This window comes from Bos mutus, chromosome 14, assembly GCF_027580195.1.
Source record: "Bos mutus isolate GX-2022 chromosome 14, NWIPB_WYAK_1.1, whole genome shotgun sequence".
NCBI classification, from domain to species: Eukaryota; Metazoa; Chordata; class Mammalia; order Artiodactyla; family Bovidae; genus Bos; species Bos mutus.
The window spans coordinates 39,934,769-40,511,484 of record NC_091630.1 but is presented as its reverse complement, the minus strand read 5'-3'; the positions used below and the strand labels follow the sequence as shown (position 1 = coordinate 40,511,484).

Sequence of the window (576,716 nt, the reverse complement as noted above, 5' to 3'; positions counted from 1 at the left end):
ATCCAGAAGGTGTACAGCTGGTCTGGTTAATAGGGGAACTACCTGGGTGTGGTGTCTTCTCCACTGTCTTTGGGGCATACTAGCAAAAGCCTTTGGGGTCCCTGTGAGACTCAAAGATGCCAAGTAATACAGTGATAGCTTGGGACAGAAGTATAAGTGGTGAAATTAGTTAGAAAAAAATTGATGCTATATTTTGGAGGTAAAACCAGTAAAAATTGTGGAGGAATTGAATGTGGAGTGTGAAAGAGTCAAATATGACACAAAGATGTTTGACTCTAGCAAATGAAAATATAGTTTCAATTACTGAGAAGAAAAACTATAGGAGTAGCAGCTTATGGTATTATATTTCCATACAATTGGATACTGTATAAATACTGTATAAATTATATGTGTGTGTGCATGCTAAGTCGCTTCAGTCGTGTCTGACTCTTTGCAACCCCATGAACTGTAGTCCACCAGGCTCCTCTGTCTATGGAATTATCTAGGCAAGAATACCAGAGTGGGTTGCCATGCCCTCTTTTAGGGGATCTTCCTGCCCAGGGATCAAACTTGAGTCTCCTACAGTTCCTGCATTGCAGGCAGATTCTTTACCACTAGGCCACCTGTGAATCCCAAACTTTTTATATACTTATAAGGAAATATCTCAAAATATAGCAAGTGAAAACGCAAAGTATATGGTACCTAATAAAGTATTTAGGATTTGTGTTTAAAAGGGGAGATAAAAATAGATACTTGCACTGGCATATATGCACATTTTAAAATTTTATATAAAGTCTGCAGGAAGTAAAAAACAAGTAAAACAAGAGTTACCTGTTAGAGGGATAGAATAGAAGTTAATTGGGCAGTGACTGGGAGCAAAAGAGAAATATATTCACTATAGTTTAAAATGTCTGATGTGTGTACAATGTGAATGCAAAAAGAAATAGGCAGAAATTCTGTTTTAAAAATATGTATAGCTGACAGGTCCTGATACAGTTTCTCCATATGTATACTACTGTCTCTTGAAGACATAGTAATAAAATAAAAAGAAGAAAGTAAGAAGATGGAGGAGGAGAATAAGAAAAGCAATGATAATAATCATAATAGCAATAATTACAACAAAACAATAACATAGTAAAACAAGTTTAATCATAACCTCCAATAACCATTTATTGTCACAGATATTTATTTTTGAGTGATATCCTGTACTAGTCCTATGCCACATATATTATTTTCCTGTGTGATCACTAAAGTCACTGCTCAATTAACTTAATGGTCAGTAAATGATTAAAAAGATTTCTTTAAATATCCCAACTTTTGCCAAAGGTCTCTATGTGTATGGGATGTGCCTTTACCTCTTAGTCAGACACTTTCTAACTCCACCTTAGACTTCACTTTTGTTTTGGAAACACTTCCAGGTCAGTTAAAAGGAGAGCCTCTGGGGCCTTTCCCAGGCATGTACTCAGCCTTTGAGTGCACAGCCTGATGCATGATCTTCTAATATTCCAGAAATAAGCTGAGGTTTTTCAAGGCCTCTAGCTGTTAGGTGACTGTTGACCAAAACCACCCACTTTGGCCAGAGCCACTTGCCTGTGTTGTCGCACAACAGGAGGTCCCCATAAGGAACATGGTGCTACCACTGAAAACTAACTTGGACAATTCCGCAGGGGCCAAAAGAGAGAGGAGATAACCAACCTTGATTCCAGATTAATTCATGCTAGGATCCATGCTGGTTGGGATTCCTGTGCCACCAGGAATGACCTTGAGTTAGACTCCAGGCCAAGCATGATAATTAGCCAGAGACAACCAAAAACTAACCAACTACCATAAAAGCTGAGACTGAACCACAAGGCAGAGCACTCTCCTGGATTCTCTTACCCTGCTGCTGTCTACCCAGGTATCCCTTTCCAATAAAGTCCCTTATTTTGTCAGCATGTGTGCTTCCTTGGACAAGTTATTTCCATATATTAGGCAAGATCCCATTCAGGTTCTGGAAGGGATTCCTCCTTCCAATAACATATTGACATCTTTTTCTCCAGTTTTTCTTATAAGTTTGTTGGTAAACTTATTAGTCCCAGCCCATAATGTTACTTCAGATAGATTAAAATTAAACAACCATCACTAATTTTCCTTGAAAATTGCCTTGTGGATTGACTGCACATTCAAGGTAAAGACTCTGTCAGATTAAATCAAGACAAGAGAACAGGTTTTCAGAGACCTGCCAGATAAATCAGATGTAATAATCCATGTGTGGGGAGATTTTTGGATACTTCAAACTGATTCTGCCCCCTCCAGTTGCTGTTAGATTGATGGCTTTCACAGCTATATTGTTGTGAGGCTGTTCTGCTAAGACTATGATAGAGTTAAGGGAAGGCAAATGGAGTTAAGACAAGTTAAAACCCTACAAGTCTTGCCGTTCGTATTAAGATTCAACCATTTTTCTTGAATAATAACTTCCTAGATTGTTGCAAAACATTGGTTAACTTTCAGAATTCTGAAAATACTAATTTTGATAATTTTTGCCAGTGTTCTCATTACTTCTGTAAGGAGTAGATATTTGGAGGTCCTTATTCTGTCATTCCAGAAGTCAAGTGCTACCTGCTTTATTTTTTAAAAGCAGTTATCTGGGAGGTGGGTCATAGAGGATCCTGCTGTGATGTATGTCAGAGAGTGTTTTGCCTATGTTCTCCTCTACTTTTATAGTTTCTGGTCTTACGTTTAGATCTTTAATCCCCAGAATATTGGAAATAAAAGCAAAAATAAACAAATGGGACCTAATAAAACTTAAAAGCTTCTGCACAACAAAAGAAACTATAAGCAAGGTGAAAAGACAGCCTTCAGAATGGGAGAAAATAATAGCAAATGAAGCAACTGACAAACAACTAATCTCAAAAATATACAAGCAACTCTTACAGGTCAATTCCAGAAAAATAAATGACCCAATCAAAAAATGGGCCAAAGAACTAAATAGACAGTTCTCCAAAGAAGACATACAGATGGCTAACAAACACATGAAAAGATGCTCAACATCACTCATTATCAGAGAAATGCAAATCAAATAGAACTGCCTTATGACCCAGCAATCCCACTGCTGGGCATACACACTGAGGAAACCAGAAGGGAAAGAGACACATGCACCCCAATGTTCATCGCAGCACTGTTTATAATAGCCAGGACATGGAAGCAACCTAGATGTCCATCAGCAGATGAATGGATAAGAAAGCTGTGGTACATATACACAATGGAGTATTATTCAGCCACTAAAAAGAATACATTTGAATCAGTTCTAATGAGGTGGATGAAACTGGAGCCTGTTATACAGAGTGAAGTAAACCAGAAAGAAAAACACCAATACAGTATACTAACGCATATATATGGAATTTAGAAAGATAGTAACAATAACCCGGTGTACGAGACAGCAAAAGAGACACCAATGTATAGATCAGTCTTATGGACTCTGTGGGAGAGGGAGAGGGTGGGGAGATTTGGGAGACTGGCATTGAAACATGTATAATATCATGTATGAAACGAGTCACCAGTCCAGGTTCGATGCACGATACTGGATGCTTGGGGCTGGTGCACTGTGACGACCCAGAGGGACGGTATGAGGATGGAGGAGGGAGGAGGGTTCAGGATGGGGAACACATGTATACCTGTGGCGGATTCATTTCGATATTTGGCAAAACTAATACAATATCGTAAAGTTTAAAAATAAAATAAAAATTAAAAAAAAAAAAAAAACCGCTATGAGGTACCATTTCACGCCAGTCAGAATGGCTGCGATCCAAAAGTCTACAAGCAATAAATGCTGGAGAGGGTGTGGAGAAAAGGGAACTCTCTTACACTGTTGGTGGGAATGCAAACTAGTACAGCCACTATGGAGAACAGTGTGGAGATTCCTTAAAAAACTGGAAATAGAACTGCCTTATGATCCAGCAATCCCACTGCTGGGCATACACACTGAGGAAACCAGAAGGGAAAGAGACACGTGTACCCCAATGTTCATCGCAGCACTGTTTATAATAGCCAGGACATGGAAGCAACCTAGATGCCCATCAGCAGATGAATGGATAAGAAAGCTATGGTACGTATACACAATGGAGTATTACTCAGCCATTAAAAAGAATACATTTGAATCAGTTCTAATGAGGTGGATGAAACTGGAGCCTACTATACAGAATGAAGTAAACCAGAAAGGAAAACACCAATACAGTATACTAATGCATATATATGGAATTTAGAAAGATGGTAACAATAACCCTGTATACGAGACAACAAAAGAGACACTGATGTATAGAACAGTCTTTTGGACTCTGTGGGAGAGGGAGAGGGTGGGATGATTTGGGAGAATGGCATTGAAACATGTATAATATCATATATGAAACGAGTCACCAGTCCAGGTTCGATGCACGATACTGGATGCTTGGGGCTGGTGCACTGGGACGACCCAGAGGGATGGTATGGGGAGGGAGGAGGGTTCAGGATGGGGAACACATGTATACCTGTGGTAGATTCATTTTAATATATGGCAAAACCAATACAATATTGTAAAGTTAAAAAAAATTTTTTTTTAATCTTTCACAAGAAAAAAAAAGAATGCATTGTGCAACATAGTAAATATAGCCTATATTTTTAAAAACTGTAAATGGGGTGTAACTTTACAAATTGAATAAAGAATTAGAAGTAAAAAAAATAATAATAAATAAAAGCAGTTATCTGTTCAGTGGGCTTCTGAATGGCTCAGTGGTAAAGAAAACTCGCTTGAAATGCAGGAGATGCAAGAGACATAAATCAGATCTCTGGGTTGGGAAGATGCCCTAGAGGAGGAAACGGCAACCCACTCCAAGATTCCTGCCTGGGAAATACCATGGACAGAGTAGTTTGGCTGGCTACGGTTCATAGGGTTGCAGAGTTGACAGAGCACATCAGGTGTTTTTTCAAGTGAAGTGAAATTACTGATTATTTGTTTTTGTCAATATCAAATTCCAGTTAGAATTTAAGCTATAGGAAAGGGGGCACTGTCTTGTTTATTCTACTGTTGTTAATTGTGAAATATCTGAGATTTTGTCCTATCTGCTATTTAACAAGTTAACCTGCCACAGTTTTGTGGAGGGTTACAGAAGACACATATTCCTGGTTCAAAGACACTGAACTCTGTTACTCACTGCGTGGAAAGAAGCGTAAGTTCATGTTCATATCAATTCCATTTGCCTCTCAAATTCCACAGGAACAATGCAGTGTGGGCTAAGTAGATGATGTATATATGGTAAATTTGCATCTCAGATGAGGAACTTCAAGACTAATTTAAGTCTTCTACAATAGGATGCCAGCAAATCTGCCCTTTGCCCCAGACAGAAACTTTACTTTGATTATACAACAAACCTTCCTTCTGTTCTGGAGGGAAGCACTATCTATCTTCCAAGGCTATTTGATATACAAACATTCTTGAAGAGATAATCCAAAACAAAATCTCTCAGTGCCTCCAATGGTAAGACATGCAGAAACACAAGACTCATGGAGAATTATCTTCCAATATCATCCCAGGTCTAAATTAGTATCTAACATTACAGACATGTAATAAAGTGCTGAATAAAACTTTCACAAATTTCTACTTTGATCAATAGTATATTCTATTTCCACAGGTACATATATATAAATCCATATATATTAATCACTGAAATCTTGTATATAAGGCCAGTTTTGAATAAGAACTGCCTTAGTTTGGGCTACTATAACAAAGTTCCATAGATTGAGTGCTTCATAAAAAACAGAAATTTATTTCTTACAGCTCTGGAGGCTGGAAGCCCAACACAAGTACCAGCATAATAAGATTCCTGATGAGAACCCTTCTCCAGTTTGCAGACAGCCAACTTCCCTCTGTGCACTCACAAGGCAAAAAGATATTTAGCTAGCTCTCTAACCTTTTCTTAGTTCACTTCAGTTCAGTCACTAAGTCGTGTCCAACTCTTTGTGACCCCATGGACTGCAGCATGCCAGGCCTCCCTGTCCATCACCAACTCCCGAAGTTTACTCAAATTCATGTCCATGGAGTCAGTGATGCCATCCAGCCATCTCATCCTCTGTCGTCCCCTTCTCCTCCTGCCTTCAATCTTTCCCAGCATCAGGGTCTTTTCTAATGAGTCAGCTCTTCACATCAGGTGGCCAAAGTATTGAAGGTTCAGCTTCAGCATCAGTCCTTTCAATGAATATTCCGGACTGATTTCCTTTAGGATGGACTGGCTGGATCTCCTTGCAGTCCAAGGGACTCTCAAGAGTCTTCTCCAACACCACAGTTCAAAAGTATCAATTCTTCGGCTCTCAGCTTTCTTTATAGTCCAACTTTCACATCCATACATGACTACCGGAAAAACAGCTTTGACTAGATGGACCTTTGTTGGCAAAGTAATGTCTCTGCCTTTTAATTTGCTGTCTAGGTTGGTCATAGCTTTTCTTCCAAGGAACAAGCGTCTTTTAATTTCATGGCTGCAGTCACCATCTGCAGTGATTTGGAGCCAAGAAAATAAAATCAGCCACTGTTTCCACTGTTTCCCCATTTGTTTGCCATGAAGTGATGGGACCAGATGCCATGATCTTAGTTTTCTGAATGTTGAGTTTCAAGCCAACTTTTTCACTCTCCTCTTTCACTTTCATCAAGAGACTCTTTATTTCTTCCTTGCTTTCTGCCACAAGGGTGTTGTCATCTGAATATCTGAGGTTATTTATATTTCTCCCACAATCTTGATTCCAGCTTGTGCTTCATCCAGCCCAGCGTTTCTTATAATGTACTCTGTATATAAATTAAATAAGTAGGGTGACAACACACAGCCTTGACATACTCCTTTCCTGATTTGAAACCAGTCTGTTGTTTCATGTCCCGTTCTAACTGTTGATTCTTGACCTGCATACAGAGTTCTCAGGAAGTAGATCAGGTGGTCTGATAATCCCATCTCTTGAAGAATTTTCGACAGTTTGTTGTGATCCACACAGTCAAAGGTTTTGGCTTAATCAATAAAGCAGAAGTAGATGTTTTTCTGCAACTCTCTTGCTTTTTCAATGGTACAACGGATGTTGGCAATTTGATCTCTGGTTCCTCTGCCTTTTCTAAATCTAGCTTGAACATCTGGAAGTTCCTGGTTCACGTACTGTTGAAGCCTGGCTTGGAAAATTTTGAGCATTACTTTGCTAATGTGAGATTAGTGCAATTGTGCAGTAGTTTGAGCATTCTTTGACATTGCCTTTCTTTGGGATTGGATTGCAAACTGACCTTTTCCAGTCCTGTGGGCACTGCTGAGTTTTCCAAATTTGTTGGCATATTGAATGCAGCACTTTCACAGCATCATCTTTTAGGATTTGAAATAGCTCAACTGGAATTCCATCACCTCTACTAGTTTTGTTCATAGTGATGCTTCCCTAAGGCCCACTTAGGAAGTCTGGCTCTAGGTGTGTGATCACACCATCGTGATTATCTGGGTCATGAAGACCCTTTCTGTATAGTTCTTCTGGGTATTCTTTCCACCTCTTCTTAATATTTCTGCTTCTGTTAGGTCCATACCATTTCTGTCCTTTATTGAGCCAATCTTTGCATGAAATGTTCCCTTGGTATCTCTAATTTTCTTGACAAGATCTCTAGTCTTTCCCATTCTATTGTTTTCCTCTATTTCTTTGCACTGATCACTGAAGAAGGCTTTCTCATCTCTTCTTGCTATTCTTTGAAACTCTGCATTCACATGGGTATATCTTTCCTTTTCTCCTTTTTCTTTAGCTTCTCTTCTTTTCACAGTTGGTTGTAAGTCCTCCTCAGACAACCATTTTGTCTTTTTGCATTTCTTTTTCTTGGGATGGTCTTGATCCTTGCCTCCTGTACAATGTCACAAACTTCCAACCATAGTTCTTCAGGCACTCTGTCTATCAGATGTAATCCCTTAAATCTATTTCTGACTTCCACTATATAATCATAAGCGTTTTGATTTAGGTCGTACCTGAATGGCCTAGTGGTTTTCACTACTTTCTTAAATTTAAGTCTGAATTTGGCAATAAGGGGTTCATGATCTGAGACACAGTCAGCTCCCAGTCTTGTTTTGCTGACTGTATAGAGCTTCTCCATTTTTGGCTGCAAAGATTTTAGTATTGACCATCTGGTGATGCCCATGTTTCTTATAAGGGCACTAATTCCATTCATAAGGGCTCCATCCCTGTGATCTAATTACCCCTCCCAAAAACCCCACCTCCAAATACATTGAGGATTAGATTTCAGCATATGAATTTGGTTGGGTGGGGACATAAGCATTCAGTGTATAACAAAGGTCTAAGAATAAATATTTGCAGTTTTTTATTATTTTGGCTATAACAGAAAAGCAAATGTAAATTTGCAGATTTCTGTTGGCTTCTTCATTTGTAAACAGAATTGAGAAATTTACCTGTTGACCTCTTGAAGGAGTTCAGTCTTCTCTCCTATTCCTTTCTAGCCTTATTCTGTAAAGGAAGAACTGCTATGTTTAATCGCAAGAATATTTATTTAAATCATACAGCTAAGGTCTTTGTATGCCTGTCTTTTGAAGATCCCAACTCCTAGAAAAGTAATGAAGGAAGGAAGCCTGGAATACACATTTTTGTGGGCAAATAGGTAAATATAAAAAACAACTTACTTGCTGCCTCTTTCTCTCTTTCTCTCTCTCTCTGTTTCTCTTTGGCTTCATTGCATCTCTATCTCTCCCTGTCTCATTTCCCCTACCCACATATACACATATACATAAAAATGCACATACTACTCCTTCATTGTGCTTTTCTCATGTTTAGCCCACATATCAGTCCAGTCACGTTTACTGGCATTCTTTCCTGGGACTTTGAGCCAAGCTCCTACATTAAGTGTAAAATCTCCCTTGGCCTTGCTTTGTCCTTTGAAAGGAATAGCTAATTAAGAACAGAATCTGATTTTTAGAAACTTCAGTTCTGTGCAATACCCAGCATTCAGTAGATTTTTAAAATATAACAACTACAGAAGAGATTGCATTTCATTCTGCAGCAGTGATTTTTTTCTTGTCCCTCATGATTTTTTAAACAAATAGAAAATGCTGTAAAAGTTATCTGCATAATTTAATCACATACCAAGCATAGCAGTGTCCTTTTTCTGTCTACATAGTTTTATCTTTGAGAATATTGTACCATTTTCAGTTACAAATTACTTTGTATATCTGTATTATACTGCCTTTCTTGGGTATGTGTAAAATTCACATAATTTCAGTTGATGTCTATTTTGTTCTATCATTGAAATGGATTCATTTTGTGATATTCTGAGAAATATACTTAATTTGTGAATCATTTATATGTCTCTAGTACAGTTAGCTGTTCTGATGCTTAAATAGTTTGTCTCACTTAGTACTTTTTTATCATAAATGTTTAAATTACTTTAACTCTTATTGGGATTGCTTTTTTTTCTGTTCTGAATGGATTTCCCTGCTCAGTATTGCACTCCAGGCCAGTTCTAATCTCATTGCTATTATTTCTTCACAATTGCACAATTTCCATATTTAACATAAGCCATTTATCCATCACATATATTCATATGTTTATAGTTAATTTTAAATTAGCTACTTCTTGTCTTAAAAGGGATAATTACTTTCAGTACTCAAGTTGTCAAAATAATCATTGCATTATATGACAATATTTCTAATATTTCATAGTTGTATTCTTCCTGCCTTTGACCTTTTGTCCAACCATAAATACACTTCAAACTCCTTAACCAAATCTTAAATTATAAGAAACTGTTAATGATAAAATAAATAATTAAAAACAAAGGGGGAAAAAAAGAGATTTTGCACTGACTTTTCTCTTGTGGAATTTTTTTTTTCTGTTCTTCTAAAGAAAATTAGAATATTCTAACTACTCATGCTTGCCTTTACTTAGAAAATCATTTTTTGCACACAATAGAGGAATAGTATCTATTCTTTGCTTTTTGCTAAGATCAAGAATAGTATGGGGGCTTCCCAAGTAGCACAGTGGTAAAGATTCCACCTGCCAATGCAGAAGGCAAAAAGAGATGCAGATTCAATTCCTGGGTCAGGAAGATCCCCTGGAGTAGGCAATGGCAACCTTCTCCAGTATTCTTGTCTGAAAAATTCCAGGGTCAGAGGGGCCTGGTTATCATATAGAATTTATGGGATCGCTTCTTGGCCTATGTAGATCGCTACACTTGATCTAGTAGGCTACAGCCCATGGGATCACAAAGAGTTGGAAAGAATTGAGCAACTGAGCACATACACAGAGGAGTTGCTGTTGCTATTCAGTTACTCAGTCGTGTACAACTCTTTGCGACCCCATGGACTGCAGCACACCAGACTTCCCTATCTTTCATTACCTCCCAGAGTTTGCTCAAACTCATATCCATTGTCAGTGATGCCATTCAACCATCTCATCCTCTGTTCACACAGAGGAATAATATTCGGTAATTCTCAATATAATTTCTGATTTCATTAATAATAACCCAATACCACCACAGTCAAAATATTGATAGACCTCAAAAACTTTAACTGTAATATTAAATAATTATAAATAATACAGTAATAATTAATAACAGGCCTTGAAAGTATTAAAGAGAAAATTGCTTTATTAGCCAAACCAGGTGTTGTGCTGCATGTACTTTATAACATTTTCAGTAATTTCCCGTAAATTCTACACTTGATCTTAGCCAAAAGGCCAAGAAGCGATCCCATAAATTCTATATGGTAATTATTTCCATTTTTCAGGTGAAGAAATTGAGACTCAGACTATGACAGTTGTGGTAGCTAAACCAAAAATTAAACCCAAGTCTTTCAATTTCCAGAGCATATGCTCTTTCAATACACCATGCCACAAATTTCAGTCTCAATACGGGCCAAAGTCAAAAGAACACTTGAACAATTGTTTTTTGATGTCAGTGTGTTTTGATTGTGTGTGTGTGTGTGTTTGAAGTACATAGGCAGTTTTCCTTTTCTGTTCAACCGCAGTTGTCTTTTTCACTTTTAAAAGTTGGCAAAGATAGCAGAGGTGGAAAACACTGGGAAGTGGACATTGTTTTAAAGTTTCCTCAAATAAAAGCATTATTTGTAGCTTGTGGATAGTGTTTTTGGTGACAGACACTGTGCTTTTTTATTATGCATGGAGTGCTGCTTTTTCTTTGTCTTACCTTCTTTTGCATTTCATCCATGCTTAAAAGTAGGATAAAGTGGGCACGGCCCACTCCCATGACTCTTTCCACCTTTACCCAAACCAGTAGATGCTGCAATTTCTTTTCAAAATATGTTATCAGGTGAGAGATACAGTTTAACTTTCCAGATCAAAAGCATGCTAAAAAGAGGCAATCTTCGGGGTGTTTCTACTGAGCATCCAAATCCTTGGAGTTTTTTGCCACATGCTTTGTGTCTTTCTCCACATTTCCTTGCATTTCAAATTTTCTTCCTAGATCTTTTATAGTTTGTAATCTGTCCCAGGAGCAGATTTAAATGACAGGTCTCATGGAATATTTTTTTTTAAGATCTAAAGAGGAAAAGAAGGAATACTTTCCAAAGGAAAAAGCTATTTACTTGGAAAGAGAAATTCTCCAATGGACATGTCCACCATGAGTCAGTCCACTTTTTACTATACTTTCAGCTCCACTGGGTAGGCTTACCAGCCACCTTAAGTGGTGAAGGGAGATTTCGGGAAAAAGCAAAGGAGCAGAGGAGGATGATCTTAAGTTAGAGAAGAAAAAGAAGAAACTTCATGAAAGCAGTGTGGCCTTCCTGTTAAGTATGCAGAGACCCTAACCCAGTAGACATAATACAGATATTAACAATGGGGACCTTAGGTGGAGCAGCCCTCAGGCACCAAAGACTCTAGTAGGCAAAATACTCAAAAAGAAGAGAACCATTTCTTTTGAGAAAAGAAATCTTCTTTTAAAAATGCACTCTCCCCAGAATAAAATATGATTGAAAATGTGATGATCTGATTAAGCCTCTAAGTGTGGTAGAAGTACGTGAAGTTTCCTAAAATGCCGAGTTTATTCTCATGCCCATCCAAGGTGAATCTAGCAGAGGAAAAGTGGTCCTGGTTATAGCACTTCATTAATTATATTCAGAATGTAAAAAGAACCCAAGTCCCTCCACAATCCTGAGACTATCTGTAGATAAAATAAATTGAAGCAAAATGCCAACAGTTTTTAGAAAGTCCAGGGAAATAAAGTTTGACATCAGATTTTCCAACTATAATTAAAAGTATAATTTTAGAGTAAGTAAAATGAGTCAAAACTATGGTCTCGAAATTTTAGAATGTTCCTAAATTCTTGAAATGATTTGTCTTAGAATGCCAAGAAAAGTCCTTTCTCAGAATACAAATGCTAAAATGGAAATGTGGAATTGTTGTTAAAAACACTCATATATTAATAAGGCACATGATAATATGAATTTTAAAGTGTTCAAATAAACCTTAAGATCTTTCATTATACATATGCATGCTGCTGCTACTGCTGCTAAGTCGCTTCAGTCGTGTCCAACTCTGTGTGACCCCATAGACAGCAGCCCACCAGGCTTCCCCGTCCCTGTGATTCTCCAGGTAAGAACACTGGAGTGGGTTGCCATTTCCTTCTCCAATGCATGAAAGTGAAAAGTGTCCGACTCTTAGCAACCCCATGGACTGCAGCCTACCAGGCTCCTCCGTCCATGGGATTTTCCAGGCAAGAGCACTGGAGTGGGGTGCCGTTGCCTTCTCCAATACATATGCATAGTCCCCTTTATAACAAGAGCATTTTGCAGATGATTTCCTATGGTTGTGAAAACAGTGTATTTCAAAGATATGCCTTGAAGTTGTTAGTTGTGACATTACTTCCAAGAGAGGAAGATCATAGTACTTCTCCCAGAAACTGTCTTCCATTCCTCCGGATCCGTTTTATAAGGTTTAAAAAAGCTTAAAGAAAATGTCTACTATCAGAACCATTGTTTGGCTGACTTTTTTCACATCTTCCTGACAAAATTCACGAAGTCATGAATATCACAAGCATCATTATGCTTCTGTTCAAGGTGTAATCTCTGACTTACAATCATTGTGTGTGCATGCTCGCTCAGTCACGTCCAACTCTGTGAAACCCCATGGACTATAGTTCTCCAGGCTTCTCTGTCCATGTGACTTTTCCAGGAAAGAATACTGGAGTGGGTTGTCATTTCCTCCTCCAAGGTATCTTCCCAACTCAGGGGTAGAACCTACATCTCCTGCGTCTCCTGCAATGTCAGGCAGATTCTTTACTACTGAGCCACTGGGGAAGCCATCACTGTTTAGGTTCTATATACTCCAATGTACATAAAAGTCTGCATTAGTCTGGTTGGGCTGTTATAGTGAAATACAATAGCCTGAACATTTATTTTCTCACAGTTCTGGGGGATGAAGTCCAAGGTCAAGCTATCGTCAGGATTGGTTTCTGGTGAGAATAGTCTTCCTGGCTTGCTGATGGCAGTCTTCTTGCTGACCACACCATCATAGTAATCTTGTTCATTGAAATCTTTTTTGTACAATTCTTCTGTGTATTATTTCCCTCTCTTCTTGGTCTCTTCAGTGTCTACTAGGTTTCTACTGTCTCTTAGCACACATACGTATTTATAGTATAATTATGATAAGTCTTGAGGACTGTTCCAATCAGAGTTCAGGGAAGGGAGAAGAGTAAAGAATGACTCACAGGTTCTTGCTTGGTTAACTGGGGTTAAAACTGTTCACAACAAAAAAGAATCAGCTTAAGTCATTTAATTATTTTAAGTATATTCTGCATCCTATAAAAATAAGTTTGAAAGATTAAGAAAATTGTGTCTCCTTAGGTTTTGCATATCTTTTGTTATATCATGTAAATTCCCTTCTTTTTTTGTATAAAAGCAGCATCAACATATATACACTATCTTGTGTAAAATGGATAGTTGGTGAGATGTGGCTGTATAACACGCGGAGCCCAGCCTGTTGTTCTGTGATGACCTAGAGAGCTGGAACGGGAGAAAAGGAGGGAGGCTCAAGATGGAGGTGATATATGTATAATTATGGCTGATTCATATCGTTGTATGGCAGAAAGCAAAACAACATTGTAAAAATTAAAAAACAAAAAAGTTTTTAAAGAAAGGTTATGAAAAAACAAGAAAGAAGTGAGAGAAAATAAGATCTTATGAAAAATTGTGAATAATCTTTATCTGTTTTTGTGCTTATTACAAATTCCCATTGTTTATCTTTTTATATGTTGATACATATTCTGAAATATCTTCTCATTCCAGCTGAGTCAACCTGTGAGGATTAAGTTTCACTAATAACTCAGACAAGCCTAAAATTGGTTCATCTACAGGAATGACCACCATATTAGAGCATTCATTTTTAGTCTCAAACTTAGAGAAAACGTCCTAGTTATGTCCATTATATCAAAATATCAGTGACGCTTTAAAATGCATCATATGGAGTTTGAATACTTGAAGTACCTGCTCATATTCTTTAAGGCACTTTAAATAGGAAAAATAAATAGAAGAAAAGTTAAGACAAAACTTCCCCAGGATAAAATGGATCACATATTTTTACCATATGCCTTTACTTAGGAAAAACACATGTTAAAGAATTTTAACAGTATCCAACTTTGGAAACAAAATGCAAAAATTTTTACCAGTAAATCCATGCTCAGTACAGCTCCCTTTTAGTATTTTTTTCAAGCCTTACACAACAATCTCTATTTTTAAAATATTTATAAATAACCCATTTTGTAAGAAAATACCTATCTTTTGTCATAAGAAATATGACACTTTATATTTTTATTCCTACCTTTCATATGTTATTTTCTACCATTTGATAATTTGTATCCTATGTTCCATGGCAACCTACTCCAGTATTCTTGCCTGAAGAATCCCACGCACAGAGGAACCTGGCAGGCCATGGTCCCTGGGGTCACAAAGTCAGACACACATCCTATGTTCTTGGGCTTCCCAAGTGGAGCTAGTGATAAACAGCCTGCCTGCCAATTCAGGAGACATAAATTACGCAGGTTCAACCCTTGGGTGAAGAAGATCCCTGGGAGAAGGAAATGGCAACTCACTCCAGTGTTCTTGCCTGGGAAATCCCATGGACTGAAGAGCCTGACTGGCATTCAGTCCATGGAATCACAAGAGTCAGACATAACTTAGCAACTTAATAACAAGCCCCATGCTCTAGTCAAAGAAAACTCATCCACAATCCTTTAAATATGCTGTGTTTGTTCATTTGTCCAGGATGTTCCTTCTGCCTGGTATGTCCCTGACCTTCTCTCTACCTGAATAATTCCTCCACACATTCAAAACCTAATTCCAAGACCTCCTCATTCCTGACATTCTTGTCAATATCTCCAAGCAGGGTTATTTACTCCAAGTTCTGTTTTACTTTTTTTATGATCTACTTATTTAATAGCCTTTTCCTGTTCAATTTTAATGAGTTGTTTATGAATCTGTCACACTCTTTTTTGAGTTCCTCTGGACTTTATTTTTTCTTTTATCTCTGGCCCATAAACACAGTGCCTGCTCCATTATAGGTGCTCAACAAGCGTTGGCTGAGTGAATAAAGATACCTTTTAGCTCCAATATTTTATGAAATTTCATTTAAAACAACATCAAATTACCCTTTGTTTCCTACTTAATTTCTAGCATTATACAGTACTGCTGCTGCTGCTAAGTCGCTTCAGTCATGTCCGACTCTGCACGACCTCATAGATGGCAGCCCACCAGGCTCCCCCATCCCTGGGATTCTCCAGGCAAGAACACTGGAGTGGGTTGCCATTTCCTTCTCCAACTCATAAAAGTGAAAAGTGAAAGTGAAGTCGCTCAGTCGTGTCCGACTCCTAGCGACCCCATGGACTGCAGCCTACCAGGCTCCTCCGTCCATGGGATACAGTACTAGAAACTCCAAAACATTATCAGTGGCATACAGAATCCATGTTCTCACTAGACTTCATGCACGTAGTCAACTCCCTTATAACTTTATCTAGCATACAACTGCCAGACATGTTTAAAAAAAAAAAAGGAAAGAAAAATAAGATGTATCAACTCCTCACCTATTGAAAAACTTCCAGGTTTCCATTCCTATTGTATCAGGTTTAATCTTTTCTACTTATTTTTCAAATACCCTCTTTTTTAATCTGTTCAGAATCACCTTTCCACCTTTGGCCTTTATTTTAATTGCATTCATAGTTATCTGCATTTACCCATAGAACCTAAGCATATTTCAGTTTCTTGTGCTAGTTTTCCCCTCTTAGAAGTCAAAGAGGCAAGGAATATTGTGATAAAAATATTTTTAAAAATAGAAAGATGTTAGGACTTGTTTCTGTTGGTCTGGGGAAATTACTACCTGAATTGAAATAATTCTGGCAATTGAAGGGCTCAGACCAGTCAGCTTTGTTTACTTCAGACTCAAATCAATGTATTGTCTTTATCTGAGTACTAGTTACATTTAGAGAAAAATCCCATAAATACAGTGAATGAGCAAGGCCACTATCTGAGACGTGTCTGAGTCTTTAGTATAGCACCTAGGGGAATGGTGAGCATTGGTCAATATTTCCTGATTGATGACTCAATAGCTCTGGTTAAGCCTCATCATTAGAAGTCAAGATTTTTTAACAAGCTTCTCAGAGTTTTCATCTCAAAGAAGAAACTAAAGAAAACCAGATTGCAGGAATGTCAAACTGTAAAATGTTCTGGTTGTCAAATTTAAACTGGGAGATCCTGTGCAATGAGAGGCCGGCTGGTGCCAATTTCACATTTTGTTCTCTGGTTTCTGGGTGAAGCTGCTCTGCCAGGGAACTGACAGGTCGAGAGCACTCCAGCTTCCACAGACACACCAGAACATTCTATGTTCATACTGTTCCTGCCTTACCTAGGGGAAGGACTATATTCACAATGAAAAGAGTTATGATTAATCACCAGTAGAGATTCTTTTGCTTTCTGGATGCCCATGTTAGAACCTGGCTGAGTCATCCCCTAACATAGATCATGGAGCAAAATGAGAACACTGTCACCTAATATGACCAAAGATTAAGGGTGTTGGGCCCAACTGACCCCAGGAGACACCTCTAATTCAGTCTGTGATCAAGGAGCTTTACAGCACATAAGGGATTCAAAAAGCATATTAATCCACCTCCAGTAATACTGCCAATTTAAAAGAATGATTAACCTTCTCTCCCACTTGATTCAACCTGGCATATATATTACATCACTCCAAATGCTAGCAGACTCTATGCTTACAGCTCCCATTATGTAGCATAGCACTCAGTGTCCATGAAAACTTTCTTTAAGAATTACTTTTGAGACCTTAAACATTTCACATGGGAAAGGAAAAAAAGAAAGAAGGTACAAGTAAAGGGAACTAGGAAAAAATAAGAAAATACCCCCAAGTAGAAGCATGTTGATTCCAAAAGGAATTTAAAGGTGATTTAAATGATACTAGATGAGCATCTGCTCTGTTCCTGCTTTAAATAAAGCATCCTGTTCTATTCAGTAGGTGCTGTACTTATTTATTATCTAGTGTCTGTTAAAAAACCTCTTGAAGAGATATATTTATTATGAGCACCTCGCTGGATGCACAACACAAGCTGGTCGGAGTCATGGGTGTGACGGACGCTGCAAAGGTTCTTGAATTCATCTCTTACTTCTGGTCTCTGAGACTCAGTCAGGCTTCTCCTCCATGTAGTGTTCATAAAACTCAATGGACACAGAACACTAGGGACACAGAAGGTACTCAAGAGTGTAGGTGCTTATCAAGCGGGTATTTACTTTGTGTTGTTCAGTCGCTCAGTTGTGTCTGACTCTTTTGTGACCCCATTGACTGTAGCCAGCCAGGATCCTCTGTCCATGGGAGTTCCCAGGTAAGAATACTGGAGTGGGTTGCCATTTTCTTCTCCAGGGAATCTTTCCAACTCAGGAATGGAATTCACATCTCTTTATGTCTCCTGCATTGGCAAGTGGATTCTTTACCATTGTACTACCCTGGAAGCCCAGATATTTACTGCTAGTATGCAAGTATCTTCTGTTAGGAAAACAAATATATTTTATTTGCAATGACACTTGCTTGTAAATTCTGTACTTCTAAAGAAGAATATTTGGTGAACAAGTTATGTTTGCCTCCCTGTGTTACTTTTATTGACAATGCTCATGTAGGGGTTCTTCTATCTCAAGCAGTTCCCTCTGTGTGATTTGCATTTCAGACCTTCCTAAAAGTATGTTTTCATTCTCTTCCCTTCCACCCCCTCCCTATTCTACTTAAGATGCTGTGATCCTCTGTTAAAATGCAAAGAACCCTGGAAAAAGAAGAAGCAAGAAGTTTGTCATTGCCAGCTCTGGTATGAATGTATCAGAGGCTAAATTATAACTAATGAAGCCAGAACTGGAATCCATATCTGTCTGACTTCAGAAATCAGAAATGTAGTGGCTACAATCTGATGAATTAGAACTCAGATCAAAGCCTAGAGTGGAAAAGAGTCTTCTGATGGAAAGGGGAAAGTAAACAAAAGGCAGCATTTAATTGTGTTATAATTAGTAAGTGAATGATGATGGTGTTTTTACAAAACAGAAGATAAGATAGTGTTCAAATAAAACAGTTTAAAAGTGAAAGTCGCTCAGTCATGTCTGACTCTTTGCGACCGCATGGACTATAGCCCACCAGGCTCCTCTGTCCATGGAATTCTCCAGACCAGCATACTGGAGTGGGTAGCCGTTCCCTTCTCCAGTGATTCTTCCCAACCCAGGGGTTGAGCCCAGGTGTCTCACTTTGCAGGTGGATTCTCTACTAAAACTCTGAGCCACCAGCTCAAAGTGACACGGAAACATAATTCAATCCACTTGAGCTACAACCCATCCTAAACCACACCATGACATACTGATTTGCATTACACGGACATTAGAAGATCTGATTTGAATGAAGTTTTATTTCAAGGACTGAAGTTTCCCCAAAGAAGGGGTGAGCTCTTATCTCAAGAAATATCAAGTGATCAAGAAGCCAGGGATAGTGGTGTTAATTGATCTAAGTACAGGGATTTGTTTGGCAAAAGAGAAGCACCAATCAGAAAGAGAAGTGACCAAAAATTATTTAATAAAACAGCTTCAGAAGTAGATTTTTAAATCTGATTTTAGATTAATTAATTGCTAGAAAAATCTTATTGTTTATTCAGAGGAAATTTGTGCAAGGCTCTGAAACCAAGAGGTTTTTATCACAAATGATAAGGTCACTAGACACTTATTCAAGAGTTAGTACTTCCTCAAATGGCTACCATGTAGTCACTTCTGACTAATACACTACCAAGAAGTAACAATGTATCTTTAGGAAACTGGTATGAAGGAAAAACATCTTACAATGAAAATTTTTGCAGGTGATTCTTTGATCTCATAGTGTGTTAATTTCTCAAAGTTGGGACTGGATCCTACCTCTAAGAAATGCTCCTTGAAACATTACATTGAAAATCTCCTCTTTTATTGCTTACTGTAAACACTGTATATGTTATTAGAATGCCAATAAAAAGCATGGTCCATGAAATTATTTTTCTAGTCGTGAAATTGTGGAGAATAAAACTGGCATTTGTATTGTATTTCTGCAAAGAGAGGAAGTTCTTTTCCACAAAGACTTCCCTCAATGTTAACTCTGGAAAGAAGTATTTGTAGTTGTCTCCCCACTCCAGTACTCTTGCCTGGAAAATCCCATGGACAGAAGAGACTGGTAGGCTGCAGTCCATGGGGTCGCTGAGGGTCGGACACGACTGGGTGACTTAACTTTTACTTTTCACTTTCACGCATTGGAGAAGGAAATGGCAACCCACTCCAGTGTTCTTGCCTGGAGAATCCCAGGGACGGGGGAGCCTGGTGGGCCGCCGTCTATGGGGTCGCCCAGAGTCGGACACGACTGAAGCGACTCAGCAGCAACAGCAGCAACACTGTCCTTTAACAAGCTCAGCTAATGGGCTTCAGGCATTCTAAACAGCAGCAATTTATAAATAACTTTAAATTTCATACATTTCTTCCAGTCAGATGAAAAGCTAAGGTATGTGAACCTTAATTTTATGGTTTGGGCAGATATAGAGTTAGATTACTCCCTGTCAGAGCAGAAATCAACCTCTTATAGGGAATAAGTGCTAATTAAGAAAAACAGAGTATTACATTAAACAGATCTGGTTCTTTTCTGTGCACTTTGGGTGCATAAGTTCTAACCACCGTCTCCAGAGTGACCCTCAGTGTTCCCTAATGATGCCAGTGTGGGGTTCTGTCCAATTAGTGTGCTACTGAGGAAGTCAGAATGGTGAAGCTTTCCACCAAGGAGATGGGCTAGGGAGGCAAATGCAATCAGAGAATATTATCTCTTTCGTGTGTCTATTACAAAACAGTATCCTCTCATGAGGCTTCTATCCCTTCTTGTTTTTTATGCATATTAAGTTTGTATGTGTAAGTTTTTCAGGGCTACTCTAATGGCTCAGAGGTAAAGAGTCCACCTGTAATGCAAGAGATGAGGGAGCAGATGAAGAACTGCCAGAGAAGGAAATGGCTACCCATTTCAGTATTCTTGCCTGGAAAATCCCATGGACAGAGAAAGTCAGACACAGGTTAGTGACTAAATAACAACAACAACAACTTTTACAAGTGTCTAATAAGAGAAAACTGAAAATGCCCCCAGAAAAAATAAAACTGCTTCAACAGAGAAAGGTCTCCATTTTCCAGGTGAAGGGATACAGAGTTAATACCAGGGAATATCCATCTGCTGAAATACCTGAAACATAGATGCTTCCAAAATTTACTTGTGGTCCCACTGATCAGCAATAAGTAATTTTAATTATTATTTCTTAAGATTGTAGTAGATAAAAATGTCTCAGGAGTATGCTAAACAGCTTTAACACTTGATTACATTTGGTGTACCGTTTTCCTCCTCCCAGATGGTGCTATTGGTAAAGAGCCCTTTTGCCAGTGCAGGAGATGTAAGAGATACAGGTTCCATCCCCAGGTCAGGAAGATCCCCTGGAGGACGGCATAGCAACCCACTCCAGTATTCTTACCTGGAGAATCCCATGGACTGAGGAGCGTGGTGGGCTACAGTTCATGGTGTTGCAAAGACTGAAGTGACAGAAGTGACTTACCATGTGCTCACATTCTCCCAGGCTCCAACCAACAGTAGCAGTAACAGATATCCAGATCTTAAGAGGATAGAACTATAATGGCACACTGAATATGGAAAGGAAGAACCAGCAATGGTTACTATATATATATATATATATATATATATATTCATAAAGCAAATCAGCATCTAAGGAATAGGCTTCCCCCAAAATAAGTGGACAACAAATACTTGCTCCTCTTAGTGAACTCTAGAAACAGCTTTGAAGTTTTCAGTAACCACTACTTCTGAAGCAACCAATAATTTCATAATTATTAGTTTACTTAGATTAATTTATATTAGAATTTATTTAACGCAGTTGCTCACAAATTTTATGCAACTTTGTAGTGTTCTGTATCTATTTAAATGACATGCTTTCCTAAGTTCAATATCAGTGTTTTTATATTGTGCAAACTAAGAAATTACTGGGGGATATCTGGTAAGCTTGATAGGAAACCCGAGATGTCAGCAGTTTGCTGGTTAGGATTTCAAGTGGCTCACACCATTAACCTTCACCAGGAACAATATTGGTGGACAGAGCCCCAGGGAATGCCCATCCATCGCATTCACCCAGGAAATGTGAGTGAGACTCAAAGGGCAGTGGGACAGGGACCTCCATGCTCAGATTCCACTACCAAGAAATGGCCTCAGTTAGGCCTTGTCACAGAAGAAAATAACCCTGCAGGAATCAGATGGAATTCTATTTTCAGTTTTAGAGGAGGGAGGATACTATTAATATTTAAACGTTGATGAAGTGTGATTCTTAACACCTCTTTGTCACTGGGTTTATATATAGGATTTCACTGGGTAAGCGATTCAACAGATTTTACAGAGGAAATGTTTTTCAATGGCATTTTTGTGGCACAGTAGATAGAAGTAAGGTCAATATTTCTTTTGAAAAAATAAACTAAAAATTTTCTAGAAAGCCATTATTCATTCTAAAAATATGCTGAGTCAAAGGAACATGAAAATTGAAGGGATAGAAAAAGAGGGCTAGGCTTCCCCGATGCTCAACTGGAAATTTCTTCTGGTGTCAGAACATGGCTGTGTAGCAACTTTAATCCCGGTGGATTTTGAAAAAATACAAGGATCTTCAGATTTTAGTAGCCCCTGATTACTGCCTTTGCTCCCATGCTAAATCCCCTCCTCCACACACTTTTTTTTTTAACAATTTGCCCTCAGGAGTATTTTCCTTTGCATAATTATTGCAGCAGTTTGTTAGTCTATTGGCCGCCAATGCAAATGTTCCCATTTCCTCACCCTGTGTAGGTCCCTTCCACATTGACCTGGGCTTGGTCGTGTGACTTGCTTTAACCCAGTGGCATTTCAAGTGCTGAAACTTGAATAGTACTTGTGCATTAGAGTTTGTCCTCTCGGAACTCTGCCGTGTTAGGAAGCCTGTCTAGTCTAGTGAAGACACCTGGCCCAGCCCACAGCTAGCACAAAATGGCCAGACATATGAAAAAAAAACAGCCTCAGTCAAGTAGCCAGATGACAACAGCCTCAGTAGTCACCTCAGATCAGGTCCCAACCCAATCTGCTGAGTCCCAAGTTTTGTGCAGATAAAATACCTACTGTTTGAAACCACCAAGTTTAGGAGTGGTTCATCACACAGGAATGAGTGAAGTCACTCAGTCGTATCTGACTCTTTGCGACCCCATGGACTGTAGCCTACCAGGCTCCTCCCTCCATGGGATTCTCCAGGCAAGAGTACTGGAGTGGGTTGCCATTTCTTTAGATACAGCTATCTTCACTGTTAGATTATCTTCCCATTTTATATCATGTGCATGCATGATCAGTTGCTCAGTTGTGTCCAACTCTTTGCAACCCCATGGACTGTAGCCCGCCAGGCTCCTCTGTCCATGGGATTCTCCAGGTAAGAATACTGGAGTGGGTGGCCATTTCCTTCTCCAGGGGATCTTCCTGACTCAGGGATTGGTAGGTGGATTCTTTACCATTGAGCCACCTGGGAGTCCCCATTTTTATACCATATTCCCCTTCCAATAAATGTTCCTTTATTCAAGATTCTAGAAAAGAAATAACAACTGAAAAGGCTGATATAGCCTTAACATTTAAGTCTTATAAACTTTTAAAATATATTAATAAAATCAATATTTATTTTTTTTGGTGTCAAAATTATTTTCTTCAGTCAGCTTAAAAATTAATGCAGAATTGTAGTAAATTTATAAATTTGGAAGCTCTAAAAATATGTTACTCCTTGGATTCAGTCCTGGTGTACTTTATGTGGCATTCACCTTTGCAAAATGATTCCAGGATATTTTTTCAATATTCATTTTAAAACTTTGGCCTAAAGACATTTTTACCTGAAAAAAATAATACATAATTCCACTTTCAGCTAATAAGCCACAGTTTCCTTATTTTCTAAATTCCCTATCTGTAATGAAGACTGTGTCTAGAGTACAAACCTGTCATAACTAGGAGGAAGCTAGTACAGAAAGGCATTGCCCAATTTTATCAATACATTACAGTGGGGAGTCATGGACACCTTGAAGACTGGAAAGGAGACTGATACAATGTAATGATTATTGTAAGGATGAGGATAATGGTTTCTATCATTTTATTTTAAATATGAATGGCAGAACATTCTGGGGAAATGATGCTGGCTACAGAAAAGATTTTTATCTCTGAATATCCCACCCCTCCCATAAATAGGCACAACCCCATCAAAGAAAAGAAAAATAAGCATCTATGATAGCAAGATCAAAAATCTACAGATAACATCTACAACAAGGTGTCCATGTGAACTGCCACATACAACCAGCGAGGAACAAATCAACAGAAAAAGACATACATGTATGTATCACAAAGTGTGGGAGAAAGTTGAGGGGAGAAAAGGTGACTTTATCTTTCAGGAGAGCCAGAGAGTCCTGTGATTCAAGAACTCAAAAATGTAAAGACACAGAACAGCAGCAGAAGCTTTGAAACTGGAAGTGAACACTGCAGGTGCCACTTTTCAAGAGAGAGCAAGCACTTCGAAATATCCGAGAGTGCCTGGCACTCTGGGATCAAAGAAACATTGACACCTATCAAACCAAAAAACCCCTTCCAGAACCAATCCCCATACTCAGCAAGGACAGGAAAGAGGAGGCCTGGATAAAAGGGAATAGGAGGGCAGAGGAAGAAGATTTTAGAAATTATTAGGGTTGCTTTTTAAACTATGTCATGAAAACAATAGAAGATACTGAACCCTGGAGTTTTAAAGCTAAAAATTACATTCTGGCAGCACAAACCGTTCAGAGAAGAATCTCTCTTTAGTTCTTTGTACGGAGGTGAAAAAAACAAAAAGATCCTTCAAAAATGGCAATGGTATCTGAATTCCTCAAGCAGGCCTGATTTATTGAAAATGAAGAGCAGGAATACATTAAAACGGTGAAAGGATCCAAAGGTGGTCCTGGGTCAGCAGTGAGCCCCTATCTTACGTTCAATCCATCCTCGGATGTTGAGGCCTTGCACAAAGCAACCACAGTTAAAGGTGTGGATGAAGCAACCATCATTGAAATTCTGACTAAGAGAAACAATGCACAGCGTCAGCAGATCAAAGCGGCCTATCTGCAGGAGAAAGGAAAGCCCCTGGATGAAGTTCTGAAGAAAGCCCTCCTCGGTCACCTTGAGGAAGTTGTTTTGGCTCTATTGAAAACTCCAGCCCAGTTTGATGCCGAAGAGCTCCGTGCTGCCATGAAGGGCCTTGGGACTGATGAAGACACTCTGAATGAAATTCTGGCATCAAGAGCTAACAGAGAAATCAGAGAAATTAACAGAGTCTATAGAGAAGAACTGAAGAGAGATCTGGCTAAAGACATCGCCTCAGACACATCTGGAGATTATGAGAAGGCTTTGCTTTCTCTTGCTAAGGGTGACCGATCTGAGGAGCTTGCTGTAAATGACGACTTGGCTGATTCAGATGCCAGGGCCTTATATGAAGCAGGAGAAAGAAGAAAAGGGACAGATGTGAATGTGTTCACTACCATTCTTACCACCAGGAGCTATCCCCATCTTCGCAGAGTGTTTCAGAAATATTCCAAGTATAGTAAGCATGACATGAACAAAGTTCTGGACCTGGAGTTGAAAGGTGACATCGAGAAATGCCTCACAGTTATTGTGAAGTGTGCTATGTTCTTTGCTGAGAAGTTCCATCAGGCCATGAAGGGTGTTGGAACTCGTCATAAGACACTGATCAGGATTATGGTTTCCCGCTCTGAAATTGACATGAATGACATCAAAGCATGCTATCAGAAGTTGTATGGCATCTCTCTCTGTCAAGCCATCCTGGATGAAACCAAAGGAGATTATGAAAAAATCCTGGTGGCTCTCTGTGGAAGAGACTAAACATTCCTTTGATGATCTCAAGCTTTTTGATCAGAAGACTTTTTAATCATCTTTTCATTCCATATCATAGATTTAAATAGTAAAGTTTCTTCAATAGAAATATAGTCTAGTAACTTCTTCCTGAAAAATAGCCTATAAATCATTTTTTGTATTACAACTCTTTATAGATACAAAAATTTTTTTTAAATATAGTTATTCCAAACTATAAAACCCTACAAAGAGGTTGTTCTAGTAATAATGCCTAAGAAAAATATTTACCTTGCAGAAAATAAAATGATTTTACAGGAAAAAAAAAATTACATTCTGATCTATGTCTCCTTCCTAAGGTGGAAACATTTAATTGAGAAATAAGCAACCAAAGAGTATTCCATTCATTTCCCATAGAAAATTAGTAAGGAAAAAAAAAAGAAAAAATGAGAAGAAAGTTCCAGCAAATCCTGAAAGCATGGCAAAAATACGTGTCCACAGAACAAATAAAATCTTCTGCTTGATATTTCGAAAAAAAAAAAGAAATTTTAAGAAGGATAGAGACTGTGTTTTTATTTAAAAAAAAACATAAAAGACAGAAAAACTAAGAAATCAAGTGGTTGGAAAATAGGAAGATTTGAAAAGGTGAAAGAATTCAGTGAGTAAATAAAAAAAAAAAAAAAAAAAAGCCCTGACTTGAAAGAAGGTTAAATTAAAGAAGGAACACAAGTTTGAATAAACATAGTGAATAATGTCTCCTTGGAGAAATGCTGATTTCAAGTCCAGCAGGGGGAATGAACATGATGTTCCTGTTATATCTTGTCATACAAGAGAGCTGGGAAGATTATCAAAGACTACGTGGATGTGTCGGAAGGACTCAAGAGCCAACTTGAACAGGATCCATGAACCTAAGAGGGGACAATATGTGCATTGATATTTATAACAACCTCAGTGAAAACAACAAAGAAAAAAAATGCCTAATTGGTCCTCCTTGGAAGCTTCTCTGGACTCAATCTCTCTCTCTCTTTTTCCTTTTTTTCATAAAACTTCTTCATAAAATAAAAGAATTTATTCTGTCTTTCCTAATTAAACTGTAACTCAGGGAAACCAAATAGTTGATGAAATAATGTTCTATCTAGTAAATGAATACTAATAATCTAATTAGTAGAATATCACCAATGGGTACTGTAATAAGTTAATGCATCTATGCATTGGTCATTAATGGTTGCAACATCACAGTAAGACAAACACTTTTTAATTCCTTTTGGAATTAATCAATTTTTTTTTTGGAATTAATCAATATTATCTACAAAGTAAAATTCCCAAAAAATCAAACCTGAATTTGGACAATGCTCTAAATCTACCTACCAACTGTGAGTAAATCGCATGGGCCAAAAGAGCATCATGAATACATAAGCATGAAGGGGATGCAACCGGCATAAGCCACACAGTTGGAAATCTTACTGGATTAATGCTTCAAATTCAATGACAAGTGCTTGAAAGAAATATGAGCAAACCGAGTTCTTTTAAAGCTATAGTTGGGCTTACCTAGTGACTCATTGGTAAAGAATCTGCCTGCTAATGCAGGAGAGCAGGAGACACCTGTTTGAGCCCTGGGTCAGAAAGATCCACTGGAGGAGGGAATGGCAACTCACTCCCATATTCTTGCCTGGAGAATTCCATGGTCAGAGGAGCCTGGCAAACTAAGAGTCAGACACAACCGAGGGACTAACACTTTCACTTTCGGGTTATTATAGATGTAATTATATATGTAGAGCACAAACTCCTTTAAGAACAGTGACTAGTGTCATCAATGTCAAATTGACCCCAATATCAGTGCGTTCAAAATGTGTGGTGCCTAGAATATGTTTGACAGTAAAAAGTTATACACAACTCTATTCTAACTAAATAATAATTTGAAAGTGTTAGTCGTTCAGTCGGGTCCAATTCTTTGCAACCCCCAGCCAGGCTTCTCTATCCATGGGATTCTCTAGGCAAGCGTACTGGAGTGGGTTGCCATTCCCTCCTCCAGGGGTCTTCCTGACCCAGGGATTGAACCTGGGTCCACCAATTGCAGGCAAGTTTTTCACTGTCTGAGCCACCAGGGAAGCCCTCAGATAATAATAATATTACTACTACTAATAATAATAATATGAAATAGAGTATAAATGGGAGAATAAAGATGTCACTGGAAATCCCAGACTACAAAATAAATTATCTCAAAGCCACTGGCCAGTCAATTGACCGCATAGTTGCTTGTGAATTGTTCACCATTTAAATGCATAATTGAGAGGTGTTAAAATAAATTGTATCAAAACATACAATTTTTATACCCATAATTTTTGAGATAAACTACTTTTTGGGGCTCCAAAAACACTGCAGATGGTGATTGTAGCCATAAAATTAAAAGACAGTTATCCTTGGAAGGAAAGTTATGACCAACCTAGATAGCATATTCAAAAGCAGAGACATTAATTTGCCAACAAAGGTCTGTCTAGTCAAGGCTATGGTTTTTCCAGTGGTCATGTATGGATGTGAGAGTTGGACTGTAAAGAAAGCTGAGCTCCAAAGAATTGATGCTTTTGAACTGTGGTGTTGGAGAAGACTCTTGAGAGTCCCTTGGACTGCAAGGAGATCCAACCAGTCCATTCTAAAGGAGATCAGTCCTGGGTGTTCTTTGGAAGGACTGATGGCTAAAGCTGAAACTCCAATACTTTGGCCACCTGATGCGAAGAGTTGACTCATTGGAAAAGACTCTGATGCTGGGAGGGATTGGGGGCAGGAGGAGAAGGGGACGACAGAGGATGAGATGGCTGGATGGCATCACCGAACGATGGACATGAGTTTGAGTGAACTCCCAGAGTTGGTGATGGACACGGAGGTCTGGCGTGCTGCAATTCATGGGATTGCAAAAAGCTGGACACAACTGAGCAACTGAACTGAACTGAACCTGTCAAGTAGAAATAGATTTGATAGAAAGTATTCATTCAGGTTCCTAAATGATCCATTCCCTATATTTCCCTGTGAAACAATCAATTATAACTATAATAATCTGTCAGGTATTCACCAATCTCTCCTTCCTTTATTTTCCAAGGTTTGGTATCACTACAAAGTCAAATCCTTTTGCAGAATATAGCAATTTCAAAACCTCTCACCAATGTTAGTCACTAGGATAAAATAATACAATTAGAAAACCACTGGTTATGTGCTAAGACATGATCCTTCAGTGTCACTCAAGGTGGGCCAGAATTCAGACTATACCTGAGTTAGAATTTGAATTCCAGAGTGCACCATTAAACCACAGCTCATCTTCTCTTTTTAAAACTATTAGAAATAAACCTGTTGCCTGACCTTTAAGATTCTGCAAAGCGATCACATTTAGATTTTTTGTCTCTTTTAACTTCCCTAGCCCCTTTCTCTACTTTCAGTATAGTGATTCGCAGATAAGTACAGTGAGGTCAACAGATGTGAGTCAATGGGTACAAACTTTCTAGTTAAAAGACGAATAAATCCTGGGAACCTAATGTACAGCATGATGACTATAGTTAACAGCATTCTATTGTGTACTTGAAAGTTTCTGAGAGAGTGGATCTTACATGTTCTCACCATGCACACACAAAAAAAGGTAATTAATTGTGTGAGGGGATGGATGTGTTAACTAACCTTATTGTAGTAATCATTATGCAATATATACTTGTATCAAATTATAATGTTGTATCCCCTGGAGAAGGAATGGTTACTCACTCCAGTATTCTTGCCTGGAGAATTCTATGGACAGAGGAGCCTGGTGGGCTACCGTCCATAAGATCCCAAAGAGTCAGATATGACAAAGAGTTGGACACAACTGAGCAACTAATACTACTGCTACTGCTACACCTTAAACTTACACTGTATTACATGTCAATTACATCTCAGTAAAGCTAAAAAGGGAAAAAAGGACTCAAATGGAGCAGGGTGAGGCTGGTGGAGAAAAGCCACTGCCGTGAGCAGCACTGAGGTGGGCTGAGAGTCACGGACCTCTGTTAGCATTGCTGTGGAGGAGCTGTTCCCACAGGAGAGGAGGGGGCGGGGACAGCGCAGCTGTGATGCCTGTTGCAAATCCTAGGTAGCCTCAGGCGACTTTTCAAAGTTAGGTGATGAAAACCAATAAATGAGATTATATGAACGAATTACATAAATGCCTTTATTCTACTTACAGCACTTTGGCAACTTCTTCCATCTAAACCCTGTGGTTCTCAAATCAGGAACTTTAATATGCGTCAGAAGTTTCCAAATTTTTCATCATCAACCCCGACACCAAAAGAAAAGTTGAAATTTTATGACCCCTAGTAAATGAAGTATCTTTTGTATTTTTAGTATTTACCAAGAGAACATTTAATGATTACCTACCATGTGCCAGGAGAAAAGAAAAATAAGACACAGATTTTAAATACAGACTTTGTTCCAGTGTTATTCTTTCTTTTGACTTCAGTATAAGAGCTATTGGGCTATTTGGTGTCCCTGTGAGGGGTTAAGCAAATGCTTACAGAGGGGATAAGCAATCCTACAATTGCTCAATAACTTTGTATTTTGATTTAAGGGAAAACTAAAAGACCTTCCTTTCCCAAAGTATCTCTGCTCTGTGGAGACTGGAGGTGCCCTGCAATTGACTCAAGATAATGTTTATTTGTTTAAACAGTTAAATGAGTAGTTTCTATTTAACAGGTGAGCACAGATCTTCACAACAGTACCTACTCCATGACAGAGCTAAGAGAAAAACTCTTAGGGAAAGAAAAACAATATGGGCAAAACGTCAAGGTTCCATGGGATATTGACAGGATTGTAAAACTTACAGAGGTACCTAGAAACCCTGGGTATTTAGTAATAATATCAACAAAGGACGATGGCGAATAAGACAATACTCAGGTCAGAGGATGCATTGAGTAGATGAAGTGGTCCTTTATATTCTTTTGCCTTCTCATATACCTCTGCTTTTTCCTGTCCAGAATCTGTTCTGTATCCTCAGTAGGCCTACACATACACATACACACACATGCACACAGAGACATGTGTGTGCACCACACATACACACATACATGAATTCATATACACATATGTAAACTCTGCTCAGTTAAAGCTTAGCTTTTAATAATAAAGAAAATATATAATGCCATATATTTTATAGATTTTTAAAACACTTGCACTTTAATAGAAAACATTTAATGTCTAAATATAAGAAGTCATTTCTGACACTGGAGGTTGACAGTTTCACAGAGAAAACTTGGGGAGCACAGAGACAAACCTGACCTCTCCCCATCCACCATCTCCCACAACCTTGGGGAAAAGTCATCAACCCCTCTACTAAGTCAAAATCAAGTTTATCAATGTCCCAATTTCAAAGAGAATTCCCTACCTCATGTTAGGCATCCACATGTATTTTATTTGTTGAAGAGAGATGATATAAAGGAGAAAATCATCTGAAATTATAAGGTATAGCATTTAATCAACAGATATTTAAATTTAAGGTAAAATTAAATCATAATTTGATATTATATGTGGAGTTTTATTTTCGAAAGGATAATATGAAAAGCTCACTTCCTATTTTAACTTATATTTTCAGAGAATGTACTTGGTGTAAAAGAAGAATGTCTTCCATTATTGTGCTTTTCTTACAAGCAAACAAGGATTTATATTCCTTTTCAAGAAATGACTGTTTGATAACAGAAGAATAAATACTTTATATTTTTAGAAACAGGCAGGCTACTGATATCCTTGATTAGCTTCAATAAATTTGAATGGTTTCTATAATCCACTCTTTTTTTCCTAATCAAATATTTATTTTTTTATTTTTTATTATTTTACAATATTGCATTGGTTTTGCCATACATCCACATGCATCCATCCACTCTTTAATTTGTACCTGACCCACTTAGTTCCTGGAAATCAGTCGACTTCTAAATATGCAGTTCATAGAACACACCACCAGAGGGCAATAAAGAAGTTAAAAATCTTGAAGCCATACAGTGAAAACGCGAGGCATGCCGAAGTCCTTTCAGTCTATCCGACTCCACTGGACTGAAGCCCCACCAGGCTCTTCTGTCCATGGGGATTCTGCAGGCAAAAATACTGGAGTGGGTTTCTGTGGCCTCCTCCAGGGGATTTTCGCAACCCAGGGATCGAAGCCACGTCTCTAACATCTAACCTGCTTTGGCAGGCTGGTTCTTTGCCATTCAGTTCAGTTCAGTTCAGTTCAGTCACTCAGTCGTGTCCGACTCTTTGTGACCCCATGAATCGCAGCACGTCAGGCCTCCCTGTCCATCACCAACTCCAGGAGTTCACTCAGACTCACGTACATCGAGTCAGTGATGCCATCCAGCCATCTCATCCTCTGTCATCCCCTTCTCCTCCTGCCCCCAATCCTTCCCACCATCAGAGTCTTTTCCAATGAGTCAACTCTTTGCATGAGGTGGCCAAAGTACTGGAGTTTCAGCTTTAGCATCATTCCTTCCAAAGAAATCCCAGGGCTGATCTCCTTCAGAATGGACTGATTGGATCTCCTTGCAGTCCAAGCAACTCTCAAGAGTCTTCTCCAACACCACAGTTCAAAAGCATCAATTCTTCAGTGCTCAGCTTTCTTCACAGTCCAGCTCTCACATCCATTCATGACCACAGGAAAAACCATAGCCTTGACTAGACAGACCTTTGTTGGCAAAGTAATGTCTCTGCTTGCCACCAAATAGTGGGAATTTAAATAAAAGCAACATTTCACAATATGCTTTCCTGACCCATGTTATATATAATAACTTAATGGACTATATGTACATGGGTTCTGAAAAGTAACAGCACACTTCACTGGTCAATTTCTATGACAAGGGGAACATAATTTGAGTGTAGAAAAACAGTATACTTACATCTTAAAATTTCACACCCCATAGAATCATACAACTTTGAAAAAATGGTAAGAATAATGGCTTTCTGTGACTCAATAACTAGCTAACATAATCAAGTGTAGAATTTATCTTCCTATGATGCTCAAATGCATAGGAAAAATGCATATCTAAGAGAATGGATAAACTCTAAGTGACATGTGAAAATGAGCAAATCTTCAAATGGGAAAAGTATAAGATCTATAAGGAACAATTTTCACTGTACTAGTATGGATGTATACATAAATAGTCTCTAAAAGACATAAAAACCACTTCCAGAAAGTAATTTGAGGTAGAAGGGAATTAACATGGATGAGGAAGAAAGGAGAGTTAGTTTTTAAAATAGTTTCATTTATTTGGGTTTTTTTTTTAATTTGTTTTACTTACTTGGTCTTTGCAATATAAGGAAGCAGTGGTTTTCAGACCAGTGTCCCAAAGGAATAAAGGGAATGAGGACTATAATGGAGCCCAGCTAATGTTTGATTACTTTGTAATAATACTGTAATAATAATAATGTTTGATTATCTTACAGTAGATGCATGTGTGCATGCTCAGTTCCTCAGTCATGTTCAACTCTTTGAAACCCCATGGATTGTACATTCCAGGTTCCTCTGTCCATGAAACTTTCCAGGCAAGAATACTAGAGTGGGTTGCCTGTTTCTTCTCCATATAATAGATGAAATGGTAGCTAAATCATTTGAACAACAAGCATCCTCCCTGAAAATAATCTTGAGCCATCAACCTTAACTTATATATTAAAGAAAGCAGAGCTAGAATAATGTTTTCTTTGGAGAGAAAAATAAGATTTTGGATCAAATCAATAATGTCAGCAAACCTCAGCGGTATAAAATACTTCTGATTCCTGTCATGCCTCTAGAAGAGGGAAAGCTGAGTGATAATTTCCCCAGATTTGATATTCAATGAAAACATTTTAGATAAAGGCCATCTCTAGTTAAAAACTGGCTTTCCCACATGGCAGTAGTGGTAAAGAATCTGCCTGCAATGCAAGAGATATGGGTTTGATCTCTGGGTTGGGAAGATCCCCTAGAGGAGGGCATGGCAACCCACTCCAGTATTCTTGCCTGGAGAATCCCCATGGACAGAGGAGCCTGTAGGGCTACAGTCCATGGGGTCTCAAAGAGTTGGACACAACTGAGTGACTTTCACTTCACTAATAAAAAGTGTTATGGATTTTTCCTTGGGTAGTCTCCAATATGATAGCTGACAGGAGTTCCTCTTTCCTTCCCAAATACATATGGGGATAGGGAGGTGGGTACCAGTCAGAAGAACTATCTAAATAATGCATAGTAATCAATACTTTGGGTTTTTTTTTAAATAGAGATTTCTATATAAATTGTTTTCATTGGATAATATTTAATATTAGCTCTTGAAAATAGGAATGACAAATATTTTAAAATTTGTACAATTCATCTTGATTGGCTATAAATTATGTTCCTTTCTACAAAAATTGAATTGATATAATATTATATGAACACAATTTCAACTATGAATTGCAGTTCTGTGGGATCAATAACTGTGTATTATTTATCATTCTATTTCCTACAAAAATGCATATACTTAATAGGAATTCAGTAACACTTGATTGGATATATCATTGACTAAAAGAATATATACAAGAGATACAAGACAATTCTAAATTATACTAAATCAGAATAATTTTTACAAATAATAATCATTTGAATTTACCAATATATTTTTGAGGACTTATATATTACTAATTATAAATGTAAAAATCTTCAAAGAAATATCAGGTTTTCAAGTTACTTTTTATAGTAATTATAGGAAAAAATGTATTCTAATCATGGGTATTTCCTTTACAGATTCCTTAATTTATATTGCAGTTAAGTCATGATAATATTATGGCTTAAATTTCAACAACAATTTTTAACGAGGAAACCTTTTAGGATTTTCCTACCTCTTGCTGCTGTTTTCTTCCTTTACATGACCCTTAACAAAAATTCCTGGAAGAGGGAAATTTTATGAGAGCAGAGTAAGTAGAATGAGGCAAGGGTCAGGGAACTAAGAATCACAGTGACACGCAGTAGAGTACAAAGCCAGGGCCAGTTACAGGGTGACTATCTTGGTATAATATAAAGCCTGATGTTTTAGACTACAAAGGTTGATTTCCCCACTAAATGGGGATTAATTTACTCCAAGTCCAAAAAACATCTATTTCTGCTTTATTGACTATGCCAAAGCCTTTGACTGTGTGCATCACAATAAACTGTGGAAAATTCTGAAAGGGATGGGGATACCAGACCACCTGACCTGCCTCTTGAGAAACCTGTATGCAGTTCAGGAAGCAACAGTTAGAACTGAACATGGAACAACAGACTGGTTCCAAATAGGAAAAGGAGTATGTCAAGGCTGTATATTGTCAACCTGCTTAAACTTATATGCAGAGTACATCATGAGAAACACTGGGCTGGAAAAGCACAAGCTGGAATGAAGATTGCCGGGAGAGATATCAACAACCTCAGATATGCAGATGACACCACCCTTATGGCAGAAAGTGAAGAGGAATTAAAAGCCTCTTGATGAAAGTGAAAGAGGAGAGTGAAAAAGCTCAACATTCAGAAAACGAAGATCATGGCATCCGGTCCCATCACTTCATGGGAAATAGATGGGGAAACAGTGGAAACAGTGTCAGACTTTATTTTTCTGGGCTCCAAAATCACTACAGATGGTGACTGCAGCCATGAAATTAAAAGACACTTACTCCTTGGAAGGAAAGTTATGACCAACCTAGATAGCATATTCAAAAACAGAGACATTACTTTGCCAACAAAGGTCTGTCTAGTCAAGGCTGTGGTTTTTCCAGTGGTCATGTATGGATGTGAGAGTTGGACTGTGAAGAAGGCTGAGCTCTGAAGAATTGATGCTTTTGAACTGTGGTGTTGGAGAAGACTCTTGAGAGTCCCTTGGACTTCGAGGAGATCCAACCAGTCATTCTGAAGGAGATCAGCCCTGGGATTTCTTTGGAAGGAATGATGCTAAAGCTGAAACTCCAGTACTTTGGCCACCTCATGCAAAGAGCTGACTCATTGGAAAAGACTCTGATGCTGGGAGGGATTGGGGGCAGGAGGAGAAGGGGACGACAGAGGATGAGATGGCTGGATGGCATCACTGACTCAATGGACGTGAGTCTGAGTGAACTCCGGGAGTTGGTGATGGACAGGGAGGCCTGGTGTGCTGCGATTCATGGGGTCACAAAGAGTCGGACACGACTGAGTGACTGAACTGAACTGAACTGACTGAAACATGATATAAAAGATGCTTACTCCTTGGAAGAAACATTATGACCAAACTAGATAGCATATTGAAAAACAGAGACATTACTTTGCCAACAAAGGTCCATCTAGTCAAGGCTATGCTTTTTCCAGTGGTCATGTATGCATGTGAGAGTTGGACTGTGAAGAAAGCTGAGTGCCGAAGAATTGATGCTTTTGAACTGTGGTGTTGGAGAAGACTCTTGAGAGTCCCTTGGACTGCAAGGAGATCCAACCAGTCCATTTTGAAGGAGATCAGCCCTGGGTGTTCTTTGGAAGTAATGATGCTAAAGCTGAAACTCCAGTACTTTGGCCACCTCATGCAAAGAGTTGACTCGTTGGAAAAGACTCTGATGCTGGGAGGGATTGGGGGCAGGAGGAGAAGGGGACAACAGAGGATGAGATGGCTGGATGGCATCACCGACTTGATGGACGTGAGTTTCAATGAACTCCGGAAGACGGTGATGGATAGGGAGGCCTGGCGTGCTGTGATTCATGGGGTCGCAAACAGTCGGACACGACTGAGTGACTGAACTGAACTGAACTGAGACATGGTTAGATCTTATGGAAAGTACCAGTCTGTGTCAATAAACAAAGTGTTGCGCACGTTCATGATAGTGGAGCAAGGGCATTAGAAATTTTCCTTGTAGCCCAAGATTTGAGCAAATGGCTTTACTTCCTCCCTTGTTGGGGGATGAGTAGCAATTCAGCTAGCTGAGTCCTGCTCACGCATTCACGATACAGATCAGATAGATCCTTGCAGCCCTCTCCTTAATGGGCATCACATCACATAATGTATCTGGGGTTGGATCTTCCAATAAAAATATGACCCACCAATCCTTTTACACTATATTGCTAAAATCAATCATACACACACAGAGAAACACAATTTAAATGTATCACTTGTAAAGATTCATTCAACTATTTTTTAATTAGGTGGTCTAATTCTGCTTAGGTTGCCAACAGCAGAGGCAAAACGGGCAAATTCTAATTGTCAAATGGCAGTTGTTTGGTGGTCTTAGACTCCTACGGGCTGCTGGATCTAAGGACTCAAACAAATGCCACGATGCATTGCTATGAGTTGAATTGTATCCCCTAAAATCTAACCCATAGTACCCTAGAATGTGAACAGATTTGGAAATAAGGATCTTTGCAGATGTAATTAGTTCAGATAAATAGGATGGACCTTCAATCCAATATGACTGGTATCCTCACAAGAAGAAAGGCAGAGTCAGAGACACACAGAGACAACTCCATTTGACAACAGAGGAAGAGACTGGAGAGACACAGCTACACTGATTTGCTAACAATGCCAACATCTTTCCATGTGCCTCTTAAAAGTGAAGTGAAAGTCCCTCAGTCCTGTCTGACTCTTTGTGACCCCATGGGCTGTAGTCCATGGAATTCTCCAGGCCAGAATACTGGAGTGAGTAGCCTTTCCCTTCTCCAGGGGATCTTCCCAACCCAGGGATCGAACCCATGTCTCCCTCATTGCAGGCAGATTCTTTACCAGCTGAGCCACAAGAGAAGCTCCATGGCCATCACTAATCAAAATTACAATGAGGTACCTCCTCACATGGTCAGAACGGCCATCATCGTCAAAAAATCTACAAATAAATGCTAAAGAATATGTGGAGAAGAGGGAACCCTCCTGCACTGTTAGTGGGAATGTAAATAGGTGCAGTCACTGTGGAGAATAGCATGGAGGTTCCTTAAGAAGCTAAAAACAGAACAACTACACGACCCAGCAGTCCCACTCCTGGACATTTACCTGGAGAAAACCATCATTCCAAAAGATACATGGACCCCAATTTTCATTACAGCACTATTTACGATAGCCAGGACATGGAATCACCATCAATATCCATTGGTAAAGGAATGGATAAAGAAGATGTGGCACATATACACAATAGAATATTACTCAGCCCTATACAGTGGAAGTGAGAAATAGATTTAAAGGACTAGACCGGATAGACAGACTGCCTGATGAACTATGGACGGAGGTTCGTGACACCGTACAGGAAACAGGGAGCAAGACGATCCCCAAGAAAAAGAAAGGCAAAACAGCAAACAGCTGGGGGGCCTTACAAATAGCTATGAAAGAAGAGAAGTGAAAAGCAAAGGAGAAAAGGGAAGATATACCCATTTGAATGCAAAGTTCCAAAAAATAGTAAGGAGAGATAAGAAAGCCTTCCTCAGCGATCAATGCAAAGACATAGAGGAAAACAATAGAATGGGAAAGACTAGAGATCTCTTCAATAAAATCAGATACCAAGGGAACATTTCATGCAAAGATGGGCTCAATAAAGGACAGAAATGGTATGGACCTAACAGAAGCAGAAGATATTAAGAAGAGGTGGCAAGAATACACAGAAGAACTGTACAAAAAAGATCTTCACGCCCCAGATAATCAGGAAGCTGTGATCACTCACACTCACCTAGAGCTGGACATGCTGGAATGTGAAGTCAGGTGGGCCTTACGAAGCATCACTACGAACAAAGCTAGTGGAAGCGATGGAATTCCAGTTGAGCTATTTCAAATTCTAAAAGACGATGCTGTGAAAGTGGTGCATGCAGTATGTCAGCAGATTTGGAAAACTCAGCAGTGGCCACAGGACTGGAAAAGGTCAGTTTTCATTCCGATCCCAAAGAAAGGTAATGCCAAAGAATGCTCAAACTACCACACAATTGCACTCATCTCACACTCTAGTAAAGTAATGCTCAAAATTCTCCAAGACAAGCTTCAGCAATATGTGAATCGTGAACTTCCAGATGTTCAAGCTGCTTTTAGAAAAGGCAGAGGAACCAGAGATCAAATTGCCAACATCTGCTGGATCAATGAAAAAGCAAAAGAGTTCCAGAAAAACATCTATTTCTGCTTTATTGACTATGCCAAAGCCTTTGATTGTGTGCATCACAATAAAATGTGGAAAATTCTGAAAGAGATGGGCATACCAGACCACCTGACCTGCCTCTTGAGAAATCTGTATGCAAGTCAGGAAGCATCAGTTAGAACTGGACATGGAACAACAGACTGGTTCCAAATAGGAAAAGGAGTACGTCAAGGCTGTACATTGTCACCCTGCTTATTTAACTTATATGCAGAGTACATCATGAGAAACGCTGGGCTGGAAGAAGCACAAGTTGGAATCAAGATTGCCGGGAGAGATATCAATAACCTCAGATATGCAGATGACACCACCCTTATGGCAGAAAGTGAAGAACTAAAAAGCCTCTTGATGAAAGTGAAAGAGGAGAGTGAAAAAGTTGGCTTAAAGCTCAACATTCAGAAAACGAAGATCATGGCATCTGGTTCCATCACTTCATGACAAATAGATGGGGAAACAGTGGAAACAGTGTCAGACTTTATTTTTCTGGGCTCCAAAATCACTGCAGATGGTGACTGCAGCCATGAAATTAAAAGACGCTCACTCCTTGGAAAGAAAGTTATGACCAACCTAGATAGCATATTCAAAAGCAGAGACATTACTTTGCCAACAAAGGTCCGACTAGTCAAGGTTATGGTTTTTCCAGTAGTCATGTATGGATGTGAAAGTTGGACTATAAAGAAAGCTGAGCGCAGAAGAATTGATGCTTTTGAACTGTGGTGTTGGAGAAGACTCTTGAGAGTCCCTTGGACTGCAAGGAGATCCAACCAGTCCATCCTAAAGGAGATTAGTCCTGGGTGTTCTTTGGAAGTAATGATGCTAAAGCTGAAACTCCAATACTTTGGCCACCTGATGTGAAGAACTGACTCATTTGAAAAGACCCTGATGCTGGGAAAGACTGAGGGCAGGTGGAGAAGGGGACGACAGAGGATGAAATGGTTGGATGGCATCACCAACGCAATGGACATGGGTTTGGGTGGACTCCAGGAGTTGGTGATGGACAGGGAGGCCTGGCGTGCTGCAGTTCATGGGGTCGTAAAGAGTTGGACACGACTGAGCAACTGAACTGAACTGAAAAGGAATGAAATTTTGCCATTTGCAGAGACATGGATAGACCTAGAGACAGAGTGAAGTCAGGAAGAGAAAAGAAAATACCAGATGATATCACTTTACATGTGGAGTCTAGAAAAATGATAGAGACAAACTTATTTGCAAAGCAAAAATACAGACACAGATGTAGAGAATTTATGGGGAGAGGGATGATTTGGAAGATTGGTATTGACATATACACACTACTATGTATAAAATAGGTAACCAATGAAAACCTACTTATAGCACGAGGAACTCTATTTAATGCTCTGTTGTGACCTAAATGGGAAGGAAATCCAAAAAAGACAGGATATGTGTGTATGTATAGCTGATTTGCTTTGCTGTACAGCAGAAATGAACACAAAATTGTAACGCAACTATGCAACTACACTCCAATAAAAATTTAAGATAAATAAATACTCCCCCAAAAGAGAAATGCCAACACCAATGATCGATGGCCACCACCACAAGTTTGTTAAGACAAAGAGGAATCTTCCCCTTGAGGCTTCTGAAAGAACAGGGCCCCTCTCAATGCTTTGAACTTCAGGCCTCTAGAGCTGTGATCAATTAAATTTCTGTTCTTTTAAGGTAACAAGTTTTTGGTATCTTGTTATGAAAGTCCTAGAGCTGGCAGTATTTGAGTCCTAAGATGGCAACTGTATTTTGACTATGTAATGACTATTCCAATATGATCAACAGATGCAAAGATAAAAGCGCAACTGAGACTAAACCCAGTTCTTTTTATTCCCAGACTAATAGATGATTTTAAAAATTATCAGTCATCAAATTAGTAGCTGTACTTTGTTTAAAGGGACATTTTTTAATAGAAAGGTTATAATTGTTAGAAACAATGAAAAAAAAACAGCAATCTTTTTTTTTTTTTACCTTACTCCTCTCAACCCCCAGTCTTTCTGGCCACAAAGATAATTTTTAGGAAAATTAATTTCTTCTGTTATTTTAAATTACATGCTCACACTGCTAATCTTTATTTCATTTTTCATTTTAAACATTACCCATTGGTTTCTAATAAGATTTTTCTGTTGCTGTTTTACTAGTTCTCTCTCACTCTCTCCTCTTCCCAATATAGATACAACAAAAATCATTATTAAATCAATATTCAGTGTTTGTGTTATTTTAGTCATGCAATATTTTTTGTCGTTGAATGACATGGCAAAATATAACTACATTTTTATACAAACTTTTGTTTAGCCTAGATTTGGTAATTTCTGTATCTTTGTTGTTTTTTGGCTTGCTTAACTGTTTGTGTATTTATAATTAATTATTTTCAGACTTTCTAATAGAACTGTAAAATTTTCAATATGATCAAAGAGATCAAGAAGTAAAGCTTTGTGAAATATTTGAAACATTTCAAAATGTCTCAAGTCCGCATTCACACGCAAGTGGTTGTTTGGCTAGATATTCAACTTTAGATTAGAAATTATTTTTTCTTCAGAAACGTGAAGAAATTGTTTACTTTCGGTTTCCAGTAGTGCTACTGAGGAATCCAGTATCATTCCCACAATTAATTCTTTTATATATAACACTGTCTTCCTCCCTCGTCTCCAACAGTTGAGAACCTTTTAAGATCTTCTATTTATCCTCAAAGTTCTCCATAATAATGTACAGTTATATGAAATTCTTAATTAATTTTACCTAGCTCTCATTGGATCCTTTATATCTAGAAATCCATGCACTTTTACTCCATGATATTGTCTTACATTATTTCTTTGGTAATTTCTCCCTAGCCTTTCCTCCTGCTTTCCTTCTCTGGAATTGATGTCAGCTGGATGCTGTACCTCTGAGACTGGTGTTCTAATTTACCATTTTTCCTTCTATTTCCATTTCTCTTTTGTAATAGTTGTTCTATTTTTCTGGGAGATTTCTTATGTTACTGAAGTCTTTTAATTATGTTTTATTTAATCTATCACACCATGACTTTTTAAAAGATATCTTTCTTGTTGCTTTGAAACACACCCATATTAGACTCACAGATATGTTAAAATTAATGTAGTATTTTTCATTTGTGTCTGCACTATGTTTTACCCATTTTATTTTGTTTTCTCTTTCACTGTTTGTGGTTTGCTTTCGTTGGTCTGTTTATCTATTAAATTAAGTGATTTCTGCAAATGTCTTAATCATCTATTAATTTTAAAATTTATAGTTTTAAAAAGTATTGAAACACTAACTGGCAAATCTGTGAACATGAAGGCTTTTCTCTTGCTTATAAATAGCTGAACTATGGAGTTATGACCAGGCTGAACCTGAGGCATTTCACTGTGCTTATCCCAAATCAGTGAGTCCTTTAAATACGGATATTGAATTTCCCCATAGATGAACTGTCAATTTACCAACATAAAGACCATAAACTTGGCAATCTACATTTAGGAGAATAAACAGTGGGTTCATTATGCCAACATTTATTCAAACTCTCTGTTTTTAATAAATTAAATCACTCCCACTTTCAGCCCTGCATAGGATCCCAGAATCCAGAATCTCTGATTGAACCTCTCCATAGAAACCTCCATACTTCTGCAAGAAGAGCAGAGGGGGCGGGGGTGGCACTTTGTTGCTTGTTTGGGATCAGAAAATTTGGTAGTGGATATGTGAGACCAATAATGCTGTTCTATTAATAGCATTTACAAGAGTATGTGAGATGAATCAAGTATCAACATTTCATTTTAATTCATCTCAAAGTATTTCTAATTCCCTTTATGAGTTCTTACTTGATCCATGAATTATTTAGAAACATATTGTTTAATTTCCATTTGTGATTTTCACAAATATCTTCCTGTTAATGATTTCTTATTCTGCTATCCACTGAGAGTATTCTTTTATTGTTTATATCCTTTAAAATGTACTGAAATCTGTTTCATGGTCTAGCATATAGTATACCCATGTGCATTTGAAAAGAGTATATATTCTGATGCTCTTAGGGGGATGTTTTAAGATGGCTGTTAGGTTTAGGTGATTGATAATGTTGTTCAAGTTTTTTTTTTTTTTTTCTTCTTGTTGATTTTACGTATGTTCTATTATTGAAAAAGGGTATCCAACTATTAGCATAGAACTGTCTGTTTTGCTTTCGATTATGTTCAATATTGTTTCATTAGATTCTGAAGTTATGCTGTTAGGTACATATATTTATTATACATTCTTGATGAAATAACCATTTTATCAATATGAAATGTCTTTATTTGTCTCTAGTAAAATTTTGGTCATAAAATATATTTTTTCTGATGTTTACTTAGCCACTCCAGGTTTCTTGTTATTGCTATTGTTTTGTTTTGTTGTTACCATTATGATATATCTATTTCAACTCTTTTACACTCCACTTGTATATGTTCTTGAGTTTAAAATGGGTCATTTGTATGACCCATTTTGTATATTTGAATCATGTTTTTTATTTTTTATCCATTCTGAAATTCCTGTCTTTAGATGAAATGTTCAACCTTTTTATACTAAACATAATATTAATTTTATAATTTTTAGGTAGAATGTAATTCATGTAGGATTTATGTCCAATATTTGTGATTTACTTTCCAAATGTCACATTTTTAATCTAATCCCTCTTCCTCAATACTGGCCATTTTTTATTGTTGTTGCTGATGTTGTTAAAGAGATATTTCCTAGTGTGCAATTTCAATTCCCTTATCTTTTAATATATTTCTGAGTTGTATTCTTAATGCTTGCTCTAAAGATTACAAATAACATCTTAAGTTATAAGTATCTAGTTTTGATTAATAACAACTTAATTTCAATAGTTTAAAAAACTTTGTCTATTAGCTCCATTACATTGCTCTCCTTTGATCTGTTACTGATAGAAAAATTGCATCTTTATATATTATATGCCTATACACAGTTATAATTAATATTTTATGTAGCTGTCTTTTAAATCAGATAGGAGGAAAAAATATTATAATAAAATACATTTATACTATTTTTTTATATTTACGTCTGCAGTTACTCTTATTGATGCTCTTCATTTCTTCAGATGGATTCAAATTATGGGCTTGTCCTTTTCATCTGAAGGGCTCACTTTAATAGTTCTTGTAGCACAAGTCTGCTAGAAAAAAATTCTCAAGTTTTTTACAAAAGTATTGAAAGCTTCATGAATTTTCATGTCATCCTTCTATAACAGCCATGATAATCTCTGTATCATTCCAATTTTAGTATGTGTGTGCTTAAGTGAGCATTTAGTTACTCTTATATGGTAAAAAAATATTAAATGTTACAGATTATGAAGTTATAGATATAGGAAATTTGTTTAGCAACCATTTCAGGAACATATTTGGGTACTGCTATTATTGACATTGGAAATTCAATGTTACCATGTAGCAAGATAAAACAGATAAACCTCAAGTTGTGATGTTTTTTCCTGGTAAATAATGTAAGGTTAATTATCAATTGTCACATTTCTTCCAGCATTTTCTAGTTAGCTTTTAACTTAGTGTAAGTGACATGAAAAGATGGTAAGATTTGCATTAATTCCTGACCCAAAACACAGAACTTTTGAAGATGAAAACCCATTAACAGAGCTCTGTATTTCTGGTGAAAAATAAATGTCTCATTCCTGAAAAAATTATAAATATTTTACAAATTATATGTTCATGAACCTATTCAGAATTTTTAATGGTTTCATTGCAAATGTAATTTTCTCTACCCACACTCCATTCTTCTCAATTAAATAGATTGGGTGGGTTTGTGTATTTTTTGGTCCCTTATTATATTTAGTTATATTTAAGCCTTCTCTTCTAAACTCATTTCCTGGTAACAAAGAAGTAAGACACAGACACTGATTCTGACTCCTGGGGAAGCTTAGGCCCCGGCGTGCTGGTCTAGGAAGGGCCTAGCATCACCTTGTTCACGTGGACTCGTATGTGGAACCGGTGCGCTTCTAAACATCTCAGAGACATTTAACAGTATTGCCATCATCAAACAAATCATGGTTGCCAGGGGGGAAAGGAGAGTTAGGGAATCTGAGAAGATTATGTACACACTGCTATATGTAAAATGGATAGCAAACAAAGTCCCACTCTATAGGCACAGAGAACTCTGCTCAGTGTTGTGTATCCGCAGGATGGTAGGAGGGTTTCGGGAGAATGGATACATGTATGTGTATGGCTGAGTCCCTTCGCTGTTCACCTGAAACTACCACATTGTTAATCGGTTCTTGTTGTTGTTTAGTCACCAGTCTGACTCTTTGTGACCCCATGGACTGCAGCAGGCCAAGCCTCCTGTCCATCACCTCCCAAAGTTTGCCCAAGTTCATGTCCATTGCATCGGTGATGCCATGCAACCATCTCATTCTCTGACGCCCTCTTCTCCTGTCCTCAATCTTTCCCAGCATCAGAGACTTTTCTAATAAGTCAGCTGTTCGCATAAGATGACCAAAATACTGGAGTTTCAGCTTAAGCATCAGTCCTTTCAATGAGTATTCAGGGTTGATTTCTCTTAAGACTGACTGGCTTGATCTTGCTGTTCAAAGGACAGTTCCACAGCTGTAAAGAATCTGCCTGTAATGGAGGAGACGTAGGAGAATGCAGGTTAGATCCCTGGGTGAGGGCAATCCCTTAGAGGAGGACATGACAACCCACTACAGTATTCTTGCCTGGAGAATCCCATGGACAGAGAAGCTTGGTGACAGTCCATAGAGTCACAAAGAGTTGGACATGACTGAAGCAACTGAGCATGAACGCATAGAATAATTTAAGATGTGGGGGGAAATAAGTTTTTAGTATTTTAAATCCACTAAAAATCTCCAAATTTATAATATTTTGCTAGATATTAACTATCTACTTTTATTAGATAAACCAGAAAAAAGCAGCATTAGATAAACTGAGTTTTTTTTAATACATTTCAAAATAATTTCTATATCATCTGTTATGCAGAGATCCAGCCATACACACTGGCTCATTAAAGTGTAAAATAGTTATATAAAGTTCTATTCATTAAGCAGAGTTCACACAAAGAATTTTCCTATGATGTGAAACAGTGCAAAAGATTTATGTTTCTAGATACTGATTAAAGGAAAGCCATCAGGCTTTGTCTTACAGTAATTTCATATTTGTTTAAAGTTTAAAAGTGTCTTCCAAATTCTAGACATCTATACCTTTAAGTCAGTTGGGCAACAACCAGATATTTTAAAACCTTAGATTCCATTTGCCAATCCACTTCTTTTAAAAGCATGCTTTTCATTCCTTTTTTTGAAATAAAAGCAGCCGCATTGTCTGTACTGATTCAATCATCACCACTGAAAATGTTAAAAGAAGAGTACAAATGAGAAACACTGATACATCTTCTGACATCATTCATTTAGAAGCTAGTTCTCAAGTTGTCATTACATTTACCACATAAAAATTAGAAATGATTTGTTTGGAGAACTATAGCTATTTCTAGATTCAAGATGTTTGGACAGCTGTAGATAAAGTTTCACTATCAGACTGAACTAAATATGCTGTAATTATATATAAAGCAGGATGAGTTTTGTCCCATGAACTTTCGCTATTAATGCACTCAGGCTAAGCATCCAAGATATCATCATTCTTTAAGATTAAACAAGTGTATTTCTCAGTCACAAATGTAAAATTAAAGTCTGAAAATCAAGGTGAAGGATTGGTTGGACAAGGCTGATGTTTCTATCATCTGATTGTTTCCATCTTTATTCTGTTCTGTAGAATCCACAATAAGCTTGTATTTCCACAAAGTCTGTGTTTCCTCATTTGTTAGCACTCATCACACTTGAAGTTATTAGTTAAATATCTATTTCCTCCAATAAACAGGTTCAGTAGGCCAGGGACCACTGCTGTCTTATTTTCTTCTGCCTGCTAAACTATCATGAGCTGTGCTGTGCTCAGTCGCTTCAGTCATGTTCGACTCTTTGCAACCCTATTGACTGTAGACCGCCAGGCTCCTCTGTCCATGGGATCCTCCAGGCAAGAATACTGTAGTGGGTCGCCATGCTCTCCTCCAGGGGATCTTCCCGACCCAGGAATCGAACCCAATCTCTTGCCTCTCCTGCATTGCAGACAGGTTCTTTACCCACTGAGCCACCTGGGAAGGCCCTAAACTGTCATATGAGATACCAAAGAGGATTTGTTGTATGAATAAATTAATGATAAATGAATGAAGAAACCTAAATTATCAGTTTGATAATTAGAGAATAGAATATTGAACTTTTGAATTGAATTTTCATAATTCTTATATAATGATAATTTGTTTAAAATTTGGCATGCAAAATATAATAAACAATAGAGTGAACAGATAGTAAAGAAAAATGATGGCCAAGGAATTGGAAGATTTAGATTTCAAATTATCTGAATCCTAGGAAAAATGAGACCCCAAAGAAATTTATATGCTCTATTTAAGTATTTCAGAAATAGAAATTAAGAAGTCATCAGTATACTAAATTATTATGATTTCTAAACTAATCATAATTCATTCAAATGACATACGAGATACAGGGCTCTCAGAATATTTACCATGTTAATCAAATGAATAATTACACTGAAACTTGAGTTTATTTCTCTGGTATATCAAAATGTTGTACTTATGTGGGTGAGGTTGACATTTTGGAGAACTGTCTTAGTACAGAAAATTTTTGTTAATTCTGCATTTTGTGTTCTTCTTGAAGTGATTTTTCCAAGTTTCCTTTTTATATTCTAAGATATCTTGTTTATAAAAAATATGTAATATTTCCTTGTTGGCATGACAAACATAACTAGAATGCTTCATTGCAGTGCTTTAGATATAATCTAAAAATTGTTCTTACGTGCAACAGCAGAGACCAATGACTCATGAAATTGCTCAACATTGGGCATAGTTCTTCTTGCAGAACTACTAGTTTATATGAGACATTTTTCTTCAGACTTTGAGATCAAAATGTAAACTCTACTCAGTATGTCAGCATTTACATTAAAATGAATTTTTCACTCATGGGAAAAGCTTTAATTCAGTGCATTTAAAAGTTTGGAAATCAACAGGACATGTTTGTGAAAATTTTAAATGTTTCTTTCACTACTTGGTTTGGAATAAAATAGGAAACAGGGGGAAAAGTATTCAACCCAGGAAAGAGATCCTTCTTCTGCCTATCAAAAGAGCTATTAAATATGGGGACTTCCCAGGTAGCAGTAAGGATAATGAACCCACCTGCCAATGCAGGAGACATAAATGATGCAGGTTGGATTCCTGGGTCAGAAAGATTCCCCTGGAAGAGGAAATGGCAAGCTACTCCAGTATTCTTGCCTGGAGAATCCCCACGGACAGAGGAGACTGCCAGGTTACAGTCCAGAGTGTTGCAGAGAGTTGGACACGACGGAAGCTGCTTAGCCTGCATGCATATACCAGTACAGTCAGTTCCCCGCCTCTGAAACAGAAGAGATGTCCATTTCCTACCAAATGTTGTTGCTGTCTTTGTACTCAAGATTCCATCCCATTTCAACATTCAAGATTCCACTTTTAAAACCAGTTCTTTTTATCCTGCATCCTTAATTTCTCCCTTTATGCTTGGTTATTCTCCAAAATACATAAGCTTCTCCTAATAGCTCTCATTTTATTTATTTTCAAAGCATATATTAGAAACTTTCATTCTGCCAGGGAAGTTTCCTTCCTTTAAAATCTCTGTCCATAAAATCTGTCCATGTCTCTTCTAACAATCATATGTTAGAAGATATATGAAAGATGTATGGCAAGATATATGAAGGCCATTTCATATCTCCTTAGATGAGGTTTTTCCTTGAATACCTAAGGTAAGAACCTGCCATTGCTTTCTATTGTGTCTCATGGTGAATTTTCTTTATGTTACCAATCAAAATCTGAACATACCATAGTTATTTTTTAACTTGATATTAATAGTTTAAATTTTCTCTTTGAGAAAGTAGCATGTAGGCTCTTCGAGGCAGATCCTTTAATTCTCATTCATCCTTGTATTTTAAAAACCTAACAGAACTCAGAACAAAGTACGTACTTAACATGTGTTTATAGAATGAATGCAAGATCTATACCAGTTCCTATGGAAAAATTAACAGTCAACCCTAAGTAATGGTGCAAAGGACCAAAATGTCTTGTTGCCACTTGCGTTTTTCTATTCTTCCTTCATTCTTTCTTCTAAATGCCTTGTACCCTTTTGCTCTTTCACTGTAATATTCTAACCAGTATCTTTCCCATTAGACAGACTTTATTCTCCAAATTAATCACTTACTTCAATAATTACTCAATTCATCTAGTCCATGCATGTTTTAGAAAATATTGTTGAATTCATAATAAGGCAACAATTAACATTTGTATTTTCTTCTTTGACTCTTTACCAAGTACATCTTAAGTTTTTCAAAGGAACAATCATATTATAGTTGTGGAAGCCAGGAAATCAGGCTCTGATTCTCCAAACATCTTCATTAATTTCCAGAGATCTGTGTCACGGTTCCCAAAACAAATTTTTCCACTTCTTTCACTACCATGTCACATCAGTTTTGAGTACTGATGTTAAATTTTCTAAAACCTTTTCATCATCTTTACCTTTCAACTTCTTCTTCTTCTTCTCTCCTGTTTTTCTCATCTTTTATTAATGGGGCCATCATCTATCTGTATCATAAAAGACCACCACCATCACATGACTTTATTGCTCACGGGATAAAAGGGTTATCCACTTCTTGTACCTCTGCATATTTAGTCACCAAACGTCAATCCTACCTGCAAAATAACATGAATTCCATCCATATTTTAAAATTTATATTCCCACTTGTTTTATTTTGAGAACCTTCAACTTCCCTCCTCCATACAGTTCCTTCTCCAAACAGTTAATATGATCCTGCTAATACGCCAATTTTCAGGCTATTTCCACATATAACAAGAAAATAATCTCCTAAGGATCTAACTTTTGCCTTTCTTCTCAAAATAAACTCTGAACTTTGCAAATAGAGACTATGACCATTATAATTAAAAAATAAGCTTTATTGAGCATTTACTCCATTCCATGTGGCATTCTCCCTGAATAAGCTTATTTATTTCCTATAATAACATACTAAGGAAAAAATACTATCATTAAAATAAATTTAAAAGTGAAGACTAGAGATGTTAAGTAATTTTCCCACACTTTATGGTAAAGAGAGCCAGGATTCAAATACAGGCTAGACTGCCTCCAGAATTCATATTCTGGTTTAAAAGGTTTTTTTTAGTTGAAATATATTTGATGTATAACATTGTGTAATTTCAAAGTGTACAACTTGTTGATTGGATACGTGTATATACTGCAGTATGAGCGCCATTGTAGCTTTAGCTATCACCCCCATGATATCACCAAGGGCTTCCTTGGTGGCACAGGGGTAAAGAATCTGCCTGCCAATGCAGGAGACGCAGGAGATGTGTGTTTGATCCCTGGATTGGGAAGATCCCCGGGAGAAGAAAACAGCAACCCACTCCAGTATTCTTGCCTGGAAAAATCCCATGGACAGAGGGGCCTGGTGGCCTCTGGTGGCCCTGGTGACAGTCCATGGGATCCCAAGAGTCACACAATTTAGCGACTAACAAGCACCACTACCTACGACATCACATAATTATTATTTCTTAGCGACTAAACTCTACCGTGTCTTGCTATTTCCACGTTAAACAAACGAAAAAACTGTGTTGGTTCTTGCCTATATCATCATTGAGGTGCAAAAAATCTGAGGCGTAAAGAGGGTAGATGCTGCTAAGTTGCTTCAGTCGTGTCTGACTCTGTGCGACCCCATAGACAGCAGACCACCAGGCTCCCCCGTCCCTGGGATTCTCCAGGCAAGAACACTGGAGTGGGTTGCCATTTCCTCCTCCAATGCATGAAAGTGAAAAGTGAAAGTGAAGTCGCTCAGTCATGTCTGACTCCTAGCAACCCCATGGACTGTAGCCTACCAGGCTCCTCTGTCCAAGGGATTTTCCAGGCAAGAGTACTGGAGTGGGTTGCCATTGCCTTCTCCAAAAGAGGGTAGATAAATCTCTCAAATTTGCAAGTCTAGTTAAATTATAAGGTGACCCTGAGCCCAGGCTACTCTGCACCCATCTTGTTGCCCCTCTTGTGCCCTTGGACTGTCTGGTTCCTAAGATGAGATGGACAGCCCCACAAACACTCCATCTTCCAGCATTTTCTTGATCACAGACTACAATTAGAGGACTTTGTTAAATGCCTTGGGCTATACTTGACAATGTTCAAGAAAGGAATGATGCTGAAGAAGAATGCTGGCTACTTCCTTCTCTCCGAATGCCATCCCTACCAGCAGTTAAAGTCAATCTGGGAGAACATCAAATCTAGGCAATTTTCTTTTGAACTATCAAGAGAATACATTAATCTGTATGAACTAAAGTATGTGATTAAAGCATGAAATTCTTTCCAGTTGTGATTATGAAAACAGTTTGAAATGAATTAGTCTCCATACCACATTAATGTAGTCATCCCAAGGCCCGATAACTGGGAACACTTCAATGGCCCAAGTGCACCCATGAGTAGTTACCCAGACTGCATGTAGATTCAGAAACAGCTTCTATTTCAAGTGAAGATCAAGAGGTGCTGAAATTTGATAGGACATTGTCATTCTAAGTCAGATGGCAAATGCTTTAATACTTAACACAAACTCTAAAATTCATTTACTTTCTTCCTCAAAGGCATAGAGTGTCAGAAAATATTTTAGACATTCCTTACACCGAAAAAGAAGTAAACTCAGCTGAACATATCTTTGCGCTAAAAAATTAACATGCACATTTTTTTGCTGTTGTTGATCACATACCGTATCATTTCAAATAAACAATCCTAAAACAGCGTGCAATAGTTCTAACTCAGGGTTACATGAATAATCAGCTAATTTCGAAAATACACTTCTTACAAGTAGCTATGAATCTTGAAAATCCTTTGGAACAATGGATAAAAATGCATACATTTATAGTACCCAAACATCCTCTATCTTGGTAGAAAAATGGTAGAAAAACAAGCTCTGGAGCTGAGTCCTGGCCAACTCTTTGCGACCCCATGGACTGTAGCCCGCCAGTCTCCCCTGTCCATGGGATTTCCCAGGCAAGAATACTAAGGCGAGTTGCCATTTCCTCCTCCAGGGGATCTCTCTGACCCAGGAATTGAACCTGGGTCTCCTGTATCTCCTGGATTGGCAGGAGGATTCTTTACCACTGAACTACCAGGGGAAGCCCAGAAAGACAAGCTTACCTATTATAATTGGCATAGACAGATATTCATTCTATAAATATTTAGACTCTGACAGTCAAAGTGTGTAACTGAGAACAGAAAAGCCCGGTCCAGATAATGAACTGAATAAACTAGGAAGACATAAACATAAGCAAGGCAGTTTCTTTATTGCATTATGTTTTATTTACTTTTAGATACCATTCATCAATAAAGCCACAGGTATCCATCTCCCACTAGGCTGTCACTGGAGAGTTTATCTTTCTAGCTCTTCAATTTCTACAATAAAATTATTCAAATGATAAACTCATTTCACTTTTATTAACTAGAAAGTAATTTAATATGGCCAATTTGAATAATTCTTTCTGAAAATATATCTTTTATGACAGATATGTTGCTTGGAGTGTTAGGGTCTGATAAATGACAATCTAAACTGTTATTACTCATTTCAAAATGGTCAAAGGCAAGCTTTAGCTCTATCAAGCTGAAACTTTCCTTACTTTAATAATTCCCCCATTAAGACCCAAACATAATCATGCCAATTCCAGAGGCAGAACATATGAACAGACCAATCTGTTTAAAATAGTACTCCTGCTGGGAAAACACAAGAAGATTAGGGGAAAAAAAAATCTCTACTGGAAGGAAAAGGCAAATAGCAAAAATAATGAGCTTTAAAGTTAGAGACAGAGAAAAACTCTCTCCAAAGATAATATAGACAACTATGTATGTACAGCTTTGGTGGAAAAGAATTCAGAATAATCTCTCAAGAAAAATCATAATTACACAGTTGTTGTTAATGGTAATAAAAAAAAAACCTTTTAAAAATAAAATCTTGAAACATATATTTACTGATATGGATGGCATGTTGTATTTCAGTATTTTTTCTTTGTTATGAGTGCTATTAAAGTAATGTGATAAAAAAATTGTTATTGTTGCTCAGTCACTCAGTCACATGACCAACCAGTCACTGACTCATTGTGACCCCGTGGACTGCAGCATGACAGGCTTTCCTGTTCTTCACCGTCTCCCAGAGTTTGCTCAAACTCCTGTCCATTGAATTGGTGATACCAAGCATCCAAATCTCTGTCAACCCCTTCTCCTCCAGCCCTCAATCTTTCCCAACATCAGGATCTTTACCAATGAGTTGACTTTTCACATGAGGTGGCCAAAGTATTGGAGCTTCAGCTTCAGCATCAGTCTTTCCAATGAATATTCAGGGTTGATTTTCTTTAGGACTGAATGATTTGATCTTCTTATTGTCCAAGGGACTCTCATGAGTCTTCTCCAGCTCCATAGTTTGAAAGCATCAATTGTTTGGTCTTCAGCCTTCTTTATGGTCAACCTCTCACATCCATACATGACTACTGGAAAGACCATAGATTTGAATATATGGACTTTGTCAGCAAAGTGATGTATTTGCTTTTTAACCCACAGTCTAGATTTGCCATAGTTGTCCATCCAAGAAGCAATCATCTTCTGATTTCATGGCTGCAGTCGCTGGGAGCCAGCATATTGCATATTGAGTGCATATTGCATATTGAGTGCAGCACTTTCCACAGCATCATCTTTCAGGATCTGGAATAGCTCAACTGGAATTCTGTCACTGCCGGGAGCCAGCGTGAGGAGCTCCACCCATGACAAAGGTCATGAGGAAGGAGGCTCGGCATACGCAAAGGCGGGATCGAGCCTCAGGAGTCTCCCTGGAAATTCTCGAGCATCTACCCCCAAAACCAGAGTCTGCCTACTTTCTGCTTTGTGCTTTCACCTACACCTCTGACTTTACAAGGGGCTGTCCCCCACTACCTCTCTCTGAAAAAAGAGTTAGCTTACAGCTCCAGTTAATAATTCCTGGGTGTGACAGTGTTTCAACCTACAAACTCCTTTGGAAATCCTCTAGCCTGCCTGAATAGGTTTTTCTGGCCACATGTGATTGTTCAGAGCCTCCCAACTGTGAGAGGCAGGAGATGTTCTAAACTGTCTAAACACAGATTCTTTTGAGTAGTTAAAAGATTGATTAGAAATTGTATTGGTGAAGGGTTTTTCACTTATTGGGCCAATGTTTGCTGCTAAGTCTCCATATCCCTTACCTGCTGTGTCCCTGGCAGTGTATTGATTAATATAATTGGTGTAAGTAGTGGTTTTAATGTTTGTAACCTTGGACCCTTGAGTTAATTCTTTTCTTGATTGAGCCCACCACACCTTTGCCCTATAGGAATGCAACTTTATCTAATGCTTTTGGAGGGTGGCTCCTGACTTTGGAATAATCACCTTTAGAGAAAAATAAGTTTCTTAAAATGTTAACAGGCCTCCTGGCCAGAAGATGATGTAAATCACCTGAACTTTTGCATATGATAAGTTTGAAAGTCTGGCTTTGATTAGGACCAGGAACTGCTGTCCTTGCATGACTCTACCCCTTCCCCCATTATCCTCTATGCATAACTTAAGGTATAAAAACTACTTTGGAAAATAAAGTGCGGGCCTTGTTCACTGAAACTTGGTCTCCCCATGTCATTCTTTCTCTCACCTTCTGGCTGAATTATTCAGCCTCTTTTCTCCACTGAATTTCCTCACTGAACTATCCTTATTTCAGCCTCTTTTCTCCACTGAATTTCCTCACTGAGCTATCCTTATTCTATTACTCTTTATATCCTTAATTAACATTTAATTAAGCAGTTGTTTCCTGATCCTCGCGGACGCCGTCTCTCCTTCGAATACCCTGGATCAGCCGGGGCTGGACCCCGGCATGCAGTCACCATCTGCAGAAATTTTAGAGCCCAAGAGGATATCTGTCACTGATTCCACCATTTTGCCTTCTATTTGCCATGAAATGATGGGACAGGATGCCTTGATCTTAGTTTTTTTAATGTTGAATTTTAAGCCGACTTTTTCACTCTCCCCCTTCACCTTGAAGAAGCTCTCTCTTTAGTTCCTCTTCACTTGCTGCCATTAGAGTGGTATTATCTGCATATCTGAGGTGGTTGTTGACATTTCTCCTGGTCATCTTCATTCCAGCTTTTAGCTCATCCAGCCTGGCATTTCGCATAATGTTCTCTGAATATAAGTTAAATAAACAGGGTGACAATAAACAACTTTGTCATTCCTCTTTCTCCTTAATAAACTTTTATTCCAATTTTCTGCTCAAATGAAAATCTCTATAACAACAGTGACAGCACAGTTACTGCTACAAAATGTTTTAATATCATGATATTAACATGATATCATGTTTTTGTGTTATTCAGTTCAGTTCAGTTCAGTCACTCAGTCGTGTCCAACTCTTTGTGACCCCATGGACTGCAGCATGCTGGGCCTCCCTGTCCATCACCAACTCCCTGAGTTTACTCAAACTCATGTCCATTGAGTCAGTGATGCCATCCAACCATCTCATCCTCTGACGTCCCCTTCTTCTCCCGCCTTCAATCTTGCCTAGCATCAGGGTCTTTTCTAGTGAGTCAGTTCTTCACATCAGGTGGCCAAAGTATTGGAGTTTTAGCTTCAGCATCAGTCCTTCCAATGAATGTTCAGGACTGATTTCCTTTAGGATGGACTGGTTGGATCTCCTTGCTGTCCAAGGGATTCTCTAGAGTCTTCTCCAACACCACAGTTCATAAGCGTCAATTCTTCAGCACTCAGCTTCCTTTTTTATTTATTTTTTATTTTATTTAATTTTTTTAACTTTACAATATCGTATTGGTTTTACCATATATCAAAATGAATCCACCACAGGTATACATGTGTTCCCCATCCTGAACCCTCCTCCTTCCTCCCTCCCCATACCATCCCTCTGGGTCGTCCCAGTGCACCAGCCCCAACCATCCAGTATCGTGCATCGAACCTGGACTGGTGACTCATTTCATATATGATATTATACATGTTTCAATGCTATTCTCCCGAATCATCCCACCCTCTCCCTCTCCCACAGAGTCCAAAAGACTGTTCTATACATCAGTGTCTCTTTTGCTGTCTCATATACAGGGTTATTGTTACCATCTTTCTAAATTCCATATGTATGTGTTAGTATACTGTATTGGTGTTTTTATTTCTGGCTTACTTCACTCTGTATAATAGGCTCCAGTTTCATCCACCTCATTAGAACTGGTTCAAATGTATTCTTTTTAATGGCTGAGTAATATTCCATTGTGTATATGTACCACAGCTTTCTTATCCATTCATCTGCTGATGGACATCTAGGTTGCTTCCATGTCCTGGCTATTATAAACAGTGCTGCGATGAACATTGGGGTACACGTGTCTCTTTCCCTTCTGGTTTCCTTGGTGTGTATGCCCGAGGGGATTGCTGTGATCCCAGCAGTGGGATTGCTGGATCATAAGGCAATTCTATTTCCAGTTTTTTAAGGAATTTCCACACTGTTCTCCATAGTGGCTGTATTAGTTTGCATTCCCACCAACGGTGTAAGAGGGTTCCCTTTTCTCCACACCCTCTCCAGCATTTATTATTTGTAGACTTTTGGATCGCAGCCATTCTGACTGGTGTGAAATGGTACCTCATAGTGGTTTTGATTTGCATTTCTCTGATAATGAGTGATGTTGAGCATCTTTTCATGTGTTTGTTAGCCATCTGTATGTCTTCTTTGGAGAAATGTCTATTTAGTTCTTTGGCCCATTTTTTGATTGGGTCATTTATTTTTCTGGAATTGAAGCACTCAGCTTTCTTTATAGTCCAACTCTCACATCCATACATGACCACTGGAAAAACCATAGCTTTGACTAGACAGACCTTTGTTGGCAAAGTAATGTCTCTGCTTTTTAATAAACTATCTGGGTTTGTCATAGATTTTCTTCCAAGGAATGTCTTTTAATTTCACAGCTCCAGTCACCATCTGCAGTGATTTTGGAGCCCGGAAAAATAAAGTCTGTCATTGTTTCCACTGTTTCCCCATCTATTTCCCATGAAGTGATGGGACCAGATGCCATGATCTTCATTTTCTGAATGTTGAGTTTTAAGCCAATTGTTTCACTCTCCTCTTTCACTTTCATCAAGAGGCTATTTAGTTCTTTGCTTTCTGCCATAAGGGTGGTGTCATCTGCAGATTTTGTGTTATTATCTTAACACAAAAGATATTTTGTGTTATTATCATGCAAGTGTTATCTCTTGGAGGAGGAAATGGCAATCCACCTGCCTGGATAATCCCATGGACAGAGGTGCCTGGTGGGCTACAGTCCATGGGGTCACAAAGTGTTGTACTTGACTGAGTACATACACACACACCTGCATACAGTAGAACTTTTAATACCAATATTGGAGATGTAGATATAATTATTTTTCTTTTACAAACAGAGAAATGAGGCATATATATTTCAAGATACATGTGAATGGCCCACAGCTAGCAGGTGGTAAAATGAAAATTCTAACTGATGTTGGAAAAGTTCAAATATCAATTCAAATGAAGTTTTGTAAAATGAAGACTGGTAAAGCTGTGCTTTACAAAGATTTTAGGAACCAAGATTCTGCTTTAACATACCTGGGCAGTGTCTTTTATCCTCAGATTCTAAGACAATACCTCTATTCCAGGGAGCAAGATAGAGGAAAAATCAAAATGACACATTTTTATATCTCATTGATGAGAAAGTACTCACTATTACAGGTTGAATTGGGTTCCTCAAAATTCATACATTGTCCTAATTCTTGGTACCTCAGAATATGACTTCATTTAAAAATAGAGCTATTCATCATTGCTTATCAGCCTTTTGTCTAAGATCAAGTGTAGTATGGCTTTTGTCTAAGATCAAGTGTAGTATGGCTTCCCTCAGTTGGTAAAGAATCTGCTTGCAATGTAGGTGATCCCGATTGGATTCTTGGGCCAGTAAGATCCACCAGAGAAGGGATAGGCTACCCACTCCAGTATTCTTGGGCTTCCCTTGTGGCTCACCTGGTAAAGAATCTGCCTGCAATATGGGAGACCTGGGTTCAATCCCTGGGTGGGGACAAACCCCTGGAGAAGGGAAAGGCTATCCACTCCAGTATTCTGGCCTGGAGAATTCCATGGACTAGACAGTCCAGGGGTTGCAAAGAGTCGGACACGACTGAGCGAGTTTCACTTCACTATTCATCACCTACTCAGTGGACATGAATTTGAGCAGACTCCAGGAAACCTGGCATGCTGCAGTCCATGGAGTCGCAAAAGAGTTGGACATGATTTAGTGAATTAACAACAAATGCTAATTTTAGAGTTTTGTAACAAGGATGAAACATAACGTATAAGTATTAAATTGCAGTACAAATTCTGTTAGTTATAGATTTGATTTCTATCTGAGCAGCTGTCTGTGTGCATTAATGGCACTTTGGGATTTTTGGTTTTAGATGATAAAATAAAGCACACATCTGTGTTTATGGGTAAAAAATAAAATAAAATGAGCTATTGAAGATATAATTAGTAAAGAGGAGGTCACATTGGAGTAGGGTGGACCCCTGTTCCAATACGATTGGTGTCTCTCTTTTTTCTTTTTTAAATGTATTTATTTGTCAGCATTCGGTCTTGTGGCATGTGAGATCTTTGTTTTTGTGCATGGGGCTTAATTGCCCCATGGCATGTGGGATCTCAGTTTCGCAGCCAGGGATCAAACCCACACCCCCTGCATTCCAAGGTGAATTCTTAACCACTAGACCACCAGAGAAGTCTCATGACTAGTGTCTTTATAAAAACAATGCAACGTACAGAGCCAGGCTTGAACACAGAGGGAACACTGCATGAAGACTGGAGCTAAGCTGCATGAACCAAGGAACTCTCAGATGCTAGGAGGGATGCCTGGGACAGATCTTTCCTAGCAACTTCAGTAGGGGCATGGCCCCTGCTGACACCTTCCTCTTTGACCGCTAGCCTTTAGAACTCTGAGAAAATACATTTCTGTTGCTTAAGCCACTAACTTTGTAGTATTTTGTTAAGGTAGCCCTAGCAAATCAAACAGTAACACTTAAGGTAGTCTAGTTAAGTTTAGGATTTTTGGCTTTTTGTGTAGCTAAAATTTTGAAAAAGAAAAAAATGATTACTGTAGAACAGGTAGTCTCTGACAAACTATGGCATACTTTGAGAAGCAGTCTCAATACTCAGCATTTCGTTGAATCTGTCACTATTAATTGTGAAAGGTATGTTGTTACATTATATATTGAAATACCTAGAAATAAATAATGCTAGCAATTTAATTATGATAGGTCATCCTTACTTCAGAGATATTAAATATGAAAAAAAAGAAATGGGCATCTTAGAATCAATGAAATACAGTAAATATTCTATAGACAATTTAGTTATAACAGTAAACACAGAAAAGAAATTGTTTGCATGAGCTATAATTCAATAATTTATACCATAGCATATAAACATGACTTGTCTTATTACAAGATTTTAAAAGTATATATAAGATAATCAGATAACAAAGGATATAAAACTGTCAATATGGATATTGATATAGATATAAATGTATACAAATAATACTGTTCTTTACTTCACTTTGTTCAAAATGCTTTCATTAGATTAGTGAAATGCAGTATCAGCGGTATCATATATTCCCTTTAAATAAAAGTAATATTTGGTATCAGTTATGCTTATTCTTGGAGAAGGTGATGGCACCCCACTCCAGTACTCTTGCCTGGAGAATCCCATGGATGGAGGAGCCTGGTAGACTGCAGTCCGTGGGGTTGCGAAGAGTCGGACACGACTGAGCGACTTCACTTTCACTTTTCACTTTCATGCATTGGAGGAGGAAATGGCAACCCACTCCAGTGTTCTTGCCTGGAGAATCCCAGGGACGGGGGAGCCTGGTGGGCTGCCGTCTATGGGGTCGCACAGAGTCGGACACGACTGAAGCGACTTAGCAGCAGCAGCAGCAGCATGCTTATTCTTATAGAAGGCAGGAGAAGGGGATGACAGAGGACGAGATGGTTGGATGGCATCGTTGACTCAATGGACGTGAGTTTGAGCAAGTTCCAGGAGATGGTGAAGGACAGGAAAGCCTGGTATGCTGCAGTCTACAGGGTCGCACAGAGTCAGAACAACTAAGCTACTGAACCACAACAACAAACGCTTATTCTGCAAAAGAAAGATAATTTGGAGTGGTGGTTTCATTAAAGAAATTTAATGCCCCTTTCTCTAGCAAATAAAAAATAATGGCACTGCTTAAATTGGGAAAAATACGAGGACCTAATAAGTGAGGTGAAAACTGTAAAATTACCAAATGTAGTAATAATTTACTTCTTTTAAAAAGTTTGCTTTTATTTTCCTTTTCTCTATGAAACTCAGTCCCATTTACTTGAATTATTCTTCTCATTATGTATTGGCTAAACTTCTTCAGAAGCAACTGGGATTTTTCATTTTAGTCCCAAAGGAAAGTTTTAATTGCATGTTGCCATGACAAGTTGAATTAGTAAGACATATATTACTAGATAATTCCACAACTCTCTAATTTTAGAGGGTCTTATCAAGAAAGCCACTTTCTTTAGATGTAACAGATCTAAAAAATGCAAAGCATCTGTTTCACAATTAGCAAGGAACAATGTAAGGATGAGTTCACCAGGGGTAGAGAGAGGAAACCAGAGTCTCCCACTGTGCAATCTTTGATGATTTTACATTTATGAACCCATAACTGAGCTTGATTCAGCAACTGACCTGTGAAACAGCACTGATTATTAATATTAATTACTATTACAGTATTTAGAATATCCCCATAGTATTACAGAACACAATAAAAACAATTTGAGGTTCAATTACATCAATGAACAGCTAAAACATTAGTAAAGATATTAGCTAGCACAAAGAAAAATGCTTAGAGTCTAAAGAAGGCATTTGCAAGCCAAGGAGCTGGGCTTCTCACAAGTCTTGCTGGGGCAAACACGTTGAGGGGGGGGTTGTGTCAAGTTGTGACAATCATTTCAATAAAGGGAGGGGGGGAACAGCTAAATGTGTTTAGCAAAATGAGGTGTTAATTCATTTTAATAATTTAAATGAATTTAACTATTTATAAATCAGAAAGACGATATATAAAAACAGGGACACTGGAAGTGTAGAACTTAACAGCTCTAGACAACATGAGATTCATCAGCAGCAGAATTTCATTTCACGCAAGAGATTGAAATCATAAAATTATTATCAAAGTTTTTGTCCTTGTGCCTTTAAGGAGTCAAGAAAAGTAGGAAAGAAATTATCTTCTCCAGTTTTTTGATAAGCAACTTCAGTTTTTAAAATACCAACGAAGAACAAATGCAGCAAAAGTTCTTTTGGCACCTGGCCTATCAGTGAACCTCTTCCTACTTTCTGAGTAGCTAGTCTTAGCTCCCATCTTCTTTAAAGATAATCTAAAATGCTAACTGTCTTGTGTGTTCTTTGCTGATATACATGAGCAAATACACTCTACCTAAATTAGTGGCTCCCAAGCTCTTTGGCACTAGGGACTGGTTTTGTGGAAGACAATTTTTCCACACGCTGGGTGGGAGGGATCATTTGGGGGTGATTCAAGCACATTACACTTACTGGGCACTTTGTTTCTGTTATTATTACATCAGCTCCATCTCAGATCATCAGGCATCAAATCCTGGCAGCTGAAGACCCTGCTAAATGGTACTTTTCTAATTGTACTTCGTCTCAGAGATCACTTAAATGCTTGACTTACCTATATTCTGGGCTTCTCCGGTGACTCAGTGAAGAATCAGCCAGCAAAGCAGGAGACTCATGTTCAAGCCCTGGTTTGGGAAGATTCCCTGGAGAAGGGAATGGCATCCCACTCCTGTGTTCTTGCCTCGAGAATTCCATGGAGAGAAGAGCCTGGCGGGATACAATCCATGGGGTCCCAAGGAGGCAGACATGACTGAGCAACTAACACATTAAGGAGTTAGCATATTTTTCTATGAAAGGCAAATGTTTTAGGCTTCACTGGCCATTTAGTCTCTTTCACAGATGCTCAACTCTGCCATTTTACTGTAAAAGCAACCATAGACAGAACACAAATGAAGGAACCTGGATGTGTTCCAATAAAACTTTAATTACGGACATTGAAATCTGAATTTCATATAATTTCACATGTCACGCAGTATTATTCTTTTGATTTTATTCTCAACCATTTAAAAATGTAAAAATGCTTCTTCACTCACTATCCATGCAAAAACAAGTGGCAGGCCAGATTTGGTCCACAAACTGTGTTTGTTTGGACACTGTGCTCTGGACTACGGGTTCTGTAAGATGAGGCATCTCCTAACCTTGTCTATATTATCCCTGCAGTTCTTAATAAGTGCTTCTGTGAGTATTTGTCAAAATGAACACTGGCATCATAGAGACAAGAAGCAGTGAATGCAAACAAAACGTAGAGTTCTGCCTTCCTCCTGTCTTCCTCATCGGAATATCTTTAAGGGAATCCTCTATTATTCTCTTTCATACTTTTCTGTTCTTTTCACCTAAGTAGTTACCAACATAGTTAACTATGAATTTACTTGTGAGTTTCTGTGTTTATTGCTATATTGATTTCTATCAATGACATGATAAAGTATCATAAATGTAATGACTTTGAAAGCAATACATATTTTCATCTGTTTCCACAGGTCATAAGTCAGATGGGCTTGGTTGGGTCTCTGCTTAGAGAATGTCACAAGGCTAAAATCAAGGTGTCTACAGGTATGTGTTCCTTTATAAAAACTTGAGAGAGTCTATATGACAGAATCTGCTTAGAAGCAGACTTTTTTCTATGAAGGGCAAATGTTTTAGGCTTCACGGGTCATTCAGTATCACGTTGGCTGAGTTGAGTTCCATGCAGCTATAGGACTGAAGTCCCCATTTCTTTGATGACTGTTGGCTTATTCTCAGCACCTGAATTCTACTGCATTCCTTGACTCATATTCCCTATGCCTTTAAAGCCAGTAACTGTGGATCAAAGTCCTTTTCATGCTTCATCTCTCCTTCCTTTTCTTCAGCTCCTCATCTCCCTCCAACTTCAACCAAGAAAGGGTCTCTGGCTTTTATTTATTTATTTTTTCCTTGATGACTGATCTGTTTTATTTATAACAATGTTAGATGCAGCTTGCTTATACCTTGAATATTACGCATTAAAGTGCAACAGGCTGTCGAGTCTTGCATTTCTTGTGAAGTGGGAGATAGTTTCCACCCTCACATAGGCAGCAACACCACAATGTCCACCCTTGTGCTCCAGTGTGTGTAACAGGGTGACAAGAATACTACAGACAGATGCTCCAAGAGGATGGCCCAGGGCTATGGCTCCTCCTTCAGTGTTGACCTGCTCTGGGTTTAAACCAAGTTCTTTAGCTATTGCAACAGACAGGGCTGCAAAGGCTTCATTGATTTCAAATACATCAACATCCTCCAGTGACCACCCTGCTTTTGCAACAGCTTGCTTTGTTGCTGGAATTGGTCCTATTCCCATAATGGAAGGCTCCACATCTGCTTGTGCCCAGGAAACTATCTGTGCTAAGGGTGTGAGCCCACAGTTGCCAGCTTCAGACGTCTTCATAAGAACCACTGCTGCAGCACCATCATTCATTCCTGAAGCATTAGCTGGTGTGACTGTTCCCGTTCCATCCATAAGGAAGCAAGGCTTTAGCTTAGACACGGCTTCCGTGTTGCTCCCATGGTGAGGAAACTCATGTTTTAACTTCAGTAAGACCTTCTTTCCCTGGTGGCTCAGGAAAGCCTCTGCCTGCAATGCGGGAGACCTGGGTTCGATCCTCTGGGTTGGGAAGATTCCCTGGAGAAGGAAATGGCAACGCACTCCAGTGTTCTTGCCTGGAAAATCCCATGGATGGAGCCTGGTAGGCTACAGTCCATGGGGTCGCAAAGAGTCGGACACGACTGAGCAACTTCACCTCAAGACCGTTTTTTAGAAGATACAAAAACTGGAACGATCTCTGTCAAAATGGCCGGCCTTCTGTGCATTCTCCGTCCTGTTCTGGGACAGCACTGCAACCTTGGCCTGTCTTCTCTACCCACTTGCCACTGTTTGGCCACATTTTCAGCTGTAATGCCCATATGATAGTTGTGGAATACGTCAGTGAGCCCGTCGCAGAGTATACTGTCTGTCAGTGGTTTTTCCCCAGTCTTGACTCCCATCCTCAAGTGAACTAAATGAGCAGCCTTGCTTATATTTTTCCATGCCTCCTGCAACAATGCTGGAGTCTCCTAACCTTATCGATTGGGCTGTGAGACCCACGGCTTTCAGACCTGACCTGCAGATCATTTGGCAGCTTCACGCTGGAACAAAGTAGGGGATTCCCGCACCCACACTGGCCTGTCCAACAGGGTTCTGCCCACAGCCTACTGCCAAAACGTGTCTAAATATGACCTCTGAGACCTCTTTGGGAGCCACAGCACCCTTTTCAGGACCTCTCTGACAGTTGAGCCCAGGTCATGGACAGGAACAGTGGATAAGGCACCATTGAAAGAGCCTATGATGGTGCGCGCTGCCGAGACAAGGACCAGTGGGTCCAAGTCTGCACTCATCCTGCCACACTACCGCCTCCCGAGCAGCTACTGTGGGCCCCAGGGCAGCCAGCTTAGTGCTGGCTTTTAAAGTTTCATGTGATTAAATGTTCTTACCCATATAGTCTAGGGTACTATCTCCATGTCAAGATTAGTAACTTTAACTACATCTGCAAAGTTCCTTGGCCATGTAATATAACATTGTTATAGGTTTCAGGGGTGAGTGCACAGACACCTTTGGAAGGAGGCATTATTCAGTATACCACAATTACCAACCATCCCTGTAAGTTTCATGAACAAAGGTCCTATCTTTTTTTTTTTTTATCATTGTTGCATATCCAATGTGTGACATGCTTGCCAGACACATAATAATTGCTCAATAAATATATCTTGAATCAAAGAAAGAATAAGTGAGCAAATGAATGAGTGAATATGTGGATCTAGAGTTTAGTAGAATGTTCTAACCTTGAATCAAACATTTAGGAACGTTGAGTGTATCTATGGGTCAGTGGTTAACAAAAGCACAGATTTTCACTTCAGGAAAACATGGATTCAAGTTGGTAGTTTTATTGTCACTTATTAACTGAATACCAAGGATCTCTGTGCCACAGTTTCTTCATATGAAAAATGGGAAATCAAAACTTCTATCTAAATATTTTGCTAAGGATCAGATATATACGGCTGTATATCTCGTTCCTGAATATTACAGTGCCTAGCTCATAGTGAGCACTTATTATATTATAGCCATTATAAATGTTGCAGGTATTTTGAGGTCTAGGTAGTTGATGGAATTAACTTATTTGGGAAGAAATGGAATAGAGGAGATGGGGAGGGAGGGGAGAAGGGTAGGGTTGGGTCCAGGAGACGGAAGGGAAGAGAGAGGTCTCAGCAGAACACTGTCACTTAGCGATATTTAAGAAGCAAGTAACTAAAGAGAAGTAAGAATCAATAGTTAAAGATGCAAGAAAGATAGAGAAGAGCACAGTCTTTGGAAACAAAAGGGGAGGAGGAACTTGAAGGACAGAGTCACTAACAGTTTCAAATACGAGGACAATATCATGGAATGTAAAAATTGAAATGAGTCCATTATGTTATTGGATAAAGATGTCAGTGGTGACCCAGGAAGGAAGGTTTGGTGAAATATTAAGGAAGACATTCAGATGTAGCAATTTGAAGGAGAAATGGAAAAAGAAGGAATGAGAAAGCAGAAAAGGAATGAGAAAGCATGGTCTTTCCAGAAATTTGATGTTGAAGGAAAAAAGAAAGATGAGCCATAATTTGGAGAAAAGGCTTGATGTAAATGGGAATTTGGGGTGCACATGTATTTATTTTACTGTCCTTCACACCTCTCTTACCACAGCTTTTCAATCCCTTTCCTCTCTATCTTTTCCACCTTCCCTCATCAATGATAAAATTAATCAATTAATCAGTAAAAAGGTTAATCAATAGTAAATCTAAGAGAGAAATGGAAAAATTTATTTGAGCCAACTTGGGAGAGAGTTTTTCAGAAAACTCTGAGGCCTGTTCTGCAGAGGTAAAGGGGGATTCCCTCGTGACTCAGATAGTAAACAATCTTCCTGCCAATATGGGAGATGCAGGTTCAATCCCTGGATCAGGAGGATCCCCTGGAGAAGGAAGTGGTAACCAGTATTCTTGTCTGGAGAATTACATGGACAGAGGAGCCTGGTGGACTACAGTCCATGGGATTGCAAAGAGTCAGTCATGACTGTCACACACAAAGTGGGAAGCCAGCATATAATGTGATTTTAGAAAGAGGGTCCATGCAATCAAGCACACGTATTGGTAGAAGGCTATTGCTATTTGCAAGGAACAGATATGGTATGGTTTTATTGTTTTTCTAAGTGTAGGGAGGTGCAAGAAACCAGATTCACGAAATTTTCTCCTGAAAATATCTAACTATCTGAAAGCCAATTCTGCCAGTTTTCCGAGTACAAAGTGCCTTATCCTGATCTTCACCCTGAGTTCCTTTGTACTATAGATCAGTGACAGCAGTGGGTAATGATTTCATTCTTGTAGAACTGAATGATGGGCAACATTCTTTATTTTACAATCCCTTCCCTTTTGGCTTTAATGTCAACCAAGGTTTGAGAGATATTCTGTGACCAAGTTGTCCCACAGTACTAGAAATACTCATTCCCAGTTTGGGTGAGGATTTCATTGGTAAGTCACTTCATGGAGTATTACTGAAGTAGGCTTAGTAAATAGCAGCCAAAAGCCCCTGTCCCACCTGTCTTACTAGTCTGTTATAATCCAGGAAATGATTTCCTCTCGTTGCTTCTTCCCAAATCTAGACTTCAGGGTTATAATCATTGATCTCATTGAACTGTATTGAACTAAATGAACTGTGGTCAATGGTCTCAGTTCATTTAGTTCTTTTTGGTAGAGGCTTAGAAACACATTTGGTAATGCAAGAAATAATAATCTTGTAAGATAGGCCGAATGCCAGTAATATACCTAGTAACATTAATAAGATCATAAGAAAGTATTCAAGTTAAAACTTGCATTAGATGCAGCTCAGTATCTCCCCAGGTTGTCTGACCCAGGCTGCTCTGCACCAGCCATCTTAAAGGGAAATGACAAGTTGGAATCATATATAAAGTTCACCATAGACACTTGCATGTACCAGATGAGGGGTGGCTTATCGTGTTCTCTTACAGGGTCAAGAAAGGAATGTTCTCTTCTAAGGAGTTGCATGGCTGATGTCTGAAGAAGAAAAATCAATCTTTATGGTTGAGCAGGTATTTCTACCCTTGGGGAAGTCTGGTTAATGCTCAGTGTAGATGCATAATGCATGCTAGAGGCGAGGGAGGAGGCCTACATGGGCAGAGAAAAGCTTTATGTTTAAATTTTTCTTATCTCACTTTAAAATACCAGTTTTATTTGATCACTCCATCATGCTCAACAAAGAACCTCAACTACTTCATGCAGCATATAGGAACTATCAGGTAGGACCTTTCTCAACTTGTTAAAATAACCTGCTTCCCACATCTCAACTCCCCAAAGGTCTTACCTTCTGCCTTGCTATCAAGTTGAAGTGATAAACTGTCACATATCAGAATAATTCTGTCACTTATGCACTGAATCCCTGCCCTGCTTGCTTTTCTACCATCTAGTGTGTGTTAGTTGCTCAGCTGGCTCCAACTCTTTGTGACCCCATGGACTGTAGCCCACCAGGCTCCTCTGTCCTTGGAATTCTCCAGGCAAGAATACTGGAGTGGGTTGCCTTTCCCTTCTCCAGGGATCTGCCCAACCCAATGATAGAACCCAGGTTTCCTGCCTTGCAGACAGATTCTTTACTGACTGAGCCACCAGGGAAGCCCACCTTCTTACCATGATCTTCAATGATTATTAACTCCTCTGTATCCCAGTTCTTTCCATTATAAAGTAGAAGCAAAAACCCACTATGTTGATGTAGATTAAATAAGGGAAGCATGAATAAAATGTTAATATAATGGCTAGTATTTAGTAGGCACTCAATATCTTTTCTCCTTTCCTTTAAAAAAAAAAATATTTTCCTGTATACGAGACAGCAAAAGAGACACTGATGTATAGAACAGTCTTTTGGACTCTGTGGGAGAGGGAGAGGGTGGGATGATTTGGGAGAATGCCATTGAAATATATATAATACCATATATGAAATGAGTCACCAGTCCAGGTTCGATGCACGATACTGGATGCTTGGGGCTGGTGCACTGGGACGACCCAGAGGGATGGTATGGGGAGGGAGGAGGGAGGAGGGTTCAGGATGGGGAACACACGTATATCTGTGGCAGATTCATTTTGATATATGGCAAAAACAAAAAAAAAAAAAAATTTTTGGGCACATTGCCCAGCATGCAGGATCTTAGTTCCCTGGCCAGGGATCAAACCCACGCCCCCTGCAGTGGAAGCCTAGAATCAACCACTGGACCACCAGGCAAGTCCCTCCCTTGCTTCTAATACTAAATGTATAACCTTTTTGGTACCTTATTCTGTTATGGTTTTTCCCCTAAACCCTTGTCTTCCTCTGGCATAGTCAATTATTAGGCTTTTTCATTAGACACTGTCTGTTCTACCAGCATCTCAGATTTCCCATTTCTTTTCCATTTTTTGCCTATTACATGCCAATTGTTCTTTACTCTTTTATAAGCTACCTCTGCAGTCCTACCTTCTGGTCTTGCTCCACATCTTTTCAATCATTGTGTCTATTCATACTCTTATTACAACACCAGCTCTGCATCATTTCACTTGTGAACCCTACTCTTTAAGCCTTCCTCCTTCACATGGTCCCTTCCCTCACCACCTCTTTACTCTTTGACTTGATATCTAAAGGCAATAAATGGAATGTCATTTATTAGATATACATCCCATGAGGAAAAGAACATCTGTTTCATCCATTGCTGTATCCTTAAGACCTTGAACTTTGATTGTTTCTTAACATTGAGTTAATGAATTAACATGTCCCTGCCTCGAATTTCCTTTCCTTGAAGTCACCAAACTGCTTTGCCTAACTATCAAATTTATATCTTCAACCAAAACTTTCCTTTTGTGTTTCAGGCTACCTGCTTGATAGTTCCCCTTAAATGTCTCATCTTGAATTAGACATGCTCCAAACTAAATTCAAGAACCTTACTTCCACCCGTCAGTTGTTTCTCCTCCACAGCCCTCTAGCTCAGTGAATCCACCTGTTGTTCCAATGAGACATTTGGAGTTACCATTTATGAGCTCATCCTAATCATTCCCCCTAACCAATCCTGCATTAAATCCACAGACTTTGTTATGGCATATCTCTTGGCTCTGTATACTTCTTTCCATCTCCATTGCTAACATCTAGTCAAGCACTCACTCTATGTAGGGTGGACTACTGCAGTAGTCTATTATATGTCTCCTTGTATTCATGCCTAAGCCCCGTGCAATCCATTTTCCATACAGTAGTAAGAACAGTATGTTTAAATGCATTGGTTTGAGCCAAAAAGTTCCTTCAGATTTTTCTGTAACATCTTATGAAAAAACCCAAGCAAATTTTTGGCCACCACAATAGAATTAATCATGTCACTCCTTTATTCAAAACATTGGAAAGAAATAATAAGCATGGCCTATGAGGATATACATAATTGAACTCCTGCCTGTATTAGCAGCTAAATTTTTTCCACTCTGCTTGTTATTTGTATTCTCATCACTTTCTCTAGAGTTCAGCTTTTTCTTACTTTGGAATCTTCAGAGAGGTAGTTCTCTCATTTATGTTTCTGCAGTCAGCTGCACATTGACTAGTTGGCTCTGCTTCAGCAGTTATTTGGTTGTCAGCTGGGTATCTCAGCTTTCCTTCATGTAGCCAACTTGATCTCTTGTAGGCTGTCCTTGTGCTGTGGGCTTACTCTGTGGCAGAGGCAGAGTTGAAAACAAGTCATAAGATGAGCCCAAACTCAAAGAGTGGAGAAATAGACCTCTGCTAGATGGGAGAAACTGTCAAAGCACCTTGCAAACAAAGAACACGGATATAGGTAAGCCATTATCTGAGGCTATCAATACAATGAATCTACACAAGGGCCAAGTCTCAGAAAGAGAGCCTAATTATTTTCTTGCCTTTAAAGTATAGGATATTGGTATATGTAAATATGTGTGTGTGCTTAGTCGTTCAGTCATGTCTGACTCTTTGAGACCCCATCAACTGTAGCCGGCCAGGCTCTGCCATCCATGGGGATTATCCAGGCAAGATTACCAAGTGGGTTGCCATGCCTTCCTCCAGGGTTCTTCCCAACCTAGGGATCAAACCCAGGTCTCCTGCATTGCAGGTGGATTCTTTATCATCTGAGCCACCAGGGAAGTACATGAATACTGGAGTGAGTAGCCTATCCCTTCTTCAAGGCATCTTCCCAACCCAGGAATCAAACCAGGGTCTCCTGCATTGCAATAGATTCTTAACCAGCTTAGCTACCAGGGAAGCCCAGACGCAAATATAAATACATACAAATATCAATATGTACTTAATTGAGTACTGGAAGATATTTATATTTCAAAACTCCTCCAAAGGTAGTAAAAAAGTTTCCCTGGTGATAAGGACAGAGGCTGTAATGAAGTTTGGAATTAGGATTTGGGAAGTGGAAACAGGCATTTATTTTATCGTAAGATTATAAAGTGATGGTATTTACCTGGGCCTTGAAGAAAGTGCTATAAAAATCAAGAAAGTTTGAGAAGCAGTGCAGGAAGAATAAAACAATGAATAAAAGGGTAGATTTTAGAATGAGAGAAATTCTTCAAGGCTTCCATACTTAGGTAATTTCTTCTGTGTCCCTTTAGGCTCCAAAAGTCACAGATCCCTATATTAAACAGTAACACTGTGTACATTTCTTTACAGTATTCATTAATGTTGAAATTTTACATTATTTTGTGTAAGCTTCTACACAGAAGTCAGACATTGCCTGCGATTTTTCCAAATTCATTGAGCATAAATACTTTATACATGTAAACCAGTCAGAATGTCCATGATCAACAGTTCTACAAATAACAAATGATGGAGAGGGTGTGGAGAAAAGGGAACTCTCTTGCACTGTTGATAGGAATGTAAGTTGGTTCAGCCACTGTAGAAAACATTATGGAGGTTCCTTAGAAAACTAAAAGTAGAATTACCATATGATCCAGCAATCACATTCCTGGGCATATACCTGGAGAAAACCATAATTCCAAAAGATACCCCAATGTTTATTCATTGTAGCACTATATACAATAGCCAGAACATGAAAGAAACTGAATGTCCATCAACAGAGGAATGGATAAAGATGTAGTACATATAAGAAAGTGAAGTCGCTCAGTCGTGTCCGACTCTTTGCGATCCCATGGACTGTAGTTTGCCAGGCTTCTCTGTCCATGGGATTTTCCAGGCAAGAGTACTGGAGTGGGTTGCCATTTCCTTCTCCAGGGGATCTTCCTGATATATACAATGAAATATTGCTCAACCATAAAAAAGGAATGAAACTGTGCCATTTGCAGAGATGAAAGGCACATCTGTCACACTCTGTCAAAGAGAGTGTGGCATCACTGACTCAATGGACATGAGTCTGAGAAAACTCAGGGAGATGGTAAACAACAGGGAAGTCTGGCATGCTGTAGTTCATGGGATTGCAAAGAGTTGGACATGACTGAGCGACTGAACAACAACGAAGCTGTCCTAGCAGACTTTCCCAGGTGGCGCAGCAGTAAAGAATCCACCTGCAATGCAGGAGACCTGGGTTTGATCCCTAGGTTAGGAAGATCCCCTGGAGAAGGAAATGGCAACCCACTCCAGTATTCTTGCCTGGGAAATCCCATGGGCAGAGGAGCCTGGAGGGCCATAATCCATGGGGTTGCAAAGATGATTTAACAACTAAACAACAACAAAAGCTCTCCTAGCAATCTATTTATTTGCAAACATTTTTTGTCTTCTTTTGGAAACATTCTTACTTGAGGTACATAATTCCTTGTTGATCTTGTGATGGTCAATTTTATGTGTCAACTTCACTGGACTAAGTGATGCTTAGATAACTGGTAAACATGATTTCTGAGTGTGTCTGTGAGGGTTTTTTCAGAAGAGATTAGCATTTGAATCAGTAGATTGAGCAAAAATCACCCTCATGAATGTGAGCAGGCATAATACAATCCTGGCGGTGGTGGTTTAGTCTCTAAGTTGTGTCTGATTCTTGTGACCTCATGGACTGTAGACCTCCAGGCTCCTTTGTCCATGGGATCTCCCAGGCAAGAATACTGGAGTGGGTTGCCATTTCCTTCTCCAGGGGATATTCCCCATCCAGGAATTGAACCCTGGTCTTCTACATTGCAGGCAGATCGTTTACCAACTGAACTATCAGAGAAGCCAGAACAAAAAGGTGAAGGAAGTGTGGATTTGCTCTTTGCTTGATCTGGACATCCATTGTCTCCTACCCTTAGAACTAGGTACTTCTGATTCCTGTATTTTCAGACTAAGTTGGGGTCTTATATCATAGAACTCCCAATTCTCAGGTCTTTCTGCACCTAAATTGCACCACTGGTTTCTTTGTTCCAGCTTGTAGACAGCAAGCAGATCATGGGACTTCTAAACCTCCATTACTCTGGGAGTTAATTCCTATGATATATCCTTTTATATACATCTTTAAACATCTTATTGATTCTGTTTCTCTAGAGAATCCTGACAAAAACACTTCTCCATGACATATAATTCCTATTGGTTTTTAATTTTCAATTTCAACTTAATTGTTACTCCTTTATAAATGACACTTATTTGTGGCACCTGTTAGAGAGTCCTTGTCCTTGCTGTTCTGTGCTTTCACTATGACTAACAATGGACTTCTACATATTTAACCTGTTTAGCTCATGTGATGGCTTTTGACTTATAATTTGTGTCTTTCATGAATTCTCAAAAAATGTTATCATTGTTTCTTCCCCATTTTCTCTAATCTCCTTTGAGAATTCCAATTACGCATGTGTTCATCCTTATTTTCTTTTTGTATGCCACTTAAGTTATTTTTCAAGGTTTCTATATCCTAGCATCTCTGTAAGCTGCATTTATCTATTTCATTATTAATTTATACATAATAATTTACTATCATTAATCTATAATCTCTCTTTTAGCTTATGACTTATCTTTCTGCCATTATATTTAACCCATCAATTGAAGTTTTGACTTAAATTATTAAGTTTAATCTCTCAGCTTCTTCTGGTTTTCCCTGACCAGTAGTATAAGACAGGTAGTATTCAATACAAAGTAGAACTCGAAGGACTTCCATGGTAGTCCAGTGGCTAAGACTCCGTGCTCCCAGCGCAGGGACCTTGGGTTTGATCCCTGGTCAGGGAACTAGATCCCACATGCTGCGGCTAAGCATTCTAACTCCCCAGCAAAGGTCGAAGATCCTGCTTGCTGTAATTATGACCCAACACAGCCAAAGTAAATGCATAAGTAAAATAAATATTTTAAGAAATGGACTCTCCTTTAAAAAAAAATAAAAAATAAAGTAGAACTCTAAACTAGACACACATTCTACAGAGTCACTTTATCCCCCGTCTGCAGCTGTGGTCAAAACATACAGATTTTCACATCCTTCTACACTTCTGGTCAATGTTTTTTTCATCCTGCTCTTTAAGGATAGATTCCTTTGGAGAAACAAATATTATGAAAATTCTTCTGATTTTCTCTACTTCCATAGGCCAGACGTAATATCCTTGTTCCAATGTAGCTATTCCCTAAAATTCCAGGTCACTGTATCATCATATTTTCCCTTCCTATGTCCCAAGAAATGCCTCAGATTTCATATTGTCTTGTGATTTTGATTTCAGCTTTTAAATCCTTCTGTGTTAATGGAGAAAGAGGAAATACTTAAAGATTTCCTTTAGTTTCTTGAGAATTCAGCCATGAATTTTAAAATATATTTATTTTAGCTTAGTTCATGCCTACATGTTATTCAGAGAAAGAGCTTGAAAGAAAACTACATATATTTTTACATACAGCTATATTCTCACCACTTTGCGCTGTGTGAACACAAAAATATTTATTTAATAGTGTTACAGAATTGTTTGGATTGAAGGAAAAGAAAAATAAAAATAAGACACTTCATATATTTTTTAGTTTCTGAATGGTTTAAACATATAGAAAAATAAAGAGAATGATATTAAACAGCCAAGATTTGACTGTTTAACCCAGATATTATGAATGTTGATGTTCTTCTATACATGGCTTCAATTTTTTTAGAGTAATACAATGTTGCCAAAACAAATAACTTCCAATTAGAGCTAACTGAAGAGTAGAGAATTTATTTATGCATTCTTTCAGTTAACATGCATTGACTCAAAAGTTAAATATCATATGCAATGCTTAGCAGTGGAGATTTAAATCACTCATGTTCAGGTCAATAATGGAACTATGCCTTTCCAAATAAAATTTTACTGTGACTGTGTTATTGATAACACAATCTTGTTTCATAAACATTTATTGAACACAGAGGAAAAATCTAGCAGTGAAAATAAAGAGGAGGAAGAAAATGCTCTAATTATGAGAAGCGTTCTTTATTCCCTACTGGCACTGTATATCTAAAAAAAAATTGACTCATTTATGTATGTTATTCCTTGCCTTTCACCTCTATTTGGATTATTTATTAATCCTTGACCCAAAAAATCAATATATTGTGAATTCATTTATATACACTCAATATTAGTGAGATAAAATACAATAATGAAAGTACTATTACATAAAGAAGTACCAGATAGAACTATTATAGATACTTAGAGATGAGCTATGCCTCTTTCATTTCCTGTACTTCACTGTACAAGTAGATATAGTACTATTTCTTCCATTATGAATTGAAATATTCTTAAATTTGTTGAAGAATTTCAATAAAGCCAATGAAAAGAATTATTAATCCCCCTGAATAGTAGTGGGAAATGCACTGTAATTGGTAGGCTTCATATCAGAATTCTTGGAATTTCTCCAACTGCATTAGCAATTGGTCATCTTAATTACATGGTCCATTAGCTGAAATCTGCATTACAAAACTCCCATGCACAATTCTTGCCAACTCTGATCCATTCATTGTAAGGTCAAAGTTGCCTTGCTCATTGCAAAATGAAACTAGATATATTAAGTTAAAGTATTTTGAGCTCATTAAATATACAACCTCAAGTTAGTCACCATATCACATACAGAAAATAACTACAGTCCTAGAGACAATGCTCCCAATACTTTCAGCTTTTTATGAAGTAAGGTAGTTCTGCAAAAGATATGGGCATATTCAAAAAAATTTAAAAGACAATATCCATCTTTGAGCTTCTACTTCCTGTGACTTACAGTTACTTACAATGTTGACACAAATGTCTCAGTCTAACTGATAATAACCATTAGCATATTTGTTAAAAAAAAAAAAAAGTAGACTCACTTATCACTGCCAGCAAGGATTGCTTCAGTCTAGAGGTATCCATGGAACCTTAACCAAAGCCACCTTGCAATGTTTGTTTTAGCACAGTCCCAATTCAAAAGTACTCAGACAACCAACTAAAATTGAATGAATCTATTCAATACTCATTCCCTCACTTGCTAAGATATTAACTTCTATTTTTATCTGCAATGTGCTCCATGCTGGAGTATTGTTATTAATAAAAGACACTTATTGTCTTCAAGACACTTATGACCTGGCCCATTTTATGCAAATGTTTCAGAAAGAGTATAGATCTATGAAAACATGTTGTTTTCTATCACAGATCTTATTTCTCCATTTTTTTTCCAAAGGATGTAATGAAAAACTCATTCAGATTCCTCACTAACATCCAAAAACTATGTCTATATGTTTCTTGGATCCCAACTATCTAATTTATCAAAATATTGAGGCTAACCTAGAATATAGCATATAATGAACTTAGTCTAGTATTGTTCTAACCTTAAATATTCTTGCAAGTCATGTGTATGATAAGCCATTCTAGAATTTTTCCCAGTACTGAAGGCAGACTTACTGATTTACATTTCAGTCCCCAGTTTTGCTTCAATATAAGTGGAAACAAGAGGTGCCTGTCTCTTGCCTTCTTGCGTTATTTTGTTGTTTTTAGTTTCCCTGAATCTTTAGAAATTACATAAAATTTCAAGTGCACATACAAGTTCTTATAGTAGCTGAGCTCCAATTGTTCCAAGTTAGAAGAGCTGCTAAATTGTCTCTTACAGTCTTTTTCACTCAACCATGATTTCACACCATTGCTTATCCTAAACTTTCTCATTTAAAACCTATTCCTTTTGGCATGAAAAAGAAATGGAGGTCGTTAACCACTTCTATTTTCCTATACATTACACCTGTGGATTTACTGTACAGTCACGCCTTAATCCTTTTCATGTCTTGAACAACAGCAACAACAAAAAAAAAAACAGAAAACGCTTTTCTATTGTCTATGTATATTCTTATTGCAGATCTCAGCATTAATCTTACATCATATATTGCTCTGTTTCACTCTAATATACATCCTTATCTAAATATCATCCAGTCCATCTTTTCTACCAACTTATTTAAAATTGTGTTTTATTAAATTACTATCTATGCAGCCAAACCTTATCTCTAACCTTATCTTATCTTCCTCTTCCTCATTTTCTTTTGCATTTGGATCAGTTGCAATTGTGGAGTCTGATATTCCTTTTTGGAGGCTCCCAGCCTTCTTAACTCATCTTCCCTTTTAGAGGGTCAAGAAGTGGGATCAAATCTGTTATGGTGGAAGCTTAGAGACGATATGACTTAAGTCCAATCATCTTATACAAACCCGGCTGTCTGGAAATGGAAATAAAACAGTTTCCTGGAAGGAACTGTAGATAGGACGAGCTCTATGGAGTTCAATCCAGCTTCTAATCCTATTAGTCCCAGGGGAGATAGATAAAAGGACCATTAAAGTGGTACAAATGTGTTCGTGATTGTGATTGCACCCCAGTCTCTGACAGTGCCTACCTCCTTGTAGCCAATGAAGAAGCTGCTCGTGTCAGGAGTTTCAGCTAAGGAACGCTTTGGTGGTAGCAGTGATGAAGGGAACAAAACTGCACTTTGTGTTATTTCTTAAACTAACTGAGCGTTACACAGTGTTATTGAAATAGGTTGGAGGGAACAGGAACAACCTTCTTCCACCCTGGAAGCTAAAAGATAAGTCAGAAGTGGCAGAGGTAGTGATTTTAAAGATACTGCCAGAGAGGAGTGGGAGGACGATCATCATTAAATACCAGGACCATATCATCATGTACCAATACCTCTTGCTTTGTATTCATGACCCTAAACCAAAGTTAATCTGCTATACAGGAGTTAATACACTCATTAATGGTGACTAAACAGAGCCTAAATTATTCAGGAAAAGTTTTAGATTCAAACAACAGGGAGAATTATGTAGTGGCCACAGAGCATCCTCCTGCTTGTGAGGAATAATACTGCCATCATATATTTCTGAGAGCTTCTTCTCTGCTGTCTGAAGTGAGATTCAAGTACTCAGAGAGAAGAGAATCTCAATTAATATGGAACAGATCTTCAATGCATTCATTTAGCTAGCGAGCATTTATTAAGCATTGATTTAGAGTCTAGACCCTCACCATACATTTTTCCATTCATATAGTTGTTCAGAATGTATGACTTGTGAGTATTTTGGGGAGAGTCATTTACACCCAGTCTTATGTTGTCTAGGAATTGCTACTGCTGCTACTGCTAAGTCGCTTCAGTCATGTCCAACTCTGTGCGACCCCATAGACGGCAGCCCACCAGGCTTTCCCATCCCTGGGATTCTCCAGGCAAGAACACTGAAGTGGGTTGCCATTTCCTTTTCCAATGCATGAAAGTAAAAAGTGAAAGTGAAGTCGCTCAATCGTGTCCGACTCTTCGCGACCCCATGGACTGCAGCCTACCAGGCTCCTTGATCCATGGGTTTTCCAGGCAAGAGTACTTGAGTGGGGTGCCATTCTCATTAAAGGATTTCAAATCATCTTTTACAGCACATGTCTTATTACGACCTGCATTTCCACTTACTAATGATTGCAAACTTTAAAGTGACACAGCCCTTCTGAAAAGGCCCCTGTGACTCTCATATTAAAAACCACTTTTCTTTTGTTTTAAAAGTTAATTTGACAGTGTGTTCCATCATTCTACCTTCTCGGTGTGTAAACATGAATAGAAATTTCAGAAGCTACCTGAAAATTTGAAGTTTCAGGGAAAGAAATGAACATTATTTGAGTATTTGCTATGTTCTAAGTACCTGTGTTTTGCATTTTCATGTTAACATATTTAATCTTTCAGGATTTCCTGGTGGCTCAGATGGAACTTCCCCAGTGGCTCAGATGGTAAAGCGTCGGCCTGCAAGGCGGAAGACCTGGGTTCAATCCCTGGGTCAGGAAGATCCCCTGGAGAAGGAAATGGCAACCCACTCCAGTACTCTTGCCTGGAAAATCCCATGGACAGAGGAGCCTGGTAGGCTACAGTCCATGGGGTCACAAAGAGTCGGACACGACTGAGCAACTTCACTTTCACTTTCAGATGGTAAAGAATCTGCCTGCAATGCAGCAGACTCGGGTTCGATCCCTGAGTCAGGAAGATTCACTGGAGAAGGGCTTGGCAACCCACTCCAGTATTCTTGCCTGGAGAATCCCATGCATAGAGGAGCCTGGTGGGCTACAGTCCACAGGGTTGCAAAGAGTCAAACATGACTCAAGCAACTGAGCATGCTCACACATCTCAAATTTTACATTTTGAGCATACTGATTCGCATTGAGTTTAAAAGGCAGGACCAGAGCTCTGTGGCTGTCTCCACACACTGCTGGCCTTGACCCTGCTCTGGCCTGCCTAGGTGATGGTTTGAGATTGGCACCTGCCCATACTCCTCTTCTTGTCAGGCTATACTGCTGTTTCACCACCGTGACAAAACACCCATTTTCTTCCCTTTTATTTTCATCCACAGTGGACTCTTTGTTTAAAAACAGAGAAGGATTGTACAGGGTTACTTGGCTTTCTTCCCTACAGATCTGGTTCTATCTATCTACCTCCCCCCTGCCTTTCTAACTAACATAGCTACACCCTATGGGAAGTTTCTGTTCTTGCCTTCGTGACCAAGACTTAGTTCTTATCATTCACCACCATCTTGGCATTTTCATTTTTTTTAATTCACCACCATCTTAACAATATCTATTATATTCTTCTCAGAAATATGTATTTTATTAAAAATTGTTGAAGGAATTAGTTGAAAGGTTTTCAATCAGGGCATAAACCTTAACTTTCAAGTACCTGTTTTCAAGTTAGGTCCACAGCATTCAACCCCTCTGTCTTTTAAAATCTCTCTTTGAGTCTTATCTCCTCTCACCTCCCAACATGCTTCACTTCCACCTTGGCCCCTTATTTTTTTTTAAATGTGGGTAATTTATCTCCGTCAATCTCTAGCATCCCATCATCATTTATACTGTCTTCTAAGTTGACAAAAGGACAGCAAATAAAAAAGCCTCTCATTTGTTATCTTGATCCATCCTCCTTACAAAGTGATGGTAAAATCATTGCATCACGTTTTTTCTATTACATATTTAACACTTTTCAAATGCCTTTTATTTGTGAGACTTCACATAAAGTATTAGGAAGATATTTTAGAAAGAACTAATAGACAATCACTAAAAATTACTCTCCATCTATAAAAAAATTTACAGATAAATGTAGAATCAGGTGAATAGGGTGTAGAAGGACATAAATACTGGTGATACAAATAGATAACACGGATTTAAAAGATTGGACATGGAAATTCAAATAAGACACCAAGCACTCCGAATAAAATCTGGTCAGTAAACTTGCCCCCATTCTAGGTAGGTATAATTTTTGAGGTCTTAAGCTCAAAGAGGATGCCTAGTAGAAGGAGGGGCTTCCCAGGTGGCTCAGTGGTAAAGAATCCATATGCCAAGGAGAAGAGCAGTGGACGTGGGTTTGATCCTTGGTCTAGGAAGATCCCCTGGAGAAGGAAATGACACCCCACTGCAGCATTCTTGCCTGAGAAATCCATGGACAGAGGAGCCTGGAGGACCCCAGTCTATGAGTCAGACAAGACACAGCGGCTGAACAACAGTAAGGAAGGAGACAGCCCTGAGTGTCGCCTTATCAGTCTCACCTATGAGGTGTTCCTCGTGTTCCATCACAGTGCCCAGCACAGTCTTACGTGACTTCACAATCACGCTTTGCTCCCAACTGTGTCCAGCCCCACTATTCAAGGCCCCTTTCAGAAGTATCCCATCCTTACTACTGCCTCCATTTTTTATCCTCTTATCAGGTAATTCCCAATGTTTTCTATCAAAATACTTTTTACAGATTTCCCCCATCCAGACATTGAATTTCCATTTTGAAAAGGTCTGGATAAAAATCTCTTGATAAATATGTAAGATGCAGATCATTCTCGGGGGGGTGGGGGGCGGGAAGGAAACATCTTGCAATATCGTAAGCCATGATCTACGGGGGGAAAATTTATGTTTCAATAAAATATATACAGCCAGTCATCTTTTCCCATGTCCTCCTTTCTCTTCCTAAACCCCATGCTTTATGAGAAAGAATAAAGAAAAAAATGCCTCTTCTATTTCCAATTCCTTTCCTTAATTCCAGAAGTAGCAGATATAGCATAGACTTTAATCTCTAGTATCTTCTGAGCCTTTACTCTTCCCTACCACTTCTATATGTCATTGTACTCATTCAATAAGTATTTAAACAAGTTTTGATAGCTTCTGCAGATAACAGAATATAAAAGATCATCTCGGTGACCCTGAGTCAACTGGGAAAGGCCTTGAAGTATGATGACTAACATGGATAATGCTGTCCATGGGGTGTTATAAAAACCCAGAGAACAGGCATCTATTTCTCAACTCTGTGGTGGAAGATGTGAGTGGAAGAAGCAGATACAGAAAAAGCCTCCAAGAGTGCATAAGACTTGAGGTACCACTATTGCAATCAGTAGGGCTATCACCCATCAAAATGTTTAAACTGGAAGCCAAGGACTCAGCCACTCCAACTTACTCCTCAACTTCTCCCTCAATGATTTCTGTTGATGCTGCCTCTTGCCTCCTTAAGATCATTCAAATTTTTCCAATTGTTTCCCTACCTTTCTCCAGAATCTTAAGATAGCCTGCTAATTGCAGAATCATTTCCCTCCGATCTTTTACCCACTCTTTATTATTGGTTTTATTTTCCTAAAATTCAAGACCTAAAACTCCTCAGTGGTTGCCAAATGCTCTGTAGATAAAATAGAAATCCCTCAATATGTCTTAATTTGTTCCTTTGAAGGCACACAGTACAATGATTAAGAACACGGAGCCTAGAGCTTCAGTTCAAATTCTGTCATCTAACAGCTGGGGGTCTCAAGCAAGCACGCAATCTCTTTAAGCCTCCAAATTCTCATTTCTAAAAAGGGGATATCTCTTCTTATGATTACGGAGAAGACTAAATAAGATAAATCCTCTAATGTTCTTAGAATACTGTCTGGCACATAGTAATAGAAAACAACGCACGTGTGCTCACTCGTGTCCAACTCTTTGCAGCTCCACGGACTGCAGCCCACGGGCTCTTCTGTCTATGGAATTTTCAGGCAAGAATACTGGAATGGGTTGCCATTCCTTTCTCCAATAGAAAACAGTGCTAGCTGTAATTATTCTCTCTCCAATTCCAACTTCCCTGTCAATTCCCTTTCTATGCTTGTATGTGACAAATCTCCTTCCTGTTACTCTTAGTCACCGTATTTCCTCATCTTTGTATTTTTCACATGCTTCTTTCTCTACCTGGACCTCCTTTCCAAGCGTTCTCAAAACTAATACCTTCTGGGTGGGAAGTGGGGTATAACTCTTGGAAAAGAGGATTAGAGATCCTTACAGGATGATGGAAAAGTTCTGTGACTTCAATGGGGTTGTGATTACATGGGAATATATTTGTTGAAATTCCTCATTATATATTTAAAATCTGTATCTCAAATTTTTAAGTGTTATTAAAATGTAAATCATCAAAAAAAAAAAAAAACTAATACCAGCTTCCCCAGTGTGAAGTTAAAGTTCTTTTCCTGTTGGTTTCCACCACTCTCTCACACACTTTATCCTAATACTAACTACTCTGTTCTCTTTTGTTGTTTTATGAATTCCTTAAGGGCTTATTCCTCTAATACCTAACACTTTCAGTGGCTTATTTAGGTATAGTAGTTTGGGGAGCAATCAATCTAATTTTCAATTGCATATATAAATTGATCTGACCAGGAACTACATTATTATTATAATTTCTAGAATAGTCAAGCTTTATAAACTGTGCTTTTTAAAACATTTCTTTATGTCAGGGTCTGTGTCTCATTCACTTTTACTTCCACTGCTCATTGTTAGCAACTAAAAGAGTATCTTCTATAGAATAAATATTCAGATATGTTAATTAAGTGTAAAGGAAGCAAAATAACTTTAAATTACACACAACTCTAAGAGTCTATCTGTGTAAATGAAGCATGGAAAAATAAGTTTGGGATCCACTTTACTTTTCTACAAATGAATGCCACTGGGTCTTATGTCTTTAATCTTGAAGGTTTATATATTTTAAAATGAACAACAGAAAAAAAGTAATGGATACAGCATTATTCAAAGAGAAATTTTGAAAGGAAGAAAATCTGAGGATTAATGTCCTTAATATTCATTTCTGACAGCCTATGTTCAAGCTTAGGTTGTCTGGTCAACATTTGGGTCTGACTCGTAGTTTCCAAATCATGGTGTGTCATGTTCTAAGTCAATTCCCTAGAAGAGATTTAGGGATAACTTTTCCACAGGTTTTCTCAATTAAAGATGCATCTAGCTCTTTGCCCACATCACCCACATCTGCTCATAAAAAGTGAATAATGGAACACACATGTGCTGACTTGCGATTCATTTCAGTCTTTTGCAGGTGCAAATGCAAGTTTTAAGGTGCAAAGTGGAGCCACAAACGCTGTGGGTTTGTCCAGCTGAAACTCTAGGCTTTAATCACATCTAAATAACTCCTCAGGTGATGCAATCACAGGATTTTGCCCACAAAAGGGGTGTAATAAATATTGTAGATTGAACTGGTGTGTATTAACAGATGAGGCTACATTATTTACAGAAAATGAAACCCAGCTAATTTTCACCAATCTGGTTTTTGCTAAAGCATTCTTTTCATATATTAACCCCAAATTCACCTTGAGTGGGTTTCAAAGCAACTTCAACCAGATATAATAGAAAATAAAATACTTTGGTTTGTATACATAACCTTTTCAGGGATGTACATTGACAGATAACTCCAATCTACTGTAATTACTACATATCCTTGCAGCCGCAGTAGTTCTAGCAGACAAACTAAGTCAACACTCTGTTACAAAAAGTAATAGAGAAGCTCACTGGCGCAGATAATCCTGAACAGCAGACAATCCCCAAATCACTTCTTTTCAGCTTGGATATGCCTTTAAGAATTTGTTTTTCAGCAGCCATCCATTCCTAATTTCATTTTCCTCAGGTTAAAGTTCTGTGATAATACACCTTACTGCTGATTAAGTCGTCACCTACCTTTCATTAGTCAATACATTCAAGAGAGTGCCCCTTGCCAGGCAAGATGATGGAGGTAACAGAACCATTTGAAGATGGAGAGTAGAGTTTTCTTTTCCGAGGAAATATCTCCATAGCCACCCGCTGTGGCCAGATATCCATGAAGTTTATTAAACATAGTATGCTCGGCAGTTTCTGATGCCCAGCTGTACTTTAATTGCTATTTTGTTTAAGTAAGGAGGATACCATTTACTCTACAACTTCGTTTCTTTATTAACTACAGAAACGCAGGTTATAAAGAACACACACACACACTTTCGTTTCAATATTGTAAATGTAAGATTGTACCATAACTATGGGAATGTGTGCATGGTCAGTTGATCAGCCCAATCCTTTGAGACCCCATGGATTTAGCCCACCAGGCTCCTCTGTCCATGGACTTTTCCAGGCAAGAATACTAGAATGGGTTGCCATTTGCTTCTCCAGGGATCTTCCCAACTCAGAGATCGAACCTGCCTTTCCTGCATTAGCGAGCAGATTCTTTACCACTGAGTCACCTGAGAAGCCCCAACAATAGGAATACATTATTTTTAAAACAGCAGATATGAACATAATCATTATCCAAGGGAATATAAGAAAGGAAAATTTTCCAAGGAGTTTAGTTTTGAAAAATATAGTGATACTGGGAAAGAGTTCAAAAGTCAGGGAAAGAGAGAAAGGAGATTTCCCTGCTGGTTTCATGCTTAAATATATTTATCTCCTCTCATAAACCCTGAGGCAGAGAAAAATGAAAATTAAGCTCTGCCTTTACACTTTACTTCTGTTACAACACTTTTTGACCCAACCCTTCTTGCTCTGTTTGTCCAAATCCTGCCCATTTTTCAAAGTACAGCTCAAATCCTGCTTCTCTTGTAAAGCATTCCCTGACCATTTCATCTGGAAGCAATCTTTCCTTCTTCTAAACTTCCACGCGACTTATTTTCCATACTACTCATTTAGTACCTATTATTTACTGACTAGTAGAGATGTAATGTTTTCAGAGTTGTTGCAGCCATTGTAGAGACTTGTTTATCCTTTTGTACAGAATGTAAATTTGTGTTTTTAAAAGCAAGATAAGCCTATGTGTCTTTATTGTTCTTCATGCATCTGAAATTTAGTTTATTAAATTATAGACTACATCATGATAACTATACATATACACATATGTATGTATGATTAGATGTGTATATATGTGTTTATGTATATACGTGTGTGTGTGTATAAATATATATATATATATATATATATGTATATGGTGGTTTAGTCACTAAGTGGTGTCCAACTCTTGTGACCCCCACGGACTATATAGCCTGCCAGGCTCCTCTGTCCTTGGGACTTTCCAGGCAAGAACATTGGGATGGGTTTCCATTTACTTCTCCGAGGGTTCTTCCTGACCCAGGGATTGAAACTGGGTCTCCTGCATTGCAGGCAGATCCTTTACCAACCAAGCCATCAGGGAAGCCCATATATATGTACATAAAAACTTGTTTTTCTCATACAAATATCCTGTTGTAAAACTGAAATAATACTTATTCAGGAGCTTATTAAAATACATCAATAACTTTTAACAATTACAAATTTATTGAATTTATGCTATTTTCCCACTTCGATGATAGATGAAGACTGATAAGAAGCACAGTATATCTTTGCATTTTCCACCTTTGATGAAAATTTTCAAGGGGGAGAAATACATATACTTAGGATAATACAAAATTAGATTTTTTTTCTGAAATTAAGATCCTCTTCTTTTTATTCAGTAGATAAAAGACATCAGTTTTACTTTTCTGAAGAAAAAAATATGTGTACACAAACAAAAAATACTGGGCAACTAGCTAACAGTCTTAGATTCTAGTCTAGCATCACCATCAACTACCTGTAAGAATTAACCTTTCTGTCCCTTTGTTTCCTCAGTTGATGAGACAGACACCAATTCAATTAATAGTATTATTCTCATTTCAAATTTCAAAAATCCATGTATATATAAAATTTATATATACATTATATATATATACTTTATATATACTTTATATATACATTATATATATATAAATATATATAAACATATATATTTATATATACATTAAAATGTATATATAAAAATTCAATTCAGTGAATTTTAAAAAACATAAATATCATTAGTTTCTATAGTTATGTAATTTACTGTAATCCAGGCAAAATTTTCCATTTCCAGAAGCTGATCAAGTTGAAGTGATTAAAATAAAATTATAGGAATATTATCTATACCTACATTACCTTTTTATAAGTGTAACTATTTCCTGAATTGGCATCATGCTAAAGATGATGGAAATCATTTAAAGCAGACAAGCAAAAAAAGGTCTTTTAAAGTCCCTGTCTCTGTGCTGGGTGTATCCTTAGAAAAATTCCACCTTTATTCTGGACTAATAAATGTGTGCATGCGTGCTAAGTTGCTTCAGTCATGTTCGACTCTGCGACACTATGGACTACACCCGGCCAGTCTCCTCAGTCCATGGGATTTTCCAGGCAAGAATACTGGAGAGGGTTGCCATGCCCTTCCCTAGGTGACTAATGAATACTCTACTGTTTTTAAGGTGCCCTTTTAACATCCAACACTGAGCGCACTGCTTTCTATGAGTTCAGTCCAGCACAGTCATGCTTGTACCACTGTTATTCTATGCTTCTGGACTGTATCTCCAACATCTCTAGGAAGGGCTTTGAATTCCGAAGATATTTGTGAAAACATGTTATGAAATAAATAGACTTCCCCGGTAGCTGAGCTGGTAAAGAATCTGCCTGCAGTGCAGGAGACCCCGAGTCGATTCCTGGGTCCAGAAGATCCCATGGAGAAGAGATAGGCTACCCACACCAGTAGTCATGGGCTTCCTTGGTGGCTTAAACAGTAAAAGAATCCTCCTGCAATGAGGAAACCTGAGTTCCATCCCCGGGTTGGGAAGATCACCTGAAGGATGGCATGGCAATCCACTTCAGAATTCTTGCCTGGAGAATCCCCATGAACAGAGGAGCCTGGTGGGCTACAGTCCATGGGGTAGCAAAGACTCTGACATGACTGAGCAACTGAGCACAGCACACCACATGAAACAGACAGATGGCAAGAACATACCTCCACGCCTGTATCAAAAGGTCAGCTCACAGCAAAGAAGTCTTCACACTCATTTTTTTTACATTTCTTGTCAAAATAACAGTGACTTATGAAAAGGGAATTGATTGTTAAATTAGGAATATTGTTTTGTGTTTTATTGCCTACTAATCATCTGAAACTATAAATTATTTCCAGTGAAACAAAAAACCTAGAGTGAGGGTCTAATCTAGATGAACACTTCAAGAATACACATATATTAAATATAATTCATATGTAAATATATACATGTATGCATATAGATATATAATATATGTATATTCTTGCAGTAATATATAATAGAATTTATGACATTATATATTCTGTTCTTAGAATTTTAAGCATATATATGTACTTAAATATATATACACTTAAGTCTATATAAAGTACATATATATATATATATGTATATATATATATATTATACAGTCCAGGAATTCTCCAGGCCAGAATACTGGAATGGGTAGCCACTCCCTTCTCCAGTGGATCTTCTTGACCCAGGAATCGAACCAGTGTCTCCTGCATTGCAGACAGATTCTTTATCAGCTGAGCTACCAGGGAAGCCCATATATTATATATAATTCATACATAAATACATACATATGTATGCACACAGATATATGATACATGTATATTCTTAGAGTAAAATATAATAGAATTTATTACATTATATATCCCATTTTTAGAATTTTAAGTATATATATACATATATATATATGCATGCTAAGTAGCTTGCTTTAGTCATGTCTGACTCTTTTGTGACCCTGTAGACTGTAGCCCACCAGGCTTCTCTGTGCATGGGATTCTTCAGGCAAGAATACTGGAATGCGTTGCCATTTCCTCCTCCAGGGGATCTTCCCTACCCAGGGATCAAAACCTCATCTCCTGTATTGGCAGGTGGATTCTTTACCACTGAACCACCAGGGGAGCCTATGTATATATATACACACACACACACACACACACACACAGTCCCAGGCTTAGGATGATTCAACCGACAATTTTTCAACTACTATGGTACAAAAGCAACACACATTCATTAGAAACCATAATTCAAATTATGATCTTTTCTCAGCTGGTATGCCATATGACACTCTCTTCTAATGCTGCAGCAGAGGGAACCTCAGTTCCCATCGAGCCAGGAGCTCACAAGGGTAAACAAGTAATACATTTAAAAATATACCCATACAACTGTACTGTTTTTCACTTTCAGTACACCCTTCAATAAATTATATGAGATATTCAACACTTTATTATAAAATAGGTGTTATGTTACATGATTTTGCCCAACCATAGGCTAGTGTTAAGTGTTCTGAGCACATTTAAGGTAGGTTTGGCTAAGCTATTAATTGTGATATGAGGTAGGATGAAAGAAAGTGAAAGTGAAAGTCACTCATTTGTGTCCAATTCTTTGCAACCCCATGGACTATACAGTCTGTGGAATTCTCCAGATCAGAATACTGGAGTGGGTAGTCTTTCCCTTCTCCAGGGGATCATCCCCAACCCAGGGATCGATCCCAGGTCTCCTGCATTGCTGGTGGATTCTTTACCAGCTGAGCCACAAGGGAAGCCCAAGAACACTGGAGTGGGTAGCCTATCCCTTCTCCAGGAGATCTTCCCGACCCAGGAATCAAACCAGGGTCTCCTGCATTTTAGGCAGATTCTTTACCAACTGAGCTATCAGGGAAACCCTGATAATTATGTTGTTCAGTAGGTCAGACGTATTAAATGTATTTTCAACTTACAATATTTTCAACTTAACAATCAGTCTATTAGGACATAACCCCATCCTAAGTCAAGGAAAATCTCTCTCTTTGTGTGCTTATGTGTGTGTGTGTAGAGAGAAAGAGAGAGAGCAGGCAACCAGATATACATATACTTGGGCAAACTGATCGCAAAGAGTTGGTCACGACTTAAATTGATTTTAAAGAGAATGCCAATAAGCCTCATGGATATGGTAATTTAGAGACTAAGACCTAACTCACAAACCCTCCAAAATGAAGGTGTTCAGGCTATTGAGAAACCAAGCTCCTCTGTTAGCTACCCAGGCACTGCACTGAACAGAGAAGGAATGTAAAAGGAAAATCTAGTTCAGAGCCAGACTTGATCCAGAAAGTTACTTGATCCGAGTTAAAGCTTCTCGGATTGTCCCTCAGCACAAACTCAAGAATCTCGGGAAATTTAGTAAGTGAGAGAATTTGAAAATTTACAAATGCAAGGTTTGATAAGAAACCAGAAGCAAATAATTATTCTGTTTTTCACAAATTTCAGTAATGAATGTTGTATTTACTGCGAGGACTGTACGAGTAAAACAAAGAAATTCAATACTTAGTACATGGAAACAGAGGGTACTGTCTGAGCAAGCTGTCCCAGACGGCTTTGGGGCCAGAAAAGTAGCTCACTTTTTACTAATGTTGGTTGTGAGCAGACAAGAGAGATGCTATAGATAGGAGGTGGCAAAAAACACTGTGAGAGGGCCCCCAGTCCCACAGAAACTAGAAAGAAGATTGGGTGCTCTGTTATAATCTATTGTTGTGATGCTTTGTACTAACCCAAGAGATTACGAAAACTGAGGAAATAGAGTTACCATGTAAAAGTCTTTATATTCCATACCGCGACAGAGCCAATTGCAGGTTATAAAGGTTGTGTAACAAAACGTAATTTGCTCATCTTAAAATGTGCTTTTGTTTTACATTTTGGGGGGGAAATTCATTATATGGCATTTTAAATTTTTGCTTAACCAAAAGCCAGTTTGTACTATTCTTATATCCCGATATTTAAGACCTTCATATTGTTGCCTACCGTTAATATTAGTTATTTTTAGATATACTGATATTTTCACTGGAGCTGGATAACAAGTATCTTTGAAGGGAAAAGGAACACATCTTGCACTTATTTTATTCCCTCTTGGTGTGTAACAGAACCTGGAGCACAGGTTTGATATATGGAGGTGCATACACAGCAGGGCACTCACTTGAACGCACGCATTAACTATGTCTCATCTACCAATGAGAAATATAAGACAACAGCTGAGATTGCTGCCATTAATCTTAAGTAAGATTTATTATGGTGTCAAATTAGATTCTAAATTTCGATTCTCTAAGAAATTGGAAAAATGAGTGAGAAATCACCTCAAAGGGTATTTTTGTTCTATTTTATGATATATATTTCCTTCACAGTAGTCTTCTTGTTGACCTTTGCTAAGCCTGTATCGTCCAAAGTTAACAGACACTCATTTATTGTTATAGTAAGATCTAGAAAATTTGTTTTTTCATCAGCACCTTTTCCTGGCTGTAACTGACATGAACTGGAAGAAGGGAAAGGGGGCAAAATAATTTAAGAAAAAGGAGAGAAAATGTCTTACACAGAGAAAAGTAGGAGGGTGGCTGTAAACATCTATATCAAAGGGGGCATACCCAAAACTGGCACCAACTCCCGAACCCTCCTCATAGGCAAGGGTTAGCATATTTGGTTGTTGTTTGTCAGTATTCATTTTTTAAATTGCAATTCAGTAAGTAAATGGGAATTCAAAAAAGCAATTTTCTACCCTTTGGTGCCATCATGTGGCCAGAATGACTAAGTACCAAGAAAACTAGATCTCCAGGGTAACCCAAGGTTTTGATATTTTCTTTTCATTCAAAATGTAATTACCCAGAGACTGAAAGTTTATTTCAGAAAGAAATACAATTACCTTTACTATAATTGAAATCGTCCAACCAACAAATCATAGCTCACATGTCTACCTGGGTAGTTCATTGAGTGGAATAAAAATGTACCTTAAATTTTTAAGCAACTGTGAAATTATAGCTGGGAATTTGGAATTAATATAATATTCATGTTTTGAAGTTACATATCCATGACCTAAAGTTTTTAGAGTGTTTTAAACCAATCATAGCAATACCTTATATTTATTTATTTATTTGAACTCTATGGTATCATAGGTAGCGTGTGGGGTAGCATGATAAAGTACCTCAGAGGTCTCCAACAATATATTATGATATTACAAGAAAAGAATATGCTATTTTAAGAATAAGACAAATGAAGGAATATGGCAAAGCAATGCTTTTGAAAGTATATCTAATGAATATCTGAGAACTTCATACCCAGATGAATCACTCACAGGTGATTCAGTATTTGAAATCATTACCACAAAGTACATCTAAAATATTACAAAAGATGTTTTATTAAAAGATGAATCACTCACAGGTGATTCAGTATTTGAAATCATCACCACAAAGTACATCTAAAATATTACAAAAGATGTTTTATTAAAAGTCTCATCCAATTATATCTTGTTCTACTATTTGTATATCTGTGCTATTTGTTATATCCATGTTATTATCCCTGTTTCATATGATATCATTTCTTAGCTTTATTTTGGGCTTCCCAGGTGATGTTAATGGTAAAGAACCTGCCTGCCAATGCAGGAGACACAGGAGACGTGGGTTCCATCTCTGGGTCAGGAAGATCCCCTGGAGAAGGAAACAGCAACCCACTCCAGTATTCTTGCCTGGAGAATCTCATGGATAGAGGAGCCTGGTATATAGTCCACAGGGTCACAAAGAGTCGGACACGACTGAAGCGACTTGGCATGCACGGCAGCCTTATTTTACAAATACATCATTGGGGGTACAAAATGTTAATTATTCACCTATTTTCTCAATCCAAATAATTTTGTGTGTGAATTGTTAAAGTTTTCTCATATAATAAAAATACAGTCCCTAAATGATGCCTGATGATGCCTAAATCTGATTTCTTCCTATTGGTCCTCAAAATTTCATCCTCTTCACTCTCATTTTGCATTCATGGCATTTAAAAACTGAAAAATCCCACAAATTTCAAGCATAAGGTATGGATTCTCTGTCTAAGGGATGGAAAATTTCACTATACATATGTGTTGCTTAGCTCAGCTTTTCTTATTTACTAGAAAAGCCAGACAGAGAAAAAATAAAACTGCTGAACTGGCTTTTACCTGCTGTTGTTCTTAGAGTGTCCTCTTCCCATCTTGTTCATACCTAGCACTTTATACAGTATTTCCATATTTTCAGAATTACCATCATATTTTCAGAAACACCACCATCAACTTCAGTTATAATAAAAAGCAGCCTGAATTGCTTGCTTTTCTCTCTCTTGTCTCAGAGACAGATCTTATGTGTGGAAATGTAATAATTTGTTCTCATTCAGAGTCAGTGGTGATCTCCTTTTGTGACCCAGCCTCCAGCATTCTTTCAGTAAAATCACAGTGCTAATCCCATCTTGGCTTTGGGCATATGTTGCCCTCATCTGGCCCTTGTAACGTTGTTCAGGATGGATCATTATCTTTAACATTATCCCAAGGATGAAGAGAAGTTAAATCTCCCTCCACTGTAATAGCATCAAAGGCCCCTTTCATTGGCAAGAGTTACCAAAAGAGACATGGTCTCTGCCCTGATAAAACTCTCCAAGGCCCCCAGTCTGAGGGAGGAAGCTTGGGAGCTGTTGTCACTGTATATGAAAAGGAGTGCTCTCATCACCTATGGCCTCCTTGGGGCAGGACAAGACTATTCCTATGTCAAACGCTATACAATGTTCAAATATTTAAATGCCATCTCATCATTATTCTATTCCTCTCTCATGCTGAGATGGTTTCTTTCCGTTCCAATGACATTATCTCTTGCTTTTCCTTTCTTATGTACTTTAGGGGAAGGGAAAGAAATTTAGGAGAGAACTGATGATCTGATTTAGTTGGGGTCTAAGAAAAGAGTAATTAGAAAGTATTTAATGCATAAAATTAATTATGCAGGTTTATAGAGGGAACAGTGAAGAAACTCAAGAGATTGTCAATAGCAAGAAGCCACTACTAATGTAAATGAAGAGACAAATGGGTGAGACAGCGCAGGAGAAACCCAAGGGATGCTGTCACCCGGCAGAAAGTGGAGCCGTGTCACTCCTTTCCACAAGCAGCTGGCGCCATTTATGCTCCAGACATGTATGTACACCGGAGACTTTTTATCACTTTCTTCTCCCTTTCTGCTGCCTTCTGATTTCTGGCTAAAGTGAAAACTTACCATAACCCTTCTCAACAAGGGAGCTTGAGATCCACACCTCATGTGAGTCAGCCTTCCTGACACAGGGAGCAGAACAGAACTGGGAAGGATGGATCTGGGTCAAACCCTAGGCAAGTAGGAGAAATCCTGTCATTGGGTATTTGTTAGAAGGCAAAGGAAAAATCTGAAAAGCTGTGATCCTAGCACATACCTCCCCTTGTTCACAATGCTCCCATTTTGTGTTAGCCATTATTTGTTTTAGAACAATCCATGGCTGGTGTTTCTAATCAAAAGACTCTTTTATTACAAAAAATAAAACATTTTTTATTTCTTTGACATGTTGCAATTAAGAATAATATATAATTTATAAATATTAATTTCCCTTTTTTAAAAGATAAATTGTTCTTTCTCTCTGCATAAAATGGAGTTACTGTGAAAATAATTTTCAACTAAATTAGCTTTCCATTTTATTACCTACTACTTGTAATGAAAACACATCTTCCAGCAGTGATTAAAGCATAATTTCCAATGGTTCACAGCAAAGAAAGTTTTCATTTTTTGATAAATTGGGGACAGTCAAAAGCAAAATCATAAATCTGAGGTAATTTTATTTCAACTGAATGTATTTTTAGATGGCATTATTCAACGATTTTTGTCCCACTAATAATCACACTTTAATTTTATTATTTTTAATTAATAAATTTAGTAAATGTTTAGTCTAAGAAAACAAATCCATATTTGTAGTGCACTGTTTCTATAATCTATTATCTAATTGTATAAAATATTCTGTTTTATTTCTATCATCAAAATAATCACCAGTTTTTACTACTATCTTTTGATGGATTGATACCTCACATAAAGCATTATAAAACACATATCTAACTTAAAAACATGCATTCTAAATAGAACCAGTTCCAATTTCCTATTGCAACTTTGGGGGGATTTTTTGCATATCTATGAAGTTTAAACTTAATATAAAGATTCAATTATTTTGCTAGTAATCTCTCTAATTTTCCCTCCAGACTATAAATTCATTAAATGGAAACAACGATCAAACTGTTTGCTTCTACTTTCACAGATTAAATGAACCATTTTTTCCTTTTAGCATGAAAAGTCTGTAATATGAGTTCTCTGTTATATTCATTCTCCAATATATTACTCTGTATGTCATACTCCCCTATTCTAAACCTAAATTGTTTTTAACCCAATTTGAGGATAGTTAAGGAAGTGTATTATGCTCTATTCTGACAATATCATGGCAGTTAACATTGTAAGTTATAATAGGCAAACTGTATTCTCTGACCTCAGTATGGATCACAGTAAACTGTAGAAAATTCTGAAAGACATGGGAATACCAGACCACCTGACCTGCCTCTTGAGAAACCTATATGCAGGTCAGGAAGCAACAGTTAGAACTGGACATAGAACAAGAGACTGGTTCCAAATAGGAAAAAGAGTACGTCAAGGCTGTATATTGTCACCCTGCTTATTTAACTTATATGCAGAGTACATCATGAGAAATGCGGGGCTGGAAGAAGCACAAGCTGGAATCAAGATTGCTGGGAGAGATATCAATAACTTCAGATATGCAGATGATACCACACTTATGGCAGAAAGTGAAGAAGAACTAAAGAGTCTCTTGATGAAAGTTAAAGAGGAAAGTAAAAAAGTTGGCTTAAAGCTCAACATTCAGAAAACTAAGATCATGGCATCTGGCCCCATCACTTCATGGCAAATAGATGAGGAAACAGTGGAAACAGTGGCTGACTTTTTTTTTCTGGGCTCCAAAATCACTGCAGATGGTGACTGGAGCTGTGAAATTAAAAGACACTCCTTGGAAGAAATCTATAACAAACCCAGATAGTTTATTAAAAAGCAGAGACATTACTTTGCCAATATAGGTCTGTCTAGTCAAGGCTATAGTTTTTGCAGTGGTCGTGTATGGATGTGAGAGTTGGACTATAAAGAAAGCTGAGCACCAAAGAATTGATGTGTTTGAACTGTGGTGTTGGAGAAGACTCTTGAGAGTCCCTTGGATTGCAAGGAGATCCAACCAGTCAATCCTAAAGGAAATCAATCCTGGGTGTTCATTGGAAGGACTGATGTTGAAGCTGAAACTCTAATACTTTGGCCACTTGATGTGAAGAACTGACTCATTTGGAAAGACCCTGATGCTGGGAAAGATTGAGGGCAGGAGAAGAAGGGGACGAGATGGTTGGATGGCATCACTGACTCAATGGACATGGGTTTGGGTGAACTCTGGGAGTTGGTGATGGACAGGGAGGCCTGGCGTGCTGCAGTTCATGGGATCGCAAAGAGTCAAACACTACTGAGCGACTGAACTAAATTGAACTGACCTTAATATATAGTAGTTGGGAAGCTGTCTCCCTCCTTTCTTTACGTCATCATCATTTCTTATCCCAAATAGTGCCTGTGCTTTTTTACAGAGCTTGTTCATTGTTACCTAACATTCCAGACTCCTTTTTTTTTTTTTTTTTTATTGTTACAACCTTGGTAGTAACATAAACTTCAGTAATTGATAAGCTTCTCATGGACTTTAAAAGAAATGAAATTTAATCTTATTAAAATAGCATACAAAGGTCTTCATGATTTGGCTCCTATCTGCCTCATCTCCACTGTTCTCCTTTCACATTTTTACTAAAACCGTATCAATTTGTATACTGCCTTCAAATACGTCACATTAACTGTATTGATCCTGTGTTCCTTTTACTTGGAATGACTGTGTCTCTACTAATTCTTGTGGGTAACTTCTCATTCTTCAACGCATGTAAATTACCATTTCCTCTGGGAAGTCTTCTCTTTACAGTTAATTCATCCCTCCTTGGACTGCCAGACAGCACATGAAGATGACTCATTCATATATAAAGTTTTCCAGTGAGCCGCTTAAAGGTACAGACCATGTGTTTATCATTGTGCCTGCCCTTAATAGGTGCTCAACAAACACTCTTACAAATTAAGAATGAAATTTGCTTTGTAAGTTCCTAAAACATAGTTCACTTTAAAAAGTATACCACAAGTTAGATTTATTTTTAATGGCTTTTAATAGGTCTGATCTTCAAATTTTATTAAATAAGAGGTTACTGTTTCAGTAGTCTAGAAAAAATAAGTGGAATTACAAAGTTTCAGCAATTTAACATTAATGCCTAAGCCAGATATAAGTTGACAGCCTTGATCCTAGGGAATTTTATGCTGTTTTCCTCAGTTCAGTTCAGTCGCTCAGTTGTGTCCAACTCTTTGCAACTCCATGGACTGCAGCACACCAGGCTTCCCTGTCCATCAGCAATTCCCGGAGCTTATTCAAACTCATGTCCATCAAGTCGGTGATGCCATCCAACCATCTCACCCTCTGTTGTGCCCTTCTCCTCCTGCCTTCAATCTTTTCCAGCATCAGAGTCTTTTCCAATGAGTCAGCTCTTCGCATCACGTGGCCAAAGTATTGGAGTTTCAGCTTCAGTATCAGTCCTTCCAATGAATATTCAGGATTGATGTCCTTTAGGATTGACTGGTTGAATCTCCTTCCAGTCCAGGAGATTCTCAAGAGTCTTCTCCAGCACCACAGTTCAAAGGTATCAATTCTTTGACATTCAGCTTTCTTTACAGTCCAATTCTCACATCCATACATGATTACTGGAAAATTCATAGCTTTGTCTAGAGGGACATTTGTTGGCAAAGTAATGTCTCTGCTTTTTAATATGATGTCTAGGTTGGTCATAGCTTTTCTTCCAAGGAGCAAGTGTCTTAATTTCATGGCTGCAATCACCATCTGCAGTCATTTTGGAGCCCCAAAAAATAAAGTCTGTCACTGTTTCCACTGTTTCCCCATCTATTTGCCATGAAGTGATGGGACCGGATGACATGATCTTAGTTTTCTGAATGTTTAAGTCAACTTTTTCACTCACCTTTTTCACTTTCAAGAGGCTCTTTCTTAATTTTCCGCCATATGTGTGGTATCATCTGCATATCTGAGGTTATTGATATTTCTCCCAGCAATCGTGATTCCAGCTTGTGCTTCTTCCAGCCCAGCATTTCTCATGATGTACTCTGCATATAAGTTGAATAAGCAGGGTGACAATACACAGCCTTGACGTACTCCTTTCCCTATTTGGAACCAGTCTGTTGTTCCGTGTCCAGTTCTAACTGTTGCTTCCTGACCTGCATACAGATTTCTCAAGAAGCAGGTCAGGTGGTCTGGTATTCCTATCTCTTTAAGAATTTTCCACAGTTTGTTGTGATCCACACAGTCAAAGGCTTTGCCATAGTCATTAGAACAGAAGTAGATGTTTTTCTGGAGGGGGGACACACTGCTGACTTACAGGATCTTAGTTCCCAGACTAGGGATGAACCCAATGCCCCCTGCAGGAGAAGCACCGAGTCCTAACCTCTGGACTGCCAGGGATTTCCCAGCACCATTTTAAAAAGATCTGTAAATAGCCAGTGAAAGCGAAAGTTGCTCAGTCATGTCCAACTCTTTGCAGCCCTATGGACTGCAGCCTCCCATGTAAGCTACATATAGGCTCCTCTGTCCATGGAATTCTCCAGGCCAGAATACTAGAGTGGGTAGCTGTTCCTACTCCAGGGGATCTTCCTAACCCAGGGATCAAACCCAGGTCTCCCACACTGCAGGCAGATTCTTTACTGTCTGAGTCACCAGGGATTAAATAGGCAAGGAAACCCTAACCAACTGTCATCTGACATACTGGAATTGTTGAGTTGATGAGAATCTGAGAGACACATAATTCCCTACAAATCATGGAATTTTCGTTACTGTGATCACCATCGGCCCTCACTAAATATTCACTATAGCAGCCATCTCATTCTTCTGTTGGTCATTTTCAGTGTTAAAGACATTTCTTCCTTATACACAACCTAATTCTACCTGCTATGAAATCCCAGGTGTTTGCCCTCAGTACAAGTACAGTACAACTACACAGAGATCAATAATTTTCACCTGATTCTTCACATCTTTGAAGTCAGCTGCCTGCATGCTTGTTTCCAGAAGAATCCTTGGTTTCCAGGATCATTTAGGGACCATCTGTCCCCTTCCTAGACAGATGTAGTTTACAGGTCATCACTATTTTTTGTAAATAATTAGGTCATAACTTTTAAACATTTAGTAATCAGAGCCTTGGCATCACTGTCCCCCACACCCTAAATCCCACTTAAATTAGCCACAGAGTATACAGTAAGCAAATTATCATCATAATCACATGATGATAGAATACTGTCAACATGCTAGAAAACTGGAGGAAATTCTTTTAGATAAAATGTCTACAAGACACAAAATGAACATCAGTTCTTGATTCTTTTTGCTTTCTATTTTTTTTAAGGATATGCAGTACAAATCCACTCTCTTGACTTCATGTAAATCTCAAAGAGTCACTCACAGGATCTCACTCTCCAGTGAGAGGGTTACAGACATGGCCTAAGGTAGGTCCATGAGACTGACTTCCCCAAGAATATGCACTGTAGGTAGCTATGCAGTTTTAAGTGGAGGTGACTGATAACCTCCATCCTTCTAATGGCAGCTCTTTATAAAGAAAACCATGGTAGCAACTTAAATGCCTTTAAACAATGAATGAATAAATAAAATGTGGTATATCCATAAAATAAAATATTATTCAGTCATGAAACGAAACAAAATAGTGATACATGCTAAAACACAGATGAAACTTGAAAATATTATGTTAACTTAAAGTAGCCAAACACAGAAGACTACATATTGTATGATTCCATTTATACAAAATGAGCAGAATATGCTGATCCATGAGGTAGAAAGCAGATTAGTGGTTGGCAGGAGTTGGTAGGGAGAAGAAGTAAGGGGAGTAACTGCTTGATGGGTAGGGGTTCCCTTTGGGATGATGTTCTAACACTAGGTGTCACTGATGGCTGTTAAACACCATGAATGCCGCTGAGTTGTATACTTTAAAACAGCAAAGTTTACGTTATATAAGTAAATAAATAAATAAACTACCACCATAAAAGAATTATCAAGAAAAAACAACCATTTGCTCCTGGTTCTGACATTCCAAACCTCAGACTTGGTTTCTATCTTTCTATCTTTCTTCAGACTTGGTTGTGGTTATTTGATTTTTCCTTCTATTTCACGATTTAGTCAATAATCTCTTTTTGTCTATGTTTCATATCATTAACTTTTGTTACTTTCAAACAAAAAAACCAACTAATCCTCACATCTGTTACTAAGAGTGTGAGTAGCACAACTTTTGAAGATCAGATTGGCAATATTGTGAAATCCGTAGTATCCAGTATACATGGGTACACAGTTGCTCAGTCATGTCCTACTCTTTGCAATCCTTTGGGTTGTAGCCTCCAGACTCCTTTGTCTGTGGGATGCTCCAAGCAAGCTACAGTTAAATGTCTACCAGCAAGAGTGTGAGCAAATAAGTGGTGACAAAGTCCCACAAGAGGATGTTATATTTAAGTTAAATGAAGAGCTACATACATCAATCTGTATCAATCTTAAAAACAACATTGGTGGGAAAACCCACCAATAATTGTATATATAGCATTCACATGACATTTTAAAGCACACAAAACTCCACTGTAGTTTTATTTCTTCATTTATATATAGAAAAAATTTTAAGAACACATGGGAATATTAAATATCAAATTCAAAGAAGTGATACCATGGTAGAGTATTCCAGTAGTGACCCCAATAATATCTCCCAGTCCACTTGTTCACCTCACGTGGGACCTTGTCATTTTACTCACTGAATTGTGGGTCTGTGTCCCCTCACCACGATTACAGGTGAACCTTAACCAACGGAGTACTTAGTGACTCTATAGGACTTGTGAAATAAAATCTTAGAAGTGTCACATGTTTTTGCCTTGTGCTTTGAGTATACCTGCTCTTGCCACCCAATCACCAGCTTGTAAAGAGGCTCATACTATTGCTTGGAGGGACCTCAGGTCATATAGAGACCCAGCTAAGATCTCAGCTGACAGCCAGCATCAACCACCAAACATATGAGTGAAGAAATCTTCAAATGATTTCAGCCTCTCATAGTCACCCTCAGGCTCCAAATCTTCCCAGCTGAGCTCCAAACATGACGGAACAGAGTTAAGACATCCCCACTGAGCCTTTTCCCAGTTTCTGATACACAGAATCCATAAATACAAAAGAATTGTTAGGTTGGTTTGTTATTCTACAGTAGTAGCTGGAATAGGTCACCACCATTGAAGAAAATGAGGAATAAGACCTGGAGGAGTCCTGTACATTAAGATTTGACAAAAGTGAGCACTAAACACTCAGATATTCTTTGCACTATTCTTTACAGTTTACTTTCTGGTCTTTAAGTATTTTATAAAAAAAAAAAAGAAAATAGTATGGATATCCAAGAAACTGCTGTTAACATACTGCTGTTTTAGTCACTAAGTCATGTCCAACTCTTTTGTGACCCCATGATCTGCAGCCTACTAACCCTTCTGTCCATGGGATTTCCCAGGTAAGAATACTAGAGTGGATTGAACTTCCTCCTCCAGGGGATCTTCCTGGCCCAGGGATCAAAACTGCATCTCCTGCATTGGCAGGCAGATTCTTTACCACTGAGCTACCTGGGATGCCCCCGTTAACATATACAAATATTTAAATTTTGATAAAGTAGGTACTAGTATTTCATGAATAATAAAATAATCATATGCAAAATGGCTGGAGAAAGAAAAGTTTATTTACATGGGAGAAAATCATGTAATCCACTTTATTCCATCTGCTAAAATAAACTGGAGCTGAACTATAGAGTGAAATGTAAAATCCTAATGAACATTTTTATAATTAATGGGAAAGTAGATAAAAATCATGTCTCAGGATAGAGGACTTTCTAATAATAAAATCAATAAAAATTACATGAAAGTGAAAGTGAAAATGAAAGTCGCTCAGTCGTGTCTGACTCTTTGCCACCCCATGAACTATACTGTCCATGGCATTCTCCAGGCCAGAATACTGGAGTGAGCAGCCTTTCCCTTCTCCAGGGGATCTTCCCAACCCAGGAATAGAACCCAGGTCTCCCACATTGCAGGCATAGTCTTTACCAGCTGAGGCACAAGGGAAGCCCCATAATAGGAATGCATAAATAATTATTTTTTATTCAGGGTGGAAAATATCAAACAAGAAGTAAACAAGTTATAGTTTTGCTTCAGGTTTTACTGAGAAAATATCAACTGTATTAACTTTAAATATTCCTTTTACCTTTTTGCATGTTCCCCTCCACATGTCTATATCCATTCCACATTTTTGCATATTGTAGAAGAAGTGAGACTTGTGTTATATATTAGCATGGACAATATGAATATGCTTAAGACAAAAACAAACATGCATAGTAAGATTCAGGAGTATTTCCAGGTTTGAGCCAAAATTTAGCTTTAGCAAAAGAAGCACATCTATTATATTATGGTTATATGTAATCCATCATACGAGTGTCATTAATCTGAATTACCCATAAAACTTTGTTTTATTAATTTTTAAAATTTTATAGAAATGTATAAGTGTACTATCTTATATTTACTCATATTTAGGAAATGTGGTAATAAAAATAGTTTGCCAACACCAAAGTAATCAAAAGTAAATTTTTTGACTCCCTTTAAGCATTTCATAAATCACCTAATGTTAGAAAGTGAAAGTTGCTCAGTCCTGTCTATTCTTTGTGACCCCATGGACATACAGTCCATGGAATTCTCCAGGCCACAGTACTGGAGTGAGTAGCCTTTTCTTTCTCCAGGACATCTTCCCAACCCAGGAATCGAACCTAGTTCTCCTGCATTGCAGGCAGATTCTTTACCAGCTGAGCCACAAAGTTGAACTAAATTTCCCCAAAGCTGCTTTTCTGCTGTAAAGTGCTTGGCATTCTTCTCTCTCTGTGCACTAGAGGGCGGTAGGACTGTGATTTTTCATCTCCTTTGTTCTTGAAATTTTAGGTTTGAAAGAAGCCTGTCTTTTTAATTTTTTTTCCATATTAAGTCTTCCAAATCTAGTGTATATTTTACACTGACTATTCAAAGATTTCTTAGATCTTACACAACAAATGCGTTCCAATGTTTCTACCTTCTCCGTACCTTCTGTCCAATTCTATAATAATTTTCCAAGAAAATTCTAGCATCTCTATTAATAGAAGTCATTAAACCCAATGTTCATCTCAGCAAACAATTAAAACAACTCCATATATTCTTGTTGTTGTTTATTCACTAAGTCGTGTTTGACTCTTTGTGACCCCACTGTAGCATGCCAGACTCCTCCATCCTTGGGGTTTTTCACCCAAGAATACTGGAGTGCTTTGCCACTTCTTTCTCCAGGAGATCTTCCTGATCCAGGGATTGAAACTGCAACTCCTGCATTGGCAGATGGATTCTCTACCACTGAGCCACCTGGGAAGCCCAGATATTCTTACCAAAATATTTAACCTTGAGTTAATGATGAGTAGCCCCATATCAATGAATTCTCCCTATCCAGTCTTACGTTGCACTTTCCCATCAATATCATGAGACTTTCAATATCCATTCTTCTGTTCCTTGTTCTCTGCTCACAGATCTTCCAATTTCATTTACTTTTCTTCACGGGTTAATGTTGACTCTATGGCCCATTATCTCTTTTGTATGTCAAACCCCTTCATGTGACTGCTGGGTAAAACAGATCGCAAGCCCTATACTATGCTATTCCACCTGAGTGAAGAGAGGAGCAAAAATGTATGTTCTGGAATTTTTAAGAGTATATCCAAATAGGTTTCCTCATTTGTGTATTTTATTTTAGAAAGATTTGAGAATTTTATAAAAAGAATTAGGAAGGTATTTGGGGGTAAATCATGAATATGAATCTCTCCTTGCTTGAAAGAGAGAATTCTAACTCTCTGCATCCACTTGAAAATTTTTTTTATTTTCAATAGGAGGATAATTGCTTTACAGTGTTGTGTTGGTCTCTGCCATACAACACGAATCACCGTAAGTACACATATGTCCACTCCGTCCTGAACCTCCATCTCACTGCCTACCTCATTCCAACCCTCTAAGTCATCTCAGAGCATCAGGTTTGAGCTCCCTATGTTATACAGCAACTTCCCACTTAAATATTTTTCTTTGGGGTCGGAAGGAAAATGACTGCCTCTTTCACTGTTTCACCTTTCATTGTTAAGTTTTCAACACTTCCTTCAAAATGCCTGCAGGAACTTGTGGAAAGGGAGGTCCAAGTTTTGCGTATTTTTGCTGGGGGTGTGAGAAGCTGAAGAGCCGAGATGGCAGCCCTGCCCCCTCGTCACCCATGCCATGTCTGTCATTAATTCTTTTTTCAGAGGAGCTCTTATCCACCCCTTCTTTTGCTGTCACAGCCACATGCCAAATGGAAATCCTGATCACGCTCATTTCTCTACTCCTATTTCCAGCTCTTCTCTCACACTTTCCTGTTGAAAACTATTTTTGAAGAATGTCTATGTGCTACACTGGAAAAAAAAATCTAGATTCTTTAGCTTAGTTTCAAAAACTTGTCATTAGTTGTCCTCATGTTACCTTCTACCATCCATTTTGTAAATCCTCTGCTCTAGTCAATAAGCCAGTGACTCTTCGCTGTGTTCTCAAAAAGACAGGTTATTAATACACTCAGAGCATGGACTTGCTGAAGTATTTTAGTTATAAAACTAGACTTTTAAAAGACATAAGAATAAAAGGTAAAATCTAAAGATGCCACATGACTCAAAGAACAATTCAGTGCGTGAAAAGCTGGAGTAGAGTCATCAGTCAACTCTGAGTCCTGCTGGAACCATCTAAGCAGACACAAATATTCAGTAATTGTTTGTAAACCTAGGGGAGAACAGTCATCATCTTGAATCTGTTCATTCCTAGTGGGAAAAAAAATGTTTTTCCTTTAAAAGTGACAAATAAAATACCAACTTGGGCCATCTGGTATCTGGACAGAATCAATTTCAGATACTAATCAAGTTCAATTCAGCCTGGACCATTAATACAGATGGGCTTATTGCCCAAGAGCTATAGTCTCAGGAATCAAATGAAAATGGGACTCATTCAGTATTACAAGTGGACCAAGTTTTGAAAATATGCTACTAAGAGTTATTCAAATAAAATGCTTTAATAGTAAGCATATGGTTTTATTTACTATTACTCTTTCATCCCTAAATAATTATATTCAATATTCATTTTGAAATTGGTATGAAGCCATGACAAAGAGGCCTAAGTATTTGGCAGCACAAAGCTGCACAATTTATCAATATTTGGTAAAGCAGGAACAGCATTTATAAAGACCAGATGGTCTTTGCTTATGAAATTTTAAGTAATGGATATCATTTACACATGAGCCATGGGGTAAAAAAGACGGGTATAAAGTATTCTTTACAAGTATAACAGGAGAGTACGTTTCCAGTCACTCCTCAGTGTCTTATTTACCAGGTCATAAATAATCTTCAGTTGCTTTTATGTGAGACTCAAACAAGACTAGATCATGAAAACTACTATGAAAGTATAGATGATAAAACTGCAGCAGATATTAGAGATTATCTGATCTTCTGGTTTTGCAGTTTATAAAATTGAGGTTCAGAACATTTAAATGATTGAATTACTCAATCCAGCAGATAGGTGGAGCCAAACCAGGCTACGTCATACTTCCTCTTTAAATAGACAAATCAGATCAGATCAGTCGCTCAGTCGTGTCCGACTCTTTGGGACCCCATGAATTGCAGCACACCAGGCCTCCCTGTCCATCACCAACTCCCGGAGTTCACTCAGACTCACGTCCATCGAGTCAGTGATGCCATCCAGCCATCTCATCCTCTGTTGTCCCCTTCTCCTCCTGCCCCCAATCCCTCCCAGCATCACAGTCTTTTCCAATGAGTCAACTCTTCGCATGAGGTGACCAAAGTACTGGAGTTTCACCTTTAGCATCATTCCCTCCAAAGAAATCCCAGGGCTGATCTCCTTCAGAATGGACTGGTTGGATCTCCTTGCATTCCAAGGGACTCTCAAGAGTCTTCTCCAACACCACAGTTCAAAAGCATCAATTCTTTGGTGCTCAGCCTTCTTTATAGTCCAACTCTCACATCCATACATGACCACAGGAAAAACCATAGCCTTGACTAGACAAATCTTTGTTGGCAAAGTAATGTCTCTGCTTTTGAATATGCTATCTAGGTTAGTCATAACTTTCCTTCCAAGGAGTAAGCGTCTTTTAATTTCATGGCTGCAGTCACCATCTGTAGTGATTTTGGAGCCCAGAAAAATAAAGTCTGACACTGCTTCCACTGTTTCCCCATCTATTTCCCTGGTTAGCATATTAGTATTCACTGAGTAGTAAGTGATTAGGCATGAGGCCAAAGACATATGCACAGAAAAACATATACACAATAGACTTAGGACAAAGAGGAAACAAGAAGAAAAAAAAAAAAGATAAAAAAGGGATCACTGGGACTTCCCTGGTGGCTCAGTGGTGAGGAATCTGCTTGCCAGTGCAGGGGATATGCGTTCGATCCCTGGTCCAGGAAGCTTCCACATGCTGTAGAAGAACTAAGCCTGTGAGCCACAAGTACTGAGCCCACATGCCCTACAGCCCATGCTCCACAAGAAGAGAAGCCACCACAATGAGAAGCCCGTGTAGTGTAACTAGAGAGTAGCCCCTGCTGACGGCAACTAGAGAAAGGCCACGTGCAGCAACAAAGGCCCAGTGCAGCCAAAAATAAAGAAATAAATGTCTTTTTTAATTCATTTAAAAAAAAAAAAAGGAATCACCATTTTAGCAGGAGAGTAGCTGGAGGAGCCTGATGGGCTGCTGTCTACGGGGTCGCACAGAGTCGGACACGACTGAAGTGACTTAGCAGCAGCAACTGAAATGATAATAAGGGAATGTTGCTCTCGGTTGCTTTTGTCTACTTTTCCAGCCAAATGCTCAGAAAGTCAGGCAAAGCTATCAAAAGTAACTCTAATTGTCTGTTTATTACATTTAGGACTAAATTTAATATTGGCAATGATTTAAAATGTTCATGCACAAATGTGAATAGTTATGTGTGTTTTATTTGTTAGAATACTGAAAATTATATAAACATTTATCTGAAATTATAATAAAATTCTGTTTAGGATTTGGAACATCAAAGCCAACTTGCACAACTCTCTGAAGAATAAATTTGAGAATAATTCATCCAAATATTATTCTCAATCTGATTCTTCATGCAATGAAAAATTCCAAGCTACTACAAATAAATTAATTTTGCTTTGAATTCCTAGAGGAAAAATTTAAACTTGACTGAACATGTTTAACGCCATGTTTTAATAAAAACAAAAGCTCTCATTTAAGTCACTAATACAAATATGACATACAGATGTTTATTTACTTCCAAATCAAGATATAATAAGAATAAACCAAATTTAATTCTGAGGCTGAAGTATTATATTAGATATCCGGTACATATATGCAATGTATCTACTACAATGAATGGAAAATTATAGGTTAGTAATGTAGAGCAAATAATAAATCTAAATACAAAGCTAATATACTCCTCCCCTACTTTAAATAGATACATAAAAATATATCATTTCTCTGTTTTAATTAATAAAGTGATTATTGAAATATTGTTGATTTCCACACAAAGATGCCTGAGGAAAGACATCTTTATTCTTTTAATTTATGCCAACTAAAAGCAATTAAAGAGGATAATAACAAGATACTTCTTTTTAAAATCAAACTAAAAGACAATCCTAACCATACAGCATAATCTATGAATAATATCTGCTAAATATAACACAATAATTCCAGAATGAGAGAGGATGCCAAGAACATATGCAAATCTCAGCTGAATTCACTTATCTTTCAGACAAGATAGACTTGTCTGAAATTGGAAGACACGGACCTGGACCTTTAATTACTGTAACCACTATTTGAGCAGGAGAGTGTACATTAGAGATGGGAAACACATGCTATTTCAACTCAATCAGTGTTTAAGCCTGCTATACCTAGTTGAAAACTACTGGAGAGTACATGGAATTATAACTTGGATTGATGTGGAATAGTGAGCTTCTAGTGATAGGAGCAGGCCATGGAAGAATTTCTGAAACATCTTTTCCATGACAGAGTTTCTTGAAAAGAAAGGGACTTGCAGGTTTAAAAGGAAAGAAACTAGAAGACATGTCAGCATTGCAAGCAGAAAAAAGAATAGAAATCCAGAAGGAAGAATGTTTCAGAAACTCAGATTGGTAATTATTAATTAATGTCTATTTAATGAAAATAAATTCCAAATCAGCCCATAAAAATTATAAAGGGGACCTCTGGTTCATCTCAACTCAAGAGTGAAAGTGGGGAAGAGGTTCAAGATGGTGACATAGGAAGAACTTGAACTCATCCTTTCCCACAGACACTACGAACACACAACTATTTATGGAATAATGTCTTCTGAAGAAACCTGAAAACTGAATGAACAGAGAGAGCCTCCACAGCAAAGGATAGAAAGGAGAAGCTGAGATACAGTCTCACCAGAAACCCCTTCCCCCCAAGCAAAAAACAAATATTTCAGCCCCTGAAACTTACAATCAAGAGAGATCTCAAAATACAGAAATTTTCTCTGAGGAGCAAGAGGTTTGTGCTCCATATTAGGGTTCCCAATGCTTGGATGCTTCGGAGGAGAGATGAGAACCCTAAATGCTCATCTCTGAAAACCAGTGGGGACTGTGTTCAAGAAAATCATGAAACTCTAGGGACCAGAGAACCCAGGCTTAAAGGCTCATACACAGGCACACTTGCCCTGGGACCCAGCACAGAACCATCAGTTTGAAAAGCACTTATCCCATAGGTGAAGGAGACCAACTTATTATCCTTGAAGTACCTACCTGTGAGGCAGGAAACTGTTGGTACCCTCTCCAGGGATAGAGATACAGGCAGATACAATTTTTGCAATCAGTCTATGCAGCCAAGACTGGTGCTGTCACTGTGATAAATCACTCAGTCATGTCTGACTCTTTGCAGCCCCGTGGACTGTAGCCCCCCAGGTTCTTCTGTCCATGGTATTTTCCAGGCAAGATTACCGGAGCAGGCTACATTTCTTACTCCAGCAGATCTTCCTGACCCTGGAATCAAACTCAAATCTCTTGTGTCCCCTGCTTTGGTAGGTGTATTCTTTAACATAAGCACCACCTGGGAAGCCCAAAGACCGGTGCTAACAGGTGTCATTTCGGAATTTTATCTCTAACCTGAGAGAACCAATGGGTACATCTCACTAGCCCACTCCTATGCCTCAGGTATACACCCTAGCCAGGCCAGACAAAGGCCTACTCACCATCATGACCACAGATATGCATGCTCAGTTTGGTTGGACAAAGATTCTGTCTACCCCTCCCCTGTGGCCCATGTCCCACCATAGCAAATAAGTGTATGCATCCCATCACGGAATACCCCTTGAGTGCCTAGCTCTGGTGGCCAGGGGGAATTGCACTTCTGAACCCACAGGACATCTATACAAGGCCACTCCTCCAAGACTAGGACAGGGATTTGATTTGCCTAATACATAGAAACAGAGAGTAAGGCAAAATGGCGAGACTGAGGAGTATGTTCCAAATGAAAGCACTAGACAAAACCCCAGAAAAAGACCTTAATGAAATGGAGACAAGAAACTTACCTGATATAGTTAAATTAATGGTCATAACGATGGTCACCAGACTTGGAACAAGAATGGATGGTCATAGTAAGACCTTCAACAAAGAAAGAGAAAATTTAAGAAAGTACCAAACAGAAGTTATAGAACAGATGAATACAATTACTGAACTGAAAAATATACCATAGGGTTCAACAGCAGAGAAGATGAAGCAGAAGAATTGGATCTACAAGCTAGAAGATAAAGCAACAGAACTCAATCAAATAAACCAACAGAGAGAAAAAATGAAATTTAAAAACGTGAAGATACTTAAGGGAACTTTGGAATAGTATCAAGCAGAATAACGTTCACATTATAAGAGTCTCAGGAGGAGAAGAAGAAAAGAGAGAAAGCACCAAAAAATTATTTCAAAAAACAATGGCTGAAAACTTCCCTAATCTGGAGAGGAAAATGGACATCTAGGTTCAGGAAAGCAAGAGAGTTTTAAATGAAACGAACCCAGAGAGATCCACACTAATATATAGTTTATTTAAATTCATAAAAGTTAAAGATAAGAGAATCTTAAAGACAGTAAAGGAAAAAAAAAAAAAAAACCTCATTACGTTCAAGGGAAACTTCATAGGGATTTTGGTAGATATTTCATCAGAAACTTTACAGGCCAGGAGACAGTGGCATGACGTATTCACAGTGATAAAAGGAAAAAGCTATGAAAAGAATCCTCTACCCAGCCAAGTTATCATTCAGAATTGAAGGAGAAATTGAGTTTTCAGATAAGCAAAAGCTAAAGGAGTTCATCACCACTAAACAAGCCTTAGAAAAATGTCAAAAAAATTCTATGATTTAAATCACTGCAATATTTATTGGACCTGTCTCCTTAACCAAAGAAAATAAAAGCAAAAATAAACAAATGGGGCCTAATTAAACTTAAAAGATTTTATACAGCTAAGGAAAACCATCAACAACAACAACAAAAGACAACCTACTGAATGGGAGTAAAGATTTTCAAATGATATGACTGATAAGAGATTAATCTCTAAAATTTGTAAACAGCTCATACAACTAAACATCAAAGAAACAAAGAAATCAATTAAAAAGTGGCAGAAGACCTTAGTAGACATTTTCCAAAGAGAAAATGCAGATTGCCAACAGACACATGAAAAGGCACTCAACTTTATTAATCATCAGCAAAAAGCAAATCAAAACCACAATGAGGTATCACCCAACCTGTCAGAATGGCTTTCATCAAAACAGACACACAAACACACACACACACACACACACACACAAATCACAAATGCTGCTGTTGATGTGTAAGGGAGCCCTGGTACACTGTTGGTAGAAATGTAAATTGGTGCAGCCACTAGGGAAAACAGTATGGTGATTTCTCAAAAGACTAAAATTAGAACAACCATATGACCCAGCAATTTCCCTTCAGGGTATATATCTGAAAACAATGAAAACAGTAAGACAGTGAGTCAAAAATATACATGAACCTCAGTAAATGGAGTACAAACTTTGAAGTTGTGAATCACTATATTGTACACATGTAACTTATATAATACTGTACATCAGCTATACTTCATTTTTTTAAAGAAAGAAATATTAAAAGAATTTATTTAAACAAAAAGAAATTGTACAAATTAATAACAAGAAAACAAAAGCAAAATTTCAGTGCAAAAATGTAAATACATAGTAAAGATAGTGGAACTATCACTTATAAAGCAAGTATGAAGGTTAAAAGGCAAAAGTAGTAAAATTAACTAAAGTTACAATAATTAGTTAGGGAGTACATAATATAAAAATTTTCTTCCATTCTGTAATCATCTCTTCACATTCTTAACCGTATCTTTTCAAAGAACAAAATGTGATTTTTATAAAGTCCAATTTACATTTTCTTCTTTTATGGATTATGTTTTTGATGTCTTATCTAAGAAATCTTTGCCTAACCTAATTTCACTTTCCCCAGTGCTTAGTTTAGAAGTTTAACAAGTTTTGGTTTTACACTTAGGCCCATGATCAATTTGAAGTAAATTATTTTTGGCGTACAGTCTAAGATATTAATCAAAGTTCACTGCATGTGGATTATATTTGCTAAAGCAACAATTTTTGGAAAAGACTATCCTTTCTCCATGGAATTGTCTTTGCAACTTTGTCACACATCATTTGGCCATAAATATGCAAGTCTATTTTTGAACTCTATTCTGTTTGACTAATGTAGTAGTCTAACTTAATGTTATCCTGTTTGTTGAAACTTAACTAAGTCTTAAAGTCAGGTGATACAAGCTCTCCAACTTTTACTACAAAGTTCATTTTGTGCATCTAGATATTTTGCCTTTTTATATGCATTTTTTATCTACTTGTCAATTTCTAGGGGGGAAAATTCTTGCTGGAAGTTTGATTGGAATTACAATGAATCTGTATATCAAATAGTATAGAACTGACATATTAGCTATATTGTGTTATCTATCCATTAACATGGTACATCTCTTATTTAGGACATCTTTCATTTATCTAGCAATATTTTTCAGTTCTCAGTATAAAATTATTACGTATCTTTTGTCACATGTACCCTTAAGAATTTCCTTTGTATCATGTTATTTCAATGATGCTGCATTTTTTGAATATTTTTATATCCAATTATTCATTGTCTATGTAAATATTAATCTTTTATCCCAGAACTGTGTTAAAATCACCTTTCAAATTTCAATACAGGTTTTAGGTTGTCATGTTTTCATTTTCATTTGTTTCTATGCATATTTTGATTTCTTTTTTTATTTCTTCTGTGATTTGTGGTTATTCAGAAGCATGTTGTTTAGCCTCCATATGTTTGCATTTTTAATAGTTTTTTTTTCCCTGTAGTTGACATCTAATCTTACTGCAATGTGATCAGAAAAGATGCTTGAAATGATTTCAATTTTTTTGAATTTATCAAGGCTAGATTTATGGCCCAAGATGTGATCTATCCTGGAGAAGGTTCCATGTGCACTTGAGAAAAAGGTGAAATTCATTGTTTTGGGGTGAAATGTCCTATAGATACCAATTAGGTTTAAATGGTCCATTGTATCATTTAAAGTTTGTGTTTCCTTGCTAATTTTCTGCTTAGTTATCCATAGGTATGATTGGGGTATTAAAGTCTCCCACTATTACTGTGTTACTGTTAATTTCCCCTTTCATACTTGTTAGCATTTGCCTTACATATTGTGGTGCTCCTATGTCGGGTGCATATATATTTATAATTGTTATATCTTCTTCTTGGATTGATCCTTTGATCATTATGTAGTGTACTTCTTTGTCTCTTTTCATGGCCTTTACTTCAAAGCCTATTTTATCTGGTATGAGTATTGCTACTCCTGCTTTCTTTTGGTCTCCATTTGCATGAAATACCTTTTTCCAGCCTTTCACTTTCAGTCTGTATGTGTCCCTTGTTTTGAGGTGGGTCTCTTGTAGACAGCATATACAGGTGTCTTGTTTTTGTATCCATTCAGCAAGTCTTTGTCTTTTGGTTGGGGCATTCAACCCATTTACATTTAAGGTAATTATTGATAAGCATGATTCCATTGCCATTTACTTTGTTGTTTTGGGTTTGAGTTTATAAACTTTTTCTGTGTTTCCTGTCTAGAGAAGATCCTTTAGCATTTGTTGAAGAGCTGGTTTGGTGGTGCTGAATTCTTTCAGCTTTTGCTTGTCTGTAAAGCTTTTGATTTCTCCTTCATACTTGAATGAGATCCTTGCTGGGTATAGTAATCTGGCTTGTAGGTTTTTCTCATTCATCACTTTAAGAATATGCTGCCATTCCCTTCTGGCCTGAAGAGTTTCTATCGAAAGATCAGCTGTTATCTTTATGGGAATCTCCTTGTGTGTTATTTGTTGCTTTTCCCTTGCTGCTTTTAATATTTGCTTTTGTGTTTGATCTTCATTAATTTGATTAATATGTGTCTTGGGGTGTTTTGTCTTGGTTTTATCCTGTGTGGGACTCTCTGGGTTTCTTGGACTTAGGTAGCTATTTCCTTCCCCATTTTAGGGAAGTTTTCAACTATTATATCCTCCAGTATTTTCCCATACCATTTCTTTCTATTTTTTTCTTCTGGGACTCCTATGATTTGAATGTTGGGGCTTTTAACATTGTCCCAGAGGTCTCTGAGGTTGTCCTCATTTCTTTTAAATCTTTTTTTTCTTTTTTTCCTCTCTGCTCCATTTATTTCCACCATTCTATCTTCCACCTCACTTATCCTATCTTCTGCCTCAGTTATTCTACTGTTGGTTCCATCCAGAGTGCTTTTGATCTCCATTATTGCATTATTCATTATTGATTGACTCTTTTTTATTTCCCAAAACCTATGGGATTCAGTAAAAGCACTGTTAAGGGGAAGGTTCATAGCAATACAAGCTTACCTCAAGAAACAAGAGAAAAATCAAATAAATAACCTAAATTTACACCTAAAGCAACTAGAAAAGGAAATGAAGAACCCCAGGGTTAGTAGAAGGAAATAAATCATAAAAATTAGGGCAGAGATAAATGAAAAAGAAACAAAGGAGACTAGAAAAATTCAATAAAGCTAAAAGCTGGTTCTTTGAGAAGATAAATAAAATATACAAACCATTAGCCAGGCTCATCAGGAAAAAAAAGGGAGAAGAACCAAATCAACAAAATTAGAAATTAAAATGGAGAAATCACAACAGACAACACAGAAATACAAAAGATCGTAAAAGACTATTATCAGCAAATATATGACAATAAAATGGACAACTGGGAAGAAATGGATAACTCCCTAGAAAAGTATAACCTTCCTAAACTGAAACAGGAAGAAATAGAAAATCTTAACAGACCCATCACAAGCACAGAAATCAAAACTGTAATCACAAATCTTCCAACAAACAACAGCCCAGAACCAGATGGCTTCACAAGTGAATTCTACCAAAAATTTAGAGAAGAGCTAACATCTATCCTACTCAAACTCTTCCAGAAAATTGCAGAGAAAGGTAAACTGCCAAATTCATTCAATGAAGCCACCATCACCCTAATACCAAAACCACACAAAGATGCCACACAAGAAAGAAAACTACAGGCCAATATCACCGATGAACATAGATGCAAAAATCCTCAAAAAAATTCTAGCAAACAGAATCCAACAACATATTAAAAAGATCATACATCATGACCAAGTGGGCTTTATCCCAGGGATGTAAGAATTCTTCAATATTTGATTATCTCAATAGAAGCAAAGAAAGCCTTTGACAAAATGATCCATTTTGTCATAAATGATCCATTTATGATCAAAACCCTCCAGAAAACAGGAATAGAAGGAACATACCTCAACATAATAAAAGCCATATATGATAAACCCACAGCAAACATTATCCTCAATGATGAAAAACTGAAAGCATTTCCCCTAAAGTCAGGAACAAGACAAGAGTGCCCATTTTCACCACTACTATTCAACATAGTTTTGGAAGTTTTAGCCACAGCAATCAGAGAAGAAAAAGAAATAAAAGGAATCCAGATTGGAAAAGAAGAAGTAAAACTATCACTGTTTGCAGATAACATGATCCTCTACATAGAAAACCCTAAAGACTCCACCAGAACATTACTAGAGCTAATCAATGAATATAGTAAACTTGCAGGATATAAAATTAACACAGAGAAATACCTTGCATTCCTATACACTAACAATGAGAAAACAGAAAGAGAAATTAAGGAAACAATTCCATTCACCATTGCAACAAAAAGAATACAATACTTAGGAATAAATCTACGTAAAGAAACAAAAGACCTCTGTACAGAAAACTATAAAACACTCATGAAAGAAATCAAAGCGGACACTAATAGATAGAGAAATATACCATGTTCATGAATCAGAAGACTCAATATAGTGAAAGTGAGTATTCTACCCAAAGCAATCTATAGATTCAATGCAATCCCTATCAAGCTATCAATGGTATTTTTCAGAGAACTAGAACAAATAATTTCACAATTTGTATGGAAATACAAAAAACCTTGAATAGCCAAAGCAATCTTGAGAAAGAAGAATGGAACTGGAGGAATCAAACTGCCTGATTTCAGACTATACTACAAAGCTACAGTCATCAAGACAGTGTGATTCTGGCACAAAGACAGAAATATAGATCAATGGAACAAAATAGAAAGCCCAGAGATGAATCCATGCACCTATGGACACCTTATCTTTGACAAAGGATGCAAGAATATACAATGGAGAAAAGACCATCTCTTTAACAAGTGGTGCTTGGAAAACTGGTCAACCATTTGCAAAAGAATGAAACTAGAACACTTTCTAACACCATACACAAAAATAAACTCAAAATGGCTTACAGATCTAAATGTAAGACCAGAAACTATAAAACTCCTAGAGGAAAACATAGGCAAAACACTCTCTGATATAAATCACAGCAGGATCCTCTATGACCCACATCACAGAGTAATGGACATAAAAGCAAAAATGAACAAATGTAACCTAATTAAACTTAAAATCTTTTGCACAACGAAGGAAACTATAAGCAAGGTGAAAAGACAGCCTTCAGAATGGGAGAAAATAATAACAAATGAAGCCAAAGAATTAATCTCAAAAATATACAAGCAGCTCATGCAGCTCAATACCAGAAAAATAAACGACCCAATCAAAAAAATGGGCCAAAGAACTAAACAGGCATTTCTCCAAAGAAGACATACAGATGGCTAACAAACACATGAAAAGATGCTCAACACTCAGTATCAGAGAAATTAAAATCAAAACCACAATGAGGTACCATATTACATCGGTCAGAATGGCTGCTATCAAAAAGTCTACAAACAGTAAATGCTGGAGAGGGTGCGGAGTACAAGGAACTGTCTTACACTATTGGTGGGAATGCATACTAGTACAGCCACTGTGGAGAAGAGTGTGGAAATTTCTTAAAAAACTGGAAATAGAACTGCCATATGACCCAGCAATCCCACCGCTGGGCATACACACAAAGTAAACCAGAATTGAAAGAGACACGTGTACCCCAATGTTCATCGCACCACTGTTTATAATAGCCAGGACCTGGAAGCAACCTAGATGTCCCTCAGCAGATGAATGGATAAGAAAGCTGTGGTACATACACACAATGGAATATTACTCAGCCATTAAACAGAATGCATTTGAATCAGTTCTAATGAGGTGGGTGAAACTAGAGCTTATTATACAGATTGAAGTAAGTCAGAAAGAAAAATACCAATACAGTATATTAATGCATATATATGGAATTTAGAAAGATAGTAACAATGACCCTATATATGAGACAGCTAAAGAGACGCAGAGAAAAAGAACAGACTTTGGACTCTGTGGGAGAAGGCAAGAGTGGGATGATTTGAGAGAATACCATTGAAACATGTATATTACCATATGTGAAATAGATCTTCAGTCCAGGTTTGATGCATGAGATAGGGCGCTCAGGGCCAGTGCATTGGGATGACCCTGAGGGATGGGACGGGGAAGGAGGTGGGAGGGGGATTCAGGATGGGGGACACATGTACACCCATGGTTGATTCATGTCAATGTATGGCAAAAACCACTACAGTATTGTAAAGTAATGAGCCTCCAATTAAAATAAATAAATTAATTTTTTAATTCAATATGAATTAGTATCCAAGGAGATATTATAAATTATAACAATGAGCAAAAATTCTGAGTGGTTACAATGTGCACATTGAAGCAGCACAAACACAGCATCTTGACAATACACACATTGTCAGCGGATGAGAGAAGGCAGTGGGTTTACAAAAGAGACCATTTGTTAACAAAATTCACAAACATACTTTCATATGATTGTTGAATACATGATGAAGTGAGTCATGTGATAATTGAGTGCAACAACTTTGTTTCCAAATTGTGGTAGTTCATTAATAGTTACTAATGAAAAAATTTAACCCAGTCAATTGTATATGAGCATATATTCAAGTCAAAATCAATAATATCCACTCTCAGTAACTGATTTATTTATATGGTAAGCTTTTTTGTCTATCAAAATCTAGATCTTGCAAACTTGGAAGGGGAGGAATCTCAGACAAGATAGTAAAATCTCAGAAGGTGCTACCTTAAATAGTGCATCAAGAGACATAAAACCAGACAGAAAGGAGGAATTGGATAGGAACAGAAAGACAGAGATACAGAGAGACAGAAAATATTCTATACTGACTAATCAATTTTGAGGGACAAGGGCAGGATCAAAGTTCCCAATATATTAAGTCTAAAGTAATGATGGTCTCTGAGTTTTATACATAATAGTTTCCCTGGTCACTTATTATCACGTAGTTTCACAGGATCATCATCTATAAGGAGGGAGGAATCTATTTTCCAATCATCTTTATGAGAGGAAAATATACCATCCCCCTACTATCCAACACTTATTTGTGCTTTTACTATTAATAGCCAAAATAGCATTTGACACAATTTCCACTTGAGCACTTGACACTATAGACAACAGTAAAATACAGTTCTAGGATTTCCCTAGGCAACCTGGATACAAATTAGCTAAATTATTTTTTAAGTGAATTAAAAACAAATAATGCTAAAAAAAAAAAAAAGAAGATGAAAGATATCACTTGAAATTGGTTAGGGCTACAAAACAATGAAACAAGATGGAATGAATAATTTTCTATATTTAGGAACAAAATTATTTCTTCATAGACATGTCCTTCTCCTTTTAAAAAATTCAAGGTTTTGTGTTCTATTTGAACTTTAAAATTGTTTACCTGCTTACTTAGTTTTTTAATATAACTCTATGTATAAATAGTTGTCCACTCTAATTTCTTTCCATGTGCATCATCATGGCAAAGTACTTGTTGGCTTATGCATACTCTTATAGCATGGCTTAAAGAGAATGTTGCCTCAACAGGTGCCCTATTAAAAAAAAAATTAGGAAAATAGTAGAACCCAGAGATCTGGCATATGAAATTAGATCAATATGTATGAGAATCTTGAACCCAGGATTCTCTTCTTTAACCTTCTGGAATACTTTTTTCACTTGCTAGAGCAGAGCAGCCTCCTTTTTCCTAGCCAATAAGTAAAGACCTCGAATACCTTACCAAAAGATGCTTCTTATTTTCTTAAACCACCCTAGTGCCCCGGAGAAGGCAATGGCACCCCACTCCAGTACTCTTGCCTGGAAAATTCCATGGACGGAGGAGCCTGAAAGGCTGCAGTTCATGGGGTCGCTAAAAGTCGGACACGACTGAGCGACTTCACTTTCACTTTTCACTTTCCTGCATTGGAGAAGGAAATGGCAACCCACTCCAGTGTTCTTGCCTGGAGAGTCCCAGGGACGGGGGAGCCTGGTGGGCTGCCATCTAGGGGCCTCACAGAGTCAGACACGACTGAAGTGACTAGCAGCACCCTAGTGCCCTTAGAGTTTCCAGGCAATGCTTGGGTTACAGAGCTTGAGGGTTACAGCAGAGTCTGAGCAGGGAAATAATATCCTTAACATGGGGAAAAAAAAGTTTACTCAAGAAATTATTACATGTCTTGGTTAATATGTATGCCGTCAAAAACTAGGAGGAAATGAGAAGTTGAATCAGTGGGAGAAGATAATCAGATTGAATAGTGGAGAGTTTACATATGTCAAAACTTTTTCAAAGAAAAAGTTTGAAAAATCATCAAAGTAAAAAGAAAAGGTAATTCTGTTTTTATTTTGTTTTAATTGGATCATGTTTATTTTTGTCCAAATTTATGTTGAGTATGAGCCTATGTAAGTTTTTAAGTCTACTGTTTTAATTTTGTTACAGAATAACCTTAACTCTATCACTTGTGAAAATTGTGTCACAACAAATATTTACTGAGCACCTACTTTGCTCTAGGCCTTACCTTGGGACCTAGGATACAGTGATGAACCACAAAATCAACAATGCCTTCATATTTTCATGGAACTCATATTCTAGAAGGTGGACTGTATACATATTGTAGCCTGACAGGCTCCTCTGTCCCTGGGGATTCCCCAGGCAAGAATACTGGAGTGGGTTGTCATGCCCTCCTCCAGGGGATCTTCTCCCACCCAGGAACTGAACCTGCGTTTCTTATGTCTCCTGCATTGGCAGGGGGATTCTTTACTACTAGCACCACCTGGGGAACCCAGAGGCAAATTTGATTTTTTTAAATTAGTGAATATATAATATTACTTCAACAGTACGGTAAGAGGATAAAAAGTGATGGAATATGTGAAGAGTGTACAAATATATGAATACGTCAGGCTACAACACATAAATTTGGACAAAAATAAACATGATCCAGTTAAAACATAAAAAAAAAACCAAATTACCTCTTTTTTCTTTAATTTGATGATTTTTCAACTTTCTTTTTGAGACAAATCATGCAAAATCTGGAGCAAAAGTTTCCAGGCAAGGAGAACAGTAAGCGCAGTTATCCCTGAGATTGGAATAAGTTTAGTTCAGTTTTGAAAGAAGTAAGAATGTGGCTAAAGAAGGCTAAACCAGGAAGGAGTAGTAGGGAATAGCGAGGAATAGATTCAGAAAAGCAGAAAATAGTAGAAGCTGGACATTAGGACCATGGTGAATTGTTTAAATTTTATTCTAAGGTGAGTGAAGAATGATCGAAGGTTTTGGGTAGAGGAATGCTGTATTTTAATTTTCCTTTTGCCAAACATCTTTACAGAATCCTTTCTCAAGAGACTCTAGACTCCTTTCAGTTGGTGATCACTGGATGTGAGAAATGACTCAGATCTGGAAGCTAGGTGAATGATTTTCATATTTTATTTGGATAGCTTCAACCTTTTGCTGGCCAACTCTTGATTTTCTTTGTCATATAAATCATGAAGTATTGTACTCTACTTCCCATCTATCTCTCATCTAGGAACATGATATTTTATTAGTAAACACCAAAGAAGTCTTCAGCCAAAGTACTATTCTGGCTTTGTCTCCCTTTATGGTAATTATAGCCACATTGTCTCTGATATTTACGTATCACCACTGTTTCAAGAACCTTTTATAAGTTTAATATAATAGTGACATTTAAATGGTCCAAGTTTTCCCCCAGTTTTATTGAGATATTATTAACATATATCTCAGGGCTTCCCTGGTGGCTCAGAGAGTAAAGAATCTGGCTGAAATGGAGGAGACCTGGGTTCAATCCATGAGCTGGGAAGACCCCCTGGAAAAGGGTATACTGGAGTTACCCACTCCAGGATTCTTTCCTGGAGAAGTTCATGAACAGAGGAGCCTGGTGGCCTATGGTCCATAGTGTTGCAAAGAGTCAGACACGACTGAAGCAACTTCTATGCATGCATAGATGTAGATACCATATTTTCTCTATCCTTTCATCCCACTGATGGACATGTAAGTAGTTTCCATATCTTGTCTATTGTGAAAAATGTTGCAGTGAACATGGAGTTGCAGATGTAGCTTCGAGATAGTCTTCTCATTACTGTCAGCTATGTACCTAGAAGGAGAACTGGTAGATTATACGGCAGGAGTCAGCCTGGTCCTGGGCAACCAGTTCTGGGTCCAGAGTAATGTCTGGCACTTGCTTTACTCTCTGTGCTTTACCCAGGTGCTGTAATCCCTTGCCTGGAATCCTTAGCTCTTGTGAAGGTATTTCCTTGAGCAGATATTTATTCAAATTGATGTAACCAGCAGGGGAACGGAGAACTTCAAGAGGGTTGGGAACAGGTCCATGAGTGGTAACAGGTAAATGATACTGAAGCTCCAATACTTTGGCCACATGATGAGAAGAGCCAGCTCATTGGGAAAGGCTCTGATGCTGAGAAAGATTGAAGGCAAAAGAATAGGGTGGCAGAGGATGAGATAGCTAGATAGCATAACCGATTCAATGGACATGAACTTGAGCAAACTCCAGGAGATTGTGAAGGACAGAGGAGCCTGGCATGCTGCAGTCCATGGGGTCCCAAACAGTCGGACACAACTTAACAACTGAACAACAATAAATATGAGTGATAAATCCCTACACCACAAGTTTTTAGCCCACACTGTTAAAAAGTGCCCATTTGGAAAGCTGAGAACTAAGGCAATAGCTAGAACACAGAATCCTTCCCACTGCCTAACCAAACTGTAGCACTTCATTCAATTCAATGCATATTCAATTTCAAAAACTTTTTTTTAATGCAACAAGAATTTTGAAGTGAGGTTTTGCTTTTCATCAAGCCTGTCTCTTCTCCATGAAGAGGCTTATTCATTCTAACTCTGTATTCGTTTTATTCTCTGTTTTCAACATGTGAGGTGTTCTTACTTTATGCAATTCTGAGTGGGCAATAACCTGGTTTATCAAATTTATTGAATTGAAGAATCAATAAAATACACAGTAGTAAATCTTCCCAGATAGAATAAATTCATAAACCATCACAGCCCCTCTGCCCCATGGGACAACCTCAGCATGGGTCAGTGATAAGAACCACTTATTCCTGAATGTAATAAAAGAATTTTACTGACCCTAGACAGCTCAAGGCCCCTCTACTTCTTCCACTAGAAATGAAGGGCTGTACCCAAGAGTCAGATAGATTCATAGGAATTGAGAATTTCAACATATCTTAGAAATCATTAATTCCAGTTCTTTCATTTCATAGGTAGGTAAACAGTAACTAAGATATTAAACCACTTGTTCAGTTCCACCAAATAATAAGTGATAGAAATGGAATCAAATTGAAAGTCCTTTAATTTCCAGGCAAGCATATTTTATGGACTTCCTCTGGGAAAAAATACTCTTTCACAATAAATAAATAATTTTTTTAATTTACATTTACTTATGTGTTTTTTCTTGACTTGTGTATATATGTGTGTGTGTATACATATATATATGTGTGTGTGTGTATATGTATGTTTCCACATATTCACAACAATTTCCTCACCAATGATAAAAAGCTTCCCTTCCAATGGAACTATCTTATTAATTGTCCTTCAAAAAACTCCTCTAAAATTGTTTTAAAGCCATATCCGCTGTTAGAAGGTGTAAATCTCTGACTACTAAATAGTTTATCTATTTGATGTTACTGAGAAACTAGGCTACGCTACACACTACAATTGGTGCTTGGTGTTCATACAGAAACAGAGAAATGGTATTTACCCTTCTAGTAATGTAGGTCAAGTGATGGAGACAGATAATAAAGTAATTATCATAAAAATAAATATGTGTAATAAAGATTCTATTTTTGATATTTGATCACTGACAACTTTCAAGACTGACCACTCTTCTCTTTATGCCCTGAATCTGAACAGGCAGAAATGAAAGTGCCAATATTTCCTCCTTTCCTTGGTGTCGGTGTGTATGTGAACCAGTGAAAATATACATAAATATGACTCTAGAAAGGTTTTTATATTGTTTATAAATATTTATATATTATACAAATGAAAATTGTCAAAAAGAGAAATAGATTTTATTTTTAGCAACCACTCAATTATTCCAGAATATTTACCAAGTAACATTTATGTGCTAGAGATAGTACTAGATATCTGTAATTAAACCATAAACAAGACAGATGTGGCCCTTACCCTTATACCCATTCACATATGTTCCCCAGATTTCTGCTTGTATAAATTAGAAAACACAAGTAGTCCTTTTGGAGGGTAGCTACCTCCTCATGGGTCTCACTCTGTACCTCACCATTAGGGGTCTGTTGGGACTCAAGTCTATTTATAGGTCTAAAAGCAAAACGGGGGTGGTGGTGGGGTAGTTCTGATTAGAACCAGCATTGTTTTTGATGGAAACAATTCGGGCAATGCAGAATTAATCCTCTCAGACAGAGATGGAAAAATGCAAACCACTGGGGTGGAGATGCCCCTCCCCTGACATTGAGGATGGGGAGACCTCTTTCACTGGCACAGAAGACTGATCATAATTTAGGGCTCAATGTCCTCATCTTCATACGGATCCCCAGCACAACTTGAAGAATCCAGTTTTTTCCCAATCAATCAATGCCCTCACATTATCAGTAGGTGGCCTAGGAGGCTGAGAGCTCAACTTGATTTTCAGCAATTTCAGCCATGTGATTGTAAGAGATAAGGGTCTCCCTCAGAGTACTTATGGAAGCTCTTAGGTCATTTCTGTAGCTTGAGCTGGGAAATGAAATACCTGAACTCATTCTTTGATTTCACCATTTGTCCAGTGGCATTAGAAGAAACCAGCTAATGTCACCATATCACTTAGCTTTCCAAAATGCTCAAAAGTATCATATATGGAGTTGCTTTGTTCCTTGCTTCTTATCAGTGGTGGATTAGGAGTAATCAAAGCAGATATTTTGCATATCACTAAACAGTTCACACCAGTAAGCTCAGTGCTCTCTGCTTCTGGAGACAGTCAATAGCACCTAATCAGATAAGTGAATCAGTTCCAGAAACTCCAATACCAGTTCAGAAAACTCATCATTAAAACTATGTCTTCTAAAACCATTCTTGGTACCAAAATCTGTATTAGTCAGAGTTCTCCAGAAGAGTGGAACAAATGTATATTGAGAGAGAGATTTATTATAACAGATACAGTTCATTTCATTTCAGTCACTCAGTCATGTCCAGCTGTTTGCAACCCCATGAGTTACAGCATGCCAGGCTTCCCTATCCATTACCAATGCTCAGAGCCTACTCAAACTCATGTCCATTGAGTCAATGATGCCATCCAACCATCTCATCCTCTGACGTCCCCTTCTCCTCCTGCCTTCAATCTTTCCCAGCATCAGGGTCTTTTCCAATGAGTTGGTTCTTCACATCAGGTGGCCAAAGTATTGGAGTTTCAGCTTCAGCATCAGTCCTTCTGATGAATACTCAGGACTGATTTCCTTTAGGATGGACTGGTTGGATCTCTTTGCAGTCCAAGGGACTCTCAAGAGTCTTCTCCAACACCACAGTTCAAACACATCAATTCTTTGGTGCTCAGCTTTCCTTACAGTCCAACTCTCACATCCATACATGATTACTGGAAAAACCATATTTTTGACTAGATGGACCTTTGTTGGTAAAGTAATGTCTCTCTGCTTTTTAATATGCTGCCAAGTTGGTCATAACTTTTTTCCAAGCAGCAAGCATCTTTTAATTTCATGGCTGCAGTCACCATCTGCAGTGATTTTGGAGCCCAAGAAAAGAAAGTCTGTCACTGTTTCCATTATTTGCCCATCTATTTGTCATGAAGTGATGGGACCAGCTGCCATGATCTTAGTTTTTTTAATGTTGAGTTTTAAGCCAGCTTTTTCACTCTCCTCTTTCACTTTCATCAAGAGGATCTTCAGTTCCACAGTCTTCTTCGCTTTCTGCCATAATAGTGGTATCATCTGCATATCTGAGATTATTGATATTTCTCCCTGCAATCTTGATTCCAGCTTGGGCATTTCTGGCATTTCTCATGATGTACTCGGCTTCCTTCATAGTTCTGTTGGTAAAGAATCCACCTGCAATGCAGGAGACCCTGGTTAGATTCCTGGGTTGGGAAGATCCCCTGGAGAAGGGATCTGCTACCCATTCCACTATTCTTGGGCTTCCCTTGTTGCTCAGCTGGTAAAAAATTAGCCTGCAATGCGGGAGACCTGGGTTTAATCCCTGGATTGGGAAAATCCCCTGGAGAAGAGAAAGGCTACCCACTCCAGTATTCTGGCCTGGAGAATTCCATGGACTGTATAGCCCATGGAGTTGCAAAGAATCAGATAAGACTGAGCAACTTTCACTTTCAGTTTGCATATAAGTTAAATAAGCAGGGTGACAGTACAGAGTGTTGATGTACTCCTTTCCCAATTTGGAACCAGTTCGAACTGTGGCTTCTTGACCTGCATACAGATTGCTCAGGAAGCAGATAAGATGGTCTGGCATTCCCATCTCTTTAAGGATTTCCACAGTTTGTTGTGAGCTATACAGTCAAAGGCTTTGGTGTGGTCAACAAAGCAGAAGTAGATGTTTTTCTGGAACTCTCTTGCTTTTTCTATGATCCAACAGATGTTGGCAATTTGATCTCTGGTCCCTCTGCATTTTCTCCAGATTGAACACCTGCAAGTTCTCGGTTCATGTACTGTTGAAGCCTGGCTTGGAGAATTTTGATCAATACTTTGCTAGCGTGTGAGATGAGTGCAATTGTGTGGTAGTTTGAACATTCTTTGACATTGCCTTTCTTTGGGATTGGAATGAAAATTGACCTTTTCCAGTCCTGTGGCCACTGCAGAGTTTTCCAAATTTGCTGACATATTGAGTGAAGCACTTTCACAGCATCATCGTTTAGGATTTGAAATAGTTCAGCTGGAATTCCATCACCTCCACTAGCTTTGTTCGTAGTGATGCTTTCTAAGGCCCACTTGACTTCACATTCCAGAATGTCTGCCTCTAGGTGAGTGATCACACCATCGTGGTTATCTGGGTCATGAAGATCTTTTTTGTATGGTTCTTCTGTGTATTCTTGCCACCTCTTCTTAATATCTTCTGTTTCTGTCAGGTCCATACCATTTCTGTTCTTTACTGTGCCCATCTTTGCATGAAGTGTTCCCTTGGTAACTCTAATTTTCTTGAAGAGATCTCTACTCTTTCCCATTCTACTGGTTTCCTCTATTTATTTGCAGTTATCACTGAGGAAGGCTTACTTTTGGAACTCTGCATTCAGATTGGTATATTTTTCCTTTTCTCCTTTGCCTTTAGCTTCTCTTCTTTCCTCAGCTATTTGTAAGGTCTCCTCTGACAACCATTTTGCCTTTTTGCATTTCTTTTTCTTGGGGATGGTTTGATCACTGTCTCCTGTACAATGTCACGAACCTCCATTCATAGTTCTTCAGGCACTCTGTCTATTAAATCTAATTCCTTGAATCTATTTGTCACTTTCACTGTATAATTGTAAGGAATTTGATGTAGGTCATACCTGAATGGTCTAGTGGTTTTCTGTACTTTTGCAATTTAAGTCTGAATTTTGTAATATGGAGTTCATGATCTGAGCCACAGTCAGCTCCCGGTCTTGTTTTTGCTGACTGTATAGAGTTTCTCCATCTTTGGCTGCAAATAATATAATCAATTTTATTTCAGTATTGACCATCTGGTGATGTCCATGTGTAGAGTCATCTCTTGTGTTGTTGGAAGAGGGTGTTTGTTATGACCAGTGCATTCTCTTGACAAAACTGTGTTAGCCTTTGCTCTGCTTCATTTTGTACTCCAAGGCCAAACTTGCCTGTTACTCCAGGTATCTCCTGACTTCCTACTTTTGCATTCCAGTCCCCTGTGATGAAAGGATATCTTTATTGGTGATAGTTCTAGAAGGTCTTGTAGGTCATCACAGAACTGTTCAACTTCAGCTTCTTTGGCTTTAGTGTTTGGGGCATAGGCTAGGATTACTGTGATATTGAATGGTTTTCCTTGGAAACAAACAGAGATCATTCTGTCATTTTTGAGATTGCACCCAAGTACTGCATTTCAGACTCTTTGGTTGACTATGATAGCTACTCCATTTCTTCTAAGGGATTCTTGCCCATAGTAGTAGATATAGTGGTCATCTGAGTTAAATTCACCCATTCCAGTCCATTATAGTCACTGATTTCTAAAATGTTGGTGTTAACTCTTGCCATCTCTGGTTTGCCCACTTTCAATTTACTTTGATTCATGGACCTAACATTCCAGGTTCCTATGCAATATTGTTCTTTATAGAATCAGACTTTATTTCCATCACCAGTCACAACCACAACTGGACGTTTTTTTCCCTTAGGCTCCATTTCTTCACTCTCTCTGGAGTTATTTCTCCACTCTTCTCCAGTAGCATGTTGCCACCTGCAATCTGAGGAGTTCATCTTTCAGTGTCTTATTGTTTTTGCCTTTGCATGCTGTTCATGGGATTCTCATGGCAAAAATACTGAAGTGGTTTGCCATTCCCTTCTCCAGTGGACCATGCTTTGTCAGAATATAAGGGATTAGCTCATGTGATTATGGAGGCTGAGTGGTCCCACAAACTGTAACCTGCAAGCTAGAGGCCAGGAAAGCCAACAGTGTAGTTCTAGCCCAATTGAAAGCCCAAGAAACAGGGGAGCCCTTGGGTAAGTCGCATTCCAAGTATGAATGCCCGGATGAAAGTGAAAGTGTGACTCACTTCAGCCATGTCTGACTCTGCTACCCCATGGACTGTGTAGCCTGCCAGGCTCCTCTGTCCAGTGGATCCTCCAGGCAAGAATGGTAGAGGGGTTGCCATTCCCTTCTCCAGGATATCTTCCTGATCCAGGGACTGAACCCAGGTCTCCTGCCTTGCAGGCAGATTTTTTACCGTCTGAACCACAAGGGAAGCCCCCCAAAACCAGGCACGAATGTGTGAAAGCAGGAGAAGATGGATATCCTAATTCAAGCAGACAGCAAATTTTCAATTTCTCTGCATTTTCATTCTATTCAAGCCCTCAATGAATTGGATTATGGCACCCACATATGCGAGGGAGATCTTCTTTACTCCATCTACTAGTTTAAATTACAGTCCCTTCTGGAAATACCCTCAAAGACATACTCAGAAATAATATTATATGAGCTACTTGGGCATTCTGCAGACCAATCAAAATAACTATCACATGTATATACTTGAAAAATTATAAAAAGCATGACAGAGCTACTTATCCAATAGAAATTGATAGCTAAATAAAACATGCTGGAAAGTATCTAGGTTTCTGAGAACATTGACAATAATAAAGTCTCAGAGTTGTCAGGACACAATGCAATATTCCAGGTTTCAATATTGTTGCTGCTTTTTAAAAAATGTATCAATATCTAAGTATTCATCTTGAAATAACGCAGTGAAAAACTATAGCGAGATTAATCACATAAATGCTTCCAAAATTATTCTTGGCCAAATTTTTCCCATAAAATGGCACTTATAAGAAATTTGCGTATATAGTTATTTATTCTTTTGTTATATACCTTTGTTATATGCTGCAATAACTTATCTGCACACTAAAAACTTTACATATAATTTTAAAAAAGAATCTCTGATATTATATCTTCTTAATTCTTTCCACTGTTTTTTCTCTTTTCAATCCTAGGAATACTTTTTAATATATTTGTGAAATATATATTTTTAAAATATTCCTCTTGAAAGAACTTGTAGCTAAACAGTGGATAATACATATCTATAAACTATAGCATATTTGAGGAAAATCAAAGCAGCAAAATCATATTATTAGTGAATGACTCACTCTTTGTGGATATATTACATTCCTCCATGCATCTTCAGAGGACTTGTATTTATATCAGAGGCCAAAAATTTTGCAAACCTATTTCACACAGTCACCAAGAAGTAATTAAATTACAGTAAAACTATTAGACAATCAAAGGGCATGATAAGAAATTTGGTAAAAATTCTAAACTCTGTTTTCTTTTGAATCAATCTTGATTTGTGTAATTATTTGTTGTAGTTTTTTACTTTGCTGGTAAAAAGAATTTGGAAAATAAACAATAAACAAGAGATTTTTATTCATCTATTTATTGACAGTAATGAGTTCCTTTATGGCTTTAGAATGTAAAGCAAATTCCTGTGAAGGATTCATTGACAAATGCATGTACGCTTTTCTGCTCTATTGACAAGCTTCTAAATGTAAGAATTGTTCTCTAAAATTTATATTTTGAATTGACAAAGAAAAATAAGCTACTTCAGATTAAAATTTAAACTTATTTTCAATGCTCTTAAGACCAGTGCAACTATTCATAGAAATAATATACTGCTTGCCCATTAGAATAGGTAGGAATAAAATATGTCTTATGCAGATATTCACAATTAAATAATATACATTTTATACAGATAAACATAGTTTGAAACAGCACAATAAGAGAAATATACACAAAAGATGGTAAAAATTGTCTAAAATTATACTATGAGTTTTATCTTCCATTAATTATTTCATATTGACTGGGAAAGATTTTCAGTGCTTATTAAGAAAGCAAATTTTAAAAAAAAGAAAGCAAATAAACACAGGAAAGCAATATAGACACTAGTATGATAATATAAATGATGCAAATATAAATAAGAATATAAACAAAGCATAATATAAGCCTCATAAAAATTTAACATTGTACAAATCAATCATAAAGAGTATGTTATATACCATTTTATTTTAATGATTGGAAACTGAATATACATGAATCTGAATCCATCAGGGCATATTGTTAAGCATCACTTGGGCAGAACAATAAACTCTTAACTTTATTTATTTTCATCATCCATACAGTGGCATTAATCACTTCAATCTTAAAAGACTGGTGGCTAAAATAAATAATGATATTAAACACCTGATTGATAGTAGTCAACTAGTGGGCATTTACAGTTTCATTTCACTAATGAGAATACAACATCACCCAAATATTTTAAAATTGAGAGCCATTCTTTCTTTTAGTCATAGTCATTCTTTTTATCATCAATCCATATATTCATTCATTCATTCATAGATGTTTATAGAGTGTCTATTATGTATCAAGTCCTGTGAAAGACATTATGGAACACTGCAGTGTGGAAATGTATTCAATATAAAATTTGCTGACATATCCTAGCATGTCGTAAAACCACTTTGTGGTACCCCTCTAGAACCAAAAAGAGGAAACAGGTAATAAAATTTTTCAGATAAATCTGTATGTTAATAAGTGAGATTCATATAATGTGTTTTTAAAAAATATTTGTCTCCAAAATATATCAAACCTCTTTAAAATATAATAAAATGGTACAAATAATTTTTATGTGGAAAATGCATAATATCAGCTGAAAATATTATGGAAACTACAGAAGAAACATAATCTCATCTATTTTAATATTTCTTTGTATAAAATTTAATATAGATTCAGCCAGAAACTCTAGAAACCTCAACTTCAGTTATCTTAAATTATAAGAAAATAAATTATTTTACCTAAGAGTAAGTCTAGAAATATGGCAGGTTTCTAATCTGATTGACATAGTGAATTAACTTTGACTACCTGATGTGAAGAGCCCACTCGTTGAAAAAGACCCTGATGCTGGGGAATATTGAGGGCAGGAGGAGAAGGGGACAACGGAGGATGAGATGGTTGGATTGCATCATCAACTCAACGGACGTGAGTCTGAGAAAACTCTGGGAGATAGTGAAGGACAGGGAAGCCTGTCGTGCTGCACTCCATGGGGTCGCAAAAGTCAGACATGACTTAGTGACTGAACAAGTGAAGGAACAGTGTGGTCAAAGACTGCAGTCCTTTCCATTTTTTGACTCTGCCATTCAGTCAGTTGTTACTTGTTGACTGCCATAGGCTTCTATACTACCTCTGTACTCTACTGTCTTTGCAGGAGGCTGGAGGCCACAAACCACATTTCTAAGATTCCTATGTCAATAAAGACCCTGGTGGGAGACTGTAAAATTGGAAGAGAAAGAAACTTATGTGTCTTCTGATGATGCTTTTTGCAGTTGCAACATCTGTGAGTGTGATTTGAAGACAGCTGACCCGTACAGAGAATTGGAGCCTCTATTGGCAATCACGGGGTTTTCAACAGCCAGGTCAATGGCACAGTGCTCTTGTGGCAAGAGCCCTGCCTTCAGCTAGTGGCCGGCAAGTGTAAGGTCAAGGGCTCCAGCCGAAGGATGAGAGCAGCACTGTGGTATGTGTTCACACTTTCTCTCTGCTCCTCCATCCTTGCTCTGTCTTTCTTTGCTCTTCCAACTCTTCCAAAGACTTGCTAATAAGTTTCCTGCATTAAATCCTCTCCTGTTTGAACACCTTAAGTCGCTTCTGTTTTCCTGACTGGACTCTAATTAATTGAGCCAGCTTCAATGATGACTTTGTCTTTAGGCTGGTAGGCTGGAGCAAGATGACAGGAGCAGTCCCCGGCATCACTCCAGATATGACAATGCTCACAAAAATAATAATAATTTCTCTCTTCCTGCAGCTCTCTTAGGAGTGAAGACATTTTCCCCAGAAAACTCACACCAGATAGCCCTTCATAGACCCAAAATAATATTATCTCTAAAAACAGACTTTTTTTTTCCCTCTCTTTTTTCACTTAAGCATTCAGATGTGGACAGTTCAGAAGGAGTACAGTGGCTCTGGTGTTGTACAAAACAAAGTCTAGTCCAGCTTTCTACTTCCCTATACCTGGGATGTGGCTCTAATCCTCATAATTTGAGACAACACTCCAGCTTTCATAACCATATAGTCAGAGGATTGTGAAAGTGGAACAAGCATCAGCTCATTTTAAGGATGTGCATGCCTGTGTACTAAGTCACTTCAGTTGTGTCCAACTCTTTGCGACCCTATTGATTGTAGCCCACCAGGGTCCTCTGTCCACGGGCATTCTCCAGGCAGGAATACTGGAGTCAGTTGCCATGCCCTTTTTCAGGAGACCTTCTCCACCCAGAAATGGAACCTGCAGCATGGCGCCTGTATTACAAGTGGATTCTTTAACGCTGAGCCACCAGGGAAGCCCCCACTTTAAGGACACATCCCAGCAGTTGTACAAATCATTTCAGCTTATGCAGAGATGGTCAGAACATAGGCACACGGTCACTTTAAGAAGAGTGGCAATGGAAGATTTCCTTATTGTATTTTTGTGTCTGTGTAAAATTGGGAATTCTATTAAGGTATGAGAAAAGAATAGATATTATAGGAAAACTATTAGGTTTTAGCCAGTCTTTAGCCTTTCAAATATTAATAAGCATCTTTCTTTCTACTGAAACAAAAACATTTGCACTTTTCTTCTGAGAGATACAAGCACCAAGCCCTATTACAGTAGAGCACTCACCAACAAATCTAGGCTCCCTTAGTGATTCAGTCCTCTGTACCATGTGCAAATGTAATTCCTCGTGGGCCAGCAATCTATAAACTAAAGCTGTCTGAAGCCAAAACAAATAATACACAGTAAGAGCTCACATTTGGAAAAGTTCCACGGCAATTTTAACATCCTACTGGGCACTGATAACAAACATGTTCTTTCTAAGTAGAATCAATTCTTCATTGATTCTCTTCACGGCAAAGACCTTTTTTTTTTCTTTTGCAAAGAACTTTTTGTTCGTTATCTTCCATAGTCTTATTTGGCAGGAACTTTATTTTGTATCTTTCATAAATTTTACTAGAATATAGTTGCATTATATTGTTGTGTTAGTTTCTGCTGTACAGCAAAGGGAATCAGCTATACATACATCCCCTCTTTTTTGGATTTCTTTTCCATTTAGGTCACTACAAAGCACTGAGTAGAGTTCCCTGTGTTACACATTTGGTTTTCATTATTTGTCTATTTTATACATGAAAGTGTCAGTCATTCAATTGTGTCCAGCTCTTTGCAAGCCCATGGACTGTAGCCTACCAGGCTCCTCTGTCCATGCAATTCTCCAGGCAAGACTAGAGTGGATAGCCATTCCCTTCTCCAGGGGATCTTCCTGACCCACAGATCAAACCCAGGTCTCTTGCATTGCAGGGAAATTCTTTACTGTCTGAGTCACCAGGAAAGGCCATAGTAGTGTGTGCGTGTGTGTGTATGTATGTATGTCAATCCCCATCTCCCAATTCATCCCTGTCCTCTTCCCCACCTTGGTGTCCATAGGTTTGTTCTCTATATCTGTGTCTCTATCTCTGCTTTGCAAATAGGTTCATTTGTATGATTGGAACTTGAAAGAGAAGGGTATCCTAAAAACTTTTATAGCCCATTCCCTACTGATGCAAATTTAGGAACCAGACATGATTTCAAGTCAGGCTGGGGTTTTTTTTTGTTAAACAAGCCCATCAAAAACTTGATAGATTTGAGGTTTGCTTCCTGCTAATTCCATGTATGAGTTATCACAGCCAAAGTTTTCATCTAGTAATAACTATTCACCTCACATCTGTGGTTTTGCACTTACTGATCTCTGTGTTATGTTCATTCCATCCTATCTCAGCTCTCAGGAAGCTCTCTCAGGGTATGCATTTGGGTGGTGTTTTAGCTGAGGTCTGGGGCTTCCTAGGTGGTCCTAGTGGTAAAGAACCTGCCTACCAATCCAGGAGATATGAGATACAGGTTCGATCCCTGGGTCAGGAAGTTCCCCTGGAGGAAGCCATAGCAACCCACTCCAGTATTCTTGCCCAAAGAATCCCCTGGATGAAGGAGGCTGATAAGCTGCAGTCTATAGGGTCACACAGAGTCAGACATGACTGAAGTAACTTACATGCACACACATTAGCTGAGGTCTATCTCATACTTAACACAGAGCACAAGGTTCTTCTTGTACGCAGGTAGTTTATTTGGGAGTCTGTCGTCAGGGAGCAGACATGAGGATTGGACACTGAATGGGGACAAAAGAAAGTGGCTTCAGTAGAGACAAGGCTGATGACTGGCTTTATGTGTGACTTTCTAAAGAAACTTATGAAATGATTCCCAAAACTTTTCCATCTAAGGAGAACTGGGAAGGCATTCACTAACTCTCTCACATCTCCTGTTAGTTTGCATGTGTGCCCAGGCACTTCAGTCATGTCCGACTCTTTGCAACCCCATGTACTATAGCCCACAAGGCTCCTCTGTCCATGGGATTCTCCAGGCAAGAATACTGGAGTGGGTTTTCATGTCCCCCTCCAGGAGATCTTTCCAACTGAGGGATGAAACCCACATCTCCTGCATTGCAGGCAGGTTCTTTACCCACTGAGCCACCTTAGAAACACCCCTGTTAATTTTAAGGTCACCCAAATTTCTCCAAGTTACAAGTCTGAGGGGGCTGAGACTGAGGTTTCATGCCCAAGAGTTAGAAATGTCCAGGGCAGGAAAAGAAAAGTATACAGAACATGCTTTGAGGTGGGGTACTTGTGGGCAAAGAAAGCTAAAGTTGTACAGCATTTTACACTATAGATTTGGCTTGAGTCAGAGGTGAAGTTGAGAGAAGGTGAAGCAAAGTATAGGAGATTACTATGCACTTGGGAATGTATTGCCATCAACCTAGTCTTTGATGCTGGAATGGCTTCTGCTGCCTTTCTTTACATTTTGAAACAAGATGTTGGGAAAAGATTTGCAGCCACAGTTATATCTCCTGCAAAGGCTGCTGCTTTGCAGTCCTGTTTTATAATCACTTCCATTTTAAGCAGAGAAACATCTGGAGTTTTCTACTATGCATGGTCCTAATTCACCATAGTCTCAATCACTTTAGCCATAAGGCCATAAGCAAATAGCACCTCCATTATTAAAGCAAAATTTCATCCCACCTCTGTTTGCAGGTTATTGCTGTTGTCGTTGCTATTGATGTTGTTCAGTCACTTAGTCATGTCCAGCTCCTTGTGAACCCATGGACTCTAATACCCCAGCCTTCCTTGTCCTTCACCATTTCCTGGAGCTTGCTCAAACTCATGTCCATTGAGTCAATGATGCCAACCAACCAACTCATCCTCTGTTGTCCCCTTCTCCTCCTGCCTTCAATCTTTCCCAGCATCAGGGTCTTTTCCAATGAGTCAGCTCTTCACATCAGGAGGCCAAAGTATTAGAACTTCAGCATCAGTCCCTCCAATTAATATTCAGGATTGGTTTCCTTTAGGATTGACTGCTTTCATATCCTTGCAGTCCAAGGGACCATCAAGAGTCTTCTCTAACACCACAGTTCTAAAGCATCAATTCTTTGGTGCTCAGCCTTCTTTACGGTCCAACTCTCACATCCATACATGACTACTGGGAAAACCATAGGCTTGACTATACAACCTTTGTTGGCAAAGTAATATCTCTGTTGTTTAAAATGCTGTCTAGGTTTGTCATAGATTTTGTTCCAAGGAGCAAGCGTCTTTTGATTTCATGGCTGCAGTCACCATCTGCAGTGATTCTGGAGCCCAAGAAAATAAAATCTGTCACTGTTTCCATTGTTTCCCCATCTATTTGCCATGAAGTGATGAGACCAGATTCCATGATCTTTGTTTCTTGAATGTTGAGTTTTAAGCTAGGTTTTTCACTCTCCTCTTTCACTTTCATCAAGAGTCTCTTTAGTTCCTCTTCACTTTCTGCCATAATAGTGATATCATCTGCATATCTGAGGTTATTGATGTTTCTCTCGGCAATCTTGTACTTGTGCATCCAGCTTGTGCATCATCCAGCCCAGCATTTTGCATGATGTACTCTGCATAGAAGTTAAATAAGCAGGGTAACAATATACAGCCTTGATGTACTCCTTTTCCTATTTGGAACCAGTCTGTTGTTCCATGTCCAGTTCTAACTGTTGCTTCTTGACCTGTTTTGCAGGAGACAGGTAAGGTGGTCTGGTATTCGTATCTCTTGAAGAATTTTCCACAGTTTGTGGTGATACACACAGTCAAAGGCTTTAGTATAGTCAATGAAGCAGAAGTAGATGTTTTTCTGGAATTTTCTTGTCTTTTCTATGATCCAACGGATGTTGGCAATTTGATCTCTGGATTCTCTGCCTTTTCCAAATCCAGCTTGAACACCTGGAATTTCTTGGTTCACATACTGCTGAAGCCTAGTTTGGAGAATTTTGAGCATTACTTTGCTAGCATGTGAAATGAGTGCCATTGCACAGTAGTTTGAGCATTCTTTGGCATTGCATTTCTTTGGGATTGGAATGAAAACTGACCTTTTCCAGTCCTGTGGCCACTGCTGAGTTTTCCAAATTTGCTGATATTTTGAGTGTAACACTTTCACAGCATCACCTTTTAGGATTTGAAATAGCTCTTGAATTCCATCACCTCCACTAGCTTTGTTCATATTGATGCTTCCTAAGGCCCACTTGACTTCTCACTCCAGGATGTCTGTCTCTAGGTGAGTGATCACACCATCATGGTTATCTGGTTTATTAAGATCTTTTTCTTATAGTTCTTCTGTGTATTATTGCCACCTCTTCTTCATATCTTATGTTTCTGTTAGTTCTGTCCTTAATTTGTCCATCTTTGCATGAAGTGCTCCCTTGATATCTCTAATTTTCTTGGAGAGATCTCTAGTCTTTCCCATTTTATTGTTTTCCTCTATTTATTTGCACTGATCACTGGAGAAGGCTTTCTTATCTCTCTTTTTGCTATTCATTTGAACTCTGCATTCAGATTGGTATATTTTTTCTTTTCTCTTTTGCCTTTTGCTTCTCTTCTTTTCTCATCTATATGTAAGGCTTCCTCAGACAACCATTTTGCCTTTTTGCATTTCTTTTTCTTGGGGATGGTTTTGATCACCATCTCTTGTACAATACTATGAACCTCTGGCTATAGTTCTTCAAGAACTCTGTCAGATCTAACCCCTGATTAGACTTAAAGGTTAGCTAACTCTAGCCTGAGTTCATTTCTCTTCTTTAGAATATACTGATAGCAGCAAGAAGCAGCAATACAACATTCTGAATATTTCCTTCCATATAGGATGTGGGTTAGGTCTGCCCGTGGCAGCCCTTCAAGATATGGGTAGCAATAGTTTTACCAACAATTTTGCCTCAGCATAGCAAATACCACCAACTCTCCAGAAGACCCTATGGGTTACAGAGAGCAAGACCACTGTGTAAAGAGATGAAATCTTAGCACCTGGAATAGGAAGAATGTCCAATACATTAGACCCAGAAGAAAGGTTAGTGAGGCCAAAGGAAAACTAGGAATGGGGGGGATGTAGTGAAGCCATAGATAGCAAGTGCTTAAAGCAGGGAGTGATTGTGTCAAATGCTCATAACAGATTGTAAAATAAAGTTCTGAGAAGAGACTGGGTTCAGCAATGAGATGAACATGAGCGATAGTGATGATAAATGATTCTTCTGAAAATAGTTTTCTAGATTTCTTGTTTTTCAGAGAATATCCATTCATTCCATGGAAACTTACTACACAGTCTCCTAAAAATAGGAGGGAAAGAGTCCCTACTTTTAGCGTAATGTGGATGATTTGCAACAAACAGCACTAACTGATAAGTTAAAAATAGGTCAATCCTCAAACCTAATGGCTTTACTTGGAATCTAATTTCAGAAGTTTCATATATTTAAAATAAAACTATTGTTTACTGAACTTTTTTTTTAAATATTATCTGCCAATGATGGGAAAGAGCATCACTTCTAACTCTTAAAATTATTAAATCTACTTAAAAGTCATAAGAACCTTGTCAATACTCAGAAAATAGGAATTTTAGTAATAAGTAATATTGATAACTTCATGAAAACAGTCAATAAGTAATCAGTATCCTAAATTCTAAGTTTCTAATATTCCTCTAAGTTCCTGAAGAGTATTGTGATATGCATAGTCATTTATTTCACTTCAATTAAAAATTACTATCACTACTCAGTACTTAAAAAGGAAGAAGAAACATGTAACTATAGAGAATCTAATCAAAGAAGTATATAATTTCTTATTGATATTATATACATATTGTGGTTCAGTCGTTCAGTCCTGTCCGACTCTTTGCAACCCTATGGACTGACTGCAGCACGCCAGGCTTCCCTGTCCTTCACATTTCACAGAATTTGCTCAGAATCATGCCCACTGAGTCGGTGATGCCATCCAACCATCTCATCCTCTGTTGTCTCCTTCTCTTGCCTTCAATTTTTCCCAGCATCAGGGTCTTTTCTAATGAATCAGAATAGGCCAAAGTATTGGAGCCTCAGCTTCATCATCAGTCCTTCCAATGAATATTCAGGATTGATTTCCTTTAGGATTGACTGGTTATGTACATATGAAACTGTATATTATATTTAAATAATTATATATATAAAATAAAAATTATAGTAGACTTTGAACTAAATCTTAAGTGCGTATGATTTAGACACTAGAATTTCCCTACCAAGTAGAAATAACTCACTTGGATTCTCTGCTCTTTTCTGTAGAGGACAAACCAATTTTTCCAAGGGGAATTCTTGAATTCATTAGATATGTAATATTCATTATAATTAGCTTTATTTAACACCACACAAAAGGACTTATTCATAGGCTATTTTACTCTCTCATTCCTCACCAGATGATTAGCGAGGTTCATTTTTAAACCTATAAGATATACTCTAGATATTTAAATGTGGGGCATCTCTTTCTTTCAAATCTCAGAAAGAAAGGTGTGCTTCAGTTTCCTTATAGAAAGGTCTAGTATCTTGCCTCTCTTTGGAAAGAAAAACAAATCTTGCTTTCCTTATTCTTCTTTGACTTCCTCCTTTCATCAGCATTGAGCCTCTTTATCATTTTCTCAGTCCAAAGGATTATCTGTCTTATTCCAGGTCATTCAAAAATTTTACACTACAGAGTGAATGAAAATAGTTAGCTTTATTTATAAAAAATTAAAACTGCTATGGCATTAATTCAATCTCTCATTCCATCAAAAAAACTACTTATGACTTAGGATTCAATGAAAGGCAATAAACAATAATGTTTTTGGTGACTCATTTGACATCTTTACTGATAGATTTTCATTCATAATGGTAAATATCAGACATATATTTGTGCTAGGAAGTTAAATTATATCTGGGCATACTTAAAATTGCCTTGTTAATATTATCAATTAATCTTAGAACTCATCTTTAAAGTAAAATGTACTTTTATATTTTATAATGAAAAAGTCAGCAAAATGTGCCCTTATGGAGAGAAAAATGTAAAATTAATTATAATACCAACTAATGTTAACTGTCACTATTTTACTGAAGTATAGTTGACATAAAATATTATGATAGTTTCAAGTGTTTAACATAGTAATTCAACATTTAGATACATTTTAATTAATCACCATCATTCTAGTAACCATATATCACCATACAAAATTATCACAGTATTATTGATCATATTCCTTAAAGCGTATATTGCATCTCCATGGCATTTATTTTACAACTGGAAATTTTTACTTCTTAATTCCCTTCATTTATTTTTCCCAGTCCCCTATCTCCCTCACCTCAAGTAATCATCATTTTGTTCTCTGGATCTGTAAGTTTGTTTCTGCTTTGTTTTGTTTTAGATGTCACTAAAGTGAAATCATACAGTATTTGTTCTTCTCTTTCAGGCTTGTTTCACTTAGCACAATACCTTCTAAGTAAGTCCATATCGCTGCAAGTGAAAAAGTTTCATTCTTTTTTGTAACTGAGTAGTAGTTCATTACATATGTGTATATATATATATATATATGTATATATATGTATATGTATATATTTACATGTATGCATATACCATATCCTCTTTATCAATTCATCTATTTAGGGACACTAGCTTCTTCCATATCTTGGCTATTATAAATAATGCTGTAAGGAACAGAGGGGTGCATATATCTTTTCTAATTAGAGTTTTTCTTTTCTTTGGAAAGATACTCAGAAGTTAAATTGTTGAATCATATGTTAATTTTATTTTTAACTTTTGGGGGACCCTCCATACTGTTTTCCATTGTGGTGCATCAGCTTACATTCCTACTAACAGTAACAGTAAGGGTTCTTTTTTCTCCACATCCTTGTCAACACTTGTTATTTATTTCCTTTTGATGATAGCCCTTCTGATAGGTATGAGGTGACATCTCATTGTGATTTTTATTTGCATTTCCCAGGTAATATGTGATATTGAGCATCTTTTCATGTCTCTTTTGGCTACTGTATATATTCCTATAGCAATGCAACCCCTATCAAAATACCAGTGGTATTTTTAACAGAATGAGAACAAATAATCCTAAATTTTTTAATAGAATGATCAAAATAAAACAATCCTCAGATAGCCAAAACAATATTGAGGAAGAAAAACAAAGCTGGCAGTATCACCGCATGGATTTCAGACTATACTACAAAGCTACAGTATTCAAAAGAGTATAGTATATTAAAACAACAACAGACACAGAATAGAAAACCCAGAAGTAAACCCATGGTTCTGTGACCAATTAATCTACAACAAGGGACACAAGAATGTACCATGAAAAAAAACGACAATCTCTTCAATACATGGTGTTGGGAAAACTGGACAACTACTTGCAAAGAATTCGTTTCTTATACCATACATGAAACTAGTGCAAAATGGATTAATAGCTTAAATTTAAGACCTAAAAGCAAAAAATCCCTAGAAATAAACACTGACATCAGTCTTAGAAATATATTTTTGGATTTATCTACTTAGGCAAGACCAAGAAAAGTAAAATTAAGTGAATGTGACTATATCAAATAGAAAAACTTTGGTAGAGTGGAGAAAACCATCACAAAATGAAAACATAGCTTACTGAATAGGAGATTTTTGCAAATGATATATCCGATAAGGGATTAATATACAAATATTGTAAAGAAATCATATAATTTAATATCAAAAATCTCCAAACATTCTGATTTTAAAATGGGCAGAGAATCTGGCTCTTGGCAGCTCCATGGGCAGTAGCCTGCCAGGCTCCTCTGTCCATGGGATTTCCCAGGCAAGAATACTGGAGTGTGTGGTCATTTCCTTCTCCAGGGGATCTTCCCGACCCAGGAATTGAACCAGAGTCTCTTGTTTTTTCCTCCTGCATTGGCAGGTGGATTTTTTACCACTAGCACCATTTGGTGCAACAGAGGATGAGGTGCTTGGATGGCACGACTAACTCAATGAACATGAGTTTGAGCAAATTCAGGAAGATAGTGAATAACAGGGAAGACTGATATGCTGCAGTTCATGGTGTTGCAAAGAGTTGGACATGACTTAGTGATTAAACAACAACAGAAAACTTGAACTAGTCACTTTTTAGGGTGTTTGATACTGTGTTTACATGCATTCTTCTTTCACTAACCTTGAGTATCAATATTATTAATATCTCCATTTATAGCTGAACAAATTAAGACAGAGAGATAAATGACTTGTCTAAGTTACAAAGCTTAAATGAAACAAGATTAGACTCAACCCAGACCTGTGATTCAGATTCCTATACTTTAATCATTATGGCATACTGCAGAAGAGTAAAGAGAGATTTAGCTTTGAAAGCTTAGATTCCAGTTTCTAATGAGACTTCTTCACCATGCCTTGATGTCTAAGAGGAAAAAAAAAACAAGGTTTATACTGCCATTAATGATAATACTACTTGGGCTTCCCAGGCGGCACTACTGGTAAAGAATTTGCTTGCCAATACAGGAGGCAAAAAGGACTTGAATTTGATCCCTGGGTCAGGAAGATCCCCTGGAGGAGAAAATGGCAACCCACTCCATTATTCTTACCTTGTTGCAGAGAGTAGGACATGACTGAGCACATGAGCACTTTAGATAAATGTTCTGGAGGGAAAAGAAATAGTTCGAATTTATTTTTAAAGTTGTTTCTTTGTCTTTAGTTTGACTTTGATTCTTAATTTTCTCATGCTAGGATGAGAGGGAAAACAAAGCCTTAACTAAAAATACCAACTATACACGTATGTGTGTGCACATGTGTGTGAGTGTGTATGTGCTTATAAGTATTAAAGTGCAACTTACAAGTAAAGGCAAGGCCAGAATCTGTAAGGCTAAGGATTTTGACTTTATCATAGATGAAAGAGAAAGCAATTAAGTGGAAAGATATTTGAAATAATCAAAATTTGTAGATACTAGTCTGCTCAAGTAGAATGAAGGAGAAGTGGCAGTGGCTAAGATGGTGGCAATGAAGATGAAGAGGAACATTATACATGTATTGAGAGAGAGAAATGAGATAGGAGGAGATGGGATAAGATGAGTTGAGATTCCAGAGAACCTAATGATACAATCTATGCAGAAAATGAAGAAAAGTAAGAAACTGAGGATCAGTTTCAAAAATCCTAGGCTTTTACATTGAGTTAACTATTATGTGAATCATGGCACCATTCACTGAAGAAGAAAAGACTTGCAGCGTGGGACAGTTTGGAGGAAGAAATAATTGAAATTTAATTTTAGACATCTTAATTGTAGAGATGTCGAGCAGGGTTCCTCACATTTCTCCATTGAAAAGAATCACTTGGCGAGCTTATTGAATATATGAATTATCAGCTTTTCTGCATGAAATTCTGGTTCACTAGTCTGAGTTGAGCATAAAGTACTGGATTTTTCACACTACAGAAGAAAAAAAAGAATTGACAATCCCCATAAACTGATACAGAGTGACTTCCTACATATATTAAAGACTAAGTTCAAAACAGTATCTATAGTATGCTATTTTTAATGTAAGGAAGAAGGGACTATAAGAAATTGCCATGTATCTGCTCATTTGTTCAAAAGGAATTGCCGAAACTATAAACCAGAGGCTAGTGTAACTAACTGATTGTGTTCAGGAAGTAGATGGAAACTGGACAAAATGAAAGGAAGAATGTGAATGGGATATTTAATAGAAAGGATGAGGAGGAGATGTATACCTTTTTGTATGCCTGTGCCCCGGCTAAGTAGCTTCAGTCGTGTTGGACTATTTGAGACTCCATGGACTGTAGCCCGCCAGGCTTCTCTGTCCATGGATTTCTCTAGGCAAGAAAACTGAAGAGGTTAGCCATTCCCTTCTCCAGGGAATCTCCTGGACCCAGGGGTCAAACCCAAGTCTCTTATGTGTCGTGCATTGGCAGGTGGGTTCTCTACTGCTAGCACCACCTTGGAAGTCCCACCTTTTTGTATAATTATGATTAAAACAATGAACATATTTTTAAATATCCAAGTAAATAAATAATGAAAATCATCCAAAATTTTGAAATAGCCTAAAAGGGAACACAAATAGTATCAAAGGAAATTAATTTTACTACAAACAACCAAAGCACACTAAAGGGGTAGGAAAGAACTAACCTAAGTAACTTTGGAAAATAATATTTTAATATTCTGTATTTAGACATACATTTAATGCATATTGGAAAACAAAAGGCAAAAAGAACTATATAGCAATATTGGAATTTTTTGCAAATTTATTTTTCAGAGGTGTACAGGTTGATCATTTTCAAAGCTGTATAATGTCACCCTACTTATTTAACTTATACACTGAGTGTATCATGCAAAATGCTGGGCTGGATGAAGCACAAGCTGGAATCAAGATTGCAGGGAGAAATATCAATAATGTTAGATAGGCAGATAAACCACCCTTATGGCAGAAAGTGAAGAGGAACTAAGAAGCCTCTTGATGAAGGTAAAAGAGAAGAATGAAAAAGTTGGCTTAAAACTCAACATTCAAGAAACAAAGATCATGGTATCTGGTCCCATCACTTTATGACAAATAAAGTGGAAACAATGGAAACAGTAACAAACTATTTTCTTGGGACCCAAAATCACTGCAAATGGTGACTGCAGCCATGAAATTAAAAGACGCTTGCTCCTTGGAAGAAAATCTATGACAAACCTAAACAGCATTTTAAACAACAGAGATATTACTTTGCCAACAAAGGTTGTATAGTCAAGCCTATGGTTTTTCGACTAGTTTTGTATGAGCTGGATAATAAAAAAAGGCCGAGTGTTGAAGAACTGATACTTTTGAATGTGGTGTTGGAGGAGACTCTTGACAGTCCCATGGAATGCAAGGAGATCAAACCAGTCAGTCCTAAAGGAAATCAACCCTAAATATTCATTCATTGGAAGGACTGATGCTGAAGCTGAAGCTCCAATCCATTGGCCACCTAATGCTGAAGCTCCAATCCATTGGCCACCTAATGCAAAGAGTGGACTCATTGGAAAAGACCCTGATGCTGGGAAAGATGGAAGGCAGGAGGAGAAGGGGATGACAGAGGATGAGATGGTTGGATGACATCACCAACTCAAAGGACATGAGTATGAGCAAACTCTGGGAAACGGTGAAGGACAAGGAAGCCTGACGTGTTGCAGCCCATGGGGTTGCAAAGAGTTGGACATGACTGAGAATGACTGAACAACAGCCGTGAATTCTAGAATTCAGCAAATAAATAGATTGTGGATGATGATAATCAGGTTTCTAATTATTAAAGAAAAGAGTTACAAATAATGAAAGGGTAACGGAGGATAGAATAAACCCTGTGGTGTTGCATTGGAATAAAGGTACCAATTTGATTATATATAGATAGATAGATAGATACAAATATCTGCAGGTGTGTGTGTGCTAAGTCTCTTCAATCCTGTCCAACTCTTGCAACCCATTGTAGCTTGCCAGGATCCTCTATCCATGGGATTCTTCAGGCAAGAATAATGGAGCAGGTTGCCATTCCCTTCTCCAGGGGATCTTCCTGACCCAGGGATCGATCCTGCATCTCCTGTGACTCCTGCATTACAGGCAGATTCTTTACTGCTAAGACACCAGGAAAGCCCTATCTGCAGATAGGTAGGTAGGTAGATAGATATGTGTGTATGTATACACATACCCACATAGATAATATGAAAACAGAGATATTTGTATATGTTTATGTATTCATATGTATGTTCTTAGCTCTGTATAATGAAGGGGCAATGGGGTAGCTTAGGTAGCAATAAGTACACCTCATACTAAGATTCTGGTTTCTAAATACCATTATTAATGCAAGGAACAAGAACTCCATGGAGAAATGACTAATTCAAGGCTTAGACAGAGAAAAGTAAAAGATGGATTTGAAAAATTTTATAATGCCAGAAAGTAAGATATTACTCCAAAAATTGTAGGAAAAATGAGACAGCTTGAAGGAGTACCAATAATCAAATATGGAACACTTTGAGAAACAAAATAATTAATGATAATGATGGATTGTAACACATTGACTAAAATTAATATCCACAAGTTCACACTGAAATATATATACATCTCAGTGTGTGTATATATATATATACGAGTAAGCAACTTTGCAGCTATTATTATAGCCAAGTCTTCAAAATTCACACCACCAGTAGTAATGAGACTTTCAGATTTCTGGTACCTCTAATGTAGTACACTGAAAAGGGCAAACATCTCTCCTGAAGTGTTTGCATTAAGAAATACGTACTCTCAGTCTAACCAAGAGAAAATATCAAACCAATCCAATTTGAGAAAAATTCTCTGAAATAACTGACTAGGATTTTCCATTATTTCAAGGTCATAAAAGACAAAGACTGAGGAACTAGCCTAGATTTAGAGAAGAAAGAGGAGATATGACAAGCAAATGCAATATGGGGTCCTGGATTTTAATCAGTACTACAAGGCAATAGGCAATCTCTGAATGCGATTCTATAAATTTGTTAGTAGCATTGTGACAATGTAAAGTTCCTGGTTTTAACAATCGTACTATAGTCGTGTCCGACTCTGCGACACCATGGACTGTAGTCTATCAGGCTCCTCCATCCATGGGATTTTCCAGGCAAGAGTACTGGAGTGGGTTGCTATTTCCTTCTCCAGCGGCTCTTCCTGACCCAGGGATCAAACCCAGGTCTCCTGCATTGCAGGCAGACACTTTACCCTCTGAGCCACCAGGAAGCCCCACTATAGTAATATTAAGTGTTAACATTTGGGGAAGTTGAATAAAGGGTACATGGGAACTTATACTGTAATGTTTGAAGTTTTTTGGTAAACTATATGAAAACACATAAAAACATGGTTTGAACATTTCTGAACCTTTTTTCTGTTTCCTTGTGGAATAAAGCTGCTTGTTTAGGAATAATATTAATTCAGTGGGGATAAGATTTATACCGGACCAATCACAGGACTTCCCTGGTGGCTCAGTGGTAAAGAATCCACCTGCCAAAGCAGGAGACACGGGTTCAATCTCTGGGTTGGAAGATCCCCTGGAGAAGGGAATGGCAACCCTCTAATATTCTTGCCTGGGAAATTCCATGGAAATAAGTCTGGAGGGCTACAGCCCAAGGGGTTGCAAAAGGGTCAGACACAATTTAGCAACAAAACAACAACAAGAAGTCTTAACATTCATGGAAAAAAAAATCCATGGAGTGTGGCAAAGGAGACATCTTTGAATGGCCATTTCAAGGCATCATATACTTAAGTGTCACAATGAATGAAATGCATGAGCTATAGACATTTATGAGGCTTTGAAAAATCATAGAATCATAGAATTTTCTCACTGTAAAATTTCTTTCTTACATTTCCAACTTCTTAACATCAAGTTCTGTTACAACACTTCAGTGACAGGGAGTTCACGTTCTTAAAATACAGTTTACTTTATTGTTGAAGGGTTCTAGTTATCAAAATGTTCATCCTTTTATTAACCTAAATCTGTCTAATTGGTCTAAAGTCTTCAGTGTAGGACAGTCTAACTTCTTTTTCATAGGACAACTCCTGTAATAGTTTAGAGCCATGGTCACATTCACTTCTTCATCTCTTCTATTCCCAGTTCCTTCAGTTACTTCTTATATATTTTAGATTTCAGACAGCTTACTGAATTGATTGCTTTATTCAGCATAATATTATCATTCATTCGCTGAATGTGGTTCAGTTTAGTTTCAGTCGCTCAGTCATGTCCAACTCTTTGCGACCCCATGAATCACAACACACCAGGCCTCCTTGTCCATCACCAACTCCTGGACTTAACGCAAACTCATGTCCATCGAGTCGGTGATGCCATCCAGCCATCTTATCCTCTGTCGTCCCCTTCTCCTCCTGCCCCCAATCCCTCCCAGCATCAGAGTCTTCTCAATGAGTCAACTCTTCGCATGAGGTGGCCAAAGTACTGGAGTTTCAGCTTTAGCATCTTCCTTCCAAAGAACACCCAGGACTGATCTCCTTTAGAATGGACTGGTTGGATCTCCTTGCAGTCCAAGGGACTCTCAAGAGTCTTCTCCAACACCACAGTTCAAAAGCATCAATTCTTTGGCGCTCAGCTTTCTTCACAGTCCAACTCTCATAGCCATACATGACCACTGGAAATGTGGTATTTCAAGCCTAAAAGGAGTTGTTTACTATTCTCTCTAGAGAATTCAAATGTAAAAGGTCCAATCAACCAATAATTCTTTACTTAACATGATTCATATGTACTAATTGATAAGGGAAATTAAAAATTCAAATTATCTCATTTTTTCTTTTTTCTTTTGGCTGTGCCATGCAGCATGTGGGATCCAAGTTCCCCAACCAGGGATCACATCCATGCCCTTTGCAGTGGAAGCATGGAGTCCTAACCACTGGACCAACAGAGAAGTCCCCAAATTACTCATTTTAAAGAGTGATTAGAGTATGCACTTACCTATAATGCACAGGAATTGTGAATTTTTGGGGGGAGGCATCTAAAGTGAAAGTGGAGAGTGAAAAAGTTGGCTTAAAGCTCAACATTCATAAAACTAAGATCATGGCATCAGGTCCCATCACTTCATGGGAAATAGATGGGGAAACAGTGGAAACAGTGTCAGACTTTATTTTGGGGGGACTCCAAAATCACTGCAGATGATGATTGCAGCCATGAAATTAAAAGATGCTCACTCCTTGGAAGGAAAGTTATGACCAAGCTAGATAGCATATTCAAAAGCAGAGACATTACTTTGCCAGCAAAGGTCTGTCTAGTCAAGGCTATGGTTTTTCCAGTGGTCATGTATGGCTGTGAGAGTTGGACTGTGAAGAAAGCTGAGCACCAAAGAATCGATGCTTTTGAACTGTGGTGTTGGAGAAGACTCTTGAGAGTCCCTTGGACTGCAAGGAGATCCAACCAGTCCATTCTGAAGGAGATCAGTCCTGGGATTTCTTTGGAAGGAATGATGCTAAAGCTGAAACTCCAGTACTTTGGCCACCTCATGCGAAGAGTTGACTCATTGGAGAAGACTCTGATGCTGGGAGGGATTGGGGGCAGGAGGAAAAGGGGATGACAGAGGATGAGATGGCTGGATGGCATCACTAACTCGATGGACGTGAGTCTGAGTGAACTCTGGGAGATGGTGATGGACAGGGAGGCCTGGCGTGCTGCAATTCATGGGGTCACAAAGAGTCGGACACGACTGAGCGACTCAACTGAACTGAACTGAGTATTGCCCTGTTGCAGGGTGCAGGAGAAGCTTCACTGATGCTGCCTAATCATGTGTGCGAGATATCCTGATATTTACAAAGAAATTAGACATTCAAAAGAATTCTTTGTTCTCAAAAGACATATATATACAAATTTTCGCTTTGCTCTCTATTTTTGTGTTTCTCAGTCTTATTATTCATCTATTGGCACTTAAGTGCATTCACTAAACTGCATCATAAACTCAAAGTAGATTATTTCACTTTACCCTATATGAGATTATTATGCTTATCAACCAATATTTGAGCTCTTAACATGAGCAAATCATCTAACCTGTTAAGCACAAAAGGACAGAGTATGGAGTTGAAAGTGCACACACTTAGATTTGAACAAATTAGTAATCCTTCTAAGTCTTCATTTTTGTATGTGTAAAATCAGAATAATTACAACATTGAACTCATAAGGCAGATGACAGAAAACATCTAGGTGCTACATACAAAAAGTTTATTTGACTACATGGAGAAATATCCATTCACTATTAACATGATGTGCTAATGATGATGATGTTGATGAAGCTACCAGCAGGTGTTCTTATTAGGCCTGTAAGAATAGTGAGTAAGGCACAAGATCATGTCTGTGTACATTTGCTTTCTAAAGCCTCACGGCCTTTGCCTTCTCTCTGGCTCCACTCCTCATCTATTTAAAGATCTCCCAGGGTAGCTCAGGTCTTCTCTTCTATGAAGTTATTCTGAACTACTCCTCTAGAATGAACTTAAAATATGTTGCTTCCACTTACATCAATTTACATCAAGTACTAACTTCTGCAGTGGAATGTAATTTCAGTCTTTGTCTCTGAACCAACTTGCAGCTCTTTTGAGGAAAGAAACTGGACTTATTCCTTGAAACTAAAACAGTGCCAATCATGTAAGTCATAAATGTCAAGTTCAGCACATTGAAGTTATTTTTTCCTAATATGTTAAAGAAAACACTTTAGGGAAAATCAGACTCCATGTTCACACAGTCCTAAGAACGGACTTTCTTATAACTTGTATAATTCTGTATGTAGAAAGTGAAGATTAATCAATGGCAGACTTTCCTTTATTTACATGTATATAATCTTAAACTAATTTAAGAAAAGGCATCTCATCTTACTGAGTTAAGTTAAAAACACTAAGCTTCTTAAATATTTAACTAAGAGTAAGACCAGCTTTCTTCACAATTCTGTGTTCTCAAATTTTAAACATTTTTTACTATCATCTTCCAGATTCAGTTACAACGTGGTTCTTAACATAACCCCAAGTTTTAAAACTAATGAAATAAGGTTAAACATCTAGTGATTTCAGCCTCTTTTGGTGAACCTCAACATTTCTTCAAAAATAATTCCCATTAACAATATCTACTCTTTCAGTCCTTTTTCTCTAATAAAAACAAGAAAAAATTCACAGGGACAGTTCCAGAATCATCCACGAGGGGGCAAACATGCCTCACATACACACAATGAAGCGAAAACGAGTTAATAAACTAGCTTCTTTGGTGACTCAGACAGTAAAGAATCTGCCGGCAATGCTGGAGACCCAGGAGGCGAATAATAAACTTGCTATATTGAGAAAAAATGAAAATGGTATCAATAGAGAGATTTGACCCATATTAGAAAGAAAAGATGTTACATATCTCTTTGAAGATAATATATTTGTTGAGCTTTTACATTTTACTCTTATTTTCAGTGCCAGAAGAACACCTGGAGATTAGAGTTAGGTGTAACAGTGGACAAATGTCTCTTTAGAGATAAGCAAAGTACTTGAAAACACTGAAAGCTCTATTATACTTATTTCTATTCGAACACCTTTAAGATTAAAAGTAGTCTTGCAAAATGCGTTTCTAACAGACTTTATCAAAAATGCATACCTCACCTCAGATAATGTCACTGACATAAAGGTCAAGAAATTGCAGTCAGGAATTTAGCAGAAAGAAACACAGAGAATTCCTGTGTAACAGAGTGAACTGTGGAGGTTCTAACCATGTTTGTTCTTACAATCCCACTATCAGTCCACATTTTCCGCTCTTGTGATCCAACATGCAGTTAAAATCAAGTATAGAAAAAGAAGCAAATAAAACAAGTGTAGCGCTCAAGGCCTAATTCCCAAGTTCTCTGCTCTCCATGGTTAGAACACATGGTCCGCCGTTAGAATCACACGTCCATGTAGACTCTCTGAGGTCCCTTGGCCCTCACTCTCAGTTCGTATTGGCTGTGCAAAATGCCAACCCCAGTGAAATGGAACTTGATGCCAATTCAGCATCTGTGCCAAACACCTAAACATGACTAGAGACAAAAAAAAAAACAACCCAGCAACCTTGCTAATTGGTCTCATTTAAATTCACATTCATTTATCCCATGTGAACTCTTAGTACTTATTAGAAAACTGACTGCTTACTCAGTTCTCTTTTCTTCTGTGCTAGACAACAATTTTGTAACTCCTCTTTCTTTACGTCTATAACATGTCTTCCTCTCTCTAAATTCTTAGCTGCTTCTTGTTTCACTGAGACCACAGGAGGGATCAGAATAGAACGTCTATGAACTCCAAACATCCAGTCTGCCTCCCTACCTGGGTCTACCTGAAACTTCATGTTTTGCCTTCCCTCCCCCTTTAGCACGAGACATGTATGTCTTCTGTTCTAAGGCAAAACCCTCTCTTTTGCACTGGATCTCTCATCTCTGGCTTAATCTGGGATTTTTCTTCTGTCATATCTCCTCTTCCCTGAATCTTCCATTAGTTGTTCTCTACCAGATGTTCTCATTAGTATACAAAGATCTAATACCTTCTGTCTTAAAGGGAAAAGAATTCTTTCTTTGTTCCGGTATCAGTTCTAATCATTGTCCCATGGCTCCACTCCTCTTTATAGCAAACTATTCAAAAAAATGTAGCTCTTTTTCTCACTTAACTGTTTCTCCCACTTATCTGTTTTTGTTCTCTCCACTATAAAGAAACTATTTTCTTCTCAAGGTTCTTAGTGATATCTATGTAAGGAGATCCAACCAGTCCATTCTGAAGGAGATCAGCCCTGGGATTTCTTTGGAAGGAATAATGCTAAAGCTGAAACTCCAGTACTTTGGCCACTAATGAGAAGAGTTGACTCATTGGAAAAGACTCTGATGCTGGGAGGGATTGGGGGCAAGAGGAGAAAGGGATGAAAGAGGATGAGATGGCTGGATGGCATCACTGACTCAATGGACGTGAGTCTGAGTGAACTCCGGGAGTTGGTGATGGACAGGGAGGCCTGGTGTGCTGCGATTCATGGGGTCGCAAAGAGTCGGACATGACTGAGCGACTGATCTGATCTGATCTGATGTTTCCACGTCCTGTATTAAATAATCAGTTCTCATTTTAATCCACTAGTAGGATTAATAGTCACTTCTCTTCCTTCTGGGGCCTCCCTGGTGGCTCAGAGGATAAAGCATCTGCCCGCAACGAAGGAGACCCGGGTTCGATCCCTGGGTTGGGATGATCCCCTGGAAAAGGAAATGGCAACCCACTCCAGTATTCTTGCCTGGAGAATCCCATGGACAGAGGAGCCTGGAGGGCTACAGTCCACAGGGTCTCAAACAGTCGGACATGACTGAGCGACTTAACTTTCTTTCACTTTCTCTTCCTTCTAACACCTACCACTTGGCTCATGGGATCCTCCTACTTCTCACTTCTTATATCCTCTGGTGAATCCTCTAGATATTAGACTGTCTCGTGGTTCAGTCCTTCAACATCATCTATTCTCTGCCTACACCTACTTATAAAGTGACTTTATCTTTAAATCTAAAGACTTTACATACCATGTGCTTAATCACTCAGTCGTGTCCAACTGTTTGTGAACCCATGAATAGTAGCCCACCAGGCTCCTCTGTTTATAGGATTCTCCAGGCAAGAATACTGGAGTGGGTTGCCATTTCGAAACTTCTCTATTTACATACCATGATGATTTACAAATTTTCATCTAGAGCCATGATGTCTCTTGCTACTGAATTTCAGACGAGTATATCCAGTTGTCTACTTCACATATTCACTAAGATCTGATAGGTATCACAAATCTAGTTTGCTCAAAAGTAGACCCTTAATCCTCTAAAATTCTCTTATGACCACTGCCTTAAAGGCCCTAAATTATTTTTTTACTCACTTAACTTTCTAATCCCATCTTCTTAGGAATTTGCCCTTTGATTTTGTTGTTGTTCAGTCCCTCAGTCATGCCCAACTCTTTGCGACCCCAAGGGCTGCAGCACACCAGGCTTCCCTGTCCTTTGCCATCTCCCAGAGCTTGCTTAAATTTATGTCTATTGAGTCAGTGATGCCATAACCAGCTCATTTCACTTAGACAAACTATCCCACCAGTCTCTGAAACACAGGTAGTATTAGCACAACCATCTACATATGCCAAGCCTCTTTTTCCAATGTTATTCATATGGCTTGTTCTCACACTTTTTTCAAATCTCTACTCACATGTTCCCTAAGCACCCTGTATAGTTGACCCAACCCTTGCATCACTATGCTGCTCCTTCATGGTCCTTTCTACCAAATAGCAGGCTGTATTTATGCATTTATGGTCGTTTCCTCCTACTGAAAAGTAAGCTCCATGAAGAAGAGATCTATTTGTTCACTCCTGTATCTCTTGTGTCTAAAACAGTGGCACAAATTAGACACTCCTTCAATATCTGCTGAATAAATGGATATCAACTTGACTGATGACCAAGCGCATTTCATCGAAACTTGCTTTTTAATTAAATTTAAATTTCTTCTTTTTATTAGCTTAAATTTGATTTTAAAAATAGAGACAATTATTTATAAAAACTATTCAATAATATATTTATTGGGACTTCCCAGTGGCTCAGTGGTAAAGAATCTGCCCGCAGTGCAGGAGATCTGCAAGAAATGTGGGTTCAATCCCTGGGTGCGGAAGCTCCCCTGGAGAAGGAAACAGCAACCCACTCCAGTATTCTTGCCTGGAGAATCCCATGAACAGAGGAGCCTAGTGGGTTTCAGTCTATAGGGTCACAAAGAGTTGGACACGACTGAAGTGACTGAGCATACACACACACAGAATCTATTTATTACAATAGAAAAGTTTTTCAAAGCGTATTTTTCTCCAGGAGAGATTTTGGTTTTAGTTTTGTCAGATTCTTTTAAAACTTGAGGTTAAGAAATTTAAAAATCATTGGCCTGATTGTTTTATTTCATGACTTCACAAGATAATTTTTTTAAAAAGAGTTTATTTGAGAATTAGTTACACCACACTATTGAATATATCATATGCCATTTACCAAGCATCTCACTTAAGTAAATATATGCATTTTACAATTGAATCTAGAGTTCCAACTACAGAATACTACCTGTATCATATAGATATGGTATTATCTGGCAATTCCTCACCAATAAAAACAAGGTGAATTTTTAGCAATGTCTAAAGAAACAGTTTCTATTCTGTCTGTAACCACTTTCCTTCTCTCATTTTCCTATTTCTGCTATAGATATTCAATATCAAATACCAATCTTCAGACAATGATCATTTTCTAATATTCCTATATCAGTGCTTTCATATTAATGCAGAAAATTAAACCTACCTATAATTACCCGAAAACAGTTCTATTTCTGTTACTATAGATTTGCTATCCCTGAACTACATTTGTGCATAATTTACATGATATACTTTCTGACCTCATTGAAAAGGCAGATGTTTGTCATTAAATTTTTAGAATTCTGTAGAACATATTTAATCAACTTAAGCTGAGCAGCTATTCCCCTCAACACACATAAAAGTACTATTATTATAGAAATCCTCTTCCTATCCTTTCTCATAAATCAATTGCATAAAACAAAATTGATTGTCTTGGACTAAGCACTCGATTCTTTCCTAGTTAACTAAGTTTCTAGCTTAGTTAGGGCAGACCCCTATGCAGTGATGAGGGCAGGAGACCTGGCAGTCAGTGGGTGACAGATGCGTGGGCCAAATCACCCTGGCAACTCCTCTCCATAATAAATCTGAGAAGCTAATCTCTACTAAATTGTTAATGCCTGCTAATGAGATACTGGATACAGGGTTACTCCTTCAGATAGCGTATTTGCATTTTAATGAGTCTTTTCTGGAAGGACTCCTTAACCCAAAGCAGTGGTTCTAATGCTGACAGCTTCAGGCAGGGAGAGCCTCTGGCTCAGGTTTCATATTGTCTGTCCATTGTGGAAACTCATGGTATCTTTCAGTATTCCACCTCTAACTTCAGGATATCAAATGGGAAGCATTGCAGACCTCAAAGGCACAATCTGAAGATTGTTTTTTTTTTTTTTTTTTTTTTTTCAAAAAACAAAACAAAACAAAACAAAAAGGATTGTGCAATGAAAAGTCATAGATTAAAAAATTGATCTATTTCACCTCACCTTAGCCATTACTCATTAACTTATCTGGCATATTGCTGCACGTCAAGTTGCAAGCACACAGATGCAAACCCTACATGTTGATGTAAGACATTTATCAGTTCACTTTGTAATTTTCTGTTTACCCCTATGTCTCTTGCCATGGTACAGTATCTGAAGCAGTTAATTCCTGCCATTTGATAGCTTTAATTTTTGCTTTTCCCCTAGCACCCTCAATACTTACTGACTTCTATGAATAAAAAGAACCAGGCATACATATGTCTCTTTCAATTATGGTTTTCTCAGGGTATATGCCCAGTAGTGGGATTATTGGGTCATATGGCAGTTCTATTTCTAGTTTTTTAAGGAATCTCCATACTGTTCTCCAGAGTGACTGTATCAATTTATATTCTCACTAACAGTGCAAGAGAGTTCCCATTTCTCCACATCGTCTCCAGCATTTATTGTTTGCAGGTTTTTTAATGACGGCCATTCTGACTGGTGCAAGGCGATACCTTACTGTACTTTTGATTTGTATTTCTCTAATAATGAGCAAAATTGAGCATCTTTTCATGTGTTTGTTGGCCATCTGTATATCCTCTTTGGAGAAATGTATATTTATGTCTTCCACCCATGTTTTGATTTTGGGTTGTTTGTTTTTCTGGTATTGAGCTGCATGAGTTGATTGTATATTTTGGAAATTAATCCTATGTCAGTTGTTTCATTTGCAATTATTTTCTTCCATTCTAAGGGTTGTCTTTTAATCTTGTTTATTGTTTCATTTCCTGTGCAAAAGATTTTAAGTTTAATTAAGCCCCATTTGCTTACCTTTGTTATTTCTATTACTGTAGGAAGTGGGTCAAAGAGGATCTTGCTGTGATGTATGTCAAAAAGTGTACCCCAGTGTTCATTACAGCACTTTCTACAATAGCTAGGACATGGAAGCAACCTAGATGTACATCAACAGATAAGTGGATACAGAAATTGTGGTACATATATACAATGGAATATTATTCAGCTATAAAAAAGTATGCATTCAAGTCAGTCCTAATAAGGTGGATGAAACTAGAGCCTATCATACAGAGTGAAGTAAGTTGGAAACAGAAAGACAAACATTGTATATTAACACATGTATATAGAATCTAGAAAGATGGTACTGATGAATCCATTTTCAGGGCAGCAATGGAGACGCAGACATAGAGAACAGCTTTGTGGGCGTGGTGGGGGTGGGGGAAGAATTGAAAGAATAGTATGGAAACATATACATTACCATATGCAAAATAGAGAGCAAGTGGGAATTTGCTGTGTGACACAAGGAGCTCAACTCAGTGCTCTGTGACAACACTGAGGGGTGAGGTGAGGGTGGGAGATGGGAGGGGGGTTCTAGAGGGAGGGGACATACCTGTGGCTGATTCATGTTGATGTATGGCAGAAACCAACACAATAATATAAAGCAATTGTCCTACAATTAAAAAACAAAGAAAAGCACCTGGCAAGAGTACTTTGATGGATGAAGGAAACTAAACTATTATAAGAAACTCCAGTAAGTACAACTTCATAGAATTAAAACTATAGTAGGAAGGACAATATGGTATGTTATGGGATTGTCCCAAATTACCACACTTAATCCCCACTTCCACACACAAATTAAAAGACATAATTAAACATCTACTTTGGCTCTTATGGACAAGCCTATGTAATAGCCATTGTTCTCCTTATTTCAAAAAGAGAAAACACCAGGCTATGAATGGTAGGATCCCAGGCCCAGTCTCTTCAATCACAAAACCCCTTGCCTTCACAGTCATCCTGGTCTTCTGGCTTTCCTCATCTTCTCATACTCCTCTTAACATTACATGAACTTTTACCTCCAATACCTGATACCTAGCAAGTCCTTCAACTAATTATAAATTATTAAGGCTTAGCATGTTCTCTCTTTCAAGGTATTTATTATTATTTCTTAACATCTGTACCAGATAACTTCACATCATCTGATTATAACCTCACAATAATCTTCCTGCAGTTGAGATTCTAACCTTCTTTTTACTGTGAATCCCTTTGACAATCTAGAGAAGCCCATCTAAATCTTCTTAAAATAACACTTTTAAACTTATAAAATGTAATATATAAATTTCAAATAAAACTAAATGCTACTGTTTAAAATATTTTAAAATTTTATTTACTTTGGCTGCACTAGGTCTCTGTTGCTGGCTCTAGTTGCAGTGAGCAGGGGGCTATGCTAGTTGAAGTGCACAGGCTTCTCATTGTGATGACTTCTCTCGTTGCAGAGGATGGGCTCTAGGGCATGTGGGCTTCAGTTGTTGGGGTCCTTGGACTCAACTGCTCAGCTGCATGTGGAATCTTCCCAGACCAGGGATCAAACTCTTGTCATCTTCATTGACAGCCAGATTCTTAACCACTGGGCTACAAGGGAAGTCCCTAATTACTAATTTTTTAATGCAGTTATTAGAATAACTTACAAACAAAATTTGTGATTTGGAAATGTATCGGCATTTAAACTCATTAAATAACAAGATGTAACAGAGATTCTATTAACTACTATACTTAAAAATAGTTGTTGTGGGCATAGGTTAACAATTCTGATACATGTGCATGGGAATTGAATAATTAAATAGATGGTGGATGGTGGAAGCCACATTTCTCAATACTAAAATATGAATTTATGGATAAATAAGAAGAGAAAGCTAAAATAATCTGTTAATGGATTATAGTGCAGATATCAGTATATACTCAGCTCAATATAGGTGTATCAATTTGTTATTTAGTCACTAAGTTGTGTCTGACTCTTTGTGACCCCATGGACTATACCCACTAGGCTCCACTGTGCATGAGATTTTCCAGGCAAGGATACTGGAGTGGATTGCCATTTCCTTCTCCAGGGGATCTTCCCAGCCCAGAGACTGAACCTGCATCACCTGCATTAAAAGTCAGATTCTTTACCACTGAGCCACAGGGAAGCGGATATATTAATAGCTATATACAGAAATATTTATTGATATGTGTATATCCATGGGTTAGTATAGACATATATTTCTTTGCTCTCTCAGTTAAGAGAACCTAAAGAAATAATATCCCATTAACAATCAGCACATCTAGAGCCCAGATTTTGGTTTCTATTACCACTCTCCAATAAAAGGAACCAGTGTTCCTTAAAGAACTGGGGCAGGAAATACACAAAATGAGCCTGGAGCATCTTCTGGTACCAGAAAGTCAGAAAGTGTTAAATACACCCATACACACACACGATAAACACTAGTACATACACATGCACACACACACACACATCCAAAAGGTGTATGTCAAAAAAAGATAGGCACCAATAGAGAAAGCTCCCAATGGTGAGAACTGGAACAATTTAAACAACAAAATAAAATACTACTGAATTATAACCCAAAGTATAAAATAAATATTCATGTATCTATACTGATATAAATAAACAATTGAATTAATTAATATTTAGGGGAAAATAGAACTTCCTAGGTGCTTCAAGTGGTAAAGAACCCACCTGTTAATTTAGGAGACATAAGAAATGTGGGTTCGAACTCTGGATTGGAAAGATACCCTTGAGGAGAAAATGACAACCCACTCCAGTATTCTTGCCTAGAGAATCTCATGGACAGAGGAGACTGATCGGCTACAGTGCATCAGTAGTACATTACAAAGGGTCGTACACAACTGAAGTGCCTTAGCACACAGACAAATCTGCTATGCAGAAGAATTCCAAATAGTGTATGTACATACTCTGTTCTCAAGGAGGTGAAGCTAAACTCTCCACTCCTTGGGTGTGGGCTTCAAATAGTGACTTCCTTCTAACAAGTGAAGTATGGAGGGGTGAAGGAGTAACTTTACCGAGGAGAAATCTGAGACACTACCTCAGCCAGGTTATCAAGGTCAACATCAGCAGTCAAATCACAATGATAGTATGTACCCTTGATCTGATGTTATAAAAATGGCACTTTATCTGAGTATTCTCCCAATAAACCATAATCCCAGTCTTATCATGGAAAAGCATTAGACAGATTACATTAGTGAGGTATGCTACAAAATCCTTGATCACTACTTCTCAAACCTGTCAAGGTTTTCAAAGACAAGAAAAGCCTGAGAAACTGTCACAGCCTGGAGGCGCCTAAGGGACTTGATAACTAAAGGTACCGTGGTGTCCTGGATGGACGCCTGAAACAGAATGAAGGACGACAGGCAAAAGCCGAAGAAATCTGAATAAAGTACAAACTCAAGTTAATATTATTGTATTAATATTGGCTAGTTACTTGTAACTAATCTACTTTTATAGTGGAAAGTGCTAATAATAGAGGAAACTGGGAATGGACTACAGGAGAATTCCAAACTATTGTTACAGGGAAGAATCTGTTTCTTTTACTTTACCTCTGTTTCCCATCTCTTTTATTTACTAAAAGGCTACTATTTATACATAATAGCCTGCCTCAGGGAACCCTGCCCTTCTACCTGAATGTTAAACCAAAGTGTCTTTGTTCAGGGAAACACCTTGACTGTGTCCACAGGAGAATGGTGGCTTGGTTGCTATGTCCAACTCGGGACCCGACGGACTGTAACCCACCAGACTGCTCTGTCCATGGGATTCTCCAGGCAAGAATACTGGAATGGATTGCCATTTTCTCTCCAGGTAATCCCCCAGACCCAAGAATCGAACCCAGGACTCCTGCATTGCAAGAAGAATCTTTTACCAACTGAGCTAAAAGGGAAGCCCAAATGAGAACAGCTGCAAGAAATAAGAAATTAACACATCTCTACCCTGAGGCTGGTCATTCCAGGAGATATTTGTGAGATAAATGGCCTTTTTACTTTACTTCCTCACTTTTTGTGTTCTATAAAAGAACCTGGAATCCAGACCCTGGTAAGATAGGTATTTTGAGACATTAGCCTGCCATTTTCTTGGTCTGCCAGCTTTCTGAATAAAGTTGTTACTCCTTTCCTCAACATTTCGTCTCCCAACTTATTGATCCGCTGTGTAGTGAACAGACTGACCTTGGACTCAGTAGCACTATCTTAATTTTTTCTGTATATCTAAAACCATTCTAAAAATATACAGTCTATTTATTAAAATAAAAAACATAATGATGATTTGAGTGTAACATCAGGAGTGATATAGCCATGCGTTCCTGGAAATAAACTCACTCAGAAGGACAATGCAGATAGTGGAGTGCAGTTTATTATACCGGCAGGCCCGAGGCACAGTCTCCTTTTAGCCAAGGACCCGGACCAGTTTTTGTGAAAACCTTATATACCCTAAGTGTGTGTGCACAAACCTGCCTCCCCAAATTCCCTGAAACTAGCTTGAACAAAGGAAAAAGAAAGATACAATCAAAGTTAACCTGTGATTCATACGGCTTAAGCCTAGATAGTTAATAGTGGATAATTAATAGGCCTGTGGTCATACCCCAATACGCATAATAGAATGTATGATTCTATTCAGTTACACAGATAATTCAGTTCTGTTCAGTTCAGTCACTCAGTCGTGTCCAACTCTTTGCGACCCCATGAATCGCAGCACGCCAGGCCTCCCTGTCCATCACTAACTCCCAGAGTTCACCCAAACTAATGTGCATTGAGTCGGTGATGCCATCCAGCCATCTCTTCCTCTGTCGTCCCCTTCTTCTCCTGCCCTCCATCCCTTCCAGCATCAGGGTCTTTTCCAATGAGTCAACTCTTCGCATGAGGTGGCCAAAGTACTGGAGTTTTAGCTTTAGCATCAGTCCTTCCAATGAACACCCAGGACTGGTCTCCTTTAGAATGGACCGGTTGGATCTCCTTGCAGTCCAGGGGACTCTCAAGAGTCTTCTCCAACACCATAGTTCAAGAGCATCAATCCTTTGGCGCTCAGCTTTCTTCACAGTCCAACTCTCACAGCCATACATGACCACTAGAAAAACCATAGCCTTGACTAGACGGACCTTTGTTGGCAAAGTAATATCTCTGCTTTTTAATATGCTATCTAGGTTGGTCATAACTTTCCTTCCAAGGAGTAAGTGTCTTTTAAGTTCATGGCTGCAATCACCATCTGCAGTGATTTTGGAGCCCCCCAAAATAAAAATAATTAGGGTATTCTTTTAGGTGATTGAGAGCCCCGGGGCTCTTCCTTCCGGGGGCCTGGTTTTCCAGTTGGTATGTCGTTTCCATAGGTACTGATCATAGAGCTCAAAGTCCACAGTTCGGCCCAAGATGGAGTCCTGTTTTCAGGATAGAGCCTGTTGTGCTTCCTCCTTCAGGATACTTTGAGATAGTTATAAAAACTGCAATAAGAAATTATCTGTGACATATACTAGTGACAAAGTCACAGGCATCCCAATACTTTTGTGGTTTGATGTCTGCATTTATAGTTAAAAGAAATGCTAAACATTGTTTCAGCTAGAGATTAGTGAAATCAAAGATGTAATATTCCCACCCAGGCTACAGACACCTTTTGATACATATCCCCTGCTCTTTGGTGGTATTCATGGTGTAATTTTATGAAAGTGAAGCTCAGAGAAATGAATTAGGTTGTTTTAGCTTGCATTCTAGGGTCCAGAATCCTGAGTCTCACTGGATTCTGTTTGCTACACTATCTCCTAATTTTGGAGCCGCTAAACAGAGGTTTGGGGATTCTCCCTAGATCAAGCCTTGGCCTTGTGCAATTACACTCTTTAGGTTTCTGGACAAATTCAAGCCTAAGACTGGCCTAGACCTGTTATTGTTGTCCATTCACTAAGTTGAGTCTGACTCTTTACGAACCCATGGAGCAACTCTAGCATGCCAGAATCCTCTATTCCCCATTATCTCCCCGAGTTTGCTCAAATTCACGTCCACTGAGTCTTGGCGCTATTTAACCGTCTCATCCTCTCCTGACATCTTTTGCTTTCAATCTTTCCCAACAATAGGGTCTTTTCTAATGAGTCTGCTTGCTCTTCACATCAGGTGGCCAGAGTATTGGAGCTTCAGCTTCAGCATCAGTCCTTCCAATGAATATTCAGGATTGATTCTCTTGACTTACTTGATCTCCTTGCAGTGATGGGCAATTCCAAAAGGAAGGTGAGTATAAGAACTTCACTCACAGAACCCGTGTCCAAGAGCCTTTCTCATTGGGACTAACTCAACATTGGGAAAAGAAACCCTGGTTTAGCTGTACAGAGGACATCTCTTTGGCATTTTTTTTTTTTTCTAAATCCTCAAATTGTTGATCTAAACAGCTTAGGAGTGGGAGGGAGAATGGAAGACTAAGAGAGAGACAGAGATACCTGCTAATTTAAAGAGAGAAGGGCTTATATGCATAGATGCTTATATTATTCCCAAAGCAATTCTGATAAAAATCCTTTAGGAAAGAAAGAGATGCAGCCATCTGTTAATGGGGATTCGGCTTCTTTGTTTCCAAATGTTATAACTCTCACCAGAGCAGCCATCCCACGTGAGGCAGGGCTGGTATGGGAGGTATTAGAGGGGAAACATCTGTTCGCTAAGTACTCTACTGAACAGCAACAAAATCCTGGGCCTCCCTGTCTTTGCTTGAGTGCTTTCTCTAGCTGGTCCTACTTCTCCACTCCTCTGGGAGTTTCCTTTTGCATTACGTAGGTGAGAGAGCAAGAAGTCCTGGCTTTCATAATTGTGAGTGGTTTGACTGTGTGTGTACGTGCGCGAGTAGGTGTGTGTGGGCGTGTGTGTGTGTGTGTTGGAGGAAAGTGGAGCCTGCTACAAAGGGCTTAGAAATCTAGTTGCCAATTTAAAATATTTTCGGAGTGCTTGAATGCTAGCTCCAAAGCGAATCCCACTCTCAAATTCAGCAAAATGAACAATACTGATAAGGAAGATGAAGAGGGTGGGAAACCCACACGCCGGAATGGAGCTGTCCATGAGGCGGCAGTGACAGGGGAGCGCTCGGGGGAGAGGCGCTCTGCAGAGAGAGTCTCTCGGCTTCTTCTCTCTCGGTCCACCTTCCGGCGACCCTTCTTCGGTAAAAAGAATTCATAGAAAATAATCCGAAAGCCGGGAACCCGGGAGATTGTCGGGCGCAGTTTCTGGGCGCGGGTGCCCGCAATCGGGAGAGGTCCCTCTCCCCCCGCGGCTGGCGCGGAGTGTGGCGATCCGGCCCGGGGCGGGGGATGACTTCATGCGGCCGGAGCTCGGCGGCGGGAGCGGCTGCAGCAGCTGGCAGGTGGGGTGGGGGCCGGCCGAGCTGACCACGCAGCGCCCGGCGCGGCGGCACTGCAACCCGGGGCAGCGGACGCCTGGGACGTGCGCTGCCTCGATCGCACCCCAGAAGGTAAGCTGCCGGGCTATCATTAGCCTCGGCCCCGCTGCGCGGTGCTCTGCGCTTGGTTAATGATGGGGTTTGTGATACCCTGGGAAGAAGGCGATTGTCCCTGCTGCGTTCTGTATTGGGGTGAAGGAGCAACAATTGGAAATGTTAATCAAGTGCTTGGGATCGGAGGAGCGGTGTTTTTGGGCAGACAAAGAAGGCGGTCAGTCTCTATATTCTTATTAAAGATAATCGACCGTTGCAATGCCAGACTCACTTAGATATTGAAAGAATATTCAAAATGTAAAATAATTTTGAGTTGCACTTTTAACGTTGGTGCCTTCAACCTTCGCTTGGGTGTTTTCTGGTTTGTGAGCAGCAGGTCCTTGGCAGGAGCCTGGAGAAGTCATAGAAAATCTTCCCTCTTCTTTTGCCTTCCTCCGTCTTCCCCCTTTCCAGTGCTCAGAATGGGTTCCATGTACATTTCGACGTCAAACGCCCGCTTCAACACCTAACCCTTAGAAAGAGTCTCAGATTAGAGGTGAAACTTGCCTTCTGGAGTTCAGGTTGGGTTGTGCAGCACTTGTCTCCACTTTTCCCTTCATTTCTCTTGTCAATCATTTAGTTGATTTTTTTACCCCCCGTGGATGCTGTGGCTATCCACCGGCCAGCTCTTGTCAGCCCCTGTCCACCACCTCTTTTCCATGACTGATTTTGTCAAGGACTCAGAAAGGGCATTGCCCTCCACCACGTTTGGATTGTTACTTGTGTCCTTCCCCCAAATACAGGGCATGAAAATAATCCTTTCAGTACAGTACCAACATGGTTCCCGATAACTCGCTTCATTGGAGTCACTGCAGCTACCCTAGACGGGTTTCGAGGACAGCAGAATCCGTTGGGCTGTGAGAAAGAGAGCTAGCTATACCTAACGTATTTTGCTGCTGTGCCTAAGAATAGGTGGAAAGTAGGGATGTGAATGCCAGCCTATCCCGTTTTTCTTGAAGCCTTTGTAGAAGGTTGTGAGACACCTAGCTGGGTAGGATATGAAGCAAGTCCTCCGGCCAAAGCAAGCACTGCGTTTGTCCTAGGATTCCCCCAATACCTCAAAAGAGTTTCCGGAGGCTTTCCCCACAGGCAGTGAGAAAGCCAGGGGAGCTGGCCAGTCTAAGCCTCGGGTTATTGGGGCATCCTCAAGTTTTTAGGGGTTCCGACCTCGGATTTCCCCACAGACGCCTTGCTACTGAGCTCAAGTGCCCATTCCTGTGGCCCACCTAAGGACGTGCATTTGAATGATATTCTGTTAAATGGTTAAGATGGCTGTGATGGGAATTGCAAATGTGCCACTTCCCCGATGGAGAACAGTTGAAATAAGCCGAACTGTGGTGTCTGTGTTAATAATATTCTATTTAGAAAGACATTTATTCTCTTTACATTTGAAATTATAGAGACAGTTTGACTTCGAAGCCCTGCAATTTTAACACATTGAGAGAGGAGATCAATGAAAAAGAGGACCAGGGTTTTATAGCTAAAAAACTGACCTCTGCTTACCTTTTTTTTTTTTTTTAATACGGCTTTTAGACAAAGATACTGGTTCTGCAAAATCATGTTACCTCTATTATATATCATTATTGTTTTTCTGTTTACAGATTCTCTATTTATAAATACACTGTGGAAAGATTTGAGTTGGTTTCTTTGTTCCTACCTTCAGTATATGAGGCAGAAGGAGTAGGGATGGGGGGTGGAATTTCACTCCGAGTGGTCCACTCCAGGAACTGTTCCTCTGAATCATGAAAACCTTTGGACCGGAAAATTTTTTGTCTTGTTGTTGTTGTTATTATTATCCGTTGAATGTGATTTGGGTTTGAGATATTAAATTTTCAAGATTCTGAAATTTTGACACAGGCACATCAACTAGACAGGGAAACAAAGAACAAAAACAGCAAACCCCTTTCTTTTACGACCTTTCATACCTAATTGTAAAGTATTTAACCATATGAATAATTATTCTGAATAATAAGTGAAAAGCATAGTAAATAATATTTCATTTTTAAAATAATAGCCCATGGTCTATGAAATACAGGTTAGTGCAATTGATCTTAAGTACAATAAAAATTTCTGTAATTTTAAGAGGCATATTTATGTTGAAGATAGCACATGAAAATATGCTAATGATGGTTAGAAATTGAAAGTGTCTTTTACTTGGTTTCTGAAGAATCTGAATTGTTTGCCAAGAAGTGGGTCAGGACTAGGGCACTGGTGCTGCCTAAAATCATCTTACCTGCCAGTGATTTTAGAGGTGAGATGAGGCACTAAGTTATAGATTACGGTTGGAGAAGCCTTTAGGGAAGAAAGAAAACCAGATAGAAAATAGAATTTCCTATTGTAGTGCAACTAAGTAAGATAAATAAATTTAAGGGATTTCTGAACTTGGACCTTGTTACATTTAAACAATTTCTGAGGAAAGTTTCTAAATTCAAAGCCTTGGGAAGAAACAGTTGTGTGATATCCTGACTGAAACTGATTTATGACTTTATTTCTTTTTTTAAAAAATGTTTCCCAGAGAAAGGAAAAAATAATCGCCTGGTATTAAGGAGGAGGAACATCAAATAGAAGGGTGTGCACTATTAGATGTTAAATGAACTGTAGGAATGCTTTGTAGTTTTGACAAGATAGATTTGAAATCAGTCTGTTGCTTTCCAATCAAGTAAAAATGTATTTAGTCTGGTGGGTGGTCAGTGTTATCTGTAACTTTGTTGTCATTATGTATGCATGCTCAGTCATGTCTGACTCTGTGACACCTTGGACTGTAGCCACCAGGCTCCTCTGACCATGGAATTTTTTTTTAGTTTTTTACAAATCCCCTTAAATTACCCCATGACCAGCCTAGACCAAGTAGTCTTTATTCCAGTATGTGCCCCATGACATCACACCCCTATGTCGTCTTTGTTCCATTCACTCGCATGTTGAAAACTTACTCACATCTTATACTGCTTCTTCCATGAAGCCTTCTCCATAAGCCTACCCACGTTCCTTTGTGTCTCAGATGTGTTTCTCCCTTGTTTGAATTCCTATGGCATTTTCCATTTTGGTCTGCCCTTTAGTTTGAACATGATCTGCTCTTGTAAAACAGCCATAGAGAGCAGAGTCTGTGACTAACAACTTTTTATTACCTGCAACTCATAATACAGTGCTTAGCTATATATATGCAAACTAGATGCTCAGCAATTTGATTTTAGTGAAGAAATTAGTTATTATTTTCCAGGGGTGTATATCCACCTACTCTCATAGCCAAGTTGGGTGTGTGTGTGTGTGTGTGTTTAGTCACTCAGCTCTGCTGACTCTTTGCAACACTATGGACTGTAGCCCACCAGGCTCCTCTATCCATGAAATTTTTTCCGGCAAGAATACTGGAGTGGGTTGCCATTTCCTTCTTCAGGGGATCTTCCCAACCCAGGGATCAAACCTGCATCTCTGGCGTCTCCTGCATTGGCAAGCAGATTCTTTGCTACTGTGCTACCTTGGAAGTCAAAAGCCAAGTTAGGCTCTAAATAATGTCTGCAAGTACCACTTTACTTGTTTAAAATCCTTATATAATGAATAAATAGTGAAAGTACATTCAAATAGTCATATTCAGCAAAAGTTATTGTGAACTTACATGCCCTTAAATGTATATTGGCTCATCCATATTAAAAAACATAGTAAGCATCATAAAACAAAACTTCCACTTATCTAAAAAGTCATTACCAAGACCCCTGTAATATACAATGAGCCTTATGCTTATACTTTCTTCTAGCAGTTTCATAGTGTCTGGTCTTACACCTGAGTCTTTAATCCAATTCAAGTTAATTTTGTGAGTGTTATAAGATTTATTGGTCCAGTTTCTTTTTTTACATGTGAATATCCAATTATCCCAGAGTTCCCTTATATGTACCTTTTCTCTTTTCTCTTGCTGCTCTTAAAATTCTTTCTTTGTCTTTGATTTTGACAATTTAATTACAATGTGTCTCAATGTAGCCATATTTGAGTCCAACCTGTTTGGGTTCTTTGGACCTCATGGATCTGGTATCCATTTGTCATCCCAGGTTTGGGAAGTTTTCAACCATTATTGCTTTAAATATACTTTGTGTTCCTTCTTCTCTTTTCTCCTGGAATTCCCATAACATGTATATCATTTATTCTTTTTCTTTTGTCCTTTCATTGGGTAATTTCTAGTGTCTTATCCTCTAGTCTGCTGATCCTTTCTTCTGCATGGTTGAATCTACCTTTGATACTCTATTGAATTCTTCAGTTCAGTTATTGTTATTGTACTTTTTAATTCTAGTATTCTTGTTTGTTTGTTTTTAATATTTCTATTTCCTTGTTTAACATCTTGTCTTGTTCACTATTATTTTTCCTTATTTCGGTTAGCTGTCTGTGTTTTTTTTTTTTTTGTAGTTCACTAAACTTCCTTAAGAGGATTATTCTGAATTCTTTGACAGTTCCTAGATCTTTACTTTTTTAAGGTCATTTATTGGAGCGTTATTAGTTTCCTTTGGTGGTGTCATATTTGCCTAATTTTTTGTGATCCTTGATTCCTTACATTGGTATATGGATATTGATTAATTTGGCTCCTCCTCCAGACTTTACTGGTAATTATGTTCAGTAGTATATGGGGTATGAATTCGTTTCTTGGCAGGACACCAGGACAGCACACAGAACCTATATATATATAGCTCACTGTCTGGGGACCCAAGTCAGGCAAGAGTGTGCACTGAATTCCCTGGTCAGATGAAGACACTGGTTTTGCTTTGCAGATGGGGGTTAAGTGCCACTGTATCTTGGGCTGTTGAATGGGCTATATAGCTTCCCATGTGCTCTGTTTAGACTCTTGGTTGCTCAGACTGAAGTCTTTTTTTCCAGTGATGAGTAGGGCTATGAATTAAATTCCCTGCCCAGGCACAGCAGCAGGAGAAGCAACTTTAAAGACAGTAAAGCTCTTTTGTTGTCTTAATTCAACCTGACCCACGCATCAGGTTCTGACTGAACAAGGCCACTGGCTTTTTTTTGCAAACTATCAGCTGTGCCTTCTCTAGGTTTGCTGACTGCTGGGCCACACAATTTCTAGGAGTTGTCACCAACCCTTCTAGTCATTCGGGGCAGGAAGACTCCCTTCACAGATTGGAGATGGGGGGATGGGTGGAGATGGGGAAGGGCCACTCTAGCTACGCTTAATTTCTTAAACAGTTGCCCCAGTTGGGAGGAGCTGGGAGCTACTCTCAGCCTTGGCTAAGAGTTAATCTCCCTGCCTAAGCATAGTATAGGAACCCTCCACACCTGGGACTCTTTGCTTTGGGGTGATTGCTCTGTCTGCCTGCCTCTTGGTTAGCGTGCCATTGGACCACACAGCTTCAATGATTTATTGCCAGCCCTTTTGTTCAGATGGCCGGAAGACACTGTCCACATTGGTAGGCTGTGACTGTGCTCTTTCCCTGGGGGTAGGCAAAGCAGGCTCTAGGGCTGTATGAAAATCAGGTGGATCTGTACCCCTCTGATTTCCCTGGTTGTAGTGCACCCTAACCTAGCTCTAGAGATGAACAAAGACACTAGTTGTGATCATTACTTGGGCACTGCAGGTATGAATTCTGTCTGTCACAATCCATGTGCTGGCTGTTGCATGCCCCTTACCCCTTCATCACAGTCCAGCTTTCAGTAGTCAAGCCCTGCAGATTACCCTGCAAACCCAGTGGAGCAGATCAGAGTAGTGGCTCCCACAAAGCTACCCCAATGTTAGGGGCAGTGCTTGCTGTCCCCCAGTTCTCTTCTCCTACTGGAGGAACCAGACCTTCAGTGGTGCTCCACTGGCCTGGGGGAGGAACAGTGTAGTCTAATACAGTCTGTCATGGTCTCTGTGGTGCAAAGGTGCTTCAGCCTTACCTCTGTGTTCTAGGCTTCTCTCAAATAGTGTACTGTTTGCAAATAATTTTTGGTTGTTCCTCCTGTGAGGACGAGTAGAGCCAGGAATGACCTTGGTGATGTCACCACACTCTGGGCTTACTTTCACAACATGATATTTCTGGTACATGAGATGAGGTTCTCCTTTTATTGTTAACCCAGCTTTAGGACCTGAAATCAGAACTCTTCACTAGCATTGGCACAAAGGTAGCTGAGAAGACTAGGAAGCAAGTGCCAAGGAGGATAGTGAGTCAAAGAACCTTGATTCATAGAAAAGAAATCCCAGAAGGAGTTCTAAATGTTATACATACCAAATGATTTATTTAGGATTTTCCAATCAAAATCATTTTTACAAAAAAGAAACAGCCCTCAGACTTGGAGTACTATACTGCCAAATATGTGGAAGAGCATTGCCAGCAACTGAGTGATGTAGTCTACTCTGAAATATATTACTTTTCCTTAGGATGGATGTATGTCTGCCTGAAAGTTAGTATTTCTTTCTAATAATGCTATACTACAGTAATATATTTGCTTTTTCCAAGAAATTACATACCCCTCAGGTTCTAAAACAATTACCAGTATAAAAGTACATTAAGGTTTTTAGCTGATACTTAAGGAAACCAGTATGAGCTAACTGCTTCCTACTGATGCTAGTATTCAGACAGGTGTGAGAAGATCATTAACCTAGAAAAAACAGAGAGAGATGGAAAGATGGAGAGAAAATACTCAAAAAAAGGCTACTTAAACTGTTGCTTTCTTTGTTGTTGTTCAGTCACTTAGTCGTGTCTGACCGACTCTTTATGACCCATGGACTGCAGCATGCCAGGCTTCCCTGTCCTCCACCATCTCCCAGAGCTTGCTCAAACCCATGTCCATTGAGTCGGTGATGTCATCCAACCATCTCATCCTCTGTCATCCCCTTCTGCCTTCAATCTTTCCCAGCATCAGTGTCTTTTCAAATGAGTCGGCTCTTTGCATCAGATGACCAAATTATTGAAACTTTGTTTTCTTTATATGTCCCAAAATATGATAATAGCTGTATAAGTTCCTAAAATAAATGCAAGTTTATGGAAACTTCATAATATACCTAATATGAGGTAAATTTTTACTTTATTTTATAATTTATTTTTATTTTGGTAAAATGTCCCATAACATAAAGTTTACCATTTTAGCCAATTTTAAATGAAATCTAAGATTTTAATTAGATTAATTTTAAAAATAAAAAGATGAATTTTTAATCTAAAACTACCTTATTTCATATTTAAGTACCTGCAATATGGTACATCTTTTGCTGTTTTTTTCTTAGTTTCTCTTTACAGTATCTTTTAAACTTTATTTTGAAACAAAATAACGAAATCCCAAAGATGCGAGTGTCTTATTTAAGCTAAACTACATAATGTTGGAATATCTGAAGTGTGAACACAATTGGCAAAACTTTTAACTACCTTCCTTAGAAGAAGGCTGTCTTGATTTGCATTGTCTCAGAAAGGAGAAACAGAGCTTGCTGGGGATTGCATCATGCTTTACTTAATTAGACATTAACATGCTAAAAGGACAAGGATGAAGCAACATGTTATAACATATTTTTGAAAAGCTACATAAAGGTGAAGGGTTGCAAGAATACAGGCAGACACACCCTAGACATTTCACAGCAATATTTAAAGTATGCTGTTTCTTTAGTTGATTGGGAGGGAGGAACCTGTTAACAAACATTTCCCCTATGTACTTTTGTCCTTATTGCTGGCTAATCAAGCACTCATTAAACCAAGCATTCTAACTTTGGCCTAGGTAATCAACAAGCCCATATCTTAATGCACTGCGATGAGCATGAGACTGAGGATTCTTGGTCATTGCAACAGTAACAGCAGCAAAACCTGCTTTATTCCTTTTGTTGTATACTGCAGAATGTGAATAAATAGAAGTCAGTGATGTCTTTAGGCCGTTTTTGACAGTTCTGTCCACGAGGTTTCACACTTGGGTTCTCCGGTAATCAAAGTGTAGTGAAAAACAACCAGGGTGCTAATGCTCTCTCTCCATTCACAAAATTTAATGCTTCTGGGACTTGCAGAAATAATGTTGAATTTGAATTGGTTGTACCCAGTAGGCACTGAGAATAATCCACCAGACTCACCAAATCCAAATTCAGATTTAAAGCCGGTCAAATTTTAAAGATTATAAAGATTTCTGTATTTGTGAAGTCACTATTTCACTACAGAAATTAAAATCTGACACTAAAATAAGCTGATATTAAAAAGTCCATTTAATAAGGGGAGGAAGATTGGCATCTTGATCATAGTAAAAAAAAAATCAATAAACTGTTCAGGTAAAATACTTGTGTTTGAATTACCTCTTAATAAATGAAATGGAAAATGAAATAAAATGGCAGTATAGTGTTAATGGAAGGAAAGCAATCTGGTTGATTTCAAAGTGTGTGACTGTAAATAAAAGAGTTTTTTTGTTTGTCTGATTTAATAACAATTTTATTCTTGAAACTCTCAGGCAGCTAGCTTTTGGTCACTTTTAAGATCAATCAAAAAGTTCTAAACATTGTCTTCAAGGTTTGCTACTAGGCCCTCCTCTTCCCTTTCTCTCTTTAATTTTTTATTTATTTTGGGGAGTTTGGGCTACCGTTTATGTCCCAATCATGTCTTTCAGGAAATGAATTTGGACCTTGAACCCCATCTAGTTTGAATCCTACCCCTACTGTTTTCTATCTTTATGACTTAGGATAAGTTACTTAACCACTCTGAGTTGTTTCTTGACATTTAAACAGGAAAATCATAGGGTTGTCATGAAGATTAAAGAAGGTAACATAAAGAAGAATTTATAACATAGTAAGGGTTAATAAATGTTTCCAGCTTTTATCTTTTTAATTTTTCTGAGCAATTTACAATGAGATCTCATTACCACAATTGTTCCCCAACTTTGTGAACCACTTCCTACTGCTCTCTATTTTAAACTAAGCCTTGAAATGACTGAACTTCATGGGAAGGTGTCTCAATAAAGGTAATCCGAGTGGCAGGAGAGGTTGGAGCTACTGCAGTGTAAAGTTGTCAGGCTCTGATCTGGCAGAGGCTGTGGGAATTAGACTTAGCTTCTATTTTTAATTCTGCAAGTAGTTGATTGGATGAGTTGTGAAAACTCAGTTGGCATCTTACTTTCTTTCTGAATCGTACCATATGTCTAGTCACTCTTTTCACTGACTCATGATCAGACATGACATCAAGGTTGTTGAGTATGGGTGTTGACTTCAGAAGCTAATGTTATAGAAAGTGGGAATTGTTCTCTGTCTTAAAAGCAATAGTTGGCAATTTAATTTTTTGGTAATACAATGTTGAAACTCTGGAGAGAGGGCAACTAACGTCTTGTTAACATTCACTTCCTCTAACAAAAGCCTTTGAAGATAATCCCACTATTTGCCTTGTTCCCCAACCCTTTTTTAAAATGTGTAACTATTGAAGTTTTTTAAAATGTTAATCAATATCATTAAGTTGTCCAAAAAGGAAAATTAACCTGTAACTCTACTGTACATCATATACAAAGAAATCTTGGTATATGGTATCTTTCTGTTTTACTGAATCTCAAAGAATTTAGAGCGTACATGTAAGAATTTTAATGGAGTACTGTTCATTGCTATGTGCTACTGAGTAGATTCAATCACTAGCAACACCTTTAAACAGAATTAAAAAAATAAAGCCTTAGTTAATATGAAAACTAGTACCAGAAACACCTGCCTATAACAACTTTACTTTTAGTACAAAGACATGCTTTAGTGTGATAACAATTTTGTTTAGCTTAAAAAACACATAATTTTATATTTTTATATGACTTTTATATGAACCATTTTGGTTTAAGCAAACAAGTACAAAAACCTTCCATTTAATATATGAGCTGTAGTTGTTCAACAAGTGAGCATTTTGTGGTGATAAATAGCTCTTGCCAAATTGGCAGTAATTTGTTTCTGTTGGAGGAGTCTAATCCTGTGTGTGTGTGCATGTGAGTATGTACATGCGTGCACGCTCAGTGTGTCCAGCTCTTTGTGACCCCATGGACTGTATAGCCCACCAGGCTCCTCTGTCTATGGAAATTCTCCAGGCAAGAATACTGGAGTGGGTGGGTTGCCATTTCCCAGGAGTTCTTCCTGACCCAGGGATCGAACCCGTATCTCCTGATTTGGCAGGTGGATTCTTTACCACTGTGCCACTTGGGAAGCCACAAATCATGTGTACCTAACCTAACCTTATTCTTGTAAGTAAAAAGTATAAGACATTTTAAAAAGTTTGTCCTTACTTCCTAAACCAATATTTTTAATCCCCGTTCGAATGCTGAATTCATTAGTCAGTTACCAAAGGCTTGATGCATAGATTTTGTGTATAATCTGATCTTCAGATGATGTTGCACACAGTGAAAATTCCTTTTAAATATATGTGAGCATACATGTATATGCAAATATTATACAGAAATTATACATATAGACATTCCCCAATTTATAATGGTTCAACTTAACGATTCTTCAGATTTACGATGGTGCAAAAGTGATACTCACTTGGTGGAAAAAATATTTTTTGAATTTTGATATTTTCCCAGGCTTGCAATATGCAGCTTGATGCTTTCTGGTGATGCTCAGCAGCAGCAGCTAGCTTCCGCTCCCAGTCAGCCATGCGTCACAACTGACACACTTTACAACCATTCTGTTTTTCACATTCAGTAGTGTTCAATAAAACAAGTGAGATGTTCAATATGTTATAAAGTAGGCTTGTATTAGTTGATTTTGCCCAACTGTAGGCTAATGCGAGTGTTCCGAGTATGCTGAAGGTACGCTATGCTAAACTATGATGGTTGGTAGATTGTGGGTATACTATCGTTAGTGTCAGTTGCTCAGTCATGTCTGACTCTTTGTGAACCCACGGGCTGAAACCCACCAGGCTCCTCTGTCCATGGAATCTCCAGGCAAGAATACTGGAGTGGGTAGCCATTCTCTTCTCCAGGAGATCTTCCGGACCAAGGGGTTGAACCCCAGTCTGCCGCAATGCAGGCATATTCTTTACCATCTGAGCAACCAGGGAAGCCCTGGGTGTCGTATAAGTGTTTGCAATTTATAATATTTTCAGTTAGCAATGGGTTTATCAGGATGTAATGCTATATAGTAAGTTAAGTATTTTATGTGTATTGTATGTTAATTATATTTAATCACTTATGTGTCTATTAATATATATACATGTGTATGGATTATACATGTCTGTTTTCATGAACATCTGTCTTCTGTTTCAAATATAAGATTATATTTAAGATAAACAAATTATTGGAGAAGCATTTGAATAATCTTTTGTTTCCAGAGTCAAGTTTTGCAAAGAAAATTTATGTTTTCACCGTGTATTTTTCAAAACTTAAAAGAATATTTTTGAAATTTTAAAGTGATTCTTTACTATATGAATACAATATATTTCAGGTACTACATATGTTATTTCTATATATATATATATAGATTTATACATATTTAAGTGTTTTTAAACCTGATCTTACTGGGTTATAACTACTGTACACTTATGTGAGAATAGTAGTATTGCTGCTTTTCAGCTTGGAACATGTTTCTCTTTCATTTGATTATATTTTATCCATTAAATGCTTTGGGCTTCCATTATCTCTTTTGTTTTGAGGAATACATTTTATGGTGCATTAGAAATTTCTTCTTCTATATTTCACGCCATAATTTTTAGCATCTCACAGAATCCTAATTTGGAATGTTCTCACTTGAATTGTGTTTCAGAATAGAGACTTGCCCCTTTTGGAACCATCAGATCTGTTGGTTAGGTATTTCTCATTTATTTTGTTGGAGAAAGGGAGGAAGGAAACTGCACTTAGGAACTTTCTAGTTTTCTTTCTATACTTGTACCTAAAAAAATTCACTCTCATAGTAAAGCTAGAAACATGAGATTGGCAGTTACATAGTCCCAGATTAGGACAACCCAAAATACTGTAGTTTTTTCAAGTAAAAGAAGCAAATTTGGTCTGACATTCATTTTGATCTTCCTCACCATCCTAACCCAGGTAGTTTACTATTACCCAGATTTTTTAAAATAGCCACTTGTTGATTAATAATTTCACTTTTTCCATTCTTAGATTCATAACAGTTTTATACAAAGTTTTAACAAATCTGTGAGATGGATTATTGGTTTCCTCTTGATTTCTGATTAGTTCTGTGATTTAAAGATGCTTAAAGAGCAGACTTCTCAATTAGAAAATATAAGCATAATAAAAGCAAACTTTAAAATTAATTCTGGGATATATTTTCTTGATGGTAAAGAAATATCTTATAGATGTCTAATGTTTGGATGCTTTATAAATAAAAGTATGATTAATCATGTATTAACTTATACTATCAGAAATGCCTTCTACATCCTTTCTAGGACACAAATATGACATTTCTATATTGTTTTCATTTAATCATTTTAATGAAGTATTATACATGTAATATTTCATAAAAACACACTGCATCAATTGTAATACTATATAGTTTAGGACTTTTGATTCCATATATGAATATATTAACTTCCGTTGAAATTGCTACGATGTAGGGTCAAAATTAACTGGAAAGTTATTAGTGTTATTATTCTGGTTTCTAATAGCTTCTGTTGCAAATAAATTATAGAGACAAAACTATCCCTGGTTTAGAGCTTCCGCACTATTAATGACATACTGAGATGTCTCTTGGCTATCAGTAAATGATATAATTTAGACCATAGCCTATGAAATGAATTGCCGGTTGGCAGGCAGCCTTTGACAATAAAAATGCACAGATGCTTGCTACTGTACCTTTGCAAAATCATTGTATCACATAAGTATGATCTTAGTAATTGACATATGACTATTAACATTCAATCATTCTCTATAATATTCCTGTTACCAGTTATTAATAGTATAACGGGTAGACAACAATTCTGTGGTATGTATTCATATTTTTATTTAAACTCAATTGTAATCTGTATTTCAGTGGTGTTTTGGTAATATATCTACCACCTCACTTAAGTAGAAGGAAGTTTTCTAGAGGTTTCATGTCAGCTTTTAAATAAAGTAGTCTTTATTTGGGGCTTCCCTGGTGGCTCAGATGGTAAAGAATCTGCCTGCAATGCAGGAGACACGTGTTCGATCCCTGGGTCAGGAAGATCCCCTCCATTTAACTATTTTTTGTTTAAAAATACTAAATTTTTTTCATGGTCTTTAACTATAAATATTGGAATTGTCTATGGAACTTATAAACATAGGGATAAAGCATATGAATCCTAATATATTTATAGTATATGCTGAACTTTATATAATAGCTCACAGGTAACCTTCGCTATTACGTATTTTTAAATGCTTAGAATAGGAAACAATACAGAAACTAATAAAATTGTTTTTTGTAGTATGTTAAGTGAGAAGAGAATGTTAAATAATACACAATGCATATTTACAGCTTGGTTTTCAGTGTCATATACATAGAGAAAAAAGACCTAAAGAAAATTTAAAAAATCATTTATCAATGGTTAACTCAAGAAACAGAGTCAGGGTGATTCTTACTGCCTTTTAATCTCTTTCTGTATTTCCAAATTCATTGCAATATATATGCATTACTTTTGGAACTGTTTAAGAAGAAATGTGCCAGCTTGGATAATTTTTTTTTTTTTAATATTTAAACATTGTCTGCTGCCGCTGCTGCTAAGTCGCTTCAGTTGTGTCCGACTCTGTGCGACCCCATAGACGGCAGCTCACTAGGCTCCCCCTTCCCTGGGATTCTCCAGGCAAGAACACTGGAGTGGGTTGCCATTTCCTTCTCCAATGCATGAAAGTGAAAAGTGAAAGTGAAGTCACTCAATCGTGTCCCACTCTCAGCGACCCCATGGACTGCAGCCTTCCAGGCTCCTCCATCCATGGGATTTTCCAGGCAAGAGTACTGGAGTCGGGTGCCATTGCCTTCTCCTAAACATTGTCAGGTACTGTTAAAATGTTCAAGTTTTACATAGCTCTCTGGAAGACCTAAGTTGGTCATAAAAACACTGAATGTATTAGAGGAGGGGGAGATTTCCCTCATCCTGAAATAATAATGATAATATTTTTAAAGCATTAAATAATTTTCAAAGCATTTTTTACATACATAGTCTCTTCAGACCACCCTAATTCTCTAGAATTGGTAGAAAAGGGATTATACTCATTTAGCAGAGGGTATGGGAGGGAGTTAAAGTTCATAAAATTTAGCAAATTGCCCATTTAAGAAGTGCACAGTTATTAAGTATCAGCCAGATTTCAAACCTGTTTCATGCCATGGCCAATCTAGTGCTTTCCTCTGTGCTGTAGGAACTGGACTTGTTTCAGAGAAAGTGGAAATAGACCTGACTTTTGTTCTAGTTACCAGTTTGCCCAGAGACCTCACTGGAGCCTGAACCAGGAAAACTTACATGAATTTCTTTGTTCAGTCTAAAGAAATGGCTGTATTAGATACGTTCCTAGGTTTAATTTTTTTAAAAAATCTATGTTGTTTTTCACCCTGTTCCCATTTGTGTATCTTGTGTCTGTAAGTTTCTACAGAGAACCATGCCTCTTACCTAAAGGACTGCATTGCTTAATGAACAAACATGACAGTGCTGATGCTGAGTTAAGTAACATACCAGTCTAGTTTGCATGGACGTAATGTTGACATTGGTATCTTTCCTAATGGCTCAGATGGTAAATAATTTGCCTGCAAAGCAGGAAACCCAGGTTTCCTGGGTCTTCCCTGAGTTTGGAAGATTTCCTAGAGAAGGAAATGGCAACCTGCTCCATTTTTCTTTCTTGGGAAACCCATAGATGGAGGAGCCTGGTAGGCTATAGCCCACGAAGTCCTAAAAAGAGTTGGACACGAGTGAGCAACTAAACAGCAACAAAATCTAAAATTCACAGAAAATTCTCTCCTATAAGGACGTTGGTCAATTGAAATGTAATTCACTAAGTTTCTGTGTGTGTTAGTCATTCAGTCACTAAGTTTCTATTAAGCATAGTTTAAACAGATCTTTATGAGATCTGCCTTAGCATTTTTATGCTCCTGAAATATCATCACTATAACCTGCTTTTTAAAATAGTCTTGACACCTACTGAATACTTTCACCTCCTACAGAAAGCAAGAAAAAGAAAGCATTTATGTTTTTAATTTCAGTGAAAGGTTCTTGATTTAAGAATTAGTCATTTACTGTCATTTGAATTTCAAGTGTGCTGTAAGTAGTTGGGGTTCTTTCTGTATGACTTCTCCAGAGTTTTCACGTATATCATCATTAACTTCATCTTTCACTTGGGATTGGTAAAATAAAAAGTTTATTTACTACTATTTCTTAGTTTTCTTCATTTCAAATATTCAATGTCTTTTCAAAAATAGTGTTATAGTCTTATACTGTTCATTGACAACAGATAATGTTAAGAAATTGTGATTCTTGTATTCAGTTAAAAAAAAATGAGGAAGTAAAGAAATGATTACTGTAACAATTGTTTTTTCTCCATTTAGCTAAACATATTTTTTCGATTCTGAGACTATGAATCCCAATACTAAATGTTATATATACAAAGAAGTGAAAAATAATACTTATTATGATTTATCTATACTAAACAACTGTTTTACAACCAATTAAGACTTCCCTGGCAGTCCAGTAAGACTTCACCTTCCAACGTAGGTTCAATTCCTGATAGATGAGCTAGGATCCCATCTGCCTCGCAGCCAGAAAACCCAAACATAAAACAGAAGCAGTATTACACCAAATTCAAAAAAAAACTGGTCCGTGTTAAAAAAATAAATTGTAATTTCCCCTCAAAATAATCCTAAGTGGCAGGCACTATTATTACATATTTTACGTATGCACAAACTGAGGCACAGAAAGATTAAATTATTCATAGTCATACAGCTAGTATGGTGCAGATGTGTTTAAAATCAAGTCTCTCTTTTTGTGAGATTCCACATTCCCAACCCCTATAATGAATATAAGAGTTTGATACCTACTATTTGTCATACGCCCATTAACTAGCTTTGTGGAAAGAGGTTGGGGGGAGGGAAGGGGGAGGGAAAGAGGAAAAGGAGAAAGAATAAAGGGTGGCAGAATTGTCAGAATTTTGCCAGCTTGTAGATACGGTGTGTTATATCTTATAATAAGGTTCAAATTAAGGACTTGAAGAGATTTACATAGAATAAATAATTTTAAATTTCCTCAAGGGAAGTTTCTGGTAATATTATCAAATGGAGACAGCAAGTCAATTTCTATCTAATTCTAATTCTAATTAAAATGCTATGGCAGGTGCAGTGTTGGAACAAAAACAGTTCTGGTAATTCTCATGGTAATAATTCTACCTTAAGTTTATTATCTTTTTTCCACACTTAACACTCTCAGCTTACTTAATTTTAATACCTACCCTTTTTCAAAAGTACATAAATTCTAATTAGGCTTAAATCATAGGAAAATTGAAGAAGTTTAGAGCCTGTAAAAGAGGGAAAGCACCCATTTCGCACTCCCAAGTCCAGCTCTGTCCATTTCCATCAAAGCTATTCCACCAAGAAAGGAGGACTTATTCTGATTGGTCAGATTTATTTAAGCATTCACTGAACCGTGTTCTGTTACATAGGGTCACTGTGTTTATTTAAAGGTGCACAACAGCAGTTCCCACATTTCTTTCTTGTCTGTTGCCTGGTTCTATTACAGCAGGTAAGTGGAGTGAAGATCCTCAGAACCGAGGCCTCAGTCTCTTGTTTCTGTTTCGTTTCATGCACTAGGGTGGGCTTAATCCGGCAGAACAGTGAGCTCCTCTATGTTTCACCGGCCATTTCCATGCAGATGAGTCAAGCTCCATTTGGAGCCTGGAAAATCTTGCATGCTCTCTCATCAACTTCTTCTTTCACTATATACTCAGAAAATGGTAACATGCCCCGGGTAAGCTTTTACCTCAGCTCTGACTCAAGGTTATCAGGAATTCCAAATCTCTGACATGTTCTGTATCTTAATCAACAGATAATTTGTACATACTCCCATGCAGTTGTGGCTCAGTGGGTAAAGAATCCACCTGCATTGCAGGAGACGAAGGAGACCCAGGTTCGATACCTGAATTGATAAGATTCCCTGGAGGAGGGCATGGCAACCCATTCCAGTATTCTTGCGCAGAAAATCCCATGGACAGGGGAGCCTCGTGGGGTCACAAAGAGTCAGACATGACGCTTTTACACTGCTCATGTAACTGGAACCTATATCTGTGTTTATGTGCTTCAAGCTAGGATGACTGTAGATTTTAAACAAGATAATTTAGAAATTTTATTAAACATTTCTTATGTGGCAGGCACTGTTCTAGGTACTCTTGATAAAGTGTTAAACTGAGCACTTATAATCAACAGTCTCTAAAGGGTGCTTAACATTAAAGTTGAAACAAGGAAGACATACAGAAATCATACACAAAACCAACAAAAAGATGTCGGTTTAATATGGTTGGCATTTTGGGGGTAAAAGACATCTATCACAAGGAGTTTTATAAGATTAATAATAAATAGTAATGTCATTAATCTTGTAAATAATTAATGGGCTACAGTCCATGGGGTCGCAAAGAGTTGGACATGACTTAGCAACTAAACACCAAGGCTGTCAGTGTAGTGACCCTTTGCTCTTTATTCTTCAGGTGGCGTTGATCCTGTGCAATCAGAAGTAAGAGGGAATTACAGAGCATTCATGTCATAATTTCATGTAGATTGAGCCTGGTGATTATCAAAATCAGGTTGAATCAGAGGTAGTGCAAGAATGATGTTCTTTGGAATTTTTCCTTGATGACATCATTATCTATCCTTGAGTTACAATGATAGAAGCCAGTGAGTAATTTATCAGTTTGGTTCCCTGTGGGAACTAAGTTGAATGATGTTTTCTCCTTTAGTCATTGACTTTCTACAGAGATAGCGGAGGCACTTCAAGTTTCCCAGACAAGAAATCTACCAGTAAACAGCCGTGATGGTAGATGTGTGTTATTTATGGCCATGGGCTTGGTGGGCTGCATTTTGACTACTTGTCAAGCATTCTGACATATTGGAACAGAAAGTGCTATTTAAATATAAACAGCAGTTTTTATTGACTTGCTATTAGTCATCTCTATGAGGAAGTGACCTATTAAGTAATAGATCCAAGTATAGGATACCTGCCATGAAATAAGATTGATTTCTGCTAAAGAGACCTTAAAGTAACTACACGTTTACATTTGTGGTTTTTCTTCAATCATTTGTAAATTACCTCAGAAAAATGCCATATAAAAAGCTATCAGAATTTACTTTCCAGTGTAGTTTCCTGGGCATTCTCTATCTCTCCCTCTCTTCCTCTCTTAGACCCAGACGAAGAGCAATGTGGGTCTCAAGCTTTAGTGAGAATCAGAAGGCTTGTCAAAACAATGACTTCCGAAGAATCAGCTGGGAATTTGCATTTATAACAAGTTTCTAGGAGAAACTTCCGCTGTTGTTACGTATTTGATGAACCATTGCTCAAGTAAAAGGAATGGGAATTTAGGAAGCAGAAAGACTGAGAGCTGTGAAAAGCTGCCGGCAGCCTCTAATCTGGGTCACCAAGCTGTCCTAACTCTGGGGAAGATCACCAGGACTGCCGCAGGGAGCTCATTGAAAGTTAATGGCCTTCCTCTGAGTGGAGGCTGAGGGCGGCAAGATAGAACACTCCTGACCTTCCTTCCCTCTCTTAAACCCAGGTTACCAGTTAATGACCGTTTAACCTCTCCTGCTCCATTCTTTCTCAGATTCAAAGTGGTAATGGTAATTTCTTTTCCCTGTGATTAAAAAACAAGACAAAACAAAAATCTCAATGGTGCCTTCCCTATGTGAAAAATTTCTTTGGATTAATCCGTCTATTACTCACTCTGATGTAGGAAGGAAGAAATGTAGCAAAATTTCTCTCACTCTATAAAGTTTTAGGCTTTTAAGTTTAACTCTTTAGCAAAAGTTACCAAGTACCTATTCTCCGCTGCCTGGGGCTAGCTATTTTCTTGACTAAGACTTGGGGAGCCACACGGGAATAAGTACTGAAAGAGACTCATAAAAATCCCTGTCGAATCCACACCACTTTCATTGCCGCCAGCTCTCCATTCAGTCCACTGCTCTTCTCACTCTTTCCACACCAGGAACACCAGCCTGTTTGTGCTTTGAACACTCAACATCCTCTCGTCCCAAGACGTTTATAATTTCATCTTCTGGAAATGTTTAAGAAAGTAATCCATATACACATACATAGATTATGATACTAGAGGGTATGATAATAGGTTATGACTACCTTGACGTCTCTGCTCAGATGTCACCACATCAGTGAGGCCTTGATCATCCTATAAAAATAACTTCTGTGCATCTCCGTGCAGTTGCACATATTAACCTTTACATGCTCCATTCCATCCCTGATTTGTTTTCTCTGTATGTTTGGTCCCAACTGCCAAACAGTATATTTTGGTGTTGGTTTATTTTCTGTCTCTTTCCTAGGTAGAATGCAGATTTCAGGAGGGTGGAGTCTTGAATTTTTTCATTGCAGAACCTACAGTAATCATCGATAAGTAAGAGTCACTCAGTAAATATTTCTAGGATGAAAAAAAGAAAGGTGGTATATCCTTACCATAGAGTATCCATGAAAATTTTGGCATTCTTTGCATTACTTACTCAAAGGATTTTATACTCCAGTCATACTTAACTACTGGCAGTTCTTTAGAACTATTGCTATTTATGCTCTTTAAATCATGCTGTAGCCTCTGCCTATAATACTCATTTCTAAACCTTTTTTTGTCTTTCACATTTATGCATTTCCTCCAAAACACATATCAGGTGTCCTGTTCTTCAAAAGTGTTTCATGATAAACTTATTTTTTCTCTGTGTCCTCCTTCCCACCCTGGTTCCCTCTCCTGGTACTTATCTAGTGGTTATGTTATACTATTCAGTCCAGTTGAAACTCTTTCCAGTTTACCACAAACCACTTGAAAGCAGAGATGGTTTCTGACGTCAAAAGCACAAGCTCGAATGCCTGGCATATGACAGCTCCTCGTAAATGTTCAGTAAATGGACAGTAATCCACCTTAATCTTTTTCTTATCATAAGAAGCTACTCTTCATTTCTCTAAACTTCTAAAATTTCCCTGAGGGATATGAGAGTAATGGTAATAAAAATATTTAATAATATGAAATAAAAGACAATAAAATAATAATAAAATATTAAATAAAAATAATAAAAATCAAGAGGATGGGCACTTATGATAACTAACTTGAAGATTAGCCTAGTAAAAACTGGAATAGTTCTCCCGACTATCCCTGGGTGGAGAAGGTCCCCTGGAGGAGGGAATGGCAACCCACTCCAGTATTCTTTCCTGGAGAATCCCATGGACAGAGGAGCCTGGTGGGCTATAGTCCATGGAATCGCAAAGAGTCAGACATGACTGAGCGATTAACACACACATTCACAGGCATTACACACTCACAGGCTTCCCTTATAGCTCAGTTGGTAGAGACTTTGCCTGCAGTGCAGGAGACCCAGGTTCGATTCCTGGGTTGGGAAGATCCCCCGGAGAAGGAAATGGCAACCCACTCCAGTAATCTTCCCGGGAGAATCCCACAGACAGAGGAGCCTGGCAGGTTACAGTCTATGGGGTTGCAAGAGTCAGAAACGACTTAGCGACTAACTGCCCCCCTGCCCCCAACAGACATTACCGTTTCAACAGAAGAATTTCAACATAGGAATTCAACATATGAAACATTCAGAACACAGCAGATCTTTAGGAGTCAAAGCTTGTTCTTAACTTTATATAGCCATGGAGACTGGTAGAATTTGGAGATGTTTAAGGTAGTGTATGTGACTGAGATTTGCATGTTTGAAGATGATAAAGACCCATCCCAGCAGAAAGATCCTACACGCAACTGAGAAAAAAAACCACTGGGCATTGTGAATGAGTGTATGCCTTGGCAGAAAGATGTTACATCTGTTCTTCCTACATCTGTTAGTGAATTATGCATGATATTACAAGAGGACTTTAAAATATGAGCAATTGGAAGCAAAAATAATAAGAAAGTGCATAGAAATGCAGTGAGTGAGTATTGAAAGGCAGAAGTGGTATACCGATAGGTCTGGAAATCAACTGTGAGAACTTTAAGTTGATTAAATGTAACACAAAAAATGTACAAGAAAAAGTTGGTGAGATCAAATTAATAGGCAAAATAAACAGTTTCCTCAACAGTAACATTTTTGCTGTATAAAAGTATGAATAAAAAGCAGCACATAAAGGATTGAGAAAATGAGTGTAATAATTCCTTTGTCATATGCCTAGATCTAAGGTAAAAATTAGAACTCTATCTCAATGTATGGAGGGAATCATTGTTAGGAAATAGCATTTAAATTGAACAAGGATATTCAGGCATGATCCAAAGATAAGAACTTGCATCCCATATTCATAAACTATGGTGCACAGCTGTCAAACAATAATCAGTATGGAGGTTGCAGAGAACAAACTTTTATTTGGGAGCTGGTCTTCCCTGGTGGCTCTGTGGTAAAGAGCAGTGCAAGAGACGTGGGTTCAATCCCTGGGTTGGGAAAATCCTCTGGATAAGGAAACAGCAACCCATTCCACTATTCTTGCCTGGGAAATTGCCATGGACAGAGGAGTCTGTTGGGCTAGAGTCCCTGGGGTCACAAAGAGTCAGACATAACTTAGCGATTAAACAACAAGAAGAATTGTACTTCTGGAGACACAGATTCAGGTAAAATCTAAAGAGCGCTCTGTAGAAAAGAACGAGTCATTGCTTATAAAGATAAAAGGTACAAGGTTGTTAAAGCTATCTGGCAGGAATTATGATTGACGCAGGAAAGGAAGTATTTGTCCTTAAGGGATTCTCTGTCACAAGTTTTTAGGGTAAGTGTTTGATAAGTATCTTGAGTTTCTGGAACCTGCTCTGGATGCTTACGTCAAAACAATAAGTGATCAAAGTTCAGCGTCCACGTCAGCTGAGATGTGGTAAGTCACACTTGCTCAGTGGCCTCCTCAGAGGCTCCATTTGAGAGAACTCTCCCAGCAATAGCAACTCAATTTTGATTTTCGTTTTACACAACTTACCTTCATTCCTCAAATCTGTTCGGAATTGATAAGCATATTCTTGTCATAGTACTTACTGTCTCTCACTGCATTAAAATGTATAATCACTATTAGTCGTTTGGTTGTGTCTAACTTTTGCGACTCTGTGGACGGTGGCCAGTCAGGCTCCTCTGTCCGTGAAATTCTCCAGGCAAGAATACTGGAGTGGGTTGCCATTCCTTTCTCCAGGGGAATCTTGCTGACCCAGGGTCTGAACCTGGGTCTCCTGCATTGCAGGCAGATTCTTTACCATCTGAGCCATCAGGGAAGCCCTATCTATATACTATACTGTATGTAGAAGTATATATATGTATATTTTTTAAATGTGTACTTTTGTAAAAGCTTTGTGAAATAACAGCTAAATTGTACTCAAATATAATTTTCCTTAACATTGGCTTAAATGTTCACTATCGTTTGTATTTTTTCCGATTAGTCCAGAATTATCAAATTAGAGAATTATCATTTTGAGACTAGTTTTTACTGACTTTAACTCCCATGTTCCTAATGAATAAACTAAGATTTTTTTATTATTAATATCTTCTGACCATTCAAAATTTGGATTGTTTCAAATGATTCTTCTTCCAACTCCACCAGAAATTTAGCTTTATCTTTCTCTAGTGTAAGAAGAGCCTGTCTGCTTCATACATTTATGTCACTTTCTGATTATTATTTTATAATCTCTGTATTGCCCTAATTTTTAATTTAATGTTAGAAACTAATGTTGGCCCTTTCTCTAGTCAAGTCAGTCCTGTAGCTTCTGGAACCAGTGTCTATGTATACATTTGTAAATGACGTCAACTATAGTTCACCAAGCTCTCTAGTTTTTATAGTTTTATCACCTATCTTCACCTATACTATGACCTTATTTCTCATTCACATTTCAAAATTAAACTTTCAGAACTCCATTGCAACAATGATCAGTGGTGGTCAAATGAACTTGTAAAAGATAACCAAAAGTTAAAGTACTGTAACCATTAGCAATATAAAAGTCCAACTACTGTCTGTTCTGCAAATTAATAGATAGTTAATACTAAAATTTGTAATTTCACAATGGTAGTGTGCTTCTTTCGAACATTTATTACATTCCTATTATATGCCAAGCACTGACTGACTCTTTGATTTCATCTTTGTCCCAATTGGTGACAAGTTTCGAAAATTTTGTTTTCCAAACACAGAATGATAACTTGGTCTAAAAGCATGCTGTGGTATACACCAAATACTAAGATGTGCATTCTTTCCATCCTCACTTTTCTGTTTGCATTTATCCCATCATAGTTTAAATATTTATTTAATTTATTTGGCTGTGTCAGGTCTTAGCTGGATATTCAATCTTCGTTGTGGCATGTGGGATCTAGTTCTCTGACCAGGGATGGAACCTGGACCTGCTGCACTGGGAGCATGGAGTCTTAGCCACTGGACCACCAGGAAAGTCCCCTATCATCGTTTAGATTCTGTCACTTTTCACTTCAGCCCTTATAATAGTCTCCTATTATGGGAAGTCTCCACTTCCCATCTCTTCTCCGTTTGTTAATTTCCTCAAACACAGTTCATACACACAGAACATCATCTGAATGATGTTCACTACTGATGGCTTTCTTAGAAACATTTAAAACATTTAAATGATGCAGGGTCTTAGAGGGGGAATGCTATCACCACCTGCTGACTTGAGCCCAGCGTCTCAGAGGATGAAACTTCTTTCAGAAACGGGGAGGCCCAGCACGGAAGTGAAATGAGGAAGTGCCACAGAAGAGCTTATGGGCCTTTTAATGACTTCTCAGAAAATATGCGTACACACATACCCCTCCCTGCACAAGACGTCCAGTGTGGTTTCAAAGAGATTCTCAGAGACCCTGTATGTCTTGAACACTGGGTAAGAACTCCATTTCCAGACATTCTAAAATTTATAATAATGCAAAATTTGCAATAATGCAATCCAGAGAGCTGTGCACTCAGACCAAATGACTTATATCCCTTATAGTATTATTTCTTCCAAGTTGCCCCATCTTCTTTTGGCTTGCATAAAATAAAATTCTTGCATAACAAGAATTTTTCCATCTTCCATTGCATTCTTTATACAAAGACTATAGAAATGCATGTAATGTCTTGCATATTATTTCTTAGGGTTAATAGATACCTGGTGTCCAGTATAGAGTTTCATGGACTACAGGCTAACTATTTCTATAAAGGATAAAATAGTTCTTTGAAAACTAGACTGTTTATGTATTTCTCAACGCTCTCTGTTTCAGTTATTCTCTCTCACCATTTCATAAATCGTTTTGATGTCTCTTCTGTACCATTTGTACTGAAGTGAAACAAGGCAGGATGTTTTTGTTTTCTCCATACTTGGACAGAATTGTTAGAATGGAGGCTAAGAGGCTGCCATGGTGGCAGAAGTGACAATCAAAATGAGAGAACCCCTAAGCGGGTGTGGTTTTCCGACTTCAATTATCTGGGGGTTGTTTTCCAGTGCTAAAACTGGGATGTTCTGAATTTTGCTGTCCTGAAAGGAGTTAGTGTTTCCTTCAATTGCTATTATGTGTCCTCTAAAATTCCTATTTAATTCCATTGACCACTGAATAAATCCAGAGTAAACTCCTCTGCCTGGCTCTCTAGACCCTTCAGCTATTTAACCTATCACTACAGCTTTATCATCTCCCCTTCTCCTACTATAAGCCTATGCTGTCTTCAACCTGCACAAACCTCTCTTTGCTCCGGTGCTGGGGAGTTTTTTCTAATCTCTGAGGCAGTTTGCGTTCTGTTGATTATGCCAAGATTATGCCAGGATTTGACTTTTTCAGATGTGATGCATATTAAATCTACTTTACATGTGTAACACGATTATATAATTAATGTTAGACCAAGAGCAGTATTACATGGCACCTAATAGTGGCTATAAAACCAACATCTAAGTACATATATGTGTGTTTTTTCATATATATTCATGTCTTTCAACACTAACCTCACCCTCTACGTTCTCATGACTTAAAATGTGCTTTGCTTTTTATTTTCCCGGCCATTGCATGTGGTACCCTCTTTGCCTAGAATTCTCTTTTCTCGATACTTCTACTTGCCACAACTTGCCCATGTAATAACCCTATTTGGAGAAAACTTTTTCCCGCCCCTCTTATGGGTCCCCAGCTCCCTGTTCTAAGCTCCGTCTATTCACAATGCGTTGTAACTCCTTGTTTATTGTCTTAGTTCATCACTGTGTCGCCAGTGCCTGTACAGCACCTGGCATATGGAAAGCACTCGAATGAATGAAAGTTGGTGACATTGAAATATACATATAACTGGTTTAGAGGAGTTAAATGATAATTGTCATTGAAATCCATAAAGATATTTATGCTTTTGATCCAGTAATCCAAGAGTCAAAAACTCAAATGATTTAAGGGTCAGACAGGTAATCTAAATGTGCATTGTTGGCCTGGGGGAAGGCAATGGAGAATATAGGTTACTGTACTTGCCTCACTTAAACACATTCAGATCCACAAGCCAAAAAAATCGTAACCTCTGAGTCATTCTAGAGAAATAATTCTGTAGGGAAAAAAATTAAAAAATAATTTGTAGTAATGTTATTTGTGAATATAACTATAATAAGGAAAAAAAGAACACAAATCTAATAACTAAAATAGGGAACTGACTAAATTACATATAGATCATATCCAGTAAATGTCATATATTCTTTAATATGAAATAATCCCCCAAACTGTAATATATGTAAACTGCATTTGTTGTTAGAAGTGGTGAAGGAATAATGTCAAACCCTATGTTTGCTGTAATTGCAGCCATGCCAAAATGTGCATCCTTGTTTTAAAAAAAAAGGATTATGTAAAATGAAGACAGCTATGTTAGGGTGCTCAAAATAGAAATACTTTTTTTTTTAAGTTCAGTATTTAATAATGCCATCATTTTCCAATCTCAATCTCTGGAGAAAACTTTGGCAATATCTTTTTGAGTCTTAGAAGATGGCACCTAGCAAGCAGAACCAGGTTACTTTGGGTAAGAGCTGAAGAATATGAATTGTGGGCTGAGCTAGAAATAACATTGTCATAGCAACCTCCAAAGATTTCATAGGAAAAACATGGCTTGGATTTCTTTTTTTTAAGGAGTGTGACTAACAAGATTGCTTTTGAAACAGTTCTGATGTAGTGAGGGATAAGATACAACAAGTTTGATAATCAAAGAGTTTTGTTGAGATTGGGATATAGTGACTAACCTTGGGATCAAAAGTGAGACTCCATAGTGTAGGCTTAGCACATTTTATTTGTTGATTAATGTTTAGTGATTTAACACCTAATGTGATGCCAATCTGCCTTCCCTGCACATAACAGCATTTATTTAATAATAAACTTTTAATTGGAGAAGGCAATGGCACCCCACTCCAGTACTCTTGCCTGGCAAATCCCATGAACGGAGGAGCCTTGTGGGCTGCAGTCCATGGGGTCGCAAAGAGTTGGGCACGACTGAGCGACTTCCCTTCACTTTTCACTTTCATGCATTGGAGAAGGAAATGGCAACCCACTCCAGTGTTCTTTCCTGGAGAATCCCAGGGACGGGGGAGCCTGGTGGGCTGCTGTCTATGGGGTCACACAGAGTCGGACACGACTGAAGTGACTTAGCAGCAGCAAACTTTTAATAATATAATAATTGTATAATGATAATGATTGTTTTTATAAGTTAGAGAGTTCAATTCTCCTTATCCAGAGACATTTAATGTATTTTTCTGATTCTTTGTTGTAGTTGTTTAGTCACTAACCTGTGTCCGACTCTTTGTGACTCCATGGACAGAGGAGCCTGGCGGGCTCCTCTGTCCATGGGATTCTCCAGGCAAGAATACTGGAGTGGGTTGCCATTCCCTTCTCCAGGAGATTTCACCAACCCAGGAATCGAACCTCTGTCTCCTGTATTGGCAGGCAGATTCTTTACTGCTAAGCTGCCAGGAAAGCCCTTCTGATTCTTTATGAAGGCTCAGTTTTCTTTTCTAAGCGTTTTTCTGGGATAATATGTATACCCTCCTGGAAACAGATGCCTGTAGAAATTGAGGTAGCATTAATGGGGAAATTATTGTAACTTCTTCCTTGGAAAGGGCATATTCCATCAGTCTCATTGCCTCATTTGTTAAGCTGAATTGCCATCCTAAGTTACAAATCTTTTCAGTGTCCAAAATTCCTGCAAGAATTTATGTTAACCCTATTCTCTCTGAGTTTAGATCAGAAGTGTCCCTTAGATTATTTTATAAATCCCAGGAAGTTTCCTATAGTTTTCAAAAGCTGGTCCAGCCCACTGGCCGTGCAATTGCTCTCTTTATACAATGAAAGTTTCCTGAAGCAAATCAAATATGTGGCTTTGTATAATATAGCAACTAATGTTCTAAAGCTAATTCTTTTGATCATGCTAAAACTTTGAGTGGTTTCTTGACTGCATTCAGAAAATCTGCTTCTGATAACATAATCCTGTGGTATCAACTTTGTTATCTTGCACAAATAAGCAGTCCTGATATAGGGCCGCATGGTTAAAGAGGAAGACATTGTCAGTAATTACATTTAAGAGGAAACTTCTAGTCATTTTTTTCCAGTTCAAGGTAGATTTTTATAAATACGGGTTTATTATAAAGAGCAATATCTCCAAAATATACTATTGCTCATAACACATACAAATTTTTGACTCTAACTTTCCGTGTAACATTAAAAACAAAACCAACAAAGCACAGTCAAATCACCTATTACCTCAAAATAAGGAGCTGTGCAGCAGCATCAGTGTGATGAGTTAAGCCATATGAACAAGGAGCAGGGCCAAATTTGAAACCCCTACAGTTCAGGACTCATCATGGAAACTGGCACCTGATCATCTTTATAAGTAACCCACTTAGTATGTTCTTCTGAAGCTAATGGTAAAACTAACCGTTTTTAACCATCTGCTAAGGACAGAGATCATGTTATAAATCAAATGGAACTTTGATTTCTATTTCCATTTCTAAGCATTTGACTGTGAATTAAACCTCAGATTCTTAAAGAACTCTGTCTTCTATGTGAATGGGATCTGTCCACTCATTCATGCAACATTTACTGAGCTGATACTTCATATAAAAGACTGAAGGAGTGGGTTAAAAATATTTGAGGAAATTACTGTCTGGTTAGTCATACAGCTGATCTTCACTCATACTGAAGTTTTGAATCAGAAAAAAAGAGTTGAACCAATATTTGATAAGTTTTGCACATAAATAGTCCTAGAGAGCATAGAAGAAAAGACGACTTTTTCCATTGGAAAAACAATGACTTTTCTGAATAAATTAATATATATCTTAATCATTTATATTTCAAAAGAGGGGAAAGTTTATCAGATTTTTTTCTGTGAACCCCTACTGCTTTGAGGCATACAAAAATTTGTTGCTAATTTGAGGCTTTCCCTTTTTAAAGTCATAGGCTAAGTTGAGCAATTAATAACCTTGAAATTTAGGAAACTGACTGACATGGACTACCTAGAAAGTTGTTTGCACTAATTTGATTTATAACTCTGCCCTAATCACTTGGAAAACTCAGCTAGACAGTAAAAAGCCCTCTACTTTCAAACCTCATGATGAAGTTTTCCAAGTTAACCTGAATTGGTTTCAAACATGATGCAAGGATGGAGATCACCGAAATTCAGTCTCTGTACAGCCGCATACAAAAGAATGATATTAGACCACTGTCATACACCATACATAGATATCAACTCAAAATGGATTAAAGACTCCAGGGTAGACCTGAAACCGTAAAACCCCTAAAAGAAAATATAGGCAGTACTTACTTTGACTTTGGTTTTAGCAATATCTTTCTGAATATGTCTCCTCAAGCCAGGGGATGAAAGAAAAACTAAACAAATGGGACTGTTATCAAACTGCAAAACTTCTATACAACAAAGGAGACATTAACAAAATGAAAACTTATCAAATGGGAGGAGATATTTACAAATCATTTTTTCTAAATATCCAAAGTATATAAAGAATTCATACAGCTCAAAAACAAAAAAACAAATAGATTAAAAAATGATTAGAGAAGCTGAGTAGCTGTTTTTCCAAAGAAGGCATATATATGGCCAACAAGCATGTGAAAAATGTTCAACATCACTAATCATCAGGAAAATGTAGATCAGGACCACAGAGGGAGATCACTTCAAACTCATTAGAATGGCTGTTATCAAAAAGACAAAAATAGCAGGTGTTGGAGAGAAAATGAAGAAAAGGGAACTCTCATGTCCTTTTGATGAGAATGTAAATTAGTGTAGCTACTATGGTAAATGATAATGGAGATTCCTCAAAAAATTAAAACTATCATGATTCAGCTATCCACTTGTATTTACCTAAAGAATACAGGAACACTAATCTGAAAAGTTATATGCACCTCTGTGTTCGTCACAGCATTGTTTACAATAGACAATATATGGAGACAACCTAAGTGTCCACTGATAGATGAATGGATAAAGAAGACACACACATACACACAATAGAATACTGCTTAGCCATAAAAAGATGAAATCTTGGCATTTGAGACAGCATGGATGGACCGTATATGTTAACTAGAATGCATCTCAGATGGAAAAAGACCAATACCTTATTATTTCACTTATGTGTGGCATATAAAAACAAATGAAACAAACAAACGAAACAAATGAACAAGCCAAATTGAGACAAACAAGTAGATACAGATAACAGAGTAGTGATTACCAGAAGGGAAGAGAGTGGAGCGAGGGCCAGATGGGCAAAGGGCGTAAAAATATGACAGACGAAAAGTAGACTTTAATAGTGAGCACAGTATAGTGTATATGAATGTCAAAATTTAATACTGTACACATGAAACGTGTCATAAACCAATAAAACAGTATAGTGAGCACAGTATAGTGTATATGAATGTCAAAATTTAATATTGTACACATGAAACGTGTCATAAACCAATAAAACAGTATAGTGAGCACAGTACTGTGTATGTGAATGTCAAAATTTAATACTGTACACATGAAACATGTCATAAACCAATAAAACATAATCGTTAAATAAATTTCTTCAACTTATGAAATAGCAACATACTTTGTCTAATTTACTTAGCTTCAGAATTTTCATTTGTACAGATTGAACCAGAAGAAGTACCTTCACTGGTCTGTTTGTTTTCTAAAATTCTAAGACTAAACTGTTTTACAGTGACTTCATAAAATTATTGATAAAATGTTTTCATAATCGTGAAAATATTATGATAAATAACTGTAAATAAATATTTAGATATATGTGTAATAGCTGAATTTTCTCAAACCGATAAAGTATTTTTTCTAAATGTATATCTCAAGAAGAATTAAGCTGCACAGATACAATATTTACTAAACTTTCTCAAATGATATGAACTTAATATCAGGAACCTGTAATATATTAATACCTTCATAATGGAATTCAGATTTTTCTCAGCAGAAAATGATCAGGGCGTATGTGAATGATTTTTTTTTTCACTATATTCCTGTTGGATTTGTTATTATGACCTCATTGTATATCATTTAAAGTGTGCTCTTAAGCATTTGCCAATTAAAGAAACTCAATATAAAGACACAAGGACCCCGTCTGAGTTTGCAGTGTTATTAAAACCGTGTCTCATTGGAATCTAGTGTGTTACAGGAATTTTTTGCACAGTGCTAAGTCACTTCAGTTGTGTCCAACTTTTTGCACCCTATGGACATTAGCGCACCAGGCTCCTCTGTCCATGGGATTCTCCTGGTAAAAATCCTGGAGTTGGTTGCCATGCCCTCCTCCATGGGATCTTCCCTACCAGGGATCGAACCTGTGTCTCTTATGTCTCCTGATTGGCAGATGGGTTCTTTACCAGTAGCACCACTTGGGAAGCCCTTTTTTGCCCACTTAGCTCTTAAACTAAGGGCTTCCAGGTGGCTCAGATGGTAAAGAATCAGCTTGCAATGCAGGAGACCCGGGTTTGATCCCTGGGTTGGGAAAATTCCCTTGGAGAAGGGAATGCCTGCCCACTCCAGTATTCTTGCCTGGAGAATTCCATGAACAGAGGAGCCTGGAAGCTCTTACACTAATTTGTTTTGGATTCTGGGCAAATTACTTGGTACCTTGGTTAAGTGAGCTTTTGAAAAATATTTCATGTGTAGAGTCACTTCACATTGAGCTAATAGCTGTGTGTTTGCTAAGTATTTTGTGAGGAGAAAAGAGCAAAGAAAGCTAGATTTTCTTAAAAACACCGAACTGTAATGTGTATGTAAAGACTGGGTAATTACTGGGCAGAAACAGGGCTGCCAATAAAGGTCAAACATATGCAACTGCTTTCTTTTGCTGAAAATCTGTCCTAGTTCCATGTTAAATTTTATATTAAAATGATACTGCATTTTCCTATAATGATATTATTATAACAGAGGGTATATTTCTGACCAAAGACTCTACATCCATAATACATGATAAAAGCAAAGGTGTGATTATTATCTACTATTATTATTTACTCATTTAAATAGTAAAATATATTCTAAACCTCATAATAGACAAATATATGAAGTGTGAGGTGATTGTGTCTCTAGTTTATTTTAAAAAGGCATATATCATTATGTTCAAACCATATTTCTAGTATATCATAAAGTATAGCTACATAAAATGAACACATTAACTTTAATTACCACTTATTTACACTAATAGAAGTCTGTTCCCCGACAGGAAAGATCTACATATGTATATGGGTGTTTGTGTGAGTTAAATGACTGACATCTTTTTAAAAACTGTCCAAGAAAGTTTAAAGTAATGAATTTTCATGTACCATGAGGAGGTAATCAAAATCATTCTCCCATATTTCCTTAATTCTGAGGTGCCATATGTTGTATATGTCCTTAAGTTAGTAAAACTGCTTTTGGAAAGAGAAAAAGCAAGTATAGCAACTGTGTACATTAGAAGGAAGATTCTAGTCTTTTAAATTTTATAATGAAAAAGAGATATGAAGATGGAATACATTTTTTTACCTTAGAATTAAATTTGAATTTAAGATTAATTTCTACGATGTGTGTGTTAGTCACTCAGTTGTATCCAACTGTTTGCAATCCTATGGATGGTAGCCCTCCATGCTCCCTTGTCCATGAAGTGTTCTCCAGGCAAGAATAATGGAGTGGGTAGCCATTTCCTTCTCCAGGAGATCTTCCCAACTCGGCAGTTGAATGAACCTGGGTCTCCTGCATTGCAGGCAGATTCTTTACCATCTGAACCACCAGGGAACCTTGTTATGCAATCTTTTTTGAAGAAATTTGTAATTTACTATGAGTGATTTAGAAATTTCCAGATTTCCATTCATTTTTGAAATTCAATATTTTGGCTAAATCCAATTATCTATGGCTTCCTTGGTGGCTCAGTGGTAAAGAATCTGCCTGTCAATTCAGGAAATGTGGTTTGACCCTGGGTCAGGAAGATCCCGTGGAGAAGGAAATGGCAACCTACTCCAGTGGTTGTGCAGATGGCTCTGCACATCACAGTTGGATGGATACTGAGATAACATCAGAAGGGCTCTTCTCTTATACTTAGGACATTCTCTGAAATATCTTTCAGAGATATCTTGCCTGGGAAATCCCATGGACAGAGGAGCCTGGTGGGTTATAGTCCATGGGGTCACAAAAGAATCAGACACAACTTAGCAACTAAACACAACAATAGTCAATTATTTTAAATCCTCTCTCAATCTAGACTGCCCATGAGGCCAGTGCCTTGAGTTGATCCTCTAGAGAGCTTCATGGAGAGTATAGTAAGGAGAGCTCTTGTTGAGTAATTTATAGATGGTTAACATCATTAGGAATTGCTCCCAATTTTATTCATGATTCTGAACCCTTGAAATCATTGAAATATCAAAAGAATGAGTATAAAACTATTAGTAAGAGTCAATACTTGAGCCTACTCTCACAGTCTCTTTGAGGCAAAGGCACGTTCTGTGCAGAGGTGTAAAGAAATATATTTTTGGAAAAATAATTCTAGTTACAGTTAGAAGTTGGTGAACTCTGAAGTTTCTTTTATTACTGGTGAAAGAGTTTAGAGCCATTGAAAACATTTCCCTCTAGACATTGATATGATGAACTTATTTTAATCAGCAGTTACAAAAGTTGACCCAAGTGCTAGGCAGAAGTGAGTAAGTTACTGGGCAAAAATTATTTCTTTCTCTTTGTACAAAACCTGGATGCATCTTCTCAAAGGACAGAAGTAACCAGGCAAAAGGGACGTTTATTCAAAACTATTGAAATTGGAGAGAGATTGAACTCAACTCTGCTGAAATAAAAGCACTCAAGGAGTACCTGGAGAACCTTCTAAAACTTGAAGGCGGTGTCAACACAAGGAGACTCTGTCTCTTGTAGCACCATCAGCTCTGCACATCACAGTTGGATGGATACTGAGATAACATCAGAAGGGCTCTTCTCTTATACTTAGGACAGTCTCTGAAATATCTTTGTTTCTGTGCTTTATCACCAAAATGACTATTTACAGGAACATCCTTTTTGTTTTTTTCAGATACACACAGGGAATGCTATTTATTAACTCTCACTATGTGCTAGAGTTATGCTGACAGTCCTCTTATATATCCCTATGTATCAGACAGGAAATGTTAAGACTCCTGATATTGGTCCCATCTGGTTAAATAAACTGTTTAAAGGAGGATATTCCTGAATTGGGGAGGGATGTCTGGGACAAGAGCAAGCCAGATGGAGACAATTTAATCAACCATTTAGTCTTATCTGGAAGTCTGATAAAAATTCAAATACCCATGTCTGGCTTATATGGAACTTATTTTTCAACATAATATGGCTTGTCTATTTTTCGTAAGAATTTGGGATGAAAAGGAAAAAATAATTTAGTCAATAAAAGAAATACTGATGATCCTCATATTTCTTTGAAATGCTTTGGTAAATTTCTTGACTTGTCATCTGACTGATTTTTACCCTTTTCCAGAAAAAGCTTACTGTGAGGAAGTAAGACTTAGTGCTTTTCCAGTGCATTCTTGGTATTCTTCCAACTCTTCTGGAAAACATCATTCTATCACATATTCTTATAGAACTGTCAGCTGAAATGAGGAACCCTCTTTCACAGATTCTGAGACAAACGTATCCGGATATTCTTAAAGAGACCATATCCAAAAGGCATATTTAAAATAATTAGTTCATCATCATGCCCCGACAAGACTGCAAGGTTGCTTAGCAACAGAATCAGGCACGCTTAACAGGAACGTGGATGGAAACAATGGAGAAAAGTGATCGAGATCTTATAAAGGCAAATTCTTTGAATTAAATCTTCATGAAAAGATATCATGGAAAGAATGAGTTTTTTAACCTAGGAATTGTTTCCTGAGATTGGTACAACATTATTTCATAGCTAAACATTAACCACGTTCCGTAGACTAGTTAGAACAATGGTACTTTTAGTCTTTATGTAATTTAGGGCACTTACAAAACAGTATTTATCAGTGTTAGCTTAAAAATGCAAAATATTCTATGCTGTCCCATTTTCTTTAAAGCTGTAGAACATAAAGAAACAAAGATACTTACAAAATATATACTTCAAATACATTTGATTAATGGTGTATTGTATTTTATGTCATCATACATAATTCAACTATAAAAAGCAAAGCTATATTCTTTTACATTTGAACAACATATAAATATATGTGTGTATATATGTATACATACATACACACAAACATGCATTGTCTATCTAGTTCCATTTCTAGTAAAAAAAAAAAAAAAAAATTAAAGAAAAATCCTACAAAGCATTATCTCTTTGGGATTCTAAGACTGACTAATTTTTGACTAGTTTGACTGAATCGTCTATTTTGTACTACAATACCTGAAAAAGCACTGACTTGCTTCTGTTAGTAAATGGAAACAAATCCAGCACATATGGGTTCTCTTGGTGTAATACGTAAACACCTAAGAAGCTCGGTCAAAGAAGAAGCTCGACATCCTGGCAGAAACCTCTACTCTGACCCTAGTCTCATCTCTGGCTTGGACAATTCACTTAACTACCATAGACCTCATGTTCCTCATGTATAAAAGGAGACCTCCAGATTATTTCCACAGTAAAACTCCTAAAGCTCATGGCCATCAACTCTAAGTAGCATCATTCATTTTACTCATGGTGAAATTGGTGGTTTTACTGAATCGGCTATTGGACTACTGTCTTTATGTAAGTATTAGAAGTAGCAGGCTTGTTCACCAATACATTCAAGTTTCAGAAGATTTTCAATACTGGCTTTCTTTTGTTGTTTTTCTCTTCATGCCTGATTACATGTTGCTGAACTGCTTTTTAGTTTCTGGAAGCTAAAAGCAGGCAGGTGCAGATATCACATGAGCAGCCCTTTGTATCACCAGCCATTCTGTTTTTAAAACAACTGGCTTTTTTGCACAGCTTTCAGAAGAGGGTTAGATGAGCAGATCTGTTTTCCTTTTCTTGAGAAGTTTTGTAACAGCACCAAAAGGTCATCCTTAAAATGTCAGACAAGATCAACAACAAAATCTTGGAAAACAGCCAGCCCACCAAGGAAACAAACCCAAAGTACTATTTACAGATGCTAACTATAAATAAGCAGTAGAACCCTAGAGTGGAAGGAGAGTAGGGGAGAAAAATACTTTGTAGGCACAGCAAAGAAATACTTTCAAGAGATGCCTCATGGCATTGAACCCTTGGGAACCAGTAGCAGCAAACAGACCTGGCCCCTAGCAATTTGTAAAGGGCTCATTCATCAGGAAGTTGGAAGCAAGAAGTCTAAGATCATGAGTCAGAGAAGCAGAATCATGAGCCACAACCCACACTGGGTGCTGTATGCTATTGTTAAAACAAAGAAAAGTTAATGTAAATATTTTAATTGCAAGGAAGGGAAAAGGTGGCTTTTTAATCCCACTAGTTGATGTCAGGCCAGGTTTTTGATTATGCAACGAAGGATGTAGCCCTATAGCCCTGACAGACAAATAGTAGAGAAGAGCTGTTTTCTTCCCACAAAAATACCACTTCTACTAACAATTCCAAAAGGGAGAGAAAGCCTTTAACAGAGAACACATTAAAGGAGAGTCGCAGATACTTAAAACCAGAAACTTAATATTGATGAAAGAAGCAAGTAGGTTTAGGAAGAGGAAAGCTACAGAAAATGATTAAAGTTTTACACTTTTAGTTGATGTTTTTAAAATTATGAACAGAAATGGAGAATTCTCTGCCATTTGTATTTTATCCATGATTCATTAGAAGTTTACTAGGATGAAAAGTAACTTGCTGGCAAATGTGGAAACTAACACTGAAGCCATAGTATAAGCCAGAGAAGTATTTGTAGCAAAGGATTTCACAGCTTTGACCTGGTTGACACCAGAATCATATTATAGTTATACTTAATATTAGATTTTTAAATATTAAATGTATATTCAGGAGAAATAGTCAATAAATTGTACATAATATATTACAGTAGTAAATGTTAGGTTCTTTTCAATGAATACTGTATAGTCTTTTTGCAGTCTTTTTAAAGAGACTCACTTTAAATAAACATTGTTTCAAATTTGGGGAACAAGAAGTTTAAAATAAGATGAACCAGATTTCTACAGTCCATTTTCAGATGCTCAAAGTGAGCAGGCTACTAAATGGAGAATGGCGGAGGCCATGTGCTAATCTGTGCATTCCTTGCACTGTTTTAATTTTATATCAATACATCTATAATAGGCAGGGGTACAAATCACTCATTTTTACGCTTTTCAGGCAAACTTATACACAGGAATAACAGTCACCTTCAGAACTTTCTTTTCCACCTAATTAGAATAGACCTTAAGCAAAACTGACGTTTGCTTGTTTCATCATGCTCCACTTTCCACGTTTCCCCTGTGAGTCTATTTGTTGCTCCGTCCTCTTTGTTTCCTAATACCCTCTGTGGAACTCTTATGCCCTCAGGTTCTCATTCCTCCTCCACAGCATCAAAATTTGCTTTTGAATCGTTCAGGTTGAGATAAAAGTGACTAAGGTCTAAAAGCACCACCAGTATTTGAATTTCAATGGGAAAGAAAGATTGAGGGTAAAAGGATGAGATTCAGAAATAAAGGGATGAGAGTTGACTGCAGACCATCAGTTAGTAGATGGGCAGACATTTTTAGGCATCAGAACTTTTCTGCCTCTCCAGTCATAATACTAATTCTGCAAGCTATACAGTTGGAGAGCTGCAATCATAGGAAAGTCTCAATATACCAGAAAAGAGAAACAAAACTGTTTCTTAGTTCATAAATAGGCTATAGGTTACTGAAGAGAACATTAAAATTGCCGTTTCCTGAGCCCCGAAACCAGCCAGCAGGGCAAAGGAGTTGAACAATGTGGCATTCGTATTGGTTAATGGCAGAGAAAATTCAGTGTGGAATGCTGAAGCAGATATAGGGATGTTATTTGCATATGCATCCATTGCGTATGTATATGGAAGCCACTTCTGTCATCTAGGAAAAGCCATTTAAACCTTCCAAAGTTATTAATTCATTGAGGAGAAACAATTAGCTTCAACATCATTTTATTGCTAAATTGGGTCATATTTGAAGTATGAATCAATAACAATGATTTCCTTGAAAGGTCTCTTAAGGCTATTGATTTTTTTATGGCACTGGTATGAAATGGGGTTGCTCTGAAAGAACATAACAGGTAATACTATCTTTCAACAATTTTGGCAGTAGTAATTAAGCAAAAACTACAATATGATAAAAAGCACAGTTAGTTTTCTTTGTCTTGTATACAAAGTTAAAAGGTAGAAAAACCCTACATTTAATTATTTTATATTTAATAGTTATGTAAATTAAAACAAACTGATCATATTACCCATTATGGTTATTCAGTTACCCCCCAAAAAATTTACTTTGAAAATGATTCCTAAATATGGATATATTTTGTATTCAGAATCATGGGGAAAAAGAAGCCTCCGTTTAACTTATGTGGGTGAATCCCATAGTTATTGATCATTAATGAGGGAAAGCCAACTAATTTTCTAACATTTCATCATTTTCCACTTTTTAACAAAAGAGGGATTTTATTGCTTAGTGCAAGGAACTACAGCCATTATTTAATAATAATTAAACATAGTATGGCAGAAAGTGAAGAGGAACTAAAAAGCCTCTTGATGAAAGTGAAAGAGGAGAGTGAAAAAATTGGCTTAAAGCTCAACATTCAGAAAACGAAGATCATGGCATCTGGTCCCATCACTTCATGGGAAATAGATGAGGAAACAGTGGAAACAGTGTCAGACTTTATTTTTTTGGGCTCCAAAATCACTGCAGATGGTAATTGCAGCCATGAAATTAAAAGACGCTTACTCCTTGGAAGGAAAGTTGTGACCAACCTAGATAGCATATTCAAAAGCAGAGACATTACTTTGCCAACAAAGGTCTGCCTAGTCAAGGCTATGGTTTTTCCAGTAGTCACGTATGGATGTGAGAGTTGGACTGTGAAGAAAGCTGAGCACCGAAGAATTGATGCTTTTGAACTGTGGTGTTGGAGAAGACTCTTGAGAGTCCCTTGGACTGCAAGGAGATCCAACCAGTCCATTCTAAAGGAGATCAGCCCTGGGTATTCTTTGGAAGGAATGATGTTAAAGTTGAAACTCCAGTACTTTGGCCACCTCATGCGAAGAGTTGACTCATTGGAAAAGACTCTGATGCTGGGTGGGATTGGGGGCAGGAGGAGAAGGGGATGACAGAGAATGAGATGGCTGGATGGCATCACTGACTCAATGGACGTGAGTTTGAGTGAACTCCGGGAGATGGTGATGGACAGGGAGGCCTGGCGTGCTGCGATTCATGTGGTCGCAAAGAGTCGGAACCGACTGAGCGACTGAACTGAACTGAACTGAACTGAAACATAGTATAATCTATAAAAATATCAAATCACTAAGTTGTACTCCTGAATCTTTTGTAAATCGTCTATACTTCAGTAGAAAAGAGGGATTTTGTTTTTCTTATCAGATGTTCTTTTCTTTGTTAGAAGTGAGGAAAACAGCACTGATCTAAAGAAGTCAGTTTCCTGATTTGCCTGATGATTGTGAATATGAATAGGAGTGTTCTCTATAGAACAGTAGCTCTAAACCAAAGAGAAGTCTGGCTCTGACATATTTTACAAAGAAAAGTGTGACAAGATATAGCAATCCTTTTAAATATTTTTGAAGTTTAAACAATTAGTGTACTCTGCATGAATTTTATCTTTCAACTAAATCATTCTACTCTCGAATTTATGATGTGTGATCTAGGTGAATTTATACTACTGAATTTATAAAGAAAGTATAGTAGAATTCACATATCTCCATATCTCATGTTGATGGCATTTTTAAATTAAATTTATTTTTAATGCAGGATAATTGCTTTACAATGTTGTGTTGGTTTCTGCTGTACAACAACACTAATCAGGCATCTATCACCTCCCTCTTGAGCCTCCCTCCCACCCACCGCTTTCTACCCCTTTAGGTTGTCACATGGCACCAGCACCAGACTGGGCTCGCTGTGTTATGTAACAGCTTCCCACTAGCCGTTATACACATGGTAGTATATATGTCAGTGCTACTTTTTCAGTTCTTCTCACCCTCTCCTTCCCCTTCTGTGTCCACAAGACCATCATCGACATCTGTGTCTCTATTCCTGGCCTGTAAATGGCTCATCGTACCATTTATCTAGATTCCATATATATGCATTAATATATGATATTTGATTTTGCCTTCTGACTTACTTTGCTCTGTATAACAGGCTCTAGGTTAAATTCTAATACTAAACTATTATTGTTTCATAAACTAGGAGAAAATTGTTCTGATAATAAGCAGGAGAGGCTGGCAGGGATGATAGATTTTCCACTCTTTCTATTTTTTGTGAGCCTAATTACTCTCGTTGACCAATTAATGGCAACAAAGTGGCAAAATTTTCCTGACTACTAATTAATTAGCTCTAATTTCACTAGTTTTGTTACTGCTAAGGCTTCTACTATTTCTGTATGTGAGTATCTTCTTACCCTACTCATCCTATTTTCCTCTTCAAACTTCCTCACATGTAGAGAACCCAGTTCATTGACTTGAGTCAGATGATACTTATAATCAGAGAAAAAACAAAGAATAACTAATATAATGCCAACTAGTGTAACTATTAATTAGAAATTATGTTTTGAGGGTTTTAAACAAAAGAGGGGTAGAAATGATAATAGTTTAATTTTAGGAAAACTGTAGTATACAAATAGAGCACAAAGAGACACCACAGATAATTTTCCAGGAATTTAATGTATTTGATATACATCCAATATGTGCCTATGGATGGTGAGCAACTAGTAGTAAAAGAGAATCACATAGTTACATTTCAGGTTACCTAAAAGATGTAATAATGGCACTGTTTACCTTAATAATTTCTTAGGCATTCTTCGTTGATTCTGCTGGAGGTTACACGAGATTATCTGAGTAAAAGCTTTACAATGACTTCAGCATTGTGGGACAGGAACACAGTAAGAACTGAAGGCAGGAAAGGAAATGCATAAGTAAGAAGGAAAAAGAAATGAAAGAGCTCAAAGATGTATTACTTGGCTGTCAGGTGCTAGGAGAGTTCATTTTGCTTTCTTTTAATCTTCATAATGCTCTTATCAGAATGATATTAACATACCCATTTTTTATACCAGTGACCTTTAACCATAGATTGCACTTGATTGTCTGCCAGGTTTTCAAGTCTGTGATGGGGACAGTAAAGTCCGAAATTTCAATCCCAGTCAAATCAAGACCTAGTAGAGACACCATCATGGAATCACATAGCTTAGACTCACATATGACCACATTAAAATGTTTGTTCTTCTACAGGATGATAGCCTATGTTTCAAGAGGAATGATCATTCTTGCCCCTGTAACAATTTCTCTGAGTTGTTTGTGCCAACTAAAGACTTTGATTGATTTTCATATTAGCAAAGCCCTGGAATTACATGAATATGACTAGTTATCTACCTATCTAGTTATTTTTAGGGAAGGGATGCAGAGCTATTATCAGATTCTCAGAACTTGAACTATCTAATCAGTTCAGTTCAGTTCAGTTCAGTCGCTCAGTCGTGTCCGACTCTTTGCGACCCCATGAATCACAGCACGCCAGGCCTCCCTCCCTGTCCATCACCAACTCCCGGAGTTCACCCAGACTCACGTCCATCGAGTCAGTGATGCCATCCATCCATCTCATCCTCTGTCGTCCCCTTCTCCTCCTGCCCCCAACCCCTCCCAGCATCAGAGTCTTTTCCAGTGAGTCAACTCTTCGCGTGAGGTGGCCAAAGTACTGGAGTTTCAGCTTTAGCAACATTCCTTCCAAAGAAATCCCAGGGCTGATCTTCAGAATGGACAGGTTGGATCTCCTTGCAGACCAAGGGACTCTCAAGAGTCTTCTCCAACACCTCAGTTCAAAAGCATCAATTCTTCGGCGCTCAGCCTTCTTCACAGTCCAACCCTCACATCCATACGTGACCACAGGAAAAACCATAGCCTTGACTAGACGAACCTTTGTTGGCAAAGTAATGTATCTGCTTTTGAATATGCTATCTAGGTTCATCATAACTTTCCTTCCAAGGAGTAAGCGTCTTTTAATTTCATGGCTGCAGTCACCATCTGCAGTGAACTATCTAATAGTTGACATTAAATGAGGTAACTAATTCCCCTTCTGGATTCAAGCATTATAATTATTTTTAATCCTTACTATGGTCCCTGAAATAGCTATAATCATTAATTATCAGTAAGGGAACTGAGAAGTAGAGAAGTCTAAGCAAGGGAGAGGGCTGGAATTCAAATCCAGGTCAGTTTCAGTCTTGAACATGATGAATTTTATACCCTACACTGCATTCTATACTCTCACTGTAGATAATCAGTAAATGTTCATTTATTTCCTTTACCCCAGTTGGGGACAAAGAACACAGGTATGTAAAAATAATGTAGAAGCAGTTCCTAAACCATTACAGATTAGTTTTAATGTAAATGATATAACAATAATGCTACTCAGCAGTTACTGAATAATTTATATTGTGCTGAACTGAGCATGGAAAAAGGAAGAGAGTTCCAGAAAAACATCTATTTCTGCTTTATTGACTATGCCAAAGCCTTTGACTGTGTGGATCACAATAAACTGTGGAGAATTCTGAAAGAGATGGGAATACCAGACCACATGACCTGCCTCTGGAGAAATGTGTATGCAGGTCAGGAAGCAACACTTAGAACTGGAGATGGAACAAGAGACTGGTTCCAAATAGGAAAAGGAGTACGTCAAGGCTGTATATTGTCACCCTCCTTATTTAACTTATATACAGAGTACATCATGAGAAATGCTGGGATGGAAGAAGCACAAGCTGGAATCAAGATTGCTGGGAGAAATATCAGTAACCTCAGATATGCAGATAACACCACCCTTATGGCAGAAAGTGAAGAGGAACTAAAAAGCCTCTTGGTGAAAGTGAAAGTGGAGAGTGAAAAAGTTGGCTTAAAGCTCAACATTCAGAAAACTAAAATCATGGCATCTGGTCCCATTACTTCATGGCAAATAGATGGGGAAACAGTGGAAACAGTGTCAGACTTTATTTTGGGGGGACTCCAAAATCACTGCAGATCGTGATTGCAGCCATGAAATTAAAAGACGCTTACTCCTTGGAAGGAAAGTTATGACCAACCTAGATAGCATATTCAAAAGCAGAGACATTACTTTGCCAACAAAGGTCTGTCTAGTCAAGGCTATGGTTTTTCCAGTGGTCATGTATGGATGTGAGAGTTGGACTGTGAAGAAAGCTGAGCGCCAAAGAATTGATGCTTTTGAACTGTGGTGTTGGAGAAGACTCTTGAGAGTCCCTTGGACTGCAAGGAGATCCAACCAGTCCATTCTGAAGGAGATTAGCCCTGGGATTTCTTTGGAAGGAATGACACTAAAGCTGAAACTCCAATACTTTGGCCACCTCATGCAAAAAGTTGACTCAGTGGAAAAGACTCTGATGCTGGGAGGAATTGGGGGCAGGAAGAGAAGGGGACGACAGAGGGTGAGATGGCTGGATGGTATCACCGACTCGATGGACATGAGTTTGGGTGAACTCCGGGCGTTGGTGATGGACAGGGAGGCCTGGCATGATGCAATTCATGGGGTCGCAAAGAGTCAGACATGACGAGCGACTGAACTGAACTGAGCTGAGCTGAGCATTAAGTACTTTACAAGCATTCTTTAATCTAAAGGGCTTCCCTGGTAGCTCAGTTGGTAAAGAATCCACCTGCAATGCAGGAGACCCTGGTTAGATGCCTGGGTCAGGAAGATCCCCTGGAGAAGGGACAGGCTAATCATTCCAATATTCTTGGGCTTTCTTGGTGACTCAGATGGTAAAGAATCTGCCTGCGATGCCTGAGGCCTAGGTTTGAGCCCTATAGATAGTATAAATGTGCCCAGGTGATTAAGATAGCATGTTCATGTACAGGCAATGAAACTGAGAAAGAGTTTTCTGGGCTGATAGTTAAATTTTGGCCAAGACATTAAGGAGAGAAGGGATGAGCTTTAGTGGGGAGACTGGAAAGTTATTCATTGTAGGGAGAAAGCACTTGATGGTAAGCCTTGTACTGCTCGCTTAAGAACTGTGACCTGATTACTTGAAAACTGAGGTTCTGGTGAAAACTGAAGGCATATTTTTTGTAGTGTGAAAAAAATTAATAACCAGTATCTGTTCATTTGTTCATGTTTGAACATGACTGTTTCGTAAATGTGTTGAAATGACTTAAGCTGTCTTTCAGGTCTGGACTAAATGTTTATATCACAGCATCAGGGCCCATGGGGCAGCATTTGCAAGTCCAAACTTAACTCCCTCTTTCTTAGTGTGGGAGGTGAGTATCTGTGGACTTGCAAAGCAAACAACAGCAACAACAAACTTGTAGTATTTTCTTTTATCTATAATTATTAATAATGTTGTGAAGAAACCCAATTTGATACATTTATGCCAAAGTATAAGTGAAATCTTTTTTCCCAGTTTTCTTGGGATTTAATTGATTTATAATATTGTATTTGTCCAAGAAATAGAATGTGATGATTTGGTATATGTATATATTGTGAAATGATTACCACAATAAATTTAGTTAAGCTCAATTCATATAATTATAAATTCTGTTTTTGTAACAAGAACTTCTAAGATCCTTAGCAACTTTCAAACATACAATATGGTGTTGTTAATATGGTTATTGTGACCAAGCTGCACATTATATCCCCATTGCTCATTTATCTTATAAGTGGAAGTTTTTATCTTGTGATCATCTTTACTCATTTTCCCTATCTCCAGCTTCCCGCTCTAGCAACCATCAATCCATTCTTTCTATTATAAATTCAGTTTTTTAGATTTTACATATAAATGAGATCATAAAGTATTTATCTTTGTCTGATTTATTTCATTTAGCATAATGCCCCAAGTCCACCCATGTAGCTACAAATAGCCATATTTCCTTCTTTCTAATGGCTGAATAATAGTAGGTTGTTTTACACCCCACTTTATTTATCCATTCATCCATCAAAAAACAGTAAGATTGTTTCCGTATCTTGACTGTCATAAATCCTACAATGAACACGGAGGTACAGATATCTTTTGGGGGTAGTAATTTCATTTCCTCTGGATATATAGCTAGAAGGAAAATTGCTGGATCATATGTTAGTTGTATTTTAATTTTTTTTGAAGAAACTCCACACTATTTTCTATAGTGGCTGCACCAATTTACATTCTCACCAACAGTGCATAAGTCTTTCTCTTTTCTCAGCATGCTCACCCAACACTTGTTATCACTTGTGTTTTTGATACTAGCCATTCTAACAGCTGTGGGGTGGCATTTAGTTAATTTAATTAGTTCTTCCTATAGAATTTTATTCATTTCTATATATATTATCACATAAAGATTTTTGGTCATATCATAGTATCAACATGATAACCTAGATCAGCTAATTCTGTGTTCTCCATTTAAATAACAGTAAATCACACAAATATTTCTGAAAGAATATTATAATTAATCTCCAAAGATAGTTTATAATTCTGTATGCTCTGCTTTCATACACATGTGGCATTCTTTTGACTTTCACTATTTATTTATTATATTTGCAAGCCTTTTGTTAAAATAGCTGGTACACAAATCATTTCCTGATTGCCATATGATTCTATTTGTATTTTTGAGTTATTAACCTTTGCAATACAACAGTGGCTGGAAATTAGAAGGCAAAATAGTGCTTCCTTTTGGCACTTTTTGGAAAGAATATTTATAAATCTGAATTACTGATGAAAGAAAACTGATTTATTTTGCATTCTAAATTTATATGGCACTTTCTTTTAAGCTAATGTAAATTAGACTAATTATAAGCTATCTTTTTTCCCACCAGAGCAAATAAAAATAGAATTTGTAGAAAAGTTTTTTCCTCTCCACATATTGAATCATTTTTCTCCTCTTCTTTGAAAGTTAATTCTGATGAAGATGTATTGATATCTCATTGAAATCTTTGGCAAAACCTTGGCATCCCTTTGAGTAATGACATATCACACTATGCATGTGTGCTTAGTCATGTCCAGCTCTTTGTGCACCCATGGGTGTAACCCACCAGGCTCCTCTGTCCACGGGATTCTCCAGGAAAGACTACTAGAGTGAATTGCCATTTCCTTTTCCAGGGAATCTTCCTGACCCAGGAATTGAACTCTCATCTCATCTCCTGTATCTCCTATATTGACAGGCCATTGAAATACCTTTAAATAAATGAACAGTAATAGCTTAAATGACAAATATTACTAATATTGATACAGTTTACTAAGGAGAATATATTAGAATATATTAAAATGCAGATAGTGAAAGAACAAATTTAATTTTCAACTAAATATCACATTGATATTTAGACCATTGGTTAAAACATGAGAACAGGTTTCTTCCACTTCAGGGAAGCAAAATACTTGTAGATCACTTAACATTTATGAAGCATGTTCTCAGTCTGTAGGTATATGTTTCCTTTATATATGTCATTTAATTTAACTACATCCTTCTGTAATTGATAGCGTTATCCTGTTTGCAGATGGGAAACAGGTTCAGAAAGATTGAGAATGATAACTAATCCTAGTAAGTAGCAAAACCTAAACTGATCTAATTCCAGGGCAAAGCTCTTTCTGACACATCAGTGTGGGTCTTTATCTCTTTGAAAACTGATGAACATTAAGAGCTTTCTTTCAGAAATATGCGTGGAGAAACAACATGAGCAATGATAAAACAGTAATCTCACTAAACCATTAGTGTCTGTTTGGTCTTGCTTTCACTGATAGATCTTTTTGCAAAATTGCTTTCCTCTGAGACGGTGGACTTTAAATATTTTCTCTGGAGGCTTTTCTAAATTATAACTATCGGAAAATGTTTTGCTTGAAGGCTAAAGAAAAATGAGAGCTTACTTAACTACACCTCATAATTCCTGTCAGGGTAGGTATTATGAACTCTACATCTGCCAAGATTCAAACTTAAATAAGGTGCCTCCACAAACTGTTCATTTCTCTATGATTTCTTCTTGATATTTTGAAGTAGAAATAATCTGATAACTATTCACAAAGGAGAGAAACACTTTTTCTTGATCCTCAACATCATGTTGCTGTAGGCTAATTCTTACTCTCTTCCATTGCCCCTTAATACAGAGAATGTGTTTTGGGGCCTCTCCCTCAGTCTGCTCCACTCCGAGTGCATCTTACATAAACCTTCTCAATCAGCCAGTTTTTGCAAAATGGTCTTAGGGTTGGTTGATCCCTTGTATGTGTAATTCTGAACTTGTCTACAACTTAAAGTCAATAGAGCGTAATGGTTAAGAGAATTGGCACTGATTTGCAAAAAAGTCGCACACGACTTAGCGGCTGAACAACAATAACAACAACCAGACCAGAGTCCAAATACTGCCTATGCCCCTAATTGGCTGTGTAAACGTGGAGAAGTCATAAAAGATGAGAGTCCTCATGCAGAAAATGGTATAATAAATGCATCTGCCCCATATGGTTAATGTGAACATTAATGGAATGTGAGAGAGTGCATGTTAAGCATTAGCACAGGGCCTGGCTCTTGTTAGTCGTACCTGCTCTTATTGTCAGTTATTCACTTTATATTCCCGGTTTCAACCCAGTGCCTAATATATAATAGTTGTTCAACACATATTTACTAGATAAAACTAGTTCTGATACTTAAGCAATGGGCCAACAGCAGAGTAGACGCCCCTACTTATCACTTTGTCCTCAGAAAGAGAGAATAGAGACAAACCAGTCATCATAATCTCCTTTCTCACTCTAAATTTCCCATCCAGCCCCAGTAATGAAATAATATTCCTGAACCCTAACAAATTAGAGAATTTTTCAAATCACACTATTTGAAAATGGTCGGGCTTCCCTGATCTAATAATGGACTTCTCAGGTGGTGCTAGTGGTAAAGAATCCAACTGCCAATGCCTGCCAGAGATGCAGGTTCGATTCCTGGGTTGGGAAGATTCCCTGGAGTAGGAAATGGCAACCCACTTTATGTCCCAGAACCTCAAGGTCACCAGGTGTATATTAATGCAGTCTAGTTAAGATAAATGATTATAGTTCATAAACTGCTTATGAACTCATTTGTGCCTTTTAAGATTTACCACCTGCAAACTGCTTTGTTCACCTCTGAGTCTTCCAAGGGTTACAACAGACACTGGCACGTGGAAGGTATTTAGGAAATGTTTGTTGAATAAATGAGTAAATATGTGAATGAATAGGAACTGTGAAACACTAACACAAGAATATTTTTCTTTCCAAAAAATAATGAAAAAATTTCATTCAATAAGAATCATTCTTAGTACTGATAGATGACTTAGTAGTTCCTATTCAATACAAAATGTTCCACTCCGTTTTTTTCTGATATTTTACAAGTTATTAATTAATGGTTTTCCTGGTAGCTCAGATGGTAAAGCATGTGCCTGCAATGCAGGAGACCCAAGTCTGGCCCTGAACTAGATTTTCCTTTTACATTCCTTCTCTGTTCAGTGCAGTGCCTGAGTAGCTAAGAGAGGAGCCTGGTTTCTCAATAGCCAGCACCTTCATTTTGGAGGGTTTGTGGGTTAGGTCTTAGTCTCTATATTACCATATCCATGAGACTTATTGGCATTCTCTTTAAAATCAATTTAAGTCGTGTCCAACTCTTTGCGATCAGTTTGCCCGAGTATATGTATATCTGGTTGTCTGCTCTCTCTCTTTCTACACACACACACACACGCACACACACACACAAGCACACAAAGAGAGAGATTTTCCTTGACTTAGGATGGGGTTATGTCCTGATAGACCGATTGTTAAGTTGAAAATATTGTAAGTTGAAAATGCATTTAATACACCTGACCTACTGAACATAATTAATTATCAGGGCTTCCCTGATATGTCAGTTGGTAAAGAATCTGCCTAAAATGCAGGATACCCTGGTTTGATTCCTGGGTCAGGAAGATCTCCTGGAGAAGGGATAGGCTACGCACTCCAGTGTTCTTGGGCTTCCCTTGTAGCTTAGCTGGTAAAGAATCCGCCTGTGATGTGGGAGACATGGGCTAGATCCCTGGTTTGGTAAGATCCCCTGGAGAAGGGAAAGGCTACCCACTCCAGTATTCTGGCCTAGAGAATTCCATGGACTGTATAGTCCATAGGACAGTGACTTTCACATTCACTTTTCTTTCACTTTCAAAGGCAATACAAAGATCAATGCTAATGAATTAATGGGTTTGGCAGTGAACTATTTACTGACCTCTATTTTCTTAATGAGATATGAATCAACTTACCAGCTGAGTCTGAGGGAAGCAGAGAGGATGGAGGAAAATTTGAGGAGAGTGGGTAAAGCTTCTAAGAAAATGGTCCTTAAGAGGAATTAGGAAGAACTTACTGGTAAGTCTGAGCAGTATTTCCAGTCTTGAAAACCCATTTGAAGGTGGTTTGGTCGTTAATTTATTGAAATACCAATTTGCCCTGCCAAAAGATACTTTTCACATGCCTGGCTATGTTATAAAGAAGTAGAAAAGAATGAGAGATAACAATCGACAGAAAATTCAATTAGTGTTTTTAAAAACTTTTTCTGCTTACCCCACTCCCCTTCTGGGGAGCCTTCACAGACACAGCTGCCCTCCCAGTCACACGTACCCCAACAAGGCAGCACTCCATTATCAAAAAATTCAAAGAAATGGAGCATAGATTTCCACATTGTTAATTTAGCAAACTCATATGTTATACATAATATCTTCAGTTGGCAAAAATTTTTGCAGTATAATTTAGTTTGATCTTTTAACAAGTAATTTGTCAATGTCTAGCAAGATAAAAATGTTAATAGTGTATTACACATTCATTCTAATTCTGGACCCTTATGCCAATAAATAATTTACATCCATAAAACTATTATATAAAAAAAAGTGCTCATTATCACATCATTTTTAATAACAAAAATTGGAAACACCTTTAATTGTTAATAGGAAAATAATTTAGTAAATTATACCCACTTATTAGAAAATTACACGGTTGTTATAATTACAAGACTATGAAGCAAAAGAGAATAATGCTTAATGAGGAAAGAATGAAGAAAGCTGACTTAAAATTTTGTCTCCCTTGTGACAGTAATTATATAAACATAATATTTATTAAAAATTAAAACAAGATAAGGTTTTGAAAGCTCTGTAACAGTAATAAGGATTTTATGTTTGTTTCAAAATGTTTTTAACATGGCTATTCTTTATAAATTTTTTTTATAGGCATAATAGGTTTTCTCTACTCCCTTTCTTAAGAATTTCTGATTATTACTTAATTTTTCCATTTCATAGTTTCAAATAAAATCTGTGATTTTATCATCAGAGAAGATTAGACTTAATTTGACATTTCATAATTCCAAGTTATTTGGTATAAAAAGACCACATGCACTTGTAAGTTCTTTAAAAATATAATTTCAAGACATTTTTTGTGCTTAATCTTGCCTAGGCTGGAGATTAAGCAAACTACCTAAAACTGCTGGGCACTTTTTTTTTTTTTTTTTTTTCCCTTGTTATTCATTTATCTTGCCCTTCACAGAAATGATAACAAATGAGTCTGCAGGCACATCTGCCAGTTTCTTAAATCCCTATTATCTGCATTACAAAATCATACTAGTAAGAATGCTTCCATTATTTTCAGAGCTCTTTAGTTTTTATGCTTCAGCATTCTGTAGGATGTATCTTATATAAGTGCAAAACTTGATTCAACTTCTGGAAGCTTTCGATTTCTTAGTTCAAAAGTAAGAGATCCTTAATTCAGCCATCTGATTCACAATTGTTTGTACAGTAAGAAGCTCCTAAATCATGCTTTGATGAATACCTGGCAGTTTTCTTGCCATTTTCCAAAAGTTCTTTATTAAACATTCTCTCTCTCTCTCTCTCTCTCACACACACACACACACACACATTTTGATTAAAAACACAGATTTTGTCATTATAAAGTTTAAGATTCTATTTCCAGTTCTATAGTATCTGGGCCACTTCTCTTTAGGCAAGTAACCTAATGTCTCTGAATCTTGTTATTTTCATCTCTGAAATGGAGATTACAATTACATCAGACAGTCCTCAAAACATCCGTAGTGATTTCAGAGCTTCTTTTTCAGAGTCAGGTACAAAGCAGGCACTCAGTAAATAACTAGTGCTTTTATTAATTTATTATTATTTCTGTGTTTAATTTTAACTGAGTCAGTGAGTTCCTATAATAAAATGCAATTTCCAGTAAATCAAGTAACACCTGTTATCAGCAAAAATTTTAACTGAGTTCATTATTTTCTATGTAACTCAGATTAGTGTTCTGCCTTTTTTCTGTGCCATATGTAGGTGTTCAACAGATTAAGTTAATAAATGTATGAATGCATGAATGTGTAGATGAATGATTAAATGCTTATTTTTGACGAGGTAGAAAAAATATAACACAGTGGAACAAATAAAATAGCCTATGGAGAAAAATGGCAAACTCACATACGTGCCCAGGGCCAGTCTAGGAAAAATTGCTTTTTTTTTTTTTAAGGAAAAAAATGTGTCAAATAACTTATTTAGCACTAATAAAAATAATGTCATATCAACCATACTAAAATAGAACATTGAGCTACAGTTCCATTAAGTGGCATTGTGCCAGCACTCATTCAATAAGTTGTGCCCGACTCTGCAGCCCACACTCCTCTGTTCGTGGGATATTCCTGGCAAGAATACTGGAGTCGGTTGCCATTTTCTCCTCTAAGGATTTTCCCAGGAATCGAACCTGCGTTTCCTGTGTCTCCCACCTTGGCAGCTGGATTCTTTTACGGATCCTTTTATCACTGAGCCACTTGGGAAGCCCCTGAGTGACATTATATAGTCTAAATTTATGGAGAACTTTTGAGATGGCTGATAAAATGATGGTTGAGTAACTTTGAGCAGAAAAGATAGAGAGAAATGGCTTTTTCTACATTCTACTGTGCCTTTAAGTAAAATGCTTCATAATCTTGCTGCATAGCTATATGTCATTTGGCTTTAGGCACCTATTGTGATTTGCCCTGTGAAGATAAGGTTTTGCCATGGAGAGGATTTGTAGAAGTAACACACTTTGCAGTACCATTGGCAACCACAAGTACCAAAACTCCAGTTTAGGTGAAACTACTGTCAAATGATAATGTCATTTCCTTGTGAGTGTTTTGGGAAAAGATGGGCAGGAAATGTATAAAACTCAATCATTTATTGACTGAAATAACATTTCATCATTTTGAAAACATAAAATACATTACAGTTGGTAGAGCATCGTGTGTTAATATTTCACTGTACTTTAGGCATTGCCTACAATCAATTGCCTACCTATAAATTGTAATAATTTCTGCCCTTTGAAACACTATCATTTACTAAAGTCCATACATTAGTCAAATTCCTTAGTTTCCCTTCTTCATCAAATTCCCTTCTTCTGTTTCAGGATTTCATTCAAGACATCACACTACATTTAGTTGTCACGTTTGTCGTGTTTCCTTAGGCTCCTCTTGGGATTGATGGTTTCTCAGACTCCGTGGTTTGGATGACGTGAACAATTTTGAGTTAGTCAGAATTTTGTAGGATGCCCATTATTGGGATTTGTTTGACGCATTTTTCATGATGAGATTAGAATAATGTGTTGTGGGGAGGAAGACCACAGCGTAGAAGTGTCGGATCACAAGTGTGCATATTATCAGTGTGCATTATGAATGCTGAGGTTGATCTTGATCACCTGGCTAAGGTAGTGCTTTTCAGAGTTCTTCATTGTAGAGTTACTCTTTCCCCCCTCTTCTCTTGTACTTTTCGGAAGGAAGTTAGTGTCCTCAGCCCACAGCTAAGGAATAGGAAGTTATGCTTAAGATGGAGTATCTACACAAACTATTTGGAATTCTTTTTCACAGAGTTTTGTCTATTCTCATTTATTTATTTATGAATCAAATTATTTACATCAGAAGAACTCATGGGTTTTTATTTTATATTTTGGGTAATCCTCTAACTCTACTTTATTTGTTGCTCAAATTGCTTTAGTCCTGAACCTTATCAATTCTTTCATTTGGCTTTTGTGCCACTTTGATGTATCCCCATTTGGATGGTTTGTTTGTTTTTACACTTCCATACCCTATATGATGGTCTGAGCTCATCTTGTATATTTACTGCCCCAGTCCTAAAATCAGCTATTTCTTCAAGGATAACTAGATCTTCTTATTGGAGAATGGTATTAGACACGAGGATCTGGGTTTGGAGTATGCTAATTGTAACGCAAATGTCGTTGCTTCCAGGTCTTCTCAGCTGACAGAGCAAAGAGATAATATGTGTGTATATTAACCATATATATATATACACATATCTATAACTATCTCTCTACGTAACTGTGTATTAAGCTAATATAAATATACTAAATATGAATGTATATCGAGGTTTCCAACTCTAATCTGTTATCACATAGATCATTTTAGCCCCATTTCTTGCTTATCTTTAAATTGTGACTCCAGCGAAACACTTGACTTTTAGAAGTGAGAAAATCAAATTGTAGCAACTTTGGGAAGCCACGTTATCTAGCAGAATAATTCTTAAAGGGCAAGGTGTGCGTCATCAAATTTTAATTTACAGGAGTCTCCAATCCATAACCACCAACAGAACAGACAAAAAGCTTCAAAAAAAAAAAAAAAAGAGAACCTGTTCTCCCAAGCCTAAGTATGAAGAAAGGGGTTGCTAAAAACAGAAAACTGTTTGGGCAATACACACACCCTTCAGTGGAGGGTACCTGGTGGTTCAGGTTAAGAATCTGCCTGTAATGCGGGACACCTGGGTTTGATCCCTGGGTAGGGAAGATCCCCAGGAAAAGGAAATGGCAACCCACTTGAGCCATTCCTCACCTGGGAAATCCCATGGACAAAGGAGCCTGGCAGGCTCTAGTCCATGGGGTCACAAAGCAGAGGTGACTGAGCAACTAACACTTTGACTTTTTGCCGGGGTCCAGCCCCGGTGGATCCCGGGAATTCGAAGGGGAGACGGCATCGGCAATCAGGAAACAATTGCTTAATTAAACGTTAATTAAGGATATAAAGAGTGGTTAAATAAGGATAGCTCAGTGAGGAAATTCAGTGGAGAAAAGAGGCTGAATAATTCAGCCAGAAGGTGAGAGAGAACGACATGGGGAGACCAAGTTTCGGTGAACAAGGCCCGCACTTTATTTTCCAAAGTAATTTTTATACCTTAAGTTATGCATAGAGGATAATGGGGGAAGGGGTAGAGTCATGCAGTAAGTCAGGCTTTCTTCCTGCAAACTTATCATATGCAAAAGTTTAGGTGATTTGCATCATCTTCTGGCCCGGAGGCCTGTTAACATTTTAAGACCCTTTCTTCAGAAAACTTATTTTTCTCTAAAGGTGATTAGTCAGGCGCCACCCTCCAAAAGCATTAAAGTTGCATTCCTACAGAGCAAAGGTATGGTGGGCTGTAACAAGAAAAAGAATTAACTCAAGGGTCCAAGGTTACAAACATTAAAGGTACTACTTACACCAATTATATTAATCAATACACTGCAAGGGACACAGCAGGTAAGGGATATGGAGACTTAGCAGCAAACAATGGCCCAACAAGTGAAAAACCCTTCACCAATACAGTTTCTAATCAATCTTTTAACTGCTCAAAGGAATTTGTATTTAGACAGTTTAGAACATCTCCTGCCTCTCACAGTTGGGAGGCTCTGAGCAATCACTTGTGGCCAGAAAAACCTATTCAGGCAGGCTAGAGGACTTCCAAAGGAGTTTTGTAGGTTGAAACACTATCACACCCAGGAACTTTATTAACTGGAGCTGTAAGTTAACTCTTTCTTCAGAGAGAGGTAGTGGGGGACAGCCCTCCGTAAAGTCAGAGGTGTAGGTGAGAGCACAAAGCAGAAAGTAGGCAGACTCTGGTTTTGGGGGTAGATGCTCGAGAATTTCCAGGGGGACTCCTGAGGCTCGATCCCACCTTTGCGTATGCCAAGCCTCCTTCCTCATGACCTTTGCCACGGGGGGAGCTCCTGCTCCCGACAACTTTTCACACTATTCAAGCCAAATGCCAATGGAAATATTGCACCCATTCCCTACTTCCTGTGATTTTGGTTGGGCCAAGTGAGGCTATCATCTTCCATGCCACCCCACTCCTGCCCTCCAGAAAAGGTAGCACTTTGATTCCCCACCAGGTTTGCAACCCACTCTAGTATTATTGCTGGGAAAAAATCCCATGGACAGAGGACCTAGTCAGACACAGATGAGTGACAAAGCATGCACACACGCATCCATAGAGTGTATATCAATCCCAATCACCCTCCCTCTTCCTCTTGGTATCCATAAATTTTTCTCTATGTCTGTGTCTGTATTTCTGCTTTGCAAATGGATCATCTATACCATTTTTCTAGATTTCATATATATACATTAACATATGATATTTGTTTTTCTTTTTCTGACTTACTTTACTCTGTATGACAGTCTCTAGGTCCATGCACATCTCTGCAAATGACCCAATTTTATTCTTTTTTATGGCTGAGTAATAGTCCATTGGGGATTCCCAGGTGGAGCTAGTGGCAAAGAACTTCCCTGCCAATGCAGGAGACATAAGAGACATGGATTTTGATCCCTGGGCTAGGAAGATCACCTGGAGGAGAGCATGGCAACCCACTCTAGTATTCTTGCCTAGAGAATCCCATGGAGAGAGGAACCTGGAGAGCTACCATCCGTAAGGTTGCAAGAAGCTGGACATGATTGAAGCAACTTAGCATCAGTTCAGTTCAGTCGCTCAGCTATGTCTGACTCTTTGCGACCCCATAGAGTGAAGCATGCCAGACTTCCCTGTCCATTACCAACTCCCGGAGATTGCTCAAACTCATGTCCTCAAGTCGGTGATGCCATCTAACCATCTCATCCTCTGTCTTCCCCTTCTCCACCCGCCCTCAATCTTTCCCAGCATCCAAGCCTTTTCCAGTGAGTCAGTTCTTCGCATCAGGTGGCCAGAGTATTGGAGTTTCAGCTTCAGCATCAGTCCTTCCAATGGATATTCAGGACTGATTTCTTTTAAGATTGACTGGTTTGATCTCCTTGCAGTTCAAGGGAATCTCAAGAGTCTTCTCCACCACCACAGTTAAAAACTATCAATTCTTTGACACTCAGCTTTCTTTATAGTCCAACTCTCACATCCTTACATGACTACTAGAAAATAGTGTGTGTGCAACTTAGCATGCACACACACTATTCCATTGTGTGTATGTGTGTGTGTTTGTACACACATCTTCTTTATCCATTCCTCTTTTGATGGATATTTAGCTTGCTTCCATGTCCTGGTTACTGTAAATAGTGCTGTAATGAACACTGTGGTATATGTGTCTTTTAGAATTGTGGTTTTCTCAGGGTTTATTCCCAGTTTTCTGGATCATATGGTAGTTTTATTTTTAATTTTTTAAGGAACCTCCATACTGTTCTCCATAGTGGTTGTATCAATTTACATTCCTACCAACAATGTCTAAGTGTACTCATCTTTCTATAGCCAGGATTATTATCACCCTTCTCTAGCAATCCAGCCATAGTAGTTCCAGAATGATCTTTCTAAAACTAAACTAAGCAAATTTATCTTATGAAAATACCTGATTTTGTTGTGGAACTTTTCTGTCTTCTCTTCTAAGTTTTCAGTTAAAATCTTTCAATGGATTCCGATATCCTTGGAGTAAAAATCTCACATCCTAACTCTTTTTGTCCATTGGGCTGCTGTAAGAATACACTACGGGTTGGGTGGCTCATAAACAACAGACATTTATTTCTAGCAGTTCTGGAGACTGGAAGTGCAAGAACAGGGTGCCAGTATGGTCAGATGAGGCTTCCCTGGTGGCTCAGTGGTAAAAAATTGCCTGCAATGCAGGAACAGTAGGAGACGTGGCTTAGATCTCTGGGTCGGGAAGATCCCCTGGAGGAAGGTATGGCAACCCACTCTAGTATACTTGCCTGGAGAATCCCATGGACAGAGGAGCCTAGTGGGCTGCAGTCCATAGGGTCACAAAGAGTTGGACACGACTGAAATGACTTCTCACTCATGCATTGCATGTCAGATGAGGGCCTTCTGAGTCAGACTTCTTCTACTTTCGCATGGCAGAAGAGGCTAGGGAGCTCTATGGGGTCTTTTTGTTTGCAGGAGCACTAATACCACTCCTGAGGGCTGTGCCCTCATGATCTAATCTTTCTCAAAGACCACACCTACAATGGGAAATTAAGATTTCAACATATGAATTTGGAGGGGCACATAGAGATTCAACCGTAGCACTTACTATACATACATGGACCAGTCATGACTTGCTTCTGACACCCTCTCCATTGTCTTCGTTTCTTATACTCCAATGAGCATTTCTTAAATTGATTCTAAATGGATCTCCTTTCTGCTCTGATTCGTAACCATTCATTTTCTTGCAGCCGTGAATTTATCTTCTCTTTTCCTTAAAAATGCACCCCTCCTTCCTGTTACATATCCATTTCCACTGACTTCTACAAGAAGCCCTGCTGATATCTCCCATATACTGTCCACAGCAAGAATTAAGATCTTACTGTGTCTTCCTGTAGCATTCTGTAATAATTTTTACTGTAATTATGAATTTTATTTGGATGTCACATTACATTTAATTCTAGATGGCAAGATAATGATTTTAGTAACAATAACACTAGTGTTAGCTTAACCCAGGATATACTCTAGCTGTTCAATAAGTGTTTGTTGAATGAGTGAATGAATGAATGAATGCATGAATCGTCAGCTTGAAATCTTAATCATTTTACCTTTTAAAAATCTGTTCAAAGACATAGTTTTTCAAAAAAATAAGGACTTAGGATCCTAAACTTCATTTGATAGAGGAAATTTTTTCTGACACATTATCTTTAAATACCTCCAGGTAAAACAATTAACCCAGGAATTTAAGGTTATCCATTTAGACTTGCAAGCCAGTTACTAATACGTCCTGCCCCCACTGTATCAGATGGTATCAGTGCTAGACTCATAACTCCCCAGCCTCATCATTCCAGTATATACTGATAGAATCATCTAACATCTGCAATTAGCCACTCTAGGACAGGTCAGAAGTGTACAGGAGTTAATATATCTGGGTGTAGCTCTCAACCAAGGACAGAGGGGGACTGGAAGATAAGTACTTCAAGTTTCTCACTCAGTCTTGGAATAACTCTGAGACATGTTCTATAGAGTTTTAGAGAACTCCCCTGGAGGACTGACAGCAGTTTCCTGCAGGAGAAATCTGTTCAGTAATGTACCTCTATTGATTTATTTCCATGTCTCTGCTCTCAAATCCCACTCCACTCCTGAGTTTTCTGGAAGAACCTCCCAGATGAATAGTTTGCATTCAAATTCTTGCCTCAGGTTCTGCTTCTAGGGGAATTCAAATTATAGCATCCTACCAATCCAGTGCTCCTTACAGAGCCATCACTGCCACAAGTATGAAGGCATGGCTCATTTTGTGTCACCCTGCCTGCATCCTAATACTTTTAAACAGATTGGAAAGAGCATGACCTTGAGGAGAAAAATAGCTTATATGAGATTGGCCAATGGATAAGGGAAAGGAGAGAGAGTGCCATTTGTTTTCCATTGATGATAGTATGAAATTTACACGCAGATGGTCTAACAGGTGTGACTATAATTTGAGGAGACTGCCCCCTTGGTTACTAAGGAAACTGCTATTATTATTGTGGAAACACAATCTCACTTTATTGCTTCACTTGTAGCCTTTTTCTTAACTCTAGTATAGCAGCCAACAGATTCATCCTTTTCCCACGACTTCATCACAAAGAGACACACATGTGCACACACACACACACACACACTTTTGTGTATGCCAGTGCTAGAGAAGACAAGCTCATGGTGCGTGTATGCAATGGATACTGTAAATTACATTTCTCCATGAAATACTCTTCTGCAGGTTTCATGAATAATTAAGTTTAGTAAAATTAATAATTTCCTTAAGATCTTGATGAAAACTGAAGAAAGAAAATTCTGAAGAAAACAACTTAGAAACCTGCCTTTTTGCCCTCACTTTGTGCCTTAATGAACAAAGGATAACAGGGACTCTTTTGGAAGTCTTTGCTTGGGTTGAAGACTGTACTCTTACCATGTTAAGTTTATGAGTGTGTAAACTTCTTCATCTCCTGCACTGGCAGGTTCTTTACCACTAGTGCTACCTGGGAAGCCCATGCAAACTTAGGAAGCATGAAGTTTCCAAAAGCTATTATACAGTTTAGAAGATGTATGCTTGGATGTTTACTTAAAACTAAAAAATGAGGTCTATATGTACAAATAATTTCTCTTTTTGTATCCATTTCAGTTTTCTGAGTTTCTGGAAAGGCCTGGTATCTCCAAAGGAACAGTTTCTGATAGAAGTTTGGAGGTCTGATTCAAGAAAAAATAATCAAGGACAGCCAATGAATTGAGGACAAGAAGGTTTCCAATCAGGTAGGAACACTTAATCTCATACAATCACCTTAAATAAAGTGTGTTGTTAGCTGGATATGATACAACTGCTTGGAAAAGATGGATTTATAACCTACCCTACAAGGAAACTATCCCCAGTTCCCTTGGAGGTTGTAGTGTTTATCAGAGAGTACCTTGGGGGAAAATGAGTACAATAACAGTATGATGCTTTTTTCCATTTTTAGCTCATTGTTGCCATGTACCCTTGGTGATCATGGTGCCTGTGATTTAGTCCCATGAGCTTAGGTACGTGGAACAGCAGTTAACCCTTTTTAGTATTTTCTCCCAAGACAAATCGTTTTTATGGGTTTTTTTTCCATGATCTAGTTGCTTATCACAATTAAGCATCAAGTCTCCTGAATGAGGTATAGTTCCAGTCATTCTAAGGAAATTAGCTTGATTCTTATTGGGACACATCTTGGTCTTGGCACAAAGTGAGTTCACATAAGGAGTTACAAGGAGAAGAAGGGGACATGGGAAAGAGGAGTTCATTGTTCCCTGGGCACACCAGAACTCCTCTGACAATTGTGTTTTCATTAGCAATGTCAACTTAAAACATATTCACAACCTAAAGGTTGAGAGATATGTTTTATTTGGTGGGAATTTTTAAGACTTCAAGATCAGGAGGCAGCATCCCAAGTAACCCTGAGAGAACTGCTCCTAGGAGGTGAGACAGGGAGCCAGGTTTTATAGAAGTTTTGCAACAAAGGGCAGGTAGACCGACCAAACATCAGAAGATCATTGTAGTTAAAGAAAAATCAGATCTTTCAAGTTAAGTAGTTTAGCACTTTTCTATGTATGGGAGGATGCAAGAGTCTGGGCTCAGTGAAATCATTGCTTTGATATGCACCTCAGCTATATGGAACCAGTATCCTGTGTTTTCATACCTTGAGCTGCCTCAGGGATGACCATAGAGAGTGGCTGCAGTCTGATCTCTGCTAGATGGTAGATAGTCTTTCTTTCCTGAGTTCCCTCAGGGCTCACCAGTTTACCATCAGTGATGCCTGCAATCACTGATGACTGTCACATCTTTTGTTTACTGATATGTAAGACATTTTCCATTTTTCAGAGTTTGTGATAAAATCTTACAGTAAAAGGAATAATGAAGATGTCCCATTATATGGCAGGACAAAAGATAGTAGTGACATAAAAATCAGGGCCTATCTGTCTCATCTACAGTTAAAGACTCAGTGTTTAGCTGAGTATATTTGACTCCTTATCAATATTCAATAAGAAAACCATGTTGAATGACTTAAGGATGAATTAATGAATGAAAAAAAGTTAATATAGTAGAAACTGTTTTATCCTTGTATTTTCTTGTGTGTTGACTTTTGTATTTCAGGACCTAGCACTCTTACTGACACATAGAACAATTTATTGAAAGAATGAAACCTCACAATTCTAAGAATAATTTTAAGACCAATACAGACCTCATATTTGTCACGGTCTATGATAGAAGTATCCAGAGATGAAAGCCTGGATCTCAGCTACTGATAGAGTTAACAGAATCTATCAGGTTTTAATAATTTACAGTTCATCCTATTACATTTAGGCATTTAGCTACATGAGCCATACAATTAAATGTTGACCGGAAAAAAATGCACAACCTAAAAGTTGAGAATTCTGTTTTATTCAGCAGACATACTGGAGACTTAAGTCAGGACACAGCTTCTCAGATAGCTCTGAGGGACTGTTCTGAAGAGGTAAGGGAGGAGCCAGGATATTCAGGACATTTTGCAAGAAAAACAGGTAGTCGGAACATCAAAAGATCACTGTTAATTAAAGAAACTAGACATCTCAAGTTAATGAATTTAGCACCTCTCAATATCTGGTAAGATGCAAGAATCTGGGCTCATTGGAATCATTCCATTGATATGGACTTGAAATATCTAGGGCCAGTATTCTGTTTTCTCCATCTTGAGTGCCCCCAGGGTACAGCTTTGAGGGTGGCTGTAGTGGCTGGCGGCTTGATGACTATAACATCCTTTGTTACTGATATGACAGGTGACATCTTTGTCCACATAAATGACTTGAATATGGATAGCACATCCCTGGATGTGCAAAACATGATTCTTGGAGCATTTTTACAAAGTTAAGGGCAATTTCAGAATCACTAGCAGCTAAAATTGCTATTTATACGTCTCCACAGGTAGGTAGTAAACTGCTGTTGCTAGCTTCTTTTTTCCCAAGGGATAACAAAAAGCCATGTAATTCAAGAAAGAAATGTAAAATTTAGCACAATGCCATTTCCACAAAACCAAACACACAGATATACAGATATACATACACACATATACAAACTCTCTCAGATATGAAGTAATAATCTAAAATAGGACCCTGGAACTCATTGCAAAATAGCAGATGTACTAATATTTGATGATTTTCTTTGATTTATGTTTGATATTTATATAGATATATATTAACAACATTCAGAGTTGCTATATGGAAAAATAACTTTGTACCAATATTGTCTTTGTCTGTGTTATCGATAATGTATGAGATTGCCTCTCTGCTCCATCCTTTTCCTGTAATATCTTATGGGCAAGAGATGTAGTTATCAGTTGTTTTTAAAATTTCTAGATAGCCAGAAGACTAATATCACTTAAATAAAGAAGGCAAATTATCCCAAAGTAGGTGGCTTTGTTATGGAACATAAAGTCCTCGTAGTAAAGGGGAAGAATTTCATAGCTAAAAGGCTTCAGTTGCAGAAGATTTGTGAGTAAATATGTATGTTGTTTCAAAGTGGACTCTCTTCTATAATTAATGTCTGGGACTTATCTTTGGTATCTAATGGATTTTGATTTTAAAGTATTATTAGGTAATGTACCAAAGAATGTATTAAATTGGACGTAAATTATGAGAAACTATAAAATAAACTCCTTCAAACACACCACCAAAATTAAGAACTAGAATCAAAATTGTTGAACCTTCTCTCTGTTCTCTACCCCGGTTTCACCTTCCTTTCATCAAAGAAACCACTCTCATCTTGGCTTTCTATTCAGCATTCATTTAATCTTTATGTTTTTGATTCATTTAATCTTTATGATTTTGCTTGTTATTGAGATTTATAAAAATTGATATCGTACTTTAGTCTTCTGTGCTTGCTTTTTTACTCAACATCATGTTTCTAAGGTTCGTACATTTTGTTTTAACTCATGTTCATTCATTTTACTGGAGAAGGGAATGGCAACCCACTCCAGTATTCTTGCCTGGAGAATCACATGGCCAGAGGATAAAATTCCATATTGTATAAATATAAGAAAATATATTTATTAGTCTATTAGTGATATTGGGACCTATTATGAACAGTACTTCCATGAACATTTATTTTAATGTTTCCTAGTACACATGTGCAAGAGTTTATTTAACATAAGTAAAAGAGCACACCACTAAGAGTAGAATTGCTGAAAATTCAAATATTCAACTTTAAAATATTATGCCAAGTGTTTTCCAAAGCTATAGAGTCTGTTTTTAGTCTTTCTGTTCTATAGCCTCACCAGTAAGAATGGACAATCTAGTCAGTATAAATTCTCTTCTGGTTTTTGTATTACTTTGCTCGGTTTCCCCTAAAAAAAATATACCACAGACTTAATGGCTTAAAAAAAAGAGTTTTATCTTCTCCCGGTTCTGGAGGCTGGAATTCAGGATCAAGGTGGTGGCAGTTTGGGGTCCTTCTGAGGTCTCTCCTTGAGTTGCAGATGGCCCCTGCCTTCTGGCTGTGTCTTCACATGTCCTTTTCCCTGTGTGTGTGCATCTTTGGTCTCTCTTCCTCTTCTTATGACACTGGTCATAATTAGGTTGAGAATCCTTCGTTTGTTTAAATAGTTGCCTGTGTTTCCTATTCTGTGAAATTCCAGAAAATATCTTTTCTCCATTATTCTGTTGTTTATCTTTTTCTTACTTATTTTTTATTGTTCTTTGTGCTTAGTCACTCAGTTGTGTCCGACTCCGAGACCCTATGGACTGTAGCCTGCCAGGCTTCTCTGTCCATGGGGATTCTCCAGGCAAGAATCCTGGAGTAGGTTGCCATGCCCTCCTCCAGGGGATCTTCTCAACCCAAGGATTGAACCCGGGTCTCCCGCATTGCGGGCAGATTCCTTACCAGCTGAGCCACCAGGGAAGCCCTGGTGTTGTTCTTTAAATACAAGCAAATAATGCTTTGTCGGCTATATCTGACACAAATAAGTTATGTCTTGCCTTCTTACTTTTTTAATGTTATCTGGTGATAAATAGCAGCTCTCAATTTTAATGAAATCAAATTTATCTTTTAGCCTAGTGGCCTTTTTTGTCTTACTTTTATAGTAGATTTTCTTCTGAAAGTTCTGGTATATCTGTGTTCTATATTCAAGCCATTAATGTATTTAGAATTGACTTGTATATATACTTCCCAATTTCTTTGTTTTCTTATGAATAATTAAGTTTTCCAGGATCACTTTGGAATGATTTTTTTTAGATGTGTCTGAGCTATTCTTGGACATTTGACCATTCATATGAATTTCAGAATTAGCTGGTATGCAAAACCTCTGTTAAATATTTTTATTGTAAATATATTGAATGTTTAAATGAAGTTGGGGAAATTTTACATCATTATGATGGTCTCTTTATTCATAAATAAAATGTATTTCTCCATTTATTTATGTTTCAATGTCTTGCACATCTTTATTTGGATTTATTCCTAGGCAACTTTTTTTTTCTATTTTAAATAATTTTTAAGCTCTTCGTTTTTGCTGGATTAGAGAATCCAATAGGTTTTTGTTTCTTGAGCTTACATCTATCCATCTTGCTAATACTGCTCTTAGTATGAGAGAGAAGTCTCTTAGCAAAAAGGAATAAATGTAAAATTGAATAAAAATATTATAGGTCAGCTCTGGTCAATAATAGAACTATCTGTGATAATGGAAATGTTCTTATGCTGTGCTTGTGCTTAGTCACTCAGTCATGTCTGAGTCTTTGCGATCCCATGGACTGTAGCCCACCCTCCTCTGTCCATGGGATTCTCTAGGCAAGAATACTAGAGTGGGTTGCCAGGCCCTGCTCCAGAGGATCTTCCCAACCCAGGGATTGAATCCATGTCTCCTGCACTGCAGGTTCTTAGTGCTATCAAATCTATAACCATTAGTCACATATGTTTAAAAAAATTTTTTAACACAAATTAAATAAAATTCAATAAAATTAAAAATTCAGTTCTTGAGTCACACTTGCCCACATTTCAGGTATTTACTAGCCACTTGTTAATAAGGGACGCTATACTGGACATTTGGCTCTAAACTATTAGACTGTGGAGCCATGCAGTCCTGGGATTTTATCTTTGTCAGTGCATAATGAGATCTTTTCACATGCCTATTATTCTGTTATTAAAAAGAGAAGTTACTTAACAGTCATCTCTAACTTTTTGAAATAATCCAACATACAGCTTTCACCACCCATGAATTTCTTGAACCATATTTATGTTTCTAAACTACTTCTTAAATCAAGTGTTCATTTGATTCATGACCTTATAAATGCAATTTTGATCATTTTTCCTTGAAATCTCATATTTGTATAACCTTGTGGAAATGCATTTCCTATCTTTTTGCCCTCTTGTAAGCTCTTCCTGTATTTTAATCCTCACAAGCTTATATCCCCTAATGTTAAATACTTAATAGCAGTAGCTTGTAAAAAAATTTAAGAGATCATTGGTAAGCTCTTTTTTTCAATCATCGATACATTTAAACAGTGTGTTGCAATAAGAAATAATACTTAGTAATAAAAAGACACAAGTCATAGTTTTACCCATAAAAATGAACTTTATATGCATTCAAGTAAGGTTTATATAAGGTATATAAGATTTATTCTCATTCTAAAATTGTTATGATTATTTGGGCTTCCCTGGTAGCTCAGCTGGTAAAGAATCTGCCTGCAATGCAGGAAAACCCCGTTCGATTCCTGGGTTGAGAAAATCCTCTGGAGAAGGGATAGGCTACCGATTCCAATATTCTTAGGCTTCCCTGTGGCTCAGATGGTAAAGAATCCACCTGCAATGCGAGAGGCCTGGGTTGGATCCCTGGGTTGGGAAGATCCCCTGGAGAAGGGAAGAGCTACCCACTCCAGTATTCTGGCCTGGAGAATTCCATGGACAGAGGAGCCTGGCAGGCTACAGTCCTAATTTTCCCCGAACTTTAAATACTTACTATAAATAGTTTGTAAAAAAAAAAAAAAATGAGATCACTGGTAAGCTCTTTTATTTTCAATCATCTAGACATTAAATAATGTGTTGCAGTAAGAAATAATCCTTGGTAATCAAAAGACTCAAGTCATAATTTCACCCATAAAAATGAACTCTGTATGTATTCAAGTACGGTTTATATAAGGTACATAGGATTTATTCTGATTCTAAAATTGTTATGATTATTTAGAAAATCATGTTTGAAATATGATAAGATTCAAAGCCAATAAAGGTTTTAAATCTATTTAAAGAATCTATAAAGAATTCAAGTATTTTACCTTTTTCCCTTATTTGACATTAACCTGTACTCCTTCATCTTTCACTTACAGCATGCTGTAGCTGCAGTTAACACAAAGACAAAATATAATGTCTAAATATTCTGTACATTTTTTTAATGAATACTTTTGTTTAAAATTGTTATAACCTAAATTCTTGATTCCCCTTTCACAACTTTTTCTATCCTCCATGCTACTGCAATCAATTACATGATTGATTATTCCTTTTTTTTTTGTTTGCTAATTCTTTTTTAAAAATATCATGTTTCAAACTATCATCAGTTCAGGAAACATTGGAAAATGAGCCTCAGAATTCCCAGCATTAATGTTTTGTTTCATTGGCTATCAGGACATCATTCTTTCCTAGATTTCTCCCCTCCTCATTTGCCATTCGCAGTCTCCTTTGTGATGCCTCCTACCCCTCACAAAATTCAAAGACACTTGCTCCTTGGAAGAAAAGCTATGATAAACCTAGACAGCATCTTAAAAAGCAGAGTCATACATCACTTTGCCAACAAAGGTTGGTATGGTCGAAGCTAAGGTTTTTCTAGTAGTCATGTGCGGATGTGAGAGTTGGTCCGTAAGTAAGGCTGAGCCCAAGTAATTGATGCTTTTGCACTGTGGTGCTGGAAAGACTCAAAGATCCCTTGGACAGCAAGGAGACCAAACCAGCCAGTCCTAAAAGAAATCAAACCAGTCAATCGTAAAGAAAATCAACCCTGAATATTCACTGGAAGGACTGATGCTAAAGTTGAAGCTCCAATACTTTGACCACCTGATGCAAAGAGCTGACTCATTGGAAAAAACCCTGATGCTGGGAAAGATTGAGGGCAAAAGGAGAACGGGGTGACAGAGGATGAGATTGTTAGATAATCACCAACTCAACAGATGTGAGTTTGAGCATATTCGAGGAGATAGTGGAGGACTGGGAAGCCTGGCAAGCTGCAGTTCATGGGGTCATAAAGAGTTGGACATGACTTAGTGACTGAACATCCTACCCCTCAATGTCTGTTAGAATGCCCTAATGATCATTCCCAGCCCTTATCACTCTCCACCTACTGTCACTATTTGTAAGTTTTACTCTAGTTCCACTACATTAATGAGAAGATGTCTGTGAATCCCAAATCATACTTCTAGGCCTAACCATTCACCATGCCTCCAGACTCCTAATTCCAGTTTCCCACTAAGTATCTACAATCTATGCACAGTAGACATTTCAAATTTAGCAAATAAAGCAAATATTTTGGTTTGATCCACCCATTGCACTCTAGTTTCTCCTCATAACTCATCCAGTTGTTCAGGCCAAAAATATTAAATCCATCCTTAAACTCTCATTTCCCCGCAATTCCTACATCCAGTCTATTAGAAATACTTGTCAGCTCTAACTTGAAAATACCTTCTGAATCTATCTACCTCTCACCTTACTGTTGCCATCTTCACTTTACTCGAAGCCATCACTACTAGCCTCATCTAATCCAATAGGCAGCCTCTTCAACAATCTCCCTGCTTCCCGCTTCCCCCAATCCGTATAGTCTTTAACCAGTACAATAGCCAGAATAATCTTAAAAAAGCATAAATCATATCACATTATTTCTCAAAACCGGTTACCATCACTCTTAGAATAGAAACTTTACTATTTTTACCTATTTATATGCTTTATTCAGTATTTCTCCTGCCCTCCCCAGCAAACTCATCTACTGCTACCATTGTCTCACATAACCACACCCAGAATTTCTTTCTGTAATGGCCTTCCCAGTATCAGGGCAAATGTGAACTGATAAAGCTAAAACAAAAAAGAACTGCACATAAGTCTCATTTGCTATTTAACCAACCTGTAAACTGCTACATGTGTGAACAGTCTCCAAAGCAAAGTATCTTCTACCAAACAACTCTACAAAATGACATGTAAACACCACCTAAGATCTCTGTTGGAAGGATTCTTACCGATTTGCAAAATCTTCCAGGTTTTAGGGAATAGCAAGTGCAAAAGCCCTGATACTGGGAAGGCCATTGCAGAAAGAAATTCTGGGTGTGGTTATGTGAGACAATGGTAGCAGTAGATGAGTTTGCTGGGGAGGGCAGGAGAAATACTGAATAAAGCATATAAATAGGTAAAAATAGTAAAGTTTCTATTCTAAGAGTGATGGTAACTGGTTTTGAGAAATAATGTGATATGATTTATGCTTTTTTAAGATTATTCTGGCTATTGTACTGGTTAAAGACTATAAGGATTGGGGGAAGCGGGAAGCAGGGAGATTGTTGAAGAGGCTGCCTATTGGATTAGATGAGGCTAGTAGTGATGGTTTCGAGTAAAGTGAAGATGGCAACAGTAAGGTGAGAGGTAGATAGATTTAGAAGGTATTTTCAAGTTAGAGCTGACAAGTATTTCTAATAGACTGGATGTAGGAATTGTGGGAAAATGAGAGTTTAAGGATGGAAACACCTGGAGTAACAGGCAAATTTGGTCTGGGAATACGGAATGAAGCAGGGCAAAGACTAATAGAGTTTTTGCCAAGAAAATGCACTAGTCATAACAAACACCCTCTTCCAACAACACAAGAGAAGACTCTATACATGGACATCACCAGATGGTCGACACCGAAATCAGACTGATTATATTCTTTGCAGCCAAAGATGAAGAAGCTCTATACAGTCAGCAAAAACAAGACCAGGAGCTGACCGTGGCTCAGACCATGAACTCCTTATTGCCAAATTCAGACTTAAATTGAAGAAAGTAGGGAAAACCACTAGACCATTCAGGTATGACCTAAATCAAATCCCTTATGATTATACAGTGGAAGTGAGAAATAGATTTAAGGGCCTAGATCTGATAGATAGAATGCCTGATGAACTATGGAATGAGGTTCCTGACATTGTACAGGAGACAGGGATCAAGACCATCCCCATGGAAAAGAAATACAAAAAAGCAAAATGGCTGTCTGGGGAGGCCTTACAAATAGCTGTGAAAAGAAGAGAAGCAAAAAGCAAAGGAGAAAGGGAAAGATATAAACATCTGAATGCAGAGTTCCAAAGAATAGCAAGAAGAGATAAGAAAGCCTTCTTCAGCGATCAGTGCAAAGAAATAGAGGAAAACAACAGAATGGGAAAGACTAGGGATCTCTTCAAGAAAATCAGAGATACCAAAGGAACATTTCATGCAAAGATGGGCTCAATAAAGGACAGAAATGGTATGGACCTAACAGAAGCAGAAGATATTAAGAAGTGGTGGCAAGAAATACATAGAAGAACTGTACAAAAAAGATCTTCACGACCCAAATAATCACGATGGTGTGATCACTGACCTAGAGCCAGACATCCTGGAGTGTGAAGTCAAGTGGGCCTTAGAAAGCATCACTATGAACAAAGCTAGTGGAGGTGATGGAATTCCAGTTGAGCTATTTCAAATCCTGAAAGATGATGCTGTGAAAGTGCTGCACTCAATATGCCAGCAAATCTGGAAAACTCAGCAGTGGCTGCAGGACTGGAAAAGTTCTGTTTTCATTCCAATCCCAAAGAAAGGCAATGCCAAAGAATGCTCAAACTACAGCACAATTGCACTCATCTCACACACTAGTAAAGTAATGCTCAAAATTCTCCAAGCCAGGCTTCAGCAATATGTGAACCGTGAACTTCCAGATGTTCAAGCTGGTTTTAGAAAAGGCAGAGGAACCAGAGATCAAATTTCCAACATCTGCTGGATCATGGAAAAAGCAAGAGAGTTCCAGAAAAACATCTATTTCTGCTTTATTGACCATGCCAAAGCCTTTGACTGTGTGGATCCACTGTGTGGATCAGAAACTGTGGAAGATTCTTCAAGAGATGGGAATACCAGACCACCTGATCTGCCTCTTGAGAAATTTGTATGCAGATCAGGAAGCAACAGTTAGAACTGGACATGGAACAACAGACTGGTTCCAAATAGGAAAAGGAGTCCGTCAAGGCTGTATATTGTCACCTTGCTTATTTAACTTCTATGCAGAGTACATCATGAGAAACGCTGAACTGGAAGAAACACAAGCTGGAATCAAGATTGCCGGGAGAAATATCAGTAACCTCAGATATGCAGATGACACCACCCTTATGGCAGAAAGTGAAGAGGAACTAAAAAGGCTCTTGATGAAAGTGAAAGTGGAGAGTGAAAAGTTGGCTTAAAGCTCAACATTCAGAAAACTAAGATCATGGCATCCAGTCCCATCACTTCATGGGAAATAGATGGGGAAACAGTGTCAGACTTTATTTTTCTGGGCTCCAAAATCACTGCAGATGGTGACTGCAGCCATGAAATTAAAAGACGCTTACTCCTTGGAAGGAAATTTATGACCAACTTAGATAGCATGTTCAAAAGCAGAGACATTACTTTGCCAACAAAGGTCCATCTAGTCAAGGCTATGGTTTTTCCTGTGGTCATGTATGGATGTGAGAGTTGGACTGTGAAGAAGGCTGAGCGCCGAAGAATTGATGCTTTTGAACTGTGGTGTTGGAGAAGACTCTTGAGAGTCCCTTGGACTGCAAGGAGATCCAACCAGTCCATTCTGAAGGAGATCAGCCCTGGGATTTCTTTGGAAGGAATGATGTTAAAGCTGAAACTCCAGTACTTTGGCCACCTCATGCGAAGAGTTGACTCATTGGAAAAGACTCTGATGCTGGGAGGGATTGGGGGCAGGAGAAGAAGGGGACGACAGAGGATGAGATGGCTGGATGGCATCACTGTCTCGATGGACGTGAGTCTGAGTGAACTCTGGGAGTTGGTGATGGACAGGGAGGCCTGGCATGATGCAATTCATGGGGTCGCAAAGAGTCAGACATGACTGAGCGACTGATCTGATCTCTGATGTGTTTTAAACCGTGAACTTTGAGTGACTAGACATAGTTTCAGTATCAATATTTAATTCATGAGAATTAGCTAAAGTCTTCTAAATACCCATTACCCACTATAGAACTTCTGAACAGATATCATGACAGGGTCCATGGATCTGAATTTTAGCGAGTACCTCAGTTGATTCTGTTGCAGATGGTATTCAGTCCTTTAAGAGACACCAAGCTGGGGGCACAGCAGTAAAGAATAACCTGCCAATGCTGGAGACGCAGGTTTTATTCCTGGGTGTGAATATCCCCTTGAGGAGGAAATAGCAACCCACTCCAATATTCTTGCCTGGGAAATCCCAAAGACAGAGAAGTCTGGCAGGCTCCAGTTCATGGGGTTGCAAAGAGTTGGACACGACTTAGTGACTGTACAACAGGCTGGTGTATTTGCTGAGATATGAGGAGATCAGATTCAGTACTAATTATCATGCAACTCACCAATGAGATGCAACTGAGCTTCAAGTGACAAAAGAGAAAGAGGATCAAATTATGTTTGATGAGGAACAGTATATTTAGATAATTGCAAAGTAGTTTACCACAAAATTATTAATATTAAAGGAGAAAAAATAACTACAATGGAGAAGACTGACTTACTCAGTAAGGAGAAGTAAGGAGAAGATACTCCTTACTCAAGTGAGTAAAATAATATTCCAGTAAGGTTACAAGTTAAAATTTGCCAAAATGATTTGTAGGATGCAGTAAGAAGAACAAGAGCTTCACCACTGTGTCATTCCTGCTAATTACACATATCCTGAATCTAATGAGACAAATACAAACTAAATCCTACAAAATAACTGATTTATAGTCATTAAAATTTTCTAGTTAATGAAATTTAGTGGAAGCCTGAGAAAATTTTTTAGATTAATGCTAAAGAGACGGTCAACTAAATGCAATATATGATTCTGGGCTGGTCATTTTATTATGAATGGCTTGACTGGGACAATTGATAAAATGGAAAGGGGACTCAATATTAGATAGCCATGTAGTAATGAGTCAGTGTTAATTTCCTGATTTTTATGATTATATTTGAATATATTGAGTATATGTTTGTAGGAAATACTAGAGGATTAGGGGAGACATTGCATTGTGTTGGCAGCTATTCTCAAATGGTTTGGAAAATAAATTGTTTTTATTGTCATTTTAACTTCTATAATTTTTGAGACTGCTAAAAAAAGTACAAAATAAGAGGAAAAGATCCCTAAGTTAGGTAATCCTCTTTTTCTTGGAGAATCGCAAAGTTAAAAACTCATTTATACCATTGTAAAAAATTGTGGTCAACTTTTCAGTCTATTTGTGTTGATTTATGTTATTAACAGCATAACATCTTATTTTCTATTCAAGATTTTTTTATTTTTCCCTAATTATGCATTTTGTTTTTCACTCTACCAATGTCTAAGAATTTGGTAAAGTTTTCAGTATCAAAATAAAATAAAGATTCATAGAAATGAAAATAAGTTCTTAGAGAAATTTATGAATGTCTACCTGCCTTTAGAAATGGAGTAAATTGGCATGAAATTTATAAGGGAAAGAAACTATACAGAGCACTCCCTTGCAGAAACTCAATATGGTTGCATATGTTTATCTGTTAAGAGGTCTATGATGAAACAGTAGCTATATGTTCAAATTTAAATGCAACTTTTTAAATCACATTTCATATCAGTCCATGTAACTGGACAATTCAGGAAGTAAATTAAAACAGTTCTTGCTTTCAATACTTCCTAAGGTCAACACTTAGAATAATGAAAAACTTATCTTTCACTCTAAGAAACCTGGGCAGTTATTAGTTAAAGCAGATGTGTTGTCCTACTGGCCTACACCTGGTTATAAATAGCAGTATGACTTGAGATCACCCTGGACACAGAGTGGACTCTCTAAATATAGCTTTTCCTTTCCACAAAGGCGTTTTACAAGAATGCTACCTTTGTGAAGGATACGGACACTAAAGTCAGTGACTTTTAGTCATAAAAAAGATTTGAAATATTTTCTTAGCCTGGGAACTCACATTTTAGAGGCATAGAAACTGAAGTCCAATGAAATTAAATATTTCGCCCGGCAGACAAGAAATAATGACAGCACTCAAGCCTCTATCTTCTGAATCCGTTGAATGCAGCATATAATAGTTTGCAATAACTGCTTATTTTCATTGCCCTCAACACCACATTCCTTCTGTGCCTTATCCCTCTTGCTTCTTTAAGTGGGATGATAATATTATCGGCAAGCTTTAGTTACAATTTTTTTTTAAATTTTGCTGTTTTGTAATTCATTTTTGAAAAATTGTATTTCTGTGTTAAAAATGTGTGAGGACAGTTTCCTTCATTCTTGAAACACCTCTCCCTGCATTTACCATCTTTTATTGTCAAAATATTGTGTAGCAGTAAGTACAAAAACACATATAGTAAAGGAGATAAGTATGAGGCAACAAAGTGTGTGTGGAGAGGATGGGAGGCAGGCAGAGGTTAGAGCTGACATATCTTAAAGGGAGATGGGAAGAGGGGGAAGAGAAGAAAGATTTATTTGTTTGAAAAAAATATAATGGCAAGTTGGACAGGGTCTAAACTTAATACAATATATTTTCCTTAATTTAAATCCCAGGTTAACTTCCATTGTTTGCATTGCCACAGACAAGAAAACAAAGCAAAGAGATTTTTGTGTACCATAATTTCATAAAGATTTCTATAAGACTGTAAAAATAAATTTAAAAAACAGAAGTCTTATCTTTCACTTATTTTACCTGCTTCCTTGCACTTTAATAAGTTGGTAAATGACGTTTAAGTTCAATAGCTATAATTAATTCTGTCCCACAGATTTTAAATGTACTGGTGATTGTGTGAGTGTGTGTGTGTGAGTGCGTGCGTACCTTTACAGACAGTAAAATAAAGTTCTTGATCAAATAATTATTATCGTCTAGACTAAAATCAGATATGATAGAGGGGCCAGCCATTGGTAAGTTTAAAAGTCACCCTGGGTGATTAATACATGTAGCAGGACTGCAGGCCTCTCTTTAGATGAAGCACTTAAATGCAAGTATAACTAACCATGGCTCTAATTTCATATCTGAAATCTGCTTTATTTAGAGTTCTTTGGCTTGTTCTGTTTCTGTAGTCTTTGTTGTGCTATAAAAATATCAGAATTGTGAATTAATGAACTGATATGTAAAAGTGAAATACTGAAGAAAAAAAAAAAGTGAAATACTGGAAGATAAGATAAACATAAAGGCCTCTAATTGTCATGCAAATAAGTTTGGTTGACACAAAACTGGAAATTAGATAAAAACATTACATGCATGCTAAGTCACTTCAGTTATGTCCAACTCTTTGCAATCCTATGCACTGTAGCCTACCAGGGTGCATGGGATTTCCCAGGCAAGAATACTGGAATGGATTGCCATGCCCTCCTTCAGGGCATCTTTCCAACCCAGAAATTGAACCCACATCTCCTGCGGCTCCCACATTGAAGGCAGAATCTTTAACCCTGAGCCATCAGGGAAGCCAAGAAAAAGACATTAATAAATCATAATGCTGAAATTAAAATCTTCTACTTACATCAGTACAAAAGAAATCCTAATTTGTACCACAAAGTAATGAATTCAGTACTTTTCATTTCTTAAATATGTGCCTAGTACCCTCCCTGCACTGTGCATATAAAACTTCAGAAATTTGGAGGACAAACAAGAAAAACAGAAGCTCTCTACCGTTAAGTTATTTATACTGTAGTCAATTAAAGTTCTCTACTTTGAGATTTTTTAATTCCTCAGTTTATTGTAATATCTTCATCGGTTTTCTTTGTTAAAACCAATCTTTATCACTTTAAATAGTTTCTTCAATGTACCTGTTAACGAAATACAGTCATAGTAGTAACTTCCAATGCTAATAATATAGTTGATAGGAGAAATGCTCAAAATTGACTGGAAAGTGATTTCGATAATCTACAAAATGTCATGAGGTTTCCCAGGTAACAACTTCTCTCCTATGCAAAAATGCACTTATTATTTATTGTCTAAGCTTATAAAAACTGTCTTACTTTATTCATATACAAGTTTGACAACATTCTTTAACTCATATTTTAAGGTATTTTGCTCAGTTATCTTTCTGGAAACTGTTGATTTATATATATTATATAAATATTAATATGTATTTTTCAATGGCTAGATAAAAAATGGATTTTTTAACTGCTTAAATTTGTTTAATTTATATTGTCCTTCAGCATTTCCTTTTCTCACTGCAGCCTATCCTACTGATCTCAAAATACCTGAAAAATCTGAAAATCCCATTTAAAGTAAATGTATGGAAAATTTTCAAGATAACATATATGATGGTTGATAAGAAGAGTATTAAACATTGTGCTGAAGATCATTCCGTTAATAAAGAGATTAATCAATAACCCTAACATTCAGACATACAATAAAAAGGAAAAACATTAATTATAGTACTGAGCAATGACACTTTCAGTAAAGGGAGCTATTGAATATTGTATAGGCAACTAGTATCTGCAAAGCAGATAAATTGGCAGTGATTATGCATATATTCAAAATATGTTGAAACACAGTCATAAAAACAGTTTTCTTTTTGGCAGAAAAGAGGCATATTGAAGTATTCAAGCACTACTTCAACTGGATTAGACAGACACTATGCAGAACGTACATGATTGTAAAAGAGCAGATATTAGCATTTGTGTGAATATGTGTGCTTTTAATTAATGCATTTTCATTCATTCAGAAAGGAAGAGAATGATAAACTTATTTTAAATGTGGCATTGCGATAAGCTGAAGTTCCGTTCTTAGACTTTTACTGCTGTTCCTTTGTGTGTGTTCAATCGCTCAGTCTTGTCTGACTCTTTGCAACCCTATGGGTTGTAATCCACCAGGTCCTCAGTCTGTGGAATTTTCCAAGCAAGAATACTGGAGCAGGTTGCCATTTCCTACTCCAGGGGATCTTCACAACCCAAGGATCAAACCCCTGTCTCTTGAGCCTCCTGCATTGGCAGGCAACTTCAGTATTCACCAAAGAATACTATACTGTCATTTATCAAATAAGAAATTTGGAAGCAATCCTAGGATTCTCATTATAGAGTTCCCTGCCTTCATGCTCCCCACTCAATAAGAATCCCTGACTTTCCTATATGGGAACGCTCTCTCCAATGCATACCTGGTCTGTCACTCTCAAGGGCCAGCATCTCTGCCTCAGCATCCTAGTGAAGTCACTTCTATCTCAGTGTGTGCAGGGCCATTTTTAAACCTTTCTCAGTCCTAGGTAATTGCACTTTTAGAAGCTTCACCCTAAATGTTATCAAATGATTTAAAATATGCTGGAGAAAAACATGGTCCCAAAGGATAAATGCACCTCAGTATTCATTGCCACACTGCTTACAATAGCCAAGGCATGGAATCAACCTAAATGCCCATCAACAGAGGAATGGATAAGAAGATAGCACACACACACACGCATGCGCACACACACTGCTGCTGCTGCTAAGTCACTTCAGTCTTGTCCGACTCTGTGCGACCCCATAGATGGCAGCCCACCAGGGTCCCCCGTCCCTGGGATTCTCCAGGCAAGAACACTGGAGTGGGTTGCCATTTCCTTCTCCAATGCACGAAAGTGAAAAGTGAAAGTGAAGTCGCTTAGTCGTGTCCGACCCTCAGCAACCCCATGGACTGCAGCCTTCCAGGTTCCTCCATCCATGGAATTTTCCAGGCAAGAGTACTGGAGTGGGGTGCCATTGCCATAATGTAATATTAGCCATTAAAAAGAATATAATGAAATAATGCCATTAGCAGCAACATGGATAGATCTAGAGCCTATCATACTGAGTGAAGTAAGACAGAGAAGGAGCAATATGATATCCCGGAATCTAAAAAGAGATGATACAAATGAACTTTAAAAACATTAAGAGACTCAAAGACTTAAGAGAATGAACTTATGGTTGCTGGGGGTGGGGTACTGTATGGGGAAGGATAGTTAGGGAGTCTCAGATGGACATGTACACACTGCTGTATTTTAAATGGATAACCAGCGAGGACATACTATATAGCACATGGAACTCTGCTTAGGGTTATGAAGCGACCTGGGTGGGAGAGGAGTTTGAGGGAGAGTGGATACTTGTGTATGTATCGCTGAGTTCTTTCATTGTTCACCTGAAACTATCACAACGTTGTCAATCTGCTATACTCCAACACAAACGAAAAATCATCCTTATTTCTATTAAAGGTGACCAAATCCCATATTCAGTATAATTATAGATAACTATATGAAAGTTAAGTAACATTACCATTGATGAGTTGTAGTAATATTAGTTGGAAATATCAATTAAACAAGTTTTTATCACAGTTTTGTAGATTTTTATTCATGTTTCAGAGCCATTTTTCAGGTGTCAATTTTCTAAGTCCTTCTCAAACTCCTGTTCCCTAGTGAATGTGCTTTTACTGTCACAGCACTGAATAGCCACGACAGAAAGATGTCTGAAGATAAAGACCATCACATGGATAAGTAGACCAGATATGTGGAAGTGGGAATGCAAAATGTTTGCAGAAAAAATATAGAAATCAAGAAATCATAATATTAAAAAGTCGGGTTCTGTAGGGATGTCAATAAAATATCACCCTACATAGTTAGTCTCAACACAGTATGTGAACTGCTTACATATTTAAAATAAATGCTGATGGCAAGCCATCAATAAAAAATTAAGTACAGTATGTTCCAAAATGAATGTTGGAAAATGTCAGTTGGTTTTGTAACTGGTTAAGTCACCTATCAGTTTCATAACAGTGTTTCTAAACCTTTATTATTCTATCTTTAAAACTGAGATAATGAGCATTCCTATTTGATATACTTGTTGATAAATTTATGCAATTTGCATAAATGTCTTGTGACCTTTCTGGCAAATACTTGATATTTTTGTTATTATTATTGATAAATAATTAGTAAACAATAACTGTTTTGTTATGGTCATAGTTACAACTTGGAACAGAACAGACAATATTACTGAGAGTGATCAGATGGAAAAGTTAATAATGAGTTATTTTGAGAAGAAATATGTTGATGTTCAAACATCCTTTCCAAAGCTAAATATTTATTTAATGGAGAAAAATAGTCTTAGTTTAATGAGAAGGTACAGATTTTAAAAGTATATTTCCTCTTTGGACTCATAAAGAGCCAGAAAAGGAGATTAAACAAAGGCTTTAGAGAGTATTATATAATAAAGAACAGCACCAGCACCAGGCTGTTGATGCTTTTGTGGTTTTGATGTGAATAACTCCAGGGCCCTGTTCTGACATCAGTACTACCACTCACTGTCTAAGATACGGACAAGTCGACTAACCTCTCTCCGCTTTAGTTTCTTCATCTGTAATGTACAAGTAATATTACTTGTCACTTGCCAACTGGCAGTACTTCTTCAGCTAATTGACTGTCTCAGCAGGGATGTCTCAAAGATCAGCTAATAAATGAATTATAAACCCATTGAAATATTAAATGATGTCAAAAACCTTAACAAAAGGACAGAACAAATCATTCCATGTATTAATTTACTTAGTCACATATATTTTATATAAAATAATGTAAAAAGAAGTAGCCTTCCATAAAGTGAAATAGAATAGATTAGTTGGAATTCTGGAGTGCTTTTTGTCACTCTTATTTTTAAGAATCTTGTCATAATTAAGGATACACAGAAGAAGACGTGTATTAGAGGAAATAATAGTTCATCTCTTTATATTGATGAAAAGTACTGTGAGACAAGAAAATGAAATAAATACGAATAAAGAAACATGCTTTCTGAGCTGCTTTTACCACTGACAATGGCATAACCTTGACAAATTTACTTTAACAATTAAGATCTAGAGTAAGATAATTAAAAATAAATCTACAATATACTTTTGGCAGATGTAAGAACAATATACAAAATCTTGTGCCAAGCATTCTGAGGGACTCAAAGGACTCAGAGGTCAAAGAATATATAAGAAGAAGAGCACCATGAAGATAATTAATGCTTCCATGTGTGTGTGGTTACTTCAGTCCATAGGCAAATAAATATTATAATAAAAATATTCATTACATAATACCTGGAGATGGGGAGGTGGTGTGGCTGATAAACTAGGCTTGAAAGATGAGGAGGATTTTGTCATTGGGAGAGAAGGTCACTCCAGGTTGAGAAGATAGCTTGAGAAGACCAGTAAGAGAACACCAGAGATATTGCAAGTGTTTACTGTGATCTAACTTTGTATGCTTGGGAGAGAGAGTATAGGAGAACAAAGCAAGTAAATTAGGCTGGCTTCAAATTTCAGAAGGCCATGCAAAAAACCTAAAACTATATTTTGTGGGTTCCTAGGAACCACTAACGGAGAAAGCACTGGCACTCCACTCCAGTACTCTTGCCTGGAAAATCCCATGGATGTAGGAGCCTGGTAGGCTGCAGTCCATGGGGTCGCTAAGAGTTGGACACGACTGAGCGACTTCGCTTTCACTTTTCACTTTCATGCGCTGGAGAAGGAAACGGCAACCCACTCCAGTGTTCTTGCCTGGAGAATCCCAGGGACAGGGGAGCCTGGTGGGCTGCCGTCTATGGGGTCGCACAGAGTCGGACACAACTGAAGTGACTTAGCATAGCATAGCATAGGAACCGCTGAAGATTTTTGAGTATTTTATGTTTTAGAAAGTTAATTCCGGTGATAGTGTAAAGGGTAAGTTGGAGAAGAATAAGTTTAGATAACTAAGTAGTTAGCCTGTAATTGCAGTAGTTGAGAGAGAAGATAAAGGGAGTGACCAGAGAAAGAATGGAAATGAAGAATATGTAAGAAACACTGAATAGATAGAATTAAGGAGGTTTGGGAATTGATTGAATGGGAAGAACTAGTGAGATGGAAGTTCAGTTCAATTCAGTCGCTCAGTCATGTCCAACTCTTTGTGACACTATGGACTGTAACCCACCAGGCTCCTCTGTCTGTGGAATTTTCTAAGCCAGAATACTGGAGTGGGTTGACATTCTCTTCTTCAGGGAATCTTCCCAAACCCAGGGACTGAACCTGGGTTTCCTGCATTGCAAGCAGATTCTTTAGTCTGAGCCAAAATGATAAACATAATAAATAGCTTTGGGAGTAGAGGTAGAGATGTAGCAAAGCAATTCCACTTGAACTTAATGAATTTGAGTTTTTAAGGACATCCATGGGTCAATATCCAATAGGCAGTAAAAATTCCCAAGCTACGCTTCAAAAAATTATCTTGCCCCCAAATTATAGATTTCATAGCCATCTATACACAGTTGAAAATTAAGACAATTGGGACAAATGGAATTACCAAACAGAATATAAACAACAAAAAAGAGAAGAACTTCCCTGGTAGCTCAGACAGTAAAGTGTCTGCCTACAATGCGGGAGACCCAGGTTCTATCCCTGGGTCGGGAAGATCCCTTGGAGAAGGAAAAGGGCAACCCACTCCAATACTCTTGCCTGGAAAATCCCACGGACTGAGGAGCCTGGTAGGCTATAGTCCATGGGGTCACAAAGAGTTGGAAACGACTGAGCGACTTCGCTTTCACTTAATAGATAAGGGAGGGAAAGAGCAAGAAGAAATATAAGGAGACTATGAGGAAATCAAGAGTGCAATCACAATCAGAGCCAAGGGAGAAAGAGGTTTCAAGGAGAGAGGAATAACAATGTAAAATGTTATATGTAATTTAATATAGATGATTATTATGAAAAGCCCATTGAATTTTGTGATTAATCTGTAATTTTGTGATTAGTTCTGGTAAATTGATAGATATGTAAGTTAAACTTCAGAGGAATTAAAATAAAGCAATGTAAAGAAGAGATTCTCAACCCCTAGGCCACAAACTAGTAGCAGTCTGTGACCTGTTTGGAACCAGGCTGCACAGCCCCTCCCCAAGGCTCGTGTTACCAAAGTGACGGTAACCAAAACGAGATTATGGAGTAGACTGGACACAAGCAATATGCTTTAGGTATCACTGTCTACTGTCACCCCCAGATGGGACAGTCTACCTGTAGAAAAACAAGCTCAGGGCTACCACTGATTCTGCATTATGATGAGTTTTATAATTTTTTCATTATATATTACAATGTGATAATAATAGAAATAAAGTGCATAATAATTGTTATGTGCTTGAATCATCCGAAACCATCTCTCCCCCTAACCCCCAAACTGGTCTGTGGAAAAATTGTCTTCCACAAAAGCAAAAAGGTGCCAAACATGTTGGGTACTGCTAACGTAAAGGATGCAGGAAGATTAGTTTGCGAATAAATGCAAGTAAAAGGTGAGTGTTGTAAGAACATACAGAGTTAAAAGATGAAATATATTTTATAACAGGTAAAATGTAAGTGATTTTATAGGCATTGGAGGAGAGAAAAGGCAGGAGGGCACGGGAGGATTGAAGGAACAATAATAGGGGCACTAGTCGAGTATTCATGTTGGCAAAAGGACTCAGATAAAGAGATGGTAGTTGTGATGATATAGAAAGAGAAACTGAAGGAATTTATGTAGGATGACCTTGACATTCTCCATAAAGTCAATAGGCAAGGTTTTCTATGGAGAGTAAGAAGATGAAATAAGACTTAAGAAGTGCAAAACAATAAATTGTTGTTTTTAAGGATGGTAAACAGGTCAGCTAGAAAGGAGCAAAGAAATTCATGAGTAGCTTTGAGGTCACTTGTTGCCTAATTAGATACTGTAAATGTTTCCTCAAGCAAGGTAGCCTGTGTTTCTGGCTTTGTAACACTTTTAGGCTCGGATTTCTCATTACAAAGTTTTTTTGTTAGGTACTGTGGAAAGAAAACAAAAAGGATTTGAATCTGGCTGAAGGAAGAGAAGTAATAATACAATGAACTAGGTCATGAATTTACAAAAACAATATGAAGATATGCCCATGTCATTTAAGGAAATATAATCTTAAATGAAGGCATAAGGATCACAATTATCACATGACTGGGAGATCAGAGATGATGAATAGAGGAAAAACAGAATAATCATTAGTATCAAATGTTGGAAATTCTTGAACTTGAGAATTTGTATTATACACTGAAGATCAGGGACAATATAAAGAACTCCCCCCGACAAACATAGATGGGTTATTATTTCTAGTAGTATTAATCAAAAAGTTACTGTGAAAAACCATCAAAGACTAGCTGTTTTTTCCTCATGTTAGGCAAAATTCATTCTGCCAATACTTTGTCATTAAAAAAAAGTCAGTGCCTTGGATTTAGAATAAAAGAGGGTTTGACTTGGCAGCATTAATATGTGTCGGCATTATTGTGTGTTATAACTTAGTATACAAGATTACTTTTTAAAGTGTACTTTTGATAGGACACTATCCAAACTCTAATAACAATAAGGGTCCCATTATAGTAAATGGTATTCCAGAGCATGCAGTATCATAATCTAGTGCAGGAATTATAATTGTGCTTTAGCAGAGGAGGCTTTTGTGGAAATTTTCAAATTGTTGCTATTAATAGAGTGCTGTTCTTGATTTCTTTACTGTCACTCACTCCAAAGTGTCACCAGGAAATAAACCAGTTCAAGAAAAAGGGGGAATTAAAGTAGCCTTAAGTTCTGGCACCCTGTTCTAAGCTCCTGAGACTTATTTTGAAACCCTCTGATATGTGAAACTGGGTGGTTGTTTTTAGAAAAAGTTACTAGATTCTTCGTAAGCATGAATTAGATAAATAAGTAATACCTTATACAGGAAAAGAAAAAATGATAGTGCTTAGCATGGAAATAGCTGATATTTCCAAAATGTTTTAGGAATCAAAAAACTTGCTTAGTGAAGTTCTTTACTAAAGGGTTCCCTTCTCTGTAGTGTTGGTTGGACAGCTTTCTGTGACTGTGTAGATCAGCAGTACTCAAAATTTGGTCCCCCAACTCCTGCATGTCCCACAAACCCTTTAGGTCATTCCCTGAAATATTTCCAGTGGATTCACAAGTTCAAAATAATTTTCATACTAATACTGATGCTATTTGCCTTTTTCACTTAACTAACTGATGTTCGTTTGCAGTAATGGTGCAGAACCAAAGTGGGGAAAACTGCTGACACCTTAGCATGAATCAAGTCAGCAGCAGCAAACTCTGCTAGTAAGCCTGGTATTCTTCACCACCACACACTCAAGAGTTAGTATTTTTAAAATGCAAGATTTACCTAAGAATGTACATGATCAAACAGTAAAGATATATTAATATATTAAAAATATATACAATCGCCACCCTTGAGTAGAGGTCTTCTTAATATTCCATGGATGAACTGGTACATCACTAAAGCAGGTACCAACCACATGGCTGTCTTACGTATTTGTATGACTGCTTGGGTCAAGAGATGAATTTGCAACTTTTCTCATGAATCACCATTTTTACTTGAAAGACCTGACAAGCAAACTGTGGATTTTCAAACTTGGGTATTTGGCAGAGACTTTCTTGAAAATGAACAGAGTGAACTTGTCACTTCAAAAGAGGCAAAATCCCACTGTATCTGTTGCCAATGATAAAGGCTGAGCTTTCAAACAAAAATTACAATTTTAGAAAATGTGTTAGCTGCTCCTGTGAACTTGTCAGTTTCCCAATTCTTAAAAACTTTTCTGCTGAGATAGATGGCATTACTAACAAATGAAATATTGTATAATGATCTATGGTACCATTTGGAAATTTTGCGTAACCCAGTGAACCAATATTTTTCCAAATGATATTTTTTAAAACATATGTGGTCAAAAGATCCATTTAAAGTGCAAAGTAGACAATAGATTTTAATAAAGCAGTATGGGGAGCATATTGATATGGTTTTTAGATTCCCCATTTCAAAATTTAAATATCGACAATTATCTGAAAAAGCTATTAAAGTTCTCCTCACTTTTCCAACTAAGAAATCTGTGTGATGCCAGATTTTCTTCATATACTTCAACTAAAACAACATATTGAGACAGATTGAATGCAGAACCAGATATGAGAAACCAGATGTCTTTTATTAAGCCAGACATTTGCGAAACTAAGCCAGAGAATTTCAAAATGTAAAATAATGCCATTCTTCTCACTTTTTTTCTGGCTTTGGAAAATATATTTTATTTCACTAAAAATATATTATTTGTGGAAACATGTAATGGGCTTGTTATTTATATTTTAAGTCAATTAATAAATATTTAAAATTTTCAGTCTTAATTTCTCATATAGTAAATATTGACAGATGTAACCATATATACAAAATCTCATTGGCAGTCTCAATAATTTTTGAGAATATAATGGATATCTGAGACCAAAATGTTTCAGAAACACTAATGTATAGACCAAGCCCTAAGCACATAGTAAACTACTCAAGGACTTTTAACAATTTTAACACTATTTTATAAAGTAACAATTGGGAAGTCATGGAATTGCATTTATAAATGATAAATAGGAAGTATTTTCCTTCTGTTTTAAAAGCAATCATACCATTTATATTAGAAGACTTCAGTGCCTGTGATGACATTCTCTCCATTCTTTCTTCCAAGTCTGTGAGTCTCATTTCATGTGTCCCCATTTACAGGAGTAAAATTAGCATGTTATCCAGTCACCATTTGGCTCATGACTCAATGTCACTATAAAAATCATTTAAGCAGCTTCATAGACCCAACTTCTCTTAGGATACATCTGTGTGGACGCTTTAATTTGTTTAATATAGGAGACGTAAGTACAATCTATTTAAATCTATAAATTCCAGTAGGGTGAAATCTTCTGGTTTATTCTCTCAATTTGTGTAAATGATATTTAAAAGGATAAAGGGCATGAATAAAGGAAAGTCCAACGTGAATAATCTCACTTTAGAAATCCATTAGACAAAATAAAATTTAGAATACCAATATACTGTTTGCTTTGTTAAAAAAGGAGAGTGAGACTTTTTTAAGAAAACAAGATTATTTTTTAGTCATGAGTTTTGATTGAATTTTTAGATATCAATATTTAGAGACATGCTTTAAAATTTAATCTAATTTTAAACAGTACAATACTTAAATAATAAAATGTCTTTTCCTTTCTCTAATCAGACTTTGGATATTAGTATAAATATCTCTTGTGTATAACTAGAAAAAAGCATATTATATTTTATAGATATTAAATAAAAGAATATTATCTTTTCTAGACATGACAAAAATACTACAATTTTGTCATGTCTAGAAAATTCTAATTATAGCAACATAAACAGGAAGGTCTAATGAAGAATCAAGGCCCACCTTTGGTAAATTTTCCAAATTTTTTTCCAAGTTTATTTTATATAAGGCCAGAATATGTGCTCATTGCTACTCTGTTAAACTTCTACCAGCAGCAGACACTTATTAGATATTTTTTGTTGTCATTTTTGGGTGAATATCTGTCAGACAAAACATTTGGCAACAGTTTCCCCAGAATGTCTAAGCAAGCAAGAAGTCATTATACAGTGATTATAATGCTGTAAAAGTTATTTCCAGTCTCTGGTAGTCATTTCAATAAATTTAAGAGCTGTGTCTAAATGTTTAGTTGGATGTGGAAAGATAGCTGCTATGCATGTAAAAATTACTGTTTTGAGCACCTAATGGAAACTCACTAAGGAAGTGTAATCATGGAGAGAGGGAAAAAAAGATCTAGTTTCTAGCATCTATATAGCTTATTTCAAAATGTAATTACATTCTTCCTTCATGTATTTACATACGCATTATTTGTCAGCTGTTGTTTTTTTAGTGAAAAATAAGTTTATTGTCTAGAGTAAGAAAATGTAAGAAGAGTGGTATACTACTTTACAATAATAACTATTATATTAATGATTATAATGGGTGCCATAACTGAATGCCCAAGTACTTAGTTTCTGAGGTTTATAATTGGATGCACATCAGTCTAGCAAATATATTTCATAAATGCTTAAGGAGAAGAAAAGTTTACAGAAGTACTCTCTTAAAATTCTCATTATTGTCTTTACTCAATCCAATTGAGAACTAGGCATACACATTTCAAATGTGAACACAATATACATGTATCAATACATCTCTCATAACCCTGTTTCTTCTTCCATGAGCTCATTTTTTTTAGGAGTACCATAATGAAAATTCAAATTAAGTCATTGGCTCCCCTCTTACAAGTAGAATTACCACCATCCCTAGGAATTAACATCCCCAGATATATATATCATAGCATAGTACACCTTTTAATTCATATCTTCTCATGGAAAATGTCACCACTTTTTTGTGTCTCGCTCTGATATTTCAAATCTTGTTAAATCTGTTACCAGAAATGTGAATTAGAAGTAAACTCCTACATACATGAGTATTACTATGACAGTCTATATTTAAATCCCATGGATGGAGGAGCCTGGTAGGGTGCATCATGGGGTCGCTAAGAGTCGGACACGACTGAGCGACTTCAATTTCACTTTCACTTTCATGCTTTGGAGAAGTAAATGGCAACCCACTCCAATATTCTTGCCTGGAGAATCCCAGGGACGGGGGAGCCTGGTGGGCTGCCATCTATGGGGTCGCACAGAGTCGGACACGACTGAAGCGACTTAGCAGCAGCAGCATATTTGAAAAAATGATAATGACAAAAAACAAGGAACTTTATTGCAGAATACAATACTTTTTATGCAAAACTCACAGACCTAGGTTTAAGCCATAGTTCTGTGCTCCATTTAGCAGTCACTTAACATCCCTGAAACTTACTTTGATCAATTAAAAAAAAGATTTTTTGCCTGTTTCATAGCACTGTTATTACATGAGAAATAATAGCGGTTGTGCTATTTTTAAAGCCTATGTTTTAAAAAGTCATAAGGAGACTCAGAATGAAAGACAATAACAATGGATGTGAGATTAACTTATTCCTGTAACTCTTTTTATCAGATATATTTTCTGGATATAAGAAGATCAATGACTGATTCTTAATTTCCACAGCATGTGTCCTTATTTCAAAACATGACCATAGAAAGATATCTGTAAAGATATCCAATTATACATCTTTAAAGTAACATAGAAACTAAGTACTATGTTTGTTAATGGTGGTTAAGTAAGTAATGAAAATATTGTTATATTTAATGGTACTGAATTACTTCAAGGTCAAAAACTATCCAAATTCGTAGCTTACCCATAGACAAGCAACCTTGTAGAACAGAAAGAGTGGACTGGGAATTTGCAGACCTTCATTCCAAACAATTAATTATGTGAAAATTGGCAGATAACTTGAACTCTCTGGTCTTCAGATTTTTCATCTATAAAACTTTCCAGAGTTTTAGAATTTGGTAATTTAGTGTAGGGCTTCCCTGGTAGCTCAGACAGTAAAGAATCTGCCTGCAGTGCAGAAGACCTAGGTTCCATCAGGAGTAGGGATGTGCTCTGTGGCTACTGATGAAAGGTTATCAATATATTTCTTCTTCATTATTCGTTCTTTTCAACATACTTTTATTCAGCACTTATAACGTGCTAACGGCTCTACTAGGAATACTTTGCAGTTAAAATATTAACAAAATGCAGTTCCTGTCTTGTCAGAACTTGTGATATGTCTAGAAGGTGAATCAACCATAATGCTAGTTAGAATTTTAGTGCTCTTCAGTTCAGTTCAGTCGTTCAGTCGTGTCTGACTCTTTGCGACCCCATGAATCGCAGCACACCAGGCCTCCCTGTCCATCACCAACTCCCAGAGTTCACTCAGACTCACGTCCATTGAGTCGGTGAGGCCATCCAGTCATCTCATCCTCTGTCGTCCCCTTCTCCTCCTGCCCCCAATCCTTCCCAACATCAGAGTCTTTTCCAATGAGTCAACTCTTCACATGAGGTGGCCAAAGTACTGGAGTTTCAGCTTTACCATCATTCCTTCCAAAGAAATCCCAGGGCTGATCTCCTTCAGAATGGACTGGTTGGATCTCCTTGCAGTCCAAGAGATTCTCAAGAGTATTCTCCAACACCACAGTTCAAAAGCATCAATTCTTCGGCGCTCAGCTTTCTTCACAGTCCAACTCTCACATCCATACATGACCACTGGAAAAACCATAGCCTTGACTAGACGGACCTTTTTTGGCAAAGTAACATCTCTACTTTTCAGTATGCTGTCTAGGTTGGTCATAACTTTCCTTCCAAGGAGTAAGCATCTTTTAATTTCATGGCTCTTAAACAGGCACAAATCAGGGCCCATGGGAATACTAACTGATGAGATAGGGGAAAGAAAACAAAGAGAAGATGGGATTTGGCTGAATTTTGATGGCTAAATCCATTTCAATAGGCAAGTTTGGGGATTTCCCTGGTGGTCCAGTGGTTAAGATTATGCTCCCAATGCAGGGGGCATGGGTTCAATTCCTGGTCAGGATGATTAAGACCATGCATGCTGCCCTCTCCCCCACCCCAAAAAACAAGCAGACTAACAGACTTGAACAAATGCACCATCAGAGAAGATCTGGGAAGATAAATGTATTATTCTGTAACATACAAAGTGTGAGAGTGAGTGGTTAAAGTTAATGCACCAGAAGTGGGTTCTTCCCAGGTTATGGGAAAACTCAGCACTAATCCTGGTGAGAGTTTTTCTTATGTTTTACAGAGAATAATTATAAGTGACATCAAATAAAAACCAACATGACTTGGCAAATGATTAGACATGGATATTAAGTAAAGAAATAACTAAAAAATTGGGGTAGCAAAAAGTCAGACATGACTGAGCAACTAAGCACAGCATAGCACATGGTCAACATGGGGTATTAATGAAGCAGATTTTCTCTATTTGTGTGTTTTATTATTGTCTAACTTTTTCTTATTGAATTTGAAATGTTTGCAAAACCAAGTGGAAGTCCCTATTCAGCAGCCAGTTCCTCATGTGTGTGAGGAGCTTGGGAGAACATTCTATATAGAAGATGCATACTTTTTTTTTTTTTTAAGATGCATACTTTTGTATTATCCATAGTGAGAAATTAGAAGCATTGAAATTAGATGAGTTATTCAAGTCAGTAAGTAAACAAGGTCAATGACTGATTCTAAATCTCCACAAAATGTGCCCTTATTTCTAAAGATGACCCTAGAAAGGGAAATCTGTAAAGAATACAAAAGTCAAATGGGATGGAACCAGGACAGTATGAAAGCTAAGTAAGTGACAGCTGTTGTTTTTTTCTTTTTTAATCAGTACTTTTCCACCATGTGCCAAACACTGTGTTAGGCTCTTGAGATACATAATCCAAGTAAATTTTCATGATCATCATGGGAACTAAGTATATTATCATATCTATAAATAAAGAACTGAGTACAGAGGGATTAGACATGACATAACAAGTAAATGGAAACTCTAGACTCAAATACAGATACATCTGATTCCTATTTTGCCCCTATACCTTTTAATTTGTGCTAGGGGAGAGTTTTGAGGAGAATGTAACTAGCAGTATCATGTCACAGAGAGCTCAAACAGGATGGACCCTCACAAGAACCTTGAAGCAGTTATTTAATGTTAATACAGATCATTTAGTGATCTGTAAGAAAGTAGTCTCTGTAAAAATAATAATAATAATAATAATCCTATACAAAGGCCAGTGGAATAGAAAAATTCTAAAGGTTGGGTCAAGAAAAATGAGAAAATAAAAGTAGCCGAACCCTTCTGATAAGTTTGATGAAGGAAAGAGAAGGTAGTGCAGAGATGTATGAAGGTTGAGGAAAGGGTATTGAGTTGAATGGTTGGTTCAGTTTTTTAAGTAAGGTAACACTTGAACATGCTTATAAACTCAAAGAAGAAATCCAGAGGAGAAAAAAGACACAAATTACCGAGGGTGGGGGTGTAGGGGATGGATTCAGCAAGGTCCTATTGGAGGTAATAAGAAATAGAAACAATTTGTCATTGTTGTTCAGTCGCTAAGTCGTGTCTGCCTCTGTGACTCCATGGACCGTAGCACTCCAGGTTCCTCTGTTCTCCACTGTCTCCTGGAGTTTACTCAAATTCATGACCCTCGAGTCAGTGATGCCATCCAGCCATGTCATGCTCTGTTGCCCTCCTCTCCTGTCTTCAATCTTTCCCAGCATCAGGGTCTTTTCCAATGAGTCAGGTTTTCACATCAGGTGGCCAAAGTATTGGAGCTTTAGCTTCAGAATCAGTCCTTCCAATGACTATTCAGGTTTGATTTCCTTTAGGATTGACTTGTTTTGTCTCCTTGAAGTTCAAGGGACTCTCAAGAGTTCTCCAGCATCACCATTTGAAAGTATCCATTCTTTAGTGCTCAACTTGTTTATGTTCCAACTTTTACATCTGTACATGACTACCAGAAAAACCATAGTTTGACTATACAGATCTTTGTCAGCAAAGTGATGTCTCTCCTTTTTGATATGCTGTCTAGGTTTGTCATAGCTTTCCTTCCAAGGAGCAAACATCTTTTACTTTCATAGAACCAGTTGCTGCTAAGTCACTTTAGTCGTGTCCGACTCTGTGTGACCCCATAGACGGCAGCCCACCAGGTTCCCCCGTCCCTGGGATTCTCCAGGCAAGAACACTGGAGTGGGTTGCCATTTCCTTCTCCAAAGCATGGAAGTGAAAAGTGAAAGTGAAGTTGCTCAGTCGTGTCCGACTTAGCGACCCCATGGACTGCAGCTTACCAGGCTCCTCCATCCATGGGGTTTTCCAGGCAAGAGTACTGGAGTGGGGTGCCATTGCCTTCTCCTCATAGAATCAGTAGCATGCCTTAAAAAAGAAAGCAGCTAGTTTATCTAGAAAAAAAAATAGTGATTTGCAGAGAAGTATATTTGAGATAGGAAAAAAATTAAGAGAACTTGTAACAGATATTCTAATCTTTTCCAAGAAGAAAGATTCAGTCATCTCTTAAGGCAGGTAGTATCTGGTTGTGTGGAGTAGAAAGGGTTTGAAATGCTTCCCACAGAGAGCAGCATAGTGAAGAGTCAACCACAGTGAAACAAAAGAATTTCTGCACAACTCATATACAAATAATTGAGTAAAAAATGTTTAGTTGAGCCAATTGGCACAATTTTGTGGCTTTTTCTGGTAACACTCAGTCATCAAGTAATGAGATCAAGGAAAGTGCACCGTGCTGTTTTCCGGGTGATGTTTAGGAACGTCAGGGTGACAGTAGAGCAAAGGCAGTTCTTGATGCTAATAAGACACTGCATGAAGTGGCGGGCAGTTGATCCACACTGCGCTAAGAGGAAACGAAAAGGAAAGAAGGTTAAAGAAATTAAAGATATGACCAGTGTGAAGAATAGATTCATTGAGAGTAAGGGGAAAAGAAAAAAAAAAAAACATGGTAATGGTCACAGAAGGGAATTCCAAATTCAAGATTCTATAAATGATAGAGTTTTGAATGATCATTTTTTTTTAAACTCTCACTTCAAGTGTCACTACTGATTATGTCATCCAGCTGTCCTGCTTTACTTATTAGAAAATGGAAGGCCAGAAGGTCAAGTGATTTTTTTTTTTTTTACTATCAGTCCATGACCCAATGGCAAAGCCAGGACTAAACCTAGGCTCTTCTGAGAAGCATTTGGAGATTTTATTAAATCTCCATTAAATCACATTGGCATAAAGAAGAATGGTAAATATAGTCAAGTGATTGGAAACCAATGTTATCCATAATATAGTCACAGTAAAATGTGCAGTATTCATATTTTGCCTATTTCAAAGCTTGCATTATGCTCTTCCCTTTTTCCTCTTTCAGCTTGCTCTTACAGGAGAGATTTCCCCAGATTAAATTAATAGCTCTCTAGTTACACACCGGAAGAAGAACTAAGTCTTAAGGAAGGTGCTTGACTACCATCCCGAACTGCACTGTAAATGGCATCTATGTATTTCAAAGTGACATTTATTTATTTCAGCATGTCCATGATGGGTTCCACAATTTTAGCTTCTTCTGCATTTCATATATTTTGAAAAATTTCCTTTCTCTTGATTATTGGTTATGCGTTTTTAAACTGTCATCAAATGTACTTTGAATCTCTAGGAGTAGGAGAGAAATCGTGTTATTTTAAAATTCTGTTTAAACAAAATCAATCCAACAGAAATTCATTATTCATATCTTAATATTCATCTGCCATTGACCTTCAGGAAAAGATATGGGTTTTTAACATAGAAAATGAACTTAAAGACTTAACATTGGTGATCTTTTGTAATTACATGTATCTCATATTCTACTTTGAAAATATTCCTTCATTAAATATTTAAGTATGTGTGTTACCATGTCTGTTTGGGAAAACTCACTTTCATTGACTCCTTTTTAAATTTGAAGGTTTTGTTTCAAAGATTCGATCAAGAAAGATTATTCTTCTTCTCAAGGAACGGCTTACCAAGGGGGCAACGAGGGCGCTATCCTCCTGTACTGAGTGGGAGAAGTATTTGATCATTGGTGTAGTTTAGCATTGCTGGTGCCTGGTGATAATAAAAAGCAAACTGGATTTTGGCCAGTCTTGTTATTGCTCTTAGATTCTCTGCAAGCAACACCCTTGCTTACTACTTACCTCTAGGATGGAACTCTTCCCTTCCACTCCCACCACCTTAGTATGCTACTGATCTCAAGTTCTCCTCTCTGGGGCTGAAGACTGACTAAAATGATATTAGAGAAGGAGAATTTTATGATCTAAACCAGGTGTCCACAAACTGTGTGCTCAGTTGCTCAGTGTATCCAACTGTTTGTGACCCCATGGACTGTAGCACACCAAGTTCCACTTTCCATGGGATTTTCCAGGCAAGAATACTGGAGTGGGTTGCCGTTTCCTACTCCAGCGGCACAAACTATGGCATGCAGGCCAAATCTGGCCGTATGCCTATTTATATAAATACAGTTTGTTTATTACTTTTATTTAATGTATTCTTTCTGGCTGCTTTTGCATTACAACTACAGAGTTGAGTAGTTGGATAAAGACTATGTACTCTCCACACCTAGAATAGTTACTATCAGGCTCTTCACAGAAAACGTTCCCTGACTATCAGTAACCAAAGTATTACTTGATTTGTAGACATGTAAGCAAGACAGTTATTTCACATTCATATTATAGGCCAATAATTTAACAAGTGTTTTTATTAAGTGTTTACCATTGTCCACCATTACATTTACCTATCAATTTTTCTCTTTTTGTAGCCCCTGCTATGTGGATATTTGTTAGCAATGACTGATGTGGAAACTACATATGCAGATTTTATTGCTTCAGGAAGAACGGGTAGAAGAAATGCAATACATGATATCCTGGTTTCCTCTGCAAGTGGCAACAGCAATGAATTAGCCTTGAAATTAGCAGGTCTTGATATCAACAAGACAGGTGAGTTGTTTGACGTCTGTGAAAATGGAGTGATTTGCAGCATTTCACTAAGCAGGATTAAGGCATGAAAAAAAAACACCTTTGGAAGTAACCTAATAGAGTCATAAACAGTTTTATATATAAGGTAAGGTAAGAGGCAGGTACTAATCTCTTAATCACGCCCACTCTGCTATACAGTTTCTTACACAGATGCAGAGGCCTTAATCTGATTTTACTAATGCAATCAATGAAACACATGAGTTTTTTAAAAAATCCTCATCTCTATAAAAGCTCTTAAATATCTTATGAAGAACATTTAACAAAGCTGGAGCTAGGACAATACTGGCCACCTCTAACATTTAACAACATAGATGTTTAACAAGATTCACAGGTGAGTCTGACAGACCTCAATTTCAAGAACCATTTCAAAATAAAAGGGTCTCCAGGACCATTTTTGTTGAGAATGGAAGTAAAATAGTTGGTTACATAAACAAGTTTTAGGTAAGAAGTTCTTTTAGTTTTCCTTGAATCATAGACTGAGTTTGAAAAGCTGTCATATTATCGGGCCCCAAAGTCCTACCCACCAAATCTAACTTTACCAATGAAAAAGTAAAACAAGTTTGACATGTCAAAATACTTCTGAATCCCCTGATAGTTCTTCCATCCATAGCTTTTGCAAGTATCAACGCTGAATGTATTCTCTGAAAAAAAAAATGTGCAAAAAATCTTTTAAAGTAAAATGCAGTTCATGATTAGGGAACCACTGATCAATTTCTGACTCATGATAACAACTTGATATTGTTGTTGTAACCTCTATGCTATTAGAATTTTTATGCAAAGCCTTCCAGTTATAGTATTGGAAAACTGAGTCAGAATATACACATATGAATGAAATAGCTCGGCAATATTATCTTAAAATGCTTAGGGACAGAACTTTATTCAGTGATTACAGGTCAGCAAGTTATACCTTGGTCTTTTCAAATTCAGGTTGAAAATAAAACCATAACAATCACTTCTATGGAGCACACAGACTGAAGTATATTTTAGTTTTCATTGTTTCTCTATCTTTACTACTGGGAGTTAATTTTTAAAAGTAACTGCTAACTCTGAGAAAGCCTGCAAGGAATCATTCCAATTTGGTGGCATAAAGAAGTAGATATATTTTTTCCATCAATCTTTGAGAATTTGTTAATCTTTTTCATTAAATTTGTATTCTATATAAATATTCTATTTTAAATAATCTACATTAATTTAGCCACTCTTAACATGAGGATATTTTTATTCATAGTGTAGTTTAATTTATTTTTGTTGTTGTTTTCACTGAAATTAAGACCCATTAGCCACAAGACCTTTCTTATACCAGAGATTATAGTCTCAATATACATTATGTTAAAATTTAAATAAATCAAATTTTTTATATACATAAATACATTTGTATTTGATGTTAATATACTATAATTGAATATTAATAATTTAAAATAACTCAGAAATCTTTATGCTTCCAGATGTTAAAATATTTCTACATGTTAATTGCAATTCAGTGGGCTCTGAAAGAATTTTGTTTCTCTTAAAAATCACAAAGTCCAGATTAAGGCAAAGTATAAATAGCACTGACTTTGTTATTCTAAATACAAAGACCTAAAAATAATAACTATGACCAAAAGTCTAAAATAATTAAAAAATGACAATTGTACGGTGACAAATTAAATAACACTAGCTGAGAATAGTATGGGACTTCCTCTGTAGTTCCTGAATATTTCGGCTTCTTTTTAAGTTTGTGTTCAACAATATTATTGTCTCATGTTTATCTTGATTTGTTAACAAGCATCTATTTAGCCACAGCTCTGTGTCTGCAGCATTATGCTGAGCCCTGAGAAGTGTCCCTGGATACCCAGAAAGTCCCAAGCCCCATGGAGTCAAGATCCTCATCTTGTATTTATGCAGTCACTTTCATCTTTAATATTCTACTGTCTTGCATCCTCCCTAATATGACTTCTTTCTTTTGGTTGCCACGAGCTTCTCCTGTTTATCAAGTTCTTATTTCATATGATAATCTACACATCTCAGGTTCGGCTATCTGCATACCTTGGGGGCTTCCTCATTGCTCTAATAATGAAAATAGTACATGAACATTCTATATAATGTGTCATATTTTTGAAACTCCTTTAGAACAGAATATGATTTTTATGTGGAAAAACTGCTTTAAATTTCCCTAAAGTATGGTGTGGGCTTCCCTGGTGCCTCAGACAGTAGAGAGAAGCCACCTGCAATTCAGAAGACTGGGTTCCATCCCTGGGTCAGAAGATCCCTTGGAGAAGGGAATGGTTACCCACTCCAGTATTCTTGTCCAGAGAATGCCATGAATAGAGGAGCATGGCGGGCTAATGAGGTTGCAAAGAGTCGTACACGACTGAGCGACTAGGCACAGCACAAAGTATGGTGTATGGTGAGGTGTCTTATATGTACTTGTTAAGCATAAAGGAGAAATTGCCCTCAATGTTTCCAGCTAAATAATGGACAGCCTACTTACCTCTATGAATTTGAGTTAGGCTAATAAATTCTTAGTAAAAATTTGCAAGACCTCCAAATATTTTGTCTGCTAAGCCATGGTTACTTAGTAAACACGTGTAAATATTTAAATCTTTGAATCAAGAATTGCCTGCAGCTTGCACCCATTAAGGTAACCCAATATGAGGAGAAAGCATTTTTTCATTTTGGTGTTTAGATTGTTGCTAAGGGTGCAATTATGAAGGTGGTTTTATTGGATTTGTACATAAGTTCCATCAGGGCAGGCCAGAGGCCATCATAACTATGCAACTAGGGGGTAACCACCTGACATGATGTCCTTCCACTGTTGTTTTTAATTTAAATTAATTAAACCTCTGAGAAGTCAGCTAGGTTATCATCATGTGTTCAAAATAATATAAAACACAATTTTAAAATATTTCTTAAAATAAGACAGTCAAGCATCAAAAGGTAAGCTTGTTCCCCACTTCTTATTTCTGCCTAAAGACACATTTGATTTCTGTAACCAGCGAAATTACAAGTGCCATGCCATGACCTAGCCATGAGATTTCCCAGCTATTTATCAAAAGCATAGAGCATCACTAATCACTTTAAAAACTCAGTTATTTTTTGCCTTTTTGAGCCACGCTCTCCCAGAACCAGAATTAGTCTGCCCTTGAAACATTTAGGGGTTCTGAGGTGGCGCTAGTGGTAAAGAACTTGCCTGCTAATCCAGGAGACGTAAGAGAAATGGGTTCAATCCCTGGGTTGGGAAGATCCCCTGGAGGAGGGTATGGCAACCCACTCCGGTATTCTTGCCTGGAGAATCCATGGACAGAGGAGGATTGTGGACTACAGTCCATGGGATCGCAGTTGGACATGACTGAAGCGGCTTAGCACTGGCACTGAAAACATTTAAGCTGTTTTCTTTCTTTTTAATATTTATTTATTTATTTGTATATTTTGGCTGTGCCAGGTCTTAATTGAGGCATGTGGGATCTTTAGTTGCCACATGCCCAGGGATTGGACCAGGAATTGAACCCGAGCCCCCTGCATTGGGAGCATGGAGTCTTAGCCACTGAGCCACCAGTGGCTAAGTCCTATGGGAAGTCATAAGCTGTTTTCTTAATGGGCCGTTGATTACTAAGAAAATGTACTTTGTATGAGGATTTCAGAATAGAGGATTTCTAAAATTTCCAAAAAGGTATGTTGAGAGTCAGTAAATAAAAGCAGTCATTTTTATTTTGCCTTTATCCTTGTTTATGTCTCTAACAGAAGGGGAAGAAGATGCACAGCGAAATTCAACAGAACAAAGTGGGGAAGCCCAGGGAGAAGCAGCAAAATCTGAAAGTTAACACTCCACTTTGACCTTCTTCAACACCTGACGATGTCTCCAATCTCCAGGCCTGGCTGGAATGCATTTATGTCCAAGAGTGAAAAGGGGAAGAAGAAAATGGCTGTACTGCTTTGCAGGAACCTGCTTGTTCTGTTAAAAGTGGGGGCAGAGGCTGTGGCTGCAGACAGACTTTTCTCTACCTCTGGCATTAGCAATGGTTGAAATCATGTGGCTTGTGTTTGGATGTCATTTTTGTATGGATCCTTTCACCTGACCATATGATGAAATGCTTGTAGAGAGTAGCAGTGATCTAGATGATGATTCTTCCTGTAGCATCTGGCCCCTCACAATGTCAGAGGATTTAATTGTGTCTAATAGCAAAGGGTTGGTTGAACCCCAGAGTTTAAATATCTCTGGCCTGAGTATTCACCCAGTAAAAGAACCATCCAGAAAGTACTGTTTTTAGCATTATGTATCTGTGTGTTCCTGCTTTGTTATTTACACTGTTTTGTATTGTACAATATAGATGCTCAGCACTGCCCCCCTTCTCCGATTGCTTATGAAAAACAAAAATGATGCACATTACTGTGAATTTTTATACCACTCATTTTTTAAAGGGCTGCCTAAAAATTCTGCTCCATAGCGTGGTGGTGTACACAAGATAGGACACACTTTTTTTTAAAACAATCTGTCCCCTCAATTCACTGCTGATGAATTAAGTCTAACAGATTCATCAGGACTCCTTTGCTTATTATACAGACATTTGAAAATATCCATTAATGTGAATATTACCTGAATTCAGTCTGTTTGGTGTCTGCACAGACCAGAGTTCAGTCTGCAAATTTTGTCTTATTCCCAAATGGAGAACTTTTTCTGACTAATATTTTTATTTCAAATTGTGAGAATTTTTGAGAACTGGGGATATGGGAACGAGAATAGAAAAAATACTAAGCACTGGAAATAGTTTCTTCTCTGGAATCAAATTTCTTACAGTGCTGTATGATACTACTAACATTTGGAGGACAGCTTATCTCCATGGAGCTGAAAAACATGGAGAAAATGACCTTGCAATCATGTGGACACCAATCACAAAAGTAAAGCCCTTGTGTTGTATTTTTCATGTCTTTTTTCAGCCCTATCAGATCCAAATGTTATTATGCACTTTTTAATGTTTGTAAACTTTTACTAATAATTAGTGTGAATTGCATTCTGATACAATAATAATCATCATTAGAAGCTGACGAAATCCTTATTAATACTGTTGATGGCCTCTGCTGTGTTTTGACATCGTGTTTCTTAAATGGAAAGTTTCTATGAGCTGTGTAATCCCTCTGGTCAGTATTATGCAATCATTTCTCAGTGGTAATAAATAAGGCACCAGTGATATGCCAATGGCTCATGAATTACTGGACACATAGCAGGCAAAAGGAAGACCTTTACAATAAAGACCCACTTAACTGTCCTCAAGGTCTTAGATACCATTCCATATGAAATAGTTTAAGCAGCTTTTCAATGGGTAATCTACCTGGATACACCAGGAACTCAGCCGTCCTTTGTAGTTACATGAAGGATGCAAGGTAAGTTTGCCCTCATCTCTCTCTACAGTACTTTCTGAATGAGTGGGATAGGGACATGGATATCACTTGGTCCTCAAGCATATAGTAAAAAAAAATTAACAGTGTAAGTCTTTGAGAAAATAGGAAAGATTAAATTTTAGAGTACTTCCTTCTGCTTAACCCAATAGGATCCAAAATATCCAGTTAATATTCAAGCACATCCACCTATTTTACACTCACAAGTGGAAAAAGAAGCTCCTGAAGCTATTGTAGACAATTTCTGGTAGTCCGTTTAACACATTCAACCCATACAATCACTTTTACAGTATCCTTATTTATTATACTCAGATTTTTTGTGAATGTAGGTAAAGTTCTCTCCATCCTTAAAATTGTGGAATTCCAAAATTGATTTCATGTGATTTTGTAAAGTTTAGGACTAGTGCTGAGTATATGTGGAGGATTTCTATTCCTGTGTGATATATTATTATTAATGCATGTGGTATCATGCTTGTCTTTGAATATCTATAGTTGCTAAATTGTGAAGTCATATGGAGCTTTTGAATTATTTTTGACCTCTTACTGCTACTTTGTATGCTATATTCAAACCCAGAAAAAAACCCCTATATTCCCAAGCCAGAAAATTACCAAAAGATTCACATCCTAAAACGTTGCTCAGCAAAAGTTCATATGATCTTCCAAGTTTTACCATAATATCTTTTACTTGAAAGTCAATAATATACATGGAATTGATACTTTAAGGAAAGAATAGGGAAAGAAGGAAAGAGTAGAAAACTAAGACATTGATCTGATAATACACATTGAATGCCTGTTAACCAACTGATTTTATGCTATTCACTTCACCAGCACATATTCTCCCATTTAATCCTCAAACAATTCAGTTAAAGAGGTACTATTACTCCATTTCACAAATCAGGAAATTAAGATTGAATAAGGTATAAGTTTTACAAACTTAAAAAGCTAATAAATGATGAAATAAAAATTGAACCTGTGTTTAACTCCTGAGAGTTTTCTACTACACATGCCATAAATCTGAAGCCAGTTACAGAGCATGTTTATCTGGAAGGGAACTTTTAGGGGTGGACCAGATCCATCTTCATATTTTAGAAGAGGAAATAGTCCTGAAAAGGCATTTGTTTTTCTCAAGGTTACCTAGATGAGCAATAACATAGATGTGAATAGCAATTGTATTTTTAAAAAATAATAATAAATTTAATTAAAACATTTTTTGAGTTATTCTTCCCAAAAGACATTTTTTCCTGAAATAAAGTCTGCTAACTTAGCATGGTTTAGATTTTTTATGTTCCATGCTACTCATTTTGTTTAACTAGAAATGTGAAAATTTCAGGTTTTCAACTGATGTGCAACAGGTGTAAACTTTTCAAATTTACCCTTTGTCAGTTTTAAGCATCCTGGGCTGACATATTGATATCATAAATTCATAGAAATGGTTTTCAGCAGATAAGAGGCAGGAAACCTCCAATTTTTAGGTAGCACCCCTAGAGCTGTGCACAGTAAATGCTCGACACCTGTGTCTTACTGAGACACAGTGGAAATGCACTGGTTTAGAACATAAATGATATTGTTCTCTCTGGAGAAGCAATAAGAGGTAAAGAAATGTAACTGCAGGCAGTGGTTTCTGACTGAAGTCACTAGTAATAGGGTGGAAATGTCTAATCATCAAGTGAAAACAGGAAAGGAACTATGTCTATGATGTCTTAATAGGCCCTAAACTGTTCTTTAATTATGAGTGGCAGTCTCTGAAGTCATTTGTGAGCTTGTATGACTTTTGTATTTAGCGATGTTGCATGCTCACATACTTGATATTAAAAATAATACATTTTTCTGAAATGTACGCAGTCTATTAAGAGTATTTATTGAACACACATTATGTACACGATGCTCCGGAAAGTGCTGCGGGTGACAGAGGAGAAGGCCAAAGCTCAGTCATCCTATGGTGGACGTACCCAGCATTCCAGCCCCACTTTTCCTGGCCTCTACGCCAATAACGTTCACCTGCATCCCATGCTGGTAGCCCACTTCCTGGACTTCATCACCTATCAGAGACATCCCACCTCTCCAAATATTGAACTCCAACAGCACTGCTGTCTTCTTACTTGCTCACCTGCAGGACAGTGGTTTTCAATCAAAATAAACACAGATGTTTTTCAGAATCATCTTTAAGTTTTTACAGGGCTCCCTCCTCTCTCTGCACACACGCAGATACATTTATGCACAAATACCTTCTTCTCCTTGGAAACATTCCCTGTGAGAGTTTGATATCTTTTTCCTTCCCTCCCACCCCCACCTCCACACTTTAAGAACCACTTATCTAGAAGAAGTTCAAGGTTTTCTGATGAACCCACCCTGTTCACTGAAAAACTAAAATGAATCAACAAGAAGGAAGAAAGAATGCTCACAGACACATAGGGTTTTACTATATTATGGATAACAGGATAGAAGAGCAAAAAGTATAACTCTTATCTTAGTGTTGCTTTCTTTTCAAAGTATTTTTCCCACATACAGAGACCAGGGCAGGGCTTAGGAGAAAACAAGCACCAAATAGCACTCAGCCTGAATTCAGGCAAAGATATAAGCCAAAGGCAGTAAAGGGTGTGTATCTTTAAGTTCTTCTTACTCAGGTCACCAGGATAAAATAACTACATAGGAATTTGGGACAAAATACTAGCAAACAATGCAACCGGTTTGCGTTAGTCTCTCGTGTCTCTTGTAAATGTTTTGCATCTGTCTAGTCCAGTACTTTTGCCTGGAAAATTCCATGGATGGAGGAGCCTGGTAGGCTGTAGTCCATGGGGTCGCTAAGAGTCAGATATGACTGAGCGACTTCACTTTCACTTTTCACTTTCATGCATTGGAGAAGGAAATGGCAACCCACTCCAGTGTTCTTGCCTGGAGAATCCCAGGGACGGGGTAGTCTGGTGGCTGCCATCTATGGGGCCACACACAGTCGGACACGACTGAAGTGACTTAGCATAGCATAGCATAGTCCAGGATATCGGAGAAGGCAATGGCACCCCACTCCAGTACTCTTGCCTGTAAAATCCCATGGACAGAGGAGCCTGGTGGGCTGCCGTCTATGGGGTCGCACAGAGTTGGACACGACTGAAGCAACTTAGCAGCAGCAGCAGCAGTCCAGGATATGGGGGTTTGGGGTCCTGGCCATCTCTCATTGTAAAGTTGTAATTAACAAGGATCTGACTATCACTCATTATCTTTCTAATTTGTACCACATCTACTTTCTGATCATATCAAGATAGATATTTTGTCAGCAACTCTTAGCCTGGAATCCCTGGCAATCTTTCTCTTCAATGTTTTCAATTTCCCTTGCTTTCTTGTCTTAGTCTCTCTCTCCTGTCCAATCCACCACAACCAAACCATCTCCCTTCTCTCTGCTTGTCTTCTAGATGACTGAAAAGTTTATAACAATGTTTGTTCATTGTTTGCAACCTCAGTTTAGACAGAGTGCTGCACAGCTCTTTTTTCCTGTCCCTGGGAACAGAGGAAGTTTACCATTTGCTAAGATTATTCCTTCATCTGAAGTTTTAAAACCATTTTCTTTCTTTCGACCTTAACAGGAGGTCTGTTAGTTATCCTTTTCACCGACTTTACCCTTTTCCACAAATGTGCTCCGGTTCTCAAGTTCTCTTTCCTTCACTGCTTGCTTCCTAAAATAACAATCTACATTCCCTGTTTTCATGCTTCTCCTCATTTCTTATTCTCCTGCAGTTTGACTTCCAGCTCATTTTTTTTTTTTTTCATTACTAATGACATCTGACCTCTCGGTAATGGTCAAAGAAGCCCTGGACAGTGAAAATTAAAAAGTGATGTTGTTACAGATGTATCAAGCTTCACCTAAAATGAAAATTAATGATTTTATAATTTTGATTGATATTAGCATGGCACAGTATAGCTATATAATACAAATCTTCTTGAGGATAAAATCTACATATCCCAAGAAAAAGTCTGTTTTGTCCACCAGGTTCATATCTTCGTATGTACGTGTCTTTTCTCTCTGACAATATTCTCTCCATGTTTCTCAGCTACATCCTCTGATCCTACGGTGTCCATTTCTTCATAGGGGTGATTGTTACTTGTAGGCACTAACCCGGGGCTCATGCATCCAGAGATGGGCACTGTGATGTTTTGGAGTTCTCTGTTTCATTATACCCTGGGATGACTGTCAGTGATATTACCAGTTCCTCCAACAGCAGTCACATACATGCAAAAACACTTAACATCTTTGTACCCAGTCCCATCCTAGTCCTCTGAATTAGACCTCCTGAACAAATATATCAATCCAAATGGTTAAATATAATGGATAGTTCATGTACATTTTATTAGCCAACCCTATGGAATTTAATCTTATTCACCATTGTGTGTGTGTGTTTTTTTTTAAGATGTCTCATTTGCCTTCCTTTTTTTCCCCAGGAGTATTTAGTTTGTTATCTTTTGTCCTTTTCTCTTTGGCAACTCCACACTCTCCTTGATGAGTTCTTTTATTTCCTATGTCCCCACTACCTCCCTAGAATTCCATCTTTATTCCTCTTACCTAACCCCACTGGATGGACATGAGTTTAGGTGAACTCCGGGAATTGGTGATGGACAGGGAGGCCTGGCGTGCTGCAATTCATGGGGTCGCAGAGTCGGACACGACTGAGCGACTGAACTGAACTGAACTGAACCCCACTCTACACTCCTCTTCCACTCCAACATCATTAGTTACCATATTAGCCATGATGATTCCCATGTCCTCATCACTGGCCCAGAGGTCACTCCTAATTACCTGACTTATTGGATAGCTTAACATGGGTTTTCCAAAAGCATCTTAAAATTCAACATTACAACACTAACTCCAGGATATGACACCATTCCCTTACCTGACTTCCTGTGTTACAGATCCCATATAATAGTGCTACTGGTTTCCCATCAACCTTACATCAAAATTCTCAAAACATCTCTTAACTCTTCTTCCTCTAATTTTTTTTTCAGTCCATCCAATTTTAACTACCTCTTGAAACTGCCCACTTCCTTTTGTCTACACTTTAATGCTTTAAATCATTTCCTATCAAGTATGTCTGAGCAATGGCCTGCCTTGTCTGACACTCTTTCTAACCATCTTACAACCAGAAGTATCTTTCTAATAAAAAAGTCACACGGTTTCCCTCCTCTAATTTGACAAATCTTTCAATTTAGCCACCCAACACTTTTTTTGGTATAAGTACCATATTTTATCTTTATATAACTCCTTGGTCTATATTAGCTGTTTTTCCTATCCCTAAGATGTTCTTCATGCTTGTTAGCAAATTCTCATTGATCTTTCAGACTAGCCTAACTTCACCCTTTTTTAAGAGACTTTTGGACTTGCTTCCCCATTCCCAAGCCCTAGGAAACTTACTATTCTATGTATTTTGCTCCCCTAACACTTGGTCTGGAAACATATCTCACTAAACCACAGCTATTTGTTTTCATACGTATCTCTCAAACTAGAATATGAACTCCTTGAGGGCAGCAGCCCTCTTTTATTAATGTTTGTATCTTCATTGTCTATTAGATACTCAACAAATAATTAGAATAAATGTCTGCCCTCCTGAAGCTCACACTATAGTTGAGACACATTTCCACACAGATCTATGAGAGAAAAATTCAGTTCAGAGATAAAGTTAATGTTTGAAAATAGTAAAAGTTGCATAAAATTGCACTGCAGAAAATAAATATTTGATTTCTATCACCTAATCAGTGCAATAAACTTTTAAGATTTCATTCCCAAATTATGCTGCACACACACATACACACGGAGATTTGATATAACTTAGATAGATGAGCTGTTTAATATAGTACAATGTACAAATAAATGAGCAAGTCAAAGTGTGTCATTTAGCTAAGCAATTATCTTGGTAAAGGTATTTATTGGCATTCTGTAGTATGAATTTCCTTCAGTTTGTGGAATTGAGATTACCCAGAAAAGGAGGTTGTATCTTAGTCTCCAGACCTAGGCAACACATTAGCCAGAGAGGAAGATCTCTGGGGAGATGTTCGTGGGCTTTGAACAAGAGTGCATTGGAATTTCTAATATGCTTTACAGAAGTGTACTCTAATATAGACTAATAGCCTAACAAAATAGGAGTTCTGATAAGAATATGATGAATTTTAATGGCAGAACTCCATAGAAAAAAGTGGGAAATAATATAAGAAACATGTTTGTGTATACTCAAGAAAAAAGCACATTGATACATACATATATTTATATATACGCATATGGGTACATGCTCAGTCACTCAATTGTGTATGACTCTTTGCAATTCCAGGGACTGTAGCCCACCAGGCTCCTCTGTCCATGGGATTTCCCAGCAAGAATACTCGAGTGTGTTGCCATTTCCTACTTCAAGGGATCTTCCCCACCCAGGGATGGAACCCACATATCTTGTACTGGCAGGTGGCTTCATTACAACTGAGCCACCTGGGAAACCCATATATACACATATATATAACCTTAAGTTATTTTCCCCAAATATTGTATCATTTGAAAAAAAACAGAAAAGTAGTAGTAATCAAATTAACACTGGAAACCTAACAGGACTAAAGAAGTATCCTGTACTTTTTTGACTGTGAAACAAATAAAAATGGCCAAGGTAATGGTGTAGGTAATTTTTAACAGAACACATGTTTGCACTTTGGCTGCCATGATTCATTTTACACATTTCACTTGAGTAGGATGGTGTGACTATTATGACTGTCCCATTAAATTTCTAAGTTTTCTTTTACTCTGCATGCTCTTTGAAATCCATAAAACAATATATAACTGTGAATTTTAAGAGCATAAAAGCTATGTAAAAATAGCTATAGCTAGGGAGTGACAACTTAAACAGAACCTGCCTTCCCAGATGGCCCTAAATAAAATTCAGTAAGTCGTCAAATTTATTTAGGAAATATTTATTGAGCTTTTAGTAAGTTTAAGTCTCTGCATTTGATGCTGTAAGGAGTGAAAATTTTTAAAGACTTTTAAGAAATTTTTAAAATCTTTGATCAGTGAAACTGAATATACAATGGTGACCATGTTTTTTTCTATCAGCATTCCCAGACTTCCCCATCATGACTCCATTCCTCATTGGAAGAATTTTCCTTCTGTTTCCACTGTCTAATGAGAAGCTGCTTTTTGCTCAGCTGACTCTCAGGCCTTTGTAACAAAAGTGGGAGAATAGATCTAGACACAGGTTAAAGTGATGATAAGAGGAAAAAGAAAATTTATGAAGAATCCATACCATAATTGTTCTTTATTGAGTTAATGATTGAAGCAGACCAAAGAAAAGAACAAACAACTAAGTTATCCAGCTAGCATGTTTAAGTCAATTTGTATAATAAAAAGCTAAGAAATAGAGAATTAGAAAAAGCTGTGAAACTAGGTTTCTAGAAGTTTGGGGGGTTTGACAAGAGGCTTCATTGAAGAGAAAAAGAGAGTTGTATCAGTGTAATGTGGATAAAAGACAGAAAAAAAGCAATTTTATAGGCTATTAGCTATAATAGCAATTAATTAGCTATCCTTTACTATTTTCAAAGAGATAAATGTAAATATTGGGAATACCTTTCAATCATTTCTGTGTTTCAGATGAGACTTCTTTTGAATGTGGCTCCACACAAAGAGAGGGCCACATGATACCCTAAGTTTTATTGACATGTACTCATTTAATTGTAATGGTAAGACAAGTACATATATATTTGTAATAAATATCTAAGTATAATGAGCAAATAGTAGATGAACATGGAACATCCCATATAGATTCTTAGGGAGAAATGTCACTCAACAGGAAAGATCAAGTGAAGCACTGGAATGATTTTTTAAAATATATTTATGTATTGAAGAAAGAGAGATTAGACATTTTACATAGGAAACAAAATGACAGAAACAGAGGTCCACAGGTAAAAAAATATGCCATCATATGTATTTTTAAAAACTATCCAAATTAGCTAGAGCATACTCTGAGGAGACATATTTAGACAGATGCAGGAGTAGAAATCTGAGACCCCCAGAAAGGAAACCGGGGAAACCCAGGAGCTGATGAAAGTCACAGAGAACTCAGACCAGCTCCAAGAAATCGCTCATAGGGAAGAGTGTGGGCATCAGCACGTGTCCCCGGCACAAAGACCCCAAGATACAGCTGGGGTCCATGCCAAAGTGCCTACCATAGAAACAGAAGAATTCTGAAAGTTAGAGTTAAGTTTTTACAGGCAGGCTTAGAGTTTCAAGATAAAAACAGACACAAGGACTTACATCAAGGTTAAGAATCCAACAGCTGAAAGAAACAGACGTCAGAGGAAAAATGAGAAGCAGGAGAGATGCGTGCAACCAGGCATAGACAGGATCCCGCCCAGGAAAGCAGCTGCCACTGTCCTTTATCCATGTTTCTGCTCGTGCCCTGAAGTACCCTTCAGTTTTATAGACTCCATACCTCTCAGCTGACAACATGTGGTGCAAGTACAAGGGAGAAATGTCTTTTAGCATCATGTATGGGGGAAGAAGACTCGATCTTCTCTCAGGGCAATAATAACTATCATGTTCTGAACGTGCACTGCATGTTTGATTACATGAACCCCATTTCTCATGACCTCTTTGAAGTGAGTGATCTCTCTCCTACGAATGACCAGCGTAAGGCTCAGAGAGGTCAGGTGGCTTGTCCAAGACCACGTGGCATTTGTGTTGTGAAGCCAAGACTGAAATCTATGTCCATCTTCTCTGACATTTCCCATGCTTTTCCAACTCTACAAGTGCTGTCTAGTAGAAAAATAATGCAAGCCAAAATGCAATTTTGTTACATTTTCTAGTAGCCAAATTAAAATGAAAAGAAAGCAGTAAAATGACCCAATATATCAATATTTTTAAAATGTCCATTAATATCTAATCAATATAAAAATCAGTGATACATTCTTTTTTTGCTTTGTTTTGGTGCCAATTCTTCAAAATCCAGTGTCTGCTTTACACACATATCTCAAATCAGGCTAGCTACATTTCAAGTGGTCTGACTTCCATATTGTCACATCACAAATCATATACTCTATTTTCCTTTTCAAGGATTAAAAAGAGAAAGGGTTCACTTTGGGGACACAGGGGTATATAGCTATATGTATATATAGGGGTATGCTAAGTTGCTTCAGTCGTGTCTGACTCTTTGACACCCTGTGGACTTTAGCCAGCCAGGTTCCTCTGTCTATGGGATTCTCCAGGCAAGAATACTGGAGTGGATTGCCATTTCCTTCTCCAATATAGGTATATATACATATAAAGGGCTTCCCTGATGGCTCAGCTGGTAAAGAATCTACCTGCAACGTGGGAGACCGTGATTCAATCCCTGGGTTGGGAAGATCCCCTGGAGAAGGGAACGGCTACCCACTCCAGTGTTCTGGCCTGGAGACCTCCATGGACAGAGGAGCCTGGCAGGCTCCAGTTCACGGGGTTGCAAGAGTTAGATATGACTTGGCGACTAAACCAACAGCATATATATATATGAAGATGATCCACCTATTTTCTCACCTGAGCTTCACCTTTCACCACCCTAATCATCAACAGATCAAATGGAAATTCTGTGAAGCCTGTAAAACTAATTTCAATTTCCTCCTGAACAGGTTTTAATAGAAGTCCCAGGCTTACAGGGCTTCCCTCATAGCTAAGTTGGTAAAGAATCTGCCTGCATTGCAGGAGATGTGGGTTTGATCCAGGGAAGATCCCCTGGAGAAGGAATTGGCAACCCACTCTAGTATTCTTGCCTGGAGAATCCCATGGACAGAGGAGTCTGGAGGGCTACAGTCTATGGGGTCACATGATTTAATGACTAAACCACCACCACCCAGGCTTACACCCTTTTCCTCGGTACTTAATTCCCCAGACTTTTGCTCCAGCCCTTCTCATTACCAAACACAGTCTCTGGCCCAATAAATTCAATTCCTTGGAAACTGCATTTGTTTTTCCTAGTCATTGCTCTTCTTGCAGATTCAAGAGATTTAAAATACATTTCTAAGAAAATCCAAAATTTGTGTCCTCCACAGGTGTTCCTTCATTGGCTTAATCAAGGAAAACACATTAATTAAGACATTTCCTAACTCCAGCCAACCTGAGCAAAGAAAGCAAACTGCATCCCTGAGGCCCATGCTACAGTGAATTCTGAGTAAACAACTTCTCAGTGTGTTAAACACCCAACAGTATTCTGCCTGCCACTTGTTGGAATCACAATTGCTTCACAGTGTTGGGGTTTTTTTCTCCCTGTTCTCAGAACAGTGCCTTGTTGTACTTCCAGCCCATACAAGAATATTTTGAATGAGTCTGACTTTGCAAAGACAGCACTTGCAGCTGAAAATAGGAAAACATGACCATCTGTTCCCCGCTTCATATTCAATCTGACAATATCCTAATACAACTGTCTTCCTCTTTGACTCCATCCTACTCGGCAACCTGCCTCATTCCACCAGTTTCTCACTTAAGCTTCTTCACTTACATTGTGTCTCTCCACATTCCTCTCCTCCCACTCACCTATCACTACTTTCCTCTGTTTTATCACTTCATGATTCTTATAATCCTCAAGAATACCAAGTTAATTGCTTGCCATTTTCCATTCTTCCAACTCCAGATACTTCTTTCCCTCAATCCCTCTGCCTAGCACTTTCTGCACTCCTCAGCTACTACCTAGCTTTTTATGGGAGAAACAAAAAAAAAAAAAAAGGAAAAGAGCTCCAAACCTAAGCTTCTAGGATCAACCTGAAGTTTGCCGGAAGTATGGAAATAAGCCCTACGTTTTGGGGAGGGACAGGGGCTTTCCAGGTGGCTCTAGTGGTAACAGAACATGCCTGCTAATGTAGGAGGCATAAGATACGCGGGTTCGATCCCAGGGTGGGGAAGATCCCCTGGAGGAGGGTGTGGCAACCCACTCCAGCATTCTTGCCTGGAGAATCCCATGGACAGAGGAGCCTGGCAGTCCACAGTGTCTCAAAGAGTCAGACAGGACTGAAGGGACTTAGCACACACGCACCAACGCAAGCCCTGGGGAGGAACAGGGGCATAATGGAAAGTGGAGAGGAAGAACGCATAAATGACACCGGTGGCAAGAGTAATTTTCACCTCTGTGCGTAGTCACTCAGTTGTGTCTGACTCTTTGTGACCCCATGGACTTCTTTGTACATGGGGATTCTCCAGGCAAGAATACTGGATGGAGTGGGTTCCCATGCCCTCCTCCGGGGGATCTACCCAACCCAGGGATCGAAACTGGTCTCCTGCATTACAGGCAGATTCTTCACTGTCTAAGCCACCTGGAAAGCCCCAATTTTTACCTCTATCACTACAGATTTCCAATGACTCATTTACCAACTATGGGAGAGATGATAGTAGAGGATACCAACTTCCATCACCACCAGAAATCAGAAATTTCACAAGTTGCCCAACTATCAGAGAGATACCTTGATTTTTTTCATCTATCCATTCAGTTGGACTCCAAATGACTGATAATTCTAGGAAACAGTTGGCAAATATACTTAGGAGAGATTGATTTTCATATCATGGACCCAGAACTTAGGCTTCTTCTTATTGACAAAATGTATAATTTTGCCCAATTTAATTATCTACTCTGAGTACCAGTTTTTTGTCAGCAAAAGGAAGTGATATAGCATCTCTTAAGGATGTCGAATAATAATAGATAATGGGAAAGTTGAAAGATTAGTTAATACACATAAAGTTCTGAAAACAATGCCTTCAATTCAATATAAATATTAGCTATTAACATTGTTGTGTTGTTTTATGAAATATGTATTTATAGTCTAAGATAACTCAGAGAGAATAGTCTAACAGCTTACACTTCTTTACAGGCAGTCCTACTCAATGGCACAGGTTTTACTTATTTACTATTTGAACAAGTATGAATAAGTTCCTTCTACACATCAGATTCTTTCAGGATGCTAACTATACAATGGTTCAACCATAGGGATAATCTCCAACCATATGAAGCTTGAAGCGAAGTGAAGTTGCTCAGTCGTGTCCGACTCTTTGTGACCCCATGGACTGCAGCTCGCCAGGCTCCTCCGTCCATGGGATTTTCCAGGCAAGAGTACTGGAGTGGGTTGCCATTTCCTAGCAAATGAAATACTTAGAATATGTACTCTAATCTAATGCAGGAAAGTCAAATTTTGAGAAGCAAAATTTGAATTGGGAGGAAAGAGAAAAAGAGGGAGGAAAATCACTTCAGGACTGCCTTAGGGTCAGTTTAAGTTCAGCTCTAACTTTTTCTTATAACGGATACATTTGAAGTTTCACAGTGTCATAGATAGGGGACATTCATACTCATAATGCAATAAAGCACAAAGCCCTCAGGGAATGGCCTTGGGAGGACAGGGGGAATCACTGGACAGGCTCAGTCATTTGATGATGTTAATTTCTTATTGGCACCTCTGAAAGATGTTTTATTCTTTGCCTTCTAATTTAAGTACAGACAAAATTCCTTTCTCTTTGTTTCCCTTAGTAAAGCTGAGGCCGGGCAAAGAGTCTGATAAACACCAAGGAAATCAAAAAGAGGAAAAACAGAGAGAGTATAGATTAATTGGCTTATTAAAGGAAGGTTTCTTCTTTTCAGTCTGGTTAACTGCAATCCTAGATCTCCAGGTCTACCCATTACTCATGAGACCCTCTGAAGCAGAGGTGACCAACCTCCGGCACTGGTCTGTGACCTGTTATGAACCTGACTACGCAGCAGAAGGCAAGTGACGGGCAAGTGAGGGAAGCGTCCTTGCTGTCTATAGTTGCTCCCCATCACTCTCCCATCACCCCCAGACGGGACCATCTAGTTGCAGGAAAGCAAGCTTAGGGCTCCTACTGATTCTGCATTATGTGAGTTGTATAATTATTTCATTATATTTTACAATATAATAATGATAGGAATAAAATGATCAATAAACATAACGTACTTGAGTCACCCTAAAACCATTCCCCTCACCCTGGTCTGTGGAAAAATCATCTTCTGTGAGACCAGTCCTGGTGCCAAAAATATTGGGGACCATCGACCTAAAGATAGATGAGACACTACCCCAAAAATTCTCCCTTGGAGACTCTTCTTCCTCTAGTCAGATATGTCATGAAAGCTATCTTTAATACATACCTATTTCCAGCATACAGTATTTTCTGCATGATTAATACTCAACGTTTTATTCATACATACCAAAGAAGTATTTTTCATTGATTTAAAAACAAAATAGGCCTGAAGCCCTCAAAATCACAGCTAGCATATATAGGGATTATGAAGCTATTTACTAAACCAGAAGAGCTGACTTTTAAAATGTTATCACTGTTAACAATTTTTAAATAAAACGAATTCTCCTCTTTATCCTAAGTAAACTCTATATAATAGACATTTTGATTAGTCAAATATTTTCCATAATTGTCCTTGAATAAATATTTTTGTTAAATAAAGCATGTTCCTCAGATAGGAAAATCAAGTTATTTAACAATAATTAAATCATCACTCATAAATCTCAAGTGTAAAATAAAACAACTATATTTTTATTTCTGTCTATATCATATTTCTGTAAATATCGATAAATGATAAGTAATAGATTTCTGCCTCCTGGTGGCCATTTGCGGTTCTAAAAGAAAAAATAGCCTGTGTTTCTTAAAACACAACAAAGAGATTTTGTTTTAGAATTTTGTTTAAAAGACTACTCATTCTGGAAAGCAATGGTAGGTCAGCTTGGTACCAAGAAGGGAAAAAGTCAGCAGTGGCAGCCAAGGACATGAGTGCCTTCCCAGGGCACCGTGAAACACAGTTCCCCCTTTTCACTCCATTGGCTTGTAGGTTATAAACATATGCACATAAACTCAAGTCCTCAGGAAACCAGTTTTGATCAAACAGAAATGTTTACCAGGTAATTCTAATACATTTATCACAAATATCTTCCCTTAAGCCTCACAGCCCTGTTACAGTATGGTTTGCCTTTAGCCAAATGGAATAATCTTTATGGAGTATTCTTTATATGTATTTTCCTGCAGTAAGGTCTCTTTTGTCAATCAGATATGGCCACAGAAAGGTATGCTTCTTTGTTTGGTTAAGTTGCTTCACTTGGCAATAAAATAAAACCTTTGGGAAATATCAAACATGCCTTGACAGGAACATAGCATTGCTTACTAAAATTATGTGTAAGAAATGCAGGAGATTGGTCAAAATAAAAATTTACTGAGGTGATTTAAAACCAGGATTTATCAAAAGCTGAGTCAAATTTTGAAGTGTTTCCTCAGTAGAAATAATAGTGAAATATGTTGCATGTCATGTCACTAACATTTAACTAATAAATAATTAACTTAAATATTTATAAGCTTATGATACACAATGTTTTTTGACTAGAAGGAACGTTTCAATTGACAATCTTTGCAGCTAAAATTAATCTGTAAAATTCTGTAACTTTGAAATTGTTATATAAATTAACTCAAGACTAATTAGACTCCTTGGAGAAGGCAATGGTATCCCATTCCAGTAGTCTTGCCTAGAAAATCCCATGGATAGAGGAGCCTGGTGGGCTGCAGCCCATGGGGTCGCTAAGAGTTGGCATGACTGAGCGACTTCACTTTCACTTTTCTCTTTCATGCATTGGAGAAGGAAATGGCAACCCATTCCAGTGTTCTTGCCTGGAGAATCCCAGGGACGGGGGAGGCTGGTGGGCTGCCGTCTATGGGGTCGCACAGAGTCGGACATGACTGAAGCGACTTAGCAGCAGTAGCAGCAATTAGACTCCTAAATCATGTTTTGGTTTTTTTTTTTTTTTGCAATATGAGGGTTTAGTTGGTAAAGAAAATATTTATAATTTATTCTATATATCTCACAGTATTCCTTTGATTAGTGCTGGTCTGCAAAAGGGAAAGAATCGAATGCATATCATTTTAAGCATAAGTAATAAACATAATAAGTTAACTGAATCCAAATTACTAAACTTACTTGTATGTAAAATATTTTGTTAAACACTAGTGAAATTTGTTTGTCTTTTAAACTACTGTTTTAAAAGACTGAACTGTAACCTACCATGCTTCTCCGTCCATGGGATTTTCCAGGCAAGACTACTGGAGTGGGTTGCCATTTCATCCTCCAAGGGATCTTCCTGACCCAGGGATCGAACCTGGGTCTCCCGCATTGTAGGCAGACGCTTTACCATCTGAGCCACCAGGGAAGTCTGTATGTAAAATATTTTGTTAAACACTACTGAAATTTGTTTGTCTTTTAAACTATTGTTTTGAAATGTAAAAGGATTGCATTTCCATTGAAGAACGTCCTCTTATACAGTTAAAGAAACAATGAATTCATGAGAAGAAATAATACACTTGACATATAAGGACAACTTTCATTTATCATGACAGCTCTTTAGTATACTTTAATATACATTTTAATTTTAGAGTCTGGGAGTATAGATGAGGGAGTTGGTGATGGACAGGGAGGCTTGGCGTGCTGCAGTCCATGGGGTTGCAAAGAGTTGGACATGACTGAGTGACTGAACTGAACTCACATTTTAATTTAAAAAATGTTTAATTAATGTTTAATTAATTTTTAATGTTTAATTAAAAAATATTTAAACATATATCAAGTAAGAAGTAGTATGATGAACTCCTATCTAGTCATTATCCAGCTTCAACATTATCAGTTCTTGGGGAATCTAGTCTCATCTACATTCCCAGACTCTAAAACCCAATGGGATTACTTTGAGGAAGATTCAGACATCATATTGTCTTCATTTTAAATACTTCATTTTAATACTTTCATTTTAATAAATTTTAAATACTTCACTTAATACTTCATTTTAAATACTTCAGTTTGCATTTCTAACAAAAAATTGTTTTATATATTATTACTGTAGCATTATTATAACTAAAGAAAAAGAATAATGTCTTATTATCAAATTGTCACTACTCCACTTTTTTTTTTTTTTAAATGGTTGGGAGATATTTATTTTCTTTAAACAAGGTCATAAATAACAAAGAAACAAAGAAGTTCCCAAACTTCAGACCCTGAAGCAGGACAGGGATAGGAAGTTGTGGGGTCAAAAGGTGGAGGGGGCTTCGCATCACCTAAGACAGTCACAGAGAAGATGGGCTGCAGGAGACTGCCCCTTCCTTGGAAACGGCATGCCTGGGCAGCAGGGAGGCTGAAGTGCTGTGATGAGGCAGCTGGAAGAGGGCAAATGTTGAGGATGCTGGACTGGACTGTTTCTATGAAGGATGACATGGAAACCACAAACGACTAAGATAAGCTGTGGGTCTAGAAAAGGCAAGCGGGCACTCTGCATACCTCCAGGGACCAACTATGAAAATGGTTAAATCTGCTTCTTAAAAAGAACTCCACGGGCCTTAGCCTGTGGCTTTGTATGTGGGCTGTAGTCAACCTGGGTTGCTTTATGGCAGGTGAGGGCTCAAGAGGCCCCTGGAGCAGCCTGGCCTCAGCCCAGGGCAGGTGCCCAGACATGTGGGAGTGGGACGTGGGCCCTCCCCAGATGGGAGGCCACGTGCTTGGACTGGCTGAGCCTGATTTTCAGGCTAGTTTCTTGTGATGCTATCCATCACCCCTCCCTCTACCTAAGGATTCGATCCTGACCTCTCTGGGTCTTCCAAGCCTAGAAGAATAAGAAGGGGATAAAAAGGTATCTGACTGGTGTTTTATTTAAAAGGGAAAAATAAAGACCATCTTGCACATGGTCTAGCCCATGAGGCAGGGCAGGACCATGGCAAGAACAATCTCAAGCAATGGAGGTCCCTGTACCTGGGGAAACATGGGGAGTCATAAAATGACTCTATTGTTAGTTTGAATCTGAATTCATAAAAGGTCCATATATTATAATTTTGAGAAGTCTCTTAAAGTTCCTTTTTAATTATTTAGAATAGCTTTAAATTTGTAGATTGAGCTGACAGTACAGAGAGTCCCTGTCCAAAACCGGCACAGTTTCAAACCCTATTACTAACATCTTACACTATTTCGATTGTTGTTGTTCAGTCACTCAGTCATGTCTGACTGTTTGAGACCCCATGGATTGCAGCATGCCAGGCTTCCCTGTCCTTCACCATCTTGCAGAGCTTGTTCAAACTCATGTCCATTGAGTCAGTGATGCCATCCAACAATCTCATCTTCTGTCGGATCTTACACTATTATGATACATTTGTTCAAATTAACAAATATTGATACATTATTAAGGACTAAAGTTTATATATTTATTCAGATTTCCTGGTTTTTACCTAACGTCATTTCTCTATTCTGGGATTTTATTCAGGATATCACATTATGTATACATATTGTCAGATCTCCTGAGGCACTTCTAGATTTTGGCAGTTTTTTTAGACTTATCCTTCTTTTAAATGATTTAATTTTAATGAGTACTGGTCAGGTATTTTGTAAAATATCCCTTAGTTGAAATTTGTCTCTGACGTTTTTCTCGGGGTTAGACTCAGGTTCTGGGTTTTGAGAGAGAAGATCATAAAGGTGAAGTGCCATTTTCATCACATCGTATCAACATATGCCACATATTTGATGTCATGTTGATGTCGACTTTGATTTCCAGGCAGAAGTTCTGTCAGGTTTCTTCTTTGAAAAGTTATTCTTATTCTTTCCCATCTCTATGCTGTACCCTTTAGAAAGAAGATGTGTGATATTTAGAAAGAAGATGTGTGATCATCATGTACAAGCCCACGCGAAGGAGTGGAGAGTGATATATCCACTCCTTTAAGGGCTGGAGTGTCTATAATTCACTTGGGATTCTGCATGGAAATTTGTCTCTTTTCCCTCATGCATTTATTTATTCCATATTCATGGGTCATATATATTTATCTTATATTTTGGGTTATATTCTAAATAATTTGATATGTAATTCACGCATGTATGGGTGCTCAGATGTGTCCAATGCTCTGCGACTATGGACTGTATAACATAGATTGTAGTCTGCCAGGTTCCTCTGTCCATGGGCTTATCCAGGCAAGAATACTGAAGTGAGTTGCCATTTCCTCCTCCTGGGGGTCTTCCTGACCCAGGGATCAAACCAGGGTCTCCTGCATTGGCATGTGGATTCTTTACCTTTGAGCCACCTGGGAAGCCAGTTTCCAGCTTTGGTCACCATGGATTCTCTCTATTGTCTCCTGTGCCTCTTTGACTTAATTTCTCAATGTGGAGTTTTTTTGAGGTCTTTCTTCCTTTCTGGAATTTCAAGATGATTTAGGGATAGTTTGTGTATTTCCTGCCCCGTCTCAAAAATCTGTCATTTCTCCAAGAATCCCTGGCTGTTTTATGGGAGAAGAGGATTAGAAACTAAGATCTGGGTGCTAAATATGCACATTGCCACTGTAGTCTCCTAAATTTGTAATGATTTTTTAAATTTGCATACATTAAACTTCAATCTTCAGGCTGTAAAGTTCTGTTTTTACAAATGTATAATGCTATATATTCAGTATTGCAATACTGTATACAGTAGTTTTGCCACTCTAAAAATCACCTGTGCTTCACCTATTCAAGTCCCCAGCCCCTGAACTCCAAACAGCCATTGAAGTTTTTACTATATCTATAATTTTGCCTTTTCCAGAATGACATATAACTGAAATTGTATATTACAGTTCAAAGCCTTTTCAGACTGGCTGTATTCATTTAGCAATATGCATTTAAGCACTCTGCAGTTATCCATGTCTTTTCATGACTTAATAGCTCATTTCTTTTTATAGCTGAGTAATATGACATTGTAGCCAGAGTTTGTTCATCCACTCACTTATTGGAGGTCATCTTGGTGGCTTCCAGCTTAGGCAATCATGAGTGAAACTCTTGTAAATATTTTTATGAAGGTCTTTGTGTGGACAAAAATTTTCACCTTTGGTAGACAACTAAAAGCATAATCACTAGATTATATAAACACTATATTTAGCTTTGTAAGAAAGCTGTCTTTCAAAGTGGTTGTTAACATTTTGTCTTCCCACCAGAAATGAATGAGAGTTCCTGGTGTTCTGGGTCCTCATCAGCATTTGGTATTATAAGTTTTTAGAAATGCTGTCATTCTAATAGGTGTGTAGTACTTTCTCAGCTTCCTTATAAGTTGCAATTCCCTAATGACAATTTTGAGTACATTTTATATGCTAATTTAACATCTGTATGTCTTCTTTGGTGAGGTATCTATTCAGATTTATTGCCCCCTTTCTAGTTGGGTTGTTTGTTTCCTATTTTTTGTTTTCAAGACTCCTTTCTATATTTGGGACAAAAGTCCTTTGTAAGATAGGTGTTTTGCAAATATTTTCCCCAATATGTGGCTTCTTTTCCTTTTTTAAACAGTGTCTTTCATAGAGCAGAAGTTTTTATTTTTAATAAAGTCTAAATTATGTATAACTGAGTATTTATAATTCTTCTCTCCTTATAATATTGTTGTCATTCATTTCTTTTATTCATATGCTAAATTTATTCATATCCAAAATTGTTGCTATTATCACTTGAAGTTATCATTAAAAATAAGAAAAATAAAATAATTCTTAATAAGAATATAAGTAAAAGATAATATAAATACATTTACTTGTTAAATAAATAAAAATAAGTAAAAGGAAATAAATCTTATTAAGAATAAGAAAAGCTTTTGTTTTACCATCATTTATTCCTTCTCTTTCTCATGTTCTTCCTTTCTTTATGTAGATCCAAGTTTTTGTCCTTTATCATTTTCCTTCCCTCTGAATTCCTTCAGCTACTGTTTTTCTGAGAAAGTCTTAATTTGTCATTGATTTTTTGAAGGATAATTTCATTAGATACATAATTCTATGTTAGTATTTATTTTTCTAATACTTTCAATATTTTTCAGGGGTGTTTGTTCTGAAAAACCAAAAATCCCATTTCAAGCTCTAAAGAATATTGGTGTTTCAATTTCACAAGACATAAATAATAATGAATTACAATTTAACATTTGATAAAGGCCTCCTTGAAAATAAGCCATAGAGGAAAGGTTGTTTCATGGCTTTCCTGAAATAGTCCCTCATTGTGACCTAAAAAGCTTGGACTGGGTATGAAATTAAATACTCAATATGCAACAGACTCAAACCAAGTTACTCAATTTCCCATTAAAAAAAACATACCTTCTCAGAGTTATGATTTGTCTTTAAATTCTCAGCACTGAGAGAACAATATAAGAAATCACCCACAAGAAAAAATATTTCTCAGCTTTTACCCAAAATCACAGATGAATACATTGGGCAATGTTCCTTGTACACAGGCCCTCTGAATAAGTTCCTCTGAAAGTTAGTATGAGGTCAGAAAGAATGCATTTTCTCAACATATTAAATACAGTATTTCTTTCCTGGAAAGCTAGCCCGAGACATAAGTGAAACATACAAAATCTAAATAAAACAAAACAAAAACAACAAACTAGAGATTCAGATAAAACCAAATAGAATGGTGAAACTGAAAGGACTGCTCTGACCACCAATACCCATGACTCCAACATTCAAACGACTTCTTTCCCTAACAGGATTCTCAAGTGCACAATTCTACTTAGTATCATTGACTTTAACCCTAACCTACTGAATACAAACTGTTTGACACTTCCTGTGTGTTGTGAACAAAGAATGTCACCGGCCATTTCAATAAACTGTGGATGATCAAGCCATCAACCCAGTTGCCCCTTGTGGCACACCCTGGGGGGAATTGAGAATGGAGAAAAACAGGCTGCCTGCCACCAAGCCATCAGCCTCTGAAGCCACCCCCAGAGGTGCACCCTGAGGGGATTCAGGATGGAGAAAAACAGGAACCTGGCCCGAGAAAGTTAAGGTGCATATCAGAAGATTAATTTCAATAAACTCAGACTCTTGCATCTCACCATCTCACACAGAAAAGCACTAAATTCATTAACTTGATGCATATGGTTTTCTTTAATTAGTGGTAATCTGTTCTTTAATGTTTTAATTGGTGGAAAATTGCTTTACAATGTTGTGTTGGTTTTCTGCTGTACAACAATAAAAACAGGTCACAGTTATATATATAGCCCCTCCTTCTGCAGCCTCCCCCCCCACCCATCCCACTCCTCTGGGTCGTCACAGAGCACCAGGTTGGACTCCCTGAGTTATACAGCAATCCCACTAGCTATCTATTTTACACATGATAGTGTACATATGTCAACGCTACTTTCTCAGTTCATTCTACCCTCTCCTTCCCTCGCTGTGTCCACAAGTTTGTTCTCTACTAGGTTCACCAGTGCCATTTTTCTAGATTCCATATGTATATGCATTAATATAGGATACTTGTTTTTCTCTTTTGACATGCTTCACTCTGTGTAAGAGGCTCCAGGTTCATCCAACTCACTACAACTGACTCAAACCCCTTCCTTTTTACGGCTGAGTAATATTCTATTGTATATGCGTGCCATGTCTTCTGTATCCATTCATGTGTTAATAGACATCTAGGTTGCTTCTGTGTCCTATTGTAAATATTGCAGCAATGAACACTGGGGTACATGCGTCTTTTAGAATTTTGGTTTTCCCATAGTGGGATTCCTGGGTCATACGGTGTGTGTGTGTGTGCGTGTGTGCTAAATTGCTTCTGTCATGTCCAACTCCTTGGGACCCCATGGACTGTAACCTGCCAGGTTCCTCTGTTTGTGAGATTCTCCAAGCAAGAACACTGGAGAGGGTTGCAATTTCTTTCTCCAGGGGATCTTTCAAACCCAGAGATGGAACTGGCATCTCTTCCGTCTCCTGCTTTGGCAGGTAGGTTCTTTACCCCCAGCACCACCTGGGCCATATGGTAGATTTAGTCCTATTTTCTTATGGAATCTTCATACTGTTTTCTTTTTTTTTTTTAATTTATTTTAGTTGGAGGCTAATTACTTTACAGTATTGTAGTGGTTTTTGCCATACATTGATATGAATCAGCCATGGGTTTACATGTGTTCCTTATCATGGACCCCCCTCCCACCCATACTGTTTTCTATAATGGCTCTATCCATTTACATTCCCACCAACAGTGCAGGAGGGTTCTTTTATCTCCACACCCTCTCCAGCATTTATTGTTTGCAGATTTTTTTGATGATGGCCATTCTGAAGGGTGTGAGGTGATAAGCCTCATTGTAGTTTTGATTTGAACATGTTTATTTGGCCATCTGTCTGTCTTCTTTGGAGAAATATTTGTTCAGGTCTCCTCCCATTTTTTTTTGACTGGATTTTGTCTTCCTGATATTGAGCTGTATGAGCTGCTTATATATTTTGGAGATTAATCCTTTGTTAGTTGCTTCCTTTGCAATTATTTTCTCCCATTCAGAGGATTGTCTTTTCATCTTGTTTATAGTTTCCTTTGCTGTGCAAAAGCTTTTAAGTTCTATTATGTCCCATTTGTTTACTTTGCTTTTATTTCCATTAATCTGGGGGGCGGTCAGAGAGAATCTTGCTGTGATTTATGTCAGAGTGTACTAATTAGCAATCATCTGTTTTCTTTTTTTCAAAAACTCTTATATATCCTGGCTCCTCACTTACCTCTTCAGAACAGTCCTTCCAAGCTATCTGAGAGGCTTAAGTGCTCAGTAAGTCCACTGAACAAAACATTAATTCTCAACTTTTAGGTTGTGCCTTTTCTTCAGTCAACAGTGCTCAATACATTTTTATTCTTAACTGCCAATTATACCTCCATTTTTCACTGCATTTTTCACTGTGCCCATGACAGCCAATATAAAGAGAATTAAAAGTACTTGAAAGACCCAAATCCACATAGACTTTGAAAGGTTCAAATTTGTGGAGTACTAGTGAAATACATGCAGAATTTTAATCTAAGATTCATAAATCCTCTACATTCTAGAATTTTAATACAGGATTCCATTTCTTAATTATTCTGTCTACCACTTCTGTCAGGTTTGAGAAATATAATAGCTAACCATGCTTTTTTCTCTTTATCTACCACATAAAAGCAACAGAACCAGAAAATCTCACATTTCTGAATGTTATTATATGCCGTCTGTTAAAATGAAAATGGACGCTCCTGTACTATTGAATAGCTTCTTTTCAAGTGCCAGGGTAAACTCTGACTGATTCCAATGAAATGATCTGCATTTTCAAGCACTGCACATGTCAGCATTCCAGTGAAGAACTAGGACAGACAGGAGTTGTTTCCATTCACACAAAAAATCCACACACTCGATCCGACTAGTCTTGTGTACTTAACAAAACCCCAAGTGGTGCTATCCTGCTTAGAACCAAAATACTTCCTGCTATTCTTAACAGAATTTAAATTTGTCTCCTGGCTGTCTTGCAATTGTCTTTGTGAAGCAAGACACCAAATGGCCCATTTAGTCCCACTTTGCCTATTAGAATAGGCTATTTGCTTTGGGGATAGAAAGCAACTTAAAGAATAACAGAATTATTATTCTTTCCTAATTTTGGTTGAGAATGACCACATTTATTTCATAAAAAATAACAAAAAGCTTATGATTGAGAATAATATAGGGTTTAGTTATAAAGTTTCAGTTACATGTCCATGGAGAACAATCTCCCTAGGAAATAAATTCTTATCTACAGTTGCCTCAAAAGATTTACTGATTCTGAGGATATGGGATAAAATAATATTGAAGGTTTGAGGCAATTATTTTGATTTCAATTATGGTTGAAGGTACCCTGTCACACTGCTCGGAAACTATCATGGATTAAATATTTAGCAAATTATGTAGACTATAGATTTTAGTAGACTATAAAAAGATCCATACAGCAAGTATTGCTAGACAATTATGGGGAGAGTTCTCCTTCTTAGTCTCCACAAGTATGCAGATAAAATTAGGCTAAAATGAAATATCAAGGACAACTTTAAAAAAATAAGAGTGTTACAAGTGGATAATTTTAAAAGTAAGGAAGCAGGAGAGGCCAATATGCGTTAAAATGTCTCTGTACTTGGTCCTCATAGCCGCCTTGAATATTGAATCTAAGAGGAGAACAAATGAACAGAGATTAATTCTTTCTCCCAAAGTTATCAACTGTGAATGGCCCCCTGCACATTCAAATGCTCCACAGAAAGGAATTAAACAGCTACTTCTACCCTTGGTATAATGGTTGCTAAAGCATCAGGTTTATATTTAGCAGCATCTGTTGCTATCGTTTCTTCAACTCAATGCCCTACTGTGTCTCCACAACAGACTCAGGCCCTATTAGATGGAATCCAGGAAGGACGGTTAAACATGCCATATTAGTGCAATAGTTTTGGCAACAGGAAACCAATATGATATCCATTGATGATCTATTCCTTATTTGTGAACAATTCATATTTTTGTAGTAGATATATCTTTCTTTGATGGCTTAAAGCAAATTAGGAAAAAACATCCCCACTGAAACTCTTCTCTCTTCCCTCATCTTCCCACTGTTAGCATATTTTTTGCTTAGCATAAACATCTTTCCACTGTTAGCATAAACAAAGTTTGTTTATTACTTTGTGTATTTGTGTATACATCCATCTTCCAAATTGTAAGTTCCTTTGAAGGCAGCAACCATAAAATCTGATTTTGTATTCTTTCTGCTGGAAAGAAAAATCTCTTAACATACTGTGTGCTCTCTCTCTCTCTCTCTATATATATATATTTTAAATGTACACACATATAGATATATACCTGTCCTGTGCATGCATGCTCAGTTGCTCAGTTGTGTCTGGCTCTTTGCAACCTCATGGACTGTAGCCCATCAGGCTCCTCTGTCTATGGAATTTTTCAGGCAAGAACAGTGGAGTCGGTTGCCATTTCTTTCTCCAGGGGGTCTTCCCAACCCAGGGATCCAACCTGTGTCTCCTAAGTCTCCTGCATTGGTAGGCTGGTTCTGTATCACTGCACCACCTAGGAAGCCCCATGTGTATGATGGTGGTTGTTGTTCAGTCACTCAATCGTGTCTGACTCTTTGCCACCCTATGGACTGAAGCACGCCAGGCTTCCCTGTCCATCACCAACTCCCAGAGCTTGCTCAAACTCATGTCCATCGAGTTGGTGATGCCATCCAACCATCTCATCCTCTGTTGTCCCCTTCTCCTCCTGCCTTTAATCTTTCTTAGCTTCAAGAACTTTTCCAATGAGTCAGGTCTTCGCATCAGGTGACCAAAGTATTAGAGTTTCATCATCAGTCCTTCCAATGAATATTCAGGACTGATTTCCTTTAGGATTGACTGGTTTGATCTCCTTCAGTCCAAGGGACTCTCAAGGGTCTTCTCTACCACCACAGTTCAAAAGCATCAATGCAGTATCCAACCCACATTTCCTGCATTGCCAAACTGACTCTTTACCACTGAGCCACCAAGGAAGCCTATATATACATATATACATATATATATATATATAAAAATATAATTTTTGTGTAGTTCCCATATTAGTGAAAACAGTGACAGATTTTATTTTCTTGGGCTTCAAAACCATTGTGGACGGTGACCACAGCCACAAAGTTAAAAAATAAAAAGCTATGAAACATCTATAAAGCATATTAAAAAGAAGAGATATCATTTTGATGACAAAAATCCATTTGGCCAAAGCTATGGTTTTTCCAGTAGTCATGTATGGATATGAGAGCTGGACTATAAATAAAGAAGGCTGAGTGCCAAAGAACTGATGCTTTTGAACTGTGGTGCTGGAGAAGACTCTTAAGAATCCCTTGGACTGCAAGGAGATCAAACCAGTCAATACTAAAGGAAATCGACACTGAATATTCATTGGAAAGACTGATGCTGAAGCTGAAACTCCAGTCCTTTGACCACCTGAGGCAAAGAGCCAATTCATTGGAAAACACCCTGATGCTGGGAAAGATTGAAAGCAAAAGGAGAAGGGAACAACAGAGGATGACATGACTAGATAGCATCACTGACTTAATGGACATGAATTTGAGCAAACTCTGGGAGATAGTTAAGGACAGCAGAGCCTGACATGCTGCAGTCCCGGGGTCTCAAGGAGTCAGATAGGACTTAGCCACTAACAACAATATGCTAGTGCATTTTCTGCTAGCTAAACTCTGATGCAAAACCACTAGAGGGAGATCAAACATCATTTCCTTTTCTTTGCTTGTTCTGGTTGCTAACATTATTTATATAACAAGAGTCGGACACAACTGAGCGACTCAACTGAACTGAACTGAACGTCGTATAAATGTTTCACTATGAATTAATTTATCGGTGTTCCTGAAGATTTTCCTTCCAAGCTACTAGAAATGTTTGAACAAAGCTGAATCCAATAAAATTAGTCACAAGAAGTTTAAATACTTTCAAAACCCTATTTTGTTTAGTCTTAAAGCATTTGATTAAACAGTTGCAATCATCTTAAAATCTGCATCGGGTCAAATGTGAACCATGAATTGTTTATTCCACCAGAAGTGGATTTTTCATTCACTCTAGGTTTATGCATTACATAAATTAACCACAAGTTTGGAAATAAAAATGTTAACATGAAAACAATGAGGCTTAGGAACATTTTCTAGCATTTCAAAATTTATGTGCTAACATGAAGATTTTTGTTGTTATTGTTTAGTCGCTAAGTCATGTTCAAGTCCTCTGCAACCCCATGGACTGTGGCCCACCAGGCTCCTCTGTTCATGGAATTTCCCAGGCAAGAATATTGGAGTGGGTTGGCATTTCCTTCTCCAGGGGCTCTTCCTGAGCCAGGATTCGAACCCACATCTCCAGCTTGGCAGGTGTACTCATTACCACTGAGCCACCTAGAAAGCCCTATGTTAAGTATAATAAACTATAATAAACCGTCTGCTTTAAGAAAATCAACTGGTCAGTGCACAAATGAATTTTTGTTTTATTCTAATTTTGACTGAATTTCATCTTGAGAAACTTTAATTATATATTAACATTCACATATTGAGGGCTTTTCACATGACTCAGTGGTAAAGAAATAGCCTGCCAATGCAGGAGACCCAGGAGACATGGACTCAATCCCTATGTTGGGAAAATTCTCTGGAGAAGGAAATGGCAAACCATTCCAATATTCTTGCCTGGAAAACCCCATAGACAGGGAAGGCTGGCAGGCTACATCCATGGGGTTGCAAAGCGTCAGACATGACTTAGTGACTGAACACACATGCAATCACATATAGATAAATTATGCTTTTATTTACAAAGAAGCAGTTGTAGTAGTTTTGAATCTCAAAGGTCTAAAGTTATTAAAAAGAAATTTGGGAAAATATAGATTAAATTATCTATTGACATTTCTGAAACAATAGGCAACTATGCAATAAAAAAGCCTTTTATTTACAGAAATAGAATGAATATTTAAATCAAGGACAACAGAAAGAGAAATGTTTAAAAAAAATAAAAGTACTTATCAGTCAATTCTCCCAGTCTTTGAATCATGGAAACAGGCTGTTATAAATAAGCAAGCCAATGCTATCCTCTAATTTTCCAGACAGGGTATGCTTCTGGAGTCAAACCACTGGGCTTTGAAATCAAGCTCTGCCACTTGCTAATTGTGTGACCTGGAAAAACTAGTTAACTTCTTTAAACCACAGTTGGGAGAATAAAGAGTTTCTCTCTCATGGGATTGCTCAGTGGATTAGCTGAGACACACTGTATGACACATTAAGCACCATCCTTGGCACAGAGCTCTGACTCAATAAATGTAGAATTACTATTATGTGAGAAGCTCTGCATCTTGATGAACAAGTTGGACAAAATGCATCATTTTCTCAGTGTTCCTAGTATTGTCTCACAGACTGATTAATTCCTGTTATAAATCATCCCTCCTCTCCTATATATCATATAGATCAGGGGTCCCCACTTCCAGGATCTAATGCCTGATAATCTGAGATGGAGCTGATGTAATAGTAATAGAAATAAAGTGCACAGTAAAGGTAACACGTTTGAAAAATCACAAAACCATTCTCTACTCCCTGGTCCATGGAAGAACTGTTTCCCACAAAACAGGTCCCTGGTGCCAAAAAGGTTGGGGACCGCTGATATAGATAATTTATTCCTCCCTTAGCTTTCAAATTCTCCCATTCAGGTTCTTCAAAATACACCGTTTCAAGGACTTTGGACAACTGAACTCAACAAAATTTCTGGGATCATAAAATAGAATTGTAATGATTATAAACCTACACTTAAGTTCTGGCTCTATGCTGCAGTCAATGATAGATTAAAATAAAATACAAAACTATGGTCTCTATCCTGGAAGATGAGAATGAATTAGAGTAGCTGATGGGGGGAGACAGGACAGGAGGAGAGGGGAAAGCGGGGAGGAAATTAAATTCCTGGTTTTTTAAGCCAGCTAGTTTGTAATATACTTACAGCAGCCATAGGAAATTGATATGGAAGGACTTCCTTTCAAATCACCATAGTTACCAAGAAAGAATACATAGATGATTACAGCTGGAAAACTGAATGATTTAGGTAAGAAGTGTGTGTACCCTCTGTAGCAGAGAAGAACAAATCTGACCCCGTATTGGATGGAATACTTTAGCTCCAATCTCTGTGCTCTATTGCCTGTCCTTAGTCATGCTGGTCTATACCTTTGTAAAAGAATGTTGCCTATAGCCTGAAACATACAGCCTTATCTCAAGGCTCTGCCTCCCAGTTTGACCTTTGAAGTATAACACTTCATTCTTACAGAGATAAGAAGCTGCAGAAGAGAGAATAACATTTTTCTCTGTTAACAGGAATGTCGTCATGACCAGGCCTATGCAGACAGCTGCTCTTGCAAAGTATGACCACATCTCCTCCAGGGTTTGACCAGCACCAAAAAGTTGCAACAACTAGTTACAGCCTCTCCCCTTTCAGTATAAAAGATTTCTAACCCTGATAAGGTGGTTCTTCTGGATCCTAACCCACCATCTCCTCTGCTGGATTTTGGAATAAAGTCACTAATCCTTTTTCCAGAAACTTGGCTCAATTTACTGGCCTGTTTCGTGGTGAGAAATACAAGCTTGGACTCAGTGACATGAGGGGTGATAATCTTTGCAACTGAAAGATGATCTAATTGAAGTGTCAGTGACAGTTGAGTTTTCAAGGTGCTCCTAGATTTTCTTTGGTTATATTTTTATGTTTGCTGTTGGTGACACACAACAGGTGAAATTGTGATTTAACTTTCACAGTTTAAGGTATTGATTTCCTCAACTGTTTTTTTTTCTCTCTCTCTCTCAGTTCTATCACATTTCTTTTTTTTTTTAATTTTTCTTTTTTTTAAATTTTATTTTATTTTTAAACTTTACAAATTGTATTAGTTTTGCCAAATGTCAAAATGAATCCGCCACAGGTATACATGTGTTCCCCATCCTGAACCCTCCTCCCTCCTCCCTCCCCATACCATCCCTCCAGGTCGTCCCAGTGCACTAGCCCCAAGCATCCAGTATCGTGCATCAAACCTGGACTGGCAACTCGTTTCATACATGATATTATACATGTTTCAATGCCATTCTCCCAAATCTTCCCACCCTCTCCCTCTGCAACAGAGTCCGTAAGACTGTTCTATACATCAGTGTCTCTTTTATATTTGTCCTGTCCCCTCCTCTCACAAGTGTAGAAATGGTGGTAAATGTGTTTCCTAATGAACCTACGACGTTATGCTTTTCAGTCCTGTGTGCTAAAAATATAGACAACTACTCTGAATTCTCATTAACTTCAAGAAAAAATAGAAATTGATGTTTACATGAATCTAATAATTATAAATTAGTATGGGCCAGGCATTCTGTTAGATATGTTCACGTATTATGTGATTTACTCTTCACCACACTTGGGAGAGATGGGAATGGCTGCCCACTCCAGTATTCTTGCCTGGAGAATTCCATAGATAGAGGGGCCTGGCGGGTTACAGTCCATGGATTGCAAAGAATCAGACAAGACTGAGTAACTTTCACTTTTCACTTCCTTGAACCCAACCTTAGGAATTTGGCTCAGCCTTAAGGTATTATTAATAATACTTGAGTTTAGCATTGTACTGCCCAGTGTAGCAAGAAATCAAACTGTGGCTAGGTAAGCCTTTGACAAGATGTTTTTGGATGGACCAAAAACCTACCCAGAGTTATTCCTTTCATAAATGGCTACAGAATACTACTAGGATCACAAAATGTGATGTCTTTGGATGGTGTGGATCCTATACTTAACATAAAATTCTTGTTTTTTGAAAGAAGAAACTGAGGGCAGAGTTTGTTCAATGATTTACTCAAGAATTACATAGTTAATTAGTAATTCAACTTGGATTAGATTTACTGGAATTCAGAAGGAACAAGATCACTGATGTTGAACATCTTGGCAAACACTTCTTAAAAGTCAAGTCTGGATTACTCCAGAAGAATCTTGCTTTTATAACAAAATTTTTACTAAAAATTTTTATAAAATATTTGAGTTGTAATAGAAGAGCCTAAGTAACAAGAGACCCCAAATGTAACCACTAGAAATTAAAATGTTATCAAGTTATTATCAAGAAGTTATTCACATAATTTTGTTCCTTCAAACATTTAAAAATGAATTCTTATTCCAACATTTTGTCAAATGGTCAACAACTAGGTCTGTTACACTGCTAGAAGAAGCAACAAGTTCATCTTGGACCTAACCTCTGCCTGCTTCCTAGTTATTAATTGTTACTCTCTAATTAATGAAGTAAATAAAGAAATTGCAACTGTCACAATTTTTAAAAATATACATGCAGTCAAACATTTTTCTTTTTTGTTTAGTGTACAGTTCTTTGGTTTTTAACACACATAAAGATTCATGGAAAAAGCAAGAGAGTTCCAGAAAAACATCTATTTCTGCTTTATTGACTATGCCAAAGCCTTTGACTGTGTGGATCACAATAAACTGTGGAAAATTCTGAAAGAGATGGGAATACCAGACCACCTGACCTGCCTCTTGAGAAACTTATATTCAGGTCAGGAAGCAACAGTTAGAACTGGACATGGAACAACAGACTGGTTCCAAGTAGGAAAAGGAGTACATCAAGGCTGTATATTTTCACTCTGCTTATTTAAGTTATATGCAGAGTACATCATGAGAAACGCTGAGCTGGAAGAAGCACAAGCTGGAATCAAGATTTCCAGGAGAAATATCAATAATCTCAGATATGCAGATGACATCACCCTTATGGAAGAAAGTGAAGAGGAACTAAAAAGCCTCTTGATGAAAGTGAAAGAGGAGAGTGAAAAAGTTGGCTTAAAGTTCAATATTCAGAAAGCTAAGATCATGGCATCTGGTTCCATCACTTCATGGGAAATAGATGGGGAAACTGTGGAAACAGCATCAGACTTTATTTTTGGGGCTCCAAAATCACTGCAGATGGTGATTGCAGCCAATTAAAAGGCACTTACTCCTTGGAAGGAAATTATGACCAACCTAGATAGCATACTGAAAAGCAGAGACATTACTTTGCCAACAAAGGTCCATCTAGTCAAGGCAATGGTTTTTCCAGTGGTCACGTATGGATGTCAGAGTTGGACTGTGAAGAAAGCTGAGCACCAAAGAATTGATGCTTTTGAACTGTGGTGTTGGAGAAGACTCTTGAGAGTCCCTTGGATTGCAAGGAGATCCGACCAGTCCATCCTAAAGGAGATCAGTCCTGGGTGTTCATTGGAAGGACTGATGCTGAAGCTGAAACTCCAATACTTTGGCCACCTCATGTGAAGAGTTGACTCATTTGAAAAGACCCTGATGCCTGGAGGGATTGAGGGGAGGAGGAGAAGGGGACGACAGAGGATGAGATGGCTGGATGGCATCACTGACTCAATGGATGTGAGTTTGAGTGAACTCTGGGAGTTGGTGATGGACAGGGAGGCCTGGCGTGCTGTCATTCATGGGGTTGCAAAGAATCGGACACGACTGAGCGACTGAACTGAACTGAAAGATTCATGTAACCACCATACAGAACATCTCCATCACCACAAAATACTCCCTTTTGCCACTCCTTTATAGTTATACACTCTTCCCCCACTCACTCTTACTGCAGAGCAACCACTAATATGTTTTCTGTTTCTGTAGAATTAGCTCCTCTATGTAATATAAATGAACTAAATAGAATAAAACCTTTTGAAACTGACTTCTTTCACTCAGCATAATGCCTTTGAGTGCGTTCATGTTATTGAGTTGTTAATGTTGAGCTATTCATGTTGTAACAATTGTTGTTCTTTTATATTGCTGAATAATATTCCATTTTATTGTTGTATGAGCAGTTTGCTTATATATTCTGTCAAAAACTTCTTCCTAGCATTTGGAAATTATGAATAAAACTGCTAGAAAATTCATGTGTAGGATTTTATATGAACAAAGTTTTTTATTTATCTAGAACAAATACTTAGGAGTGGGGTTGCTAGGGTCAAATGGTTAAATTCATATTCAATATTATAAGTTACTGCCTAACCTTTTTCAGAGTTACTAGAGCACTTTACATTTAGATCAACAAAATAGGAGACTTTCCACTTGCTCTGTTTCCATTCCCGTCCTTAGTATTGTCTTTCTGTTAGTTTACGTTTTAGCCATTCCAAGGAATATGTAAGATTGTGTTGGAGAAGGCGATGGCACCCCACTCCAGTACTTTTGCCTGGAAAATCCCATGGACAGAGGAGCCTGGTAGGCTGCAGTCCATGGGGTCGCTAGAGTCGGATATGATGGAGCAACTTCACTTTCATTTTTCACTTTCATGCATTGGAGAGGGCAATGGCAACCCACTCCAGTTGTTCTTGCCTGGAGAATCCCATGGACGGGGAAGCCTGGTGGGCTTCCATCTGTGGGGTTGCACAGAGTCGGACACGACTGAAGCGACTTAGCAGCAGCAGCAGCAGCAAGATTGTGTAGTGGTATTTCATCATGGCTTGATTTTGCTTTTGCCCCATGGGCTATTCAGAAATATATTATTTAATTTCCAGGTATTGGGGGATTTTCCATATAACTTTAAAAAGTTAATTTCTACTTTAATCTCTTTAAGGCAAAGATATGCTTTGATTTCTTTAATTCTTTCAAGATTTTTAATGTTATCATCTATTATAGTATATACTCCATTTATCCTGAAAAGAATTATTATATCTGCTATTCTTGACAGAGAAGGCAATGGCACCCCACTCCAGTACTCTTGCCTGGAAAATCCCATGGACAGAGGAGCCTGGAAGGCTACAGTCCATGGGGTCACTGAGGGTCAGACACAACTGAGCGACTTCCCTTTCACTTTTCACATTCATGCATCGGAGAAGGAAATGGCAACCCACTCCGGTGTTCCTGCCTGGAGAATCCCAGGGACTGGGGAGCCTGGTGGGCTGCCATCTATGGGGTCACACAGAGTCGGACACGACTGAAGTGACTTAGCAGCAGCAGCAGCAGCTATTCTTGAATGGAGTATCTACAAATGTCAATTAGTTCCAGCTGATTGCTCATTAGCATTCTTGATGACTGTTTTGTCTATCTGGTCTGTGAAATTAACAGAAGTTGAAATCTCCAACCCTAATTTTTAATATATCTATTTTCCTTTCAGTTTATTAATATTTGTTTCATGCATTTTGAAGTGCTTCTATTAGTTACATAATCTAATTATCATGTGTTCTTGATGAACTGACCCTTTAAATAATTATGTAATGACACTCAATTTCTTGTACTTTTCCTTGCTGTGAAGTCTACTTTGCTTGTTGTCAATATAATACTCAAGTTTTTTGTGATTAGTGTTTGCTGGTTTACCTTTTCCCATCCTTTTACTTTTAAACTAACAATCATTCTATTTAAAGTGGATTTCCTGTAAGATTTTCAGTGGTTTCATTATGATTTCTTTTGCTTCCTTCTTCTAAAATGTCCATTTGACTCTTTTTTATAGCTTCTATTTCTCTCCTGTGATTTTCTATTGTTTCTTTTTCAATAGTACTTTCCCTTATTTCTTGGGACATGGTTAGCTGCTTTAAAGCCTTCAATTATTTTCAGCATCTAGTTCCTTTCAGAGTTGGTGTCTGTTGAGTGACATTTTCCTTATAATTTCTCAAAATGTCCTGTGTTTTTTATGTTGAGTAATTTTGAACTTTAATCTCTCCATTCTACCATCCATTTCTGGTGGCTAAACTGGTGGCAGGTGGATAGAGAGGAAAAAACACAAAAGCAATAAAGATTCTCTTCACACTCTTTCAACCACAGTCCCTCTAGTCAGAGATCAGAATTCTCCTCCTTGAGAGGTGTAAGTGCTTTCCAGGCCCCTGCTACTGCCCTGCCCCCACGGGCTGTAGTTTTAGGACTGGGGCTCACCTGAAGGCAAGATTAAGACAGAAAAAGTGTCCCTACCCTCTCTATCCTATTTCATGATAGTTTCCCCTTCTCACCTCTCAAACCAGAAAAATAATACTTCTCTTTGCTATTTTTTTGGACCATGCTGGTATGCTCTGCTGATATTTGGGCTCCTTCAGCTTCAGGTCAGAAAGTGAAAAAACAAAAATGAAACCAGGAAACCCACCACCAAGTTGTTCATACTTCAAGCATACTCCAAGTAGTACCTTTCTTTTTTACTCTTCCTGGCAGCCATAAAGTTTTCTTAGTCGTCAGATAGATGTTCCACGCCTTCAGTCCAGAGCTTTTGGTTGCATTCAGTGGCAAAGTCAGGGTGGACTATCCTTACTCTATCTTAATCAGTATTAGAGGCTCTTCAAAATGTATTAAATCAGAATAAAGGTACATGGTAAGAGAGATGACCATGTATGATTTATTAAATTTTATGAATGAATATGAATTTTTTTGTTTTAAGACATTCCATTTAAGTTAACAACTTATTACTTAAAACATTAGTGAAGATTATGAACTGTGTTGGCTAACAACTGAAGTATCTATAAACAAATCTATGAGATAATACAGAACAAAGTGTGCCTTGATTCAAGTTCATAATTTCAGCCAACACTTATTAACACTAGGATTAATAAGATACTAGGAAGTGGTGGCTTAGACAGTAAAGCGTCTGTCTACAACACAAGAGACTGGGGTTCGATCCCTGGGTCGGGAAGATCCCCTGGAGAAGGAAATGGCAACCCACTCTACTATCCTTCCCTGGAAAATCCCAGGAACGGAGGAGCCTGGTAGGCTACAGTCCATGGGCTCACAAAGAGTCGGACACGACTGAGCGACTTCGTGACTTCACTTTCACTTTACTGTGTACTAAGTGCTTTACCTAAACTTCCACATTCAATCTGCATGATAATTCATGAGTTAGCTACTATTATCCATATCTTGTAAGTGTGAAATGAGTGGCTTAGAGGAACTTGATGTATTTTTCAAGGAAACAAAGGTACAAATCCAGGTTTGTGGTGCAGGAGTAGATAGGCAAACTTTTTCTTCAAGAGCGAGGTAGTAAATATTTTAGGCTGGTCAGGCCATGTAATCTCTATTGTAAATACTCAACTCTGACACGTTGAGTGTCAGCCAGAAAATATTATCCATAAACGGTCACTGACTTTATTACCTTCTGAGCTTTCAAATAATGCTCTTTAATATCAGTACAAAGTTCCATTGAAAGTTGATATCTAGTAAGCAGCCAAATAAAATTTCTGCCTTAAGAAACTGAGAAATAGTAAAGACAATGTAAAGAAGAGAAAAAAGTGAATTCAACCTGTCTTTCCATAGAGAAAACATTTAACCTAATTCTCTTATAAGTTTTCCTAAGTCCTATTATTTCAGTAATATTCATATCTAATCCTATCAATTTATACATTTTAAGTGTCCTGCAACTCATAAAATATATTAAACTTTGCCATATTACTGTGTCTTCTCCTGTGTTTATCCTTTTACTTAGAAAACAATGTATTATATTTCATTCAATTTTATATTGCATATTCCTATAAGTTAATGTAAAATGTCTAGGTAGGTGATGACACTGCTGTTTAAGAGTGAACAATTACACTGAAAGGTAAAATGTCTTATAGATCATTTGGATATTTTGAAGGTTATACCCAGATGTACATCTAAACTATAAAGAGTAGATACTTATCCTTTTGTTTTTAAAATTTGAAGAAATTAATTATTTTATTTAAAATAGAAATTTCCAATGATAAAAATGCTATTAATTTACAATGTGGCTCAGATATCTGTTTTAATTTCACTTGTTTAGTCACTCAGTTTAGTCCCTCAATCGTGTCTGACTCTTGCAACCCCATGGATTACAGCACACCAGGCTTTTCTGTCCATCAGGAACTCCTAGAGCTTGCTCAACTCATGTCCATCATATCAGTAATGCCATCGAACCATCTCATCCTCTGTCGTCCCCTTCTTGCCCTGCCTTCAATCTTTCCCAGCATCAGGGACTTTTCCAATGAGTCGGTTCTTTGCGTCAGGTGGCCAAAGTACTGGAGTTTCAGCATCAGTCCTTCCAATGAACACCCAAGACTGATCTCCTTTAGGATGGACTGGTTGGATCTCCTTGCAGTCCAAGGGACTTTCAAGAGTCTTCTCCAACACCACAGTTCAAAAGCATCAATTCTTCTGCACTTAGCTTTCCTTATAGTCCAACTCTCACATCCATACATGACTACTGGAAAAACCATAGCTTTGACTAGACAGACCTTTGTTGGCAAAGTAATGTCTCTGCTTTTTAATATGATGTCTATGTTGATCATAGCTTTTCTGCCAAGGAACGAGTGTCTTTTAATTTCATGGCTGCAATCACCATCTTCAGTGATTTTGGAGCCCCTATCCCAAATAAAGCTTGTCACTGTTTCCATTGTTTTCCCATCTATTTGCCATGAAGTGATGGGACCAGATGCCATGATCTTAGTTTTCTGAATGTTGAGTTTTAAGCCAGCTTTTTCACTCTCCTCTTTCACTTTCATCAAGAGACTCTTCAGTTCCTCTTCACTTTCTGCCATAAGGGTGGTGTCATCTGTATATCTGAGGTTATTGTTATTTATCCCAGAAATCTTGATTCTAGCTTGTTTAGTAAGTTTGCTAAAAACTGTTATTTAAAAACCAAACTTTAATAGCTACTGTATATCTAAATTGGAGAGACTTGGAGAAGACTCTTCAACTATACCTTTAATATTTTAGTTTCTAAATTTTCTAACAAAACCTTGTGATTTCAGTATTATTTTCTTTTTTAGTGCTTATGAAAATTAAAAAGAATTTATTATAGTACACTTGATTTATAATGTTGTAAAGAAGTTCAGGTATACAGTAAAGTAATTCAGTTATTCATATATATAAATGTTTATTTTTTAAACATTCTCTTCTATTATAGGTTATTATTACAAGATGTTGAGTATATCTCCCTGTGCTACACAGTAGGTCCATTTTGGTTATCTAGTTTATATATAGTAATGTGTGTATTTTAATGCCAAACTCAAATTATTATACTAAGAAAGCCAGAGAAAGACAAATTTGTGGAATCTAAAAAAAAAAAAAGGATACAAATGAACTTATTTACAAAAGAGAAACAGACTCATAGATGTAGAAAATGAACGAGATTACCAAGTGGGGGAAGAGGGATAAATTAGAGATAAATTCAGTGCATTATTCTTAAGACTATGTATATGTGCTCAGTCATGTCTGAATCTGTGACTGTAGCCCGACAGACTCCTTTGTCCATGGAATTTTCCAAGCAAGAATACTGGAGTGGGTGGCCATTTCCTACTCCAGGCAATCTTCCCGACCCAAGGATTGAACCCACATCCTCTGCATTGGCAAGCAGATTCTTTACCACTGTGCGAAATCTACCATATTATACGTGCAGATGTTTGGAATGGGAATGGAATACAGCGATTTAAAGGAAAGAGTCTGACTTCCACAAAGTACCAAGGATAAAGTTAATTTCAGCAGAACTAGGTCCATAAAGTCAATATGACCAAGAAAATATACATTCTATAAATTGGCAATAGTCTTGGCCTTCCCACAAAAAAAGAAAAAAAAATTCAATTTAAGTAAACTTCCAAAGGAAAGAATGACCTTGAATAAATCAATTCTTTTCTAAAGCTGTGTAGTAAACACTGTGATGCTGCTGCAGTTTTTAGCCAGATTTCACAAAATTCCTGAGCAAAGTGCTCATTATTCAGTTAGGGCACAAGAAGTAATTTTGAAATTTCTTCCTGTTTTGATCTCTAAGGAAATGCTATAAAGTATTTGCTGTGAAGATGTTAAATCATGTGTAAAGGAAACAAATTTTAAAAATTATAAAAAAATTAAATTCCTCTTTTCATTTTTGCATTTCTAAGATTCATCTGTAAGTATTTAAACTTCATTTTAAATTTTGAAATATATTTTACTTTACTTTAAATGTCTTAGCTACATTGTTACTACTAGGGTATTTTTGGAAGTCTGCATTTTAATGTGCCTTAAGGTTGAATCTTATGTTTTAAAAAGGTGATGAAATTTACCCACCAATCTTGTGATAATTAACTCAGTAAGACCTCATTATCTTTATTCTATAAACTCCCAAATACACATGGTTTGACTTGTTAGTTAATAAGTACCAACACTTTTACGATTTCATATCTTGCCACAGAAACATCTGCAAAAAATTCAATGACTTTAACAATTCCTTTCTAAACAGCAATACAAACTGAAGTTTACTTTGACAAATACATCTTGTATATTATAGAAAATGTCATATTTAGTTTTATTTTTCATTTTGTAAAACTTCTCATCATTATAAATTAACAAATGTATATTTTTGTTTCCAATTAACATCTTTGCCAATTTCCCTTTTCTTTCATTAGAATTTTTATTCTTCTAATCCTCCAAACTAGTTATCTTTATTTTCTGATTTGAGTTTTGTTCTCATGTCCTACCATAAAGTGCTTTTATAATTCAATTTTAGGAGAAAGTTTCCTGAAGGATCAAAATATATCTTAGTATCTGATAAAGAGATCATGTGATTCAGTTTATTTCTTCTCAGTTGGCATTAACCTTTACTATTAGAAAGTCATGGAGTTTACAGTGCCATACATACTGTATGTCACATTTTATTTTTTAATATTAAATAGCACATTGGAAAATATGCTGCTATAGACTGAATTGTGTCTCTCTCATCCCCAAATTCATGTATTGAGCCTGAACCCCACAGTGTAACTATATTTTGGATGTAGGAGGCAATTATGGTTAAATGAAGTCCTAAGTGTGGGGCCCTACCCCAATATTATTGGTGGCCTTCTAAGAAGAGGAATAGAGAGATCTTTTTCTTTCTGCTGTGTTCTTACACAGCAAGAAGCTGGCATTTGTCAGCCATGAAAAGTGTCTTCACCTGAATTCTCCAGCTATCCCAATCTCAAACTCCAGCCTCCAAAACTGTGAGAAGATTATGGTATTTGGTTGCAGCAGCCTGAGATGACTGACATAATACTTATACTATAGAGTCCCACAAAGCTTTATTATAGCTCTACAATGGAGTTATTGGACATTAGCCCAGGTAATAATAAAGTGACACTTTGTTTTATATTTTGCTACTATTTTTCATGTATAATCTACTTAAGGTAGCCCAGTGGTGGCTGGAATAATGGACGAGGGAAGATTCATAAACTTGTGTCCTATAGAGTGATAATATCAAATGTCATAAAACCACATCCTTGAATCTACCAACACTGTTACCAGCAATATGTGGAACCATTATCATATTACGCTTAGGTCATTTCAGTGTCCTTCCAAGAGATCACCTTGCTCACTGTCTTTACCAGATATAGTCATCTTAAATTACACTTTAAAAAATATTTAATCCTGTTCAAAAATCATCAAGGCTGAAGATTCTTCACTGTCTATGAAGTAAATTTTAATCTGAGACCCTAGCACTCATGATCCTCTGTAATCTGGGCTCAATTTAAGTTTCCTACATATAATATTAATAAATACTCAGTAAATACTTGTCTAATAAATTTTCCATCCTCAACAGGTTCTCACTCTCCCCTGAACTTGTATTGTCATTCCTGCTTTTATGACCTTGGCTCATCCTGTAATCAACTGCCTACCCAAAATACCTGTCATAATCCTACCCATCTTAAAAGAACAAATACAAAATACATTTACTACGATCCATTTTCCAATTCCAAACCATAGGAATATTCTCTTCCTATAACTCCTCTGCCTTTTTGACCTAAATTTTTAATTCTAGCATAGTACATATTCTGTATGTAAGCATATAACCCTAGCATTAAAAAAAATATATTATTGCCTCATCTAGATTGTAAACTTCTGTAGGACTTTAATTCTTAGTACCTCAGTTCAGTTCAGTTCAGTCGCTCAGATGTGTCTGATGCTTAGTGACCCCATGGACTGCAGCACGCCAGGCCTCCCCTTCCATCACCAACTCCTGGAGTTTACTCAAATTCATATTGAGTCGGTGATGCCATCCAACCATCTCATCCTCTGTTGTCCCCTTCTCCTCCTGCCCTCAATCTTTCCCAGCATCAGGGTCTTTTCCAATGAGTCAGCTCTTTGCATCAGGTGGCCAAAGTATTGCAGTTTCAGCATCAGTCCTTCCAATGAATATTCAGGAGTGATTTCCTTTAGGATGGACTGGTTGGATCTCCTTTCGGTCCAAGGGACTTTCAAGAGTCTTCTCCAACATCACAGTTCAAAAGCATCAATTCTTCAGCACTCAGCTTTCTTTGTAGTCCAACTCTCACATCCATACATGACTACTGGAAAAACCATAGCTTTGACTAGACAGAACTTTGTTGGCAAAGTAATGTCTCCACTTTTTAATATGCTGTCTAGGTTGGTCATAACTTTTCTTCCAAGCAAGCAAGCATTTTTTAATTTCATGGCTATAGTCACCATCTGCAGTGATTTTGGAGCCTAAGAAAATAAAAGTCTGTCACTGTTTCCACTGTTTCCCCATCTATTTGCCATGAAGTGATGGGACCAGATGCCATTATTTTAGTTTTCTGAATGTTGAGTTTTAAGCCAGCTTTTTCACTCTCCTCTTTCACTTTCATCAAGAGACTCTTTAGTTCTTCTTCACTTTCTGCCAAACGGGTGGTGTCATCTGTATATCTGAGGTTATTGTTATTTCTCCCAGAAATCTTGATTTCAGCTTGTGCTTCCTCCAGCCCAGCGTTTCTCATGATGTATTCTGCATATAAGTTAAATAAGCAGGGTGACAATATACATACTCCTTTCCCTATTTGGAACCAGTCTGTTGTTCCATGTCCAGTTCTAACTGTTGCTTCCTGACATGCATATAGATTTCTCAAGAGGCAGATCAGGTGGTCTGGTATTCCCATCTCTTGAACAATTTTCCAGAGTTTGTTGTGATCCACACAGTCAAAGGCTTTTGCATAGTCAATAAAGCAGAAATAGATGTTTCTCTGGAACTCTCTTACCTTTTTGATGATCCAACGGATGTTGACAATTTGATCTCTGGTTTCTCTGCCTTTTCTAAATCCAGCTTGAGCATCTAGAAGTTCACAGTTCACGTACTGTTGAAGCCTGGAGAATTTTAAGCATCGCTTTACTAGCATGTGAGATGAGAAGAATTGTGCAGCAGTTTGAGTGTTCTTTGGCATTGCCTTTCTTTGGGATTGGAATAAAAACTGATCTTTTCCAGTCCTGTGGCCATTGCTAAGTTTTCCAAATTTGCTGGCATATTGAGTGCAGCACTTTCACAGCATCATCTTAGTACCTAGAATTCTTCATTAATCTTTCCCTGGAAACTCAGCCTGAAATAAGCTGTCTACTTTGACTAGTTCTTATTTTCTATAGACTTCATTTATCCCTAGATTATATCCAATATGTTATTTGCTATTTGCCATATATTATTATTATTACTATAGCCTTCATAGGTTCTTGCTCAGTGAAATAGAATTTAAGTTCCTTGAAGTCACAGGCTTTTATTCTTACAATGTCTAGAACTGCAGTATGTAAAAATTTGTATATAAAGAGACACAAAGGGCAAAGGACCAGAAGTCAGAAGACCTGGGTTCTAGTCCACGGTTTAGTTAACTAACCATCCATGTTGGGCAGTCTTTTAATAAACCTTTCTGGGTTATTTTTAGAGTAAGATTGTTGTGGGAGATTGTTAAGATATTTTATAGATTTATTTTCTGATATTTGGGCCACAGTTTGCCTCTTTCTATGGTGTCCAAATTGAGACACAAAGAGAAGCATCTACCTCTGAAAAGAGGATAGGAACAAAGGAGAACTCTGACATTTGGAAGCTGTCAGTGGGATATCTGAATTGAGTCAGGGTTATATAAAGGTTTGAATTCTTTCAGAGCGTATTTTTGGTTTTACTTTGCTGCTTTCCAGGTGTTGATTACTCAACCACCTGGGCAAGCCTAGTATATTAATTAGGGTTCTCCAGAGAACAGAGCCAATAGGATTATATCTATATCTATAGAAAGGGAGAAAGAGATAGAGACTGATTGATTTTAAATAACTGGCTCCTGTGATTGCACAAGCTTGGCAAGTTTAAAATTTTTAGGTCCTTTATTGCACAAGCTTGGCAAGTTTAAAATTTTTAGGTTCTTTTAGGCTGGAGACCCAGGGTAGAATTACAGGTTGGATCCAACAGCACTCTGCTGCCAGATTCCTTCTAAGGGAAGGTAAACTTTCAACTGATGGGATTGAAGCCCACCCTCATTATGGAGCTGTTGTTGCTAAGTCCTGTCCAACTCTTTGCAACCCCATGAACTGCAGCAGTCCAGGCTACCCTGTCCTTCTTTGTTTCCCAGAGTCTGCTCAAATTCATGTTCTTTGAGTCAGAGGGCAATTATGGAGGGCAATTTGCTTTACTAAAAAATCACCAATTTAAATGTTAATTTCATCCAGAAAACACCTTCGTAGTACATCTAGAATAATACTTGACCTCGCCAAATTGACACATTAAACTAACCATCACACATGGATCCTGTCATTGAAGAAAATAAAGAATAATTCAGATGACTTCCACTTATTTCATTCCATGGACAGTTTATCAGTCCTCTCTTTCGTGATCTGAGAGAGAACATAAATCTAGTGCTTTCCCTTTTGTCATTCTCATCAGACTTAGTGTCCTTACTTAGAAAAAGCAGTTATGCTACAGTCATGTATCTCAAGTTAGAGAATCTATTTACATATTCTAATCCTGCCACTTCCCTGGTGGCTCAGTAGTAAAGAATCTGCTTGCAATGCAGGAGATGCAGGTTCAATCCATGGGTCAGGGAGATCCCTTGGAGAAGGAAATGGCAACCTACTCCAGTATTCTTGCCTGGAAAATCCTATGGATAGAGGAGCCTGGTAGGCTGCAGTCCATGGGGTCTCAAACAGTCGGACATGACAACGACTAAACAGCAAGAATCACCATGACCTGCCACTTGCTCACTATAAATTTTAAAAGGTCACTTACTCTAGTTGACTCTCCATTTCTTTGAAATGAAAATCAAAAGGATAAGGCAGGTTATGAGGATCACATGAAACTATATGGGAAATGGTTTTCATATGGTCTTCATATTAACTATAACCATTGTGTATTAAATAAATACTCTCTGCCCACCTTGAGTCAAAGGTTAACTTGTGTTACCCCAGAGTCAGTCAGTCACTGGCTGTGGGTTGCCTCCCTAATGGTGAGACCATAGCCTCTCAGGGGAAGAAAGTAGCCATGGGTTATCAGCCAACATAATTAACAAGTGGGGCTGGGTATACCTTCCGGTATAAAGGGAATCTAAGAACAGGGCAACAATAACCTTTAGTACAAAGGGCCAGTGGTGTTCATAAAAAGAACAGAAGCACTGCAAAGGTGTTCAGGGCTTTCTGACTCCTCAAGTCAGACTTACTAACACCTATATAGTCTTTTACATAATTCAAATGCTCTGAAAACTGCTTCTCCTTAATCTATAAAAATTAAATTCCTATGAATACTAATATCTTGTTATATGGAATTTCTCTTTCTTATATAAGTTTTATTATGTTTTGAAAACAGAACCAGAAGAGATTCTTATTTCTGTTTTGTTGATTATCTGTCAGCTGCTAAGAAACATAAATGTGAATCAGATCAGATCAGTTGCTCAGTCGTGTCCGACTCTTTGCGACCCCATGAATTGCAGCACGCCAGGCCTCCCTGTCCATCACCAACTCCCGGAGCTCACTGAGACTCACGTCCATCGAGTCAGTGATGCCATCCAGCCATCTCATCCTCTGTCGGAATAGGCTTAAGCAATTCTGTTTCTTGGAAACAGCAAGCAAACAATTGTTGGATTTATACGATAAAATTAGGTCAACAATATACTCAACTTATACTTTTGAAATGCATTCTAAGGAAAAAGTAAGTAAACAGAATAATGTACTTTCATTGTAAAACTGTAAAAAGCAACTTCTCTAGAAAGATACGTCTGCACAAGTGGGCATTTGTATAAATAGTTAAAGGCAGATAATTCTAATAACAAGTGTATCCACTTGTTAATGAAAATTAGAGCTTTAGTTTTTTACTTTTACCTGTTAATTCTTAAGGCAAAACCAAGTGATCAATTATATTAATAATTAGCATGTTTTTATAGGGTGAATTCGTAAATAGTTGTTTCTATTAAAAGGCAGCTGCAGAAACTAGAGGATCTAATAATTGTTTTAAGAAACAGAGCCATAAAGCTTTTAAAATCGTAAAGGAGTGCCAAGGTATTCATTTAGGTGATTTAAAAATTTTCCTTCTTTGTTCTTAGTATAAATATTCTGACATCATCATCATTATATAATATTTGTAATACTTTACAACACTTAAAGGAAACTGCTTTAAAAGTTGTGAGAAGCTGCTATGATTAATAATAAAGCAAGGGGGAAAGGACTCAATATTTTTCTTTTTCTTCTGTTTTTCTTCCTTTAGGTGGGAAAAGGAGCATCTAAAAATACTTTGCTTTCCTGGCAACAAAGGGCAAAACTGGATAAAGCTGAAATTCACAAAGTCTCAAAATGTTCTGGGCATTGGTTCCTATTTGAATTTTTAGAGTTACCTCATAACTTAAAAGACACTAGAAAAAAATGTTGTTGTCGTCTCTACTCTGAATTTAAATTGTCTCCATTTTCTTAGGATTAGGTTTGGCTACACTCAGAAAATCATGTAAACAAATACCCTCATAATCTAGAGGTGAAGAGAACTTGCATAAAACCTCAAGTGCACATTTCATAAAGCAAATATATTGATGGACTTGACAAAATTAAAGTTAAGGATTTCTATTCAAATGACAGGCATCATAGACAAAGATATCCAATATTTGACAATCTAGAAAAATATTTTTGAACTAATCAAAATTAGCAAGAGCTTAAAATCTAAAATATACTAAGAAACTTACAAATCCGTAACAAAAAGATGAGAATCACAACATAAAATAGGGATGCATGTGTGCATGCTCAGTGAATAAGTCATGTCCAACTCTTTGTGAGCTCATGCACTGTAACCTACCAGGCTCCTCTGTCCATGGGCTTTCCCAGGCAAGAATACTGGACTGGGTTGCCATTTCCCATTCCAGAGGATCTTCCTGACCAGGACTTGAACCCTTGTCTCCTGCATTGACATGTGGATTCCTTACCACTGAGCCACCAGGGAAACCTCATAAAACAGTGATTAAATTAGACAATTCCTTGAAAATCAAATATGAATTACAAATATATGAATACAAATTATTCATATATTTATATAATTATATAATATTCATATATTTGTAAGACAAATATTTGTGTTACAAATATATGAATACAATTACAAATATATGAATACAATTATAAATATATGAATACAGTTACAAATATATGAATTACAAATATATGAAGAGATTCCCAATTCTTGATTCTCAGTAGACTGGCAAAAATTAGACCTAAGCCAGTATTAAATAGACACAGGAAGATGGGTACTCTTTAAACAGTGCTGGTGGCAGGATACACTGGGTACAGACATTGCAAAGAACAATCTGGGCATACTTACTGGAAATGAAGGTGATCCAGCAATCCACTATTCCAGGGATGCATCCCAGAGGAACTTGATCCCAGGTTCATAAGGGGACAGTCACAAAGATGTTCATTGTAACTGCAAGTTAGAGGAAGCTGGGTGCCTATCACTGCTGGAAGGAATAAATAAAATGTGGTATATGTATTCGGTAAAATACATTTCAGCACTTGGAAGCAATAAACTAGTGTTTTATATAGTAGCATAGGCGAATCTCTAAATGAATGTTTATTTAGAACCAATTACTTTTATAAGTTGGACCTCAACTTAATAGTCCATTGAATATATTGTCCTCTATTGCTCTGTATTATGTCTTGCTCAGGCTTCCTCTACTAGATGTTATCTTCCTGGAAACCAAAGAGACTTCTTCGGAGCTCCCTGTTGTGCCTAGAACAGTGTTACACATGTAGGAGTATCTCAATATGAATTTGAATTAATAGATTTTAATTTCAGATTTGGAATGATGGTGGCCGGAGATGGAGAGATGTGATCATAATTGAAGGTTTAAAAAAATTCATTCTTTTGCAGCTAGGAATTAGTTTTGAAAGTGGAGGAGAGCAGAGAATCCTGAAAGAAATGGAGTTCTTTATAGAACTAGAGGAGAAAGAAGTAGAATAATCACTTTCACACTGTGAATGGAGTAACCCTCCAATCAATGAAGGCAATAAAGTCTGCCTTAGGATCTTCTTTTCTCCTTTTCTTAATGTTTTCTTGTTCAGTACTATAACTATGTCCCTGAACACATAAAACTTTTTGTTTTACTTCAGTCTAAAAATAAAACTAAATAAACTAATAAGAGCTAACTCAGAATATGGTTCTTTAATCTAGTCATTTCTCCCCAGATTTAAGAAAAAATACGTCCCTTTTGTTTTTGATGAAAATTATCATTTTCGTTATGGTTGCTAAATGTATAAATAAATTTTTATTTATTAAATTGTGGTGGGTCAGTGGGTATATAAATTGAGATTCAGAATCTCATTCAGCTGTATTCTGAAAAGGATTTGAATGAGGGCCAAAGGATATCTCTGAAAGGGGAATTGATCTTTGTGTAAGATCCAACAGGAAGTTGGAGCTTTGAAACAAGAAGATATATGTAGCTTGCTCAGCTCTTTGGAAGGTGCAAATGAGATGTGGATGGACTCCGGGGAATGGTGGTTGAAGGGAAAGTAATGTGAAGTGGAAAGAATCAGGGATATGATGTAATCAGACAAGGGTGCAGTATCTATTTCAGCTACTTAGTAGTTTTGTAATCTGGATAGAGTCAGTAAACATCTCTGAACCTTTGTTTTCTTTATTTTATGATAGGGATATGGGAAGACCTTTAATTCACACTCCTCTATGAATGTTATCATTAGCTTAAAAGATCACTGGCAAGATAAAAAAAATTATGAATGATAAAAGATTTGGAACATAGAGGAGAGACTGAGCTTTGTTCATTTTAATGACTGGCTCGAAATGAAAAGGGCCTGAAGCACAGTAGGTACTCAACAAATATTTGTTAAATGAATATGTCACAGAAAAATGGAGTAGATCAAGAAAAAGAAAAGCCAGAAGAGTGCATTAAGACCAAAGAGAATTTTGGGCCAGGCACGTAAGGAGGCAGAGGAAGGAAAGGCAGATAAGAAATTGTCTTCTTCACCCAGGGGTCAAAACCAGGGAAAGCTGAAGAAGCCAGGGTAGATAAGAGTGTTGAGAGAACATTACTCCTAAAGATTGGCAGGCACATTTTAGAGAGTTAAGATTCACAGTAGCTATACCTACACAAATACACCTTGAATAACCAATCTGAATTATCTGAATTTACATTTAAGTAATTAGAAAGCAAGATGAGGAGGAGGTGAGGAGTCATGAAATCATCCATTACAGGTGGAATCAGACAGACTAGAATTTAAATCCAAGTTAATGTAGCTCAGCTGGTAGAGAATCTGCCTGCAATGCAGGAGAATCTGGTTCTATTTCTGGGTCGGGAGGATCTGGTGGAGAAGGTAATGGCTACCCATTCCAGTATTTTGGTCTGGAGAATTCCATGGGGTCACAAAGAGTCAGACACGACTGAGCAACTTTCACTTTCACCATTCACTAAGAGCATAAATATTAGCAAAAATTTCATCTCTGAGACTTCTAGAAATTCAAGAATTCTAAAAGATGAAAATTATATCTACTTTGTAGAGTTGTTTTGAAGATTAGATAAGTGTCTATATGAAAAGGACCTAAAACATGCCTGATATAATTTTTCAAAATCATTACTATTACCATTATTATTGTTTTTACTGTAGCAGATGTTGTTACTGTATTGTTGTTACTGTAGCAGTTATACCCAATAGGGTGTGTATCAGCCAATTCCATTTGTGACTTGACTTCAGTTCAAGAACTTGTGATTTGTAAAGTAAGTAAGTTTTTTCTCTATTTTGGGGCTTTTTCCAATGGTGGTTTTTCCTTTTTAGTGCTCGTTTAAAGCACTCCCATCCCCCACCCCTCCCGATTCTAACTTTAGTCTTAGCAGCACCAAAGGACCTTTCCCCACTCACTCCCCGGTGACTAAATGGCAGGCAAGGCTGTGAGCTGGCCAATTAGGCCTAGGATCTCAAATCTCAGAGGAATCAAAGAACCAGAGCAGAACTAGGGGGAGGGGAGGAGTTGAGACAGGCATGTCTCAAGAGTCCATATCAGAGATAGACTGCACCACATTCACACATACTAAAATCACCTTCCCCAAAAGAGATGGTGTAGTCCTCAGGTGCTTGTTCGTGTCTGCGTGCTAAGTTGCTTCAGTTGTGTCCAACTCTTTGCCACCTGTATTGCTGATCCTGTTCCTGCACTGGTTGTCTCTCTGTTCACACTGTTTGCATTGTTTGCTGAACCCAGGGTAGGCAAGGGGCCAGCTGAGGCTGGAAGGAGACTCGAGGAGCCATGGAACTGCAGACAGGTTTATTCTCGCCTGTCTGGCAAGGTAGCCATATCACAGTCTCTCTCCTGGCTGACTCAGCAGCCATAGCAACAGCCACAACATAACCATAATGAAGCCATAACAGAGTCATAACATAAACTCATGTAACATAACCATGACGTTTCTCCAATGTAGCCCCAGTGCAGCAGCAACCAGGGCTTTCATGTTGAAGCTCGCACAGGCCCACCACACAAAGTAGCCCAAAGTGAGTACCTCCTGAAGCAAACGCGCAGTGCTATATGTGATTTCGGCTGTTACATAATCATGCAAAACCATTGTTTATAGAACATGGGTGAGAAGGCCCTGAGAACATGGGGCGAGAGAGCCTAACTGGCACCATCTTGTTAATTTCCCACACCACCCGATGGACTGTAGCCTGCCAGGCTCCTCTGTCCATGGGATTCTCCAGGCATGAATACTGGAGTGGGTTGCTGTGCCCTGCTCCAAGAGATCTTCCAGACCCAGGGATCGAATCAGAGTCTCTTATGTCTCCTGCTTGGCAGTTGGGTTCTTTACCACTAGCACCACCTGGGAAGCCCCATGTACTCAGATTACTCCATTATAAGGCATTCTTAGATGGAGAATAGAACTTTTGCTTCATAAAGGCTTCTGGTTTGTAAGTTACATACTTTTATAAGCAGACAAACTTTAGATATGATGTCAACATTTTGCAACTGAACGGAGTAATAGGAGAAGGAGAAGGCAATGGCACCCAACTCCAGTACTCTTGCCTGGAAAATCCCATGGACGGAGAAGCCTGGTAGCCTCCAGTCCATGGGGTCGCTAAGAGTCAGACACGACTGAGCGACTTCACTTTCATGCATTGGAGAAGGAAATGGCAACCTACTCCAGTGTTCTTGCCTGGAGAATCCCAGGGACGGAGGAGCCTGGTGGGCTGCCGTCTATGGGGCCGCACAGAGTCAGATACGACTGAAGCGACTCAGCAGCAGCATGTAAGATTTGTTACGGAAATTACACTAATACTGACAAATTGCCAAGACGTATACTAGAGTTAGCCAATGAGATGGCTTATTACCGCTAAATCAAATTTTCAAAGACATTTAGTTCTGGGGAAATGTGTTAGATTGTTAAGCAGAGGTTTTAGCTAGTTTTGCAGTTACCTTCATCCCAAGAGGTTTTGACAGAAACAGGCTTCCATCTGTCATATATAGATTAGTTTCGCCCCTAAACTCCCTGATCAAACCTAGTTTTATGTACCTCCTCAGTTGGGGCGCCGACCGACTACTTTAGTTCCAAGTCTGGGGCCCGGGAAGGCCAAAAGTAGCCGAAGAGGAAGGCAGCTCTGGGTTTCACTTTAATTTTCGGCCCAAGCTTTTCTGCTGAGGAAATTGTTTCTGAGGGCCGAGAGAAATCTCAGTTCTACAATTCCAGATAGAAAGTACGATTTCTGTAGGAAAACGGTCAGAAGACTCACATATCCGTGTGTGCAGAGAAAAGTTTAGGAAATACACTCCGGTGAAATGTGACTACACAGCGGGGAATGGAGAGGGTGCTGCTCAAGAGTGTGTAAGACGCGGGGTTTGTTTGCGTGTTTGCTTCAAGTCCTCAGAGAGGGATAGATGGCAATTCAGAATTGCACTTGATTGAGGGACTGCTGATGGGAACCCTGAGGTGCTGAGATATTCTAAACAAAAGGCTAAGACGTGAGAAAAACAAGGCGAGAGTCGAACAAAGGCCGCCGTACGGCGGCAAGATACAACCGAATGCGTTGCAGACTCACCGGAGAAGCGCTACTGAAGCGCGGACGTGGGCTGCCTCCGCGCATCGGCGGCAGGAGGCGGGCCACCTCGAGGCCCCGCCCCTTCGTAACTCCCCGCCCCTCCCGCGCCGGACCAATGGGAGCTCGGAATATTAGCAGGTGGGAGGCGCGGCCGGGTTGCTACAGCCGGAGCTGGGCGGCGGCGGCGGTGGCGGGTGCAGCTCAAGGAGTCTGGTGGATCTCGAAGCGTTGGCGCAATGGAGGGACTGGAAGGTGAGGAGAAGAAAGGATGTGGGCGGGGCGCCTGGGGGTCGGGTGGCGGGGGAAGGGTCTACCCTGGACCTCCGTACCGGGGAGGCAAGGGCAGATTCCATAGCGGTGGACCCCGCCGCTCCTTCGGAGGCTGGGATGATTGGGCTCTCTGCAGCCCCAGACACTGTCGAGCTGATGATCCTTAGGCTGCCCCTCCTCAAACGGTTTATACCTGATGCGCTCCCCCGCCCTACCCCACGAGCCTGATCTGCCTCTGGTAAACGCCTGCAAATCCTTCCTACCATTTTCTGGTCTGCCTCACTACCTGAGTGTCCTATTGGTAATAACAGCCTCTGACCAAATTTTATTTTCCTTGCAAAGTGGACTCTCCATTCATGTCTGCCGCCTCCCTACCGCCAGCCTTTGCTGGAGCCCCGGGGTGTGTCTCCAGCCTTGAACTGCTGATACTTTCCTTGGCCACTTTCCTTGGTTTCCCTAGGTAACCGTTTTTCCATTTCTGCAGCATCTTTTATGGGAAGGGTGCCGAGAGCATCTCCCGAGGAAGTGTCACTGGCCAGTTTTAGAGCCAGGACAATAGGTTAACAGAAGGGTTTAAGGGTTTATTCAAGAGAACTCTGTAAGGAAAAGCCAACATTGATTCTTTATCTTTGGGTTTATCTTTGTGCTGTAGCAGGACGCCAGATTTTGCTTTGTTCCCAATTCTTTTCACTTGTCTGTTCTCTTTACCTGTGTTATCCTGGTGTCATACAGCATTCGCTTAAAGACAACAAAGAAAAAAAAGAAAACAGCATTAGCAACAGCGGTTTCAAGATTCCTTTTCAAATTGTGCTTAATCCTTCTGAAGAAGAATAACCCTAACACAACGGAGGGATACTGTTGCAATGATTTAGCTTTTTTTCCTCCTCTTAATTTACATAGATTCAGGTGGAATTAATAAACAGAGGCATTGAGCTCTGTGTATTGTTGTATGCTGGAGAGTAAATTATTTTAAGTTGTGTTATGAAAAGAAAAGTAATAACTGATAACTTTCTGCAGTGACCTAGTCTCACCAAAAAGCAAATACAGTAATGAATATGATATTATTTCATGCTCTTGCTCCTAGGTGATGCTCTCATACTAACCACCTTGAGGATCATAGATAATCGAGACCTGTGATGATTTTCTATTTGTGTGCAGCTGCAGTGTACTATAACAAATGAAGTTCTTGTTCTTTGCTAATTTATTTTAGGCAGATCACTCAAAAGTTTCCATGAAGTAGGAATTGTAATGATATTCCTTACTCAGGTGTTTTTGTTTAGAGAACTCCTGGAGACAGCTTTTTTTTTTTTTAATGAATTTTCAAACATATGGTATTTTAGCATAGGATCATGAGTCCTGCATTTCTCATGAAGTTATTTTAATACACATACAGTGCTTTAGAATGGTTTTTCTGAAGCTTTATTTTTCTATTATTTTATTTAGCATTTGTAATTGAGGCAAAGATCTTCATCTGACTTTTCATTTGTTTATGCTAAGCATCTAAAACAATGTCTGACACAAAGTAGGTGTTCATTAAATATTTGTTAGATAAATGACTTTGTCCATGAGAGGCCCTGGGGATGCAGGAAAAAATAAAAAGTCAAAGCGCTCTTCTCACTGAGCCTACATTTTAGTGATTCTTATGTTTTAGCAGTGCTGATATTACTTTTGAAATCTTACCACGAATGCTTTTAAAATACAATGAAAACCTATTATGATACTCAATTACATGGGTGAAGAAAAACATGAATTCTGCTGTAATATGTTATGTTATCATGGGTGTTTGTTTTAGGAGTCCAGCTTGTGATGTTTCATGTTAAACAGTACTTCTTTACTCATTTAATTTTTTTTAACAAAATTAAGTTGCTGTCATTAACAATGTTGTGTGTTAATTATAATGAATTAGGTTACAATGTATGAAATTATTCTTTTTCTAGGGCAAAACAGTTGAATATTGGTAATTTCAAATGGTAATAAAATTTTTTATTTTAATAAAATAAAAGCTCTCAGAGACTTTTCTTGAAGTTAGTGCCTTTCTTTTTCTCCTCCTCCTTTTAAAAATTTAGCCCTTGTTGAGTCATACTTTATAAAGAAGAACTTTGAGTCTTAATGAGGAATTCATTAATTCATTCCTCTGTGACTTTGTTTAATAAACAGTGATACATTGGTACAGTGAAAGATAGAGTTTTTCCCTATTGGAAATTAAAATCTAGCATATCAAAGGTGTCTAATGAACCTCATATTGCAGTATTCAGTAGAAAATCTTTGAGAATTTGCTTAATACATACCATGTGTGCTTGTGTGGTTAGTTACTCAGACATGTCTGACTCTTTGCGACCCCATGGACTGTAACCTGCCAGGCTCTGTCTAAGAAATTCTTCAGGCAAGAGTACTGGAGTGGATTGCCATTGCCTTCTCCAGGGGATCTTCCCGACCCAGGGATCAAACCCCAGTCTCCTGCATTGCAGAAGGATTCTTTACCATAGTAATTGAGCAAATACACTATTGCTTGGCATTAAATTAAAAGGAATTAAACCCATGTTTTTTATTGAAGCCAGTTAGAAGACTAAACTTGATTGTAAAATCAGAAAACATATGGACTCCTGAAAAATTTTATTGAAGATTATCATATTCTTGGGGCTTCCCTGGTAACTCAGCTAGTAAAGAATCTGCCTGCAATGCAGAAGACCCCAGTCCGATCCCTGAGTTGGGAAGATCCCCTGGAGAAGGTATAGGCTACCCACTCCAGTATTCTTGGTCTTCCCGGGTGGTTCAGATGGTAGAGAATCCAGGTGCAATGAAGGAGACCTGGGTTTGATCCCTGGGTTGGGAAGATCCCATGGGGAAGGGAACAGCTACTCACTCCAGTATTATGCTTGGAGAATTACATAGACAGAGGAGCCTGGCAGGCTACAGTCCATGGGGTCTCAAGAGTCTGACACAACTTAGCGACTAAACCACCACCATGCACTATAGGTATGTCTAAAGGAAATAAAAGTAGTTCTAGACCTGGAAAAGTTCAATCTCTTTTAAGCTTTTCATCTGTAAAATGGAGAGAGGACAAACCCTAAGCAGGTTTTATCCATATGTATTGTCATTCCTTTCATAATATGTTGATAAGTCATTATTAACAATTGTGACAGATCTTCCTGCCTAGTCCTCTTTTGGACTGCTAAAATTAGTAGGCCTTAGGGTATTGCCCTCTAAAACTTGATTAAAGTTTGATTGCTCTTTTCTAATGTAGCTCTTGATGTAGTTGAAGAAAGCCACGCTGTCCCTTTAGGGGTTTTTGTTCGTTTTCCCCTAATCTAAGCACTGGTTTAACTGATAATTCATCATCTTTACTAATTTATCTCGATTCATTTTTTTTGGGGGGGGTACTGACTTTGATGCCATATTATTTTAATAGCCAATGTATTGGACAGATGTGTGCTTGGATCCTTACTTTGTTTCTTTTTAGCTTTGGAGCTAATACACTCCAATCTACCTGAACTATATTAAGTATTAAATGATGTAACATATATTAAGCATTTGGCAAACTGCCTAGTACATAGGAGACCCCCTTTAGTGTTTGTTTATTGGAGGATAAAAATCCCAGGAAGTGTGCTAGAACCTTAAGAGTAGTTCAGTGTAGGTAAAACATAGCAGACTTGGAAGGGGTTGTGGGCAATCTCACTAGATAATTGTGGCAGCAGAATAGACTGGAGAAGGGAGAGGCTGGAAATGTGTATATGTGATAAAGATTTGAACTAAGGCAAAAGCAGCAGAAATTAAAAAGGGGAGATAGGTAGAGAAATTTCGGTGATGGAGAGATGAAATAGAACTGCTGGATGTGGGAGGGAAGAGGAATCAAGGATAAAGCAGTTTTGTAGCTTGGACTAAAACGTAATACTATCTTTAACCAAGAGAAGGACAAGTTTGGAAGATGAGGTAATGATTTTGGCTTTAGAAATGTTGTATTTGTATAGTACTCGGGGCATATCTGGTGGAAAAGTTTTATAGCTGCCTGTAAATATCTATCTGGAGTTTTTAGTAGTCATTAGCTTATTAGTGACAGAAAATAGGTATGTTTGCTCAGCGAAGCTATATTTAACAAGATGAAGAAAAAAACTTGGGGGGAACTGATGCTTTAAGGTTGAGCAGGAAAGGAAACTAGAGTAGGGGGCAGTCTTTAAAAAGGCTTAAAAATTGTCAAGAAAGGGAAGAGGGGAGAATGAATATTTACTGAGTATGCTGGAAAAAGCCTGTAGCACTTGGTATTCTTAGAGACCTAGGTACTAACCAGTTGCAACCCTGCTGGCTTATGAAATCCGAAACACTTGGACTTAGGAGAAAGAAATATCACTGACGCTAAGAGAGAAAGGGCTTTAAAGGTAGAAGGGATTGGTCAGCAGAGTCTCATGATATAGGAAGGTCAAGTAAGGTGAGGATTCAAGAGGCATTTCAGTTTGACAATTAACAGATTAATGGTAATCAGTTGCTTCTGTCTCTTAAGGTCTTTGTCTCCTTATTGAAGAAACTACCTGATCGTATCTGCTTCCCAGACACACACATAATATTATGACTGTCTTTTCTCTCTTTACTCTGTTCTGTTTTTCTGTCGTTGCACTGTGCTTTTCACTAAAAAACATTTTATAAACAGTGTTAGTAGCTCAGTCGTATCTGACTCTTTGCGACCTCATGGACTGTAGCCTGCCAGGCTCCTCTGTTCTTGGGATTCTCCAGGCAAGAATACTGGAGTGGGTAGCCATTCCCTTCTCCAGGGGATCTTCCTGACCCAAGAATGGAACCTGTGTCTCCCACATTGCAGGTGATTCTTTACCATCTGAACCAAGCCCGTATAAACAGGTAAATATATAAAATGTCAGGTAGTGAAAAAAAGTGATTCCCGCCCCCCCCCCCCCCACAAAGAGTAGAAGCTTGGTAAGATCAGGGTCTTTGATTCATCTTGTTTGCCTAATTTCATCCCTCTTTTCATCCTATTTTCATATTTCATCCGTTTTCATCCATTTCATACTGAATTTCATTTGGTTTGCCTAATTGCTAGAACAGTTCCTGTCTCATGGTAGGTGCTCAATAAGTACTTGTTGAATCAACATACGTGTCTATTTTAATACAGTGTTTAGTCCTGATAAAGCTTGCCTGTATTTCAGATTGGGAGTGAATGAAAGGTAGAGAGGAGTTAGTAAATGTAAGCCAGTGTTTCAAAAAATATGCTACTCAGGATATTGGTCCTAAATAACTTCTAGGCACAGAAAGGATTTCTGTTGGGGAAATAACGCATACTAAATCTCTTCTCTCTCAAGACTGAGTAAGTTCTACTCTAAGAAAACCTATTTGTTTAGCATTTTCCAAACATTTAACCATAAGCAAAGGATTTGAGGGTGATTGGTAGAAGTAGTGGAAATGACTAGTCAAGTTCAGAACGGATAGGAATGGAAGTACCGCTAGGAATGGCTTATCAAGAAAATGCAAGTCACTCTGAGATCAAGAAAGTGACCAAGAGGTAGATTGTAGAAGCCTGTCGTTAGAGCTCTTGTGTATTTTAAGAGTCCAGAGGTGGAGCTTTCTAAGTTGTTTTAGCAGTGGTTGTTTTTCCTGGAGTGCAGGTCACTAAAGTGAAGGAAGGGTGAAGACTGTGTGCTGAGTAGGTTAAGGGTGACTGTGAAATATTGAAATCTAGGATGAGCTGAAAGACGAATAGCTTACGAGATATTAGAGATCATTGACCTGGAAGTAATTCAATTTTAAAAAAGGGTTGTAGGGGGAAAGTAGGAAAACAGCTGCCATGTGCTTCAAAAGAGAGGTTTGTTGAGATCTTTTTTTTCTAACATTTATATTGGAGTATCGCTGATTAACAGTATTATGATAGTTTCAAGTGGACAGCAAACAGCCTCAACTATACAGCTTTTGCCACTCAGGAGAGAGTAGTAGAGTTTGCCTCATGCCCTGGAGAGTAGTATTTTTTATTTTATTGCTTGTGAAGCATTTTTATGTATAACATCTCAGTTGATCCTCTTGAATTTTAAGGTAGATTGAGCAGATATTATCTTCATTTAACAGATATTAAACTTGAGGCTACCTATGTGACTACTCATACATTTTCTTATAGTTCATTTAGTGAAAACTTTTCCAACAAGGAGAGAGACATGTTCTTTGCTCAAGGTCCTCGCAGATTCTCAATTCTGTGTATAGACAAGTGGAAGTCACTTCCTCGACATCTTGCAGTTGGTCAGTCGGTTTAATCATTCTTATTTATGACCAACTTTCTTTTTTAAATATAACATCAGTAAGGGAGGTGTCTTATTATCCATATACTTTTAAGGTAGATTTTATTAAATATGCTTTATTTATTATGGTGTATTAGAGTTAGAAGGGGTGCTCCTAGGTCATTTAATCTAATATCCTTATTTTATATAAGAGGAATTGTGAACCTTAGAGAGGTTTACTATCTTGCCCAGCAAGTCATAGTTCTAAGTGACAGAGCTGAGACTTGACTTAGATAATATGAGACAGAGTCCAGTGCTTTTTCTGTTGTAAAGAATATTAGAACATTGCCATTAGGACAAATTGTGGCTTCGTGTTCTTGCTCCAGTGTTCTTGCCTGGAGAATCCCAGGGACAGGGGAGCCTGGTGGGCTGCCGTCTATGGGGTCACACAGAGTCAGACACGACTGAAGTGACTTAGCAGTAGCAGCAGCAGCAGTGGCTTCATGACTAAAGCCTAAGCTGCTTATCATGACCTGTTGTAGACATTCTTTCCAGGGGATGTTGATGCCAACATACGTGACATACTTTGTGGATTATAGAGCTATGCTGTATAAGAGAAAACTAAATTTATATATCTATTTATTTTGAATAACGTAATGACTTTTAATTTTTTCTTGTTTTTGGAAATAATTTAAAATGTTTTCTCTGTAATGGTATTTCCTCTTTTTTATGCCTTTGGTGATAATAATTTTCTTTTTCTTTAAATACAATTTGAACATGTTTGATGACTTGTAGGAATTAATCCCAGGAGTTGATTTTATGGTAGTATTCTTGTTGCTGTTATATTAAGTTTTAAGCTTTTGTATTAAAAAAAGAAAAAATGGAAGAGGATTTGGTTCTTAGATACAGAACCAGAGAAGTAAAGCGTGTAGACTGTTGGCTTTATCAAGCAGTGATTGTATGTCTCTACCCTTGTGTCACTATTGCTTGGTACATGCTTGGCAAGTAGTAGGGACTCAAGTAGGCACTCACATTATTTCCACGTGTTAACTGATTTTTCTTAACAGTTAATTTTCAAAAGATTTTGTTTTGTTATCTATTTAACAAGGAAATACTAAAATATACTTTGAAGCAAGTAACATGTGGTACTATTCAGCATTTTATATTGATACCTTCTTAAATCACTGTTTGGAATTTGAAGGAAGACATGAAAACTATAAATAGGCAAGTAGTATGTGGTATCACTTTGACAGTCATTATGAAGACATTCTGATCTTCATGTATCTAATGGATTCAGCTGCCAGCAACTGCCTCAGCTTTCTGGATAATTAATGGAATTAAGTGATCCAGATAAATGAAGTTGCTTTGATATCCCTAAATAACCTAGTCTTTGGTATTGGAAAGGACAGATCAGGCAAAGCTTAGCTATGCTTTTGTACTGTTCACAGCTTAACTGCCACCATCCAGGCATTGACTTCCACCTGAAATGACAAATAGTTACTCTCTGCCACTGAAATAGGGCAGAGGGACACCTGGAGTATGCAAGAACAAAGCATTCTTCTGTTACTGTTTGATTGTGTTCCCACCAATGTCTGTTTTGATTCTCCTGATAAGTTTTCTGTGGACTCAATAAATGCCTTGCAACAACATATATATGAAGTCAATAACTGTAATTTTATCATGAGTTTGTCACTTCTAAAAGATAGTAGTTTTCTGATAAAAGTTTTAACCATCAGTAAAATCAGTTCAGTCTCTCAGTCATGCCTGACTCTTTGCAACCCCATGGACTGCAGCACACCAGGCTTCCCTGTCCATCACCAGCTCTTGGAGTTTGCTCAGACTCATGTCGTCCATCGACTTGGTGATGCCATCCAACTGTCTTATCCCCTGCCGTCCCCTTCTTCTCCCGCCTTCAAGTCTTTCCCAGCATCAGGGTTTTTTACCAGTGAGTCAGTTATTTGCATCAGGTGGCTAGAGTATTGGCGTTTCAGCTTCAGCATCAGTCCTTCCAATGAATATTCAGGACTGATTTCCTTTATGATTGACTGGTTTGATTTCCTTGCTGTCCAAGGGAATCTCCAAGAGTCTTCTCCAACACTACAGTTCAAAAGCATCAGTTCTTCAGCGCTCAGCTTTCTTTATGGTCCAACTTTCACATCCATACCTGACTACTGGAAAAACCATAGCTTTGACTAGATGGATCTTTGTTGGCAAAGTAATGTCTCTGCTTTTTAATATGCTGTCTAGGTTGGCCATAGCTTTTCTTCCAAGGAGCAAGCATCTTTTAATTTCATGGCTATAGTCACCATCTGCAGTGTTTTGGAGCCCCCCAAAATAAAGTCTATCAGTGTTTCCATTGTTTGCCCATCTGTTTGCCATGAAATGATGGAACCAGATGCCATGATCTTAGTTTTTTGAATGTTGAGTTTTAACCCAGCTTTTTCACTCTCCTCTTTCACTTTCATCAAGAGGCTCTTTAGTTCTTCTTTGCTTTCTGCCATAAGGGTGGTGTCATCTGTGTATTTGAGGTTATTGATATTTCTCCTGGCAATCTTGATTCCAGCTTGTGCTTCATCCAGCCCGGTGTTTCGCATGATGTAAATACGAAACATATAAGTTAAACGTAGACTGTAGACTGCATGTAAGTTAAATAAGCATGGTGACAATATACAGCCTTGATGTATTCCTTTCCCAGTGTATTCAGCAGAAAATATGATAAGGATACTATGTCATCTTAATGAAAATTACAGGTATAGAAGTAAATTTAGGTGTGGTATTTGGCTAGAAAATAAAATGACAAATTGACTTAGTTTTGTAGATTCCAAAGAATGCAGTGAGTGTGTATGTGTGTCTATGATGAAATTTGTAGTGTGAAAGTTCATGAAAGATGCATTAGGGTAACTTGATTTTGTGAAAATTGCAGAAACTTCTTTATTTAATGAATTGTGTCAGATTCATTAATGTCAGATTATCTCAATCTGCTGGTCCAGTGAATCTTAATATTATGTGTATGAAAAAATCAACAATTCACATAATGCATAGTAACTAGGTGATCTTTTCCTTAAAGCATAATACTTCTGTGGTTGGTAGGGACAACATTCTTTTTATTCGAGACTCCCTAATCATATTAGGAAGCCACCTCACTAATCTTCACTATTATTTCTTCCTATTTTTTTTTTTTTTAGTTTAAAACCATTATATTGTGGAAAACTAGACATAACATAAAATTTACAGTTTTAACCGTTTTTAAGTGTACAACTGAGTTGTATTAAGTACATTCACATTGCTGTGCAGCCATCATCACTATTCATCCCCAGAATGGCTTCATCATCCAAATTGTAGCATCTGTTTTCATCTTATTTTCCTTCCAGTTTTGTTTATGTAATTGACATAGAGCACTTGTATAAGGGATACAGGATAATGATTTGACTTACATACATCATAAAATGATTACCACAGTAAATTTAGTGAACATCTCTCGTCTTACATAGATACAAAATAAAAGGAAAATAACAAGTTTTTTCTTTCTTCTGGTGAGAAACTCCCAGGATCCAATCTCTTAAATTTGGTATACAATATAGAACTGTTAATTATCTTTATCATATTATCCATTACATCCCTAGTACTTACTTATGACTGGAGATTTATACATTCTGATGACCTTCATCCAGCTTCCCATCTTCCTTCGTCCTCAGTTCTGGTAACCATGCATCTGATCTCTTTTTCTATGAGTTTCTTTGGGAAGTATAAAGTACTGGGAAGTATAAAGACTATAAAACTATTTCTGTTCCTGGTGCAAGAGTATAGTGATTTGATGCTTCTCTACATTTCAAAATGATCACCATGGTAAGTTTAGTTACCGTCTGTCATCATGCAAGATATTACAGTATTACCGACCGTATCTCCCATGCTGTACATTTCATACCTGTGACTGATTTATTTTGTAACTTAGAGTTTGTATGCTTTAATTTCTCTCACCTATTTCCCGCCCCACCTCACCACCCCCCACCCCCGAAACCATCTATTTGTTTTTTGTGTCTATGACTATGTTTTGTAAGTTTGTTCATTTGTTTTGTTTTTTAGATTCCGCATCTAAGTGAAAGTATACAGAATTTGTCTTTGTCTTATTTTACTTAGCATAGTACCCTCTAGGCTCATCCATTTTGTCACAGGTGACAAGATTTCAGTATGAACACTGATTCAGTCTTGGGATATTATATTTGTCCATATATTCTAAGTTGTCCATTTTATTGGCATTTAACTGTTCATGGTAATCTCTCTCTTTTTTTTTTTTTTCATTAGGAGAGAATTTTATTTTAAAAGTGTCATCTTAAACTGCAAGGATGTCCGTTAAACATCACAATTAAACATGCCAAAGAAGAAGCCATGTTGTCAAAATGCCCACTTAACCCACCCAAACATCTCAAACCCACCCTTTGCTGACCTTCTATAACCCCATTTTTTTAAGTTTTTTTTTCTTTTTTTAAACAAGAGAAAGTAGACAGATACATGTTGGTAAATGCTAACTGTCCATATTCACATAGAGACACAGTGTAATCTCTGAGCCCAATATACAGAGAAAGGAGGAAAAAAGCTAGAATTCTATGCACTACTACACAGGGGCCTAGCACCCTCCAGCTTCTAGCAGAGCTAAGGGAGCAGAAGGTTTTTCTTTTTTTCCCACAGAGCATGGTGGTATTGATTCCATAGTTTTTGTTGAGACAGTGTTAAGTATAACGTCTCCACTTCCATTTCTATTTTTTTTTTTAATTTGAGCCCTCTTTTTTTCTTGATGAGACTTGCTGAAGTTTTATCAATTTTTTTTTATCTTTTAAAAGAACCAGCTTGTATTTTAATTGATTTTTTAAATCATTTTTAGTCTCTTATTTAGTTCTATTTTCTTTATGATTTCTTTTCAGCTAATTTTTGAGTTTTGTTTTTCTTTCTCTAGTTCCTTTAGGTGTAAGATTATGTTGTTTATTTGAAATTTTTCCTATTTCCTGAGATAAGTTTGTATTGCTATAAACTTCCCTCTTAGAACTGCTTTTGCTGCAAGTATAAATTTTGGATCATTGTGTTTTTTGTTTTCATTTGTCTCCAGATATTTTTTTACTTTGGGATTTTTTCAGTGACCCATTAGTTGTTTAGTTATATATATTTGTGGTGTTTTGGGACAGTTTTTTCCCTTGTAGTTGATTCCTGGTCTCAGCATGAAGTTTCTTGATATGATTTCAGTCTTCTTAAATTCATGGAGACTTGGTTTGTGGTCTACCACAAAACAACCACTTGTTACGTGGTTTGTGAATGTTTATGCGCACTTGAAAAGTATATTCTGATGCTTTTGGATATAATATTCTATATATGTTAAGACCATTTGGTTTAAGGCCAGTGTTTCCTTATGAATTTTCTCTGAATGATACGTTCATTGATGTAGGTTAGTTTTTGTTAAAGTCCCCTACTGTTATTTGTGTTATTGTCCATTTCTTTTTTGCTTGTTTGTTTGTTAATATTTACTTTATGCATTTAGGTGTATCTGTTGAGTGCATATATATTTACAATTGTTATAGCTTCTTGGATTGATCTCTTTGTTAGATAATGTCCTACTTGGTCTTTTGTTACAGACAGTGGTTTAAAGTATGTTTTGTCTGATATAAGTCTACTGCTTAGGTTTTTTTAATAAATTTCTGTATGTGTGGAATACCTTTGTCCATCCCTTCACTTTCAGTCTATGTTTTCCTTTAGATCTTGATTGAGTCTCTTAAGCAGCATATATAATGTCTTGTTTTTGTTTCCATTGAGCTACTCTGTGTCTTTTGATTATAGCACTCTATGTCTATGTACATTTAAAGTAATTGTTGATAGGTATGTATTCATTGACATTTTTGAAATTGTTTTCAGGTTTATTTTGTAGTTTTGTTTGTTAGTCTTGTTTTCTTCTTTGGATCTCTTTCCTTGTGATTTGATAACTTGAGTATTATGTTTAGATTCCTGTCAGTTTTTTGTGTTTTTGTCTGTTATAGATTTTTCAGTTTGTGGTTTCAATAGCAATCTGTCTATGGCTATTTTAAGTTGATGTGATGTCCTCTTTAGTTTGAATGTATTTTAACAATCCTGCGTTTTTATTCCCCTTCTATGTTAAATGTTTTTGACATCATATTCTAGATAATTTGATTTTTATATTTCTCAACTACTTATTCTGTCTATGGAAGAGATTACTAATTCTGTCTTTTAATCTTTCTACTTGCTTTATTAGTGGTTGGTCTGCCACCTTTACAGTGTATTTGCTTTTACCAGTGAGATTTTTCCTTCCCTAACTTTAATATTTTTAGGTGAGGCTTTTTGTTTTTTGGTTAGAGAAGTCCATTTTCATTTCTTGTGGAGCTAGTTTCATGGTACTGAACCTTTTAACTTTTGCTTGTCTGGAAAACTTTTTATCTTTCTTCAAACCTGAATGATAGCTTTGCTGAATAGAGTATTTTTGGTTGTAGATTTTTTTTCCTTTCATCATTTTAAATGTGTCATGAACATTCCCTTCTATTTTGCAGGATTTCTACTGAAAAGTCAACTTATGATCTTATGTACATTCCCATGTATGTAACTATTTACTTTTCCCTTGCTGCTCTTAGTACTCTGTCTTTAATTTTAGCCATTATAATTACACTGTTTTCTGGTGTGGTCCATTTGGGTAGATTCTGTTTGGGGCTACTCTCTGTGCCTCCTGAACCTGGATGACTGTTTCCCTTCCCAGGTTAGGAAAGTTTTCAGCCATCTTGTCTTCTGATATGTTCTCTGCACCTCACTTCTTTTTGAACTCCCATAATGCAAATGTTAGTGTGCCTGATGTTGTCTCAAAAGTATCTTAAACTGTTCTCATTTTTTAAATTCTTTCTGTTCAGCTTGAGAGATTTCTACTACTGTCTCTCATCTTGCTGTTCCAGTCCTCTATATCATCTTAATCTACTGTTGATTCCTTCCAGTATGTTTTTATGTCACTTAATTGCAATCTTCAGCTCTGTTTCATTCTTCTTTGTATTTTCTAACTCTTTTTGAAACTTCTCGCTGTGTTTTGCCATTCTTCTCCCAAGTTCTTTGAGCATTTTTGTGATTGTTATGTTAAACTCTTTACTGGATGAGTTCCTTAGCTCTACTTCCCTTAGTTCTTCTGGTGTTTTATCTTCCTCCTTTGTTTGAAACATATTCCTCTGTCTCCTCATTTTGCCTAACTTGCTGTTTTTATTTCTATTTATTTGGTATGTTGGTTACATTTCTTGATCTTGTTGGAGTGGTCTTTTGTAGGAAAGGTTCTGTGCCTCCCAGCAGCTCACTATTCTAGTCACCAGAGCCTTATGTTTCAGAAGTGCCCCTTATGTGGCCTCATAGGCCCTTCTAATATGGTGGGCTGATTGCTCTGAGTGGTCTAGTTGGCAGTGATGGTCCCTGGTCCAATTGACTGGTAGGCTTGGCCTTTGTGGATGCAGACTGCCGCTGGTGGTAGGCCCAGGTTATGAGGTGGCTGTACCCTGGGCTTACAAGGCTAGTGCTGGTCCACTGGTGGGCAGAGCTGGGTAGATCCTGATGTGGCTGGCTGGAGGGTTTTCACAGATGCTGTCAGCCCACAGATCTGCAGCTTTGGGGCCAAGGGAGTCCAGTGGCTGATGCCTGCCCATTGGTGGGTCAGGCCAGGTCCTGAAGTTAGTGCCAGCCCTCTGGTGGGTGGAGCTGGGTCTTGGGTTCTCTGGTGATAGGTCTGGGTCCGTGGTAGGCTGGGGGAATCAAGGCACCTGGTGGTCTCTGTCAGCCTTCTGTTGGGTGAAGCTGTGTCCCTGCAGTTAGCTGCTTGGCCTGTGGGTCCCTGGGACTGTAACAGACTGTAACAGGTGGGCAGGGCTGGGTCCTGGCACTAATAAGCTAGAGGTAGGACTCCATAAGGGAGAAGGCAATGGCACCTCGGACATGACTGAAGTGACTTAGCAGCAGCAGCAGCAGGACTCCATAATGTTTCTTGCTGGCATTAGCATTCCTCCTGTTAGAGGGAGCTCTAAAATATGGTTGCCACTGAGTCCTGATTGCCTGCTTCTCTCTGGGAGGCTCTCCAAGATGCGCATGTGTGCCTGCCCAAGACAGTTTAAAATGACTGCTTCTGCCCTGTGTTTTGGAGCATGCAAATTTTGTGTGAGTCCTTTAACAATGGAGTCTCTGTTTCCTACAGCCCTCAGATCCCTTGAAAGTTAGCCCCCAACCTTCAAAGCTAAACATTATTGGCTCTCATCTTCCCATTGCAGGACTCTCTGGATTGAGGAGTCCAGTGTGGGGCTTGGACCCCTTGCTCCCTGGGGAGAACCTCTGCAGTTGTGATTATTCTTGTGTTGGTGGGTAGCCTACCTGAGGGTGTGGGTCTGGACTGCACCGTGTTCCCCACCTCTCCTGCTCGTCTCATTAGAGTTCCTTCTTTTATCTTTAGTTGTGGAAGATTGTTTCTGCTAGTCTTCGGGTTCTCATGATAGCCGCTCTGTAAATAGTTGAAATTTTGTTGTGCTCACAGAAGGAGGTAAACTCAGGATTTTCCTAGTCATCTTCTCTAGCCCACTGTAGCCACCAATGTTATTTTTTAATGCTTTGAAGATAAATATACATTAATCTTCAGATAAATTTTGTTTTTAAACTTTAGTAATTTACAATAGAGACAGCCTGTAATTAATTAAGAGACTATGACAAATTGATTTGGTTAAAGTAGAACAAAACCAGTTTCAGCAGTTTCGGTTTGTTTATTTTTAAATTACAAATTCTGTGTTCAGCATTTGCCTTTTGACCACTGATAACTTTAAGTCTTGTGCATTTTAATTGGTAAAGTTGCTTATTTCAAAGTAACAAAAGACATTTTCACAAGAACTGATTACTTATATTGGAGAAGGAATTGGCAACCCACTCCAGTATTCTTGCCTAGAGAATCCTGTGGACAGAGGAGGAGCCTGGTGGGCTGCTGTCCATAGGGTCTCACAGAGTCGGACACAACTGAAGCGACTTTGCATGCATGCATTGGGGAAGGAAATGGCAGCCCACTCCAGTATTCTTGCCTGGAGAATCCCAGGGACAGAGGAGCCTGGTGGGCTGCCGTCTCTGGGGTCGCACAAAGTTGGACACAACTGTTTTTCGGAAGCAGCAGCAGACCACTTGTATATGAAATTAAGCAAAGACTAAAATTTAGACGTTTAACAGTAAGAGCCATTGAATATTTTGACTACATTCTTTTCTGTTCTAGAAAATGGAAGTGTCCAAGTTGGAGAATTGTTACCTTGCAAGATTTGTGGAAGAACATTCTTTCCAGTGGCATTGGTGAGTACCTTTTTCCTTTGGTGTTTGATAGAGCTTTAGTGGTTTAATACTTCAGAACAGTGGCAAGATATATAAAGAGATACTGGCTAATGTTCTTTGCTCAAGAGTACCAGTTCCATCTATTCGTTCTTGCAGAGTACTCTCTTTGCTTCAGAGATTGATTGGTCTTTAAAACTCCTCTGTTAGGGTATTAAAGTATTCCTTCCCTTGTGTGGCTGTTGATGAAACCAAAACAAAATACTCTTAGAAATACTCTTTAAAATAATGTATTTAAAGAAGCAGAAGGATATGATGTTTTGGATTTGCTTTAAACCTCAGGACAAAAAGCCGGGGCTTGAGATAGATGAAATAAGATTGTTTAAATGTTGGTAATTATTGAGGCAGGGGATCAGTAAATGGAGCTAATTATACTATTTTATCAGTTCTTATGTATTTTTGAAATATCCCAAAGAAAAAGTATTTTAATTAAAACTGTTCCTAAAACACATTATGCATTCTTTAGAATGCAAATACATTTGTATGCAAATACAAATAGAAGCACATCTTATGTTAATATAAAATATCTAGCTAAATAGAGAATAAGAAAAAAATCAATATATCATATATTCTGTTTTAACTTCAAATATAAATAGGTATTTATGAATATTTTCATTTAGAATGAAGATTTTTCTCTGAGTATGGCTCTGCTGTTTAGAGTTCTGTCACATTTTATTTTACATCCTTACTATTTCCAGTTTTTCTTTAAAGCAGTGAGAAGGAATTACTGATCCAAAATGGCCACCTGACTACAGACTTCTCTTAACAGCTCTTTAATCCTTTCTTCTCCATACTTACTTAAGTAACTTTTTGTTGTCATTGATTCACTGTTTTTCAAACCATTTTCAAAACTTTAAGCTGAGTTTTCACGGGGGTAGGGGGTGGTATATCTTTTTTGGCCCTCATTTATTTAATATTTAAATAATCACTGTCAGTTTGTATATCAGTTTTTGGAGTAGGTGCTACATTCTTTTGATATATACTGCTCAATATGAGGACAGCCATTTCTAGAAAGTTGCCTGTTAACCATGTTTTTTTTTCAATATATAAGAAATTTTGTTCTAATAGTTATAATTATTGCGTTTGTCAGAATGAAATCCGAAAACAAGTGTGTTTTACAACTATGTAAAACAATTGAGTATTGATTTTGTATTGAAAATATTAGAGGCTCTATAACATGGAGTCAAATGGTTCTGTTTCCTATTTTCCTAGATAAAGCTTAATATTTCCAACTTGTTCATTGTTTATCAAAACAGAAAAGAAAAAAGTGCATTTAGTATACTCTCTGTTGTTAGTCAACATGTTTTATTTAGGGGAAGGAGAACTATGATTTATCCAGTTAATTTGAGATCATTTAAGAGAGCTTCCATTGTAATGGCTTTAAATGAGTTGGAAACCATAATTTTAAAAAATTACACATATAAAAGAACTATAGGAATGGACTATAGACTAGATAGCACAAGAAAAATCCTTAATGAGTTTCAGAAAGGGGGAGAGATGATTGTGGAGAAAAGACAGAAACATGACCGACCACCTTGTCTTGTGCTGTCTTAACAAACTACTGTTATGTGAGCTTGAGTAGAGTAAGCCAAACTATTATTATTATGTTAGCTTTTGTAATCCTATTGCTAAAACATTTTCCATTTACATTCCTTTTTCTAGTATCTATTTTCAGGTATTTAGTAATAAAGATAACTTTTTTGCCCCCACTTAAAAGGCTGTGTCTTACATGCATTAGCTTCCGTATTCTTAGCAGTGTGAAAACCAGGAGAATATGAAATAACTTGCAATAAAATTTTGGGAGAATATTTATATTTTCTTGTTGTGAGAAGACTTGTAGCATGTTTATATATATATATATATATTTAGCTATTTAGTTAAGCAATGTCTTATTTATGCCTTATTATTATTTATCTTCAGGTTTTAAACTGGTCTCTAATGACAATTAAAATTTTATAGTCTTTCTGTAGAAAAGAAAATGATGTGTTGTATTTCTTTATTTGAACAGAAAAAACATGGACCTATTTGCCAGAAAACTGCCACTAAAAAACGGAAGACTTTTGATTCAAGCAGACAAAGAGCTGAAGGAACTGATATTCCAACAGTAAAACCTCTTAAACCTAGGGTAATTCTATGACCTTTTGAATAGTATAAACCTTGCTGCTATGTGTAATGAAAAAAATAATTATCTGTTATGCTAAGATTGAAGAGTAAGCAGAATTCTGTGTCATGTTCTCAGTTTAGAAGTTATCATAAACTTGTTTATTTTGAATTTCAGCAAAAGCTCCCTTTTCCTGTACCAAAAGTACCAAAGTACTGTCCAACTACAGTGAGGTTTTCGTAGCATTGGAGAGTCAGTTCCTGAGCTATAGGCTGGAAATAATTGAAAAGTCTACACATGTTCATTGTAACTCATTGTTCATTACTTTGGCTATAGTTTATGTCTCTGTTACTAGTAGCATAATCCATATAGTATACAAAAGGAAAGCTGTTAATTACAAATGCTTTAGCCTAATAAGTATTATCTTGATTGATTTTTCAGCATTTGTGATCTTAGTATGCCTTCCAGGGAGAAGTTTTATCCATTGCTCAATTGTCCACAAATTGACCACTGTCAGCTTACTTACTTCTTTGAAACCAAGCAAGGGATCTCCTATGTTAGCTAATCTCTCCTTAATACCACCTGTCATGATATTTTATTTGCTAAGAATAAATCACATAAATACTTTGACTTTTTTTTTGAGAGTCATTTTAGTGTAGTAGTCAAAATTTGAGGCCTGATTTATATATTTTTGAAATAAACTGTTTTCAGTAGTAATAGCTTTTCCTAGTGATCAGATCAGATCAGATCAGTCACTCAGTCGTGTCTGACTCTTTGCGACCCCATGAATCGCAGCACGCCAGGCCTCCCTATCCATCACCAACTCCCAGAGTTCACTCAGACTCACGTCCATCGAGTAAGTGATGCCATCCAGCCATCTCATCCTCTGGTGTCCCCTTCTCCTCCTGCCCCCAATCCCTCCCAGCATCAGAGTCTTTTCCAGTGAGTCAACTCTTCGCATGAGGTGGCCAAAGTACTGGAGTTTCAGCTTTAGCATCATTCCTTCCAAAGAAATCCCAGGACTGAACTCCTTCAGAATGGACTGGTTGGATCTCCTTGCAGTCCAAGGGACTCTCAAGAGTCTTCTCCAACACCACAGTTCAAAAGCATCAATTCTTCGGCGCTCAGCCTTCTTCACAGTCCAACTCTCACATCCATACATGACCACAGGAAAAACCATAGCCTTGACTAGCCGGACCTTTGTTGGCAAAGTAATGTCTCTGCTTTTCAATATGCTATCTAGGTTGGTCATAACTTTCCTTCCAAGGAGTAAGCGTCTTAATTTCCTGGCTGCAGTCACCATCTGCAGTGATTTTGGAGCCCAGAAAAATAAAGTCTGACACTGTTTCCACTGTTCCCCCATCTATTTCCCATGAAGTGGTGGGACCGGATGCCATGATCTTCATTTTCTGAATGTTGAGCTTTAAGCCAACTTTTTCACTCTCCACTTTGACTTTCATCAAGAGGCTTTTGAGGTCCTCTTCACTTTCTGCCATAAGGGTGGTGTCATCTGCGTATCTGAGGTTATTGATATTTTTCCCGGCAATCTTGATTCCAGCTTGTGTTTCTTCCAGTCCAGCGTTTCTCATGATGTACTCTGCATATAAGTTAAATAAACAGGGTGACAATATACAGCCTTGACATACTCCTTTTCCTATTTGGAACCAGTCTGTTGTTCCATGTCCAGTTCTAACTGTTGCTTCCTGACCTGCATACAAATTTCTCAAGAGGCAGATCAGGTGGTCTGGTATTCCCATCTCTTGAAGAATCTTCCACAGTTTATTGTGATCCACACAGTCAAAGGCTTTGGCATAGTCAATAAAGCAGAAATAGATGTTTTTCTGGAACTCTCTTGCTTTTTCCATGATCCAGCAGATGTTCGCAATTTGATCTCTGGTTCCTCTGCCTTTTCTAAAACCAGCTTGAACATCTGGAAGTTCATGGTTCACATATTGCTGAAGCCTGGCTTGGAGAATTTTGAGCATTACTTTACTAGAGTGTGAGATGAGTGCAATTGTGTGGTAGTTTGAGTATTCTTTGGCATTGCCTTTCTTTGGGATTGGAATGAAACTGACCTTTGCCAGTCCTGTGGCCACTGCTGAGTTTTCTAAATTTGCTGGCATATTGAGTGCAGCACTTTCACAGCATCATCTTTCAGGATTTGAAAGAGCTCAACTGAAATTCCATCACCTCCACTAGCTTTGTTCGTAGTGATGCTTTCTAAGGCCCACTTGACTTCACATTCCAGGATGTCTGGCTCTAGGTCAGTGATCACACCATCGTGATTATCTGGGTCGTGAAGATCATTTTTGTACAGTTCTTCTGTGTATTCTTGCCATCTCTTCTTAATATCTTCTGCTTCTGTTAGGTCCATACCATTTCTGTCCTTTATTGCGCTCATCTTTGCATGAAATATTCCTTTGGTATCTCTGATTTTCTTTTAGAGATCCCTAGTCTTTCCCATTCTGTTGTTTTCCTCTATTTCTTTGCATTGATCGCTGAAGAAGGCTTTCTTATCTCTTCTTGCTATTCTTTGGAACTCTGCATTCAGATGTTTATATCTTTCCTTTTCTCCTTTGCTTTTCGCTTCTCTTCTTTTCACAGCTATTTGTACGGCCTCCCCCGACAGCCATTTTTCCTTTTTGCATTTCTTTTCTATGGGAATGGTCTTGATCCCTGTCTCCTGTACAGTGTCACGAACCTCATTCCATAGTTCATCAGGCACTCTATCTATCAGATTTAGACCCTTAAATCTATTTCTCACTTCCACTGTATACAGGAAAGCATTTCCCTATGGGACAGTTAATCATACTAGTAAAGTCCTTTGATAATAAAAAAGAAGTCAGTTCATCTTTGTTTTTCAGTCTATGAATATTTAAGGGGAGGATGGAGAAGCTTGGACAAGGTTTTATTTAGTTTTCCCTGGTAACCTGCCAGATATGTGATTATGTTAACTTTAAGTAGCCTACATAAACTAATTAAATCTTTGGAGGCAGTATAAAGTAGTGAGTTGGAAAGCTGGCTCAACAGTCAGACTGTCCGGATTTACCCCTGGCTTCTGTTTTCTGTAAAATGGTGATAGTAGTTATCTGTCTTGTGGAATTATTAAGGGAATTACATTAAGTTTATCCATCGTGATCTCTCAGTGATTTTGTTTTTTAATTGGAGGACAATTGCTTTACAGTGTTGTATTGGTTTCTGCAATACAACAATACAAATCAGGCATAGTGTGTGTGTGTATATCTCGCCTCACTCTAGAGTCTCCCCTCCCCACAGGGCTGGGCTTCCTGTGTTACACAGCAGCTTCCCACTAGCTCTGTTTACACATGGTAGTGTATATATGTCAGTGCTGCTCTCTCAATTCGTCCCACCCTCTTCTTCCCCTACTGTGTCCACAAGTCTGTTATCTGTTCCTGCCCTGCAGGTACGTTCATCAATAACCATTTTTCTAGATCCCATATGTGTGTTAATATGTGATGTTTGTTTTTCTCTTTCTGACTTCACTCCATGTGTAACAGACTTTAGGTTCATCCACCTCAATTCCACTGACTCACATTCATTATTTTTTGGGGGGGCTGAGTAATATTCCATTGTTTACATATACCACAGCTTCTTTATCCATCCATCTGTAGATGGACATCCAGGTTATTTCTTTAAAGAGGAGGTTTGTATACTTAAAAAAATTAATCTTTAAGAAAAAGCCAAGTAAAAACTTACTTTACGATAAGTAGTTTTATTTTCTTGCTCTTTAAAGTGCTGTCCATAGAGCAGTAATAGTAGCACTGTTTTGGAAACTTGTTAGAAATGCAGAATCTCAGGTTCCTCCCAGACATAATAAATTAGAATCTGCATTTTAACAAAATCTTTGAATGAATCATCTGCATATTAATTGGAGAAACAGTGTATTAGAAGATTTTAAACATCATAGTATGGGCTTCCCAGGCACAGTGGTAAAGAGTCCGCCTATCAGTGCAATAGATGCAGGAGATGTAGGTTCCATCCCTGGTTGGGAAGATCTCCTGGAGGAGTAAGTGGCAACCCACTCCAGTATTTTTGTCTGGAGAATCCCATGAACACAGCAGCTTGGCATGCAGCAGTCCATGAGGTCAAGAGTTAGCTGCAACTGAGCACGCGTGGTGTGCTCACAGTGCTCCCATTTTTGGAGAAATTCAGGCTGACTCCAGGGACTACAAACAAAGTATGTCTCTTTCTCCTCTCAAAGTCGCTTTGTCATGTCTGTAGCCATTCCTTCTCCAGGGGATCTTCACAGCCCAGGGGTCAAACCTGGGTCTCCCACATTATAGGCAGTTTCTTGACTGTCTGAGCCACAAGGTTATCTCAGAGCTGCCCAAAGAAACTGAGATCCAGGAGAAACTACCACAGTAGAAGAGCAGGAAGTTGCTGGGGAGCCCATGGCCTAGAATCTGAGAACCTGCCACCTTACAGTTGAGGGGGTCTCCTCACCCTGAAAGGTGACTCCTTAAAGATGAGGGTCTTATCTGAAAGTACATATCCCTTGTTTATCACAGCAGAGGCAGGAACTGGGGTAAGCTGCAGGAACTTGGAATGAGCTGAAAGTGGAATGAGCCTGTCTGAAATTGGACAAAAGCCAGGAGGGAGGAAGTAGGGAGGAGGCACGGAGATCTGAAGAGGTCCAGAGCAGAGGCTCTCAGAAAGCACTAATGGAAAAGATAATACTCTTTCTGAAGGTGAGGGGGCCACTTTAAAGTGTCCTGTGTTTGAAGTGATTAGTGTAAGAATTGAGGGAGTATAGATGGCAGCAGCAGGCCTCCTGGACACGTGTTGATTTAGAGAAGCAGAACAGGAATGTCTGTGTAATCAATTTCGTTGCTTTCATAATGACTAGTTTGAAAGTTATTTTCTTGTTTTCTATTTTTTGAAAGAGTTTTTAAAAGATTGATGCTTTTTCTTCCTTAAATGTCCGCATGTATTTAATAGTAAAGGCAGGCATCTAGGCCAGGGGTTTCCTTTGTGGTTCTTTTAATAATAGAGTCATTAAAAAGAAGTAAAAGGCTATTGTTGTAATGGGATGTAATGTTAATATGCAGAAAGGTTTCATATTTCAACAAACAACTCATTGAAATATAAAAATGATTAAAAGATTCTTAAGAAAGAACAGCACAAAATATAAAATATTTAGGAATTAGTGTTAGTCACTCAGCTGTGTCTGGCTCTTTGTGACCCCAAGGACTGGGGCTCACCAGGCTTCTCTGTCCATGGAATCCTCCAGGCAAGAATACTGGAGTGGATTGCCATTTCCTTCTCCAGTTTAGGAATAAACCTTATAGTAATAAAGGTGGAAAACTTTCACAAAGAATACTTTAAAAAACTACTGAAAGACCCAAACAAACATGTCTTCTAATGGAAATATATCACATTCTTAGGTAAGTAAATCTCAGCTAAATAGAGATTTTAAGTTGTATATGAATGTAATGTTTAATTTTTCCAGTTAAAATGTAGTTTAAAAAAACAAGCTGAATCTAAAGCTCAAATGGAAAAATACACGTGTAAGAATAACCAGAAAAGATTGAGAGAGAAGCACAATAAAGTAGAGTTAACCTTTGTTGTTTAGTCGCTCAGTTGTGTCCAGCTCTTCTGGAACCTCATGAACTGTAGCCTGCCAGGCTTCTCTGTCCATGGGATTTCCCAGGCAAGAATACTGGAGTGGGTTTCTGTTCCTTCTCCAGGGATCTTCCCAATCCAGGGATTGAACCCACATCTCCTATGGCTCCTGCATTGGCAAGCGGGTTCTTTACCACTGAGCCACCAAGGAAGCCCTTACTGCATATTAAAATATTATAAAATCTCAATATTTAAAAAACGAGTATTGACACATGCAGTTGAAACAGTGGAACACTGCCGCGAATCTCGAACGCGGCAGTTCAGAAATAAGCCCAAATGCCAAACAGAATATGATAAAGGTGTTGTCTCCGTTCAATAGGGAGAAAAGTCAGTAAAGGATGGTGAGACAGCTGCATAGCTATGTTAGAAAACAAAAAATAAAGTTGAGTCCATATGTCACTCCATACATCAAGATAAATTCCAAATGAAAAAAAGTTTAAAAATCTTAAAAATGAAACCATGAAAGGACTAGGTAGAAACATGGGAAATTTTTATTTTACCTTGGTGTGAGGTTGGACCTTGCTAAGTGACTACAGATATGAAGACAGTAAAAGAAAGAGTAAGTTAAACTGCATTTAAATAAAAATTCTGCATATCAGAGGACACTTAGACAAGGTTAAAAGAGATATATTGTGGCGGAAGGGTGAGGCTAGTCTATAAAAAAAACTACTTGAAGTTGTTAAAAACAGAAAAAAGGCCAGTAACCCAATAGATATGTTGACCAGGCTTTATAAACACACCACAGAAAAGGCAATACAAATAATTCATGATGATACAAAAAGATGTTCGTTTTCACTCATTATAGGGAAAAAGCCAATTAAAAACCACAGAAAGAACTGTTTTTCACTTCTCTCATCAGTTAAAAAAAAAACAAAATTTCACTATCATACATTGTTGGAGAAACTATGGGAAAATAGGGAAATACATCCTGAGTGGTGGGTTAAATGTTTATAACACTGACAGAAGGCAATTTAGCAGTGGCTGACACAATTTACAGTTGTATTTAAAAATTGCATATAAATACAGTTGCCTAAAGTTTCTTTTTAAAATTATAACTTTGGGAAGAAGATTATTTTAAGGACTCCTGATAAGAGAACATTTAAAATATTTTCTTGAGTTTTGTTTTAATATATTAAAAACTGTTTTTGAAAACTAGTTTTTTTTTTTTTTTTTTTTTTTTAAATTTGTTTACAGCCTGAACCACCAAAGAAGCCATCTAATTGGAGAAGAAAGCATGAAGAGTTCATTGCCACAATAAGAGCAGCTAAAGGCCTTGGTCAAGTGCTGAAAGAGGGTGGCAAACTTCCCCCACCTCCTCCACCGTCTTATGATCCTGGTATATGACATATTTTGACAGAAAGTGTTTATATGGGGACAAAATATTGATAGTATTGATAGAATTCTTAAAAATATTAAGATATTCTTGAATTTAATTTATAATAGTTGAACTTGATGAAACATAATCTTGGTAAGTTTCCTGTAAAATAATGGTGATAGCCCAGGCATTTAGGCTTATGAAGACATAGCAGTATTCAACATGAAATGCATTATATTTTTATGTCAGTACTTTGATTTAAACTTTTTCTCTCAGTACTTTTTGTAAGGCATTTAATATAATTTAAGAATTATTGTAGTCGTGTAGTGTTAGTCGCTTAGTCGTGTCCAACTCTTTCCAGCTACATGAACTAGAGCCCACCAGGCTCCTCTGTCCATTGGATTCTTCAGGCAAGAATACTGGAGTGGGTGGCCATTTAGTATTTAATATAATTTAAAAATTATTGTAGTAACTATTAAATGTTCCAGGAAAACATTTCAATCATGCATACTGTCAATTGAAATGTAGACATTCAGTAAGATTCAGATAGTTACATTGCTTAGTTCTTTGGTATTCTCTCATCTAGAAAGGGGAATTAAATAATTTGCTTCTGAAAATGTGTTATTCTAGTGGGATAACCACCATATAAACAGATACTACTAAATTTGCCCTAAATTCATGTATTTTTATATTTTCTTCATTTGGTGGGTAAAAGTTGATTGTTTATCCTTACCAAAAGCAAGGCAAGATGCTGGCCACCATATATGAGATAATTGAGATACTGAAAGATTTAAAATAGCACCATTGACGTATTGCCATTGGGTACAGAGTAGCCTCAAGAAGTACTTATTTTAATATAGCAAGTTAGCTGCTTTAAAATTGTGTTAGTATTCTAGATTGGGATTAATTTGTTAGTAAAGGGAAAGTTAGATATGATCCTTTATAACATTTTATTGTAGAAGAGAGGTTGATAAGCAATTTCTATAAAGGGCTTAGGTTAATCCAAAGCCATAAGGTCTCTGTTGCAGCTGCTCCTTTTTGCCACTGTTTGTAGAAATCAGCCACAGAAAATATGTAAATGGCTGTGTTCCAATAAAATTTTATGAAAACATGTTGCAAGCAAGCTGGATTTGGCCCATGGGCCCTTGTTGGCCAATCCTGTTTGAGTCTTAGTAATTAACTTTAATGCTTTGAGTAACTCTGAAATGTTCTATCTGGGTGTGAGTCTCTTCTATTTCTACCTTAATTTTCCCCATGAAACTGAATTCTCTCTTTGTTTTAGAGGTGTTTGTATATTTTATCTGATTGAACCAAAATGGGTATATTTCTCATGTTTGCATAAGTCAATGAGAGAGAGAGAGTGGCAGTTCTTCAGGATAATTTGAACTTTAGAGATTTTTTTATCTCTTAGCCCTAACAAAACAACTTCTTTGTTATTAGAGGTTTTAGATGTCTTTCAATAGTTAGCAGAACAAATTTCTGAGCTTGAGATGAGTGTAAATTCTAAAAGGCAAACTCCATCTCAAAAAGTAAACCTTTTGAAATAAATTGATTTTTTTTGTGTGACCTTGCTAAGTTATATTTATTTCTTCTCGATATCTCATAGATTTGAAATCTTTTACACTGCTACAAAATTTGTTTTTTTCTGGGATAACTTTAAGATTTAATTTTATAAGAAATTTTGTTTATAATGTGCATTACATTTGGGAAGCATATTTAATCTTTGAAGCATTTGCTGTTTCTTAAACTTGAATTAATTATGTTAATTAGATATATTTTTATCACTTGTTCCATCTGTTGGGACCTCTAAAGAAAATAAAACTGTATAAAGTCTTTTACATTATTTCTTGACAGCTTTCATCTAACCAAAATTAAAGATTTTAACAGATGAGCCCAATTTTTAAAGTATATTTTTAATGTAATGTGTTATTACTACTTAACCTAGTCTACCATATAAAAAAGATAAGAAGATATGTATGATGAAAACATATAGTATTATAGAGGCAAAAATGAATTAACATTTTTCCTTATTTTTTTGTAGTGAGGATTTATTGTTTTTCACCCCTCAAATTTGATTCTAAGCTGGAAGAAAATTGTGATGTAGCATGTGCTAGCAGACTTTTTTTCTTAAATGTCTTTACTAAGTTCTGATAAGTCAGGTTGGGTAGTTATAAAGAAACAAGTTTTTGCTTCGCAAACAGGGTGTATATGTCTTAAGTTACTGTTTATAAAACTTATAATTCTTTATGTCTCATTTCAAGTATTTTGTTACTAATCTGTTTCTTTTTTCTATTTTAGACTATATTCAGTGTCCATATTGCCAGAGAAGATTTAATGAAAATGCAGCTGATAGACATATAAATTTCTGTAAAGAACAGGCAGCACGTATTAGTAATAAAGGCAAATTTTCTACTGATACCAAAGGAAAATCAACCTCTCGGACACAGGTAATCCTTGTAATCATTCCTGCAAATAAATAACAAGGTGATTTAAGTTCACGGTTTTGTGTTTGTTCTTTACAGAACGTTTAACTACAGTTTTCTCACCTGCTAAAATTTATATATTAATGTTACAAAGATTTAGTAAGAAATTTGAATGGCTATTTGAGAACAAAATTTGAAGTAGACTTGATTTAAAGAGGTATTAGGGAAAAATGGAGAAAGGGTTAAAAATCACTACAGCAGATTCAGAGGAAACTAGAGGGGTTAGATGGAGAAGGAAATGGCAACCCACTCCAGTATTCTTGCCTGGAGAATCCCATGGACGGGGGAGCCTGGTGGGCTGCCGTCTATGGGGTCACACAGAGTCGGACGTGACTGAAGTGACTTAGCAGCAGCAGAGGGGTTAGATGAGTGAGAAATTGGCAGTAAAAATTCATGTTTGAAAATCATGTGAATAATGAATATTTTCATGTGATATGTGAGTAACACATTTCAGGAAATGAAAGCATAGGTTCAGATCCAGACTTCTACTTTTGAACTTTTAGGCAAAAGTGACGTTAATATATATGTAAGCCTTTATTTCTTCACCTGTGAAGTAATCTGTGTAACTATTGTGAGAAACAAATGAAATGATGTATGTGAAAGCAGTTAGAGAACCATAAATCATAAGAGAATTTTGTAATGTGTACTTTATTTTTGCACTACTGTTGTTTTCCTTTAAGTATATTGTTACATAAAAACTTAGACAGTATTATGTAGTGGTTTACTGGTGGTTTAGTCGCTAAGTCGTGTCTGAGTGTTGCAACCCCATGGACTGTAGCCTGCCAGACTCTGCTGTAAGCAAATTTTATGTTTCACAAAGCTTTCATTTGTTAACTTTTCTTTTGGACTGTAAATTTAGCAAATGGGAATAATCAAATTCACTTATCTTGTTACTTATGAATAAAATATTGGATTAAAAGATCCCATTGCAATTGAGACCTCCTTGAGAGAATCCTGCTATTGAATTTCTGTAAATATTTTTGGAAATAGAGCATATGATTGTTATCATCATCATTGTGGGGAAAGAACAGCAAAGAAACCTCATTTTGAAGAATTTCCAAAACAGATGGCAAACAAAGCATATCTTTTAAACAGTTTAAGAACACCCAACAAGATCTTTAAGAATAAAATAGAAGAGTAAAGGAAATATAATAAGATGAGTTTATTTCAACACTGTGGTGCCAAATGATTCATACATGTAAAATCCAGGTAGTTTTTAGTTTGAACCTTAAATTTTCAGTTCTGATTCCATGCTCAGTCATATATATTTATTTCAGTCTAATTCTATATTTTCTCATCTGTGTTCACTCATTTTTGAGTAACACTGTACCAAGTACTGGATCTATATTAGTAAACTAAGTAGAATACTTTTCCTAAAAATGCTTAAATGCTTCCTTATCATATTTATCAACTGTAATCTGGCCTTATTGCAGCCCACTACAAATACAGTAAAGATCAGGTTCTTGTAGTTAAAGAAAAAGTTCTACCATTTAAGCTTTCATAATTCTTCTTCATTAGGAATTTTATCAAATTCAAGCATGGTTGTATTAACATAGACCCATGAAGACATAGCAGACCAAATAATGTTATCTAATGTATGCTAAATTACATATTGTTATTTAAAAGAACAAATTAAATAACCCATGCATAATTTAGACGCTGTATCAGATTAGGTTAGGTTGAGTTACCTTATGAGTTTCAAGCAACACAGTAAATATTTTGTGTTTAGGAATTTTCAGTATTCTGATTGATTCTTACTTACCCTACTTTTAAAGTAGTGAAGTTTTAAGTCTGAAAATGTGCCATTCAATTGTTAATAATGTTTTCTGATTATTAAAGGGCTTTCTATTCTCTATGGAAAATTAAGTATACATGTATATATTTTAAAAGTTATCACCATAGTTAATATTTAAATATTTGTCTCTAAGCTCTTATCTTTTACAACACTTTTATTCTGACTTTTTTCTTATAGTTTTCCCATTATTTTTTTTTTGGTAAATTATATGCAGAAAAAAATGCACAACACATAAATTCATGTGTAACCACAAGAACATTGAGAAATAGACTATTCTTAGTCTTACAAAAGCCTCACTGCACTATTTCAGTCCCAGAATGTAATGTTCTGTCACTCTCAGCCCCAAGCATCCATGAAGTAGTCACTATTTTGATTTTACATAAAATCAATTTTGGCCTTTATTTATAGTCTCCAGACCATGATGTTATTTTTATCTGTGATAGCTTTATAAATATTTTTCTTAAAGTCTAGTTGGTTTCCAGCTTGTAGCTCATCCAGCCTGGGATTTCTCATGACTTCTCATTTTTCATGATGTAGGTTAAACAAACAGGGCGACAGCAGACAGCCCTGTTGTACTTTCTCGATCTTGAACCAATCCACACAGGGTACTAACTGTTGCTTCTTGACCTGCATACAGGTTTCTCAGGAGACAGATAAGATGGTTTGGTATTCCCATCTGTAAGAGCTTTCCACAGTTTGTCATGATTCACACAATCAAAGGCTTTAGTGTAGTCAGTGGAACAGAGAGATGTTTTTCTGAAATTCCCTTGCTTTCTTGATAATCCAGTGAATGTTGGCAGTTTGGTCTCTAGTTCTTCTTCCTTTCCTAAACTCAGCCTGGACATCTGGAAGTTCTTGGTTCATATAATGCTGAAGCTTAGTGTGTAAGATTTTAAGCATGACTTTACTAGCATGGGAGATGAGTGTGATTGTCCAGTGGTTAGCTCATCCAAGTGGGATGAGTATTAACCTTTTCCAGTTCTGTGGCCACTGCTGGGTCTTCCAGATTTGCTGACATAATGAATGCAACACCTTGATGGTATCATCCTTTACGGTTTTGAATAGTTCTGCTGGAATTTCATCGTATCCACTAGCTTTATTAACAGCAGTTCTAAAGGCCCACTTGACTTCACACTCCAGAATGTCTGGCTCTGGGTGACTAACCGCACCATCATAGTAATCTGGTTCATTAAGATCTTTTTTATACAGTTCTTCCGTGTATTCTTTCCATCTCTTCTTGGTCTCTTCAGCGTCTACTAGGTCTCTACCATTTTTATCCTTTATTGTGCCCATCTTTGGGCTGAATGCTGCCCTGGTCCAAATAAATATATACCTTCTCCCATTTTATCAGAAATGAAAAGTCTTTGTGAACATAAATATTTTACCAAGGAAATGTATTAGGTTTGTGATCTGTATAAAAACATATGAAATAATCACCTCCTTAATACATGGTAAATGAAACACATATTGATATAACTGTAAAAATAGATTTTGTTATTCTGATCATTAAAATGAATTTATGCGAAATCATTGCTGCTGCTGCTGCTGTTGCTGCTAAAGTCATCCTGAATGCCTAGCAGTAGAATTTCAGCTTGATGTGTAGAACAGATAAAATATAGCTCATTAAGGAAGGAGTCATATTATCTAGGTCAGGGGAACAGCCAGTTACTGAGAGATATATGAGTATGTTTTAAACAAGAGGCATTCAGAGTAGTATGAGGAGTCAGTAAGGAAACTACCCTGACTTGTTCTGGTTGAAAGTAATAGGAAATACTGTAGGAGATAGATACAGTTGGGCTAGGTTCTCATCATCTCAGAAAATCTGACCAAAAAACTGAGTAAAATAATAGGCGGTTTAATACAGAGCAGAAAAACAAAGCACTTTTTGAAGGAGATTCTGCCTTTTTCTGTTTATAAGCCATTAAGTTAATATAGAGATTCCTAATATATACATAAAAATCTTTATTCCCAGTATATAATGCTGCTGGGGCTCTTCCTGCCTAATACTTGACCTCTCATTGTATATTGTTCTCTGTTTTGATAATTAGCAAAATGTAAATGAGTCACCAGTCCTGTTTCTTAATCCAATTTTATTGACCATATTTTTAGTAGGCATGCCTCTAATATTTTGACAAGTCTTTGTTAGGTCTTGTTTTCCATAGTGTTTTAAAATCTTTCCTAATGTATTCAGTAGTATTGATATTTTCATGAGAAAGACTGATACTACAGGAAATACCTCAGGTTTTCCAAGAAACAGTATATTTATGTGGCTCCATATACATTTCCAAAGTCTCCTAGTCATTTTGTTCATTTGACGGACAGTTATTGAAGGTTTTCTAGTTGCCAAGTGGTTAAGAAATTGAAGTTTCTGGCATTATAGTGTCAAATGTGCTTGTTATTTGTGTGTGTGTGTGTGACCCTTTTACAAGATTTATTTTTGTAAAAGGTCAAGTACTGAATTTTGAAGAGTTACAATGTGTGACTTTAATGTTTGTGCTTAGCCAGCAGTTTTTAATAGCAGAGCATCTTAAATTTTATACTGATAATAGGTTATAAATATGATTTGATTTTTAAAAGTTGGGCTTAAAACCGGTTTTTCTCATAAAGTCCTAAGCGTAGGGCTCAAGTACACAGGCAAGCACAATAATCACCTTATAGTTGGCGTACAGGGCTAGTACTAAGACAGTATGAGTCTTAATTCCTGTTCCGTTAAGTTGGGTGTAACCCTGGGCAAGTTTACTTCTTGATATTGGAGTGGGTGATCAATGAGATGCTTTTATATTCAGTGACAGAGACAATTTTTGTTTAAATAAGAGACAGTAAAACAAACTTGATGGTGATATTTCTCCATAGAGAAAAAAATGAGAATAAATGAGATAAGCTGAAATACCGTTATCTTTTCTCAGCCCATATCCCATTCATGGAACATGTTCTGGTGAGGTTAATGAAGAATTAGCTCTTTATTTTCACATTGGGGCAGTAATCCGTTAGACAGCTATTTAAAACTTGTTTAGGTTTCTATGTGCTCTTAGGAATTTTCATCAGTAAGATATGTGCCTGGATTATATATATGAAATACAAAACCATACCAAGGAACATACAAAGAGCTTGACCTTTAAAGCCATATCACCAAGTGAGCATCTTTGGGCGGTTTTACCTTTTTTCTAATAATATGGTTGGCATTTAAAATCTTAACATTGAGGAATTTTTTTTCCATTTGATCCATTATTGTTTTCTTTGACCTGGGAAAAGTTACTCTTACTCTCTATTTTAGCAGCAGGACATCTGAGCCAAAATTTTAGTATGCCAATTAAGAGAAGGAACATTTCTTGGGAAACTTCTCTTTAAGGTGATATATTTTAACCTGCTCTTTCTAAATTTGGGTAATTTGAGTAGGTGGTAAAACATCTGACTCATTGAAGGAAATGTGTGCTTTTGAAATACTGGTTTGTAATCCATAATCAAAATGTGATATTGATAAAACATTGTGTTTTCATTATTTTAGTATAAGCCGCCTGCACTTAAGAAGTTTAATTCTCCTGGGACCACCTCATCGGGATCATCACGATTACCCCAACCAAGCGGCACTAGCAAAACTGTTGTAGGTAATGAGATCTGTCAAATAACTTGATTTTTTTTTTTTAAATATCAGAATCAGTAGAGAAGAAAATGAAGACAGTATTCCGTTTTGGATTATTTAAAACTAGGTTTATTAGGAGTTGATGTGGAAGATAAGTAATTATTTTGGGTAAAAATAGAGTAACTTTCAGTAGCTTCTACTTTTAGATGTTCTGTAGTCCTTTTTTAGCCTAAATGTCTGCCCTCAAGGTAGTTACTGATATATCATCTCTTCAGAGTAGTCAACCAAGGTCCTTTTCTTGATTCTTTGTCCACAGTATTTTTTTCCCTTGTTTCTGCCTATACCTGTCTGAACTTTATAATTATCTTTAATAGGCAAATATTTAATGGTTTAAAGAAGATCTTGATTGCTGAAGTGTACCTTCATTTGTATGTAAATTGTAAGAAGTACAGAAATTAGAAATGAAGGATGCTGTATGTTGTCCCATAAAAATTTTATTTAATTTTTGATTTGATAATTCATTTTGATTTTTTGCCATGAAGATTTATTGCCATGAAAGCATTGTTTTGTCAGATGCTCTGGTTAATGTGATTTTTCTTTTTCAGAGTGTTATTAAAACTAATACCTTTTTTATTAAAAGGTGCTCCTTCAGGTAAAGTGTCTTCAGTTAGCAGCTCTTCGGGAAACAAACTTCAGACCTTGTCTCCCTCCCATAAAGGGATTCCAGCCCCTCATGTAGGGTAAGTCTACATAGAATTTATATTTTTAGTGATATGTATATTCATATATGCTTGATACTAAGATTTTATTTGTTTAGGTAACATGGGGTCGCACAGAGTCGGACACAACTGAAGTGACTTAGTACACACAAGCACACACACAGTTGGCTTTTTCATTCATCTCAATTTTCTAAGTTTGACTTTTAATATATTGCTGATCAGGAGCTCACATAATGCTCTTGAGAGTCTAAATTAGTATAACCAATTTGGAAGAGGTTCTGGTGGCATTTATCAAGAGCCTTAAACATTCATATTTTCCATTTCATAATTTTATTTCTGAGAATCTAGTCTAAGGAAATTGCTTAAAATACAGTAGACCTTTTATACTAACAATTTTTTTTAAGCATGTATCAGGCACTGTGCTAGATATTTAACATTATTGTTATTAAAACCACCCCGCTGCCATAGGAGGAGAGGATCAGAGAAGCAAAGTAATTTGATCAAAGCCACACAGCTGTCAAAGAGTTGGTAGCATGATACAAATTGACTTCTCTTTGGTGATAAGCATCGGTCTCTTTACATATGGTTTTATTATAATGTAAAAAAAAATAATGTGTAGCTATGTTTGAATATCAAATTGTGAAAATCTACAAAGCAATACTATACAGTCATAAAATATATATAAATTTTAAAAAGATGAGCCTACTGTTATTGGAGAAGTAAAGCAAAGGAGAAAAGGAAAGATGTAAGCATCTGAATGCAGAGTTCCAAAGAATAGCACGAAGAGACAAGAAAACCTTCCTCAGCGATCAATGCAAAGAAATAGAGGAATACAACAGAATGGGAAAGACTAGAGATCTCTTCAAGAACATTAGAGATACCAAGGGAACATTTCATGCAAAGATGGGATCGATAAAGGACAGAAATGGTATGGACCTAACAGAAGCAGAAGATATTAAGAAGAGGTGGCAGGAATACACAGAAGAACTGTACAAAAAAGCTTTTCACGGCAAAGATAATCACGATGGTGTGATCACTCACCTAGGGCCAGACATCCTAGAATGTGAAGTCAAGTGGGCCTTAGAAAGCATCACTATGAACAAAGCTAGTGGAGGTGATGGAATTCCAGTTGAGCTCTTTCAAATCCTGAAAGATGATGCTGTGAAAGTGCTGCACTCAATATGCCAGCAAATTTGGAAAACTCAGCAGTGGCCACAGGACTAGCAAAGGTCAGTTTTCATTCCAATCCCAAAGAAAGGCAATGCCAAAAAATGCTCAAACTACCACACAATTGCCCTCATCTCACATGCTAGTAAAGTAATGCTCAAAATTCTCCAAGCCAGGCTTCAGCAATACGTGAACCATGAACTTCCAGATGTTCAAGCTGGTTTTAGAAAAGGCAGAGGAACCAGAGATCAAATTGCCAACATCCGCTGGATCATGGAAAAAGCAAGAGAGTTCCAGAAAACCATCTCTTTCTGCTTTATTGACTATGCCAAAGCCTTTGACTGTGTGGATCACAAGAAACTGTGGAAAATTCTTCAAGAGATGGGAATACCAGACCACCTGACCTGCTTCTTGAGAAATCTGTATGCAGGTCAGGAAGCAACAGTTAGAACTGGACATGGAACAACAGACTGGTTCCAAATAGGAAAAGGAGTACGTCAAGGCTGTATATTGTCACCCTGCTTATTTCACTTATATGCAGAGTACATCATGAGAAATGCTGGGCTGGAAGAAGCACAAGCTGGAATCAAGACTGTCAGGAGAAATATCAATAACCTCAGATACGCAGATGACACCACCCTTATGGCAGAAAGTGAAGAGGACCTCAAAAGCCTCTTGATGAAAGTGAAAGAGGAGAGTGAAAAAATTGGCTTAAAGCTCAACATTCAGAAAACAAAGATCATGGCATCTGGTCCCATCACTTCATGGGAAATAGATGGGGAAACAGTGGAAACAGTGTCAGACTTTATTTTTCTGGGCTCCAAAATCACTGCAGATGGTGACTGCAGCCATGAAATTAGAAGACGCTTACTCCTTGGAAGAAAAGTTATGACCAACCTAGATAGCATATTGAAAAGCAGAGACATTACTTTCCCAACAAAGGTCTGTCTAGTCAAGGCTATGGTTTTTCCAGTGGTCATGTATGGATGTGAGAGTTGGACTGTGAAGAAAGCTGAGCGCCGAAGAATTGATGCTTTTGAACTGTGGTGTTGGAGAAGACTCTTGAGAGTCCCTTGGACTGCAAGGAGATCCAACCAGTCCATTCTAAAGGAGTTCAGTCCTGGGATTTCTTTGGAAGGAATAATGCTAAAGCTGAAACTCCAGTACTTTGGCCACCTCATGCGAAGAGTTGACTCATTGGAAGAGACTCTGATGCTGGGAGGGATTGGGGGCAGGAGGAGAAGGGGACAACAGAGGATGAGATGGCTGGATGGCATCACTGACTCAATAGACGTGAGTCTGAGTGAACTCCAGGAGTTGGTGATGGACAGGGAGGCCTGGCGTGCTGTGATTCATGGGGTCGCAGAGTCAGACACAACTGAGTAACTGAACTAAACTGAACTGAGGTTGGTGTAAACTTCATGTATACTTTGATACAAACTATAAAAATTTAATGCTATTTATGTTTCTATAATTTTATGTAGAAATTAGAGTTTTATGTAGTTTCTATAGTTTTGTGTGTGTTTCTATAGTTTTTAATAAAATAGCATTATTAAGCCTTCAGCAATTAATGTGGGAAAATTCATTGATAACACTACAGTTTTTCATAGAAGTCTTTCAATAGAATACTAGTAGAAACTCACTTTTCATTTTGATAAACAAGAAAACTAAGGGATGGCCATATGATTATTAGAATGTAACCTTATTCTTTGTATTTACAGATAGTGTTTATAAAGTTGATTTAGGAAGCATGACACATGTTATTTTCAGATCTAGAGTCTTAGTTTGACTTTTATATAGGAAATATATAGGATGGTATCTATCAATAGAGAGTAATTGCCTTTTGTTTCCTAATTTGGACTACATGTAAAGTGTTTAAGAGCTAAAGATAATTTATTGTATTTTCATTGTAGAAAAAGAACAAGATCAGCTAACAAGATCTGATTAGTTAAATTCTTTGTTTTTGTCATGCTTCCAAAAAGAAGAGACAGGCTATTCTTTTTTTTTCTTTTTAATTTTATTTTATTTAACTTTACAATATTGTATTGGTTATGCCATATATCAAAATGAATCTGCCACAGGTATACATGTGTTCCCCATCCTGAACCCTCCTCCCTCCTCCCTCCCCATACCATCCCTCTGGGTCGTCCCAGTGCACCAGCCCCAAGCATCCAGTATCATGCATCAAACCTGGACTGGCGACTCGTTTCATATATGATATTATACATATTTCAATGCCATTCTCCCAAATCATCCCACCCTCTCCCTCTCCCACAGAGTCCAAAAGACTGTTCTATACATCAGTGTCTCTTTATTCTTAAGAAAGAGACAGGTTATCAGTAGAACAGGTGTTTGAAAGTAAAAGGTTCTCATCTCCCAGTGCTAAAAAAAAACTGATCTGATTTTCTTTTTATAGCTGCTCTACTGAGTTGACTCATTAGATACGTAAATATAGAAATATCAATATGTTTTAAGTTTATAAATGGAGGTTTCATTTATGGTTGACTGTGAATTATAGGTTGGTAATTTTTTAGTACCTTTCCTATCATACTGGTAATCTTAACCAGTTGGCAGTATTAAGTTATACTGACACTCTTTTTAAGAGGGCATGTGAAGCTGGCTGGTAAAATGAAAAGGGTTACTGGATTTTGGATTAAAATACTATATTTCTAGATCCTACTTTGCCCCTAACTAGTAGCTACCTGAGTTTGTTCTTATGTTTTGTCTTTCTTGCTCTGACAACTTTTACTCCGCTTATACCTTGACAGCTGATGAACATTTATTAATATTTAGGAGAAAATGTTTTTACTAATGATGAAAAACTTTGGGCACAAGAATTTTACAAGTTGTGCACTGCTGTAATGCTATAAAGATTTAAAAATTTTTGTTTGTCCCATATTAAACTGTCAGGCATGACTGTTTAAATCTCATTTGTCCATGCTATATATGATGCTTATGTGTTAAAGGACTGTTTCTAACTGCTGGAAAGAGAGTGGTGATGTATGCTTCTGACCAATATATTACTGTATTACTGTAAGTTAATATAACTACTGTATTAACTGATAGTAATATGATTATTATACTGAATAGAATCATTCATAGCTGTCCAGTTAGTGACAGAGCTCATTCCTTTTTTAGAATTACTGAGGTAATGGTTTGTCTCTTTCCCTTACTAGATTATAAAATCTGTGATGGCAAAGCTCTGTGTCTGCTTTGCTTACAGATGTAACTACAAAATGTAGTATAATACTTGGCATACAGACACACAAATTTTTGGTGAATATATGAAATAATAGTGAATCAATAAGTTCAGTTCCTGATTTGTCAACTTTTTGCAACATCACAGAATCATGGTTCTGGTACTTGTAATTACTTGAGGTTTGTATGACTGTTCTTTTGTCTTTTCATACTAAAAAACTGAAGGCAAAAAGAGAAGAGGGTAGCAGAGGATGAGATGGCTAGATGGCATCACCGACTCAGTGGGTCTGAATTTGAGCAAACTCTAGAAGATAGTGAAGGACAGGGAAGCCTGGTGTGCTACAGTCCATGGGGTCACAAAGAGTCAGACATAACTTAGTGACTGAACAACAACAAAAATGATTATCATGATTTTTGTTGACACAGATAATTCAGAATTGAGTAAAGACAGAATTAAGACATCTGGTTAGCTATAATGTTCAAGAAGTTGAGCATCTTTTGAGATTAGTAAAATGAGTCATTTTAGTGGTTTGGAATTATTTAAAGCCTGCTGTGTATAATCTTTGTTGTGTTTGCCTGCAGTCATATATATCAGTGATCTATAATATTTAGCATATATTGAAATCACACCATAGAAAAATTTATCTTTTTACTTGGAAAAATTCAGATGATAAAGCATCTGTCTACAGTGCGGGAGACCCAGGTTCGATCCCTGGGTCGGGAAGATCCCCTGGAGAAGGAAATGGCAATCCATTCCAGTACTCTTGCCTGGAAAATCCCATGGACAGAGGAGCCTGGTAGACTATAGTCCATGGGGTCACAAAAAGACACGACTTCACTTTCACTTTCACTTTCTTTTGATAATTCTAGACAACCTGTGAGTCAGCTGATTTTAACAGAATTTTTTAAAGCAAAATACACCCTAATAGAAAATTTTTTCTTGTGCCAAAAATAGTTTTCTTTATTCCTAGAGATATTAGAAATATGATGAAACCCAGAGTTTTAAATAAATATTGCTATACTTGAATTATGTCAGCGAGTTTACACAGTTGTACCTAGAGAATTATGTTTTCTTAATGGTTAATTACTAACTTAAATGGTATTTCAGCTGATAATTTTCAATAGTGAAAGTATCAAATTGCAGAGATTTACTTCTGTTCAATTACTCTAAGAACTAGAAGTTTACTTTGGAGATAGGATATAGTATGTGTGGTAAAACTAGAGAAACAATGCAGATAAGGAGCATTTTTTTTTTATGAAAAAATAAATTGGTTTCTCATGCTTTATGTTAACAGGAGTGAGAAATGAATGTCTGGGTTTTGAGTATATATTTATATGAGTGGAAACAAGCTTTTCTTATAAGCCAGTCTTTTGATGTGTGTGGTTTGTGTGTACCATTATTTAGATTTTTATGAACTTCTCTGACTTTCATTATTGGTCTAGAAATGCCTCAACCTAGAATTGCACAGTTTGGCTTCCTATGTGGATAAAAATTATTTCAACTATTAGACTAAGGAAGCTCAGTTTGCCATGGAATTGAGTTACTACGTTATCTATATAGAATTTAATCAATGAGTTTAACCAATAGTAGAAGTATGGAAGGCTTTGAAACTTTGAGTGCCTTGAAACATCATAGCTATAGATGTATACATAGATACAAAATACCTCTTGGTAAAATTTATCCCCAAATTATTTAAGAAGTCATCTTTTTGTTTTATCTCTTCTGCTCTGTTATAGTGTACAGGACTGAGTGGCTTATTTATTTCCTAAAAATTCACTCTCATGGTGTCAACAATAAACAGGGACCTTTCCTAGGTTAAAGTTTATCTCAACTCAGAAATAGATGGATATGTTGCCAAATATTTGCAGCGTTGCCAAAAACGCTCATTCAGCGATGAATATTTGGAAAGTCTGCCACAGCATTTTTCCTTTCTAGATATACTATTCATATCATGGCAGTTACATACAACTAGAGATAGTCCGTTTAAAAACCCTGGGTCCATCATTTATATAAATGTATCAGCTTGACAAAAAGTTACGTATTTTTGTCTTGGACTATAAGATAGTGATTTTGATCGTAACTCTTTATGGTAAAATTTTAGATCATCATTGAAATCTGCCTTTCATTAAGAGTTTTAAAAATTTAAAATAATTGGCATCCTCTCAAGTATGGAATTTTGATGTTTTAGAGCAGGTGATCTTTTTGAACTGTGGTCTGAGGGCCAAATCCTGCCCAACAGTTATTTTTATTGGAACATGGCTGCACATGGCCACTGGTGAATTGTCTATGGCTGCAATCGTGCTATAGTGGCAGAGTCAAGTGTGGCAGAGAGTATAGCCTACAAAGTCTGAAATATTTACTTTTTAGCTTTTTATAGGAAAAGTTTGCCACTCCCTGTTTTAGAATGGGTAAGTAGGAATTTTATTTATAATTTGAAGGTAGGGATTTTAAGGATTCTTCATTTATTCCGTTTTTAAAGTTATGTGGACTATCTAAGAAGTTGGACCGTATATTAGTGTCCAGTGAACCAAAGGGTTTTTATTTTTTTGAACTTTCATTAATCCATTCAAACACATTTCTGTGGTTGAATTAAAAGAGTAGTAACAGATTAAAAGTATACTTTCATGTTAATCTGACCAAATCTAAGTACCAATGTAAGGATGGATCCTTGAACTTCATATGGGAATTCTGTTTTGTATATCAGATGGGAATTCTGTTTTGTATATCAGATTGCTAGTCTACACCAAATTTATGCTGTGTAGATGTGCTTGGTTGGCTTTAAAATATGTTCCTTCTTTTCTTGAACAGCAGAAACAGTGATTTTACTGCTAAATGGATTTCTTTATTCCTGCCTTAATATCTTTCAGACAGTGCTACCTTTCGTGTAGCATTGTCATTACTGAATTGGACCCTTTAAAGAAAAACAGCATAGAGGCACTCTGAAAACATTGATGTTGATAGTTCTGTAATGATTACTATCACATTGAAATTACAATTGTCAAACTTTGTAAATAAGATAAAAACACATAATACAGTAGATTTCTTATTGTACGTTTCCAAAATTTATTATCAGAGTAACCCCAGATGTAGATAGATGTATAAACTAAGTATTAAAATCACCAGTGGTGATGTTTTTCATAATCTGAAACATCGAAGACCCCTGAGGGCAGGGCAAAACATATAGTAGAGAATTCCTGCTTCCTTTACTTGTTTTATTCACTTCCGTAAGTCAGTTATCGATGATTTGCAGACCAAGAAACACATCGAGAAGAAACTTCAACCAAAGAGCAATCAGTTGGGTTTAAAACTTTAAATTCCTTTTGAAAATATGTCGCCACTTTTGCAAAGAATTCAATTTCTTTCCAAATATCCCTTTAGTCCTATTGCTACTTTGACTTATTTTTAATGCTACTGAAGGGAGGAAGGAAGGGACAGAAAAGAAATGGTTTAATAGAAAAGGAAATGTGGATAAAGAAGCATTCTTGTTCACTAAAATAAATGTGAAAATGGTACATGAGAGCTGTTCTGAATCCAAGTCAGTTAAGGAAAATATTTAAGTATTTGAAAGATCTTTTGTTGTAAACTGATAATTTTAACTTTTTAAATTTTTTATTGATGTATAGTTGATGTACAGTATTCACAGTTTTTAAAGGTGATAATACATTTATAATTCTTAGAATATTTGCATATATTTCTTGTGTTATACAATATATACTTATGGCCTAATTATTTTATACATAGTAGTTTAAACCTCTGTAAGCCCCACCCTAAACTGCCTCTCTCTCCTTCCCTCTTTACCCTGGTAACCACTATCTTTCAGTCAGTTTCTTTTTTGTTACATTCATTAGTTTATTTGTTAGATTCCACATATGTGATGTAATAGTATTAGTATTTGTAATTTATATACAAATACTATTAGTAATAGTATTTGTCTTTCTCTAAGTGACATACTTCCCTTCATGTTTATCCATGTTGTTGCAAATGGCAAAATTTGCATTTTTATGGCTGTGTAGTATTCCACTTTCCATTTGTTTGGTTGTATGCGTGTGTGTATGTACATACCTATATATATACCTCATCTTCTTTATCCATTCATCTGTTGATGGACACTTAGGTTGCTTCCATTATCGTGGCAATTGTAAATGATGCTGCTATAAATCTTGGGATGTGTGTATCTTTTTGAGTTAATGTTTTTTCAGATGTATGACTAGGAGTGGAATTACTGGGCCATGTGGTAATTTTATTTTTAGTTTTTTGAGAAATCTCCATATAGTTTTCCACAATGATTGCACCAATTTATATTTTCACCAATAGTATAAGAGGATTCCCTTTTCTCCAAATCCTCACCAACATTTGTTATTTGGGTCTTTTTGATGATAGCTTTTTGACAGTTGTGAGTTGGTAGGTCATTGTGGTTTTAATTTGCATTTCTCTGATGATTAACTACAATGAGCATCTTTTCCTTTGCCTTTTGGCTTTGGAAAATATCATCTTTGGAAAAATGTCTAGTCAGGTCTTTTGCTCTTTTGATGTTGAGTTGTATGATCTGTTTATATATTTTGGATATTAACCCCTTATTGGTCATAACATTTGCAAATATTTTCTCCCATTCATTTGGTTGTCTTGTCCATGGTTTACTTTGATGTCCAAATGGTTTACTTTCATTTTAATTAGGTCTCAGGATAAATTTCAAATTTATGTAAAACCTTAACATTGACTATCATTTCAAGGTTTTTCAAATATGTAACCAAATTTTATATGTAAGAGCACTTATAATTAATTTATATAAAGATTATATTTATTAAAATCATATAAAATACATTTATGTGTAAAGTTATATAACCTTGATTTCACTGAGAATTTAAAATTTATTTAGTTAGACCTTAAAAATAACATAGCATAACAATAGAAATCTACAGTGGAATGAAGTGATTTGAGCTTCATAACAACATTTACTAACATTTAGCCTCAGTAACATTTGAATTGTGATACACATACATGTACATAAGTAGACCTAGACCTGGGTCTCCTGCATTGCAGGCAGATCTTCTACCATCTGAGCCACCAGGGAAGACCAGCCTAAGTAGCATTTGAATTGGGTGTGTATATACACACATTCATATACATGGGTAGACAAACCGATTGAGTTGAATTTCATAACACAGGTATGTGGTAGTAAATCATCATTGAAATCTGCCTTTTACAAAATTACATTTTTAAAATCTGAAAATACTAGCAATCCTTTCATGTATAGAAGATATGTAATATTCCCAGTAGAGAATTCCCTTTACATTTTTATTAGATTCCACTCACCTCCTTTGTTTTATCATTTGTTAGATTTTAGTAGTTCTTATCATATGAGAGGAATCCATGTTTTAAATGTTTCTAAATTTTAATTCTGAATTTTAATTTCAGTAACTTTTTTTTTCTGAGGAAGAAAGTAAAATCTTTTCTTTTGCCAAATCCACAGATACCTTTTGTAAGAAAAATACTATTTGGAACAATAGTGCTTTGATTGTTATTACATAATTCAAAGAAAAATCTGATTTATTAATTAAAATTCTAAATAGGTTAATTTTCTACTGATTGCTCACAAATAAAATGCATACAATGTTAATCTTACAAATTTTAGAAGTTTTGTTGTTTTATATATAATAAATATACAATATATTTATTGGAGGCATTTAAAAAATTCTTTAAAATGTTTTACTGAGTGTGATGTAAACACCTAATGTAAAGCAGCACCGTCCGCAGAGTATTGATATCAACTTTTACAACAAAATGCCTGCTGTGTATAGGATATTGAAGGAAGAGAAACTGGATAAAATGTGTCTGTCTGTAGAGATCCTTATTATCTAGAGGGATGACCAGATTGTTTTGAGACACTAAACTGTGTAATAAGAACAAAGCATCAGGTCTGTCTTATTTACCACAGTATTCCCAGAATTTAGCACAGTGCCTGATACATAGTGGGTGCTCAGGATTTAAATGAGTAAACAAAAATCCCTTGAAAAAACTCTTTGTTATCAAGCAGTGATGTGTCATTCAGTAGTCACTGAAGGTAGTACTCCTAGTTTCCAAATTTAATTTTCCCTGCTCCCTACTTTTAATGGATATTGATTGGCGATAATATCATTTGTTTGATATAAAATAATGAAATCTCTGTAAACCTGCAGTTTTTTGTTATTCAGTAGCTGAAAATCCTTTATAATTTTGGTTGAAAATATTAGCTTTAGTTGGCATGGCCACTTCTAATTTTTTCATGTAGTTTTTAGAATTGCCATCAGTGTTTTCATAGGATCATGCTTAGTGTTTCTCTGGATAAATTTCAGAAATAGGAAAGTTCTGTGAATTCAGGGAAGGGGACAATTAGATTATTTGTGAGCTCCCTAAGAACAAGCATCCTGTCTGTATTTATGTACTAGAATAATAACGTCCAGTTCACTGCTAGCTTCTAAAATTTTAAACAGTTGTTGTCCTTAAGTTTTTTTTTTTTTAATTGATTCCATTGCCCTGCTATGTGATTTTCATATTTAATAATGGATATTGTATGAACTATCTGAGGATTCTTTTTGACATTAGTCCTTACCCTGGCAGTTAGATAATTATGAAAGAGCTTGAGGGGTGGATTTCTGATGAATCAGAATAATATCTTAAAATTTTTTTTGAATATAAAGAAACAGTAACATTCTCCTTATGGGTACACCTTTATATATTTTAATAGTAATATGGACAAGTTAGGCCCTCCACTTGGAACTAGAAGACATATGCAAAGATTGTATGAGAGCAATGCAAAATCAGACAGTGCCATCAGAAGACATGAGTTATTACCCATTTACAAGCAAGTATGTATAACTCAGTTTGGTTACTGTTTTTCAGCTATTTCCTTAAAGGGTTTATATAATGAAATACTATAAATTTGTATATTCCTATACTTAAAATTTTTTATTTTAATCATTTTTAAGCCAAGAAGTGCTGAGTAATCTTCTAGGATTTATAACACTCTGATTTTTGATGAGCATTTCTATTCTATGTCTATTTTTAGAGCATTCATTGAATAAAATTTAAATTTTAAATTAAAATTGAATTTTCAGAGGGTTGAAATGAGTCACCTTAATAATTGTTATTTTTATGAAACTATTTTTAGGAGTAATATTATTTAAAAATGTATAGGGAATATTATATCATATATTATATAAATATAATATTGCTAGAATATCTTTTAGTTAAGTAGATGATAAATTATTATAAAAAAGCAGGGAACAGATCTTAGAAAACATTCAATCCAGGGATCCTCAGTCTTTGTGTTAGATAGTTACAAATTGCACATAACACAGGGAAGTAAACACATCCCTTCTGTGTACTGGCCTCTCTGACTGAGAGGAGAAGCAGGAGTGGCAGTGGCAGTCTTGGACCTCTCCACACAAGTCTTCAAAGCTTACGAGTTTGTGCCCCCAAAGCAGGTCTTGCCCTCTCATCTTAAAATGATGAACTGAGGGTCTCATAAGTTAAATTACTTAATAGAGCTCACCTAATTAACCTTTAAACCAAAGTCTACCACAACAGTCTCTTATCCATAAATAATAATACATTTAGCTAGATATATAATAAAACAAAGATGGGAAAAGTCTTCATCATTAGCAGCCATCATGTGTTGTTTTTAAGTAGACAGTGATAAATTCTAGAAGGAAGAATTTGTGCACTGAGCTTTTTTTCTTTGCACTATTCCTGCTGTCTGTACCCTCCAAAGCAGATCTCAGAGAAACAGGGATTAGCAATGGGGTAGAGGAAGTGCAATTGCAAAGTTAGACCTTCTTTTATTATTGGATTGGACTGTAGCAGGCAGATTGTATCAATGGACACATAATAAGGTAGCACTTTCAGACTCTGTCCAGGAAGAAAAATGTGTTGACGGTGTGAGACTGGAGTAACACGTTTTAAGTACTGATCAAAATGGTTCTTGGCATTCCAGTTCTACCTTATAGATGTTACTAAAAATACACAATAGGCATTGAATAATGACAGCTGTTGTTGATAACTTATATTTTATTATTTTTTTATTATTTTCTAATTATTTGAATAACTATTGATATGAAGTTATATATGTATATGCATGGGTATGTTTGTACTGTGTATATATCTCATATGTACATTATATGAAGGTGATAGTATTTCTAACAAGTTTTTGTTCTTGACCAAAAACCCTGTCCATCCTGTTCCTCTGTGACTCTCACTTGGAGGAATTGCCACCATTTGGCAGGGAGTTTTCAGAGACTGAATTCCTAAAAAGGCATGTGATAGTTCTACAACATCCCTAGAGGGGCCATGTGAAAGTAGAGTAGCATACACCTCGTGGGTGGACTTGCAGTGAGCGTTTGAAGGCCATTTGAAGAGGTGCAGGGTAACCCATACATGCACCAGGGTGATTCTTGTCAAAGTTTAGAAATAGTTTAAGTATTCAAAGTTGCCTCCCTTTGAATGACATCATTGCATATTGAATATAAGATTTGGAATGAGACCCACATAAATTCAAATTCAAACACTCTGGCCATGTACTGTGAGTGAAAGTTGCTCAGTCATGTCTGACTCTTTGCGACCCCACAGACTGTAGTCCTTGGAATTCTCCAGGCCAGAATACTGAAGTGGGTTGCCTTTCCCTCCTTCAGAGGATCTTTCCAATGCAGGGATCGAACCCAGGTTTCCCGCATTACAGGAGGATTCTTTACCAACTGAGCCACAAGGGAAGCCCCAAGAATACTGGAGTGAAACCCAGAAATCAGACTGGGGTCTCCTGCTTTGCAGGCACATTCTTTACCAACTGAGCTATCAGGGAAGCCCAGCCATGTAATAGCTTTGCACTTAATCTCTGTGACTGTGAGTTTTTTCAACTTTAAATGGGAATAATATCTTCAGGGATTTTTGTGAAGATTAAAGAAAGTGAAGTATGTATAGTACCTGGTATCATATCTGGCATTTGGAAAATAATAGATGTTGTTACTCCCTGCATGTATTTTGGAGACAACTGTTTAAAATTTTGGGAGACTCTCTCCAACTTTGCTATATAAGTAGAGAAGGAAGAATTTCTGCCAGAGTTTGAGAACTTAAAATATACAAAGGCATTTTTGAAAAGAGGATTCTGCTTGATCATGTAACACAGTATTGCTTATCTCTGAAATGAAAAGATTTGACTAAATTTCTAAAGAGAGGGAGGAAACTAACACTAATGAACATCTTACACCTAGTTCTGCAATGACTTATCTGTCACCATGGGGAAATTACTTAACTACTCTTTGCCTCAGTTGCCTCCTTTGCAAGATGGAATTAGTAATCCTTACTGCTTCATAGGATTATTATGAGGATTAAATAAATTTTATATGAAGGTGATTAGAAATGTAGCTACAGGAATTCCCTCGTGGTCCAGTGGTTAGGACTCTGCACTTCCACTGCAGGGGGCATGGATTCGATCCCTGGTTGGAGAACTAAGATCCCTCATGCTGTGAGGTGTGGCCAGGAAAAAAAAAATGCAGCTACATCAAATGTAGTAAGCACTGTTAATGTAAGTGTTAACTTGTAGTAGCAATACTAATAGTAGTAATACCATCATCACCCTCCGCTATGCTAAATGTAGTATCAATTACATTTTATATATCTGACTTCCTATAAGTGATGATGGTCACATGTTATACATGAGGGTACTTGGACTCAGATTGCCAGACCCAGAGTTGTTCAGTGGCAGTTGGGATTTGAATCCAGATTCATCTGAATTCCAAAGCCTATACATTTTACCATTTTTACCTCATATATAAGCGTTCTTTGATTCCGGAATTTTCAAAAAGGTATGATCAGCCACTTTACTGGTAACAGATAGCCCAGGTTGTATAGTTGGTGAAATTAAAATCTTTAGAGGCAAGAGTATATTAACCAATTCATTCCAGTTGCTTTTTCTAAGAACAGGCTTTCATAAATGGAATATTATTCTTTAAAAATGGTTAGCAAAATTTTTAACCACATCTTATACATCTAACATTATTATTTGACTCTAGGCACTCAATAAGACTTATCTCTAGTTTGAGGGGACTGTATATTTAAACTTAAAAAAATTTGAAATGTTAACTTATAAATTTCATGTCAAGAATATGTATTTTTTTTTAATGATTTTATGTACCATCAAGATAATCTTAGTCAATGCAAAATGCTTTGGCTTATACTTCATATTAAGGATTTCAGATGTGAAATAATTATTTGGATTTTAATCTTTTGAGTTTACCTTTCTATAGCTTCTAATTATTTTTCTAATCATTCTAATAAACAATTTGTGAAAGAAATGCTTACTATTCAGTAGTTTTTTTTCATCATGCCATCTCTTTCTGTCTTCTAGGACTAACATCAAACCTCGAAATTCCACGCCACCTAGTTTGGCCCGAAATCCTGCCTCAGGTGTGCTTACAAGCAAAAGAAAAACATACAGTGATAGCTACATGGCCAGGTATGTTTAGCTCTGATATTGTAATAACGAAAAATAGGTATTCATTGAGTGTAAATAGTATTTTCTTATACCTTGTAGATGTAATTTTTATGGTAAATACTCAAATACAGTTTGTTCAGTACCACTGGATGCATTTGTGTTTTTTATGTCTTAATTGTAACTGCAGCATGGTTATTTTTACCTCTTCAAATTGAATAATAGACTTTTTACACTACTGCTATTATAATTTTCAGCAGCATTTTATTACATTTAAATTCCTCTGATGAGATTGTGATTATCCATGTACATCCCTTTCTAATATGTCACAGTATTTGCACAGCTTTGACATTGGCTCTGTTTTTCAACATATAATGAAATCATTCCAGTTATAAATATTTTATTTTTCATATGTATCCCAACTTATTCCATAAAGTTTTAAGGAAAGGTACAGAATGTATAGTGAAATACAACATTGTTTTTTAAATTAAAAATAGGAAAAAGAAAGATGAGAATTAAAAGATAAAGTGGAAAAAGAGTGGGGTTAGTTTACAAAGTTTGTGTCATGAGACCTGTAGATAGGCCAGCCCTGGGCCACAAAGTGGCGTATACACTTTGTTGTAGTAGCCAAAGTACAGGAGAATAGAAGAGTAGTTACATGATTCTCGTTGTCTGAAACAGAAAAATAAATCACTTTTTCTGAGAAAGTAAAACAAGTCCTGAGACCTTAGAAGTTCTGCTCTGATTTCTCATATAGAAGCACTGTGTAATTTAGTGGTTAACTTATTAATTAACATCCTACTGAATGTGATTGGTTGTGTTATATGAAACTATATATATTGTCTGCTTTTTATAAGTATATAATATGTACAGACATTCATTATTCATATTTAATCCAGGAATAGATTTTTAAGTATCTAAAATGCTAGCTCTCCCTCCTGGTTTTGCCCATTAGAAGAAGCATCTATGGAGCTTTCCAAAACCAAACAGGTGGAGGTCTCTCCCAGATGGAGAGTGGGGTCTGGGTGTCTGCCATTTAGAAAGTTTTAAGAGTGATTCTTGTGCTTAAGACGAGAACCATAGAGGAACTGATAAATTGCTGTCTTTTCAGCTAGGTTCTTTAATAAGTATTGTTTGTCTCACCTGAGGCTTTGATACGTATTTTTGATTCATATAAGGAAGTGAACCTCTGTTTCTTAGAGTCCTGGATTATGGCTATACTGTGTTCTATATGTGTGGAACCATGTGCTTTGAATCAGTGCTGAGTATAAGATTAACATTCTGTTATAAAATGGAAAACTTAATACATATGCTTGAATAAATGAATAATTTTATCTTTCCAAAGAATAGACAAAGTGTTAACAGGCAGGAGCAAAAATCACATTAAAAAATGTTCAGGATATTCTTTTTTTTTTTTTTTTTAGAGCTTTATATCTGATAGGAAGCCCTAAGCCTTACTCACCTGAATACTCAACCTCCATCCTAGACAAAAATACTTATAACCAAAACAGATGGAGAATTCTCAGAGATTTATTTTTCTGAAAGTCTGATAGACTACATTTCCTGGACAACCCTTCCAAATAGAACACCTGGAAATACTGGATAAAAGAGAAAATATATATGTATTTCTGAATATGTAGCTTAGTTCTCAATAAACAAAGGAAATTTCTAAAGAAAAAAGTACGAAGAAGGTTAGAGATCAATTTGGTAAATTAACTGTGACACTGCAGCTACTTTTGAGGTTTTCAGTGGTCTTCACTATATAGAGAGTTGGGTTTTAAGGTAATTTGGGGAGAGAGGAATTGACTTCTGGTACTTATACAAAATAGTGTTAAAAACAACTTTTCCTCACCCTTGCCACCATGCCTCTTGCTCTAAGCCAGGATTCTTGAGAGGTTCAGCAAAGATTCTTCTTAGACTCAGCCAGAGGCACTTATATGACTGTATATTATATTTGTCACTGGGATTGTTTTCAGAAATATGAGAGGATAGCAGGGCAGCGTCAGGTGTTTTCTCTTTCATGGGAGGTTTTGCAGCATTCCTGAAGCTTGTCTTCCTCAGCTATCCAACTGACAGCTCAGGTGTAAGAGAATAAGATCTCATAGGTGGGTATAGGGTCAGTTTAAGTAGAAGTCCTTTTTCCCAAAGGGAATCGGCATCTCATAATAGCAGTATCATAGACATAGCTTCCAGGTATGTCCAGTTTCAGTGAACTGCTTGCAAACACTGTTGCTTAGAAACACCGCTGGCATTTCGCCTCTGTTGGGTTTTTATTAAACAGAGCTGAGAAGTTATCCCAAGGTCAGCTATGTCCACAGAAGAGGAGAAAGGTTGTGTTAACCCTTCTCTCACAGTATTCAGAGGGTTATCTCTTGAGTGAAAGCTGGACTAGGGGAAAAAAAAAACCAATCAGGAATAAGAGAGTCCAAGGATACTTGTCTGTCTTAGCCATGGCTCAGAGAGATGTGAATTCCCACTGATAATTCATAACTATAGGTGGGCCTTCATATGAGTTTAAGGTTTGAAAGTAAAACATCTGCATATTCTAATAAATTCTTAACTTGGATACTCTTGGTTTAAGGGCTTCCTTGGAGCTTAGAAAAGCAAAAGCAGAAAGAACCATCTTATGAAATGCTGTAAACCCAGGCCTCCTGATTCTCACAGGTGAACACACATGAGCTTGCAATTCTGAACTACAAAACAAACAAATTTCAAGCCATACAGAGAAACAGGGACTCAGTCATGAGTGACAGCAGAAAACAAACACATGTGCCCAAGACTTAAGATACTGAAATTCTTCAGACATTACTTATAAAATAAGTCAGGTTGAAGTATATAAAGGAATAAGACAGGGAATTGAAGCCATTAACAGTGACAGTATATTATCACAGAAAGATTAGAGATCTTTACAGAAGAACCAAACAACTCAATGCAAGAGGGAAAAGTTCAATTCAATCGCTCAGTCGTGTCCGACTCTTTCTGACCCCATTCACTGCAACTCACCAGACTTCCCTGTCATTTAGTTTCTCCTGGAGTTTGCTCAAACTCATGTCCATTGAGTTGATGATGCCATCCAAACATCTCATCCTCTTTTGCCCCTTTCGCCTTCTGCCCTCAGTCTTTCCTAGCATCAGGGTCTTTTCCAGTGAGTTAGCTCTTCTTATCAGGTGGCCAAAGTATTGAGCTTCAGCATCAATCCTTCAAATGAATATTTAGGGTTGATTTCCTTTAGGATTGACTGATTTGATCTCCCTGCTGCCCAAGGGACTCTCAATAGGCTTCTGTAGCACCACAGTTCGAAAGCATCAGTTCGTCAAGAGCATTAATGATGAGATTAAGAAGCTTTTAGTTATACTTAATAGTATTATTTTCTGTTTCCCAAGGCTTACAGATTGAAAATTACTGTCATGAACTTTGTGTTTCTACTTTCTCTCTGTACCTCTCCAGGCCAGATGGAGACTACATCTCTTCATTTAATGGTGGAAACACTAAAGGCATTGAGGGAAATTCAGCGGGACACTTACCAAAATTCTGCCATGAATGTGGGACTAAATACCCTGTAGAATGGGCAAAGTTCTGCTGTGAATGTGGTGTTCGGAGAATGGTTCTGTGAACAGAATCCAAAAAAAAGAAAAAGCTAAGTCCTGAATTTTATGATTATTGCTGCTTGGACATCTAGAGCACTTCCTCTAGTGATTTCGTGCTAAAATTACTCAAAATACTTTTTTTCAAGTTTTTGGAGCATAATTCTTTGGCTGTGTAATGTGTGTGTATATATGTGAGTGTACATATACTGTATATAATAAATACCTGATAACCTAAGCTGTGCCATTCAAGGACATACCTACTTATCAGTCAGAAAATAACTTTAGGTGGAATCATTTAACTTAGGTATTCCTTTTCTGTTGTTAAAGTCCATTACTATACTTCCACAAACAGTCCAGCGTTAATGCTTAGCGCTCTAAGCTTTCAGATGATCATTACTTTGAGCAGGACATCAGAATAAACATTTTTATTATTGACCTATTTTCAGATAGTATCATTGTAGGATGGAATGCTTGAACTTTTGAAACTGAGAGAATATTTTAGTTACAATTAGTTGTGTCGTTTTCCTGTAGACCTCTTTAATAATTAATTTTATAAATATTTTTTAAAAAGAGAGGGAAAAACCCCTATTGTGTATGTTGCTCTTTACTCAGTGTATTATTGATTCCATAAAGGTTTTTACTCAATTCTTTAAAACATAATTATGCAGTGCCCTTTTCAGAGACACAAATCTGAAAATACAGCTGTTTCTTTTTCTAGTTATAACTGAATGATTTTTTTTTTTTGCTCAGTGTGTATTAGTTTACCACACATTCTTTCTACTTCTTATTGTCTTCAGATTTCACTTTTGTCCTTTTTTCCCCATTATCTCATGTCTGAAGAGTAGTTTGCTACTTCATTTTTGCAAAGTTGGCAAGTTAATTATTTAATAGAAGGTGCACAAAGTTCCTTGCAAAATCTTGCATTTATATCTATGTATTTGAATTTAGAAGAAATTAATGGATTTTAAAACAGATCATCTCACCTAATAAACAATTAACTTCGATAATTAATCCTTAGTGCAGGGCATGCAGGTAAAAAGAATTGAATTTTAGTCACTCGAAGTATAGTTATATGTATTTATGGGTAGGTTAAGAGAATGTTAATATTTAATTTTTCCTACTCATGTTTTTCTTCTAGTGTTTCGTGCTGAAGCACCATTTACTTCACAATAAAAAGCCTCTGAAAATGCATTGCTGTAATGGATAGCTGCTTTATTATGTAATTAAACATTCACAAAAATGTAATTATACTTTCACCTTTACTTTGACTAAAATACAGCTTTTAATCATTGTCACTTTCAGTGTAACATTGTATTTACTAGTAAATACCTTTGGTTGCTTGTGCAGCCAAATTCAGTAATTCAGTAGTTATTTCTGTTGAATCAAACCTAACAAACTTTGATCTTATTATAAAGGTACAGCAAATCATTTGTAGGCAATTTCTAACTTCTTGTTTATGATTCTGATCAATTGTGAGGATCAGGGTAGAAATTTGTGGCTTATAGCTTTCTCTGAAATTCATTTATACTTAACTTTATAATTTTATTCATTAGTTTTTTTGTTTTGTTTGTGTTTTTCATTTGGTCAGAGGATAACTTAGTGGTAATGGAAATTTATGATTTACATTATAGTTCCTTTCCTGACTTTCAGTAATTTTTTTTTCTGGTTGCCTTTATTTAGTCATATTGGCCAGAAGGAAGGGTCAGAGTTCAATAAAACTATATTACATCTTATTCCATCAACTAGAATAGCTTTAATAAATTTAGGAGAATAATGTACATATCAGAGTTCCATTTCAATTGTTTATGTTCTTCTGTTCTAATTATTAGAAACCATATAAAGAAAGAACTTTTAACTCTTGCTTTATCTAGAATTGAGCACTATTTTCTTCCAAGTATATTTTTAAAGATCACATAATTTTTGTCCGCCCAAGGAAGGAATAGCTAAGTGATCTTAAACAAAGTGGCACATGTTTGTTTCTCACTGAATTTTACTGTAGCAAGTAAATGTTATAATGTACTATATGGAAATGAGTTGGTAAGAAATCATCTAATTCCAAAACGCAGAGATTGTTACAAACAGTAAGTAGGTGAAATATATTAATGAATTATGAAACATATCGATGCAGTGTATTTAAATGCATTTTTATATTACTTGCATATATTATTTTCATGTTGATTTGTTGTGCAATAGTTCAGTTTTTAAGAAATTTTCCTAGATCTATGCATCATTTATTTTATTTTTATTTATTTTCACAAGTATTTTCCAGTGTGGTAGAATGAAAAGATGATTTAAACTTAAATTAAAACTGTAAAAATTGCTTATATAATATTCTGAAAGTTATTAGCTTGGAAAAGTAAGAGTAGTATGGCTGCTGTTGTCTCTTGTTCACTCTGTTTTTTTAAATTACAAATGATGTCTTCATTTTTGAACCTATTCAATAAAGACATGAAGCAAAAAAATGCCACTTGGTTTTCAATGATGTCGTATCTTTTTTTCAGACACAGGTAGAAAGATAGCAATCTACTGAAATAATATATTCAAAGTAAAATACAGACTTTTTTAATGAGAAAGAGTTTTCACTGGCACTTTTTTTATGTGCTGTCAGCTTTTAAAAGGAGTTACTACTGTTTTATTTTGAAGTGTTTTATAACTTCAAAGCATTATAAATCTGTTTCTTCACAAGATTTTTAAGGCATAGAAATTCTCTTTTTAGGCAATAAAATTTGGCAGTTGAAAACATTAGAGAAATGAGGTTAATAAGGAAACATTATGAACATTTCTAATTAGGTAATATACAGTTCAGTGGCAAAAAGTATTTGTGATGAATACTTAATTAGATCATCATATTAAAAGCTTTAAACTATAGCTGTCTGTAGTGAAAATATTAGACATGTTTAATTTGTACTCAATTTTCCTTAGGCTCAAGGTGGATACTTTCTACCATGAGTAGAAGCTCAGGGAATGGAAAATAATAGAATACGTACATAGCTACAGAAAGTCAGCAGGGCTCTTACGTCTTTATTAGCATTGCACATCTATGTATTTTATATGTTAAGTGTATTTTTAGTTTTAAAATGGTTAAGTGTATTTTTAGTACTAAAAGTAGATTGATTTGTCCAACGATTGTTCTGTTGAATATAGTAGTGGAGAACCATTGAAACAAAGTTTACAAGAGCCATATTCATTTTTATTTTCATTTAGAGAAATTTTAGTTAAATGTCACAATAGTCATTTATTTCTATACAACTTTTCTTTTACGTGTGAATTACGTTTTTGCCACTAGAGGGTGCTTTTAGATAATTTAAGATTGCTATCCTCTAGTAATGGCCTCTCGGGAATAAGATGCTGAGAAAGATTGAAGGCAGGAGGAGAAGGGGATGACAGAGAATGCAATGGTTGGATGGCATCACCAACTCAGTGGACATGAGTTTGAGCAAGCTCCGGGATTTGGTGAAGGACAGGGAAGCCTGGTGTGCTGCTGTCCGTGGCGTCACAGAGAATTGGATAGACTAAGCGACTGAACGACAAGAACAACTGTAATAAGTAGGTTTTTTTTGATGACATGAAATGACAGAGATTTATAAGATGTAGTTTTTTGTTATATATTTTGCTCTGATTTTAATAGCCCACGTGTTTTTTGTTTGTTTTTAAGAAACATAGTGTAGCTCCTTTGGGGCACCAGCTGGGCAATATTTGATAAAATCTTTCATATTAACATCTCACATAATTTTGTTAGCAAAATTATGCTTCTCAAACGTATTACTCATGCACATTACCACATAATTCTTATACTATTTCTTTAATATTTCATCCTAGGACAGGGAAGCTTAAAGTTATAATCCTTAAGGTGGGTTTTTTCCTTCAATCAGCTAACCTTATCTAATGAATGCAAATGAGATCAATTTATATAGGAGCTAAATAAGTGCTTAGACCAAATCATATTAGATGCACAAAGCTAAAACTTTATAAACATTTTAAAGAATGATTTTTGTATTCTTCATTCTATGAAATGCTGGGAATCAAGAGTTATACATAAGGTGTGATTTAGTCCCTGTCCTATAGTTGATAATTTATTTGGAGAAGTCATTATATAAACAGATACTTACAGTTTAGGACAAAACAAAGGATTTTTAATTGAAGTATAGTTGACTTACAATGTTGTGAAAGAATTTAACAGAACTTAATTATAAAAATACCAACAAAATTATTTGTAAGTGTTGAAGTTTCTTATCACAAGTCATTCAGTTCACCATTTCCTATTTTTTTTCTCCTTACCTTGTCCCAGTGCTTAGGAGAAAACTTGCTGGGATATAAAGAGCTGCACTACCTTTTAGTGGGGAGAAGTGGTAGAGAGGGTATGTGAATGATGAGTGTGCATTCTAAGTCTTCAAACTCATGTCCATTGAGTCAGTGATGCCATCCAGCCATCTCATCCCCTTCTCCTGCTCTCAATCTTTCCCAGCATCAGGATCTTTTCTAATGAGTCAGCTCGTCGCATCAGGGGGCCAGAGTATTGGAGCTTCCGCATCAGTCCTAATGAATATGTGTATGGTGGGGTCTGTAAAATGGGAGCTGTCAGAGCTGTGAAAAGTGAACTACTTGGATTGTCCTGAGGACTGAGGACAAATCATCACTGAGTAAAAGTCACTGATAATTGCAGTTGTTCAATCTTATCTCATAGAACTCTTCACTTTCACTGTCCTGTTTTGTTGTTGTTGTTGTTGTTTGTTTGTTTCACGTCTCTCTGCTCAAAGACTCCGTTTCTATGCCTGTTTTGAATTTGCAACTATGGATAGGAGGCTGCCAGTAGTGGTGAGTATATTTGACAATGAAATACTGATTTTCACTCATTGAATCACCAGTCTTAAAATCTTAAATTATAATACACTTGAAGACTGCCTGGGGCTTTAAGATGAATGACCTTATCCACTGATGGTGGAGATACAAATTTATGATACTTTTTGAAGAAGTTGACTAAATTTACTTTAAAAGCCTTTAAAATACACATGTCTCATAATCCAGTAATTTTATTCCTAAAATGTATTTCTTCTTGAAGAAATAATCTGAAGAAAAATATTTATGCAGAACACATTTAATAATACTATTATTTGTAGTGATAAAAATTAATTTAGAAAAAAATTAGTGGGAAGGCGCCAAGATGGCGGAGGAGTAGGACGGGGAAAACACTTTCTCCCCCACAAATTCATCAAAAGAGCATTTAAACGCCGAGTAAATTCCACAAAACAACTTCTGAATGCCGGCAGAGGACATCAGGCACCCAGAAAAGCAACCCAACTCCTCGAAAGGAGGTAGGAAAAAATATTAAAGACAATAAAAGAGACAAAAGAGGGAGGGACGGAGTTCCGTCCCGGGAAGGGAGTCTTAAAAAGAGAGAAGTTTCCAAACACCAGGAAACCTTCTCACTGCCGAATCCGTGCCGAGCTTTGGAAGCACAGAGGACAACATAACAGGGAGAAAAATAAATAAACAATTAAAACTGCGAGATTGATTATGCCCCTACGGTAACTCCTCCAGCGGAGAAGCAGCGCAGACGCCTGCATCCGCCATTAGCAAGCGGGGGCTGGGCAGGGAGGCGCGGCACGGGCTGCATCGCTTAGAGTAAGAATCTGGCCCGAATACCCTGAGCGCTATCTGAGCGAAATAATTTGGGCTAGCAAACCAGTCTGTGGGATATCTACCATGCGAAAAGCCAGCCCTAACCTAAGACACCGCCAGCCCGCGTACGGAACAAAGGACTAAACAGAGGTAGCCGGCTGCAAACCTTCCCCCTCCGCTGACAGGCAGCCAGAGCCGGAAGGGGGCAATCGCAGCCCCAGAGAGACATTATCTATAAAACTGGCTTCTTTGCTAACTAAAACTTATTGGGGGTCTGGACGGTCAACATCTGCCTGAGAAGGTGCGCCGGTTTTACACCCAGATAACCAAGTGGCAGGGAGGCGATAAGTCGTCGCAGCATTGGCGCTGCGCCAAACACCTCATCACCTGAGCTGCACGGACCTGGGAAGAGCACAAAACGCAGCCCCAGCTGAGTCTGCGCCTCTGAGGACTACCTGAGTGCCTGAACCTGAGCGGCTTGGACCTGGGAGGTGCATGCAACCCAGGGCCAGCCTCGGATTGTTCCTGGCGGAACAACCTAGAGCCTGAGCAGTGTGGGCAGGGAGGCTACACGCGCCGTGTGAGCGGGCAGACCCAGTGTGGCTGAGGCACTGCGGCGCTGCGCCAGTGTCATTTGTTAGCAGCATCCCTCCCTCCCTCCCCCCATAGCGCGACTGAACAAAGAGAAGAAATACAGCTCCACCCACCAGAACACCGACACAAGCTTCCCTAACCAGGAAACCTTGACAAGCCACCTCTACATACCCACACACAGCGAGGAAACGCCACAGTAAAGAGAACTCCACAAACTGCCAGAATACAGAAAGGACTCCCAAACTCAGCAATTTAAACAAGGTGAAGAGACAGAGGAATACCCAGCAGATAAAGGAACAGGATAAATGCCCACCAAACCAAACAAAAGAGGAAGAGATAGGGAATCTACCTGATAAAGAATTCCAAATAATGATAGTGAAATTGATCCAAAATCTTGAAATTAAAATGGAATCACAGATAAATAGCCTGGAGACAAGGATTGAGAAGATGCAAGAAAGGTTTAACAAGGACCTAGAAGAAATAAAAAGAGTCAATATATAATGAATAATGCAATAAATGAAATTAAAAACACTCTGGAGCCAACAAATAGTAGAATAACAGAGGCAGAAGATAGGATTAGTGAATTAGAAGATAGAATGGTAGAAATAAATGAATCAGAGAGGATAAAAGAAAAACGAATTAAAAGAAATGAGGACAATCTCAGAGACCTCCAGGACAATATTAAACGCTACAACATTCAATCATAGGGGTTCCAGAAGAAGAAGACAAAAAGAAAGACCATGAGAAAATACTTGAGGAGATAATAGTTGAAAACTTCCCTAAATGGGGAAGGAAATAATCACCCAAGTCCAAGAAACCCAGAGAGTCCCAAACAGGATAAACCCAAGGAGAAACACCCCAAGACACATATTAATCAAATTAACAAAGATCAAACACAAAGAACAAATATTAAAAGCAGCAAGGGAAAAACAACAAATAACACACAAGGGAATTCCCATAAGGATAACAGCTGATCTTTCAATAGAAACTCTTCAAGCCAGGAGGGAATGGCAAGACATACTTAAAATGATGAAAGAAAATAACCTACAGCCCAGATTATTGTACCCAGCAAGGATCTCATTCAAGTATGAAGGAGAAATCAAAAGCTTTTCAGACAAGCAAAAGCTGAGAGAATTCTGCACCACCAAACCAGCTCTCCAACAAATACTAAAGGATATTCTCTAGACAGGAAACACAAAAATGGTGTATAAACTCGAACCTAAAACAATAAAGTAAATGGCAACGGGATCATACTTATTAGTAATTACCTTAAACGTAAATGGGTTGAATGCCCCAACCAAAAGACAAAGACTGGCTGAATGGATACAAAAACAAGACCCCTACATATGTTGTCTACAAGAGACCCACCTCAAAACAGGGGACACATACAGACTGAAAGTGAAGGGCTGGAAAAAGATTTTCCATGCAAATTGGGACCAAAAGAAAGCAGGAGTCACAATACTCGTATCAGATAAATTAGACTTTAAAACAAAGGCTGTGAAAAGAGACAAAGAAGGTCACTACATAATGATCAAAGGATCAATCCAAGAAGAAGATATAATAATTATAAATATATATCCACCCAACATGGGAGCACCGCAGTATGTAAGACAAATCCTAACAAGTATGAAAGGAGAAATTAACAATAACACAATAATAGTGGGAGACTTTAATACCCCACTCACACTTATGGATAGATCAACTAAACAGAAAATTAACAAGGAAAAAAAAAAAAATGTATCTATAAAGCTCACTAAAGCAAAGCACAGTAAAATGAGGTATGGCAATAAAAGGCATTAAATTTATCAAATAAAAAATAAATAAATAAAGTGCTGAAAAATTAAAAAAATAAATAAAATGATATTGTTGTAATTATTCTGTTGGTATAGAAAGTTGTTTGCAATATCCATGAAAAACAATGCCAGGTCTTATATCTCCACTGTGATTTATATACCCATGTCTAGAAGAAAACTTGAAAAAATCAAAAGTCAAAGTATTAAAATAGAATTATAAAAAAAAAAAAAAAAAAAAAAAAAAAATTAGTAAGTTAAAGCATTTTTCAAATAATTTTTAATGGCATGGTGAGGTTATGTTTTGTTATTAGAACAAAAAGCTAGCCTAAAATAGTGAATGTGTGTAAAATACAATTGCAGTTGTATAGAAGATGAGACAGATAAAAAGGCTTTTAAAGCATTTATATTCCTCTTTATATTATGTTTATTTCTACTCTTAAGTAGTTATGATGTTACATATTCTTTATATTTTTTGTATTACCAGTTTTTAAATGAATATATAATACTTTAATACTTTTTAATCTTTAAAAAATGAAGAGGTTTATGTTTTTCAGAATCACTGCATTTGATAATTTATTGAAAATCACTACCTCCTCTTCATTTGTTTTCTGACATTCAGAAATGTAGTTGATAGCCCTATATTAACTACATTTGTGAATGTCAGAAAACAAATGAAGAGGAGGTAGTGATTTTCAATAAATTCAGGGATGGGGGAGCCTCGTGGGCTGCCGTCTATGGGGTCACACGGAGTCAGACACGACTGAAGTGACTTAGCAGCAGCAGCGGCAGCCCTATATTAATAGTAATTATTAATAATATATTTAAGCTAGTTTCTGTGATACTTTTGTTAAAAGTGGTTTCTGTCAACTCTATGTAATTTTAATAAGATAATTTTTCTTGAATTTTCTTGAATACTCATATTCTGATATAGCCCTCCCTTCAACTGTTTACCACCTATGACTTGAAGAATTTTGACAAGTCTGAGAAATGCAAATGAATTTTTGATTTAGAGCTAAAATAAGAATTAAACTTGGTCTAAATGTTTTAGAGTTTTTTTTTTTCTCTTTCTGCTTTTGATTTTTGAGGGGCAAATATATATATGTTTACTTATTATACTGTAAAACTTTAAAGATTTTTCAAAGTTATCTTATTTCTCCCTCTTGTTATTTTATTCAAGAGGAATAGTTTAAGAAACAAAAAGTTTTAATAATATATTTCCATTTTTACTAATCTTCCCAAACTTAGGAGTTCTAAAAAGAAAAAAAAACTCATATGGACCATACAGGAAACATCAGAAAGTTTTCATTTTGAACACTAATTCTTCAAGGGTGATTTCCCTTTAAAAAAATTGGTATTCAATTAACTATTAACACTGTGAAAGTTTAAACCTAAAAGTTTGTTTTCCAGTCTCTTACTATAGACAAAAGCAAAGCACCATTTGAATGAGCAACATGTGTTCTAGATCAGCTCTGTATTCTTGGTGAGGCACTGTTTTCTCATGGTCTTTGTTTTTGATAAACAGTGTTATGGTTCTCCCTCTGGTGTTACTAGAAAGGTTGTTTGTCACTGATGCTGTTACCAGAAAGCTGTTATGTGAGGAGGGGCTTATCACTTACTGCCTTAGATACTTTAAACTTTGAACAATACTGGAAGTTAAACACTGCTTAAAACATATCTAGTAGTGAAAAATTGTCTTGATCTATTTTAAATCTGAGTTTTCTTACTATCTCAAAGGGTCATTTGTCATGTTTGTGGCTAGCATCTTTTGAAAACCCTGTTTAGTAAGTTTTCTCTACTGAATTCTACTACCTCCAAATCTTAGCCAGAATTTGGTTTTAAGCACTTTCCTCATTAGTATTGGCATTGTAAAGGGGAAGCACAAAGTCATACTAAATTTTACCATTGAAAATGATTCGAGTTCAAATAACAGATCCCAGCCTACTTAGTTTAAGCAAAAAAGAATTTATTAAAAGTTACTGGATAATTCACAGAAATTTCTGGAAGAGCCAGCTAATCAAGTTAGGCAGTTGTTCAGCCAGAAACAATGCCCAAATTATAATGAAAGACTACTTCAGTGGAGAACAGTCAACTAGAGAGCCACCACGGGGACATGTGACTTTAAAATTAAAAGTAAAACAGCTTTAAATCATTTAGCATTTGGACTTAGATCAGAAGCTCTGGGCTCTAGGGCTGCTGTCACAGATACTGTGTATATAAACATAAAAAGTAAGAAGGAATCCCAGTTACCTTTGAAAAAGCATCATTCAACACTCATTTTAATAATCCATTTGATGTCATTTGACTTCTTCACATGAATCAGTGTGTTCTGCCTGCTTTTTCCCTTGGCATAGTCACTGGTTCAGAGTTAAAGAGTAACAGGTCGTGTCTTGCAAAATGGGTGTCACTTCTTGACGCTGTCACAGTTACCTTCAAAGCCCAGTGTCTCACCACCATCCTCAAAACAGATGCATACTACAGGATCTGCTTCCTCACATTATTTGTTTGAGAATCTCAGTCTGTTCCATAGTTCCAAGGTTACATATCTACTCTGTAGCTGCAAGAAAGGGTGGAAAACTGAATTCTGGTAAAGGTAATGAATTATTAAAATATGAGTGTTGAATGATGCTTTTATTTATTTATTTATTTTTTATCCAGAAAAGTGCTTAAAACCATGTTCTACAGCAGGAAATCTTCAATACATTGAGTTAAGACATCTTTCCTCATCCCAGTTATGGTGTGAGATAATCACAAACTGAATTTTAAGAAATGGTTTTGGCTTACTTATAGGAATGGCTTAAACGTATAATCTGAATGTGTGTTCTTTGGCTCTGAATATGTGTTCTGTGGGTTTTCCCGAGGGCTTAGTGGGTAAAGAATCCACCTGCAGGGCAGGAGACACAGGCAGATGTGAGTTTGATCCCTGGGTCGGGAAGATCCCCTGGTGAAGGGCATGGCAATCCACTCCAGTAGTCTTGCCTGGAGAATCCCAGGGACATAAGAGCCTGGTGGGCTACAGTCCATAGAGTTGCAAAGAGTCAAACAAGACTGAAGCAACAGCAGGTACACACAGCCCTTAAGTTAATTAGAAATAAAAGGTAAAGTTGTTACACATTCTACCCTAAAATGTCACATAAAGTTTTTTTAAGTTCACTTAGTGTTCTTGCCTGGAGAATCCCAGGGACGGGAAGCCTGGTGGGCTGCCGTCTATGGGGTCGCACAGAGTCGGACACGACTGAAGCGACTTAGCAGCAGCAGCAACATTTCACTTTCAGGAAAGAATTACCTGATACAAGTTACAGTTGAAACAAACAGAAACTTTCCAACCCCACCTGAGTATAACACAGAAGGAGCAGTTTCCTCATTTTGCAAGACTTCCCTATAAAGTTGAAGCCTGATTTCCTTATTGACTCAACTATTTTCTCCTACTTGGGGAGGCAAAGCTTAGTCATTAAGTTTCAGTACAGTTCAGTCACTCAGTCTTATTAGACTCTTTGTGACCCCATGGACTTCAGCACGCCAGGCTTCCTTGTCCATCACCAACTCGCCGAGCTCACTCAAACTCATGTCCATCAAGTCAGTGATGCCATCCAACCATCTTATCCTCTGTCGTCCCCATCTCGCTCCACCTTCAATCTTTCCCAGCATCAGGGTCTTTTCTAGTGAGTCAGTTCTTTGCATCAGGTGGCCAAAGTATTGGAGTTTCAGCTTCAACATCAGTCCCTCCAATGAATATTCAGGACTGACTTCCTTTAGGATAAACTGGTTGAATCTCCTTGCAGTCCAAGGGACTCTCAAGATTCTTCTCAACACTACAGTTCAAAAATATCAATTCTTTGGCTCTCAGCTTGCTTTATAGTCCAGCTGTCACATCCATACATGACTACTGAAAAAACCATAGCTTTGACTAGATGAATCTTTATCAAAGTAATGTCTCTGCTTTTTCATATGCTGTCTAGATTGATCATAGCTTTTCTTCCAAGGAACAACTGTCTTTTAATTTCATGTCTGCAGTCACCATCTGCACTGATTTTGGAGCCCCCCAAAATAAAGTCTGTCACTGTTTCCATTTTTTCCTAATCTATTTGCCATGAAGTGATGGGACTGGATGCTATGATCTTAGTTTTCTGAATGTTGAGTTTTAAGCCAACTTTTTCACTCTCCTCTTTCACTTTCATCAAGAGGCTCTTTAGTTCTTCTTCACTTTTCTGCCATAAGGGTGGTGTCATCTGCATATTTCTCCCGGCAGTCTTAATTCCAGCTTGTGCTTCATCTGGCCTGGCATTTCTCATGATGTACTCTGCATATAAGTTAAATAAGCAGGGTGACAATATGCAGCCTTGATGTACTCCTTTCCTGATTTGGAGCCAGTCTGTTGTTCCATGTCCAGTTCTAACTGTTGCTTCCTGACCTGCAAACAGATTTCTGAGGAGGCAGGTCAGGTGGTCTGGTATTCCCATCTCTTGAAGAATTTTCCACAGCTTGTTGTGATCCACACAGTCAAAGGCTTTTGTGTAGTAAATAGAGCCGAAGTAGATGGTTTTCTGGAACTCTCTTGCTTTTTTTTTTTTTTCTTCATCCAACGGATGTTGGCAATTTGATCTCTGGTTCCTCTGCCTTTTCTAAATCCAGCTTGAAATCTGGAAGTTCACAGTTCACGTACTGTTGAAGCCTGGCTTGGAGAATTTTGAGCATTACTTTGCTAGCATGTGAGATGAGTGCAATTGTGTGGTAGTTTGAGCATTCTTTGACATTGCCTTTTTTTGGGATTGTAATGAAAACTGACCTTTTCTAGTCCTGCAGCCACTGCTGGGTTTTCCAGATTTGCTGGCATATTGAGTGCAGCACTTTCACTGCATCCATCATCTTTTAGGATTTGAAACAGCTCAACTGGAATTCCATCATCTCCACTGGCTCTGTTCATAATGATGCTTCCTAGGGCCCAGTTGACTTCGCATTCCAGGTTGTCTGGCTCTAGGTGATCTAGGTGAGTGATCACACCATTGTGTTTATCTGGGTCATGAAGATCTTTTTTTTATAGTTCTTCTGTGTATTCTTGCCACCTCTTCTTAAAATCTTCTGCTTCTGTTAAGTCTATACCATTTCTGTCCATAATTGTGCCCATCTTTGCATGAAATGTTCCCTTGGTATCTCTGATTTTCTTGAAGAGATCTCTCGTCTTTCCCATTCTATTGTTTTCCTCTATATTTTTGCACTAATCACTGAGGAAGGCTTTCTTTTCTCTCCTTGCTATTCTTTGGAACTCTGCATTCAAATGGGTATATGTTTCCTTTTCTCCTTTGCCTTTTGCTTCTGTTCTTTTCTCAGCTATTTGTAAGGCCTCCTCTGACAACCATTTTGCCTTTTCGCATTTCTTTTTCTTGGGCATGGTCTTAATCACTGCCTCCTGTACAATGTCATGAACCTCTGTCCATAGTTTTCCAGGGACTCTATCAGATATAATCCCTTGAATCTGTTTGTTACTTCCACTGTATAATTATAAGGGATTTGATTTAAGTCATACCTGGACGGTCTAGTCATTAAGTTTCCCTTCCTAATATAGTACCTGATATTCATAAACTTACCTTTCATTCTTATTTTCTCATTCATCATCAATATAACCTTCAAGTATAACAGACGAGATCCTTCTAAGACACCAGGAAAAGAAGGATGGAGGATTAATAAAAGATGCATGTGGATTAGAACTGGAACGTCTTTAGGTCCTGAGGAAGCTGTAAGGGTTGGTACCTCTGCCAGGCTCTATGCTTCTGTTACTCATCTGTCCATTCTCTAATTGTGTATCTCCTTCACTCACTACTGTGTACCTGTTTGTTCCCCCATTCCTTCAATTTGCCAGTGCTCAACTTAATAAAACCTTAAAACATTCTATTTCAGTCTTACTTTGGGTAAATTTATTTGAGATTGTGGCTCAAACTTTTGAAACAGGGTACCTGAACTAATTCATTTTCTCAAGCTGTGTGACATTTATTACAGATCGTTAGTCTCTCAATTAATTGTACTTTGGGCAGATGCCCTAGAGGGCCCCATTGGTTGGGTTGAGAGGCATGACTTCACACGGCTAAGAACACTTAGCAGAAGTCATGGCTGGTACAGACTCCCTTACAGCAGGTGTGGATATGTCAGGGAATGGCTGACATATTTAGAAAAAGTATTTGATTATATTTGTAATAGCCTTCATTTAAAACATTTTTTTAATTGGAAGATAATTGTTTTGTGTAGGTTTCTGCTATACAACAGTGTGAATCAGCCATAAGTATACATATATCCCCTCCTCTTAAGCCTCCCTCCCAACCCACCCCCAGCACACCCTCTCTAAATCGTCACAGAGCACCAGGCTGAGCTCCCTGAGTTACACAGTAACTTCCCACTAGCTAGCTATTTTACATATGAAGGTCAAAGTGAAAGTTGCTCAGTCGTGTCCAATCTTTGTGACCCCGTGAACTATATAGTCCATGGAATTCTCCAGGCCAGAATACTGGAGTGGGTAGCCTTTCCCTTCTCCAGGGGATCTTCTCTACCTAGGAATCGATCTCAGGTCTCCTGCATGGCAGGCAGATTCTTTACCAGCTGAGCCACAAGGGAAGCCCAGCCACAAGGAAAGCCCACTTTACATATGGTGATGTATAAATTTCAGTGCTGTTTTTCAACCCATCCCACCCTCTCCTTTCCCCTCAGTGTCCTCAAGTCCTATCTCTGTATCTGCGACACTCTTCCTGCCCTGCAAATGGGTTCATCAGTACCATTTTTCTAGATCCCATATATATGCATTAATACACAATACTTGTTTTTCTCTTTTGGACTTACTTCACTCTGTGTAACAGGGTCTAGGTTTGTCCACCTCAGTTCAACTGACTCAAATTTGTTCCATTTTATGACTGAGAAATATTCCACTGTATAGCCTTCAAAGTAGCAAATTTGAAAACTGAAGTGAAATGTTTTATGTAGAAATGTGTTAATTACTATTAGTATTAATCTACTGCAAAGATTTTAAATGACAGTAGAAATATGTGTCCAAATTTTGTGATGATGGAAATGGAGCAATAGATAGTTTACAAAAGCAAATACATTATACCTGTTTTTTCATAATACCTCAAAAAGTAAAGCCTGGTGGAATTTTAGCTACTGGGACTGTGCTGAAGGTAAATGAAGAATTAAAAAAAAAGTGAGATTTTAGAAATTTTTACCTTCATGGAAAACATGATTTTTATTTACAACTGATAGAATTTCTAAGCACTTCCTAAGGAGTAAGACTATAATGCCTAAAAGCATGAAGTTTTCATGGATAGAGTACCATAAAGACCATCTGAATTAGAATAGAGGATGTGTGTTTCCACAGAAAAATTTACAGTAGATTTGATGAAATGTCCTTCTTAAACTGACTAAATGAAAGGATGGCTTAAAGAAAAGAAACACTTCTGGCTGTGGTAGAACTATGTTAATCCTGAAAGGAATATCACTTACTTCAGCAAATTCCTTTAGAGCTTGTTTTAAAAGACTCTTAACTGAGTCTCTTTGTATAAAGCAATATTCCTCCAAGTGTGCTAGGTTAGTGGTTTTTACATAAAAGTGTTCTGTAGTCAATTTTGGAAATGCTATCTTGATGTTAAACTTGTTAAAAAACTTTATGAGTTTACAGAGCTTTTAATATATGAATTGTGAGTCTCCAAGAAAAAATTATCTGATCTCAGAACTAAGGTTTTTTCTGTTTTTTTTTTTTTTTTTTTAGAATCTATAGAGGGTTTCTTGTGACAGTCTTTAAAAAGTGCTGATTTAAGGCATCCACATACATATCTGAAAGACAGTGTCCATTGAAATAAGACAAATCTAACTAGGGGATAGAAATAATAAAAAAATGTAGTATCCAAGATCATTACTAACCAACCTGCCATGTCTTTACTTACCTTGCTAGTAGCTAGGAAACGAGAGAAATACAATCATAAAAGCCTGGTGGTTTTTTCCATGAATTTTACATGCTATGCTGAATAAGAATTTTGGGGTGTGAGTTTTCTCTACAATTCAATTCTATCATAAACAAATGATAAAAATGAAAGTCAGTAGTTAAAAAGGAAAATTTTAATAATTTTTAATGAAGTATTTTTAAATAATCGCTCCTTATTTTGTCACAGTCTCAACCCTGTTAGGGACATTATAGACAGCCTTCATGGAAACACTTTCAAGAACACTTTTAAGAGTTTCCCTTTAGAAACTTAAAACGTCTTCTCTTCATAGCTGATGGTTTACCAATAGCACCAGTTCGTCAGGGTGGAGGTGTGCCGCATAGTTGACCTGTTTTGTGGTGGAAGGAAACATAGCCTTCTTGAAGACTTTGAAAAGTCTGTCTGAAGGAAAAGCTTGGTGAAGAACCAGTTGCTCCCAAAAAGTGTTAGTAAACTCCCTTTTCTGGAATTAATAAAAAACCAAAGAGAAAACCTCTTGACTCACCGCCTCATTACTGAGATAATCAGTGAATCTGTACAACTGTGTGTACAACTCTATACAACCGTCTGCACCAGTGAGGAGGAAACTCTGTGTGGGTTGGGGACACAACAGAAAGAGAAGAGAAAGAGAAAGAGAACCTGAGAGACAGACGTGAACTGAGAGGAAGGTCTTCCCTCCACACATTGAGGATGGCACCGGAGCATTGTCTGTAGATTAAATAAGTCAGTCAGCTCTGAAGCCGGTGATGATGAGACCACAGTGGCTATTTTAGAACACTTGGCCTGCCTAGAATAGTGCTTTCAATTCTCTTTGTAGGTGAAGGCTATTGGCAAATCTAAGCTTAGAAGGATTTGCCAGTAGTCTTCACTTTTAAGAATGGAAGATGCCTGCCTGCCTCATAAGCAGGTTTTCAGGCCCTGACAAAAACAGGCAGTAAAGTAGTGTTCCTATTCTTACTTAGTGTGGGGGTCCCAGTCTCATGTACATTCTTGATGGTTAAGAGATTAAAGATTATATTTCAATGGAAGGGAAAAATCAAATAATGGTGCAGCATTAAAAATCTTGGGTTTAAAAAATTCTTTTGAAGGACTTCCCTGGTGACCCAGTGGTTTGGACTCTGCACTTCCACTGCAGGGGGCCCAGGTTCAGTCCCACAAGGGGGAACTAAGAGTCCATAAGCCACATGGCATGACCAAAAAAAAAAAAAATCCTGTTGGGATGAATTAAATGAATCTGACAGTGTTAATACATAGGTCATTTATTATCAAAGGAAAAATGTTATCCAAAGTAAGCAATTGTAATACTGTATGAAAATATTTTTATATACAGATATTGTGTCAAAATTAAATATACACATTCCATTAATTAAAAGGCCAACATATATTATTCTCTTAAAAATATACTTCCCAAATTGCAAACTCATGTAGACAAATTTTATTACACATAAATGACAAAAGTAACCCAGTGCTATGGTTTAGCATCCTTAGAACAGGTGACTTTCTGTTTTGTGAAACTATTCTTTACTTTAATTTTAAAACATCTGTAATATCGTTTATCAAAGGCACTGTATTATACATTCATGTTTAACTACATCTCTTAATATCTTTCAGTTACCTTGGACTCCTTTATGCTACTGCTTCTTTACATGACTCATTCTCATGGGCCTTATCCATATCTCACTGTTAACTCTGAAACATTTCCAGCACAGACGACAACAATTTCCACTCTCATTGCAGTATACTGATGGGCAGTATACATAATGGGCATAAAACTATATATTTTGGTAATAATGACATGTTAATTTTTAACCCTCATAACCTTTATATACTTCACAGAATTTATATATCTTTTATATATCTTCTGAAAATTTTAAACACATTTAAAAAGTATTATTGCAACTAATACCTTACATGGATTGTCTTAAACTGTTCAGAATTAATACCAATTAATATATGTCCTCATACATGTGAAATAGTTTTGTTGATTGCAGGATTTGGTTTCCATTGTTTAGGTCCATCTTCCGGTACTACAGTAAGGATTTCTCAGTTGCTGTAATCTGTTTTAACCAGGATGCGTTCAGTAACTTCCAGGAGGCATTCTGCCCTTGAAAATCACATGAGCGGATAGATTCTTGGAAGACACAAATAAAGCTCAAGGTTTTATATTGCTACTCCATATTTTCAGTGTTCTTTAATGCCCCTCAAAATTTTATTCCAACAAGTTTTTATCTTTTGTAGTAGTATCTTTAGGAAACACAGGTCATTCTGTTTTTTCTGTTCCTTTGAAGATTTATTCTCTTCCTAGAGAAATATAAAAAAAAATTTTTAGTTCACATTTTAGTAAAAATACACATTGAAAAACATTCAATCTTAGTTTCCGCTATACTAGGTTATACGAACAATTTTGTAATTAAAAAGAATCTTGAGACTTCCCTGGTAGTCCCGGTGGTTAAGACTTTGCCTTCTAGTATAGGGTGTGCAGGTTCGATCCCTGGTTAGGGAGCTAAGATCCTACAAGCCTTGTGGCCAAAAAACCAAAACATAAAAGCATTATTGTAGCTAATTTAAAAAACGGTCCACGTCAAAAGAATCTTTAAAAAAGGAGAACATTGAATGACATTTTTAAAAAATTACGGTTCGTAGCTGCAATCACTGATGTGTAGGATATACAAGGTTGTTACGATTTAAAATTTAGGATTAAAGAGCTGTCAGGTGGCCACCAGTTTTACCAATGCAACATAACTGGACATAAGAGTACTGTTTAAACTTTTGTGAGAAAGATCTGTACATTATTCAACTGAGTTTTTTTTTACAATGGAAAAATATTTTTATGGAAGAAATACTGAAAATATTGTTTATTTTGGCAAAGATTAGTAAGGATATATCCTTAATATATATATATATATATCCCAATTAAGTTTGTTCCCTAGTTTTCACTAGAGAATGGAAGATGCCTGCCTTATAAGCTAGCTTTCCTACTCTGTCAAAAATCTTCAAGTGGGCTACCTGTACAACCTACAGAAAGTGGAGAAAGAGGCACCTCAGATGTAATAGACATAGAAGAGTAGCTCTGCGTATCCTCAGTTATATTTTCATGAGTCCCAGAGATGTGGACTCTGGATGCCTGAGAAGTGAATTACTACAGGGCCATTTCTTCATTTCAATAACAACCGATTATTAGGTTTTCTAGGTCAGGTACTGTGCTCAGTGCTATACATATATTATTTCATTTTATCTACTTAGTAACTATAAAATTGATGATTTCACCTTTCACATTTGAGGAAACTGAGATGCAAAGAGGGTAAGTAATCTGCCATGGTCACATAGTCAAGTAAATGTAATAGATTGGGTTTTGAGCTTGTTTGTCCTATTTTTAGTTTGGTCACATTCAGATTTCTTTCAATTATATATTTAGTAACACTAACACATACTCTTAAAATAATTCATTTAAAAGATTAGTGGACAGATTTTTTCTTTTTTTATAGCGGACAGATTTCAAAGGTAAATATGAAGGAGGATTTCTAATATTCTTTGTATTGAGGATCCCAGAACATTTTTTTTTTTGAGGCAAGGAATATGACTATTTTGAAAGTCAGAAGACCAAGAAGATGGCTCTGTCAAAAATCTTCACAAGGGCTACCTGTACAACCTACAGGAAGTGGGGAAAGAGACACCTCAGATGTAATAGACATAAAAGAGAGTAGCTCTGCGTATCCTCGGTTATATTTTTGTTAGTCCCTGAGATGTGGACTCTGGATGCCTGAGAAGTGAATTAATGTCTCAGAATTAACTAACATCTCGGGGTTTGGATGCCAGATTCCTTTACAGAACAGAGAGGGAGGGGTGTGAGGAAGTAAAGTAAAAAAGTCATGTGCCAAAACACCTTTAAAACGTATAAACTGAAGTTTATACTTTTGACTAGCAGACTTGAAAAACATAGACATGAACATTTCATGACTTTTCTACATAGACCAAGGCTAAACATTGAGTAAAAATACAAATAAACATGATTTTGTCTGTAATTTCAGGAACATGGGTGTTATCTCCTTTTTCTAAACTTTCTCTCCAAATTACCCTAGCCAGAAGCACTCATATATTGATACTATTCAGGTATTCAACTATTCCACTTCAAGTTGGAATACCTAGGGTTTCCTGAGTCCCAGGGTGTGCAGACTCACTCTGCTTCTCTAAGAGGAGTAAGAGAGTTCCATACTCCTATCCTGGGCTGGGAAGATCTCCTGGAGAAGGGAATGGCAACCCACTCCAGTATCCTTGCCTGGAAAATTCCATGGGCTTAGGCGCCTACTAGGGCTACAGTCCATGGGGTCACAAAGAGTCAGGACTAACACACACAGAGTGGTCAAATAACATAATGGAAATGTGAAAAAAGAATCTATCGCTGTCATGAACCAGGTGTGTGCATTTTTCCATGCCTCATTCTAGTTAATATATCATTGTCACATTTAGTGAAATATTCTTTTTCATTCATAAATATTTTGCATATTGCTATATAATTTTGTGCAACAATCTAATAGAATGTGTGTACATATAGAGTATTCATGTACTATTACACATATTATACAGTATATAGTGTATGGGCTTCCCTGGTGGCTCAGTGGTAAAGAATCTGCCTGCCAATGCAGGAGACCTGAGTTCAGTTCCTGGGTCTAGAAGATCCCCTGCAGATCCCATGGACAGAGGAGACTGGCAGACAACTTAGCAACAAAACAACAACACTAATATATTGTATAATCTATATGAGTAAAAGGGTCCTCATTTTTAATAGGTATTTCTTTACTAAGCTAGCTCTTTTTATTTGTATCTTGTTTTCTAGTTTATTTTCTTCTATATAGTTTGGTCATGTCCTTTGCCTATTACCTATTGAGGTTTTAATTTTCTTTTTTAAAAAATCAATGCTCTGACATTTTCCTTAGCTTCTTTAATTTTAAAATAGTGGTTTTTAAAAATGCAGTTTAAAGAGGTCCAATTTCTAAGTGGTATCTCATTTCTCCTTTTACCAATATTATAATGACTATTTTCAAAACCAACCATATAAAAGGAAACAATTCAAAGAGAAACATTCAGAAATTGTTGAGCAAAAAGCTGATAGAAAAGATGTTTGCCTTCACATTGGCCTCTGCCAATTTGCATGGTCTCCAGCCCATGCATGCGCGTGTGCTCAGTTACTCAGTTGTGTCCGACTCTTGCAACCTCAGGGGCTGTGGCCTGCCAGGCTCCTCTGTCATGGGATTCTTCAGGCAAGAACACTAGAGTGGGGCTGCCATGCCCTTTTCCAGGGGATCTTCCTGACCCAGGGATTGAACCCGCGTTTCATATCTCCTGCATTGGCAGGCAGGTTCTTTACCACTAATGTCACCTAAGAAGCCCCCTCATGCCTGTAAACAGTACCAAACTACTAAAATGACATAGAACGTGGAATTGGGAAGAGAGGTGCACACTGGCTCCAGCCCACCACCCAAAGGTTACAGAGGGCTGCTTTGGGAAAGGCCTAGCCTTACAGCCCTTCTGATCTGTTTATTTTGAAAGCTTGTCATGTATGAGGACTTCTGCTTTGTTGTTTCCTAAACAGGGCTGAGGTTTATCAGGATGCTGTAGTTATTTCAAGCTGTTGAAGGCAAACATCTGGAGGGTGCAATAACTTACCAAATTCTTAGTGGGTTGAGCTTCACTCAGGGAAGGTGGTTTTCTTCCTTTACCCTTAAAAACAAAGTCATATTTATAATATTGATTATTAATCCTTTATTACTCCTTCCATTATTATAACTGCTAAATTTCATATTACCTTCAGCTCATCTAATCTACTTGAGAATCTAAATTGTTAGTATGGCAGAATACTAATTTCATTTAGAAATATTATCAAATATCAAGGAAAAGGGAGAAACAAGAAAGGTTAGGTTAGTCCTCCAAATAACCTGGAGTATTTTGCAGATGTGTCCTGCTGCTGCTGCTGCTAAGTCACTTCGGTCGTGTCCGACTCTGTGCGACCCCATAGACGGCAGCCCACCAGGCTCCCCCGTCCCTGGGATTCTCCAGGCAAGAATACTGGAGTGGGTTGCCATTTCCTTCTCCAATGCATGAAAGTGAAAAGTGAAAGTGAAGTCACTCAGTCATGTCTAACTCTTAGCGACCCCGTGGACTGCAGCCCACCAGGCTCCTCGGTCCATGGGATTTTCCAGGCAAGAGTACTGGAGTGGGGTGCCATTGCCTTCTCCAGCAGATATGTCCAGCACTGTGTTAATTGCTGTGAGATCTGAAAAACAAACATGGAAGGGTATACTAACAGACAAAACTAGAATTTCAGACAAAACTAGAAAACAGACAAAACATGAAAATGATATTGCACTAAGTTGTTAAATCCTAACTGTGAATTTTATTAAACTTTACCCATCAGAAGCAAGATGAAATACACAACAGTAAAAAGCTTGTAGGATGCCTGACTCAAGAAGAAAATTCAATGTGGTTAACCATCTTTAACATCTTGTCTTCTCATTACAAGAAAAAGGTGAATTATATCAGTTAATTTTGTAACCATTTTAATATCAAGATTTAAATTTTCACATTATTTCTCCCTCTAAAATTAGTTGATTTTGGAACATGGCGATCCATGCAAAGTTCCTCAGGTGAGAGAAAGAATTACAAACATACAGCATACCTATGACCTTTAACCCTTCCTGTTCCAAGAGGTGATATTGCTAGTTTGCTCTGCAGTCTTTTCAGTTAAGCCCTGACTTGAAACTTACACTCAACATAAGGCATTACTAAGCAATTGCATTTGTAAGCAACATGAAGTGAACTTCCTATTCCTGATAAGATAGTACAGTAATACTTCTGTATTTGTAGGGGGATTGGTTCTGGGACGTGGGTGGATACCAAAATCCAAGGACAGATGCTCAAGTTCCTTATATAAAATAGCAATTAATTTGCATATAACCAGGCACATCCTCCTGTAGACTTTAAATCGTCTCCAGATTACTTATAATACCTAATACAGTGTAAATGCTGTGTAAGTAGTTGTAAACACAATGTAGATGTTGCATAAATAGTTGTAAATGTGGCTCAAGTTTTGCTTTTTGGAAGTTTATGGAATTTTTTTTGAATATTTTTGATCCACAGTTGGTTGAATAAGAGAATGCAGAACCAATGGATATGACGGGCTGACCGTACTTTTTTTTTATGTCATCCTCCTCATTTTTTTGTTTTTTAAGTATAGAATAATTGCTTTACAGTGTTGTATCAGTTTCTGCCAAACAATGTGAATCAGTCATAATTTTATATGTATATATATATATATATATATATATATATCCCCTCCCTCAGAAGCCTCCCTATCCCTTCCCATCCCACCCTTCTAAGTCATCACAGAGTGCCAGACTTGGGCTCCTGTGTTGTATCGAAGCTTTCCACTAATTACCAGTTTTACACATGATAGTGTGTATATATATATATATCAATGCTACTTTCTCAATTAGTCCTTCCCTCTCCTTCTCCCGCTGACTGTACTTTAAATCATTATAAATAAGGATTAAGAGCTGAAATATAAGCGCTTCATGAATCTTAAACTTTGCCTTGAAGGATGTATAGATAGAACACACAAACACACACACAAGTCGCTCAGTCGTGTCCGACTCTTTGCGACCCCATGGATTGTAGTCCACCAGGCTCCTTGGTCCATAGGATTTTCCAGGCATGAATACTGGAGTGGGTTGCCGTTTCCTTCTCCAGTAGATAGAACAGGAGAGATCAAATGTGTAGAAAACAGAAGAAATTCTATATAAGAAATTAACATGAGTAAGGGGACAAGATTGGAAATAAACTTGACAAAAACACCACCAGAAGGAGGCTGGCTTGCATGAAATAAATAACCATTACAATAAATGAAGCAGTACAACTTATTAAGGTCCAACATGTATTTTCATCACTGTCTGTAGGGCTCAAGGACAGTCTTGCCATTTTACCTTCCGTGGGCAACTACTAGTATTAAATTTTTTTTTAAACAATTCTTTTTCTATCATAAAAGTGCTAAATTTTTTTTAATATATAAGAAATATTTTGACTTTATACGGCAGCTGGTAAAATTCTTAAAGAGAGAGTAAAGTAATAATAGTAATAATAAAAACTCATTGAAGCTTTTTAGTACTAAGCAGCCTTCCCAGATGGCTCAGTGGTAAAGAATCCACCTGCAATGCAGGGGGTACAGGTTTGATCCCTGGGTCAGGAAGACCCCTTAGAGGAGGAAATGGCAACCCACTCCAGTGTTCTTGACAGGATCATCCCATGGATAGAGGAGCCTGGCAGGCAACAGTGCATGGGGTTGCAAAGAGCTGGACATGACTGAGCTTGCATGCATGCATGCTATATGCATTATATCATTTAACACTTAACCTTTTCAGCATCCTATAATGTAGATACTATATTTTTCTCCACTTTGCAGGTGAAGAAATTGTTGTCTTAGTCCCAAGATAATGTCTCCCAAATTTTGTTTTATTGGTTATATTTCATAACTGCTAGTAGAGAAGTAGAAAAAATTAGCCCTGTACTTATCAAAATTATTCAGGCAAAAAAACTGAAAATTGTTGGACATAAATACACTGAAAGTTTATATAAAAATATATTTGTTAAATATTTGATTAATTTTTATAGGTTCTGAGTTCTTACAAATGTGTACATAAATGGATTGAAATTAAGATATTTTAGAAATAAAAATTTACCATCCTCATCCAACTTATCACCCTAGCCTCCTTGAAAGTTACTATGGCAATGTGAAGTGAAAGCTGCTCAGTTGTGTCTGATCTTTGCGACTCAATGAATTATGCAGTCCATGGAATTCTCTGGGCCAGAATACTGGAGTGGGTAGCCTATCCCTTCTCTAGTGGATCTTCCCGGCCCAGGAATTGAACCGGGGTCCCCTGAATTGAAGGCAGATTCTTTACCAACTGAACTATGAGGGAAGCCCATGGCAATATTATTTATTATTTTCTTTCATTTATTTGTTTTCCTTTTTTGTTGCCCTTTTTTATTTTTAGTCCCCTTTTATAAATGATTTCTTTGCCCTAGCCAAAAGAGGAATAGGTATGTTACAAGTTGAAATTTTCCTCTTCTAGAATTGAGTAAATGCATTTTAGTTTTCTTATAAGCACTTAGATTTCTCTGCTAATGCTTATGATCATCAGAGAATAATAGTATCCTATCACAGGAGGAGTTTATATTTTGGTTCAAAGTAAATAGTCCTCAGCTTACCTTGCTGGTGCAGTTCAGCAGTGTTAATGTGCCCTGTGAAACTGTTGATAGGTGAAGCTTGAAATCGTCACTGATATTCATTTTAAGGAATTGCCTCAACTTTCGAGAAGCACGATTCAAAAATGAAGCTTCCTATTATAGAAAAAACATCAGAAGGGCTGTGGTTCAAATAAAATATTAAGAAGTAATAAGCTTTTCTAAAGAGCCTAAAGCCAGAACTGTATTGCTAAATAATGCCCCACCTCCACCCCACTTTTCTTCTATTCCAGTTAATCACATGACTGATGAGCAACTAAACTGAAACTGTTTAGCTTCCAGGTGACAGCCTAAAGTGCCTAGAACTCAGTTTAATGATTATGTGACTTTTTAAATTCTCTTTTCTTTGTTATGTATGATCTTATCACTTATGAGTGAGCACATAACAAGTTTATTCAGTTTTAAACAAGATAACTAAAGGAGAGTGCTTCTGAAAGCAGCAATAAGAAAAGGTATGTGTGATTTTTATTATTATTATCTTTGCCCCTTTGGAGATATGGATGAATAACTGGCAATAATAAAGGGCCTATTTTCCTAAAACAAGTGTTTCAGATGCTTAATGTAAGGAGTTTTTTTTAGGAATTTATGGATACACTCAAATGCCATAAGGTTAACTCAGTTATTGTGAGTTTCAAAAAGACTTGAATAGCACGCTAGTTTCTGAAGAAAGAGATGACACAAACTTTTATTCAAAATTCTGTATATTGTAACATTATACCAAATAGAGGAGGTAATGATTTGAAGATAAGAAAATATTGAAAGAAAAAATTTTAAAATGTGTACAACTAAATTATGCCCATTAATTATGTGTGTGTGTATGCAAGCAATCATTCTGACAAGCATTTCCCTGAATAAATGTTTCAGAACTGAGATGTGTATGTTTGAATTCAGCAGTTCTACTGTTTTCAAGGTGAAAATGAAATGCTAAAATTGAAAGGAATATTTATCAAATAAGCATAGGGCAATTTGTAAAATAAAAGTATAAAAGACCACAGTATAACAATATATCAATGGCAATTGTCAGGTTAGAACCAAAAGACTATGTCAATAATCAATATAATAAACAGATACAAGAAATATAAACTTCTATGATATCAAGCTCAAATGACATAAACTCCAAATAATTATCATTACCTTATTATCATCACATGAATGTTTTTTAAAAAAGTTAGGTTCGTTATTCAGGCAATTGCTATCAAAGTTTATCATGTTGTCCTGTAATAAATAATATAAAATAATATGGTTAAACTGGGGACCTTTCTAGTATGTTGTAATTATAAAAATAACAATGTTATAATATTTGGTATTTATATGTGCATTTTTAGGAAAACATCCTAGCTCAGCTGACTAGGCAGGAAGAATAGTTTTCTATAATTGAAGAATAAACAAATATATACACAAACCCTTAAAAAGAGCTTCCCTAGACTCCATAGTTTAACTCAAGAAATGAGAGAAACTGGTTCTTGGGAGGGGGTAATGAAAGTATGTATTTTAGTAGTTCTACTATATAGGAGTTGTATATGGGAGAAGGGAATGGCAACCCACTCCAGTATTCTTGCCTGGAGGATTCCATGGACAGGGGAGCCTGGCGGGCTGCAGTCCATGGAGTCGAAAGGAGTCTTTCACTATATAGGAAACACTATAAATTTTGAAATCACTAAGTTGAGATTCATTTAAGCAGTTATTTGGTCCAGTTTCCTGACACAAACAGCAACAAAGGGAATTAAGAATGATTTACTTGAGAGAGTAAAGTTGAAATTCATTCTACAGCATTTTAAACAAACCAGTTGGGGATGTTTGAGGTAGAATTTTGCTGTGAAAAAGTGAGATTGAATGTGTGTATTGTCATGTAGGATTGGGAAGGCAGACTGGCACATTCTCATTTTTCTTATCTAAGGAATTTCTTATCTTTTGAAGGTGGGGATTACCTGAATCCAGAATATAGTTGACATATTAGAATTTCCTAAGGATTCAGATTCTTTATGCACAGGATTGGACTAGCTCTGTCCAGCAAACTAGCAATTCCATGATAATTAAAGCTTCTATCAAGCAATCTTAGCCTATGTGTTGTCATCAAAGAAACAGACAAAAAGTGGGGTAATGGCAGGATTTAATCATGGGCTTCTAATCTTCATCTGCCTCTCAGAAAAATATGCATTAGTCTTCTCACCTGTGAAAAGCATAAATAGTCTCTGGCTTTATCCTGAATTTAAATGTATTTATTATCTGTTTTACCTGCAAGAATTATACAGCCTGAACATGTAATCATTCATTTAACCCTTCAGCACTTCCTACAGGTCAGTGTGCAAGGCTCTCTGTCAAGCTTAATGGGAAAACAAAGTTCCATTTTCTTGTGCCATTTGATATAAACGGCAGATGCTGCATCCTTTGACACTTGTACATCATTTCTTATGTTTGTAAAAGTATGCTTATATAAACAAGATTTGTTAGCACCAACCATCCTAGTCATACTGAAAATATCTCAAGTGCAAATAGATACATTTTTCTATAACTATGCTCATGTCACTGCAGATGGTGATTGCAGCCATGAAATTAAAAGATGCTTACTCCTTGGAAGGAAGGTTATGTCCAACCTAGATAGCATATTCAAAAGCAGAGACATTACTATGCCAACAAAGGTGTGTCTAGTCAAGGCTATGGTTTTTCCTGTGGTCAAGTATGGATGTGAGAGTTGGACTGTGAAGAAGACTGAGCACCGAAGAATTGATGCTTTTGAACTGTGGTGTTGGAGAAGACTCTTGAGAGTCCCTTGGACTGCAAGGAGATCCAACCAGTCCATTCTGAAGGAGATCAGCCCTGGGTGTTCTTTGGAAGGAATGATGGTAAAGCTGAAACTCCACTTTGGCCACCTCATGTGAAGAGTTGACTCATTGGAAAAGACTCTGATGCTGGGAGGGATTGGGGGCAGGAGGAGAAGGGGATGACAGAGGATGAGATGGCTGGATAGCATCACTGACTCGATGGACATGCGTCTGAGTGAACTCCAGGAGTTGGTAATGGACAGGGAGGCCTGGCGTGCTGCGATTCATGGGGTCGCAAAGAGTCAGACACAACTGAGCAACTGAACTGAACTGATGCTCATGTTGCCACTATATTAATACACATTCCTGAAAAGATAGTGGAGAATTAATGTTCTCTAACGTTCTCTCACTTTCTTATTGACTTATATTTAACCTCAAGAAGGACAATAAATCATTCATACATTTCTCTCTGATAAGACATACATTTTGTTTTTGCCATGTTATTGTTGTTGTTTAATTGCTAAGTCACCTCCAACTCTTTCACGACCCCATGGACTGTAGCCTGCCAGGGCCCTCTATCCATAGGATTTCCCAGGAAAGAATACTGGAGTGGGTTGCCATCTCCTTCTCCAGGGGATCTTCTGACCTAGGGATTGAATCTACATCTCCTGCATTGGCATGCAGATTCTTTACCACTGAACCACCTGGGAAAGCCTTGTTTTTGCCATGCAATGCCTCAAAAAAAAAAAAAGGATTAAAAAATATGAAACCAATCTGTGTGACATTTTTCAATTTACCAAAAATTATAATATGGAATAGTACCTATTTCTTGGAGCATTTTAATAAATTGCGTGAGACATGAATATTTGAAAAGCCATATTGGTTAAGCCACTGCTCCAGGTATTAAACAAGACTCATTTTTGGCAGATACAGAAAGGTAATGTTGTACCAGGTGATTTGTTTGCCAAATGTGTGCTTCAGTAGATAAAACTGTTACTTAAAAGGTTGACATAAAAGGCTAACTCCTATAGAAGTTGCAATTATAACTGAACAGTTAACTTTAGTTTGCATTTTATGAATAAATTTAACATAAACATAAGTGAGTAACAACTACAGTTGCTTTCTGCAATTGTTTTCATTTAAGCCCTATGAAAAAGATGGTTCAGACTAAGATTTATAGAATCATGGAGTTGGAAAGAAGCTTATACGTCCATCTTTTGATTTAGAAAATAGCAGAATTACTTTATCAGTAGTAGTTTATTAAAGGGATCTTGACATATTTGAATAGTCATATTTATTATGAAAATGAAAGGTAAGAGACAATCCAGGATCACCTTGACTCTGAACTCAGTATTCTCCAGTAAAAACATTATGTTATCTACGTTGTTCCTAAAATACCTAATGTCCTTTCCATTTGTAGAATTACATCTTCTTTCATTGCAGCATAGTTTTCTTCTATCTTGGAAAATTTTCTATTGCATTCATAGCAGTCCCTTCTTCAAAAACACTAACTTCTTACAAAATTGATTTCTATTTCACTTTTTCTTTTATATATTTTCCTTGATTTTTTTTCCCAAGATTCACTTTTGTGTGGTTTTTGCCAACATACCTTTGATGTGCCTGTTCTAATTGGACACTCATGGTCACATGTGCTCTAAGTGAACTACTGTCCATTTACAGCTTATAAATGATTCTCATCAGCAGCTACATAACTGATGGCTCCCTCCTTTCTATTCTTCTATTTTGTAGATATGGGATTAAGGATTGGGGTTTTGACATAGAAAAGAAAGATTTAGTCTTATGGCTTACTACTCTTTGAAAATGAACTTGGTGTCCCTACAGAAATATTCTTCCATTTCTGATTATCACTATTACAACCCACTCATGGTCCAAAATCTTATGACATAAAAAGATTCATTTGGAGGACCCTTTGAAAAGTGAAACTTCTTTTAAATGAAATTTGTAATCTGTATGAAATTTGAAAAGGTCTATATTGTTCTTGGAATCCTATTTCAAATGTTACAGGTTTTACCATTAGTCAGGTAGTTTATCAGATTATAGTAAGAATTGGTAGTTAATTCCTGGCTTAAATGAAAAATCATTCATTTATTCTTCAATCAACTACTTGTTGAACATCTACCATGTACCTTATAGTAACTGGGTATAGAACTGTGATCAAGATTACAGATGGTTCCTTCTTTTAAGAAATTTACCTTCTGGTGTTAAAGACAGACATCAATCCAATAACCACAATCAAATCTCAAGTTGATAATTGTTGTAAATAAAAAGTATATGCTACCATGAAAGCCTATAAAGAATTTTATTTAGGAACTTCAGTGAAGACTTCCCTAAGAAAGGAACACATCACCTGAGATCTGAAGCATGAGTAAACTAGAGAAAAAGAAAATAGAGGAGGTGAAAAGATATAGAAAACAGCATTTATGGCTTCAGGTAAATGAGATGGAACAATGGCAAATATGCTGCTGGATGAAAGAGTAGGAAAGCTAGTATATAGCTGAGAAAGCAAGAGAAATCACTGGTTCCATATGAAACAAAATCTAGAGGATACCAGGTTATGCAGGGACTTAAGAACATGTTAAGGAGCCTTGCCTTGATCCTCAAATTAATAATTAATGGATAAATACTTTTTTGAAGGATCATGTTAATACCCGCATGATAAATGGTTTGGAAGTGTTCAAGAAGGTAATAGGAGGCTATTATAGTCAGTGCTTGAAATAATAGTTTATTGGATTCGGTGGTAGGAAAGAATGTAGTGATAGTTAAATTGACTCGAGAAATATATATAAAGAAAATTAAAACATGATTTGAGAATTAAAGTTAATGGAGACTGACAGACCAGGGATGATTCCTTGGTCTCTGGTGTGTGCAACAGAATATACTGTATTGTCATTCACTGAGATAGGTAGATAGTAGAAGAGATGGTGTGAGTAAAATGTTTGCTTTTAAATAGATCAAGTTGACATTCAGAGATCCAAGAGCATACACAGAGAAGCCAAAAAGTTGGGAAAATAGGGGAATAGATAGTTTTAAGAAGGTGCTGATCCATAATGTACAATGCCAACCAAGAGGTCAAGTAAGTGGTCTTGTGCAAAATCTATGCCCATAAAAAAAGCAAAACGAAATTAGAAAAACAAAACCTAGCCTGCTGTGGTTTTTATGAGTCTAACCTATCTGGGGTAAGAGAAATACTCAATATCAGTCCTTGCTCCATATCCTTTCTCACATAAGTTGGTAGGCACTAAGAAGCACTAGTAGAGTTTACAGTTCAGGAGCACAGACACATCAAAAGACTGAGACTTAATTGACGGACTATAAAATGCTTCCCTTCCCATCTCCCCACTTTAAAGCTGGCTTGAAACTAAACATTAAAAAAATGAAGATCCTGGCATCTGGTCCCATCCTTCATGGCAAATAGATGGGAAAAATTTGGAAACTGGCAGACTATTTTCTTGGGCTCCAAAATCACTAGACATGGTGACTGCAGCCATGAAATTAAAAGATACTTGCTTCTTGAAGAAAAGCTATGACAAACCTAGACAACATATTAAAAAGCAGATATCACCTTGCTGACAAAGGTCCATATATGGTTTTTCCAGTAGTCCTGTATGGATGTGAGAATTGGACCATAAAGAAGGCTGAGCACTGAAATTGACGTTTTTGAACTGTGGTTCTAGAGAAGACTTGAGAGTCCCTTGAACCACAAGTAGATCAAATCCTAAAGGAAATCAACCCCTGAATATTAATTGGAAAGACTGATGCTGAGGCTGAAGCTCCAATACTTTGGGCACCTAATACAAAGAGCCGACTCATTGGAAAAGACCCTGATGTTGGGAAAGATTGAGGGCAATATGAGAAGGGGCCAGCCCAGGATGAGATGGTTGGATGGCATAGTTGACTGAATGGACATGAGTTTGAGCAAACTCCGGGAAAAAGTAAAGAACAGGGGAGCCTGGTGTGCTGCAGTCCATGGGGTCACAAAGAGTTGGACACAGCTGAGTGACAGAACAGCAATAACAAAGCAGTTCAGCCATCAATAACCTTACAAAACTAAAGCACCAGGCCCCGATGGGTTTGCTGATTATTTCTATCAAACATTTAAGGAGGAAATCATAGCTATTTTCTATATCTTTCAGAAGACAGAAGCAGAGTGAATACTTCTTATTTTGTTCTATGAGACCAGGCTTGCCCTAATACCAAAATCAAATGAAGATAAGACAAGAATAGAAAATCACACATCAATATATCTTATGAAAATAGACGCAAAAATCCTCAACAAAATATAGGAAATTAAATCTGACAATGTATACAATAATTATACACCATAACCAAGTGATATTTACCCATACATGCAAGACAGGTTCAACAGTCAAAAAATCAATGAATGTAATCCATCCCTTTAACAGGGTAAAAAAGAAAAATGATCAAATTATAAATAGCAGGAAAAAACAATTGAAAAACTCAACACCCATTCATTTATAAAAACCTCAGTAAGCAAGGACTAGGGGGAAGCTTCCTTAACTTGATAAAAAAGCATCTACAAAATCCTATTGCTATTAAAAAAAATCCTATTGCTAATATATACTTAATGGTGAGAAACTCAGAACTTTCCTATAACTAGAAACAAGGAAAAGATGTCCCTCTCATCATTGCTGATCAACACTATATCAAAAATCTTAGATGATTTGATAAGGAACAAAAACGAAATAAATGATTTACAAAGTAGGAAGGATGAAATATCACTGTCCTTTTTACTATATGACATCTTAATTTACTTAGACAATCCTAAGGAATCAACAGGAAAAAAAACAAAAACAACAACCCTCCTGGAACTAATAAATGATTATGTGAAGTTGCAGTATACAAAGTAAGACAAAAGTTAATAGTTTTCCTCCATACCAGCAATGAACAAAAGTAATTTGAAGTTAAAAACACAACAGTGTTTACAGTACTTAGGTATAAATCTAATGAAATATATACAAGATCTTTATGAAGAAAACTACACAACTCTGGTGAAAGATCAAAGGAGACTTAAATAAATGGAAAAATCATCCATGTTCATGGATTGGAAGACAACCTTGTCAAGATGTTTGTTATCCCAGCTTGACCTATGGATTTATCATAAACTCAATCTCAGCAAGTTAGTATGTGAATATCAACAAACTGATTCTAAAACTTATATGGAGGGGCAAACGATCTAGAATAGCCAACTCGATTTGGAAAGAGAAGATTAAGTCATAGAACTGACTCAAAAACTATAGCAAAAACCTGACTGAAAAACTATAGCAATCAGGATTGTGTGACAGTGGCAAAAGAATAGACAAATAGATCTATTTGCAACACAACAGAGAGCCCAAAATAAACCCACAAACTCAGTCAACTGATCTTTGGTAAAGGAGTAAAGAAAATACAATGGAACAAAGTCCCTTCAAGGGTGCTGGGACTGGATATCCACATGCAAAACAATTTAAACAGACCTTATACTCTTCACAGAATAACTCAAAATGGATCACAGTCCTAAGTCTAAAATACATAACAATAAATTCTAGAAGATAACATAGGGGAAATCTAGGTGATCTTGGGTAAAGCTTTGACTTTTTATATAAAATTCCAAAGGCATGATTCTTGAAGGATATAACTGATAATCTATACTTCACTAAATTTAAAACTTCAAAACACAAACACATACATATATATATATACATATGTATATTTCCCCTGATTGTAATAATTATAGTAGCACTATTCATATCCACATATATGGATAGGTGCGTGATAAAGTATATATTATATATATGTAGTATATAATATATAAAAATAATATACATGATAGCATCACTATCCATATCCATACCATAATATACTTTTTATATAGTACAAACACATGCACACACAAACACTTATCTTTGAAAACAAAATTGGGGAAATAAACATTTTATAGGGACTTGTTTACAGAGACAAGTGGGGTACCAACAGAAAATTAACATGCTGTCATTTAATGGCTGCATCTGTGATTAGTCTTGCATGCACAGTATCTGATTTCTTAAGAATTTAAATGTTTTAAAATATCATTTAATATCAGCATTCCAGCCATAGGTTATTTTAGCCAGACAAGGTGAATACCAAGATCGGAGTGTAACATTCTCTTGCCACTTAGGAGCCCATAAGGTGGCCCAGTATACACTGAAACCATAGATTCCTGCCTTAGCTCTATTAAACCACAGACATTTTAAAAACTGAGTCATAACTGACATATAACATTAGGTTTAAGCATTCAATAATTAGATATTTGTGTATACTGCAAAATGATCACCACTATAAGTCTAGTTCAGTAAGTTTAACATCCATCACTGCTGCTGCTAAGTCTCTTCAGTCATGTCCGACTGTGCGACCCCATAGACGGCAGCCCACCAGGCTCCGCCGTCCCTGGGATTCTCCAGGCAAGAACACTGGAGTGGGTTGCCATTCCTTCTCCAATGCATGAAAGTGAAAAGTGAAAGTGAAGTTGCTCAGTTGTGTCCGAGTCTTTGCGACCCCATGGACTGCAGCCTACCAGGCTCCTCCATCCATGGGATTTTCCAGGCAAGAGTACTGGAGTGGGTTGCCATTGCTTTCTCTGAATATCCATCACTACGTATAGTTAAAATGTTTTCTCCTATGATGAGAACTCTTGAGATTTACTCTGTTAGCAATTTTCAAAATATATATACAGTATTAATAACTATAGTCACTATGCTGTAGATTACATTCCCAAGATTGAAGTCTCAGTTTTATGGGATCATTCTGCTTTATACCAGAATGACAGCTTGTTTGCTTAGCTCCCCCTTGCATTCTTAAAAGTCTTCCAGTTTGGGCAATAAAGTTTTTTCTCACCTTACTTGTATTATGGTATTTTGATTTTGGTTGGCATGATATAGCTTTCCGATCTGTTGGCTTTTTAAATTATTTTGAACATAAAAATATTTTTATGTCATCTATATTGCTTACATGTCATTATTCAAACAATACTAAAATGTATAATGAAAAACTTTCCAATTTTTCTCCACTGCCCCCACTAGAATCACCTCCCCAAGATGATTCATATTAGCAGTTTGATAAGAATATTTTTTAATTACTTTTAATTGGAAGATAACTGTTTTACAATATTATGCTGTTTTCTGCCATATATCAACATGAATAGGCAGCATGAATAGGTATATGTATGTCCCCTCACTCCTGAACCTCTCTCCCACCTCCTACCCCCTCCCACTCATCTAAGTTATCACAGGGCACTGGATTTGAGCCCCCTGTATCACACAGCCAGTTTCCACTGGCTATTGAATTTTACATATGGTAATATATATGTTTCAATGCTTCTTGCTCAAAAAAACTACGCATATGTATAATGCGCATTCAAAATTCACATGTATAAATGATATATAGGGTTTATGAAAGCATGTTCCTCTACCATTTAAAATATAGGATCATAAAATATATATTACTCTTCAATCTGTTCTGTATTATTTTCACTTTATATTATGGTCTTTATAATCATCATTCTAAGTTAAGTATATCTTTTTTAAATAACTGCATAATCTACATTAAGTGTATTCTGAGGTTTATTCAACACTTCTCTCATTGATGAAAAAAGTCAGTATTTGTTCCAACAAACAATGCCACAATAGACATCTTTGTGTATTTGTATGTGTATATTGTAGTTATTTAGTTGCTAAGTTGTATCCAACTCTTTTGCAACCCCATGCACTGCAGCCTGCCAGGCTCCTCTGTCCATGGGATTTTCCAGGCAAGAATACTGGAGTGGGTTGCCATTTCCTTCTCCAGGGGATCTTCCCAACCCAGGATTGAACCTGCATCTCCTGCATTGGCAGGAAGATTCTTCACCGCTAAGCCACTAGGGAAGCCCATATATATAGTACTCCTTTTATATTAATTTTTGCATTTTTATAGAATTAGTTTCCGTAATTGAAACTTGCTGAAGGGAATAGTATATCCATTTAGAAATCATTATGTTCAGTACAAATGATTCACACTTCCACCAGCAAATGTGTCCATTTTGTCACATCTTTGCCAGCACCAGATGTCATAAGCCTTTAACCAATCCTGATATGTGAAAATTTGTGCCTCATTATAGCTTAAATTTGCATCTCCATGACTACTAGAGGATGATCATCATTTTATGTTAATTGGCAATTTGCATCTCCTTTTCTATGAACAGCCTCTTCTTAGCCATTTTCTTAAGTTGTTTGTCTTTTAATGATCAGTTTCTACATTTTATATTAGGAATTTTTAAAAACTTTCTCTATGTTTTGTTTCCGGTGCATCTCTTATTAACATACTTTTTATATAATTAGTTTAAAGTTCAGAGATTAAAATAATACAGATATTTATTACTATTTTATGCTCCTTTTCACCTGTTTTGTAATTTTGGTATGTTGTTGCTTTAGTGTTTATTCTTTGTTCAGTTCAGTCACTCAGTCGTGTCCGACTCTTTGCGACCCCATGAATCACAGCACGCCAGGCCTCTCTGTCCATCACCAACTCCCTGAGTTCACTCAGACTCACGTCCATCGAGTCAGTGATGCCATCCAGCCATCTCATCATCTGTCGTCCCCTTCTCCTCCTGCCCCCAATCCCTCCCAGCATCAAAGTCTTTTCCAATGAGTCAACTCTTCACATGAGGTGGCCAAAGTACTGGAGTTTCAGCTTTAGCATCATTGCTTCCAAAGAAATCCCAGGGCTGATCTTCAGAATGGACTGGTTGGGTCCCCTTGCAGTCCAAGGGACTCTCAAGAGTCTTCTCCAACACCGCAGTTCAAAAGCATCAATTCTTTGGCGCTCAGCCTTCTTCACAGTCCAACTCTCACATCCATACATGACCACAACTAATTAAGCTCTGATATTCAAGAAAGGGAAGATACTTAATACAGTAATTTAACAGATAAAGTGTTTTGTACTAAGTTTTATGCTAAAATTCTAAGTTGAATATATAGTGCTACTAATTAACAACCAAAAGTTAATTAATCAAAGCTCTGAGGTTACCAAAATATAATTATGTTCATTCCAGTCCTTCCTAAGACCAAGAGTAGCCAAAGCAAAGCAATTCTAATGAAATTTATTGTCACTTTGCTTCTTATTTAACTTACATTCATGAAATAATGTTTCATATTGTATGTCTCCAGGAGGTTCTCTGGTGGCTCAGACAGTAGAGAATCTGCCTGCAATGCAGGACACTCAGGTTCAATCCCTTGGTCTGGAAGATCTCCTGAAGAAGGAAGTGGCAACCCACTCCAGTATTCTTTCCTGGGAAACCCCATGGACAGAGGAGCCTGGTGGGCTATAGTCCACGGGGTTGCAAGTATTTGGACACGACTGAGTGACTAGCATAGTACGTAAAAGCAGAAATACAGAGTTAAATGCTTTAACAATATTGACAGTCATTCTGTAGAGAGCAATCCAGGAATAAAAGCAAAAATCACCAGTTCAAAAACAATATTGAAAATGACTATATTATCAAATATGGAATGTCAAAATAATATCATAAAACTACCCTCAATATACTTTTCATGCAGAAAAGTTAGAAAAGAGTCAGTCATGACTGAGCACACACGCACGCATGCATGTACACACACACATATATATAATGAAATCACTTTGCTATACACCAGAAATTAATACAACACTGTAAGTCAACTATACTTCAATAAAAAAAATTGAAAATCAGCCAGCAGAATTCATTAGAAACACAAGGAGGATATCACAAAAGGATAATGAATAAATCTTAGTTTCAAACCCATTCTTGTGTAAAATTGTCTATGCATTGTATGCCTTTTCTGGAAGTGAATATATATGTTCTATTTATGGGATGCCTTTCCAGTGTTAAAACACACCTTAGATACATAACTTGATGTTTTATTCAGTTATGTTAATCAAGTTGTGGCTTTGTAAGCTTGGGGATAAGAAACAGTGTTCCAGGAATGGTATGATTCAGCAGTTGGCAGATTTCAGTAAATATCATTGTTCATGTCAAATAGAAATACGTAACAGTTACTGAAACCTGGCGGCATATTCGTCTATAGTTGGTGCAGTGCCATGGATCCAGAGGTTGTGCATATCCACTCTGGATATGTAGGAACTCTTATTATGAGAGATATATAAGAGTTTCATACAGGGCATCCATTCTCTGTGTCTTCTAAATAGACTGCAGTCCTACTTCAGTACCATGGAAAGAACACTGAAACTGAGATGTGGATAACTACATCTTAGTATTTCCACTATTGGCCTTAAATAATTTTCCAGCAGTAATAAACTTACAGAGATTATGTAAGCCAAATTTCTAACCTTATGAATTATAATAGAAAAGTGAGGCAAAACAGCAGTCAACTGATTTGTCTAAGTCTCATAGTCAAAGTGGCAAAGCTGGGACTCCGACCCTAACATTTTCATTTCAGACCAGTGGCCCTATTAATACAGCACTGTGCTGACATAAGATAGCTTCTCCTTGAATTTCCTCATCTGTAGTATGAGTTTGTTGAACTTGAGCAGTGGTTTTCACACACCATACTCCATGTAATCCTAGGGTTCTACAGGATGACTTGAGGACTTGGAAATAAGCAGGAGATGATGCATAATATTAAATCAAGACTCAGGGCCTCATTGGAGTTTTTTGTAGGATTCATTTGTAAAAAAAAAAAGTTTCATAGATAAATAAAAATTAATGCAGAGTCATCATGTATATGTTTAAATTTTAATAGAATTTCACCTTCATAAATCAAGCAATTTATAGTCTCTTTTTCTCTCCAGCTGCTGGGAGCCATTTCAGTCCCACTACTCCTTTTGGAAATGTTCATCTAAGAACTCCATCCACTTAGTATTTACTACTTTTTGTTTACTTGTTTCCAGTGCAAGAGCTACAGTTAACTAGTCTTTAAGTTTTCCGTTGTATCTTCATGTAATCAAAATTTACTGATTGAAGAATGACAATTACACTTATCACATATTACCAAAATTTCAGAGAACATCAGTCATATGTAAACTCTGAATTCAGAAATAACTCATCTTTCTGAATGCTTATTTTATGAGCCATATGAGTTACCTTTCTAAATCCCAGACCTAATTCTACTGTTGTGCATGCTAAGTTGCTTCAGTCATGTCCAACTATTTGCAACCTAAGGACTGTAGCCCGCCAGACTCCTCTGTCCATGGGGATTCTCCAGGAAAGAATACTGGAGTGGATTGCCATGCCTTTCTCCAGGGGTTCTTCCAGACCCAGGTATTGAACCTGCATCTCTTATGTATCCTACATTGGCAGGCAGGTTCTTTACCACTAGTGCCACCTGGGGAGCCCAGTTCTACTGTTATGGAGTTTAAAAAGTTATCAATGGCTCCTTATTACCTAGTCCTAGAAAGTCAGGTTCACATTCCTCAGGTTGCCATGCAAGACCTTCCAAGATCTGATCACAGCCTAACTTCCAAACCTTATACACACATCTCAACCAATGCTCAAGCCACATAGGCTGTTGGCTGCTAAATGTGACTTCCTAGCCCCCATATTTAATAAGTTACTGTCTGTATGTATTCTATCTTCAATTATCAGCACTATCCTGTTGTGTTGTAATTCTTTAAGAGTTTGTCTTTTTTTTTTTTTTTTAGAGTTTGTCTTTCAAAACTGTTAACTTATAGGACTGGAACTTAGTCTCATGGACTTTTTTTTTATACTCATGTTCAATATCTAATAGATTAACAAGAAATTAATTCCCAAAATATACAAACAGCTCATACAGCTTAATATAAAAAAAACAATAAAAAATGGGTAGAAGACCTAAATAAACATTTTCTCTAAAGAAGTCATACAGATGGCCAACAGGCACATGAAAAAGATGGTCAATTTCACTAATTAACATGCAAATCGAAACCATAAGGAGGTATCACCTCATACCAGTCAGAATGGCCATCTTTAAAAAGTCTAAAAATAATAAATGCTGAAGAGAGTGTGGAGAAAAAGGAACACATTTACACTGTGGTGGAAAAGTAAACTGGTATAGTCACTATGAAGAGCAGTATGAAGGCTTCTAGAGTTGCTGTAGGATCCAGCAATCCCACTCCTGGGCATGTATCTGGAGAAAACTCTAATTCAAAAAGATATATGCAGCCTAGTGTTCATAGCAGCATTATTCCAGGACAGGGAAGCAACCCAAATGTCCATCAACAGATGAGTGGATTAAAAAGATGTGGTACATATATACAATAGAATATCACTGAGTCATAAAAAACGAATGAAATAATGTCACTTGCAGGAACATGGATGGACCTAGAGATCATCTCATGAAGTGAAATAAGTCAAAGACAAATAATTGATATTACGTATATGTAGAATCTAAAAAATGATACAAATGAACTTATTTAAAAACATATTCACAGACATAGAAAACAAACTTATGGTTACCAAAGGGTAAGGAGGGAGATGAGGAGTGATAAATTAAGAGTTTGGGATTAATATATACACACTGCTGCTGCTAAGTCACTTCAGTCGTGTCCGACTCTGTGTGACCCCATAGACGGCAGCCCACCAGGCTCTCCCATCCCTGGGATTCTCCACGCAAGAACACTGGAGTGGATTGCCGTTTCCTTCTCCAATGCACGAAAGTGAAAAGTGAAAGTGAAGTCGCTCAGTCGTGCCCGACTCTTAGCAACCCTGTGGACTGCAGTCTACCAGGCTCCTCTGTCCATGGGATTTTCCAGGCAAGAGTACTGGAGTGGGGTGCCATTGCCTTCTCCTACTATATACAAAATAGATAACCAACAAGGACTGACTGTATAGCACAGCGAACTATACTCGGTATCTTGTACTAACCTATAACGGAAAAGAACCTGAAAAGGAGTGTATATACATGTATAACTGAAAAAAATAACAGGTTGCATCTAATCACCAGCAGACATTTTATAAATTCATATCAAATTGTATTAAAACCCTGGACTCCAATCTTACTTTCTTAAGACCTATCCATTTTTCAAAGTAATCTTAAAACTGTAATTCTCCCTTTACTAGTCACTAGAAGAAAGAAGGCAATGGCACCCCACTCCAGTACTCTTGCCTGGAAAATCCCATGGACGGAGGAGCCTGGTAGGCTGCAGTCCGTGGGGTCGAGAAGAGTTGGGCACGACTGAGCGACTTCACTTTCACTTTTCACTTTCATGCATTGGAGAAGGAAATGGCAACCCACTCCAGTGTTCTTGCCTAGAGAATCCCAGGAACGGAGGAGCCTCGAGGGCTGCCGTCTATGGGGTCGCACAGAGTCGGACACGACTGAAGCAACCTAGCAGCAGAATTCTCAGAGTGCATATCATACATCTTTGAATTGGCAGACTATAATAAGCAGATGCTTAATAAATATTTAATTGAACTATTAAGGAACAGAAGTTAAGATTTTTCCAGAGATCTAGAAAACCTCATTGCAAATCTGCCAATATGCACAATGATCATCTTAGAAGATTTTAATTATCAGTCTTAAGGTTAATATGCAGTAACGGTTACATAGGGTCTCCTAAGCATGGCAATCAGCAATTAACAAATGTGCCAAATATAAAATTCTAATTACCAGTGCTTATATACTCCATGCTCTAACTGCCTTACCACTTGCCTGACCTTTATGTATAGTTGTCCAACTATAGGGCCCATAGGATTTTATGAATAAGAGAATATGAGCCAAGTATTAGACTGAATATATTTAAAGATTCTGGTGAGCTGAAGTGAGATGGTCACAGATAGAACAAGATAGAGATTTACTGAAGAAAAGTGTCCAGCAAAGCAATACAACCAAGCATGGTGGACCAAATTATTATGCAAAATCACAAGGGGAGTACTTTATTCTGAGAGTATCGCTGTAAACACTGTGTAGTCAAGCAACAATAAGCAAGACATTAGGTAAGTTATGTGTGCTTGTATTGGTAGCACATGAACCAAGAATGGTAGAGTCATGAGTATAGCCAATATGGTAAAAAACTATAAGTCATATAATAAATTTCACAATGTCACTCATGTATATTTATATCTTTATACTAAAGTTTAAAAATGACATTTCAGGTTTTTTATATAAATATAGTAAAGTATGGAAACTCACTTATTCAGTCATTTTGAGGGACGTACTCTATGCTAGGTAATATTCTATAGATGCTGGGGATACAGTCATTAATAAAAGTGGCATGAAGATAAAGTATATAATGCGTTGCAGGAATAGGAGAGGCTACTCTAATTCTAGCAAGGAGTGAATTTTATGCTCATCAATTCATCTTTCTGTTATTTTGGTTGGGTGGATTTTGTGGCTAGTAATTATTTTCTCCGGAGAAGGCAATGGCACCCCACTCCAGTACTCTTGCCTGGAAAATCCCATGGATGGAGGAGCCTGGAAGGCTGCAGTCCATGGGGTCGCTGAGGGTCGAACATGACTGAGCGACTTCACTTTCACTTTTCACTTTCATGCATTGGAGAAGGAAATGGCAACCCACTCCAGTGTTCTTGCCTGGAGAATCCCAGGAACGGGGAAGCCTGGTGAGCTGCCGTCTATGGGGTCACACAGAGTCTGACATGACTGACGTGACTTAGCAAAAAAAAAAATATATTTTTCTTCTTTTTTAAGAAAAGGCTCATGAGTGCTCTGCCCTGTTCGTTTTGACAAGGTGCATAATTTCTACCTGTGCACTTTACACTTAAACAATATCTTTGTTGTCATTGTTGTTCAATCACTAAGACATGTCTGACTCTTTGCAACCCCATGCACTGCAGCACTCCAGGCTTCCTTGTCCTTCACTATCTCCCAGAATTTGCTCAAATTCATGTCCATTGAGTCAGTGATGCTATCTATAGCTCCGATGGTAAAGAATCCATTTGCAATGCAGAAGACATGAGTTTGATCCCTGGGTTGAGAAAATGCCCTGGAGAAGGAAATGGTGACCCACTCCAGTATTCTTGCCTGGGAAATCCCATGGACAGAGGAGCCTGGCTGGCTAAAGTCCATAGATTGCAAAGAGTTGGACATGACTGAGGGACTAAGCACACATGTGAGTATATCAACTTGAGTAAAAAAATATCTTGGCTAGATATAAGATTCTTCAAGTCACATTTTATTTCCTTCAGAATTTTGTAGCTATTATTCCGGTAGCTTTTGCCTTTAGATGTGTAAAATTTGAAACCACTCTGATTCCCATCCTTCCCCTGGATGAGGTACCATTTATGCCTGAACTCTTTATTCTTTTTTAATTTAGGATAATTGCTTTACAGAATTTTGTTGGTTTCTGCCAAATATCAACATGAATCAGCCATAGTGTACCTGAACTCTTGAATTCTTCTTTTGTCTTAAAGTTCAATCCCACTACCAGGATATAATGTACTGAAAATAATTTTATATCAGTTTTTTGTAGTATATGAAATTCTGTTTTTTTCAGTCACTTGGAGGAAAACTTTCCCCTATCATAGGTTAATTTACTTTTCCATTTGCAGTTTATCTTTTATAGGAACATTTATCCATACATTGCTTTATTACTGTCTATGGTATTTCTATATGGTTGCCATGTTGTTTTTATCTGAAATTTACAGTAGCCAACTCTGTGCTGATATTTATTCAACTCCATATCTCATGATGCCCTTCTCACCTACCAGAGAATACTGTCTTTTCTTAGCACTTCTAATTGGGAGAAGACATGATATTGTCCGTTTTATCTGTTCTTATTAAGCCTGAGAACCCAGGGTGGATTTATAAGGGTGTGTGGAGATGGTAGTGTGGCAGGGAAATGGAAGATGGCAAAATTATGGTCAGTTGTATTGGTGAGCAAGGACTGTGTTCCCTATTAACTATTTTTTGAGTCCACCGTGGGGTTTGATGATTTGCTTTTTTTTTAGTGAGAGAGTGGTCACTTGGTCTTCAAGATTTCTTTCCAATTAAGAGTGAAGTGTTTTGCTTTTGATGGAGACCATAATATTTAGGGGTTATTTGCCTCTCTGCAACGTGGAGTACTGAGATCTTTTTCAAAATTTTGTCCATTTTTGTGACCATCTGTAGAAGTTTTCTATGGCTGCCATAGCAAATGACCACGAACTGGATGGCTTAAGATGAGAAATGTATTCTTTCACAGTTCTGGAAGCCGAAGTTTGAAATCAAAGTGAGTGTTGACAGAGTTCCATGCCTCTCTCCAAGCTTTTGGAGGCTGCTGGTGTTCCTCAGCTTGTAACTGTCTAACTTTGATTTCTGCCTCTTTCTTACATGGCATTTTCCTCTTTGTCTCTTACTCTCTTTCTTCCCTTCCAAGGATGCTTTGGATTTAGGACCCACCTAGTCCATGGATATCTCATCTAGAGAGTCTTAAATTAATTATATACATCTGCACAGGCCTTTTTTCTGCATCAGGTCACATTCACAGGTCCCAGCTGTGCATATCATTTGTGGTGCCACCACTCAATTCACAATACCACCAATATTATTATTTGGGGGAGGGGCTGTTGTTTTAGATGTTATTCATCATGTAGGTCCTTGAAAGTTTTTTCTCATTTGCAGGCTGCCAGCTTTTAATGACTTTTTTTGCATAAAGAAGTGCCTTTTACTTAGTTTGATTCTCTATTTTATACTTTTGGAAGGTTTTAGGCACCCAGTTTTAGCTCATTTTAATGTGCTTCCACCTGTCATCTTATGCTACTAGTATGTTTTAATTTATGGATAACAGCAATACAGATACCTTTAGACGGTATTGTGGGGCTTCCCATGTGGCGCTAGTGGTAAAGAACTCACCTGCCAATGCAGGAGATGTAAGAGACATGGCTTCAATCCCTAAGTCAGGAAGATCCCCTGAAGGAAGGCACAGCAATCCACTCCAGTGTTCTTGCCTGGGAAATCACATGGACAGAGGAGCCTGGCAGGCTGCAGTCCATAGAGTCGCACACAACTGAAGCGACTCAGCATGTGTAATTATTAAAATTATGGTAAAGTCCATTATGAAGTTCAGAATCTATGTTATATCATTTCTTTGCTGTCATGAGATCATTGTTCAGTCGCTTAGTTGTGTACTACTCTTTGCATAATGAGATCACAGTAGTTTTTAAGAGTATGATATGCCATCAAAATAGGTATAACCTACTTCAGCAGATAGAGAGCACTCATGATCTCCTATCTTTTCAATTTTTCTAGTTAATGTAGTTTTATCTCTACCTGCTAAATTTCTAGAAATCTCTTTTCAGTCTACTGAATTGTCTGAGAATACAGTTTATTCAGGCTTCCTTGGTGGTTCAGACAGTAAAGAATCTGCCTGCAATGTAGGAGACCCAGGTTTGATCCCTGGATTGGAAAGATCCCCTGGAGAAGGGAATGGCTACCCACTCCAGTTTTCTTCCCTGGGGAATTCCATAGAGGACCTTGGTGGGCTACAGTCCTTGGGATTGCAAAGAGTCAGATATGATTGAGTGAGTAACACACACACACACACACACACACGCACACATGAGTTTATTCAGTGTGAACAAACTAGGTTTCTTTTCAAATGCCATATAGAGAAAACAGGGTTATCTGAACCATCCACAGATTTTTTTCTGTTTGTTTTTATTTCTGTTGCAGCTCAAAGGTATCAACAGAGAAAACCAGTGCAACATAGTCTAATGTTCTTGCTGGTCTGGATATTTGTATAAGCTCTAGTTGTCAACCCTGGGTCCCAAGTTTATAAATATCTAATGCATACTTATATGCCCAGCATTATCTCCAAAGAGATCTGCAATGTCAGGGTACTTGAATCTACAAGTGATGCCAATCCATACACTCTTTTCCAAAGTAAACTTTCCCCGACAAACATCTTGAACCTGATGTTGAGCCCAGGTGACCAGTAAGCATTCCTGACCAGTCAGTATTCCTTTTTCTCATGATGAATTCACCCTATCAGTGGATATCAGTCAAGAAAAACCTCACTCTTTGATAAAGAATATCATGAAACCTTAAAAAAATAGGAGGTTGGGTTTAATCTTATTCTTCCCAGGAAACTATCTATGGAAATGTAATTATTTCCTCTTTAGCAACCAGTCATGCATAAAAATACACATTGGATTTCTAGAATTTAGGTCACCATAAAATAAGTATTACTAGGCTTATTTTTAGTTATTTTATTTTGCATCTTTTGTAAAAATAAACTTCACTGTTTTAAAAAATTTTTGTTGACTTACAATGTTGTGTCAGTTTCTGCTGTACAGTAAGTGACTCATATATATATATTTTTTTCATATTCTTTTCCATTATGGTTTATTACAGGATATTCAATATAGTTCCATGTGCTATAGGACCTTGTTGTTTATCTAAAAATAAACTTTCCTTTTAAAAACAATTTCAGGTTTTCAAGAAAACTAGAAAAAAAGGACAAAGTTCACATATATCCCTCCCTCTTGATCTAGTTTCCTAATGATGTCTTGCATTAGTGGCAGCTTTGTTACAGCCCATGAATCAATATTGTTACATTATTATTGACTTAATTTCATCATTTCCATTTGGGTTCACTCTTGTGTGGTAAATTTCTGTGGGCCAAAAGACAAAAATTATGTGATATATCTACCACTGAAATATCATATTGAATTTTCTCTGTTCTAAAACTATCCTGTGCACCGTCTATTCCTTCTTCTCTCCCTCCCTCCCTGATCCCTGTCTTTTTATTATTGCCATAGTTTTGTAATTTCTAGAATGTCATATAGTTGGAATCACCAGTATGTAGTCCTTTAACACTGGATTTTTTTTTTTTTTGCACAATATTCATTTGAAATTCCTCCGTATCCTTTTGTGGCTTCATAGTTCATTTCTTTTTATCACTGATTATATTCCACTGAATGAATATACCACATTTGTTTATCCATTTACCTGTTGAAGGACACCTTGGTTGGTTCATTTTTGGCACTATGAATAAATAAAACCTCTTGAACTTTAGCATGACAGTTGGGAAGGATTAATATCTTAACAATAGTAAGTCTTCCTATTGATAAATATGGAATATCTCTCTATCTAATTCTTTTTTATTTCTTTCATCAGAGTTTTATTGTTTTTCACATATATATATATATATACAAGAATATATGTATATGTATATATATATATACACACACACAGTACCTATTTCATTATTGTACTTATTTTTACCTGATTACTTCATTTTCATGCTAATGTAGGTGGTGTTGTGTTTTTTATTTCAAATGCTAATTGTTCATTACTGGTATATAAAAAGCAATAGACTTTTGTAATTAACCTTGTACCTTGTAACCTTACTTTTCATATAATTGCTTAATAGTTTCATGAGTTCTTCTGTTGATTCCTGTGAATTTTTTTATTAATACAGTCATGTCCTCTAGAAACAAAACTCCTTTTTTCCTTCTGTATCTGTGTTATTTTTTTTTCTCTTTTTATTGGATTAGGTAGATTTCTCAAATGATGTTGAATAAGAGAGGTGAACATTAACTGGTTCTTAGACTTAAAGCATCTAGTTTCTTACAAGTAAGTGTGGTGTTAGCTGTAGGATTTTTGTAAATAAACTTTATTGGTTGTATAAATTCCTCTCTATATTGACTATGCCAAAGCCTTTGACTGTGTGGATCACAATACACTGTGGAAAATTCCGAAAGAGATGGGAATACCAGAACACCTGATCTGCCTCTTGAGAAATCTGTATTCAGGTCAGGAAGCAACAGTTTGAACTGGACATGAAACAACAGACTGGTTCCAAATAGGGAAAGGAGTACGTCAAGGCTGTATATTGTCATCCTGCTTATTTAACTTCTTTGCAGAGTACATCATGAGAAACGCTGGACTCGAAGAAACACAAGCTGGAATCAAGATTGCTGGGAGAAATATCAATAACCTCAGATATGCAGATGACACCACCCTTATGGCAGAAAGTGAAGAGGAACTCAAAAGCCTCTTGATGAAAGTGAAAGAGGAGGGTGAAAAAGTTGGCTTAAAGCTCAACATTCAGAAAACGAAGATCATGGCATCTGGTCCCATCACTTCATGGGAAATAGATGGGGAAACAGTGGAAACAGTGTCAGACTTTATTTTTCTGGGCTCCAAAATCACTGCAGATTGTAACTGCAGCCATGAAATTAAAAGACGCTTACTCCTTGGAAGGAAAGTTATGACCAACCTAGATAGCATATTCAAAAGCAGAGACATTACTTTGCCAACAAAGGTTCTTCTAGTCAAGGCTATGGTTTTTCCAATGGTCATGTATGGATGTGAGAGTTGGACTGTGAAGAAGGCTGAGCGCCGAAGAATTGATGCTTTTGAACTGTGGTGTTGGACTCTTGAGAGTCCCTTGGACTGCAAGGAGATCCAACCAGTCCATTCTAAAGGAGATCAGTCCTGGGTATTCTTTGGAAGGAATGATGCTAAAGCTGAAACTCCAGTACTTTGGCCACCTCATGCGAAGAGTTGACTGATTTGGAAAAGACTCTGATGCTGGGAGGGATTGGGGGCAGGAGGAGAAGGGGACAACAGAGGATGAGATGGCTGGATGGCATCACTGACTTGATGGATGTGAGTCTGAGTGAACTCCAGGAGTTGATGATGGACAGGGAGGCCTGGCATGCTGCGATTCATGGGGTCACAAAGAGTCGGACATGACTGAGCGACTGAACTGAACTGATTCCTAGTTTGCTGAAAGTGTTTATAATGAATCCCTGTTAGAGTTTGTGAAATCCTTTTTCTGCATTTATTGATTTGATTGTTTTTAGCCTGTTGATGTTATTGATGAAAATTAATTGATTTTCAAATATTAAACCAATCTTACATACATAGTTGAAATAAATTCCAACTAATCATGTTGCATAATTATTGCATTGTTGAAATTAATTTGCTAAAATTTTGTTGAGGTTTTTTCCCCACCTATGTTCATAGAAATAGTCATCTGCAGCTTTCCTATCATGTTACACCACCATCAGGTTTTGGTTTTAGGGTGATGATGGCCACATAGAATGAGTTAGTACACAGTCTCTCTATTTCTACTTTGGCAAGACTTGGTACAGAACTCGTATACTTTCTTCCTTAAGTATTTGGTAGAATTCACCAGTGAAACCATCTGGGCCTCGAATTTTGTTTTGGAAAATTGTTACTTATTGATTCAATTACTTTCATAGAGAAAATAGACCTATTCATATCATCTATTTCTTCATGTGTGAGTTTGGTTACTTATGTCTTTTAAGGTTCATTCATTTAAATTATCAAATTTGTTGACATAAAATTGTTCATATTTGTATTAGGCAAGATTCTTCAGAAAAAGAGAACCAATAGGGGTGTATATATATATATATACGCACACACACATACGTATATCTATACACATATATGTTATTATATGTATTATACATATACCACATATATATTTATTAATATATTTATATATACTTATATATGATATTTAAATATATATTATATATTCACATATGTGTGTATGCATATATACATTTATACATATATATGTGTGTATATACATATATATATATATTTTTTTTTTTTTTTAAGTAATGGGCTCATGTGATTGTGGGAACTGGGAAATTTAAAATCTGCAGGATAGGTCAGTAGGCTGGTGGTCCAGGGAAGCAGATGTTTCAGTCTTGAATCTGAAGGCAGCCTGAAAGCAGAATTCCTTCTTACATGGAGAACATGGTTTTTACCCTTACAGCTTTCAAGAGACTGAATGATGTCTTACTCTGCTCAGGTTGCTATATTAAAATACCACAGAATAGGTGGCTTAAACAACAGATATTTATTTCTCACAGTTATGGAGGCTGGAGCATCTTAAGATCAAGGTGCCAGTAAATTTGGTTCCCAGTGAGAACCTTTCTGGCTTTCAGAGGACAATCTCACTGTGTCCTCACATGTGAGAGAGAGAAGCTCTGGTGTTTCTTTCCTTGTGTGTGTGTGCTCAATAGCTCAGTCTTGCCTAACTCTTTTGCAACTCCACGGACAGTAGCCCCTCAGGCTCCTTTGTCCATGGGAGTCTCCCAGGAAAGAATACTGCAGTGGGTTGCCATTTCCTTCTCCGGGGGGATCTTCCTGACTCATGGATTGAACCCGCATCTCTTGCATCTCCTGCATTGGCAGGTGGATTCTTACCACTGCGCCACCTGAGAAGCCCTCTTCTTCTTCTAGAGAACTAATCCCATCATGAGTAGTCTACTCTCATGACCTCAGGTAAAATTACCTCCTGAAGTCCCCACCTAGTACCATCACAGTTTTTAGTTCAGGGCTTCAATATATGAATTTTGGGAATAATATAGGCATTTGGTCCATAACAAATGAGATCATCTGCACCATGAAGGTAACTTAACCTGTCTTCTTCATAGTCTATTGATTTAAATGTTAATATCACCTAAACTATACCTTCACAGCAACATCTCGACTGCTGCTTGACCAAGCAGGTGGGTACCAGAGCCTAGCCAATTTGACCCATAAAATTAATCAGCACAGTAATGTTCCTTTATTATTCTTTTAATAGCTATGGAATTAGTAGTAATGATCCTTCTTATTTCTAACATTAGTAATTTGCATCTTCTTTCTTATTTTTTTAGTTAGCCTAACTAGAGAGTGGTTTACTAATTTTATTCATTTCAAAGAGCCAGATATCAGTTTCATTGTTTTTTCTCTATTAATTTTTTGTTTTCAATTTTTTTTCTAAATTTTAATTCTTTTCTTCTGATTAATTTATTTTTTTAATAAAAATAAGTTTTTTTGCAGTATAGTTGATTTACAATGTTGTGTTAGTTTCAGGTATACAGCAAAGTGAATCAATTATACATATATATATATATATATATATATATATATACATTGCTCTTTTTTTAATATTCTTTTCTCACATAGGCCATTACAGAGTATTGAGTAGAGTTCCCTGTGCTATAGTGGAGAAGGCAATGGCACCCCACTCCAGTACTCTTGCCTGGAAAATCCCATGGACGGAGGAGCCTGGTAGGCTGCAGTCCATGGGGTCACTAAGAGTTGGACACAACTAAGCGACTTCATCTTCACTTTTCACTTTCATGCATTGGAGAAGGAAATGGCAACCCATTCCAGTTGTTCTTGCCTGGAGAATCCCAGGGATGGGAGAGCCTGGTGGGCTGCCATCTACGGGGTCGCACAGAGTCGGACATGACTGAAGCGACTTAGCAGCCGCAGCAGCCTGTGCTATACAGCAGGTTCTTTTTAGTTATCTATTTTATATGTAGTAGTGAGTATATTTCAGTCCCAACCTCTCAGTTTATCCTCCAACCCCATCTCCTGATGGCCATAGTTTGTTTTCTGCATCCATGATTCTATTTCTGTTTTGTAAAGAAGTTCATTTGTACCCTTTTCAAAAATTCCACGTATGTGACATATGCTATTTGTGTTTGTTCTCTCTTTTCTATTTTTCTAATATGAAAGCTAGAGGATTATCTTATATCTTTATTCTTTCTATATTAGCGTTCAATGCTGTAGGCGTTGTTTTCACTGTGTCCACACGTTTTGTTAATCTGGATTTTCTTTTCATTAAGATTAAAATATTTTAAAATTTCTCTTGTGATCTCTTCTTTGATTCATGTGCTATCTAAAAGTATATTTCTTAATCTCTGAATACTTGGGGACTTTCCATCTCTGTTTCTGTTATTTATTTTCAGTTTAATTACATTTTGGTTTGAGAGCATAGTTTTCATCATTTCTATTTTTTAAAAACTTGTTAAGGTATATTTTTTGACTCAAAATGTCTTCAACCCTATTGAAAATCCCATGTTAGCTTCCATTTAATGTGTATTGTGTTGTTGTTGAATGAATTATTAATATTTTACAAACATCAATTAGGTCTGGTTAATTTACTATGCTTTTAGTTCAATTACATTCTTACTGATTTTCTGCTTGCTGAATCTGTGAGTTAGTGCTAGAGAGGTGTTGAAATCTCCAGTTATAATGGTGGATTTATCTATTTTTCCTTGCATTTTATCAGTTTTTGCTCCCAAGATTTCAATGCAGCTGTTAGGCACAATCACATTAAGAATCAAAATGTTATCTTGGAAAACTGACCCCTTTATTATTATGTAATGCCCTGTTTATTCCTGAGAATCTTCCTTGCTCTGAAATCTGCTTTGTCTGAAATTAATATAGCTGCTTCAGCTTTCTTTTGATTAGTGTTGACATATCATTCTCCATCTTTTCATTTTTAGTCTGTGTCTTTACCCATTTAAAGTGGGTTTCTTGTAGACAATATATAGTTGGGTTTCATTTTTTTTTTCTATCTACTCAGAGAGTCTTTTAATTTATGTATTTTATTTTACTTTTATTTCATATTGGAGTATAGTTGATTTCTGATGTACAGCAAAGTGATTCAGTTATACATATACATGTATCTATACTTCCCTATCACTCAGCTGGTAAAGAATCTACCTGCAATGCAGGAAACCTAGGTTCGATTCCTGGGTGAGGAAGATCTCCTGGAGAAGGAAATGGCAACCCACTCCGGTATTCTTGCCTGGAGAATTCCATGGACAGAGGAGCCTGGTGGGCTACAGTCCATGCGGTCACAGAATTAGGCACAACTAAGTGACTAACACACACACACACACACACACACACACATGTATCTATGGTTTTTCAAATTCTCTTCCCATTTAGGTTGTTACATAATATTGAGCAGAGTTCCCTGTGCTATGCTGTAGGTCCTTGCTGGTTTTGCATTTTAAATATAGCAGTATATACATGTCAACCCCAAACTTCTAACTGTCCCTCCCTAATTGGTGTATTTTTATTTCATCTTTACAACTTTAAAAAGTCATTAATAAAACAAAAAAGACTTACCTCTTAAAAGTTTACTTTTCCTGTTAGATTGTAACAGATTCAGTCCTGCCGCTAAATTATATACACAGGAAATTTTTTTTTTTATCTTCTAGAATAACTCAATTAATAAAGAACTACTTAAATTTTTACTTTAGTCAATTTAAATAGCTTCTCTGTTAATTATAGTTATTTAAACATAATGTGGGCTTCCCAGGTGGTGCTAATGGTAAAGAACCCGACTGCCAATGCAGGAGACACCAGAGATGTGAGTTTGACCCCTGGGTTGGAAGATCCCCTGGAGAAGGGAATGGCAACCCACTCCAGTATTCTTGCCTGGAGAGTCCCATGGACAGAGGAGCCTGGTGGGCTACAGTCCATGGGGTTGCAGAGAGTCACACACAACTGAAATGACTTAGCATGCAAGCAAACATAATCTATTTGGACTATTTCTAAAGTAATATTTGACTAGAATTTGATCATTTATTTTCTTAGCTACTTCTGTTAGCAAACCAATCAATTGTAGGATAGGTATTAGGGGAGTGAGACTTTTAAAAATTAAGGTTTTTGAAAAGGAGAGAGATTTGAATTTTGGAAAGATAACTCAAATGGCAGTGAAGAAGATGGATGCACGCAAAAGGTGGTGAGATGAGCCAGGGGCCTACCCAAGTGCTATAGAAGTAGTGCGAGGAAGTTTGATGATTGCTTGAACTAAGACTGTGCTGTGCTTAGTCATTCAGTCCTGTCTGACTCTTTGCAACCCCATGGACTGTAGCTCCTGTCTCCTTGGGGATTCTCGAGGCCAGAATACTAGACTGGGTTGCCATGCCCTCCTCCAGAGGATCTTCCCAACCCAGGGATTTAATCCAGGTCTCCCATATTGCAGGTGGATCCTTTACTATCTAAGCCAACAGGGAAGCCCTGAACTAAGACTAAGATAGTGGAAATCATAGAGTGACTGACTTGACTTTTACCGGTGTTAAGGAGATATACTACTCTCTAGGATTTAATGATGGATGAGATGAAGGAGAAAAGGTCTTAAGAGTGATTCCAGACTTTGATGACTAAATAATTGAGCAAATGCTGTTCCCTAAGACAGACAATGTAGAAGGAGGAACAGGCTAAAAGTAATGATAATTAGTCTTCCATTGTGTCACGATATATCCCGGTGGAGATTTCTATGGTGTTTGAATTGAATGATTCTAAAGTTCATGAGATAGGTGTAGACTTGAGGGTAGATTTGAGAGTTATCTATGAAATTTAAATCTGTGAGGGCCCCTGGAATAGAGACAGAGACAGTGTTAAAGATATTAGAAATGATAAAAGCCAATTATTAATCGTTAGATTATATAATTTAATAATTTAAAGGACAATCCTTTATATGGCTGCAATTAGACTGAATCATTCCTAGAAAGTATTTGGCCATATTTAGCAGCCTTTATATTTTTAACCAGATGCTGTTCTGGTGACTAAGAGTCACATCATTCAATCATATGAGTCATGTTTAGGCAAAACAATTTTTTAATGGATAAAATAATGCTGTATAATGTAAAAGACTAGCTTATACTGGATATCAGAAAAGTACTTGACATTTGATTCATAAGAAATTTTTAAACAAACAGGTGGTCAAGAAAAAATACTCCTTAGCATATTTGAAACAAGTTCTGAGTTTCCATTAATTTATGGTGTTGATTTACAGTTCATAAGTTATGTATTACATAAGATTGGCCAAAAAGTTCATTTGGGTTTTTCTGTAACATCTTATGAAAAATCTGAACTTTTTGGTCGACCCAATATATTATTACAATTCATATTATTATTTATATGAAAAACTACAATGTGAAAGATACTTTTGCTGGGCATTCTGTGCAATGCAAAGATGAATCAAACTTAAACTGTCCTTAAGCTATTGATGCCTATAGTGTTATATGGGGAACTAAGACAAAAACTTAGTTATACTTACAAGAAGCACAGTTAAGACTCACAGACAATTTTTAAATAAAATTAAGAGAACAATCTCATTTTCAATAGCATCAAAGATACATAAATTACTGAGAAATAATTTTTAACAAAATAGGTTTAAAACTTACAGCCTCAAAACTACAAAACACTGTTAAATTAAAGATCTAAATAAATGGGAAAACATCCCATATTCATGGGTCAGAGGCATCATTATGTATTGTTAAAGAGACAATACCTATCAAGTTGATTTATAGGTGCAGCAAAGTCCCTAGCAGAATCCCAACTGACTACTTCTCTGAAATTAATGAGCTGATTCTAAAATTCATATGGAATTGCAAGGGACTGAACAGTCAAAACAGTCTAGAAGAAAGACAAACCAGAAGGATTCACACTTTCTGCTTTCAAAACTTACTCCAAAGCAATGGTAATAAAAGTCTGGTACTGGCCCAGCGTAAATATGTATCTATGAATGAAATGTAAGCCACACATATGTGATCAACTGATTGGTTTTTTACAAGAGTACTAGAACTAGTCAATGGGGAAAGGATCATCTTTTCTTCTCCAATATGGTTTATTTATTGCTTTATAAATTGCTGAATACATTTCACTCCCGTCCTTGATTATATGTAGATTAGAGACAGATAGCTTATTAATTATTACTAATATTATTAATTTAGAGGTATAATGTTTGACACAGAACATTCCACATAGTAGAGGATTGATACGTGTTTATAAAAGGAGGAAAACAATCAATTGTTCAGGCCAGTAATAAAGTAAGGGAGGAAAAGAAAGAAGAAACTAAAATGTGGTTTTTGTTCCCTGTTTCAAAAAGTTGGGGCACTATGATGGACCCCAGAGATAATTCAGTGTTCATAGTTTGTAGGGGATTGGAAAGTACCAAAGTGGTTAAATGAGGTATCCAAGATTGAACCGGGGTCTTCTGAATTGCAGGCAGATTCGGTACCTACTGAGTTATCAGGGAAGCCCTCCAAGATCACAGTGCTTGCTAATAATAAAGCCAGTAACACATTTAGGTCTTCTGATCCTTCACTCAGTGTCCCTTGAACTGCACTGCAATGCAAATTCACTGAAAAGCAATCTATTCAAGGCTATCAATGAAAGGATATTTTTTCTTGCTGCAGAAGATTGCTTGATTTATCCATAAGACAGATGCTTAATCATGGATGCTAAAATAAAATGAGGAAGGAAGGGTTAGTTGCTCAATCATGTCTGACTCTTTGCGACCCCATGGACTGTCGCCCACCAGGCTCCTCTGTCCATGGGATTCTCCAGGCAAGAATACTGGAGTGGGTTGCCATTTCCTTCTCCAGGGGATCTTCCTGACCCCAGGGATCGAATGTATTTCTCCTGCATTGCAGGCAGATTCTTCACCATCTGAGCCACCAGGGAAGCTTAAAATAATGGCTAATTTAATTTATGATGTGTTGTTGTTTATTTTTTTTTGTTACTGTGGTTGAATTAAACACTGAAAAAGAAACAAACTTCATAAGAGCTGATACCCACAGAGAGAAATATGCCTTTCGAGATCTGAGGCAATAAAATTTAGGTACAAGACTAGTATCAGGGTACTATTCTAATTTTTCCTTTAAGTTTATAAATTCTTTCCATATGAGGCAAGGACATAATGAAGTTATCCAGTGGAATTCCCAGATCAAAATTCCTTAAAAAGTCTCTGGGAGTAGGTCCAGCAATCTGTGTTTTAACAATCCTCTCAGTTCACCTCAAGTACCTTAAAGTTATGAATCACTGTGTTGCGCCACAGCCATCAGCAATTTTATCTAAAGTTCTCTGAAGTTGTTCCACACTCTCTCCTTGCTTTCCATGCTAACCTACAAATTATCTCCATTGCCAGAAAAAAATTATAAGATATAAATCTGATGATGTTATTTCATTCTCCATTCATTCATCAAATATTTATTGAGAGTTTTAGGCCTTCAGGGAATAGCCGTGAATACAAAGGACAAAGATTTCTATTCTTGTGGTGCTTATATTCAGTGTCTTTTATTCCCCTCCAAATTCCCCAATGACTTCAGGATGCTTAAAAAAGAGGTCCAAACTCCTTTGTATAATGAACCCAGCACTCAGTGGTCCAGGCTTTCTCTGAGGATTTGGTTCTTGTCTTGCATCCTACAATCCAACGACACCATGCAATTGGTTTCTTAATTATATTCATTTGCAAGGTGATCCATCCCCTCCGTAGAGGAGCCCCCCAAGCCTGTTCTATTCCTTTTGGTAAAACCTACATGTGTTTTTAACATTCAAGAATTATATGTGGCCCTGATATTTTTAAAATGGATAACCAAAAAGGACCTATTGTATAGCACAAGAAACTCTGCTCAATGTTATGTGCCAGCCCGGATGGGAGAGGAGGGGCTTGGGGGAGAATGGATACATGTATATGTATGGTTGAGTCCCCTTGCTCTTCACCTGAAACTGTGGCAACGTGGTTAATTGTCTATACCCCAATTCAAAATAAGAAGTTCTAAAAAATAATATAAAACAGAAAAGAATTATGTATGACCAAAACACAAGAAGAAATAGATGATCTGAATAGGCCTATGTCTACTGAAGAAACTGAATCAGTAATTAATAACATTCCAAGCCAGGAAGCACCAAGTCCAGACGGGTTTACTGATAAATTCTAGCAAACACTTAAGAAAGAAATTAGACCAATTCTCTACAATCTCTTTTAGAGGACAGAGAAGAGGGAACACATCCTAAGTCAGTCTACGAGAATACCATTACTTTAACACCAGAACCAGAAAAAGACAAGAAAAAGGGAAAAAAAAGAAAAGAAAACTACAGGCCAGATTCTCCCATTAACACAGATGCAAAAGTCCTCAACAAAATATTAGCATATCAAATCTAGTAAATAACAGATTTATATACCACAACCAAGAGGGGTTTATTCCAAGCAGACAAGGCTGATTCAACAGTGGAAAATCAATTAATTTAATCTACCACATCAGTACAGTTTTTTTTTAATCACATGATCTTATCACTTGATGCAAAAAAAGCATTTGACAAAATCTAATACCCATTCATGAGAAAAAAACTCTCAATATACTAGGAAAAGAGGGAACTTCCTCACCTTGATAAAGACTACACAAAAATACTACAGCTAATGGCTTGCTTGCTTCCCTGGTGGCTCAGCAGATTAAAGAATCCACCTGCAATGCAGGATATGCAGGTTTGATCCCTGGGTGGTGAAGATCCCCTGGAAAAGGAAATAGCAACCCACTCCAGTATCCTTGCCTGGAAAACCCCATGGCCAGAGGAATCTGGTGAGCTACAGTCCATGGGGTTGCGAGAGTCAGACATGACTTAGTGACTAAACAACAACAATAATGTCTTACTTAGCAATGAGGAATTCAAGTTTTTCCCACAAAGATCAGGTAAAAAGCAAGGATGGCCCGTCATACCACTTCTTTTCAAAATTGTACTGAAAGTCCCTGCTTATTCAATAAGTCCTTGTTAATGCAATAAGGCAAGGAAATAAAAGGTATACAGATTGGGAAAGAAGGCATAAAGCTCAAAATGGCAAAGCAAAGGAAACAATATAAAGATGAGTGGTTGCCAGAGGTTGGTGGGGGAAGAAGGATAAATAGGCAGCGCATAAAGGACTTTTAGAAAAGTGAAAACACTCTGTATGTTATTACAATGATGGATACATGCCATTATGCTTCCTCCACATCCACAGAATGTACAACACAAGTGTGAACCCTGAGGGAAATTGTGGACTTTGGGCAATTGTGATGAGTCAATGTAGGTACATCCTTCATAAAAGATGTATTTCATAAAAAGTGAATGGTGTTGATAATAAGGGAGGCTATATATATAGGTCGGAGGATTGGGTACATAAGAAAAATGTACCTTCCTCTCAATTTTGTTGTAAACCTAAAGCTGCTCTAAAAAGTTGTCTTTAAAAAAAATCAGGAGAAAAAAAGTCATGTGTTCCATGAAGACTTGATTGTCTTCTCTCCTTAAAATGTGAAATGGCAGCTTCCACTTTGGTGCCCATATTGTATCCTAATTTATAGGTAATCCTATTTTTATAGATGTGGCTACATAAAATAAAATCTGTATATCAAAAAAACAAGATAAAAAGTAAATGTAAACTGGGAAATGTTTTCAATAAGTATGATAGTCATAAAGTTATCATACTTATATAATGATCTCTTACTGAATTATAGCCAATAGGAAAATGGCAAAGGATCTTGAGGGCTATAAGGAAGAAGATAGTCTTAAACCAGTCTCCATCCTGTCCATTGTCATCTCCTCTGTCCATACCACTGACATGGCCATGATTATAGGTGTGTGGAGTTATGCTGTATAATTATTGCACAGAGGGATGGCATCACCAGAGTTTTGTACTACATTTAAATTCTAAAGCTTTTAAACAAAAGAATCCCTAAAAAAGTAGAATAAATATCAACAACAGACTTAAATAAGTGATGAGGATCCGTAAGAGCCAAAACAATCTTAAAAAAGAACATAGTTGGAGACTCACACTTATAATTTTAAAACTAACTACTGTGCTACAGCCATCAAGACTGTGTGGTATTGACATAAAGATGGGCATATAAGCAATGGGATGGAATTAAAAATTTAAAATATACCTATACATTTTAGTACAACTGATTTTCAATAAAGGTGCTAAGACAATTCAATGGGGGAAAATAGTCTTTTCAACAAGAGGTGAAGAACAACTGGAAAAAAATAAAATTGGACTCCCTAGCTCATATCATGTACAAAATTAACTAAAAATAGATTGAAGACCTAAATATGAACTATAAAGTTCTTAGAAAAAAAAATGTAAATTTTTGTGATCTTGGATTAGGTAATAGTTTCTTAACTATGCTACCAAAGGCATTACTAAAAAAGAAAGAGTAAATAAGTTGAACTTCATCAAGATAAACTTTTGTGCTATAAAAGACACCATAAAGAAAGGACAATAAATGCAAAGAATGGGAGAAAATATTTGCAAATTGCACATCTGATAACATCTAGTGTCCAGAATATATTTTAAAAACTCTCACAGCCAAACAAAACACAACCCAATTAAAAGTGAGCAAAACATTTGAAAAAAATTTCTTCAAAGAAGATACACAAATGGCCAAGAAGCATGGTCAATACTGAAAAGATGCTCGACATCATTAGTCATCAGTGAAATATAGATCAAAGGAACAACGACATACCACTTCACAACGACCAGGACGACTATAGTAAAAAAGTCAGCACGGAGAACTGGAATCCTCAAATACTGCTGATGTGAGTATAAAATGGTGCAGCCACTTGGGAAATAGTTTGTCGTTTCTTCAAAAAGTTAAACACAGAGTTAACCATATGACCCAGAAATTCCATTTGTAGGTATATATCAAAGAGTATTCCACAAAAACTTGTATAACCAAGATTTGAAGAAACGTTACTCATAATAACCAAACAGTGGAAAAAGTATCCATTCAACCGATGAATGGATAAACAGAAATACAGTATATCCATTCAACAGATTATTAATCTATAAGAAAAATGAAGTACTGATTCATGCTATAATATGGGCTAAGCTTGAAAACATTACACTAAGTGAAGTCCAGTACAAAAGGCTCCATATTGTATGATTCCATTTGTATGACTCATGGAGAAAAGGCAGATCCATAGAAACAGAAAGTAAATTAGTAGCTACCAGAGTCTAGTGATGAGGAATGGAAAGCTATTGCTAATGGTTTTATCATTCTTTGAGGTGATGAAATGTTCTGGAAGTAAATAATGGTGAGGATTGCACAACTTGTGACTATACTTAAAGTGACTAAATTGTACACTTTAACAGTACTTTGTATTTTATCTCAGTGCAAAATAAAAACATAAATGATGAATACATGTAAAAAAAACAAAACAATGTCACAAGCAATCAAAGAAATGTAAATCAAAACAAGTTGTTTTTCTATTGCCTTGCTAGATATTATAAAAAATAAAAATACTCAATGCTGACAAAAATGATGACCTCATATATTCCTGTAAGAACTGTACATTTGTGCGCCCTTTCTGGAAAAGAATTAGGTAATGTGTATTACCTAATATATGCCCGAAGGGCGGCGGCCAAGAGGAATTACCCCACATCTGAGGTCAGGGGCAGCAGTGAGAGTGCCCGGCTGCGACGGCGCAGGAACGGCCGAGAGGAGCTACCCAAGTCCGGGGCCAGGGGCGGAGGCCGAGAGGAGCTACCCCACGCCTGAGGAGCGGTGGCTGCGCAGGCCCAGGAGGGCCTAGAGGAGCTATCCCACGTTGAAGGTCAGGAAGGGCAGCGGTGAGGAGAGACCCCTCGTCCAAGATAAGGAGCTGCGGCTGCGCTTTGCTGGAGCAGCCGTGAAGAGATATCCCACGCCCAAGGTAAGAGAAACCCAAGTAAGACGGTAGGTGTTGCAAGAGGGCATCAGAGGGCAGACACACTGAAACCATACTCACAGGAAACAGTCAATATAATCACACTAGGACCACAGCCTTGTCTAACTCAATGAAACTAAGCCATGCCCGAGGGGCAACCCAAGACGGGTGGGTGATGGTGGAGAGATCTGACAGAATGTGGTCCACTGGAGAAGGGAATGGCAAACCACTTCAGTATTCTTGCCTTGAGAACCCCATGAACAGTATGAAAAGGCAAAATGATAGGATACTAAAAGAGAAACTCCCCAGGTCAGTAGGTGCCCAATATGCTACTGGAGATCAGTGGAGAAATAACTCCAGAAAGAATGAAGGGATGGAGCCAAAGCAAAAACAATGCCCAGCTGTGAATGTGGCTGGTGATAGAAGCAAGGTCCGATGCTGTAAAGAGCATTATTGCATAGGAACCTGGAATGTCAGGTCCATGAATCAAGGCAAATTGGAAGTGGTCAAACAATAGATGGCAAGAGTGAATGTCGACATTCTAAGAATCAGTGAACTAAAATGGACTGGAATGGGTGAATTTAACTCAGATTACCATTATATCTACTACTGTGGGCAGGAATCCCTCAGAAGAAATGGAGTAGCCATCATGGTCAACAAAAGAGTCTGAAATGCAGTACTTGGATGCAATCTCAAAAACGACAGAATGATCTCTGTTCATTTCCAAGGCAAACCATTCCATATCACAGTAATCCAAGTCTGTGCCCCAACCAGTAACACTGAAGTTGAACGGTTCTATGAAGACCTACAAGACCTTTTAGAACTAACACCCAAAAAAAGATGTCCTTTTCATTATAGGGGACTGGAATGCAAAAGTAGGAAGTCAAGAAACACCTGGAGTAAAAGGCAAGTTTGGCCTTGGAATACGGAATGAAGCAGGGCAAAGACTAATGGAGTTTTGCCAAGAAAATGCACTGGTCATAGCAAACACCCTCTTCCAACAACACAAGAGAAGACTCTACACATGGACATCACCAGATGGTCAACACCGAAATCAGATTGATTATATTCTTTGCAGCCAAAGATAGAGAAGCTCTATACAGTCAGCAAAAACAAGACCAGGAGCTGACTGTGGCTCAGATCATGAACTCCTTATTGCCAAATTCAGACTTAAATTGAAGAAAGTAGGGAAAACCACTAGACCATTCAGGATGACCTAAATCAAATCCCTTATGATTATACAGTGGAAGTGAGAAATAGATTTAAGGGCCTAGATCTGATAGATAGAGTGCCTGATGAACTATGGAATGAGGTTTGTGACATTGTACAGGAGACAGGAATCAAGACCATCCCTATGGAAAAGAAATGCAAAGAAGCAAAATTGCTGTCTGGGGAGGCCTTACAAATAGCTGTGAAAAGAAGAGAAGCAAAAAGCAAAGGAGAAAAGGAGAGATATAAACATCTGAATGCAGAGTTCCAAAGAATAGCAAGAAGAGATAAGAAAGCCTTCCTCAGCGATCAATGCGAAGAAATAGAGGAAAACAACAGAATGGGAAAGACTAGAGATCTCTTCAAAAAAATTAGAGATACCAAGGGAACATTTCAGGCAAAGATGGGCTCAATAAAGGACAGAGATGGTATGGACCTAACAGAAGCAGAAGATATTAAGAAGAGGTGGCAAGAAATACATAGAAGAACTGTACAAAAAAGATCTTCACAACCCAGATAATCACTATGGTGTGATCACTGACCTAGAGCCAGACATCCTGGAGTGTGAAGTCAAGTGGGCCTTAGAAAGCATCACTACGAACAAAGCTAGTGGAGGTGATGGAATTCCAGTTGTGCTATTTCAAATCCTGAAAGATGATGCTGTGAAAGTGCTGCACTCAATATGCCAGCAAATTTGGAAAACTCAGCAGTGGCCACAGGGCTGGAAAAGGACAGTTTTCATTCCAATCCCAAAGAAAGGCAATGCCAAAGAATGCTCAAACTACCGCACAATTGCACTCATCTCACATGCTAGTAAAGTAATGCTCAAAATTCTCCAAGCCAGGCTTCAGCAATACGTGAACTGTGAACTTCCTGATGTTCAAGCTGGTTTTAGAAAAGGCAGAGGAACCAGAGATCAAATTTCCAACATCAGCTGGATCATGGAAAAAGCAAGAGAGTTCCAGAAAAACATCTATTTCTGCTTTATTGACTGTGCCAAAGCCTTTGACTGTGTGGATCACAAGAAACTGTGGAAAATTCTTCAAGAGATGGGAATACCAGACCACCTGACCTGCCTCTTGAGAAATCTGTATGCAGGTCAGGAAGCAACAGTTAGAACTGGACATGGAACAACAGACTGGTTCCAAATAGGAAAAGGAATACATCAAGGCTGTATATTGTCACCCTGCTTATTTAACTTATATGCAGAGTACATCATGAGAAACGCTGGACTGGAAGAAACACAAGCTGGAATCAAGATTGCCGGGAGAAATATCAATAACCTCAGATATGCAGATGACACCACCCTTATGGCAGAAAGTGAAGAGGAACTCAAAAGCCTCTTGATGAAAGTGAAAGTGGAGAGTGAAAAAGTTGGCTTAAAGCTCAACATTCAGAAAACGAAGATCATGGCATGCGGTTCCATCACTTCATGGGAAATAGATGGGGAAACAGTGGAAACAGTGTCAGACTTAATTTTCTGGGCTCCAAAATCACTGCAGATGGTGACTGCAGCCATAAAATTAAAAGACGCTTACTCCTTGGAAGGAAAGTTATGACCAACCTACATAGCATATTGAAAAGCAGAGACATTACTTTGCCAATAAAGGTCCGTCTAGTCAAGGCTATGGTTTTTCCTGTGGTCATGTATGGATGTGAGAGTTGGACTGTGAAGAAGGCTGAGCGCCGAAGAACTGATGCTTTTGAACTGTGGTGTTGGAGAAGACTCTTGAGAGTCCCTTGGACTGCAAGGAGATCCAACCAGTCCATTCTGAAGGAGATCAGCCCTGGGATTTCTTTGGAAGGAATGATGCTAAAGCTGAAACTCCAGTACTTGGCCACTTCATGCGAAGATTTGATTCATTGGAAAAGACTCTGATGCTGGGAAGGATTGGGGGCAGGAGGAGAAGGGGACGCCAGAGGATGAGATGGCTGGATGGCATCACTTACTCGATGGACATGAGTCTGAGTGAACTCTGGGAGTTGGTGATGGAGAGGGAGGCCTGGTGTGCTGCAATTCATGGGGTCGCAAAGAGTCGGACACGACTGAGCGACTGAACTGAACTTAACTGAATATATATTAAGAAGCTTAAAGTGCTGATTCTATTTAACTTAGACATCCTAGTTTTAGAAATCTAAATCCTTACTTAGTAGACCATATAGAAAAAGGACCTTTATTATTTATTATGAATTTTCCATTCCTTCTGAGCTAAGTAGAAAAATGAGTCTCGCCCTTACCCTGAACCTTATATGGATTCTGTGTCATGGCTTCCATCATTTGTACTTTCTTACTTCCACAACTCAGTTCTACTTTATTGATGTGCTCTGGATGATTTTAACATCCAGATGTATTCAAAATGTCTGTCCAGCTCCCCTTCACCTTTCCCTACAATACAACCAGATCAGTTACCCTCTTATTGTCCTGACACCCTTCTTTCATTATGTTATTACCATAACATTCTATCATGTGTTTCCCCTACCCCTGGCCCCACCAAAAAAAAAAAAACAGGCTATTGCCTGCTTTGCCTCATCATAATGAGGACTTTTTCTGGAACTAGACTGTTTGGATTTGAATTCCAGCTTTGCCACTTGCCAGCTATGTGGTTCAGGTCTCACTTTCCTCATTACATGGAATTATCTAATTATTATATTAGAATTATATAATTATTACATGGAAAGTGGTCAGAGCAGTGCTGGCACATAGTAAACCCTGAATTTGTGTTATTATTATTATTATAACTAACAGAGGATAAGACGATTGGGTGGCATCACCAACTCGATGAACATGAGTTTGAACAGGCTCCGGGAGTTGGTGATGGGCAGGGAAGCCTGGCATGCTGCAGTCCATGGGGTCACAAAGAGTTGGACACGACTGAACAACTGAACTGAATTGATTATTATTATTATCATGTCATAGAGATATTATGAAGCTCAAATAATGTGTATGAAACCGCTTTGTAATGCACTACTCATTACTTTCTATTACAGTAACATGTGTTTACTTTAATGTCATAAATTATACAAGAACAAGGACTATCTTATTTTCTAATGACTTACGTTGTACACAGTAAATTCTCAAAAGTTGCATTGAAATTAAATGTTATTTTATGACCAAATCACTGTTGACTTTTGGTTATGTCTAAATAACATCACATCAGGATAACTCACAATCTTGTTATATATACACTTGTGTCTTCCACTATGTTAGAGGTCTTTTCAAAGTAGAGTCTACAATGGAGAATCCACGGCAAGCGTGGAAGGAAAAGCTTTAGGAATTCTATCTACAGTTTTTCTTTATCTTTTGTAAATTTTTATTGTTTGGAATATATCATTACTAACATGTATGCAATTACTATGCAAATGCTATAACAGGTAAGTAAATGTATACTGGAAGTGCAGGCTTAAGACAGTTTTACTAAACGGTGTACACTCTAAAAGGTCTGGAGATCAGCACATTAACCCGCAGTATGGTTTCTCTCCTGGTGTCAAGCTGATCTATTGAAGTTTTCCTAGCACACAGTTTATATTTCTTTGTTTCCAAATCTGACTCACAACCAGTTTGTTTAAAATGAGAGTATGGCAGCCACTCCTTTTCAAGCTGCAACTTGCATTCTTCACACCAAGACTTAACCATCACCAAATGTAAAGTCCTTAAAAGACAGGTCTGTATCTGGTCTATTTTTGCATCTATCCCCACACCCCCACCTCCTCACCACACAACAGGGTTTTCACAACTGGCACATAACAGGCTCCACATAAATGTTGGCTGAATGCATATAATGACACAGTGATTGCTACTGGAAGGCAGGAGAGTGTGCTGGTGAACAGCAGAAGCTCAGATCCTGGCTCTGCCACGTAACAGGGTGACCCTGAGCCTCAGAATTTTCCTTTGGGAAATGAAGGTGATTAAGTAAAGGGACTCTCCTGGGGTGTCCAGTGGTTAAGAATGACCCGCCAATGCAGGGGACACGGGTTCGATCACTCTGACCCAGGAAATTCCACTAAGTCCCTGCACCGCAGTTATTGAAACCCCCATGCCCTAGAACCTGTGCTCAGCAACGAGAGAAGCCACTGTAATGAGAAGCCCTTGCACTGTGACTAGAGAGCAGCCCTTGCTCATTGCAACTGGAGAAAGCCTACAGGCAGCAATGAAGACCCAGCACAACCAAAAATTAAAATGAATAAATAAATAATGTTTTTAAAAGTTAGTAAAGAGTAAAATCCATTTCTTGACTCAAAATATTAATTTGGTAGCATAATTTAATGCAGAAAACGCCCTCAATTCATGAAATGAAAAAGTGGGCAATTACCATGTAGTGTGCATTTTTTGTCAGCAGTTCTATATGTTGAAGTGGTACAGCATGCAGTTATATAGCATCTTGAGTTTCCTGTATCCCCCCAAGAGGTAAGACACTGATTTCCCAAGGAGCTGTGCCCCTTCAGTATGAGTATGCAGAGAAAGAGTGAGGGGAAGGAAGGGAAAGATTAGACAATTATTTCCATCTTATGAACGTGTGAGAGAGTTTGCTTTGTCATTTGGGGTTTCAAGTACTGCTTACTGTTAAATCAACATATCCTATTACATTAATATGGCTCTTAAACTGTAAAAAAATTATTTTGGTCAATGAATCATTTGTCTATGTTGAAAATCCTAAAGAATAGCAACAATACCAATACCACCTCCTGGAACTAAAAGCAGTTCTAGCAAGATTTGAGGATACAAGGTTATATATGAAAGTCAATTGCTCTCCTATATACCTGCAATGAATAATTGGAACTTGAAATTCAAAACACAACACTATTTACAAAACTACCCAAAATACAATATCCTGTGCTTAAGTATAGTTCTAACAAAATATGAACAAGATTGGTATGAGGAAAAGCACAAAACTCTGATAAAAGAAATAATAAATAGAAGGATATTCCATGACCATGGATAGTAAGATTCAATACAGTTAGGACGTCAGGTAGGATGTGAGTTCTGATACCTCACCAATGAAGATATGCAGACGGCAATAGTCTGTGAAGGATGTTCAACATCATATGACATTAGGGAGCTGCTAATTAAAAGGACAGTGAAGTACAATGAAACATCTATTAGAATGGCTAGAATTTAAAACACTGACAACAGCAAATGTGGCAAGGATGTAAGGCAACAGGAGCTCTCATTCATTGCTGTTGAGAATGCAAAATGGTACAGTCACTTTGGAAGACAGCATGGCAGTTTAATACAAAGCTAAACATAGTCTTACCATATGATCCAGCAATCATTCTCCTAGGAATTTATCCAAATGAGTTGAAAATGTATGTCCACACAAAACCCTGCACACGAATGTTTGCAGAAGCTTTAAGCTCGATAAAGGACAGAAATGGTATGGACCTAACAGAAGCACAAGATATAAAGAAGAGATGGCAAGAATACACAGAAGAACTGTACAAAAAAGATCTTCACAACCCAGATAATCATGATGGTGTGATCACTGACCTAGAGCCAGACAACCTGGAATGTGAAGTCAAGTGGGCCTTAGAAAGCATTACTACGAACAAAGCTAGTGGAGGTGATGGAATTCCAGTTGCGCTATTTCAAATCCTGAAAGATGATGCTGTGAAAGTGCTGCACTCAATATGCCAGCAAATTTGGAAAACTCAGCAGTGGCCACAGGGCTGGAAAAGGACAGTTTTCATTCCAATCCCAAAGAAAGGCAATGCCAAAGAATGCTCAAACTACCGCACAATTGCACTCATCTCACATGCTAGTAAAGTAATGCTCAAAATTCTCCAAGCCAGGCTTCAGCAATACGTGAACTGTGAACTTCCTGATGTTCAAGCTGGTTTTAGAAAAGGCAGAGGAACCAGAGATCAAATTGCCAACATCAGCTGGATCATGGAAAAAGCAAGAGAGTTCCAGAAAAACATCTATTTCTGCTTTATTGACTAAGCCAAAGCCTTTGACTGTGTGGATCACAATAAACTGTGGAAAATTCTGAAAGAGGTGGGAATACCAAACCACCCGATCTGCCTCTTGAGAAATGTGTATGCAGGTCAGGAAGCAACAGTTAGAACTGGACATGGAACAACAGACTGGTTCCAAATAGGAAAAGGAGTCCGTCAAGGCTGTATATTGTCACCCTGCTTATTTAATTTATATGCAGAGTACATTATGAGAAACGCTGAATTGGAAGAAACACAAGCTGGAATCCAGATTGCCGGGAGAAATATCAATAACCTCAGATATGCAGATGACACCACCCTTATGGCAGAAAGTGAAGAGGAACTAAAAAGCCTCTTGATGAAAGTGAAAGTGGAGAGTGAAAAGGTTGGCTTAAAGCTCAACATTCAGAAAACGAAGATTATGGCATCTGGTCCCATCACTTCATGGGAAATAGATGGGGAAACAGTGGAAACAGTGTCAGACTTGATTTTTCTGGGCTCCAAAATCACTGCAGATGGTGACTGCAGCCATAAAATTAAAAGATGCTTACTCCTTGGAAGGAAAGTTATGATCAACCTAGATAGCATATTCAAAAGCAGAGACATTACTTTGCCAACAAAGGTCTGTCTAGTCAAGGCTATGGTTTTTCCTGTGGTCATGTATGTATGGATGTGAGAGTTGGACTGTGAAGAAGGCTGAGCGCCGAAGAATTGATGCTTTTGAACTGTGGTGTTGGAGAAGACTCTTGAGAGTCCCTTGGACTGCAAGGAGATCCAACCAGTCCATTCTGAAGGAGATCAGCCCTGGGATTTCTTTGGAAGGAATGATGCTAAAACTGAAACTCCAGTACTTTGGCCACCTCATGCGAAGAGTTGACTCATTGGAAAAGACTCTGATGCTGGGAGGGACTGGGGGCAGGAGGAGAAGGGGACGCCAGAGGATGAGATGGCTGGATGGCATCACTGACTCAGTGGACGTGAGTCTGAGTGAACTCTGGGAGTTGGTGATGGAGAGGGAGGCCTGGTGTGCTGCAATTCATGGGGTCGCAAAGAGTCGGACACGACTGAGCGACTGAACTGAACTGAACTGGTTCATAATTGTCAAAATTAGAAGCAATAAAGACATATGCTTCAATCAGTGAATGGAGAAACAAACTGTAGTACATCCATTCGATGGAATTTTATTCAACAATAAAATGAAATGAGCTATCAAGCCACAAAAAGGCAGGGAAGAACCTTAAATACACATTGCTAAATCAAAGAATCCAGTCTAAAAAAGCTACAAACTGCATGATTCTAACTATATGACATTTTTAGAGGCTAACCGCAGAGACCGTAAACAGATCTGTGGTTGCCATGGGTTAAGAGGAGGGAGGGAAGTATGAATCAGTGGAGCACAGGGAATTTTTAAGGATGGTGAAACTATTTGCATGATACTGTCAGGGTGGATACAGGACATTACCCATTTGTCAAAAACCATATAACTGTGCAACAGGAGAAACAAACACTAATGTCAACTATGGGATTTAGTTAATAACAATGTATCAATATTGGTTCATTGATTGTAACTAATGTACCACACAAATGCAAGATGTTAAATACAGGGGATATTGTACAGAGGGAGGGTGGGTGTGTGGGAATTCTCTACATTCTCCTCAACTTTTCTGTAAACCTAAAACTACCCTAAAGAATAATAGCTGTTATCAAAAAATGTCCAAAGTAAGTAAAAAATACCACAGCAAATTATATATATATATAAAATACTTAAGTATATGCCAATACACACATTCAGATAAAATAAAATAACTATACATCTCTTTCTCTTCTTGATAATTTTTCGATTTTAGTTCCCTGACCAGGGATCAAACACATTCCCCTGTAGTGGAAGCATGGAGTCTTACCACTGGACTTCCAGGGAAATCCCTTCACGATAAATTTTAAACTATATATTCTGTTATTTTCCTTCTTCGAAAACAATGCTTTTATATGGACTGTCAATCATGTCCGACTCTTTGCAACCCCATGGACTGTAGACTATCAGGCTCCTCTGTCCATGGGATTTTCCAGGCAAGAGTACCGGAGTGGGTTACCATTTCCTTCTCCAGGGGATCTTCCTGACCCATGTATCGAACCTGGGTCTCCAGCATTGCAGGCAGATGTTTTACCGTCTGAGCTACCAGGGAAGCCACAGTGTAATGCTTTTATATGGACTGTCAATGGAAGATGAGGAGATGCAGAGAGTTATGCTAAATTATGTTCAGAAAAATTTTGGTAGTGAAGGGAACTAGGATTGATGAGTCTGGAGTCTAGGAAAGAATTCTTTTTAAAGGATATAATGATGACAACTCTAAAAAAAAAATACTGTTAGCCCCCATTCACTTTTATTCTTTAGTTATTTCACTGTCTTTCAAAGAATATAAGTAAATACTAAAATATAAAACTGCATACCAACAGTACATATAAAATTTTGCCAATGAGTTAAAATGCGAGGAAAATGAACACATACCAAGTCATCGATGTTGACCATTAGAACATTCTGATATGCTCCACCGTCTTTACCACTAATATCACAATCAGATGATGCTACTGGCAACAGAACAAGGATCAGGGGAGGAATTCCAAAGATATACCTAAAAGAAACTGAATTCAACAGTAAGTAAGAATCAGCCAAATGTTTTAAGTCATATTATATCATCTGATGGCAGTGTTTCAATTGGCCTGACCACTAATTTCTAAGAATTTTTAAAATGTATCTTGCTTCTGCAGAGTGTAGGGAAAAACTCCGAAGTTCATTATTATGTAACACCCAAAGTAAGACAATATTTTAGAGTCTAGGTTTCTTTCATTTGAATTCAGATATAACTCTTTGGGATAGTGCAGAACAGGTGTGATGACAGCAAAGTCTCTTTGCTCCATTGACAGAAAAACAGGTAAACTATAGGTTAAAAATGAGAAATTCTTGAAAGTTTATGATCTATGGCACGTGACTGTATATTTATATAAAACTTGGTGGCTGATCAAGTGTCCAGCTGTTTCCTGGAGGCAACATCGCAGGAAGTTTATCTCCACAGTACGGCACTATGATCATATTCTTTCTTTTTAATAATGGACCTTAGAAGGCTTACCTTTCCTAGAACTGGTACAAAGTTGACATTTATATTATAAGACCCCTTATCTTTTCAGTATCTTCTATTTCTAAATGCCCAGAGACTCACATTCTCTTCAAACACAGCCCTGTTTAGCTTCTTGACATGTTAGGAAAACAATAAATAAATTCATACCCTGTTAACTAATTATTTATATCTGTTTTTAAATGTCTTCTTATTTAGGGGCATTTTTTAATCAAAATGGATGAAATTATAAATGACATCATTTTTGGCAATAGTAATACACTGATAGAAAGCTAGGGATTCCCTGAGGGATTAAAATCTGGTTTTATGGGGACTTATTTTATTTCTTCACAAGCTTGCCAGAGTGTCTTGTTTGAATCTTTCTGTAAACTATTGAGTGTTGATGACAATGTATTTCCTGTGACTTTCACCAGTGAACTTTAACTATTCTCATTGAGTGCAAGACATTTCACATGTATGCCTACTCCTGATTAAGATTACAAACAATGCTGCTTGGAACCCAAGGAACTAAAGACTGTCAAATATATCATAAACTTCCCGATAACATTATAATCTGTTACATCATTATCTGTCATACAAAAGTGAGTAACTCTCCCCATTAAATTATGTGCTGTTAGTGACCCATATATTTACAATACAGTATGTAGACTGGATAGCAGATAGAGGAACAAACATGAATCTCACATCAAATCTTCATACTGACATTTAACAAGGTAAGAAAAACAAAATGAGAGGCAGGATCTACTCAAAGCTCTGACACTAAGTTTCTGTACGCATGATGAGCAAGAATTCACTTAGGAGATTAATGATGCTGCTGCTGCTACTGCTAAGTCGCTTCAGTCATGTCCGACTCTGTGCGACCCCATAGACAGCAGTCCACCAGGCTCCCCCATCCCTGGGATTTTCCAGGCAAGAGTACTGGAGTGGGTTGCCACTGCCTTCTCCAGATGATGATGCTAGTTGCCTTTAACTGAGTACCTGTCATGTACCAAGCACTGTTCAGTGCCTTATACTTACTGTCTCTAAAGATCCAAAGGGTCCTACCAGGTAGTTAATCTTTTTGTTAAACATAAATAGTAGGTGCCAGGTCTGGATTCTAACCTGAGCCAATTGCTTCACCAGGATTTGATCCTAAATGCCCATAATCTTTCTAAAAAATAATCTTATTTATTTATTTATTTTTGGTTGTGCTGGGTTTTCCTTGTTGTGTGGGCTTTTCTCTAGTTGCGAAGCACGGGTTTCTCATCACCATGACATCTCTTGTTGAAGAGCACCAGCTCTAGGGCACACAGGCTTTAGGAGTTGTGGTCCCCAGGCTCTGGAGCACAGCTTCAATAGTTGTGGTGTATGGGCTTAGTTGCCCTGGGACACGTGGGATCTTCCCAGATCAGGAATTAAACTCATGTCTCCTGCATCAGTAGGTGGATTCTTTACCACTGAGCCACCAGGGAAGCCTACCCATAATCTTTTAATAATATGTCATCGTTTTTATCTAAATGAAAACTACCTCCAGGTTCTATTATCTATCTCCACCTCTCTTTCTTCTACTATTGTCTCTCTCACCTGAAGATTCTCAAACAATGATCAATTGCTAATTATTTAGTATCCTAACTTTGTAATTAGGTTTGTATAGATAGTGCAGAGCCAAACTTTTTCTTTTCTCTGTCATCTTAAAGGTGTCTGGCAGGGATACTTCAGGAGGAATAGAGGATAAGGAAAGTTTATACACCATATAGCTTGAAATGAACTTTAAAGGAATAATAACAAAATAATTAAACATTAGAATGAAAAGGAGACATTTTTACTATTGTACATAAATGTTATTTCAAAGGTCCACATTTTACACTTCGATTTAGGAGGCAGTTTTATTTTTTCTGAGCACTACTTATTGTGCCCTCTTCATTCCAAATTTCAGTAATGAGTGCTCCCAAAATTCACGTTGATCCACTTGGTCATTGGATGGTATTTGATCAATGCTTTCAAATGATGACTTAGTGGGGAATTAAGTCTTTTTTGTGCAATTCTAAAACAATATTTGCCTTATCTAGAGTGTCTTTGGTTGCCACTATTGTTAAATGGGCTTCCCTGGTGGCTCAGAGGTTAAAGTGTCTGCTCGCAATGTGAGAGACCTGGGTTCAATCCCTGGGTTGGGAAGATCCCTTGGAGAAGGAAATGGCAACCCACTCCAGTATTCTTGCCTGGAGAATCCCATGGATGGAGGAGCTGGTGGGCTACAGTCCACGGGGTCACAGAGAGTCGGACATGACTGAGTGACTTAACTTGTTAAATAGGTCAGCCCTGGGCTTCCCTGGTGGCTTGGCAGTAAAGAATCTGCAATGCAAGAGACATGGGTTCAATTTCTGGGTTGGGAAGATCCCCTGGAGAAGAAAAAGTCAACTCATTCCATTATGCTTGCCTGGGAAATCCCATGGACAGAGGAGCCTGGCAAGCTACAGTTCTTGGGGCCACAAAAGAGTTAGACGTGACTTAGGAATTAAATCACCACCAGCAGCTCAGCTCCAGATAGCCTTGGGCAACACAAATTACAGAGGGAGACTTGGAGGCTTTGTCTTGGTGTGGAAATGGGTTAAGAGACCACTTAAAGGACAGAGCATCTCAAAATCTTCACTTCCCTAATTTGTACAATGAAAACCTCAGACTAACTGATCCCTTGATATCCCTTTCAACTCGTAAGCACCTTAATTCTAAGAATCTACCTAGCCATCCAAATACAGTAACTCTTTAAACCTGAAATCCCCTGATGGACAATGTTGCAAATACATTCCAGTGCTTCAAACCCAGGTCTCAGAGGTTCCTAGATTTCTCATTAATGACTTGCCTTCAACTGAAGTCTTTTCTCCATACCACATAGAGAGTAACATATTAATATTGCCTAGTTTGAGCCTGCTTTTGACATTGTTGTCACAATAGGAAAGGACTCTGCTTTATTTTTAGATTATGCATAGAATACCAACCCTATCCCCCCCCCACCTTGACTTTTCCCTTAGGTTACAAAAAAAGATAAACCGTAAAGAATAATGCAAGGCAAGCTTGGGCTTGTGGAATTTTCTTTAGATTTCCTGAAGGGATTGAAACTGGAGAATTTGTTTTCAGTAGGGAATTTGGTTAAACCAGAATGATGGCTGTCTAAAAAAGTCTTGTTGGTTTTTATATTAAGCCAAATAATACATTCAATCCTCAGATGCTTGTTATGGGGTCAAAGTGAACATAAACAAATTAGTTTCTACAATCCTTCAAATCCAATCTTTCATTACTGTTTAAGACCAATCAGTATGTATTGACTGTCTACTGTACACATTACATAGACCTATTTTCATGAAAGACATTATCTGAATATATAAGATTTGGCTTTAGTATGAGCAATTGGCATAAACGAGTGAATAAATAAAAAGTTAATAAACAGTAGGAAATAATCATATATGAAAACCACCTTTTAAAGGTTCTAAAATCAATTTTATGTTCACACAAAGCATTCTAATATTTGCCACAAACATATTGATTGGATTATAAATTCTATCCATAAGTCCTATGATAAACAGCAGATAAAGACATTTCTGAAGCCATCCTATAATACTATATACAGTATTTCATTTAATCCCATAACCATTTCTTGAGGTAAGTACTATCAATTACTAAACATTTTGGCAGATGGAGAATCTGGGGCCCAAATTTTTCCCCGGATAAAACGAGTTTTGTAAGAGTCAGGATTCAAATCCAAGATTGTCAGGTTGAAAAGTCTAGAAACTAAGCTTTCAGCCACTGAGCTACACTGCTTCCTGTAAAAATAACTGCGTGTGTGTGTCCTCAAGGGAAATGTGCAAAAACCCCATCTTTCTCCACATGAAACTCACTGTGGTGCTTCCTTGGCCAAGCTCTGAAACATTGCACCACATACTCCTATTTAAGGGGAAAAAGACATTGACTGTTTGGTTTTATTACATTAGGTTATGTGTCACAGGTGCAGCCAGAAAAAAAAAAAAAAATCTCACATCACAGAGAAACCAACACGTAACGTGGTCCTACAAAGTAACCTCCTCCATTTTTTGTCTAAGGTATTTCAGCATTGTTATGATGCCCTGTGTAATTCTCTTTAAACTTGTTCAGGCTTTCTAATCTTCCTCAGTTCTCCATTTGTACCACTATTCCATTTTTGGGTCCTCAAATAATTAAATTATCAAAACTAGAGAGCACAATCATCAAGGACCACATAGGAGGTCCTCAACTACTTCAGCTTCCAAAAGAAGTGTCAAAGTGAAAGGACAAAAAGTAATGAAACCTCTAATGAAATCTATTGGAACAAACTGCAGATAGCCACTCAGAGTAATTATTATTAGGAGTTTAGAATTCTAATATTTTGGTTGCTGATAACTTATGCTACATGATTAGTGTAGATATTCAGGAAATAGAGTAATGGACACCTTAGCTTCCTCCTTGTCAGTAATGGACACCTTAGCTTCCTCCTCTTGCTTTACCTCTCCTGTCTAGATCAGAGGTGATGGGAGGATAAGAGCTGGGAGCCATCCAGAAAGAAGCAATTGCAGAAGCTCGGTGGGCATTGTAAGGAAAACAGGAATATACCTAATTTCTAATTCTATATTAAACTTCTAGAGGAGGCCCATTAAGAATTCTCTATACTCTAAACCCTACTCCGTTATTTTGTTACTGATCAGGTACTTCTGGACTATGTCACTTTTTGATGCTTGAATACCTGTGAGTGGGCAAAAAGCTCTTCTAATCTAAAGGTGGAGCCAGGAAAGGCATCAAACAGGACAACAACCTCCTGTCTATTCTGGCCCCCTCCCCATTCGTCTCCTTTTGATAGAGGAAGTATTTACTGTAAAACAGCAGAATTTTCCTCAGGCGATCCCTCCCTAAGCACGTTTCCCTTCCCCCCAATCCCCCCAGCACACCTTTTTTGTTTTGTTTTTCCCCCTAGTCAACTTTTGGACTCTATACTAGCCGTATGGCTGCTAACGCCATCGCTTCAACTCTGTCCTTGCCCATTTAAAATTCGTATTCCACACAAGTAAAATCTACTCGGTCTCAGCAAGGGTCTAAAATGTAGAATTATGCCTGTTAATTCTGCCTCCGTCAAGGAGCACCCATTTAGAACAAACAAAACAAAACCCAAAGTGTCCCTTCTCAGTGCCAGCCCGGAGCACTTGGTTTCCCAGCAAAAGACACCGGGTACAGCCCCAGTCGGAAACTCCCAGCCTCAGTAAGTGGGTGAAAACGGGGTTTTCCGGAGACCTGTCCCTTTGGGGTTTAAAAGCGTGTCCCGTGGGAGCTTCGCTTTCACTTCTCTAAGGATTTGGAGCTGCAAGAGCCCACATCCTCGCAGATCCCGGGGCGCCGGTGAGTACCTCGGCGCGACCAGGAGCCCGGGGTGGGTGGGTTGGGCGCTCGGTTGACAGCGGGCGGCGCTGGCTCCGGGAGAAGGACGGAGCGCGTTGTTACCCCGGGACCTGGGCGCAGGCTGCCACCGCTGAACGGCGCGGAGGCTGCAGCGCCGGGTCTCGGGGACAGAGGGCCGGCGTCGGGGACCGAGGCTCCCACGCAGCTTGCCAGGTGCAAGTGGCAATGGGCCAGGGTACTCGGGCGCGGTCGCCGGCTGCCCCGGGCAGAGCCCGAGCTCTCCGCAGGTCCAAAGTGCAAGGCCAGGCTGTTCCCGGACGCGCCTGAGCGCGGGGCCCCGCAGCGCGTCCGAGTCCCCGGGAGTGCCGGGCGCGCGAATTTCTGCGCCCGAGAGAGGAGCGCTTACCATGGAACATGGTCTGCGGGAGCGGGCGTGGTCATGATGACCGCAACTGCAGCAGGAGCACGCTCTCACCGCCCATAGTCACTCCCAGGACCCTGGTCTTCCGCGGAGTTACCGGGAGTCCGTGCCGGGTAGGGCCGTCTCTGTCGCTGGTTCCTCCTACCCACGCCGAGCCTGCTGTTTCATCCATCCCAAGGGGGGCGGCACACACCAGGGCCCGGCTCTGCGCTTTGCCTTTCCCATAACTTCCGTAGGATCAGCCGGCAGTGTACTTTCAGTTTCTACTTTGCGCTTGGTCTGCAGGTTCGATCTCCAAGTTAATCACTGGGGCGCCTTCACAGCACCCCCCCGCCTCCCTTCTCCTGGTCACCTGCGTCCTCCCCGAGCGCTTCCTGTGCGCCTGGACCAAGACCAGAGGAGCGCGCGGATTTCCAAAGCACCGCAGGAGGAATGAGTTGGTCTTCTGATTCCGGGCGATTTGAGGCAAAAGACTTCCCCAATGACCTCTAGCCGCCTTGGCAAAATTAGGCGACTAGGATCTAAAAGCATCGGTTGCTAATGAGTCCACAGAAGCCGTAAATGTGAGGGGCGAGAGCTGGGCTATTGCAAGCGGGAACCAGGGAGGAGGCGTAGCAGCTCTTGCCGCGGATGTGGTGGTGGACGATGCCAAGTCCTCTTGTTTAAAAAAAAAAAAAGAAGTAAAGAATGATGAATGATTAAGAGGGCCACGGGCCACTCCCTCGGCCTCTCTAACCTCTCTTGGTCTCTTTCCTCTCTGTCTTTTGTACATGCACCTGCTCAGGTGAGATCTCAAAGGAAAATAAAGCGGTGGGTCAGTCTCCTCTGGTAAGAGCTATCTTTGGACCTAGAAATTAAAGCCCAAATTAGGTGGAGAAAGTGGAGACCGATAATAGCTCCTAACAATGTCTCCCTTGTGCGTTTGTCTGAATTGGCTAATAAATCAAATTATCCATTGTGACTGTGTGTTTACAGAAGCTTATTAGATAAAGATAAGTTTATAAGATAAACAAAAGTTTATCTTTTTTTTTTTTCTAGACCTGAATTATTTAGATATTTTCTGTCTTGTTCGGTTTCTGATATTCTGCAGAAACCCTGCTTAAATGAAGGTGGGTGATGTAAAGAAATAACAGTGATAATAATATTATGGCTATCATTTACCTAGCATTTGTTCTGTACTAGTATTGTGCTAATCCTTTTATATATGTCATCTCAGGCAAAATTTCCTCTGTGGTAGATAATTTTGTGGGAACTAAGACTTCCTTAAGTATATGCCCGAATTCACTCCCCTGGTTAGTAACAAATGTGGAACACAAACCTACTGTAAATCAGCTCTAGAGTCCACACTTGGGATCCTTGGGTTAGAAGTCCTGTGAACAATGCAGAAATTGATGCCAGGACAGAAACAGAGTCACATGTAGTGTGGGTATGGCTTTGTTCCAGTGTGGGGACCTCAGGACAAATTTCTGGAATTTGTGAGTTCTCAGTTGAGACCCAAGCAGGTCAATTAACTTGACGATGTGAGCATTTCAGATTCTTTGATAGTGTGAACAAAGAAAAAAGGAAAAGAAAGCAGAGAGAAAAAGAAAAAAAAATGAAACAGAGGGTGAAGCAGTGTTGCTTAAGGCTGAAACCTGGATTTCTATTCCTCTTTTAGCCTCATTTCTCACATCCAGTTCATAGGCAAGTCCTGTCAGCAATACCTCTAAAATAAATCCCAAATCTATTCTGTGAATTGCCTAAGGTTAACCATTAAAACCCTGCTGTCTAGGGACCTTCCAGTTTCTACTCTTGCCCACAACCTCTTCATTCTCTTCATAGCAGCAGGATATTGATTTACATTTGCCATTTTCTGTGACCACCCCCTGACCACTTCCCGCTGTACATGGGGCTTTCATGGCCCTGAGTGATCTGGGCTTCTGCTGCCCTCCCTGGCTCTCTGGTACCCATGACTTTTTTCCTCCCTGTGTCCAGCCAAGCTGACTTCCACTTAGATGAGCATCTAGGACTTCCCTGGTGGTCCATTGGTTAAGACTCCTCCCTTCCAATACAGGGGTCGTGGGTTCGATCCCTGGTCTGGGAACCGAGATTCCATATATCATGTGAAAAGAAAAAGAAAGTGTCTAGCACACAGCCATGCAGAAAGTGAAAGAATGAGAGAGGACAATTGAGTGAGAGGCATGAATGAGAACATGTGTGGAAGAGACAGTTTGTGAAGACAGGAGGAAAATAGGAGGAAAGGGGAAGAGAACAAGGGAAATGAACAAGAACAGGACGCAGAATGTGGTGGGGGTTGGGGGGATGTCAAGTATTTCCATCTGACTGGAACTTAGGGTGGAGGTGGGGAGTGGAGAAACAGGAGGCTGGAGTGAAAAGTAAAAATGAATTTTGTAATTAAACACGACTATGTTGGTTATTGATTTATTTAAAATCCCTGACAGCAGAATTGAGGTATGTAACTGCATATAGCCTGTAGTTTTTATTTTTTTAACTTTTCAGGGACAGATAAAAGAGCATCCATCAATAACTTGCTCAGCAGGAAATCCGTCTTCCTTTTTCATGCAATCACTGTAAAACTTGGTTGAACAAGAGCTTGTGCATAAGTGAACTTTTGGGAAGCATGAGGGAAAATTATTCAGAGCTCCAAGAGGAGATGTAAATTCCTCACCAGACTCTGACCCTAAATGTGAAGAATCTCTGAAAAAAATATTCATAAATCATTGGGCATTTTTTTTATTATATGCAAATGGGCACTTTCTAACTTCAAGTTATTATTTTTCTGTCTATGGCAGAATTAATACCATTTGGAAAAAAATTCCAAAATGTATTCTTAAATTTGTAGTTGATATTTTGATAAAATGAACATTATTTTTTATTAGACAGATAGATAAGGATAAAAGAAATGTCATGAATTTTTATATGCTAATGTTATGTGATTAGAAAAGCTGGGTGGTTACCATCAAGTTCACTTATAGACCCAATGGTGCAGAAAAGCCAATATGGAAACAAAATAGTATATAAAGTTTATGAGTTATAACCAATAAATATTAAGAAAGAAGACAACATTCTCAGAATGATTAATACAATGTACTTGAAAAAATGGAAATAAAACCATATGAATGTCAGCTTAAAGAGAGAATCATTTGATGTTAATGAATGTCTTTTTAAATGTTCCACAATCTTCGATCTAAATAGTTCATTATTGGTAATCTGAAAATCTTTTCTTGATAATTATCTGAACTATTTTTACCCAACATAATATGACCATTTTTTATAGTCTGAGATCTGAATGCTAGCTATCATTCTATCAGTATTTTCTGAAGTTCCTGTAGCTTAATTTTCCAGGCGTAATATTCAACATATTTCAAACACACACACACACACAAAACAGATTTATGGGCATGTGTTCGTGTAGAACACATGGGACCTGTGCTTAGAAGGACTATAGATTTGGTTTAATGCTCTGCAGTCACTGTCTTGAAATTCTTAATTATTTTTGGACAAAGGAACTCTCATTTTCACTTTGCATTGGGCCCCACAAATTCTGTAACTGGTCATGCATACTCACACATATTAAGCTACACACTGTGGACAGCAGCACAGGTCATCAAGGTGATTTCAGCTTAGTGGAGAAAACAGATGTTAAATGTAGAATTTAACATTAATTTAAAAGTATTATGAAAAGGAAAATTTGAGATGTGTTTCAAACTAGAGTTTTAAGGAAGTCTAGGCCTGTTTTAAAAATTAGTGAAACTAGGATCCAAAATAGATTAGTTTACCTGGTGGCTCATATGGTAAAGAATCTGCCTGCAATCCAGGAGACCTGGGTTCAATCCCTGAGTCAGGAAGATCCCCTGGAGAAGGGAATGGCTACCCACTCCAGTCTTCTTGCCTGGAGAATTCCATGGACAGAGGGAGGAGCCTGGTGGGCTATAGTCCATGGGCTCTCAAAGAGTTGGACACGACTGAATGACAAATAACAACACACCCATTCAATGGAAAAATAGCTATAAGTGAATAAACTTTAATTCTAAAGCAGATCTGTTTGATTTTCAAGCCTGAGCTTGACAATGAATTTTCAGTTATATCAAATGACTATTTAGAATTTATTTACATGGTCATGTATTTTCTTGTTGCTCCTGCTGCTGCTGCTAAGTCACTTCAGTCGTGTCCGACTCTGTGCAACCCCATAGACGGCAGCCCACCAGGCTCCCCCATCCCTGGGATTCTCCAGGCAAGAACACTGGAGTGGGTTGCCATTTCCTTCTCCAATGCATGCATGCATGCTCAGTTGCTTCAGTTGAGTCCGACTCTATGTGACCCTATGGACAGCAGCCCACCAGGCTCCTGTATCCACAGGATTCTCTACGCAAGAATACTGGAGTGGGTTGCCATTTCCTTCTCCAGTTGCTCCTGAATAAACCACAAATTTACCATAATGCTAAATTCAATTTGCTAACATTTTACTTTTAATTTTTCAATTATATTCATAATTTGTGCATGTTTGATCTTCATATCATATTCAACTGAGCCGGGGCTATTTTTGTCTAATTTTCTTAGCTTGATAAAAGTATTTGGGAATTCTGTTGTTTTCTATAAACTGTAATTTTTAAGCACTATATGACTGATTTGAGCTCAATAATGAAACCTATTTTATTTTGTGGGATGCAACCTAGGGATAAGATGAGACTACCAGTTTCAAGCATTGCAAGAATGAAAATGAAAAGGATTCTTCTGAAGGCTTGATCAAAATGGCCACTTCAAAATGTCAGGAACTGCTGGAAATATGCATATCAGCATGTGAATGATTGCTTGAACCATGAAAATGAATGAAATCATCCAACGTGCAATTTCAAAGAAAGGAAAGAGTCAGTCAGTGCCAGGAGGAAACTTGAGATGTGGGAATTAAGGGTAGGTGGAGAACTGGGTGCCAAAGAGCAAACTGATAAACAATAGAGCATGAAGTAAGAGAGATGTTGGCTTAGCATTCCAGGAATCAGAGAGAGAGAATTTCAAAACAGATTAATTATCAGTATTTCCAAATGTCACAAAGAGATGATGAGGATTGAAAAGCATGTCCACTGAACTGGACAGAGTAGAAGAGAAGTCTGTGGTCCTCATGACAACAGTTTGAGAAGAGCAGTGTAGTGAGACATAATATTCTGGTTTGTGGGATGTAAGGGAAGAAGCAAATAAAGTGAGAGGAGACAATTTTTTAGGATGTCTGGCGAAGATAAAAGGAATCTGATAATGGCTTGAAAGGCATGTAAAGCATAATGGAAGTGCTAGTTTTCATATATGAGAGGTACTACAACATATTTATATATTAATGGTTAAAATTAGGTTTTTCTGAAGAAGTAGAAAAGGATGGAACCAAGAAACCCAAGATATCAGAGTAATTTTTTTCTTACACTCACTCCTCTTTCATCTCATTCCTTAAATTCTAAACAATTAGAATCTACTATAATCCACTATGCCTAATTTTATGTTCCTTATTGAAATGTTCCCTATGATACTCACTTGTCTACTTCTGGACTGAGTACTGGCTAGTCTGTGGAATCTAGAAAAATGGTACAGATGAACCTATTTCCAAGGCAGAAACAGAGATGCAGATATAGAGAACAGATCCATGGATGCGGTGGGTAGAGGAGGAGGGGAGGGTGAAATGAATTGGGAGACTAGGATTGACGTATAGACACTACCATGTGTAAGATAGATAGCTCGTGGGACCTTCTGTAAAGGACAGGAAGCTCAGTTCAGTGCTCCGTGGTGACCTAGATGGGTGAGATGGGGGTGGGGTGGGAGAGAGGTTCAAAAGAGAGAGGATATATGTATACTATAGCTGGTTCACTTCATTGTACAGAAGAAACTAACACAAGATTGTAAAGCAATTATACTCCGATAAAAAAAAATGCTGCCAAATTACCTTTCAGAAGGAGCAACTGTAGCATATGTAGTTTGCATTAACCAATCCGTTTGTACACTAATCGATGTGTTGTTGGCAATCAGAGGTTCAGTTAATTCCGTTTACTGATATGGTATATTGAATTAGCTGTACCTATACAATGCGAAAAGCACTGAAAGAGAACGGCCATAGAAATCTACTTGATAGAACAGATTTGCCATAAGGTTTATTGATTTCCTTTGACAGTTTGCCTGTGTGCGCTAAGTCACGTGTCTGACTCTTTGTGACCCTATGGATTCTATCCTGCCAGGTTGCTCTATTCATGGGATTCTCCAGGCAACAATACTGGAGTGTGTTGTTATGCCCTCCTCCAGGGGATCATCCCAACCCAGGGATTGAACCCGAGTCTCTTACATCTTCTGCATTAACGGGCAGGTGTTTTACCACTAGGGCCACCTGGGAAGCCCCTTTAACAGTTTAATATTTGATAAATATTTAGCAGGAGAAAGAAAAGAAGGAATTGTATAAAGTCAAATATAGGACAAATTTGAAACAAGTATTTCTTAAGGCCCTCAAAAGACCTGGAGAAAACTAAAATCATAAGATGGTGGATCAAGATTAATACAAAGCAACTATAGCAATAACACCAGCAAAGTATGAATTTAACCTACTCCCTATCTCCTAACACTTTTCTAGATTCAACTTCCCAAAATTTCTTTGAAAATCTACTCTTTTTTTCCTTCTGATAGTGATCTTTGTGGCTATTGAAAATCCTCAGTTTTGTTTTGTTTTGATTGTTTTTGGATTTTGCTTTAAAGTCACTGATTTAAATCTGGGTGTTACTGGAGAATGCCTGCAAACACTGCTAGTTTCGGAGGTTGATTCTTAAATGAACAGTGTATTAGTACAAGTAAATACAATATCCATTTTTTCGTCCTATTTTTTTATTAGGTCTCATTGTAGGCCAGCCACATAAAGCATGCCCTACAAAGTGAAAATATATCTACTGAAAACTTAAAAAAATGACTTGAAATAACTTAATACATTAAGAACATGTTTGTATTTGGTAAACAGTCCTAATTTCATAAAGCTTACTTTAGAATAAAAAAGTTATAAAATGGGTTAGTTTGGAATTAGAATATAAGGAGTCTTAGTTTTCTAATCTGAATAAAAGTTTAGAAAGCTCAGAGAATGAAAATGACAGAATATCACTTTGAAAGGAGGGAAATAGCAAGAAATAGAATGTATCACATTTCACTGGTAATAAAAATAATGTATTACTTAAGACAAATCAAATGAAAAGTGTTGGTCAAAAAAAAGTCTAATGAGGAAGACATGGTTAGAAAACTTGTTAAACATTAGAGAGAATCAGTAACATAGTAAAACAAACAAGGAAATCAAAGCCAATAGCTACCATTTCATAGGCTATATTACTCAAAGAATACATAATACTTCACTGCATTGTTCGAAAGTATCATTATATCTTCCTAGAAATAGTGAAGGTCAGCACATAAATGTATTGAAATCTCTCTCAACCCTAAATAACCCCATTTAAAAAAATTCAACACACAATTATCAAGTAATATGCCATACACTATTCTTGATGCTTGGAATATATCAGTGCACAAAACAGACAAAAATAGTTTCTGTTGAGCTTACATTCTAGTGGAGGAGATAAACAATAAAAAAGTAAAAATTATATTAAATGTTAGAAATTTATTAAGGTCTATGTAAAAAGTGTAGGATCAAGATAGAGACTTTGTGTATGTGGAGGGGAGTGTGAGTCGGGAAGGGTGCTATGATTTTCAGTGGGCTTCAGTGCGAACCTGACATTAGAACAAAAAATGAAAGGTGAGTGAGTCACATGGATGGCTGTAAGAAGAATCCTCTGGAGAGAGGAAGGCGAACACAAAGTCCTGTGGCAGAGAGAACACCTGGAGATTTCAAGCTGACTGCTTCTAATTATTCTCCTTTCTCCTTCCTTTTTTATGTACCTGACTCTTTGTGAAGAGCTTACACTCCTGGTGGCTACCACATCCCAGTCATCAGTGAACTGGTTGGCTAGTCCTTGTTGGTGGTGTTACTTCTTAAATTGCCTTTTAAAAATTTATAAAAACAGACCATGCAAAGTATAAACATTTTTAAATTATTTATTTTTAATTGAAGGATAAACGCTTTACAATGTTGCCTAGGTTTCTTATGTACAACAGTGGCAATCAGTCATTACTATATATAAATACATATATTTATGTATTTCCATCTTCTATGTCTGCATCTTTACTCCTTCCCTAAAAATAGGTTCATCAGTACCATTTTTCTAAATTCCATATTTATGTGTTAATAAATGATATTTTTCTCTTTCTTACTTCACTGTATATAACTGGTTCTAGGTTCATCCACCTCAGTTCAGACTGATCCATACTTGTTCCTTTTTATGGCTGAGTAATATTTCATTGTATATATGTATGTACCACAACTTTTTTTATCTATTCATCTGTCAATGGACATCTAGGCTGCTTCCATGTCCCGGCTATTGTGAATAGTGCTGCAGTGAACACTGGGGCACATGTTACACGTGTCTTTTTGAATTGTGGTTTTCTCAGGATATATGCCCAGTAGTGGGATTGCTGGTTCATATGATAGATTTATTCCCAGCTTTTAAAGGAATCTTCATACTGTTCTCTATAGTGAAAGAAACTGAAAGTGAAAGTTGCCTGTTCTCTACAGTGGGTGTATCAATTTACATTCCCACCAACAGGGCAAGAGGATTCCCTTTCCTCCACATCCTAAATGGAGATAAGAAACATTTTAGAAAATCAAAACTCCATCTAACCATCACATTTGTGTCAATCCTGCTGTTTATATATATTTTTAACCAGAATGAGGTCATACATATTGTTCTACAGCATGCTTTGTCTTCAGTCATCTGTTTCTACTTTTATATTTCAGTAATTTTAATCTAATACCTAGATATTCAAATTTCTAAAACTGACCCCAAAACATTCATTACATTGGAGTTCTTGTTTCTTTCAGTAGATTATATTAGAAACCACAATTTGAGCACTAGAAGTGCTTATTATTTCTAGGCCTCTTTGGTGGTCATAGCTGAAAAATTTATAAGTTGGTGTTCTCTTTCTAATGAAATTTTAATAGTTCAGTTTTTTAAACTTAATTTTTAAATTTAGAATGTTATCACTTTTCTCTTCCACTGAAGGAATTAACTTAATGGCTAATTTTTAAACAATATACACGAAGTATATAGTTGCAAAATATTGAATCTAATATTACATTAAGTAACATAAATTCTGTTTTTTTTTTTAATCTTTTCTCCCAAATCATCCCACCCTCTCCCTCTGCCACAGAGTCCAAAAGACTGTTCTATACATCAGTGTCTCTTTTGCTGTCTCGTATACAGGGTTATTGTTACCATCTTTCCAAATTCCATATATATGCGTTAGTATACTGTATTGGTGTTTTTCTTTCTGGCTTACTTCACTCTGTATAATAGGCTCCAGTTTCATCCACCTCATTAGAACTGATTCAAATGTATTCTTTTTAATGGCTGAGTAATACTCCATTGTGTATATGTACCACAGCTTTCTTATCCATTCATCTGCTGATGGACATCTAGGTTGCTTCCATGTCCTGGCTATTATAAACAGTGCTGCGATGAACATTGGGGTACACGTGTCTCTTTCCCTTCTGGTTTCCTCAGTGTGTATGCCCAGCAGTGGGATTGCTGGATCATAAGGCAGTTCTATTTCCAGTTTTTTAAGGAATCTCCACACTGTTCTCCATAGTGGCTGTACTAGTTTGCATTCCCACCAACAGTGTAAGAGGGTTCCCTTTTCTCCACACCCTCTCCAGCATTTATTGCTTGTAGACTTTTGGATCGCAGCCATTCTGACTGGCGTGAAATGGTACTTCATAGTGGTTTTGATTTGCATTTCTCTGATAATGAGTGATGTTGAGCATCTTTTCATGTGTTTGTTAGCCATCTGCATGTCTTCTTTGGAGAAATGTCTATTTAGTTCTTTGGCCCATTTTTTGATTGGGTCATTTATTTTTCTGGAGTTGAGCTGTAGGAGTTGCTTGTATATTTTTGAGATTAGTTGTTTGTCAGTTGCTTCATTTGCTATTATTTTCTCCCACTCTGAAGGCTGTCTTTTCACCTTGCTAATAGTTTCCTTTGATGTGCAGAAGCTTTTAAGGTTAATTAGGTCCCATTTGTTTATTTTTGCTTTTATTTCCAGTATTCTGGGAGGTGGATCATAGAGGATCCTGCTGTGATGTGTGTCGGAGAGTGTTTTGCCTATGTTCTCCTCTAGGAGTTTTATAGTTTCTGGTCTTATGTTTAGATCTTTAATCCATTTTGAGTTTATTTTTGTGTATGGTGTTAGAAAGTGCTCTAGTTTCATTCTTTTACAAGTGGTTGACCAGTTTTCCCAGCACCACTTGTTAAAGAGATTGTTTTTAATCCATTGTATATTCTTGCCTCCTTTGTCAAAGATAAGGTGTCCATATGTGCGTGGATTTATCTCTGGGCTTTCTATTTTGTTCCATTGATCTATATTTCTGTCTTTGTGCCAGTACCATAACTGTCTTGATGACTGTGGCTTTGTAGTAGAGCCTGAAGTCAGGTAGGTTGATTCCTCCAGTTCCATTCTTCTTTCTCAAGATAGCTTTGGCTATTCGAGGTTTTTTGTATTTCCATACAAATTGTGAAATTATTTGTTCTAGCTCTGTGAAGAATACCGTTGGTAGCTTGATAGGGATTGCATTGAATCTATAAATTGCTTTGGGTAGTATACTCATTTTCACTATATTGATTCTTCCAATCCATGAACATGGTATATTTCTCCATCTATTAGTGTCCTCCTTGATTTCTTTCACCAGTGTTTTATAGTTTTCTATATATAGGTCTTTAGTTTCTTTAGGTAGATATATTCCTAAGTATTTTATTCTTTCTGTTGCAATGGTGAATGGAATTGTTTCCTTAATTTCTCTGTTTTCTCATTATTAGTGTATAGGAATGCAAGGGATTTCTGTGTGTTGATTTTATATCCTGCAACTTTACTATAATCATTGATTAGTTCTAGTAATTTTCTGGTGGAGTCTTTGGGGTTTTCTATGTAGAGGATCATGTCACCTGCAAACAGTGAGAGTTTTACTTCTTCTTTTCCAATTTGGATTCCTTTTATTTCTTTTTCTGCTCTGATTGCTGTGGCCAAAACTTCCAAAACTATGTTGAATAGTAATGGTGAAAGTGGGCACCCTTGTCTTGTTCCTGACTTTAGAGGAAATGCTTTCAATTTTTCACCATTGAGGATAATGTTTGCTGTGGGTTTGTCATATATAGCTTTTATTATGTTGAGGTATGTTCCTTCTATTCCTGCTTTCTGGAGAGTTTTTATCATAAATGGATGTTGAATTTTGTCAAAGGCTTTCTCTGCATCTATTGAGATAATCATATGGTTTTTATTTTTCAATTTGTTAATGTGGTGTATTACATTGATTGATTTGCGGATATTGAAAGATCCTTGCATCCCTGGGATAAAGCCCACTTTGTCATGGTGTATGATCTTTTTAATGTGTTGTTGGATTCTGATTGCTAGAATTTTGTTAAGGATTTTTGCATCTATGTTCATCAGTGATATTGGCCTGTAGTTTTCTTTTTTTGTGGGATCTTTGTCAGATTTTGGCCTCATAGAATGAGTTTGGAAGTTTACCTTCCTCTGCAATTTTCTGGAAGAGTTTGAGCAGGATAGGTGTTAGCTCTTCTCTAAATTTTTGGTAGAATTCAGCTGTGAAGCCGTCTGGACCTGGGCTTTGTTTGCTGGAAGATTTTTGATTACAGTTTCAATTTCCATGCTTGTGATGGGTCTGTTAAGATTTTCTATTTCTTCCTGGTCCAGTTTTGGGAAGTTGTACTTTTCTAAGAATTTGTCCATTTCTTCCACATTGTCCATTTTATTGGCATATAGTTGTTGATAGTAGTCTCTTATGATCCTTTGTATTTCTGTGTTGTCTGTTGTGATCTCTCCATTTTCATTTCTAATTTTATTGATTTGATTTTTCTCCCTTTGTTTCTTGATGAGTCTGGCTAATGGTTTGTCAATTTTATTTATCCTTTCAAAGAACCAGCTTTTGGCTATGTTGATTTTTGCTATGGTCTCTTTTGTTTCTTTTGCATTTATTTCTGCCCTAATTTTTAAGATTTCTTTCCTTCTACTAACCCTGAGGTTCTTCATTTCTTCCTTTTCTAGTTGCTTTAGGTGTAGAGCTAGGTTATTTATTTGACTTTTTTCTTGTTTCTTGAGGTATGCCTGTATTGCTATGAACTTTCCCCTTAGGACTGCTTTTACAGTGTCCCACAGGTTTTGGGTTGTTGTGTTTTCATTTTCATTCATTTCTATGCAAATTTTGTTTTCTTTTTTGATTTCTTCTGTGATTTGTTGGTTATTCAGCAGCGTGTTGTTCAGCCTCCATATGTTGGAATTTTTAACAGTTTTTCTCCTGTAATTGAGATCTAATCTTACTGCATTGTGGTCAGAAAAGATGCTTGGAATGATTTCAATTTTTTTGAATTTACCAAGGCTAGATTTATGACCCAGGATGTGATCTATCCTGGAGAAGGTTCCATGTGCACTTGAGAAAAAGGTGAAATTCATTGTTTTGGGATGAAATGTCCTATAGATATGAATTAGGTCTAACTGGTCTCTTGTATCATTTAAAGTTTGTGTTTCCTTGTTAATTTTCTGTTTAGTTGATCTATCCATAGGTGTGAGTGGGGTATTAAAGTCTCCCACTATTATTGTGTTATTGTTAATTACTCCTTTCATACTTGTTAGCATTTGTCTTACATATTGCGGTGCTCCTGTGTTGGGTGCATATATATTTATAATTGTTATATCTTCTTCTTGGATTGATCCTTTGATCATTATGTAGTGACCATCTTTGCCTCTTTTTTTCAGCCTTTGTTTTAAAGTCTATTTTATCTGATATGAGTATTGCTACTCCTGCTTTCTTTTGGTCCCTATTTGCATGGAAAATCTTTTTCCAGCCCTTCACTTTCAGTCTGTATGTGTCCCCTGTTTTGAGGTGGGTCTCTTGTAGACAGCATATGTAGGGGTCTTGTTTTTGTATCCATTCAGCCAGTCTTTGTCTTTCGGTTGGGGCATTCAACCCATTTACGTTTAAGGTAATTACTGATAAGTATGATCCTGTTGCCATTTACTTTATTGTTTTGGGTTCGAATTTATACACCATTTTTGTGTTTCCTGTCTAGAGAATATCCTTTAGTATTTGTTGGAGAGCTGGTTTGGTGGTGCTGAATTCTCTCAGCTTTTGCTTGTCTGTAAAGCTTTTGATTTCTCCTTCATATTTGAATGAGATCCTTGCTGGGTACAATAATCTGGGCTGTAGGTTATTTTCTTTCATCACTTTAAGTATGTCTTGCCATTCCCTCCTGGCTTGAAGAGTTTCTATTGAAAGATCAGCTGTTATCCTTATGGGAATTCCCTTGTGTGTTATTTGTTGTTTTTCCCTTGCTGTTTTTAATATTTGTTCTTTGTGTTTGATCTTTGTTAATTTGATTAATATGTGTCTTGGGGTGTTTCCCCTTGGGTTTATCCTGTTTGGGACTCTCTGGGTTTCTTGGAGTTGAGTGATTATTTCCTTCCCCATTTTAGGGAAGTTTTCAACTATTATCTCCTCAAGTATTTTCTCATGGTCTTTCTTTTTGTCTTCTTCTGGGACCCCTATGATTCGAATGTTTTAGCGTTTAATATTGTCCTGGAGGTCTCTGAGATTGTCCCCATTTCTTTTAATTCATTTTTCTTTTTTCCTCTCTGATTCATATATTTCTACCATTCTATCTTCTAATTCACTAATCCTATCTTCTGCCTCTGTTATTCTACTATTTGTTGCCTCCAGAGTGTTTTTTATTTCATTTATTGCATTATTCATTATATATTGACTCTTTTTTATTTCTTCTAGGTCCTTGTTAAACCTTTCTTGCATCTTCTCAATCCTTGTCTCCAGGCTATTTATCTGTGCTTCCATTTTGATTTCAAGATTTTGGATCAATTTCACTATCATTATTCGGAATCTTTATCAGGTAGATTCCCTATCTCTTCCTCTTTTGTTTGGTTTGGTGGCATTTATCCTGTTTGTTTATCTGCTGGGTATTCCTCTGTCTCTTCATCTTGTTTAAATTGCTGAGTTCGGGATGTCCTTTCTGTGTTCTGTTTATTGTGGTGTTTCCTTGCTGTGTGTGGGTTTGTACAGGTCGCTTGTCTAGATTTCCTGGTTAGGGAAGCTTGTGTTGGTGTTCTGGTGGGTGGAGCTGTATTTCTTCTCTCTGGAGTGCAATGAAGTGTCCAGTAATGAGTTATGAGATGGGCAGCCTGTATCTTGGAGCTCAGGGCTGTGTTCCTGTGTTGCTGGAGAATTTGCTTGGTATGTCTTGCCCTGGAACTTGTTGGTCCTTGTGTGGTGCTTGGTTTCAGTGTAGGTATGGAGGCGTTTGATGAGCTCCTGTCAATTAATGTTCCCTGGAGTCAGGAGTTCCCTGGAGTCAGGGTTTGGACTTAAGCCTCCTGCTTCCAGTTATCGGTCTTATTTTTACAGTAGTTTCAAAACTTCTCCTTCTATATAGCACCATTGATAAAACATCTGTGGTGAGCAGTTTTCTATATCAGCTTAGTTAGGCTGCGGCAGCCAGTTATGCATCCAAACGTGACTGGGCACCTAAGTACCATAAATTCTAAGGGAATTTTAGACCATATTCAAGCTCTTTCTGTTCCTTGAATGCATTTCTCTAAAAATATATGTAACATCAAAATGCTGTATTCCAAAGTCATTTAAATCAATCTGTTTTATGTTTATTTTAATCAGTTTAGCTTATGATAGTTTCAGTTGTTTTCAAGGGTATTCTAAAATTTACTGCTTTAGAAAGTGTAGTACAGAGTGACAAATTCTTTTTCCTCTTCTACCCCTTGTCTTCTTCACCCAGTGGGTAAATATTTCCCCCATGTCAGAAATACAGTTGTTTTTTTTGTTTTTTTTGGTTTTCAATAGATGCATTATATGTAAATGATTCATAATTCTGTCAACAAAACCTCTGCTGCTGGCTACTTCGTTTGGACAGAGTCATAAAAAAGCACTTCTGGTACTTTTTACCTCTTAGTTTACTTGACATCTCAGAAGCACTGGGCCCTTAATTACTCTTTCTTGGGTTTTTATCCCCTCCAATGTTTCCACTAACATCATTCTCCTAATTCTCATCTTATAGACCTACAATCTTCCCTTCTCATCCTTTGTATTCACTTCCTCTGCTTGTCTGTTGACACATTTCTTTTCTTCAGGGCTTTGTTCTTGGCCCCTCTCTTCTCATTTCCCGAGTCACGTCCTCCGCTTGGATGGTGTTAACCACTGTTTTATGCTCATTGCTCACCTTACATCTCCAGCCTAGTCCTGCGTGCATGTGTGCTAAGTTGCTTCAGTCATGTCCAATTCTTTGTGCCCCTATGGGACTATAGCCTGCCAGGCTCCATCTGTCCTTGGAATTCTCCTGGCAAGAATACTGGAGTGGGTTGCCATGTCCTCCTCCAAGGGATCTTCCCAACCCAGAGACTGAATCTGTGTCTCTCACATCTCCTGCACTTGCAGGTGGGTTCTATATGGCTTTATAATCCAACCCTGTTATCCAATAGGCTATGGTGCACCTCTGAATTTCTCAAAGATAGCTCAAACTCAACATATACAAACACATACTGATTTTCTAGTTCATTCCTCCCACCCTATATCCGTCTAGAATATATACTTTAATTGTACTTTTTATCCTCCATGTTGGAGGAAATGTAGGATTGATAAAAATTAATTGCTAAATCCTATTCGATGTTATGTGCTTGCTTGTAACTGTCCTCTTTCATCCTTTCCTGCTACTTTTATTTAGGCTCTTTTTCCATGTCCCCTCAATTATAAAACTCCTTGAAAGATGTTTTTTGACAAAACTGCTTCAGTCAATCCACGCTTAAAGGTTTTCAGTGGTTCCTATTTCCTTAGAGAAGTGTTCACAGACACAGTGCACAGAACTCAAGCTCCTTCATGATTTAGTGCCACCCTCTTGCCATCCAATCACTTTGATGCCCCACCTGGCATCTTGAACCCTCAAATCATTCAGACTTCCAGGCTCCCCAACCTCTGCACAAACTGTCCTTCTGCCTAAAGTGCTTCCCTACTTCACTCTTCAAGTTAAGCTCAGGTTTTATTTCCAGTGGGATGTTCTACTTAGTATCACTTGTGTGGTCTAGGTCCTTATTTTATCAGATGTTCATCAGCTATACTGTACTTGTTTCAATAATTTTATCCCTACCATGTGAGATCCTTTAAGGCAAAGCCTTCTCTTTTCTTACAGTGTCTTTTGTGTCCAGCACAGTGACTGTTTTACATTAGGTGTTTGATTTAAGCTTGTTGAATGAATGCATGACTGATTCTACTGGTGCTTGTGTTACACTCTAGACTTACAATTTCCTGAAGACAGATATCTATCTTGTTTGTGATTCAGTTCTCAATGTTAGCACCGTCCCTGACCATCACACTCAGTAAACATATAGTCAATATCATCTTAGACCTAGATGCATATATCATTGTTGTTCAGTCACTGACTCGTGTCTGACTCTTAGTGATCCCATGAACTGCAGCACGCCAGGCTCCCCTATCCTTCACTACCTCCTAGAGTTTGCTCAGACTCCTGTCCATTGGGTCGATGATGCCATCCAACCATCATGCTAGATGTTTACTCAACGGGGCTTCTTTGGTGGCTCAGTGATAAAGAACCCACCTGCCAATGCAAGAAATGCAGATTCAACCCCTGGGTCAGGAAGATCCCCTGGAGAAGGAAATGGCAGCCCACTCCAGTATTCTTGCCTGGGAAATCACATGGACAGAGGAGCCTGGCAGGCTACAGTCCATGGGATCTCAAAAGAGTTGGACACGATTTAGTGACTGAACAACAGTTTACTTATCTGCCGATGATTAGGGTTTAGATTAATTAGAATATCTTGCTCTTCAGAATTCTAGATACCGACAGACGTCACCTTTTAGACACATTCAACTTAGTCATATATTCGAACAATAAATACACTGTTATGATTTCATCATACATACCTGATATCATCTATGTTATCTAGCATATTTGGCATATTAAAAATACAGTGCAAGGAAGAATTCTTACCCTAAGGAGTTTAATGTACTCACACTTCGAATAATCTTGATAGAACAGCATTATAAATATAAAATGTTTCTTATTAAAAAATGGCCTCCAGATGGGTTTAATGCCTTGTGTATTGTGTGTTATTGTGTGTGTTCTATAACTGAGAAATAGATATAAGGATATAGCAAAATGGAGGGAAGGAGAATTGAGATAAATGTTAAATAGTTTCTTACATCAAATATTTATTTAAAGCATTTCATTTACATATATTATTAAATTGAAAATAAAATTATTCCAGAATCACTCATTTTTATTTGTGATGTTTGGTTTATGGGAATTATTTGATTATAGCAATGATCATGATGACTAAAGGTGGTTTCTAGGCAGCATTGTAAATAGAATTTAGTTTGCATGTGTCTTGGCAGATGACAGGTGATATTGCAAAAACTAAGTCCATGAAATATGATTTATAAACTAGTGTAGGTATTGGTTTTCATGTTGATTTTAAAGTGTATTTGCATTTTGGAATTGTGAATTGGAAAAAGATATTCTATCTGAATTGGATGGGCAATAATTTGATAACATTTAATAGTACATTCATTGATGAAAACATACTTTTAACTAATTTGGTGTAACCTCCTACATTTTCCAGTATTTATTAAATACTTTCAAAGTATGAAATGCCACCTAAATTTCATTATGTTTCAAAAATGATATGATATTATTCAGGTATGATAAAGTGATCATAAGAAGAAACTGTGTTCTAAAATCAAGTTATGTTGAAATACTAACATATTGAACAATAAGGGTGTCTGTATAATACTATGTACCTTGATTACTAATATAAGATATTATGAACATTTAACACTGGAAGTTTTACTTTGATTTTTTTCCCCTTCAAAGTGACAACCTTATGAATTTATTCACCTATTTTAGTTTATTCATGCAGTCATTCTTCAAGATGTATTTGGGAAAGCCTTTTAGTGTCTATTGCAGAGCCTCTAGTATATTCTTTAAAAAATATTTCTGTTGCGATTATGGGTTTTGTTTTTGAAAACAGTGAAAAGATAAATCATAGAAGGAATTAAGGAATTATGGAATTCTTAAAAATGCAATTATTAATTTTGGCCAGATCACAAGTTTACATGGCTACAGAGACCAGGTAGGTAATGTGCAGACAGCCTGCTGGGGAGGGTGATGATTCATTGCAGAGCTCAGGCCTTGTCCAGACGGGGCCAGAATGCAGAATCAGCATTGCCTGGTTTTCTAGTCTTGTGGCCAAGGCTTAAAATTTGCGTATTAGCTGGACCCTCCCAGTTTTTAAGTGTTGGCTCAGTTCTTCTTGAGCTTTCCTGTAGCTCAGATGGTAAAGAATCTGCCTGCGATGCAAAAGACCCAGATTTGATCCCTGGGTCAGGAAGGTCCCCTAGAAAAGGGAATGGAAACCCACTCCAGTATTCTTGCCTGGAGAATTCCATGGACAGAGGAGCCTGGTGGGCTACAGTCCACGGGGTCACAAAGAGTCGGACACAACTGAGTGACTACTACTACTACTACTACTACTATGACTCAGTTCTTTTGAAAACTTGACTTGCAATTTTGGTATATCCTATGTAAGCTCATCTTACAGTTTTCATAAATTCAGCCTTCTTCAGGCCAACTATTTACCTCTCTTATTAATCAATAATACTATGGCAAAGAGTGAGAGCAGAGAAGAAATATGCAAAGGCCTTTTATCAATGAGGCTTTCCCCCTTATAAAATAGCAATTTCCCCTACCTTGTCCCCATATATTTTTCTCCATGTCATTTATCAACATTTGACAGATTGCATATTTACTCGTTTGTTCATTGTCTTTTTCTTCACTGTAACATAAGCTTCATAAAGATTTTATTTATTTTTTGGTTCACTGACATAAACTTAGTTCCTAGAACATTTCTGGAAAATAGTAGGTTCTTAATATATATTCAATGAATACTCCACAGATAATTGTAAATAACTAAAGAATTAGGGATATTTAACCAGTCCATTCTGAAGGATATCAGCCCTGGGATGTCTTTGGAGGGAATGATGCTGAAGCTGAAACTCCAGTACTTTGGCCACCTCATGAGAAGACTTGCCTCACTGGAAAAGACTCTGATGCTGGGAGGGATTGGGGGCAGGAGGAGAAGGGGACGACAGAGGATGAGATGGCTAGATGGCATCATTGACTCAATGGACGTGAGTGTGAGTGAACTCTGGGAGTTGGTGATGGACAGGGAGGCGTGGCGTGCTGCGATTCATGGGGTCGTGAAGAGTCGGACACAACTGAGCGACTGAACTGAACTGAACCTTGACAAGAAAAGACATAATCAGGAGTACAATCAAGAATGTGCTGGCTTTCGCTCTACTGGCCTGGGAAAGTTGATGACATTCAGTGAAATGCAGTGATGCCCCATTGGTTGCCTAAAACCAGCTATGGTGAGAGTGTTTCTGCCACAGAAGACAGCAAGATAGAAATGTTAAATGTATCATTTATCAGTACACCATTTGGCATGAGTTGTGAGATAATGGCTTAGTAAAAGAAAGCACTTTTTAACATTTAGAGCTATCCAACAGTGGAATGGTCTAACTCACAGGTGGTATTAAGGTCTGTTTTAGAGATCTGCTTATGGAAGATATAATTGTAAAACTTATTCAGCACATAGAATTGCTGCTGCTGCTATGTCGCTTCAGTTGTGTCCGACTCTGTGCGACCCCATAGACGGCAACCCACCAGGCTCCCCCGTCCCTGGGATTCTCAAGGCAAGAACACTGGAGTGGGTTGCCATTTCTAGGTCATAGAATATGTTGCTATTTTGAAATTTATCCATCACTTTCTCTCTGGCTCTTTAAAAATTTACCTTACTGATATTAATTTTTATAAAGTTTTACTATGGTGCGTCTGGATATGGATTCCTTTTTATTTATCTTATTTAAGATTTTTGGAGCTTCTTGAATGTAGTTTGCTATCTTTTATCAGTTCTAGAAAATCTCACCTATTATTTCTTCAAATATTTTCTCTGCCACATTCTTTATGTTCTATTTCTGAGGTGTAATACTTTATCACTGTACTTACAAAATCTCTTACCATTTCCTCCATTTTTTTCATCCCTTTGTCCTTCAGTGCTTTAAATGTTTAGTTTTGGCAAATCTTTCTTCCAGGTTACTAGTTCTTTCTTTGATGATATGTAAAGCAAAGAAAAATCCCATAGAAATTGTTTTCATTGTGTTCTTCTGTTCTTGACTTTATATTTGGCTCTTTTTTAGTGTGCTGTGTCACTTTTTATAGTTTATAGTGCCTGCTGAAATAATCAAGCTTGATCTTTTATTTTTTATTGAATAGCATAAGTATATATACCTTGTAGTCTTCTTATACCTCCAGCTACTGATCATAAAGGTAGTAGATCAAGTATTTGTGGCTATGTTTCTATCTCTTCTGTTTGTTTTCACTCATGGGGTCTTGTTTCTTTGTGTGCCTGGTGATGGCACATTACCTTGTGTACTAGACATTGTTTTAGAAACCTCATTTGTAAGAATAATTTGAAGTCTGGAATGATGGATGTCATCCTCTAGAAAGGACTTTTGCTTTCTTTTGTCAGGTAACTGAAGGCACTTCCAGTCTGCGATCATCTTAATCTGAGTTCAAAGTTTGAGATTTCTCCGACCATCCAAGTGATGAAAAGCTTGTCTATCTAAGTCTATCAAATGTTGTGTTACTTACAGTGCCTGTTTACAATAAGGGTACCCCTATTTGGTGTCATATTTTAAAGCAGTGAGTGGTTAATTAGAGCACCCAGTTTTGAGTTCTTATTCTCTGATTCTTCCCTTTTTTGTATAGAAGACAATTTTTGATTTGTGGTTGCAATATTTTCTTTTATGTTGCAAGACAGAGAGAGAGATATTTCAATGTCCATTTTTCACTTGCTTTATTTCCACTTGAGTTTTTTTTTTTTTTTTTTTTTTCCTATTCACTGTGTATCTTGCTAAAGCTGAGAAGAGTCTTCATTATCTCTTAGAAGAGGGTAATTGGCATAAAGCTATCTACTAATGTCAGGGCAGAAAGGAGGGGTCTGGATATCTTAAGCATGCATGCAGATTTTTCCTTAACCTCCTTATCTCTTCTCTTTACCATAGTTCCTCCTTCTCCTTTGCTTACTCTTCCACAGTTTAGTCCCTCTGGTCCTGTTTTCCAAGAAAATTATCTTTAGACTCCTGTGAAGGGGCTGTGGGGGTGGGTGGAAGTAGTAGTAGTCTGTCTTTGATTGGTAGGGCTGTGGGACTGAAATCAGGCTAAGTTGCCTAGATATCTCCAATGCCTCATTGTCAGTCACACTTCTTACTACTGCCTTCCATGCATAGAATCTGATGAATGGATTTTTGCTAAGGAAAACCTCTTCTCTTGTAATTGATGTAACTTTTTTCAACTGCTAACCTTTTGTTCTCATTGTCTTTATGTAATTTTACAATTTTTAATTTCAATTTTTGGAATGCTTCTAGACATAGCAAAATAAATGTACCTTTCAATCTGCCAAGTTTTAAAAAGCAAATTAAATTAGGTTTTTAAATGGTTTCTGTGAGCCTCATCTGTTGTCATGTTTTCTGTAGCTACTTTCATTATTGTTTTTAGTTCTGTATTTCCAATCCAAATCCCAATTCTCTACTACTACTATCATTAAAGAAAGAAAGAAAGTGAAGTCACTCAGTCACTCAGTCGTGTTCAATTCTTTGCAACCCCTAACAGACCTACAGTCTGGTAGGACTATAGCCTACCAGAGTCCTCTGTTCATAGGATTTTCCAGGCAAGAGTACTGGAGTGGGCTGCCGTTCCTTTCTCCAGGGTATCTTCCCAACCCAAGGATTGAACCCAGGTCTCCTGCATTACGGGCAGATGCTTTACCATCTGAGCCACCAGGGAAGTCCAAACTACTACAGATAATAATAGAATCAACATTTACAAAACACTTAATAAATGTCAATCATTGTTTTAGGTACTTGACATGTTTTAACTCATTTAAACCTCAATGCTGTGATACTGTATTAGTTATCTATTGCAACAATAATGCTATATGACAGAATGACAAACCACTCAAAACCTTAAAAAATGTAAAACAATTTACAACAATAGCCACGTATAATTTTTTTACAGGTCTCTGTTTCTGCTGATCTTCAGTCAGTTCAGTTCAGTTGCTCAGTCATGTCCAGCTCTTTGCGACCCCATGGACCGTGCACGCCAGGCCTCCCTGTCTGTCACCAACTCCCAGAGTTCACTCAAATTCATGTCCATTGAGTTGGTGATACCATCCAACCATCTCATCCTCTGTCGTCCCCTTCTCCTCCTGCCCCCAATCCCTCCCAGCATCAGAGTCTTTTCCAATGAGTCAACTCTTCGCATGAGGTGGCCAAAGTACTGGAGTTTCAGCTTTAGCATCATTCCTTCCAAAGAAATCCCAGGGCTGATCTCCTTCAGAATGGACTGGTTGGATCTCCTTGCAGTCCAAGGGACTCTCAAGAGTCTTCTCCAACACCACAGTTCAAAAGCATCAGTTCTTCAGCACTCAGCTTTCTTTATAGTCCAACTCTCAAGTCCATACATGACTACTGGAAAAACCATAGCTTTGACTAGACAGACCTTTGTTGGCAAAGTAATGTTTGCTTTTTAATATGCTGTCATAACTTTTCTTCCAAGGAGCAAGCATCTTTTAATTTCATGGCTCCAGTCACCATCTGCAGTGATTTTGGAGCGCCAAAAAATAAAGTCTGTCACTGTTTCCACTGATTCCCCATCTATTTGCTATGGAGTGATCATGACTTTGGTCACTCATTGGTTTGCAGTCAACTGTCAGGTTGAATGGAGTTGTGGGTCTAAGATGACCTTGGATAAGACAACCTGGTGTTTTCTATGTGGTTGCTGATTTTTCAAAAAGCTGTTGTTGTTTAGTCACTAGTCATGTCTGACTCTTTGTGACCCCATGGACTGTGGCATGTCAGGCTTACCTGTCCTCCACTATGTGCCAGAGCTTGCTCAAATTGATGTGCATTGAATCAGTGATGTTATCTAACCATCACATCATCTGCTGCCCCCTTCTCCTTTTACCTTCAATCTTTCCCAGCATCAAGGTCTTTTCCAATAAGTTGGCACTTTGCATCAGGTAGCCAACGTACTGGAGCTTTGGCTTCAGCAACAGTCCTTCCAGTGGATATTCAGGGTTGATTTCCTTTAGAATTGACTGATTTGATCCCCTTGTTTTTCAAGGGACTCTCAAGAGTCTTCTCCAACACCACAGTTCAAAAGCATCAATTTTTTGGTGCTCAGCCTTCTTTATGGTCCAACTCTTACATCTGTACATGACTACTGGTAAAACCATAGCTTTGACTATAAGAACCAAAAGGCTAGCCTGGGAGTATTCCCATGGTCACACCAAGATTTCAAGGGAAAGAGTGAAAGCATCTAATCTTTCCTGAAATCTAAGCTTACACTTTATGCAATTGCTTTCTATCATTCTATTGATAAAGGAAATCAAAACACTGGTCCAGGCTCAAAAGGTGGGGACAAGCTCTACCTCTTCATGAGAACTACAAAGTCAAAATGCTACGTGTAGGAATCCAGTAAAGAACTGGAGCCATTCATGCAACTTTTCCTCCACAAATAAGCATTATTATTATTATTTTCATTTTAAAAGAAACTGAGCTACTGAGTAGCCAGCTCAAGGTCATAGATTAATTAGATGGTGGCACTAGCATTTGAATTCCAGCCGTCTGGCTTCAATCTGTGCCCTTCACTCCTATGATTTACTCTCGAGTGACAATTTTGAATCAGTTGAAGAGATGATAGAGAAAGAAAGGCAAAAGATATCAAAGGGGCTTTGAAGTAACTCTATAAAGAGAAAGAATGAACAAGCCACATAGAAGGGAAAAAAAGGTTACTGCAAGAAGATGACACTAAACATCTTCTTCCCTTTGTGAAATTAGAAGAGGAATAAAAAAAAGGTTTGCATGTAGCCTCTGGGTTTTGGAAAGAGAAAAAGCACACTGTCGAAGATAGCTGGCTTTACTGGAGTCTGCAGCTTGTTAGAACCCATCTCATTTCCGCAACTGGAAAGAGAGCACAGGATTCAAAAATGTCACAAGGATAAGATCTTGGTGGTATGAATAGTTGGGGAAAGGGTTTTGCAGCTTCTTGTACCAGCTGCAGTATGAACTTTAAATCCTGTAGTTTGGTTATTTAAGTTGGTTTATAATGCTTAGGTTCTGTATGAAATTGAATGGGAACATGAGTTAAGCTGATAGACATCCTCAAATGTGTTACAGAGTGGCTGTTCTTAATTTATACTTTTATTAGTCCTGCTAGCGTGTCTTCCCTGATCTCAGTCTCCAGTTTTTCCACCATTTTTTTTTTTTTTTGCAGCAACCAGATAAATTTTTCAAAATGTGCATTTGATCATAACACTTTCTGCTTTAAAATCTTCAGTAATCCTAATTATCTTCAGAGTGAAGTTGAAATTCTGTAAGGTCCTTTATTAGGCAGCCTCTCTTTACCTCCCAATCTGTTCCTTACTGTCTTTTCTCTCTCAGCTAAAGACCTTGCAGAATTCCAAATATGCCATACACTTTCATGTCTGGTTCCCCTTCTCACACTGCTCTTTTAACAAGAAATATCTTGATCAACACAGATCGTTTCTTTCTTTTTTGTTGCTTCCTCCCTCCTCCCCTCCCTCCTTCCCTTCCTCCGTACCTCCTTTCTTCCTTCCTTTCTTCTTCCCTTCCTTCCTTCTGTTTCTTTTAAAAATTTCTGCCAAATTGAGAGGAATTGGAAAGGTATATGACTTGTACCAGGTAAGGAAGTTGGGAGCAGAAGTGACCTGTGTTACTTCTGGGTCAAAGCAGAGAAGAGGTTACATATGATTCTCTTCCCTCTTCTCACACTTCTTCATTAGCTAAGAAGGGCATGGTTTCAAATGAAACAGCTGTGAATTGGTGGACCTTCCTCAGGCTAGATTCCTAAATGTTGGTGATGGTGTGAAACAGAGTTCCCCTCCAATCTGTGATAAACTTGTCCCAAGAATGAGAAATCAGTTTTATTGTACTAAGTGCCAGAGATTTGGGGCTTAATAAAGTACCATATCAAAACCTAGTATTTATTAGTTCTTCTTTGGTAAAATTCCTCTCCATGTCCATTGCCTATTTAGGCTATTCACACTGATTTATAAGACATCTTTATATGTTATACATTAACATAGACATTGACCTTTTTATGTCATGTGTGCTGAAATAATTTTCCAGGTTATTAATTGCCTTTTGACTTTATGATGCATTTTCATGTTCCAAAGTTTTAAAATAATATGTAATCTACAAATCTTTGAAAAAATTTTCCCCATTTTAGGATAAGAAAGGCTATCTGAAATTTGATGGGTTGATTTTCTCCAGTTTTATTTTTAATTGAGATATAATTGACATATAATAGTATATTAGTTTTAGGTGAACTGATTTGTAAAGTAATTATCACAATAAATTTAGCTAATGTTCATCATCACATGAAGTTTCAAATTGTTTTCTTGTGGTGAGAACATTTTTTTTTTATTGAAGGATGGTTGATTTGTAATATTGTGTTAGTTTCAGGTGTACAGCAAAGTGATTCTGTTTTTATATATATATATATGTATTTAAATACTATTTATATTGTTTTTCAGATTCTTTTCCATCATAGGTTATTACAAGATATCAGATACAGTTTCCTATGCTATGCAGCATAGTTGTTGTTTATTTATTTTGTATATAGTAGTGTGTATCTGTTAAGTTTCAGACTCCTAATTTATTCCTCTCATACTTTTCCCCTTCGGTAGTCATAAGTTTGTTTTCTATGTCTATGAGTCACTTTTTGCATTGTACATAAGTCCCTTTGTATCACTTTTTTAGATTCCACATGTAAGTGATATCTGTCTTTCTCTGTCTGACTTACTTCACTTCATGTGATAATCTCTAGGCCCATCCATTGTGCTGCAAGTGGGATTATTTCACTTTCTTTTATGGCTGAGTAATATTCCATTGTCTATGACATCTCCTTTATTCATCTGCTGATGGACACTTAGGTTGCTTCCATGTCTTGGCTAATGTACACAGAACTGAAATAAACATTGGAATGTGTATATTTTTTCAAATTTTAGTTTTCATCTCTTAATGAGAACTTTTAAGAACTACTCTCTTGGAAACCTTTGAATATACAAAACAGTACTGTTAGTCTGTTTTTCTGTAGTCACCAAGCTGTATGTTACATCCCCAGTTTGTACCTTCTGACTGCCTTTACCCATTTCTCTAGTTTACTTCTTCCTTATTTTTAAAAAATGAATTTTATAATTTACTGTGATTTTTTTTGATGCACAGCATTGGGTAGGGGTATAGCCTTGAATAAATACAACCATCTTGAAACTTACTTTACTCTTTTTTCTGAATCAAAAAGACAATTTGGTGGTGTGCTTTTGAATTATTTCGTAAACAACATCCTCATGACATCGAATGCCCATTCAGCACATTCAGGATGACTTGGCCCTTTAGCACTTCGCTGAAGGCCTGTCCGCTGCACGGGTGCAGAGCACATCAGAGGATGGGCAGGAAGCAGAGATGTTTCCAGTCATGAGGGGAAATGCCTGATCCAGTGATGCAAGCACTCTGGAATTAGAACAGGAAGCAGCTCTCTCCCTTGGTGCTTCTATAGTGAGCACTTAATTTTTTCGCTTATTGATTCAGCCTTTTACGCCATAGTAAAATATAAACTGAGCACTGTGAAGCATTTTGCAGACTAATGGGAAACACCTTTTTTTTTTTCTCAGTTGTATAAGTGAAGCAGTCTGGTAATTTACAATCGTGGGGACTTTCACTATGCTTAGAGATAAGCATGGTATAGTAGTGAAAAATTATCTACTTTTTTTTTCAGCTACATGTCACATGTTCTAAGATTTAGACTAGGATGGAGTAATACCCAGTTCTCTAACCAAGTACATGTAGATGTTCTTCCCTTAACACAAAGATCTCATAGGGACCATGAGATCTAGAGGAGCTTACAAGACTGAGACTCTACAAACCGTAATCAGAAATGTGTCTTAGTGATAGTGGTAAGATAAAGGTGGTGTGTGTGTGTGTAAGAGAGAGAGAAAGAGAGAGAGAACCTAATCAGATGCAGCCACGCCAGAGGCAAGTTATTTCCTGGTTGGTCTAAAGTCTTTTGCTTTAGTAGTTTGCCTTCATATTTCAAAGATGGATTCCCCACCATGTCTTAGCCTGACACATTGCAAAGACTTTGTGGTGGCTCTGGTCTACAATGGCTCTAGGAAAAGAGGAAGGCAAACCTTTTTAGTACCACCAACACAGAGAACTCATGATAGCAGCAACATTACCAGTTTTCTGCATTTGTAGAAACATCAGGTCCCACACTATCACATTAAAATACTCCTGTCCATTATAATTCCCCAGGAAATAGAAACTGGAACTCACCATAGAACTGGTATTTTGGTAGCCTTTCCCTTCTCCAGGGAATCTTCCCAACACAGGGATCAAACTCAGGTCTCCCACATTGTGGGCAGATTCTTAACCAGCTGAGCCACAAAGGAAGCCCAGGAATATTGGAGTGGGTAGCCTATCCCTACTCCAGTGAATCTTCCAGACTCACCAATCAAATTGGGGTCTCCTGCATTGCAGGCAAATTCTTTACCAACTGAGGTATCAGGGAAGCCCAGGTTTAATATTAGAAAGAACTCAAAAAATATTGACATTTGCTTTATGTTGCTTGATTATTTAGTTGCTCAGTCATGTGCAACTCTTTTGTGTCTCCATGAACTGCCAGACTCCTCTGTCCACAGGGTTTCCCAGACAAGGATACTGGAATGGATTGCCGTTTCCTTCCTCATGGGATCTTCCCAACCAAGGGACTAAACTTGCTTCTCCTGCTTGGCAGGTTGATTTTTTTTACTACTGAGCCACCTGGGAAGCCCTCTTTTGTTTTATAGTTATTGTATTTTTTTTTTATCTCTTGCATTTTAACTGGTTGAAAAGGTGAAAACAAAACTAAACATATGCATCAGTGATGTTCTTGTGCAGTTAACATAGGTCTTCCATATCTTGGCAGATCACATTTCTAAACTTCTCAAGATACAGATCAATTCTTTCAGTAACGTGGTCTAACTTCTCCAGTTTGATGTCTCTGAAGGCAGGTTTGTGTATTCCACAAATCAGAAAGGATTATCATCCTTTCTCACGAACTGATGCTGGTCTTAACATAAAAATTTAGTTGCAACATGTCTCTCCACAGTCAGCAGATGGTCTAAATACTTCCAGTGTTGTGTGGTAAGTCAACTTGGGGCAATTTATACTTGCCACCTCCAAGTGCATCACCAGGCAAGTTATCTGTGCCAGGGGTCACAGAGCAGATGGGCTGACAGACTGAATTATAATATCTTGAGTTACATGTTTTATTAAATAAATTTAATTTAAATTTAAATAAATATACCATGAGAATCAAAAGGAAGGAATGGAGTCAGTTAACAATCTGAGAATATGGGGTAATCAGGATGGAAATATCACAGCTCCTGAATCCTGAGATATTACAAACCAAACTTGGGTTTCAGCTATTTGGAAATATCAAATTGATTATATCAGCCTTAAATTAGGTATCAATTTTTTTTGGAAAAAAATTTTGCCAACTGTAAGAGTAGAAAGACCTATGGAATAAAGCTTTATGTAAACAGTAAATGAAATGCCAAGCAAATGTAAAATGTCATTTTTTTATATATTAGTAACAGACTATTCTGACAGCACAAATCCTTCTTGTAAATTCTATCCTGGTAATGAACTACACAATTAGATTCATTCATTCACTCATTTAATTGTTTATTGATTTGTTGTTAGTCACTCAGTCATGTCCAACTCTTTGTGACCCCATGGAATGTAGCCCACCAGGCTCTTCAGTCCATGGGATTTTCTAGGCAAGAATACTGGAGTGGGTTGCCATTTCCTTCTCTAGGGGATCTTCCCAACCCAAGGATCAAACCAAGTCTCCCACATTGAAGCAGACTGCTTACCACCTGCTCTACCAGGGAACATCAGGGAACTTTATTGGTTTACTAAGTGCCAGATGTAGTTCTGACTATGTGTCTGAGGTAGTTCTGAACAATAGGGGAAAAGTAATAGGGATAAAGCAATAAGCAAAACAGTATATATCCTGCCCTTACTGAACTTCCATTCTGGAGAGGGGGAATAGACAATAAAATATAATAAATAATTAAGTTGCATGGGCATGGTAAGAATACTCTATGCACAATGAAAATGATTAATAAAATAGAGTTAGGGAATATCTAAAGGATTAGGGGTTGCGATGAAGGTAGATCTGATTCTGAGCAGACTGTGTCCTATTTAGGGGGGACAATGTGAGAACATTTTTGTGTTAAGATCAGATTCTAGAGTTAATCTGAAGGTAGAGTTATCAGGATTTGTTAACAGGTTGTATATGTCTGTCGTGAGAACAGCAAGTGCTAAGGCCCTGAAGTGAAAGTGTTCCTCATTTCTTCCAGGAACACCATGAACCCATTGTAGCTAAAGCAGAAGGAGCAAGGTGAAGCGACGAGGAGGTCAGAGAAGCAATGATGGAACCAGAGGTGTAGGGCTTTGTAGGCAATATTAAGAACCTAGCTTTTGCTGATATGACTTACGTTTTAAAACAGTACTCTGTTGTCTTATTGAAAAACAGACCGAAATGGGTTAAGATGAAAGCAGGAGAACCAGTTTGGAAGATGTTGTAACAATCCAGGTGCAAGAAGTTAGTGACAGTCCAGGGTGACAATAGTGAGAGATTAGGGAGAGGTTAGGTCCTATGTATAATCTGAAGGCTGAGTCATCAAAAGCTGTTAACTAATTGGATGTAGGGTGTGACGCAAAGAGAAGAAAGACAAACCTAAGGATTTTGATATGAGTACCTGAATAAGTGGTAATTCCATTCTAAGATGGGAAGAAGGAGCAGCATTTAGAAAAGAAGAAAGGCTCTGTTTTGGATATGCTAATCTAAATTGTAAAGGTCATTTTAGACTTATGAACATGTAGTTCAGGGGGAAATTGTGAGCTTCAAATACAAATTTGTGTGCTATCCATGACAGAATAATATTGAAGTCTGTGAGTGAAGACAAAGTCCCCAAGGCAATGAGGTTAAAGGACTGAGTATGAGAGTCTTACAACTTAAAAGGGCTAGGAGATGAAGAAAGGCTGTGAAGGAAACAGAGCAGGAGTGAGGGGGGAAGAAAATCAGGAGCACTTTTTTTTTTTAATTTAGGTGATTTGCAATGTTGTGTTTAGTCTCTGATGTACAGCAAAATGATTCAATTACATATATATATATATATATATATATGCACATACATATGTGGAGAAGGCAATGGCACTCCACTCCACTACTCTTGCCTGGAGAATCCCATGGACAGAAGAGCCTGGTAGGCTGCAGTCCATGGGGTCGCTTAGAGTCGGACACGACTGATCAAGTTCACTTTCACTTTTCACTTTCATGCATTGGAGGAGGAAATGGCAACCCACTCCAGTGTTCTTGCCTGGAGAATCCCAGGGACAGCGGGGCCTGGTGGGCTGCCGTCTATGGGGTTGCACAGAGTCAGACACGACTGAAGCGACTTAGCAGCAGCATGTACATATGTATGTATATTCTTTCCATGATGGTTTATTATAGGATATTAAATATAGCTCCCTGTGCTACACAGTAGGACTTTGTTTATCTACTCTGTATAATAGTTGGCATCTGTTAGTCCCAAATTCCCAATCCTACGTTGCCCCGAGCCCCTCTTCTGGTTACAAGTTTGCCCTCTACGTCTGTCTGTTTCTGTTTGGTACGTAAGTTCATTTGCGTCATATTGTAGATTCCACACGTGAGTGATATACTATGCTATTGTCTTTCTCTTTCTTACTTTGCTTAGTATGGTAATCTCTAGGTCCATCCATGTAGCTGTAAAATGGCATTATTTCTTTCTTTTTCATGGCTGAGTATATACATCACATCTTCTTTATCCGTTCATCTATTGATAGACAGTTAGTTTGCTTCCATATCTTGACTGTTGTAAGTAGTGATGCTATGAACATAGGAGTGCATGAATGTTTTCAAATTACAGTGTTGCCTGGAGATATGCCCAGGCGTGAGAGGTGCCTGATTTATATGGCAACTCTGTGTGTAGTTTTTTGAGGAACCTCCATACTGTTCTCCATAATGCTTGCATCAGTTTACAATCCCACCAACACTGTACAAGGGTATCTTTTTCAAGAACGTCTTGAAAGTAAAGAACTATTTTAAATGTTTCTAGTTAATCAAATAAGGTGAAATTTGAGACTTGATCAGGGATTGAGTAACATGAAGGTCACTCATGTTGTTGGTTCAGTGGAGTGGGAAAGGTTGGAGAAGGAAAAGAACAGAGACTGGTTAGCAATACACAGGGAGCAGAGCGGTGTTGTGGCATCTGAATAGAGAGATGAGGTCAAGAGAGACGTTTGTGTGTGTGTGTGTGTATGTGTGTGTTTTAACTTAGTACAGAAGAAATAACAAAGTGCTTGAACACTAATGGAAATGGCGTTGAGTAGGAAATTGATGATGCAGGTAGAAGCGATATTTGAGGAGCTGTAGCCTTGAATAGCTAGGTTGAATGTGAGCTAGCGCCTTAACTAAGAGGGCTTCCCTGATAGCTCAGTTCGTAAAGAATCCACCTGCAATGCAGGATACCTCAGTTCAATTCCTGGGTTGGGAAGATCTACTGGAGAAGGGCTAGGCTACTCACTCCAGTATTTTTGGGCTTCCCCTGTGACTCAGTTGGTAAAGAATCCACCCACAATGCAAGAGACCTGGGTTCAGTCCCTGGGTTGGGAAGATTCCCTGGAGAAGGGAAAGGCTACCCACTCCAGTATTCTGGCCTGGAGAATTTCATGGACTGTATAGTCCATGGGGCTGCAAAGAGTCACATGACTGAGCGACTTTCACTTTTACTATGGGCAAATATAGTTGGAGGCTGTGAGGGTGCATTCTGATGGTTTCAGTCTTTACAGCAAAGAAGGAAGCACAGCTGTAAGTTGAGAATGATGACAGAAGAAGTGTCTGGGGTGTATATGAAGGGAGATACATATGAAAGAAGTCATGTAGAAGAGTGGATTAGATAATCAGAGTGTACAAGTACAGGTGGGTGGGAGATGTCCTCGCCATTATTGCAAAGGGTGATTCAGGACTGTAAAGTTAGTCAAAGCTTGCTTGACCCCTAGCGTCTGTCCTCTTCTGCCTCTGCTTCCTGATGAGTTGTCATTGTTCAGAGAGTCATGTCTGACTTTGTGATCCATGGACTACAACATGCAGGCTTCCCTGTCTTTCACCATCTCCCAGAGTTTCCTCAAACTCTTGTCCGTTGAGTCAGTGATGCCATCCAACCATCTCCTCCTGCCTTCAATCTTTCCCAGCATTGGGGACTTTTTCGATGAGCTGGCTCTTTGAATCAGTAGTGAAAGAAAGTGAAAGTGTTACTTGTTCATTCATGTCTGACTCTTTGCAACCCCATGGACTGCAGCCCACCAGGCTCCTCTGTCCATGGGATTCTCCAGGCAAGAATACTGGAGTGGGTAGCCATTCCCTTCTCCACGGGATCTTCCCCACCCAGGGATTGAACCCGGGTCCCCTGAATTACAGGCAGATTTTTTTACCATCTGCACCACCAGGGAAGCCTCACATCAGTAGAGATATAATTAATCTTCCTTTCCTAGTCTAAACCATACTGTTCACACTTTTGTGACTGAGTTATGGTCCTAGGGGCAAATTGTTTGCAACTTGTAACTTTTTCCACTGTTTTATGAATAATTAATATTGACCATGTTTGGTTAAGCTAGAATTTAAAACTAGATTTCCAAGAAGGATATGTTTCTGAATCAAGTTTGCAGATCAGTATAACCATGTTGGTACTAAGACAATATCTGACCACAAATCCTTTCATTCTGTTTAAAGAGTTTCACAAGTGGTCAAGGAGGACATGTATTTTTGTGAATGGATATGTTACCTTTATCTGTTTCTGTTCTTAGATGAGTGTAAAGAAGAGCAAGGGGCAGAGAAGCCACTGGAAGAGGGAACATTTTCCCATTTTTAGATTTTATAAACAGCAGAAAATAAATATGGTTGTTGCAGAATGGTCAATGTCAAATGAGAAAACATACCTGCAAGGATTTTTTATATCAAGCTAGACTGAATCCTAAATTGCCATTGATAAATTTTGGCTCCAAGCTTAAAGTATCAGTGTGAACTGAAAGAAGTGTTTTATTAATATTTTAAAATGTAATCAAATTCAACAAAGACCATTAATAGCTAAGACTTTATTCTTAATATAATGTGAGTGAAATGAATACGAGAAATTAGGCAAAAGAAAAGGAAATATGGACTTGAAACCAGAAGTCTTGGATTTTAATCCTATCTTTGTCATTGGCTAGCAACCTGAAGCAAACCTTGTAAACTATGAGGCCCTAAATTTCCTATTTGAAAATGAGAACTTGAGTTAGATACTTTCTAAAAACTCTGCTAGTACTAAAAAACAATTCTACAAAGTGAGTCTTTAATAAAGACTCCTTTTAAATATATCACCTATTAAAATACAAATGCAGAATTTGTTAATGTATTCTATTTTTCCACTTAAATTTTTTTTATTTTTATTTTCTTTAACATCAAAAACATTTTGTACTGGGGTTTAGCCAATTAACATGCTGTGATGGTTTCAGGTGAATGCTGAAGAGACTCAGCCATACGTACACATGTATCCATTCTCGCCCCAACCCCCCTATTTATTTTTAAAGAAAATGGATCTTTATTTTTTCAGTAGTAAAACTAATACATGTCTTTTTAAAAAGCAGTACAGAAAACTAACAAAGTTGAAAATAAAAGCACAGGTAATCCCATCTCTCACTGTTAACATTTGATGTCTGTAAGGCTTTCGAAATCAGTCCTGAATATTCATTGGAAGGACTGATGCTGAAGCTGAAACTCCAATACTTTGGCCACCTGATGCAAATAACTGACTCACTTGAAAGACCCTGATGCTAGGAAAGATTGAAGGCAGGAGGAGAAGGGGACATCAGAGGATGAGATGGTTGGATGGTATCACAGACTCAATTGACAGGAGTTTGAATAAGCTCTGGGAGTTGGTGATGGACAGGGAAGCCTGGTGTACTGCAGTCCACAGGGTCACAAAGAGTTGGACACGACTGAGCAACTGAACTGAATTAAACTGAAGGCTTTCCAATAACAATAGCTATTGTGATTGGAATATACTTATTCTCTTTAATTACTAATATAGGAAAGATACTTTTAAAAATATTAATTTTGTAACTGGATACCTTTGTGAAACTTTCTTATTTTTAGTTAATATTTTCTTTTCTTCATGTAGAATTATTTTTATCTGAACACAAAACTATTTAACAAATTTTGAGCCCTTACTCTGTAAGGTCTTCTTTCAATTGTTTATATTTCATATTCTTAGAAGGCACTTTTAACAATTCCTTTGTTATTTCTAAAACAATATTAGGGTAATGTTGAGAGTAAAAAGTTCTGTTAGGTTTTTTTGCTGTTGTTGTTGTTCACTCAGTCATGTCCAGCTCTTTGCGACCCCATGGACTGCAGCACGCCAGGCCTCCCTGTCCTTCATTATCTCCTGGAGCTTGCTCAAACTCCTGTCCATTGAGTCAGTGATGCCATTCACCCATCTTGTCCTCTGTCACCCCCTTCTCCTCTTGCCATCTATCTTTTAAAAATCATGTTAAAGATCTTTATTTAGAAGTTTAAAAATGTAAAACATTTGTTTAATGACTTGGGTACCTATTATGATTGCAGAGCATTTTTTCCTTCATTTATTTTTTTGAGAGAAATTGCATTAATAAACCTTCTAGTATTAAACAATTTTTTTTTAATTCTGGGAATGAGTATCAGTTGGTCATATAATAGTAGAATTACAATCAATAATGTTACAAATATTAACATTTTATTAACAACTTTTGCTGTTAAATTTTTATTGACATGTTGTCTATATTTTTATTGGGCTTCCTTGATGGTGCAGTGGGCGAAGAATCCGCCTGCTAAAGCAGAGACAAGGGTTCAATCCCTGGCTCAGGAAGATCCACTGGAGGAGGAAAGGGCAGCCCATTCCAGTATTCTTGCCTGGGAAATCGCATGGACAGAAGAGCCTGATGGGCTACAGTCTAGAGGGTTGCAAAGAGTCTGACACGACTGAGGATGCATGTTGTTTGAAGTTATGATTATATCATCACTGTTTTTAGTAGATTTTGTTTCAGAGTTAAATTAACTTTACATAAAAGATTGTGAAGCTTTCTTTCTTTGTGCTCCTAGAAGTAAACTCTTCCTTGAACTCTGAAAGAATTCTATTGTAACACATTCTTTGCTGTTGTGTAACAGCTTTGTCAGTGCCTTATTTAGCTGTTGACTTATTTTCAGACAATTTACTTCACTTATTTCCCAGGAAAATTTTCTTTCAAATAGATTTTCAAACTTATAATCATAGTGTTGAATACTTTATATAAATTTAATACCATCTCTGGGAACTTGAAAAGGAGAGGAATTACTGTAAATAATAGTTTATATTATTTCCTATGTTTAAAATTCTCTTAAAGCCATAGTTCCTCTTTAAAAATTCTTCTCTTTTCTGGAGTAATTCTGTTGGCAAAGAACATACTTCATTTATGTTTTGCATGCAGTGCTTTCTGCCACATTTAAAAAATATTTTCTTGTAAAATAAACCACAAAGAAAGCAAAAAACGGAATTTAGAGATTAACGAATTATTAAAAGCTGAATAATTTTAAAAACCACTTTATTAAGGTATTGTTGACATATAAAAATCTGTAAATAATTAATGTGTACAATTTACTGAGTTTGGGGATAAGTAGGCATCCATGAAACTATCATCACCTTCAAGGCCATAAACATATGCAAGACCTCTCAAAGCTTCTTCCTACTTCCTTTTTTATTATTAGTTTATTTATTTATCTGTGATAAGAGTACTTAATGTAAGAGCTACTCTCTTAGCAAGGTTTAAGTAAACAATAGGATAGTGGCTATTGGCATAGTGCAATATAGATCTCAATAACTTATCTTACATATCTGAAAAAATTAATAGTCTTATAGCCATTATTTAGATCAAAAAATAGAATTTTAGTATCCATTCCAGGAACCCCTTCATTTTCTTATCTTCTTTTTGTTGTTTTTGAATTTTATTTTTTGTTGAGATATAACTGATGTATCATATTAGTTTTAGGTATACAAAAAATTGATCTGATATAGTGCATTGATGTATATACTGCAAAATAACTACCATGAATTTAGCTAACATCTGTCACTTCATAGAGTTACCTATTTTAAATTCTTGTGATGAGAACTTTTAAGATCTACTCTTAGTAATTTTTAAATATATTGTACAGTATTATTACCTATAATCACCATCCTGTACATTACATTCCAGGACTTATTTTATTTTCCCATCTTACTTAGGGCTCTTCTCCTTTCAAATTACCCACTATTCTGACTTTTATAGTTAGTACTTCCTTGCTTTTCTTTATGATTTTATCACCCAATAATGCATCCCTACTTTTTAAAACTTTATTTTACTTTCAAGTGTTTTCTTTTTTAATCTACACATTCTCTCTCTTTCCCATTCATTCCTTCATAATAAATACCTTGAATGTCCCAGGGAATTGGACTTAGATGGTTTTTCACAAATCATCATATTTTTTTATTTATCGTGTACATTTTCTGTAAGCTGGCAACTGGATTCAGATGCTTGATAAGACTGTTCTGATTTCTGTGGCAAGACTGTGCTCTTTTGTTAGAAAACTTTCTGAATGTTTTGCTCTCTATATGTGATGGGGTAAGAAAGCAGAAGACTTCATTTCTAGTGTGTTGTGTGTGTTCCAGTATACGTAGATAGGTGGCGGTGGGTTTGGATGGATTTTGTGTATGTTTTGCATTAAGGGTAAGAAGAAGTACTTTTTTGGCATTTGACCGATCACCTGTGTTTACTAGGCAAGTGTTATGGACTGAATACTTGTATTATCTCAGAATTCATATGTTGAACTCTCACTGTGGTGGTATTTGGAGATGGGTTTGGGGAAGGTGATTAGGTTTCCATGTGGTCCTGAGGGTAAGACCCTCAAGAAGAAATTAATGCCCTTAGGAGGAGAAAAGAAGGAAAAAGCATACACACCAAGGAAAGGTCATATGAGCACACAGTGAGAACGTGACCATCCGTGACCAGGAACATTTGTGATACCCACTCTGCCAGCCACCCCTATCTTGGATTTCCAGCTTTCAGACTCTGAGAAAATAAATGTGTGTTATTGAAGCTACTCAGTCTATAGTATTTTGTTCCAGCAGCCCAAGAAAACTAAGACAGAGGTAAGAAATCAGCTTGGAGAAAAGTTACATGGCCTACGGCTTTTAGTTTGGTGAGGTCACATTTTTTTTAGTGTTCTTTTGCATAACCACATTTGCATCTGTAAAAATCATTCACCCTTGCTTCTAGAGTCTCTGGACGATGAGAATTCTTTCCCCACCAACTTGCTGGAGAATATGCTACTTTTAAGAAAAGCGTCTCTTCAAAGAGACGACTCATTGGAAAAGTCCCTGATGCTGGGAAAGATCGAGGGCAGAAAGAGAAGAGGGAGTCAGAGGATGAGATGGGGCTGGAGAGAATCTCTGATGCAGTGATCATGAACTTGGGCAAACTCCAGGAGACTGTAAAGGACAGGAAAGCCTCTCGTGCTGCAGTTCATGGGGTCGCAGAGTCGGACACGACTGGGCGACAGAACAACAAAAGAAGAATGTCATCGTTCAGTCAGTCACGCAACATGCTATGCTAAAGAGTGGCTGTTCATTTTTCTGAATTTGCTTAGCCTCGGGGCAGGGGCATTCTAGGGCAGAAAGCTGCTTCTTTCAAGGTCTCCTCTGGTTCCAGCCCTGTTCTCCATTTACTTTCTATTAGTGAGAACTGCCAGAATATATAGTGATTTCTCTGGAAACCACATTTTCAGGAAGGGAAGTTGCTCATCAACCTTTGATGCTTTTCTTCACACTGATTAAAATTTACTGTATTTGCTGGTAATTCCTGCCAAAAATTTGTGAAATTCTGTCATTGGCAGTATTTACTAGTTTCAGAACTGATAAGCACTTTCTTTCTCATGTTTTATTTGTTTTTAGTTATCTTTGTCAGTTTCCAAGTAGAGGCCTTTATAAGGGGGCTCCATCAGACACTGCCATTTCTTTCAAATAATAGTGAGTAAAGCATCTCTAAGGCACTTGATTATTTGAACTATGAGACAGTTAACTCCTTATTGCAATAGTTCCGAAAGTGTGTTCCTCAGAAGCCAGTTCTACACATGTTAATAGGAGTTACAGGAGAATAGGTTTTCATGATCAAATAAATGTTAATAACACAAATGAAACAAAATTAAACACGATTCTTTACTAAGGGACTTTTAGTCCCTTTAACATGTGAAAAGAAAATTGTGAGCATATAAGACAGACATAATATACGATGTTTTCCTAGAACTTATTTAAATTCAGTCCTTTTTTTCCCATAAATCATCACAAAGGAAAAACAAATTTGTAGAACAGATTATGGGAAATATTGGTATAGCAACATCATTTCCTAATTGTAGGTGAAGAAGTTAAGAATAAAGGAAGTGTTCTTTGCATATCTGAGCCTTGCAAATTGAATCATAAAACATTCTTCATTCTCCCTCCCTCACTGCTCCCCTCTTCCCTCTGTTCATGCAGCAAATACTTAAATGCCCCTGATATGCAACACAGAACTACTTACTTGGCTCAGGCTCTCATATATATAAATATATATATTTATATACCACAATTTTGCTGTGAGTGAAGTAGGAATATTTTAAGGAGAATTTTTATATGCCATATATATATATATATATGGAAGTTTTAATATGAAGGAAATATATGTTCATTTCCCACTTTATAGGAATATTGTGAAAACTGAGTGAAGCAATGCATGTAAAGTGCTATAAAAATCTGACTGTCCAACAATGAAGTCTATGGACCAGTTCTTTTCAAACGTGCTGTTGTAATGTGTTGTAATGTTGTAATGTGTTGCGCTTCACTGTGAAATATGTTGCTAGTTCTTAATATTTCCAAGTTTGTAATATTATGCAGTTTCCTTTTTAAAGACAAAATATACTGTGTTTCAGGTTATACTTAAAATAACATCAGTGTCATTCATTTGATTTATGACATAATTTATTAAGTGGGAGAAAAAGGGAAGGTGTCTAGCTCATCTTTTGGAAATTGCTTTGGGGATGGATTGTCTCTGTCCTTGCTATGTGGCACATGGGGATAGCACATAAAGATTGTTAACTGAAGCAGAAGAACCCCGTCCTGGGAATAGTGGACATTCATCATTTTGGTAAATTAAGAACATTCCCAAAATGCATGATACAGTGGCTTGAAATGTTGCTGAGACATAATCACATGAGGCTGGGTAGTAGAGAATGAATCACATGGTAGTGACTGAGTTTAAGAGCTCTTGAAAGAAACATGTTTCACGAGAAAGTTTAAAGCTTATGCAAATATTCCTATGAACAACCTGGGGTGAAGGCACCTGCTTGGCTACCCCAGTTTTGCTGGGAGTGAAGTAGGAATATTTTAAGAATTTTTATGTGCCTAAAATGATCTTAACAGAAAGCACATCACTTTGCCATCCTAGATTTGTCTTTTGGGGCTAAAGAATTTCCTAGAGGGGAGGCGTTATAAGCTGACTAGAACTAACGGTCAGAGCAGATGAAATCGAAACTTATTGGAAAATAGATATTGAATACACATATTCACTGAGGATAAGTCAGCCTTAGCATTTAAAGGGAAAGGGTACAGTGACTTTTCTACTTGGTTGCAATGCAGCAGATTTTATGATTAAGGGCAGACTGGTTCTGCCCTTCTGCTAACCTAAGGGCATCCAAGATCAAGAAAAATTCATTGTGCCTGCATATTGGTGCTGCAGTATATAAAACTGTGACATAGCACAACCCCTTTTGGGCAGATTTCACTAGGGCACACCCTCTTGCAGACAGAGCCACATAGACCTTTACAGGCCAGGTCTCCACACTGAATTACCCTGTATTATCTTGATCGGCACATATTCTTTTAGATACAGTAAAAAAAAAAAAAAAAACAGTAATAAAGAGATCTTGTTACTCAAGATTCCTTTTGGTAACCATGTTGCCAACAAAGCACATTTTACCTATATCTACCAAGAGATACTGATTTTGTAGTTTAACTAGATATCTGGGGAACCAAATATGCCAGTGGGTGCTTTAGAATTCAGTGCATGTTGTTCATAGAAACAACCCTCTTCATGATATTCATGAGGAAGACTCACAGATCCTAATTAATACATAATGTATCTGATGTTGCTGTTCAGTTGCTAAGTAATGTCCGACTCTTTGCGACCCCTTGGACTGTATGTAGCCCCCAGGCTCCTCTGTCCATGGGATTTCCCAGGAAAGAATACTGGAGTGGGATGCCATTTCCTTCTCCAGGGGATCTCCCCAGATCAGGGATTGAACTGGCATCTCCTGCATGGGCAGGTGGATTCTTTACCACTGAGCCACCAGGAAGGCCTTGCTCTATTAATGAAAATGTAAGCTAATTGATGTTAAGGCATAATGTGCATGGGGTTTTACATTGCAGAATGTTTTGTTACACATGTTATCAATGCTTTTGTTGTAGAGTAATTAAAGTTATAAGCTTGGATACAAGTATATCCTAAAAGGCATTAGGCCTCCTGAGGTCTAGCTGGAAGCTGCAAAGTGAGTCAGAACCAGATCTGGGGACACTCACCTTGCTACTGGGGCTGATTCTTGGAAGGCAGTCAGATAGTGATGAATCTCTCCCAGTTCTAACTCTGCAGGTGTGCATACCAAGCTCTGCAGTCCTAAGGGTGGGGCATGGCAACTGTGATTCACATTGTGGATGGAAAGTTGGAGCCCAGGTGGCATGTGCCTCTCCTAGAGAGTCAAGCCTTGGTTCAGGCACAAAAAAAGAAGGGCTTGAAAAGAACTGCACAAGGTCCCATGACTCAGAGGAATGGCCAGAGGTCTAGGAAAGACTTCAAGTCCTAGAGGGAAAGCAAGAGAATTAGGTAGAAGAGCAAGCCGTACTAGAGAAGGAATCAACATTTCAGGAGAGAGTTGGGTGCTGTGATTGGGACGATCAAACACCAAAGCTATGCCCTGGAAAATGCTTCCTGGCATCACTGTTTACAATCCACAATCCAGAAGTCATGATGGGGCTCCTATAGAAAAGTATATCGAAGAACAAGACTTACTCATATTGAAGGGCAGAGTCTATACCTGTGTACATTAGGCTCTTTCTAGGATATTTCAGTGATCTGAAGAAACAGATCACTGGTATACCTGATTCTGCTTACTTTCAGGACTGATCAAGAAACTGAGGTTCCATTTAAGAATTATAGGAGGACTCCCCTGTAGGCTTAGAACCTTGACAGTGTGTGGAGGAGGCTAGTCCAGAAAGGCAGCTGGGTTCCTCCTGTTTCTCCTTGTTTTTATTTCTCTTGTCACCACTACTCTTAACCATGGAATCAGCTCTTAGTGAAGGAGAGAAATGGTGATGCTTCCTCAATAACAAAGTTGGAAAATAAAAGGAAAGATGGGAAGAAAACCAAGGAGCTGTAACCAAGAGGAAACGAGGTGTCCTTTGACTGTTAACACTGGGTTTACAACTTGACTATCTGAGTACTTCTGTATGTATTAGTCACCTTAGAACATTATTAGTTGGATCACCCAGTAATCTGGGGGTAAGACCAGACTGTTTTTAAAGCTCCTTGAGTGATTATAAGATGCAGCCAGGGTTAAGATCTAGTGGCTCTTCTATCAAGAGGGCATTTTGAAGGCATGTAAGAATTATAAATTGGGCACAAGAACCTGGATTGTAAAACTTTGGGGAAAATCTTTATACATATAAATCAATCCTCTTATTCATTTTTCACTTAGCTATGACATTTTGGGGGCTTCCTAGGTGGCATTAGTGGTAAAGAACCAGCCTGCCAATGCAGGAGACATAAGAGCCACGGGTTTGATCCCTGGGTTGGGAAGATACCCTGGAGAAGGGAATGGCAACCCAATCCATTATTCTTGCTTGGAGAATACCATGGACAGATAAGCCTGGTGGTCTACAGTCCATAGGGTTGCATAGAGTCATACATGACTAAAGTGACTTAGCACACATGCATGACATTTTTATGAATTCTGCTGTAAAGCTTCCCCCAAAGTACGGTCTGTAGGATGCTAGTTCATGCAATGTTTATAGATTGGTGTTAACAGTGGGGAACATCATGCTTTCATACTCTGGTCATGATACTTCCTGTGTCTACTCACTTCAACCACAGTCATACATAGGCAAATAGGTTGTATTTCTCCTAGACTCTTTTTCTCCCTTTTGTTCTCTCTCTCACCTTTTTTTTTTTCCAGATTCATTAAAAAATGATTTATATCATATATATTTTACTTACTGAACATTACTTCTTCCCCTTTCCTTCCTTCCTCATCTTCATTCCAATCATATAATATGGAACGTTTTCTAACTCAGTTGATTTTGAATGTATTTTTCCTCCCTCAGAACATTGCTCTACAAGTATCCTGGGGCATCATACTTGGGAATGTAACACTATAGTTAGAGGCTGAGAGAAGGGATGAAAATGTCCATTTGGAGGGTAGTCCTTGCTACCTGTGGCTGCCTACTTATAAGTTTGCAACTTTCCATCTTAGGAGTGGTTCTCAGTCTCTCTTTATTTATTTATTTATTTTTTAAATTTGTCTTATATTATTATTATTTATTTATTTTACTTTACAATGTTGTATTGGTTTTGCCATACATCAACATGCATCTGCCACAGGTGTATACGTATTCCCCATCCTGAACCCCCCTCCCACCTCCATCCCCATACCATCCCTCTGGGTCATCCCAGTGCACCAGCCCCAAGCTTCCTGTATCCTGCATCGAACCTGGACTGGCCATTCATTTCATATATGATATTATACGTGTTTTAATGCCATTCTCCCAAATCATCCCCCCACTCCCTCTCCCACAGAGTCCAAAAGACTGTTCTATACATCTGTGTCTCTTTTGCTGTCTCGCACACAGGGTTGTTGTTACCATCTTTCTAAATTCCATAAATATGCATTAGTATACTGTATTGGTGTTTTTCTTTCTGGCTTACTTCACTTTGTATAATAGGCTCCAGTTTCATCCACCTCATTAGAACTGATTCAAATGTATTCTTTTTAATGGCTGAGTAATACTCCATTGTGTATATGTACCACAGCTTTCTTATCCATTCATCTGCTGATGGACATCTAGGTGGCTTCCATGTCCTGGCTATTATAAACAGTGCTGCGATGAACATTGGGGTACACGTGTCTCTTTCAATTCTGGTTTCCTCAGTGTGTATGCCCAGCAGTGGGATTGCTGGGTCGTATGGCAGTTGTATTTCCAGTTTTTTAAGGAATCTCCACACTGTTCTCCATAGTGGCTGTACTAGTTTGCATTCCCACCAACAGTCTCTCTTTAGCTCAAATTTATGAATATCTCTTAAGATTCTTCTCATATTGCTCATTTATATTAAATAGATTAGTAGATTTCTCCAGGGGAGGAAGAATCTGGGGTAATATGAGCTGGTGAGACAGATTTTCCTTATTTTCCTTTCACTGTTTTGCCCTAGAAATGACCTGGGCCACATAAAGTTGGATGTGTAAATAGATATACTTCAGTTCAGTTCAGTTGCTCAGTCATGTCCAACTCTTTGCGACACTATGGACTTCAGTATTCCAGGCTTCCCTGTCCATAAGCAACTCCCGGAACTTGCTCAAACTCATGTCTATTGAGTCGGTGATGCCATCCAACCATCTCATCCTCTGTCATCCCCTTCTCCTCCTGCCTTCAATCTTTCCCAGCATCAGGGTCTTTTCCAGTAAGTCAGTTCTTTGCATCAGGTGGCCAAAGTATTGGAGCTTCAGCTTCAGCATCAGTCCTTCCAATGAATATTAAGGACTGATTTCCTTTAGGATGGACTGGTTTGATCTCCTTGCAGTCCAAGGGACTCTCAAGAGTCTTCTCCAACACCACAGTGCAAAAACATTAATTCTTGAGCACTCAGCTTTCTTTATGGTCCAACTCTCACATCCATACATGACTAGTAGAAAAACCATAGCTTTGACTATACTTATATGACTATATGTGAATTCAGGATGAGGGGCAGATAAGCTTTACTCAGATAAGAGTGTTTGCTTGATGGTTTCTAAAAAAGCTCAATTTTTTAAAGCTGATCTTATAAACTAGAAAAAAAATCAGTTTATTTTTCTATATTTGAGATAATTTCTCTATGAAAAAAAATTTTAGTTCCTAAAGTACAATAATAAAAATTCATTTCAGTCAGGTACAGAATAGGAGGAGATTGATCTAATTTGTTCTCTTTATGGTGTCCCTTAAGATGCCACTGGAAAAAAATAAGCATGAAGAATTTGGTGAAGACTGAGATGATTGGGAAGAGGTAGGGTTCTTCATATTCCTGGAAGATCTTCCAGAAATAAGACCCACTGTCTCACTTTCATTTTTTACTTCTAGAACACCCACATACAACCATGTTAAGTGCTATTTATGTAATTATCCAAGAAAATGTATTTGATAAAGAACTTTGACAATAGCAGAAATTTGGTGCTCCCTATAACTTCAGCCAGAGAAGGTAATGGCACCCCACTCCAGTACTCTTGCCTGGAAAATCCCGTGGACGGAGAAGCCTGGTGGGCTGCAGTCCATGGGGTCGCTAAAGAGTCAGACAGGACTGAACGACTTCACTTTCACTTTTCACTTTCATGCATTGGAGAAGGAAATGGCAACCCACTCCAGTATTCTTGCCTGGAGAATCCCAGGGACGGGGGAGCCTGGTGGGCTGCCGTCTATGGGGTCTCACAGTCGGACATGACTGAAGTGACTTAGCAGCAGCAGCAGCAGCAGCAGCATAACTTCAGCAGAAGGGAATTTTTAGCTGAGCTACCACACTATACTAAAGGAGATTGATAACAGTAATAGTCCTCTGTCCTGGATCAGTGGAAAGGATAAAGGAGCTAAGAAAAGCAGATAAATAAATCCTGTTCTTTTATGAGGACTGGTAAAGAAGGAGGGAGAAATAAATCCATCTGTCAAATAGACTTTCAAAGGATGACTTCATTAGTAAAGCAATTATAATTTTGCTCTGAGTGAATAAACAGAAAAAAATTTGGACAAAATAATAAAGTCATAGTGACAGTATTTTGGCTATAGCAGTGAAAGTGTTATTTGTTTTTATATTGTTGTTGATCTGCATTATTGATATTGAAGCACTTTGGAATTTGGGGTATTGTTTGTGAACCTCAAGATGTTTTATCGTTTTTTTTCAGTTTCTATATTGTTTTCAAGAATTTTGGTCATTTGTGGATTACATGTATTTAAAAAATTTTATAATTTGCTTTGCCTTTTCTGCTTGTTTTTGCCAGATTGTTTTTATCTATGATTCTGGAAATCAACCCAAGTCAGAATTGAGTAAAATTATTCATTGTCATCATCATCATCATGATCACCATAGCTTGATGGGTGTCATATCTTAAAAATCAAAGAATTTTCATATTCTCCAGGAAGTTATTTTACATAGATGTTACTTTTTTTCTTTTTGTTTATTTAACTTTATTGATATAAAAATAATATTTCATTTAACCACCAGAGGGAGTCCCCAAATCTATGGATTCTAAAAGTCAATGAGAGTAAAATAAATAAGTAGCAAATTTTATGGATTTTATGGTTGAAAATAAACAATTCAAACAGCTATTTTTTATGGCATGTGGGCTTACTTATTCAGTCTTTGGTTCATTAAAAGCCTAAAACCTCATTCTACTAGAGATTCCACATTAGTTTAACTAATAGTTATTAAATAAGAGGCTATGGATATTTTCCCTAGAAGAATCAAGTTTTATAAGTATTTCCCCACCCCCACTCCCACCCTCAGCCACAAATACTATGCGAGTGTGGAATGGGAGAGGGAATTATCCAAAAGTTTCCTGCAGGCAGACCAAACCTACCACACTGGCTCTCCAGGGATGAAGGATCTTGTATCTCCCAGAAAAACCTCCCTTTCAAATATCAGGCCTCTGAGTCACATTTCCCTGCTGCTTGCCAAGTGTCTTAGAGTCGGACAATTCTTAGGAGGGACACTTCCTAGGAGCACCCTGGCATTTATCTGTTGCCCCTGTACCCGATTTTAAAACTTCTGCAAGTTTTCACACACAGTAACTCCATCAGCCCTATTACATGGCCACTGCAATTGCACAGAAATTAAGGAACTTACCTCAAGCCATGGAGAAGATGAATGAGAGACCTGGGGTTGCGTCCAGGACTCTTAGCTGCATTGGTTGGTATATTGCCTTTCACTTCTTCACAAGGCTGCAAGTTGGCCTGCTTCTGCCAGTGATGCTTAATTAGAATCAAAAATTTTTTTAATTTATTATTTTTTATTGAAGGATAATTGCTTTACAGAATTCTGCTGTTTTCTGTCAAAACTCAACATGAATCAGCCATAGGTATACATATATCCCTCTCCTTTGAACCTCCCTCCCATCTCCCTCACCATCCCAACCCTCTAGGTTGATACAGAGCCCCTGTTTGAGTTTCCTAAGCCACATAGCAAATTCCTGTGGGCTATCTATTTTACATATGGTAATGTAAGTTTCCATGTTACTCTTTCCATACATCTCACACTCTTCTCCCTTCTCCCCATGTCCATAAGTCTGTTCTCTATGTCTGTTTCTCTATTGCTGCCCTGTAAATAAGTTCTTCAGTATCATTCTTCTAGATTCCATACATATGTGTTAGAATATGATACTTTTCTTTCTCTTTCTGACTTTCTTCACTCTGTATAATAGGTTCCAGGTTCATCCACCTCATCTGAACTGACTCAAATGTGTTCCTTTTTATGGCTGAGTAATATTCCATTGTGTATATGTACCACAACTTCTTTATCTATCCATTTGTTGATGGACATATAGGTTGCTTCCATATCAGCTATTGTAAATAGTGCTGCAGTGAACAATGGGATATATGTGTTTTTTTTTTTTTCAGTTTTGGTTTCCTCAGGGTATATGCCTAAGAGTGGGGTTTCTGGGTCATATGGTGGTTTTAAGCAATCTCCATACCATCTTCCATAGTGGCTGTATCAATTTACATTCCCACCAACAGTGCAAGAGTGTTCCTTTTTCTCCACACCCTCTCCAGCATTTATTGTTTGTAGATTTTTTGATGACGGCCATTCTGACAGGTGTGAGGTAATATCTCATTGTAGTTTTGATTTGCATTTCTCTAATAAAGAGCGATGTTGAGCATCTTTTCATGTGTTTGTTAGCCATATGTATATCTTCTTTGGAGAAATGTCTGTTTAGGTCTTTCCCCCATTCTTTGATTGGGTTGTTTATTTTTCTAGCATTGAGTTGTATGCTGATGCTGCTAAGTCGCTTCAGTCATGTCTGACTCCACGCGATCCCATAGACAGCAGCCCACCAGGCTCCCCTGTCCCTGGGATTCTCCAGGCAAGAACACTGGAGTAGGTTGCCATTTCGCTGCCTGTATATTTTGGAAATTGATCCTTTGTCAGTTGTTTCATTTGCTATTGTTTTCTCCCATTCTGAGGATTGTCTTTTCACCTTGCTTTTAGTTTCCTTTGCTGTGCCAAAGCTTTTAAGTTTAATCAAGTTCCACTTGTTTACTTTTGTTTTTATTTCTGTTACTCCAAGAGGTGAGTCGAGAGGATCTTTTCATCGAGTGTTTTGCCTATGTTTTCCTCTAAGAGTTTGATAGTTTCTTGTCTTACATTTAGGTCTTTAATCCATTTTGAGTTTATCTTTGTGTATAGTGTTAGGAAGTTCTCTAATTTCATTCTTTTACATGTAGCTGTCCAGTTCTGCCAGCACCATTCATTGAAGAGGCTGTCTTTGCCCCATTGTATATTCTTGCCTCCTTTGTCAAAAATAAGGTACCCATAGGTGCATGGATTTATTTCTTGGTTTTCTATCTTGGTCCATTGGTCTATATTTCTGTTTTTGTGCCAGTACCATACTGTCTTGATGACTGTAGCTCTGTAGTATAATCCAAAGTCAGGAAGAGTGATTCTTCCAACTCCATTCTCAAGACTGCTTTGGATATTTGGGGTCTTTTGTGTTTCCATATGAATTGTGAAATGTTTTGTTCTAGTTCTGTGAAAAATGCCATTGATAATTTGGTAGGGATCGCATTGAATCTGTAGATTGCATTTGGTAGTAGAGTCATTTTCACAATATTGATTCTTCCTATGCAGGAACATGAAATAGCTCTCCATCTGTTTATGTCATCTTTTATTTCTTTCATTAGTGTCTTATAATTTTCTGTGTACAGTTCTTTTGTCTCCTTAGATAAGTTTATTCCTAGATATTTAATTCTTTTTGTTGCAATGGTGAATGGGATTGATTCCTTAATTTCTCTTTCTGATTTTTCATTGTTAGTATGTAGAAATGCAAGGGACTTCTGTGCATTGATTTTGTATTCTTCAACTTTGCTAAATTCACTGATTAGCTCTAGTAATTTTCTGATATTATTTTTAGGGTTTTCTATGTACAGTATCACATCATCTGCAAACAGTGAGAGCTTTACTCCTTCTTTTCCTATCTGGATTCCTTTTTATTTCTTTTTCTTCTCTGAGTGCTGTAGCTAGGACTTCCAGAACTACGTTGAATAATAGTGGTGAAAGGGGGCATCCTGGTCTTGTTCCTGATCTTAGGGGGAATACTTTCAGTTTTTCACCATTGAGAATAATGCTTGCTGTAGGCTTATCATATATGGCCTTTACTATGTTGAGGTAGGTTCCTTCTATGCCCATTTTTTGAAGAGTTTTAATCATAATGGGTGCTGAATTTAGTCAAAGGCTTTTTTTGCATCTATTGAGATGATCATGTGGTTTTTATCTTTCAATTTGTTAATATGGTGTATCACATTGATTGATTTGCATATATTAAAGAATCCTTGCATCCCTTGAAAAGACCCAACATGATCATGGTGTATGAGCTTTTTGATGTGTTGCTGAATTCTGTTTGCTAAAATTTTATTGAGGATTTTTGCATCTATGTTCATCAGTGATATTGGCCTGTAGTTTTCTTTTTGTGTGTGTTGTCTTTGTCTGGCTTGGTATCAGAGTGATGGTGGCCTCGTAGAACGAGTTGGGAAGTGTTCCTTCCTCTGCAATTTTTTGAAAGAGCTTTAGAAGGATAGACATTAGCTTTTCTCTAAACGTTTGACAGAATTCTCCTGCGAAGCCATCTTGTCCTGGGTTTTTGTTTTTTGGGAGATTTTTGACCACAGCTTCAATTTCACTGCTTGTAATTGGACTGTTCATAATTTCTATTTCTTCCTGGCTCAGTCTTGAAAGATTGAACTTTTCTAGGAATCTGTCCATTTCTTTCAGGTTATCAATCTTATTGTCATATAGTAGTTCATCAGTTCAGTTCAGTCACTCAGTCGTGTCTGACTCTTTGTGACCCCATGAACTGCAGCACACCAGGCCTCCTTGTCCATCACCAGCTCCTGGAGTCCACTCAAACCCATGTCCATCAAGTCGATGATGTCATCCAACCATCTCATCCTCTGTTTTCCCCTTCTCCTCCTGCCCCCAATTCTTCCCAGCATCAAGGTCTTTTCAAATGAGTCAGCTGTTCGCATCAGGTGGCCAAAGTATTGGAGTTTCAGCTTCAACATCAGTCCTTCCAATGAATACCCAGGACTGATCTCCTTTAGGATGGATTGGTTGGATCTCCTTGCAGTTCAAGGGACTCTCAAGAGTCTTCTCCAACACTACAGTTCAAAAGCATCAATTCTTCAGTGCTCAGCTTTCTTTATAATCCAACTTTCACATCCATACATGACCACTGGAAAAACCATAGCCTTGACTAGATGGACCTTGTTTGGCAAAGTAATGTCTCTGCTTTTTAATATGCTATCTAGATTGGTCATAACTTTCCTTCCAAGGAGTAAGCATCTTTTAATTTCATTGCTGCAATTGTCATCTGCAGTGATTTTGGAGCCCAGAAAAATAAAGTCAGTCACTGTTTCCACTGTTTCCCCATCTATTTGCCATGAAGTGATGGGATGGGATGCCATGATCTTAGTTTCCATAGTTGTTCATAATAGTCTCTTATAATCCTTTGTATTTCTGCATTGTCTATTGTAACCTTTCCTTTTTCATTTCTAATTTTGTTGATTTGATTCTTCTCTTTTTTTTTCTTGATGAGTCTGGATAAAGGTTTGTCTATTTTGTTTATCTTCTCAAAGAACTAGCTTTTAGTTTTATTAATCTTTACTACTGTTTCTTTCATTTCTTTTTCATTTATTTCTGCTCAGATCTTTATGATTTCTTTCCTTCTACTAATTTTTTTTTCCTTTGTTCATCTTTTTCCAGTTGTTTTAGGTGTAAAGTTAGCTTGTCTATTCAATGTTTTTCTTGTTTCTTGAGGTAGGATTGTATTGCTGTAAACTTCCCTCTTAGAACTGCTTTGCTGCATCCCATAGGTTTTGATTTGTTGTGTTTTCATTGTCATTTGTTTCTAGAAAGTTTTTTATTTCCCTTTTGATTACTTCAGTAACCTGTTGGTTATTTAGAAATGTGTTGTTTAATCTCCATGTGTTTGTGTTTCTTACAGTTTTTTTCACCTAATTGATATCCAGTCTCATAGCGTTGTTGTTGGAGAAGATGCTTGATAAGATCAATTTTCTTAAGTTTCCTGAGGCTTGATTTGTGACCCAAGATGTGCTTCTATCCTGGAGAATGTTCTGTGTGAAGAGAAAAATGTGTACTCTTCTGCATTTGGATGGAATGTCCTGAAGATATCAATGAGATCCATCTCATCTCATGCATCATTTAAGACTTGTGTTTCGTTATTAATTTTCCCTTTTGATGATCTGTCCATTGGTGTCAGTGGGGTGTTAAAGTCTCCTACTATGATTGCATTATTGTCAATTTCTCCTTTTATGTCTGCTAGTGTTTGTCTTATGTATTGAGGTGCTCCTTTGTTGGGTTCATAGATATTTACAATTGTGAAGTCTTCCTCTTGGATTGATCCCTTGATCAATGTAGTTATGTGGTGTCCTTCCTTATCTCTTGTAATCTTCTTTATTTTAAAGTCTACTTTATCTGATATGAGGATTGCTACTCCAGCTTTCTTTTGCTTCCCATTTGCAGGGAATATATTTTTCCATCCTCTAACTTTTAGTCTATATGTGTCTTTAGGTATGAAGTGGGTTTCTTGTAAACAGCATATATATGGGTCTTGCTTTTGTATCCATTCAGCCAGTCTGTGTCTTTTGGTTGAAGCATTTAATCCATTTACACTTAAAGTAAGTATTAATATATATGTTCCTATTGCCATTTTGTTAATTGTTTGGGGTTGATTTTGTAGATCTTCTCTTGTATTTCTTGCCTGTATAAATCCCTTCAACATTTGTTGTAAGGCTGGTTTGGTGGTACTGACTTCTCTTAACATTTGCTTGTCTGAAAAGCTTTTGATTTCTCCTTCAATTTTGAGTGATTTCCTTGCCACATACAGCAATCTTGGCTGTAGATTTTTCCCTTTCAGTACTTTAAATATATCCTGCCATTCCCTTCTGGCCTGAGGAGTTTCTGCTGAAAGATCAACTGTTAAACATATGCGGTTTCCCTTGTATGCTACTTGTTGCTTCTCCCTTGCTGCTTTTAATATTCTTACTTTGTGTTTAGTCTTTGTTAGTTTGATTAGTATGTGTCTTGGTCTGTTTCTCCTTGGGTTTATCCTGTGTGGGACTCTTTGTGGCTCTTGCACTTGATTGACTATTTCCTTTTCCATGTTGGGGAAATTTTCAACTATAATCTAGTCAAAAATTTTCTCATACCGTTTGTTTTTCTGTTCTTCTTCTGGGACCCCTATAATTCGAATGTTGGTGTTTTTGCTAATGTCCCAGAGGTCTCTGAGACTATCCTCAGTTCTTTTCATTGTTTTTACTTTATTTTGATCTTCAGAAGTTATTTCCACCATTTTATCTTCCAGCTCACTGATTCATTCTTCTGCTTCAGATATTCTGCTATTGATTCCTTCTAGAGTATTTTTAATTTCAGTAATTGTGTTGTTTGTCTCTGTAAGTTTATTCTTTAATTCTCCTGCTGCTGCTAAGTCGCTTCAGTCATGTCCAACTCTGTGTGACCCCATAGACGGCAGCCCACCAGGCTCTCCCGTCCCTGGGATTCTCCAGGCAAGAACACTGGAGTGGGTTGCCATTTCCTTCTCCAATGCATGAAAGTGAAAAGTGAAAGTGAAGTCTCTCAGTCGTGTCTGACTCTTAGCGACCCCATGGACTTCGTTGCCTTCTCCCAGGTCTTTGTTAATTGATTTTTGCATTTTCTCCATTTTGTTTTCAAGGTTTTTGATCATTATTATCATTATTCTGAATTCTTTTTTCAGGTAATTTGCCTATTTCCTCTTCATTTATTTGGACTTCTGTGTTTCTAGTTTGTTCCTTCATTTGTGTAGCATTTCTGCCTTTTCATTATTATTATTTTTTAACTTATTGTGTTTGAGGTCTCCTTTTTCCAGGCTTCAAGGTTGAATTCTTTTTTTCCTTTTGATTTCTGCCCTTCTAAGTTTGGTCCAGTGGTTTCTGTAAGCTTCATATAAGGCGAGATTTGTGCTGAGTTTTTGTTTGTTTTTCCTCTGATTGGCAAGGCTGAGTGGGATGGTAATCCTGTCTGCTGATGATTGGGTTTGTATGTTTGTTTTGCTTGTTGTTTAGATGGGTTGTCCTGCAACAGGGTGCTACTGATGGTTGGGTGATGCCACGTCTTGTATTTAAGTGGTTTCTTTTGTGTGAGTTCTCACTATTTGATACTCCCTAGGGTTAGTTCTCTGGTATTCCAGGGTCTTGGAGTCAGTGCTCCCACTCCAAAGGCTAAGGGCTTGATCTCTGGTCAGGAATGAAGATTCCACAAGTGGTTTGTTATGGCATTAAGTGAGATTAATAGAAATATCCAAAAATGAGAAACCAAAGATGAACTCCAGACAAATGACAGTTACAAAATCAGGCAATTAATAATTAAAATAATGGAATATACACATATACATATACAATCATGAGCAAAGTCAAAACAACCCAACAAAAATACAGTATATTGATGTGGCAAACAAAGGAAATTAAAAAATTATATTTACCAGTTAAGAACAAAACTAACTAAAGCACAAACTGGAAAACAAAACTAAAGCAAGGTGCTAAGTGGTGAATAAAGCAATGAAAACAAATCTAACATATATGTTAAGAGGAAAAGAAAGAAAGCATAGATATGGAAAATTAAATAGAGGTAGATGAAGAAGATTTATATACATTAAAGATTAACTGCAAGGGGGAAAGAACAGGAGGAAAGAAAAAAAAGAATAAATGTAGAAAAATATAATATGCTTAAAAAGTTAAAAATTAAAATTATAAAAAAAAAAAAAGAAGAAAAAAATGGAAAAAGAAAGAAAAATGGAAAAAAAAGAAGGAAAACTCCACAGAACTGCAAAACCCCAATGTAGTAGCAGTTTTATAACAACAATAAAAAAGTGTGACTGAATACACACATACATATACTCCCATAAGCAAAATCAAAGCAGTCCAACAAAAATAAGGTACAATAGATTGACACGGCAGACAAAGGAAACCAAAAGTTGTATCTCCCAGAACAAAACTAACTAAAGCACAAACAGGAAAACAAAGCTAAAGCAAGGTGCCAACTGGGAAATAAAACAATGAAAATAAAACTAACAAATATGTTAAGAGGAAAGGAAAGAAAGAAAAGAAATAAAGAATAGATATGGAAAGTTAAATAGAGCTAGATAAAGAAGATGTATATACATTAAAGATTAACTGCGAGGGAGAAAGAACAGTAGGAAAAGCAAACAAAGGAATAAATGTAGAAAAAGTATTAATAGGTTTAAAAATTAAAATTAAAAAAAGAAAAAAAAAAAAAAAAAAAAAAGGAAAACTCCACAGAACTGCAAAGGCCCAATGTAAAGGCAGAGATTTTTAACAACAATAAAAAATGTGACTGAGGGGAAAAAAATGCTCAAAAGCTTAATTAGATTTCATAGTGCCAATAAAATTGACAACTACAGCAGAGAGGGAGAAAAAGTAAAAAAAAAAAGAGAGAGAGAGAGAGAAAAGAAAAAAATCTATAGAACAAGTCAAAACATAAGAATAACAAATGTTTTTCTTGAGTCACTGATGTCAGAGTCCTTTTTCTCGCTGGAGTCACAGTCCACCTCACCTCCCTAGGATGTCCTCCAACACTGTGCTGATCTCTGGACCTGCTGTGGGTGTAGCTCAGAGTCTAATCTGGACCTACTCCTGTGTGTTCTTGCTTCCAATGTCCACAGCTATCAGAACTAGTGCCTTTTCTTTTGTGGAAGCTCTCAGCGACCTTTTATATATTCCATAGGCAGAGAGTCTGCCTAGTTAATTGTGTGGATTTAATCTGCAGCTTGTACAGCTTGTGGGAAAATTTTGGGTCTTCTTCCTTAGCCACACTGCCCCTGGGTTTCAATTGTGGTTTTACTTCCACTTCTGCATGTGGGTTGTCCACTGGGGTTTTCCCCTGAGGCTGCCTTGGAGGACTTGGGTTTGCCCCTGTGAGGGCCAGGTGTGGAGGTGGTGCAGCTGCTTGGGTTGCAGGGGTTCTGGCCACACCAGGTACTCAGGGGAGTTGGCGGCTAGGGCAGCAGGAAACATAGTGCTCTAGTGGATGTGAGAGTTGGACTGTAAGAAGGCTGAGCACTGAAAAATTGATGCTTTCAAACTGTGGTGTTGGAGAAGACTCTTGAGAGTCCCTTGGACTGCAAGGAGATCCAACCAGTCCATTCTGAAGGAGATCAGCCCTGGGATTTCTTTGGAAGGAATGATGCTAAAGCTGAAACTCCAGTACTTTGGCCACCTCATGCGAAGAGTTGACTCATTGGAAAAGACTCTGATGCTGGGAGGGATTGGGGGCAGGAGGAGAAGGGGACAACAGAGGATGAGATGGCTGGATGGCATCACTGACTCGATGGACGTGATCACTGAGTGAACTCCGGGAGTTGGTGATGGACAGGGAGGCCTGGCGTGCTGCAATTCATGGGGTCGCAGAGTCGGACACGACTGAGCGACTGAACTGAACTGAACTGAACTGAAGCGTATGGCAATCAGTATTGGCCAATATGCTTCAGTATTCATGCTTGGAGATTCCCTGTCCCTGACAGAGAAGGCTGGCAGGCCACAGTCTACAGGGCCACAAAGAGTCAGACAAGACCAAAGCGACCCTGTGCGCATAGGCGCAAGACTTTTTTCGCCTGTGGCAGCTCTTCCCCAGTGAGAGTTTTGAGCATGTAGGCGGCACAGCTGCTTGGCTTGTGGAGACCCTGACGGTGCCAAATGTGCAGGGACATGGACCGTCTCTGCCGCAGGAGTATGGCCCTATCAGAGTCTTTTTTCAAACCTCTTGTAGCTGGCATTCAGAAGGCCTCTTTGGTTAGTCTTTCTTTGTAGCTCTGCCTGTTTAGGCACTTAGAGGGCTCCCTTGCCTGGGTCTTTCTCTGTTGTTCCACATGTTAGGCACATAGAGGGGACCCCTGGTTGGGGTCCTGCTCTGCAGATCAGAGCATCAGGCACTTAAAGGGGCACCCTGGGTGGGGTTCTACCTTGTAGTTCAGTGCGTCAGAGGTTTGATGGGCCAGCCTATTGTTTAGCTTCCGATGCTGGCCTGTGGAAAGAAAGGCTTTGGTGATGGCTCCACACCCCATGCGTGACTCAGCAGTATCGCCCTGCTTCCAGAGCTGCCTGGCTTTCCTTCACAGGCATTTCCCATCACAATCTCCTCCCTCACATCCCCTCAATCTGTCTCTCCAGAGTCAACAGCAGCCCTCGCTCTGGGATTGCTCCACAATCCCTAAACTCCAGCTCCCAGCCGCTGTGCCTTCCAGAGGACCTGCGTCCCTGCCCAGGGTATGTATGGCTGTGGCAAGGACTGTCTGATTCTCATTCCATTTAGCTGTCACAGATCAGTTGTTTCACTCTCAGCCTTAAATGTTCTTCCTCTGACTCAGACCATTGCCCCGATATGGGGATTGGATCCCTGCTTCAGTTCCCCCACTCGCTGAGGGCAGGTCCAGTCCTACCAACACTTCTGTTTTTCCCTCTAGTTCCTTCCTTCTACTGAGTTTGAGTGGTTCTATATATTCTTTTCCACTGGTCAGTTACTCCTGTCCGCTCTCAGATGGTGTTCTGCATGCACTCTGCGTCTGAAGATGTTTTCCTGATGTGTCTGTGGAGAGAGATGTACTCCATGTCCACCTACTCCTCTGCCATCTTATTCTCCCTGAGAATCAAATATTTTAATTCACATTTCTGAGTGGAAGTCAATGGTATTTCACCACCATAACTAGAATATTGTCTCTATAAAAAAATTAATTCCTGCTGTATTTAAAATGGATAACCAACAAGGACCTGCTGTATAGCATAGGGAACTCTGTTCCATATTACCTAATTAATTACCTAATATTACCTAACAACATAAATGGGAAAAGAATTTGAAAAATAATAGATACATATACATGTATAGCTGAATCACTTTGCTGTACAACTGAAACTAACACAACATTACTAATCAAATATACTTCAATATAAAATAAAAAGATAAAAAAACAAATTACAAACCCAGAATAGTGGTGAAATATATTCATTCAGATTCAGCATTGATATATTCTTCCTTCCTCACCTTTAACCTCTTATTCTCTCCAGTGAAGTGAAAATCACTCAGTCGTGTCCAACTCTTTGTGACCCCATGGACATACAGTCCACAGAATTCTCCAGGCCAGAATACTGGAGTAGGTAGCCTTTCCCTTCTCCATGGGATCTTCCCAACCCAGGGATCTAAGCCAGGTCTCCCACATTGCAGGTGGATTCCTTACCAGCTGAGCCACAAGGAAACTCCAAGAATACTGAAGTGGGTAGCCTATCCCTTCTCCAGTGGATCTCCCTGACCAAGGAATTGAACCAGGGTCTCCTGCATTGCAGGCAGATTCGTCCAGGATGCTTGCAAATGCAGTCACTATATCAATAACAAGATTTAACAAAGGCACTGCCTCAATGTTAGCATTTTGGACAAAAAAATATATTGTATTTGATTTCAGGGTAGCTCTGCAACTGAACTATGTAGTTGGAAAACTGTTTGTGAAAATCAAGTGAAATATTAAATACATAAGGTCTCCCAGGTACCCAAGAAAGTACTAAGCTCTGAGGCCCATGGTGATTATCCCGTAATGCTGGACCAGCATTTCTACAGCCAGAGTCACAGGAGCCTAGGAAATCTGTCACTGTCAGACCCTACAATATTCTAGCTCCTTCAGAAGCTTGGGGCATCCTGAGTGCTATGTTCCCCTCCCCTCATCCTCCACTGGCCTTGCCCCACCTTACAAAGCCCAAAGTGTCAGGATTGATTTTATGCTGAAATAGTGGGGTCCCCAATGATACACATTCTGTAACCTGAATTGATCCCCTGGAGAAGGAAATGGCAATCCATTCCAGTACTATTGCCTGGAAAATCCCATGGACAGAGGAGCCTGGTAGGCTACAGTCTATGGGGTCGCAAAGAGTCAGACACGACTGAGCAACTTCACAACTTCACAACCTGAACTGAAATACACATAACCCATGTATTATGGCTGCTGCCTCCTTGGCTTACCACAGGGGGCAGACACCAACCAATAAAGTGTTTAAAGAAACAAATTCCCAAGGAGAAGCAAGGAGTTACAGAAATGTAGAAAGATGAAAAGGATAAATTTTCAAATGTGTATTCTGGTGCCACCTTACTAGTGCATCACATGAAATGGAGTTTATTTTACTTCTTTAAAAATAAAGAGCTCTTCACTAATGCTAAATATGCATGAGCTGAAGGTTTGAAGCTAGGGTGATAACATTTTTCTGCAGAAAAATACTTCTGGATGGTATTCTCTTTTTTACACCTCGTATTTCAAATTTAATAATTCTATGAATGTTTTGCTCAGATGTTATAATACTCCCCAATGAATAATACATTCTTAGAAAACATCTTTCCCAAGGGAGAAATCCCATGAACATTTATTTTAACTCCCCTTGCCAGTCATTGGTTTTCATCCTTTTCTTTCTAAAAACCTGAGCAAAGACACATATAGCATTGTTATTTTCAATAAAATAAGCTATATGCCAAAGTCAAAAATCTCAAATGTATGGAAAGCATTATGAAGTATTACATTACTGGTTATTGCTCTGTACAGACTTGCCTATGCTGTCTTGTCTTTAATTTTAGCAGAATGGTGATGTACAGGAACAGCTAAGCCTGACTGCTAGGATCTGAAATTTTGCTTCACCACTTACTGAGTTATCTTGAACATGCTATAATTTCTTTTTATCTCAGTTTTTCCATCTATAAAATGGAGATAATAACTGCTGCTGCTGCTAAGTCACTTCAGTCGTGTCCGACTCTGTGCAACCCCATAGACGGCTGCCCACCAGGCCCCGCCGTCCCTGGGATTCTCGAGGCAAGAACACTGGAGTGGGTTGCCATTTTCTCCTCCAATGCATGAAAGTGAAAAGTGAAAGTGAAGTCACTCAGTTGTGTCCAACTCATAGTGACCCCATGGACTGCAGCCCACCAGGCTCCTCTGTCCATGGGATTTTCCAGGCAAGAGTACTGGAGTGGGGTGCCATTGCCTTCTCCCTACCATATTGTTCTGAGGGTTAATTGAGTTGATATTTGTTAATTATGGACATTTATTTAATAATAGAAAAGTGTCTGGCAATTGCATTTGTTTAAGTAAAACACATATATATTTTTTCATAGCATTACTATGCACTAGGTCAACATTATTATACTAATGATTTGGTCTCCTTTTCCTTTTCCATCCAGAATGTTTGTATTAGTTCATTTGACATAAGATGCCTTTGGGAGCTGTGTGTTTCAGTTTTCTCATCTATGGAATGGTGATGATGATCTTGTCTTAGAGATCTAAGAAGAGATGGAGTGAGGTAGTACATGTGAAATGCTTGGGAAAAGTTATGGCTATAATAGGCATGCAATAAATTCTCATGATAAATAAAAATAACTATGTGCAATGTCATCAGCAAAACTCAAAAACTCGCGTAAAGATTCAAGGAGATAAAATGAGTATCACAGAAATGAAATACTCATTTATTAAAATATTTAGATTGTTTTGTTCTTTGATTTATCAGATTCAAATTAGAGCTATTCACTCTATATTTTCAAAAGAGAGTGGGTGATTCATGTCAGTTCAGTTCAGTTCAGTCACTCAGTCGTGTCCAACTCGTTGCAACCCAATGGACTGCAGCACTGCCAGGCTTCCCTTTCCATCACCAACTCCTGAAGCTTGCTCAAACTCCACTGAGTCAGTGATGCCATCCAACTATCTCATCCTCTGTTGTCCCCTTTTCCTCCTGCCTTCAGTCTTTCCCAGCATCAGGGTCTTTTCCAAGGAGTCAGTTCTTTGCATCAGGTGGCCAAATGATTGGAGCTTCAGCTTCAGCATCAGTCCTTCAATGTATATTCAGGACTGATTTCATTTAGGATTGACTGCTTTGATCTCCTTGCAGTCCAAGGGACTCTCAGAATCTTCTCCAGCATCGTAGTTCAAAAGCATCAATTCTTCAGCACTCATATTTCTTTATGGTCCAACTCTCACATCCATACATGACTACTGGAAAAACCACAGCTTTGATTAGACAGACCTTTGTCTGTAAAGTAATGTCTCTGCTTTTTAATATGCTGTCTAGGTTTTTCACAGCTTTTCTTCCAAGGAGCAAATGTCTTTTAATTTCATGGCTGCAGTCACCATCTACAGTGATCTTGGAGCCCAGGAAAATAAAGTTTGTCACTGTTTCCATTGTTTCCCCATCTATTTGCCATGAAGTGATGGGACTGAATGCCATGATCTTGGTTTTTTGAATATTGAGTTTTAAGCCAGCTTTTCCACTCTCTTCTTTCACTTTCATCAAGAGACTCCTTGGTTCTTCTTCACTTTCTGCCATAAGAGTGAAGTCATCTGCATATCTGAGTTTATTGATATTTCTCCTGGCAGTCTTGATTCTAGCTTGTGCTTCATCCAGCCTGGCATTTTGCATGATGCATAGAAATTAAATAAGCAAGGTAACAATATACAACCTCAATATACTCCTTCCCCAATTTGGAACCAGTCCATTGTTACATGTTGGATTCTAACTGTTGCTTCTTGACCTGCATACAAATTTCTCAGGAGGTAGGTAAGGTGGATGTATGGCAAAACCCACCACAATGTTGTGAAGAAACTACCCTCCAATTAAAATAAATAAATAAACTCAAAAAGAAAAAGAAAAAAATTGGAACTAACTATGTGCCTAACAAATGGTAGCTTCTGCTCTTTGGGGTTAAAAGAAAAAAATATTTGGACAGAATTTTCATTTGCAATGAAAAATCCTGAAAAAATTTCTTCCTGTGCATATTTTCTTCTTTTCATTTAGTTTTAATGTTTCAGCACCAAAATATTTTCCAGGAAAAAGAAGTATTGTGCTAGAACTGTGGGCTTGTGGAATGGTAGGACAGATTGAATTTAGGAACGTAGGTTCTTAGGGTCACATGGGCCCACTGAGGTGTGGAGACTTTTTTGGAAAGCCTCTAAAGTATGCAATTGGAAGGAAATTAGAAGGCTCTGAAGAAGGTGTGGCAGTGGCCAAGAAATGCAAAGAGAATACTAGACTGAGAACTCTTGTGTAGGAAGAGTCTATGTCAGAGCAGTTTAGCTAATGCCAGATAGACCTTGTTCAATCACAAGGACTGGAGCTTGGGGCAGCACTCTAATAACTAGGCAAACTGATAAGGACAAGGCAGCACAAAGACTTAATAGAAAAGATACAGCTTTACTAGGGCAGAACGCAGTTACTGAAACTGAGCTACAATAGCCTAAGTTTAGAGATGAGGATATACCTTGAAAACAAAATGAGAAATGTCCCTTCTTAGCGAAAACTTAGGTTAAGGCTGAACTTATAGATGACAGCCTTACTGTACCATGTAATGTACACTATTTCACCAAATGCACTTATGAGTGTCAAGATGATTTCCTTTAATAACCTTCACAAAAGCAGAATGCATAGGTAATCAAGTTCAGCTCAGCAAAAGTCAAAGCAGGGCCATTTACTATGTATTTCATGGATATGTACAATTTACTTTTATGCCAAGGAGTTTTTGTTTTGTGTTGATATTGAGAATTAAGAGGCTGGGCCATATACATCTTCTTATGAAGAGCAACGATTGGATTGAGAAATATACATGAATATGAAAAAATGAGGCTAGGAAATAAAATAATTTTTACTAGCTAAATCAGCAGGTGAATGATGGAGGTGAAGTAGACTTATAGCAATTATACTTGAATTGCTTTTCTCTTTTTCAAACATGTGGTTTGGGGCTCCATCAGTAGAATTAGAGATTTGTAGGATTTGTTCCTGGAATGAATAATTCCAACCAAGCAGAGAGTTTACAACATGGAGGTTGGTTCCCAACATCGAAGGACCTCAGTGTGGCCAAGCCATCTGTCTGGTGTGAGAAGCTGGGCAAATGATAAATTGTATCCTGTCAGGCAAAGACAACAGGGAAAAACTGTTGAAGAGAGGCAGAGGCCCTGTTTGACTTATGCAGAGAGTTGATAACTTCACTTTTTCTCCAAGGACAACTGGATCTCTGACCTAATATATATTTTTAAAAGAGAAAAAAAAAAAAAAGCACGCACATCAGGATATAAGAATTAATCCTCCACTGCTAAATGCCTAGGGAAAAAATGGGGTAATAGTTTTTTTTGAGGGGTAGTGTTTGCAATGAAAAATCCTGTACTCAGCCAGATTATTGGTCATGTGCTTTGGCAACAGAAAGTTCTTTTCTCGTATGCAAACTCTCAGAAAATAGGCTGCCAACATTCACTTCAAGAAAAAAAGAAAGAAATTCACCAGTCAAACAAGAGATTAATTCAGAGATCACAAAAATGAGGAAGTTGCGGTATAAAATGTCAACCAGTAAGCACTGAAACTATTTGAACATTGCTTCTTTTTATCAACAGCTGTAAAATTTCAAGTAAATATTAAAAAATTAAGGGAAGATACATAGCAAACATTAATAACAAATCAAACCACTGAATCCAGATTATCTTTTATTAAAACTGGGCAGTGGTATGAGGTTGATGGCAAGAGGCATGGAAGTAAAGCCTGCTAGGTTTCTTATCTTTCATAGGAGGAAGTCAGTGAATGGCACTTCTGCACTGAAGTAGAAAATTTAAATATATATATTACAATACACTTTTCAAATGTTAAATTTTAAGTAATCAGTAGAAAAATAAAAATAGAGTGGCTTATAAATTATTGTAGAAACTAAGCAAAGAAAATATCTATGTGGAGAAAGACCAGTGAAAAGGAAACAGAAAGAAAGCAGAAAATAAATAGAGCATGAATCACAGTGATACTCATGTGACTAAATATTTCATACACAATCGTAAATGAAAAACAGGTTAAGCTCACCATTAAAACACACTCCAAAATATCTAAACATGTACATACAAAAAATAACCCAAAACAAAGTATGAGGAAAAATAAACAATAAAAAGATAGGCAAAGGCATATTCAGCAAATTCTATTATTTATCAGGCGTGAGATTATGAATATCCACTGAGGCATAATTACAAAACAAAACCAGTAAGTGGAAAAAAGATAAAGGCTACTATTCACACTGAAGATACAGAAGAATCAAAATCTATGCAGAAAATAACAGTATATTAACATATACAGAGTAGAAACTGCTAGAGGAAATGGGAAGGAAATAAGACAGTGCAATGGTTTTGAACATGACTACTTTCAATTTTTGACAAGTGATAAGACATAAAGTAAAGACATTAAACAGTCTATTTAGTGGATTTAATTATTAAATTGATAACTGACATTTCTTCCTTTAAAAATATTTCAACACTTTCATTTTCCTTACATTTATCAAATCAATGATATACTAGACCACACAGGAAACATCAGTAAATTCCTCAGTTGGGTCATATTTCAGAATAACCCTTCAATGAATCTCAAAATTAAGCAAAAATAATCACAAATATGTGGAAATTAAAAATTATTTTTAAGGAGGTCTCAGATCAAAGATGAAGTTTTAAAATGAAAATTTCAGGATTTGTAATTTTGGCAATAATGCATAATACATACCCTGAAAAGTTTCACTAGAAACATGCATTACTATGTGGATAAAATATAGCAAATCATTTTTTAATGTATTCACTGTAATGGAAGTGAATCCCTTGAGGTTAAAAAAAAAGAGAGAGAGAAAAGTAATTAGAAAATAAAACTGAAATCCACAACTTTCGTGCAGAAGAGTTCCAGAAAAGCTAGAAGCTCTCCCAGGAGACCAGGCCTTGGACCTATGTGTGGAGGAGTTTGGAAGTGAAGCTCCTGAAGAAAGCTGAGAATCAAAAGGGCTAAAGTAATTACTAGTAAAAGATTAGATGGAAAAAATAAAAACAACAATCTAGAAACATTTCTCATGAACAAAGAAAGAAGACAACCATGAACAAAAGGTCTCCATTGCAAATGTGCAGCCACATTAGTTTGGAGTTTAAATTTACACTTCTCATGTGTCTAAGGGAACCACAAGCTGATAATTGAATTTAAGTTGATTCAAAAGCAGCAAAACATAATGTGCATAGTGAAAGACAAATAATAAACATGTATGCATACTCAGTCATGTCCAACTTTTTGCCACCCCATGGAATGTAACTCACCAGGCTTCTCTGTCCATGGAATTTTCCAGGCAAGAATGCTGGAGTGGGTTGCTATTTCCTTCTCCAGGGCATCTTCCTGATCCAGGGATCGAACTCACATCTTTTGTGTCTCCTGCTTTCATTGGCAGGTGGGTTCTTTACCAGCTGAGTCACTTGAGAAACCCAAATAAAACATAAAAATGGACAAAATAAACAGCATGAAATAAGATAGTTTACATATGCTGTGAGAAAAGGTACGTGTCTTCCAAAGAGGGATGACTTATCCCAGGCAAGATGAAAATTCCACAGAAAAAGTCCACTGAATATAAGTTTGCATTAAAAGTAGTACACAAGGAAATTAGGCAGAGTGAATGAGAACAACAGCAACATAGAAAATATGAGAAAGAAGCACAAATAATAAAAAGAATAAACATTTTAGAAGGAAACAAAAAATTTGCAATGAAAAATATAATCAAATATACTTGTCATGAAATGTTTACTCACACTATTAGGAATTTTAGAAGAGAATTGAACCAATGAAGGAAAAAAATCTATTTAAAGAGATAAAGCTTAAGATTTTCTGTAATTGACTACATGAATCTCTGTATTCAAGAAGCAAACCTGAATCGTAGGCAGGTAAAAGGAAGATGATATCAATACCTAAATGCATCAGTTTCTTAAGAGATCACCAAAGGTAAAGGGATCTTTACAAATAAATGGACAACTTACTGAACGGGAGAAAATATTTGCAAATGATGTGACCAATAAAGGCTTAATAGCCAACATATATAAATAGCTGATAGAAATCAACATAAAAAAAACAACCCAATTAAAAAACAGGCAGAAGAACAAAATAGACATTTTTCCAAAGTGGAAATGCAGATGGCTACCAGGCACGTGAAAAGATGTTCAATATTGTCAAACATTACCAAATTCAAATAAAAACCGTAGTAAGATATCACCTCACACCTGTCAGAATGCCTATCATCATAAAGAACACAGATAATAAGTGTTGGTGAGGAAGTGGAGAAAAGGGAAAATAAATGCATCCTAATGAGGTTCGTGACATTGTACAGGAGACAGGGATCAAGACCATCCCCATGGAAAAGAAATGCAAAAAAGCAAAATGGCTGTCTGGGGAGGCCTTACAAATAGCTGTGAAGAGAAGAGAAGCGAAAAGCAAAGGAGAAAAGAAAAGATATAAACATCTGAATGCAGAGTTCCAAAGAATAGCAAGGAGAGATAAGAAAGCCTTCTTCAGCGATCAATGCAAAGAAATAGAGGAAAACAAAAGAATGGGAAAGACTAGGGATCTCTTCAAGAAAATCAGAGATACCAAAGGAACATTTCATGCAAAGATGGGCTCAATAAAGGACAGAAATGGTATGGACCTAACAGAAGCAGAAGATATTAAGAAGAGGTGGCAAGAATACACAGAAAAACTGTACAAAAAAGATCTTCACGACCCAGATATCATGATGGTGTGATCACTGACCTAGAGCCAGACATCCTGGAATGTGAAGTCAAGTGGCCCTTAGAAAGCATCACTACGAACAGAGCTAGTGGAGGTGATGAAATTCTAGTTGAGCTATTCCAAATCCTGAAAGATAATGCTGTGAAAGTGCTACACTCAATATGCCAGCAAATTTGGAAAACTCAGCAGTGGCCACAGGACGGGAAAAGGTCCGTTTTCATTCCAATCCCAAAGAAAGGCAATGCCAAAGAATGCTCAAACTACTGCACAATTGCACTCATCTCACACGCTAGTAAAGTAATGCTCAAAATTCTCCAAGCCAGGCTTTAGCAATATGTGAACCAAGAACTTCCTGATGTTCAATCTGGTTTTAGAAAAGGCAGAGGAACCAGAGATCAAATTGCCAACATCCGCTGGATCATGGAAAAAGCAAGAGAGTTCCAGAAAGGCATCTATTTCTGCTTTATTGACTATGCCAAAGCCTTTGACTGTATGGATCACAATAAACTGTGGGAAATTCTGAAAGAGATGGGAATACCAGACCACCTGACCTGCCTCTTGAGAAATTTGTATGCAGGTCAGGAAGCAACAGTTAGAACTGGACATAGAACTGGTTCCAAATAGGAAAAGGAGTTCGTCAAGGCTGTATATTGTCACCCTGTTTATTTAATTTATATGCAGAGTACATCATGAGAAATGCTGGACTGGAAGAAACAGAAGCTGGAATCAAGATTGCTGGGAAAATATCAATAACCTCAGATAGGCAGATGACAGCACCTTTATGGCAGAAAGTGAAGAGGAACTCAAAAGCCTCTTGATGAGAGTGAAAGTGGAGAGTGAAAAAGTTGGCTTAAAGCTCAACATCAGAAAACGAAGATCATGGCATCCCATCCCATCACTTCATGGGAAATAGATGGGGAAACAGTGGAAACAGTGTCAGACCTTATTTTTCTGGGCTCCAAAATCACTGCAGATGGTGACTGCAGCCATGAAATTAAAAGACGCTTACTCCTTGGAAGGAAAGTTATGACCAACCTAGATAGCATACTCAAAAGCAGAGACATTACTTTGCCAACAAAGATTCATCTAGTCAAGGCTATTGTTTTTCCAGTGGTCATGTATGGATGTGAGAGTTGGACTGTGAAGAAGGCTGAGCACCAAAGAATTGATGCTTTTGAACTGTGGTGTTGGAGAAGACTCTTGAGAGTCCCTTGGACTGCAAGGAGATCTAACCAGTCCATTCTGAAGGAGATCGGCCCTGGGATTTCTTTGGAAGGAATGATGCTAAAACTGAAACTCCAGTACTTTGGCCACCTCATGCGAAGAGTTGACTCATTGGAAAAGACTCTGATGCTGGGAGGGATTGGGGGCAGGAGGAGAAGGGGACAACAGAGGATGAGATGGCTGGATGGCATCACTGACTCGATGGACGTGAGTCTGGGTGAACTCCGGGAGTTGGCGATGGACAGGGAGGCCTGGCGTGCTGCGATTCATGGGGTCGGAAAGAGTCGGACACGACTGAGCACCTGATCTGATCTAATCTGAATGTTCTTAGCAGCACTCTTTACAATTGCCAAGATATGGAAGCAATCTAAGTGTACATCAACAGATGAATAGATGGAGATGTGGCATACACACACACACACATACACACACACACTGGAATACTACTCAGCTACAAATAAGAATAAATTTTGCCCTTTCCAACATGGATGGACTTGGAGGACATTATTATGGTAAGTGAGGATACGTCACTTGGAGGATATGGTAAGTGAAATAAGTCAAACAAAGAAAGACAAATAGTGTTTGATATAACTCATATGTGGAATCTTAAAAATTACCTAGTGAATATATGATTCACTAGCTTGTTGTATTTTTTAGATTCCCTGGTGGCTTAGTGGTAAATAATCTGCCTGCCAATACAGGAGACATGGGTTTGATCGCTGGATTGGGAAGATTCCCCTGGAGAAGGAAATTGGCAATCCACTCCAGTATTCTTACCTAGAAAATTCCATGGACAGAGGAGTCTGGCAGGCTACAGTCCATGGAGATGCAAAAGAGTCAGACATGACATAGCGACTAAACAACAACAATAGCAAAAAGAGAATAAAACAAAAATGAAGCAAACTGACAGACACAGAGAAAAAACTGGTGATACCATTGTGGACAGGGAAGGCAGGAGGTACAATATTGGGGTAGGGAACTGCAAAGTACAAACTTATCACCTATAAAATAAGCTGTAAGGATATATTGTAGAACATGGGAATATAGTCAATATTTGATAGGAACTATAAATAGAGTACAATCTTTAAAAATTGTGAATCATTATATTGTATACATGTAACATATAATATTGTACATCAACTATACTTTAGTAAAAGAGGAACTACATGTTTGGAAAATTGAAGTAGCCACATCTAACTGTTATGACTCTGATGATGACCAAAAATATGTGGAGTGAGATGACTGCTCCTCAGGGCAATGAGACTTTCAGAATGAAAATTATATCTCAGATCCTTAAACTCGCTTGAATTATGTGACTCTCAGCCAACTCATATTCAGAGAGTCACAGAATTTCTATGATGATTCTAAACAACATCTCTCATTCCTAAAGTTCTACGATAATCTCTCTGGAAAATCAGAAACAAAACTTAATTGTATGGGTTACATAAAATAAATTTAGAGCCTCATCAAATCTCTTATATGAAGTCAAGGCATCACTTGGGAAGGAAAAGTTGCTGAGATTTGGAATAGAACATTTGGGAAGACTTGGATAATGTTAAGAATATTGAACATCTGAACACTCAGAGGTTCCTTTTCTGAACTTCTGTAAATAATGCCTTGGAAGAAGCCTTCCCTTCTGTGTTTCTGATTAGTCTGCTTTTATTAAGATTTTTTAATTACTTTTCCTGGTACAGTTATCTTATAAGAAATACATCTTTTCTCCTCAAGATTTGCCTCAAGTATATTGTAACTAGGATCAGTTCTTAGCATGCTCCAAGCAGTTATGCTCACAGTAACCTGGGAGAAAATATCTCATATGTCAAAATGAATTGCAAAATGCTTGTGCATGGAAAAAGTCAAATTTATTTATATGGCTGCACCTACCAGTGAATCTGAATGTAATGTGTTGGTTGCGGCAGGTGGAAAGGTCTCTAGCATTTTACCTGGTTGGTTGAGTAAAAATTTTTGACTCAGTGGTCACTCAGTGGTTACTCAATGAGGTTGAGATATCAGAACTTCCTTGGTATAATATAGAGGAAAGAATCCAAGGGCTTAAGGAAATAGGCAAGTTGGAATGGATTTATCATGTGCAACTGGTCCTTCCCATATTGGTTTTTCTGAAAGGGCACTCCCTTCACTAGATTACTGAGAAATTACATAGGTGAGAGGAACATTTATATCTTTAAAATATAGGAATATCTTTGATGGACCAGGTATAGTGTTGGAAGATGCTGTCATTGAGCTGAGTTCCTCATGAGAATAATGCAATATTTAACTGCCAGAGACTAAGTGTACATTTAAACTGAAGTTTTAATCCACAGAAATATTTTGCAGATGATAATAAATCTCATCTTCCTAAAAATAAGGTAAATGTGCAGACTAGCAAAACATTACTTGATGTAGAACAATAAAAATTCTGAAGTGAAAGTGTTAGTTCCTCTGTCATATCCGACTCTGTGACTCCATGGACTGTAGTGCACCAGCTGCATGGAATTCTCCAGGTAAAAATATTGGAGTGGTTTGCCATTTCATTAATCAGGGGATCTTTCAGGGAAACATATCAAGCAGTGTGCCAAATTCATGATTTGAGTAACTGCAAAGGAAAATCATGTCTTCTTTCTTAATTCCTGACTGAAGGCAGTTCACAGACCAAGACTGAAGGAGTCTTTGGGGTCCACCGAAATCCTGCCATTGGGATCTATCATTTATCTTTCCTTCAGTGTTGTCAAAAGAGATCTGAGGCCAATTACTAGAGTAATTGTGCACTGAAAATAATGAAATATCTAAACTCTGAATCCCCAAGGCTTAGTCAATCCCCAAGAGTTTAGATATTTCGTGTGGAACTTATGATAATCAGGTAATAATTGAAGTTATGTTCCAAGTTTGAATCACCAAGTGCCCAAAAGGTCCATGGCCTCATCCTGCAGTTATTTCTCCAGTTCCTAAATGTGTAATTGACCTCTGGCAGACACACTTGGCATTTGACAGGATCTCTGCAGTGGTCCTCTGATCCAGGAAGTGAGGGCTGTTACAGCAGGAAGGGCAAGTGGAAGCCTCTGAACTTTCCCTCCTCACCAGGATATTTAACTGAAAGCAACACTGCATCCCTGCAGAGAATTGCAGACATGAGTGCCACCATGAAATGTTTCAAAGATGCAGGGTGTTGATATGTTCACACTCCCATTTATCTCTTCCTGTTGGCTTGTACAGAAAGTGATGGGTCTTTGGAAATGACTGCATTATTTTAGCTTAATCAGGCATAACTGCGATTATAGCTACTGTTCCAGATATGGATTTTTCCCCTAAGTTCTTTTTACTCAGAAATTGTGACCAGCCATCATTTTGAAGAATCTATTATAGGATGGACTGAACTGAATTGTGTGGTGGGCGTAGATCAGAGAAGTGTAATGCTGGGATCAAAGCAAACCATTTGGTGCTTTGCCAAGATCTTTCCAGATCACTTTTTACTGTTCTATGTGCCATAGTCTTACGCTCTTTTGTTTCCAAAACCCAGCAGTTATGGTCCTAATTTTTGTATAACTGCCTTAAGGATATTTGTGCCTTACATTGCTTGAATGAACATCAAGGAATGTCAGGGAATTTATATTTCCTTGCGTGTGCCCAGTAACCATACACTGACATGTTTGGGCATATGAAAGCCATTAGCTTCTGTGCCTTGGGTTTTAGTTTACACATCACTGCTCCCTGTGGGATCAACTTGAAGTTGCTTTATGCAGAATTTGATCTGAGACTGTATCTTTGCTGGGCTGTTATCCTTTCCCTATCCTCCTTCCTTTCACTATCTTGCTAGTTTTCCATGGAAACACTCAAAAAGTTAATTGCATGGGAATCCTTGACTTAGCATCTGCTTTGGGGAAAACAAACCTAAGATATCAGCAATTACCTGTTGGAAAATACAATGGAAAAATATAATTCCATTCATAATAAATCAAATAAAAAATGTAAAATGCATAAAAGTAACAATATGAATTAAAGTACAAAATACTGCTGCTGCCAAATCACTTCAGTTGTGTCCGACTCTGTGCGACCCCATAGACGGCAGCCCACCAGGCTCCACCGTCCCTGGGATTCTCCAGGCAAGAACACTGGAGTGGGTTGCCATTTCCTTCTCCAGTGCGTGAAAGTGAAGTCGCTTCAGTCGTGTCTGACTCTGTGCGACCCCATAGACGGCAGCCCACCAGGCTCCCCCGTCCCTGGGATTCTCCAGGCAAGAACACTGGAGTGGGTTGCCATTTCCTTCTCCAATGCATGAAAGTGAAAAGTGAAAATGAAGTCGCTCAGTCGTGTCTGACTCTTAGCCACCCCATGGACTGCAGCCTACAAGGCTCCTCCATCCATGGGATTTTCCAGGCAAGAGTACTGGAGTGGGGTGCCATTGCCTTCTCTGATAAAATACTAGTGAGTATCATTTAAAAGAAGGCTTGAAAATGGAGATACAGGCTATGAACATGTGCAGAAAGATTAAATATCATATAAATATTTTCTCCTAAATTTATATAAAGATTAAAGCCATTTCAAAAGTATTCTAAAAATTTTGGAAAAATTAACACATAATAATACTATTCATCATACTGAGATTACTATGTCAAAATTGTTATTGTAATGGTTATATCAAGTTTATTTCTAATAAATCTTACAGTATTTTGAAAATATATTTGGCATGGTTAAAGGCATTATTTACAAAGTGAAAGATAAATAACTTCAAAGAAAACTTCTTACCAAAAAAATCAAAAGAAGGATATTCTCTAATTATATAATAATAATAGCAACTACTTACTTAGTCTGTCATATATACATACCTATGATATATACATATATCCATACATATATGTTCAATCATTTAATCTTCACAACTTCTCAATAAATTATGTGTAGAGTTAGAGAAAAGGAAATCTACGTATAGATGGGTTAAGTAACTTGTCAAGATCTTACAGGTAGAAATTGGTTGGACTGGGATTTAACTCCAAGCATTTTTAATTCAGATTCAACTCTCTTAACCATTTTGCTATGTATTTGTATATGCTAATAATCCATTTACCAAAGACAATGAAAAAATTGGAACCCATCACAAGCAAGTCATTCTGTCATATGGAAAATACATATCTCTACCAAAAGAGATATTTCAAAACTGTTCTGAAATATCTCTACCAAAAGAGATATTTCAGAACAGTTTTGAAAGAGAGCAATGGAGGAGAATATTGTAAACATGTTCAAAGTGATTATCCTGAGGACCAGCATTCAATGGATGTGGGAATGGGGCTCAATTGCATTATATTTCTAAAGTTTATTAAAACCATTTGTCTGGTATGCCAGTTATCTCTGTATCTTCAACAACCATTCTTGTATGATCAGTCCGCAAAATGTATTTAAAAATTGAAATGGCAGTTATTCTTTGCTCTTCTTCATCTTCTACTTTATCATCTATATTATTTACTAGCACTGAACAGAGATTTATTGATTTATTCAGACTTAGGGTAATGATTACAAATGTCTGGCTGAAGAATCTCTCTGATAGTTTCATCTGGCTACAGAAGCAGAATCACCATAAAATATCTCCATCTGTTCTGTCAAGCTGTATGACTCACTGTGACTGTAGGTAGTTGAATGACCTACAGAATGATCATGGACATTTGACCTGTACCTAACATTCAGGCCATCAATTGACAAAATGAAGCAGATCTTGGTCCCAATCCAGGATTAGATTTAGTAATAAAAATTTAACTCATTTTTGATAGCTCATTCAATCACGTATTCTAAAAGGCAGTATTGAAAAAAGCATACTCTTATTGAAGAGACATGCACTATGATTGTAGTCTTATTTTTCTCTTAAAATTATTTTCATAATATATTTATGTCATTTGATGACATAAAAATGTATTTATGATTTGACAAAAAATGATAATATATTTTTGTCATTATTATTTCCTTTAATATTCACTTTTTCTTATGTATTTAAAAATGAATTATCTTTAAGTGCATATTTTAAAAATATGAACAATGACAGTTTTATTTCTATCAATTATCTATAAATATTATACTCATTAACACCTATTGTTTCTTAGGCATAGTGTTTAAGTCATTTAAGTTTATTGAGTCAAATGCATTTCAATATCAATACATTTTTTCCATATAATTAGTGAAAAATGAATTGGAAGTTAACAGCTATTTATCCTTTCTGAAGGTGATGCTGTTATAATCAGTGAATAATAATAAGACCAGAGAATAAGCATTCTATATCTATTCTCTTAGTCTTCTCATCTTAATCTTAAAGCCAGTTCACTGAAAAGTGAAAAGAGATGGGGTTAAATACAGGAACAAAAATAAATACGTTTTTCATTTGGTACAGTGAGAGGATTACCAATGAGGGTGATGATTTTGTGCTTCTACTGATGAAAAATGGCTAACTGGTGAGGAGTGAACACTCTGGCAGGAAACAGAAAGCAGACACATAATTCATGAACCAGACAGAGAGAGAGAAGCCTCAGAATAAAGATAAGTGTAGATAGACGCGTGTGTGGATGGCAGAGTGCACCGATAGAGGCTGTCGCCCTCATGGGAAGGCGGAGGTATCAAGGCTCAGAGCACGTTTCATCTGTAGGCGGTAAAAAGCAACCTAAAATGTGAAAGAATGGTTGGTTATAGAAAAGTGATGAAATTGTTTTCAGGAAGAAATAATTAAGAGGCATTTTAAAATAGAGAAACAGTAGCTTCTGTTTCTCCTTATGCATTCTTAATAAAATTTGGACTTAGTTTGGTATTCAGTAGGGATGAACTTTGAAAACATATTACCTACATGCCCATTCACAGCATTATACACAGAAGGAAACTGAGGTGCAGGGAAGTGATGCAGCTTTCCAAGGTCCTGAAGCTAGATGGTGGCAAAGTTGAAACGAAGGGCAACACTTTTCAGATGTGAGATTATATTCAAGGGTTTATATTTTGGATACTAATGGCCCACCTTCACTTTTTTTTTTTAATACAAATTATAAGGGTTTCAGTTTGGAGAAACATTTATAATAATTACTCTACTTTGATGATTCTTTTTTTTTAAATTTAATTTTATTTTTTAACTTTACAATATTGTATTGGTTTTGCCATATATCAACATGAATCCGCCACAGGTATATACGTGTTCCCCATCCTGAACCCTCCTTCTTCCTCCCTCCCTGTACCATGCCTCTGGGTCGTCCCAGTGCACCAGCCCCATGCTTCCAGTATCGTGCATCGAACCTGGACTTTGATGATTCTTAATTCAGTTAAACTCAGAACATTTCCCCCATACCCAATATATGTAAGCACTATGCTAAGAAGCAAAGTTTAAAAGAGGCACTGTCCTTGCATTGAAAGGGAGCTTATAAACAATTAAGAGAGTCATGTGAAGAGTTCACTCATTGGAAAAGGCTCTGATGCTGGGAGGGATTGGGGGCAGGAGGAGAAGGGGACGACAGAGGATGAGATGGCTGGATGGCATCACTGATCGATGGACGTGAGTCTGGGTGAACTCCAGGAGTTGGTGATGGACAGGGAGGCCTGACGTGCTGCGATTTATGGGGTCGCAAAGAGTCGGACACGACTGAGTGACTGAACTGAACTGAACTGAACACAGAAGTATGTCTAATATACCAATAGCTTGTTTCCCTACCTCCCTGATAATGAGATTTACCTGTGACATGTTAGAAATACAGAATCCTGTGTCTCTGTCTTGGAGATTCAGATTCTTAGATCTGGAGTGAAGGTTCTTCTAATTGATAATTAATATTCCAGATCATTTTTATGATCGGGCAGATTGGGTAGACATTACTGCCATATTTCCCAAGTTTGTCTGCATATTGGAATCACCTAGCGAACTTGAAAAACTAATACTTCTTCTTTCCCACTCCCAAACATCATCCTTTGATTAATTATTCTGAGGCATAGCCAGGAATTTAGATTTTTAAAAATCACCCAGGTGATTCTGAGGAACAAACAATTGTGGGAACTACTTCACTATGCTACTGGGATGTGGTGCTTAAGAAAAGTATCATGAAGGAAATGCCCAAAACCTTTTTAAGCTCATACTACCAAAAATTTACCACATGATAGGCGTTTTTCATATATTAGTTTTTCAATTTTTAAATAAACCTATCAGGTTAATACAATTATTATTTATATTTCATAGCTTAAAAATATATAAAACACGCTCAAGCCCATAGCCTGTAAAAGTGACTAAGCAGATATTCAGAACTAGATTTTTCTGAATCATTAGTCTGGGTGTTTGTCACTTTGCCAGACCAACTTTCAGATGCAGCTTGAAGGATGGTAAGGTTTGAACTGACAGAAATTGTGATGGAAGGCATTCCAAGGAAGGCACCAATGTCAATAGAGGGAGGAGGGAGTGTGACAAGTCAAGTCCGGAAGTTTGTCTCCAGATAATGGAAGGTCTTCAGTTCTCTGATTGCTTGGATAATCATCAGGGCATTGGTTGGTCCACTGATTGATTGATTCATTTATTCAGCTAGTTTACTGTCATTTTTAAATAACATTGCAAGCATTACACTGAGGGTGGTGACTGCAGTCATGAAATTAAAAAAATCCTTATTCCTTGAAAAGAAAGCTATGACAAACCCAGAAAGATACTAAAAAGCAGAGACATCACTTTGCCGACAAAGGTCCAGATAGACAAAGCTATGGTTTTTTCAGCAGTGATGTACAAATGTGAGAGTTAGATGCCAAAGAATTGATGTTTTTGAATTGTGGTGCTGGGGAAAACTCTTGAGAATCCCTTGGACAGCAAGGGAGTCAAACCAGTCAATCCTAAAGGAAATCAACTCTGAATATTTATTGGAAGGACTGCTGCTGAAGCAGAAGCTCCAATCTTTTGGCCACCTGATGTGAAGAGTTGACTCATAGGAAAAGACTCTGATGCTGGGAAAGACTGAAAGCAAAGGGAAAAGGGGATGGCAGAGGATGAGATGGTTAGATAGTATCCCTGACTCAAAGGACATGAATTTGAATACATTCCAGGAGATAGAGGAGCACAGAGGAGCCTGGCGTGCTGCAGACCACATGGTTGCAAAGAGTCAGACAGGATTTAGTGACTGAAAAACAAGTATTACATTGTAAAAATTTTTTAAAAAGCTTTTAGATTGAACACAAGAGTTAAACATTCACATAGACTTTTGACAATGAACTTGTTTCAATTTCTATTTTATTTCTGTTAACATGTTATAAAAACTTACAATAAACATGCTGATAACCAAGACATCATTGCAGACTGAAGAGTGCTGAAAGTCCACTTTTGCTGGGCCTTTAAAATATCAAATAAGCAGGAGTAGGAAGAACCCTGGTGGCTCAGATGGCAAAGAATCCACCTGCAATGTGGGAGACCTGGGTTCAATCCCTGGGTTGGGAAGATCCCCTGGAGGAGGTATGGCAACCCACTCCAGTGTTCTGGGATGGAGAATCCCCATGGACTGAGGAGCCTGATGGGCTAAAGTTCATGGGGTCACAAAGAGTCAGACATGACTGAGCAACTAAGCAATCTTACCCCAAAATTATTATATGGAAATTAATAGAACTAGAGCTACATATAGCTATCTGGATTAATTTTAAAAAGAAAATTGAGAAAAAATCTATAGAGGGCTTGAAATATATTTTTATTTCTGCATGCATATATACTAAAATTTTAAACATATATGAAAATCAGTTCATTTCATTTCAATTCAGTTGCTCAGTTGTGTCTGACTCTTTGCGATCCCATGGACTTTAGCACACCGGGCTTCCCTGTCCAACACCAACTCCTGGAGCCTATTCAATTTCATGTTCATCAAGTTGGTGATGCCACCCAACCATTTCATCCTCTGTTGTCCCCTTCTCCTCCCATCTGGAATCTTTCCCAGCATCAGGGTCTTTTTTAGGGAGTTGCTTCTTTGCATCAGGTGGCCAAAGTATTGGAATTTCAGCTTCAACATCAGTCCTTCCAATGAATAGTCAGGATTGACTTTCTTTAGGATGGACTGGTTGGATCTCCTTGTAGTCCAAGGGACTCTCAAGGGTCTTCTCCAACCCCACAGTTCAAAAGCGTCAATTCTTCAGCACTCAGCTTTCTTTATAGTCCAACTCTCATATTCATATGTGACTACTGGAACAACCAGAGCTTCGACTAGATGGACATTTGTTGGCAAAGTAATGTCTCTGCTTTTTAACATGCTGTCTAGGTTGGTCATGCCTTTTCTTCCAAGGAGTAAGTGTCTTTTAATTTCATGGCTGCAGTCACTATCTGCAGTAATTTTGGAACCCAAAAGTATAAAGTCTCTCACCATTTCTGTTGTTTCCCCATCTATTTGCCATGAAGTGATGGGACTAGATGCGATGATCTTAGTTTTCTGAATGTTGAATTTTAAGCCAACTTTTGCACTCTCCTCTTTCACTTTCATCAAGAGGCTCTTTATTTCTTCTTCACTTTCTGCCATAAGTGTGGTGTCATTTGGGTATCTGAGGTTGTTGATATTTCTCTCAGCAATCTTGATTCCAGCTTGTGCTTCATCGAGCCCAGCATTACTCATGATTGGCTCAGACAGTAAAGCATCTGTCTATGATGTGGGAGACCTGGGTTCTATTCCTGGGTCAGGAAGATCCCCTGGAGAAGGAAACGGCAATCCACTCTAGTACTATTGCCTGGAAAATCACATGGACAGAGGAGCCTGGTAGGCTACAGTCCATGGGGTCGAAAAGAGTCAGACATGACTGAGCAACTTCACTTTCACTTTCATCCTGCATATAAGTTAAATAAGCAGGGTGACAATATACAGCCTTGATGTACTCCTTTTTCTATTTGGAACCAGTCTGTTATTCCAAGTTCAGTTCTAACTGTTGCTTCTTTGACCTGCAAACAGATTTCTCAGGAGGCGGGTAAGGTGGTCTGGTATTCCCATCTCTTGAACCATTTTCCAGTTTGTTATGATCCACACAGTCAGAGGCTTTGGCATAGTCAATAAAGCAAAAGTAGATGTTTTTCTGGAACCCTCTTGCTTTTTCGATGATCCAGCATATGTTGGCAATTTGATCTCTGGTTCCTCTGCCTTTTCTAAATCCAGCTTGAACTTCTGGAAGTTCACGGTTCATGTATTGCTGAAGTCTGGCTTGGAGAATTTTGAGCATTACTTTGCTAGCATGTGAGATGAGTACAATTGTGCGGTAGTTTGAACATTCTTTGGCATTGCCTTTCTTTGGGATTGGAAAGAAAACTGACCCTTTCCAGTCTGTGGCCACTGCTGAGTTTTCCAGATTTGCTGACATATTGAGTGCAGCACTTTCACAGCATCATCTCTTAGGATTTGAAACAGCTCAACTGGAATTCCATCACCTCCACTAGCTTTGTTCATAGTGACGCTTCCTAAGGCCCACTTGACTTTGCACTCTAGAATGTCAAGTTCTAGGTGAGTGATCACACCATCATGATTACCTGAGTCATGAAAATCTTTTTTGTATAGTTATTCCATGTATTCTTGCCACCTCTTCTTAATATCTTCTGCTTCTGTTAGGTCCATACCATTTCTGTCCTTTATTGTGCTCATCTTTGCATGAAATGTTCCCTTGGTATCTCTAATTTTCTCGAAAAGATTTCTAGTCTTTCCTATTCTATTGTTTTCCTCTATTTCTTGCATTGATCGCTGAGGAAGGCTTTCTTATCTCTCCTTGCTATTCTTTGGCATTCTGAATTCAAATGGGTATATCTTTTCTTTTCTCCTTTGCCTTTAGCTTCTCTTCTTTTCTCAGCTATTTGTAAGGTCTATTTGTAAATTTTAAAATATATGAAAATGATAAATACAAAGTTCATAGCAGGGATGCTGTGGCTGATTTTATTTTCCAGTTATGGCCACAGTAATATTCTCATCCTGAACTTTCTTATGATGTGACCTGTCATTTTTTTTTTTTCATTTGGTATTAGGTTTATGCTCATTTACCATGGAACAACAGACTTGTTTCAAATAGGAAAAGGAGTACATCAAGGCTGTATATTGTCACCCTGCTTATTTAACTTATATGCAGAGTACATCATGAGAAACACTGGGCTGGAAGAAGCACAAGCTGGAATGAAGATTGCCAGGAGAAATATCAATAACCTCAGATATGCAGATGACACCATCCTTATGGCAGAAAGTGAAGAGGAACTAAAAAGCCTCTTGATGAAAGTGAAAGAGAAGAGTGAAAAAGTTGGCTTAAAGCTCAACATTCAGAAAACTAAGATCATGGCATCTGGTCCCATTGCCTCATGGCAAATAGATGGGGAAACAGTGGAAACAGTGTCAGACTTTTTTTTGGGCTTCAAAATTACTGCAGATGGTGATTGCAGCCATGAAATTAAAAGACGCTTACTCCTTGGAAGGAAAGTTATGACCAACCTAGATAGCATATTCAAAAGCAGAGACATTACTTTGCCAGCAAAGCTCCATCTAGTCAAGGCTATGGTTTTTCCAGTGGTCATGCATGGTTGTGAGAGTTGGACTGTGAAGAAAGCTGAGCGCCGAAGAATTGATGCTTTTGAACTGTGGTGTTGGAGAAGACTCTTGAGAGTCCCTTGGACTGCAAGGAGATCCAACCAGTCCATCCTAAAGGAGATCAGTCCTGGGTGTTAATGAGGACTGATGCTGAAGCTGAAACTCCAGTACTTTGGCCACCTCATGTGAAAAGTTGACTCATTGGAAAAGACTCTGATGCTGGGAGGGATTGGGGGCAGGAGGAGAAGGGGACGACAGAGGATGAGATGGCTGGATGGCATCACTGATCGATGGACGTGAGTTTGAGTGAACTCCGGGAGTTGGTGATGGACAGGGAGGCCTGATGTGCTGAGATTCATGGGGTCGCAAAGAGTCAGACACGACTGAGCGACTGAGCTGAACTGAACTGAACTATGAACTTGACTGGACCTGTGTGACTATCACAAACAGTGAACAAGCCTTCAGAGGATTTCAGCCTCTCATAGTCACCCCCATGCTTGAAGTCTTCCCAGCTTAAACTCCAGACATCACAGAACAGAGTTAGTGCTTCCTCACTGAGCCCTTTCCCAATTTCTGATACACAGAATCCACAAACAGTATAAAACAATTATTTTTTAAAAGACCAATGATATATGACTTTAAAAAATACATGAGTAAGTTTTGTTCTTTTTAGGAAATAGGTCTCTGGAGATTTCTAGATTACACAAGTGGCGTTAACATCTATCCCTAAGCAAAACGCTTCCTAAATGACGGTACTTTATATTGAGTGCTTTTTTCTTTCAGTACAATTGGAATTCTTCAGATTATCAGAGAAAATGCAGCTGGTGTTGTTTGTCTAAAGAAAGCTGATTTCCCTTTTTACAAGAATATTTTTTCTGTAGGCCATGGAGAAAGTAGAGAATGTTTGGTAGCAAGAGGAAGGGGATTTTGGAGACTCTTGAGTATTGAATATTTCTGGGAGAAGAGTTTCCTGTGTACAGAATCGTATTTTCTCTGTTGATTCTAAAGTTACTGACATTTTCATCAGTTGTGAGAATATGCACGGTCGTATGATATACATTGTATCAGTACCAACAAACCAGCACTAAGATAGATAATACAACAAAGTGACTCTATCAGATTATTTTGGTCAATTAGCTTTTCCATGTGAAGGAACTAAATGTCAGTGGGATGATGATACTAATGTTAGGTATTACATTTAGAACTTAGGAATGCGCATCTGAATTCAATTATTGTTTATTTATCAAATATGTTTTTAAGTATTTCTAATGTGTCAAGCAGTGCATTACACAGTGACATTACAGAGTGAGCAAAAAAGAACATTTCCTTTTCTCCATGATCTTGCAATCTAGTGGGGAAGGCAATCAAATAACTATATAAACGTACAATGGATATATGTTGAATGTCATTTATTCAGTTCAGTTCAGTCGCTCAGTCATGTCTGACTCTTTGCGACCCCATGAACTGCAGTATGCCAGGCCTCCCTGTCCATCACCAACTCCCGGAGTTTACCCAAACTCATGTCCATTGAGTCGGTGATGCCATCCAACCATCTCATCCTCTGCTGTCCCCTTCTCCTGCCCTCAATCTTTCGCAGCATCAGAGTCTTTTCCAATGAGTCAGCTTTTTGCATCAGGTGGCCAAATATTGGAGTTTCAGCTTCAACATCAGTCCTTACAATACATTGTCTAATAAATACAAGGTATGTGTGTTCATCATTCAGTCATATCTGACTCTTTGTGACCCCACGGACTATAGCCTGCCAGACTCCTCTGTCCATAGAATTCTCCAGGCAAGAATAACTGGAGCAGGTAGCCATTGCCTTCTCCAGGGATTTTCTTGGCCCAGGTATTGAACCAGAGTCTCCTGCTTTGTAGGCATATTCTTTACCATCCAAGCCACAAAAGAAGCCCAGTAAATACAATAGTACATGCAGATTAAGACACACCCAATTCAGTGAAGAATATATTAGTTATAATATATTATTATGTTTATAATATAAAGTTAAGAATATGTATGAGGGAAATCAAATTACCTGTTTATATAAGGAAAAATGAAGGTTAACTTTTCAGCACATTGTCTAGCATAGCAGTTGTTTGGAGGGTCCAAAAGTATGCAGAAAACAAACAAACAAACAAACAAAAAACCACAAAAGTATGCAGAAAGCTATGACAAAACAGCCATTCTGTCAAGTCTGTCAGCATCTCTATTAGGCATTTGGTTCAATTATCTAGTGGAGAAGAATAGTAAGGAGAAAATACAAGAAGAGCTGTTTTATGATCCTGGATATAGATCATTTTTAAAATGCTACTTGTGAATTTAATTCTAAATGGATTTATTATTTGTAAAAAACTGGAAATAGTTTGATCATCCTAAGGATGTATGTGAGATTTATAGTTTGTTTTTAAATTAATTGAAAAATGAAATTGAACTTATTTCTTTAACTTAAAAAGCACAGTGAACATAGTCATGATAAAAAAAAAAAAACTCAGCAAAGGACATATTTGAACAATGCTTGGAATCCTGTTGCACTGAACTTATAGACCAGTGAAACTGCATCTTATTTATCTGAAGCTTTGCAAAGACTCAGCAGAAGGCCTCTTTCCAAGCTCAGATTTCACTGTGGCTTTCAAGAGAGTTGTCACAAAGCAATCTCCTACAAAAATCTCTCATCAAAATTCCACAGAGTCAAGTGTAACAGACTCAGTAATTGAATCTTTATCCAGCATGGAGATGAGATGCCTTCCGAGCTAGTATTACACCAGTAAAAGCATGTCACTGGTTACCAAGAACCGTTACCTTAGATCAAGAATATGATCCAAAAGAGAGCAAGCGTGTGTACATGCATCTGTTTTATGAAGCTGAAATCCAATCTGTGGCATTCAAAGTTTCTCAAAGTTATCATAAAAAGCACCAAGCTAGAGGTAACATGGAATGGTATTTTTATCTTGACCATGTTATAATGCATTTACTTCCCAGTTCTTTAAACATTAAAAAGATTCTTATTAATCACTGGATTATTCAACTGTCTCTAAATAAAATGGAAAAGTTTTAGGAAATAAGGGGGACAGTAATTCTAACATATCAAAAGAAAATAAACTTTAAAGTACATGGTATTGTGAACTTAGGTTTTCTTGCCATTGTGAAGACTTCACACATTTCCTTCCACCTTTGAAATGTACAAATGTGAAGGTAATAATGCTTAAAATGACTCTACTGTAAATTTTCCCATTGTCTGATTAACACTCTTGTATCAGATGGCTAGAAGTAAAATAGATGCAACTTTGTCTATTTTTTTTAAAGCAGAAAAAGCATTCTTGTCAGATTGCTTCACATTCTTTAAAGAACTCTCAAATACAGTCTTCATTCATCCTCCAAACTTCAAAGCAAGTTGTACGTAGTTGAGGTATCATGGCTGTTCTGAACATGAAGAAATAGGTGCCCTGAAAATTCAAGTGGCTTTCCTGAAATCATATAGTAATCTAAGTGGCCTGACTCTTCAAACTATTCCTTTCTCTGAGATGAATTTATGGAGAAAGAGAGACTATCTCTTAAAATGACTATTAGATTGCTAGGACTGCCATACCGAAGTACCACAAGCTGGGTGGCGTAAACAACAGGAGTGATTGTCTCACTGTTCTGAGGGCAAAACTGCCAAAGTCAAGGTGTCAGCAGTGTTGGTTCCTCCAAGAGTTCTAAAGACCAGATCTGTTCTAAGCCTCCCTGCTTGGCTTATTGATGACTATCTTCATTTTCACATGGTTTTCTCTCCGTAACTTCACATCTTTCTGTGCACATACGTGCCCAAGCTTCTTCTTTATATATATAAAAACACCAGTCATACTGAATTAAGACTTATCCTAGTGACCTCATTTTAACTTATTACCTCTGCAAAGGCCCTATTTCCAAATAAGATCACATTGTAACATATTGGAGGTTAGGACTTCAATATACAAATTTTGGTGGAACACAATGCAACCCGTAACAATGACCTTTAGCTTCATATCCAAGAATGTGATATGGTTGATCTACAAACTGCTAGCAAGTTATATGCTGGGATTGAAGGGGGAATGTCTTCCAAGCCCACATTTTTTTTTCAATTATTATTATTATTTTTTACTTTACAATATTGTATTGGTTTTGCCATACATCAACATGCATCCGCCATGGGTGTACACATATTCCCCATCCTGAACCCCCCTCCCACCTCCCTCCCTGTACCATCCCTCTGGGTCATCCGAGTGCACCAGCCCCAAGCTTCCTGTATCCTGCATCGAACCTGGACTGGCTATTCGTTTCTTATATGATATTATACATGTTTTAATGCCATTCTCCCAAATCATCCCCTTCCTCTCCCACAGAGCCCATAAGACTGTTCTATACATCTGTGTCTCTTTTGCTCTCGCATACAGGGTTGTCATTACCATCTTTCTAAATTCCATATATATGCGTTAGTATACTGTATTGGTGTTTTTCTTTCTGGCTTACTTCACTCTGTATAATAGGCTCCAGTTTCATCCACCTCATTAGAACTGATTCAAATGTATTCTTTTTAATGGCTGAGTGATACTCCATTGTGTATATGTACCACTGCTTTCTTATCCATTCATCTGCTGATGGACATCTAGGTTGCTTCCATGTCCTGGCTATTGTAAACAGTGCTGCAATGAACACTGCCAAGCCCACATTTCTTCTAGAAGATCTGCTTTTTTATAAAGGTCAGTCCTCAGCAGTCACTTTGGCACCACGTGAAACCATCCCCTTGACCAGTCACATATTACTCCATGTGTATGTGATTCAGCTGAGGTAATCAAATTTTCCTGGGAATATTAAATTGGTGGACCATGAGCCGCTGGTCTGTTTGAGCTCTGGTGCAGTTCTTTAGTTTCTTGTCTTTGCCCTATCTAGTCCAAGGTGGTTGATTTTTTTTTTTTTTTTTTTTAGGATTCTGTGAGAATCTATGAATCAATCCTAAAAGAAATCAACCCTTTAGGTGTTGATATTCATTGAGAGGACTGATGCTGAAGCTGAAGTTCCAAGCCACCTGATGTGAAGACCTGACTCGTTGGAAAAGACCTTGATGCTGGCAAAGAATGCAGGCAACTGGAGAAGGGGGTGGCAGAGGGTGAGATGATTAGAGAGCATCACTAACTTGATGGACATAAATTTGAGCAAACTCTGAGAGATAGTGAAAGGCAGAGGAGCCTGACATGCTACAATCCATAGGGTCACAAAGAATTGGACATGACTTATCAACTGAACAACAATTATGAGAACCCTATTATATTTTCAGTAAACTCTTCTCCTTTTATTCCCTTCTTTTCTTTCTTTCTTCCTCCCTCTCACGTCTGTGTGGGTGCTCTAAATAGAGAGAATCCCACGCCGTGCGGCCTTTGGTGTCTGGCTTCTCTCTCCTAAGCCTTGTGTTCTCAGAGACTCTCTGTTGCAGCGAGTGTCAGTGCTTCTCTGCTTTCCTGGCTGTGCAACGTTCCACTGTACAAACAGACCACATTTTGTTTATCCGCTCCCGCGTTGATGAACATCTGGGCTGTTTCCACTTCATTTGGCTATTGTGAGTAATGCCTGCAACACATCATACATTCATGTGCAAGTTTTTGTGTGGACACAAGTTTGATTTCTCTCAGGTAGACACCTAGGAGCTGAATTGCCGGGTCAGATGGAACCCTTCCCCCACTTTGGTTACTTGTGTGTGTGTGTGTCTTGAAAAACTTTAAAGTTCACCTCTCACAACAGCAAAACTTGGTTAAGAAGGGGCCAGCTTACTAGATTTGTGTTATCAAAAATGGTTGTTAATAAACACCTTCCTCTGAATCCTAATACACAAAATAAGTGGACTCCACTGTGAAGAAGAAGGATCTGTGTGTCTCCCCGGGTACTCCTCCAAGTTTTGTCTTACTCCTTACTTTGCTTCCTTCTGCTCCCACTATCAGCCACTGAAGGATGCATCTGGAGCTCAGAGGCTGTATAAACCATGACTTGAAAGCCATGGCAGTAGCTTCATTCCTCCTTCATTCCTATTTTATTCCCCTCTCTATAGCCAACAACTCATTGATTTCATTAGAAAATGACTTAGTTTGAGAAAATGATTTTCTCTCTTTAAGTAGCCATTATCAAAAATACAGCCCTAAAAAAAAGTCAGGCAGAGCCAATGAATTTCCTAAAATATGAGAATATGCTTTGATGTGAACTGTAATTTGAAATCCCAGAGTGTAATTTCCAGCAAAAAGTTCTTAAGAGAGAAGAGTTTTCATATTTCTGACTGTACTCTTTGTTTTTTTTTTTTTTAATTTCCAGAGGCTATTTGTCATTTTCAGTAACATAGAATTTGATAAATGAGGGAAAGTAAAATCTAATTACAAATAATTGATCACTATTATGAGAGAAATTTTTTTTTAATATGTGAAAGGAACTTCTATTGATTGAGCAAAATATTCTAGTAATTGTCAATATCTTTTTTTTGTGAGGAACAATTGATTGAAGGCTCTACTGAAATGTTTAGGACATGCAGGGGATGTAAAGAATAAAATGATCTCATCAATGGGGTCTTGCTTTAATTTTTAAATGTTGAATATTTATATTCAATAAAGATCTTCTTCCTAAATGAAATGTGCATGTGGGGTTGTCTGTAGAGGTGGGATTAATGTCTGGATGTGGTATTGTTGTTGTTGCTCAGTTGCTAAGTTGTGTCCAGCTCTTTAAGAGTCCATGAACTGTAGCATGCTAGGTTCCTCTGTCCTTCACTATCTTCCTGAGTTTGCTCAAACTCATGTCCATTGAGTCAGTGATGCCATCCAACCATCTCATCCTCTGTCTCCCCCTGCTCCCCTTGCCCTCAATCTTTCCCGGCATCAGTGTCTTTTCCAATGATTCAGCTCTTTGCATCAGATGGCAAAAATATGTATGAAGTGAAGTGAAGTGAAAGTCCCTCAGTCATGTCCAACTCTTTGCAACCCCACGGACCATACAGTCCATGGAATTCTCCAGGCCAGGTTACTGGAGAGGGTAGCCATTCCCTTCTCCAAGGGATCTTCCCATAGAGAAAGATAAATCCGGTGAGATGAAATCATCATTTCAAAGAACTAATCATCCTGCCAATGATCCTGACTTGCTCCACTGGTCCTTATTCCCAGTAAGAATGTATTACTATGTTTCATCTTTGGTTATTCCTTTTTTAATTAAAATGATCACTTGGCATGAATTAGGAGGCCTGAACTGCTTTTGACCATCTAAATGTACTTACTGGGCTTTAGATTCCCACTCTGTAAAATAAAGTGTCTAATCTGTAATATTTTATATTTCTACTGATTTTTGAAAGCATGGGCAGTAAGTCAGTTTCTGATCAGTGATATCACACTGCACAGCTCCAGGTGGCACTCTGCATGTAGAGCACATGTCAGCCCAGATCTGATGATTCAATATTTTAATTAATTATATCTTGTTCTCATTGCAGTTAATTAGTATCATGGCCAGATTTTACTAAGCATACTGAATTTAGTTTACAGACACATAAGTCACTGACAAATTCCTTTAGCATTTCAGTATAAGAGATACTAAGTTTCTCAATGTATTTTTGATGTTACTTCTATTTTGAAAAATGAATTAGCCAGGAATCAAAATTAAATAAGGAAAAGCATGTGAAATCAGGGAGAGAATCTTTTATATATATATATATATATATATATATATATATATATATATATATAATAACAATCCATTTCCTAGACTAGGAAATATTTGTTCTTTTTCTCTTGGTCAAGTCTTTTTCAGAAGGTAAATAATAAAGAGCAAATGTAGCACTAAGTAAAAAAATTCTTTCTTCAGTCCTTCTGTGGAGAGTAGACATGTCTTCTTATTAGATTTTAGTTTTGCTTTTTTTTTTTTAAGATTTTTTTCATGTGGACCATTTTTAAAGTCTTCATTGAATTTGTTATAATACTGCTCCAGTTTTATGTTTTGGTTTTTTGACTGTGAGGTATGTGGGATCTTAGTTCCCCAACAAGGGATTGTACTCCCACCTTCTGCATTGGAAGGTGAAATTTTAACCACTGGACCACCAGGGAAGCTCCTGATTTTGTTTTTTAAAAGCCATCTTTCCCAGGTCAATCTGCAGCCTCCACCAGCTACTTCTAATATTATGGCTCTAGTTTAGTTCTCCTCATAGAATTTATTACAATTCCATGCTTTGGGCTATTCATTTATCTATTATTCTGTAGCACCACATAATTATGAGGACATTGCCTATCTGGTTCGTTGTTGTGTCCTCAGTGTTTAGAATAGTTCCATGTAGCACATAGACCATTGATGTTTGTTGAAAAAATGAATGAGGATAGTCTCCTTTCTAGCCTGACATGGCTGAACTAATCTTTTAAAGGAAGGAGATCTGGCTGATGTTTAGAGAACAAACTCCAAGGGGCAAGGTTGGAGGCAGGGAGATGAGTAAGAAAACTACTGTTATTGACATATATACCCTACTTTGTGTGAAATAGATAGCTAGTGGAAAGCTGCTTAATAGCACAGGGAGCTCAGCTCTGTACTCTGTGATGACCTAGAGGGGTGAGATAGGGGGTGGAGTGGGAGGGAGGCTCAAGAAGGAAGGCATATATGCGCACATATAACTGATTCATATAGTTATACAGCAGAAACTAACACATCATTGTAAAGCAATCACACTCCAATTTAAAAAAATTTAAACATAAACAGCAAAAAAGCAACATAGCAATAATACAAAAATCTAGCAAAAAATGTTTTAAAAAAAGAAAGCAAGAAACAATAAATAAAACCACAGACTGATCACATTTATGAATAACAATGAAAAAATTATGAATAAAAGATTAACAAAAAGCTTAAGTTGTATAATTAAAGAATATTATATCATACAAAAAGTAAACTACTGCAGTGGTCCAGGCAAGAGATAGTGTTATACTTAACTAGAGTGGTGGTGAAACTGGGAAGGAGTGATTCAAGTCTATATATTACACGTATTTTGATATTCAAATCATCAAAATTGGATGATGGATTAGATGTAATATGTAAGGGATAAAGAAGAGTTGGGGGTGTTTCCAGGGATTTTCATTTGAGTACCTGGATAAATGGATTTTTCATTAAATAAGGAATTATAAGAAATGTTGGAAAAGAGGATTATTTTTTCATTTAAATTTTTTTGGTGCATATAGTGTTCTTAAAAACAAGTGGTCAGTTTTTAAAATGTTGACTTTCAAAACACTGAATTTCAAAGAGTGCAAAAGTGGAAAATTTTTTAAAATTGAAGCTTCTCTGTACCTATGCTTCTTAATTTAGTTTTTATTATCTTCATGTGTCATAGGTGGTGCCAGTGGTAAAGAACCTGCCTGCCGATGAAGGTGATGTAAAAGACATGGGTTCGATCCCTGGGTCGGGAAGATCCCCTGGAGAAGGGAATGACAATCCACTCCAGTATTCTTGCCTGGAGAATCTCATGGACAGAGGCGCCTGGAGGGCTACAGTCCAAAGGGTCGCAGAGCAGGACACAACTGAAGTGACTTAGCACACATACTCATTGTTTTGTTTTTTTTTTTAATAATTTTAGTTATTATTATTATTATTTTTTTTAGCAGCGCTAGGTCTTCATTGTTACGGGCTTTTTTCTCTAGTTGCAGTGAGTAGGGGCTACTCGCTAGTTGAGGTGCGTGTGATTCTCAGTGCAGCGGCTTCTCTATTGCAGAGCATGGGCTCTAGGGCGTGGGGCCTCAGTAGTTGTGGTTCTTGGGCTCTAGAATATAGGCTCAATAGTTGTGACCCATGGGCTTAGTTGCTCCGAGGCATGTGGGATACTCCCGGGTCAGGGATCAAACCCATGTCTCCTGCATTGGGAGGCAGAGACTTTATCACTGAGCTACCAGGAAAATTCCATGTGTCTGCTTTTATTACGAGTATGTAATAATATACTCCAAATAATATATGTCTTTGACAATTTAAAATTCTGTATAATGGATACCATACTAGGTACATAATATGACCACTATTTTCTCTCCATATTGGATTCTATAAGGTTTATCCAGGCTATACATGTATCTGGGTTTCCCTGGTATCTCAGCCGGTAAAGAATTTGCTTGCAATGTGGGACGCCTGGATTGGATCTTGGGTTGGGAAGATCCCCTGCAGGAGGGTATAGAAACCCACTCCAGCATTCTTGCCTGGAGAATTCCCATGGACAGATGTACATGGAGGCCTACAGTCCATGGGGTGGCAAAGAGTTGGACATGACTGAGCAACTAATCACAGCACAGCATACATGTGTCTATTTTATGCATTTAAACTATGGTATTCTATGCTTTTGAATAAATAATATATTCTCCTTTTAAGAGATATTGAAGCAGTTTCATTTATCTATCATAAACATCCTATTAGATATTCTTGTACCTTTATTACTGTGAACATGTGCTAGAGTTTCTCCAGGAATTGTATCAAGAGGGTAGCCTACTGGATTGAAAGATATAGTCATCTGTAGACATGGTTGAATTGCTGTATGTGTTATATCATTTTATTCTTCCATTCGCCTCCTTGAGAGTTTGTAATTTCCATACCAACATCAATGTGATTTTAATTTTTTCAGACATTTTTTTTCCTTTTACCAGTCTAATGAGTTGGAAATTATACCCCTTGTGTTTTACTCTGTGTTTCTATGATTTCTACTGAGTTGGTGTACTTTTCTATGTTCATGAATATTCTGTTGTTATTTTTCTGTAAGTTTCCTGTTCACATCCTTTGTTGATTTTTATGTTTGATTATTTATAGTTTTATTGTTAATTTATAAGAGCTCTTCTCTCTCTCACTTTCTTTTTCTTTCCTTTCTGGATGTTAATTCTTTTTTTTTTTAATCTCATTTCATACATGATATTTTACATGTTTCAAAGCCATTCTCCCAAATCTTCCCACCCTCTCCCTCTCCCACAGAGTCCAAAAGACTGTTCTATATATCACTGTCTCTTTTGCTGTCTCGTACACAGGGTTATTGTTACCATCTTTCTAAATTCCATATATATATGCATTAGTATACTGTATTGGTGTTTTTCTTTCTGGCTTACTTCACTCTGTATAATAGGCTCCAGTTTCATCCACCTCATCAGAACTGGTTCAAATGTATTCTTTTTAATGGCTGAGTAATACTCCATTGTGTATATGTACCACAGCTTGCTTATCCATTCATCTGCTGATGGACATCTAGGTTGCTTCCATGTCCTGGCTATTATAAACAGTGCTGCGATGAACATTGGGGTACACGTGTCTCTTTCCCTTCTGGTTTCCTCAGTGTGTATGCCCAGCAGTGGGACTGCTGAATCATAAGGCAGTTCTATTTCCAGTTTTTTAAGGAATCTCCACACTGTTCTCCATAGTGGCTGTACTAGTTTGCATTCCCACCAACAGTGTAAGAGGGTTCCCTTTTCTCCACACCCTCTCCAGCATTTATTATTTGTAGACTTTTGGATCACAGCCATTCTGACTGGTGTGAAATGGTACCTCATAGTGGTTTTGATTTGCATTTCTCTGATAATGAGTGATGTTGAGCATCTTTTCATGTGTTTGTTAGCCATCTGTGTTAATTCTTGATTGGTTATGTGTATTGCTAATAATACCCCTGAGCTGATTGCTTCTCTTATTTGTTAAAAGTTTTAAACAATAAGAAAATTAATGTATTTATGCAGCACAAATTTCAGTTGTTCTAAGTTTGGTAAATTTGGTGACTTCAGCATTCATCAAGGATACAGATTCTTTCTGTCCTTCAGCTCCATCATGCTTAAGGTCTCTTTTTTGCCCTCTCTTGTCTCCCTCCTGTCACTGAGGCATTGCATCCAAATATGGAAAACTTCACTAGAAAAATTGCAAGTGTAATGCTTTAAAAGCAAGCACTCATATTTTCTGAAGTACACCTATTGCATATCCTGTGTACTATTCATTGGTTCAGAGGCTACCTGCAAACCAATCAAAAGCAGAGAGAATGGTAAGAATCAATAATTCATATAGCCTTTCAAGAATTTACTCCTGAGCTGGGAATGGTGCAACTTTCTTTGAGAAATAAGAATTTGAACATCTTCCCATAAGAAAGATGGGAATTAATGCTTACCTTGTAGGCAACAAAAAGTGAATGCTACAGTTCTATTAATAGTTTTCAGCTATTGTGAATGGGAAAGTCAGTTGTATTTTCTAAGCATTTGCTACTTTATTTATCTAATATTAATAATTGTTCTTTTTATACAAAAAAACTTAGAGTTTCTTTACCATTTCATCATGCTTCAGTGGTAAAGTATGTCTTGCTAGGTAATTGGTAAGAAGTCCCATTGCTATCCTACTACTACTACTACTAAGTCGCTACAGTCGTGTCCGACTCTGTGCGACCCCATAGACGGCAGCTCACCAGGGTCCCCCGTCCCTGGGATTCTCCAGGCAAGAACACTGGAGTGGGTTGCCATTTCCTTCTCCAGTGCAGGAAAGTGAAAAGTGAAAGTGAAAGTGAAGTCGCGTCTGACCCTCAGCTACCCCATGGACTGCAGCCTTCCAGGCTCCTCCATCCATGGGATTTTCCAGGCAAGAGTACTGGAGTAGGGTGCAATTGCCTTCTCCGGTATACACACTACTATATGTAAAATAGATAATCAATAAGGAACTGCTGAATAACACAGGGAACGCTATTCACTACTCTGTAATGGCCTAAAAGAATCTACAAAAGAGTGGGTATACGTATACGTATAACTGATTCACTTTGTTGTATACCTCAACCTAACACAACACTGTAAATCAACTATACTCCTATAAAAATCAGGGTTAAAAAAGATTCAGACTAAATCTTGTACTTAAAACCCAGCAAGGGCTGCTTTCTGAAGTCTTTTTTTTTTTTTTTTTCATCTTGTGTATCCAAGTCCTTCTGGACCAAAAGATAAAGTTTTATACAGATCATGTAAATGGCACATACAGATTACATTCTGGAATTATTGTTAAATGCCTTTTAAAAAGTCAGAAACATTCAGTGTCATTCAAAGCGTCCCTACCCTGTGGCTTCCTGGAGAATTAAATTGCAATCTTAAAACTTCAATAATCCCATGTTAAATTAGTACTTTTGTTTGTTTCTTCCTTTCTTGTCAAAAGGAAGATTAATGTTCCTTTTGTTTTGCACTCAATATAGCTTTTTTTTTACAGGAATGTGGTGTCTAAATCAAAATTCCATTTAGATGCAGAGAAAGTCACTAATATAATGATCTTTTCACCTCTCCTCTTGTTTCCCTCCCTTTTAATTTTTTTTTTTCCCAAGTAAGCAACCATTTACTCCTGTGTAACCCTCCCTCCATACCCTCTTCAATCTTGTGATGCTGAATACTATGATCTTGAGTCTCACTGCATAGGTGTGGCGTGGGGGGAGAGTCCCACAAAGGTGGAAGCTAAGAGAAAACACCTGTAGGGTCATTTTACAAATGCAATCACTAAAAAGCTGTGTTTCTTGCTGGGTAATAGTACAGAACCTTTAAATCATAGAAATTAGAGACAGGAGACCCGTCAGGTCACCTTGTCCACCTCCTATAGCAGCTTTATGCATGCCACGTGAAATGACATGAGCCGTGAAACACCTCAGGCAGCCCTGGGGAGACTCTACTGTCCAATAATATGTCTTCCTGTTGAGAAAATGTTGCTGAGAGCAGTCCAGCTTTTCTTTTGCCTAATTTCACATTGTTCTGCTCTGCAATAGCCTTTAAAAATGCAACCACCCTTTCTTTTGCTCCCGTCTTTAAAACCTATGACCTTGTAATACTACAACATTGTTATTATCTTCCCTTGTAATTATTTGTGCCAACCTATACAAATTTCCCTCTTAAAATACTACCTTAGAAATCAGCCCTCATTGCTAAATTCATCTAAATCCCCACTGCTTTTCTAAAGGGTTATTCATTACACTCCCATTCACTCTAATTCAGGAACTATGTTTCATATAATTTTATTTTGTGTATATGTGTGCTTATACAAATCAAGAAGTTTTGCTCCTTTCTAATAGAAAATGATTATGGTGCTCAAGCCAGTGACTGGACCTCACAATTTCACCATGAATCAGAAACTTGCTGTCAGTTCCTAAAGCCATGATTAGTTTTTTTTCCAAGATATTATTAAGTTTAGTATACCACAATTCTAGATTCTTCCTGGAATTTCAGCCTGCTCAAATTCAAATATATACATGTATATATATATATATATGGACTTCCCTGATGGCTCAGTTGCTAAAGAATCTGCCTGTAATGCGAGAGACCTGGGTTTGATCCCTGGGTTGGGAAGATCCCCTTTAGGAAGGCATGGCAACACACTCCAGTATTCTTGCCTGGAGAAACCCCATGGACAGAGGAGCCTGGTGGGCTACAGCCCTGGGGTCGCAGAGTTGGACACGACGGAGTGACTAAGCACACATATACATATATTTTTAATATATATGAATAAATATACTGTTATTTAATATCTCTTGCTCGGGGCAAAACCTGAGGATAGTTACATGACTGACTCTTGAATAAGATGTTCCATCTACATGTATTAATATTTAAAAATGCTGTGTGTTACACTACCTTCTGTAAACTAAAATTCACATTTTGCAGTTACAAAATTCCCACTTCAGCTAGCTTGGAAATGGAGAGGAAGAACAATCTCCATGAAGGGCTTCCCTGGTGGCTCAGTGATAAGAATCCTTCTTCCAATGCAGGAGACGCAGGTTGGATCCCTGATCTAGGAAGGTCTCACTGGCGGCAGAGCAAACTAAGTCCTGAGCCACAACTACTGAGCCTGCGCTCTAGAGCCCACGAGCAGCGGCTACTGAGCCCATGTGCCACAACGACTGAGGTCCGTGCACCCCGGCGCCTTTGTTCTGCAACAAGAAAAGCCACCGCAATGAGAAGCCCACTCATGGCAACTAGAGAGTAGCCCCCATTCTCCACAAATGGAAAAAAAAAAAGCCCCGTGCAGCAACAAAGACCTAGCACAGCCATAAATAAATAAATAAAATTATTTTTAAAATGACCCCATGGACTGTAGCCTGCCAGGCTCCTCTGTCCATGGGGATCCTCCAGGCAAGAATACTGGAGTGGGTTGCCATGCCCTGCTCCAGGGATCAAATCCAGGTCTCCCGCATTACAGGTGGATTCTTTACCATCTGAGCCACCAAGGAAGCCCACAAAGGTGTTGGGGAATGGGCAAACCCTCAGTTGACTCTTAAAGATCTGACTTTCATTCCAAAATAGCCTGCCAGTGAAAGGTGGAGAGGTTCTTGTGGTTATTTCTGTTTCTTCCACACTGGTTCCACCACCCCACCATGCTGCCCTCAAGTCCTGCATTGCTAACTGCTTACTTTTCCTGATCCAAGAAAGGACATGCAGACCTTCCCATAATGTCCAAGGGCAAGCATACAACATTTAAACAACACTGTGGTGAAGGATTTGGGGCAAACATAGGGAAACACATAAAGAGAATCCTGCATGCAGATTATAACTTAAGTTCTTGGAATTATAGGTGTCATTCCATATTAATTTTTGGCCTAGCTCCAGTTGGATATTTTCTGTTCTACCCAGGTGCCCAAAACGTAGACACTATGATGCTTCATACTTAAGACACTTCTGAATCTGAGAAGAGTGATGCTGAGACAGAAGATACTTAGCCTAGCCTCTGAAAACCTGACCAAAAGTAGGAGCTGAACTCTATTGCCCACACAGGACAGTGGAATCATGATAACAAGCTCTTATGACTGCTCTCAGAGGTGATTAGAGTGCTTTGGGGTCAATCGTTGCGTTTCAGTTGTGTCTGACTCTGTGCAGTCCTGTGGACTGTAGCCAGCCAGGCTCCTCTATCCACAGGATTCTCCAGGAAAGAATACTGGACTGGGTTGCCGTGCCCTCCTGCATGGGATCTTCCTGACCTAGGGATCAAACCCTGGTCTCCTGATTGGCAGGTGGGCTCTTTACTATAGCGCCACCATTGTTATTGTTTTTGTTTAGTTGCTAAGTCTTAGCTGACTCTCTGTGACCCCATGGACTGTAGCCTGCCAGGCTCCTCTGTCCATGGCATTTCCCAGGCAAGAAATCTGGAGTGGTTTTCAATTTCTGTCTCCAGGAGATCTTCCTGACCCAGGGATCAAACCCAGGTCTCCTGTATTGGCAAGCTAGTTCTTTACCACTGAACTACCACGGAAGCTTTGGGTCAATAATACAACAGAAAACAAAACCCCCAACAAACTTGCCTCAGATCTCACTGCTGTAAAAGGAAAGAAGGGACAGGAAAGGTGTTGCTGGAGCAGTGGGGAGAGAAGACTGGGGAGAAATGACTGGGTCTGGAGAGACAGAGAGGAGGGCGAGAATTATGTGTTGAGTGGTCGCTGTGCAGGCACATACATGATGCCCATTATCTCATTTACTCATTACTGAAATGATTTGCAGGTACATAAACAGAAAACAGCTCTGACTCCCGGGCTTGTATCTTTCTATCCACACACTCCTTCACCATTTTTCAAAGACATGAGATTAATGAGACAATAATGTTGGTAAAGTGTTTCAATTTCCTTTGAGAAAAAGAGTCATAAAATGTTATTGTTACTCTTATTATGGAAGCTCAATGAATGCTTTAGTAGTCCCATTGATGTAACTAATATTACTCTCATTTATTTCATTTAGAGAAATAAAAGTCTAAAAATAGGAACAAGCATATTTATTGGCTTTTTATTTAGCTTAACTGCAACTTTTTGCAGATCAGGGTCTTGAAGGCAAAATCTATAAGCAAAGACACAGATGGTCTGAGGGGTAAACGTGAGAACCTAATATCATCCAGAAGGTGCTCTTTCTAAAGTTTGGTTCTCCCAAGGAGTAAGAAAGGTGGATTAATATGAAAGGTCTCAAACAGTCTCCTGTCTATAACTGTTAAGGAAAAATGTAGCAATAATTCTACTTTCTATGGAAATAACAATGGGCTTAATTCAGATAATTTTCTTTTCCAAGAGGGCAGACATTTCCCCCCTTTTCTATGAAAGGGGTTAATTGTGTTAATTAAGAAAAACAAAATAATGTAAAGGACAGTAGGGCATTGCAAAGGTACATTGAGCTGTGCACATATTCATGTACAAACAAGAGCCCTGGCATGACTTATCCTAGTTTTGCCATTTTTCAAAGGTTTTTTACTGGGAAATCATTCAGTTCTTCAATATCACCAGCTGCAACTGTCATTGAAGAATGGAAACATGAGAGTTTGACCCAAGGGTTTAATGTGGCTATTATGGGTTTAATTATCATTTGTCTAAGCTTGGACTTTATTATGTTCAGATGTTTTCAACATACTCTACTTTTTTTTTTTAATTAGTAGAATTCTACACTTTGTTCAGTCATGTTGCTGACTGACTGGACCTTGCACGGAAAGAAGTGATCATATGATCATTCTGGTGTTTTTAGAGATGAAAACTGAGGCCTAGGGAAACCAAGGCAAGTGCCTCAACCAAGGTGCCACCACTAGGGAAGTGGCAGGAGATGGTACAGGGAGGGGTCAGAGTTTGAATTCTTATACCTCAGACTGGGGAGTTTGGATTTTCTTTTGTGGGCAGCAGAGGCTTTCAATCTGAGAAGTAATATGACCAATTATTTGTTTTAGGAAGAAAAGAAATCTAGAGATGAGATGTATGATTGTCTTGACAAAGAAACTCTCAAGAATTTTGTTCTGGATGTTAAGTTGCAGAGCTATGTCAACAGCCCCAGTGATGTGAGATGAGAATCTCCGTGGGGCATGGATAGGGGACACGAGACAGATGAACAGGAGAGAAAAGAATTTTGTTTCTATGCATTGAGTGAAAGTGAAGTTGCTCAGTCGTGTCGGACTCTGTTCGACCACATGGACTGTAGCCTACTAGTCTTCTCCGTCCGTGGGATTTTCCAGGCAAGAATACTGGAATGGGTTGCCATTTCCTTCTCCAGGAGATCTTCCCCACCCAGGAATCGAACCCAGGTCTCCTGCATTGTAGACAGTCGCTTTACTGTCTGAGCTACCAGGGAAGTCTTCTATGCATTGAAGTCCCATAGAAATAGGACCCCCACAGTGACCAAAGAAGGCTGTTTATATGTAAATTTTAGACAAAGAAACAATTATTTGTGAAGATTTAACGAAACAAAAGGGCTTATACTTGGGGTAGCAGACTAAGGAGGAATTAACAAAGTTTGTTTACACCACTTTCTTAGCCTTGAATTCCATGGCTGTACTGATGAGATTGCTTTCGATACTCCTGGCTTAGGGAGCATACCTTCATGTGGGAGATTTATTTCCTCCTTTCAAGGGGAAAAAGTTGGGTCAGAGTGTGGTTGCCTTAATAATTTCCCCTAACTGTCTGTTTCTTATGACACTTTAATTCAAAATAATCCATATGTCATTGAGGCATATTTTTTGAGCAGCTGGCCCTGAGCCCCAACAGTGGTAGGTGATTAAGTTATTTTGAGAACACAGATGTTTAACACTCCTTTCTTTCACTGATTGTCTTCCAGGCACTAAGAGTTACTTAGGAACCTGGCATAAAATGACTGAGAAACACTTCCTACCATCAAGAATCTCTGTGTTGGGCTGGGCAGATATAGGATTAAAAGTCAATTTCAGTTGATTCAGTTCAGTCAGTCTGTCTGGTCTGACTCTTTGCAACCCCATGGACTGCAACACACCAGGCTTCCCTGTCTATCACCAACTTCTGGACCTTGATCAAACTCATGTCTATCGAGTTGGCTATGCCACACAACCATCTCATTCTCTGTCATCCCCTTGTCTTCCCTTCAAACTTTCCCAGCATCAGGGTCTTTACTGATAAGTCGGTTCTTCGCATCAGGTGGCCAAAGTATTAGAGCTTCAGCTTCAGCATCAGTCTTTCCAATGAATATTCAGGATTGATTTCCTTTAAGATCGACTGGTTGGATCTCCTTGCTGCCCAACTGACTCTGAGGAATCTTCTCCAACACCACAGTTCAAAAGCATCAATTCTTCAGTGCTCAGCTTTCTTTATAGTTCAACTCTTACATCCATACATGACTACTGAAAAAACCATAGCCTTGACTAGATGGACCTTTGTCAATAAAGTAATGTCTCTGCTTTTAAATATGCTGTCAAGGTTGGTCATAACTTTTCTTCCAAAGAGGAAGAGTCTTTTAATTTCGTGGCTGCAGTCACAATCCTTAGTGATTTTGGAGGCCAAGAAAATAGTCTGTTAGTGATTCCATGTTTCTGCCTCTCTTTGCCATGAAGTGATTGGACCAGATGCCATGATCTTAGTTTTTTGAATGTTGATTTTCAAGCCATATTTTTCACTCTCCTCTTTCACTTTCATCAAAAGACTCTTTAGTTCCTCTTCGCTCTCTGCCATAATGGTGGTGTCACCTGTATATCTGAGGTTATTAATATTTCTCCTAGCATGAGATGATTCCAACTCGTGCTTCATCCAGCCTGACACTTCTGCATATAAGTTAAATAAACAGGGTGACAATATATAGCCTTGATGTACTCCTTTCCCAATTTGGAACCATTCCATTGTTCCTTGTTGGGTTCTTTTGCTTCTTGACTTGCATACATATTTTTTAGGAGGCAGGTAAGGAGGTCTTGTATTCCCAACTCTTGAACCATTTTCCAGTTTGTTGTGATCCATACAGTCAAAGGCTTTAGCATAGTCAATGAAGCAGAAGTAGATATTTTTCTGAAATTCTCTTGCTTTTTCTGTGATCAAATGGATATTGGCAATATTATCTCAGGTTCCTCTGCCTTTTCTAAATATACCTTGAATATCTGGAAGTTCTTAGTTCATGTACTGTTGAAGCCTGGCTTGGAGAATTTTGGGCATTACTTTGCTAGTGTGTGAGATGAGTGCAATTGTGTAATAGTTTGAACATTCTTTGGCATTGCCTTTCTTTGGAATTAGAATGAAAACACCTTTTCCAGTCCTGTGGCCACTGCTGAGTTTTCCAGATTTGCTGGCATATTGAGTGCAGCACTTGCACAGCATCATCTTTTAGGATTTGCAATAGCTGGAATTCCATCACTCCCACTAGCTGTGTTTGTAGTGATGTTTCTTAAGACCCACTTGACTTTGCATTCCAAGATGTCTTACTCTAGGTGAGTGATCACACCATCATGGTTATCTGAGTCATTTAGATCTTTTTTGTATAGTTCTTCTGTGTATTCTTGCCATCTCATCTTAACATCTTCTGCTTCTGTTAGGTCCATACCATTTCTGTTCTTTATTGTGCTCATCTTTGCATGAAATGTTCCATTGGTAGCTTTAATTTTCTTGAAGAGTTCTCTAGTTTTTCTTATTGTACTATTTTCCTCTATTTTTTTTTTTGCATTGATCACCGAGGAACTCTTTCTTGTCTCTCCTTGCTATTCTTTGGAACTCTGCATTCAAATGGGTGTATCTTTCCTTTTCTCCTTTGCCTTTCACGTCTCTTCTTTCACAGCTATTTGTAAGGCCTCCTCAGACAACCATTTTGCCTTTTTGCATTTATTTTTCTTGGGAATGGTCTCGATTCGTGTCTCCTGTACAGTGTCATGAACTTCCATTCATAGTTCTTCAGGCACTGTATCTGTCAGGTCTAATCCATTGAATCTATTTCTCACTTCCACTGTATAATTGTAAGAGATTTGATTTAGGTCATACCTGAATGGTCTAGTGGTTTTCCCTACTTTCTTCAATTTAAGTCTGAACTTCAAAATAAGGAGTTCATGATCTGAGCTACAGTCAGCTCCTGGTCTTGTTTTTGCTGATGTCATAGAGCTTCTCCATCTTTGGCTACAAAGAATATAATTATTCTGATTTTAGTATTGACCATCTGGTGATGTCCATTTGTAGAGTCGTCTCTTGTGTTGTTGGAAGATGGTGTTTGCTATGACTAGTGCATCCTCTTGTCAATTATGTCAAAGTCAATTATGCTGTAGTAAATTCAATAATGATTAATAATGTCACCCTTTAATCTTAAATAATAACTGGACTCTGTAAGGCTCATTCATACTAGCTGCTGGACTAAGTCCTTCAGGCTGATCTAACAGATTGGATAGCTCAAACACCACAAACATATTTCACACTGTTCTGGAGTCTGGGAAGTTCAAGATCAAGGTCCTGAAAGATCCCATGTCTGATGGGCATGGGATCCCATGCCCCTGATGGGGGCATGTACTTTCTGGTTTGCTGATGGTGTCTTCTCATTGTATCCTCACATTGCTGTAGTTGTTTAGTGTCTAAGTTGAGTCTGACCCTTTGGCACCACCATGGACTGTAGCCAGCCAGACTCCTCTGTCCATGGGATTTCCCAGGCAGGAATACAGGAATACTGTTGCCATTTCCTTCTCCAGGGGATCTTCCCTACCCACTGAGCCACCAGAGAAGCCTGTATCCTCACACAGTGTAGAACAGAAAGAGAGAGAAAGTAAACTAATATTTTTTAAGGGACTCTGATTTCATTCATCTTAACTCCATTCTTATGACCTAATTACCTCACAAAGATCCATGTCCTAATATCATTCATGTTGAGAGGTGAGGATTTTAAAATATGACTTCTGGGGGATGCAGACATTCATTCCATAGCAACACTTCTAAATGTTTTACATGAACAACATTTTATATCTTTATAACAATGTTAGTAATAATGATGCTATCATTATTCCCACTTTACATGTGAGAAGGTAAAGCACAGAAACATTAGATAACTTGTCCAAAGCCATAGAACTGAATTCTAGAATGAATATTTAATTCCAAGTAGTGAGTCCATGCTATAGAACACTAAATATGCTTTGTCTCTGATGGAGATCTATGAAGTATATTCTGTATATGAAGAAAGGTGTTAAGAATTTTGTTCTAGGTGTTAAGAACTTTGTTCTAGGTGTTAATTTGGAGCTGTACCGTATCAAAGTTTACTTTTTCCAGGAGACAACTAGGAATTTGGATTTAACAGGCTGGAAAATAGGTGAAAGCTAAGTGAAGAGGAAAGAAAGAGCCTGTAGATGAAGGTGAAAGAGGAGAGTGAAAAAACTAGCTCAAAATTCAACATTCAAAAAACAAAGATCATGGCATCTGGTCCCATCACTTCATGGCAAACAGATGGAAAAACAACGGAAACAATGACAGACTATTTGCTTGGTTCGAAAGTCACTGAGGATGGAGATTGCAGCCATGAAGTTAAAAGGCTCTTGATCCCTGGAAGAAAAGCTGTGACAGAACTCTGCTGCTGATGCTGCTTAGTTGCTTCAGTTGTGCCCAGCTCTGTGAGACCCTATGGACCACAGCCTGCCAGGCTCCTCTGTCCATGGGATTCTCTAGGCAGGAGTGCTGGAGTGGGTTGCCATGCCCTCCTCCAGGGGATCTTCCCAAACCAGGGACCGAACTCAGATTTTCTGCATTGCAGGCAGATTCTTTACTGCTGAGCCACCAGGGAAGCCCTGCTGCTGCTGCTAAGTCACATCAGTTGTGTCCGACTCTGTGTGACCCCGTAGACGGCAGCCCAACAGGCTCCCCCGTCCCTAAGATTCTCCAAGCAAGAATACTGGAGTGGGTTGCCATTTTCTTCTCCATTGCATGAAAGTGAAAAGTGAAAGTGAAGTCACTCAGTCATGTCCCACTCTTAACGACCTCATGGACTGCAGCCTACCAGGCTCCTCCATCCATGGGTTTTTCCAGGCAAGAGTAATGGAGTGGGTTGCCATTGCCTTCTCCGAAGGAAGCCCTACAGAGTATTAAAAAGCACTTCACTGTGCCAACAAAGGTCCATATAGCTATGCTTTTTCCAGTAGTTTTGTATGGATGTGAGATTGGACCAAAAAGAAAGCTGAGTGCTGAAGAATTGATGCTTTCAAATTGTAGTGCTGGAGAATACTCTTGAGAGTCTTTTGGAGTGCAAGGAGATCAAACCAGTCAACCCTAAAGGAAATCAACTCTAAATATTCGTTGGAAGGAGTGATACTAAAGCTGAAACTCCAATACTTTGGCCACATGATGTGAACAACTGACTCATTGGAAAAGACTGATGCTGGGAAAGATTGAAGACCGGAGAAGAAGGGGATGTTGGAGGATGAGATGGTTGGATGACATCACTGATTCAATGGATGTGAGTTTGAACAAGCTCCAAGAGATAGTGAAGGACAAGAAATGTGGTTTGCTTCAGGCCATGGGGTCCCAAAGAGTCAGACAGGGCTGAGCGACTGAACAACAGCAAAGACATAATTGAAATTTGCTTATAGCTAAAAGCAATGTGAGGGTATTTCCAAGGTAGAATCTTTGGTCCAAGTTTTAGAGCTCTCTAGTGTGGGAGGCTAACACACAGAGAATGGACAAAAGATAAGCCAATAAAAGAAAGAATAAGAGTGGTCACATGATCACTAGACAATGGAGACAGTGGAAGACAGATATCAAGATAGATTACTAGAAAGTCAGTAAGAGTGAACAATGCCAAGTACTACAAGGAAGGTATGTAGGACTGAAAATAGAGTAAATTTAGCAACTCGAAGATTATTGTTGATTTGGGTGAGAACAATTTCTATTGTCTGATAGTGAAGACAGCTACACTGTAAAAGATTGAGAACAAAGGGTCATGCAAAGAGTGACTGATAATTTCTGTTTGAAGAAGGTAATTCATAGAAGAACATTATCATCTGTGAATGCCAGATCATCAGACAGAACTTGAAGAATAGTTTTTAAGAAGAGAATGGAAGAGATCATTGCAGCTACCATTCTTACAAATGATCAAAGTTAGTCTGTGGATTGGGATGGTCAATCAAAGTGTCTAATTCTTGTACTTCAGCTCCATCAGAGAACGACTTAGCAATGTATCCTTAATATGTTTTCATTCATTAACTCTCTCATTCTCATTTATTCAGTAAACAGTAAGCACTTGCTAAGTGCTGTGCACGCAGATTTGTACGTATGTGTAAGTGCTGGTGTGTGTTCAGAGGGATGGAGGACAAAATAAGTATTAGGAGGGAAGGCTGACATGGAAGTCAAGTCTGCCAGGCATATATTGTTGATTACAATGTTATAAAGCCAGAGAAAGCAAAAGGACATTGCCTGATCATTCAGTTGTGTCAAACCTAGTGGGGCTAGAGTGTATAAGGACTCATGGGACATAGCCTTGTTATTGGCAGGAGATAGAAAACCCCAATTCAGGACATAATGATGGAGGCTAGCTTGGATCAGACTTTCTCTATATCTACATCACTACTTTTTAGGATCAGTACTAGCAATACTAACATCACATGTTATCTTCTCTGAAAATCTGCCTAACATCGTGTTTATGAACATGGGGTGCATAATCCATAAAAAAGTAATTTTATTCACAAATTTCAGTATTCTCAAGTTAATATTTCATTATTTTATATCTTTTATACTTTCTTATTGGAAACAGTTGTCACAATGCTTGTGCATGAAGATAGCATTGTTTCCTGTGTAAAGCTGCTGATTGAGATGGTTCAAGTAATAGTAGGTTTCTCCTTGGACCCTGAGCCAGTTCAGGTGATGTAACTGCTTTGAAACAAATGTCCTGCCATGTACTGGGAAAATGGTCTAAACTGCAGTGAGCGCAGCTCTGTGAACTCTCTACAGCAAACATTTTTCAGGAAGGAGAGTTAAAAAAAAAAATAAAGGAAACATGTCATAAAAAGGAAAAGTGAAATGAATGGAAGTCAGAGAAAGGCTAGGGAAGGAGGAAGAGGGAGCGGGGCCAACAGGAAGTCCTGGATGAAGAAGCACAGGATGAGAACCTTTTTGTTATGTCTGGCTTCAGCACGATGTATTTGAATGAACATGAAGCTCTTACTTTGTTTCTGGTTTTCCTATTGTAGCAGATGGTATGTGAAGTGTTAATGTGTTGTGGATTAAAACTTGAGAGAGACATGAACAGCACGTATGGCTTTATTTTCCTGTGATGCCCCTTGCCCCTAAAGAGAGAAAACAGGGATGTTCATCATTTGCTCTTGACAATCTGCACAGAAAAACAAAACTAATATAGAATTTTCAACTTCTAATGTAAAATGTGTTTGCATTTGTGTGGTTGAGACGTGAGAAGGATCCCTGAGAAATGTGGGGAAGAAAGAAAACTGACATGTTCTTTATGAGGGTCTTCTTAGAAACTTCCTACCACAGCCACCAATGTCACCTGAAGATGAGTAGAAGCTGCTTCAAGTTGTACTCCACATTCCATGAAAGCCTCTCACAGGGCCTGACAAGCCCTGGTGTGATCTGGGGGATGCGATGACATGTGCCTGACTTCTGGGCTGATGTGTTTATTGACATCTAAGAAGCCATTTGGGGATCAGTCTCAACTACCTCAAAGGTGGAATGATGGAAGGAGAAGACATCTGGAGATGACTCCATTCAAGAGGGCTTTCTGCCTGGAATGACGGGACCACTTCAGATAGAGTGTGGGGGTGGATTTCCAGGCACAGAAGCTCAAGATAAAGGTGCTTTACTTTCTAAGCTGACAGCCAGATGGCAGGCGGCATTTCCAACTCCATGAAACCCAATCAAAAATTCACTTTAAGATGATACTTCTGCTGCTGCTGATCAGTTTCTCAGTCATGTCTGACTCTTTGTGGTCCCATGTACTGTAGCCCACCAAGCTCCTTTGCCCATGGAATTTTCCAGGCAAGAATACTGAAATGGGGTGCCATTTCCTATCCAAGGGAATCTTCCCAACCTAGGGATCGAACTCATGTCTCTTGGGTCTCCTGTATTGGCAAGCAGGTTCTTTATCAGTAGAGCCACTTGGGAAGTCCTTCGATGTTTCTGAGAAATTCATAAAAACATCTTATGAGAGAAACCCACAAGACCAGATTAAAATCCTTAAAACCAGCCGTTATGACCTTTGATGACCCCTAACCTGTTGAGGCCCCAGGTACACATTCTGAAGAGGCATGGGAATAGAGCCAGTAGCAGAGAAATGATAAGCCAGATTATTTTGCCTAAGATAGAGCTAAACTGAGAGGTAAAGTTGTCTTTAATTGGCAGAAACTTGAAAATATTAATATTGAACTTTCCTGGTCATATTATTAATTACGTATTATCCAATAACTAGTAGTAAAAGAAATGATAAGAGAAAATAGAATTGCTTTCTGTTAGATCTTGCCAAGTTCACCTCATCTAATAAGTCGGTATTCTTTTGTTACATCAGTAAGTTTCTTATTTTACATTTGAAAGACAAAAAAGACTGATGCAGTGAAAAGCTCCTTCAAGGTATAAAAAAGAGATTGGAGTTTGAGTGTCAGATTTCTTTATTAGCTGTGAAGCCTTTCTGCACCTTAATTTCCTCATAAAACAAAATGATCATTTCCCTCCCTGTTTCACCGAGCTTTTATAATTTCTAGTTTTAGATTGTTTTATTTTTAATGTACTGAAACTTGTTAGGAAAAAATCCTGTCTATGGTGCCATTTTAGATTATAAAAGTCCTCAGTGTAGTTATTAGGCCTCCTTTTTACGCTCAACTAGTCCCTGTATTGGAGAAGGCAATGGCACCCCACTCTAGTACTCTTGCTGGAAAATCCCATGGATGGAGGAGTCTGGTGGGCTACGACGTCCATGGGGTAGCTAAGAGTCGGATACGACTGAGCGACTCCACTTTGACTTTTCACTTTCATGCATTGGAGAAGGAAATGGCAACCCACTCCAGTGTTCTTGCCTGGAGAATCCCAGGGACAGGGGAGCCTGGTGGGCTGCCGCCTCTGGGGTCTCACAAGGTCTGACACGACTGAAGTGACTTAGCAGCAGCAGCAGCAGCAGTCCCTGTATATGCTCTCTTCTTCATCCAGAATCTATTGTACTATAGTTGTTTTTGTGTGTGAAATTGGACCATATTTCTTTATTGTGTCCTGTTTCTGCATGCTGCTTGATTTATTTCTTTGAATTTTGTTCCTGAATTTTAAAAACTATAGCAATATAGCCACTTACCAAGGGCAAAAATGTTACATATATGCACAGGGACCCTGGCATACTGCAGTCCATGGGATTGCAAAGAGTTGGACACAATCGAGCTACTGAACAACAATAACAGCACACACACACACACACACACACACACACATATATATATATTTCAGTTCAGTTCAGTCACTCAGTCGTGTCTGACTCTTTGCGACTCATGAACCGCAGCATGCCAAGCCTCTCTGTCCATCAATAACTCCCGGAGTCTACCCAAACCCATGTCCATTGAGTCAGTGATGCCATCTAACTATCTCACCCTTTGTAATCCCCTTCTCCTCCTGCCCTCAATCCTTTCCAGCATCAGGGTCTTTTCAAATGAGTCAGTGCTTCCCATCAGGTGGCCAAAGTATTGGAGTTTCAGCTTCAACATCAGTCCTTCCAATGAACACGCAGGACTGATCTCTTTTATGATGGACTGGTTGGATCTCCTTGCAGTCCAAGGGACTCTCAAGAGTCTTCTCCAACACCACAGTTCAAAAGCATCAATTCTTCGGCTCTCAGCTTTTTTTATAGTCCAACTCTCACATCCATACATGACCACTGGAACAACCATAGCCTTGACTAGATGGACCTTTGTTGGCAAAGTAATGTCTCTGCTTTTTAATATGCTGTCTAGGTTGAAGAAAGTAGGGAAAACCTCTAGACCATTCAGGTATGACCTAAATCAAATCCCTTATGATTATACAGTGGAAGTGAGAAATAATTTTAAGGGCCAGGATCTGACAGAGTGCCTGATGAACTATGGAATGAGGTTCATGACATTATACAGGAGACAGGGATCAAGACCATCCCCATGGAAAAGAAATGCAAAAAAGCAAAATGGCTGTCTGGGGAGGCCTTACAAATAGCTGTGAAAAGAAGAGAAGCGAAAAGCAAAGGAGAAAAGGAAAGATATAAACATCTGAACGCAGAGTTCCAAAGAATAGCAAGGAGAGATAAGAAAGCCTTCTTCAGCGATCAATGCAAAGAAATAGAGGAAAACAACAGAATGGGAAAGACTAGAGATTTCTTCAAGAAAATCAGAGATACCAAGGGAAACTTTCATGCAAAGATGGGCTCGATAAAGGATGGAAATGGTATGGACCTAACAGAAGCAGAAGATATTAAGAAGAGGTGGCAAGAATACACAGAAGAACTGTACAAAAAAGATCTTCATGACCCAGATAATCATGATGGTGTGATCACTGACCTAGAGCCAGACATCCTGGAATGTGAAGTCAAGTGGGCCTTAGAAAGCATCACTACGAACAAAGCTAGTGAAGGTGATGGAATTCCAGTTGAGTTATTTCAAATCCTGAAAGATGATGCTGTGAAAGTGCTGCACCCATATGCCAGCAAATTTGGAAAGCTCAGCAGTGGCCACAGGACTGGAAAAGGTCAGTTTTCATCCCAATCCCAAAGAAAGGCAATGCCAAAGAATGCTCAAACTACCACACAATTGCACTCATCTCACACACTAGTAAAGTAATGCTCAAAATTCTCCAAGCCAGGCTTTATCAATATGTGAACCACGAACTTCCTGATGTTCAAGCTGGTTTTAGAAAAGGCAGAGGAATCAGAGATCAATTTGCCAACATCGGCTGGATCACCGAAAAAGCAAAAGAGTTCCAGAAAGGCATCTATTTCTGCTTTGTTGACTATGCCAAAGCCTTTGACTGTGTGGATCACAATAAACTGTGGAAAATTCCGAAAGAGATGGAAATACCAGACCACCTGATCTGCCTCTTGAGAAATTTGTATGCAGGTCAGGAAGCAACAGTTAGAACTGGACATGGAACAACAGACTGGTTCCAAATAGGAAAAGGAGTTTGTCAAGGCTGTATATTGTCACCCTGCTTATTTAACTTATATGCAGAGTACATCATGAGAAACGCTGGACTGGAAGAAGCACGTGCTGGAATCAAGATTGCTGGGAGAAATATCAATAACCTCAGATATGCAGATGACACCACCCTTATGGCAGAAAGTGAAGAGGAACTAAAAAGCCTCTTGATGAAAGTGAAAGTGGAGAGTGAAAAAGTTGGCTTAAAGCTCAACATTCAGAAAACTAAGATCATGGCATCTGGTCCCATCACTTCATGGCAAAAAAATGGGGAAACAGTGGCTGACTTTATTTTCCGGGGCTCCAAAATCACTGCAGATGGTGACTGCAGCCATGAAATTAAAAGACACTTATTTTTTGGAAGGAAAATTATGACCAATCTTGATAGTATATTAAAAAGCAGACACATTACTTTGTCAACAAGGGTCCATCTAGTCAAGGCTATGGTTTTTCCAGTGGTCATGTATGGATGTGAGAGTTGGACTGCAAAGAAAGCTGAACACCGAAGAATTGATGCTTTTGAACTGTGGTGTTGGAGAAGACTCTTGAGAGTCCCTTGGACTGCAAGGAGATCCAACAAGTCCATCATAAAGGAGATCAGTCCTGGGTGTTCATTGGAAGGAATGATGTTGAAGCTGAAACTCCAATACTTTGGCCACCTGATGGGAAGCACTGACTCATTTGAAAAGACCCTGATGCTGAAAAAGATTGAGGGCAGGAAGAGCAGGGGATGACAGAGGATGAGATAGTTGGATGGCATCACCGACTTAATGGACATGAGTTTGGGTAGACTCTGGGAGTTGTTGATGGACAGGGAGGCCTGGCATGCTGCGGTTCATGAGTTGCAAACAGTCAGACACGACTGAGCGACTGTACTGAACTGAATCCTATCATTGTCTGGTTTAAAAGCTTCATATATTTCCACATTATATTTAGGACGGTTTCTAATTTCTTAGCATGTATGAATTTGAAGCTGTTTGCAATATGACTACTCTTTGCCTTACTGATTGCATCTCTTGTCTTGTACTTCTGTGCATACCATTTTGCTCCTTTTCTCATGATACATCGTCACATCTCTTGACTTTTCCTCATTCTGTTCCTTCTACCCAGATCCCAGTTGCCTTTTCTTTTCTTTCTTATTTAAAGAATTTTTTAATGTGGACCATTTTAAAATCTCTATTGAATTTGCTATAATATTGTTTCTGCTTTATGCTTTCATTTTTTTGGCCATGAGGCATGTGGGATCTTAGCTTCTAGACCAGGGATCGAACCTGCACCTTCTGGAGTGGAAGGTGCAGTCTTAAGCGCTGAACCACCAAGGAGGTCCCACCATTTCTTTTCTTACCCAGTTGTTAATTCCTTCTCTTTCATATTCTGATCAAACACGAAATGTCAAAAACCCTCCTCTGCCAAGCTTTTCATGCAATTTTAAGCAAAATTAACCACCCTACAGCTGTGTTCCAATATACCTTTCAAATCGTTATTTCTCTTTAGTTGATGATCTCTGTATTTCCATAGAGATTTTCAGGACCTACAGACTGAAGTTTGATCATCCTTTTAAACTCATATGGTAAAGGAAATGCTCTGGGTTAGTTATGAAAATAGTTAATATATGTTGAGGTTACTATGCACCAGGTATTGAGAGTTTCACCTACAATCTTATTTTTTAATCCTCAAAATATTCCACTGTAATTTGCAGGAAGAAGAGACTTGATTTATTCATTGTAGGCTCCCCAGCAGCTGGAACACTGCCTGGAACCTGCAGATGCTCAAGAATTCTTTGTTGACTGATGGAATGAAGTAATGAATGAATAAACAGATCTATGAGAATGGACTATCATAATTCCCAAAGGACAAATAAGGGACAAGAAGCAAGTGAAGCTGAGTGATTTGGTTGTTACACATAAAATATGTTGTAGTTGAAAGCATGTTTGATAACACCACAGTCTGCAGTTTTATAAAAAATTGATGTAACATTGGTTTATAATATTATGTAAATTTCATGCAGCAGTCCATGGGGTCACAAAGAGTTGGACATGACTGAATGACTGAATTGACTGATAAATTTCATGTGTACAACATTATATTTTGATTTCTGTATACCCTACAACATGCTCATCACCTAAAGTGCAATTTCTCTTTGTCACCATACAGTTGCACTTCTTTAACCATTTCACCCTCCCTCCTCCCCACTTCTCTTTGGTAACCATTAATCTGTTCTCTGTATCTGTGTGTTTGCTTTGGTTTGGTTTATTCTTTTATTTTTAAAATTTTTAATATTTCACATAGGAGTAAAATTATACAGTGTTTGTTTTTCTCTGTCTGACTTGCTTCACTTAACATGATACCCTCAAGTTCTATCTACACTGTTGAAAATGCCAAGATCTCACCATTTTATAGCTGAGTGCAGCAGCGGTATTCCATTATGTGTGTGTATACACACACACACAGACACACACACACATATATATACATACATATATATGTGTGAGTGTTTCCGTATCTTGACTACTGTAAATGCTGCAATGAACATTTAGTTGTATGCAGTGCTTTTTATTCTTTGGATAAATAACCAAAAGTAAAATAGCTTTTTTAAACATTAATACAATAGTGTTCTATCCAGTTGGGCTGAGCAATAGTAGTTATTTTAGAAGCAGCCCTTGGAAAGAACATAGCACGGATCTCAGTTCCTACACAAAGCAAAACAAAAATAACAAAAGAAGATAACACACCATTACCACCAACACTTTAATCAGGATAAAGAAGACATGGGATATACATATATACACACATACATACATACAATGGAATATTACTCAGCCACAAAAGAGAATGAAATAATGTACTTTGCAGTAACACAGATGGATCTAGAAATTACCAAACTAAGTGAAGTAAGTCAGACAAAAAACAAATATCATATCACTTATATGTGGAATCTAAAAGGATGATAAAAATGAACGTATTTACAAAACAGAAACAGACTCAGAGACAGAAAACAAACTTATGGGCACCAAAGAGGAAGAGTGGAGGGAAAGGATAAACAATACGTTTAGCATTAGTGGATACATACTACTATGTATGAACTAAACAAAAAGAACCTACTGTATAGAGCACAGGGAACTATATTCAATATATTGTAGTAACCTATGATGGGAAAGAATTTGAAACAGACCGTGTGCATATGTGTGTGCATGTGTGCGTGTGTGTGTATGTGTATTAATCACTTTGCTATACATCTGAAACTAATACGGCATTGTAAATCAACTATATCTCAATTTAAAAGAAAAAAAGAAATGAGATTACAGTGCTGCAAGGATTTTCAAGTGAATTTAATTAATTCCCATTTAAATTCAAACTTAGAGCATTAGTGGGATTTCAGCTACCTTTGCACAGCCAAGGGAAGATGCTTTGTAACCCAGAACATTCTGTGTGTCCAGTAAGGGTTGGGCTTTATGATAGACATAGACATTGTTGTCTCCATTGCAGTCCAAAGTGTTTAATTGAACTTTGGCCATATGCAATAAACACATAAAAAGATATATCCAATTATGTCTTCAAGTATTTTACTGTTTTATACTTCTCATATTTAAGGATTTCTAAGTGAACTAGTAGAAATATTGATAAAAAAGTATTTTCTTCTAAAGAAAGAACCTGTCTCAAATATTTAGAGGTATTTGAAGTGTTCTGAGTTGAGTGCTATAAGAAAGAGATTTATTTTACACTTATTTTAAAAAACATGGACTCCAAGTTGCTTATCAATAAAGCAGATCCCAGTGAAAAGTGTTATTAATCAAGAGATAAACATAAGCTGCTTAGATACTGAAACTGCCAAAAAATTTTGAGAGGTGCCAGTTTTACTATTTTTCTTTAAACTCATTTGTGCCTTCAATAGCATAGGGGAATGATTGTGATCACAGTTCAGGACCCAAAACTACACTAGCTTAAATCACGATTCAGTCCCTTAATAACTGTAGTATCTCCAGCAAGTCACTTAACCTCCTTGGGTCTCAGCATACTCATTTGTGTAAAGGTAATAACAGAATCTCTAAGGACTGTTATGAGGATTCAATAAATTAGAATGCAAAGCATTCAGAATAGTGCTTGCCATGTGAAACCAGTTAATAAATTCAGTTATTGTTGTTTACAAAGGGGAGAGTCAAGACAGAATAGATAGGGTAGTTCTTACAACAATCCAAATCTCCGGGTCTGCCTTAAGCTATCCAGTTGTTTATACATTCATTAAATGAGATAATTTTAGAAGTGAGGGACCGTGAAAGGCAGCGGGTATGCAGAAATGAATGTGAAATGGGTCTTGTCCTCAAATGACAAGCCATACAGACTCAACAATCCATAATAGCATCAGCACTCTGAGTGGTTTGAAATTGTTTCTAAAACCTTCATGAAATTCTATCTGACATGAAAATAGCATTCGATTAATTCTGACAGTATTCTAATCTCTTTCCTTTCCTATTCATAGGGGTCAGTCCAATGGAAAGAACATGTACTTCCTACCTGCTATCAGCACTGTTCCTAATGTAACTCAAATCTCCAGAACAAGGAAGCACTTAGCCTGGTCTCTTTATGAAATAGTCGTGTACTAAAATCAGCAGTTCTGTCATTTCTGAGCAAAATGTGATGGTCTCTATAAACTTCCAGCAATGTAGGTTAAGCAGCAGAGCATCAATTCTATGTAATGCCACCAATCATGCAATTTATAATTGGTTAGATTAATGTGTGAGTCACATGGGGTTTTTTGGAAGTGGCTCTTGGACTCTGTCAAAAGGGTGACTTTCTCTTACTTGAAAACACAGAAGCAGAATTTGGTGCCTCAAGTCCGAGTCAAATGGTTTCAGCGGTGTGCTGTGTTCTTCTGTGACAGGCCAGATCTTGGGGACATTGTGTTTGATTATGAACGAGGAACTAGAAACTGTAACACTGGCCAGGGGTGGATTCTGCATAGATCATACCAATGAATACATTGTCCACCTCATACTTAAGACAGTGTATGTTAAGTGATGAGAGAACAGACTCTGCATGATTTCAATACTGTTAGGCCATGATATTTTTGCATTTTGCTTTTGTGTCTCTGGATATGTTCCAGTGATTTCTAGTTTACAGTCTATGGGAACCTGAATAGAATTTGTTCCTTACTGTTGTGTGAAAATTGTATAAATCTTAATTATGTTGAATTGGTTCACAGTGCTTTTCAGGTCTACCACATCCTTCTACTTCTCTGTATATTTATTCTATTAATTTCTGGGAGTCTGATATTAAAACTCCAACTAAAAATCTTAATTTATCTACTTAAAAAATAATTGTGATATACAGTGGATCTCTATGTAACCTTGTTCTGTATTTTCCAACTTTCCTGTAAATGTGCTATCATACTTCTATAGTTTTAAAAATTAAAATATAAAACAAAAAATATATAATATATAACATATATATAATATATATAATGTTAGATTTGCTTTTGTTAAAATGTTATTTTCTACTCTTCGCATCACCAGAATTGCATTGTTTTAGTACTGTCTCTATGGTGTTGGAATTATATATAGTATCATAATAGTTGTGCATTCTGTGAATTTTAAACTTGGTTACTTTGTAGAAAAAGGGCATAGGAAATGTTGAAGCAAAATACACTAAGAATATCCTAAATTCTCTTTCACCCTCAAAATGATATAATCACACATGAGATCTCTATAAAAAAATCACTCCTCAGAACAGGGAGAGGTCTTGCATTTCACATTTAGCTACTGCTGAGAATATGCTAAAAGCTTTTTCTCAGACAAACTGTCATTTCTACAAATGTCAGGCTTACAGACACTCCATGCTCCAGAAATTCACTTTAATTTGGATGATAACTAAGAGCTTGTCACATGCTAAGTCATTGGAACTATTTTCTACTCAGTTCTGCAGTAAAGAAAACAGCAAGCTCTTCCCAAGCCGCTTCAGTTTTCCTCCCCACATCCAACCATCAGAATATACTATTTTATAACACACACAAAAACGTTTTGAGTATGTTACGTCTCTTATGTGTGCCTCACCTGCGGTCAATTTTGTACAGCCAATCTCTGGTTTCCAGTGATGGCAGTAAAGAGAAATGGAGCCACATGCTCCAGCTACACCTCAAACTATGGGGAAGTCATCACCTTTGGTCAAGAAGGTTGCTTTGGAAATGAGTACAGGGGATGGTAACAAAAGAAAAGGGGCTGCCCTGGTGGCTCAGCAGTAAAAAAATCTGCCTTCCAATGAAGGAAATACAGGTTTGATCCCTGGGTCTGAAAGACCCCATGGAAAAGGAAATGGCAACCCACTCCAGTATTTTTGCCTGGGAAATCCCAAGGACATAGAAGCCTGGTGGGTTAGAGTCCATGGGGTCGCAAAAGAGCCAGACACGACTGAGTGACTAAATCACAACATGATACATTATTTTATGTTATTTTACTCCCCTTATTAGAGGCTTCCTCTGCCTTGTTCCTTAATAGCGTCTTCTTATTAGAAACATAATTCTGGCTCTCTCCTGAGAAAGCATGAAATTGCTGTATTAATATTTATTTTGTAAAGGAAAACAAGATATCAAGGAGAGACTGTATCGGCGTTCCACTGGGGATGATGTCCAGACCCTCATGTGTAAGTCATCGGTTTCCATGTAGCTTTGATATTTTTCTTCTTATGACTTCTGGGGAACTCTGTCTTACAGATTAGATGCCTCTTCTTTCTTTCTGGGGATGAAGATTAAATAAGGAGCAGTATTAATGCTGAGCTTGTATGTCTGAGAATTTTAAAGCTTCATGCCCTTAATCAAACGTTACCACTAGGGGAACAGATACTCCTGAGTATTGGAGGCGATTATGCAAGAGTGCTTTTATTTACAACAACAACAAAAAAATAGGTGGCATATGTTTTAGGAATGTTGCCATGACATGGATTCTCCATCCCTGGTTTGAATCTCTTCAGTATCTTCAACGACTACCCAGGGACCATCTGCTAGCCCATTGTCTATAACCAAAGTCTGGCTCCTGGGAAAAGGTCAACCACCACAAATGGGACAGCCACCAGTGGCAGATGGCATTCATAGACAGTATGGGTATTTTACGAAGACATTTGAGGACAGCTCTTGGCTTGGCAGAAGGATATTACATCCCAGTAATTTAGCTCTAAAGTGAGTGATGCAAAGAGTTGAAGTCAGGGACTACAGCATTTCAAGAGCAGTGGACATGGCAGCGTCTTTGTGTTCAGTGGCAGCAAATAGCTGCAACCCCTGTGGTCCAGGGTCAGGTTACACTGTGACAGTGGAGGCAGTGGCAACGTTAGTGGCATTCTCACAGGCTGTTCTGAGGCCTGAATTTGGAGGTGCTTCTGGTCACACCAAAGATGCTTTCCTTTGGTTCCTTAGACTAATCTAAGTTTAAAACTTAGATTTGGAATTAAAAAAAAAACCTAACTCTTCATGAAAGATTGTTTGAGTAGACTTGCTCCAATCTACTGCAGTATTCCTTTAGCAGAAATAAATATGTTATAAGCATATTGACTGGTTTCCAGACTCCATGAGATTGGTGAAGTTTTAAGCTTAGATTAATCTAAACTTAAGAGAGTAGGAAATACATTACTAGGTAAATGGAATTAAGAACAAATGCATGGAAAATCCTGAGCCCCACCTTTTATTGCTAGATTCATCAGACCTAAAACTCACTGTCTTAGTAAAGTTCAATGGCTGTAAACGTTTCTAACTGGTTACTCTCAATTTCTGTGCTTTTCTCACTGTCCACCAGAAACTAGCTGTTCATGGACTGGCAGACCACCATTCCATTAGTACTGTAGTGAGAGGACAGAATTTAACTCTGTGCCTGAAACACACTTCTAAATATTTAACAAATGTGAAAGAAAGAAGGATAGGGAAGAGGGGCATTAAAACTAAAGCAAAGGAGATAGGAAGTTGAAGAACCATAATGATTAAAAAGACTGGAACCAAAACTACAATAGACACTGCCATAGGCACCTGAGACAAAAGAGTTCACTAGTATCCTAATGAGACCATTGAGTCGGGATCCATACTCAGTGTGGTTATGTAGTTATATCTAGAAATTTATCTACATCTTCCCACTAACGTCTTTTGTTGTTTTTAGTTGCTAAGTTGTTTCCGATTCTTTGCAACCCCATGGACTGAAACACTCCAGGCTTCCCCGTCTTTCACCATCTCCCAGAGTTTACTCAAACTCATGTCCATTGAGTCAGTGGTGCCATTCAACCATCTCATCCTCTCTCGCCGCCTTCTCCTCTTGTCTTCAATCTTTCCCAACATCAGGCTCCTTTCCTGAATGAATTGACTCTTCTCATCAGGTGGCCAAAGTATTGGAGCTTCAGTTTCAGCATCTGTATATATACACAATTTTATTTTTAAAGGTGTATATTAGAAGACTGACAGGTATTGTTAAAAAGAGGTCTTTGAATTTTGTGGGAGCAACTGATAAACATAGTCAACTTGTCATGGGTAGAGTGGGAAAATCAGAGAAGCAATACAATGTGCATGATGTACCTTGCAAACCAGGTTAGTTTGGCTATGCTCTTCCTTATACATACAAATATTATGTCCTGTAGTGTCCTAGATAATTAACAGTTAAGACTGATTGAAACATACATGCAACCAAAGGGCACAGCAGACTGAATATATGCTTGGTGCCAAGACAGGTTTGGGCATGCGTGATCAAACAATGGTGACGTGGGCTTCCAGGAGGCAATTTTCATGAGACATTTTGCTATTGCCCTTAAACTCTGAAAAGAGATAGTTTAAGGGGAAAAGGTGGCCCCAGAATGCTAAACAACAGAAGTTCCTAGTCACTGTAAAAATAAAAATATCTCCTCATAAATTCTCAAATGCCTACTTGAAGTAACTTTTATTTCTCCTTTATTCTGCATATTCAGTTCTCTTAAGATACAGTATATACATCTGTGGTATTTAAAGATTGCTTAAAATGATGATAGTTAATAGTTACTGAGCACCTAATCTATGCCAACATTGTGTGAAGCCCAACCCCTATGCTATCTCATTTATTTCTCTCAGAAAACTTTAAATTTCATGTCATTATTTTATTCATCTAACAGCCGAGTAAACTGAGAGTACAGATGTTAGGTAAATTGTTTAAATCCACACAGATGATGAGGGTTTAGTGTTACATCTGGATTCTAGATATCAGAGTATGTATCCAGGCTTCCCTTGTGGTGCTAGTTATAAAGGATCTGCCTCCAATGCAGGAGACCCAGGTTCAATCCCTGGGTTGGGAAGATCCCTGGAGAAGGGCATGGCAACCAACTCCAGTATTCTCGCCTGGAGAATCCCATGGACAGAGTGGCCTGGCGGGCTGCAGTCTATAGTGTCACACAGAGTTGGACACAACTGAAGCGACTTAGCATGCACACATGCATCTTGTAAGGTGATCTTTAAAAGACAATATACTTCATTTAACATTGGTGGGGAAATAAAGGGCTGAAAGGGAAAAGCATCAGAGCATTCCCTTCAGATGTCCCTTGACCGTAGACATGCCTTTACCAAAACACATGCTTTTAATATAAGCTGGGGATACTCTGCTAGTTTGAGCTTCAGGAAACCAGTAGGGCATTGAAATCAGGAGAGCAGAACCTGAATATAACAGCTTCGGTTCAGATTCAAGGGGTTCGTGATTTTAGGCAAAATTAGTCCAACAGTTTTGCTTTCATTTTTTTTAACCTGTGAAACTGGTAAGGGAGAGAAAATCTAAACTATTGGGGAAATTGTGACTGAAAGTCACAGCCCTGAAATATAGGATTTTAAAAGCCTGACTTGATTGGAGGATTATGGAAAGCTCCTTCTCCTCTACATCTTACCACCACTCTAAGAGTGCTCTGGTAGAGCAGACTGGATTACAGTTGAAAGATCTGCAAGCCGTTCTCAAAGGAGGAAATCTGCATGCATGTGTGCTAAGTCCCTTCAGTCGTGTCCAACTCTTTGTGACCTCATGAACTGTAGTAACCTACCAGGGTCTTCCGTCCATGAGATTCTTCGAGCAAGAATTCTGGAGTGGAGAGCCTCATTCCATGTTTGGTTTCTGTGGTCCTGGTCCATGAACAGTCTTTATGGTGTGTACAAAATAAACTTAAACTACTTTGGTGATTCATTGGTTTTATTTCTGTTATTTATGAACTTTTGACAAAGTCAAAGAAGCAAGCCTACACAGACAAATGTTTCGTTACTTATGAATCCATTTATATGACATTTGAGAACAGGCAAAATTGTAGATGCAGTAAATAGATGAGTTGTTGCAGGAGTTTGGGGAAGGGGCTGAGTAAGTCAAGCCCACAGGATTATTTTGAGTGATGACACTATTCTTTGTGATCTGTAGTGGTGGATACATGGCACTCTACATTTGTCAAAAAGCAGGGAGCATTTTGGCACAAAGTGTGGACCTGAACACATTCAAAGAAAAATCATTCAGGAAGTTGGAGGTGTCCTGAGATAGAATGAAAAATGTGACACAAGACTCTAACTGTATTAGAAGTATATGTCATACCCTCACTGAATGGAAAGGAGGAATAGATATTGCCCTAAGTAACTTGGGGAATCAGTGGAAACCATGAGCAAAGACAAAGGAACTATAGAGAAGCACTGTGTTACGGTTGATAAAGCTGTTTTCTATGAGGATGCAGATGAACAATTCTGAAAGCACTATTTATGTATACTGGAACTGAACAAACAAGTAAATGCATGGTGTTTCCCACTTTGAAGTGGGAGTTTATAGATACGCAAGGGAAAAGGCTAGACTGATCCATGTGGTAAAGGATTAGAGTTGGAGACATCAGTATGAATTCATGTTTAGATGAATATAGATACAGATAGTTGTATTTAGGAAAAATTATAGATGTGTGTATATACATGGACAAGTATACACATCTTTCCATACTCTGTGATCTCCCAGGGCCTAAGAAAACTCTTCAGTAACAACAAGCACAGCTAATATACAGATCTTGGTTTCTAATACCATTCTTCAATAAAGGAACCAGAAATCATTGGAGAAATGACCAGTTCTAGGGCTGAGGCAGGGAGTATATTGGGTTGACCAAAAATTCTTTCTGTTTTTAAGTGAAAATAAGACCTTTTTTTAGTCAACTATACTTCAGTAAAGTATATATATTAAAAAAAAGACCATTTTTCATTTTCACCAAGAACCTCATTAAACAATGTATTTACTGTTTTGTTCCAGTACTTTCTGCCATTGTTCAGTCAACTTCATAATTCCATCTTCCCAAAACGTTTTATTTCTTTGAGCAAAGAACTGCTTCAGGTGCTCTTTATAGTCACCCAGGGAAATGGCTATTTTTTCTATTAAAAGAATTTTGTAAAGACTGAAACAAATAGAAATTCAAAGACGCAATGTCTGGTCAATAGAGTGGATGAATCAGAACTTCCCAACTGAGTTTTAACAGTTTTTGCCTGGTCATCAAAGAAACATGGGGTCTTGCATTATCCTGATGGAATATTGTGCATTTTCTGTTGGCTAATTCTGGTGCTTTTTGTTGAATGCTGCTTTCAGTTAGTCTAATTGAGAACAGTAGGTGTTGGAATTAACCATTTTGTTTTCTAGAAAGAGCTCATAATAGAGGAATCCCTTCCAATCCCACTGTAGACACAGCATCAACTTCTTTGAAGTCTGGCCTTTGGTGTGGTTGGTGATGGCTCATTTCCCTTGCTCCACAATCGCTTCTGTTCCACATATGATAGAGTATCCACTTTTCACCACCTATCGCACTTTGTTTTAAAAATGTAGTGTTTTTGTTACATTTAAGTAGAGAATTGCATGTGGAAATATAGTCAAGAAGGGTGTTTTGTGTTTTTTTTTGCTTAACTTATGCAGAACCCAAACATCAAAGTGATTAATACAACCTAGCTAGTGTGGATGATTTTCAGTGCTTGACTTGGATATTCTGAGTATGTCTTAAAAAAAAATCTTTTATTGCAAGCTATTTGCTTTACAATATTGTGCTGTTATCCACCATACATTATCATGAACCAGCCATAGGCATACCCTCTGCTGTCTCCCATGTGGTATAACATTGATTATTCTCAATTAATGTCATGATTTGATTGCTATCAACTGGTCTACCTGACCATGGAGCATCTTTCAGCAAGAAATCTATAGCACGAAACTTTGCAAACCACTTTTGACACATTCGATTGGTCACAGCACCTTCATGCACTGCACAAATCTTTACTTTGCATTTCAGTTCTGCTTTTACCTTTCTTGAAATAATAAGGCCTAATATGCTGAAAATGTTGCTTTTTTCCTTCTATCTTCACTATTAAAATGGCTACACAAAATTTTTCCAGTTTTGATAAGTTTTTTTTAATGTATGCTGATATGACAGCTGTCACAATACAATCTTAAAAAAAAATGTTTTGAATGAAGTTAAAGACAACTACTAAGCACTATTAGAGCCATCTTATGGGGAAAAGACAAAAAACAAAGAAACTTTGGGCCAACCGATTACAAAGTGGATTAACTGATGGAGCTCCCAAAGACTCAAGAGGAAATGATTTGAACAAAATAAATAACATAATGTTAGATTATTATCCAAAGTATAAAACAAATTTTCATGGTTCTGTAAGTGACTGAAAAAATGAAAAAATGGGAGTGATTAGACAAATCTGTGCAGATATAATCTAAATAATTTATGTAGATATACCACCATTGATGAAGGGGTATTCTACTCTCCAGTCCTTCTTTGTAGATTTGGTACAGTGATTTCTCTCTAAGTAGTACCATATTTAAAGAGGGAAATGTGGAAAGCATAATTGTAGAGAATAAAAATGTTACAAAGATCACTTCAGTCAGATAATCAAGGTTAGCATCCATGGTGATGGGTCATAATGTAATGTGTACCCAATGCATGATGTGATAATAATACTACTTTACATCTGTGTTCTTCCCCTAAAATCATTGCCCCAATCTAATTCTGAGAAATACATCAGACAAATGCCAACCGAGGGACATTCTATAGGCTGCCTAATCAGTATTCCTCAAAACTCAAGGTTGTCAAAGACAAGAAAAATATGACGAACTGTCACATCCAAGAGAAGACTAAGGAGACATGACAACTGCATGGATTGTGACATGCTGGAAAAGAAAAAAAAAGATATTAGGTAAAAACTAGGAAAATTTGAATAAAGGATAAACTTTAGTAAATGGTAATACAATAACCTCAACATTAGTTCATTAACTATGACAAATGTACCACACTAATACTGGATATAAATAATAGAGGAAACTGAGTCCAAAATCTTTCTATATAATTTTAAAAGCCAAAATTTCTAAAAAGAAAAGTTTTTAAGATTTAGAATAATTTAATTTGGTGGCAAACCATTCCATTACCTGTTTACCATCTTTGTTTATCCCACTTTAGTGAAAATATTTATACATTTAGAAATATTATTGTCTGATCACAGTGTCCTGCTGTAAGATCTTTTAGAAGGGTTACAAAATATATGACATGTATCGAGAGAATCAATTCCTAGGCAGGTTGATAAGTCAGGGGAAGAGGAGAAAGGGGTCTGGGGCATTCAAGGAGAAGATAGGGGTCTGGAATTCTCAAGGAGGAGGAAAAGACAAACATCTTTTTTTTTCCCCCTCTACATTCCTTAGTCTTAGTCACATAAAAATATTTTTCTTTAAGCCCAGAACTGATGATTACACAGCAAACAACTCAGTTTAAACTCTGTACTAAGGATTATATAACAATGTATCCTGCTTGAGGACAGTTTCTCCTTCCTGAAAACCTTCTGCCTAATCCTGTTACCTTAAAATGTAAATTATAGGAGTGGGTCTAGTAAGATCTTTATAACCTTGAGACATTATTTTGATTTATTGTAATATCTAATTTAAAAAGTATATCTCTCTTGCTAACACTAGTGAGAGGAGCACTCTCCATCCCACTTCTGATGTCTATGTCAGAAGCGTTCTCTGTCCCTTTTCTTACTTTAATAAAACTCTGCTACACAAAAACTCTTGATTGAGCAAGCCTGGTCCCTGGTCCTGAAGCTAAATCTTCAGAGATCACGAATCTGACATCGTTCACCATAAGCTATCAGTATCCTATTGCCTTTCTCTAATCCCAAATATTTGAATTTTCGGACTTATTTTTCCCTGGGGGTTTTGGTCAGTAATTATGAATCTTCAGGGTCTATTCCATTGGGTTACATGAGAATCATATAAATAATTTACATGACAGACTTAATTTAGTATCTGTCACATAATAAACATAATCATTTTCAATTGTTATCTTAGTTGCATTTTCTAACAGTCCATGAATTAAGCAAATTTTCTTCTAGCCAGAAATCCTAGGCAGTCTCAGCTATTTGGAAGGGTTGGAGGATATCTGGTACCCCAAACCAAGAGCAACACTTTGCCTATGAGGACCCATTTCCATAATTATATTTACTTTCATTATGTGGACATCAAAGAGAGGTTGGCTCATGCCCATGCAATTGAAGCTTTCCTGCTATTGACTGGATCTGTGCAATAATGTGATTGATTAGTTGCACTGAGCTGAGCTGAAAGATGTCCCAACACTGTGGTTTAATTTCTAGCTCACAAATTGTGCTTTCTTCACAAATTTTAATGTACTTTGACACTTACTTATCCTAAATCTGTGAGGTAAGCTGTGTGTCATCAGGGTCCCTCTGCTCTTGTTTTCAGTGATCTAACTGTGTTCTAACAGCTTCTCTTTCCCACAAGAGTTAAAAGAGAATATAAAGCAGAATGAACCCATCTCCAGATCATCACCTTGTTTTGGTGGCAATCCAAGTGGCACCAGATTTATGCTCATTTAGAGATAACCGAACATGGTGAGGACATACACATTGTTGTCTTTTTTTGGAAACCGACTCAGATGCTTCCTTTGCTTCCTGTTTGGCAGCCCTGGTGATCAAGGGGCTTGATATTGACCCAACATCCACACTTATCATTCAGTTGCCAAGAGTGGCCTGACCAGGGGACATATTTTCCACATGTTTTTGCTGGTGTGCTTGATTCTTCCTGCTCTGAAAACAAAATTCTTTTATCATGACTCTCTTTCTTTCTTCCTTTGTGAGGATTGCCTTTTCATTGTTTTTTCTGATCTTGCTCTTTCCCTTGCTATTAAGTCACATTTTGACTTTAGGGCTTCCTCCACTTGGGAATGAGCCTTGCTGTGTGAATAGAAACAAACACTTCTCCAAGAAATAAGTGTAGGTGTTGATCTTATTTCTTAAAGACTAGCTAATTACAGAAGATCTAACTTCCTGTTTGAGAAACTGTGCCCTTCAGACTGGAGCTTCCCTGGTGGCTCAGACAGTAGAGTCAGTCTGCAATGCAGGAGAAGACTTGGGTTCCATCCCAGAGGTTGCGAAGATCCCCTGGAGAAGGGAATGGCAACACATTCTAGTATTTGGCCTTTCCGATCATTTTAAATGAATTATACAATTTCTGGTTGTATTGGCCATACCTATGTATTACAGTGATATAGAGGTTATTTGCCTGGAAGGCCAACTGCGTAGCCATTCCTGCAGCGATTTTAGTTGTGTGGGGCTACTGTGGTTTTAGCAAATTATGCCTGGAAACAGAGGAAGGAGCCACTATACAGATGGCTTTTAGTCCCATGACTGTAACTCCTCCTCCATGCCTTTTAAGCCCCACTCTCTTTGATAGTTGGGGGCCTTACATTTTACTTAGTAGAACTATAACCTACAGCTTTGACCCCTGTTATAAGTTACGTATTATTATTTAAAGTGAATGTGACATCTGAAAGTAAGCTTTTAAGAGTAGAGGACAGAAGGATAAGAAAGCACAGGGGCCTGAGTTGGTGGAGGGGGCGTTGCCAGGAGTGAGGGAGGAGGTGACGGAAGGAAAGCTGGGGACATGAATACCTGACTGCTTATTTTAAAGCATAATGAGATGGGCATCTTGGCTACCTATTTGTAGAGCAGGAATAGAGATGTGGACTTGTGGACACAGCAGCAGGAGAGGGCGAGAGACAAGTTGAAAGAGTAGCATTGATGTATATACTCACCATGTGCAAAATAGGGAGCTAGTGGGAAGCAGCTATGTAACACAGGGAGCCCAGCTCAGTGCTCTGTGATGACCTAGAGGTCTGGGATAGGGGAGGTGAGGGTGGGAGGCTCAAGAGGAAGGAGATAGATGTAAACATACAGCTGATTCACATTGTTGTATAGCAGAAACTAACACAATACTGTAAAGCAATTATACTCCGATAAAACAAGCAAAAACAAAAGACCATTATGTGAATCTACACTTCTCCTGAAATTACCTTTATTATCTGGCAAACTTTTCCCCCATTTTTTGCTTAAAAAAAAAGTATTTGTAAGCCATCCCAGCAACATATTTCTGAAAGCACAGATTGTTGCCTTTAAAGAAAATAGAAAAGAACCTTTCATTTGAAAATGTCCTGGAAGTCTTCAGTTCAGTTCAGTTCAGTTAAGTCGCTCAGTCATGTCCGACTCTTTGCCACCCCATGAATTGCAGCACACCAGGCCTCCCTGTCCATCACCAACTCCCGGAGTTCACCCAGACTCACGTCCATAGAGTCAGTGATGCCAACCAGCCATCTCATCCTCTGTCGGCCCCTTCTCCTCCTGCCCCCAATCCCTCCCAGCATCAGAGTCTTTACCAATCAGTCAACTCTTCGCATGAGGTGGCCAAAGTACTGGAGTTTCAGCTTTAGCATCATTCCTTCCAAAGAAATCCCAGGGCTGATCTCCTTCAGAATGGACTGGTTGGATCTCCTTGCAGTCCAAGGGACTCTCAGGAGTCTTCTCCAACACCACAGTTCAAAAGCATCAATTCTTCGGTGCTCAGCCTTCTTCACAGTCCAACTCTCACATCCATACATGACCACAGGAAAAACCATAGCCTTGACTAGACGAACATTTGTTGGCAAAGTAATGTCTCTGCTTTTCAATATGCCAACTAGATTGGTCTTAACTTTTCTTCCAAGGAGTAAGCATCTTTTAATTTCATGGCTGCAGTCACCATCTGCAGTGATTTTGGAGCCCAAAAAAATAAAGTCTGACACTGTTTCCACTGTTTCCCTATCTATTTCCCATGAAGTGATGGGACCAGATGCCATGATCTTCATTTTCTGAATGTTGAGCTGAATTTAATGTTGAATTAAATATGTGTACTGTTTACTTTCATCAGTTTGGGTACATCTGGAGTTACTTTAGAGATTTGATATGATTATTCATTATATTCTATTTCACTTTGGGAACAAAGAGGATCTTGGCTCTTTTCCTCTCTCTGATCTTCTGCTGCTGCTAAGTCGCTTCAGTTGTGTCCGACTCTGTGCGACCCCAAAGATGCCAGCCCGTCAGGCTCCGCCATCCCTGGGATTCTCCAGGCAAGAACACTGGAGTGGGTTGCCATTTCCTTCTCCAATGCATGAAAGTGAAAAGTGAAAGTGAAGTCGCTCAGTCGTGTCCGACTCTCAGCGACTCCATGGACTGCAGCCCACCAGGCTCCTTCATCCATGGGATTCTCCAAGCAAGAGTACTGGAGTGGGATGCCATTGTCTTCTCTGTCTCTGATCTTAGACTTCTCTGCAAATAAGAGAACATGTGGGGGGCGGAGGGAAGGATTTCTGTAAGAGAAACAGTTGCTGTCACTGCCACAATCACATAAAGAGAAAAATAAAAAATTAACTATCCAGATAATTCATGTGAAGGTGCACCTTTAACCTCTGAAATTATTAGGATAATGGCCATGGTTCTCTTCAGTTTCCAAGAATAGATAAATTCTAGTGCCTGTTATAAAACTTTAATGCTTTCTTTTTTTCAAATTTAACATTTTCTGTCAAAAAATTTTAGTTCTGAATTAAAAAAAATACACCAAACCATATGATAGATTAAATTTGATGATTTAAAAACTGAGATGTTGCTGTGATGGACAGATTGCTTACCAGGAAGATAAAATTTGGCCAATGTAAGAGCGAGGTCTCATAAGCATCTTTTTGCAAGCAAAGCATCTGTTCAGTTGGTTTATTTTTCTACTTTTTAGATCTACCAAAAAGTCACTTTCCAAGTGAGAGTTCCAACAGAGCTCTTAAAGGTCCACATTTCTGTCCATTTATCCTAGAAAGACTATTTTCTTCAGAAGTTGAATGCTTTATAATATAATTACTAAACAGAACCTCATACTAAATTTTGAAATTTCTGTTAATTTTTAAAAAAGATTCACAATAGTCTATAAAAAGCAATTTTCAGTTTTAATTATTGTAAAAAATTCGAATGCCAATATTAGCCCCTTTTGCTGCCATCTGTTGTTCTCCCAAAGAAATGACTCACTGGTAATACTTTTCTTTTGAACCTAAATTATTCATCAAAATCAATACTTCTAATAGCTGAGGGCCGAAGAATTGATGCTTTTGAACTGTGGTGGTGGAGAAGACTCTTGAGAGTCCCTTGGACTGCAAGGAGATCCAACCAGTCCATTCTAAAGGAGATCAGTCCTGGGTGTTCTTTGGAAGGACTGATGCTAAAGCTGAAATTCCAATACTTTGGCCACCTCATGCGAAGAGTTGGCTCATTGGAAAAGACTCTGATGCTGGAAAGGGTTGGGGGCAGGAGGAGAAGGTGATGACAGAGGATGAGATGGTTGGATGGCATCACTGACTCGATGGACATGAGTTTGGGTGAACTCCGGGAGTTGGTGATGGACAGGGAGGCCTGGCATGCTGCAATTCATGGGGCTGCAGAGTCGGATACTACTGAGCGACTGAACTGAACTGAACTGAATATTAAGATGAGATTCTCTTCTTGATACTTTTTTTCTACATGGAGTCTTTTCATCTCTAACAGTTGGGGAAACAGATTTTCAAGTACTCACACGTGACCATACAGAGATTTAGATTTTCCTCTTAGCATATGCAGTAGACATTTGAGAAGGTTGAATGGACAAAAACAAAGAAAGCCTCTGATTCCTGAACAAACCCATCACACTCAAAAGAGCTTATAAGCTAATCTTTGTAAAGTAAAAGCATTTAACTTAATGACAGCACTCTTAGCCCTGAAAGTAAAATTTAAATGTAAGATCCCACTTCACCCCACAATTGGGGTGTATTGGGCACATAATTAAAAACTGGATATATAAATAAACCCGAATGTAACATGGTCCCAGATTTTGAGCATTTCAAAATTTGAAAGAGAAGCCAGATTATGTTGAGATAAGGAAGTTTCTTGTTCATGTCGGTATAGGATAAATTGGTGAGAAATCAAAAAATCAAAACAGTAGGTGTGGATGGCAATCCTGTTATGAAGTGATATCAGTGGTGATAGAAATGGAGAGGACACTGTGAAAGAGATTTAAAGATTGAGATTTGGTGACTAAAAGGGTTGGGAGAAAGATCATTATATGTTCAGAGTGAGGGAGGTTGGGTGCTGACTTGCAGGAAAAATATTTTTTAGCTGTATTTCAATTACCAGGAGATCCCAAATTACTGCAACTATCTGAAATATAAGCCCCTGCACCGCGCCCCCCCCCCAAGAAAAAACAAACCAAAAACCCCACAATAATAAATAAATAAAAATCATATGGTAAACAGTTCAGTAGCTCCAAAAGAGGTGTGTCAAAGACATCTTAAACCAAGGTGTTACATTTTTTCATATTAGGTTATCTTTGTCTCTGTCATCAGGCTTCCCAGGTGGCTCAGTGGTAAAGGATCCACGTACCCTGCAGGGGAGGCAGGAGATGTGGGTTTGATCCCTGAGTCAGGAAGATCCCCTGGAGTAGGAAATGCAACTTGCTTCAGTATTTTTGCCTGGAAAATTCCATGGACAGAGAAGCCTGGATGGGCTACAGTCGATGGGATTGCAGAGTCAAACACAATTGAGCACGCATACACACAAAATGGTATTAACTTCTGTTTTAGCAACAATTTTAACTTAATTAAGATTTTAATGCACTGCAGATAAGAAGCAGGAGATTAGGATGGGGAATAAGGTCAAGGAAACCATTCTGAAGGCAGGCACGCAGGGAGCTGTGAGAGTCATGGCTCACAGTTCTACTTTCTAAACATTTTAGATTTCAAATTTTTAAAATTTCACCTGACTTCATGTTTTAATATCACTCTCTCACCTTTGTAAGAATCTTTTTACATTCATCTTGTGCTTAGATTTGTCTTCAGCCTGGAGAGTTCAGTTTGTGAACGTCCCAATGTGAGTTGGCAAAGGGTCTCCTGGGAAGAGTGCTGGGTTGATTGTTTCTGACTCAGATGCTAGCCCACTGCATGACGCCAACCATATCTTAACAACAACACAACAGAATATAGCAGACACTAATTTAGCAGTAAGTAGCTGCCAGTTGGACTTCCCAGGTAGTACTAGTGGTAAAGAACCCACCTGCCAATGCAGGAGACTTACGAGACTTGAGTTGGATCCCTGGTTCAGGAAGATCCCCTGGAGGAGGGCATGGCAACCCACTCCAGTATTCTTGCCTAGAGAATCTCATGGGAAAAAAAAAGTTCCCCAAACATACTAGCCATAGTGCAAGTGCTTCTCAGCCACATGTGACTGCTATGGGGACCATGGGAAAAAAGAACGTCTCCATCATTTCACAAATTCTATTAGGCAGCACCGTTCTAGCTGTATAAATATGTTTCTGGGAAGTTGTGTATTACATTATCTTGTAATTCTTTTAATTGCTACCATATTTACATGTATATTCTTTAATATTATTCTCCTAAGATATGCAGATGACACCACTCTTATGGCAGAAAGTGAAGAGGAACTAAAAAGCCTCTTGATGACAGTGAAAGAGGAGAGTGGAAAAGTTGGCTTAAAGCTCAACATTCAGAAAAGGAAGATCATGGCATCTGGTCCCATCACTTCATGGGAAATAGATGGGGAAACAGTGGAAACAGTGTCAGATTTTATTTTGGGGGGCTCCAAAATCACTGCAGATGGTGACTGCAGCCATGAAATTAAAAGACACTTACTCCTTGGGAGGAAAGTTATGACCAACCTAGATAGCATATTGAAAAGCAGAGACATTACTTTGCCAACAAAGGTCTGTCTAGTCAAGGCTATGGGTTTTCCAGTGGTCATGTATGGATGTGAGAGTTGGACTGTGAAGAAAGCTGAGGGCCGAAGAGTTGATGCTTTTGAACTGTAGTGTTGGAGAAGACTCTTGAGAGTCCCTTGAACTGCAAGGAGATCCAACCAGTCCATTCTAAAGGAGATCAGTCCTGGGTGTTCTTTGGAAGGACTGATGCTAAAGCTGAAACTCTAATATTTTGGCTACCTCATGTGAAGAGTTGACTCATTGGAAAAGACCCTGATGCTGGGAGGGATTGGGGGCAGGAGGAGAAGGGGACGACAAAGGATGAGATGGCTGGATGGCATCATTGACTCGAAGGAGGTGAGTTTGAGTGAACTCTGGAAGTTGGTGATGGACAGGGAGGCCTGGCGTGCTGCGATTCATGGGGTCGCAAAGAGTCAGACACAACTGAGTGACTGAACTGAATTGAACTGAAGATTTCTTATCTCCTTATTCAGGTTGCTTATCTATTTAAGTAGTCATCAAAAAAAACTAGAGTTTGCTTTTATCATTCTTTCAGGATTTCCTTTGTGCATGCATGCTAAGTCGTTTCAATCGTGTCCTGCTCTTTGCAACACTATGGACTGTAGCCCGGCAGGCTCCTCTGTCCATGGAATTTTCCAGGCAAGAATCCTGGAGTGGGTTGCCATGCCCTCCTCCAGGGGATCTTCCTGAGCCAGGAATTGAACCTGTGTCTCTCAAGCCTCCTGTATTGGCAAACAGATTCTTTACCATTAGCGGTACCTTGGAAACCCCATTCCCTTTGTATTCTATTTTAATTACTTTCACAACTTATACTATTTATTATGAGTAATTCTTTTTTGCTTTATTTCTTCCTTTGATTTCCTTAAGTAAAGTGGTTCTTTATTTTTCAACATTTCTTCACATTTATTTTAATAACATAGCAGAAGTTTTATTCCTTAAATTTTGCTATAGCATCTTTTCCAATACCTTTCCCTCTTTTTGTCTTACTCTACTTTTTGTTGCCTTGAGGAAGTTCTCTGTTACCTTTATTTTATTAATTTAGAATTTTATTCTGATTTGGTTCCCTTCCAGTTTTTACCAATCAAAATTTAACTTACAGTTTTAGAATATTTTAGGAGTGTTAAATACTCTTTTCCCAAGATGTTTCACTTGCTCTCTCTTCACACTTCATGTAGAAATGAAATTGTTAGAAAATATTTAGTTTCCTACTTCCTTCCACCCCTGCTTCAAATCCTCAGTTAAAACAATTTAGGTTTTTTTTTTTTTTTTTAGCATCATGCTATTACAAGACTCTCTCTTAAATTATGTCTTTTTATTTCAGCAATTCTTTTTTACAAAATCCCAGTCATTCTGCCATAGTCAATGTAGACTTAAATCTGGTAAATGATTTGGAAAGGGTATCTTCTTTCTTTCTTTTGTAATTTTCTCTCTGAAAGTTGAAAAAATTTCTCCTTGCATTTCAGAAGCTATCACACGTCTAGGGGTGTGTGTGTGTGTGTGTGTGTGTTGTATTCATCAGTGCTACCTATAGCATAGTGAATTCTTTTGATCTGAAGACTGTACAATTTAGAACCACTTATTAAAAAAAAAAACCCTTTGTCTAATAATCCACTTTCCATCTGGTCTCTTCTGTTCTTTGAAGCACTCTCGTAATATGCTCATGAAGTCCCCTAATTTGTCTCATGTCGTCTCCCTCATAAATTCTAGTTCTGTGGAGCTTAGCTTTTTGTTATGACATATTACTTTCCCTTAATACTCAAGAACCCTAAATAGTCAACTGGCATATATCATTCTTTTATTTTTCATTTTTTAAATTTAACTTTTTCAAAAGCAGAAGCCCTATTCAATAGTTCTAGAAAGTCTTTTAGGAGCTCTAATTCTATCTCCTTGAGGTCCCTTATTATTAATACTTTTTGCCTAAAGATTTTGTTCATCTCTTCTGTGGGTTCTATTTCAATGGAAGCTACAAATTTTTGTTTTTCCAAATTGATTTTCCTTCTCAAGTAAGCATTCTGTTTTTTGGCCTTAAATAAATTCTGTTTCTTGTTGTTTATCCATAGATGCCTTTCACCTTCATGTTGTGAGTCGGCTGTTGCTATTTTATAGGTCCAAAAATCGGGGCTGTTTCTTTTCTTGTGACTGACTGCAAGGGATAGAGACCGTACAGCTCTGCCGATCATAGAAGTTATCTGCTCGAGCCTCTTAGGGTGTCCTTGCTGCACTCATGCCTTCCCAACTGCCAGACCAGGGTTAGCCGGCTTCTACCTGCTGGCTTCTAGTCCCTCCAGTTCACTGCTTTCTGTGTGTTGGTGGTACTCAAAGATCATGGGCATCAAGGAGTTAGAAACATCTCTATGAGGCCCTGAAGAATTCTGCCAGTGTGTCACTGTGGGATTCTAGAAAGAGAACAGACAGAGAAAAAAAAAAAGCCAGTTAAAGAAATGTTTTGAGATGTGGATTCTATCTGGAAAACAGATGACTTGAAATTCAGTAAGAATTGTTGGGCTTCCTAGGTGGCGCTAGTGGTAAAGAATCTGCCTGTCAATGCAGAAGACTATGTAAGAGAGATAAGTTCAATGCCTGGGTCAGGAAGATCCCCTGGAGGAGGAGGGCATGGCAACCCACTCCAGTATTCTTGCCTGGAGAATCCCATGGACAGATGAACCTGGCAAGCTATAGTCCATAAGCTTGCAAAAGAGTCAGACGTGACTTTGTGACTAAATGACGACAAATAAAAAATCACAAGATCTTATGGTCTTATGAAGTTTTATTTTGAGAGAAGCAAAAACCTGGAGTGCCAGATCTGTGAATGCCAGGCATCCATGCCATAATGCTCATCTCATTTTGAATTTTCAGTGTGTGTGTGTGTGTGTGTGTGTGCGCATGCAGCATGTATGTGCACAAAGATGCCTAATATGGACCATGGGAGAATGTGATGCTAACTAAGCATCGGACCTTATTAATAAAAATTATCAGAAGTTTGATATCAAGCCAAGAAAACATTACGAAAGCCCTTCAGGATTAAAAACTCAAATTTAGGAAAATCCAATTCAGGCTTGTTCTTTTAGAAAAACGCGACTGTATGGAAGACACTAAAGAGGGGCAGAAATTAGGGTAAAGTTTAAAAGATCATAGATTGATATGCAAAGTGCTAGAATGTTTATCACCTGATATTTTTTTTCCTGAAATTCTCTTTCAGCTAGCAGTTTCTGCCTTTGAATGATTTATTGAAACTACTTAAATTTCCTACTAGCTGCCACAGCTGAGTAGACTGATAGGCCTCTGGGAGGTTAACTATGTCGCATTACACTGATTGCTTTTGTATCCAATTAGAACACCTCAGTCTTGCAAAGATATTGTCAGAGATTACAACAGGTGACCGTCATGCACCAAAAAGGGAGGGGTGTGTGTGTGTGTGGTGTGTGTGTGTGTGTGTGTGTTTAGGAATGAATGAGGTACAAACATTGGACCCTTGCTGAGTATTTTACTGGAGATTTAGAAAACAGTATACTTTAGCCATTACTGACCACTAGAAGCAAATATTTTGATTTTTCACACACAAAATAAAAACAATTCATTCCTCTTTGTTCATCTCCGCCTTACTGCCTTTCCACAGTGGGGCTGAGACCTCCATTTGCTGGCCCTTGGTTTTTCTATTCTGTGGGTGAATAGCTGCCACTGTATATGCTGCAACTGTTTATAGTTCTAGCCACTTTATATATTTTCTGCTCAGCAATACCATGAAGAAATATGCTTTTCTCAGTTCTCTCCATCTAATGATATGCTGTGACATGCACAGAGGAATGTCACAATCTGGCCTCTAACCTCTGCAGTTATCACAGTTTGGTTTTCTCATCTCTGTATTGCTGTCTTTTGGGGGAGAAAAAAGAAACTGTTTGCCTTGGGAGAATCAAGATTTTTAAAAATAATTTGCACTAACACCTTCCCGTTATTACACTCATCAGCACAAGTCAATCTATTGCAACTAACGATTTAAAATCAAGATGCTTTGTATATTCTGTCTACCCACCCATCACACAAATCACTCCACCTAGACTCTTATTCCTGAGAAATTAGATCTTTGTCTGCTGCTTGACAACTTAATTTTATTCTGAAAGAAGCCCGAGTAATTGGATCAAGATATTTCTCTGCAGAGCTGCATTTATGTTTCTAAATGTAGCACGCTCACTGCCAATTTTTCTATAGGTTGCTATGCTGGAAACAAAGAAAGATATAATGTTTAATAGAATATTCTTCCGTTATTTTCTTTTGTGTGACTCTATTATGGACTCTTTTGCCTTTGTATTCAGTTCAGTCCATGTACACTACCAAGTGATCAACAACCACGTGTAAAGAGCCTTCTTAAGCCCTTCTAATAAAATACGGTACATGATGAATGAGTAAGTGCTGAATGTTGATTCTAATCAGTCCTGATTTATACTGAAATCAGGGCTGACAGCCTCATGGTTTAATAATTTCCTTTATCTATTGCTTTGACTGTCAGCACCTGCCTCATGACAATCAGTTGAAAAGTGAAAGTTCTTTTTGTCTGTTAATTACTTTGTTTACATAGGACTAAGATACCAGTTTAGCTATTTGTTTTGTCAAAGTTAAATGATGTAAATTTTAGCGAGAATTAGGGGGCAATAGCAGAGAACAATCAGGTTAACTATTATGGTTAAAATGAAGCATTTTAAAAATAAATATATAGAGCTGTCTGGTTTGCTGTAATAATTGAAGGGAAAGAAGATGACAATTTCTGGAAACTCACAAAAAATGTATCATCTTTCTTGCAGTAGTCAGCTTAGGATGGCTGGCATTGCAGTGGAAGGCCTAACATTGCAGCTCAAACCTATGTTTCACTCCCTGTTCCGTCATGAGGCTGTGTGACTTTGCTGATTTTTAAATAAGCTGCAATAGTTTTGCTTGAGAAATCCCATAGACAGAGGAGCCTGGAAGGCTACAACCGATGGGGTCACAAATGAGGTGGACAGGACTTAGCAACTAAACAGCAATGGTAACAGCAATATTTTTCACTTGTGAAATCCATTTAAAGAAAATATATTTGGTCAGGTTCCTTTTATATTGAGGCCATATTTTATGACTAATAGTTTGAAATTTCTTTTGTATCTAATATTAGGAAGAAAAAGGATGAATTATGAAATATATTAGACTGAATGTGATCCAATGAGTAGATGCATCTGGAAGCCACTTTTACGTCTCACTCTGAGTTGTCTGGACAATACGCTACCCATGAGTAGGTAGGAACCAGGGAAGATCCCTCCTCCTGGTTGGAGTGAAAGTGAAAGGGAAAGTTGCTCCTGGGTGGAAAGGCTGCACTTAAACTAACTTCCCACATGATTGGAGGAAAATTTCTATTTTCTAATGGACTCTAAGTTGGCTTGAATCCCAGGCTGATTGAGGCTCAATTTTCCGTTCATCACTATGTGCCATGTAAGAAGGAAGAATAGCAAAGTAGATGAGATTATTCTACTCAAAATCACACCATGTGTCCATCAGCACCTGGGTCCAAATGCCTTCAGTGTGGGTTGATGGAAGAAATGCGAGACAGATCTTCATGGGCAGACCCTTGGCTTAAAAGTTTTTCTAATAAAGCCCATTGTTTTACCCATACTAAGTGACATAATGGGATTCACTTTCCTTCTCAGTAGGGGGTCATCCCGTTCTGTTGCCTCAGTCTTTTCTCTGTGTCTCTTTCAGCCTGTGGTTACCTCTTGGATGGCTGAGGAAGTTCGTGATACTGGATAAGAAGAAAACTTCCAGGCCTTACAGCTGAAACCTAAGCTGGTCTGTCCATGTTGCTATGGGCTGTCAAGGCCAGAGTTCTTCTTTTTTCTCTGTATCTCATTTTTCCAAACTCTACTTTTCTTTATTTCCATGGGGAGAGTTGACTTAAATAATGATGATATGAACTACAGTGGCAGAAAGATGTAAGACACATTCCTCCTATATTTCCATTAAGTTCAGCTGTAAATCCTAGGAATTAAATGTAAAACATGCAAACAATTTTTAATGATGGGGAGAAAAAGACTGACCAACTAAAAATCACAGTACCTGGGGAAAAACATGGTGGTGAGTTTCCTGGATTTTCTTTTTGACATATATATACTGGACTGGGTAATGGAAAAGCTAAAAACCCATAAACGTGGACAAGAACAAACAGAAAAACAATAACAACACCAAGAATAAAAGGACCAGGAAAGGGGAAAGACAAGAAAGACAAGAAAATTTCAGAACATAACTGCATTATTCTTCTCGACACACCCCAGTAAAGGTTGAGTAGGGAACCTAGAATTCCACCCTTGCCCTGTGTAACAAGGTACTCTCCTTGTCAGGTTGGTGCCAAAAAAAAAAAAAGAGAGAATCAAATGGGAAGCTGTATTTTCATCCCCACCAGACAATAATGAGCTCCTTCATCCCTGTGGCTTTGGAGAAGACATGGGGAGCCTGGAATTCCATCCCTACATGGTAATTGTGAGACATTCCTATCTCTTCCTGCTGGGATAGTGTCAGAGAAATCCTAGTGATCAGCCAGGGTTTTCATCAATGTCCAATGGTAACAAAGCCACATGATGTAACAAGATTGGAGACCACACAGAGACCAGTAACAATGCTTTCTGTCCCTTCTATCTCCATGGTGGTATTGAAGTGGAGCAGGACCCTAGGGGATCCTTCCAGGTACAAAAGTCTTTCTTGATTTCTATATGTTGTTCTTTTCCTTTCCACTTGAGACTTTGTAGGGTCAGTATGACCTGATTTAAACTTATAAATTTTAAACTGAGCCCCAAACTGCTCAGCCTTGAAGAGACAAAGATAAAATCTGCAACTAAGTCCATGGGTGGGAGGGGCAGGATCCTTTTCCAAATTCTTCCCCCACCCTCATCTTCGCCCACAGCTGATGTCTTTCAAATTAAATGACCTAATCTTATTACAGATTTTAGGGAAAGAAAGATGCCAGAATGATTGATGCATGCAAGAACTCAAGTTTGCTGGCTACTTCTCCAGCATCAAGTAGGTGGCGTTAGGCGGTGTCTGGTTGCATCCTTGTTCTGCCTTTCTCTTTGAAAGCCCTTTCCTACTCTCCCAATTTGTCTTACCCTCCCCTTCCCCACCCCGTATCCGCGTGTCCCTTCTCTGCATCTATTCCTGCCCTGCAAACAGGCTCGTCTGTACCATTTTTCTAGATTCCATACACATGCACTAACATATGTATGTGTTTTTCTCTTTCTGAGTTACTTCATTCTGTAGGACAGACTCTAGGTCCATCCACGTGACTACAAACAATGTCCTAGAGTGGTGGAATGGGGGATGTGGGAGAGAGGTTCAAGAGGCAGGGGGTATATATATGTAAACAGATAGCTGATTCACTTTGCCATACAGCAGAAACTAGCACAACAGTGTAAAGTAATCATATTCCAATAAAAAGTTAATTAAAAAGCTCTGTGCCTGTGCCAAAACATTAAGATGGATTTCAAGGACACTAGTCTAGCATCTTCTCAGATAGCCAGCTTTCTCAAACAAAGTGGCTTTCTTTGCTTCAGCACCTTGTCACTCAACTGATTGGCCTGTCATGCAGCAAGTAGAGAAGCCTGGGCTCTGTAACAACTTTGGTGAACCAGCCAGGATGTGACCCTCTGAGGCCTCCAGGGCCTGCTTTGGTTCCAAAAAGCTAAGCAGTGGGCTACAGGTTCACTTGGGCAAACCAAACAGTAGCCACCATGATAAATAAAATAAAGGCAATTTCCTTTTGTTTGAAACTAATCACAGTGATGCACAGTGGCTAAGAGTATGAGTTCTATTTTTACAGAGCTGAATCTATTGACAATGTGATAATCTATTACCTATGTGATAATCTACCGCCTATTACCTATGTGATAGTCTGTTACTATGTGATTATCTATTGCCTATCTATTACTTATGGCCAGTTATTTCCCTTCCCTGTGCCCATATTTTTTTAAATTTATAAACTGGGAAATAATGATAGTAACCTACTTCTAAAAACTACTCTGAGGATGAAATGAGATAATCGCTGACATAGGTTTAGTAGAATGCTTTGCATGTTGCAAGCCCTCAACCCACAGCATAATTATTATTATTTTAAAGGTAATACAAAAATATGCATTATGGTCATCATAATGTTAACAGATAAATTACATTTATTTAACCAAAAAATCATTTTTAAGATCTCAAAAAATAATGGAAACTATTCCAGAAATACCTGAAGTATTTGTTTATAAATATGATAATCTTAGATTCTGATAAAGCCAAGTAGTGGATTTAGTTGTTCTCCATCTTTCACTTGATTGACCAAATGAAATGCTTCCTGAAATTTGCCACATAGGAAATGAAGCTAAGCTCAGCTTTATGCTAGACAAGCTTATTTATCTTAGAAATGATTTAATAGAAAACAAATTCAATAATTGATGTATTCAAAAATTTATAAGGCAATATTACACATCTTTGGCAGAGATTTGCTTAATTTCCTATAGCTGAAGTTTTTAGAGACGTGTTCTTAGAATAAGAGAGATATTTGGTCACACTTGCTGAAGAATATATTGTTAATTTGTTTAGTCACTAAGTTGTGTCTGACTCTCTGACCCCATAGTCTGTAGCCCTCTAGACTCCTCTGTCCATGGGTTCCCCAGGCAACAGTACTGGTGTGGATTGCCATTTTCT

General features: G+C 37.7%; 3 protein-coding genes, 1 long non-coding RNA gene, 2 other non-coding genes and 2 pseudogenes across 11 annotated transcripts; 3 read left to right on the top strand and 5 right to left on the bottom strand.

Annotated features, from left to right (window-relative positions):
• Positions 1–24,399: 24,399 nt before the first annotated feature.
• Positions 24,400–25,739, top strand: LOC102271725 (annexin A1 pseudogene; annotated as a pseudogene).
• Positions 25,740–43,669: 17,930 nt separating this feature from the next.
• Positions 43,670–43,772, bottom strand: LOC138990839 (U6 spliceosomal RNA). Its single transcript, XR_011466951.1, has one exon. It is a non-coding gene; the product is annotated as a U6 spliceosomal RNA (small nuclear RNA).
• An 18,994-nt stretch (positions 43,773–62,766) lies between these two features.
• On the bottom strand, positions 62,767–64,181 carry LOC102272580 (acetyl-CoA acetyltransferase, cytosolic-like; annotated as a pseudogene).
• A 96,858-nt stretch (positions 64,182–161,039) lies between these two features.
• Positions 161,040–258,950, top strand: PKIA (cAMP-dependent protein kinase inhibitor alpha). 2 transcript variants are annotated; one of them, XM_070382216.1, is made up of 4 exons: positions 161,040–161,191; positions 220,058–220,185; positions 253,567–253,744; positions 257,504–258,950. In XM_070382216.1, the coding sequence occupies exons 3-4, from the start codon at positions 253,594–253,596 to the stop codon at positions 257,581–257,583; spliced, it is 231 nt and encodes a 76-aa protein (XP_070238317.1). In that variant the 5' UTR covers positions 161,040–161,191; positions 220,058–220,185; positions 253,567–253,593; the 3' UTR covers positions 257,584–258,950. The 2 variants fall into 2 exon arrangements, with proteins under 2 accessions (XP_070238317.1, XP_005898647.2); XM_005898585.3 differs by lacking the exons at positions 161,040–161,191; positions 220,058–220,185 and adding an exon at positions 245,042–245,192.
• On the bottom strand, positions 250,609–309,659 carry LOC138990693 (uncharacterized). Of its 2 annotated transcripts, none has more exons than XR_011466756.1 (4): positions 309,619–309,659; positions 304,910–305,042; positions 274,195–274,342; positions 250,609–251,634 (listed from the first exon to the last, which is right to left on the bottom strand). It is a non-coding gene; the product is annotated as an uncharacterized lncRNA (long non-coding RNA). The 2 variants fall into 2 exon arrangements; XR_011466755.1 differs by having other exon boundaries at positions 304,910–305,045; positions 309,619–309,655.
• Positions 274,267–274,339, bottom strand: TRNAC-ACA (transfer RNA cysteine (anticodon ACA)). The gene has a single exon. It is a non-coding gene; the product is annotated as a tRNA-Cys (tRNA).
• Positions 309,660–309,748: 89 nt separating the features above from the next.
• On the top strand, positions 309,749–390,280 carry ZC2HC1A (zinc finger C2HC-type containing 1A). Of its 3 annotated transcripts, none has more exons than XM_070382214.1 (10): positions 309,749–309,870; positions 325,357–325,430; positions 327,475–327,591; positions 334,405–334,546; positions 336,824–336,972; positions 342,309–342,408; positions 343,024–343,123; positions 357,847–357,954; positions 366,275–366,332; positions 389,305–390,280. In XM_070382214.1, exons 1-10 carry the CDS (start codon positions 309,855–309,857, stop codon positions 389,368–389,370), a joined length of 930 nt encoding a protein of 309 aa, XP_070238315.1. In that variant the 5' UTR covers positions 309,749–309,854; the 3' UTR covers positions 389,371–390,280. The 3 variants fall into 3 exon arrangements, with proteins under 3 accessions (XP_070238315.1, XP_070238314.1, XP_070238313.1); XM_070382213.1 differs by lacking the exon at positions 389,305–390,280 and adding an exon at positions 374,394–374,474; XM_070382212.1 differs by lacking the exons at positions 366,275–366,332; positions 389,305–390,280 and adding an exon at positions 361,378–363,997.
• IL7 (interleukin 7) lies at positions 374,613–439,075 on the bottom strand. Of its 2 annotated transcripts, XM_005898579.2 has the most exons (6): positions 438,770–439,075; positions 432,363–432,496; positions 387,907–387,987; positions 386,737–386,868; positions 383,143–383,196; positions 374,613–379,779 (listed from the first exon to the last, which is right to left on the bottom strand). In XM_005898579.2, exons 1-6 carry the CDS (start codon positions 438,777–438,779, stop codon positions 379,660–379,662), a joined length of 531 nt encoding a protein of 176 aa, XP_005898641.1. In that variant the 5' UTR covers positions 438,780–439,075; the 3' UTR covers positions 374,613–379,659. The 2 variants fall into 2 exon arrangements, with proteins under 2 accessions (XP_005898641.1, XP_070238316.1); XM_070382215.1 differs by lacking the exon at positions 387,907–387,987.
• Positions 439,076–576,716: the final 137,641 nt, after the last annotated feature.

Bases quoted from the DNA above. Each gene is read 5' to 3' on its own strand.
- IL7 (XM_005898579.2), bottom strand. The intron at 387,988-432,362 runs GTATGTGTTCAT...TATTTATTACAG, and splicing joins TGGTCAACATCGATGACTTG to GACAACATGATAAACTTTGA. The intron at 383,197-386,736 runs GTAAGCTGAGGA...TTTGTTTTTAAG, and splicing joins TGCTGAACTGCACCAGCAAG to GGTAAAGGAAGAAAACCACC.
- PKIA (XM_005898585.3), top strand. From the start codon at position 245,091: ATGACTCAATGTCACTATAAAAATCATTTAAGCAGCTTCATAGACCCA. The intron at 245,193-253,566 runs GTAAGTACAATC...CTCTTTTTGTAG, and splicing joins ATTTGTTTAATATAGGAGAC to CCCCTGCTATGTGGATATTT. The intron at 253,745-257,503 runs GTGAGTTGTTTG...TGTCTCTAACAG, and splicing joins TCTTGATATCAACAAGACAG to AAGGGGAAGAAGATGCACAG.
- ZC2HC1A (XM_070382212.1), top strand. The intron at 325,431-327,474 runs GTGAGTACCTTT...TTATTTGAACAG, and splicing joins CATTCTTTCCAGTGGCATTG to AAAAAACATGGACCTATTTG. The intron at 357,955-361,377 runs GTATGTTTAGCT...GTACCTCTCCAG, and splicing joins AGTGATAGCTACATGGCCAG to GCCAGATGGAGACTACATCT.